General features: G+C 38.1%; 2 protein-coding genes, 2 long non-coding RNA genes and 2 pseudogenes across 10 annotated transcripts; 2 read left to right on the plus strand and 4 right to left on the minus strand.

The window, feature by feature from the left end:
• Positions 1-23585: 23585 nt before the first annotated feature.
• On the minus strand, positions 23586-65401 carry MFAP3L (microfibril associated protein 3 like). Its single transcript, XM_084884382.1, has 3 exons — positions 65191-65401; positions 41175-41603; positions 23586-29288 (listed from the first exon to the last, which is right to left on the minus strand). The coding sequence occupies exons 2-3, from the start codon at positions 41470-41472 to the stop codon at positions 28339-28341; spliced, it is 1248 nt and encodes a 415-aa protein (XP_084740508.1). The 5' UTR covers positions 41473-41603; positions 65191-65401; the 3' UTR covers positions 23586-28338.
• A 933-nt stretch (positions 65402-66334) lies between these two features.
• On the plus strand, positions 66335-99884 carry LOC311622515. 2 transcript variants are annotated; one of them, XR_014795000.1, is made up of 4 exons: positions 66335-66586; positions 89542-89626; positions 94512-94652; positions 99787-99884. It is a non-coding gene; the product is annotated as an uncharacterized lncRNA (long non-coding RNA). The 2 variants fall into 2 exon arrangements; XR_014795001.1 differs by lacking the exon at positions 99787-99884 and having other exon boundaries at positions 66343-66586; positions 94512-94854.
• LOC311622571 (protein BEX4-like) lies at positions 69216-69572 on the minus strand (annotated as a pseudogene). Its single transcript has one exon. The product of its transcript is annotated as a protein BEX4-like (transcript).
• AADAT (aminoadipate aminotransferase) lies at positions 92856-116349 on the minus strand. Of its 4 annotated transcripts, none has more exons than XM_084883748.1 (14): positions 116174-116349; positions 115621-115896; positions 114811-114979; positions 113010-113142; positions 110438-110512; positions 106364-106573; positions 103981-104046; positions 101880-101962; positions 101316-101412; positions 99814-99875; positions 99512-99576; positions 97940-98046; positions 94886-94987; positions 92856-93406 (listed from the first exon to the last, which is right to left on the minus strand). In XM_084883748.1, exons 2-14 carry the CDS (start codon positions 115685-115687, stop codon positions 93365-93367), a joined length of 1278 nt encoding a protein of 425 aa, XP_084739874.1. In that variant the 5' UTR covers positions 115688-115896; positions 116174-116349; the 3' UTR covers positions 92856-93364. The 4 variants fall into 4 exon arrangements, 2 of the variants coding, with proteins under 2 accessions (XP_084739874.1, XP_084739873.1); XM_084883747.1 differs by having other exon boundaries at positions 116129-116273; XR_014794997.1 differs by lacking the exon at positions 116174-116349 and having other exon boundaries at positions 92865-93406; positions 94886-94949; positions 115621-116095.
• Positions 116154-367767, plus strand: LOC311622516. The gene is made up of 3 exons (XR_014795002.1): positions 116154-116247; positions 244515-244571; positions 367669-367767. It is a non-coding gene; the product is annotated as an uncharacterized lncRNA (long non-coding RNA).
• On the minus strand, positions 278280-278940 carry LOC311624019 (U2 small nuclear ribonucleoprotein B''-like; annotated as a pseudogene). Its single transcript has one exon. The product of its transcript is annotated as a U2 small nuclear ribonucleoprotein B''-like (transcript).
• Positions 367768-576716: the final 208949 nt, after the last annotated feature.

The following is a 576716-nucleotide window of genomic DNA, read 5'->3' on the forward strand; positions in this document are numbered from 1 at the left end:
AACCAATTGATGTGTTTCTCTCACATTGATGTTTCTCTTTGTCTCTCCCTCTCCCACTCTCTCTAAAAATCAATGGAAAAATATCCTTAGTTAAAAAAAAAAGTTAAAATGTGTATTTTTTTTTTTAGCCCTAGTCAGTTTGGCTCAGTGGATAGAGCATCTGCCTGCAGACTGAAGGGTCCAGGGTTTGATTCCGGTCAAGGGCACATGTCAAGGGCTCCCTCCCCAGTTGGGGGCGTGCAGGAGGCAGCTGATCAGTGATTCTCAGCATTGATGTTTCTGTCTCTCTCTTCCTTCTCTGAAATCAATAAAAAAATATTTTTTTAAAAATAAAATAAATAAAATGTGTGTGTGTTTTTAAAAGAAAGTTATCAGGATCAAACTTACTTGGAGATTTGCTGGCTAGCTGGAAAAGCATAAGACTTAATGGAAATGGGGTATAAGATAGAAAGTTAGTGAAAACAGGGATATCAGGGAGTGGATGAAAATATGATAGCCGAAACCGGTTTAGCTCAGCGTCGGCCTGCGGGCTGAAAGGTCTCGGGTTCAATTCCGGTCAAGGGCATGTACCTGGGTTGCGGGCACATCCCCAGTAGGGGGTGTGCAAGAGGCAGCTGATCGATGATTCTCTCTCATCGATGTTTCTAGCTCTCTATCCCTCTCTCTTCCTCTCTGTGAAAAATCAATAAAATATATTAAAAAAAAGAAAAGAAAATATGGTAAACAGACAAAAACAAGATTACATATTTCAGGGGGTTAGGAGGCTGGATGAAAAAGAAAAAGGGACTAAAAAGTACAAATTGGCAGTTACAAATAGTCATAGGGGTGTAAACAAAATACAGTTTATGGAATATGCTCAATAAATAATATTGTAATAACTACATATGGTGTCAGGTGAGTTCAAGACTTACCTGGGAAACCACTTTGTAAGTTGTATAAATGTCTAAGCACTATGCTGTACACCTGAAAGTAATCTAATAATGAATGTCAACTTAATTTATAAAATTAACATTTTAAAATTAAAAATATTAAATACTTAACATACACATACATACACATATACTTAATTTGGCCTGATTTCCTCAAGATGCTATTTCATAAAAGGATTAATTGGGCCAGTAATTCCTGTTAAACCTGTACTTCTAATGTGGAAAAACACCAGATACTATCTTTAAAAGTAACACCCAACTCTTACCTCCTGAATAATGAAACACCACTTTTTATTATAGCTACATTTCAAATTAGTATACTTATATTCTGTCCACTAATAGAAAATATTTCAGGTGGTTTAAAATGTCTTTCTTAAGACTTAAATCTTATTTAAAAGCAATTAAAATAAAACTTCCCAAATGATCACTCCAATTAAATGCACAGTCACTTCGCATTTATATCATGATTCCTGTTAGATAAAGGGCATTTGTCATGTTATACCATAAACTTGATTGCCCCAATACTAATACTTTGTGTAATATGCAATTCTCACTGTTTCAGAATCTCTTATCCTGCTGTATGATTGGCTTCAATTTGAGAGCTCTAGAGTTAAAACTATAGTTAGTAGCTACATTTAATACCAGTGTCTTATAACTAAAAAGGTTGTTATTCTAACAGAAAGTCAAACTTCCTTAAAGGTTCAGGTTTTATAGGAAACTGACAATGATTAAGGAAGAACACCTTGTTGATTTATGAGAGAATTTCTGAGAGTTGCTATTAGGAGTATAGGATAGGAGGGAATTTATTCAAATTCATTGTCATTTTATTATGTCAGTATCACTTCTAAAAACAAATAGATCTTAGACATGATTTAGGCAGCAAAAGCTAATAATAACTTGGTGTAGAATTACTATTTTTGCCCATATGAATCTGGGTGGATAAAGCATTCTGATTGTATGATTAGGCACAAGTCCAATCGGTAGAAACACTATGGCCTAAAATAGTTATGTGGGAAACCAATGGAAATGTGTTTCAGCCCCTGAGATTTCAACCTGGTGATTCAGTACATTTCCTCCCCTGATATTTGATATTTACACTTCATTGGCAAACAAATACACAAAGAAACCACAAAAAGCAAGTTCTCTAGCATTTTATATATAATTTAACGTGTGTGTGTGTGTGTGTGTGTGTGTGTGTGTGTGTGTGTACTAGAGGCCTGGTGCATGAAATTCGTGCATGGGGGAGGGTGTCCCTCAGCCCAGACTGCACCCTCTCCAATCTGGGACCCCTCAAGGAATGTCTGACTGCCCATTTAGGCCTGACCCCACCATCGGGCAGTCAGACATTCCTCTCACAATCCAGGACTGCTGGCTTCAAACCTCTCGCCTGCCTGCCTGCCTGCCTGTTTACCCATAACCGCTTCTGCAAGTCAGCCTGATAGCCCTATAACCATTCCCCTGCCAGCCTGATCAATGCCTAATTGCTCCTCTGCCAGCCTGATTGTCCCTAATTGCCTTCCCCTGCCGGCCTGGTCACCCCCAACTGCCCTCCTCTGCAGGCCTCGTTGCCCCTAACTGCCCTCCCTTGCTGTCTGGTTGCTCCCAACTGCCCTGCCTTGTAGGCCTGGTCACCCTCAACTGCCCTCCCCTGCAGACCTTGTCTCTCCCAACTGCCCTCCCCTGCAGGCCCTGTCCCTCTCAACTGCCCTCTCTTACAGGCCTTGTCTCCCCTAAGTGCCCTCCTCTGCAGGCTTGGTAACTCCCAACTGCCCTCCCTTTCAGGCCTGGTTGCCCCCAATTGCCCTTCCCTGCCAGCCCAGTCACCCCTAACTGCCCTCCCCTGCCAGCCTGGTCACTTCTAACTGCTCTCCTCTGCTGACCTGGTCCCCCCGAACTGCTGTCCCCTGCAAGTCTGTTCCCCCCCCACCCCCCAATTGCCTTCCCTTGTAGGCTTGGGCCCCCCCAACTGTCTTCCCCTGCAGACCTGATTGCCCCAACTGCCCTTCCCTGCTGGCCTTATTGCCCACAACTGCCCTCCCTGCTGGCCATCTTGTGGCCATCTTGTGTCCATATGGGGGCAGCCATCTTTGACTACATGGGGGCGGCCATCTTGTGTGTTGGAGTGATGGTCAATTTATATATTACCTCTTTATTATCTAAGATATATCAATAAGCATTTCTTATTTTACAGTTTCTGTAGGTCAGGAATTCACACATAGCTTAGTTGGATAACTCTAGCTCAAGGTCTTCCAGCATTTTATAGTAATGGCCACAATCGTGGTATATGGTATTAGATCCTCATTAGAGGATTTAATGAGGTATATGGGATCTCAGGATCTAATGAGGTATATGGGATCTCATGATGGTTGACAGTTATATTTCCCCACTGATCTTTAAGATAGCTGAAGAATATGAAGTAATGGCAAGATACTATTTCCAGATAAAACATGGGCATCTAGGTGGAAAGCTATTCATAAAAAATAAATTTGTACACAAGCAGGATTTAAAAGCCTGAGCCTCCCTTTAAAATGTTGCTATTTGTATATGATAATTATCAACTTCAAAAAATATTTTTATTGATTTCAGAGAGGAAGAGAGATAGATACATCAATGATGAGAGAGAATCATTGATTGGCTGCCTCTTGTGTGCCCTACAACAGGTGATCAAGCCTGTAACCAGGGCTTATACTGTGACCAGGAATTGAACCCTGACCTCCTTAACCACTGCATTATGCCTGCCAGGCGATCATTCTCAACTTTTAAGCTTTCCGAATAGTCACCATGAGTAGCAAGTACTCTTAATTTCCTTCCCTCCACGCCCCGCCTCCCTGTTATTCACCTGATGTCCAGTTTCAGTGCCCTTAGACCTAGAAAAAGAATAGTCTCCTGGCATCTGTAATAAGGCGGCTTGCTTAGGACCCTGACATATTGAAAATGGATAGAGGTTTCAAATCTAGAAGTTTTTTTCTCTCTCTAGCAGCAACTACCCTTCTTGTGATCAAAGACTGCCAATAGCATGCCATCTGGAATGAAAGTCATGGTTCTGAAAATTGCTGCTATCTATGAGATGTGCCTCTTGTTTCTTACCTCTTGCTGCTCCCCCATCACCTACTCACACTTCTTCCTTGTTGTTCTTGAAACACACCAAGTGCAGGGTTCCTCTACAAGTATCTTGTACTTGTTATTCCCTCTGCCTATAAAGTTCCTCCTTCAGATACTGCTTTTCCTTCAGAGTTCTACTCAAATGCTACTCCATCACTGGGGTCTTCATATAAAGATAACGGCAAATGGAATAGGGACCTGTCCCCACCTACCAGACTTCCTTTTCTCTTTACCTAGCATTATTCTTTGCTTTAGCACTTTATCACTTTCTGATAGCTTACATATTTGTTTGTTTACTATCTGTTTCCTCCCCTTAGAATGTTAGCTACACATGGAAGGGAATTGGTTTTGTTGGCTATGGTAGGGCTTGTATGTGACCCAGTGAGTTGAGGCAGGGCAGTCTATAAATTTGCTGGTAAGAATAGATGCCCAGTCAGTGGGTTTGGACATTTTGGCATGAAATTTTCAAGGTCAAAGTGATGGCAAATGCACCATAGCTGACATGCTAAAAGGACCGTGTGCATTGATGTGAAGATACCAAGAGCTCAGCTATGTATGCAGTACTTATCTTACCCAAAGCCCTAGACATGTATAATGAAGTAAGAAAAGTCTTGGTTGCATGACAAATGGAAATGAACATTGGATTCATGGGTAAATACTTTCAGGAGCAGGTTTAAACAAATCTGAGACAGTCTAATTTATTGAGATGCTTTTATCAAGTGAGTGTAAATGAGATGTCAAGGAGACAGGGCCAGTCATTCTTTAGGCTGCAGAATCTGCATTTCTATTCTGAACCACACCGTCATGATCATTAGTCATTCATGATAGAAATCAATGATTCTGCTTTCCTGATTGTTTGTTCACTGTTCCCAGGAACTGCCTTCTCTCTTTTCTCTGGGGGGCATTTAGAACTTGATGCTTTTTCTCTCAGCTTGTTTATTGAGTACTGTTCAATTGCAGAGTGCCTGCAGTATCCTGTGCCAGTTTGGCAGCAGGAGGAGGATTCGCTCTCCCATTCTCCCAAGAATAAGTGCCAGCTCTCTGGTGACTTAGAATTCCTTCCCAAACAATGACTGTGGATAGAGAGGCTAAGAACTTGATTCTAATCAGTTCTAGTTTCTATGACTATGAAAGTCCCCTGAAAGAATGACAAAAACATAAGAGAAGATTGTTCTCAATTCCAGAATTCATTGATATAAAATGTTTTTTAAAAAAATCTCTCAAGTTGATTATTCCCATTCTCTCCCCCACCCGCTTCTCTCACTCTCCTACCATTGGAATTATAGCAACTACCATGATGGCACCCAGCTACCATCTATCTCTACTGTCTTCCTTCTTGTTATTTGTGCACCCCTCTTAATAGTTGTGGATTACAGATGAGATTGGCCCTGTCAACGGGTGTTTATTATGATTGCTATAAACTGGTGACGGACCAATCCTGAGAGGAAGTCTGCTCGGTGTACTTCTGAGAAAGATTTCTCTATCCTTAAATTCAAACAAAACAAACAAAAAGAAGAAGTAGCCCTTTAATTTTTTAATCTTTGCCCGAGGATATTTTTCCCAATAATTTTTAGAGATAGTGGCAGCTAGGGGGAGAGATGGAGAGAAGCATTGTTGTGAGAGACACATCCATTAGTTGCCTCCTGCACACACCTGACTGGGGCTGGGGATGGAGCCTGCAACCGAGATATGTGCCCTTGACCAAAATTGAACCCAAGACCCTTTAGTCGGAGGGCTGACACTCTAACCACTGAGCAAAACTGCCTAGGGAGTTATTTTTTATTTTCTGTTTCCAACTGAAGAGATGATGTGTGTAGTTGCTTTTGCTGACTGGAGACCCTGAGGGAACCTATTTGAAGGACAAAGGAGAAAATGTCATTATTGAAGGCTGGAGAAAACCTTACTACTCAATTATGCTAATTATTTTATCAATTTGGAAAACCCACCACCTCTATAGTTCTTATTATGTGAACAAAAGAAATCCTAAGGTTTTTAGCTGATTTTGAGTTGTTGTTTTGTTTTTTTCCTACTGACATCCAAAAGCATCCTAACTAAGCCATTTCATTTCTAGTTATTTGTATGTCTTTATAATTGCCCCCTTGTCATTGGATTGGGAACTTTTGAATAAGTAAGACTTTATAGTAATTAATAAGCCAAAATATCAAATATGTTGAGTCTCTATTTCCAACAGAAGATAAATTATTGATTATATTTTAAGTGCTAGAACATTCAGTGTTATTTTATTTTTAGTATACAAAATGCCTTTGCATATTCTCATGTCATAGCAGCTCTTAAAGTCCTGCTGTGTCAGGGAGTCCAAGGGTAAGAAAATGTTGAATAATTCCAAGTGCACTGAAGGAAAACATTTCTGTTAAAGTAAATGACTATATACACAGAGATGTCAATTGTAGGAGCTGATAAGAACTTAAAAAACATTACAACATTAATAATGAGAATTGTTCTGAATGTTCTGTTTTATGTTCTTCCTATTTCTGCTAATGACACTATAATTCTCTTAGTCATCCAGACTTCAAATCTCCATTTTATTTTTGGTTCCTCCTACTCTCCTGCTCCAGAAACAGTCTGTTGCCAAGCCCCTGATGATACCATCTTGGAAATATCTCTAACATTCCGTTCATATGCTCTACCTTCACTGCTTCTAACCTAGTTCAGACCATTACCCAAGCATTCTGACTGCTCTGCTCAGAGCCTCCACTTCCTCTCCATTCATCTTTCTAAAGCACAGAGCTGCCCTGCTCACCCTCTCCTTGGTGAGTCCACATTGCCCTAAGATAAAGCCAAGCTGTACACACTTTGTCCAGAGTTGCCTCCTACCACCCTCCTCACTGCTGCTTCCTCACATTCTATGTGTTAGTCTAGAAGTCCTTTATTACTCCTTATTGACTTGAGCTCTCATCTCACATTGAGTCTCATCTTCATCTGTTTAAATACAATTTTTCACAGATTATCTGAAACTGGAGGCACGATGCATGAAATTTGTGCATGGGGGGCGGGGGTGAGGGTCCCATTAGCCCAGCCTATACCCTCTCCAATCCGGACCCCTTGGAGAATGTCTGACTGCTGGTTTAGGCCTGATCTCGGGAGCCTGACATCCCTCTCACAATCCTGGATAGCTGGCTCCTAATCACCTTCCTGCCTGCCTGGTCACCTCAAACTGCCCCCCACCCCCACACTGACTTGATTGCCCCTCACTGCCTCTGGGTGCTGGCCTGATCACCCCTAACTGCCCTCGCCCTGCTGGCCTGGTCGCTCCTAACTGCCCCCTCCCCCCCCCCCCCCCCTGCTTGCCTGGTCGCCTCTTACTGCTCCCCCTGCCCATCGGCCTAGTTGCCTCTCACTGACCTCTCCCCCCGCCAGCCTAGCCACACCCAATTGCCCCCCCTGCCAGCCTTATTACCCCCAACTGCACCTCCCCTACTGGCCTGGTTGCTTCTATCTGCCCCTCCCACAAGCCTGGTCACCCCTAACTGCCCCCTCCTGCTGGCCTGGTCACCCCCAACTGCCCCCCCTGCTGGCCTGGTCACCCCCAACTGTCCCCCCTGCTGGCCTGGTTGCCCCCAACTGCACCCCGCTGCCGACCTGGTCACCCCACGCAGTCTGCTGTTCAGTCATTTGGTCGTCCCTCACTAACCCCCTACTGGCCTGGTCACCCCATGCAGCCTGTTGTTCAGTTGTTTGGTCATTCCTCACTAACACCCCTGCCAGCCTGGTCATAGGCAGCCATCTTGTGAAGACATAAGGGTCAATTTGCATATTACCTCTTTATTATATAGGATTATATTTTTCTTCACAAAGTTTTTCTTATTTCCCCAAGTAAAAAAGTATACTATTTCTCCCCTGTGTTTTACTAGGACTTCATTTATCAGTCAAGTAATTTATTACTTTTTAACCATGTAGTATAGTTATTTACTATATATATTTTGCACTTTCTAAAGAGGTGAAATTCTTAAGGATAGGAACCAGGTCTTGTTCCTTTTGGGTTCTTGGAGCCTAATATTTCATTGACTGTTAGAAACACCCAGTAAATGAAGCTGAATTACTAACAAGTGACAGGCTTTCTACTGAATTCTTTGGTGTGTGTGTCTAAACCTTATCATCATCTAATTAATTAAAATATAATAAATGTTTGAACAAAAATGGAATCATAATTGATCATATGAGTAATTTCTTAAGTGTGATGAATTCTGAATCACATTAATTACACCTACATTAGTTTTGTATTTCAGAGATATTCTTAATCTGAAAGACTTTGAATACAGCAGGTCCTCGAATGATGTTTTATTCAATGTTGTTTTATTATAACATTGAGGGATGTACTAGTATCTTAATTCATATGAATTAGCATATTGTAAAACTTGGTTTGTTATTCATATTTTGCTTAGTCACAGAGTCTATTGATGATCTTAAGTGAGGACTTATTATAATACTAGAGACCCAGTGCACAAAATCTGTGCTTGGAGGGGGGTGTCCCTCAGCCTGCCCTGCACCCTCTCCAATCCAGGACCCCTTGGGAAATGTCCAACTGCCAGTTTAGGTCCGATCCCTGTGGGATATCCCTCTTGGAATCCAGGACCACTAGCTCTTAACTACTCACCTGCCTGCCTGCCTTCCTGATCACCCCTAACCACTCTGCCTGCTTGTCTGATTACCCCTAACCACTCTGCCTGCCTGCCTGATCACCCTAACTGCTCTCCTTTGCCAGCCTGATCCCCCTTACTGCTCTCTCCTGCTGGCCTGATCCCCCTAACTGCTCTCCCCTGCTGGTCTGATCCTGCTCACTGCTTTCCTCTGCTGGCCTGATCCCCTAACTTCTCTCCCCTACTGGCCTGATCACCCCTAACCACCTCTGCCTCTGAGGCTTTGTCTGGAAGGATGTCCAAAACATGTCAGTCTAATTAGCATATTACCCTTTTATTGGTATAGATATATACTTCAGGATTATTCTCCAAATTTATAAGTACTTTTTGGTCTTTCATTTGAAAATTATTATTTGAACCTTAAAAAGAATGATTGTTTATAGGGGGGTGAATGGCTGGGGTGGGGGGTTGGCTGGAGAAGCTAATGGGAATATAAGGGGACATGTAATACTTTCAACAATATATATAATGATTGTTTTGCTTTATAGAAAAACACTGCTTTTCAATGAGTCAAGAGATCATATGCCTCAATATCAAGATGAAGGACACAAATACTATTTCTTCCCTGGGCAGACTTCTCTACTTATCAAGGTTAGTGCAGTGTGGTTCACTTGAAGGTACCATGATGAGATGTACAGTTATCTAGTTCTAGTTACTAACTAACACAAGGGAGACCATGTTGAACCTCAGGAATCTCTAATCAGCTAGTTTGCAGAAAAACAATACAACATATGCCCTTGCATGGGAAAATTCTGAAAAATATCAAGGTTTACTCTTCACATTTTCTTGCCCTTCATTCCCCCCTTCTAGTTAGCTTAAATGCAGTACATAGTGTAAAATAGAAGTATATCCAGAGGTTAGTAGGAAAACTGTATAGTAAAGACACACTATTCATTTCCAGACTTGTTATTTATTGGGTAAGAAGATTATGTAACTATATCACAGTAGAATTTGTTGTAACTCAGTTAGTATAAAAACAGATTACCAGTTAGCATTTGATAATTGGTAAAATTAAATTCCTGAGTGTTCAGCAATAACAATTAAGATTTTATTGCAAAATAGTCTCATAAGAGAAAGAACAACTGCTCCCACTTTCGATCCATGTCTGGATCTAATAGTTGTTTTATTTATTTATTTTTTTAATCTCCTGGTGATAAAGAGGTCAAGTGGAGCTCAGGGAAACACAGCCAATAGAGAGAAGTGATTTACAAAAGGGTTGAAAAGGAAATTTTAAGCTCTACCTTGTAATTAAATGCTACCTAGTCCAGCCTCTCATGATGCTGCAAATACTAGAAAAAAGGATTTACAGTGAGGTTGGATAAGGTTATTGTTACATAAGAAAACAGCAGCTGAGCCCCATGCCTAATGCCAGATTAGCGGACAGCTCTGGGATCCAAAGCCCTTCTCAGATTCCTGTAGCAGTAGTTATTGCAGTAGGCCATTCAAGGGAGTGTGACAAAGTGACTACAAAGAGACTCTAATAGAAATGTTTGCTGCCCTGGCCACAGTGTGACTCAGTTGGTTGAGCATCTTCCCATGCACCAAAAAGTTGCTTGTTCAATTCCTGGTTAGGGCACATGCCTGGGATTTGTTTTCAATCCTCCATTTGGGAACATGCAGGAAGTAGCATTGATGTTTCTCTATCTCTTTCTCTCCCTTCCTCTCTCTCTATAAAAAAATCAAAAATACATATTTATATTTTTTAAAAAAGACCTCTAAAAACAAGTAAACAAACAAACAAAAAAAGTTTGACATTTGGCTAGGAATTCCACCCTTACCACGGTCTCTAGTTATATAATTTAAACTATAGGATGGGAGGGTAATGAACCAAGAAAAAGAACCAGCTGATTTGGTTGAATGCATTTCTGTTCACACAGAGTGTCATGGAGGATGAAAGGGGATAGTAGATTTTCATGTTTTCAGATATCAATCCCAGTGTTGTAAGATCACATGTGTGTTATATGGTGATATGGTTCTGCCATCATAAGACCCAGACTCTTGACTTTCCAGTTACTGTTTCTGAGAATCATCAGAATGGCTTACAACCCTGTTAGCATTTTTCCTGTTCTTTGTGTAGCTCTGGTTGCCCTTGGAGAGCTAGGTTGTGTGTATGTGTGTGTGTGCACGTGCACATATGAACACATATGCAGGTATGATGGTGGAAGTAGGATACATGGGTCATAAGCAGTTTATTACATGGGGGAAGCAGTTCAGGGCCAATAGCTTGAGGCCTCTAAGTTTGCTCTATGTCCTGGAGAACAAAGGTTAACGATGATGATAAAGTTCTGATAGTGATGACAATATCAGCATGCAGCTCAGTAAGGGTAGGCTGAAGAAGGGGAGGATGAGAATGAGTCTGTGAGGTCCAGGGATCAGAACTGTAAGGAGGAGTCAGGGTAGTGGAGATAAATTAGGCCCGATAAGTTGTGAAGTTTGGAAAGAGAGGTGGACTTAAGGAAGTATTCAGGCTTATCTTTCAAAGGTCCTCATAAAGTATGAGGAAAAAGCTAACCCACAACATTAAAAGCAATGTTAATTTTAGTGACTGGAAAGGACAAGATATAATTATAGCAGAAATACTAGAACCAGTAAAAGCCAGTATCTCCTGGAGTGTACTCAGTAATTGCCTGTATAAATTTGAGCCTACTTGTGAAGCATCTGGCTAACTTCAAGAGGGGAGAAAAACAAAGGTGTACATGACCACTAGGGGCTGAGGCCAAAACCGGATAACTCGTCCAGCCTGCCCCACAACATGACTAAAATGGAGGAGCATAAAAAACAAGTGAAACTAGATTCCTCTGAGGAGCTGGCGAGGAAATGGTGACTACTTGAGAAAATGAGGTCCCAGCTAGCTGCAGAAGTCCATCTCCCCATGAAGGATGAGAACGGTAGGCAGCCCTTCACAAATATGGAAACTGGCTATGTGAAGAAAAATGCATGTGGGCAACACCGGAATGCAAAGGGTCAGGAGATTGGAGTCAATATTTAAGTAGGTATATCCTGCTAATTATAGCCAATCCCTTTTCAAACTTGAAATAATTCCCTCACTTAATGAGGCGCATTTTTCCTGTTCCTACTACTAGGTCCACGTGCAGTGCTGCCCTTTGTGTGTGCCAGGAAAACAAATCAGGGAAGATAAACACCTTATCATTTAGGAAAGGAAATTTTAAACTCATCAGCTGTTTGTAGATTAATTTTCCATGGAAGCCAGTCTTCTTTGGTAAAGATTGAAGGAGAAGATAGCACAGGCTGCAGGAACCAGATTTTCCATTCCTGTTTTTTCATTTGAACTTTGTTTTGTTTTTCTTGAAGTAAAAGGAACATAGCACAACGCCAGGGCAATCTGGACAGTTAATGTATTAACCTATAATGAGGGTGCATTGGCTTTCACTGCCAATATGCGTGCTGCAGAAAGGACGCTCTGTCTTCCAGCAACTGTTAAGTGTCTGCAGAGAACATGACACATAATGACATAGAAGTAATTTCATTGTCACAGTTTCTTTCTCTTAAATTCATTGCAGATTTCTAATTGTAGAAAATTGTCTCACCATGACATAACTAGAGTGGAAAAAGACTTTTAAACAGCTCTGTCAAACATTTGGCTAAAAGTGTGAAAGAAAGAAAGAAAAAGAGGGAAGAAATTTATATTTTATTAGCCTGCACCCTCTCGCAATCTGGTACTCCTTGGGGGATGTAGTAGTGAGTGAAGCAGAAGGTGGCTGGGGAGGAGCCTGAGCCTGGGCTGGGTGTCGTGCCACTTCTGCTCATCCTGGCCCCACTTTGCCTGCTGCCACACTACTTGGTGGTGCTGCCATGGAGGTGGGAGAGACTGATGCCGCTGTAGCTGTGCTTGCCAGCTATGAGCCCTGCATCTAGCACCCTTCAGTCAGTTTAGCAGCACTCCCACTGTGAGAGCACACTGACCACCAGGGGCAGCTTCTGCATTGAGCATCTGCCCCCTGGTGGTCAGTGCACATCATAGTGGCCATTTGACTGGTTGTTTGGTCGCTTAGACACACACACACACACACACACACACACACACACACACACACACACGAGACCTGGTGCATGAAATTTGTGCACAGGCGCTGGGATGGGGGAGGCAGAATCCCTCAGCTCTACCTGCATCATCTCATAGTCCGGAACCCCTAGGGGGATGTCTGACTGCCAGTTTAGGCCCAAACCTTCATCTGTCTGCCTCATCGCCCCTAACCACCTTCCTGCCTGCCTCATCACTCTTAACCACTCTGGCTGCCTGCCTGATTGCCCCTGACTGCTCATCTGCCTGCCTGGTCATCCCTAACTATTCCTCCTGCCTACCTGATCACCCCTAACTGCTTGCCTGCCTGTTTGATCGCCCCTAATTGCCTCTGCCTTGGCCCCAGCCACCATGGCTTCGTCTGGAAGGACAACCGGAATGACTTCTGGAAGGTCATTTGGCTGACCGGTCTGATTAGCATATTATGCTTTCATTATTATAGATATATTCCCCCATGTAAAAATGCCAGAAAAAATCATCCTGGGAATGGAAGACACTATGCGAGTATGGTTTTAGGTTCAAAGAGATTCTTCAAAATGTACTTTCACTTTCCACTGGACCCTATGAATGAAGACATTAATCCAATTCCAATAAATCCTTATTATCTAGACCACATGTGTCAAACACAAGGCCCGCGGGCCAAATCCAGCCCGCCAGGCCTTGCAATGTGGCCCGCACCACGCTGTCATCACTGCACTCCACTGTCAGTTTATGACATTGTCAGTTTATGACTGTTCAGTAAACCATTCGGCCCGCGATTTAGGCTGGATTTTAGATTTTGGCCCCTTCTCTGATTGAGTTCGACACCCCTAATCTAGACTCTAGAGGACAAATTTGTTTCCATTCAATTAACATTTATGAAAGCCAGTAATCTTTCAGGTTCTATGGGAAGCATTGTGATGATACAGATGTGATTCCTTTCTATATAGAGTTCGCAATTTAGGAACTGAAGATTATATTATGGCATTGGGAAAATTCCTTAACTTCTTTGTTCTTTGGAACATGGGATCATTTATTAGATTAAACTGCCTATAAGAGAGGGATAAAGAGGGATGTGTATTGCTGAGAGGGGTATGTATTGTTGAGGGGAAATGAATAAAAAACCATTTAGGGATTTACTCTGATAAAAAATATTGACAGGAAATGTTACATTCTACTATTGATAAACGGCTATAACAATTTTATAAGACAAATATGATATGAACACAGACAACAGTGTGGTGAAGGGGAAGGGGTGGAGGAAGGTAGAGGAAGGTATCTAATATATAAAAACCCTGGGTCATAAAAACCAGAGGCTAATAAACCGGAAGTCAGTGCTAGCCCCGCCCCCAAACAAGCAGTAAGGGGCAATCAGGCAGCCAGGCAGAGGGGTTAGGGGTGATCAGATAGGCAGACCAGTGGTTAGGAGTGATCAGGTAGGCAAGCAAGCAGTTAGGGGCGATCAGGTAGGCAGACAGCCCCTTGCAGGGCTGGCCCCATTCCCCAGCAAAGAAAGAGGGAGACCTAGGCTAGCAAAGCCATTGAACCCCAGCCTGTCACCTGCAGAGGGAGGCCACCAGCAGCAGGGGAGGGGAGCAGTGCTGCACAGATGGCAAGCGGTGGCAGCGGTGGGGGTGGGGCCAGCTGCCTGCAACCCAGGGAAGAAAAGCCCCAATAGGCCCTGATGTCAGACCAGGCCTAGGGATCCTACCGGAGGGGTCCTGGATTGTGAGAGGGTGCAGGGGCCGGGCTGAGGAACTCCTCCTCTTGCCCCCTCTCCCCTCAGTGCATGAATTTTTGTGCATTGGGCCTCTAGTAGGGGAATAAATGGAGTATCACATGATCTCACTCATATGCAGAATCTAATGAACAAAATAGATCAAGAGACATAGAAGCATGGAATAGACTGACGAATCTCAGAGGGAAGGTGGGATGAGATCAACCAATGAACTTGTATGCAAATATGCATAACCCATGGACACAGTCAATGGGTGGTGAAGGCCTGGGGCGGGAGGGCAGGGGAAGGCTGGAAGAGATCAAAGAGGGAAAAGGGGAACTTATGTAATACTTTCAATAATAAATATTTTTAAAAAAAGAATTTAAAAAGTGTTCTGGGGCAGGAAGTAGGTAGGTGTGCTTATAAAGGAGCATCATGGAGGCTCCTGTGTTCATGGAACTGTTCTTATCTTGACCATGGTGGCGGAGACACAAGCCTACATGTGATAACATTGTATGGAATGAAATAGACACACACAAATGAATGCAGGTAAAACTGGGGAAATCTGATTAAGATTGGGAATTTGTATCAATGCTGTTACCAATTGTGATAGCATACTATAGTTTCTTAAGATATTTCTATTTAGGGATATTGGATAAAGAAATATCTTTCTTAAGATATTTCTATTAAGGGATGTTGGATAAATATACTGTTTCTTACAATTGCATGTGAATCTACAATTATCTCAAAATTGGAGGCCTGGTGAACGAAATTTGTGTACTCAGGGTGTGTGTGGTGGATCCTTTAGCCTGGCCTGCACCTTCTTGCAATCAGGAGTCACAGGGAATGTGCCTAAGCCAGCAATTGAACATCCTTAGCGCTGCTGCAGAGGTGGGAGAGGCTCCCACCACCGCCACTGTGCTCGCCAGCCATGAGCCCGGCTTCTGGCTGAGCGGCACTGTCCCTATGGGAGTGCACTGACCACCAGGGGGCAGCTCCTGTGCTGAGCGTCTGCCCCCTGGTGGTTAGTGCACATTATAGCAACTGGTTGTTCTGCCGTTCAGTTGATTTGCATATTAATTTTTTATTATATAGGATAAAAAGTCTAATTAGAAATGTGTTTTATATTCTAGGCTCAGAGTATTTAGAAAGATAAAATTCATATATGCATATTAGCAAACACATATTCATAAACAAGTAATTAAGGTTTAGTCTACCATATACATTTTGAATACTAATTGGAGTGAGATAATTTTATGTTTACATAAATGACTGAATGTAAATCTGGTGTCATAGCAGAGCCATCCTCTTTCAATATGTTTTTTAAAATTGATTTTTAGAGAGAGGAAGAGAGAGATAGAAACATAGATGATGAGAGAAACTATAGGGGAACCAGCAATTCTGACATGTGCTTTGAGCAGGAATTTCACTAGGAACACTCAACCAGTTAGCTATACTGACCTAGTGTAGCCATGCTCTTGAGAGCTCACATAAATAGGACAATCATGACTATATTATAATTTCTCTATGCTAGTGAATATAAAAATAATGTTTATAATTATATACTTTATTTATTTATTTATTTATTTATTTATTTATTTATTTATTTATTATAATTTTTTAATTTATTGTTAAAAGTATTACATATTTCCCTCTTTTTTCCCTATTGGTCCTCTCCACCCTGGACCCACTACCCCCTCAGGTCTTCACCACACTATTGTCTGTGTTCATGGAGTATTCATATGTGTATATAAGGTCTTTGGTTAATCTCTTCTCACCACCCACCCACTCCTGCCTTCCCTCTGAGATCCATCAGTCTGTTCTATGCTTCTATGTCTCTGGATCTATTTTGTTCAATAGTTTATTTTGTTTATTAGATTTTACATATGAGTGAGATCATGTGATACTTGTCTTTCTCTGATTGGCTTATTTATCTTATCATAATACTCTCCAGTTGTCTCAAAGGATAAGAGCTCCTTCCTTTTTGCAGCTCCATAGTATCTATTGGTGTAAATGTACCACAGTTTTTTTTATCCACTAATCTATTTATGGACACTTGGGCTGTTTTCAGATCTTAGCTATTCTAAATTACACTGTTATGAACATAGGAGTGCATACATTCTTTCTGATTGGTGTTTTGACTTCTTAGGATTTATTCCTAGAAGTAGGATTACTGGGTCAAATGGTAGTTCCATTTTTGATTTTTTGAAGAACTCTATACTGTTTTCTGTATAGCTATATGTGGGAATCCCTTTCACATCCCGCGTGGTTCAGATTCAGAGTTCGGGTCTGGAGAAGGCCGCACACAAATGAGAGAGATAGAAAAGTATTAATCTGGGAATATTGGGGGCCAAGCAGGAGCCCATCTCAAAGAGGAGGACTACACCCCACTCAGGCTTTGCTATCCCTTTAATTAAGGTTATGGGATACACTCATATCCTTTAGGCAGGAAATTCCAATAACAGCCAATCAGCAAGAATTTACATAAGACTAACAGGTGGAGGCTGCTTTAGCTACCAATGTCTCAACTAAACAATGAGTGATTAGCTCCAACCTTTCAGAGCAATTAAGATTGACCCGCCTTCTGGATTCCCTGTCCACATCTCTCTATTAGTGGGACAATGATCGGTTTCCAGCAGCTGTACCTGTCTGCAATCCCACCAGCAGTATATGTGGATTCCCCCTTTTCTCCACATCCTCACCAGCACTTGTCATTTGTTGCTTTGTTGATGGTAGCCATTCTAGCAAGTGTACGGTGATACTCCATTGTCATTTTAATTTGCATCTCTCTGATGATTTAGTGATGTTGAACTTTTTTTTTTTTTATAAGTCTCTTTGCCATTTGTATGTTGTTTTTGGAGAAGTATTTATGTAGATCCTTTGTCCATTTTTAAAATTGATTGTTTTCCTTTTGTTAAGTTGTATGTGCTTCTTGTATATTTTGAATATTAAACCTTTTATCAGATGTATCATTTCCAAATATGTTCTACCATACAGTGGGCTCCTTTTTGCATTTTGTTGATGGTTTCTTTTGCTGTGCAGAAGCTTTATATTTTGATGTAATCCCACTTGTTTATTTTCTCCTTAGTTTCCCTTGTCCTAGGACAAGCATGTCAAACTCATGGCCCACAGGCCACATGTGGCCCATAATGAATATTTTTGTGGACCAGCCAATATAATGGTATGTAAGAAAAGTTTTAATAAAAATTTCATAATTTAATTTTTACAATATTCTGTTATACATAATTATTAATAATGAACTACAATGTTTGCTAATGACTGATTATTATAATCATTTTGCATTAATTTCCCTTATGCACCTTATGCTTAGGCGACCATTTCTCTCCACTAATATTAACTTTGAATATTTTTAAAAAATATATATTTTATTGATTTTTTACAGAGAGAAAGGGAGAGGGATAGAGTGTTAGAAACATCAATGAGAGAGAAACATCGATCAGCTGCCTCCTGCACACCCCTTACTGGGGAAGTGCCCACAACCAAGGTACAAGGTTTGACCGGGATCGAACCTGGGACCCTTCATTCTGCAGGCTGATGCTCTATCCACTGAGCCAAACCAGTTTCGGCACAGTGAATATTTTAGCAGCTGAATACCACATCATTAGTCTTGGACTGACTTGTTTAGTGTGCACAGCAGAAAATATTTCACTTTTAGAGAACAGGAAAAAGATTTATTTGTGTTACAATGATTAATTTGTGCAGTTATTCAGTGTCTGGTAAGTTAGTGTTCAAGAAAAAATATTAAATTTTATTAAAATGTTCTATTATTTTATGTTAATGATTACTCATTTATTTCAGCCCTTTTTTTAAATAATATATATTTCTTTATTGATTTCAGAGAGGAAGGGAGAAGGAGAGAGAGAGAGATAGAAACATCAATGATGAGAGAGAGAGTAATTGATTGGCTGCTTCCTACATGCCCCCTCCTGCTGGGGATCAAGCCCAAAATCCAGGCATGTGCCCTTGGCTGGAATTGAACCTGGGACCTTTCTGTCCATAGGCTGATGCTCTATCCACTGAGCCAAGCCAACCAGGGCTATTTCAGCCCTCTGTATTCAGCATGTCTATCAGAATAAACCTACATTTCTATGAAAATTAAAGCTTTTGTTTTTTTACAGCCCTCATAAACTTAAACCTTATCTGGCCCGTGTTAGCCTATGAGTTTGACATGTTTGCCCTAGAAGATGTATTGGCAAACCTATTGCTAAGAGAAACGTCTGAGATTTTGCTGCATATGGTTTCTTCTAGGATTTTTATGGTTTTACAACCTACATTTAAGTCTTTTATCCATTTTTAGTTTATTTTTGTGTATGGTGTAAGTGGGTGGTCTAGTTTCAGGGTTTTTTTTTTTTAATGTATCTGTCCACTTATCCCAACACCATTTATTGAAGAGATATTCTTTACTCCATTGTATGCTCTTGTCTACTTTGTCAAATACTAATTGAGCATAATAGCTTGGGTCAATCGCTGGGTTCTCTGTTCTGTTTTATTGATCTATATGCTTGTTCTTGTGCCAGTACCAGGCTGTTTTGATTACAGTGACTTTGTAGTATAACTTGATATCTGGTATTGTGATCCCTCCAACTTTGTTCTTCTTTCTCAAGATGGCTATGGCTATTTGGGTCCTTTTTTTGGTTCCATATAAATTTTTGGAGTATTTGTTCTAGATCAGTGAAATGTGCCATTGGTATTTTAATAGGGATTGCATGGAATTTATAGATTGCTTTGGGTAGTATGGACATTTTAATTATGCTACTTCTACCAATCCATGAATATGGTATATTCTTCCACTTGTTTATATCCTCCTCTGTTTTTTCAGTGTCCTTTAGTTTTCTGAGTATAGGTCTTTTAACTCCTTGGTTTAGTGTATTCCCAAGTATTTAATTTTTTTGTGGCAATAGTAAATGTGACTGTTTTTTTTTTTTCTTTTTTCAGTTTCTCAGAGAATTCATTATTGGTGTATAAAAATGCCATTGATTTCTGGGTGTTTTGTATCCTATTACATTGCCAAATTCATTTACTAAATCTAGTAGTTGTGTGTGTGTGTGTGTATGTGTGTGAGTGTGTGTGTGTGTGTGTGGAGTCTTTAGGGTTTTCTATGTACAATATCACGTCATTTGTGAATAATGACAGTTTGACTTCCTCCTTTACAATTTGGATGCCTTTTATGTTTTCTTCTTCTCTGATTGCTATGGCTAGGACTTCCAGTACTATGTTGAATAAGAGTGGTGAAAAGAGCTTAAAAAAATCTAAGGAAAATTTTTTCAAAGGTAATCCAACTACCTATGTAAGAATTTGAAAGAAACATGTCATGCTTTATGTTTGATGTGTTATTGTGCCACTTTCCACTACATAACCTTAGTCCATTTGGGTTACTATGACAAAAATACCACAGAGCGAGTGGCTCAAACAACAAAGATTTATTTCTTACTGTTCTTGAGGCCAGGAAGTTCAAGATCAAGATGTTGAAGATTTGGTGTCTGGTGAGAGCTGGCATCCATCCTGGTTTAAATAACTCCATCTTCTTGCTGTGTCCTTAAATGGGCCAGAGAGCTCCATAGAATCTTTTTCAAAAGGACATTACTCACATTCATTAGGGCTCTACCTTCATGACCTTATCATATACCAAAGGTCCCCCTCTAAATACAATCATATTGGGGATTAGGATTTCAACATGTGAATTTTGGGTGGACATAAACATTCAGTCTATTAGTGAGTGTAGTATAATAACAATGTCTCATTCTTGTGTCAGAGCACAAGACTTCCATTTTTAGCTTCAGATAAAAACATTTGTAGATCATACAGCTATTGTTATTTTTTTTTGTAATCATGTTGCAAATCATTGATTCAAAATGAGTAAAATGGCCCAGCTGTTGTTACTCAGTGGTTGAGCAACAACCATTGACCTATGAACCAAGAGGTCATGATTTGATTCCCATTTGAGGCACATGACCCCAGTGGACATGTAGGAGGCAGCAGATCAATGCTTACCTTTCATCATTGTTGTTTTTATCTCTCACTCTGCCTTCCTGTCTGAAATAAATATATATTAAAAAATAAAATTAGTAAAATATTTAATAAAATGGGGAATAATAAACTTGAATGGAACAGCAATTTCCAACCTCAAAGGATTCACAGAAAGTAAAATATTAACAACTCACTCACCTCAATCATTATGAATGAGAAGTTACTACAGAGTAGGTAACATGATAAAGAATTATATATATGTAAATTTGGGGTTAAATTTATTTTCCAGGATCTGACAGGGTTTTAAAAATATTAATGTATCTTAATAATTACTGCAAGGACAAAAGATAGGAAAGCTATATTCTGCACATTAAAAAATTTAATGATCACATAATACCTGTATGCACTATCATCCTGTCCCCTCATACACAAATAGAATGTATTTAAATTTTCTTCAACTTCAAATTGCTTCTTTAGATGAAGACATTTTTACAAATATGATGCCAGGTCATAATTTTTATGTTTCAGTTTTAAAATAATTTTAACCACCACCAACATTAAAAGTTATCTCTTATGTTAACTCATCAAGTGTCTACTAAATAGTAGACCAATTTTCTAATAGAATTTATTTTGTAATCAAGCATTTTACTTTCTGCATAATAACTTGGTCCACTGGCCAAACCACTGAGGGAATGCCAGCAGTGAATTCCAATAGGAAACACCATTGACAATGAGGATGGCTGCATGGCTGGGGCAGAATTTTATCTTCTTTAGACACACTTGTCATTTCTCTCTGACTTCATGTGAAAAGTTTGATGGTTAGAATTAGGAATTTTCTTAAGGCTTTGGGACAACTTTGTGCAATCCACCAAATGCCTATGTGAAAGAAGTATGCAGCACTGTAAACATAAAAATCAATCATAATAAAACCAGAGGCACTGATCACGTCAGGGGTTTTCAATATGTATCAGCTTTATCTGACTCATAACAATTTTCAGGAAATAGATGCTGTATAGCATTTACACTAAACCACAAGAAGTCCCTCAATTTTGACTTCTATCCTTTTAAGATTCACTGGGATTCCTATTCTATAATGAACCTTAAAACATGAGTCAATTAAAAGAAAATCCACTCCATTGGTAGTAAAAAATTATTTTGGGAGAAAATTCATATTGCTTTATCAATCTTCCCTCATATTTTTAGTTTATTTAATATTAGTTCTTTAGTATTTTAGGAGAATTATCATTTTACCCTTAGAGTCGTCATTTTCCCTAATAGTGTAAATGCAATTGGCGCTGACTCTCATTCAATTGCTATTAAAAAATACCTCAATATTCTACTTAACACTTATATGTACTTCATTCAATATGTCAGTTCTAATGGTTCTTCAGAACCATAATCACCAAGGCAACAAGTCTGCTGCTGCTTTCCTTTTTCATTCTGGTTTGTTGAACCATCCTTTATTTTATGAGCTGTAACTTTAAGGCATCTGGGGAGGGGCCTAGGTGTTATGGAGAAGCACCTGGCTTTTTCCTCTAACACCAATTGGCAGAAACAATTCACACAAAAGAATGAGTGTCACATGGCATGTAATTAATGTAGTAGTGTCAGGAGCACCCCCAATATTTGTAATCCTCTCTTTTCTATGAATACATTTAGAGTTTTAATTTTAATTACCTTGACAGTAAAAAGAAAATTTATTTTTTAAATTTTTAGTTATTGATTTTAGAGAGAGAAAAAACATTGATTTGTTGCTTCACATATTTATGCATTCATTAGTTGATTCTTATATGTGCCCTGTATGGAAATCAAACCTACCACCTTGGCATATCAGGACAATGGTCTAACTAACTGATCTACCCAGCCAGGGCAAAAGAGATAATTTATCATAGTATGATTAAATCATGCTTTCAGCTAGCTCAAGGACCAGTGTGATAACTTTTAATATTTTTTACTCAGAATTTAAAACCTATCAACTATTGAATATGCTGCTGCATGAGATAGTGTGGTCTCTATCAGAGGTGCTGATGATGTTTTTATTGATTTTGGGAGAGTGGAGAGAGACAGAGAGAGAGAGAGAGAGAGAGAGAGAGAGAGAGATTGTGAGAAAGCCCGGGACCAAATCAGCAACCTTTTTGGTGTACGGGACAATGCTCCAACCAATTAAGCTATTGGCCAGGGATATCAGAGATTTTCAAGCAGAACTGAACTGCTACTACTTGTTAGGCACACTGTAGAAAAGGTATGTAAATCAGATAACATCCTACTTAATTTCCAACTCTGTGACTATGTCCTGTTAAAACCACTGATTTACATTAAGTTTTATCAAGCTCTAGCTCCTTTGATTAAGGCCCGTGGAGAACATGGCATTCCAAAATCTGCAAAAAATAACTTAGTATCTGGTTTTTTTTGTGTGTGTCTGAAAATATGCACCAGTCAAAATTACTTGGTTAGGATGAAACTTACCTATTTTCTCTTTCACAAGGACACAATCATTCATTTTGCCAGGAATGCCAGCATAATTCTCTTAAATTCTTTTTATCACTTGAATCTATGGATGGTTAGTTATACCATATGTGTGGTTTATTGTATCACTTGCTCAGCAACTTCTTTTGCATCTTTAGTCCACAGTAAAATACTTTCTACCCTTGCCATGTGATTTCCTTTCCCATTCGGTAGTCTCCTTTCTTATTTTGCTTGCATGTCTCATCTGAGCGGAATTCAGCTTTTGAAGCTTATCATCAAAGGAACCGACATTCTTAGCATGTTCTTAGATTTGTCCTGGATTGGGTGTTGTCTAGATGTTTTGTGGCAGACCTATTACTCATGCCTACTCCTGTGGAAAGTTCTGGATATGTGAGTTTACTGATCTTTCTGGATTCTCTTCAATAAGCTTGATGTTACATGTCAAAAATTACGTCTTGATACAGATAAAAGTAAATTGCTATGAAAGTAAATTGCTGAAGTTTGTCAGGATGAAGTTAATGTTTCTGAATTTGGATAGTTGGTAATTTTACATAAAAATTATTTCATTTCCTTCCCCCCCCTTCCCAAGATAGGCTGCAGATGCAGAAGGTAGGGAAAATAACTGACTTCAGATCTCATGCCATTGCAAAAAGTAAACCAGGCCACAATGACATGCCCTTTAGGTGAGACACAACGCACAATCCTCACACTTGTGCAAACCTTTTATTAAAGCAACAATCAAAATACAGGATGAATCACATTTTTTTTCCTACTATAACATCAACTTAAATATCAGTCATTTGTTTCCATATTTAAATTACTTTTAAAAAGGTTGAACATTTATAGTTCACAAAATCGCCAGTTGGACATTTTCCCCAGGTAAAATTTTTTTACTTTTCAATTTTAATACAGGATATGCAGTAGATATATAGCAAACCAAACAGAAATTCAAGCATCTTTTTGGACCCTAATTCACTGTAGGCAGCTCTATGGTGTCAGAGAGATACATTTGAAGGCTATTGTTACAGGTTAAATAGAAAACAATTCATGCCAAGATATTCTTAGAGCTAATTGTTTTATAGTTTTACATTCTCTAAAGCTTTAATTTTGATTGTGGAAGTCTAAGTATTAGCTTCCTTAAAATTTTATCTCTATAGAATCATAAAGATCATTGCCAATCTCATATGATACTTTCTTGTATAACTCTTAGTCCTTTGGAAAACATAATAAGCAATTCTATTTTACCTGATTCTGCCCCCCCACACCGATTTATTTCATCCAAACCAGATTAATCTTTGTAGAAGCCCCACGAAGGCATTAGGAAAATGAATGTTGTCATCTACTGAAGGGCTTTTAAATGAATAGGTAAATTTAAAAATGAATATTTTTATCTTAAAGATATCAGGTGTTCAAAATATGTGTGGGAATATACAATGAGATCTGGTAGGTATTTAAAGAGTACAATAAATTAGTTTAAAAATCTAGTAGAAACAGGAATAATAATCTTAAGGGATTGCTAAAAGGATGTGGGAAGATAGGTACAGGTCAGTAGTTGAACTGTGCTGAGTATAAAATAGAGCATCTGAAAGAAGAGTTAAACGCTCCATTTTCTTACCAAATGAAACACCGAGAGGAAGTCCTCCCTTTAACAGAACCATTTCAGAGTTTCAACACTGGCACAATATTTCCATTTGCAAATAAAAGATGCCAGATTTGCCATTGTAAAATGGTTCCTCCCATGGTTGGGATTGGTATTTCTATAGTGAACTTGATTTGTGTTGGCTGCATCACATTGAGAGTGTGCCTGTACAAAACATGCAAATATTCATTGTGCCTCACATTTTCTTCATGTACTAAAGAAGTGAGCAGATCTTAGATCACTAATAAATAACAACCCAAGCATTAGACTTAAAACAGGTTATTAGCCCATTAAATAATCTACAGAGCCATAGTTAAATTCTGTCTTTCCATTAAGTTGTTTTCTTATCTCACACTTGCCCTTTAAAGGGAAGCTTAAACAGCATACACAATTAAAAATGCAGCAAACAACAAAAAAGAAAAAGAAAGAAAGGGGATTCCAGAATCCATAGTTTTGAAAAAGAGGAATGCTTATAAACATCTGAGAAGATCATTCTTGATGTAATGATGACACAATAATGCTTGGTATGGGTGAGAACATTCACAGATTTTCAGAGTGATTTCTATAGATTAGGCATCACATTTAGTTCTTAGAGATTTCAGTCAGTCAAGTATTAGTATTTCTTTTTATTAAGTATGATATACAAAAAGATGAGAAGAGTAGATGTGCCCTAACGATATGAAAATATAATATATTAAACAAAACCACTATAAATTACATATTTTTCAGTATAAATGTTGTTTCATTTACAATAAATACCATCCAAGTTTGCAGACACCTACGTGAATGAAATATGCATACATATCTGAATTATTTTCAGAATTTCAAGAAAAAAATTGCTAGAATATAACCAGATGATTCATAAACCCAAAATTGTTTGATTTTGAGAATGACTACATATAACCCAAGGAACATGGCTTGGGATTTGGTGTTAAGCTTTTAAAACTGACCAAATGAGTCTAACGTGTGTTGTGTTGTGTGTGTGTGTGTGTGTGTGTGTGTGTGTCTATGAATCTTATTGATCTTTGAAAATCAGCTGAAAGTCACAAGGTCATCTACATTTCATATTCTAGCAGGAGAACCTTTCTCCCTTTGTAAGAAGCAATAGGATGGATAGGAAGAGTGTAGAATTTCTGGGAGGAGAAATCTCTGTTGTAAGCCAATTTCCCTTTAGATTGGCTATTATATCAAGAGCTTTTTGTTGCTTTAAAGAAGGAGAACATTTTGATATAATCTCAGTCTAAAGAAGCTAAAAACAAAATGGAAACATTCTTTGGTCACATATTTCTGCTCCTACTTCATAAAAAATTTGCCCATTTTAAACGTTTTACCCTGAATCAAAGTCTAGACAAAATACTAGATGCCTTCTCCTGTAATTTAATGTGGAAATATGCACATGGGTTTGGGTGGAATGAAAACAAAATACATTGAGAAACAGTTATCACAATACCCCAAAGTGAGCTTAAGTCTCTATTGTTTTGGACATACAGGTCCCTGGTAAGAGTTTGTTGACCTCTAAACAAGTGAAAAATATTTATATTCTGAGAGTTGGAGATAAAACTTTTCTGCCCCCAAATATATAAAATCCCAGTCAGGAGAGCCCATCAGGAAGCATGGTTTCTCTTGTTGCTCACTACTAATTTCTTTATGTGACCACCCAAGTTGCCAAGAGTTCATTCTTGACCAAGAGATGTCTGATCAAACTCCACATCTAGTGAGTTTACCTTCAATATCAGGAGTAAAAAAAAAAACAAAACCCGTCAAAACCATTTATAAGGCCATACCCACTGCCCTCAGCTACAGAGCTAGAGACATTTGCTGTAAAGTTTGGACAGCAAAAGCATCCAACCTCATGTACCCATTTTTGTTCCTAATATTGCATGTTTCATGCTATGGGGGCCTCCATGAGAGATTACAAATTTTCCATAAAACTTTAAATGTCTGAGCTAGAACGGATTTGGTGATCAACGAGTACAACAACCCCTATAAATTGCAAGTAAAAAAGATTAAACACCAGAATGGAGAAGGGAACTGTCCAAGGTCACTTATCTAGAGAGTGACAGATTAAGGACTAGACATCTTCATCTGCTCTCTCATCACCAATGTGGTCCATGTAACTAACTTCCAATGTCATTATCCTTATAACTGCTTTAAGGTTAGTGTCTCCCTCCTCCTAAGTGAAAATGAAATAATACCACTTGTTCTCATCATGATTAAATCTAAATTGTAGAAGTGGTCAAATGATAATTTGGAGGGGAAGGAAGGGAGATGATCCACAATTTACTTAAAATGCTATGATTTTTTAAAATAATACTTACTCATTGAGTAAGTAATGCAGCATAAACAACATTAGAGATACAAATGAAAATCTTTAAAGTAACTGTGAAAAAGAACAAGGACAATCATATTGGTTTGGTTCTGTGCGAGAATGAGACTATTTAAATGGTTCTCAGATCTCACCAAGTCTTCTGCCTCTGACAGATAATGAAACTGAAACCCAGACTTGCCCAAAGCCAGGCAGCTGGTTATTGGCACTGTCAGGTAAGGTGTTGGCCTTTGGATGACTAGTTTTGTCTTTTGTCTATGACATCATTCTACCTTACATAAACTTTCTTGTTGAGATTAGAAATTAATTTAATACTTTTGGCATGAAATTTGATGGTACAATTTCCTATACTTTTATTATAATACTAGAGGCCTGATGCACAAAATTCATGCAAGAAACTCAGCCATCGTGGCCCCCGCTTCATCTGGAAGGTCATCCAGATGGTCGTTCTGCTCACGTCTAATTAGCATATTAGCTCTTTATTATCTTTCCCTCCAACTCCTTGGGTAGCCAATATTCTACAACCTACAGGGATTCAAATGCCTCTGACTTATGAAGCAATAAAATTTCCTGGTAAAGATCAGGGTTTTTGTGTGTGTTTTTGAGGATGATGTTACTTAAATGTAAAAACAGCAATTTTCATGGTTATTATGAGTATACTCAACCTTTTATAATCTACCATCACCACCATACTTCAGTTGAACTCACACAAAGGTTCTCAGAATTGGACAAGTAAACACGTTTTCATTTGGCTATTAAAGTGCTGTTCTTGGGCAAAGTTTTTCTCAGTTTTACTTACAGCAGCTTTTTTGGAAACAAGTAAAAATCAAGGTATGAAAATAGGCCTTGGGAATAACAAAAACAAGGAGTCTAGTGACTACTCTGGAACATTATAAATGACTTTTAGATATCAGCCCTGGTACTGGTGACTGATACCAAAGCCTCTGAGGTAAATGTTCTAGGGAAAAGTAAGGACACAGAAGACTGAATCAGAAAGAGCAATTAGTATTAATATAATAACAACTACTCCATTTCAAGGAACAGCGAAAGGAACAAAGACTGAGAAGAAAGTGCAACAAACCCATATACGTGCATTTGCTATTGTAGCAGACCTATAATTTTTTTTTTAAAAAGAAAAGCAATGCAGTGTGCATTGGACAGGGCTCTTGAATTCAGAATTTATCTTACAGTAGTGTACTCTTTGCCAAAAGGGCATCACCAGTGAAGGTATTTGGCAGAGAATTGTCTCTAAAACTTGAATCACTTGGACAATAGCATCAATTCTGCACCCTGATGTTTCCTGCATCCTTTTCTCCTGGGGAAGGTCCAGTCACAAGGACTGCACACAGGTGTTTCCCCTTCTACAATAGCATCACTCCTACCAAAGGGATGAGAGTCTCCTGGTAAGGCTTAGCGGCAAGTGCGTACTACATCTGGACTACGAGGAGCAGCCCCTGATTTTCTTAATATGCATAGCTTTTCAGAGTTGATATTAGACATGGCTTTCATAAATAATGCAGGTGTTTCTTTCATGTGCCACTGCCAGCTCTGTAGTTTCCAGGTGGGCTGGTGGCAGGACTTTATCTGATACCTCAACAGCCATGGGCTCAACAGGTGTGGGCTCTTCAGGCGTTAGCTCTGTGGATGTTACATCTGTAGAAGGCTCTACAGTTTCTGGGGATTGTTCAGGTGACAGTTCTGTGTCCTCTTCATCTTTGACATCTTCAAACTGTACACCCTCTTGGTCATCCACGTGATCTTTTTTGGACTGTGGATGCACGGACACCTTGATGGCAATCTGCTGTGGCTGTTCATGCAGCGATGAGGCGTCTGAGTCAGCGGTGGGGGAGTCACTTCGCTTCAGAGAGTTTCGGATCATGTACACCTCATCCCTGTCCATGGCCTCCTGGCCTTCTGGCACGTGCTGCACAAAATTCTGCCCCTGCTCCTCCAGCCTGACCACCTCCATGATTTCCTCCATGATGGTTCTGCAGTTCATAATGAGAGGAGGCAGCGGCACGCTCCTGGCCAGCTCTTCAATGTAGCGGGCAAACTCCATGGTTTTGAACTGGGTGACTTTGGCAAGCTCTAGAGTTTTGGCTGAGGTGATGATGGGGATCCGCTTGGCGATCTCGAATGCCTTCTGCAGCTTCTCTGCGCCTTCTGTCCTAAAGAACTCGTTGATGGCCTTCTCCGTCTTCTTCAGGTGGCTGCTCATCATACACAGGCGGGTGATGTTGAGGACCATGACGATGGTGAAGGCCACGAGGCAGACCACCATGTAGTAGACACCCATGTCTCCCGAGGTGAAGATGACGCGCAGGGTCACCGTGTTGTTCACAATGCCATAGGCATTGGAGGCAACACATGTGTATTTCCCTCGGTCTGAAAAAGACACCTTGGTGATGTTTAGGAGGCCGCCCTCGTGCATCTGCCATTTTCCTGTTGGGAGAGAACATTCAAAGAAAAGTCATACGGTTTCTATTGAAGTGGCTACAAGCTTACTAGAAATATTTTCTATTGATGATAGCAACAGTGAACCTTTATTGTGTGCCAGACATTGACATGTATAAACTCACTTAATCTTCACAACTACTCTGTGGGATTACTAATACTAGCCCCACTTTATAGGATGACAAAACAGAGGCACATTAGATTGAAACATGTTCCCAAGATCACCAGTTTGGAAGTAGTAGAGCTAGAAGATGAACTCAAGTTCAAGATTCTGTACTCTTTAAACCACCAAAGCGTACTGTATAATTTCACATCCTAGTGAAAAATAAGAAAAATAAACAATCTGGAAAATACTGTGCTCTTACTAGAGAATTCCTTCACTGTAGTATCTGTGAGCATGGCTCTGTTGAACACTGGGGAGTTTAATTCTTCTCAGAATATCAAGTAGTTTAGGACCAACATAAAATCTGGAGTAAATCAAATTAAGTTATAATTGTTTGCTGGTTGTTCATATTTGACATTGAAATTGTCCTTGATTAAAACATGATTATATCATTAATTTTGAGAATCTATAATAAATTATCTATACTACTTATTTTATTAGCTAACAATGTGAAGAATAAGAGGTTGGATATGAATTAATATCAATTTGTTTTAGTCTTGCAAATAAATGACAGACTCATCAAACTGAAAGTAAGCCTCACACAGTAGAGAATACATGTTGATAACATAAATACTTCCCTCTGGCCTGGAATTAGTATTGCCTTGTGAATGAGGTTCTGAGTCAGGCAAAACTCTTTAGTTAGAGTTAATTCCTAGTCTGCCTGTATACCCATAGGTCAGATTATCCCTGGAGAAGGGAGGGTCCAGGTCAGGCCTTGGGGGAGGTCTAAGGAACAGAGCAGGCAGGTATTTCTCCATAAAAACACTCCAGTTCCCCATGCTAGCTAGAGGACCTCTCCTGAGAGACTGGACTATTTAACATGTAGTTTCCTCTTAAATTCCTATTATTGCGTAGGCTTTTTACTTGTTTCATCCCTCCTGGCAGTGACTTTTAATTCTAATTAAGAGTCTGATATTTCCCAAAAGCAACAAGCTAAATGCTCCTTTTTAAAACTAGTGAGCAGATGTGACCAAGGGATAAGGCAACAGAGGGCCTTCTATACTCCACCATCGTTCTGCTGCCACATGGTAACTGCAGTCCAAGGAACATTCTGAAGGAAGCTGGCAGGAGCGGTGAGGTCCTGACTTACTAGCCATGGGGAGTCTGACAGGATGCCCTTAGTGGGTGCTGTCACATTACTTTGCTTTCTGAAAGAACATCTGTGAAGAGTGGTCCCTGGTGTCCCTGCCTAACCCTTTTCTAACCATTTGGCCAGTATATTTTCCAAGAGTAGAAAACACTGGTTTGGAAAATCTAGTGAAATGTTCAGTCTCTGCGAACGTGCAAGAATAAACAAACCAAGCACCCGGTCTGTGAAATTTTCTCTCGTTCACATGAGGCGGGGGCAAGCTTCCACTCCTTTCATTTCCTGAACCTGAATTTTGATACTTTTACTGCAGATTTATCCAAATGTATAATGATAGGAGACAAAGGAAATTATAATTTTCTTAAAATTTGCTTGTTCCATAAGAGTAGACTACAACAGGCCTAAGAGACAAAAACAAAACAAAACAAAACAAAAAAACAAACAAAAAATAAACAAACAAAAAACACAAACCTCTAGTTGATTGAAAGCTTATTATAGATATGGAAGGCACTGGGCTCCAAGAATTACAGGTAATACATTTACCTTCCTTTATTTGTAAGAAAATACTAAAGTAAGAAGGGTGGAAGAGGATGAGGAGGTGAGGTTATTTGTATGGGGAATGATTAGAATCAATTTATTCATCTCCTAATCTCCCCAGTGCCACTCCTTTTATGGAGGAATTAATCTGTAAATACAAAAACAGAGTAGTCTGAACTGAGTAGAAGACCAAAAGCAGAAAAGAACACTAAGCTAGGAAGGCAGACAGCTAATAAATAAATATATATGCCTAAGCGACGGAATGACCCGTCGCTATGATGCGCACTGACCATGACCACCAGGGGGAAGACACTCACTGCAGGAGCTGCCCCATGGTGGTCAGTGGGCTCCCACAACAGAAGTGCTGCTCAGCCAGAAGCTGGGCTCATAGCTGGTGAGCACAACTGCAGCAGTGCAAATCTCTCCTGCCTCCTCGGCAGCACTACCAAGCGGTGGCAGGAGGGGCAGCAAGGCTGGGATTAGCAGGAGCAGTGCTGGCTCGGGCTCCTCCCAAACTGCCTGACGCTTTGCATACTCCCAACTGGTCCTCTATTGTGAGAGAGTGCAGGCCAGACTGAGAGACCTCACCAATGCACGAACCCATGCACTGGGCCTCTAGTGGTAATATAAATAGCCTTCTCCTGGCACCTACATAATAGTTTAGATTATATTGTATTTTGTTACAAACGAAATGCAACGATATATTTTATTTATAACATGCCAATGCTTTCCACTATTTCAAGATGTTTCTCAGAGTAAATTTCATAGTTACTTTCAGGCATATTTGTAATAAAAACTGACATGTATTTATTCTGGACCCAAGCAATTCAATGCAGATTAGAATTTAGACATTTCAGAAGATTCTTTTCACATTGTGAAAAGAGGCACAATTTGGAACCAAACACAACGTTAGTAGGTGACATTTATGGCTCATTTTGGGGGAAAGCAGATTTCCAGCAGATATTTACTTAGGAGCATATTCTGCTTCTTAGTTCAGGGCAGTGGGTCTTTAGCATCTTTTATAGACTATATTCAATCATTTAGTTTGTTCTTGAATTCTGAAACCCGGCTATCTATCTGTGAAAAGATTATATTGGCTTAACTATAAACTATGACAAAATGAATCTACCAGTATGTTTTGATCATAAAACACTTGGTTTATTACCTCTAATCTGAGCTGCAGCATCCTAGTTAAGAGACTGGGACCTCATCTCTCCCTGCCAGCAATTTCCTGTTTCCAATCTAGGCATCTCTTTAGTTTTTGATCCTTTACTAGATTCCTTTTGAAACAACCATCATATTTATTTTATGGATTAATGTGATATTAATTACATTTAGGCTTTAATGTGTGACTGGATTAAACATTCTATTATCAGATCACAAAGCAAGTCTTTGGAAGACAACACACACACACACACACACACACACACACACACACACACACACCCTTATCTCTCTACAGACTATACTGTCAGAAGAGCTAAGATTTCGACCTCAAAGGTGATGTAGGTCTGTCAGGCTTCTTTTATAAAGGCTGATACATTGATTCCTTCCTAGGAATTGGGACTCAAATTATGCCTCAGCCTCAGTTAATCTGTGACAAGTAATAAAGATTTCTGCTAGTTCTACTATCATATGAACCCCTAGAAATTATGATGATGGCACAAATTCGACCTTGGGGGTGCTCCCATATCAGCTTGGAGTCCAGACTCATGCAGAATCTCTGCAGGGCACCTGCTCAGCTAGGATCAACCTGAGAACATTTTCTGTGCTGCATGGAGCCATTCACCTCTGTCTATACAGACCTTGTCCTAAGACTCATTCTGGAATGGTGCCAACTTCAGCTGTCAGAAAGTTAAAGAAATAAAAACTCCCAGAACTATACACATGAATCAGGTATACACTGTGCTATGCCCCCTGTGTTTTAAATTGTAATTGAGAGGCAATGTCCAAGAGATGTGCTGCATTTTCATTATGTTGCATCACACACACCTAAAATGTCAACAGCTAATGCTAAGTCAGTTCTACATGCATTAATTTCGGAGGAAATAAAACGGCAGGTGTTGAACCATTATTTTCTGAATGCAAAAGATTACATGTATTCCCGAACCTTCTTGATGATAGTTCACGTCCCCCAATGCTTTGCTGAGACTGTAGTTCTTCCTTTGAAACACCCCTCCTCCATCCCCCCTCTTCACTCTGGTCCTCTGAGTGTCATCTGAAGGTCAGGCTAAAGTACTGTCACACGCAGCAGGAAGAGACTGGAAAAAAGGAGTCAGATAGACTAGAGTTTGCCCAGAACCTCACAGTCTTGCCCAAGAAACTCCAAGCACTAGATCACACGTGAAAATCATCCACACGTGAACAGAAGTGTTGTGGGGACAGTCTCTCCTTTGCAAAGAGAAAAGCTAGCAGATGTTATTTCTTAGCCGTGCTGTGGTATGCGCTAAGCTGCACAACAAAGCTGACATTTTTAGAAGACAGCGATCTTTTTTCTTTTTTTAATCTTGTTCATGCATTCAGTAACGATTGTTGAATACATTGTTTATATACCAGCTTCCATCCCAAAATGTGCCAATGCAAAGATGATGCCTGACTACAAAAAACAGTCCAAGCCAAAGAGGGACACAGTTTCCAATAAATAACTGGGGTTTCCCTGGCATAGGACAGGGGCTGGGGAAGGGAACAGTGGGGACAGGCTTCCTAGAGAGGCTTGAGGGAAGCACATGAGCAAAAGAGGGAAGTCAGTGGGTGCTCCTATAGCTGACAAAACATTTTTAAAATCCAGAAGGGCCAACCCAAAAGAAAAAAAAGGAGAAAAGATATGAATGGATAAGTCACAGGGAAAAAAAGGAAATGCAAATGGTATCTAAGTGTAAAAAAACACCAATGATTTATAATTGAAATTTAAAGGGATTAATGAGAAAAAAAATAACTTTTTCACTTTTCAGAATGCCAAATAAGGGGGTGGGGGTGTGATATTGAGAATACATTATGTTTCCAAGAGAACAGAGAAAGGAACACTCCCCCACACTGCAGGTGGGAGTTGGATCGCTAAAAACCTTTGGAAGGTTGATTTGGAGAAATCCTCAAAATTTAAAATGAATGTAACCTATGAGCAACATTTAGACTTGAAATCCTTCAACTCAGGCAAGCCTAGCTTGACTGGGAGAATATTAATGAATGCAAGAAAATCAAGGTAATGAAAAATATTTCTTTCCAGAATAGTTTTTCTCTCCACGGACATAGTTCTAGAGTTTTCTTTCCTTACCAACATGCTCTGGAAGAAGCCATCCAGGAAGTCCCACCCAGGAAGGTGGCTGCCCTGGTACCTCTATGCCACCCTGGGGCAGGCAAGCACACATGGAGGGGAAGTCACTCCAGACAGCACAACATCGTGTCAATAGGACAGTGTCAGGAAGAGAAGTGGATCAACAGCACTGTATGACTACAGTTAAACCTGTAAACGTCAGGACGTTCTATGGTATAGGGGTTATTGTGACCTAATGTAAAACTAATATACAGTACCAGATCAGAACTATCGCTCATGCAAACAACTTCTGCCCCAGATCTTGCTGTACAGAGATGAGCTGCATCAACACTTTCTGAAACTGAAGAACCCTAAGAAAAATGAGAGCACAACCTACAAAGACACTAATTGCAACTTTTCTCCAAATAAGATGTCTATGGAAATCCTAAATCTCCCCAGCATTTCCTACGGATCACTGAGCATTAAAAATTAACATTATATCCAAATGCTAAGCTCTTAGAATTTCCCTCAAATTACTTATGAGAAGAGAAGGATTTCTTTTGCCTTAGAGATGTCTGTGGACGTGTAAACAAACAGATGGACAGTTCGTCTACTACTATATCCCCAGTGAGTGGTATAAGATTAAAACTGTTCACAACTCCATTTACTCAGGCTCTTAAGCTCCTCGGGCCCGTGCTATTCAAGAAGGAAGAGTTCAATCTGCCAAAGCAATGAGGTTATTTTCCAAATTTTCAAGTGGTGAGAATCCCAGTGAGTGTTTATGTAAACATAAATGAAACACACATTCACTTGAACGAGCATCGCAGTGCACTGATGCTCTTCAAGTAAGAACAAAATGTATGTGGGTTTGTGGCTACAAAAGTGGCCCTTATTTTCCACAATGTGAAATATGGGCTTTTGTAGCAAAAGGATCCATGCCCTTTCACAAAACATAATTGAAAACAAATTTAGCATTGCATGACTGCACCTGTTACAGGGTTTCTGCAATACCCGACAGCTCCTTATAGCCACAGTCAGGTTTTAAACATTGCAAACTGCAAGGGCTCTTGTGCCCTCCCTCCCCAGTCCTCTCAAGGAACCTCTTCAGAATATTCCTAGGGCAACTCCAACAAGCCAGCTCCTCCATCATGGGAAGCCACGGCAGCCTAGGATAACAGGTTTAGCTCCGCTTTCAGCTCAGGATGGTGAGAGTGGAAGGACTGGGCAGATCCTGCACTTCTGCTCTGCTTAAAGGCATGAGTAATATCTGAAAAGCACCTATGTTTTCTTTATTTTAAAATATATATACATTTTATTGATTTCAGAGGGGGGGAGAGAGGAAGATAGAATCATTGATAAGCTGCCGCCTGCATGCCCACACTGGGGATTGAGCCCGCTACTGGGGTATGTGTCATTGACCAAAATTGAACCCAGGATTCTTCAGTCTGCAGGCCAAAGCTCTATCCACTAAGCCGAAGTCACTAGGACAGTACCTATATTTTCATTTCCTGGTAAGGGAAACAACATATGCTTCAGCTAACTGGTATTCTTGTTTTTAAAAAAATATATTTTATTGATTTTTTACAGAGAGGAAGAGAGAGGGACAGAGAGTTAGAAACATCAATGAGAGAGAATCATCGATCAGCTGCCTCTTGCACAACCCTTACTGGGCATGTGCCCGGAACCAAGGTACATGCCCTTTCTGGGACTTTTCAGTCTGCAGGCTGACACTCTCTCCACTGAGCCAAACTGGTTTCGGCTGGTATTCTTATTTTTTAAAACAGTGCCAAGCATGTAATTCCATGCAGACTAGTAAGAGTCATTTTTTATAGTAGCTATAGGTAGCCTTCCAAGACAAGAGCACCCTAAACTGGGTTCATATAAAAGGATTACATTTTGGGAATCTCAGTTGTCATCCTTATCTGAGGTAGATCTGGAAGGATCTTTTCATGGCTAAGACTAAACAGTTATTTGTTGCCAAGTTGGCCCTTTATATGACTCAGTTTGGATGCCAAAAGACATGATGGGTCCACACAACTGAAGACCCACTTCACAATAATTCTTTAGTTCACTGAGGTGTGCCTCTTTGGGTTAGACCAGGCTTTCTCAACTTGGGTACCACTGACATTTGGCACTGGATAATTATTTGTAGGGGTCTATCCTGTGCATGGTAGGGTGTTTAACAGCATCTCTGGAAACACTGGGTTCAGCAAATGTAAAGGTCACCCAGTGTGTAATATACTTTGCAATTTCCACTTACACTGCTTCTTCAGAGACAGAAGCCTCTTGGGTATCAAAGGGCCCTGTGTATACAAAGTAATGTGATAGGGGAGGGCAAGCCTCTGCTGGTGGAGAGATTCTAAACTAGCTATCATGGCAGTCATATTCTTTTGAAATTTCAAATTAACCAGTAAGGGATATAATTTTTTTTGTGTGTGTGTTTATTTAAGACTCACAAACTCACATGGTAGTAAAAGGAATTGTCTCTGTTTTACAGATAGGAAAAGTGTGGTTCATAAAAGTTAAGGGTGCTTGCCAGTGTGGGTCTATGGTTAGAGCATCAGGTCACACACCAAAAGGTTGAGGGTTCAATTCCCAGTCAAGGTCACATACCTTTGTTGCAGGTTCTATCCTCAGCCTTGGTCGGGCATGTGTGGGAGTCAACCAAGCAATGTGTCTCTCTCACATTGATGTTTTTATTTTCTCTCTCTCTCCCATCACTGCCTCCCTTTTGCTCTCTAAAAATCAATAGGAAAAATATCCTCAGGTGAGGATTAACCAAAAGAAAAAGTTAAGGAACTTGCTCAACTGAAAACTATCATGTGCTTCTTTGGAATTTCCAGTAATTATTTATAATCCCTATACTTTAATTCCTTTTGACAAGTTGATTTTTTAAAATCTCAAATATTGAACCTACTAAAAGGGGTATTCAATATAATATTTTCATAAGTTAACACACTACTTCATGCTGATTTTTGAGTCCAAAGACAATTTACATTCAATGCTGTGGGGACTGACCTCCTTCCATGGATATTACGTAGGGAGGTGTGATACACTACACTGTATCTACAGGGTTGAAACTTGGCTGGCACAGCCTGCTGATGTCCTTTGCAGAAGTAGTTAAAAGTCAATTCATAGTCTATTTTTAAAAAATCTGAAAAGCAGAGAGATAAAAACAACGCAGTGATATAAACTAAAGTGCAAAACTGATAATGATGACCACAGAACTGGAGTAGCAGCTGTGATGAGTGTGGACTTGTGTATAGTTCTGCTCAGTTACCCTGTGCATGTTATTTCCAAAGATAATTCTTAGTTTTGGTGACAGAATGCTATAAGAGTATGGAAAACAAATCCACAAAAAGGCCTAAAACCCAACTTTAAGGAAGATTCATCACTAACAACCCAGACTTGTACCACCGACTTTCTGGAAATGCTTGTTATTTAGCATCTGATAAAAGTGCTAATGTACATTTAAATAGTTTCAAGTCAAGGTAACAAGCCACAACAGAAATGCACCTAATAATATGTACCTGAAATAACTAAGACTTTTTCATAATACTTTCGGACAACTATATATTTCTACTTATCTCTAGCAAAAGGAAAATGGAAACCAGCACATTGCATGGCCGTTTGTTGATTATTCATGGTATTTGAATTCTGACCCCAAACATGTCCTTCAGTGAATGATAAAAAACAAATGGACAAACACAAAAAGTCTTTCTCCAGAAATAGATCACATACTGACCTCTCCTGGTCCTGTGGAACTGAAGTGACAAGCACCAGGGAAAAAAGCAAAGCCTCTGCCAATACCAGGAAATAGCCCCATTCTCTAGGAGGGCAGGCTGGCATGAATAATCGCTACCACACTTTTGCAGCACAAACAAGAAATGAAATTGCTCTTTTCCCTACTAATCACAAAGCGAATGGTAGTGTGCTCCTGGAGCAACTCCCCAGATGATTTTGAATACATTTCTGTATATACATGTCACAGCACACAGCCTAATACTGTCAAACTGTGATGGCGGTGGTTACAACGCCTCTTCCCTCCTGGAGGGCTTCTCTCATGCACTCAGGCTGGGTTAGATGCTCTTCAACATTTTTCACCTACTGAGACCTGTAGGATGAGCGGCTAGTTGCTGGTTGGACAGAGAGTGAGAACAAATATGTATTAGTTTGGCTGCACTGTGGTGTAATTTTCTCTCCAATTATCTGGCTGTTCATTTGAGGACTGATAATACCTCACCGTCATGCTTATTGTAAAGATTAGAAATAGCACAGGGAACTTGATATGGGGGCTTCATCATTGGTAGTGGCTGTTAATGAAAATTACATTCATTTTGTGAGTTTGGCTTTTACAGTAGTCTACTGTATCTAGGCAACGTTCCAGGATATTAGCATCATTTTTCATTCTCTATTCAATCACCTCTTTGTTGAGTTGTAGCATTTCATAAACTTCTCTAGCCTATCAGCATGAAAATTAAAATCTATGTCAGTGATATAATAGAGGCATTTTTCTCCATTTGAAGACTACGGGTTCTCTAATAGGTCATTCTAGGACTAAAATTCTGATATTTTATAATGAAGAGGGCCATTTCTATTCTTTCCTATGTTCCACTTGGTTGTTAGGTACAGTGTTTTCTATTGCCCCATATTACTTATGTTCTGAAATTACTATAATTATGCATTGTAATTCCAAAGGCTGAACATCAAGTACTTGTTTTATGAGTTCTTTAAAAAAAATCTACAGTGAATCTTCCATCTGAGAAATCAAAAATAGCAGGCTGATTTATCAGCAAGGCTGCTGGTTACAAACATGATGACGCTAATAAGTTCTGATCTAGCAGTTAGTTCTTTGTGCCAAAGGCTCTCCACTGGTTGCCACGGCCCAGGGGTCACTGACAGGCTGCTACTGTAGACCACCTGTGCACCCATAAAACAAAAGAACACAGAGCCAAATGTAACTTCCATCTCGTTCCACTTCCCAACACACAGATGACGAAGGCAGGGTACAGAGTCAGCTTGCCAAGATGAATTAAACAGCAATAAAGACCTTTTCAATTAAGGCATCATATGATCTCTTGGAAGCAGGAAGGTGCTACCTCGGGACAGCACTCAATTTGTCGCAACTGAAATTCAGGCCTCAGGACTGGGCTGTTTCCACCATTTTCTTTCTCTCTAAGACTTAGAGGTGTCAGTGCCTCAGTCTCAACTCTCTAATACCCAGGGACAACCTTTACTCCAAGGTCCACAGGAAAGGTAGATTCAGGTTGGAGTCCTTGCTCCCCTCAATTCAGTCACCTTGAAGTGCCTCAGCCCTGCAGAAAGATCTGATGTACAATATTATAGGGACCTGAGTGTGTATATGTTAACATGGTTACTGTCCTTCTTCACAAGTGTGATGTCACTTCCTTTTGCCTTGTAGTCTGGGGGGAAGGAACTATGGGAATGATAACCAAATGTGGGTAGGGTCAGGGGAGAGGAGTTATCTCATCTTTCCACTGTCATTAGTGAAGGTTCTAGTCATAGCCACTTACTGACAATTGGACCTTGGGAAATTTTAAGTAAAAGAGGAATTTGGATTACATTGTCCTAAGGTCCTTTCGAATTTAAAAAATTCTGTGGTCCTTTAATTTTACTCTTCCAGGTTGAACATGCAAACATATACATGATACCAAATATATAACACTTTATTATTTATGCTGTGCATCTTTGAATAGCTGACCCAAAGCAATGGAAGTTAGAGTACAACCATGTTAAGCTTTGAGCCACCTTCACCATTAGGAGCAGGGCTGTGAAGCAGGAGTATGCAATTGCAAGAAAACTCTATTCACTCAGCTCCTAATAAGACATGAAGCATTAGCCTCTATTCTTTTTTCAGAGCAATTAAGATAAAATGAGGGAAAGAGATTAAAAATGTAGGTTTCCTTGGAGCAGAAACTCTTATGGGGATTGTTGATTGGTTAAAGTGCCCTGGGAAGGAAAGGACAACATGAAGGAAAGAAAGGAATAAGCTGTGACTTCAGAACAATGGTCTTTTACTCCCAGGTCCCGAACCCCCTACTTGATCTCAAAGAAAATGCTTAGGAAAGAACACTAACTCCCTCAGGTCAATGGATCAGGCTTGGGTGTTCAATTCCCACACCTAACACAAGAAATGTCTGAATTTCCAATGACCCAATCAATCCTTTCTCTGGCTGGAATTTTCCCTGAAGTAGGCTCAGTGCTTAGGTAGGTGATTCACCCTTTTTGGTCAGAAACTCATTTATTAAAAACCAAGTGTTCTCCTATTAGGACATGTTATTCCTTGCCATTGCATTCTTCCTCCCTCTTGGCCTCAACCGCAAGAAACAGTCTAGAAACTTCAGCCAGGTCCCCAAGAGCCCAGGCTGATCTCCAGTTGGTGGCTGTGAACTTGCACAGAGACTTCCTTCAAGAAGTGTGGTCTTCAAATACACAGTCCACGGATTAAACTAACATTTAATGATAAACAACTGCCATGAAACAAAATAAAACTCCCTTATAAATGGAATATATACTTATGGGAAAATCTTTTTTACATTCGTCCCTATAGTATTTTATACTCATTAAATTACAAAATGCCAAGAGGCCTTTTAAAAGGCTTTAATGTTTATCCTTTGTTTTCTGAGTCAGAGAGTGAAAAAAAAAATGAATTCATTACTGCTTTGAATCCTTAAGGCTATTAATTTCACTCTTGTCTCAGAAAGAAGACAAAATGAGGTATTTAAATGACCCAAATAATAACAACTCACATTCAAGGTGCTGGCTCCATAGTCTATATTTATACTTTATGACATTTGACCCAACTTTAAAGCCTACCTCCTTCTCTCTCCTGCTCATCCTCTTCTTCTTTCAGCAGCTTGCCAACGGAATTATACCACTTGAATTGTGGATCAGGGATGCCATTAACACTACAATTAATCAAGGCACTATTCCCTTCCTTGACTATGATATGGTCAGTTCTGGCAATGATTACGGGCATAAAGCCCAAGACCATGTCAGTGCCATTTAAAGTGCTGTTAGTCATACTCTTTGCAGTCGCTAAAGTGGATACTAGGATTAAAAAGGGCACAGAAGGTAGAAAGCACACAGGCAGATGGCTCTTCAATCGATCCATCTTCTTTGCTTGCTCTGTAAGGCAACAGAGATGGTTTGCCAGTGGAATCTTTTATCAGACAGCACGTTGTTCACAGCAGGCCATGGGACAAACCTGACTTGGGTCCATAAAGTTGGATCTTGATTAAGAACCTGTTAAAACAAACAAACCACACACACATAAATATTAGCATTTGTAGTTTAAAAATATTATTTATAAAATGTCAGAAACCCAGCTCAAATACCTACAAAATGTTTAAACAATACACAAATTCAGTGTTCCAAATAGTAAATTGCATTTTCCCCAGGAATCCTAACAAATAATTAGTATTTTTACTACTGAAATATGTAGCAATGAATAGGAACAAATACATATTTCTTACAAATATATCACATTACTTCAGAAAGTTAAAAGACTGATTCAGGCTTCTTTCGTTTAGCATGACAATGTCTCTTTCCACCCCATCACCTGTCTTCATTGTGGATGAACTGACTGTTCACTTGGGTGGTTCCTTAACCAGTTTTCTTCCAGTGAACATGACTGCCTGTCTGTGTCAGTGGTCACAGCCCTGCCAACACAGGGAAGGGCTCCACCAGAATCAGTCTGGCATTCTCCTAAGTCTCCATTATGGCTTCCAGGATGCGCCTTCCCTTTCATGCAGTTGCCCCTGTTCTTTGAGCTTTAAGGCATCTGACTCTCTGTTTTATGTTTTTGTTATCTATCAACTCATGATCACTCACTGAATTCCCTAGTTTCTTCATCTGCCTCCCAGAGACTGGTGAAAATTAGTATGTAGACAGTGACATGATGGGTGGCAGTACTTCCATGACCAAAAGTCTAACTTTCTCCTACATCTCTATCCTCCGTTTGACCACTAATCATTCAGCCCACACTCTAGAACTTTCATCTGTCCAAATTCTAAATTCTGAAGTTCCAAGTAATTCTGAAGTTTTAAGTAACTATTTTGAACTGCACCCTACCATTCCTCCAGATCTCTTATTCCTCTTACTGGACTTTCTAGCCCTCCCTCTCTTTTTTTTTTCCTCTCAGTCTCTATCTTCCTTCCTCCCCCCTTTCATGTTCCAATTCTGTCTCAGTCTAGACCTGTTCCTATAGACCACAATCCCCAACATCTTCACCCTCTGTTCTCTGTTGCCATGACTCTGCCAGCATATACTGGAGATAATCATACAACCACGTTATTACCAAATTAAGGAACTATTTCCAACCCCAGCCAGGTTTCTGGTGACATCTGGCAATCTGTTATCAGGGCTTCATAGGTTCAGTAGCTGCTTTTCACAATGCTATGGATATCTTCAGCTTTCAAATCAAGCATCATAGCCCAGTTCTGTTCTCAAAAGGCACCTTTCTCATACTAATATTTGTAGGCACGAATTCCCACTTTTTTTAAAAAAAAAAATCCTGCATTTTGCCCTAAATTCCTCCCCTTAGAATTACTTTAAATACCCAATTCTGTATTTTGCCTGCATTTCACTGAAACAGCTCTTGCTGAAGTCACCAGTCACTCCTCATTGCTAAGTTTTCAATCTTTCTCTTGCCAAATCTCTGTGGTGATCACCACTATTAATTCCCCCCCACCCCCCCAAACTCTCTCTAGGCTGCTGCACTCTACTCCCCCTGCCTGATCTTACTATTCTGTACCAGTTCCTCTCTTCCTCATCCTTGAAAGTTAGTTAACCCCCAGAGTTTCATCACTGGCTCTCTTTTCCTTTTACTCACAGCTCTTCCTAAGGTTCCATTCTTTTGCCTTTATTACTACCTCCAATCTGACAGTTTTCAAATCCATGTTTTCAGACCTGACTTTTTTCTAGGTTTCAGACTGGTATTACTAACTGCCCAAAAGACATCTCTGCCAGAATGTTCTGACGGTAACTCAAAATTAACATTCCCAAACAAATTCATCTCATCTGCTGAACATGTTACATTGTCTGGTTCCTTATTTCAGCTTAGGGCAGCACCATCCACACAAGCATGAATGGATATTAGTCCTGAATTCAACTGTTGTTCTTAATACCCATAGAACATAAGTAATTATAAGCTGTTGATCCCAGCTCTTAAATGTTGCTTGTATTGTTCCATTCTTTCAATCTCCTCTGAGAGAGCCTTAGTTCAGGCCTCCCTATCTTCTTACCAGAAATGGTGTGGTAGCCTTCTACAGGATCTGCCTTCAATCTCTCCCCAACTCCAAATTCAGTCCCTATAACCATTCTACAGCACAAATTATATGGTGCCATTTCTTTACTTAGCAACCTTCAATGTCTCTGAACTGTCTGCATTATAGAATCTGAATTCCTTACCCTTTTTATTCACTCAAAAATTATTATTGAAAGCTCACTATTAGGCAGACAGTATTTTAGTCCTATAGATAGAAGAGTAGAGAAGACAGACCTTTTCTATTATGTGGAGATTATATTCTCAAGGTGGGGAGGGGGGTAGGGGAGCAAAAAATAAATAAATGCCATGTAAGTAAAATTTCAACTAATGATGCTTTGAAAACACACCATATGCACTTGAGTGATGAGTTAGGCAATCTGGGAAACTGCACCGAGGAGGTAGCCACTGAGCTGGGGTGCTTTAGGAATCAGCCACACCTAGATCCAGGAGAAGAGCATTCCAGGAAGAAGGAACATCAAAAGCAAACAGGTGACAAGATGGGTCTTAGAAATAGACAAGCTTAGGCCACCTAGGGGTTTGCAGGACAAAGTGAAGAGTTTGGATTTTATCTAAATTCATTGTCATTTTCCAATGAATATGACTCCAAAAAATGTGATTTATTTTTGAAAATCAACTTTACTGTGGTATAACTTATAAACAATAAATATATACCCATTTTGGGTATGTATTTTAATGGGTTTTGACAAATTTATACACCAATGTAACTACTATAATAAACAAGATGGAGGACGTTTCAATAACTACCAACAGTTATCCTTTGTCCCTTCCCAGTTGTAGTTTTTACACTGATCCATTTTAATTATTATTATTATTTTAATATAAATATATTTTTTTTATTGATTTCAAAGAGAGGAAGGAAGAAAGAATTAGAAACATCAATGAGAGAGAACCATTGGTTGGCTGCTTCTTGCATGCTCCCTAGTGGGGATCAAGCATGAAACTGGGGCATGTGCCCTGACCAGGAATTGAACTGTGACCTCCTGGTTCATGGGTTGATGCTCAACCTGAGCCACACCAGCCAGACTATTCCAGTTATTTTTGTGTATGGAATGAGGTATGGATTGAGGTTTATTCCCTCTCCCACCCTCTAATGGACATCCAGTTGTTTCAGCTCTGTTTGTAAACAGACTTTCTTTCTTTCTTTTTTTGGTTAATCTCCACCCAAGGATATTTTCCCATTGATTTTTTAGAGCAAGTGGAAGAGAGAGGGAAAGTCAGAGAGAAATATCAACGTCAGAGAAAAACATGGATTGGTTGCCTCCTGCATGCGCTCTAACCAGGGCCTGGGCTCAGGAAGAGCCTGCAATTGAGGTATGTACCCTTGATCAGAATTGAACCTGGGACCTTTTGGTCTGCAGAACAACGCTCTATCCACTGAGCCAAACCGGCTTGGGCAAAAAGACTATCCTTTCTACAATGGATTATTTTGCCTTCTTGTAAAAAAAGAATATATTTATAAATTCTTTATTCTGTTTCACTAATATTTACGTCTATTCTTATGCCAATATCGCACTGACCATACTATTTGCCTCATTGATTTTGGTATCTGCAGTGTCTGAAGTTGTCCTTGACACTTGCAGTGCTCAGTGAACTGCTGAATGAATGGGTCTCTCTCCAAAGGCAGAAACTATTTTTCCAATCCCGTAGACAATAAAAGTGAGGAGAGGTACTAGGGGTGAGGGTGATAAATTAGCTTCAGACCATAGATTAGTTCACTGGGAAAGAGGAGAGTTCTTAGCGCTCTAGGTGTCCACACTCCCGCCTGCTTAGGGTGCCTTCCTGCCCCAGGAAGGCCAGCTCATTACTCCACCCACAGGAATCGCGTGGCTGAGGGAGATAGCACAGGCTCGGGGCATGCCAGATACCCTTGCTATGACTGTGTAAATGTTTTCCTTTATTTGGCCAAATGCGGGGTTTCCTTTGAACAGGGAGGTTGTAAATGTGAACTATTCGATACAGAATGGTTGTGAAGAGCATGACCTCAGGTTTTAGATAGACTGGGCCAGGATCCTGGATCTAGCCACCTTAATAGGCTGTGTTTTTCTGGCCAAGTCCTTACCAAATCCAGGGCAATTATAATGATTCATGGCCATAAAGCATTTACATACTGCTTGGCTTGATAAACAGGAATTATCAACATAATGTATGCAGCATCCTTTACTGAAATCATGCTTCTCAAGTTGATTTTCATTTTATCCTTCAGATTGTATCACTTAAAAGACAGACCTTCTGTTTGGTTTTGTTTAAGACATTATTGATTGTCATCCTACCACTAGAAATAATTAGAAGTGATTTTCAGCACTGGGTCCTTGTGCAGGACTCAAGTGTGAAAATATATGAGTTGTCCCATTAGGCAGACACTGCAGTGAGCATTTTATGGGTACAGCTGGGGTCACTCATCTGGGACTCTCCAATGCATAGGTCAGAATTTAGATGCCCAACTAAATTCCCTTGGGAGGGAATGAGAGACAGGACAAAGTGGAGGATAGAATCTAATAAATGTGCAGTAAGTATACTGCAGCATTTCGCCCGCCCCCCCAATTAAAGAGAATGCATCCCATGGAAAGATCAAACTGATTAAAATGCATAACTCAAGAGCTGTTTTCAAACAAAGGCCAGCCACATTGGGTTATACGTTCAAACACATTGTGCTGGCAAGAAGAAAGAGAAGGGGATACTGCTTGTTGTTCTAGTTTATTTTAATAACGTCGTAGGAGTTTTGGGCTAGAAACAGTAACCCTTTCTGAAGCTGCATCTAGTTCCCTCAGAGACCTTGAGATGTACAGAGAAAGACTGTCACTGGAATGCAAGAATTTCGGTTAGCAAACTCACTCCTCCCTCTCCCCATTCTCTCTCCTCCTTTTTCATTTTGAAAAGTTACTAAGATAACAGAAAACATAATGCATAATTTATAGGTTGTTTGTATCAGAGCATGTTCACCTCTCTGTGAACATTTATTTTTGAAAATCAAGCATTAAATTAACACTAATACATTAATTATTTTTGGTAAGACTCCACTATTCCAACACGCTGTACTCCTTCAGTTCATATGTATATTTTAAAATATTTTAAAATATTTATTAGTGCTGGGCACACGGCCACGGGTTTAGAGGTGGGTGGCTTGGGAGTCTTACAAAGCTCAGTCACATAGGCTATGGCCACAGCCCAGCATCCTTTCCCAACTCCACCTTCCCCTTCTCACGAATCCCACAGCTCAGCGGTCTTCTAATCTGCCCATGGCGCTTGCTGCTTATACCAAACTTCGGACACTCTTTCCTGGCACCGGAGCTTGCACTAGTCTCAGTTTTGTCTTGAGGAAATGTCTTCAATGACAAGAATAGCTCCTCGATTTAGAATTTCCCCAATACTGGGAGGCTACAGGAATGCTTGTGCACTTGCCTTAAGAAGCCACACTTATGTGGAATCTGACGGCAATTGTTTACGACATCATGTCACTTTGGACATTGGGGAAATAGCCTATAAATGTACTTTGTTCAGCTTGTCAGATTTTACAGACCGAATTAAGGAAAGTTCAGTTAATCACACTATACAGCACTGTGAAAGACATGTCAGTCACTGAAGAATGAACCTCAAGGACTATAATCCAGCAGCTCGAAATGCAGTCCTTCAAAATACAAGAACAAAGGCCACTAGTTCCAAAACCAGGATATCAATGGACAAATTGTTAAGCTTTGTTGTGTTTGGAAAAACTTTCACAGAATATTTCTCTAATAATTAAAATCAAAGAAAAAATATCAAATGTATTTTATCTAAAAATGTTTAACAATATGCTTTGTTGAATCTTATTTTTTGTTTGTTTCTTTACCTGTATTAAACATTGACCAGGTATTTCTGGAGTTTGGAGGAAAGGGGTCCCTTGTTTAAGGGTGTTTTGAACTAAATGAATACACATTATTGTATTTTCTTGTCAGTTTCCATGCTGGCATTTCCCCATCAACTATGATGAATAATTTTATAGTTACACAACTCGATTTTCTCACAACATCTATGGAGAGTTTCCACTCTTCCCACTTGTGCATAAATGATGCCACAACCACAAGGCTGCCTTTTAGTTTCAGACAGTGGTCTGCAAGCTCATTAGTCAACAGAACCAAATATCAACAGTACAATTGAAATTTCTTTTGAGCCAAATTTTTAAAACTTACACTTCTTCTAACACCACTTCTTCAAAATAGACTCGCCCAGGCCGTGGTATTTTGTGGAAGAGTCACACTCAAGGGGCCAAAGAGCCGCATGTGGCTGGCCGTGGTTTGCAGACCACGGGGTTTAAGACATTCTCACGGTGTTTCTACTCCTGAAACAAGGAGGGGAAATCCTAACTTCTTGTGAAATGGAGAGAGGCACTGAAATACTCACTATGTCATAAATGCTAACTTCTCAAAATTGATAGCTGCCTTAGTTATGGATATATTTCTCCAACTTCCTTTCCCACATATCATAATTTATGAAAACTGTATACATTAGTCTTTTTAAAAAACGATTTTCTTTGGCAGTTTTTAAGAAAACAGTATCAACAAAATTGTTACTAGTCCATTATTTCTCCCCTAACTTCTTTCAAGGTCAGTATATACTGAGTTTTAAAGATGTTTGAATATGGTCTATGGGGAACCCAAAATCAAAGGCCAAGAAATTTATAAGAGAAGAATGTTCCTATACCAATTACTGCAGTCTAGAACCAAATCATTTAAGTGCTAAATCAGCTAAGTTTTATCTCAGTGTCCAAAGTCATTTTATAGAAAGAGATTCGTACTGTCCATTTTCTTCCTTATCCATGTTCAAGAATCTTTTTGTGTAGAGATTCTTTTTCTTTTTCAAATCCTTACCCGAGAATATTTTCCCATTGATTTTTAGAGAAAGAGGGAGAGAGGGAGGGAGAGAGGGAATATCGATGTGAGAAAGACACACTGATTGGCTGCCTCCCACACATGCCCTGAAGGGGGCCCTGCAGATCAAAGTTTTGACCCAGGTGCATGCCCTTGACTGGGAATGGAACCCATGACCCTTTGGTGTACAGGCTGACACTAGACACTTAGGCATACCGGCCAGGGTTATGCAGAGATTCTTGATACTTCTAATCACACAAAGGTAATTCCTGAGCTAGATGGCCAATGTGATTATTACACAAAAGTATGGAAGAGCATAGTTTTTACTTTTAGGAGCATCTAGACAAATCAGTTCAATCCAAATCAACACACATTAAAAAAAAAAATTTTATTGAATTCAGAGAAGAAGGGAGAGGGAGAGATAGAAACATCAGTGATGGGAGAGAATCATCGATGGTCTGCCTCCTGCACTCCTCCCACTGTAAATCAAGTCCACAACTCTGGCATGTGCCCTGACTGGGAATCGAATCATAACCTCCTGGTTCATAGGTCAATGCTCAACCACCGAGCCACACTGGTCAGGCCAAATCAATACACATTAACTAAGAAATTTCCCTGTGTCAGGTACAATGTCAGGGGTATGGAAAACAAAGGTAAGACATAGTCCAATACTTACCATCCAAGAATCTGAGAGGGGGAGAGAAAAGTAAAATAACAATCATAACACAGTGTGATGACGGCCCCATCAAGGGGGTGCCAAGACCCATTGTGGTATAGATAAGAAGACCCAAGTGGCCTGGGGCCCAGGAAGAACTTCCTAGAAGACGTGACTATTTAGTTTAATCTTCAAGGAGTTCACCAAGTACAACACAGAAGGGAAGCTGACTCAAAAAGAGGAAAAGCATATTCCAAGAAATGGTGATTAGCGAGAATCTGGCATAATTGGGAACTGCATGTAATTAGGCACTGCGTGTAGTGTGCAGAAGAAGGGAGAGGAAGAGACAGGAAAGGAAGCTGGTCTAGATAAGGAAGGAATGGTATGAAATACCAAGGATGGGGCGCACCCACAGGTCTTGAAAGGGGGCAGTGACTTGGCCAGTTTTGTGTTTAGAAAGGTCACCTTGTTCTTGTGTGGCTGGTGAGGTAGACATGGGTAGGAGCCTACAACAATATCCAGGAAGGAAAGGGAAGGCAGAGAGGGCTGAACTAAAAGCAGCTGGAAGGAAGATGTAGGCAGATCCTAATGAGGAACAGTAATTAGAATGTATAAGATTCAATGACTGGCTGACTGCAGAGCAGGTTAAGGTGACACCAGACTTTCCGAGTGGTGGGGCCTATGGCTATACAGCCAGCTCTCTGCAGAAAGGAGTGCCTGTGTGTCTACAACCAGTGCTTGGCACTGTAAGTGAAATGCACATACTAGTCAGTACACGAATTAGCAATTTCACCTAACAACTCTTTGGGCAGCACCGCACAGGCGCTGCTGCACTGGGAGGAGGGCCTGCCAGCTGCCGGTGGCCAGGCAGAGACCATGGTGGCTCCCGCCTGGTCCACTTGCCTCTCTCTACGGAACATCTGACGGACAGAATCGTGATAAGCAGCAGCAGCTCCTCTTAAATTTATGAACTGTCATCAATGGAGAGCTACGTGGCAGGCAGCATATCGTGGGAGGAATTAGAACTTGTCTTAGGAAAGTAGTCACTCCCTAGGCGGAACAAGAGACCAAGGGAAGGTGACCTCATAGCATTCTCGGTACACCCTTTCCTTTGTTTAACTGTGGGATACTAGGACATATATACCCCGTCTTGCTGGACTGTTGTGAATGACCACCAGAGGAGCTCTTTAAACTCACTGAATAATTTAGAAAGAGCTAGAAAAAAGGTCTCATTCTCTTCTATTGACTACACTAACGTTAAAGCATATGCAGAATTTTATGCTGCTATTTTTTTTTTAATACACAAATGGCACATACTTTTCAAAAAACTGATCTGTTTTAAGACACTTTTTAAAACCTAAAAATGAACTATTGGCACAGATACCATCTTTCTGGTACTTAATTTTTGATGGTGCAAAGTATTAAGAAACCATTTCTGGATCTTTATTATATTTTTCCCCATGTGGTATGCTTTTCTGATTAAAAGTAAGAATGATATAAACTAAAGTTCTCAGAAATAAAATGATCATAAAAGAAGAGGAAAGATGATATTAAAGTCTTTCCTTTACAAATGATATGATTATCATTAAGTAAGATAAAATGGGTCTACTATAGATATTTGTTTATAAAACTAGAATTTGTGGTATGAAAAAACTTTGATTTTTTTCCCCATAGGTTTTTCTTTATACAAATTAGAAAGGGAGGCCTAGCCCTGGCCGGTGTGCCAAAGTACTTAAAGTGTTGCCCTGAGCACCGAAGGGTCTCAAGTTCAATTACCTGAGTTGCAGGTTTGATCCTCAGCCCCAGCCAGGGCATGCGTGAGAGGCAACCAATCATGTCTCTTCCCCTGGCTGCCGGCACTGGCTTCCCTCTGGCACCCGGGACCCAGGCTTCCCTCAGGCCCGGCTTCATCTGGAAGGGTGTCTGGTCTAATTAGCATATATGCTTTTAATATTATAGAAGATGTATATAGGGAGATTAATATGTTCATGTATAGTCCAATTTCTATTACGTGCTAACCTCCAGCACTACTTCCACCAAGTTTCAGTTGCTTTAATTTCATCGCAAGCCCATCTCCCAAGATCTTGATGTATCTAATACATAAGCACCTAAACCCATAGTGAAGCCGGGCAGAAGCTGGGGGATCCCTGGAAGCCTGTACATCTCAGTGAGTCAGAACTCCCCTCTGGCTGGGAGGATGACGGAGCGTCCCACACATCAGGGAGCTATTTTATTAAAGCGTCTGCCCTTCGCTGCAGGTCCAGGTAGGCCAGCACTGCCTGGATGGAGGAGGCAACCCCCCCCTCCCCCCTCCCCCCTCCCCCAGGGCAGCCTGCAGAATAAATACACAGGCTTATAAATCAGAGAGCAATATTCTTAGCATGCGTTCCTAAACATGATTCATGGCCTGACACAGCTGTGAGTTTACATTTTCTTGCAGATTCTGGCACTGCACACCCTTAAGCCTTGATAGTGAAAGTGCTTTTCTCAAACCCTCCTCCCCGGTCTCCCCCCATTTGATTATACACAGATGGCTTCCCACTGGCCAAACACAGAGCACTTGTCTGGACCTCAGAGGACAGTTCTTAAGGAAAACTCTTAAAAAGGTTGGTTATTGTTTGGTGGGACTGCCCGTGATAAAGCTATGGAACTCATTAAGGGTGTGAAGGATAGATAGTATTAAGTACCTAACGAAGACAGAGAGTAGCAATAGGAATACAGCCAGTGTTCCAAGTGACAGCCGCTGTGAGGAGGAAGTTGTGACAGGTCTCCCTGTGGCCAAGGAGCTGAGATCAGAATTAGGGTGGAATTAAGTTCCTGATATATAACATGGGATGGACCCTAAGGTAAGAACAAGAACAGAAGTTTGGGTGTGAGGGTGTGAAGAGAGGACCAGTTTAGCCTTTTAGGATTAAGACCCACAGGCTGGGAGTGATCTCTCAGCTCCTTTCCTCAGTTTTGCCACTTTACTAGTAAATGACCCTTGACAGTTAGCTGATCCTCGGAGCCACAGACCCTTCTCTTTCTTAGGCCTCTTCCAAATCTACCATTCTTACAAATTCTACCAAATCTTACAAATCTACAGCCAGGGATGCGACTGCAGCTGGCAAAGAAAAGAAATGGCGAGGTGAGGAGAGAAGAGGGAAAGAGCAAGGGGGTTGTTCATATTCAGATAAAGATGTCACTACAAAGACTTCAACCAGGGTGAAGTACTGTGATTGCCAAGCCAAATGTGACTTGATGGATGGCCCAGGAGCCAGCTTGTATACCATACAGTACAAGGGAACTTGTTCTCCATAGAAAAAGCAGCCTCTTGTGTTTCCAAGAGGCTGAAAACAGACCCATGCTTCCAAAGCCTTTGGACCCTCTGCTCCTACCCGCAACTGTAACCTCCAGCTGTCCTCAGCACACTGCAGAGGTGAATCAGCTCAGATCCCTTTAGGGCAGCGTTTTTCAACCGCTGTTTCGCGGCACACTAGTGTGCCGCGAGATGTTGCCTGGTGTGCCGTAGGTGCAGACAAGACAAGAATTTTATAATTTTTCACAATTTTGTTTACTGAATATTTCATAATAAAGTAATTATAAAATACTTTCTTTGTGTTTATTTGATTCCTATTCAAGAGAATTACTTTATATATAGTCAATATAGGCACAGAATTAAATTTTTTAACATTTTCTAATGGTGGTGTGCCTCGTGATTTTTTTCATGAAACAAGTGTGCCTTTGCCCAAAAAAGGTTGAAAAACACTGCTTTAGGGCTTCAGGTAGGCAGGCTGGGCCAGCTGCTAGGCTGCCACGCACAGATGGATGTTCCCCATGGCTACTGATGCAGGCCTCTCCCTTCAACCCCACTCTTGGGGCAGCTCAGTACAGGACTGAGCCTTGCCTGTCTTACCTTGCTACCTGGAGATGATCACCCTAGCATCTGTGGCCACGCCACTTACCCAACCTTTCCTCTTCAGACCAAGGACCACAGGATCTTTGCTATACCACAGAGGGGCTGATGATTATCACAACCTTCATCTGGGGCCTTGAAATTTCATTTCACTTGATAATTCCCTACAGAGGGGTCTTGTGTCTACTCTTGCAACTTAAAGTATAATTTTTATCATGAAAATTCCCTTATGACAAAATTTGATTGGTGCTCAAGTAATTGTTGGTTGTGCTAGGCAAGAGCATGAATGACTTATTTTTTTTTGAATGATTAGTAACAATGTGTGCATGGTGAATGCCTCAAAGAAAATTAAAAGAAAACACTAACACAATCTACATTTGCAACGGTTCCTCACTCAAGGGTAAAAGCTAGAGAAGGCCCTTCCACGGCCTCTAGGATATTTGGTGCCTGGCTGCCTCACAGTATTCATTTCTCACTTCCCGCCAGCCCCACTGGGTTCTGCTAATCTTAGAATATGCCTCATACACTGGAACCCTTGCACTTGCTATTCCTTCATTTGGAAGCAGTGCCCTGGGTACTTACAAGACTCATTCCCATACTTTCTTTCTGACTCCTAGGGTCCCAGCTCAAATGTCACCTCCTCAGCAGGCCTTCCCTAATCATCTTATATAGAACTAGAGGCCCAGTGCACTTAATTCCCGCACGGGAGGGGGTGTCCCTCAGCCCAGCCTGCATTCTCTCCAATATGGGACCCCTTGAAGAATGTTGGACATTCCTCTCACAATCCAGGACTGCTGGCTCCCAACTGCCCTTCCCTGCAGGCATGGTCCCTCCCAACTGCTCTCCACTGCAGGCCTGGTCCCCCTCCTCAAATGCCCTCTACTGCAGGCCTGGTCCCCCTCCAACTGCTCTCCCCTGAAAGGCTGCCACCCCCCCCCCCCCCAACTGCCTTCCCCTGCAAGCCTGGTCCCTCCCAACTGCCTTCCACTACAGGCCTGGGTCCCCTCCCCAATTGCCCTCCCTTGCTGGCTTGGTCTCCCCCAACTGCCCTCCTCTGCTAGCCTGGTCACCCCCAACTGCCCTCCTCTGCTGGCCTGATCGCCCACAATTGCCTTCCTCTGCTGGCCTGGTCACCCCTAACTTCCCACAACTGCCCTCCCCTGCTGGCCATCTGTGGTGGCCATCTTTGACCACATGGGAGCAGCCTGTGTAGGTTCTGAATGAACAGCCCTAAGATGTGTCCCTCTGTTAGGCAGATTATTCTGAGCTAGAAACAGTCCAGGTCCAGCAGGATTAGGAAGACCCTCTGGCCTTCCCCTTACAGCCTAAAAGAATTTAAGATAGAATACCTGCTACAGGAAGGCAAGATCTTCAAAGATAACTGATCTAGGAGTGTTAGGGAGGAACCCAGCAAAGCTATTTCATTAAAGTCCGCCCAGGGTCTTTGATTCAAGAGGGTGTAACATATTTGTTTACTAAACATTAACTCTTCATCTCCCTGAGACCTACTTAATTCCCTTTAAAGCCCTAGGCCTCCCTTCTCCCTCCTTAATCTAGAATAGCATCTATACCTCAGATTGCCCCACCTTCCTAGGAATTTTCTTGTTTGTGCGAATTCCCTGTGAGCACTTTGAAAATTTGATTTTCTCCTGCCAATCTGCCTTACGTCATTTTAATGATTCAACCAGCCAGAAGAACTAACATGGAAGAAACGGGGAAAGTTTCCCCATCCTCCAAAATATACATTCTTCCACTCTTGAAATGAAAAGCAACTGCCTACTTAATTTAGATTTCAAAATGTTAAAACCAATCTGCATTCCTTGTCTCTTTGGCTCTATGATTAGGGCCATTCAGAGCCACAGTTCAGATCTGGATCACCCAGGATTTGTTCTTTTAATAAAGTTTCATCTACTTGAAAAAAATATGCTCTATAACTGGAGAGGGTAGTTTAAAAAGCTTTAGTGGGTTTTTGTTTTGTTTTTTAGTTTACTTTCTCTACCAGCCCATTATCACAAAATGGAATTGCATAATGAGCATTTCTCCGAATCACTCCTGCCAAGTATTTTTAACAGACATTCACTAAGAACTGGATCCTCTTGAAAAACAGACCAAAAGAGGCTCTTTAAAGTTTTACTCGATTTAATTCTTACTATGAGCTGTTTGGCCGCTTGAATGTGGCTCTTCCATAAAATACCATGGCCTGGGTGAGTCTATTTTGAAGAAGTGGTGTTAGAAGAAGTTTAAGTTTAAAAACTTTGGCTCTCAAAAGAAATTTCAATTGTACTGTTGTTATTTGGCTCTGTAGACTAATGAGTATGCCGACTACTGCACTAGACGCTGTCCCTTAAGTTCCCCCTAGCACTTCTGGTTTTCATAACATCACAGCAGAAGTCATGCCCTATGGGTCTTACCACTGCACCAGAACACACGCAGGCTGTTCGTTTCCATCCATGATGACACTGAAAAGAGGAGAAGTCAAGCCACCAACCCTCATAGAAACACATCCAACTCAGCCCAGGGCTCTAGCAAACTGCATACAGTTATCAATGAGGAACACCACAGCCTGGGTACCTCTGAACTGTCATAATTAGGATTAAAAAATAATTTAAAATATTGTGATTATTTATTATTTTTAAAAGTACTGTTTTAAAATTTGTACAAAGAGCAATACTTTAGCACATATTCTAAGATCACCCTTTTCCCCAAGAGAAGTGGTTTTCAGTGTGACAATAGGAAATATACTAAACAAAACATTAGAAGATAGTTGAAAATGTGGATTCGAGGATCTGCACAGAGAATTTTTGAAGGAAGGTTTGCTTTTCTATCACTTTTGATGGGAAAAGGCCCTGTTAGGCTGAGCACACTTTCCAGGTGTTCTCAATTATTTCTCAGCTGGGCAGTTAAGGTTCATGCAAGCGAGGAAAATAATTAGGAGTCAGTCATATCAATTAATTGAACTCAAAGTATTTATAAGGCTACTATTAGTACCAATTCCTGTGGGAATTAAAAACTTATTTTTTTAATCCCACCTGAGGACATGCTTTTTTTATTTTTAATTTTTTTTATTTATGAGAGAGAGAGTGACAGAGACAGAGACAGAGAGAGAGAGAAAGAGAGAGAGAGAGATCAGTTGCCTCCTATATGTGCCCCAATAACAAGGAATCAAACCAGTGACCTTGAGGTATACAGGGATGTTGTTCCAACTAACTGAACCACACTCGCCAGGGCAGATTAAAACATTTTAAGACCAGGTCTTTACCCTAGAAGTGCCCGGAATTTTGATATCTGCATACAAAGTCATATAATTAAGCACCAAACTGGGTAAATACCACAGAAATTCATTGGAGGGCCAGCTGGAAAGGTCACAAAATGTTCCTGGGGTTGGCCAAGTCCTGAAAGATGAATAAAGGTGACAGGGCAGTTTTGACAAGTGGGGGTGGAAACAAACATGGCATGCTAATCCTCCTATATAATAAAGAGGTGATATGCAAATTGACCATCACTCCAACACACAAGATGGCCACCCCCCTGTGGACACAAGATGGCCGCCACAAGACAGCTTGCAAGGGAGGGCAGTTGGGGGTGACCAGGCCTGCAAGAGAGGGCAGTTGGAGGTGACCAGGCCTGCAGGGGAGGGCAGTTAGGGGCAAGCAGGCCGGCAGGGGAGTGGTTAGGGGGCTATCAGGCTGGCAGGCAGAAGTGGTTAGGGGCAATCTGGCAGGCAGGCAAGTGAGTGGTTGGGAGCTACCAGTCCTGGATTGTGAGAGGGATCCATGATTGGAGAGGATGCAGGCTGGGCTGAGGGAATCCCCTCTCTCTCATGCATGAAATTCGTGTACTGGGCCTCTAGTTAAGAATAAAAACCTGTTACAGCATCTTTTAGCAAGGCCCATCTCTAGAACACTATTGGATATTAGGCACCCCTCCAGAAATTCTATTAATAAGAAGCCTCTATGGGCTCTTAGGAGAAATAATAAAAAAGACTTTGTGACACATGATCTATTACTTAGGAAGTAAAAACTACCACCCCAGTAAAGAAGGGGAGATAAATGGCCATGACTTGGAGGTGGGGATGAGATATCCTATGAAGGCAGGAAAGGACCAGAAATCCACTCTTAAGTCCTAGATTCAGATGTACTGGGGAGAAGTGCTCAGCCTCCAATAAAGCAAAGGATTGGTGGTACTCAAATATTTCTTTAATTTCAAGTTCCTCAAAAGTGTTTTAGAAAGGAGAAAAACTTTTGGAAGTCTATCAGGAGGTTAGACTCACTCAGAGACCAAGGAGTCTAGGTTTGTCCCAACCTTCAATGGGGAAAAACTTTCCCTCTCACTTGGGACTGGCAGCAGGAATGACAAAAAGATGGCGTGGAGAGAGCAACATGGCAAAGCAGCCCAGCCCAGGCTTCCCTGGAAAAGCAGAAATTTACAAAATGAAATTAACAATAGCTGCTGAGCAGCAAGAAATATCTATAGTTAGTTACTACAAGGCTTGGGTCTCTTGGAGCCAAACACTAATACAGTTTTCATTCAAATACCTCCCTCTGCTGAAGACCAGAGAAAGTGGTCTTTAAGAGCACAGTCCCTAGACATCTACCGGCCTCCTTACAGGGAGCCTGGCCTCTGGAATAAGAGTTAACTGCTGGTCAATTTGTTACAGATATTATAGAGCTCTCGCTAGTTTCAAGAGGGTATCCGGAACAGCAGCCTCCCAGTTTGCCTGTGAGAGGAACTGCTTTAAAATAAACAGATAAGCATGATTTGAATTAGCCCCAGGCTCCTCTGGCCTTGTTGGAACTGGATGGGCCCCTTCAGTGGGTAATTCAGGAGCACTTGACTCCAACCCATTTATTTCCTTAAGAGGCAAAGCCTTCCCTTATACTCTTCCTGGCACCATGAGCCACTCAAATCCTCAATGGAAAGAAAGAATTGGGATTACTATTATAGTATATTTAAAAATCTCAGCCAGCTTCCTCTTTCCCACTGATTACAAAGAGTCAACTTTTCAGGCCAGACTCTCAAAACAGTTACTTTGTGATCCAGAATTAGAGAAGCCCACCCCACACTAAGTTTCTTTCTGTCTCATCAGCAAAGCCCAAATGCTTCTGCTGGAAGCAGGAGAGCCATCAGGGAATTAATTCCTTCTCTCTGCCATCCTCTCTTATGAAATTCTGTGCCCTGTGATGATGAAGTTCTGACTTCTTCCCACACACGCAGCTCTGTGTATCCTCTTTCCTTACTGTAGGTCCCTCTGCCTAAGCCAATGCAGTGGAAGCTAATCCATTCAGTGATGCAAAATATTGCTTTTGGTAGAAGAGCCTTGAGAATTGCCATTGAGAGGGTGTGCCTGCCACACATCAGCAGTACTTGACCCCAGTCATCCAGTGACATCCTTTCCTTTTCAGCCCACAAGGCTACCACTCCCTGATTCACCTGCCCATCATGTCTGACTGGCATCACTTAATAGACTCCTTTCTTGCTGACGTGCCTCTAATCTTGCCTGTCCTCCGGTCCATAACCATGTTATTGCAGAAGTCAGCTGATGCTAAAAAGTCTGATTTGAAACATATTCCGTGTCTTCATTTTGTCAGAAGTATGAAACTATAAAGTCCTCGGCAGGGCATAGATGATCCTTCATGACCTCTTTCACCTCATCTCTGGAGCATCCCTTTCCTGAACTCCTTGAAGCCCCCCAGAACCTCTGTGTCTCTCACCATGCTGCCTTCCACAAGCTTGCACATCTGGTGAACCCTACTTAGCCTTCACGTCATGGTTCAGAAGCTCTCCAGGACGCCCGGGGAGCCCCTAGCACTCCTTTCCTCACTGACCTTTACCCATAACTCTACCTTTTCACAGTAATTGTCTCTTCACATTTGACCCTCCACTAGATTATAAGCTGTCAAGTTACCAATATTTATTGAATGAAATAAATATTTCATTCTGAATTACTGAATAGGTAAGAGAGGCTTATCTGGAGGTATGGATTCGGAGACACTGGTGTATGGGTGACTGATGCAATTAAATTAAATTACCTGGGAAGAACACAGTGAGCCACAAGATGAAAAGGTGAGGTAGAACCTAGGGAAATTTGAAAGGTGAACACTCAGTGGAAGAGCAATAAAAAACAAACAAACACAAAATGCCCAGCTGACATGGCTCAAGGGTTGAGCGTTGACCTATGAACCAGGAGGTCACTGTTCGATTCCCGGGTTGCAGGCTCGATGCTCAGTGTGGGGTGTATAGGAGGCAGTTGATCAATGATTCTCTCTCATCATTGATGTTTCTGTCTCCATCTCCCTCTCTGTTCCTCTCAAATCAATAAAAATATATAAAAAATAAAATAAAACCACCACCACCACCAAAAAAACCCTACATGAAGCAACAACAGCAAAGGCAAAACAAAAATCATCTAAGGCACACATCCCAGAGACTAAGGCAGAGGAGATTCAAAAAAGAGGAACAGTTCACGCTGAGCTCTTCCTTTGCAGGGGACAATTATTGCATCACTTTATAGGGAAGTTTGGGTAAAAAATCTTACAAAGTTATGCAAATGGAAGCTACACAATATAGATGTAGGGTTTTGTTTTCATTAATATCAATCTTAATCAAGTCTTACTGTTCTTTCCAGTATCAGATTTTATCAGCCCAGGGCTTCCTTTAATCATTCCTGAAAAATTTGTTTCTCTCTTACTCATTTTTTCCTGACATACAGTTTAGTTTCAATTCAAAGCCACTCTTATGACCCTAAGGTAGAAGATTTCTTCAGGTTAGGTTTTCGGAGATGTCAATTCAACTGGACTGTAAGGTTTTGCAGGACAGATATTAAGCCCTTGAACATTAAAGAGGCCGAATAAATATGTCTGGAAAGAGTGACTACATTCCATGTATTTAAACACGGGAGCTAGGTCAGCCCCCGGGAATATGGAGCCTATGGCAAACATTGCTAATTGATCATGGCAACTCCTCAGCTGAGCCTGTATAAGCCCACAGCACTGTAAGCAGCTACTACCCACCTAACATCATTCCCAAGTTAACCATGGTAAATGTGAGCTTTCCCAGCTCTCTGCTCACACAGGCATGGTATGTAGCCAGCTCAGCAGCTGCCTGGCAGAAACAAAGCAGTCAAGTGCGACTTGGCCTTTCTGCTTTACTGTCTGTGTCCTTCTACTAGGAATTGTGAATGAGTTTCCTTCAGTTATTAATTTAGCTCATGCCTACAAATGTCCTTTCAGGTTAGCTCAGAGAACTGAATCACCTGCCCTGAATAACATGCTGATTCTAGATTTCTATCCATCACTGCCCACCTCTGGTTAGATACCCTTTGTCAGAATGCCCCGTGAAACCTGAGATTCAGCTGTACATTGCTTTTTTTTTTTTAAGACGAATCTGGCAGCAGTATAGTCATTGCACGTTCCTGTTTAAAAATCCTCTGCTGGTTTCCCACTGTTTATCTATAATAGGATAAAATCCAAACTCGTTTGCATGACATTAAGTTTCTCACAGTGGAAGGACCACTTCATTCCCCTTCTCCTGCCCCTGCCCATTATTCCATCACACCAAATCCTTCTTTGTGTGTGGCTGCCTTTGCTTTCTATGGCTCCTTTCGATGGCACTTAAGTCACAGACTTGGTGACTGAACACACAACTTTATTATCTTTCTGTTCTGTGGGTTAGAAGTTCAGCATGGGTCTTAATGGGTAATTAAGGAGTTGGCAGGGCTGTGTTCCTCCTGGAAGCTCTAGGGGACCCTTGTTTCTTTGCCTGTGCCAGCTTCTCATTCCTTGGTTCATTCTTTGGTACCTTCAGAGCCAGCAATAGCTGGTCAGGTCTCTCCCACATGGCATCACTCAGAGTCTGCCTTCTGCTTCCCTCTTTCACTTATCAGGACACTTGTGATTACTAGTATACTGACTGGGCCTACTGGATAATCCTGAAAAATCTCTCCAAATCAAGATCCTCAACTGAATCACATCTGCCAAGCCCCAAAGGGAGTATCTTTTTTTGGGGGGGATAGCTATCATTCTAAATACCACGACGGTGTCCCTCAGGCTAGGAAAGTCTACTTCTCTGCCTGGAAGTCCCCCACCCAATTCCTTAGGCATTCCTTAAAGTCCTATGGAAATGTCACTATTTTCATGAGACCCCTCCCCTTTCTCCAGCCCATGGGGCTCATTCCTAAGTCTCCACAGTTCCATTTACAACCACCTCTCCTGCGGCACTTACTTGGAACTATATAGTTTATCTGTCCTCAAGCATATCTCGCTGACTGGGTTGTGAGTCAATGTCATTCATTTTTGCAGCCTCTGGGGCCTAACTATAACAGATTGTAGGGAAGAAAAATGAACTGTGATATTTTGATGAGAAAAGACCTCAGGTGGAGGCAGGCACAAGACCAATAAATTCAGAGAACTTCTGTTTTGAGTACAGTTTAGAAACTATTTCTGATAGCTCTTACCTGGTTATCATCACAGGATCAACCAAACCCCTTAATCCTTTAACCACTCCAAGAAGGTACTACAGCAACCATTTTTATCTAAGTCCATGTTTAATTTCATTTCATTGTGATTTGCCGTGGGTCACAAAATGTGGTCACAGTTTTAAGTGTCCTGGGCTTGGCTAGACAAGAAACAGGCCACACATCAAGTGCTTGGTTAGATGTCCAGTTAGTGCAGATATTATCTGCCTGATTTATGAATTCAAAAAAAAAAAAGAAAAAAAAAGGAAAGAAAATGACACTCATCTAACAAATCTGACTATACTATGTTGGAGGCTAAAAGCAACTTTGCCACAATAATTATTTGGTATCTCAGTATCTGGAAGTCCTTGCATTAAAAACATAGAACAGAAAGTTCAAATTAAGCCAAGTTTATATAGCCTCAACTATTTAAATTGCAAGCCAAACAAGGAGTTGAATAAATTTAGGTCATGTTAATGGGGTGGTTGGGAAGATCTACAGTGAAACCTCAGTTCTCGAACTTAATTCATTTCCAAAGGCTGTTCAAGAAACAATTTGTTCGAAAACTGAATCATTTTCCCCATCAGAAATAAAGTAAATTGAATTAATCCATTCCAGACCCCCAAGTGGTTCCCTGTTTTAACCTTTCTCAATTGCCTATGATCATTGTTTTGCAACCATTTTCTCACCTTTAGCAATATCAGCACTCATTATGATCTCTATATTTTAAAATGGTGCTAATTGTGGATTTTGCCCTGCCATGCTTAGTAACCAGGTCAGACACACAAACACCTCTATTATACTTTGCAATTCTTTCTTTTATTAAAAAAAAACAAACCCTATTTTTATTGATTTCAGAGAGGAAGGGAGAGGAAGAGAGAGAGAGAGAGAGAGAAAGAGAGAGAGAGAGAGAGAGAGAGAGAGAGAGAGAGAGAGAGAGAAACCAGTGATGGGAGAGAATCATTGATAGGCTGCCTCCTGCATGCCTTACACTAAAATTGAGCCCACAACCCAGTATGTACCCTGACCTGGAATCAAACTGGTGACCTTCTGGTTCACAGGTTGGCGCTCAACCACTGAGCCACGCTGGCTGGGCTATTTCTTAAGTTCTGTCGTTCTCACAACTTTCCTTTTCACTTTGCTGCTATCACTAACCTTCTTAGGACCCATGGTGTCTTACTGTATATATTTAACAATAATAAGCAACAACGACACCAGAAAAACATAAAAATACTCACAGCACAATTAACAACTCAAGATTTAGGGGTAAACTGACTCATAATCATACATTCTCTCCTTTGTCACCTAAGAGATGCATGATTGATCATACAGGTGTCCGAAAGGGTTGTTGGGTTGAGGACCAAATTATTTGAGATGGGTGACGGTCCAGAAGTGAGGTTTGACTGTATTTTTAAAGGTAATAGTTTGCTATGAATATCTAATGTTACTAATTCCTATAAAGTTTAGAAAGCTAAAGACATGAAAAAATAATTACATGCTTGGCAGTTGAGCTGCAAGAATCCAACATTAGGTACAAAAGAGAAGAAATTATTACCTGTTTTCTAATTTGAATACAAAAATCTACTTTGCTACTTTCTCTTCAATATCAATAATAAGATATCTCTTGAATCTAAATCCTGTTGGTTTTGTTAGTTTTAGATTAAGAGAATATGGCGTTTAAATATGCCTTTTGTTAAATTTCATTGCCCTTCCTAACTAAAAAACAAAACCATATATGTAGATCTAGAAAGGGCCTATTGATCTATATTAAACCTCACATTCACAAAGGCTTAGTGCTTCCTCAAGGTCAGCAGAGCTGGAACTAACTTCCACTTGGGGAAGCAGCCTGAGAACGCCTGACCTGCTCTGCAGGATAAGTTGTACACATAAGTGCTGCTTCATGGCAGACTTTTAACCTGGTGCATATTTATTAAAAAAAAGAAGCACAATTTCTCAATATCTGTTTCTCAATCGTCTAAAGTTTTCTATAAATGTATTTAGAATGCATTTAGGAGCAATGAACACCAAACTGTTTGGCTAAAATGGAGGACTTTGGGCCTAGACTGTAGAAATCATATTGTTGCTATTGTTGTTGTCTGGAAATTTCAAGCCTTTCCTGTTATTAAATCTCGGTTATGTTTAGGCATAGCATAGAGCACACTTGGGAAAACCATCCAAGGTAGCTGGAATTACAGTGGGAACCAGAGCAGGCAAGAGCAAACATTAAAAGCTCTTCACAGCCCAATGAAAAGTCAGTGTACCTTGAAAGTCTGTTAAGGTCTATCAAGAATACAAACAAAATGTTTTCTAATAAGCTTAATAAAGAAAAAGCTGAACCCACTAAATGGTACTTATGGAAATGGGTTTGAGGACACAGTTTTAATTAGAGGTAGAACTAGTTCCTACTAAAACAAGGATGGCTTACCTTGCTCTTAATAAATCCAAAAATCCTAGTAGTGGTAATGGTACTAAATATTAGGAAGAGCCAACAGTAGAAACCGCAGTGGGAATCTACAAATTGTCTTTAAAAAAAAAAAAAAATATATATATATATATATATATATATATATATATATATATATATATATGCCAGTAAAACTACATTGATCTAACTTACTCCTCTGAAAATAAATCTTCCATCTTGAATTTCATATTGAACAATTTTACTATGTTCAGCATAGTAGCAACTGGGAACAAATGTATTACATGTAGAAATAAAAGTGAGAAAACTTTACAGAAAAACACACAAAACAAAACCAACCCTGCTCTTCTGCAATGATAGCCTCCCAACTTCTTAATATAAAGATAACACAAAATAAATATTGTACAGTAACCAAACTTTTCTGTAACAAGTATTCTTAACAACAATGGCAATTCAACCATAAAAGGTTATTTTCTACAGTGTGAGCAGATAATGGACCTGCAAACATTTTTTTTTTTCCTAGCTTGCTTTGTAAATCTTGCAACTTGCAAGCTCCAATTTTTTTGGACGGGGAAGGCAGGTTAATGGTCGAGCGTAAAATAAATCAGCTCAGCAAATACTTTATTTTTTTAAGCCGATGAAATACGTCATGAAGCAATTCTGTGTCAACTTGCTATGAAGGCAAATGCGACAAACTCGGAGAGCTCCAGTCGCGAGGCGGCGGCTGGAGGCATCCACAGCTTCCAGCACTCCCGCAGCATGGGGACAAGGCGCTGTCCCGGAACCGGACCCACAACCCCCGCTCAGGGCCTTCTGGGGCCAGGACAATGCACCTCACTCCCAATTTCGGGGACACTGAGGCACGGTGACCCGAGCGACCTGGAGTCAGGCGAAGGCTCCCCCACTGCACTTTGGCGTCTCCTTCCCCAGGGAGACCGGGGAGGCTCCTCGGTAGCGCGCGGTAGACACCGCGTTCCATGCTATGGGAGGCTTAAGGTATAAGCCTGAAAGGCGGTGTCCCCAATCCATCCGCCGCCCGCCCCCCAAGCCATCACGCCCCGCAGTATGTTGAAGCATCCTGCGACCCCCAGAAGCCCGCTGCAGGGACCTCCCCGCGCCGCCCAGGGCGCAGCCTGCGTGTCGCTGGCTCCGCCGCCCTAAGTGCCCGAGAAAGTTCCGCGATGACAGCCGCAGCTGCGACTCCACCGCCCAGCAGGTGCGGGGCTCCCTGCGATCGGCGCCCCGCAGCCCGGTCTCCCCGGGCGCCCCTCTAACCTGCCGCCGCCGCCGTGCCGCTCCAGTGGCCGCCGTGCGCCGCTCGCCATGGCCAGCCTGACCGCCCGAGAGCGGCCGCCGCGCCGCGCTCCGCGCCCGACGCCCGGCAGCGCCCACTGCGGACCAGCCGCCTCCGCCGCCCGGGGCAGCGAGGGCCGGGAGCGCGGCGCTGCCCACCCCCGGAGCCGGCGCCGGCGCTGAGCATGCCCAGTGCGCTCGCCGGGCGGCGGAGGCGCGGGGCCGGCGCGCTGTCAAAGCCGCGTTTTCGCAGCAGCCGCCGGCGCGGGGCGGGGCGGGGCGGGCCAGTGGGGAGGGGGGGGGACGGGGGAGGGGTAGACGGGGGGTGGGGGGGAGTGTGCCTCGGGTCCTCCCGCAGAGGAGGCCGGGCTGTGGGCGCCAGGGAATCCCCCGCTCGGTCCCCGCAGCCTCTGGCGCGGCCTCCGCTGCAGGCCGCCAGGTCATCACGGAGCAGGTGGCATTTATTTCTGAGGCCGCCGTGCTTGGGCAGTGGGACTGGCAACTGAGAAGCAGGGCACAACCAGAACTTCCATTGCAACTTTGTTGAGCTGAGCATCGCGTCGCACTGTTATTCAGGGAGAGGATTCGTCCCGGGGACCCGAGAGAACCAACCACACACACCCGCTACCTCCCCGTCTCCAAGGCCACCAGCCGAGCCACCTTTTGATCAGAAGCTTCGCAAGCCTTCCCGGGCGGCTCTGCTGTCAGTTCTAAAGCCCGCACGGAATAAGCTGGAATAAGACACTGTTGTCTTCTGAGTGGTGTGGTTCCAGAGATTTTTGCATTTACTTATTTTTTGATTATTTGTCGTTTCTAAGTTTTCTCTAATGTACAATGTGGTGCTTTTAAAATAAGATGGGTTAGTCTAAAACTCCTGCAGAAGTCTGGCAGCAATAATCCTGCATTGTAGGCGCACCCCACCATCTCCCCCCCCTTTTTTTTTTACTTGCTTCAATTTCTGAGGCGCAACCCCCCCCCCTTCTAGGCCCGCCCCTGGCCACGCCCCCACCCATCTTTCACTTCCGTACCGCCCCCTTCTCCTGCAGCTGCTGCCAAAACCCGGAGAGGTGGACCTTGCCCGCTGACGCTGTGGCTCCTGCAGGCAGATCGGGTTTGTTCCGCCGCCGGGTCAGGGATGGCTGTCACCGAGAAAGGAGGCTTTAAGAAGCTCCCAGTTTCTCTCCTCCTTCTCCCGGCCCCTGGCCAATGAGGCCAAATAGCGCCGCTGACCCCCTGCCCCGAGTTCGGACCCGCACAAGTGGGTCAGGACCTGACTGAGCATGCTCTGGCAGCCGCACTGGCTGCGTCGGGTTGCCCAAGGTTGCTCGCTCATCACTACGTGGAAGGTCAGGAGGCCGATGGAAACTGGGCACTAGAGGTGCGCGAGAGTCTGGACAGGTCGTCCTTGCAGTGGCCCGTGGTGGGGCGGGGACCAGGTGGGGAGGGGGGCGTGCAAGGATGGGGGTGCGGGGCATTTGGTTTCCCTAAAAGACTAACATTAGAAATGATATTTTAACATCACTTTTTATGACATCTCAAATAACAACACATTTTAGCTCTAAAAATTTTCAGCCTGGGTAGCTTTCAGGCAATCTAAGCCTCCTTTCATATACATTTAAAAAATATTTAATAGGCATTCTTTACAGTTGCCTTCAAATTCTGAAATTTCACCTGTTTTATCAAAGATTAAATTTTTATCCTTACTCTCAATTCTTCAATATTGTATTCCTTTTTATAAATTTAGGCTGTACTGCATTCACTCTCAAATTCTCCTGTCTCCCTTTCAAATTCTCAGAGAACCTGCAGAATGTGCTCATACTGTCTTGGATAAACTCGAGGCAGGTGTGAGGAACTTGCTTTTAATCCTCTGTCACAGAGGAGAAGACTGAAATGGAGTGAGTTTCCAGGGAAGATATTTTATAGGCTTGAGATAAAATCAGGAACCCAGAGAGCCTTGCTTTGAGTCCAGGCAGGAGTGGGACAGTTGGGGGGTGGGGGGGGAGAGAAAGGAAGTTGGGCATATGGGCCAGTGGAAAATACCCTCAGTGGGTTGGCTCCATGTCAGTGTCTTCCCTTTGTGCAGCCTTAGCTTAAGCATGGCTGGAGACACCATCTTTAAGTACTTCCCCAGCCTAGGCTCCTAATCTGTCTGCAGCCATCCTCATCCCTGAGCTCTCAGACTTCATTGTGGCTGGTACCTCTGAGCACTGCTCTTGAATTTGCCCAGGTCCCCATGACATCTACATCACAAGTAGTGTAGCCTGGGGAAGGTTGACATCTCTTCAGTAGTCCTTTCCACCACTCCTCCCAGTGGAAACTTTATGGTCCAGTGTTCCATGACCTCTGACAGTTCCTTCTCCAGGTTCCTTTCCTCCGCACCACTCCCCATTGTCGGTGTTCGGTCTGGCCTCTTTCCCTTCTCATTTCTCTGAGGGCTCTCCTCCACTCTGATGATTGTCAGTACCAAGGTGGTGTTCATTTGGTGTGTGCACGTGTGACCAAGTTAGTTGTTTATTGCTGGGATCCTTTCTGCTCCACCAGGCACCTGTTCTGATTAGTCAGTGTCTATGCCCGACTGTCCATACCAGTTGGTAATATTTTGAATATTATCTTTGCCCCAAACCATAACCTCTTTTACACATCTACCTGAGTTCAGACCCTTATATGTAATCTACCAAATGTCCTATTTGCTATGACCCTCAGGAAATTTGAACCCAGTATGTCCCAAACAGAACTCATGAGCTATAGTTGCTCTTCTGCCTATATGTCTGTTATCCTAGATTCATCCATCTTCCTCTCCCCTATCATCTTGCTAGTGACTGGTACTGTCCACCCTGCCCTTAGACATATCTGCATATAAGACCCTCCACCTTCACCTCCCTTTCTCTCTCTGTGTACCTGCCAATCCATCCTCCACACCTCCTCAGATTTTCTTTTTAATCAAATCATATTGCACTATGTCGCTAAAAATCCTTAAGTGGATTCATAGTGCCTTCAGGATAGGATCTAAGTTTCAAACCTGAACTGGTCCCTGTGTCCTTCTCCAGATTAGCCTCCAGCCAGTGTCCCCTAGGGCCCCATAGCCGGCAATCCGAATTCCTTGTCGTGCACATTCACACCTCTGTGTTCCTTTAGTTTTCCCTCTGTCTTTTCCCCTTGTCCATCTCTTGGCAACATCTTCAAGACTCAGTTCAGGCTGGGTCTCTCTGACCTCCCCAAGGTGACTTCCTCTTGAATACTTCACTTGCATCATATACCTTGTATTCATTTTTAATTTTATTTTTAAACTGCTTTATTAATTTCACATAATGAAAAGAACATTTTCCCCCCAAAAAACTGGGTGAAATTGCCCTGCTGGACACAGAGTTTTACACTTAGACCATAGGATATTCAGTTAGAAACTGGTAAGAGAAAACACCAAAAGGTTTACAGAAAAGTATATCAGCCCTGACTGGCTTGGCTCAGTGGATAGAGCATTGGCCTGTGGACTGAAGGGTCCTGTGTTCGATTCCAGTCAGGAGCATGTACCTTGATTGTGGGCACATCCCCGATAGAGGGTGTGCAGGAGGTAGCTGATCGATGTTTCTGTCTCATCAATGTTTCTAACTCTCTATCCCTCTTCCTTCCTCTCTGAAAAAATCAGTAAAATATATTAAAACACACACACACACACACACACACACACACACCCCTAAGTTTTAAAGCAGAGGCTATGTTATTTTATTATTATTTTTGTATATTATGTTATTATTTTATTATTTGTAAAGCATATGTATATATATTTTTTTGTTGACAGTATAATATATGTTACCCATTCCACCCCTTTCCCTTGGCCCAACCCCTATGCCTCTAGGCCTTCACCACACTATTGTCTGCATCCATGGGCTATCCATATAAGTATGTAAGTTCTTGTTTTATCCCTTCCAATACCCTCCCTCCACTCCTAGATTTGTCAGTCTGTTCCTTGGCTGAGGCCACATTGTGAACCTCAGGGAAAGCCTTAAGATTCAAAGTATAAGGTAAAAGTCAAAATGATTATCAGGTTCAGGAGTTTGGAAGTACATATCGTGCCTCATTTGGTGCTCCCTAGTCTTTCTTCTGATTTCCATTCTTTCTACACTATCTCCCACTTCATTGTGATCCACACGCTTGATAGTTAGGACTCATGGAAAATTAGGTACAAATCACCTAACCCACCCCAGCCAGACATCCCTCCAGGCTTCTGGGCTTCACAAACAAAACCAAACAACTCCAAATGGCGGGGTTCCTCCTCATTCTGCATCAGGGCCAGTCCCTCCTTCATTTTCCTGTTGGGCATTTTCCTTGTTGAGATTTTTCACCGCTTGTACCTCTTTGGATGCCATCATTCCTGGGCCTATCCTTGCTGTCTGCTCCTCCTCAGGATTCTTGCTGAAACACTTGGACCTGAAACCTGCTTCTTCTGCGCCTCCAACTCCTACATGATCACTGGTATGTAGTAAGGAAGCTGCTTGTTTTTCCATGTGTTGACCTCCTGGGGGATTTTACATGGTGACTCAGGGCCATGAGGGAAAATGAACCAAGAAGGGTGTGAGTGACTGCCCAGTCTGGTCTATCTTGCTTCCATTTGGACACCTAACTTTGATTTACTTTCCTTTGCCATATTGTAGGCAACATGACCACAGACCACAAGGGCTCATATCAACAGTCTTTGTATCTTTGTTCTCAGTCCTCAATAAAGTTGTCTTTGTTTTTTTTTTTTTTTTTACAGAGAGGATGAGAGAGGGATAGAGAGTTAGAAACAATGATGAGAAAGAAACATCGATCTGTCCGCAACTAAGGTACATGGGGATGTGCCTGCAACTAAGGTACATGCTCTTGACCGGAATCAAACCTGGGACCTTTCAGTCCGCAGGCCGACACTATCCACTGAGCCAAACTGGTTTCGGCTGTCCTCAATAAGTTTTACTAGATAAATGAATAATAGACACATATATCCATGTATTATTTAAAGTTTATTAATTTTTAAATTTTTATCTGAGAATAGTACATAGAGTGAAAAGAAAAAAATACCAGAGTAGTCACATCATATATAATATAACCTGCTGAATGGTTATGCTCCTTTGAATAATAAAAGCAAGATCTCGGATGTGATCTTAAACCTAGTGATTTTCTTCAGCTTCAGAAATCAGGAAGTATTTTGTGAGCCCGTCTGATGTACTGGTTTTATCAGCCTGTAACTGCACAAAGCCCAGCGCGGTATTACTAATTAATCACAGGGTCCATTGTTCTCTCTTACTGTGTTTCCTTCCACAGTGTAGTTATAAACTCCTAATTAGAGGGTTACTTCTTAGAACACAGTTTGTTTTTTGTTGTTGAAAGTGTGGCATTCTGGGAGGGCAGGTTAACCATTTAGGAATGAACATGATTTTTATAGTTCTACCAGCTCCCATTGCCTGCTGAGAGCACCCAGCGTTAACTGTGGGTGGACTGACTACTCCTGTAGGTGAAGGAGGGGTGGTGAACTCATTCCAGAGCTCCTGAATTGAGTGGGCCAGGGACCGTGCTGCTCATAGCCCCTCCAGTTGGTCCTCATCATATATTTGAAAAATAGTTTTATGTGTGTGAATAAAAGGAAACAAACAAACAAAACAAACCCATTAGTCTAAAACTTCAAGTAGCTCCTAAGTTGGTTTCATTGGCAGAAAGATATATATATATATATATATATATATATATATATATATATATATGGGAAGAATATTGGCCTATTTATTAAACATGTTATTTATGTTTGTCCTTATTCACGTTAGAGTCTGGAGAATATAGACTATGTGTATGCAGTATGGGAGCTGCTAGTTTTTCCATGTGTTGACCTACAGGGGAATTTTACTTGGTGACTCATGTAGGCCTAGTGTCATTCTCCAGCATCTCTTTCCTAATTCAGCCTCCTCTGACAGAGGGTGATGGACAGTGAAGGTTCTGACCTTATCTTCTTCCTGGAAAAGGACAGTCACAGGTCTGAGACCCTACATTAGGCTTTTTTCCTGGTTCCTGGGAGACTGAAAGGGCACAATTAGGAAGGAGGATGGGGGAGGAATGGAAGGAAGTGAACACTTCTCTATAATCTTGTGACTTGCTGAAGAGAACAACGCTTCTTAAAAAGTCTGAGTCAGTATTTGGAAAATATTCACTTCTTTATTGTCGCTTTAGGTTGAGCATTGATGTTTGTCCTGTGTAGGTGTGTGTGCATGTGTGTAGTCTAAACAGTGAGCCGGTTGCAAAAATCAGGAGAGCAAATGGTGTGCTTGCAACTCACGGGGGGCAGAGGACCCCACTTAAAGGAGCATGGCCTTCCTGGACCTTCCTTTGGGACCACTCCCAAGCCCTGCTCTCCTGGACAGCTCCCCAACCTGGGACATTCCTAGGCATTGCAGCCAAGTCTCTGTGTGTAGGGACTTCCTGAAAGTGGGTGGATATTTGCATAGGGAGGTTGGAGGAGAGAGATGTGAGGAGGGGCCTGGAGAGCCTATCTGGGGAGATGGAATGAGTCCTAGAGGGAGTCTCCTGGTGTAAATTTGACTTCACAGGGGGTTTACCTTGGATTCTAGGAAAGTTTTGTCAAGTGCATAGCTTGAATTTTTTTTGTTTTTTTGTTTTGGTTTTGTTTATAATTTCCTTAGGAAGGATGGAAAACCAGACATTCACTTTATCGCCATAGTATAGAAGAGGTCAAAGTTGGGTGATGCAAGTAATCAAACAGACAAACCAATCACTGGTCAACAAGTGGGAAAGCAGACACCCAAAGAAGCCAACATGATGTCCAGGAACCTGGCCCACAAGGATAATCTTTTGCCCCAACACTTGACAGGGAGGCCACAGCACCCACTTTGGAACATTGCTCAGAACTGAGGGCCCCTGGTCTGGCTGGTGTTGAGGGTCGACCTATGAACCAGGAGGTCATGGTTCGATTCTTGGTCAGGGCACATGCCCGGGTTGCAGGCTCAATCCCCAGTAGGGGGTGAGCAGGAGGCTGCTAATCCGTGATTCTCTCTCACCATTGATGTTTCACCCTTTCTCTCTGAAATCAATAAACACAAAAACAAATAAAAGACCCGGGTCCCTCGAGTCCACGTGAGCCTCTGCACCTTCATTGCAACCGTAGAAGTAATAACCAGAGAAACCTACCTGATGAGAAAAGTCCAAAGTTAATGTGGGATGTAAAATTGTGATTTTCTGTCCTGGTGATTTTCAAGCCTCACTTTTCTATGAGTAGTTATTGACTAGAATTAAGAGGATAGTAACTTCTATACTTTTCTCTTTTTATCCTATGCATACATGTGACACCAAAAGTCTCCACGGGGGTTCTTGCCAGGGTGAGCAGAAGCCCTGGTGTGTGCCTAAGGCAGAGAGGTCAGAGGGCCAGCTGGATGCCAGGAGAGTAGGAGCCCTTGTAGGGTTTAGAGACTTACAGAGGCAAGAGTGATGAGAATGCCATGCTGGCTGGCAGTAGGAGGAAGGAGCTGTTTTTAGCTTGGTGAGATTTGAAGGACACTAGGAGGCTCAGAAGCACTTTTGTCTGTGGATGTCCGGCTCCCTCCCTCTGGCCTTCCCCTCTGCTGGGGGAGATTTGAATAGATCCGGAAGCTGCTTTCCAAAGGCAGGTCCTGTCCTGAGACCACACAGTGGGGAGTGTGAAGGCCCTGGACATCTACTAGTGAATTGTCACCATGAGGAAGGACTAACGTGGGGGCTAACATTTACTGTTGCTTCTCCTCTAATTGAAACTCTCCTTCCCCATCACAAAAGAAACGGACCACAATGTGCTCACCTTCAGTGTGACCCCACCTTCCCCGTCTGGATGTAATTACAGGAATGACAGTGCTTGGTTTGTTCTCCATGTGGATGAGTGTGCTTATGAACAGTTTCTCCTCGCTATGGACCACGTGGTGGTTATAATGGAACTGCAGTTATCCAGCCGAGGTAATAGGTTTCTTTATTTGAACCACACCTGCTTCACAGGCATTCATATGCACTGCAGCTTCTCTTTTGTAGCCTTTTCAGTTTAATCTGGTATAGATCCTGGCACATAAAGATGCGGGTAAATTTTGTTGAGTTATGAGCTGGAGATTGGTACTAGAATTACACATTGGAGTATCTCGGAGGCAGGCACTTTAAAATCCAAATACCATTAGTCACTTGGTTTTCTGAACTTTGGCCTCAATCTGCATGGTATTGATTCTGCTTTTCTTTCTGAAGAAGGGTATCAGACCTGTTACCAGCATGTTTCTCCTTGACTTGGGGTCAGCTGATGAAAAAGGCAAAGCTGATAATAAATGTGGATGAGTCGGCCACATACATGAAAAATTTTAAAGAGCAAGGTTAAGGCATGGTGTCTATTTTTTCAGTATCATGTTTCATGGGTTCTCTATTGTAATAGAGCATTTCTGCCATTAATTTCAATGAACCTTCCTTTTTATTTTTTTGCTTTAATAGGAATTTTAAAGATGTTTTGAAATTAACCATCCCTAAAACTTGGGGAACATTTAAGAACTAAATGGGCCAGTTTCCTTAAGCTGAATAGAAGTTACTATTTGCTGCTCAAAGTAGGGTATTGTGTCTCAGAGGAGCAGCTAAGAATTGCTAATAAGCACAATGACATTGGCTATAGCAATGACGGGGGGAAAGGGAGTGCAGTATAAAAGAACTCTGCAGACCTGCCTTGATGTGATTGATTGCAGTGATTAATAATTCTCTGTGTGTGCTTTGGCCTGTAGTCCTAATTACTGGAAATGGATTACACTTGAAAGGGGAATATCCAGCCTGTCTTTAGGAATCTTCTACAGTTACATGAATATTACATTTCATTACGTTAGAAGTCAACTGCTGCTTATTGCTCCTAAGACACACGGTAGATAATGAGTTCACTTGGAGCAGACCTCATCTTCAGGCCTTTACCAACCTGTCATTCACCTGGCACTGGACCCCGCTCCTGAGGGCACCAGGAAAACCAAAAACAGTTTGGAAGGTGTGAGTGTTACAAAAGAGCGGCACAGTAATCATCCCCAGGAAAGTCACACCCCTTCCCCTGCCTTACTCTACATTTTCAGCGTGGCATTGTTGGCATGTGGAAATTCCTGTGCACTTTTTTCAGTACTAGGTGCTTTGGTTCTAAAGGCCTTATTTGGTTTTCTCTCACTGTCTCTTATTTTTACTTTTGTATTTTGTATTTACTCTCATGCTATTTATTTTTCTTGAGGGTGTTATTTGCTTTCCTTTCACAATGTGATGGAAGACTCATGAGAAGATCAACAGGGAAATGAGGAACCAAAGTCGTTCCTGGAAGGATCCCAGAAACTTGTCGGAAGCCAGGCAGTAAACCTCAGACAGCATTCCTGCTGACCTGGCCTCCAGGACAGTTCCCAAATACCATGTGCTTCATGGTTGAATTGATTCATTTCTTGTAAGATTCTGACTCAACATAGGTTTCTTTCAGATGGTAGGCATCTAGCCTAAGATTTAAGAATGTGATATGACAGGCAAGTCACAGAAGTCATGTACAATAATTAAAGGATCGCTGGCTTTTTGACACCAGCATTTTGTATGAAAATACACTTTTTTTTTGGTATTTGTGAAATCTACTTACTAACACATTAAAAATATATATGTTTATTAATTTATTTCTGAGAGGAAGAGAGAGGGAGAGAGAAAGAGAGAGAGAGAAACATCAATGATGAGAGAGAATCATCAATCAGCTGTCTCCTTTATGCCCCTTCTGGGGATCAAGTCTGAAACCCAGGCATGTGCCCTGACCAGGAATTGAACCATGATCTCCTGGTTCATAGGTTGATACTCAACCATTGAGCCACACTGAGCTTACTAATGCATTTAATTGTAGAATCTACATTAGCAAATCAGTGTTGCCAGTTTACAAGAGGCTGCTGTACTGTCAAATCCCTTCTTAGGCTTTCCTTTCCCAATCTCCCAGCTTCCCCCAGACTCTCACTTCATCTAGGAGAAGGCCATGGTCTAAGTGCACTTCTCTGCAGTCAGTATCTGGAGGCCAAGGAGCTTAAGACCAAAGGAACAGGTGCTGGGACATTCTGTGTCTCAAGGTCACCCTGGATGAGGAGTGTTCTCTCATGCTTCAGGCTCCAGCTGTTTCATGGTCCCTGACTATTATCATCAGGATTGAGGGTGATGGAAGAATATAGTGGTCATTTGCCATTGCCTTACCTTCACTCCAACCTCCCGGCCCTTCATGGTGGCACCAGTTGAAGCCTGTTATTGGGGCTGAAATGACTCACACCGGGGGATCTCATCAGAGCCCCTGAAAAGCTAGGAGGCCTCTCAGAGTTGTTCAGTTTGGAGTTGCAATTAGAGCCATGAGTTCCTTGAGAGGCTATCAGCAGGACCTCAGAGTGACAGGAAAGAGGAAGTTAAGAAGGGGTATGAGCATCTTCACTTTCTACTCTTGTCAACTGAGTGCAACTCTGAAATGTGATCAATATTTTTAATATCATAAATGCATATCGATAGTTCTAGAGTGAAAATATTTTTCTTTTGTTTCATTAACTGTCACCTGGTGTCATCCTAAACATTAAGATGACTGTAGATCGCCAGCACTGCTGTGATGAAGCAGTAAACTGGGCAATGTTACATGGGCTCCAGTACACTTAGTTCTTAATGTCATCACAAGAAACTAGCCATATAATTAATGAGTTTTGGAATGGATTAGTGAAGTATTTTGGACCGCTGAAACTAATATTGATAATAAGTGGAAAATCAACTCTAATGAATACATTTTAATTTATTAGAAAACAAATATGCCAGACTCCTGTAATAATTTAGGAACATTGTGTAATTTATTGTGACAGTTAATTTACAAAAGAACTAGAATGCCCTCTGTTTTTAAATGATAAAAGAACATTGGAGAGTGGCTATTTTCCCTTGAGTTATTTATGGTAGAAGATTAATAAAAATTTTGAGCGTAATGAATAAATTTTCAGTGACAAGATTGTAGTAAGAATAAATAACAGCAACAATAAAAATATAAAATTTTACATTTTAAATCAGTCTAAAGAATTTTAGGGAACATCAAATTAAGTGATTTTATTTTTATCTGGTACATTAAAATTGTCTTATCATGTAAAATACCTATAACATACATTGCCTATTTTACCAAACTAGAAGATAGAGGCCATATCCAGCCTCTGCATCCAGGGTATTACCCTACACTTAGTAGGTACTTGCTAAATGTCTGTTGAATAAATTATGATCTTCATAGTGATTTATACAATTTTCAAATAAACTAGTCTATATTAGGAAAGGAAGTAAATGAAAGAAAGGCAATGACTTTAATTTGAATAGTGTTTAATAAATAAGTAAGTAAGTAAATAAATAAATAAATCCTAATATATAAAAAGCCAGGAGCCATCACAACCCAAATAACCAGATGGACAACCGAACAGCAGGCTGTGTGGGGTGACCAGGCGAGCAGGGGGGTTAGTTTGGGATGACCAAATGATTGAACAGCAGGCTGGTGGAGCCACCAGACTGGTAAGGGGGAAGTTGGGGGCAACCGGGCTGGCATAGGGGCAGTTGGGGGTGACCAGTTTGGCAGGGGAGCAGTTGGGGGTGACCAGGCTGGCAGGGAGGTATTTGGGGCAACAAGGATGGCAGGGGGGACATTTGGGGGTGACCAGGCCAGCAGAGGAGGCAGTATGGGGTGACCATGCTAGCAGGAGTGTGGGCAGTTAGGGGCGACCAGGCAGGCAGGCAGGTGAGTAGTTAGGCGCCAGTGGCTCCAGATTGTGAGAGGGATGTCTGTCTGCCTATTTAGGCCTGATCTCTGGGTGTCCCAAATTGGAGAGGGTGTAGGCTGGGCTGAGGGGACCCCTTCTCCCCCCTTGCATGAATTTCATGCACCGAGCCTATAGAAAATAAATAAAAGAAAGAGGATTTGGCTAGAAGAAAGTTGGTATTTGGGGTTGAATGGCTTTTCATATAGGTTTAGGTTCTAAAATTAGTATGTAGTCAAAATTAATTTAAAATATCCCTTATGTTGACCATAAAATTTAACATACACGTTTGAGTATATAACCTATTTCCAAAGGGAGGGATGAAATGAGAGTCTCTATACAAATGTTTGGGCAGTCAGATCTATCTGTTTGAAGATATCTATCAAGATCCCAAGTGAATGGAGGCGAGGGAGAGACACCCAAAAGTTCTTGTTGCCCACAGAGTTTATTCTGTCTTAATATTAAACCTTTATAACTTTAATACATGTCATTATGAGGGTACAACCCAACAAAGATTTCATTTTCTGTAGGGTCAGATGCTGAAGTCACAGACTCCACTGCCTCTGTCTTGTAGGGTTTTCTCATGGTGTGAAGGGAAAATGGAAATCCATGGCAATTCAGTGATTCAGTGAAAGGATTTGATAGTTGCTGATGCTCCATGCTGTACCTATTCTGGAGCAGAGTTGGCACAGAGAAGTCTTGCACCAGCTTGAACTGCTTGATAGAAGGCCTGCTCAGTGCATCACTGCTCTCAGATACCAACATACGACAGTTGGACAGTAAAACTGAGACATCATCTATGTTTGAAATTTAATCTCACTTTGTTTTGATTTTAGGGAGCCTCTGTCTAACCATTTTAAGATAGTATCACTTGGGAGATTGCATAAGGCCTACGGGATTAGTGCAGCTTGTCACATTATTAGAAAAAATGTAAAATCTGGTGGGCCAGCTGAAGCTGATTATCTGTCTGAAGTTCATTATTAATAATGGTTTTGGACAGAAGATGTATTTCTGTTCCATTTGTGTGAGTGCACTGTATGTTTCACAGTCTTTCCTTTAATGACATCCTTACTAATGTAAGTGTTATCCCTGGCTGTTTGTAACCTGCTTAAGGAACCTGGGTAATCAAAGCCCTTGCAAGATTGTTCCTGAAACTTCACAGTTTAGATGCCAGGAATGCTGATTTAAGTTTAGGCTCCTAATATCAGTGGCCATGCTGGCTTATTCTAGCAACCAGATTTACTTCTGACAATATTATGGAGAGAGCTTTAGTTACAGAATGGTTTTCTGGGGATCACAAGAGCACTGCTACGTGCCATGTTGTTGAGTAAAAACTGAATGATGGAGACCATGGACTCCCCGAGTTCTTGAGTTTTTGTGTTCTTCTCATTTAATTACATTTAATATCCACAACCTGGAGTGGAATATAATGAAACGCTATCCGACAGGTTTGGCATTCCATGGTGGCAGAATAGCTGGACCTCCAGCTGCTGAATTTCTCAGGAGTGAGAGTAACCCTATATAATAAAAGCCTAATATGCAAATTGACCCACCTGCCCTGGCTGGTCCTATCATGATTGTCCTCCCCCCTCATTGGGGGGCAGGGTGGGACAGCCATCCACGGGAAGGGAGGCTCCAGTCGGCAGCCACTAGGGACCCTACCCACGCATAAATTTTGTGCACTGAGCCTCTAGTTCTCTAAATAAAAAGTGCTTACGCACTCAATTATTTTATTACTCCTGTTCTTTATATTCCTTGTTTTCCTGTTATATATTTGTTCATTATCTTACTGTGAATCCTGCCAGTGCCCTTTGGCTGGTCTACTATGGATACTTCTCTCCTGCCGCCTGTGGGTGCTCACCATTTGACACGCTCTTCATTTACAAAACAGGCCTAGTGGTTCTTTTCCCAAGTGCTTGTGGTCTTGTGTCCTGACTGTATGGTGTATAAATGTTCATTTTAAAGCTTTTTACACAAATGCATACAACATACCACCATGTTTGAGAGACACATATAGTACCATCTTAGCAGAGGTGCAGACTCAAAACCCATTGGTTTGAGTCCCGCTGGGTTGGTGTACCAGATGTGCACACATGAGTAATTTACATGGGAGAGGACCTCGTAGGGCAGGCAGATTGGGTTAGTCCTGCCTCTGTGCTATGGACTAAGCTGTGTCCTCAAAAAAATAAATAAATAAAAATAAATAAATAAATCCATATGTTGAAGCCCTAACCCCAATGTGATGGTATTAGGATGGTATTTGGAGTAGTTAGATAAGGAAGATGAAGCCCTCATGATGGGATTAGTGCCCTTAGAAGAAGAGTTAAGAAAGGATATCTCTCTCTGCAGGTGAGGATCCAGTGAGAAGGCAGGAAGAGGGATCCCACCAGAACCTAACCATGCTGGCACCCTGATCTTGGAATTCTCAGCCTCCAGATCTAAGAGAAATGAATGTCTGTTGTTTAAGCCACCCAGCCTATGGCATTTGTTAAAGCAGTCCAAAGTGAATCAGATGGTATGGTTCCAGAAAACATTTGTCTAGTACATAGTGTCATCCTTACCCTGACTCATGTTTCCCAGTACAGAGGAATTAGCTTACATCAGGACAACTTAGGAACAATTTAAGGAGGAGCCAACATTTGTGCCATGCTAATGCAGTGCTGCTATGATGAAGGACTGAGCTTTCCTTTTGCAAAGATGCAGTTTAATGCAGCTTTCAGGATAGAGTGGACTGTGTTCCCATGGAGCAGTTTGTACGTATAGGGAACTGTGATTAGGATGCAACTGTGGCGTATATATGTCTTTTGAATAAATAGTTCTGTTTGTTGTTTGGGGACACTAGAATGATTCAGATAATCTCCTACAGAAAAGGTCTATGAGTATTTTTGTTCTCATCAAAATTCTTGTGTTCTTTTAAAATTTTCTAAAAAAAATTAATTTATAAAAAAATTTAAAACTTTGAAGTCACTCCTCACCCCTACCTCTTTTCTTGAATTGTATTTCTCTGTGTAAATATTTTTAAGGAGTTGTAGTGCTTGGATGTTTTTTTCTCTATTAAAAAAAATACTTATTCATTCAATTATTTTATTTCTCCTGTTCTTTATACTCCTTGTTTTCCTGTTATATATTTGTCCATTATCTTACTTTTTTTCTATCTCATATTTTTTAGTTCTATCATATCTAAAAAGCACCGTTTTCACAGAGGGTTTTCCTGCATAGAGAGTTCTATTGTGTCACCGAGCCTGTGAAAGGGAATGTGCCCTGGAGATAATAAAAATGAGAAATGAGAACATTTCCCCCCACCTTTTCTTTGCCATTTACATTGATCAATTTACCTCTGATTACCTGCTCTACGTGATAATGTTGGCAGATAAAACCTATTATTTTAGAGTTTGAAAGCACATGTCTTCTGATACACAGATTGGTATACATGTTCATTAGGTAACTTAGAAAATGTATTAATTCTCCAAACAAAACCCCAAACACACAGTCTTTATGTGTAACTACCATGCCCATTTCAGAACACACAGTCCATAATGTACATGTTGGCCAGGTGTTTTTGTTTTTAAGTCACGTCAAGTCCTTCTTGGAAATAGAGAGGCCGGTAAAATAAATCACCAAATGAACAAAGAGATGTGGACAGTGTTTCAGATGAACACAGTGCTGCCACCGAAGATGGGGAGTCATGGGTCAGGGTGTGGAACACCTCTCGTCTTTCAGGTTAGCAGTCGGGGACAGCCAGTCCTGGACACCTGGTGCTCTGTGTGCCAGCTGGTCCTCCGTGTGACCAGGAACAAGGAGCGTGACCAAGGAAAGCAGGGAATACTGAGAGCCGAGCTGATGTTTGTCCCAAGCATCTGCTGATGGGTAGAGCAGCAGTGCAGCCAGCCCTCCACATGATTCAAAACCCTGCAATCTGGTCCCTTTTGCTGTGTCACTGGCCTCTATGGGCAGCATGCTTCACTTTAAATCGGCAAAGGAGGATTTACCCAGCCTTTGAATGCATAGCCTCTGCATGAAACAATTTCCCCCTAATTTGCAATTCCAATGTGCGGGCTATATTTGACTACTTATGATGGATTTCATGGTCTATGTTTATACATAGAAAATACTGAGAGAAAGACAGTGAATTTTGGCTGGGGTGTATGATTAGTGTGCTAGGGTTATTGTAGCAGAACCGCAAACTGCATGGCTTACCCAGAACCTTGCCTCCTAGTTCCGGAGGCTAAAAATTCAAGATCAAGGTGAAGGGAAGGATCTGTGCCAGCCTTTCCTGGCATCTGGTAGTTCCTTGACTTGTGGCAGCACAACTGCAGCCTTCACGTGGCATTCTCTCTGTGTGTGCATGTCCGTGTCCTTTATAAGGACATCAGTCATGTTGGTTTAGTGGCCCATCCCACTGTGACTCATCTTCACTAATTACATCTGCAACAACCTTATTTCCAAATAAGGTCACATTCTGAGGTACTTGGAATGAGGATTTCAAATATCAATTTGGGGAGGGGGCACAGTTCAGCCCCTAAAGGTGTGTGTGATTGACATGAAGATAATCAACTATGGAAGGTTAGCACCAGTAGGATCCTGGAAGATTATTGGGTGCAACCCTCCTATTTTCCAGATAAAATCAGTGGGCAATAAAGGGCATATTATATATTTTAAAAATTAAATTAGGTAAAGGTTCCTCAAAATATTCCATAATAAAGCCTTTCTTTCTTTCTTTCTTTCTTTCTTTCTTTCTTTCTTTCTTTCTTTCTTTCTTTCTTTCTTTCTTTCTTTCTTTCTTTCTCTCTCTCTCTCTCTCTCTCTCTCTCTCTCTCTCTCTCTCTCTCTCTCTCTCTCTCTCTCTTTCTCTCTCTTTCTTTTTTCATGTTTCTCTCCCAGTGCAATTGTGGTCCTTCTCCTTTTCTTTCTCTTTCTCTGAATCTCCCCCCCCACCCCTGTTCCAGCTCTCCTTCCTCACCACGGGCAATCTTCCTTAGTAGCTATTCTCACCGGCAGATTGCCCAACTTTGCACTCTGTACCAGGAACCTTCAGCAATGTGGCCATTCTGTCTCCTCATTTGTATCAACTGACATTTGAGATGTCCCTAATCACCATAGGGATTTATCAGGCCATGCACTTATAAGACTCCTGGCCTTGGTAAACTGAACATTTTCTGGTTCTGTTATTAAAAGGAACTCTGATAGGCACAGGAAACTTTTCTGAGATATAAGTTTTAATCACTTGAGTTTTGAAGAGTAGTTGTGTGAATGTATGGGGTCAGGCTGTGGAGTGAGGTGGTAAGAGTAGCTGAGTTAACGAGTGGTTAGCTGCCCATTCCTTACCCCAGAGTCAAACTAGCTGCCATTTTCCACTTTGATGATGTAAGCCTTTTGTTGGGAATGTATGTGTAACCATATCAGAAAGCTCCCAGGGACATCATACTCTATTGGCCTTGTTTTTGTAAGAAGGTTATATGCTCCTTCTTGATGGGAGGAACCATCTCTTTTTATTCTAAGTGCCCAGCAAGCTGCGGGGGCAGGACATGATTGACTTATTGTGTTGGATAGTGAAGCCAGAGATTGTCTTAATATAGATAAGGTCAGTAGACAAACAGTGTTTTATCTCATTGTACTAGACTCAGCACATATTTTGAGAGTAAACATACATTCACAATGATTATCCAATGAGATTTGCCATTTTAACTTTGAACAGAATATGAAGTATACTTTTAAATATTGTACAAATTGAAAGAACATATTAACCTTTAGGAAAAGTTAAAAGTACATTTTAATATTTTTCTAGAATGAATGAAAACATTTTTAATGGATTAAATGAAACAGGAGTATGTAATATGAAATTATACAGATCTCACATCAGAAGACAGACTATATTAAATATCTTAATAGGAAAATCAATATTTAAACATATGGCTTTCCCCCTACTATTAATTAGAATGGCTTAGACATTGTACTTTATATCTAATATACAGAAATGTCTTGATGATTTATATCAATACCCGAATATATTATCTTGTACTCCTGCAGTTAATTAAATGAACAGCTTTAATCAACATTACTGATGAAACTTCAGGTAATTATAATATTTAATAATATTGTATCCACAATTTATGTTAAATATAAAATGTATTTGGATTTTTGCAATGGTTATCATTCAGAATTAAAAATGTACGTACTGGAAACCTTTCTGCAAGCTTTTAAAGAAATTGTGGGGTAAACCTGCCACCTGCTGGTTAAGATTTGTTATTTCATTTTACATTTCAAATAAAGGACATTTTTCACCACAGCATAGGAATGTAATACAGTTTGAAGCAAGCGTACATACAGACTTTTGAGATTTCCTGGGTTGTTACGAAGTTTTGAAGCTCAATGTTCTAATAGTTGTCATAACTACAAGTCTTTCATGTTTATCCTCGCCTCTTGATGACCATCAATAACAAATCTATGGCTATATATTTCAGAGTTTCTGCTGTAGTGTCTAAGTTTGATTTAGGCTTTTACTCTCAAGTAATTGTGTGCCAAGAACATGTCTGTAGGCAAGAGGTGGCTAAGTGCTGCTAAACCTCCTGCGGAATTGTACTCCTCGGCCTCTTCTTTTCTTTCTTTTCTTTTCTTTTCTTTTCTTTTCTTTTCTTTTCTTTTCTTTTCTTTTCTTTTCTTTTCTTTTCTTTTCTTTTCCTTTTAATATATTTTTATTGATTTTTTACAGAGAGGAAGGGAGAGAGATAGAGAGTCAGAAACATCAATGAGAGAGAGAGTCATCGATCAGCTGCCTCTTGCACAACCCCCACTGGGGACGTGTTCGCAACCAAGGTACATGCCCTTGACCGGAATCGAACCAGGAACCCTTCATTCCGCAGGCCGATACTCTATCCACTGAGCCAAAACCTGTCTGGGCGGTCTCTTCTTTTTCCGAAGGAACTGCACAAACATGCTGGGTGTGCTGCTGTGTCCCCATCTAGGACTCCAGCCTGCACTGACCCTCACTCCTCTGGCTGGCTCCAAGCACAGCCTTGGGGTCACCCATTACTCAGGCCACCCAAGAATCTCAGTTTCCTCATTTGTAAGATAGGGGTAATAATTCTGCTTCCAGTTGTTTTGAACATTAAATTAGGAAATGCATGAACAGCACTTAGCTTCATTACTATTATTAGCCTTAGAAGACTTTACTTTCTTTGTCAATCACTGGTAGTTAGAAGATTTACCAAGATATGACTATGACTTTCCACCTCATTTCTTTTGCCTAATCCATTAAAGAAAACATTTTTATTGATTTCAGAGAGGAATGGAGAGGAAGAGAGAAATGGAAATATTGATGATTGGCTGCCTCCTGCATGTTCCTTACTGTGGATGGAGCCCTCAACCTGGGCATGTGCCCTGACCGGGAATCGAACTCTTGGTCTATGGGACAATACTCAATCCACAGAGCCACACCAGCCAGGTGCCTAATTCATTTTTTATCCTTGTTTTCCTCCCTTTTGTACTTTGAAGTCCCCCTTCCTTGCCAAACAGACTTTCCAATCCCAGGGACTAGAAATTTAGCGCATGAACACAACAAAACAGAAATCATCTGGGGGCTGGAGAGAAATGCTCCCACAGGCCCTCCAAAGCTTCTCTAGCTTTATTCATCTGTTAATTAGTGCATGCTCACTGAGCTAACTTTATATTTGCTAGAAAGAGGAGATAATCATCATGACTTAAGTAAAGAAGAGCAAGTATGATAATTAGTTCAATAAATATTAATTAAGTGCCAACCATACGCACTTACTGGGAGAGGTGCTGGGAATACAAGATGAGGAAAAGAGTCCCTTTGTAGAAGCAGTTCCCAAAAATCTCCCAACTATTTTCATCCCCGCAAGGGGACGTTCCTGGCTATTATATAATGTCACATTTGAATGTCCCAAGATTTCTTTTTTACCTTTTTAGGTCTTACAACTTTCAAGTGCCTGAAATTTATCATATTACCCCCTTTTCTCAATAGAGTTGACAGCTGGTTAGGTCTCTGGCTCTCCTGAATAAATGGCGTTCATGGTGTAAATTAAGCATTTAGCGTGTACATTCCTATGTGTGTATGTGTGTGTTATTCTTCACCCAAGGATACTTTTCCATTGGTTTTTACAGAGAATGGAAGGGAGGGGGGAGAGATTGAGAGAGAAACATTGATGTGAGAAAGACACATCGATTAGTTGCTTCCCAAAGAGCCCCAATCAAGGCTGTGGATGGAGCTTGTAACTGAGATATGTGCTCTTGACTGGAATTAAACTCAGGACTCTTCAGTTTGTGGGGCAATGCTCTGTCCACTGAGCCAAACCATTTGTTTTATTTATTAAAATAATTTACAAACATTTGTTTTACTTATTAAAATAATTTTCAAATTGCCATTTAATTTCAAAATGTTCAGTAATTGATGCTCAGTACTTGAAGTTGGGAACAGCAGCCTAGATGTTCATTTGGTGTTCTTAGGAAGGCTGAGCAAGGGAACAGAGACTCATACCTGATTACTTTCTATTTTTATTTCTTAAGACCTGAATCCTTGGAACTCAAGACTTAGCCTCAGGCCAGCACAGGCCAGTGGTTGAAGCATTAAGAGAGGGATGCTGCTAATAATTTTACTTATTTATTATAGAATGATTGCATGTTATTTCAGCTAATCAATAAAAAAAAATTCGGGAGATAAAACCTTACTTGTATCCTCACAACCCAAAGCTATTGCTTGTTCATGTTTTCAGGTGTACCACTACACTTGTGGCAATGCACACAGCTGAGGGTAATTCTTTTCTTCCCATTCTCTCTCTCTCTCTCTCTCTCTCTCTCTCTCTCTCTCTCTCTCTCTCTCTCTCTTAATGTCCCCCCTCCCAATTGATTTTAAAGACAGAGGAAGGGAGAGAAAGAGAGGAGGGAAACATAGATGTGCCCTGACCGGGAATCAAACTGCAACCCTTTGGGTACAGGACACTCAACCAACTGATCCATACAGGCCAGGGCCATCCCATTGTCTCTTAAATCCACTCTAACCAGTGTTACAAAGGCCTCTCATCGGGTGGACTTTGATGGGGCAGAGGGCTCTGGGAAATGCAGTCCCACCTCTTAGCAGATACCTGTGGGCAGGTAAATGAAAGATTAACGAAAACAAGTTTTCCAATCTGCTATTGCAGTTCAGGGTTTTGTGTGATTGGAGCTTCTCTGAGCAACTTAGGGTGCAAAACAGGACCCACGCAGAACACCCTTCCATTGCAGGGTGCACTCCCATCCACATACCCACTCAGACAGTGACAATGAAGCCATACCAGCCACTGACACGTGCCACATGGGGATGTGGGAAGAAACCAGAGACCCTGGAGAAGATCCATGCAGACGAGGGGAGACTATGCAAACTCCACAGACGGTAGCCTCAGGTCAGCAGGAATTGATTTTTTTTCATCAATGTAATAACAAAATGTGAGTGAACAAACATCATTATTTGAGGACCTGCTGTGCTTTAGAAGAGAGTGCTACTGATAATGAGTTGAAAACAAACTGTCACAGATGTCTAGACTTCTCAGAAAGAACACGTCCAAAGCTAAACTCTAATTCTTCTGCAATCCGCCTAGTCCTCTGCCTTCATCTTTGTTATTGTCAACTCTATTCCCCAGTTGCTTAGCCCAAAGCTTTGTTTTTGATCCCTTTTTATTTCTTGTCTCACATTCAACCCATTAGGATATCCTATTGGTTCTATTTTTAAAATTTTGGACACTTACCTCTTCTAACCACCTATTCTGCCCTCTTTTTGGTCTGAGCCACAATTCTCTCAGGAGACCTCTCTCTTCTGGTCAAAATCATGATGGCTCTCCACCCCCCATTGAGTGAAAGCCTTACACTGGCAATAAGACACTCTCCAGCTACCCCACTCTCTTCTAATGCACTCTCTCTTGCTTGCTTTGCAGCAGCCACACTAAACAGGTGAGGCTCAAACTTGCTTGGGGTTGCTGCTTATACAAATACCTGCTTGGCTAACTCCCGCTCTTGAGTCTTGGCTTACCTTCTCAAAGGATTAGGCTAACTTCCCTACTTAAAACTGCAACCTGCCATGGTGCCTGCCACAAGACATGTGCAGACCATGTAATAGTGAGGTACTTTCAATACTGTTGATAAATTGACTTCTTGAGTGAGGTCCCTAATAGATCTGTTTATATTCCATCTTTTGAGACACACCTCACCTCGCCTGATGTGTGAAATTTGAAATAAATTAAGATTATAAATGTATAAAAACAGCAACAACAAAATACTCTGCAGCATGCTTCACCCTAACACTCCCAAAACCTTCTTCTGCCACCCAGGGTCCCTTTTACCTTCTCACATACTGTATAATGCATTTACTTATGTTTATTACCTATGGCCAATCTCCCATGCTGGGATGTAAGCTCCATGACAACAAGGATCTTTATTATTATTTTTTAAATTTTATTGATTTCAGAGAGGAAGGGAGAGGGAGAGAGAGATAGAAATGTCAATGATGAGAGAGAATCATTGATTGGTTGCCTCCTGCACACTCCTTACTGAGGATCAAGCCTGCAACCTGGGAATGTATTCTGGCCAGGAATCAACCAGTGACCCCTTGGTTTCTGGGTTAATGCTCAATCACTGAGCCACACCAGGCCAGGTGATAACAAGGATCTTTATTCATTGATGTATCACAAACACATAGACCTGTGCTGGAAATATGGGCGATCAATAAATATTGGTTAAATACATGGATATATCTTTTTGTTAAGCAAAAAAGGATCATATATAAGCTGTTTTAGAAAAACTTTTGCATAATACTTCTTGAATATTTTCCCATGCCAACAGAAACATAACCCAAATATTTTTTTTTCTAATTGCATTGTATGCCATTGAATAGAAATTTTATTAATTTAATGTTTAATTTATGTTTTAACTAGAGGCCTGGTGTATGACATTTGTGTATTAAAGGCGGGGGGGTGGGGGTGGGGGTGGTCCCTCAGCCCGGCCTGCTCTCTCTTTGTTGTTTTTAAAAAAATATATCTTATTGATTTTTTTTAAAATGCAAATCTCTTTTTTAAAAAAAAAATATATTTTATTGATTTTTCACAGAGAGGAAGAAAGAGGGATAGAGAGTTAGAAACATCGATGAAAGAGAAACATCGATCAGCTGCCTCCTGCAAACTCCCTACTGGGTATGTGTCCACAACGAAGGTACATGCCCTTAACCAGAATAGAACCTGGGACTCGAGTCCGCAGGCTGAGGCTCTATCCACTGAGCCAAACCAGTAAGGGCCTGGCCTGCACTCTTTTGCAGTCTGGGACCCCTTGGGGGATGTCCACCTGCTGATCCTGGCTAAGCTGGCAGGCTGACAGCCCCCAAGGGGTCCTTATCGCTGCCATGCAGGCAGAAGAGGCTCTCATCATCGCCAGTGCACTAGCCAGTGTGAACCCAGATTCTGGCTGAGCAGTGCTCCCCCTCTGGGAGCACACTGACCACCAGGGGGCAGCTCCTGTGTTGAGCATCTGCCCCCTGGTGATCAGTACACAGCATAGTGATCAATCAGTCGTTCCACTGTTTGGTCGATTTGCATATTAGGGTTTTATTATGTAGGATGGTAACATCTTCTTTAATAGCTTCATTAAGGTGTTATTAACATACCATAAAATTTACCCATTTACTTATTTTTATTTTTAATATTTGTATTACTTCCCCACCCCCTCTAACCATTTAGAGTGAACAATCCAATAGCAACATACATTTTTGGAGAGCCTAATACTTGCCAAGCATCGTGACAGACTTTGAGGGTATAACTGTAAAGAAAACGGAGACAATTCTGTCCTCACAAAGATTAAGGTCTGAGAGAAGAAGGAAACAGGCGGACATTAACTAATAATTGCACAATTAATTACTTGTTATTGTGGTTAATGCTCCAAAAAGATAAGGTGCTATCTGACAACTCACAGAAGGCCCTTACCTTGTCTTGAGGCCCAGAGCAGGGTTCCTTCACAAAGTGGAATTTAAACGGAGCCCTAGAGGGTGAGTAGGAATTAGCAGGTGAAGGAAGTAGGGCCAGGTGGGGGCACTAGAAGGAAGGTTATTGCGGCTGAACATAGAAGGTTTCATTCTTTCACTAATATACGCTGTGTTGGAAGTCCTTAAATTATTTCCTTAAGATAAATTCTTGGAACTGAAGTTGCCAGATCAAGTGTGTGCAGGTCTGCCCTCCCTTCTTTCTTAACTTTCTGCTTTGTATTACATTGCTGGGAGGGTGGTAGTTAGGTGTCTAGGGAATTATGGGTGCCCTGCTACTTGGTTGCCTTCTTCCTGAGATGGTTCTGGTGGGGTTCAAGGAGCCTTGGAAAGAAGACCTTGTGGCAAGTCTTTGGGGGCTGAGGCTGGTGGACAGCTGCCCTGCCACAGGCAGGAGGCAGCCAGAGGTCTGCACATCCACTTCCGGTTCCAATATCCCTGAAGTGCAGTCAAAAATAGTTTTATTTTTTCTTCGTTTCTGCCTTCCATGTAAAATCAGTAAGAGCTCTGTTAGGTTCTAATTTCGATTTCTTTTCCAAGGACCCCAATGAACGCACTATTACAGTGTCTGGGCAAAGGCATCATTGAAATACGAAGTGTTGATGAAATTATGACCCTCTTTCAGGTTAGTGTTTACATTTTTCAATTTCCAGTGTAAATTACAAGTTAAAAAAAAGAAGAAGACTGCAAAAAGTACATGATATAAAATGGAGATTAAACAATTTGAAGGCAGGAATAGGAAAGAAAAGCAATTTAGCCAGAGAAGGAAGTTCTTGACCTCAGGAAACTTAAAATCTTTATAAATACGTATCACTAGTTAAAATGAGGTGTTTAGCCAATATTTTATTTTCATGGAGATTTTTAGATTCTCTAAAATTTTTAATTAAACTCACTTTTTGATAAAGTTAATAATGGCTGGTCACTGAAGATTTAGTTAGCATTTAAAAAGGAACTTGAATATATACTCTGCTGTAAAAGTATCCCAGGGAAGCATTAAAGACTTTCTTACTTGGAGGGGAGGAAATTCCCAATGTCCACAAATAAATATTCAAAGTTAAATTAAAAGAGAGACATGCCAAGTGATAACGGTTCTGTTTTAGGCCAACTGGAGATGGCCATCTGCTTCCAGCTGCTTCCGTTCACTGAGGATCATGAATGGTGACCCATGGCTCCTATAAAGAGCACATAGACTAACCAAAGGAAATTAAACCTATGCAATTTTTGACCAGGTTCACATTGGTGATGGTTGTTGTATGGTTATGGCTTCTAATTTGATTTTCCATTATGTGGCAGTTACCTCTACTCCTGACAGAGATAACTGCCTTTAAGAATCTCTGTTTATCCAAATGAAACAAGTGTGACTGGTTTTCTTAAGGCATTAACAATTATTTTTAGCCTGGCCACAGTGGCTCAGTGGTTGAGCATTGACCTATGAATCAGAAGGTCATGGTTCAATTCCTGGTGAGAGGCATATGTCCAGGATATGGGCTCAATCCCCAATAGTGCAGGAGGCAGCAGATCAATGATTCTCTCTCACCATTGATGTTTCTCTCCCTCTCCCTTAACTCCCTGAAATCAATAAAGATATATTAAAAACATTAATTTTAAATTATAAAAGGACCATGTTAGAGAATTTTAACATAATTACTATCTTGGTGATTTTTGATTCTTCCATATTTTTGGGCCATTCTTTATTATAAATGTCTAGACAAGGGATTTCTGGTGGGTGGGAGAGGGTTTACTCAGTAGCTCTGGGTTATCCAAACAGTACACATTCCCTAGAAAGGCTGTTCCATGACTGGCCTTGGCTGGTTCCTGGGAACTAAGTTCTTGGAATATTCTGACTGATAAGAGTGTTTTGCACGCGTTGGGTCATGAGCCATGCTTTTCCGGGTGGTTTATACTCACCAAGTGGTTTATGTTGAACACCCGCGTGCCCTCTGTGGGCTTGGAGCTTCAGTGACTGAGGTTAGTCATATAGGCATTATGCATATGCCACTGACCCCCAATGTTCTGGACAACCAGGCTCAAGTGAGCTTCCCTTGTTGACAAGACTTTGCACATGTTGTCACACATCATTGCTGAAGGATGCAGGCACATCCTGTGTGACTCCAGGGAGGTGTCTCTTAGAAGCTTGTGCCTGGTTTCGTGCAGACTTTGCTGCATGCACCTTTCCCTTTTGAGATCTTACCATATCCTTTTGCTGTAATAAACTGTGCCTGTGAAAACAACAGCTTCTGCATCCCCTGGGTCCTTTTAGGGAGCCACCAAGCTTGAGGATAGTCTTGGAGACTCCTAACACAGTGGCCCACTTGGCTTTCAGTTGCCGATAAGGAGAACTGGTCTAGCCGGTTTAGGCAAACAGTGCTTATTATAACGTATTCTGTGGTTTCCAAAATGGTTGAAATGGCTGAAAAAGTAGATGGAGATTCCAGGAACCATTTCTAGCCCCAGAATTTCATTCTTGCAGAAGCAGAAACTACCAAGAAGCTGCTTACACTCCGCCTGGACCCGCTTTTAACTCAGTTCTGAATCCAGGGACCTGAATGGAGGAATTTTAATCATACCTGGAACTTCAGAGTGTCTGCAAACATAGTATTTCACTTTTACAGTCTCAAAGACTCAACAAGAAAATTAGAATTTATGCCTAGTCAAGCCACAGTATATCATCCATTGTGTTAGAGAACATAAACATTTTAATGTTTCTTGATACTGCCCAATTGCTTTTTTTTTTTTTTTTTTTTTTTTTTTTAAAGTTTGGAAACATTTGCATGGCAATGACAAGCGAGGCTCCAGTTTTCTAGTGCTTAGTATCAGGGGAAGGTAACTTAACGGACAAACATAAATATTAAGGGACAGACCAGTTGTCACCTGTGTTCTCTGCCTTTCTCTCACTCTGTTTTTCTTAGAAGAAATGGATGCCTATAGATTGTGGTTAATACTGGGGATTACAAATCAACTTATAAATCAATTACTCCATGTTGGTGATTAACAAGGCATTCATTTATATAATACAGGCTAAGCAATTTTGGTTATTGTTGAAAACTACTGAATAAAGAAAAGTGGAAGGCTAGTTTTACTTTTATTAACTCTCTAAGTTACACTTCATAAGTTCTCCATCTCAATCCTCCTCCAGGCTCTGCATCTTCACAATATCTCCTAAATAACTATTGGTTGTCTTAGAAAAGGGATTTGAGCCAGCTGATTTGAGTTCTGAGGTGAGATTTTTGCTCAAGAGCTTTAACTGTAGGAAGATGTAACATTTCAACTGGATGCCAGGAAAAACAAAACAAAACTATAATACTGAAGTTTATACACACAAAGGATGGCATAAATTTCCTAACTCCTTAAAGGAACATAACTTTACAATTACTGGATCTTGGAACATGAAATAATTTGTTACACAGCATTAAAAAAAAAACACCACAGGGTATTTATGATACACTACCATAACAAAATTCTATTCTTTTGTATGTTACATGAATATGTATAAAAATATTCAAAAGGACCAATGATAAATGCTGACAGCAATTATCTTTGGGGGTGTGTGTGTGAGAAAATAAGTGGCTGCTCTTACTTTATTCCTTATATTTCCTGGCTTGTTTTGAAATTTTTAAATAAGCATATATTAATTTAGTAATATGATGGGAAAAATAAACCTTTTAAAAGGTGAGAAAGAAAATAATCAAATTAATATATTGTAAATGCCTCAGGGGGTTGTAATATATTCAAATTATATAACTAATAAGAGTATGTTTTTATAAACTGTGCAGTATTATGAAAAAGCAATGTAGTAAATTTTTCTAAGTCCTGATTTCTCCTCCTTATTTGGAATTAAAAGTCTGATGTCTTTAGGTATGTTTAGTTTCAGAATTTTATTTTAAAGGGATTTTTGTGGCATAACATAATATCTGTGATATTCTTACTGAAATAATTTATGATGGTCAAATTCTAACAATTTTTTCAACAAGATTTTATTACATTTTCCTAAAAGATAGAAAAAGTTTACATACCATTTTGGATTTGTATTTTTACATTTTCAAAATAGTTTATTGCAAATGTTAGTTTCAAAGAAAATTTAAGGGAAATTACAAAGCAGTTACAAGTTCTTTACAATAAAATTCACGATAAAAATAATTTTTTTCAAGTTGAAAATTTATCAAAAGGTATACATAGATTATAAATATATTTTGGCAATATGGTGGATTTAAGGCCACTTTAAAAGCTGTCTAATTAATGACTACAGATATGACATGTCTGATGAAAATCAATCTGTAAGTCAATCAATAATCTTTTCTTGCTGCTTTAATATCAAAGTAATTTATTTAAAAAATCCATGAGTACTATGAAGAGTTTGATGTCCTCACAAAGATTCTTTTATAAGTTCGGCTAATCTCTGGAAGGCCTAAAATAGAAAACAGATAAGAATTAATGAAAGAAGGGTGCTATTTAGGAAAAATTTGTCAGAACATTAAAAATTCAAACAAAGAATATCCATCTAGACGGTGAAATAAGGCAATGAAAACCAAGTTTAACATTAGTTTTATCATGGTCGGATGCCATCAGTGTCATAATAAATGTACATATAAGCATATCAGATTCCCAGGATTTTTATTTTGTTGTTCTTGTGGTCCTCAAGGTCACCACTTTCGATTTTCTCTGCACCACATATTCATATTCTTTTTTCATGTAATCTCTCACCTGCATATACTGGTACATTATATATAGTTGAAATTGTCCAGATTATATAAAGAAGTATAAGCCCTTGCTGAGTGGCTCAATTAGTTGGAGCATCGCCCTGTATATGCGGGTTCGATTCGGTCAGGGCACATGCCTAGGTTGTACATTCGATCCCTGGTTGGGGTGCCTACAGAGGCTGCCAATTGATGTTTTTCTCACATCAATGTTTCTCTTTCTCTCTCTTTCTCTCTTCTTCTCTCTTTAAAAATCAATGAAAACATATCCTTGGATGAAAATGAAACAAAACAAAAATATAAAACATATGAAAAGCATATTTAATGACACGAGAAAGCAAATAAATAAAGAACACACCAAGAACCAATCCATCTGCAAAGACAGGTACCAACTCATTTTGAGGTTAATGGCACCATTCAATTTATGGGTCTTCTGCTTGGCTTCCCAGACATATAGTTCTGAGGAACTTGTTTCTTTGCTTCTTATTATTTTGGTTAAAGTTGGACTTTGTGATTAATCTGAGAGTATTATTCTCTTTGACTTGCTGATATTTTTTCTCCTCAATGAGAGAGACTGGCCTTAATTTGTACTTTGGGCTCATGTTAATTCTATGAAGGAAGGAAAGAGATTTTTTTCATAATATACTGGTGATCAATGAACAGTGTTTAGTAGGTCTGAAAACTATTCTTGAAAACAAAAAAATTAAACTCCAACTCAGTCTCTTCATTTGTCTATAGAAGTCTAACAACAAAATAAATGTGTCTTTTTATGGTAGTTCATGACTTTCAACTAATACTTTTTTTTTTTTTTTTCAGAAACCCAAGACATTAAGCATATTGTAACTCACAAAATGAACACATGCACCACAAAATAGAATTGAGCCCTGGCCAGTGTCAGCCAATGGTTAGAGTGTTGGCCCATGCATTGAAGCATCACGGTATCAATTCCTGGTTAAGGTAGGTACCTGGATTGCAGGTTTGATCCCTGGCCCCATTGGGGCACATGTGGGAGACAACAAATAGATGTGTCTCTCTCGTATCAATGTTTCCCTTTCTCTCTCCTCCACCCTCTTTCCCTCCCTTTCTTCTAAAAAAAAAAAAAAATCAGTGGAAATAATATCCTCAAGTGAGGATTAACAACAAAATAGAATTGATATCTAGTGTTACGCTGAAGAGAATACCATACTTACTATATCCATTTGTTCTGGAGAAGCCAAAGAGAAGGATGCTCTAAAGTAAGGACTAGGAGCTGAGCTGTCAATGTAGAAAGCATTTCCAGGAACCATTAATATCTAAGAGAATTTATGAAAAATAAGCGACATACCATTAAAGAAAAATTCAAAGAAAATATAGGTAAATCAAATTTCAGAATGGGGAAGGACTTTTAAAAGTTAAAGGCAATGAAACAAATCACAAGGAAAATTTATGTAAAAATCCTGTATATTATACAATTAACAAAAATAAATACAGAGAACCTGGAAAAATATCTACAATAAATATGGCAAATGCGACATCTTCTCCACATATAAAGAATGCACAGAGCCCTGGCCAGTTTGGCTCAGTATTTAAAGCATTGGCCTGTGGACCAAAGGGTCGTGGGTTTGATTCCCAGTCAAGGGCACATCGTACCTCAGCTGCAGGCTGGATCCCTGGCCCTGGTCAGGGTGCATGAGGGAGGCAACCAATTAATGTGTCTCTCTCATGTCAATGTTTCTCTCTTTCTCTGCCTCACTTCCTTCCTCTCCTCCACTTTGCCTGAAAATCAATGGAAAAAAATATCCTTGGGTGAAGATTAAAAAAAAAAAAAAAAAAAAAAAGAATGCATAGAAATAGAAGAAAAATACTAGAATTCTAACTTTTATGGGCAAAGGGCTTACAAAAGAAATAGAAACAGAAACAACCATAAATAAATGTTTAACCTAACTAGAAAACTAAGTTCCAATGACAAGATACCATTTTTAAGTTATCAAATTTGGAAGTGACTTTTAAGCTGGAATCTGAAAGATAGGTAGGTGTTGGCCAAACAAAAAGTAGGGGAAGAATATTTTAGGGAGATTATACAGAGTGTACAGGCCCCGAGATGGGAAGAAAAGAACTGAAAGACAGTAAAGAAAAATTTAATATATAAAGCAAAGGAATAACAATGTTGAGTAAGTGTGTCAAGATGCAGTGGTGAGAACCACTGTGGTTCTTGATGACCACTGTGCAGACAGCTCCCTGTGGCAAAGTACATTCCCTCTGCCTCCTGGGCAACACGTGTCTTCTACTGGTATTCCCCAGGCTCTTTCTAATTACTGTGGACACATGACTGAATCCTAGTCAATGGGTGTAAAGTTACGTGTGCTACTTCTAGGCCTGATCCATAAAATTCTTCCCGTGTGATCCATCATGCTCTTTCCATTTTGTAGCCATGTGGACTCTATGTGTTGAAGACTGCAGAGCAAGGAGATAGAAGGAACTAGGGTCTCTGAATTCTGCTTGGAGTGCAGTTACTTGAAAACCAGTTACTTGAAAATTTTATGTGAGTCAGAAATAAACATCACTTATGTTAAATCTTTAACATGATATTCGAAAGTATTAGTAACTGCTTGTTGTTACATGGTGCAAATCTGGGCACTGTCTGCTAAGGTAAGAGGAGTAGAGACTGGAATGATTAGTGTCACTCTGGGGAAGACATTTCAAAGCAGAATATAGGTTTTTATGTCCCTATTAACAATAAAATGAAAATAAAATTTTCCCAATTTAGCCGAAAAGTTTTGGGATGTGCTAGAAGCAAATTGCTGTAAGAGAATGAGGGAGTGGTAAAAGTCTCTCTGCAAGATGACCAAAGTCTGAGCTAAGGCAGTGATGATAATGTTGGAGATTATTTAGAAAAGTAAAAGTACAGGCAACAGGATATATGGAATAAATGTAGAGCCTAAAAAAAGTACAATAAAATATAAAGTCTATATCCTTAGCATGTTGCTTAGAGATATATACAAATATCCACTTATCAAATGTTCTTAAAGATCATGGCATTGATAGAAAACCAAAGAGAATATAAAATTGATTTGTTATACTAAAATGTATTTTTTTTTAAATAAACCAGTTAAATATTTATTAAGTACCTACTGTGTGCTGTTACTAGGATTAGACCAATGCATAAAACATGAGTCTTTCCCTCCAGTAAGACAGTTGGAGAGCTTGAGTGAGCTTCCCAAGGGAATGGGACTAGCCCAGAAATGCAGCCAGTTGCCAGTCTAACCTTTAGACTGCTTCATCTCTTATGCACTGGCAGGGCACTTTGCCACCATCAACACAATCTGTTCTTTTGTATCATTTATCCTATTGCTTCACGACAAAAATTGATACTAGAAATAGGTTTTAGTGTTTACAAAAGAGTGATGAACGTGGTAGGGGAATTAATTAATGGAGAAAGGATAATTTATTTGGTAAACTGGAAAGTTACACAGAAAAATACTTGGATTTCTGAGATTACTCAATGCCCCCGAAAGAAATCTAAATATACTTATGATTCAAGTACAAAAGGAGAATTAAAAAACATAGAAGAAATCATCATAGGCTAATTTAAAGTAAAAATAGAGGATAGAAACTTTTCTGTGTAATTTTAACCATGTAAAATAATTGTACTCGTGTAGCCAAAATATCAGCTTTATATAGGCTCTTCAAGGAAATACACCACAAATGGTCATAAAATTTGGGTGGTGAAATTGAGCTAAACATTTTTCATTATATTTTTCTAAGTTTGCTACCATGTATATGGTTTACTTTCATAATTGGGGGGAGGGGGGCTCTATTTTAAATATTAATGGCTAATACCTACTGAACATTTACTAGACTAAGTGCTTTATATATATTTACTAAATTATCATAACAACCTTATGAGGGAGAAAGTCTCATTATTACTAAAACTCAGGGAGGGTAAAGTAAAGGGCGGAACTGGGATTCAAACCCAAGGAGTATGGTTCCAGGGACTGTGCTCTTAGCTATAAAGTTTAAATCCCAGTTCCGCCCTTTACTTTACCCTCCCAGTAGCTGAGATCAATGACTATATTTCCATTGATTTAGACCAGAATAATAATTTTGTAACCCCAGAATCTATTATGATTTTAATAATGAGATAACATATCTGATATTAAAGCATTATGAGTTAGGGTGGTAGGCAATGATAAACATCTCTCTCCATTGTTATTTAAGTAAGAAATTACATTAAAGAAACAGAATAACTATTTCTGCCTTTTTACCTCTTTCTTAATGGCTTTTTCTTCAACCAGTTTTTTTACATCAGAAATGCCCTTAATTTTAAACCATACAAACATCCCAGCAGTAGGAGCATGCCATTCTGCCAAACCTATAAATAGAAGAAGGTAGTAAATATCTGCTGAAGCTATATTTGATACCTCACATCATTTAATGACACAATCGCAATGACTATAAACTAGTATTTCCATAAAAGTTCCTTCAGTGATAGCATTTTAAAAAAATATAATTTTATGAGTCCTGAAAATTGATGGTTTGAGTTTTATTTCAAAAAGTGAGTCATCCCTGGTCGGGTAGCTCAGTTGGTTAGAGCGTTGTCGAGATGCTCTGGGGTTGTAGGTTTGAGCCCCAGCCAGGGCACAACCAATACTCAGCCAGTGAGTGCATAAATAAGAGGAACAACAAAGTGATGTCTCCTGCTCTCTCTTAAAAAAAAAAAAAAAAAAAAAAGTGAGTGAGAAAGGGGATGAAGGCAGGGAGGGAGACTCGTGTGTGCCGCTTTAGTTTTAGTCAGACTTAGGGTGGCACAAGAAGTCTAGTGTCATGTCTACTTCCTTTAGTTAGAACCATATCTGAGCCAAATATGACTCTTTCAATTTTAGAAGAGGATTCTTCAACTCTTTCTAGTTTCTTCCAGTGTTTCAATAATTGCTATTATTTATGTAATAATTTAGAAGTTCCATGGATTAAAGTTTTTATCGGAACGTAATTAATTATGAAAAGAAGTACTTAAAGTTAGGAATTCCAGTTGCATTTGTAGGCTTTATGCTTTGTTGAGTATTAGAATAGAGAAACCAAGAAGGAAGGATAATTATCTTGGACTTTAATTAACATATTTTTGTTGCTGTTAATTAAAACCCTTTCTTCAGCTCTACTGTACAAAATGGTAGAATAGTGCTCTTTATAAAAAGATAATTATATTTTCATCAATACTTCATAGGAAACAAGGTATAACAATATTGAGGAATTGATATATTTTGCTTACCATTATTCATATTTTCACGATATAATTAAAGCCATGTAATTCATTTTACTTACTTATTTTTAATAGAAAATTAAACCCTCCTTGTAATCAAATTAGCAATAGAGAGTATTAGACAGATAAATGAGGTTAGTAATGAGAAATTAAAAAGCAAATCATTTGTAATGAGAAATCCTCTGTAGACTGTATTAGTATTTTATCTTTAGATAATCTAGTTAGAAAAAGAGTATGTTGTTTGTTTCACAATTCCTCTTCTACTTAAGAGGAAAATTTTGAAATAACTCTAAAAATTTTTGAGTATAGATGTCATTTAGCTTGAACTAACTTATTGCTGGTTGATTATTAGACTAATTAATCTTTTTTTTAAAGGACAAATTCTTTGCAGCAGATAGGTAGAAATGTGTCAGGGTTTGCAGACTGTTCCTTCTGAGATTATTTTTAGGGTAATATTTTCTTGACAAGAATACTCCTGGACTCTTATTTCTTTCCCTGGGATTATTAACAATACCATGCAGTGTTTATTACCCACTTCGATAGGTACTGCTGTTTATCGAAGGGTATATATTCTACTCACCACTTAACCACTTGTCTGCAGCTTTCAGTAATGCATCCTTTTGCTTCCTATAATAATCAATAACCCTAGATGAAGAAAACAGTGAAAAAGATGTGTTTCATCTTTTCAGAAACTAAGAGGTTCTAGAAGAATCCATTTTCTACCTTGATGAAAATGAATGCCATATAAGGAAATTGAACATATTTATTTGACTTGGCTGGTGGTAAACTTTTTACCACTGTGTTTTTCCTTTATTGTGGAATAATTAAAAATTATAAGGCAGACTCCATCTCTAGGTGAAAAATGGGACCTGAATACCATACCTCTCTATGTGAGCCAGGAAGCCCTCCTCTCCCCACTGGTGAAGAAGTTGTGATACCATGAGCTGAAATAGGTAAGACAATAACAGATGTCACGCTTCATCCTCTGCAATGTGTTTTCTGCCAGACACTCTTGAGTATAGGTAAACCACCATAAGAAAATAGAACAAGCTGGCCCAAGCTTTAGTCAGTCAGTGATTTAGAATAAATGTTAATAACAAAGACAATGATAATAAAACGACAAATATTTATATAGAGCTTGCTGTGCCAGAAACTATTGTAATGCATTAGAATATTTTAGTGAACTTAATCTTATATTAACTTCATTAGGCAGGTTATTATTTTTACTTTGCTGATGGGAAAATGAGGCACAAGGGTTGTTAACTTTCCTGAGGTCACACAGCTCGTCACAGAGCCTGGATTCGAGTCAGAGGCCCAGCTCCAGATCCATGCCATTAATTACCACACTGCACTTCCTCTCTAAATATAAAAAACACATAGTAGTTGTAATATATAAAATTACATAATATATTTGGAGATTTTCTATCTAAAATGGAAATTCTAAATGTCATGAATGGATAATGAAGTTTTGTTAGTAACAAAACAAACAAACAAACAAAAAAATAAATGAGAGAGAGAGAAAAGTCCCCAAACATGATAAAGTACTTTATGGAATGTAAAATAACAAACAAACATCCTATTTTACATAAATTCTTCTATTCAATTAGGCAGCAATTCTATCCTTAACATCTACTTCTATGGTTGCCTTAGGAATGGAGCCAATAATTTCTCAAAGCTTGTGAGGAGATTTACACATTCTCTAAAATTAACTTTTTAAAAATTAAAGTACATACCAACCAGTGTCTTTAGGACAGGTTAGCACATGTGCAGTGAAGGCAATGATTCATTAGACAAGTTTGCAATTCTTGTTCTCATTATAAATTTTAATACAAAGAAACCCAAATTACTGCATCAAGCCCAGTTCTATTATGTGAAGTTCAACAGATTTTATGGAGTTCCTGGGCTGGAATGTGAGAGGGACAGCAGAGGAATAAGCCCAACTCTCATGGAGTTTAGTCTTTGCCACAAACTAACACCAGATTAATTTGATTCTCATCTATAATAATAAAAGCATAATATGCTAATTAGACTGGATGTCCTTCCAGACATCCTTCTGTCCTGGACAAAGCTGGGGCTGTGAGGGAAGCCTGGGTCCCGGGTGCCTGCCAGCGGTCGGAGGTAAACCTAGGTCCCAGGTGCCAGAGGGAAGCTGGAGCCAGGGGAAGGAAGGCCTATTCTTGCACAAATTTTGTACATCAGGCCTCTAGTTCATCTATAAGAGTAAATGCCTTCAGTGCCAGGTTTGCTGACTCAGTACATAATGGAACTAGAGATTCAATATGGGATTTCCCTCTCTGGCACCTTAACTCAATCTTACTTGTCAAGATCTATTTTCTATTCTTATCTAATTATTTTTTTTCTTCTATTTCCTAAATTGTTCTTACCTGTGTAAAAGTACTGGTGTGCAATGTTGAGACCTGTGTGTGTAAAACAATTCTCTCTATCAAGGGTTTTGGTCCAGTTATAAACCCTATTCTCAACCTAACCAAAAAAAGAAAAAGAGAAAAAAGGTAAAACCACTGTGTTAACAATGAATCATTTTCCTGATTTCATTAAGAAGAGAGCTATGGCCTGGGGGCAAATGAACCTAGACAATGAAAACATCCTGATAAAATTAACTCCTTTTTATTTAAAATTCAAGTGTACATTTAAAACATAATGCAAGTCTGACTAAGCATTTCTAAATGTGCTCTTTCATATATGAAACCCCAAACCTGACCAGTTCCTCTACAACTTCCGATGAATGCCCAGGCTCTTTTGACGACTGGAGATGGACAGAGAGAGAGAAAGATAAGTCCTATATTCATATTAATAATTTAGCTGGTGTTTTAAGGCAAGTAGAATACAAGCATATTAAATGAGAATTGCTTGTCCAGAAAGCTACTGAGGCACAGTTTCTATCTCGGTTAGATCCAGCCTGATGTTAGAGACACAAAGGACAGCCTTACCCAGAGGACAGAACTTTGGAGAAAGAGTCCGCTCTGATGACGCGCCCATCAACGTCCATGGAAAGAAACGTTGGTGCCCAGGGCTTGACAAGGAAAAGATAAACACTGTTGGTCTGAGAACTCTGTTAGTGACTATGTAATTCCTTCATGTAGAGACTGGAAAGGACATGGATTCAAATAACAGTTGCACAATCAGCTTTTCCATTACCTTTATCCAAACCTTTTAAAATGGAATAAAAACAGAGATGCGTGCTCTTTTATTAGTATCTGCCTGTCTTCATGACTTTTCTGCCAAAAATGCACACACAAGGTTTTACTCATTTGCTCAAGATCCATTATTATGAATTTCCCCCAAATGGTTGAAGTCCAAGATGAAAAGATTTAGAGGAAGAAAATGGGCCTTGCTGAGAACCAAGGTTCTGAAATCCTATAAGGTCCCCATGATGCCTGGCTGGCCTGATTGTTGGAATAAAATGCATCTGAATTAAAAAAGAAAAAAGAAAAACTAGTTTGGATAAGATATAAACAGAGGGGACCTTTGTTTACAAAAAGAATGCTGCCTCTTAGAATTAGAAAGATAAAAAGATGAGACCAATGCTGAGAAATGTAGTCAATATGAAATAATGAAGTAGATGCTTAAGAAAAGGGGGCATGATCATGTTGAGTGGGATGGAGGTTGGCAGACATGATATTCATTCATGTAATACATAGGGGAAAATCAAGAATTTTTCTTTTCAGTAGATTTAAAGAAGGAACCAAGTTTCTTTAGCCCTGAGAGCAACTAAAGATAGTGTTTGATTTTGAAAAATCAGGCATTGGAATCACGTGTCACTACTATGTCCATGAGGAAAGAATGATTATGGATGTGTAGATGGATTATAGTATTCCATTTATACAATGTAATACTATGCTGCTGTAAAAAGGAAGGACTTCCTGCCATTTGCAACAACATGGATGGACCTGGAGAGCATTATGCTGGGTGAAATAAGCCAGTCAGAGGAAAATAAGTAGCACATGATCTCATTCATTTATGGAATATAATGAACAACATAAACTGATGAACAAAAACAGATCCAGAAACAAAGAAGCATCGATCAGACTGTCAAACCTCAGAGAGAAGGTAGGGGAGGGTGGGGGTAAGGGGCAGAAATCAATCAAAGGATTTGTATGCATGCATATAAGCCTAACCATTGGACACAGTTACCAGGGGGTGAAGGCATGAGTGAGGGGGGGGGGGGATAAGGACACATATGTAATGCCTTAATCAATAAAGAAAATAAAAAGAGACTACTAGTTGAGGCCTAGCTGGTGTCTTCAGTGGTTAGAGCATTGGTCCTAACTGAAGGGTCATGGGTTTGATTCCTAGTCAAGGGCACATACTTGGGTTGCAGGCTCCATCCCTAGCCTTTGGGGGTGCACATGTGGAAAGCAATTACTCAATGCATCTCTCTCATGTTGATGTCCTCTCTTTCTTCTCCTTCCTCCCTGCCACTCCCTGCAAGAATCAATGAAGAAAATATCCTTGAATGAGGAGAAACGAAAGAGAGAGAGAGAGAGAGAAGAGAGAGAGAGAGAGAGAGAGAGAGAGAGAGAGAGAGAGAGAGAGAGAGAGAGAAGGAGGGAGGGGGAGAGGAAGAGGAAGAGGAAGAGGAAGAGGGAGAGGGAGAGGGAGAAGGAGAGAGAGACAGAAAAGGAGAGGGAGAGGGAGAGGGAGAGAGAGAAGGAGGGAGAATGACTGTAGTTGACACCCAAGAGGAAACCCACTTTAGATCCCTGGCATGATGATTAAGGAGCTCTGCACTAGGATCTGGAGTTCAAGACCATTAGCCCTAACTTTATCTCTCCAAATGTATGGTAGAGAGAGCCAGATACTATTTTTAAGGTAAGTAATTTCTGGAAAGAGCTGTAATACAAGAAGTGAAAAATACTAATTCCATACTAAAACTAAAAGACTATAAAAGTTGAAGTGGTAGTAAATTAACAATAATTTTTAAAATTCCAATGTCAGCGTGGACTAGCAGCCAGGTTAAATTCAAAGGCAGGGCAATAACTTACAACAATTTATCTTTTAATTGTGAAACAACTTCACATTGTTACTTACCTTGTTGAACTGGAGAAAATAGTAAGGATCATCTTCTATTATGAGAAAATTGTATTTTCTTGCAAGCTAAAAAAAAGGTTAAAATAATATATTTCTTAAGAGCTATCTAAAATTAAAAGTATTTTGGAATCACAATTCTTTGTACTCATTCATTCAACAAGCTATTGAGTGCCTATTGCCTAGACCAGTGGTCGGCAAACTCATTAGTCAACAGAGCCAAATATCAACTGTACAATGACTGAAATTTCTTTTGAGAGCCAAATTTTTTAAAACTTAAACTTCTTCTAACACCATTTCTTCAAAATAGACTCCCCCAGGCTGTGATATTTTGTGGAATTATACTCAAGGGGCCAAAGAGCCGCGTGAGGTTTCAGAGCTGCAGTTTGTAGACCACGGGCCTAGACAATGAAGATAAAGAGATAACGCTCCGAAAGCTCTTGTTCTTATGGAATTTGCATTCTAGTGGGAAAGACAGAATATACACAAGCCAATGGATCATGAACAGAAGAAATATTGGATGGGGGACTTAAAGGCTAGGTGGAACATTAAACAGGATGGAGAGAGAGAAAGATGAGAGAGAGAGAGAGAGAGGAGAGAGAGAGAGAGAGAGAGAGGAGAGGAGAGAGGAGAGAGGAGAGAGGAGAGAGGAGAGAGGAGAGAGGAGAGAGGAGAGAGGAGAGAGGAGAGAGGAGAGAGGAGAGAGGAGAGAGGAGAGAGGAGAGAGGAGAGAGGAGAGAGGAGAGAGGAGAGAGGAGAGAGGAGAGAGGAGAGAGGAGAGAGGAGAGAGGAGAGAGGAGAGAGGGAGAGGGAGAGAGAGAGAGAGAGAGAGAGAGAGAGAGAGAGAGAGAGAGAGAGAGAGAGAGAGAGAGAGAGAGAAGCAATTTCAGGTTGAATCATGGGGAAGCCCTTCCTGACAAGATAACACAAGATCTCAGAATGACAGGAGGGAGCCAGTTGTGCAATTATCAGGAAATAAGCTTATAGAATGAGGGATGAGCAAGAGCAGAGACCCTTGGGTGAGACAAAATTTGGCATATTAGAGAGAAGGCCAGTGGGCTGCAACAATGATGGTAAGAGCCTGAGAATAGCTGATCAGCTCCCCTAGCTTTTGGATTTTATTTTAAATGCAAGGGGAAGCCACTGGAGGCCTGTAAATAGGAGGACCATGAGACTGGCTTTTCGTTTACATCTCAGCAGGGGAAGCACATAAGTGGCTGCTGAGTGAAGAATGGTTAGAGGTCAAGAGTGGAGGGCAGTGGGGGTGAGGAAACGTCCCAGGAGACCAGCAAGGGAAGAAGTTGGTGTCTGAGAAGATGGGGAGAGCAGTGGTAGTGGAGGGAAATGGATAGATTTGGATAAATAATGTCCTCAGTAGAGTCCACAGAATGGACTGGAGATAGTGGATGGGGGGAGGAGAAGGGGAAAAAAGAGGAATAAAAGACAATGGGTCATGCTGGCACAGTGTAAGGAGATGAAGCATGGGAGGGGTTGTGAATGAGAGGTTTGAGGTGTGGCTGGCCCAAATCAAGAGCTCCCTGTGGCTATGTTAGGTTAGAAATGCCCATTAGACATTTACATGGGATGCTGGATACAGAAGTTGGATAGAGAGGTCTGGAGTTCAGGCATCTCCATCATAGAACGCAATTTACAGACACATAACTGGATGAGTGTTGGAGCCAGGAGTGCATGAAAAATAAAAATACAGTAAAAGGAATTGTTTGAAATTTTCCTCATGATTCCACTATAATGATTAAATTCTATATTACTTTAACATAGGCTTGGTACTTACTTTGAAAAATGATTTGTAGTGAAAGGCTAGGGATCATAGTCAGGTACATAAAAAAGACTTTACAGAAAGGCATGTTTCTCTTATTTTTCAAAGATTCCTGCACGGCTACATATTTGCTTGGTACTTTATAAAAAAATGTTTATGGTGAAAAGCAACCTAGGCATTGTTGTCAGGTCCCTAAAATAGACTTTATAAAAGGCACATGCCTCTTATTTTCAAGGAATTTCTCTGTAAACTGAAATGACAATGAGCAATAAAGAAAAGAGACAAGTTGGAAATACAAATGTAAAATAATGAAAATTAAATAGTGGGGTGAAATATTAAATAACCTCATAGAATTTAACATCAGACCAAGAATGCTATTTCTTTTTATGAAAATATCAAAGGGAAAGAAAAATCTTAGAGTTAACAGAGGATGTAGTAAATTCTTGTGTTGAAATTTATTAGGATTGTTGGCATAGATGACTTCCTCTTATTAAAAATGATCTCCCTTGAAAGCAAGACGCTAATAAGAAAGGAAACGTGCAATAGTACTCTTCTAAAGGGTAAAAAAGAAATAGGAACATAGCCACATACACATTTTTTTAAAAATACCTCATAGATTTCTCTTTTGCGGTTACTTGTTAATGAGTTTCCAGTAGGGTTGTCGCCATTTGGGACAGTATAAAGAAATTTGGGGGTGTTTTTCTCGGGGTTCTTTGAATCTTCTGGTTTCCATTTGGAAAGTATTTCTTTGAGGGAGTCTGGAATAATCCCATGTTCATCACTGGAAACATTAATCATGTTGCAGCCCATTGGTCGCAGCTGTTGAACACATAGAAAAAAAAAAAAAAGAAAAAGAAAAAAAGCCCAAGATTCAGATCTGATTACAAAATGTGTCATTGATTCTTCTCATAACTAAGAATGTTACCCTTTATGCCCTTGAACATATAACCTGCAGTCGGCTCTACCGCCAGAGGGTTCAGGCTGTATGTGCTAATTCCATTGTTGCCCTGGGCCAGATTCCATTATTGTTCAAGAATATCCCCTGTCAATTTCCAGAGTAAGGATCCTACTTCCTTGCTCCTGTATGTCAGGCTTGGCCATGTGTCTTGCTCTGGCCAATAAATTGTGGGCAGAAGTGGTGTGTGTTCCTTCCAAGCAGAAGCTTCAAAATCCAGCTTGTGGTTCTCTATTTCTCTTTTCCCTCTGCTGTAAGACTCACAATGTTCCAGGAGATTACTTCTGGCAACCTGGGGCTTGAGAAAAAGATGACATGGACCACAGCTACAGTTGCCTCGCAGTGGACATGCAGTGGGGGAGAGAAGTAAGTCTTTGTAGCTGTAAGTCACTGAGACATTGGGATCATTTGTTCCATAGCACAACCTAGCCTCTTCTGGCTGAATTATCATGACACATATAATTAGGTCTTAGCTTTCAAATGCACACATACCATGAATAACACAGATCACTATTGGTCCATGAAATAAACACATATTGCTTATTAGCATATATCCTCATAGCTTGGCACATGGTTTCTGTCTGGGTATATGAAAATATTTTACATGTGTGTGCCCATGCTGTTTATGTAGACATGAGTTTTATATTTGAAGGCATTATGTAATCTTAAGTGTTAGGAGTTTAGGGAAATAGTTAATAATCACTGTCAAATCATTAAGAAAAAACAATTATTTTACTTTGTTTTTTTAAATGTGGTAACATTTATATAACAAAAATTTGACTGTTTTAAATTGTATAACTCATTGGCATTAATTACATTCACAATGTGTGCACCCACCATCACTACCAATTTCTAAAACTTTTTTCATCACCTTGAATAGAAACTCTGTTCCAATTCAGCAGTTACTCCCTATTCTTCTATCCCCCAGGCCCAGGTTACTTCTAATCTACTTCTGTCTCTATGAATTTATCTATTCTAGATATTTTACACAATATTTGTTCTCTGTGTTTGGCTTTTTTCAGTTGGCGTAATGTTTTCAAGGTTTATCCATGTTGCAGCATGTGCCAGAACTTTGTTCCTTTTTAGCTGGATAATATTCCATTGTATATACATACTACGTTTTGTTTATTTATACACACATTGATGCACACTTGGGTTGCTCCCATCTTTTGGCTACTGTGCATAATGTTGTAGCAAATGTTTGTGTTTCTGTTTGAGTCCCAGTTTTCAATTTTTTTTGGATATATTCTAGAAGTGGAATTGGTAAATCACATGATGGTTCTATGTTTAAAATTTTGAGGAAATGAAAAATTGTTTTACACAGTGGCCGCACCATTTTACATTTTCACTAACAATGTACCAGGATTTCAATTCCTCCACATATTTACTAATACTTACTATGTTCCATTCAAAAAGAAAAGCCATCCTGGTATGAAATAGTATCTACTTGTGGTTTTGATTTTCATATCTCTAATGACTAATGACGTTGAGTATTTTTTCATGTGCTTCCTGGCCATTGGTATATCTTCTTTGGAGAACTGCCTATTCAAGTCCTTTGTCTATTTTAAAATTTGTCTTTTGTTGTTGAGTTATAGGAAGTCTTTATATATTCTACATATTAAGTCTTTATCAGATATGTAATTTGCAAATATTTTCTCCTATTCTTTAGGCTGTCTTTCTACTTTATTCATGAATATCCTTTGATGCTTCAGAGTCTTAATTTTTTTATGAAGCCCAGTTATCTATTTTAATTGTTGCTTGTGTTTTTATTGTCATATCTACGAATTTAGTGCCAAATTCAAGGTTAAGATTTGCCCTTATATTTCCTTCTAAGAGTTCATAGTTTTTATCTCTTACATTTAAGTCTTTTATCCATTTTGAGTTAAAATTTTATATGGTGTGAGGTAAGGGTCCAATTTCTTTCTTTTGCATGTGGAAATCCAGTTGTTCCATTATAACTTGTTGGAGACTTTTTTTCCTATTTAATTACATTTGTCAAAATCAATTGGCCACAGATGTATGGATTTATTTCTGGGTTCTCAATTCTATTCCATTGAAATATATATCTATCCAGCCAGTACCGTACTGTTTTGATTACTGTAGCTTTGCAGTCAGTTTTGAAATGGGGAAGTGTGAAGCCTCCAACTATGTTCTTCTTTTTCAGGATTCTTATGGCCTCTTTCAATCCTATGTGAATTTGAGGATTGGCTTTTCTATATCTACAAAAATGCTATTAGCATTTTGATAGGGATTGCATTGAATCTGTAGATCACTTTGGCAGTATTGGCTTCTTAATAATATTGTCTTCCAATCCATAAATAGGTGATGTGCTTTATTCTTTTGGATGTTATTATAAATTTAAAATGTTTTTAAATTTTCTTTTCAGATTGTTCTCTGGGAAAATAAATTTTTATAAAATCAATTATTATTATTATTTGTTAATCCTAACCTGGAATATTTTTCCAAAGATTTTTTAGAGGGAGGGAAAAGGAAGGGAAGAGACAGAGAGAAATATTGATGTGAGAGCGACTCATAAATTGGTTTGCCTCCCACATGCACCCTGGCTGGGATTGAGCCTACAACTGAGATATGTGCTCTTGACTAGGATCTAACCCATGACCCTTCAGTTCACAGGCTGATGCTCTACACACCAAGCCAAATCAGCTAGGGATACAATATCAGTTTGATTTCTACTTAGGAATGTTGAAAAAATATGCCTTTCATTAAGACTAATTGCTTTATATATTTATGTTTGTAAAGATAATATCAAATTTGAATAAAAGAGAAAATCAATGAAATATGAATCAATAGAGCATAGAGGTCCTCTCATTCAACTCCCCTATTTTAGTATAGAATTACTTTTGCAACATTTGTGTTCGGTGGCAATCAAGAGTAATTGAGCACCTGCTGTGATGGGAAGTTAGGTAAGGCTCAGGGAGTCAGGTAAGGCTGATGGTTAGAAAGTTGCCACACTGAGTTGAAATTGTTTCCCTGTAGTTTCCAGCTTTTGATTCAGTCCTCCCAACTAAAGGACATGCACAAGCAAATATAATTCTTCTGTCACATGGCTAACTTTTATATATTCGAGGCTAATTCTCATGTTTGTTGAGTCTTCTGTTTTTGGGAAATAAAGCCACAGTTCCTAAAACCAATCATCATACAGTATAGTTTCCAGTTCCCTATTCACTCAGACTGCTCTAGTTTGTATAAATATCCTGAAGTATTGTGCCCCAAATGAACCTAATTTTAAGCAGTGTGTTCTGACCATTACACAGCAGAGCCAGATGGTTAGTTCCTCTTTTTGGTTATTATAATCCCATTAATTTGTCACTGGAGTGGAAAATCTTAATTATACCATATTAAATTACAGTTATAGTAAACTGACATATAATATGATTACTATACTTAGGCATGTGGCAATTCAAGATGGTAATGAAAAAATAAATAATTGTAAATTCAATCACATTTCAAGTGAAATATTATGAAAACTGGACAGAATTTTGTACAACCTAATTTAAGCATGTATTCATTTAAATTTGGTAAGAAGAAATGTATAAAGTGGAGGGTATATTTAAATAGTTATATAGTTTGCGTATGTCATTTATGATTCTCCTATTTGCAGGTGAAAGATGTTATTTCTTAGTGGAAAGATCATTCTAATGGTGCAATGGGTTTTTTCTTACTTATTATAAAAAAGAGAGCTGCCTTTTGTAGAAATGTATACTCACAGCTTGAAGTGTTCCTGAATAAACAGGTTCATTTAGGAGGATATTATCTCCACGATTAATGATCATTTCAAACACCTAACAAAAGAAAAATAGGTTGGCTTGCATAGTATTGTTTCCATTCTTAGAACCCCTTCCCTCCATCCACCCCCCATTTAGTTTTAATTCATTAGGATTATAGAGTAGGAGTTGGCAAATATTCTGTAAAGTGTCAAGAGAGTACATATTTTGTGGGCCATAGTGTTCCTGTGGTAACTACTTTTTTCTGTCTCCGTAGTGAGCAAGAGCCACAGACAATATGTAAACCAGTGAGTGTGGCTAAGTTCCAATAAAACTCTATTTACAAAATCAGATGAAGGCTGGATTTGCCTCTCAAGCCATCGTAGCCAACCTCTGTTCTAGGTTTAAATGAAAAATAACAACTGGTTTGTCTCCCAAAATTCATTTTATCCTTTTAGTTTTTCTTTGAAAATGTATTAATATTTACCATAAGCCAGTCCTGTATAAGGTCTGATGACAGAATGATGAATACAATGACATAGTTTTTACCATCATAGAGGTACTAGTTCAGGAAAGCTAGACACTAATTAAATAATGACTCAAAAATGTATATTTAAAAGTGATGAATGCTATTAAGTACAGGTGTGCGATGTTATAAGCGCTTACTGTAGGAGGACTTGGGCATTGAGGAGGAAACTCAGGGCGTTCAGAGAGGGTTTCCCTGAAGAAGGGATGAGTTGGGGTAGGAGTGACAATAGGCACGTTTTGAGAAACTGAAGCAGAGTGTAAAGAGGAGAGTGGAATGAGATGAGACAAAAGTGGGCAGAAACCATACCATGCAGGCACTACGCCAAGTGAGGCCAGTAAGAATTTTAAGTAGAGTGTGGAAAAGGGGAAATCACATGGTCAGATCTGCTTTTTGAGATCATTCTGGCTATAATAACAAGATTAAATAGAAATGGAATACATGTAGAGAGTCTGGGAAGGTTTTATGATTATTTGGGACAGAGAAGGGTAGTCTGAACTAGGGTAACGCCAGTAGGTTTGGAGAGGAGACCTGGGAGGTATTTTGGAAGTCAAAACCAACAGAACATAATTATGGACTACAGGGACACAAGGAAGAGGAGGTGTCCAGAATGACTCCTAGATCTTTGGCAACGGAACTAGATAGATGGTGGGAGTGGTGCCATTCACTGAAAAGCAGACCCAAAGAGTTGTCCATGTCTGAGGAGTGTGTTTTGGTTTGAGGTGTCTTCAAAACATTTTTGTGATGTCAGGTGGACAGATACACAAATGGACTTGAAAGGAGCTTGGAAGTTATTAGCATATGATTGATCACATGGCTGTGAATGGAAGTACCAAGAGATGGTGAACAGATGAAGGGGAGCAGAGGTCCCAGGCCCGAGCCTTGAGGAACTCCGATAAATAATGGCTGTGTAGAGGCCACTGCCCAGAAGGCAGGCAGGTGGGCCGGCAGAGAGCTGTTCCATGCAGTGCTGAGAGCTCTAGAGGAGGAAAGCGGCTCAAAAGAATGGGGAGGTCAACAGTGTTCAAGGATGTTTAGAGGTCAAGAAAGACAAGGGTTGAGAAATCTTAGGAGATTTTGCAGTCAGTATGATGCATACTGATATCAATAGAGTCAGACAATAGATCTTTCCAGCCTAATCAAAGGGGTCTATTATGACTAAATCTTATATAAACCACAGAATAATCCTTTCTTGCCTTTATATACCTATTATATGGGTATTGTTCACAATCCCCAGTTCAAGCCTCTCCTATCTATTATGTTAACAACCTACATCTCTTTTTAAAGAAAGAAATATAACTTTTTAAATTGATTTCAGAGAGGAAGGGAGAGGGAGAGAGAGAAACATCAAGGATAAGAGAGAATCATTTGATCTGTTGCCTCCTGCATGCCCCACACTGGGGATCGAGCCTACAACCCAAGCATGTGCCTTGACTGGGAATTGAACTGTGACCTCTGGTTCATAGGTCAATGCTGGACCACCGAGCCAAGCTGGCCAGGTGATAAACACTGCCTTTATAATTATTCAAATTGTGTGCTTACATTTTTGGGGGGGACACCCTATAGACCTAGAGAAGCACAGTCAGGAGGAAGACAAGATACAAGCAGTGTGAGCACAGATAATTTATGTAAGTGGACATTTAAAGACATCAAATTTCACCTGATGAATATCAGGATATGCACTCTAAAGAACTTAAAAATTATATTGAAATCTCATAACTAAAGTAACAGAGAACAAAATGTAACCCAAAATCTTTGAGCCAGGTAAAATCAAGAGATGATCACTAATGCTTTTGGGAGGAGCTGAGACCTCCTTTAATGGGAACCTGTTGGAATGACTCCTAGCTCTGAGTCACTGACCACATCTTCTACGTGTAAGAAAAATCAGGTTGGTGGATGTCTTTAAGTTCCCTATTTATAATTCTAAGTAAAGACAAGAAGACTACCGGAAATTCACAAAACATGATCCTCTTGCTTGTCAGTGAGAGATGACTGTATTCATGGGAATACATGATTTTTAATGTGTGGTACCTTTCCTTTCAGACTTACCTTACAAAGACCGTCTTGGCTGCCAGATGTGACACATATATCCATTTGTCCTTGACTGGATGGATAATGGACGGTGGGAGGATTATGCAATTTTACTTGTAACTGTTTTAGCCAGGACAACAGCTCTGGTATTCTAAAGCATAAAATGTATTTTAAAATTTATAAAAGTAAATGTCATAATATAAGTAGAGAGGAATTAAATGGTAGCTATATATTAAGTACTTTATACATTCAATTTCAAAATCCTCAAACACTTTTTGCCAATATTAATATTCCCTATTTCAAAGATAAGGTAACAGATGTAGAGATTTAAAAATTCACAAAGTCAGTCGGCTGATATTTGAATTTACATCTTTCTTAGTCTAAAAACCTATAATCTTTATTTTACAATAGAGCAAACACTTAATAATTGATTCTTTGTTCTACTCAGGACAATTTCCATAAGCTACTTAGAAGGAAAGTTTTTTTTTTGTATCATGGGAGTAAAGACCTATGTATATATTACATATCTATCCTTATATAGGATATTATATATAAAAGGCCAATATGCAAATCGACCAAAATGAGGAATGACCAGACGCACACTGACCACCAGGGGGCAGATGCTCAATGCAGGAGCTGCCCCCTAGTGGTCAGTGCACTCCCACAGGGGGAGTATCGCTCAGTCAGAAGCCCTGAACCAGGCTCGCAGCTGGCGATAGCGGAAGCCTCCCTGGCCTCTGCAGTAGCACTAAAGATGTCTGACTGACAGCTTATGACATGCCCTGAGGGCTCCTCGACTACGTGAGGGCGCAGGACAGGCTAAGGGACCCCTCCATCCCAATGCACAGATTTCATGCACCAGGCCTCTAATCTATCTATATAAAAGCCTAAGTGACCAAATAACCAGTCGTTATGATGTGCACTGACCAGTAGGGGACAGACAACACAAAGGATAGGGCTCTCTCCCGTTTGGAATGGGATCGGGCCTACAGAGATCAGGTTCTCTCCTGTGTGGATCGGCCTGCAGGGATCCGGCTAAAACTGGCTATCAGACATCCCCTGAGGGGTCCGGTATTGCGAGAGGGCACAGTCCAGGCCGAGGGACCCCTAGTAATTTATATATATATATTGGGTGTCCCCAAAAATGCATACACACACTTTGAAAAATTATGAAGGCGGTGTTCATTAAAACGTATTTCATTTTCAAAATTGAGCTATCAGATGGTTAAAGTGTGTATACATCTTGGGGGATATTTTATAAAATCTATATTACGTCACAATATAGTTTTCCATCACAGGAACTCTGTAAATTATCATTAGAGGATCAGCTAAGGAAAATCTTAAGGTATGTGTGCTAACTTGCCTTTAAGAATTAAAGACATGTGAAGTGAGGGCAATGTGTTTGCATAGCTGGGAAGGGAACAGACTTCTTAGAAAATTGCCCAGCACTTAGAATTGCTGCTTCCTGCTTCCTGGACCATCCTTTTCCTCCCTTCTTCCTCTCTCTCTCTCTCTCTCTCTCTCTCTCTCTCTCTCTCTCTCTCTCTCTCTCTCTCTCTCTCTCTCTCTCTCTCTTCAGTGTCAGGTTAATGTAGTACTTTCTTCCAGAAGCCTTTGGACTCTCCCAGTCTTGTAAGGGTGAGAAGTCACCAAGGAGCATTCAATATCCTGCTGCTTTTCATTCTTTTGAAAACTCTTCCCCAAACCTTCCTAAACTGTTGAACACTCCAGTTAAGAAAAAAGACAAGTCACTTTATCAGCGGCCTTTAGAATATTGCTCATGAAAAGGAGCCAACAGAATTGTATGACTTATAGTTACCCAGCACTTTCAGAATACTGAAGGGCTCTCTTCATGATCTGTTCATCAAACCGGATGACCTTCTGGTTGCCTATGTTGATAGTAGCAGTCTTAAAGGGGAACGTGTTTGGATTTGGCGATCCAGTAGCCAAGGAGATGACAGATTTCGGTGCTCTGTTCTGTAGCTCAGCTACAATAAATATGGAAGAGAAGAAAAACTTTCACGGAAAACATTCCTAGCTCAGTAGGTTGCATTACACTCAATAACACTGTCCAGTGAAACAATTTCTAGTGATAGGATGCTAATCTAGACAATAGAATAACTCTGTCTGGACCTACATCACCGGTGGCAGAGCTAAGGAATGGAGGTGTCCGACTAAGAAGGCAGAGCGATCAGGATCATCTAGACAAGCCAAGAGCCCCAGGAACCGGAAACCTGCTCCATTTAGCCCCTACCTGTCTGTCTAGCTTCGTGGCTCACCCCCTTTCTCTCCAATTCACCAGGCCTTCCCCACTCTGCACGGCTGCACACTGTGTCTAACCCCTCCCAAGGGCCCGGGAAGAGCCTTTTTAGACAGCACACCGTCTCTATTACTCCGCCAACTCCCACAGCAAACAACCTGTTCTCTCTGCTGCTGCTGCTGCTGCTACTTATCAGCCTTCAGATCTACCCCCAGTGCATGTTTGCACACAGAGCCTGACGCACAGTGAACTTTCGCGGTTGAATGAATGCAACCTAACGGTGACTGTAGGCCCCACCCACAGCGGCTCTGCGAGCCCCCGCGCCCCCACCCGCACCCCGGGGGGAGGGACGCCGCCCCCCGCACTCACTGTAGACGCGGATGGGAGAAGGCCTTCTGGCCGCGCTCTTCGCGGTGATGAACCGTGCGTAATTCATGGCTCCGGTCCCAAGCACCAAGCACCCTCTTCAGTGGCTGCAGACTAGAACAACCCAACAGCTGCTCCAAGGGCTGCCCCTTCAATCTGGAAAAGACGCCTGCTTGACCCCCAGGCTTAGTCCGGGTCCCGGAGGAGCGCAGTGCTGGCTCAGCGCCTCCCAAACTCCCGGGCTGGAGGCGGCGCTGCGAGCCTGCGTTCTGCTCGGGCCTGGGGGTGGGAGGCAAGATTAGCAAAGTCCACCCGCCAGGAGGTCCACTCCCTCTGGCGATCCCGCACCCCACGTGCTGCGGCCTCAGCAGAGGCCCAGGCCGCGCCCCCTCCCGCCCCGCCCCGCGCCGCAGCCTATAGCGGGCGGGCCGCCCCGCCCCGCCGCGCCGGGGTCACCGCCCCCGGGGCCCGGTGCTGGGGTGCGAGGGCGCGCGGCCAGGCGCCTGCACACCTGGGCCGGTGCCCGAACCGATTCAAAGCGAGTACGACTCTTGACCTTGCGGCTGGGAATTGCTCGCGATCCTGCGGCGGGGCTCCCAGGAGTGGGGCCGGAAGTCCCCCTCCTGATCCGTGAGTACCGCCTGGCGGCGGCGGCGGTCCATTGCAGGCGGCGGCTCCGGGACCGCGTTCAGCCTGGCGTTGGCTGCGCGCAGCTTTGCGCTGATGGTCACCTGGCTGGTCTCTGGCCACGCAGGCAGTGCATTTTACCCTCCGGCCAGTGTTGTGTAAAGTACTGTCCTTTTAAAACAAAAACAAAAACAAAAACACAACGATAGGCACGCACTATTCTGGGAAGTCAACGGGGAGCAGATGATTTCCGGTGTCACTTTCTCCAGGAGCTGAGCATTTTAGAGGGAGGGTGGAATGTTGATAACAATTTTGGAAGAATCACTCTGAGGGTCTCCTCAAGTTTCAGAGTGTCTCTCCCGCTTGGGTTCTTTTTTGACCGTTCCTATGGCCTCAGGCTCGATGTGTGTATCCAAAGAGATTCATCTAGTTGAGTCAAGCACCTTACCCTCTTTTCTTACAGAATAACCTTTCCTACCTCCCACCTCTCACCTCGCCGCCGCCCGGTTTTCTCCGCCATTGCTCCTTCCTGAACTACCAACATGGAATGCACAGGGTTTCCATGTGAGCTCATGTGAAATCATTCTGAGACCATTTCTCATATTCTTCAATGGCTATAAAAAAGTCATTTACTTCTAAAAAAAAAAAAAAAAAAAAACCAAACAAATTCAAAACTGGATTCATTCATTCAGTAAACTTTTATTGAGTACTTTCCAGATGAGTAATGACACTGCCAAAGGGGTAAATAGACTGGTCCAGAGAAGACCTAGCTAACTGTACTTACCTAGGTCATTGCAACAGAAAGATGAGGTAACCAGCGAAATCTTTATGCCGGCAGCTGAGTGACAAGGGAATATCTTTAGTAAAGCTGCTAGAAACCCAAGAGGCAGTAGGGTTCTGGATTCAGAGATTTGAAGCAGTTTAAATTCCACTTGATGTCTTTGCTGGATGTCTTTGGCCACCTTACTTAATCTTGGTGTGCATCGTTTTCTCACAGGGCTATTAGCAGGATTAAGTGAGATAATCCACATTAAACTGATTAGCATGGTGGCTGGCACGTTGTAAAAGCACTCATTGACTACTAGCTGTTATCATGAGTAGTAACTGCTTTTAGCAGGACTTAAGGACTCAGCCTTACTGGCTAGAGAAACTATGTGGCATCTCTTCGTCTTTTTTCTTTTTATAATGATACCACTCATATTGGACTAGCCCCCATCTAACAGCCTCATTTAACCACAATTACCTCCTTAAAAGCTCTATGTCCAAATATAGTCACTTAGGGCTTAGGACTTCAGCATACGAATTGGGGGACACATTAAGTCCACAACAGAAGTCACAACATCAAACATTAATGTCACAGTTTTCCTGGGTTGGGAATTCAGGAGCAGCTTGGTTGGTGGTTTTGGCTCAGGGTGTCCCAAGAAGCGGCAGCCAAGATAATGGTCAGGGCTGCAGTCAGCCTGGTTGGGATTGGATGATCCATCTGCTTTTCCAGTGGTTCATTCACACAATGTATTCATTTTGTAGGGCTGCTGTAACAAAGTACAAAAAAAAAAAAAAGGTTGGTTAGAACAATAGAAATTTATTGTCTCACAGTTCCGGAGACTAAAAGTATAAGATCAAGATCTCACAGGGTTAGGTCTTTCAGAGAACTGCAAGGGAGAATCTGTAATGTGCCTCTCTCCTAGATTTTGGTATTTTGCTGGCAAATTTTGATGTTCCTTGGCTCATAGTTGTGGCACTCCGATCTCTGCCATCATCATCACATCATTCTCCCTCTGTGCATGTCTGTGTGTCCAATTTGCCCTTTTCTTTTTAAAAATTTTCTTTATTGTTTAAAGTATTACAAATTTTTTTTTCTCCACTGACCCCCTCTACCCTGCACCCACCCCACCCTTCCCAGGCCTTCACCACTGTATTGTATGTGTCCATGGGCTACACATATACACATATAAGTTTCCCTGTTAATCACCCCCCTCCTGGACCCATACCCCCACCTTCCCTCCGAGATTCTGCACTCTGTTCCATGCTCCCATGACTCTGGATCTATTTTGTTCATCAGTGTATTTTGTTCATTAGATTCCACATATGAGTGAGATCATGTGATACTTACCGGTATCTTTCTCTGACTGGTTTATTTCGCTTAGTTACTAAGCCTTAGTATAATAAATGAAATAAGCCAGGTCAATCCATGCTGTTGCAAATGGTAAAAGTTCTTTTCTATTGCAGCTGAATAGTATTCCATTATGTACATGTACCACAGCTTTTTTTATCCAGTCATCTGCTGATAGGCACTTGGGCTGTTTCCAAATCTTAGCTAGTGTAAATTGTGCTGCTACGAACATAGGGGTGCATATATCCTTTCTGATTGGTGTTTCTGGTTTCATAGTATATATTCCTAAAGTGGGATCACTGGGAGTTCCATTTTCAGTTTTTTGAGGAAACTCCGTATGTTTTGCACAGTGACTGCACCAGTCTGCATTCCCCCCAGCAGTGCATGAGGCTTCATTTTTCTCCACATTCTTCTGGTGAATAAAGTTCTGCCAGCAAGGGTTCCTTTTAAATTTCAGATGAGGTACTTTTCAGTTTTATAATTTCCATCTGGTCCTTTATAAAATTTCTATTTCTGTTGAGATTGACTGCCTTTTCATTCATGGAAGCATGTTTTCCTAGAACATTCTAGGCCAAGGGAAACACTTAATATTTGGCTTAGTATAATTATAATGGTTACTTTCAAATCATTGTCTGCTAATTCAAACATCTGGGTCATCTCAGATGTTACTTTCCTTTGTCCCTCCTCCCCCCTAATACCAAGTAATATTTTTTTGGTCCTTTCTATGTTGAGTAATTTTGAATTTACCTCAGCATTGTGAATCTAATTCTGTAGAGGCTCTGAATTCTGCTATACTCCTCCAAAGAGTGTTGAGGTTTGTTTTGCTTTAGCTGGTAATTAACTTGGCTGGAATCAGAGTGTAATTCCTACCTCTTGGGCAGCAGCTCCAGTCTCAGTTCAGCTGTTTTACCTTTGGCAGGGCTTTTTTCAGTCTTCCCTACGCATTCACGGCTCAAGGATCAGCCAGGGACTTGAGCAGAGTTTATGTAGAGAATTTGGGCTGCCCCCTCTCAGTCTCTCTCCTTTATGGGGTTTTGCCCTTTACTTTCCAGCATCTGTAGTTGCCCTGAGCTTTTTATCCTTTCGTTATTAAGACCAGAGAGACTAGAGATTTTCTATTGGAGTTAGCTGCCTCTTGATTTTAGTCTGTTCTTTGCTGGAAGTTGTAAAAATGAAGATCTCTTCTCCCAAGTGTAGATTCCCTCAGGATTTTTCAGGATTTTGTTTACTTTCCAGAAACTTCAGGGTCCTTCCCTCTTCTTTTCTTTTTGTCCTCTCCTCTCCTTCCTTCCTTCCTTCCTTCCTTCCTTCCTTCCTTCCTTCCTTCCTTCCTTCCTTCCTTCCTTCCTTCCTTCCTTCCTTCCTTCCTTTTTGTATTTTACACAGAACTTATATTTGTTAGCTGCAGGAGGTTTGGGTTCAGTAGGAACATATTTGATTATATCCAAAATGTAAACCTATGGCTGTGGGCTTTTTTAAAGGGATGGGAGACAGTATAGTGCAGTTATTAATATGGCTTTGGAATTAGACTGCCCCGTTTCAAATCTTAAGCTTACCACTCTGTGTGTCCTTGGGCAAATTACTTAACCTCTCTATGTCTAAGTCACCTAACCTGTAAAATAAGATAAAATTGTTACCCATTTCATAGGATTATTATGAGTACCAACTGCATAGAATTTGCCTTGCAGGTCTGATATATAATAAGTGCCTAATAAATGTCATCTATTTTCATTCTAATTATTGGCAATAGTAATAATGATAAAAGGGGTAACTCAGAATATTCTGAGAAATATTACTTAAGAAAGATTGATCTCAAGGATTTATTAAAGTTTAAGGGGACTAAGTCAGTTATACTAAAAAGAATGCTTACCAAATATGAACTTTGGACTGAGTTTACTTAGACAAATAACACAGAGCCCTTATTTTTGATGAGCAAGTATACATGTAGTATATTCAGTGGGTGCTAAAAGTCAACAAATAATGACTGAGCAATGTAAAAAATACAATTTTCTGATAAGAGTACACATGTAAAACACAGAGATAGGAGTAATTAATTTTAAAGGAGATAGTTCTCATTCAACACATTTATCACAGAAACTATCCATAATCTGAGACAGATTTAAGTTTTAGACAAGCACATTTATTGTGAGCATTCTGGCCTAAAATCTATAGCAAAGAGGGGTATGCAATATAATCTCATGTACTCAGTTATCAGATCTGCAGTATGGACATTAATTTAGAACAGAAATAGGAGTTTGGGGGCTGTTGACTTTTTTTTTTTTTTTCCTGGCAAAAAGAAATATGCAGGTGGCAGCTGAAGCAAGATTTAAATTGGGAAGCTAGACACTGTTCTTTTTGTCAAGTCAAAGCTCCCAGGACAAGGACTGATTTGAAAAATACGTGTTTGACATTTCCTGTGTCCAGTGCTTTCATAGGCACCGGGAAGGGCTGAGAAGAAAGGCACACGGAGCTGTGTGTATCGTGGCACAGTGGGGTAGTCCTAGGGTTTGAGGGGTGATAGTCCTTCAAAAAAGTGATGTTTCCCCTGAGATCTACAGGTTGAATAGAAAAAGGGAAAAATAGAGTGGGTGAGAGAGCTCTTAATTAATTAATTTAAAAGACTAAAGTATTTATTTAAAAATTTTAAAAAATTGTTGAGAAAGTACCTGTGCAAAATCAATTTTAGTTACTAGAAAAAGCCACAAAAGGATCCACCACCCTGTGTATTTTTGTAATTTTTGCTTTTTGTCTATACAAGTAATAACTCCACATTGGCACCACGTGCAACTAAGGTTAAATGAGGCAAACTGCTCTGCAGTGAGTTCTTAGAAAGCAGTAGGTGATCATGCTGGAAGTCACATGATCAAGGCTGCATCTCCCATCATCTCTCCTGGTCTTTAAACTCTCTAAGGCAGTGGCACCCTATGTCAGGAAGGGTTAAGACCTATGGTTCTATCTGGCACGCCCAAAGTATGCATGTGTACATGTCTAGCTTGAAGATTTGGCTTGAATGATGAGGCAAGGTGGTAATGATTAATGAGCATGCTTTAAATAGAGAGAGTTCCTGATTTTCAAACAGATGGTGGGCCAAAGCTAGTTCTCTGGCTGCTTGAGTGAAACTTAATATTTTTATTTCCCTAGAAACAATGTAATAAACAGTGATTTAATTTTTCAAACATTATTTCTGTTAACGTTTATTCTGAGTTGAAACTTGGATCTATGGGGAAAATACATCTGATCAGGTTTGGTCTAGTGTAACTTGAGGAAATCTGATTGCCTTCGGTGTCATTATTTCAAAAAGTGTTGAGTGAGCAGTTTATTCTAGGTAAATGTTAGGCACGGGGGATATACTAATAAATATGGCAGATGCAGTTCATGCTATTGTGGAATAATAAAACTTAACGCGTGTTGAGCAATCAAAGGTGAGTAAGAAGAGGTGAGAAAGCATGGCAAGTCTGAGGAGCCAAAAGAAGTCCAGTATAACTGGAGCTGAAAGAGTCAGCTGCCTCCTGCATGTCCCCCACTGGGGATTGAGTTGCAACCTAAGCATGTGCCCTGACTGGGAATAAAACTGTGACCTCCTTGTTCATAGGTCGGTGCTCAACCACTGAGCCATGTCAGCCTGGCTCACCTAGCCAAAGTTTCAAAAATCTGAGAACTTTAAATGAGGACTTACTGTAATGATGTATTTTTGGCTTGGTTGTATGACTTTAGCTGGTGTAAGTTAATTAAGTTTTCTTTGAAAAATCTGGGAGCTTTCATTGAGAAGAAATATTAAATATTTGAAAATGAATATAGAAACAAGTGCTAATAAAACGATGAGAGTTGTTAAAAATGATGTTTGGTAAACACTGATTTGAAGGTTAAGAAATAAGTGGAACGACCCTGAGAGAGACACCTCTACCTAAAAAGGAGGTAATAAATGTTCACGATGAAATGTCTCCTTTAGACCAGTTTTCCTACCCGCAAAAGGTCCAGGGCATATGGGAGGCACCTGGAGTTTGGGAGACAGACCTTGGTTTAAAACTGCAACTTAGATATGTGACTGGGTAAATGACATTCTCGAAATTTCAGTTTCCACCCGTAGAATCTCTGTAGGATAATGTCTGCTTTGCAGGGCTGCTGTAAGGATTTGAGATAATATGATCAGGTCTTCAGTACAGTGAATATCACATACAAGCACTCAATATGGAATTGGCAGATATTGTTACTAATAACTATTAATAGTAGTTAAGTAATACCCTGTTTCCCCCAAAATAAGACAGTGTCTTATGTTAATTTTTGCTCCCAAAGATGCGCTAGGTCTTATTTTCAGGGGATGTCTTATTTTTCCATGGAGAAGAGTACAGTACACATTTATTGTTAAATGAAAATAAAGGAAATTTATTACCTGTATACAGTACAGTAGTTCGGTAGTTGTCAACACAAACCAGACAAACTGTGAATCCTACAGTATCAAGAATTTACTCATTTATTCAATGACAATCATGTCATCATCTTCTGGAACATCATCATAACAATCCAATTCCTGAATTTCCTGGTGAATTTCTTGTGACTCCATTTTTTCCAGAATCAGTGGACCAAATCTCTCATGTTTAGCTTAGGGGGGCTTTATTTTTGGGGGGATGCCTTATATTTCACTCAGAAGGAAACCTGTAAGTAGGTCTTATTTTCGGAGAATGTCTTATTTTCGAGGAAACACGATATGTCTGCGTTAAGCGCCTTTTCCTTCAGAAACCTCTCTTTCTCACTAAACTCATATCAGCATTGCTGCGAGAGGCATTAACTAGCCCCAGTTTAGGGGTGGCCATGAAAGTACGGGGCTAACTTTCCCAGAAACATGTTGTCACTTACACGTGGCACCTAATCCCCCCACCCCACTCCAAAACAAGGAAAATAAGCAGGACAGAATCAGACTCATGGATACAGAGGACCTTTTGAAGGTTGCCAGATGGGAATGGGGTAGGAAGTGGGTGAAAAAGGTGAAGGGATAGAGAAGTACAGATTGGAAATTATAAAATAGTCATGGGGATGTCAAATACAGCATAGGGAATATAGTCAATAAGATTAATAACTATTATATGGTGTCAGCTAGTTTCTAGATTTATTCATTTTGTATGTTATATGAAAGTCTAATCAGGGGGTTGTACATCTGAACTTAATATAATGTGCATCAACTATAACTGAACACTAAATATAAAAAAAAACTGAAAAAAAATACCGATTCTGGGTTTAATATCTTCTCAAGGTGAGCTCAAGAGAGAAAATCAAAATTTACACAAATAGATTTCATCAGCCGTTTATTGTTTTTAATTAGTTTTCATAGCAGACCGGTTTGAAAGGACTACTGGGTATCGGAGGTGCCTAGTAAGAGGCAAAGCTTAGGTAGAGTGAGTGAAGACGGTCTGGGTTCTGGTCCTGCGGGTTTCCCATCTTGTTTCTAGATAGCAAGCTGCTTTCTCTTTTGAATGGTTTTCCCATATCTAAAGAGAGTGGGTGGGCTGTGAATGCCACGGGTTAAAGACACCTCTGCTGCTTTAATCTCTAAGGCACCCATTTGTATATTTGTGCTCTGGTGCGGAGCGCAGATGTGGACAGGAAGCGGCCAGACCGAGTTGCATTTACGCGTTGGAACACTAGGTGTCTCTCCGCACTTGCTTTTGCCCACAGTATTCAGCCAGGCGAGTTTAGCTTCTGCAATTCCCCCTGCACTTAAACTTTCTTCTCCGAGGTTTGTGCCAGTCTCCCGCTTACCCCTCATTCTTTCCCTTCAGCTCCCTGGTCTATTGATGGAGAGGATTCCTTGATTCCCCCCATTTCACTGCTTCCTAGCCTGACATTTTTGCTCTTCTTTTCTCAGAAGCCTCTTTTCATGTAACATGCCTTGACTTCTGTCCACAGTTCTTTTAACTGAGTAGGTCCATGGTATCTTATATAAAGTATATTGTGTCATCGATTCAATCACAGTGCATTTACTGAGTTTGCTTTTGTGTGTATCATAGGCTCATCTTTGATGCACACAAAACACAAACTCCGTAAATGTTGTCTGAATCTTTAAATATGTGAATATACTTTTTAAAGAAATTTAACGTATTACATTTCTTTTCAGTTACAGCTTACATTCAGTATTATTCTGTATTAGTTTCAGATGTGCAGTAAAGTGGTTATAAAATTACGTATTTTACAGAGTGGTTCCCTCCGATGCTTCAAGTACTCATCTGGCCCCATACATATATATTTTTTTTTAAATCTTTATTGTGAAAGTATTACATATGTCCCCCTTTGCCCTACCACCCCTCCCTCCCCCCATGGACCTCCCCACACACATTTATCATGATATTATTGAGTATATTCCCTATGCTGTGATCTACCTCTCTGTGACTATTCTGTAACTACCAATTTGAACTGCTTAATCTCTTCACATTTTTCACCCAGTGAAAACACAGGCTTTGTTCTTCATAAACTTAGAAGAATCTTTGGGGAAATGGAAACTCCACAAGCCATAATAAAAAATCTCTTTATTTACCAGAGTGTGAAGGTTGGACAATTTTTTGATACAATTATGCATTCTCTACTATAGAAAAGGAGAAATATGTTCTGTGCTGCAGTACTTTGGGGAGTGGGAATATTGCATTTTATTGTGAGCAAAGAAAAGTAACCAGAATGAGGACTTTTTTGTGGGAGGGATGATGGGAGTTTGGGCAGAATGGGAAGACTCCACTGAAGGGAAGGAGGAGTAAGCAGAACAGATGGACTTGGTTAGGCAGCGCCTGCATTCAGACCCAGAGGGGTCTGATGGTGACTGGTTACCTGGAATGGCCATGCCGTGCTTGTGTCCAAGCCTGTGGTTCTGGGATGACTAGCTAGGCTGATTGTTTTAGGTAAAGTCTCATTATTGTTATTACCAATAAACGGGGGCATTATGACCTTAGCTGGTTTGGCTCAATGGATAGTGTCCAGCTGTGGACTGAAGGGTCCCGGGTTCACTTCTAGTCACAGGCACATGTGACTACCGAGGTTGCAGGCTTGATCCCCAGCTGGTGGAGGCCCAGTCCAGGCATTTGCAGGAGGCAACCAATTAATGTGTCTCTCTTATATCAACATTGCTCTCTCTATGTTTCTCCCCTTCCCTTCCACTCTCTAAAAATCAATGGAAAAATATCTCAAGTGAGGATTAACAATAACGACAACAAAAATAAATGGAGGCATTATGCTACTTCATTCAAAGTCCCCACTAAGTTGTTAATTGGATAGTGGTAGTAACTTCTCCCTGCCTACACATACAGATATTTCTAGCAAATTATCTCAAATCTGTTAAGTGTGGCATCAGTGTTATTCCCTAAGACCTTGAGTATGACACATATTTTGGCAACCTGTACATGTGATTCTCTCTGCAATGACTCCTGGACTTCCGGTGGGATGGGCAGTGACAGGAGCTTCTATTTGGGCTGGAGCATTCGAAGCATCATGTATGAAGCTGTGTGCTAGGCATTGTGGAATAAATGGAAATGGGTAAGACTTGGTCCTTCCGTCTGATTCATATTTATGGGGCAGAAGAAATACTGTGGGTCCATGGTGAAACATCAGGTCAGGAAGTGAATGCATTGGGTGAAATATTTGCCTATTTGAGACAGGTCTCCTCACTTCTCAGGTAGAGCTCCACTGTGTTTTAAACATTTATTTTTAAAAAAAGGCATATATTTTAAATATATTTTATTGATTTTTTTACAGAGAAGAAGAGAGAGGGATAGAGAGTTAGAAACATCGATGAGAGAGAGTCATCGATCAGCTGCCTCCTGCACACACCCTACTGGGGATGTGCCCGCAACCAAGGTACATGCCCTTGACCAGAATCGAACCTGGGACCTTTCAGTCCACAGGCCAACACTCTATCCACTGAGCCAAACCAGTTTCAGCTGTTTTAAACATTTTTGACCCAAGTTCATTGGTATATGTGTGAAACAAAAAGGTCACTTTCTAAATTTCTTTAAAAAGTCAAATATCCTCTGTAAAGTCTTTTGTTGCTATGTGACATTACACAGAGGGAGAATTATAGTCTGAATCCTAATACTGCTAGTTGATGAGTGTCTGGTTGAGTACCTGCGTCCAGGAGGTGTCAAATCTGATGACAGCTTTCCGCAGGTGTCATGGTTAATCCTGGCCCTTATTCGGTTTGATACATTCATCAGGGATTTAGATAAACGTGTGGAGGACACACTTATCAAATCTGTGAGTGATGCAGAGTTAAGAGGATTAATAAGAAACCAAAATGACAGAATCAGATGAAAGAGGCCTTCACATGGTAGAGAGATGAACCAAACTTTAAAAAAATAGTTTGATAGGGGTAAATAGCAAGCACTATATAATTATATGTTTTTTTTTTTTTTTTCTTTAGTATTATTGAGTCTCATCATTAAAAGCATAACAAATAAACAGGAAAAAAACCCCACAAGCAAAGCATATCAGAGTATATTAGTTCAAGACATATTAGTGTGTGTATGTGTATGTGTGTATATATATATATATCCTATATAATAAAAGGCTAATATGCAAATTGTCCTCTCAACCAGGAGTTTGACCAGTAGTCAGGCTGGCCAACCGCCCATGTCCCCTCCCCCTGGCCAGGCTGGCTGGACCCCACCCATGCACGAATTCATGCACCAGGCCAGTGCATGAATATATATATACACTGAGTGGCCAGATTATTATGAGTTTAGAGATCATAATAATCTGGCCACTCAGTGTGTGTGTGTGTGTGTGTGTGTGTGTGTACAAATATGGATATAGGCACAATTATATGGTTAAAACTCATATTTTATTATAGTAGTATAATAGTTCAGAACATAACATTTTGCAGTGGGACATTGCTAAATAGATCAGACATGTATTCACTTTGATCACAGCAAGATCATTAAAATAGCAACAGCCTGAACATTGCACGACTGTCTAATTTTGTCCTCTTTAGGAACTACATTTTTGACAATGACAGCCTCAAAGTTGGCTTATATACTATAGAAACAGCTGGGGAGAGAAGATTCCATGAGTAAGAATAGTTTCAACTTTCACTGTTCCAGTCAAGGGTAGCTTATCTACATTGTGCATATTGGCTGCAAGCATCAGTCTAGTCATTCACAAGGATAGTCACACACTTTTTGACATCACAGACAAAACCACCCCATCTGTCTCGTTGACTTTCTTTCTCTCTCTGTGAATCAAAGTACATTCTGCATTGAATCTGTTTATCTGGAACTAGGTAGCACTTTGGGAACCACTTGCATGAGGAGAAGTGATGATACATTCCTCTACTTTGCAACATTTTCTTGAATCCACTGCAGACTATAACTATCTGCAGGAATAATATAATAATAATAATAATATTGTAATAATAATAAAAACACACCCAAATATCTGTCTGAGAAGCATGTCTTCTCCCTCGTTACTGAAGTTGTATTGGTTACAAGTTTTTCAGAGATTGAATTATGGCTTGTGGTTTTTCTTTTCTATCTCGTTGGGTAGATGGAAACATCCCTTTGGATGATGATGCGATTTTGCAAGTGTTAGTTATGATGATAGGTTCCACCGAGTTATCCTAATTTATTCACAGTCACACCCAATGATATAGACAGCTTTCTCTCTCACACTGTCACTACTCTGTACTTGGATGTCCTGATTGCTGAACTTGGTGATCACCTTGCTCAGACCTAGGCCCACCTCTTTCCCAGTTTCTGGGACAGGTCTGCGGGTAAGCTGCTGCTAAACGTTACAGTGTTGGGCATGGTGGAGGCTTGAGTGAGTTGGTGGGGGTGCAAGCTAGCTACTGGAAGTCACTTATTTTGAGAATAAGCATTTTATGATTTTCAAAAAACTTCCCACAAGACCCCCCAAAATAACTAATGTTCAAGAACAAGATGAAAGAAATTTAGCAGTAGTATTTCTGAAAATGTTTTAGAGGCTATAACTAAGAATATTCTCAAAATAAATTAACTGTGGAAAATGGCTGCAAAAGCATCAACATATTATACATATTAGTAGAAATGGGTTAGAGTGAGGGGATGATAATCTATTTCCATCTTTCAATTTTAGTTTTTAGCAATACAAGTTTCTTTTAAAAATAACATTTGTTTTTATTACAAAGTAATGTGTTTCCACTATAGAAAATCTGAAATATACTAAAAATACATCAAGTAAAGATAATCTATAATCCAATTGATTTGAGAGAATTATTGTTAACATTTTGTTATATATTATTTCAAGTTTATGAACACATAGAGGTAGATACATGAACAATAGTGATTTTACACATTTTTGGTAATCTTTTTCTCCTACTTGACAACGTATAGTAAACATTTCAGTGGCATTCAATTACTTCTTCAACATACTTTTTAATTTTATCATGTATGTATATCATACTATTACTTTAAAATACTGTAAGTAATGAATGCTGTGATGAACATTATGATACATAAATATTTGCTCACATTTCTGATTATTTCCTTAAAGAAGTTTCTTAGAACTGTAAATTTCTTAGAAACATTCCTTAGAAGTTTAAATTCTGGATAAAAAAGGGATTGATATCATTCTTGAAGAGGTACATGGACACATGAAGTATGTTCAGAAGGCTGTGGCTTTATTTTATTTTGTGAAGGGACTACAAACTCTTTCATTGGAGAAACTTGCAAGAGAATAATTGAAAATAGAAAGAGAAAAATGGGTTTCAAACATCTGCACATATTTCAAGGCCTGTCATGAAGAGAAGAGGAGTTATGTGCCTCTACAGTATAATATTTAGTATCGGTGGTTTGAAGTTATAGGGAGACAGTGTGATGCAGAAGTACTTGTCACTGCCAGGGCCATTACAACTCGGATGAGAGTGACTCCAGGGCAAGAGTGACCTGAACTTGGTGGCACAAGCAGAAGCAGATGGCCACTCACAAGGAATGTGGTTGGGAGGTGTTCAGGGGCTGAAAGTGGATTGGACTCTTCTTACATTTGGAGTCAGTGATTTGTCCTAAGCAGAAAGTTTTTTTTGTTGTTGTTGTTGGTTTTTTTTTTTTTTTTTTTTTTTTTTTTGATAAGAAATGATGATTAGATAATTTTTGTTGTTTGTTTTTAGAAAATAATTTACATGGAGTTTTGGAAAAATACAAATACAAATTTTAGGATATTTTCCCATTTCTGTGAAAATTGCTATTGTAATTTTGATAGGGATTTGTTGAATCTGTAGATGGCTTTGGGTAGTATGGACATTTTAACTATTTCTTTTGCTGATCCACGAACACAGGATATCTTTCCATTTTTGAGATTTCTTCAATTACATTTGTTTCAATAATTTTTTAAACTAATGGAAAACTCACAATGCTTTTTTTTTTTTTACAATTAGTATCTTCTACCTAAAGTTTTTGTTTGTTTGTTTGTTTGTTTGTTTTTTGTGCATTTCAAATCGATTTTCCATTTTACTTAGAGACACCTAGCAACAGTACCATTTACCTATGTAGATAATGTATAATATACTTCCCTTTTTCATGACTTTGGTCAGTCACTTATTTCTTTTTATAGTTCTTTTTCTAATTACTCCAATGTCCACCTCTTTCCACAAATGCAAACAAAGCATGGGGGTTGAGGATATTTGATGAGACCTGTATAAAAAGAAGACATCAAATGGAAATTCTCAGTGCTGAATTGTGCTTTGAGTGATATCAATGAACTCTAAGTTACATTAATTTGTAAGCTAAGAGAAAAATTAGGAGATCAATGATGGGAGACATGACCTCCATAGTGGTAGACTTCAAAATCCAGATACTGAAATCCTTTACAAAGGAGGGGGCTTGAGCATAGAGAAAGTAGCATTTGGAAAGGCACAAGAGAGTGACGTTTCATATTTCTGGATTCTCACTTGCATTCTTCAGATAAGGCTTTCAATATATCTCATCTGGGCCCTTGTAGTATCCTCCATTGCTTTTCTTGTTTTCAGCTCCACATGCGATTCATTTCTCCTAAGCTATTTTCAGATTGGTTATTTCTAAAACACAATTATGTACATTGTCAAATGTGTCTGCCTCCTTAGTTTTAGAATCTGTGGACTACATTCGATGATAAAATTTGTGAGCCAATCAATCCTTCTGATATTTTATGTGGAAACGTGTCCACAGATTGATGGTTGGCTATACATCATCTCCCTGGGATTTACAGCCCATATGAGATCTTGGGGTCAAGACCACCTAGTTATTACTTGGAATGACACTTTATTGCTTTGACAGAGATTTTAACAACTATTTAGTGCTATAAATCTTTTATAAGAATGGTCCCACCTGTTTTACTACCTGAACTAGTTCAGAAATTGCAAAGTAAAATGTAGTATTTGTCAATAATTTTAGTATTCTGTTTTTTAACCATCTAATACTTTTTGTATTTAGTGCAATGTTAGGAATTTAGGGGATATGGGAAAACTAGATATAATATTGACTTTTTCTTGTTGGAAATGCAAAGGTTACATATATGAAATTAAATAAAATATCATATTTTAATAACATAAAATAATGTAAATGGGAGATTTTAAATCTACCCTATGAAGTAGACAATTAAAAGTCAAATGTGAACTATAGATTCAGATGTGCTCCAACACTAATTCTATTAAGTCCATAGAAGGAAGAAATCATTTCCAGAATCATTATAGGAGACTATTAAGATGAGATCGAATTTGAAACTATATTTGAGGGCTGGATAGGAAGTGAGTAGACAAATGAAAGTAGGAAGCAGTCTAGATGAGAGATGTCATGGGCAAATTCCCAGAGGTAAGGATCTAAATGCATGTTAGTAGGAGAGTGTTGCAGATCATAGAGGATTTGCACAGGATGATAAAAGAAAATAAATGAAGCTGACCAGGCTGGAAATAGAATATATATGTTTACAACCATGACTCCCAGCCAGTGAATTCTTACTTTTCCCCATGAGTTTGGAAAAAACAAAGAATTGGGTTACTGAGCTTTTTCAGTTCTACCCTTAGCCTTTTTATTTAATTAATTTTCTACAGAGAGGAAGAGAGAGGGATAGAGAGTTAGAAACATTGATGAAAGAGAATCATCGATCAGCTGCCTCTTGCACACCTCCTACTGGGGATGTGCCCTGCAACCAGGTACATGCCCTTGACTGGAATCGAATCCGGAACCTTTCAATCCATAGGCTGACGCTCTATCCACTGAGCCAAACCAGTTTCGGCTACCCTTAGCCTTTTGTTAGAGTGTCTACTGTCGCATGGTATCACTCCTCAGCAGCAATTGGAATCACTCCTCAGCACCAATGAGTGGTAAATTGCTTTGCTGTGTAGTCTCTGTTGACATCAGAGTAGATAGGTTCAACCTTCAGATGGTGCTCAGACATTCTTGAGGACTGTTATGTGAAAACTCTCCAGATTTTGGAATCAGGACTTATGTTTCTCTAACACCTTCCTCAAGCTGTGGCAGTTCATCATGGGTTCAGCTACTTTATGTTCCCAGAGTCAGATAAGTTCTTTGTGGCACTTGCATGGGATATAGGCTCTGAAGCTCCCTGGGAGAAACCCACAACCTAGGGATGTGCCCTGACCAGGAATTGAACCAGCACCCTTTTGGTGTACAGGACAATGCACCAACCAACTGAGCCACTGGCCAGGGCTGTTTCTAATTTTTAAAGAATGCTATCTTAGCCAGCTTGGGCTGCTGTAATATAATAAAACACCATAGACTGGATTACTCAAACAATAAAAATTTGTTTTCTCTCGGTTCTAGTGTCTAAAAGTCCAATGTAAGCCCTGGCCAGTGTGCTCAGTGCTGGAGAATTTCGAGTTTGATTCCTAGTCAAGGGCACATATCTGGGTTGCAGGTTGGATTCCTAGTCCCTGGTCAGGGCACGTGTGGGAGGCAACCAATCGATGAGTCTCTCTCCCTTTATCTCCCATTTTCCTCTCTCTTTTTCGCTCTCCCTCTTTACTGCCTCCCTTCTCCCCCTCTCTTTTTTCTCTCCCTGTCTCCCCCTTTATTCCCTCCTCCCACTCTACAAATCAATGGGAAAAGTATCATCGGGTGAGGATTAATACCAACAACAAAAATTAGAAGTACAATTGACGGTGCCACCATGGTTGGTTTATGGTGAGGGCTCTCTCTGGCTTATAGACAGTGACCTTCTCCTTATGTCCTCATGTGGTGTGGAGAGAGAGAGAGAGAGAGAGAGAGAGAGAGAGAGAGAGAGAGCGAGCGCGCTCTCTGGTGTTTCTTCTTGTAAGGGTGCTAATCTCATCTTGAGGATCCCTACTGTCATGACCTCATCTAACTCTAATTGGTACCTCCCAAAGGCCCCTCCTCCAAATACCATCACATTGGAGATGAGGGCTACAGCATATGAATTTCAGGGAGACACAATTTAGTCCACAGACTCACTTATTTCTAAACAGGAAGTGTGAAGAAACATTCCTCACCAGCTGGAGGATAACTGAACTTGCTCTTCTGGCGGAGCCTGAATGTGCATCTCGGTTGTACTGTGCCCTCTGCTCATTGTATTTGGGCTGCTCTTCTGTCTCTGTCCTAGACTGTGAACTCCATGGGGACAGAGAGTCTGACTTATTTGTAATTTCTAGCACAGTTACAGGGGAATTCATAATGTGGTTTAATGGCAGAATAAATCAGCGGTCTCAGTCTTAAACATCCCTTCAATGTTTTCACCATGGCTTTGTCAGTATCCATTTTCTTGGTTGAATTTCAATTCTCAGCTTTCTCATCCTCATTTTCATGTTGCTGGCTTCTTTCTTGTTCTTTTGTTGTTGTTGTTAATCCTCATCCAAGGATATTTTTTTTCCCCATTGATTTTTAGAGAGTAGAATGGAGAGGGAGAGACGCAGATGAAGAAACATCGATATGAGAGATACATCAATTATTTTCCTCCTGCATGCACCCTGATTGGGGCCAAGGATTGAGCCTGCAACCGAGGTACATGCCCTTGACCAGAATCAAACCTTAGACCCTTCACTCTGAGGGCTGACATTCTAACCACTGAGAAAAACATGATGGGGTCTTTCTTGTTCTTTATGTGACAAGCCACCAAGGGAACCAGGCCTTTAACATTGCTTAGCACAGTTCTTTCCCCGGCTGCTCTGGTGGATTAGCAGTTATGAGTCATTAGCACTTTATCCTTTTTGTATTTCTTTTTTTGTTATCTATGACTGTGTGCATATATGCCACATGAAGGAATGGAAGAAGGACCAAGCTCATTCTTGTCATGTATAGTCACTGAGATGTTATTTGATTACTTTCCCCCCCCCCCCCAAATATAAGGATAATGAGTTTCTTTCAATTCAGAAATAACAGGATCTTTGATAGTTAATCTGAGAGGTTTAAAATATTTTCCATAAGTATAATTCTATAGAAATAATTTATTCAAAAGCACCCAAAATTCCAAAATTGTCAAAACAATACCCACTGAATTAAAACATAATACATACATACAGCCCGTAAGTGAAGTTGGCATTAATTTTATGCTTTGACATATTTGGAATTGTCACAGTTGGTAAAATTTTGAGGTTAAAAAGACAGAAATCCTGGTATCTGAGTCAAAACCAGGGGAAATAAAATAGAAAGCAAAGTGATGAATTATGTTAAAATCGAAAGGGCTGTGAATTCAGACATCAAATATGACCAAGCGCGAGCTATTTTATTTCCTCGAGTGTTGCAGATCCATGAAGCATTTCTGATGTCTCAGGATTCAATATGAAAAGTCAGTCAAATAGCTGGAGTTCTATTTCTTTGATGGGAAATTAGGTGAGGCTGAGAGCCCAGTGGAGCGTTTTTTGCATATTTTTGAGGTAATAATGGAAAGGGTATGCTTGTCTCTCATTAGTGGTAGCCACAGACAGCTCAATAAGCCACCGATATGACAGGCAAGATGAAGCATGTGCAGACTTAATGCTTCAGCATCGGGCACCTGGACTGGGAAGGAACAGAGGGGGTTCCAGACGCACCCCACTTTCTGCAGCTCGACAGCACTGAGTGCCTATTGATCTCTTCCCTCCCTCCCCTCCCCTCCTTTCTTCTCTTCCTTCTTTTCCCTTTCCCTCTCCCCCTTTCTCCCCTCCCCTCCCCTCCCCTCTCTCTTCTCCTCTCTGCTCTCTCCTCTCCGCTTTCTTGTCAAACAATGTGATTGCTAAATTTTATGTTTTTAATGCTACTATGATCTTAACCAGACATCAAATAATAGCGTGTTTTCAGTGACTAAATTTCTTTTTTTATTCATAATTTAAATTTTTATTTCCAAACAATCATAGTAAATTTGTAATGAAGATCAAGCATCCTCCTTATTTCACATATTTAAAAAGTGAGGAACACAATGTCAGTGACTGAATTTCATTGCTTTTTCTTTAAGTTCAACTCAGCTTTAATTGAGAGAGCCACCCCTTTCCTTTTACATTTTCATCTTTTCAGTTTCCATGTCTAATAAAATGTTAGTGATAACAAGGTCTAGGGACACATATAATTTTGTGAGAAAGCAAACTGATAAGTAGTGTGGATGAAAGGAGAAGTACAGAAAGCAAGTGAGAAGCATCCATGTGTCACGAGCAAGCAGAATGTGTTACAGAGAGATAATGAAACTTCAGCTCTTTAAGTGAGAACGTGAAGTAGAAGGCACTGAAGAGATCTCATTTTGCATAAGGAATGAAAACAGTATTTAATCATTTATCTTTAAGGCATGTAATATCCATCTAGTATACTATTCAAGGGCTCAAATGTAGATTAATTTATAGTGACAGTATTGCACAGCAATTTCCTCAAAAGTTTGGTTTTACTTTGTATCAGAGGTTTTTAACTAAATAGTCCTGTCTCCTTGCATTTAATGCACACTAATGTTTCGGCTGATTTCCCCATCTTTAAAAAAAAAAAAATTGTTTGTAGGGGGCATGATTCAAAATCTTCCATCAAAGACAGTTGTAGCTAAGTTTGTTTTTACAATCCTGTTTTGTGAAGCACACTTGATTTTTTTTTTCATACTTCAGCAGATTTAAGCATGATAGTTCCGAGGGCAGTGATGATCTGTGGACCCATGCAGATCTGTCAAAGTATCCAGAGGAAGCAATGGCTTCTTTGCTGAGAGTGATGCCATTGACTGTGTCCTAAAGTCTATGAGCAGCATTCTAATGGCAACTTGGCATTTCTCAAAAGATTTCAGCTTTGTACTTGGCTTCGTTTGTGCTCAGCCATCTTCAAAGTTAGGCATTTACAAAACAGCAGTACTTCTAACAAATGGTCATGTTAACTATTTAACCTGACAAACTCACGACGACTGACTGGATGGCACACCACAGACAACACTTTAAACTTTGTGTAGATTAATGGCAGTGAGTTTTCTTAGATGCAGAGGAGACAACTCTTGGATTCTTGTAGGATTCTCATCAAACATGAGAAATCCGGGGGTTATAATTTCAATATCATGTCAAAATGCCCAGATGAAAAGGGAAAAAGTAGTTTGTTCATCGGTGCATAGCATCAGATGCTTCTTCATGTTGCCTAATTTATTTTTCTGGTTTTAGGAAAGAATTTTCAAAGAAAAGCCAATAAGTTATGCTTTTCGACTGACTTCAACACATTCCTGCATGCTTATTAAACATAAAATTACTACGTAGGGAGCGGTGGGGGGCTTATCTCAGGCAATAGGCTAGATATTTGGGGATTCCAAATAAATGAGATGAGAGTAGACTAAGGGAGGACTCTGGCGAACACATAAAAAGTACAGGGAACATATATATGGGAGATGGAGGAACAACCACGTGACTGAGGAAGGGAAGGAAGTGCTCCCAGAGGCAGTAACCTCATAACTTCCAAGATAAGTAAGCAATTGTCTGGCCCTCAGGGGTGCCAGGATGGTAGAGCACACAGAGCCAGAATGCCAGCCTCCTGGGACAGTTTATGAAAAGGCTGTCTTCCTAAAGTGGAAATAGCTTAAAGTGTTTCAATCACCTTTTCTTCAGTTATCTTTGCTAGTTATAAGATAAATAATGCAGACAGATAACTTGTTTTTAACCCAGCAGCCTATTAAGAGCATTCACGTAAGAGAGATTAGGAAGATGCCCTTGCCATGAAGGAAAGTGGATATGCTGAGAGCTGGAGAGGGGTTCTAGACCATCCTAAGTGGCAATGTGAAGAACACCCTTGGATCAGGGTTGTAAGGGTCTGGAATCTCAAAAGAGGGCAAGTGTATGAGTGACAGTACTGCCAAAGGAAAGAGACAATGAAATTTTGTTATATTTCAGGTGGAAGTAACAAAGTACTTATTCATTTAATATTTCCTTAACACGCTCTATTATTAAAGCCTATTCTTTGAGGAATATAAAAATGATTGCTTTTGAGGGGTTTACGGTCCAGTAGAGAAAACAGACATCATACTGTGTAGTCAGGGTTCTCCAGAGAAACAGAAACAATTGGAGATACACACTGAGTGTCCAGATTATTATGCATTCAGAGATCATAATAATCTGGCCACTCAGTGCATATCCTACAGACACAGATACACACACACACACACACACACACACACACACACCCTCTTATTGGTGTGTATATATGCATATCTCTATCTGTCTATCTATCTTTCTATCTATCTATCTATCTATCTATCTATCTATCTATCTATCTATAATCATTCAATCTATCTATGTTCCTGGTCTATTTCTGTGTATTTATTGAGAGACAAACATTTATTGTAAGAATTGTCTCACATGATTGTGAGGGCTGGAAAGTTTGAAATCTGCTGCAGGGTATGCCAACTGGCTGGAGATCCAGGAAAGACTTGGTGTTGCATGCTTCAATCAGGAGACTTCAGTCTTTTCTTTTAAGGCCTTCAACTGATTGGACAAGGCCCACCCAAATTATGGAGAGTAATCTGCTTTAATCAAAGTCTACTGATTTAAATGTTAATTTCATCTAAAAAAATACCTTTACAGCAACATCTAGATGGATGCTTGACCTAAAACCGGTATTTCAGCCTCACTAAGTTGACATATAAAATTATCACCTCACACACAAATAGCTAGAGAAATGTGTATATGTGTAAGAAATTATATTTGAGCTGAACTGTCAAGAAAGAGTTGAGGAGGAATTTTTAAAATGGAAGGTGCAGCATGAAAATAAGGATGGAAATGAGAAAAAAAACAGGGTGTATATGAAAAATTATAGAGTTTCCTTTGCTGGAAGAGAACCAAGATGGGAGTGATGTGAATTAAACTTGAAAGAGGAATCATGGGATTCCATGGGATAGTTTAACTTCATACTGCCGATAATGGGGATCCAGTGGAATTTTTGCTCAAAGGATTGATATTCTATGAGCTACTATTGAGTTGAATCTGACAGCAAGCCCAAACCAGGGCCATAGTGGAGTTGTTTGGCTTCTGTGGGGCAGTTGTTCCTTCTTGTGTAACTACGAAGACTGATTCATTTGGAAGATATTTGTGAATAAGATCAAAACCTTAATTTAGGGTTTCAAGATCATTCAAGATGATTGTTGTTGGAACATTGATTGTAATTGTCTTAAAAAAGATATTACATGGTTATAAGAAGAGGGCATAAGTGAAAAAACAATCCAAGGGTAAGGTGTAACTCTTTAAAAATAATTAAATCGGGATATTTAATTATTTAAATTCCATTATCCTGCCTGATTTCTTTCTTTAAACCCTTGGGGAATGTTTTGATAAAAATGTATGTAACACTGGCTAAGTGCCTGTCTAAAAAGGGCAGATATATCATTCTTTGATACCAATGATTATTTTAAAAAATTTTACAGTTGCTGGTTTATCAGTTTGAATTAAGGCCTTTGGTTGATTGTGACCTTCAGTTAAAGCATTTCTTGTATTGCTTAAACCATAAGTAGAGTGTTCCCCTTTTTGTGATTTGTTTAATTTCTTTTGTTTTAAGGACATTGAGTTGTGGAACATTTTCTATTATGCTGAGTCATAGATTAACTTAAAGGAACTCAGAAGTTTGACTATGCTTCTGTAGAGAAAAATACTCACAGGCCTTGGAAGAAATTTGTGGTTTATTAGGATTTTAATGGTAAAGCCTTTTCCTCCACTCATGTTCTTTCTTTATAGAACTATATTAAGAAGATGCTCATCTAGCTAACTTGCTTTTCTTTCTCCCTCCCTTCTTCACTCCCTCCCTTCATTTCTCCCTCCCTCTCTCCTTCCCTCCTTTCCTTTCCTTTCCCTCCCTCCCTCCCTCCCTCCCTCCCTCCTTCCTTCCTTCCTGTATTTATTTATAACTAGAGGTCTGTTGCATGTAAAGATTTGTATGTAAAGATTTGTGCAATAGGCCTTACTTCCCTTGGCATCCAGCATGGGTTTCCTCCGGCATCCGGGACCCAGGCATTCACTCTGGACGGAGTCTGCTGCCTTTGTCTTCGCTGAGTTTGCAGTCTTCTTCTTCACTGTGGCTGGAGTGCTGCTCCTGTAGATCCCTTCACCCCCAACCCTCCCTCTCATAGCAGGTGCCCTGCTCCGCCCCCAGCCACACTGCACCTGGAGCAGCTGGGCAGCTGCCATCTTTGTCCTTCTAATTTGCATATTCCCTCCTGATTGGCTGGTGGGTGTAGCAAAGTAATGGTCAATTTGCATGTTTCTCTTTTGTTAGTGTAGATACTAGGCTATACTAAGCAGGTTTCTAAAAAGCTAAGATATTAGATCCCCATCCCCCAGCAGTCTGTTAAGATCATGAACTTTGGAGCCAGACTGCCTGACTACCAGTTGTGTATCCTTCAGTAAGCTACTTAACCATATGGTCTCAGCTTCTACATTTGCAAAATGAGAATAGTAATAATAACCTATTTATTGATGTTCCTGTGGATGTTGGATTACTTCATGATGTAAAAAATGTTTAAAACAGTGTTTGACACATGACACACAATCCATAAATGTTATCTCTGATTGTTTTAGCTGAAAAATTGTTAGGATATCAGTTATTATGAAGAACCTACTACAATTAACAGATACTGAGTGACTGCTGTTGCTTGTATGGACTTTTACTTCTCTGGAAAAACTCCCACAATGCTCCTAAGCAAAGTTGTTAGTGGATCAAGCTGCAATTTTTTCTTTCCTAAGTGCCCTCATGTTTTAGACATGTGGTTATTGTCCAATATGGGAGGGAGTCAATAAGAAAAGTAATGCATAGTTAGTTTTTAAGTGATGGGAGAGGTTAGCATTTCACAAAGTTATCCAGATATAACTTGTACAATGACTTGTAGCTAGGTAGGAGTATGTGTGAACAGTTAAGATTTTCACAGGCTAGAATGGAGATTTTTTTTTTCCTGTGTACATAAATACCCCCAAGAACGTAAATATCCCTTTAAAAGCAAAAACAATGATAATGAATTATTTTTTAAAAAATTTATCTTCTGATTCGTAGTCAATAAAAAAATTTATCTTCATTGTTGAAAATGTTACAGATGCCCTCCTTTCCCCCCACTGACCCCTTCTAGCCTGCACTCTCCCCTCCCCCAGGCCTTAATCACCCCATTGTCTGTGCCCATGGGTTATACATACGTGCATATAAGGTCTTTGGTTAATCTCTTCCCACTCACCTACCCTCCCCTTCCCTCTGAGATTCTTGATAAGTAAAATCATTTTTGCAAACATCAGCTGACTTTTATGGACAGATTAATAAGGGATGCTGTATAGCACGGACTGTAAAAGTTTTGGAGGTCCATTAGTGTCACTTATATATGACAATTTACTTTATTTTCATGATGCTACTCTAGAAAATCATATATACAGTGATAGCCAGATCAGGCAGTGGTTGTGTTTCACGGGAAAAATTTAAGTTAGAAAAGTGGCTAATAATAATATAATTTTTATTTAGCATAACTCAATTCTCCTATGTCTTCTAGAACTAGAAATGCCAAGAGAAGGAGACAAATTTATAATCATATTTCTTAGAATCAGGATGGATACAGAAAAACAAAGGAGAAATTTCTATTAAATTGGATTCTTTTTATATACCTTTAGGTATTTCACAAATCCCATTTTATTTTTATTGGCATCTTAGTTACTCTGTTCATGTGTCCCACAGCTGGTGATCTCTTTCACATTCTCAATAACTCTGGCTCTCTTCTTTCCCTCATGATAAAGCCCTTATGTAACTTCTGGGTCCTATTCTCTTCCCATGTTTATCCCCCAGGTGATCCTTTAGTTTAATATCCTCTTCTGATCAAAGCTCCTTTGCCTGGATGACTCCAAATTAGTCACATCTAATCTCGATGATTCCCTGAATGACATTTCCACTAACTTTCCAGCCTGTAGTACTCCATGATTAAAAAAAAGTGAGGCCAGTTTTGACAGGAAGCATAAACATAAATATTCTTCCTTGGGCAGTGCTCAGCAGTGTATAAATTTAACCAATGAACGATGGTGTGAATTACAGAAGTTAACAATAAGTAATAAAACCTCATGATAAAGCACCTTGTTATTCCTCAGTTTGGGTAATATTGTGGATCATATGTCTCCCTTAAGAGCAGAGTGAAATACCATGGCTGTATCTTTTTAATGCCATACACACACTTATGTATCAGTACCTATTCTATGGGTGGCATGTGAATGTTATGAGTATGTTCTTTTGTCTGTGTGTTTTAAAAATTTATGAAACATGTTCTCTTCACATAACTCAGAAAATACCTTTTGACTCATCTTCACAACAGCTTAAAATCTTCAATAACAGTGGAAAATATGAAAATCCACTACTTACTCAAAAAATACCTATGACGCATCTACTCTGCATCCTCTCTAATAGCTGACACCGTAGGGAGGTGGGATATGAATAAATCAGTTCCCCACTGCAGCCATCTATGTCTTAGGGCCGTGGTCGGCAAACTGTGGCTCGAGAGCCACATGCAGCTCTTTGGCCCCTTGAGTGTAGCTCTTCCACAAAATATGATGGCCCGGGCAAGTCTATTTTGAAGAAGTGGTGTTAGAAGAAGTTAAGTTTAAAAAATTTGGCTCCCAAAGGAAATTTCCATCGTTGTACTATTGTTATTTGGCTTTTTGACTAATGAGTTTGCCACTGTCTTAGGGGATTGAGGAGAAAGAAGAGATAAATTAACACTCATTGAGGAATGTTCAGGATCTCTCACAAAATGTTCTCATTTAACCTTAACAACAATATTGCTTAATCCCGAATGTTATCTTTATTTTATACATAGAAAACCAAGTCTCAGCACAGAGGCACCCCCATGGTCCCAGGCAAGTATGGTGGGAGCAGGGCTTTCCTCTTTACAGTGTGTGTTCTGTCTGTAAATGCGTTGGCCACTACCAGGAAGAAAGAAAATAGTATCACCGACATAAAGGATCATATGTATTCACAGAAGTGTGCCTTCAGAGAGGAGGAAGCAATTATAAAAAGAGTAAAAAAAAAAAAAAAGGTGAAGCTGATAATCTATCAAATTGACGATCAGACTTTCTCTTAATTGTCTTTGAGATGGTAAAACATTGAAAAAACAAACAATGGGAAATATTGCACTGATTAAAGCAGAACTTGTCAGTCTCTGTTTTTCTTTTTTTCCGCTTATTTGCAATCACTTCATAGCCTGACAGCAAATGTGCTCCATCTGATGGCAGCAGCTGTTTAGGTGCAAGGGCTGTAAAGAAACTCCCAGCGCAGTACAGCTACTCCAGTATTTATGTTTTTAGGGGAATGATTCTTTCCCGAGGTCCTTTTTATAGGCATGTCTTATGGGAGAATACCAGTCACGAAATAAATATAAGCTAAGTTTTAAAATGAAAATGCATCTGATAGTTTCTACAGAATCCAGTCATACTGGTAATCTAAAACAGGTTTGGACATGCACATAAATAGATAAATATTTGTCCACCCCAAATTTACTTGTCTTTCACCTTCTGCTTTATTGCTAATCTGAGAAGATTGTGTGTGTGTGTGTGTGTGTGTGTGTGTGTGTGTGTGTTTCTCGGAGATTGTTGAATTCTTCACTATCTGAGAAAAAGTTATTTTTCTTGAGACTGTTTGAAGTTTGATGTTATTAGAAGATATATAAAAAAGGGGACCAGCTCTAGTAGATTGGCTCCAGTGTAAACCACTCTTAAAATCTCCTAAACTGAGTTTTGACTCCTTGAGAACAGAGAATTCCTAGGCTTTACAATCTGACAGGCATTACATTGGGCAAGTTAGCTTGTTCTAACACAGTGGTAGGCAGACTCTGGCTGCCTGTTTTTGTAAGTAGAGTTTTTTAAATCTTTTTATTTTTTTATAGCAAAGGTGGAGATTTATTGAAGAATAAGTACAGACTCCCACATGGGGAGAGGGAAAGAGTCCCACAGAATGGACTCCCAAGTAAGGAGGGGGAAAAGGGTCCTGTAAGTAGAGTTTTATTGGGTCCCTGCCACCCCCATTTGTTGATGTGTTGCCTGTGCTGCTCTCTTGCTACAGTAGCAATTGATTCGCTGCGACCCTATCATCTGGAAAGTCACAATTTTTTTTTTTTACTACCTGCACCTTCAAGAAAAAGTCTGCTGACCCCTCTTGGGAACACCTTCATCTAAGTTTACCTGGATCAACCATAAAATAAATTACCTTGTATTATAACTCTCCAATACCAGTGTTGCATGAACGACACTTCACTTTAATCATATTTAAAAATAAGCCAATGTCCTTTGGATATAGGAGATGAAAAGTGGAATTTCTAGATTTTCTAAATTTGCCTCCATAGGCATTCAAAGATGCACTTTCTTTCACAAATATGCATTCTCTCTCACATAAGCTCAAGTGGCTCAGCTTTTAAATCTGAAATCTTTGAAGAGGATGCGATGCTCAAAAAGTTGGACACCGGCAACATAGGAGGGGATCAAAATTTAGTTCTTTTTTTTTTAAATTTTTTTAAATTTTTTTATTTTGTTAATACTCTGTGAACTCTTCATGTCCCTTCATGCTTTCTTATTTCAATGCACAGCCTTAAGATGGGCATCACTTATTGTAATTAATCCTAATGCATCTTAGTTTTCCAATTTCCTGAATTTAACACTCTCATCACCATTATTTGCAAATTGTGACAAATAAAAATTCTGTTGTGGAAATGGTTCAGAATTTCAATAAATTTAAGTGTTAACTTCCTGGCACTTGAGTAGCAGATAATTCCTAGTGTAGTGTAAAAGACAATTCTTTTAGTTTCTAGGTAGTTGAAGCCACAAGGGAAAAAAAAACAACCCACCATATACACATATTTGTTGTATATAAACAGAAGAAACTTTTGGGTGATTTTCTGTGAGAAATCATTTTTTAATTCCCTGTGTCTTTAAGTTTGATTAAAGCCATTTCATGATAAAATTGCTAAACGGACATTTTACAAAGCTGAAGCAACCTCTTATCCAGTAACATCAGCACTAATATGACAAGAACAGCTTAGAGATGTTTGAAAATCTGTCTTAAGATTAAAAACCCTTATGACAGGAGGAAATAAGCCACAAACAATCTGGAAAATTTAATGAGAACAACCACCCAATTTTAATTAATTATAGGATCACACATTTGCAGATACAATAATTATATTACCTTGGTGTATATTTTTATAAGGAATCCATAAAATAAATGTGAAGGCAAGCAGATTGCTATCACTAATAGTGTAATTTCTTCATAGGAACAAAGCAACTTCTGCATATTGTTTTGTAAAAGAACAAATTAATGACACCATCCAAAGCCACATTATGACATTTAAATATTTTCTATGTTTCTTGTTTCAACTGTTTTTCCTTATTATTATTTTTTTTAACCAAGGGTTAGAGAAAAGTAAACCCATGAGGATAGATTCAATGTCAGTATCTCTAGTCCTCTCTAGATGGCACTCAAGCCACAGAGTTTTAAAAACTGGTCTAGCTGGGCCCTAACTAGTTTGGCTCAGTGGATAGAGCATCAGCCTGTGGACTCCGGGGCTCCATTCCCAACCTCTCTCTTCCTCTCTGAAATCAATAAAAAATATATATATTTTAAAAAAAAGGCCTAGTTGAAAGTTACATTGAAAATGTTCTAGTGTGATCACTGGGTCAAATGAAGTTCCATATTTAATTTTTTTGAGGAAACTCCATGCTGTTTTTCATAGTGGCTGCGTCCCTCTACATTTCCACCAGCAATGTACTGGGGTTCCTTTTTCTCTACATCCTTGCCAGCACTTGTCATTTGTTGATTTGTTGATAATAACCATTCTGACAGGTGTGAGGTGATACCTCACTGTGGTTTTAATTTGCATCTCTCTGATGATCAGTGACTTTGTGAATTTTTTCATATGTCTCTTGGCCATTTGAATGTCCACTTTGGAGACATATCTATTTAGACCACTTGCCCGTTTTTTAATTGGAGCACCACTGTGCACATTTTAGAATGATATTGCACTGTTCTGTTACCTAGGTATTCAAGTCATCAAGGTCAGCTCAAAGAAGAAATTCAGCCATGGGAGAAAAGGTTGGAAATACAGGTTTAAAAAAATCTCTGCCTCTATCTCATGCTCCAGGGAGGTATAGCTGGAGTTGTCCTAGGTCTTACCTAAGTGAGATGTCTGGAGGGGAAGTGGGAGCCCAGGAGAATTAGCTGGAGGTGGCCTCTTGGATTGTTAGGGGCTACAGAAACGCTAGCCAAAGGAGAGTGCATGATTCATAGCAAGGGCGCTGCAGAAATGAAGGAATGCCTAAAGAACCTCACAAAGGACAGTGTGGGCTATAAAAACTGCCCGGTCCAGAAAGCATGAAGCAAACTCTTACCAATGCCAGTGAGGAAAGTTTCTATATCTCTCTTCCTCTTCCTTTCTCTCTGAAATCAATAAAAATATATTTAAACACACACACACACACACACACACACACACACCACCACCACCACCACCACCACCACCAACAACAACAACAACAACAACAACAACAACAACAAAACTGCTAATTCATTTTGTTCATGATTCAGTGGATCAGGAATCCTGGACGGGCCTGGCTGGCGATTCATCTCTAATTGATTTGGCAGCAAGTGGGCTGTAGGATCCAGCTGGAAGGTAGTTCTCCTTTCACATATCTGATGCCTCAATGCTTCTTGGCCTCTCTTTCCATACAGCATTTCATCCTCTAGGGCAGGGGTCCTCAAACTTTTTAAAGTGGGGGCCAGATCATGGTCCCTCAGAGAGCTGGAGGGCCGGACTATATGAACTACTAATTCCTACTGTAACACCTTGGCTGCGCTCACTGCCCAAAAAACCTGGCGGGCCGGATCAGACTCCTCTGCGGGCCGCATGTGGCCCGCGGGCCGTAGTTTGAAGACCCCTGCTCTAGGGCCTTCTGCATGTGGTCTGAGCGGTTCGCTTACAGTGGTCTAAGGATAGTAGCTCGGGGCTTCAGAACACCAATGCAGAAGTTGCTTGTCCAGGCTGAGCCTGGAACTAGTCTTCATCATCCCCGAAGCTCCTTATTGGTGGAAGCAGCCGTAGTCCAGTGTAGACTGAGGAGAGGGAAAATAGAACCCAATTCTCCGTGGAAGGTCTTGCAGCTTTCTCTAATCCTTCCTACAGTGGTTCTTAACTGTTGAGTTTCTGGAGCCTTCTGAGAATGTGATGAAGGTTAAGGGAAAATGCACTCTCATCATATTTTGTGTGTTGTTTTGGTGGGAACCCTTAAACTGAAGACTTGAATATTTATAGTAAAGCTGCTTGATGAATGAAATTATAGAAATAGTATTAAAATAATTACCTTGGTGCCAGATCCATTGGTATTTCACTAAATCCCCATCTCCTTGGCCCTTTCCTTTCCTCGTTAAGCACTCTTGATTTCCCTCTCCCCTACCCTTAACCTTCTCTTCCCTTCCCTGGAGGTCTGTCTTTGAAAGAATCTTGGTTGTAGTTCAGCAGTTATAATTTCACAAGGTTCATTTCTCTCAGGGTAGTAATAAACCTATGAAGTATGACTGGGTCAATATTTCTCCAAATGAGTTCTTTTGTCCATGACTTATACCTTGAGGCAGACATTCTTTGACTAGAAAGACAGAAAGGAAATAATCTCCTGGGACAATATTTTAATAGCTAAATGTCATTGTCACTAACCAACTTTTAGGCTGTGCATAAGGATAACCTTCAGAACTGATGTCCTCGTCTTATCCAAACTGTCTACCTGGATTTTGCTTTTTATCAGCCATAGTAGATATAAAGGTTGCTTCTTAATTTCTTTTTGTAAACATATGATTGCTGCTTCCTGCAGGAATTGAAATTAGGCATCCGAGGCTTGGGAATATTTTTCAGAAACAATAAAAGGCTTCCTTGGCTTTGTCTTTTTATGAGGATGCTTTGCATCCTGCTCACATGCCTTGTAATGCAATCTCAAGACACAGCTGTTGTTTCAGAGAGTTCATTCATGTCAGCAGCAATTAAAAGGTCCTTTGTTTTCCAAACATGCTCTCCCAGCTTGCCTTGAAGAGCTTTGCAAACAATGATTCCTGCAGCTTGAGGGAAGAGATACGACCTCTTGTAGCAATGAGTTAGAGCATGCTTACTAGATGGGATGGATATCAAACTACACTCTTGGAATCACTGACTTACTCTGTGTTTTCATTTTAGACATTAAAATGGATGCATCTGTGGGGCCTCACACTTAGCCTGACTTTGCCTGTCTTTCGGGTGAGGTGTGCAGTGCAGGACACTATCCTAAGGGCTTCCTGTGTATGCGTTGTGTTTTTAGGTTATGGGCACCGGGAAATGAAGAATTGAAGAAGAGATGTGTATGATTTTAGAGCACTGAAAGGCAGGTTCTTTTCCTGACTGTCCTGTTATTCTCTCTCATGATGAATGAAATTGTTCCGGGTAAGAGAAAGTAGACATAGCCTTGTTTTATTTAACTCTTTTACCTGTGGAGTGGGGTCTCATATGCATTAAGATAAATATCTGCTGAGAACATTTGCAAATGTTAGTGCTATCCATAAGTCTGTATATCTTTCAGATTGCTACTCAGACACTATTCCTCATTTTAATTATTTGTGTGTGTGCATGTTGTGCTGTGGGTAGTTAGAGAGCTAATCAAATAACAAACCCTTTCTGTTTTGTTAATTTCTAGACTTCTTTGTATATTGGGGAAGGGGATAGAAATAGAGATGCAGTTGGAGAAAGGGAACTAACTAAAATTGCTCATTATAACAAGTTAAGAGCCAAGTTGTACAGCCAGGGGAAATGTTTTCCCCTCACATTTAAAATGATCAAAACGAGCAACTGAGATACTGGTTTACCTAATTAAGACAATGAGTTTCATATTCTTGCAAATATATATATATATATATATATATATATATATACACACACACACACACACACACACACACACACACACACATATATACAAAACACAGCATAGATTCCATAGTCTGGGAAACACTAAAGGTAAAATAGGACAGAATATTTCAAATTCAAGTCCATAAGTCTACAGATTATATAAAGTCTATTGACATTATAGGAAGGAGTATCAGGCATACATTATAATGGTTTTTAAAAGGCAGAGTTTAAGTGCACACCCATTTCTGCTCTATTACAGCACTGTCATTACATTTTGTGTGCAGTTTTGGTGGAAACGCTTAATCTGATTATTGTGCCTCACACTTTCCTTAGCTGTAAAGCTGTCCCAGCAATATCTTACTCTTCTCTCACAGTGTCTGAGGCCCCCAGGGGAAGGCAGGCAGAGCAGCACCTGGTGTACCATCCTGGTCTGTCTATATCATGAGACATTTTTCTTATTCTGCCTTATGACAGTAAGGATCAACCTAATCCTAACTTTGTAGAGTTAGACTGGATTTTCAGTCACTAGTGAAACCTTACTTTGCAGAAAAGGAGGAAGCAACAGCAGAGAGATTAAGTGATTATCCAGGTCACACCATCCTTTATAAGAAAGCCAAGATCTAACCACATGTGTCAAACACAAGGCCCGCGGGCCAAATACAGCCCGCCAGGCCTTGCAATGTGGCCCGCACCGCACTGTCATCACTGCACTCTGCTGTCAGTTTATGACATTGTCAGTTTATGACTGTTCAGTAAACCATTCGGCCCGCGATTTAGGCTGGATTTTAGATTTTGGCCCCTTCTCTGATTGAGTTCGACACCCCTCTAACCCAAGCCTTTGGATTCAGTTGATCTTGAACATCAAATTAGAAGACTCAACCCAAGTGTACTAGATGCCATAGACTGAATGTTTGTGAACCACTCCCATGTTCATGCTTAAACCCTAATGCCTCATGGGATAGTATTTGGAGGTGGGGTGGGGGCGTTCTTGAAAGATAATTATGCTATGAGGGTGAAGCTCTCATAAATGGGGTTAGTATCCTTTTAAAAGAGACCCCGAAGGCTCCCTCACCCCTTCCACTATGTGGGGATGTGGGGATGTGGGGATGTGGAGTCTGTTGGCACCTTGATCTGGGACTTTCAGCCTCCAGGACTGTGAGAAATAAGTTTCTATTGTTTAAGCCACCCAGTCCACAGTAGTTTGTTATAGCAGCCTGAACTGACTAAGACACTAGGTTTTTCTTTTACAGTTTAATTAAGATACTAGAAGCCTGATGCATGAAGATTCGTGCCTGATGGGCCAGAGCCACCTTTTCACCTTCCTATGCTGCTCAGAGGCCCTGAGTGACTGGGGACAGGGCAGAATGCCTGTATCATTGCCATGGCGATGAAGAAAGCATCCCGCCCCGCCCCTGGCCACTTGGCACTGCATATGCAAATTAACCAGCCATCTTTTTCAGGTTAATTTGCATACTCACTCCTGATTGGCTGGTGGGTGTTGTGAAGATACAGTCAATTAGCATGTTACTCTTTTATTAGGTAGATATTTCATATACCATACAGTTTACTGACATAAAGCATACAGGTATGTGGTTTTAACATGTTCAGAGCACAATCATGACCGTGTTTTAGAATATTTTAATATTTCAGAAAGGAAACCTGTCTCCCCCTAGACCTAGGCAACCACTAATCCACTTTCTGTCTATATGGATTTGTCTATTTGGAAAAGTGGAATTAGTGCAAAATGTGGTTCTTTGTGACTGACTTCTTTTTGTCTTTTAAATATGTTTTTATTGATTTCAGAGTGATGAAGGGAGAGGGAGAGAGGACTGCCTCCTGCATGCTCCCAACCTGGGATTGAGCCCTTAAACCAGGCATGTGCCATGACTGGGAATTGAAGTGTGACCTCCTGGTTCCTGGGTTGATGCTTAATCACCAAGCCACACCAGCTGGGGACTTCTGTCACTTGGCATAATGGTTCAAGGTTGCTCCATGTTGTGGCATGTATCAGTACTTCATAATTTTTTCTCATTAATATTCCATGGTATGGACATACCACATTTGTTTATCCATTCATCAGTTGATGACTATCTAGGTTGTTCTCACTTTTTGGCTGTTATGAATAATGCTACTGTGAACATGGTGGCAATTTTGTACATCAATCTCATAGATGTATAATACCTGGTATTGGAATTGTTGAATCGTGTGGCATCTCTATGTTTAATAGTTTGAGGAATCACCAAACTTAAAAACACTTAAAAGTACATTTCTAAGAGAATAGGCACAAATAAAAGTATAAATTTGGGAAGCATTGACAAGTTTACTTAGATATTACATCAAACTTGAACAGTATTTCCTTGGCATATGTTGGAAAAAGCAGAGATTACAGAAATTACAGAAGAATGGGATTTGTATTTTCCATAATTTCAGATGAAAGATTGCTTAGTTCTTTTTTTTTTTTTTTTTTTCATTTCTCACAAACACTTGAGGTCCACCAATTCTGCCTCTTCGGGCTGTTTTTGTATTTTTCCATGCAAAGGTAGGCATGAAAGCATTTGGGACAGGTCAATTGTATGGCTACTTCCTCTGTCAACCTCTTGTACCACTAACACACCAAAAAAACTGCTTTCTTCAAGCAGCTTTTACAAGTTTCATTTTAAGAAAAAGGGAATGCAACATAAAGAGCTACCATTGAGCAACATCAAGTAGCAAGTTCAAGGCTACCCTGGAAATGTGGCCCCGCATCATCATTTCTTTTTCACGTCTACTCATTTATCAATATAATTATATTTTCATTAGCATTTGTGACTAAACGTAGTCTTAAAGTAAACATTATCTAGAAAATATAGAATGATAGTGATATAATTTTCCTTGATGGAAGATTGAAGACAGTAGATAAAGCACATATTAGGAAATTTCAGTAAGAATTTATCTATGGAAGAAATAATGAGCATCTTGTGGACAACATTAAATTTTGCTGCTGCCTACTTTTTATGAATAGCAGCTGCTCTGCCACTCCATGCCCAGGCATCAATATATTAAAACAACAAAGAGCTTGTGTTTTTGGTCATTTTTTCCCCCACCTAAGAAAGAAAGGGAATCCAGCAGGTGCTATTTTCTGGAGAAAAATGACTTGCATTATGAACATCTTCAATTATTTGCCTCGCTTCGTATAACTTCCTCTCTCCTCTCCCGAAGTTCTCATTATTCAAAAATCATTTACCACTAAATTATAGAAACATAGTTTCTCATAAAGCAGAAGTGAAGTGAAGCCGGGCCTGAGTCAATAAACAATTACAAGGCTCTCAAATCATCAAAAAGATGCCACCTATGACATATGACCCATTCTGGTCTCCAGGAGCCCGGCACCAGTTTATGGAGAGTCTGGAAGGGGCCATATTTTCTCCTCTCTGAAACGGATGGTCCCTGTCAGCTCAACTTCAGAGAGAGTTTTTTTTTTCTTTTTTTTTTCTTTTCTTTCAAGAACAAAAAAATATTAATGTTTGAGGGTATACTGAAGATACACATGAGCAGGTTTTCCCAAGAAACAGTTCCGGAGCTCTAATCTTATTTGGACAAACAGAGCCTAACATCACTGACCCTCAAACGACAGTAACCTGCTTGTTTCCTTTGTGGTGTGGTGTGTCAGCCACTGCCTGTTTCCAACAGAGGCTCTCAGTCAGTCAGGCGGACATGTCTGTTTATGAGCAGTGTCATCCTCAGATTTCTTGGAACCTTAGTTTCTTCATTTGTGAATGACAAGTATATGCACTATGTTTTTTTAAAAAAAGATTTAACAAATGTGTATATAGTATTGAGCACATGTTATGTATGGCAGACACACTCTTGAGTTTCCTTACTCTTTGCTTTCCAAAAGACTCCTGAGACTATTTGAGTGACAGTGTGCCCAGGGCCAGCGGATTAGTCATGACTCTTAATGACAGCATGTCAATCTCGTTTTCTACCGTCCTGATTGGTTTGGGGCACGGGATCCACTTCTGGCCAATGATGTGAAAGGGGTGGACTTCTGGAGCTTCGAGAAGAGATTGTCCATCCCGAGAGGACAGAGGGTGAGAGGAAACATTCTCTCTGCTGTTGAGTTTATGTGCAGCAGCAGCCAACTGGCTGAGGATGGGAAAACAAGATGGAGGATGCAACCTCGGTGGTGGAGTCTGGATCCTTACATTGTTACCGCCTCGTCCAGCAATTTGTTAACAAACAATAAATATGTTCAAGCCACTTTAAATCAGATTTTCTATTATTTGTAGCTAAAAGTATCTAGCTCACAAAATAGACTATTAGAATACATATTAAAAGATATATTTTGAAAGGGGTAAGTTGTTATTTAAAAACCACTTGCATTGCATTCATAGAAAATGACACCCAAATTAATTTCTTTAGAAATTAAGAAATTTAAAAAGTTTAAAAAAAAACTTTTTTTTTTTTTTCCCCCAGGAAAGGTCTAATAAAATTTAGCTGTGGTATCCAGTTAGCTTTTATTTTAAAACAAAGCAGAACACCATATAATTACACACTGGAAGGGAACTTAGTAATAATTTTAGAGTCTAAAATTAAGATCATCTTTCTGACTCTAATTAAAGAGCACATTAAAACCATCTCAAGAGATGGAACTGGGGTTTTAGAATCTTTAAAAAAATCCTCCAAAATGGAAAATTTTTTAGATAATTCAGTGTTAGAAATATGTAGTACATTAAGTGGCAGTGTTAATAATTATGGGTGTAGGAGGATAGATTCAACCTGGATCCCCCATGGAAAATAATGGGTCTTTTATCTTCATAATTTACATGAGAGAAGGTAGTTCTTATTCCCACTTTTAATTACACAGATAACGTTCACCATTCAGAGAAAGCCTAATTCCTGTTATATTTTCATTCTTCTACGGGAGACCTTTCCCTTTTCTTTGTTCTGCTTGTATCTGACAGACCACAAAGCAGAGAGAAGTATAAAATTTCCAAACATACCCATCCTAGAAATCTGAAATCTTTTTGGGTTTTATGAGACCCTGTGGTATCCAAAAGAAATGTGAATCTTCTTTTGTCTTTGCCTTGAAAGCTGTAGACAGAGGCTTTCTGTCATTTTCTTGAAAAAAAAAAAATTAATCAGGAATGGAACATAGCTCAGTTAATTTTATATATAAGAGTCAGAGTTTAGTACTGATGGTCCTGTCTTTCAGCATGTGGGGGTGGGGAGCTGGTAAGACACTGGCTGAAGTCTGCCTGCAAGGAAGTTTCACCCATCTTCCTGAGGAGGGAGGGAGCACAGTGCCATGTGATTCTGAGTACAACCCTCTTGGAGCTGCTGGATTTAATCACGCTAAAAATGGCTCAACTTCTCAAAAGGGAAGCAAATCCTAGTGCTCATCAGGGTGAAGCTGACAAGCAGTCAGGGTTTCTTTTCTATGAGCACATTTCACTCTAAGAATACAGGGTGGGGCACAAGTTGGTTTACAGTTGTGTGAAACACGAAGTTTATTCTCTTTTTTTAAAAATATATTTTATTGATATTTTTACAGAGAGGAGGAAGGGAGAGAGATAGAGAGCTAGAAACGTCGATGAGAGAGAAACATTGACCAGCTGCCTCTTGCACACCCACTACCAGGAATGTGCCCGCAACCAACGTACATGCCCTTGACCGGAATCGAACCTGGGACCTTTCAGTCCGCAGACCGACACTCTACCACTGAGCCAAACCAGTTTCGGCACGAAGTTTATTCTTATACTAGAGGCCTGATGCATGGAAATTCATGCACGGGATGGGGGGCGGGTGTCCCTCAGCCAGGCCTGCCCCCTCTCACAGTCTGAGAGCCCTCAGGGGTGGGAGGTGACCAGGCAATCAGAGGAAAGCGATGCCCCATCACACCTTTGCTGCTGCCACTGCTGGCAGCACAAGCCTCGGCCAGCCCTGGTTACCTGAGCCTTGGGCGGCCCTGGGCAACTAGGGTGCTGAGGGGATTGGGGGACTCCAAAGGCAGGCATGCCTTGGGGTGGGGCTGACGGGACAAGGCACTGCCATCCTGTGGCTGTGAGTGCCACCATATTTGAGGGTGTGACAGTTAATTAGCATATTCCCTCCTTATTGGCTGTGGGTGCCAGCATGTTTGCGACAGCTTGAGGTTCAATTAGCATGTTCCCTCTTTATTAAATAGAATTCTTAATTGCTGTGTTATTGTCCACAAGAACTGTAAACCTAATTTGCCCCACGCTGCATACCTCAAACATTGGTAATATCAAACTATTTCCATTAAATGCTTTCATTTGAAAAGTAAAACATTTTCTCACATCAATCCTGTGATACAATTTTTCACTTTAAGTTTACAAATTGGAAAACAGGCACAGATATTAGCATGTCTTGGGTAAAGGGAGTTACATAGCCAAAATTAGCTCCAGTCTCCTATTTACAACTTTCTCCTGTCCCATTTTTTAAAAATTTATGCTTTAAATTTATATTTATTGTTGAAAATATTACAGATGTCCCTTTTTTTATCCTCCATTGACCCTCCTCCACCCTTCACCTAACCCCCTCTGTGTTATGCATGTTTGCATATACCAGTACCTCCTTTGGTTAATCTCTTTCTGTCCCACTCTTCCCCCCTTCCCTCTGAGATTTGTTAGTCTGTTCCATGCTTTTATGTCTCTGGATCTATTTTGTTCATCAGTTTATTTTGTTGATTGGATTCCACCACATATGAATGAGATCATGTAATACTTGTGATTCTCTGACTGGCTTATTTTGCTTAGCATGATACTCTCCAGGTCCCTCCATGCTGTCTCAAAGGGTAAGAGATCCTTCATTTTTATTCATGCGTAGTATTCTATGGTGTACATGTACCACAGTTTTCTAATCCACTCATCTCCTTATAGGCACTTGGGCTGTTTCTAGTTCTTAGGTATGGTGAATTGTGCTGCTATGAACATAGGAGTGCATATATTCTTTCTGATTGGTGTTTTGAGTTTCTTAGGATATATTCCTAGAAGTGGAATCACTGGGTCAAATGGCAGTTCCATATTAATTTATTGAAGAAACTCCACACCGTTTCCCACAGTGCCCGCACCTGTCTGCATTCCCACCAGCAGTGTACTATCTTTCCCTTTTCTCCACATCCTGGGCAGCACTTGTTTGTTGATGGTAGCCTTCTGGCAGGTCTGAGGTCACACCATTGTCATTTTAATTTGCGTCTCTCTGATAATTAGTGACTTTGAGCATTTTTTCGTATGTCTCTTGGCCATCTGTATGTCCTCTTTGGAGAAGTATCTGTTTAGGTCCTTTGCCCATTTTGTAATTGGATTGTTTTTCTTCCTTTGGATGGCTAGAAGCCCCACTTTCCCCCTTAAAGGGCCAACACACTGAATTTCATTTGTAGTCACTTACCTTGGACTCCAGCAGTGGGCAAACAGAGTGGGCTAGCGCGGCTTGATCAGAGTCTGGGGGTGGTGGTTCTCTGGAGAGAGCACAGAGGGCAGACTTGGGGTCCCTGTGTTGAGTCACTCCCCCATGCTGCAAAAGCCACCTTTCTCAGGTGGACCTTTCCCATCAGTGCAGCGTTAGCCCTGGGATGGGGTGGGGGTGGGGGAAATTGCCCCACCTGTTGGAAACCTCTCCACACCCTGTGGAGTTTATGCTTTACACTTCAAACTTTTTAAAGTGGGGGCCAGATCACGGTCCCTCAGAGAGCTGGAGGGCCGGACTATATGAACTACTAATTCCTACTGTAACACCTCGGCTGCGCTCACTGCCCAAAAAACCTGGCGGGCAGGATCAGACTCCTCTGCGGGCCGCATGTGGCCCGCGGGCCGTAGTTTGAAGACCCCTGCTTTACAGCCTGAAGCTCCTTAAGTGACTGAGACTAACAATTGATCTGCAGGCAGAGGCAGATCTCTGGGTGTTCAAGTCTTTTCCTGACCTGCCTCTGGGCTGTGGGCTAAGAAAAGCACACCTTGGTGCACAGCTTGGTCTCCCGTCCCTTTCTCTCCCTCCACCCAGAATTCATGTGGGATCAGACCTATGGTCAAGTTTGCAGAGCCACCTTACTCATTGTCCGAGGAACTTGTAAATGTATAGACTGTTCATACTAGAGGCAGTTTTTCACCAAGTCAGAAAAGTTTAAATTATGAAAATCTGCTCAAAAGTTACTTTAAACAAGGTGTTAGTTGTACTTACTGAAAACACACATCAAGAGTTATCATTTGCACTTAAAGTACTATTAAACAGCTGAGTCTTAACTCTTAGCAGGCTAAAAATAGAGAAACCTTGCCTTTCCTTTATGTTTCAGGATGAGAACGGGGAAGAAACCAGGCTCAGTGTGGCTGGAACATTCTTGGGTATTCTGATGTTCACTTGTACATTTTCAGTTCTGTCTCTCCCTAGAGTTTAAAGGCTGGGTGAAAAGTCTCTGATTTAGAAATCTGAATTGATTTCCATTTTTGCAGCTACTCAGTCTGAAAACCTTAGAATGTTTCTTGAATTTTCTCTTTCTCTTGTATTCCACCTCCAACGTGTCACCAAATCTTGACTTTTTACTTTCAAAATATATCTACACTGTCGTTTCTCACCATCTCCTCTGCAAAAAACCATCCTGCCACCATCTCTCTCACCTGGAAGATTCTATTGGCCTTCAAAGTGGTCTATTTCCTCCCTCATCCCCTTCAGACTATTTTGAACACCTTAGACAGAAGTCTGGTAAAATGTTATTTGGTCATGTTACTCCTCCATTTAAAACTTTCCAATGGCTTCTTACCTCGCTCAGAGACTCCCATTTCAGCAACCACCCCCTTCCAGTGGCCTATAAGCTGTCCCTGTTAACTCTCCAGCTTTATTTCCTACTACTTTCTCCCACTCACTGTACTCTTGTCATTCTGATCATTTGCTATACCTTTCACTAAAGCCTAGAGAATAATGGCTGGCACATAGTAGTTGCTCAATGAATTTTGGATAAATACATGGTAACCATATTCTGGACTCCTACTGCTTTCTTAAATCCAAAGAAAAATTGATTAAAATCTTTCATTTTGTGATTAGCTCCTAATATCTCTTGTGAATTCTGGGGAAACTTACATTTCTTTTTAGTTCCCACTGTCTCTGGAGTCTTCATTTCCGTCTTGCACCCTGCTTTTCCATGTGCTGCCCTTTCTCTGCATCCTGTCGCCCAGGTGGGTGGGCACCATACAGATTCTTTACTCTCTGAAGTTCTCTACAGCTGTCTTTGTTAAAGATCTGAAATAGTGGAGGAGAGGATAACACTAAAAATTAAATTACAGGGCAACACCTAAATTTAAATTTTAGGTGTCTTCTTTCTTTAAAGTCATTAATGTCTGCACTGGGGATTTATGTTGTGTTCATCAACTCAAGCTTCAGCCTCCCTACATTTCGCTGATTCCATTTTTTTTTCTTTCCCAAGGCACAACATTTTATTTTAGGACATCTGACTATCAGGGAAGTCTTTCATTATTGGGTCAAAATCCATCTCATAGAGTTTTTACCCATTTGTGGGTAAAATTAGGTTTTATATTCTTTGACGTTCATTTAAAATAAATGATGTCCCCTTTCCAGTGTCATCTAGGGTTCTAGGAAAGTATAAAAGTCTAGATACACTTGACTAGTATAGTTCTCTCTTAAAAATACAACCATTCTTTCATGTGGGAAGTAATATTTATTTTGTAAAACCTATGCTTTATATTGACTAGACTTAAAATATAAGTTCATTGGCCACATGACAGGCTGCAGTTTTTGATACACATCAACATTTTTAAAACACTTCCATAACTGATCTCTCGATACTGTGAAAACTTTGACTAGTTTTTATTAGTCTAGTAGGTATTTATAAAATATAAAAATATTAAGATATATTTGAATTTATGCTTTATTGCTAAAACTTCGAAAAGGTACAAATAAATGGCATAAGATGCCACATTTTGTTGGAAGAAACTTTTTGTAAAGTTTAATGTGCAGTTGATTCAGAGCTTACACAAGACTGGCCTCCCCTCATGGGATCAACTATTCATTTACGTGCCTCTTGAAGAGAAACTTAAGTAAAATAGTCTAGGGAGATTCACTCTAGTTCTTGGCATGAAGCAACACTGATGATTAATGGCCTACAGTGGTAATTGGCTCTTGGTTAGAGATGCTTCAGACATTCAAGAAATAAGACTATAATGAATGGAAATATCTCAGTAGTTCAACTAGTCCTTATTCACTGAGAGATTAAGGTGACCTGACATGCTAGGAGAAGCCTGGTTATATAAAATTGCATTTGCCATTTTTAGCTCTACCTTGCATGCAGTAATTTTTTCATTAAAAAAAAAAAATCTTCAAGTTAGGAAGTATGCCAAAGAGAGAATGTAGTGTGAAAAGAAAAAAAAAAAGTTACTCGAAACATTTGAAACCAACTTAATAGCAGACCTAAGAAAAATAGCTTTTTGTTTTCTAAGCAAGTGACATTTTCTGAGGTTGACCTGCTATGAACAGGCTGTTACATTTCAGTCTGTCAGACTCTAGCCTTATAAAGTCTGTGCTTATAAGAAAACCCACGGGAATTGAGTCCTGGATCCTCCAAAAAGGCCCCAAGCCAAGAATCACTGTCCATGGCCATTGTGCAGATAGATTAAAGACCTGGTATAGGCAGCGTGGCTTTTTTCCTTATTAAATGCTTCCAGTATTGCACTTGGATTTGCCACCTTTGGATTTTAAGGCCCCTGCACATTCAGCTTTGTCATTTAGCATTAAACTTTGCCCATGTTTGGCCACATCATTTCTTTCCACCTACTGTTACTTCAAGTCCCTACTCTCAGGCTTTCAATAGATTTCAGACCTGTGTAGTCTGGGGATGTGTTACAAGCAAGAGAGCATTTTCTGTGCAAAGACCAGTGAGAGAAAGGTTTGGAAGTAGGAACATTTAGATTGCTTTTGGAAGAATAGGTTGTGGTTTAGTGTAGCATGCAGTGTGTGGATGCATATATTGAAATAGACTCTAAATGTTAAGTTGTGCCGGATTGTAAGGAGCTTGAATGCCTCTCAGAAGAGCTTGGCAGTTTTACTCAGCTGAGGCTTTCAAGTATGATAATGAAACACAACAATATCTTCATGTGTTTTAGGAAGATAGCTCTAAGAATTTATTAGGGAGGGAGGGCGGGAGGGCAGGAGGAGATTGGAAGTGGTACTAACTGTTTCCATTAGTTCACACCAAGATCATGAGGAGTTAAATTAGGAAAAGGGCAGTAAAGTGGATGAGAAGGTGAATTTAAGGTAGAGCTTGACACGTAACAGAGATAAGAGAGAAAATGTGAAGAGCTAGAGCTAACCCGTAGTCTTCTAGCTTGTGGGACCAGGAATGATGACCCGTTAGGGGAGGTGTGCAGCACATGAGGAGTTTGACTTTTTTAGGAAAAATGGTTGAGGTTTGGCTATATTGAGTTCAAAGGACTATTGAGTCATTTTTCTGTTAATGTACAAGTGAGCAAGTAGAACTTAGGGTCATGGTCAGGGATGAAAGAGTCCTCTCAATACTAGGAAATGTTTTCTTCATTGTGAGCAAACAGTCCCTCCTTAGAAAACAGGTCCAGACACAAACATGACACTGAAAAAATGTTGACAGTGAAATGTCTTTTTTTTTTTTTTTTTTCATTTCCCCCTCTTATTTCTTTTTTTCCAGGTCTCTACCCATTACTTCAAAGAAAAGAAACATAAACCTTAAATATTGATCATTAATTTTTCCTCTCTCATTTGGAAGATAAGTGTGCATACTGGAGGAAGAAGAAATTGGATAATATTCCCAACATGATGGTCAAGTATTCTGGATCTCTAACTTTCAGTCTTTCTAAAGATAAATTTTGCTTTTCTACTTATTATGATTAGCCACTTCTGCAAAGGCTCATAGTTTATCACAGGCCCTTGAACTAAAATTAATTTTATTGTTTTGTTGAAAGCAATAGCAACACACTGGAAAAATAAGTATCTAGTTGCCTAATATTAGGAAAAAGGTTTGTTTTCAACAAAACATGTAGCACTTCTAAAATACAGACCATAGTTGATAGTAATGCTAGGTGACAAATAGAGCCAGTTTTTTGTTAGTAGAGTAGCTAAAGAAACGTTTTTGGAATTATGATTTTATTTTGATAATTAAAATGATCAGGTGAAAAAGTTTGGCTTCCTCATGGTTTTTACTCCAATTGGTCTGCATCCCAAATTGACCAATCTGAAGCATTACAGTGGTGATTAGTGATGCAGTGAAGGTCTAAGAACTTTTGTTGCTTCTTGATTTCTTTATTAGTGTTATCTTTCTGTGTTTTTCAAAATTCCCAAATTCTTTTGCTGAAAAGGATTGTTTATCTATAAAATTAACTATGAGGAGATTGATGGAAAAAATGACTTTGGAAATGGTATCTGATTTAATATGATACTGATTAATTATATTAACAATTGACAGTAATTATCACCAACCACTTGTAAATTCCTTACAGAAAGGAGTGTCTGTGTTTGTCTGTTTATTTATTTTTTATGTATTTTTTGTTAATCCTAACCCGAGAATATTTTTTCATTGATTTTTAGAGTGAAAGAAAGAGGGAAAGACAGAGAGAAATATCGATGAGAGAGAAACACATTGATTGGTTGCCTCCTTCACGAGCCCTGACCAGGGCTCAGGCCAGGGAGGAGCCTGCAACCGAGGTATGTGCCCTTGACTAGAATTGAGCCCTGGACCCTTTGGTCTGCAGGCCGATGCTCTATCTACTGTCTATCTACTGAGGCAAACCAGCTAGGGCTGTATGTGTGTTTATATGTTATGCGTGTTACAGAGTTTATATCCAATATATACAAGCCAAATGTAAATGAGAAAATGAGTGATCATTGAATAGTGATTGTGTAGTCCATTTTTTTCAGAGATAAAACTACATTAAACTGGTTACAGGAAGCATCATCATTACTTAATATAGCTCTTTATATTAAGAACTATAAGCCAATGACCTCCAAGGTTTTCAGAAGGATGCCATTGTCAGAGAGTAACCTATGGCATATCCAAATTGGCAAACAACACCTTCATCATTGTTTTCTGTTGCCTTTAGTGGGTAGATATAACATTCAGAAGACTCACAATTTATTGGTGGTGACATCTATACTAATAAAACAGCAATATGCTAATTAGACTGGACATCTTCCGGATGTCCTTCCAGACAAAGCCACGGTAGCAGGGGCTGAGGCAAAGACAGTTAGCGGTGATCAGGCTGGCAGGGGAGAGCAATTAGGGGGCAATCAGGCCGACAGGCAGGTGAGCAGTTAGGAGCCAGTGGTCCTGAATGGGCCTAGACCAGCAGTCGGACATCCCCCAAGGGGTCCTGGAATGGAGAAGGTGGAGGCCGGGCTGAGGAATTTCATGCACAAGGCCTCTGGTGGGTTAATCAGATTACACATGTTTCAAGTGTACATTTCTATGATACATGATTTGTAAATTTCATTCTGTGCCCACCACCCAAAGTCAGATCATCTTGACTGATCCTCTTTACCCTTAACCACTCCATCTCCTTTTTCTCTAATAACCACCATACTGCTGTCTGTGTCTCTGATTTTTTGTTTGTTTTTCTTGCTTGTTTACAAAATGACTTTTTCTTCCGCATTTTTTTTTTTTTAAATTCCAAGTCAGATGTTAAACAATGTAGTAGGGAAATCAGCATGGATAGTTTCACTGAGCATAAGCTGCACTCATTATGTATTTTTTTCAGGAATATTAATTAGGGCTGTCACTTTCCCATGGGTCTCTTACAACCTCACAATACATCCCTACATGAGCAAGGAAGGTGCCCTGCTCCTGGGAGTCATATCAGCGAGGCCAACTAACTCTTTGCATTCTAAACGCCTCAGAGCCTGCGGATGGCAGATGCTGGCAGAGCACTGTCCCTCGTTGGTCTTTCTCATTTCTCTGCTCTTCATCCTGTGACTGCCTTGGAGAAAAGCATAAAACTTCCCAGACTGTGTCTAATTATGTAATCTCAGGTGGGCAAAAACTGCTCCCTCTCTCCGACTAATGATTGGTTTGTAATCTAAGGAAGGAGGATTGGCAGCCCTGGTTATTTTTGTCTTATTGGTGCCAGCACAGATGCTGTTTTCACTCAGAGAGGTGTCTAGAGAGGTCTCTCCCTGAGGCACTCCATGGAAACAGATGCGCACTGTTTTCTGAGGGCCAATTTGGGAAGCTTGTCTTTCTTCTCCAGGCCTTAGGGTATAACGCCAAGATTACCTAGTGCATCTTTTAGGAGGGAAATATCCTCTTTTTGAGCAGAATGAACTAGTTTCCCCAGCCCATTTCCTCCCTTCCTTCACTGCTGTGCTCCGGGACAGGCTGCCACACTTGTGTGCTCTGCCCCTGCCCACACCCATTGCCTGGCTCAGGCCTCGGAATGCCAACCCGACCTCTGGCACGGACTGCTCATTTGTTTCCGATGCAAATACATTTGCTTCAGATGCTGCATCCCTGAATTTTCCATCCATCATCCAACTCTAGCTCAGCCACGCCCCGTGGGTCCCTAATGGAGAAAGTGCTTGCAGGACACTCAGAAAGGACACTTCTTTGGCAGGGGGCAGGGCTTTGGCCGCATGCCCCTTCCTTCCTGGTGGGTGAGAGAGATGGCAGGAGTGCTCTTGCCTTCACATCTAAGCCTCCCCTTCTAAGAGACAGACCCAAGGCCTCTGACTCTGACATTGAACACTCATATCATTCTGAGGATACAGAAGGGTGTGGAAAAAAAACCAAAAAACAAAAACCCACCATGAAAAGTCCTATGAGGTGTTCCCAGCCTGGGATGCCTCTCTTGCAAAAAGGAGACCAGTTCTTTGAGGAGAAACCATCCAGAGGCTAAAATATTATTTACCCTAGAGCTTCCTATCAATTTTCCCTCTTTTTATAATATATAATAATACACCCTCTTTTTCAGTGCCCTCATGTGTCTTTGAAGTCCTTGACTACTCTTAGATCTTCTCTTTCTCTTTGGCAGTGGAGGTGGTGAGCAGATAGAGAAAGAAAAGAATTGGTCCCCGCTCGGGCAAGTCAGATGTTTTGGTCAGTGCTACATATTTTAATGTTTTTCTGCTTGGCTGCCTGCACCAGCCTTAGACATAGGCCTCTGGCTTCTGAAGTTTCATGATCTCAGTTGATGGGAGACTTGGGCTCATAGTTCCTGGGTGGCTTCTGTGTCTGTGCTACATCCTCTGAGAGCATCTGATCTGTCCCAGGCACATCTGCCTTCCGTTTCTATATCTGGCCTTTGATGTGATCCTGCCTTGAGGCTGGGGTGGGGTTCAGAGTCCTGGTTCTCCAGGGACCTGAGAGGGGATGGGTAGGCTTCAATTTTATTTCCTTTCATATAGCCTGCTTTTTCTGTAGCAATTCATAGCACATCTAACTGATTCTTGCCTTTGTGCTTTCTCTTCCCCGAAATCCTTTACTGATGACTTCCAAATTAAAGGCGTTCATCATCTTAACTCTCAAGGATTTATGTTCTCCTGAAAATTTAAAGATTCACTTCATACTGTCCTATACTTATCTTCAGCGAGTCACACTTTTGTCTTTATACTAATTCCACCTCACTATTTCCCCCACCACCTACTCCTACCTCACAATAGTGAAAGTTATTTTGAGTTGCTTGCAGAGTTCAAATGAATATACTCAGCCAACTCTTCTAATCTATTGAACCTGTAATCTCAGCGTCCTTGGGGCCCAGCGACTTCTTAAGGATCTGATTAAATTCAATCAAACATTTCTTCCCCAGGAATGGTCTAGGACTATCCCTAAATTGCTGGATATCTATGGTCACTTTCTCATCACCTGGTGCTGCTTTGTTTCTTATGCCTCTCACTCTGGTCAAAAGCAAGAGTTGATGAACTTTGACCATGACCCACAGCCTGCATCTGGCCTACTCCCATCTGTGTATGGCCCATCAGCTAAGAATGAATGTTACATTTTTAGATGGTTGAAAAAAGAAAAAAAAGAAAAGAAAAGAAAAGAACAATGTTTTTGAAACATGGAATTTAAATGTCAGTGTCCAAAAATAGTTTATTTGAACAAACACAAGCCATACTCATTCATTTACATTATGACATATACAATGGCAGAGTTGAGCTGTGTGACATAGAACAAATGACCCTGAAAACCTAAGATTTTTGATATTTGGCCCTTTTAGAACAAAGTTTGCTGATCAGTATCCCCATAGGCGGCTCACACACCATGTGTGGCTTGTAGAGCAGTCACCTAGAGGTCATGCTTTTTCATTTCTCTTTTGGGTTCACACCCCATTCTGTCTTTTCTTTTTTCTACCTGACCCTCTCTCTGGAGTATCTGGCAATTTTTTTTCCCTATCTAACAATGTTCAGTTTCACTTAAATATCTTTTGAAGTTTTCCAGTTCACTTATTTCTAGTGAGGAAATCTGGTTCCATCTGTTAAGAGAATTGCATTTCCCTTCTTTCTATACATTTTTTAATGAACTTAAAAAAAAAACTATTGTTTTATTGATGATATATGAGCTGCTTTTCTCTAATTTTGGTTTTAAGATTTGTTACAATATTTGAGAAATGATATATCTACCTGGAGTCAAACAACGAAATCTGTATGTTGTGGACTCTGGTATGGGCTGGAAGGTGGGGATGCCAAGGGCCTACAGCGGTTATTGAGGCCTCAATAGGTAAAGATTTTCTCAAGGTCCCACAGCTGGTGAGTAATGGTAATTGTTCACCTGAGTCCCAGCACTCAGGTATTCTGACTCCCATTATGCCACATCAGCTCCCCACATTTCTTTAGACTCTTCTCCCAGTGAAGAATAATAAAAGCCAATAAACAAACAATTTTCACATACTTGACCTGGTGGAGCAAAATTACACAAAATAATAATCATGACATGATGCTCACTGTGGAAAATTATTCAGGAGAGAATTACAAATGAATAACTGGAGAAGGCAAGAGCATCTCTGTGCACACAGACACGGAGGCCGAGTGGTCCGGTCCCTCTGAGCTTCCTCTGTTAACTAGCACCGCACCAAAGACAATAGCTGTGCCGGATTGTTAAAGCAATAATTATTTTATCTCTTATGTAATATCCCACTCTTTTCATTTCCCCATCTCACACTAATGTAAGATAACTTGATGGCCTTAAAAAAGAATTTGCATGTAAATGAAGGAATGGACAAAAATTGGTTATTAAAGTGTTGGATTCTAGAAGGCTTCAAGTTTGATGAAAAAACTATGACTACAAAAGTGTTTAAGAATATCTGGGGAAACTTTTTCTACTAAATGATTTTAATTTGAAAATAATAATGTAATCTTTATTTTTGAGTAAAACAAATTCTGCAGCAGCTTTGTAATAAAAAAACCAACAAGGTAAAAACTACCTGAACACTTTGCCTGCCTGAGCCATCCTATCTAATAAAAGAGTAATATGCAAATTGACTGTCACTCTAAGATACAAGATGGCTGCCCCCATGTGGTCAAAGATCGCTGTTTCCATATGGACACAAGATGGCCTCCACAGGATGGCCTGCAGGGGAGGGCAGTTGGGGGGGCAGGCCTGCAAGGGAGGGCAGTTGGGGAGGGGGGGCAGGCCTCCAGGGGAGGGCAGTTGTGAACAATTAGGCCAGCAGGGAGGGCAGTTAGGGGTGACAGGCCAGTAGAAGAGGGCAGTTGGGGAGGGCAATTGGGGAGACCAGGCCTGCAGTGGAAGGCAGCTGGGGGTGACCAGGCCTGCAGGGGAGGGCAGTTAGGAGCAATTGGGCAGCTGGGGAGCAGTTAGGCATTGATCAGGCTAGCAGGAGAGTGGTTAGAGGTGATCAGGCTGTCAGGCAGAAGTGGTTAGAGGCAATCAGGCCAAGGCAGGTGAGCGGTTATGAGCTAGCAGTCCTGGATTGTGAGAGGGATGTCCAAATGCCCGTTTAGGCCTGATCCCAGTGGTCTTAGGCTCTACACAGGTTGAGAACTGCTAGCAGGGTTGCCTAAGACCATCAGAAAACACAGATATTTACATTATGATTCATAACAGTAGCGAAATTACAGTTATGAAGTAACAATGAAAATAATTTTATGGTTGGGGTCACCACAACATGAATAACTGTATTAAAGGGTTGCGGCATTAGAAAAATTGAGAACCACTGTTCTAATCTCTTTCCTTAGGTAGGTAGAAGAGAGTATGGTGGAGAAGAGACTAAGATATATCTAACATTGATTAGATTGTTACAAACAATAGATACTGTATTTACACATTTTGTTTTAGGTTTTTAAACATCTAAGAATATAAAATAAATTTATCAATATTTATTTGGCAAAGAAAGAAAAGGAGAATGTGAGAGTATGTGTGAGAGAATGACCATTGCCTAATTTTTCCAACATTGCATGGCAAGTTGAGAGAAATTTTACAAAATTAAAAAGGAACGACATTTAGCTCTTCTAACTGCTTTTTGTAATGCTGCTGTCATTAGTCAACTTATACCTTGATGTAAGGACAGATTGCCTACGTTTCCTCTTATTGGGGGAAAAAGACTTCTGAATTGGTTCATGGAGGCTTTTAATTTGAGATCTCAGAGGGATATGGGACAGATGCTCTCCTTGAAATAGATGCTCTCCCTTTGCTTTTGGTATAATTCCAGACTTTGTAACTTCTTAGATATGTGTATACAACCATTTTCCATTGAATAGTTTGGATTCTTTATGTCACAGATTTTGTGATTATAATGCTACTCTATTCTCTGGAATGTAACTGTAAATTTCAAGAGTAGTTATTAGCTACATAACATTTTTAACAAAATTGCAGAGCATGACACATTAGTTTGAGTTGTGGAGAATGTCATTGATATCTTTGTATTACTAGAAAGGGTGGTAGGAATTAGAGCAGGGGTTCTTATCGTGTGTGTGTGTGTGTGTGTGTGTGTGTGTGTGTGTGTGTTATAGATACTACAGTTGATAAACAGCCTCTCCACCCCCAAAGATATTCATGTCTTAATCCCTGGAATCTGTGAATATGTTACCTTACATGGCAAAGGGGACTTTACAGATGTGATTAACATTACCCTGGATTATCTGGGTGGGCCTAGTGCCACCACAAGTTTTATATGCGAAGGAGGGAGAGTGGATGATCAGAGAAAGATATAATCATGGAAGCAGAGATCAGAGTAATGACTGCTGGCTGGGAGTCATGATCCAAGAATGTGGTCATCTCTAGAACTGGAAAAGCAAGGAAGCATTCTCTCCTGCAGCCTCCAGAGGAGCTGCAGTCCTCCTTAATTTTGTTGTTTGCTTGATGACACCTATTTCAGACTTCTGACCTCCAGATCTATAAAATAATAACCTTGTTGTTTTTTAAGCCTCTAAATTTGTAACACCAGCAACAGGGGACTAATACAGACATCGTAGGGCAGTCTGGGAAGCCTATAAACCTCTTCTCAGGATACTATTTTAAAATGCATAAAGTAAAATACATAGTTTAGAAAAGAAAATCAATTATATTAAAATAAAGACAGGATTAAACAATTTTGTGACACAGTAATAGATGTACTTCTGTATTCATATATTAATTAACAGGATAAACCATTTAAAATATGGATGAATGAAAGTTGAATGTTAGCTTTTAGTATTAATCAATGTGAAGGTTAACTACTTATGGACCAGAACCTATTCGTATTTCATACACTATGAGGTCCTACAAAGGAATAAGAATTGAAATTTGAATGTCTGTATTTGTGAAATGTTGACAATATGTTTTTCTCTTCGTCCAAGTTTGATCTATAAACAATTGTAGATGTAGAACTCTGGAAAATAAAATCATTATCAGGACACTAATATGAAAGTGTGCGATTTCACTATTAACTGAATAACTACAAGATGAGAAATTATCCATTAGTTGGCCAGCTGAGCTGCACAAGTGTCTCAGAACAGGAAAGTTGGATGCCATCTACAAGTCAGCCTAATAACTACCAAGATTTCTAATTAGGGATGAGCATAGTAATATTTTGAGATATCTATGGCAACTGTAGTGTGATATGAAAATATCTATGCTATTTGTGACAAAATGACAGATATCATTAATACTTCTTTCTACATGGAATGCATTGCTACATTTCACCTAGAGGCATTTAAAATAATAAAGATGTATTCCCCTCACTCCTGCCAAATCCAAGTTCACACATAGGTTCCAGATTGAGAACCACAAGCAGAAAAATGAGTGGTTGTGTAGAATGGAACTGTTTGTCTACTTCCTTTCACTCTAATTTTGAGGGGGAGGATTGTGTTGTTTATGAACACAGGGAGCACCTGATGAGTCTGTCTTCCAATGTCCCGCCAGCCCCTGAGGGTGGGGCTTTGTGTGCACCTGGTTAAGAAGACAGAGTTCTCTTCCTTTTTCTATGCTTTCTTTTTCTTCCTTAATCAAAGTGTTTCTTCCCTTCGGGAGCAAGTATTTTTTTGTTTTATGCTTTGATAACAAGAAAATTATGTTCTATGCCATAAGAAGTAAATTAAATGGGAAGTAGAGAAGGGAGATCTGGGAGATATTTAGGTTAGATCATTTGTGTGATGACATTTGTCAATATGCCATATGGAAATTCAGGGGAAAATAATATTAAGGTGTCTATATTTTCATTTCCTCAAGGGAAGTTGTAACTATGTTAGCATGAACATCCCAACATAGCAAGCCAATCCAATTGTAACTTAAAGAAATCATGTCCTATAAGTGAGTAGATTGGATAGTCCCATAGATTGTCTACAACTTTAATTGATCGATCTGCCTTAGAGATTACAGTGAGTGCTTCCCAAACCCTTAGACAGTATCCACTGTTATAAATAGTGAGAGGACTACTGTTTAAAATTCAGAGAAATGAAATGGACTCAAGTTCTCCAATCCTTTGTAGATTTAGCATTACTCATATTTCATTTTTTTAAAAAAGGACCCTTCTCTGTATAAAAATAGTGCTCTTATTTAACTTGCTGTCATGAAGATAAATAGAGCTACTCGTCAGGGTAGTAAAAACAGACCTTTGTTCAAACGCAGTCAGTAAAAAGTCCGGCTACGTTGCATTTTGCAGGGTTTGCATTAAAGCAAGAGAAATGATAACTTGCTGAAGAGCAAACCAGGCAAAAGACATCCAAGTTCAAGAGAAAGTTGAATCTGAAAGCAAGGTCTGAGCTTTTCCAAGATAACAAGAAAATTGCACCTGGATTCTGCTGTGACGCAGTGAATTTGATTCTGTTACTTAGCCAAGTGGGACCAAGGAGAATTCCATGTTTTTTTTATTTTTTTGTTTTTGTTTTTAAAGGACCCAAGGTATAGTATGGCAGGTAGGAGTAGATAAAAATACAGCAAGAGCTAGATGCTGTTAGTTATAATGAAAGTTATTGGTTATCACAGAGACTTTGAATTATTTTCATTGTAAAAAATGCATTGGAAATAGCTGACTGAAACTTTTAGAAAACTGAGTGGAGAATGTCTTCTTTGATTAAAGACTGTAGGGCAGAAGAAATATTCACCATACTATGAATATTCCATTTTAAATAACCGATTCTTCTGCTTATAATCTTAGATTTAATAAGTTTTGATATTTCTTTCCTCTCTCATTGACTGACCACACTTATTTGTAGCTGTGTATATGTATTTTTGTATGTGTATTGGAGTGTGTGTTAAGAAAATGCAGATCCGTGAATGTGAACTTTAAGTTAACCAGAGTTATTAGGTATATAATGAGCATATTGATCAATTTGGAGGACTTTTACAGTTATCTACTAGTCCTTGGTGGAGTCCATGGAGTTCAGCACAGAGCTATATCTATATGCCTTAGGCTGAGTCCTCATTGAAACATGAAGAACTCAAAGCCCAAACTTCCCTTGGCATTCATAAACACTAATGATAACCATGATCATGTGAGTCCAATAGTTAGAAGGACTCTTGGAAATTCTCCATTTATGTACAACTATCCTGGCCATCGCATATTTGTACTCTAAAGCTCTTTTGTAGGTTTTAGATATAATATCAGATGCCCGGATGGAAGGACAGGGCTTGGAGGGTAACATAGCTCTCAATAGATTTTTAGACAGATGTAGTGTTGAATCTTACTTCACTGCATTCTAAATGGATCTTGGCCAAACTACTTAACCTCTCTGAATACCAGTCTCCATGATCTAATAAATTAGTGAAATTAATAATATCTACTTCACAGGGTGAAAATTAATGAAATAAAGTATTAAAATATTGAGCACACTGTCAGAACTCAACAAATGTTTCCCCTCTTACGTTCTTCCCGTTTTACATTAACATTAAGGCAATTGTCCATCTTTCACACACAGCCTCTCAGGGATAGAGCTCCCATAACACATGTGTCACTGGCAACACTAGAAAATTTCACTGAAAATAAAAGCTCATGATCAATGGTCAGATCTTGCCTTCACCCGATCAGTGTTCCAGGGACATACAACTCCTGCTATATTGGGCATGGAATGATTTAAGTGCGATGTTCTGTGCTATTGCTAACAGGGTGTTTATGGGTGTTACATGGGCAGTGTCATCGCACTGTGGGAATCAGGGAGGGGTGGGGGGGTCCTTTTATTTCCCTTCTAAAAACTGTTCATTTTTCTTCCTCTCTTCCCTTTGCTGATTTCCCCAATAAAATAACTAATAATAAGATCTCAAAGGCAGACGTTTCAAAACATACAGACCTGAAGTGAAAAGAAAGTCCTAGGACTTTCAGAAGGGGTGTCCGACTGGCCAGAACCAATCCTTTAAGTCCTGAGGGAGGAAGATTCTATATCAGTCACACTAAATTTTAGAATTTACTGTGTATAAGTATGTTCAATAAAATTTATCTTGAAAAGTATATTTAAGCACTTTTGTAAAATAATACTTATTTGTGATTTAACAATTATACTGTAGATTTAGCTCGCTTAATGCTACTCCTGCTAATATATACTTCTGCTCATTACTGTGAGGTCTTTGAGATGACCTCTATCACTTTAGATGATATGCTTGTGCGTTTATTTATTGCTGCAATACCTATCAGCGACACATTTTTAACACCCTACTTTATAAATAGGAATATTGCTTTTGCTATTCTTATTTTTACCACTTCTTTCCATCTTCTACCTCTTTCATCAGAATTTTTGCTTCTTGATTATTAAGGTCAACCTCAGATGTGAAAGGGAGAGCAGAGGGCCATCAGGCAAAAAGTCAGAAATAAAGATCCAAAAGAATATAATTATTTTGAAAAATGTGATTTATCTGGCTTTCACTTCTCTGATTGTCTACCACAGGATTCTCAAACTCTGCTGTGGATAAGAATTATCCAAGCCAAAGCCGGTTTGGCTCAGTGGTAGAGTGTCGGTCTGCGGACTGAAAGGTCCCAGGTTTGATTCCCCTCAGGGGCATGTACATTGGTTGCGGGCACATCCCTGGTAAGGGGTGTGCAAGAGGCAGCTGGTCGATGTTTCTCTCTCATCGACGTTTCTAGCTCTCTATCTCTCTCCCTTCCTCTCTGTAAAAAAATCAATAAAATATATTTAAAAAAAAAAGAATTGCCCAAGGTGTTTTTGCATTATGTACGTAGTTTCTAGCATTCAAGCCCTAGCTAGACCTTCTGGTTCTGTATCTTCGAGCATGGAAATCTTCATGTTTACCATGCATGACAGATAATTCTGATACAGGTGACTCTCAGATCACACAGTACAAAATATCAAAATAACATCCTTTCAAATAGTGGAAGCAGGAGATGCCATTCCAAATGGAGCTATGTGCATCCTAAATCTATGGAATGGCCAGCTTACCTAGAGACCACACACAGTCGTACGGCTCTGTAGTGGTTGGAAATAATTGAAATCCAATACATGAAATCTAGGAAATACCTTTGTAATGATGAATAATAACTTCACCCACCATGCACAAATTTGTGCCTTGGGTTAATAGGAAGTACTAAGTTGTCAAAAATCCTGGAGAGAGATCTTTCAGTGAAAACCAGCTGCTTTAGGAAACGGTTCAGCTGATCTTTGTAGAGGTAACTGGAGGTGCTCCCAGGAAGACAGCTAACCTGATAGGTTTACTGTCATTGAGGATATTGTCCCTTGAACAGACGAGATGACCAGTTACATACATCTAACTCCCACACTAGGAGAGATGCCACTGGAATTTTCTTTGGATTGTGATATCATGGCAGAAACTTTAGACGGCCATCCATCTGGACTTCTGGATGGGTAAAGGACCTACTCTAGGCAAAGCTCACTTCATTTGCAGCTAAATTCAGGGACAAATGCCAGGATATAACAGATGCTCAGCACCACTCAAACTAGGGAAGGTCCCATCAGGAAAGCAAAGCCACTGGGAGTGCTCTGAATGAAGGTGTCTCACACAAGTTTTGCAGACTTCGGGGAAGCGAAGATCCAGAAGGGGGCGCAGGAGGATCAGAGAAACAGCACCAACCAGTGTTCCTGAATTCCTGTTGTGGGAGAGTGGATCGCAGGGCTTGCAGGGAAATAGAAGTCATGGGAAAGGCAGGAGGCCCTGGGGCAGGACAGAGCGAAATGCAGAAGAGATGAACTGGGGGCTGCTGGGCAGGATGGGGGCAGCTGTGCAGGAGGGTGTTTGCTGTGGAACAGATGTGAGTCCCCAAAGAGAGAGCCCCTTTGAATGCTGTTCTAGAGGACTCTGCAACAGGGGAGGGCGCTGAAGGCGCCCGCTGGGAGAAACTTTATTGCTGCCATCGTTTTAAGTGGAGTCAGCTGTTTTCACTGATACCTTCCAAGGAAAACTGCTCGTCCCTCCCAATGAGAGAACTGTAGACATTGGCAACTGCTGGAAGAAACCAGCTCCGGATTATACTTGCTCTTCCTTTTACATGTCTTTCTTCTTTTGCTCCAAACCTGGAGGGACCCAATCAAAGTTAGAAAATCAGTGGGGAGGAGAGGCAGGAAGGTAGGAAAACAGAAAAGAAGTTGAGTACACTCCCTTCCCTCCAACCCCTCCTTATAGCGTCCCCAGCTTGCCTCTATCCTAGGAGGGGCATGATGCTTTCACTTTAAATAAAATCCAGGCCTTTTAAAAAATTGCACTAGGCTAGATAATATTTATTGTTATTCTTATGCTTGAAAGTGAATGGAAGTATTCTTACCATCTAACAGTGAATGAGGAGGTTATGGACTTTATCAGAAACTTCGTGCAGGGATAGGAAAAGAAATGGGCTCTCAGAATAAGTTTAACGGGCAGTAGGGCAAAGAACGAGGTCTGATTGAACTTTATGGGTCTTGCATGTTCAGCTTAGCAGGTCCCTTTGTTGGTAAAAAATAAATTAAAAATCAAGCAACCCATAGTAGGAAGAGCAAGCTCACTGTGAACATATATTTACTTTCAGAAGACAGGGCTTAGTACAGTGACCTCATCCGATGGCAGTGCTTTTTATTGTGCTTCACAGGTGCTGGCAGTTTTCAAAAATAGAACACAAGACCCTCCGCCAGCAGAAAGGTTACGACTTGCTTTATCTCGACACTCGCTTTGTTGTGGTGGTCTGGAACCGAACTCGCAGTATCTCCCAGGTATGCCTGCGTTTGGAAGCTTTTCCTGAGGTAAATGAATGCGGTTGGCTGGAGTTCTAGAGGTAGCAGATCATACAAAATTGTGTCTTGTTGCAGAAGAAAAACCCTGCTCAGCGGTGCTGAGCTGCTGCCATGCCTCCGTCACCGCGCTGTGGTTTTCAGAAAGCGCCTTTAGACGCCTTTGAGCTTTGGCTTGGGCAGTAGCTAACCCTAGGACTCGAGTCTTTTACTGCTTCAGGGATTTCAAAGCTCCTGTTGTTTTGCTGCCTTCATCTTTCTCCAGCCTGTAAAATTCATGCAATTCAGTTGAAATGTCTGTTTTTTTACTCAAGAACGTGGAAAAGGCAATCACAGGGCAATATCATCGGCCTAAATTTTTAAAATCCCGATCTCCTTTTGTCTGAATTTATAAACTTCTATATGCCAGTGAACCCTTTAGCATAGAGTTGAAAATAATGAAGCTTATTCAAAACAAGAGATAAATCTTAGAAAACAGGAATAAAATAAACTGGAATATGACTTTAAAATAACCTAAATCTCTACTCTACCCTTGGACGTCTTTCTAATTCTTTTTCTAAACCAACCCTAACCATGTCCTCCAAAAAATCTTTAGAAAAAGATTGATTCTTAATTGTGTTACTATAAACATTTTTGCTAAGTTTTATGGTTTTGAACATAAAGACATTCTGAAAATGAAGCATTGTTGAACTAAAATTGCATTGCTAGTTCTTTCATTTAATGTATTTTTTATTTTGATAGAATTATACATCTCTCCCACTCCCCCCACCCTTCCCCTCCTTCCAACCTTTATTGTTCCCCCCCATCCTGTCCTCTTCTCTGCCCCCTCCCCCTGGCCTTCATTACTCTATTGCCCATGTCCGTAGGCATTGCTAGTTCTTATGAGTGGGGTTTCTATTCATGCACTAAGTATGAACTCTCCAAGAACAAATCAAAAAGGACCATTTGAGAAACTCCTGTCTGTCCAGCTGCTTCACCTTTGCTCAATGCCTCATGCCGGTGTGGGGTGGGAACTCTCAGGGTTCAAATACTGGCTAAGCTTCTCATGCTATCTACAGCAGGCAGTCTCCCAGGAAGGCCCAAAGGAGCTTACTAGGATCTCACCGAAAAATATAAACCCAACTCCTTCAACTTTTTAAAACTTTCTCCAACCTTTGAAAGAAACACCTATTATAAAAGACCATCTCAGGGAAATAATTGATAATGACGCCTCAGCAGGCTCCAAGCTGTGTCGTGAAGTCAGATTCTGTGGCTGAGATGCAATGCACTTGGTGATCAGCATTGCCCTTTCTTGACACGCTCCCCGCTCTGCGTAGTGATTGGATGTTCTGTTTTTGTGGCATATGAAAGAGGCATATGAAATCTCCATTTACTTCTGACACCATCTATTACATTATTTAATGTGCCCTATATAAATTCTCATATGAGACATTATTTGAGAATTTGGTTCCAGGCGGAAAATAAAAACTTGCCTTCCCTTGAGGAACTCATTGCTAATTTTTTTTCCCCTAACTTGGGAACTTACTATGATTTATGTGCTTATATTTTATTTTCATGGTACTGAAATAATATTGCAATATATTAACCTTTTAAACCTATATTTTGTATGTTATTTCAAATTACTTTTGAGAAAGGGTAGGAGTTAACAAATTACACAAATAATCATCTGTGATTTGCCTTTTTTCCATAGTTTTAGAAAACTACCTTTTAGGAATGCTCTAGTTACCAAGTTATTTAAAAACATAACATCGAAGATTATTCTCATTTTAACATGGAGATAATGTTAACCTATTTCATGGTGCTATTATTGGGATCACAACAGATAACAGATAACCACGTAAAGTAAAACCCGACCTCCCATCTAAAAGTAATGGTTGATTATATGTTCTATTCATTTATTCTCCACATGATACATAACAATGCATCTTGCCCCTTGTGTTTATTTTATTTATACAATTTTGTTGTTATTATGTATCTTACCTAATAGGCAAATATTTAAATTGACCATACCTCTGCTACACCCACAGCCAATCAGAGTGAGTATGCAAATTAGAAGGCCAAAGATGGTGGCCGTCAGCTGCTCCAGGTGTGGAGTGGTGAGGCAGGGCAGGGCATCTGCTATGAGAGTGAGGGCAGGGGGCTAAGGATCTACAGGAGTGCAGTGCCTCAGCAAAGACAAGACTGCAGACACTAGAGTCTGCAGCGAAGACAAAGATAGGAGACTTTGGCCAGAGTGAAGGCCTGGGTCCCAGGTACCAGAGGAAAACCGGTGCTGGAAGCCAAGGAAAGAAAGGCCTATTGCATGAATCTCTTTGTGCAACAGGCCTCGAGTAGTCATATAAAAATCAAAATAAAAGGCTAATATGCAAATTGAATGAACGGCAGAACAACATGTCGCTATGACACGCATTGACCACCAGAGGGCAGATGCTCAATGCAGGAGCTGCCCTCTGGTAGTTAGTGCGCTCTCATAGGAGTAGCGCTACTCAGCCAGAAGCTGAGCCCATGGCTGGTGAGCACAGTGATGGTGGCAGGAGCTGCTCCCGCCTGTGTGGCAGCATTAAGGATGTCCAACTGCCAGCTTAGGTCCACTCCCAGTTGGTGAGCACCAGCTCTGTGTAATGTTTGAAGTGCTGAGGAAACGGTAGTAAACAAACAAAGCTTTTGTCCATAAGGGGCATACATTATAGTAAAAGGAATAGAAAACATACAATAAACAAGTAAATATGTAAAGCAGTGTTTCCCAACCTTCTCTCATGATGAGAATCACCTGGTGGAGTTGTTAAAACACAGATTCCTGAATCCCAACTAAGAAGTGCTAAACTAGAATTTTTGGGAACATATAGGTAAAATTGTATACTTAACTAGTGCTCTAAGACAGATTTTATATACAGAGCACTAAGTTAGGTATGCAATTTTACATATATGTTCTCAAAAATTCTAGTTTAGCACTTCTTAGTTGGGATTCAGGAATCCGTGTTTTAACAACTCCACCAGGTGATTCTCATCATGAGAGATGGTTGGGAAACACTGATGTAAAGCATCAGATGGTGATGCCTGGTTTGGAAAAAGAGCAGAGATCATAAAGGGGAAGGGAGGTCGGAAGGGTGTGGGGAGAAGAGGGTTGCTCTTCTATCTAGGTTGGTTAGGAAAGGCCTTATTGATAAGGAAACAAACATTCAAATACATGGAGATTGATTCAGCAAGAGATACAAGCAAGAGCAAAGGATGTGAAGTGAGCATACTGAGCATGCTCAAGAGACAGCAGTGAGGCTGGAGCCAAGTGCATTAGGGAGAGCAATAGGAGATGAGGGGGAGGAGCCACCAAGGACCCTTTCTTTTGTTAATAGCCCCCCAACCCCACCTTTTTTCCTATAAAAACCTTCCATTTTGTGCAATCCCTCCCAGCATGCTTCTAGTTGCTAGGTGAGGGGATGCTGCCAGATTCATGAATTGCTTAATAAAGCCAATTAGATCTTCAAATCTACTCAGTTGATTTTTTTTTTTATTGGTTTCTTTAGAAATCATCATTATTTCTTTACTTTTATTTGTGTGTTTTTGTTGTTGTTATTAATCCTCACCCAAGGATTTTAGAGAGAGTGGAAGGGAGTGGGGGGGAGGGGAGGAGAGAGACACACACACACACACACACACACACACACACACACATAGATTGATTGCTTCCCACAGGAGTGCCAACCAGGGCCAGTTACAACCAAAGTATGTGCCCTTAACAAATCAAATCCTGGACCATTCAGTCCATAGGCTGACATTCTCTCCACTGAGCCAAAGTGTCTAGGACTGAATTTTGTTTTTTAACAACAAGAAGTCATGCAAAGTTAGGCACAAGGCCAGTTAAGCAGCTTTGCAATCATCTCTTAAGTGGCCAGGTGGTATGGCTTGTTGCAGGGTGACAACAGGGGCTGCAGTTGGGTTCTGGATATGTTTTGGATGTAACACCCACAGGATCAGCTGTTGACACAAACCATCTGGGAAGGGTCGCCTGGCTTGATGGATATGTAAATTGCACCTCTCCCCACCTATTTCACTTCCTTCCCCAATCACAGCTACACTCTTAACCCACTATTAGCATTTTTAATTAGCATTAGTTTGTTACATTTTAGGCAAGCTGACTTTAACTAATAAGAACAACTTTCCTGGATGTTCCTGACAGCAAATGTCAAACACTTCCTCGCCTCCTTTTCCATCTTCACCTTCCACAAACTAATTGCTTCTCACCCCACATGGAGGCTTTGGAATGGCAACTGCAGGAATTACTCACAGCATTCTCCAAAAGAGAATGACCTCTGCCCCAGAAATTATGTGGCTAGCTGTCTTTCTAAGAAAAGGAGAACTTGCCCCGGACTCCTAATTCTTTTTGGTAATAAAATTCCTGATCTATGTAATGCCTTTTTCTCATTTCTCAAAACTGTATGTTAACAAAAGGTCACAAGCTGGCTCCAGTTCCCTGTGTACTTTGCAAGGTAATATAGTTCTGAAAAGAAAAGCTTAACTTAAAGGTCAAGATACAAAATCTATTTTTCTTGACTATAAAATATTGAACATTTCCTTAAATTCATGAACCATGCTTTAATAGCCTGGATGGTATCAATATCCCTTTAAACTGAGAATCTTACATATCAAAAAAATTGGAGAGAAACAAACAACAACAAAATACACAGTGGGGCACTAAAGCCCTCGTCAACCCAAAAGTCTTTGAAGCTGCCATCATTCTATTTCATAGAAACATACCTAATACGTTTGACATGACTTTGCTTAATAATGATACCAATTTCTTTCAGATTTTCAATCAAAGTTGACTTTAAATTTGAATATACTGAATTCTACTATCAAAACCAAACTTCATTTTAAAATCAAAGCATGTTTCCCTTAAGAAAATAATGAATAAGTTGGGGGATATGTCTTTAAAAATCAGTAAATCAATCAGTTACTTTACTGTGAAAAAAATATATTTATACTAGAGGCCTGGTGCACTAAATTCGTGCACTTGGGGGAGAAAGGGGTCCCCTCAACCTGGCCTGGGCCCTCTCACAGTCCAGGAGAACTCAGGGGATGTTCAACTGATGGCTTAGTTGAGTGAATATTAAAACTAGCAAAATAATTTTATTTTTAACAAATGCTTATTCAGGAATTATAATGTTTAAAGACAGGAAAATAAAATTTGAAGACCTAGAGAATGGGCCAGGGAGCAGACACCATCAATTAATAGACTATTGGCTATTTTGCATGCTTTCTACAGTAGTCATGGAAAAAGCAGACTTATAGGGAATGACAAGATACCTTCTGTATAGCGAGAAAAAAAATAATTATTTAATTAATAGTGGAAAAGTATTTTCCTTCCTGACCAATAGTTGGTTAGAGTATTGTCCTGACAAGGTTGCAAATTTGATCCCTGGTCAGGGCACATAAAAGAATCAATCAATGAGTGCATAAATGAGTAAAACCACAAAAAATAGGTATTTCTCTCTCTAAAAATAATAAAAATATTTACCTTAAAAAAAAAGGATACTATTTAAAATAAAACTTGCCCAGCCAGTGTTGCTCAGTGGTTGAGTGTCAATCGATGAACCAGGAGATCACAGTTCTATGCCTAGTCAGGGTACATGCTCAGGTTAAGGGCTCAATCCCTGGTAGGGGTGAGTAGGAGGAAGCGTTTGATAATTATCTCTCATCATTGATGTTTCTATCTCTTTCCCTCTCCCTGTTTCTAAAATAAATAAGAACATACCTTTAGGAAAAATAGTAAAAATAAGAAATAAATTTCTCCATTTTTATTAAGAAATAATTGACCATAGTAACCACAAATCTTATCTTTTTTCCCCCCTAGGACTTTGGATTTTTAAAAATATTCCACATATAAGTGACATCATATAATATTTGTCTTTCTCTGTCTGACTTATTAGCATAATACTCTCAAAGTCCTTCCATGTGGCAGGATATTGTTATTCTGAATATCCTGAATAATATTTTGTTGCTTATGCTTTAGGTGACATACCCAAAAATCATTACTAAGACCCATGTCAAGGACCTTTCTTTCTATGTTTTCTTCTAAGAGTTTTTGGTTTCTAGACTTATATTTAAGTCTTCAATCTATTTGGAGTTACTTTTTGTGAGTGATGTAAGATGGGAGTCTCCTTTCAATCTTTTACATGTGAATTTCCAATTATCCCAGCACCATTTTTTTTGTAAGGGATTATAAATTTATTAGGTCATCTGGAGACCAGATGGGCTAAGCCCCCAAATGGAGCCAAGCCCAGCACCATTTATTTAAGAGTTTGTCCTTTCTCCATTGACTATCTTGGCTCTCTTGTCAAATATTAATTGAAAGAATAGGTTTATTTCTGGGCTCTCAATTCTGTTCCATTGGTCTTTGTGTCTTTTTTTTTAATTTTAATTTTTTAAAAATTTTTTTATGCCAGAACCATACTGTTTTGATTACCATAACTTTATATTATAGTTTGAAATCAGGAAACGTGGTGAGTCCTGCTTTGTTCTTCTTTTTCAAGATTGCTTTGACTATTTGGGGTCTTTTGTTTTATATACATTTTAGGATTGTTTTTTTCTACTTCTGTAAAAAGAATACTATTAGAATCTTTTTAACAATTTTTATCTTTATTGTTGAAAGTATTACAGATATCCTCTTTGTGTGTTTTTTCCCTTTGACCCCTTCCTGCCCGCCCCCAGTCTCCCAAGCCTTCACCACACTATTGTCTTTGTCCATGCCTTATGCATATATGCATATAAATTCCCCAGTTAATCTCTCTCCCTGCACCACCACTACCCCAACCTTCCCTCTGAAATTCATCAGTTTGTTCCATGGTTCTACGTCTCTGGATCTATTTTGTTCATCAGTTTATTTTGTTCATTAGATTCCACATATGAGTGAGATCATGATCATTAACAGAGATTACATTGAATCAGATAGTATTAATTCTTTCAGCCCATGAACTTGGGATACCTTTTCATTTATTTGTATCTGCTTTAATTTATTTTGTCCATATCCTACAGTTTTCAGTGTAGAAATCTTTCACCTCTTTGGTTGAATTTACCCTATTGTTTTTAATGCCCTGGTAGAGTAGGGAAATAGCTCCATGCCCAAGCAAAAATTGCTATTTTTGTTCTGGACTAAAGCCAACTCACATACCAAGGTTCCTGGCCAGTGTCACTGGCTCTGTTCTGTAGATGATCAGCTCTGCCTGCCAAACTCTCTGATTCAGCGTTGCTGAGCTAAGCAGCATCCAGATGTTCTGGCCAGGCTTTCTGGTCAGCTTTTCTGGGAGCTGCCCTAATCAGTGGGCTGGGCTATGACTCAGTTTCCCTGCCTTGAGGAGGTAGACCTGGCTGGGGGAGATCGACCTGGTTCAGGGCTGGCAAGCTCTTCATTTGAGGACCAAACCTGGCTAACCTGTGACCCACTGAGTGAGTGTCCTGGTCAGCCTGCACCGCAGTTTTCTTGGCTCTGCTGATGCACAAACCCACTGGTTGGAACTACTACTTGGGCACTGCAGGTAGGAACTTGGTCTGCCAAGATCTGAGCACAGGTTGTTGCAAGCTCTGCCTCCCTCTCACAATCAGATTTTTAGTGATCAAGCCCCACAGATTCCTCCATGAGGCATGACCAAAGTGGAGACTCCCAAGAAGTGACCTACAATACCTGGAGAGATGAATGTCCACCCCTGGCTCTCTTTTCCCACTGGAGGACTGTGTGCTAAGGGGAGACCTCTCAGGTTGCACCGACCTGGGAAAGGGGCACTGTAGTCAGTGTATAGCTGCTCCTATTACCCCTCTTATGTGGTTTATCTTATTGCTGCAGTGTAGGGAGTGATTCAACCTCACCCCCATGTCCTAGGATTTTGTTGGTGGTGTCCTGTCCATGAATTTGTTAGTTTCGAATGACTTATGTTGCCACCTTGGTGATGTCACTCAAAGCATACTTTTTTCTTTTAATGTCACATGCTTCTTTTTTATAAAATTGAATTTATTGGGATGACATTGGCTAATAAAATTATGTAGATTTCAGGTGCACAATTCTATAATGTACCATCTGTATATTGTATTGTGTGTTCACCATCCCAAGCCAAATCTCCTTTCATCACATTTATTCCTCTGGTAATCACCATACTATTGTCTGTGTCTATGAGGTTTTCTTCTTAATCAATTCAGTCTTTTCACCCAGCCCTTTAACCTCCTCCCTTCCCTCTCACAGCTGTCAGTCTGTTCTCTGTCTCTATGAAACTGTTTCTATTTTGTTTGTTAGTTTATTGTGTTCATTAGATTTTACGTATAAGTGAAATCATATGGTACTTATCTTTCTCTGACTGGTTTATTTCACTTAAAATAGTAATACTCTCCATGCTGTCTCAAAGGTAAGAAATCCTCCTCTTCCTCCTCCTCCTCCTCCTCCTCCTCCTCCTCCTCCTCCTCCTCCTCCTCCTTTTCTCCGTCTCCCCCCCCTCCTCCTCCTCCTCCTCCTCCTCCTCCTCCTCCTCCTCCTCCTCCTCCTCCTCCTTTTCCTTCTCCTTCTCCTTCTTCCAGGGTGTATTATTCCATTGTGTAAATGTAGCAAAGATTTCTACCCACCCATATACTGACAGGTGCTTTGGCTGCCTCCAAATCGTGGCTATTATAAATAACACTGCAATGAACAAAAAAATGTCACATGCTTTCTTTTCACCCATTTCTTCCCTCCTGCCTTTCTGACTTTTCAGTCAGTTCTTGATCTTTGTCTCAATGGGTCCTGATGCTACAGAAAAGCAGAGAAAGACTTTTGGGTTTCCAAAGTAATTGCTTTTATGTTGTAAAAACCCAGGCCTGGGCAAGGAAGGATGCCTGTACTGCAGAAAGCCATGCAGTCCCAGAATACATGTGTCTGGCCTCTCAGAAGCTCTTTATACTCTTGTTCCACTGTGGGGAGGGAAGCAGTAGCACATCTGCAAAAGGACTACATTGACCAACTCAGATGGACCAGATAGAAGGGTCATTGCAACAGCACTGGGTTCCCTCCATGAAAGAAGTGGGGGCGGGGGCGGGGGGGTGGGGAAGGGGGAGGGAACAAGGGCTTCTTCATTTGTGGCCTGCATGAAAAAAGGATGGAGACCATGCAGCTTCTCACTCTCTCATCTCAAATTCAGACATAACTCCTGGCAAGCAATTTGTATGACTAATTTTTCGCCACAGACCAAAAGCTTGCAATAAAAGCTAAGTTATAAGAAAAAGTAATTGCATGCTGAATAGATGGATTGAAATTTGTACACGAGTGACTCCCAAGTTCTTCATCTTTCTCAGTCCCCCTTTCCTTGAATATCTTGATAGAATGGTTCAAACCTCTACCCCTTATATTGTAGGAAATTTAGCCCCTCTTAATGTTTTTTTTTTTTTTTTTTTTATTATTATTCTTGGTCATCACATTCTCTGGGCATTGCTTGCCCTGATTTTTTTACGCTAAATTCTCTGTTTCTCCTTCTGCTGACTGCTTTCCCTTTTCCTATACACTGGACACCAATTTCCTTCTTCCTTTGCTCCTCTAATGCATTACTAACCAAGGTTGATGAGAAGAGCAATTTTAAAAAAAAGCTTGAGGTTTGAGCTAATGGAAGGAAATCACAGCAAAAATTACCGTAAGCCACTACTGGAAAAGGAACATTAGATATTATAGTCCTTATTTCTTTAGGTATTTTTTTAGACATTGTTTCTGTTCTCTCAAGAGTTCTCTGAGTCAAAAATACTAGTGAATTTTCTCTGGAATGGTGTTTTGAAGCTCTCTGTACTTTTAAAAGTGTGTTTAAAGATGATCAAAACTGCATGGCCCAGTAGTTGAGTGTCAGCCTATGAACCAGGAGGTCACGGTTCAATTCCTGGTCAGGGCATATGTCAGGGTTGCTGCCTTGATCCCCAGTGTGGGTTATGCAGGAGGCAGCTGATCAATGATTCTGTCTCATCATTGATGTTTCTATCACTTTCTCCCTCTCCCTTCCTTTCTGAAATCAATAAAAAATATGTTTAAAAGAAGTTGTTCCCAATTGTTTGTAGGCATGATCCGAGATGAAAGAACAGTGCTAAGAAAGGAAGTAACCATGCTGAAACACTTTGTCAATATGGCCTGATGAGCTGGTTCCCAGTCAGCAGCCTCCCCTTCTTCTCCAGCTCTCTGTGCTTTGTCTTGTTCTATAGTTTGCCTCCACATCACATGTGACATCACTCTGTTTGCAGCTCATGCAGAAATGTCAGTAATTCACCTCCGCACTTTCTTGTGTCAGTTGCTAGGTGCACACCATGCTACCGTCGTTCTTCAAAATGCCATTTTTAATGGGATGCTCTTCATTATACACAGAACCCTTCTCCCGAAAGGTCGTAAGTCGCAGCACACAATAAGCTTGTTCCACCTAACCTTTGGTACCGCTGAAACTAAGAGAGTCCTTTTCAGAGTCCTGCACAAAGATAACCTATTCCTAACAAGAACCTTAAAAATGTCTATTGAACTTTCCACCGAGGCAGCAGCAGAGGACATACCAGTTTCACGCCTCTGTCATTAGCTTCATTGAAATTCAAAGAGGGCAACCCCAGAAGCCCTGAGACCTGGTGCTGTGGAGTTGTCTAATCAATGTAACCGTTCAGCCTTGAATAAATTAACATGAAGCAATGTCAGCCCACTGAATCCCAGGAAATCACATCTTATGGAAGAGTAATTAACTTGCTAAAACTATGAGAGCAAGAGATGCCAGGATTTGCTCAGGAAGATTTTCAACCCTATCAGAGATCACATTAAACGAAAGCCGTGTGCATGCTGACAGATTTCTGACAGAAATGAGTTGGAACTTGTAGGCAGAGTTGCCGAGAACCAATGCCAGCATATAATAATTATAAGAGTTTTACCCAAAGGTTGGTGAAGCTTGGGGAGCATACAGGGTTGAGTCACATGTAGTTTACCTGTTGGAAATGACTACAAAGCATCTCCTCTCTGTGGAGAAAATGAGGTCAGAGTTTCTTGCCTCATCATTTACCTCACCTCCCTTGAATGCGTGGCACTATGCTATCTGCTGTGTGTGTGCTTGTCAGGCATTTTTGTCCTCATGCTTTATGTTAACCGGGGAGTTCCTTTTTTAATGACGCAACCTGTAATGGGCGCATACTCTTTCACTAGGACATGTCAGTACATCATGCCCGGAGGACGTAATTTCATATTATTATTATTTTTTGTTTATACTTAATTAAAATAAATGATATATATTTTTCCATTTATTTATATATAAAGCACAAAGGAAAATACAAAATTACAAAAAAATAGAAAAGAATACCAACAAAAAATGGAAACATCAAATTAAAAAATTATAAATTTTACAAACAATTATAAAGATTACAAAAAATATATACCCTTCCTCTCAGGGCGCAACATATATTTCCAGGACGTATTCATATGTCCTACCCATTCCTGATATTGTTTACGTTTGACATATTTATACATCCAGCTCAGTTAACAGGTTAACACGAACATCCCTCTTCTAACATTAGAGGCAAATAAACTTATCTACAGTATATACCCAGTGCATGGATATTGGTAATGTAGTGTTCATGCCAACAATAAAGGGCTTTGGCAGATAGGACTTCGCTCCTTACCATTGGCACCAAACTTCGTGCTCCTGTCAGGCAGCCACACTCCTTAGGAAAGGCTGGACTTCTTTTTGGTGCAGGTCAGGGCTTATAACAACCACAGTGATTCCGTTGTCTTTGCCAGGAAGTGGGGTAGTGAACTGGTAAAGATGATGGGGATGATGATAAACATATCGGTGAATATTTGCTCTGTGCTTATTGTATGCCTGGCACCAATCTAAGTGCTCTCCATGTTCTAATTCTATTGCTCCTATGGCGTTTTCCTTTCCTGAACATGAATGTAGCTTTTTGCCATGAGGAGGACCCGAAAAGCAAAGTGGGAAAGAAGTTCAAGAGCTTTGAATTAATCAATTCTGGAACAAACTTATGCCTAACTTATCGCTAAATGGTATCATCAATGTCTTTTCTGTTTATGTCATATTTTTGTTGGGTCTTCTGCTAATTGCAGCTGAAAGCATCATCATAGACATGGACTTTGCATGAAGTTATTTCCAACAACACTTCTCTTAGCGAGGAACTCACTTTACACCAAAAGAATTAGAGCAAGGGGATGATGCTCAAGGTGATTATAAGGGCTATTAAAGCACAAGTTAGCATATAAAGCCTTAGAAACTGGGCTGCTGCCCTACAGGGTATGCTACTTGATTTCAACCAATGACCAGTTAATAATGCTTTTCCTCTGTTAGGCAGAATAGAAGAATATAGGGACAAAGGGTGTTAAATATAATATGAATGCTACTTCTCAGTATTGCAGGAAGTGGCCCAGTTACAAAGATTTTTTTCCTACTTCCGTGACTTTGAACTCTTCTGGTTTAGAGCTTTGTACTCAAGGGAGACGTGCTTCCACCAGGGGACATAAGAAAGAACCCTTTAATTAGAAGCTGAGAATAGCAACTGGTCATTTTGGACTTCTCATGTCCCCGGGTGAGCAGATATAAAAAGAAACATGGTGTAGAGTTGGATAATGAATTCTGACCGCCAAGGGGAAATAGGATTTCTTTCACACCACGGTGGCAGGCAGGAGTATGGATGGAACCAAGGACACCTGCTGGGATGCTTCCTCGTAATGCTATATCCAGAGATAAAAGCTAATAGTAGACTTTATACATCTAGTTTTCATGGGTTCGTATACCTCAGAAATAAAGATGTGGGTCAATTGCCTGGGTTGAGACAGATGGGTGCTTTAAATCAGAGGAGAGTGTAATGGTTGGTACAGGAAATAAATCACAAATATAAAATCACTAGAGGCTGGGTGCACAAATTCGTGCCCAGGTGGGGTCCCTCAGGGTGGCCTGTGGGGATTGGGCCAAACCCACAGTCCAATGCCACCTGCGACTCCTACCTACTGCTCCTGGCCCCACTGCGCCTGCTGCAGGCTGGTGCCCAATCTCTCCTGATTGGGAGAGGCTTGTGCCACCCCAAGAGCACTTGCCATTCATGAGCCCTGCATCTGGTGCCCTCCCAAGGGGAGTGGCATGCGGCATCAGGCCAAAAACCGGCTGTGCAACATCCCCTGTGGGGTCCTGGGTTGTGAGAGGGTGCAGGCCAAGCCAAGGGACTCCACTGGTGTATGACGGGGGCTGGGGAGAGACTGTGGGAGGACTCCACGCCTGTCTGGCCCTGTCTTGCCCAGTCCTGATAGGGGGCAATCGGGCTAATTGGGGTTGGCCAGGGAGGGATGCGGGAGGTTGACCAGTTGGGGAGGGACTGCAGGAGGGCTCCAGGGCATGTCTGGCCCATCTTGTTCAGTCTGAGTGTCTGTCCCATGGTGGTCAGTGCACATCATAGTGAGCAGTTGAGTGTCCTTAGCATATCATTAGCATATTACCCTTTGATTGGTTGAACAGTCAACTAGTCACCTGATGATTGGACATTTATCATATTAGGCTTTTATTATATAGGATGGCTTCCGGACCAGTTAAAATAAAAATTGTAGCATCTAGTCATATTTTCTTCTTTGATATTTAGGGTATCTATATATAAAGAGCCTGTGACCAGTACACCATAACGATTGGAACCAATGGTCACTTTGATGCCCACTGTGGTCAGCAAACCTCCTGATCAGGGGTTGGGGCTGGCTGGCCAACTTCCTATGGCCCTCCCACCAGCCTACCCTCCCCCTATGGGCCCCCACTACCCCATTCATTTTCACTTCTGAATGATGTATAGAGTTTTAATTAATATGGTAGTGTACACTCATTTTCTTTGCAGCAGAGCCTTCCATTAGACAGTTGGATTTTTTTATTACAATAATAATTTGCTATGTACATTATTGTATATGCATTTTATACACAAATGTATATATTTCTCTTGGGCATAACACAAGAGAAATATATACATTTGACTATTTACTAATGTGTGAGAAATAAATTCCATAAACACTATGTGGTACTAGACTCTGAACAGATCTAGTAAAATAATATAGTAAAATGTTTGACCTTGCATACTGTAAAACTTAACTCTAATATAAGGAATGTAATTTGAGATTCTTATCAAATCTCTTAGTGCAATTTTAAAAACAGTAAATATGACTATTTACTAATGTGTGAGAAATAAATTCCATAAACACTATGTGGTACTAGACTCTGAACAGATCCCCATTCTCCAAAAACATTACTAAAGAAAGAAAAAGGGCTAAAAATATCCTAAGGGCAATTTATGAGTCAAAATGTGTGTATACATGCAATTTTAGGCCATTCTCTTTTCCCCTGAGTTTTGTTTTGTTTGTTTTTTAACATGTCCCATTATTCTGCTTTGGAAATGTTACTACTGAGAAGTCTAAAGCCCAATGTGATTTGTTGATGTTTTTTTTTTTTTTTTAACATCAATTTTTTTTCTGCTTGGATGCCTGAAGAATTCTAATTTTGTCTTTAAAATTTCATAACATAATGGGAATATATAATTTAAAAAAAATTGGGTTAAAACAATTTTTAAAAGTAAAGCAATTAAAAATAGTCCCAAATTCACCAGCAGCATGTAAACAAAGAAAGGGGGATAGCTCTGTGTAAATGTGGGCAATTGAAAAGAAATCAGAAATTCAGAGTTTATGCATGAAGTATATATTGCATTACACCTGAGATGTTTGGGGCAGTGTCACATAATCAACATGTTAATATATCCATAGCAAAAGCTATGACTATTTACTAATGTGTGAGAAATAAATTCCATAAACACTATGTGGTACTAGACTCTGAACAGATCCCCATTCTCCAAAAACATTACTAAAGAAAGAAAAAGGGCTAAAAATATCCTAAGAATGCTACTCATATCTTCTGATTTGGATGTAAGCAAACTGAAGAGGTGAGTAGGCAGCTCTAAGGAAAGATAATGGAAGACTTTTAATAATAGTCTTTTAATAACAGCCCCTCAAGCATGTCAAACTCGTGGCCAGTGGGCCACATGCCTCATTTCAAGTCTGACATGCTTGCCAAGACTAACCCAAAGACCATGGCTTCATGTTATACTTTATAATATGAGGCAAAAAGCTATTCAAATTGAGAATTACACAAACCCACATGTATTCATTCAATGAAAGTTCATTAGTTACCATGAACATAAGTCTACATTTTAATTTAAAAATATAATAATGCTTTAGATATCATTTATTTTTCTTTTCTCAGCATTTATTATTATACTAGAGGCCTGATGCATGAAATTCCTGCAAGAGTAGCTCTTCCTTCCCCTGGCTGCTGGCACCAGCTTCCCTTTGGCACTTGGGAACCAGACTTACCTCGCAGCCTTGGCTTCATCTGGAAGGTTGTCCAAGTGGATGTCTGGTCTAATTAACACATTACGCTTTTATTATTATAGATAACCAGTCCTGAAATGGAAATTTTTGTTCTTTGTGAATGAATGCATGTTGGTTAGTTTTCCTATATTACATATAAACACCCTTTTAGAATAATGATAATCTTCCCCATTTCTATAAAAATGCTTCTCAGTGAAATGACCCAGCCCTGAAGCTCTTATATTACAAATACATACAGTTATGCTAGTTTTGCCCTTTCCCTGTTGGGAAAGGACACAGTTATCTATATTTCAGCTAGTAGCTATGTCTTCTCCTTCTTTATAGAACACACACACACACACATACACACCCCTGTTTTTTTTTTTAGATTACCAGAATAATATAGTAAAATGTTTGACCTTGCATACTGTAAAACTTAACTCTAATATAAGGAATGTAATTTGAGATTCTTATCAAATCTCTTAGTGCAATTTTAAAAACAGATTCCCAATAAGGTTACTAAAATAAATACTGGAAATGAAGTATTTTATATTCTTTTTTCTTAGTGATATAACTTTTTATGAAGTTTTAAGGAAAACATTCATTATCTCCAAGTTTCTGTACCAAAAAAAGGATAAAAATATATTTCACTAAAAGCATATTGTAAGTCCAAAAAAGTATTTTTGCATGACATATAAACATTTTCATGAAATTAAATATATCTGGTAACTTTTTAAGAGAATAATTTAATCCCGATTGCATTTTATTTTCAATGAGTATGAATTATTCCTTCAGGTAGAATGTGACATAAAAATCTCCTTTAAAAACTAGAAATTATTTTTCTGTGCAAAAAGATAAGACATACAGTATTTATATATTTACTGGAGACTCAATGCCTACAATAAATATATAAATGAAACTCGTGCTGGGGGCTAGGTCCTCATAGCTGTGGCAGCTTGCCTCAGCCCTCACAGCCCCAGCTTCATCCAAAAGGACATCTGGGAGGTCATTGGGCTGCCCAGTCTAATTAGCATATTATGCTTTTATTATTATAGATTACCTTTATTTAAGTGTGCCTTAAAAATTATGTAAATTTATTAAAATATTTACGATACTCAAACCTCTGCTGCTATTACTAGTAATGATGCATATTTTTGTTATGTTAACTACAGCCCTTTAAATAATAGTCCAGGCCAGTGGTCACCAACCTTTCAGGCCTCATGGACCACCAGTGGTCCTCAGACCACCAGTTGGCTACTGCTGGTAGGTATTGTAATAGCAAACTGGCAAATATTTTCTTATTTGTTCACTTAATCACCCTATTAAAAAATTGATTAGTCTTGTGTTTTATTGTTGGGGAAAATCCTTTCTTTAGAAGTTGGAAATCATGGATTAATTCAACGAGAGAACTGATATACTAACTCTTACATCCCAGAATTTTTTCCTAGAATTCTTAGTTCCTACTAGGAACTACCCTGCAGTAATGTCTGAATATCTCTAAATCTCATTATCTTGTAACCATGATCAATGTCAAGGTGTGGAGTTTTATTGGCCTGGTTTACATCTCAAAGAATCAGATACTTAAAATATAATCACTGTTAAGACTTTTCTGAGCCTACAAAAGATGTTTTGAGCTATTTATCAGTGAGTAAGCAGTGCTTAGAGTGTGTAAGGGAAGCTGTACTACAGAGCATCTATAATCACCTTGGTGATTCTATAGAAGGCCAGCTCAGTAAGATGGTTCTCTTAAACCTATCTGTGCCCGTCTTTGTTCCAGGAGATGACTTAATGACAGAGCTATTTAGAGACAGAGCTATTTTTTTTTTTTTTTTTTTTTTTGCATTGCTCTCTGATTCTCAGCTTTCATCTGGGCAAATAATTTAAACTTAACATATCTTTTTATTGGGTTAATTGTGACCTTTCCCCTGGGGCTTTGATAAAGGAGAGTGAAACTGCCCGTGACTGATTTTCACTGTGATCATTTAGTACATGAGCCAAGGGACCTTGGCAACACTTAGCACAATAATGATATGTCCTGAGTCCTGGGTACATACCAGAGGTGGATGTAAAATAAACACAGCAAGTCCTTCAAATTGTGTTTAGTTAGCGAACCCACTGCTCTATTGTAGTTGTCACTCAAATTATTTAATGTAGGGAGTTTATTTAGTAGCAAGTAAAATGTGAATACAAGTAGTAAGTGCAGAGTTAAGGAATTCAGCTGACCCTTTGACTCTTTGAATGTAACTGGCTTTCCAATCCCTAAAAGATGACAGCCACACTTGGAGACATCAAATGGTGTCCATAGCATTTTGTCAAGTGGCTCCAGGTAAGCCCGAGAGATCTGCAGTTGTCTCAAGACTCTGTCCCTCTAATTGCTGTGAGATCTTGTGTCCCTGCTGCACTGTCCCCCCCTTTCCATGGGCGGTGAGCTGACTTCAGTTCCAATGCTTGTGATTTCACGTCTGATCTGATTGTTACTGAGCCATTGCCCTGTTTGGAGAATTCAGTTCTTTGATTAGAATTTTAAAAGGTTCTTCTCTGGTGGCCAGATTTCTGCTTCTCCCTATGTCTTATGCCTGGTTCCCTCACACAGAGGAGCCTTTGAAGTTGGTGGAAGCTCAGCTTACAGAGATACACTGCTCTGCGGGCGGATGTTGGAGAGGCAAGAGTGCAGCCCCTGGTTTTCATTTGGTTTGGGATCTAACTGGGAAAAATACCGTAATTAGCAGCAAAGAACATGTTTGGTGTGTTTGAAGTAGTTTTTAAACAAAACTAATTTTTTAAAAAGAACTTTATACAGTTTTCTCATTTAGGCAAATGAATACTTATTGAGGATTCAGGTCTATAGAGCAACTACTTGGGGACAAAAAGCGCAGACCTATTTCTCACACTGTTCATCTCTGTCTATAACCTCCATGCTCGTAAATCTAAAATCTTTCAATGAAGTAAGGGTAGTTCTTAAAGGGATATCACTTTCAGAATGCAAATATAATATTTAAGGCGATGTATTTAAAACCTCCGCTGTTCAGAGAGCATTCATTGGGAAATGATTCTGAAAAGCATAATCTTCAGAGATAAAAATCAGGATGTGTTTGGCAGAAGAAGCACTGATGAAGTTTGGTGTATGTGGCATACAAATAATGCATTGGTTCAAGCCTCCCTTAATGAATCAGTGTCTCCCTTTTTAGCTTAAAATTTCATTGTCATTACAACGGATTCCTGGCATCTATACTTTGCTCTCTCTTCAAATTAATACATTTAAAATGGGACGCATGCCTTTCTTCGCTTGGAGATGCTAAAAATTCTCAGCATTTGGAGGACCTGTAACCTTTCTTAAATGGGTCCTACTTCTAGTCATGGAAAATAATTCTTAGATGGGGCCTTAACTCCTAGTTTCATTACAAAGACAGATTGTCAGGGTAATAAATTAAGGGCACCTCACTGCAGTTCTTTTGGCCAATGTTCTACCACAGGCCCATATTAATATTTTATTCCCTTTAATATTATTATATGATGCAGGCTTTATTTAAATGGATTTGACGGGTCTCTTGGTTGGCCTGACAACCAGAGGGAAAAATTAATGTTCTGCATTTAATCTCAGCTCAAGGCGCTAAATTATTTTGGAGGTCAAAACCGTCATGCATATCATGCTAAATTATTGAATGTAATAACTATTAGCTAGCTGTCTATTTATGGGCTTTAAAAATTGTTTACTTCACGCATCTTAGGCTAATTTTTTTTTTTTTTTTTACGTAACTCTCTTTTAAGTTTTTCCCTCATATGTGCCACTATTTTCCTGGCCCTTGAAATTGTGTGGTCACAGAATTACTTAAGAAGATGCCAAGTGGCCATCTTATAAAGGATGTCTAACATGGTAAATAATAAACTGTCCATAACGTTCCTCCTTTTGTTGGTTCATCTTCATAAGAGTTTAAGTATGCTGAGAGAAATAGTGACTTTGTTGTGGTGGAAGCTATTATCTTAAAATATAAACCACAGAATGCTTTGTATAAAAAGTTGATGGTTAAAAGAATCTAGTTGCTGATGAAACTAGTAAACCATATTCTAATTATTGTAAAAATGATTCAATTCCTAAAAGGAATTGAAGGGCAAAAATGATTCCATAGATTTTTTTTATTTAAAAGAAACATTTTAGTGAGGAGTGAAATGGAAAATAATGTAGTTATTATTTATAACGGAAATAAGTTCCATATCCCCATTGATGTCAATAGTGTTGTGCAATGCTCAGGGTGTATGAGGAGTACTGTTCTGATATCCTGGACATTTTTTTATAATGAGAGTTATAAAAAACTGAATCTTGAGAGTAGGATCTTATATTTTTAGCTGCTAGAGAGGTGGCGAAGGGAAGTGTGAGTAAGGCACCTATTGTCCCATCTCAGTTCCGCCTCCTCTGGATTTTATCTTAACTACAGCGAGCACTTTTTATGTACAGGGCTTTCTGAGGTTAAGCAGTTTTAACTGCTATACTTAAAGCAACATCAGTCATGGCCAATGGGCCATGATGAAAAAAAAAAAAAAAGAGCTTCAAAGGAGAAGGTGATTTTTCTTCCTGGTAATGAATGGTGATGGACCAAAAAAAGTTCCCGTACTTCCCAGGGCAGGATAACAGCTTCTCCGAGTAAATGTAGTGAGCACTTGACAAGGCTGGCTACTGGTGTACGGACTGGACCTCCTGAAAAAGCTGAAGCAGCACTCCTTATCTCATCTTTCTTCCTGTCTTTCCTATCTTGCTTACAAATTGCTTCATTCATCTAAATGAGAACTTTTTGGAAGGCTGCTGGTTTGGAAATGGCTGGTATATCTAGTGATTCAAGAGAGCTGCTTGGTGTCAGCTAGCCTTGCTGAGAGACTGTTGAACAAGCAGTAGTTAGGTGGTTTGGGAGTGTTCAGCCCCTGTCCTTCTGAGCAGCCCCTGAGGTCAAGCAAATAGCTAGACTGGGGAGTGGCCTTGGTTGCTAGGCAGGCTGGGGGTGGGGAGCAGAGAGGAAAATAGTTGAACAGCTAGGACCCATGCTGTGATAGTGGTCTGTCACTTGAAACTTTGAAATATACAGTAAGACAGTATATGTCCCAAAGTGTGGTATGCGCACCCCCAGGGGTACGGGAAGAGTTTGGTGGGGGTATGCACTGCACCGTGCTTAGCTGCGCCTAATTCTACATTCTCATGAGTACGAGGGGTACTCAGCATTACAAAAATTATAGAAGGGGTACACATATGTCAAAAGTTTGGGAAACACTGCTTTAAGGGATTATTCACTTTGATCAATTTCCTTAGAATTTCCAATGTCTCTAACAAAAAGGTGGTCTAATGTAGCAGATGTTTTTGATGCCCTGCGCCACATCCCTTTGGTTCATTTTTTTATTCAGCCACAGCTATGGTAGATAGTAATGAGCAAATGGTAATTATCTTACCCCAAGTGTCTAGCACAGACCTCTGTTTTTGTCTCAAGCCCTTCTCTAAAGAATCAGATGTTTCCTCGCCCATTTGTAGGCTCAATCCCAAAGTGTGGTGTTGTTAACACCATACCAACCCTTAGCCAGTGGGCAAGCCAATAGATAAATGCCCAGGACCCCTCTCCCCCTTTGTTTTTGAGTGGACCATCATCAAAAGCATTTATATCTGTTTCTCAGAGGTTCCTGCAGAATTTCAGTAATGTGTGCCTCAAGTTGGCTTTTCCATTTTTCCTGCTCTGCTTTCTTGTATAAACTACTAAATGAACTACTTCAGTTCAAGTCTTTTTTTCTCAGACTCTCCTTTTGGAGGAACTCAAACAAAAGTGTAGTCTTGTTATATTTTGGTAAATCTTACAGCTATAGAACTAGTAGCTCTCTTTAGAAGGTAGAACTACTCAGTCATTTTTAGCAGTGTTGGAGACCTCAAGTGAAACTGAGTGAATAGAAAAAAGATTTCAATTTTATCTTTTCATTTCTAAAATAGTATACTTTCTTAAATTCACAAAGCTTTATATTAAAAATTAGTGTTTTATAAAACAAAGAAATAATGTTTTTCTTTTACAGAAGGCGCTCTCAATGAATTATGTGCTAATGTCCTATGATTGAGTTATCTAAGGAAAATGTGGGCAGCTGGCCAGTGTGTAAAAGATCAGGCAGTCTTATTTGGTAGCTTAACTGCAGGCACTGTACCCAGGATTAATTAGCTTATGCAAGAATTGGCTTGTTGACTGTGAAGTGACCTCCACATCACAATAATCTTTATGCCTTAAATCCGAGGGCCTTCATTTTGGCCTTTTGAAACTTGATGTTATACCCTTTGTCTTGATTAAAGAAATTGTTTAACAGAATTTTGTGTCTATGTGATTGATATTTGAGGGGAAAATTAAGAGTTTACTAAATATGTTTTGGGATTATCACCAATATAATAAGTAATCAATATTCATGGTGCTTTTACCTAATGAGTATTGCATCTCTCTTTCTTAGTGATCATTAGGAAAGCTAATGGAAGAAAAACATGCTCCTAGGACAAATATTTGCTTTCTGTATGCCTTTCTGTAATTAAAAATAATTGGCACTTGACATGAAATACTTTACAGAAACCATGTCCATCCATGCAGTCTTCTCTTATTCATGTCAACTCTTCTGTGGAAGGTCAAGTTGTACCCTGTAATTTACTAAAAGTGCTATCATTATCGTATTTTAGCAACATTTCTTCAGAGTTGGAATGATGACTGGCTTTAATATTTACTTTTATAAATCACCAGTGCCTTAGGGAAAAAGACTAGCTTCTGATTACTTATGATTCCTACAAGTTCTCAGAGAATTGTCTAAGACTTTTGAGTCTCTTTCTGTCACCATCTCCAGTGATTTCAATGTGTTGGACTTGAAGGAAATTGGTAAGAACACTTCAAGATTGTTCAGAAAGTTTGCTTCCAGCCCTCTTATAAGAAATGGGCTCACAGTTGACTAGGGAGTAAAACAAAATTTCCTGGAACATTGTTAAAACACGCTATTGCATCCCTTGGCTCCACTCTTCTTTACTACACATACAAAAAAAAAAAAAAAACCTTGTAATTTTCACAACTGCACAACTAAAGTTTCTTTTCGCAATGTTGTTTATGACCCAATTTTAACATTTTGAGATTTTTTTTCAATCACTCTTTTTCTAGCACAAAGAGTAGTGTCCATCCATCATTAATTTATACTGCTCATATGTAGCTGAAGTGGGCCTGGGAATCCTTTTGGGATCTGAAGCATGGATTTTCTAGTCACCAAAATTATTTTTGGAAAATAAGTGTAAATAGATGCATATTTTTTTTTAAAAGAGAGAAAGTATTTTAAAGGAGCCCAAAGGATCTCAGATTTAAACACTGCTTGACTATGAAATATTCTCAATTAGGAACACACCATGGTGCTAGCTTTTAGCTACTTTACAGTTTGCCAGTAGTTAGCTTGATTTCCTTTTATATTCAAAGTGCTATTAACTTACTTATTTGAGTTCTATTTTAACTAATTTACACTTTTTTTAATATAGCAAAAAACTTCCCTAACCTGTTTGGCTCAGTGGATAGAGTGTCAGCCCATGGACTAAAGGGTTCCGGGTTTGAATCCAGCCAAAGGCATGTACCCTGGTTGTGGGCATATCCCCCTTAGGGGATGTGCAGGAGGCAGCTGGTCCATGTTTCTCTCTCATGATGTTTATGTCTCTCTGGCCCTCTTCCTTCCTCTCTATAAAAAAAATCAATAAAATATATTTTAAAAATACAGCAAAAAACATATTGGAATTGTTTTTTGCTATATTTTTAAATAGGTTTGTATTCAAACACTGCTGCATGGACTTTTCTCTCTGATGCCTGGGGGTCCATTGCAAAGAAGATATCTAGATACAGGGGTTTGCATTTTAGGATGGAAATCTTATGGGAAGGTTCGTAACTTTTATGAATAAACCAGCATTTCTCAACTTTTAGTTTTCTAAGGAATTATTTGGTCACAAAGCACCTTGAAGTCTGAAGGCACATATGGAGGAAATGATTGACATATTAGTCACTTTTTAGTTTGCTTTTATGACAGCTTTCTCATAAATATCTACTTAAAAGATGCCCTTTTCATCATATCTGCCACCATTGCTTTAGTTTAATCTCTTAAGGGGGCATATCTAAAATATTTCAATAATCTGAAAATAGTCTGGTTGTTGGTGACAAATACTACCTTCTTCCTGATACAGTGGAAGAAGGTAGTATTTGTCACCAACACATTTTACATAGTTCCTCAGAAGGCTTCTCTTGTGTCTCCATTCAGTTTAATTGTTGGCTTTTGCCAAAACCAACAGGGTTGTGGCAGATGACAATGGCTGACTGTAAATGTAGCCCATTGGCAGTTCCAACCACAGCTACTGTGCTCAACGCAGCATCTTACTGCAGCACATCCATACAGACTCTGGTTCTTGGCATGTAGCAGTTCATCTGATAAGTATACTTTTGCAGTTCTCATAATTAAAAGGGTCAGAAACAGTATCTGCTAACATATGAAGGATAATAATGCCATTCATTGGCTTGTCCCAAGATTCCATTACAATCTACTCTTCAGGAAGCTTGACCATCTTAAAATTCTGCAGAGTGTTGTTGTGCTACTTTGCTATATGGATGACATCATGCTAGTTGAATTTAGTGAGCAAAAGTGAAAAGTATGGTGGTACCTTAGCCAGGTATGTGCATACCAGAGTCTCTGTGATAAACCCCATGAAAATTCAGGATCCAGGCAGGGCAGTGACATTTGAAGGTGCCTGGACATTGTCTCTGAAGAGCAAGTTGATGGACCTTGTACTGCCTATCACTAAGAAAGAGACATAATGTTTGGTGGGCTTATTTGAATTCTGAGATAGCATATTCTGCACTTGGGAATCATATTCTTACTCTGGTTAATTCATAAAGCCACCATTGAATGTGGCCCAGAGAAAAAGAGGGTCTACAGCAAGTCTGGGTTGTGGTGAAAGCTGCCCAGCCATCTATACTGTATGACACAACAGATATGACAGTGCTGGAGGCACTCATAATGAATAAGGATGCTGTGTGATGAGTCACTGTATAGTCTTCTATGGTTCTAGATCAAGATCCTACCTTCTGCAGCAAAGAATTACTATTTAATATCTAAAAATCATCCTTGACATTCTGCTGTGCCCTCGTAGACAGATGGCTTGAACATGGGACATCGAATGAGTATGAAACTGGAGTTGTCTATCATTATTTAGATAATTCCCAATCCACTGCACCATAAGATTTGGCAATGTAATGGTAGCATATTGTTCAACAGAAACGGTACATTGAGGAATGAACACAAGCAAGTTCCGAGGGCACAGGAAGTTGCATGGCAGTGGCCCAGAGTCTATGTCACCTGTCTCAATTGCACTTGCACCTCTTCTGCAGCTGTCACCTATGGACTCATGTGGGGTTCCCTATAACCAACTAAATATCTTTGTAGCAACATGACCCAAGGACTTATAGAATGCCTGATTTACTGAAATGGGATCTGATAAAATATTGTTTCAGACCTCTTTCATACCGAAAGAGTTCCAACAGTGGGTACATAATCATAAGATTTAATGATCCAACCATATATGGCATCACCCAGAGCAGCTGGCCTAATAAAATGATGGAATGGTCTATTAAAGGCTTAATTGGGGCCCAGTCAAGAACAACCTGCTATGGTGTTGTAAAAGCAATTTTCCATTGTGATATGTTGCTGATATATGGTCCTCTGTCCAGGATCCAAAAGGCAGAAGTAGGTTTTGGCTTTGCAAACATCGCTTCCACTGATGAACTTTCAGAATTTATCCTTTGGGTTCCTACAATCTTAAACTTGGCTAGACTGGAAATCCTAATTACTGGTAGGTGTGGCAGTTTCACTGAATCTGAAGAATAATTACCATTTGCTCATTTTAGGGGAGTGATAAGAGTTCTGCCAAACCTAAATCTATAACTATCAGCTGGGTTTTTCTCAGATAAGACAGAAATTGATCTTGATTACCATAAGGATTTATGGTGAGCCACTGCACTGCACAATGGGAGTAAAAAGGACTTTTTTTTTTTTTTCAACTAAGGGATTCACTGTAGGTTTTTTTTTTTTTGGGGGGGGGCATTCATACACAGCGATGATCATATATGGCCAATTGCAGCTATTGTAGTTAAGGGTAAAATAATTATGGGGCTTTAGCTTCTTGAAGATAAAGTGCTGATAGAGGAAGGGAATTTTGAATTGCTGATATACACCTGGTTCCATGTTGAAGCATTGAGGATTGTTCCCCCTAAGCCTTCTTGTAGAATCTTTTGTGAAGATTGTCGACATACCAACTAGAAACTTCTGTGGTAAACTGGACATAATGTAGGGCACAAGCATATCTAAGAAGTATAAGGGGCACATCATGCTGACCGTTTCTTTAATGCTCATTTTACATGCACTCTGCCCAAGTGTTTGCTCCTAGCATTGCCGAGACAATTAGGCTGCAGGCATAGTTTGATAGCTCCACACCTCAACAGTATCACATATCTTTTGTTTACTGCCTTGAGATTTACCTGCTGCTGCTATTCATAATTCCTGCCGGAGTCCAGTCAACCCATGCTGGTTCATGAGCATACTTGGAAGTCCAAAGGAATGAAGCTACCCAGTAACCCAGAAGGCATCCTGTAACATTGAGTCAAAGTAACACACGGTGACGATCTATTCAGTAATGCATACTTAGACTGGCTTTTCTTGTTTTACTTTTTCCCAGTAGTCTTACTCCTGGTCCCTTTGGTCATGTCCCCAAATCAGCTGTCTACACATGAGTCTCTCATCTCTGTAGATCTGATATGGTCTTTCTGTTTTTACCCCTTTTTCTCTCCAAATCATTGCCTCAATTGTGGTCAGTCAGGTCTTTCTAAAATGCAAAAAGAGATTATGTTATCCTTTTATTTATAACTTTTCATAGGACTCCAAATGCCACTCATCTCCTCCTGGCACACATGACTCTCTGTGTGATTCTTGGAAAGCCCCTTCTAAAGCACAAATGGATGAGACATTCAAACATCAAAGAAGGGTACAGGAGTGTTGACAGACCAGAATCCACTGAAATGCGGAAAAGTCTTCTCTTGCAAGGAAGTATAATAGATTTGAGAAAGGTAATAATATTTTCTTTTGACTCCAAGCATATTTTTATCATGTACATTAAACTGTTCCATAGAATCCCAATCACTTTCATTCAGTGTACTCATGCATGTATTCAGCAGACTCACAAGGAGGAAAGAACGCAATAATTACTCCTATTGCAGTGATGCCCTACATTTAGGCAGCTTTGTTCTTGTCTAGAGGAGGCTGGGATTAGTTAATCTCAGCCCATTCAGGCTGAGGCTTAGTAACAGTTGTTCGCCAGTACTGGCAGGTAGATAGAAGATTGAGACAAGAATATGCAGTCAGAGTGCTGGATTCTTAGAACTCATTCTAGAACTTAAAAAGTTCATGTAGGGACACCAGCATAATTGACCAGATAAGAAGAGGAGGTAGAGCAGGAATTCTGAGCAGGAATTAATTATGCATACAGGAGGTCTATTTTCTGGGTGTAACCTTGTAAGAAACATAATGACTGATGGTGTGGAACCACAATGAGGAACCCAAGCGCAAACCATTGAACTAACAGCAGATAAAAGCTGATGTTAACTAAAAGCCTTACATTGTCATTGTACCTAACAGCAAGACAAATAGGTTCTGGAATAAAGAATTGAACTACCAGTATTTTTCTTGTGGAGGAAGGTTATCTCATCAGGCAAATTTTCCCACAGAATTGGGATACATATGTGAGATAGGTTGCTAACCTGGGACACATCTGTGTACTAATATGATTCGTTTTCCTGTACTCTCGGGGACTGGCTGATGCATCTGGGTGAAGGCAGGGTGGGTGGGGGAAGTTGATAATTCTTTCCTTTTTCCTCAGCTTATAGCTGTTTACTGGCTATGAGGCTTTCTCTAGGCCAATGAAATTAATGACAAGAAAACTCCAGCTTTCGCTGACATTAATTGTATTTGAATAGCCTCTTACAAATATTTCAATTTTTTGGTTGATTAAATAAAAAATGGAGAAATCATAAAGATGATAAAGATAAAGATGAGTTTACTCATCTGAGAGAATGGGCAAGCTTTTTCCGAACACAGCACCATTAGTGGACAGAGGTACAAGTTAGAAAGAAGGAAGCAATTTGTCTTTATGAGATGTGTGACTAGGCATGATTTCAAGCCTGTGATTGTGAATATGATTTTAATGGTCTGGACAAGAAATAAGTCTAAAAACAGGCACAGCCTTTGATATGTTGAGAGATGAGGTTGATGGGTCCATTTCTGATTCAGTAGCTGAACAATGATACACTAAAGAGCTATAAAAAGCCTTCTTCGGTGAGGCTGAAACAATGGTTTTAATGATTCTCTACAGATTTCTTGAAAGGTACTCATTTTAATTCAAGGTTAACCCTGAACTCCTGATCCAATACTTTTAGATTTGATATGGATCGGATTAAAATATTCATAGACTACATCTCACTTACATTTGGACTTGACATTAAGAATTATCCTTTTTTTTTTAAAAAAAAGAAAACCGGTTGGAATTTGCAATTTCAGAAATAGTGAAAAGCATTTTGAGTCATTTAATTTAAATTTCTCCTTCTAAAGATGTAAAAAATTATATTTAGGGAAACTATAAAGTCACATGCTATTAAAATACTAACTATGTAAACTTGAAATTTGTTCTTACATATTTGATAAAGTAGCAAGTTTTTGAAAATTGTTAAGGGAAAAAATCTTTTGCAAAGAAATGCTACTTGGTTTCTTGGTTTGTATCTCTGCTTTTTTTTTTTTCCTCCTCCCCCCCCCCCCCCCCCCAGCATTATGTGATTGTGCCAGCAAAGATAAGGGTTTAGGAAAATTAGCCTGTATTATTGGTCTCATGTGGGTGCCTTCATTAGTATAAACTAGTCTTTATACTTTATTTTTTGCCTTTCTAGACTCTATTTCTTACACAGAGTTCAGTGTCTTCCTTACTACAAAAAAGCAAAGCAAAGCAAAGCAAATCAGATCCTGTCAATTTTTTTGCTATTAGAATACAATCCACACTCCTTATGGAGGCCTTCAGGTTCAATCCCATGCTCTTATTCAGGGGTCCTCAAACTTTTTAAAGTGGGGGCCAGATCACGGTCCCTCAGAGAGCTGGAGGGCCGGACTATATGAACTACTAATTCCTACTATAACACCTCGGCTGCCCTCACTGTCTAAAAAACCTGGCGGGCCGGATCAGACTCCTCTGCGGGCCGCATGTGGCCCGCGGGCCATAGTTTGAAGACCCCTGGGCCGCTAACTTGTGTCCTCCCTCAAGTTTGTATGTTGAAGTCCCAACCCTGGCACCTCAGCATGTGGCTGTATTTGGAGACAGGGCCTTTAAAGAACTCATTTAATTAACATGGCATCATTAACATGATACCAATGAGCCTTAATTTAATATGATTGATGTCCTTGTAAGAAGAGATTAGGACTCACATACAGAGAGGAAAGAACACGTGAAAACACAGAGAAAAGAGGGCCATCTACAAGCCAGGGAGAGAGGCCGTTTGTTTTCTCCATCCCACATAGTTCAGTTTATTCAGACCAAGGGCAGTCACCACATTTGTTGTTCTTTTTGTCTGGAAATCAAACTGGCAAATTCTTGGATTGACGCTCAACCACTGAGCCAAACAGGCGAGGCTCTAGTTAGCAATTTTATGGGAGAAGTTGCAGAAAAAGTGGCAGTTGAAATTATAATAGCAGTATTAGTTGGATTTCCATAGAAGTTTTGAGGTAGCATTCAAATGTGGAGGAAAGGATTTAAGCAAAAGAATAGTTTTTGGAGAATTTGGCATAAATTCAGGGAACATAAAATTACTACTTGTGTTGAACATAGATGCACAAAGGTGGAACTATAAGACGATGGTATACTTTATTCTAGAGACAAGGTGGACCATTAAAGAATTATGTTTCATAATGTTATACAATGAATATAGTGTTTTTAAATATTTTAAACTAATTGCAATATGTAAGATAGATTTGATGGGAAACCCCAAAAGTAGCAAACCATTAGAAAGCAAATTATAATTGTTCTTACATTGGAAAGGAGAAAATTACACTTATAGCCACAGAAATGACCAGTGGAGAATAAATCTATGAGTGATTAGAGAGGCTGAAATGATAGGGCTTAGAAAGTGATTAAGTGAGGTTTCAGTAGCAAAGTTGATTAGATGTTTTATATAACTTTTAGAGTATATATTTCTAAATTATTATAGAAATAGTGACATCAATAAGAATGGAAAATCAGAAGAAGGACCTTTTGGGGGTAATACATTGAATGTTAAGTATTGCTGGGACATTTGGTTACTAAATTTCAACACTGAGTTTGAAATATATAATAGATCTTAGACTTAGGAGAAAGGTTGAAGCTAGTAATATGGATTTCAGTGTCAGCTGTATAGAAATGGTATTTAAAGCCATAGGAAAGAATAATGTGGGTTAGATTTTCAATAAGATGGCATAGAGTAGGAGGTGGAGAGAACAAAGACAAAATCTGGGATTGAGGGGACTCTCAAACTTAGAATATTAGAGGGATAAGGGAAGCCATAAAAGTTGGATAAAAGATGAATCAAGAAAATTTATTATCAGCTTTATCCTGCATAGCACCAACTATATAATATGATGAAAAGAAAGGGGGGGTGGTGAGGTAACAGGGAGAAGGAAAGTTATTGCTAAAAATCGCAGAAATGTATATGGTTTATTCATTTATTTATGACATATATCCCTGGCCATCATAATTTTAATGGCAATAGTAATATCCTGTGACAGGTTGTATTTCTAAAGATGACAGCAATAATAGTCCTGCCCCTCAGTCTCTTCCAGAAGCTTGCAGCTCTCCCATCAAGAGGGAGTCAGAGGTCAGAATTCCCTTTTCTTGAATCTGGTTGGGTGGTAACTCACTTGTACCAAGAGAATGTGACAGAAATGTCATTGCATGATTTCTGAGGTGTAGTCATGAAAAGTGAAGCAGCCCTATGCAGTTTGGCTCAGTGGACAGAGCATTGGACTGTGGATCAAAAGATTCGGGTTTAATTCCAGACAAGGGCACATACCTAGGTTGCTGGCTTCTCCCCGGCCCAGGCCCTGGTTGGGACACATGCAGGAGGCAACCAATGGATGTGTTTCTCTCACATCGATTTTTCTCTCTGTCTCTCCTTCTCTCTTCCACTCTCTCTACAAAGCAATGGAAAAATATCATCTGGTGAGGATTAAAAGAAAAAAAAAAAAAGGCGAAGTAACTTCTACCTTTTATCCTGGATTATTTGCTCTTAAAATCTTTACCTGCCACATAAACAATTTGTCCCCTTGAGGCTGCCACGCTATGAGGAAATCCAAACTCAGCCATGTGGTGGGACCATATGGAGAAGGCCTGAGGCTACATGAAGAGAAAGAAATGCCCAGCGAGTCCCCAGCAGCTCCAGCGCCTCATCTCTGTTCCAGCTGTAGCCACAGTCTGACTGCTCCTCCATAATGGACCCCAAGGCAGAACCACACAGTCCAGTCATTCCCAAATTCCAGACTCAGGGAAACCACAAAAGACAATAAAATAATTGTTGTAATTTTAAGCCAATAAATTTTGGCATTATTTAAAAAACATTTCAGAATTATTTCATTTATTTATTTACACCTATTATGCTATGAATTCTAGGAGCTAGGCCTCAGCAGCTTAAGTTTCTTTTACCGTGGTTCTCACAAAGTTTGGTTCTTTGAGTGGAGCAGGCGGTTCCTTGGTTCTTTCATTTAACCAAGGCAACTATGTAGTATTTTCCAATATGTATATTAATTCTCTTGGGAAAGAAGATTGTCGTTAGGTTGTTGATTTAAAACAATGCCAACAGCATACTGGTAGCACTGTACTCTTTCAGTTTGCCATGGCAATAATTGTGCACTGTTCCTTTTTTTTTTTTTTAAATATATTTTTATTGATTTTGTACTGAGAGGAAGGGAGAGAGATAGAGAGTTAGAAACATCGATGAGAGTCATCGAACAGCTGCCTCTTGAACACCTCCCACCAGGGATATGCCCGCAACCAAAGTACATGCCCTTGACCAGAATCGAACCCGGGACCTTTCAGTCCCCAAGCCGACGCCAAACCGGTTTGGCAGTGCTGTTGCTTTTTTAACCGTGCCCACTCCCTTGATTCTACAATGTCACCTTTCTTGTATATTTGCATATATGTGGTCAAAGGAAAATTTTATGTTTTCTAAAAGGCTTAGAAGATATGTAATGGGTGTCTCCCTTTGGACTTCAGCGAGATGTGGCTATATGCTTGTGGGGCCTCCCAGATATTTTCCATGTTAGCTTCTTCTTTTATTAGGTTCTCTTTTCCTAAAGGGTAGATGTGAATCTCTGGAAACAGAATAAGACAGACAATTACAATTGCCCCTCCCTTATGACAACCATCTATTGTTATCAAAACTAACTTGCTAAGTTTTATTTTTCTTCTAGACATGGGGACAATAACAACATTGTCTCACAGGATTAGTGAGGATTAAATTCGGTCATGTTATTAAATTCCTAATAACCTGAAAGAAACCAATTTAATAGCTAATAGCTGCTCTTACTGCTGTTGTTGAACCTCAAGCCCTGAAAGAAATAATAACTGTTTGATACAAGTTATGCCTGAGTGTACTCTATGCTCACCTACTTAAGAAGTGCTCTAACCACAGGTATCTGAGTATCCATCTGTATTTTTCTGTATTTTAAGTGCTGCTGCTGCTATTTTTAGCCTGTTCACATTGGGTGATTTAAAAACTCTTTACTCAAATCTTTCACCTCAACACTGTTTATGGCTTAACTTGAAAATAGTAAGGAGTAGCAAACTGACAAATGGCTAGCCTGAATTCCTAAAGGAAGTAATTATAGTTATGTAGAGCAGAAGGTAAAAATGATAATTTATAGGTTATTTTATTATGCTGTACCATATATTAAAGTCTTACTAAAAGAGCCATGAGTTTTAGTAGACTTCTGAGCAGCAGCTATGAATGTATTGCTATGGAAGTGACAGATTCTTTATAATGCAAGAAAATGCCTGGGTTTCATTAGGTCCCAAGGGAACTAGCACTGGGTTAGACTAGTGGAAATCAATAGGACTTGTTCTTCATCATATATGAACAAGTGATGCTGAAATGACTCAGATTTATATCCATCATAAATTGCGATACTGGACTTTGGCTGTTTTTCCGCCCCCCTCTGGAGTTAAACTTTTCATGTTAGAATTTATGAGACAGAAAAAAACTCAATGAAGGGGAATCAACTGAGGCCAACTGCTGTGTAGAGAAAATCAAGAGTTCATATGTTTAGACTTGCCAGGCTCACATATTTTAATAAATATTCGAGGAGTGATAATAGCAAGTGTTTACAATGACAATTCATTTTCATGGTTTGGCTCATTGGCTGAGGCAAAGAAATTAATAGCTTTATTTTATTTTATAGCATAAGCAGAACTTTGTGTGTGACAGCTAAGCTGGTCAGGTGATTGATATGTTCATAGCATCTTATGGCTTATGGTAATAAGTGCATATATCATACAATAAGAACTCAAACAGATATGCCCTGTAATGCACTCATCTAACTTGATTTTCATTATGGTTTTTTATCCACATAAACTGCACATGATGTACATCTTTGACTGCAATCTTCTATGTTTCAAATTCCAAATATTGCTGTTTTAGAAGTCTACTGGGATGCACTTTCTACTTCACACTTTCTGAAATTGATCAGGTAGGAATAGCATAATGTTTCAAGCCACCTTATTACAATATAAGCATTAGCAGCCAACTAATATGTTATATTAATGACTAGAGGCTAGGTGAACGAAATTCGTGCACTTGGGGATGGGTCCCTCAGCCTGGCCTGCACTCTCTCCCAGTCCAGGAGCCATTAATCAGACATCCTTAGCCAAGGAGGCAGGAGAATCTCCTGTCACCACCACTGCACTCGCTAGCCATCAGCCCCACTTCTGGCTGAGCAGTGCTCCCCCTGTGGGAGCTCACTGACCACCAGGGGGAAGCTCCTGTGTTGAGCATCTGCCCCCTGGTGAAAAGAGTTGTTTTACCATTCAGTCGATTTGCATAGTACCCTATTATTACATAGGAGTGTGTGTATGTGTGTGTGTATATATATATATATATTAGCAGTCTGGCGCATGAATTCATGCATGGTTGGGGCTGGCCAGCCTGCCAGCGGGAGGGGACATGGGCAGGTGGTCCGCCTGCCTGCTAGTCAAATTCCTGGTTGAGGTGACAATTTGCATATTAGCCTTTTATTGTATAGGATAGCCTAGCTACAGAGACTTACTTCATAGCAGTAATAGTCTTGGCATGTTTCAGAGTACAGCTGATCACACATCTATATATAAAAAAGGCTAAGGAGCATCTGACTGTCCGCCTGGCCAGTACGTATGATGTTCACTGACCAGGGGTCAGATAGTTAACACAGAAACTTTACAGAGTGCCTTCTCGCACTTTGGGGTCCCTTGAGGGATGTCCGAGAGCTGGTTTCAGCCCAATCCCTGCAAGCCAGGCCGAGGGACCCCACCTTCCAGAGGGACTCCACTCCTCAGATATCCTTCAAGCCTTGGCACCCCAGGTTTTGCCTGCTGGGGAGGAACCGCGGGAGGTTGGCTCCAGAGCATGTCCAGTCCTTCTAGCCCAGTCCCACCCTGCTGGCCACCTTCTAATTAATTTCCTTTCAATGTGCACAAATCCGTGCACCAGATCACTAATCTTTTATAAATGTAAATGGCATTCTCTGCTAAGTTCAAAACTATAGGATATTTCAGGGATGATATTGTTGTGTATGGTATTTATTTTCTCATAACTTTCTAAAACTCTTCTATTTTCCTGAAATATCTGGTGATGAGTCTGAAACAAGTGAAAAGAAATGTCAGGATCTAAGGTGAGGGGGCTTATGTCTGTTTTCAAAGGAGGGCAGCCTTGCATTGGAAAGAAAACATAAGCATCTGGAGGTATTATTTCCTGTTCTCTGGCTTTACAATGAGACCATTTCTTGCGGAAGGAGTGGATGAAATTTTGGGTTGTACTAATAAATCTATGGACTGATAATATGTGAGTCAGAACAGCATGTCCCAAAAATCACTGCTCTTGATCCATTTGTCTCTCTACACGGTGTATTGATTTTTTTTCCCAAGAATGTAACAAAGAAAGAACTTTATAAATTTCTCTCGACTTTAAACTCTGCTTGTTAATATATTCCTGTTGCCACTCATCTATTAGTAATTTCCTGACAGGTAACTATTGCTGTTATAATTTTAAAATAGTCTTGAAAAGCAGTTGCTGTGTTTCTGGTGAAACTTCTCATTACTGGTAATTGCCTGCCTAATGAATTGCAAGCAGAGTCCTACCTGGTTCCAGCTGAGATCAAAAGTAACCATGAATTCATCTGCCTAACACTGAGGGTTGCAGGGACTCCTGTCTTATGGCAATCTCCTTCCTTTCTCACTTAAGGGGCCCAGCTTTCTGGTTCACAGGTATCAGCTCACACATGCTTAATACTTACGTTTTCTTGAGGGACCTTTACAGGAGATGAAAAGGCATCTTCTTAAAAATGTAGAAGTATGGGAATTGTTTTTGCATTCCCATTAAAAACCAAACTAAGCAGGCAATTAAATTGCATATAGAACATTTTGGAGACTGACAAGGCTTCTCGTTAAAATAATTTCCTACGCTGACATAGAATCTATGGAATCACAGTTCTGATTACTTTAGCTCAGACAACCCAACACTTCTACTGATGGAAAAGGAAGTAGATTACAAGTTAGCATTTTTAGCAACCATTGATTATTTTCCTTAGCTCATCATGCTTCAATCCCCCCGCCGCCGCCCCCCCTCTCCCCCCCCCCTTAAGCAGGGATGGAATTTGATGAGTGATGAGGCAGAGAAAGGCTGAGCATTAAGAGTTTCTTGAGGCTCCCTCAGGAGATGGGGAGATGCTGAGAAACTGCAGTGTGGAGAACCATTCAGGGACAAGTGTGGAAGGACATTAACTGAACCAGGTCTTCAGAAAACAAAATTTGGAATACTGATGTCCTGTGGAATGGTGAGAAAGGAAATTGATATTAAACTATGAACTGTCTTTCAAGGGAGCCTTTACCAATCTTTAGTTTTGCTGATTATATAAATGTCACCTTTGAGTATGCTAATGGAATTTGTTGTCAAATGTGAGCTTGGGTCTGCGTTTGGGAGCTGGGGCTGAAGGTATGGTATTAATCAGTATATTCCAAATAGAATGGTAATTCCAGGGGAATCTGGGCTAGTGGAGATGAGTGGACATAGGAAGGGACAGCAGCCAGGGAAAACCAGCCCTCAACAAGGGACTTAACAGATGGAAAACCTCCAGTGCTGAGGGCAGTAGAAGGGTTTGCTCTGTGGGGAGGTCTAATGCTTATCTGCACTTCTCTGATGTTCAGTTTCTCCATCTCTCTGACCTTGAGTGTGGTCAGTTATGCGTACAAATGCTCGGTGTGTTATCTTGGGGAAAGGTGTATCACTTTTGAGTTTGTGTATTTCATGGGCTCAAGTTCATAGGATAAGAAGATGAATAAAAGCCACTAACTTAGCAGTCTCTTGTCATACCTCTTTATCTTTTCTCCTAAGTGCCTTTTTATCTCTCCAAAAGTAATTTGTTTTCCCCTAAGTGTCCTTCTTCCTCTCCCTTCCCCTAATGAGATGGTATAGAAGTCCCATTCTTTTGAGTTACATTCATATGTGCACATGATTGAATTTATCTTTTCTCTTGATAATCTGTCTCATGATAGTTTAATTCCAAGGCCTCTCCCCCATCACTGAACCTAAGAGAATAGACTTTTTCCTCCCAACAAAGCTATCACTAAGCAAGTTATCTGAAATTGTATGAATGGGTGAATCTCTGCCAGGTATGCCCACTGCTGCATGTGATTTTGATTCAGGCTGGGTTAGCTGAGGAAAACGATATCCCCCTTCTTTTAGCTACACATTCACCTCACTATTGATCCTTTGTAACATGGCCCATGAAATCATTTCTCCCATTGTCCATGTAGGTGTGATTCTGATTCATTAAGGATTTTACTTTGTTTAAAAGAAATATCATAGAATTCACATTGTCAACTTCCCTTCAAAATATGTGTGCTAAATTTTGATTGAGTGGATTTATTTTATTTTTTTTCTGATATTGTAATAATAACCTGGCTATTATTTAACAGGAAAGGAGCAAAGGGAAGGCTGAATAATATGGGTATGTCATTCATACAGCTTTGCCAGGAAGCTGCAGTTAACACTTTCCAGGTCTATTGCCTACAGATCTTTGGGGAAAGGGAGTGGGCAATAGACACATGCACAGTAAGGTCTGGGTACCTGGGAACAAATCAGTGGCCAGAATAGGAAGGTTTAATATTTAAGCTACTGAACAAAGGGGCCCCTGGCTGTTGGCTTCTCTCTTGCTGTTTTCCTGCCCTCTTGGAGGTGGGCTCCCCTACACCCAGGCGGCTCATAGCCATGTGAGGCCCACATAATGGACTGATGGGCTGAATCTAGCCTGCTACTACCTTGCACCCAATTCCACCATGGAGCAGGACACTCTGGACATTTGCCCTCCTTTTGGCTTTGCTGGATCCCCAGCTACACCTCTTATAGGACTGGGTTAAGGGGCATGGGACTTTACAACCTGAGAAATATAATTTCACACCAATAAGAACCATTCACTCTCCTGTATGAGTTGGGGAAATTGGACTCACTAAGTTTTTCAGTAACACTGCCAACTACATAATTTTTTATCTTCTGCCCTCGTTGGATTTGTGAAGCACTTATTATATGCTTTTCTTTTTTAGTAGCTTGCGTAATATAAATAATAAATGTGTATGCACTAGTTGGTATCTTACACATGTGACTTCTTAAAACATTCCCATATGCACTATCTCTTCTAATTAACAGACAATTAGTTTTTAGGCGGCTACTACCTGCCAGGCACCATTCTAGTTGTAGTGCTACCACAGAATCACTGTGCCCTGGGGACATGTGGGAGATGGTAAGAGTTGGAGAACATTTACAGTTGGATGCTTCTTTTTTTTTTTTTCTTTTTTTTTTTTTCTTTTTTTTTTTTTCTTGCTGTGGCATCTAATGTCTGCTGGCCATACAGAGGATGTTTCAATAATGTTAAATGACCAAATAATTGTCCTCATTTTAGGAACCCACCTCCAATTGATTTTTATATATCCCCTTTGCTATTTAGCCCAATACTTTATCAAATATGGTTCCACTTCCTACATTACTGTTATTCTTGTCTTCTTATAATGCAGCGCTTTCCTTACTAGATTGTAATTTCTTCTTTTTGTGTTTCATCTTGTCTCTTAACCTGAGCTACTTATTAATCTAGACCCATGGTTCCTAAATTGGCACTACAATGAATTCATAGGGGCATTCAGGGGATTTTAAATTTTTGAGGGAAACTCAATGACATTTGTCAGATGCTATATAGACTATTAGTTGAAAGCAGCTCACAATTTCAGTATTGGATTGCACTGCATTCCTTTTGATGATGCCATATCTTTGTGAAGTTTGTTTTCTGCACATCCAGTGATAAAAACAAGTGCCATGTGAAAATCAATGTGGAAGAGAAAATCGATGTGGAACAGGTGGTGTCCGATATTTGATTTCCAGGCTTGAGAAGTTGTTTGGGAAGTTTGAGAAGGTTTGAGAAGTAGTGTAGGGCCCAACAGGCTTGCACACTCTATTAGTAATTGTTTTTACTTAAAAAATGAAATAAAAATATGATTTTCTTTCAACTTATATATGTTAAAATTTTCAATGCAGACTCTGTTGTAAGGCATGAATAGTTTTAAGGTTTTTTTGAGCCTCATTACTTATTGAAGGGAACTGCTAACATACCTTTGGCCTAGGGGCTCTAAAGACAAAAAGTGATCAAGACAGTAAGGCTGCCATGAAGCCGTGAACTGAGAAAGCTTGGGAACATCTGATCTTTTTTAAAAATAGATATTTTAATTGATTTCAGAGAGGAAGGGAGAAGGAGAGAGAGAAACATCAATGATGAGAGAGAATCATTGATTGGCTGCCTCCTGCATGCCCTTTACTAGGGATGGAGTTTGAAATCCAGGTATGTGCCCTGACTGGGAATCAACAGTGACTTCCTGGTTTTTAGGAAGATGCTCAACCACTGAGCCACGTTGGCTGGGCGAACCTCTGATCTTTACTTTGATTTTGCATCCTCTGTGCCTACCATAGAGCTAACTCACAGTATGTTTATGCCAAATGAAATACACTGCTGCACTTATTTTTGAGGATAAATGAGTCTCTTTGAAAATTGGCATGTTTTTTAAATGAAATCTTTTATGTTTACAGAAATTCTTTTAATATAAGTAACTTCATTTAGAAATTTCTCATATGTATAAATATATAAACACAGGGCAGCTATCCTCCTATATAATAAAGAGGGAATATGCAAATTGATCATCACTCCAACACACAAGATGGCTGCCCCCATGTGGACACAAGATGGCCACCACAAGATGGCCATCAGTGGAAGGCAGTTGTGGGCCATCAGGCTAGCAGGAGAGAGCAGTTGGGAGGGACCAGGGCTGCAAAGGAGGTCAGTTGGGTGTGATCAGGCCTGGATGGGGGACTGATAGGGGAGACCAGACTGGCAGAGGAGGGCAGTTGGGGCAACCAAGACTGCAGGGGAGGGTGGTTAAGGGGGACCAGGCCTGTAGGGGAGGGCAGTTAAGGGCAATCGGGCTTGCAGGGGAGCAGTTAGGTGTCAATAAGACTGTCAGGGGAGTAGTTAGGGGGTTATCAGGCTGGCAGGCAAAAGGGATTAGGGGCAATCAGACAGGCAAGTGGTTGGGAGCCAGAAATCCTGCATTGTGAGAGGGATCCCAGATTGGAGAAGGTACAGGCTGAGCTGCGGGACATCCCCCCATGCTCATGCATAAATTTTGTGCACCAGGCCTCTAGTTTTGCATAGTTTTATACAGAAGTAGAAAAGATAATATTTTTTTAATAACTTTTTGGACTCAAAGATAATACAATAAAACCAAAGTAATGGAAGGTCTTATATGTGAACTAGAGGCCTGTTGCACGAAGATTCATGCAATAGGCCTTCCTTCCCCTGGCTGCCGGCACCAGTTTTCCTCTGGTACCCAGGACCCAGGCCTTCACTCTGGCTACCACCTTCCATCTTTGCTCCAGCCAGAGTCTTTGCTCCAGTTGGAGCCTTCAGTCTTCACTAAGATGAAAAGCTGCTCCTGTAGCTCCTTCCGCCCTCCCCTCATAGCAGGAACCCTGCCGTGCCTGGCTGCTCTGTGCCTGCTTGCATGCTGCCCAGAGGCTCAGAGCAGCTGGGAGGTGGGGCAACCTTCATATTTGTCAGGTTAATTTGCATACTCACTCCTGATTGGCTGATGGGTGTCATGAAGTGATGATCAATTTGCATATTACTCTTTTATTAGTGTAGATAATTTAGATTGACACTATTAATTATATTAAAATTTATTGATTTATGAAATTATTATATATTAACATATACGTCAGAAAAATGAATATAATTTAACTATTGCTGACATTTCTTGAACAAAAATGTCATTTTTCTATATGCTTATCTTTATAATTTTCTTTCTTGAGTTATAGTAGCACCTATTTATTTTATTTAGTAAACCTGTATGTTTTAATATATCTACTTATCTGAAATTGATACCATTTTACTAATTATTAGTGTAAATGATTTAATTTAGTAAGCTATTCAACAAACATTTATTGACTGCCTGCCATTTGGTAGACTCCATGAAGGTCATGGAAGAAAATTAATAGTTTATTTGGGAACACTTCTCTTCAAAGATTCTCTAATATATTATGAATTTTAATTAAAATGGAGCATTTAAGCTTTAGATAGACTGCTAGAGAAATTATCTGAAGACTCTTGATTATGAGATTCTGAATTATTGTTGTGAAGGTACAGCCCTTTACCTGTCATAGGAACAGCAAAATTCCTTCCAGGTCTATAATTTTATATGCAATCTTTTTATCTAGATCAATAATTTTCTTGTTTTATCTGATACTTTTTTTTTTAAGTTTCCCTTCCCCCCACCCCTCATGCATTAAAACCTTCATTGATTTGATCAACCAAAAAGCAAAGGACTAAATTTGAGTTGGAAGCCAGATTCAAGTGTATGGTAACATCTCTATGGCAGTCATGTAGACCTGACTTATTTTATACACCACTTTACAGAAATTATTTTCATTCCTGTGACATAATCATATTTACTTTATTGTTTATCTTGTCTGTTTTGTAATCACTTTCAAAAGTTAGTCTTTTGTTGCATACAGTATTGTTTGAATGCCAGTTAATAGCCTTGTTAATGAAAGACAAATAATAGTTCAGTGTTAAGTTTGCATTTCTATGGTAAGGAAGGTGATTTGTTCATGTTATGCTTGGTATGTATAAGTTAGCATTTGGAGTATTGAGGTGTCCTCCGCTATTAACTTGAAAAATATATTTAAATCAAATTTAGTGATGATGGTAAACTTAATAAATTCTCATATACTAATGGCTGTAGTTTTATAAAAATATTTATAGTTTTATTGACAATAGAAATATAAGAAAGAATTAACTTTATAATTATAAAACTTTTTATTGTTATAAATATTTTTTCCCTTCAGTCATATTATACATACACACATAATCAGGGTGCTGTCTAGTAAGCCTTAACTTGCTATTTTTTAAATTATTTAAATTATTTTTATTATTTATTTATTTATTTTTGCTTAAAATAAAGAAAAAAAGAAAAAAGCCTTCTCTTTTTCCTCTTTTTGTTTTGGAAATTATAAATGAAAGTTAAGATGATATTGCCGAAACTGTTGGCTCAGTGGATAGAGCATCAGCCTGGGGACTGAAAGATCCCAGGTTTGGTTCTGGTCAAGAGCATGTACCTTGGTTGCAGGCACATCCCCAGTAGGGGGTGTGCAAGAGGCAGCTGATCGATGTTTCTCTCTCATTGATGTTTCTAACTCTCTATCCCGCTCCCTTCCACTCTGTAAAAAGTCAATAAAATATATTAAAAAAAGAAAGAAAAGGGAACCCTTGTGCACTATTCATGGGGATGTAAGTTGGTGCAGCCACTATGGAAAACAGTATGAAGTTCCTCAAAAAACTGCAAATAGAACTATCTTATGATCCAGCAATTCCACTTCTGGATATTTATCAGAAGATGAAAACACTCACTTTTTCACTCCTATGTTCATTGCAGAATTATCAATAACCAAGATATAGAAATAACCTAAATGTCTATTGATGGATAAATTGAAAAATATTGTATATATTCCATATATACAATGGAATATTATTCAGCCATAAAAAAGAATGAAATCTTGTCATTTTCATCAATATGAATGGACATTATGCTAAATAAAATAAATTAGATAGAGAAAGACAAATACCTTATAATCTTTCTTATAGCTGGAATAAAAAAAAATGAAGAAAAAAAGAAAGCACACACAGACAAGTTCAAGGTACAGGGAACAGATGGGTGATTGCCAGAAGCAAGAGGTCAGGAGTAGAAGACATGAGTAACTTGTTGTTGTTGTTTTGTTTGTGGATTTTTAAATCTTAGTTTAAATAAGTTAAATTTAAAAAATAGTTATTATACTGTCAAATTCCAGTGGGAAGGCTGGGGAGTGTTGTGGGGGGTGGGGATGGGTAGAGATGAACTGAAGGATTTGTATGCATGCATATAAGCACAACCAATGGACGCAAGACACGGCGGGGGGCTGGAGGGGGGGATGAGGGCATGTACCAGGGGGTAGGGGAGGCTTAGGGAAAGTCAATGGGGGAAAAAGGGGATATATGTATTACTATTTGTAATACTTTAAACAATAGAATAAAAATTTTAAAAAATAGTTATTATAAAGAAATAAAAGTTAAGCAACTTAGCTTTTTTCTGGTTGGAAATATAAGGAAGCTACATGATGTTTTCATTGATTTATAGATGATAAACATATAAAACTTATCTAGAAATTTTCCCACCTCAATTTAGGATTGGTCTAAACTGACTTAGAGAGATATCTTTCATATGAATCTACAGATAAAGGAGATTTCTCAGTCTAATTCAATGGTATCTCCTTATGTACAGAGGTTGATGCGAGGCAAGTAAATGAGATAGGCACATTTGGCCGAGCTTCCCTTACCTCCCTTGTGTTTGTCTCTTTTAGAACTCCTGCGCCTTGCTTTGTAGTTTCCTATTTGAAAGGAAGCAGAAAAACATACTGGAGAGAAATATGAATAGCCAGTTGTAAGTCCTGGCTGAATTCACTGTGCAATCCTTGCCATATCATCTACCTCTTTACACCTTCTGGACCTACACCATAAAAGCAATAATAGTAATAATGTGTCTTTCTGTGTTGAGATAAAGGTACATGGAGGCATTTTGCCCTCGGATGCCCCTCAGAGGTCTTTAAATGTGCTCAAATTATACCACCTTTCTTAACTTTCCTCCCTCCTGCACCTAAAACTATATCAAAATTGTCATCCTTACTCACACACCTATAGGGAATATTTTCTGTTCTGATTACTTTGCCTTTCCATGTGTAGAAATGATTAGTATTTCACAACAAATGTATATTTTCAACATGACTTTTCTGCCAAGCTCTAGACCAGGGGTCCTCAAACTTTTTAAAGTGGGGGCCAGATCACAGTCCCTCAGAGAGCTGGAGGGCCGGACTATATGAACTACTAATTCCTACTGTAACACCTTGGCTGCGCTCACTGCCCAAAAAACCTGGCGGGCAGGATCAGACTCCCCTGGGGGCTGCATGTGGCCCGCGGGCCGTAGTTTGAAGACCCCTGCTCTAGACCCATACATTCCATGTTTCTACTGAATTCTTTACTTGGATGTGTAATTACCTCACTCTCAACATGTCCAAACTTCTTATTTCTCCTCCCATCCAAACCTATTCCTTGAACAGTCATTTACTGTCTCATTTGATAGTAACTCTATCCTACTAATCACTCTGTCGGAAAACCTTGGAGTACCTCTTTAAACTTCAAGATATATCTGGAATTCTTATCCTTTCCTACTACTAATAGCTAACATCTTGTTGATTTTAAAAATAATTTCTTGCCTGGATTAGTGGATTAGGCAACAAACATTCCAACAGGATCTTCTGCTTTAACTTTCATCCATCTGTGACTGTTCTCAACACAGATGTCAGAATGATCTTTTTAAAATGTTGTTTCACATAACTCAAAACCCTATGGGGAATCCCCATTTATTTAGAGTAAAAGCCAGTGTTTGTAGCTTGTGCAAGGCTTTCTGTGATCAGAGTCTTCAACCTCTTTACTATTTAATCATATCTCCCACTTTTCTCATCCCTCACCATTTCCAGCTAAATACTTGCTTTCCTGTAAAACTAGACTACTAGGCATCCACTCTTCTCAGGGCCTTCACTCTGATTGGTGCTTCTGTCTGAACTGTTTCTCACCCCTTTGTGCCCCCAATATTTCCTTCATAAACTCCCTTACTCCCCTTCTCCATTAAAGCTTTGTTCAGATCTCACTTCTCAACCATGACTACAGTATTGAATATTGCGATCTGTTCCCTACCCTACCTCATTCCATTACTCTAAATCCTCCTAAACCTCCTCATAATTTACAGTTTACTAGTGCATGTCTGAAATTTGTCAAAGTGGCATTTCTGAAACTTCAGAATTAAAATGTGGGTCAGTATATATCTGCAAAACTTGTAATATGTTTGGAGATATAAAACATATATTATATTATAAATATATTTACATGACATAAGGAAATTTTTAAAGAAATTATTGGGAATTATGTGATTGTTAGTAAAAGCTTCACAAGACATTGTAGCTTAGCAGTTAAGACCACAGGTTCTGGAGTCTCAGTTAAATCTGGATTACTCTACTTCCTAGTGTATGACTGTGGGCAAGTTATTGGACTTTCTTGCCTCTGCAAAAAAGTGTCTTCCTGCAGTTGGGAACTACAGTCAGCTCATGATTTCTATGGAAAAAGAAACATAATGGGTTGTATACTTCTTAGTACTATGTACAAAATGCTATACCCAAAGTTGTGTGTGGATTTTTACAATTTTGGAATATTAAATTCCTGTATGAGCCAATGACCTATATAGTAGGCAAGTCTTTTGTGATAATGTTGTAAAGACATGATGGTAATAGTACATACCTTACGTGGTTGTTGTAAAAAATTAATAATCCTTGTACAGTACAGTTGGTCCTCCATACCTGTGTACAGATTCAACTAAGCACAGATAAATAATATTTGAAAAAAATGTCACATTGTTGTTGATATCTGTACTGTGCAATTAGTCTTACAATGGTTGCACCTGTACTGAACATGTACAGACTTTTATTTCTTGTCATTGTTCCTTAAACAATACAGTATAACAGGAACTTTGAATAGCATTTGCATTGTATTAGATATTATAAGTAATCTAGATCTAGAGATTGTTTAAAGTATAAGAGAGGATATGCATAGGTTATATGCAAATACTATGCCATTTTACATAAGGGGCTTGAGCATCTGTGGTTTTTGGTATCCACAGTGAGTCCTGGAATCTGGGCAGGTGTTCCCAGTCCTAGATGCCAGAGGATGATGCTGCTCAAATAAGTGCCTGGAACATTGTAAGTGCTCAGTATCTATTGGCCAAAAGAAAGGAGAAGAAAGGAAAAGAAAACAGAGGTCACAAGTTTATGTTCTTTAATCAAGCACTTCATTAAAATTTTGTTCTTGTATTAACCTTTATTGCAATATAAGCATCACTTTATTTTTGAAGATTTAAATCCATAATATTTGCTATACAAAGAAAGAACAAAATGCAGCTATTATTACAACTATTGCAGCTATATGTTGGTCCCTTCACTGAAGTGTGTGTGTGTGTGTGTGTGTGTGTGTGTGTGTGTGTGTTTAAATAACAAAGAAAGCTGTTGTTGAAAAGTCACATAAAGAGCTTGATGACGGTAGATGGGAAATATCAAGGTAACAAGTTATATCCTTTTCAGGGTGAAGCAGTTCCTGTGAACTGCAGCACCTCCGCACCACGGGATACCCAATTAACCTGCTCCATGAAAAGCTCCCATTGTTGAAGGACATGAAGTGCATTTCACACTTAAAAGTATATTTGTCTTTTTTCTACAACCTCACACTTCCTTTCATGTCGCTGTGGGTTTTCAACTTTTCTGTAGAGCCTCCCGAAGAAAAAATAAAGGCAAAAAATAAATGAAGAAAAGAAACCCAGACACAACATTTAAGGTTAGAATAAATTGTACAGGGAAATTAAAGAATTCCAAGGAGATTTTAAATTACTTCCTCAAAGCATTCAAATTTTTATTTGAAGTCATCCTATGCATTAAAGCATCCCAGAATTTTACTACTGCAAGTGATCATCAGGAAGAGAAAGGAAGGAGAAGATGAGATATTTTAATTCTTTTTCCTATCGTTAAACTTATAGAGCAGATAGTGGTGGTTTGACTGGAAGGGGGCTTCTGAGTGTGGTCAGGTTCTACTTCTTGGTCTATGTGGTCATTAGTTTGCTCATTTTGTGATCACTTTGTATAATCAATCAAGCTCTCTATAAATAATGTGTGTATGCTATACTTCAATTATTTATATAAAACTTATTCTTCAAAATGTGACAACAATTGACCTTGAAGATATTTTGCTAAGTGAAATTAATCAATCTCAGAGAGACAAATACATACTTCATGATTCCACTTATGTAAGGTATCTAAAGTAGTCAAATTTATATAATCAAATAATGGGAAGGTGGTTCCAGGTACTGGAGAGGGGAGTGGAATGGAAAGTTACTAATTAATGGGAATAAAATTTAGGTCAAGGAAGATGAATAAACTTTAGAGATCAGCTCATACTATACCTATAATCAACAATAATTTAATTTACACTTAAAAATTTGGTAAGAGAGCAGATCTCATGTTGTGTTCTTTCCACAATAAAAATAATAAAATAACAAAAATAAAAGGAGCACCATATATCTTACAATGAGCAAAGGATTGAATTTTATCCTGCATAGTCTTCCAGTGGGGTATTGCAGATAGCTTATGATAGCCATGGGAAAAAGAAATATAATGGGCTGTATAATTTTTACCTGGTAATATAAAATACTCAAATTTGTGTTTGGAGGTTTACCTTTGTGAAATGTGTTCTTGTGTGAATCAATGATTGTGTAGCAGGCGAGTAGTTTTTGATGATTGTTTTAAAGACACATTGTTCAAATTTATATTTCCCTTATTCGACCCTCTATAAAAGTAAGGGTCTATCATTAAATCTTAACTCGTTATGTCACAAGAAGTTATTAAGTCTATTCCTTTCTGTTGATTTAGCAATACAAAGCATAGACACCATGATATCGATGACAGTAGTAGTAAACACATTCATTATTATCTATTTTTAAATGTCTATTATCTTAGAAGCTATTTAGTTGTTAGTGTTGTGGATATTATGGTTGATTACTCTGATAAAAATAAAACTCTCTGTTGTAAGGAAGTGGGGCTGATAAATTCCTGTGTTTTAATTCCTGATAGACAGTAGGTAGAGTCATTGTTTAACTTGGGAAATATAAAAACCACACAGAAGACTTGCTGATGCTGAAAGTCAAGCCCCTTCCTCAGGGAGGTGGACCATTAAGAGTTGTGCCCGGCCTAGAGCGCCTCTTTCCCATGTCTTTTTTTTTAATTTTTATTTATTTATTTTTATTTTTTAAATATATTTTATTGATTTTTTACAGAGAAGAAAGGAGAGGGATAGAGAGTTAGAAACATCGATGAGAGAGAGACATCGATCAGCTGCCTCCTGCACACCTCCTACTGGGGATGTGTCCACAACCAGCCTAGGTGCCCGTCAGCAGGTGATTGGATCCAAAAACTATGGTACATCTACACCAGTGTTTCCCAAACTTCTCTCATGATGAGAATCACCTGGTGGAGTTGTTAAAACACAGATTCCTGAATCCCAACTAAGAAGTGCTAAACTAGAATTTTTGGGAACATATAGGTAAAATTGTATACCTAACTAGTGCTCTAAGACAGATGTTATATACAGAGCACTAAGTTAGGTATGCAATTTTACCTATATGTTCTCAAAAATTCTAGTTTAGCACTTCTTAGTTGGGATTCAGGAATCTGTGTTTTAACAACTCCACCAGGTGATTCTCATCATGAGAGAAGTTTGGGAAACACTGATCTACACAATGGAATACTATGCTGCCATAAAAAAAGGAATTCTCATCATTTGCAGCAACCTGGATGGAATTGGAGAATATCATGCTGAGTGAAATAAGCCAGTCAATGAAAGAGAAACACCACATGACCTCACTCATTTATGGATAATAAAGAACATTATAAACTGATGAACCAAAAGATAGATATAGAGACAGTAAAGCAACAAGCAGACTGTCAAATTACAGCAGGTAGGGTAGGGAGATCTGGGGGAGATAATAGATCAACCGAAGGATTTGTATACATGTATATAAGTACAACCAATGGACATAAAACTCTGGGGAGGGAGAGTATGTATGAGGGGGGGGGCAATGTTAAAAGAAATAATAAAAAATAATAAAAATAAATAAATAAATTAAAAAAAATATGCCCTTAACTGGAATCAAACCTGGGACCTTTAAGTTCGCAGGCCAACGCTCTATCCACTGAGCCAAATGGTCTCGGCTCCCATGTCTTTTTGTCTCTTCTTCCTCAAAGTTTATCATCAGTAATTGCCCTGCTCCAGGAAGTATATGAGATTGACTAGTTAATTCTGAGACTCCTGCTCTATATTTCCATGATGCCTGGTCAAATCACTTACAAGACACTATAAATGAAAAGATTGCAAAGATTGGTTTTCTTGTCTTCAGTGTATAGTTAATTAAACAGTTGTTGGGTGAAACAGCTGTCAGGAGGGGCTATAAACTCTCAGCTAGGAAACTGTACACCTGCTTGCTAATAGTCAGAGAATGTCTCTAGTTGCAGTAGGCATGCTCAAAAACTATTAATTATTTTAATTATTTAAGGGAACTAGGAAAATAAAAAGAAAAGAAGGAAGGAAGAAAAGAAAGGAAAAGGAGGAAAGGGGCAACTTAAGCTTAGCAGGGTTGACAAGTTTCTAAAAGCAGGTCCTAGAGCAGATTCCTGTGTGTGTGACAAAAATAAGTAGCTTACTATTGATCAGTGGGCTAATTTCATCCTGAAGCTAAAATATTTGTTTTCCAGTTTTTGTTTTGTTAAACTGTGACTAAGCTATTGATATAAAAATATTATAGCATAGAAAAGGCAAATCAATATGTCCTAAAGTATAAATCACATGTGTCTTGAGTTACTCATTTTGAAATTTTAATCTCTGAATTGAGCTAGACATCACTGTCTCTTCATTTTCTCCCTTAGTCTGAAAATCTTTCTACAAGCTTATAAGTGAGGATTCAAAGCTTTTAATTTAATTGACAGTTGTGTAAGAAAAGATTTAACTCTCAGAAACTGATTAAAAACAAAATTTAACCAACCAACCCAAACACATAAACAAAAGAGAGTTAGAAAATGTTTGGGAAGAGATGGACAAAATGAAGAGTCATCAACTATGTTGTGTAGGAAGTTGAGCTGGGAAAAGAAGTCCAAAGTGGAATATCACAGATGAATTCACATAATCTGTTCAACCTGGAAGTCTGTGCCGGCTGGCTTCCCTTCAAATTGGTCACTTTCAGACCATCAGAGCCTAGCGGCAGCAGGCAGCCAGGCCTCCTGAGGGGAGGCACACTTATTAGGGGAAATGTTCCAATGGACCCGGGTTTCACTCTTCAGGGGGCTGGATAGACTGGAATCAGAGAAGTCATTTCAGAAAATCTCTCCTAATTTTTAGGTTCCATAAAATGTGCTTTGCTACAAAGATGTGGGGGAAATACTTCCCTATTTCTTTGTTCTTTCCTTTCCCCATAGCGGACCAAATGGAGCCGATAAAAATATATCTTGGAATGAGCACAGGGTGCATTTGGAAACATTTCCTGCCTAGATGAAGTCTATAAAGCCTCCAGCAGAATAAATGCTGGCTTCCAACACCTAAATCAAATTGAAAAAGGAAAGCATCCAGGTTGATTTTTCTTGAAAAATAAACTATTGTGTTTGATATCTTAGTGATTTCCTGGGTTTTAAAAATTTGTCATAATGATTATTAATTATAAACCCTAACGTTGCCGGTGAAAATAGGTTCTTTTGCAATGTCCTGGGGAACTTCAAAGGGCACATGGATGGGAGAAGCTTACATGTAGTGGTAGGATTTGTTGGAGAGAAGGGGAAATAATACACCCTCTGGGATGTAGAGGGCAGGGAGGCTCCAGCATCAACTGTCCCAAGATTCCTAATCATCCTCCACTTATTTCCTTGGTTTTCAGGAAGGAGCCAGCTCTTTCAAATTACCCAATCTACTGCCGGGGTTCTTCCTGGGCTTGTGCTGGGCCCTCCCCTTAGCCAATTTCTGTCCTAGACTTTTCAGGTTCTGTGCCCTTTTCCAATCAATCCTTTTCCCGGGCTAGGCTCCACCCCTTTTTGGTCACAATGTTGGCTTCTTCGGGGTGCCTCAAAATGCATGCCTCAAGTAGAAGGACCCCCCCCCCCCCCCCCTGCACCATTCTGGCTTGTACTGCACATGCGCTTATCTCCCTGGGCCCTCTGGGTTGTAGGAAGTAAATTCCCTCTTGCTTCCTCGGGTAATCCAGGTACTAGGCTGCAGTTTCCCCACAAGACTCTTCCTGCCTGCTGGGGGAGTGCTCAGGGATTGCCCTACCTTTAAGTCCTGAGAGTGGGGGATGCTGGGCATCCATGAATGCTGCACTTCCTGGTGAAGCAGGCTCCGTGTCCTAGCCAGCTGCCTAGTACATTAGGCTTCCTATTTGATTTAGCTCCCTACTCTATTATGTTTTGTTTGTTTCCCTTGGCTCCCTTTCCTTATTAATAACCAGCTTTCTAAACATTTGTTCTGAAAGGTAAGTTAGACAATGCTGGGCTTATTATATCTATAGAACATACTTAGAGCACTATTTCCTCTTTTTATATTTAAGAGGGCACTAATTGTATACCCTGCTGAAAAGAGAAAAAGGATAATAAGCTCTAAAAACTGACCTAACTCTCTATGTCTGGAGTCAGGAAGGAGATAGATGTCAGAGGACTGGCTTGCACTTAGGGCTGATCATAAAGTGCATGTCAGGGGATATTTAAAATACTTTTTAATTAATTCAGTAGATGTTTGAGTGGCTTGAAGGGGGTCAAGGATGGATGAATAAACGGTGTTACTTTCCACAAGGAGCCACAGTGAGTGACAAATGAGCCTGTAATTATAGCCCAGAAAGATAGGTGCTGTAATAGAAGCATGTCCAACTGCTGGAGGATCAGAGAGGAGGGGCATTTAGTGAGAAAGGCAGGTCAGGAAAGGCCTTGTGAAAAATGTGAGATTTGAGCTCCAATTTTGGAAGAATGAGTTCCTGTTGGCTAGATGAAGAGGAATGAAAGGATTCCAGTGGTAGAATGGCTCAGTGATCAAACAGCCTGACCCTCCAGGAAATTGCTGCCCTAGGAAAATACTGGGACAGTAATAAAATGGAGAGTGAAGTGGATGAGTGGAGAGCAAGGGTTCAATAAAATGAATTATCTCCCTGGAAGGGCAGGGCACAAAACAAGGGTTGAAATATGATGATTAGAGGTAAGCTTGATGTATAAGTGAGTGGAAGTCAGAACTAAGAACTAATCTTCTGAATATTACCTTTTTTATATGACTTTCTCTGGTGTGTGGCTTGGTGACTTTATGGGTTATGATATGTCTTTCATGTAGCATCACAGATCCAAGGGACAGCTTCTAGTATCTTTGTTTTTGTCCTGTAGGGAAAAAAAAAATCAGATATTGGCTTTTTTTTTTTTTTTTTTGCATGAGTTTTATAAAACTATAGTAATTTCTGGGGAAATGGAATTTTTTAGTCAAATTTTTATGCCAGTGGAAAGATACGATTTTATTGTGAGTGAGAGGAATAATATACTCAAATTTATATATTGTCTTTTTATTATTTAATGATTATCTGTAATAATCATTAATTTAAAAATAATAAAAGCCTTGGTTTTCATGAAGAGTGATATTAGCTGTGATTTCATAAAGCTGGCCAGGCAAATGGTTGAGAGTGGATGGTAGCTTTCTGCTCTTGGTTATCTTATTGCCCAATTGCTCATTACTCCCTGGCCTTTAGATGGACTTCAGAGATCATCTTTGCACATCTAATTGTGATAGTTGATTAGGAAGGCCTGTTTTCCCTCACTTTAGATAGGTTTCTTCTGGACTCTAGGCCCTTGGCAGTCATTGTTTTGAAATGCAATCCTCATGACAGATAAGAACTTCTAGCTTCTATCTTACAGGGTCTGTGGGAGGGGAGGTGCCAATTAGCAAACACAGAAGACATAATCACATTGACAACCTCCCCTTCCCCACCCTCCCAATGTTCTCTGTACTTCTTTACTAGCTCACCCCAAGCTTCAGATCTCTTCCACCTTTTGTTTCTGTGGATTTGAGTTTAGTCTCTCTTCTTATTGCAGTGATCTTGATCCCCATTGTACCAATCTTAAATAAAGTCTTCCTTCCTTGTTTAACTTGTCCATTGCATTTTGACATGCAGTGGAGTTATAAACACACTAAAAGATAACAACATAAAACTATAGCCAACAGAAGGTCCAGTATGAGGCAAAAACAGTTCTGCCTCAGTTCCATGTATTTATGCTCAGTGGTTAGAGGTTTTGAAAATACAGGCAGAAAGCAAATTCTCTTTCCTTGAGATCTACATGAACAGAACGAGTCTTTGAGGAATCTTCTGCTTGGCTGAAGTCTAGTTCAAAGGATGTTTAAAAGGTGTAAAAATAAAAATTATAGAGAGCAGAATGGTTAGCTATGCAAACTGAAGTGAATATGGAATCTTGAGATGAGCATGGAGGATGATGTTAATTATGACCCTGCACATTGAAGGAGATGAGTTTTTTTTGTTTGTTTTGTTTTCCCCCACCCCCAGAGGTAAGATGGAAAATTAGATTATATAGACAACAGATCTCTTTTTATGATGTTGATTTTTCGTTGGACTTCTCCCTCCCCCTCTCCTCCCCTGCCCCAGCCTTCCAACCATTGAAGATAATTGGATAGGGTATTTCAATGATTCTTATATGCCAACTTTGCTTTCAAAAACAAAGTGGGTCAGAAATGCCAATGTAGCATTCTACTTTAATGCAAAGATGGGAAATAACACAAGCAATTATCTGACAAATGGCAACTGTTTAAACGGCAGGGTACTAAACTAGTATCTTAGCAGGGGTGTCATTATCTATAGGCCATTAAAAGTTTGTTTCTTTATTATTTCATTTTTATTGGCATAGGTTTTAAAAAGGGAAAGATAAACTCCCCAACGGAAGGCTTCATTACTTTTACTACTTGAACGTCGCTCTACTACTAAAAGCTATCATGTTATTTGATTAAAGTTCTCACAAGATTAGCCCCAACATTTTATTATTATTTGCATTTAGAGATAAGAGAGCTATCTGAATGTGTGTGTATGTGGCATGTGTAATGGTAAAAGCTAACAGAACTTTTATGTTGATGTTGCCTTTGTTAAAAATTATCTTTACAATTCATACAAAGGATCAATTTATGAAAATGTCAATATTGCTGCTAAGCTTTGGATGTAATTAGCATTTCAGGATTTCAGGACAGATCACCCTTTATGCACAGAATTCTGTTTGTCCATATGGAAGTGGGGAGGTAAATAGGGGCTAATTGAAATGAAATGGCAAAGTAGATGAAGTTACCTTTCATTTCTCCTATTTGCTGCTGCTGCTGCTGCTGCTGCTGCTGCTGCTGCTTCTTCTTCTTCTTCTTCTTCTTCTTCTTCTTCTTCTTCTTCTTCTTCTTCTTCTTCTTCTTCTTCTTCTTCTTCTTTTTCTTCTTCTTTTTCTTCTTCTTCTTCTTCTCCTTCTTCTTCTTCTTCTTCTTCTTCTTCTTCTTCTTCTTCTTCTTCTTCTTCTTCTTCTTCTTCTTCTTCTTCTTCTTCTTCTTCTTCTTCTTCTTCTTCTTCTTCTTTACTTCTCAATACCATATCTCTGAGAGGGCAGGGCGGGACGAGGATGAGCTCCCGACTTATCCCTAGCCCTCACCCAACCAATCAGGGTTAGCCGAGGCAGTGACATCACCACCGACCAGAGTAAAACCCCTGGACTGGGCGAAATTCGCTCTCTCTTCTGCCATGCTGCCGGTGTGAGTGGGAAGAGCCCATGCTAGCATGGAGAAGGCTCTTTTGTTTATTGCATCGGACTTGGCTGCCTGGTGGTCCTTGGGGATCACGAAGTCTGGGCGTAACAATCTCTATTTCATTTCAGGCATTCCATACCCTGCTAATTGTAATCCAATCTCCCCTGGAGAGAAAAGGTAATGACTTGTGAGTTCATAAATACCAAGTGATGTACTTACCTCATTATTTTCTTTGACATGAAAATGACACATGTAGAACAAAATATGAAAATATCTAGGTATACTTGAGATCTTGACTTCATTAAGACATTTTGCAAGTTATCTCTGCTCTATTTGTGAATTAGTTATAAAAATATAGGCTAGATGCCAGTACCCCTAGATAGATTAATAATCAAATGTCTCGATCTATAGTGTGCCTATTAATGAACTATTGTCAACAAGAAGAAAAAAATCCAGTTATGTACGGTGTAGCTCTATCCTCATTCCTTCAAATTATTTAAAAAATTTAACACATTTAATGCATATATAGAAAAATTGAACTTTTTAAAAAATATGATGTGTAGCCTGGAGGGAAAGTGACCCTATTGTGCACAGTGGCCTTAGGATCCATTTAAAAATTATCAAACTGCAATATTGTGTTAGATCTAAGAAGATTACTTTTATTGAAGAAGAAATATCCTTTACTTACAGTCTCAAACTATACAAGGGTGGGGACAGACATAGCATAGAACTTGCTTTTGTGTGGAACCAAGGTTTAAGCTGGGAATACATTTGATATGAATCATCTGTCTGATATTTTCATAAAGGCTAGTACCACACTGGCTAAATCTATAATAATAAAAGTGTAACATGCTAATTAGACTGGACAACCGAACCACCTCTGGACATCATTCCCAATGAAGTCTCTGCCACAGGGAATGAGGCAGAGGCAGTTAGGGGTGATTAGGCAGGCAGGTGAGTGGTTAGGGACAATCAGGCAGGTAGGCAGAGTGGGTAGGGGCGATCAGGCAGACAAGCAGGCAGGCGAGCAGTTAGGAGCCAGCAGTCCAGGATTACAAGAGGGATGTCTGACTGCTGATGCAGTCGGATATCTTCCCATATTGTGATAAGGTGCAGGTTGGGCTGAGGAGATCCCACCCTCACCCCTGTGTATGGATTTCATGCACCGAGCCTCTAGTTAATAAATAAATAGAAATGTAGTTCAGAAAAGAAGAGGCATTTTCCTTTTTTTCTTCTGAGTTTCAAGCAACACTTTCCTGGTTGCTTTTAGCCTTAAGGCCACAGTTTGGGAGGGGCAGGCACAAATTGAGGACATTTAAAGGGAATGACTGGGAAGATGGTTTGATGCCTTAGAAGAACTTAGGGGGCATTGGAGATACATCATTTAGTGAAATGAAGTATGGGCATGTGTATGTCTGTGTGTCTGTGTGGACCTGGGGTGAATATGAAATAGGTGTATTGGAAGATTTTCATATTCCATTTAGATTCAACAATTGTAATTAGGATCAAAGAGTGTATTCTCAATGAGAAATTTTTTTCTTTTTTAAAAGAAGAACTAGGAGACGTTTCTGAAGAACTGCTTTAGGATGGAATGCAGTTCTTTACACTGGCGGTATCTGTAGATCTTCTCATGATACCTATTTCACATTTCCAATTAGGGTTGGTGTTTTTTAGTAAGAAGTCAATGTCATTTTTTCCTCTAAATCCTTTTTCTCCGATTCTTCTCTGAGCCTCTATAAGAAAGCAAGCTGATGGCAACAGCTTGTTTTAAGAATGGTCTTTTATTAATAGAGGTGTTGACTGTCTTCTGTAAAAGTTGCCCAAATTGTCTTGCCATACTTATTATTAGGTATATAATTACAAGTTCCATTTGTCTTTTGTTTAATAGCCTCATTTAACCTCTGTGATTATTGTTGTTATGACTAGCCAGATAATTCCAAATATGTGTATAGGAAATAAAAATGTAAACAAGTCATGAAAATGACTGTATGATGGTTCTTTCATGTTATTGTCTGGACTTGCAAGCTTGAAACTCCAGGAGCTGTTCACATTCATAATTTCATCTACAGTTAGGATAATCTTTGAATTGGATAATGGTCATGGCTCACTATGGCTTTGAAGTGTCAAATTTTCAATTTCAACTGCGATATGGAGAAGAGCTCATACTTCTACTCAGATTTTTGCCACAAAAATAGGACTAATGGAAATAAACTGGCCAGTGTAGCTCAGTTGGTTGGGCATTTTTCCATGCACTCAGAGGTTGAAGTTGATTCTCAGTCCAGACATATGCTCTTGTTTCAGGCTTGATCCCCAGTAGGGATTGTGCAGGAGGCAACCAATTGATTGTTCTCTCTCTAAAAATCAATAAAAACATATTTTAAAAAATCATCCAGTGAGACCAACATAAAGTTTGAACGTTTGATATACAATAGAATGCAAAATTTAAGGAATTGTGAACAGTAGTTGAAAATTAGTGAGAAATGATCAAATTCTGCCTTTTATGTCTCCATCAATTGTCTCATGCTTCCTCTATCCAGATTTGAAAAAAACAAATGCATTCTGAAACTCTTGATTTTAGGTCCCAACTGTCTGGGGCACACAGTTAGCAGCTTCTTTGCAATTAGAGCCACAGATAGTTCCTGCTTCTTCCAGGCTGTGAGGTAGCAGACTCCAGGCCTTCTCAGGTGTTTCAGCATTCCTGATCCGCTGCTAGAAGTTCTCTCCTGTCTTCCTGAGAACTCGTATTTAAGGTACTGTCTTTCCCCTTTCATGCACCAGAAAAAGGAAGAAGCAGTTGCAGAGATTATTCTTCTGTGTGAATTCTCCTATGATTTTCATCACCACAATCACCAGCTTCCCTGCAGTTTCATTTCACTGTTCTTTTTACCTTAGTTAGTGTGTTATTGCTAATTTAGAAATAAAGACGTGGCTTCCTCATTCAGCGTGGCTCTGCTGGTTCCCTTTGTAATGGCCCTAACAGGTTTCCAGATCATTTACAAACCTGGGTCTTGCTTCCTGTTACAGTCCAAGCTTATTATTACATAAATTTTTCTGCATATTTAAACATAACATCACTTGTGGTTTTAAAAGGGAGATAGCAAAATGATTTTGAAAACAGGAACCTGCAGTTTTGCAGGCATATGGACTCACTACCAGAATGACTTATTGATTATTTCACTTTTTAAATAAGCTTTATTAAAATTAGTCGGATGTTTAGCTTGATTTGTGAGGTGTGTAACTGCGTGTTAGTTTTTTAGGGAGCTCGGTCCCCAAGGAGTTCATAATCAAGCTAAGAAAGGCAGGTGAGCTTTTATTGACTTTTAGATATTCATAAGATAGAATTGCTATTCTTTAGATTCACCTCTGTTAGATTGACTCACTGAAATATTCTAAATTCTCCATTCCCTTGGAAACACATACTAACTTATGGCAATGATAAGTGCCAAGAATGAGTTGTTGCCAAGAATGACTTTTTGGTTCTTGCCAAGAATGAGTTGTTGGTTCTCAAACTTACTTATGACAGTTGTATACTGTATATTTTTATAATTACATTTTAAGTAAATATTATAGAAAATAATGACATTGAATGTGGATAAGAATTTGATATTATTTCTATGATATCAAGTAAGTTGAATATTTTGGACATATGATAAAAATAAATAAAAAATAAACCTGTTGATGCTGAAACTGGTTTGGCTCAGTGATAGAGCGTCAGCCTGTGGAGTGAAGGGTCTCGGGTTTGATTCTGGTCAAGGGCATGTACCTTGGTTGCGGGCACATCCCCAGTGGGGGGCATGCAAGAGGCAGCTGATCTATGACTCTCTCTCATCGATGTTTCTGACTATCTCTCTCCCTTCCTATCTAAAAAAAATCAATAAAATATATTTTAAAAAATAAACCTGTTGAATTATGTATGGGCAAGACAACTATGAAAGATAGGGGAGATCTTAAATTTCCAAAAGGTTTTACCCTCAAATGGATTATTATAGGAATCTTTAGGTTTTCACTGTATTTCAATAAAATGCATCCTGGGACTACGGGGTATTACAAGAAAGACATTTTAGGATTTCAATCAACAGATTCATACTTAAAAGACTTGTTCTATATTAATACATTGAAAATGTATTTGTTTTTAGATATAGTAAAGGTATTTGTTTCCTTTTAAAAAACTAACCTTTAAAATTCATTTAGTAACTATTAGCTTTGCTTATATTTGTTAAGAGGTCTTTAAAAAAGTTTTTTAAAAATTCATTTTTAATGTATTGATTTAAAGAGAGAGAGGGGGGATGAGGGTGGACAGAGAGAGGAGGGAAAGAGACACTGATTTGTGGTTTCACTATGCATTCATTGTTACTTCTTGAATGTGTCTTGTCTGGATTGAACCTATACCCTTGGCATATCTGGACTACACTCTACCTGGCCAGGACCAAAAGAACGTTTACAACCATAAGTAACAAAACCAATAATTATTTTGGGTTAGAAATTTCCAAAGCCATGAAATAAAACATAAGCATGAAAAAACTCTTTGAGGTAGTACTTATTCCTTTAATAGGCTGGTAGTAAGTTACTGTTAAGGCTTTGGTTTGTATTTTTCACTCTTTGCATAATAATGACCTCCTGTGGAACACAGAGGGATTTCTGGGAAGGCAGTGGTCTGTTCCACAGGAATGCTGACCCTTTCAAGTTTAAAGTGAAGTCACATTGATGGGGGGTGATTCTCCCTCAAGGTAAACCTGATACCTACTGCTAGATTATTAACTCTTCAAGTGCAGACTCTTTCTTGTTTCTGCAGTGTCAAGAGTGCTAAACTGGGTGTCAGGAGAATTCACAAGTTGAAGCTTATTAGCTTGACTTTCTCAATGTCACAACTGTAAGTGCGACCAAGTGGATAACAACTTCTCATTCTATACGACAGTCTTGCTTTGGGGTTAAGTGAGACGATGCAATGAACATTGCTGCATAAGAAATAAAGTCCTGTGTACAACTGACACACATTATCTGCAGTGGCTGGGGCACAGTGGATATTTAATGACCTTTGTCCAAGCACAGCACTGTGTTCTGTTGACATATATTACAGGCACTGCAGAGTACTCGAAGGGGATTTGAACATTATTTAATTTCATCCATAGCCTGCTTCTCCATTTCAGCCCTGTGGGCACAGTAGTGATCGCTGTACAGAGGCAAAAGGAAGAAAAAATACTCTGAGTGGTAATGATACATGAGGAAATCTGTTGTCTATTAACTGTGTAAATTTTCATTTTGTCACTTGAAGTCTAAGAGTTTTTCTCATCTTATTTATTGACAGTTTTGTCAAAATGACCTAAAAGAGTATTAATAATCACAATGGATTCTAAGATCTATAAAGTTATCCATTATAACTGGCTGGATGACAAAGTTTCACTTAAAATGATAATAGAACCCTGGCTGGTATAGCTCAGTGGTAGAGCCTCAGCCTGTGCACCAATGGGTCACGGGTTTGATTCCTAGGCAAGGGCACGTACCTGGATTTCAGGTTCATTCCCTCACACTGTGCCTAGTTGGGGTACATTCGAGGCCAACCAATCCAGGTGTCTCTCATTGCTGTTTCGCTCTTTCTCTCTTCTATCTCTCTCTTGCTCCCTCCCTTCTACTCTCTTAAAAAAATCAATGGAAAAACATTCTTGGGTGAGAATTAACAATAAATAAACAAACAAACAAATAAATAAATAAATAAAGATAAATAGCAGAACATATGTTATCTGATCTAATATTCTCTCCCCCTGCCCCCAAGGCATGCATTGGTTATTATTTAGGACTTAGCTTTGCTTGTTTTCATCTTTGATAAATTGTGAAATTCATAGTATATAATATACTATGCCTTTATTCTTTTGAGCCATACAGCCACATCCAGACTTGCAATAGTTTTAGGAATTCCCTTCCCCTTTCAACATCCTCTTATAAACTAGATTCATAGATTAGTTCATTGTCTCTTGGCCACCCAGGGCTGACCCACTAGGGCAGTGGTTTTCAACCTTTCTAATGCCATGACCCTTTAATTCAGTTTCTTATGTTGTGGTGACCCCCAAACGATAAAATTATTTTTTTATTTTTTATATTTTATTTATTTATTTTTTAAAGATAGAATCTTTATTTTTTTTATTCTTATTGATTTTTCACAGAGAGGAAGAGAGAGGGATAGAGAGTTAGAAACATTGATGAGAGAGAATCATCGATCAGCTGCCTCTTACACACCCCCTACTGGGGATGTGTCCGCAACCAAGGTACATGCCCTTCACCGGAATCGAACCTGGGACTTTTCAGTCCCCAGGCCGATGCTCTATCCACTGAGCCAAACCGGTCCCGGCACGATAAAATTATTTTTGTTGCTACTTCATAACTTGCAACAAACTTGAAAAATAACACCGTTATAGATAATTCATAAATGCTTTGAATTTCTTAATTTATATGGTGTATTTTTTTGTTTTTAATGGTGTCAAAATGAGATCATTATTATATTAATCAATGTTCTCAAGAGAAATAGAATCAATAAGGTGTGTGTGTGTGTGTGTGTGTGTGTGTGTGTGTGTGTAGAGACTTTGAGAGATTGATTATTTTAAGGAAGAGCCTCATGTGATTATGGAGGCTGCCAGGTCCAAAGTCAGCAGGGTAGGTTGGTAGACCTGGAGACCCAGGGTAAAGCTGATGTTGCATCTCAAGTCCAAAGACAAAGTGCAGGCTGAGTTTCCTCTCCCTTGAGGGGAGTCAGTCTTTTTCCTCTTAAGGCCCTCAACTGATTGGAGGAGGCTCACCCACACTATGAAGGGTAATCTGCTTTACTCAAGAGTCTACAGATTTAAATATTAATCTCATCTAAAAAGTACCTAGACTGCAACATCCAGACTAGTATCTAATAAAACGCCTGGGTTCCAAGGCCTCACCAAGTTGACACATAAAATTAGCTATCACAAAGATGTTTCTTTCTCATTTCGAACGTTTTTGCCTTTCTAGAAGTATTCCTCAAGCTCAGAAAGTATTTGCCTTTTAAAGAGAACATTCCTGAACATTTTTCTTACGTTAATTTTAGTAATAAAATCCCTCTTTGTAGAAGACTATGTGTTTTCTTATTTTTATGTGAGGAAGACTGTGTACTTTAAAGCCTGATCTTCAGTATGGTCTGTTTTACTCATTTTCCTGTATTTTCTGCTTCTGAAGTCTGAAAAATTGTCTTGTGACAAGTTGGTTAGGATTTCTGGGCAACATAGTTTTCAGTGATACATTGACCTTTGATCCACTAGCCCAGAAATGTCCACCGTCTTTTTGAAATTAGCATACTACAAGGAAAGCAGAGTTTAGAGTCGTGTTTTGAGGGTGGTGCTTATGGCACCAGTGGTTGGATCATAAACCTAAGGAGGTAATAATGTGGCTTCTCCAGTGTGTCTCATTTTTCTTCATTTGCTAGCTCCCTAGAACTCATGCTTTTGTACACAAATGTGAGTTGGTGACACAGTAGCCTGTTAGGAAGTTCAGCACAGAAAACCGATGCAAATCACCCATCTCATTGTGGGTGAGCATTTTGCTGCTGCGTAGCATTTCACCGGAAGTTCTTTTTTATTTTTATTTACTTCCATCTCTCTGACTCCTTTTGTACTTGAAAACAGCACCAAAAATGGGAAATCCTGAGGAAAATCTTTTTTTTTTTTTTTTTTTTTTTTTTTTTTGTCACCAAGGACATTTCTACATGTTATGTTATACAGAAAGGAGTTTTCACACAATAGTCTTATTTCCACAGAGACAACATTCTTTATGTAACCTTCTCTCAGTAGAAGGGTGTGGTTTGTTTTCATACCTTCCCTGTCAGTGACTGCTCTAGTATCACAACCAGTCAAAGGCATTGCCTGTAGCGCTTCTTAGGACCTGCTAGGTGAAAGTGACAATTGTACATCTTTGAAGGCTGCTAAATATCTATTTATTTATTTTCCTGACAAGGGGCAAATGGAATTTGTTTTTCTATTAATTTGTCAGCTTCCCTGTGTGAAAGTATTCTTTTTTCCCCCTGAGGAGTTTCCAAAATTCTTTAGACTCCCCCCGGCTCCCCCCATATCTCATCTCACTCATCATAACCACAGAATGGTACATGAGATAGACAGGGAGAAAGGAGTGGGTGAGATATATGTCATTGGTACTACACACTACGACCAATCCATAGAAGCCATAACACCAAAGATAGACACTGCCACTGCCACGGGTATTTGTGGTCATTTTAGACAGCGACTTATTTGTTTTGGAGAGCTGTCCTGTGTGTGGCAGAATGTTCAGCAGCATCCCTGGACTCTCTTTACTAGATCCACCCCGTTGTGATAATTGAAATGTTTTTGAATAAGGCTAACTATTCGGGGTGGGGTGGGAGGGGCAGTAATAAATGGTGCAGGCTGAGAACCACTGCTCTAACTCACAGCCACAAATCCTGGTGTGGTGGAAGGCTGGGGAGAGAGACAACCGCCTCAGGAATTACAGTCAGCATGACTTTAGTGGGCCGGGCTAACGTAAGGTGGCTTCTACAGTGTCCTTTCAGCCTCCCCTGGGATGTCTTTTGTGCTAACAAATCTCTCCTGTGGTTTTATGTTTCCTGTGGAGAGAAGCAGGACTTTCTCACAATAGAAAGTGAAGTAATAAAAGGCTACTGGTTTTGAGAGTTCCTCCTTGTTTAATGGCCAACTTAAGAGCCACCATAGAGGGGACGTGCAAGTTGGGTGATCAAATCATGGATTTTGGAAGCCCAGTTTGGAAGCCCAGCTTTCTGATGCCGGGCGTGGTGATCTTGGCAAATGATTTACCTCCCCAGGCCTCAGCTTTCTACCAACACACAGGGATAATGATAGAATATATTTAAGGAGTTGTGAGATTTAAATGAGATAATATGTATAAAGTACTTAGTACATTGCAACATTAGGTAAAGATCAAAGGAGACAAAAATAAGGTTCTTTTGCTAGCAAAAAACGGATGCAGAAGTTGATTAGGAATTCTGTAGTCTGTAGTAACATCATGAACGTAGCACATGTTTGTTTTTTTTGTGACAATTATTGATTTAATGTTGCTGTTCTAAAAAGGAACATTACAAATGAAGCTGGGTATACCCTAAGTGAAACCATGACTCTTAAAAAAATCACAAAGTGCCCCGGCCAATGTGGCTCAGTGGGCTGAGTATCATCCCATGCACCTTCGATTCCTGGTCAGAGCACATGCCTGGGTTGCAGGCTCGATTCTCAGTGGGGGATATAAGGAGGCAGCTGATCAGTGGTTCTCATTGCTATTTCTCTCTATCTCTCTTCCTTTCCTTTACTCTCTCTCTTTAAAGTCAATAAAACAATATATATATATCAAAGGAAGGACTTCCAGTTTCCTAAAGTGAAAAGTTTGGTCCATAAATAGACGTTAGTCCTGTCTTCAAATGCTATTACTGTTTTTACTCACCACAACCATCAACCATATATCCCATCTTAATCTAATCCCAGATATGACAAATCTTTATGAGGCCCCTTTCATTTAATTAATTAGGAGTATCTGCCCAGCACATGTAAGCCAACAGAGCCTGGGCATCCATCTGGGGCTTTGCTGTAAAATTCCAGCATCAGAAGCTGCTATTACTTACTCCTCTGTGTTCTACATTTTCCCAGCAGGACATTCATTCCAACAAAGGAGTATTTGTATTCTCCCTGAATAGTGGCCCACAATAGGACTGTGTTCCACAGAGAGGACCAAAGCGAGATAAATACAAAGACTTAACTAACAGTCGCCCAACTCCTCGGAGTATGCTTAACTTGTTTTAAGGCAGCGCTAGACACATACAGAAAAATTTAGCCATAACCTGAAGTACCATCTAACTGCAGCAATATAATATTTTTGTGGTTTAGATAAAAAAGGTAGACAGCAGGTTTTTATTATTTCCTGCTATTGTGAGGACAGATACTTGGGATTCATAGAAATGGCAACTTTGCAGCTGGATGGTCTGCTTTAAACATGAGTTCACCCTGAGTTCCATTCCTTGTTGTCTTAAAGAAGTTATTCTTCCAAAAAAACAACACAAAAAAACAAAATGCTGCATTAAACCAGACATGCAGTAAACATTATGTGGATATTATTATTATTTTTTAACAACAGTAAGAGTAAGAAATTTGGTGGGAGCCATTATTAGTGCATGTTCTATCTCTTCTACCAGTTGTGCATGTATCCAGGAAGTTATGGGTTTATTGGAAAATGGGAGAAGGACTGTAATGCTCACTCATTCATAGCTACCCTTCAAAAATTTGTGAAGGTGGATAGTTGCACTACAGACATGCCTGGTAGGGCACAGGGACCTCACTAAGCCCAGGGCTTTGCTGTGCAATTCATGCATCAGAATATTTACTCTTCTGTGCTCTACATTTTTTTTTCTGCTAGGATAGTTATCCCAACAGAAGGATAGGTTTATTATCCTTGTATGTAATACCCTGCTGCTAATTATTATAAAGGCTTTATTATTCACATGTTTATAGCTCTAACTACCTGTGTTCCCAATTGGTTACTAAAGGTTTATCCTCTTTCAGTACAGCCTCTGAAAATGCCATCCTTACCACCAGTGGCCAGATATGGCTCTGCTGTCTCTTAAAATTCTGCTCTTGGCTTTGCGTCCCCTCTCCTTGGCCCTGCCAGCAAGAGGTCGTTATAGATAGCCTTGGCTTTTTGGCAGGAAAAGAGCAGCTTTCAGACTAAGTAATACCCAACAGAAATCTACCCATGGTGCTAAAGCCAATTCTTTCTGATGCTTCCAGCATCAGGCCAGGGGAACCTTTGTGGCTGCAGCAGCCCAGCGTTTAATTGCTCCGTGTGTTCTCTGGATGATATGCAAGTGAATGGGATGAAGCTGAATGAAGAAAATCAGGGTTTTGATCTCTTCGTTTTGCAAGGGGACACGAATGACAGATGCCCACGTTTTTCTAATTCTTCTTTTTGCAGTATTTTATTCCTTCCCCTGCGAAAATTTTTTTTCTACTTTTAAAATCTTTCATGTATTTCTCCCAAGAGTACAGCCTTGACTATTTCCTTCACTTAAAAGAGTATGAAGAAGTTATGTTTGTTTCATCTCTTGAAGGACTGCATTGCAATGGATGTTGAGACAGAACTGCAGTTTACATCTTAATTCACACCCCTTGCAGGGGAATGGGAGAACTCACTGAGTTCAAGTTTAAATGAATAATGAGATGATCGATTTGACACGCAGTACACCAGCAAAAACTGCAGCAAAGAAAGAACATTCCATTTGTGCTAGAATAATTCTATTTGAACTTATTATTTATTTATTTATATTATGTTGTTAACCATCAGTAATTAAAGAAGACACATCCTACAAAAATTCTCTTTATGCTGACTGAATTAATCCCTTCAGAATCAAGGAGACACAAATTTAGTTGGCACATCTTCTTCAAATTTTATTAACCTTGGCTTTATCCCCTTTCTCTGAAAAGAATAAAATATCATTGTCAGAATATGCAGAAAACTGGCATCTTTAAAAGCAAAACCTATCATTTCAGAATATTTCTAGTTTCCATTTGAACCACTGAGTGAGAATCAAATCTTTTTTTTTAAGCAACTATAAATACTTGAAAAACTTCAGAAGCTCAGTAGTTTGAATTTTCTTAGATGATATGGTATTTTGGATTTAGATTTAGCACAATCATGCTTTAATGGCAAATCAATAACCTTCTCATTGAAGACCACCTGATCAGCCAAACCTTTTATACCTCTGTCCAGTGAGTTATTTAAAAAATGAGGCTTGAATGTTGTTAAATAGGGAACAAGTTGAGTTTAGATGGTGTTAACACATTCAAGAACCTGTAATGAACCATTGCATGTGGGATGCTGCTTGAAGAATACTTCAGTGAAGAATTTGATGACAATTAGGTTGATGCCTGAAAGTGAGAAGGGTTGTCAATATATTTTGAAGCTCCCCACTTATGTTCTTGACTGCCTACTGGCACCTGAGATTTATATAAGATCTTACAATGTTTTTGCTTTACCTAATAGGAGGCTATTTGGTGACTTTGTAGAAGTTCAGAAGGCATTTTTGTCTCCACGGTCATTATTGATCAAAATCTCAAAATAATGGAAATTGGATGGACAGTTATGCTTTAGTCTATAAAACTACATGGTCAGGATTTCAAGATTTCTGCATATGTGCTGGCCTCTACACTCTGCAATTCTCTGTCCCCAGGTAATAACTGTATTGGAATGACATACTGCAGCCTCATTTGTCATCAGGGATTTGTACTTATACAATGATTTGGAAGCTCAGGGGAAGATCTTGAGCGTGGCTTGGCAAGTGACTGTCTATCAAAAGTACTTGGCAAATACTATAAAGAAAAGGTTCCTCAAGGGGCCTACTTCTACCACTTCAATGCACTGGAAAGCAAGAATTGTATAAAATTTATTTCAAGTTAAAAAAAAGTAAAATAGACTTAAGCATCTATTCAAACACTGGGTATCTCAAACAGAGCACCATTACTTTGTTTTTTGAATAGTCATCAGATATTTATTAAGCATCTATTGTATTTCATGCCCCTTGCCAGGTTCTGCAAATGCTAAAACGAATGATATCTGATCCGTAAACGCCATAACTCTCTACCAATAGTGAAGAGACACATGCAAATGATTATAGAGTCAGCTCTGATGCTTGGGTGTATGGAGGAAAGTATATTAAATGGTGCTCAGGCTTGCAGGTTGGAATGAAAAGAATGCTGAGAGATGACTGTGGGCACCATGCCAGGGTCCCTGGATAGTAAAGGCCAATGGGAGCACAGAGGCCTATTGTCAATGCACCAGAATGACCAAGGCTGCTCTGAGCACAAGCCTAATGGGGTGCCTAAGGCCAAGATACCATAAGCAGGTGCAAGGACACAGAGTAGAGTGTGCCTTGCTGTGGCCAATGTGATTGATGTCACTGTTGGCAACCAGCCTCTTTTGTGTAAGTAGTATTAAAAGTATATTCCTAAGGCCCGTATGTGGGGTATGGGGAGGCTAGAGAAAGCTCAGAAGAAGCAGAGGTGGTAGGTACTAAGAATGTAGCTCCTATGTGTGCTGGAGAGAGGAGAGCTCAGGCAGAGCTGAGGGCTGGTACTATTACATTGTAAAGCTGAGAGTTCATAGAGAGCTCAGATATAGCCACCATATTAACGTGACAGTGTGCTGAGAGAGAAGTTAGGAGGTAGTTACTATGTGAGATACAGAGACCAGCCAGTGTGCAAGGCAGGAGATGCTGCTGAGCCTGAGAGCTCAGGTACCGCTACGATGTGAGATGGTGAGTCTAGGGGGCAGTGTGCGGCTGCTCAGATAATAGCTGTAGGTATAGAGACTGATGCTACTTGGATGGGAAAGATGTATCTGTTCACCAGCCTGTGTACAGCTGCCTGCCTGTATGGATTTTGCTGTGAAGGACTGTTTTGCCTGTATAGGACTGTTGTGGCACTGGCTTCTGTAATAAAGACTCATTCTTATGCACCCACGACCTCTCATGGCTTCTCTGTCTAAGACCTGGTGTCCCAGGAAGTCCATCCCCAGGCAGAGAGGCTAAGACACAACACCTGAAACTAGTGAGTAGAAGATAAAGGAGGAACTTGGACTACGTTCCTAGCAGTTAGTACAGTGGGCAGGGTTTGAGAAAGAATCTGCCCTGTGCTTGGCGTAGTTGAATGGGAGAATTTAGAAGAATATATGGACTTAGAACTACTCAAAGCAGCAGTGCTGAGCAGTGCTCTTACTGTCTCTGGCAATGACTTAATAGAAATTCTTTGACGAAGGATGTTGAAGAATTTTCCAGGTTGACAAGGGGATGATTCTATAGGAAAAAGAAATGACTTTCATAGAGGAACAGAGGACTGAGACTCTGCTTTGGAATTGAAACATATGAATGAGTTGTGGGAAGGTGATGTTGGAAAGAAGCAGGGTTTTATTATGATGGGTATTATTTACTGTGGTAAGTTTGGATTTTCTCATGGGAAATAAACAAGACCCATACTAATTGTGTCAGTTCCATATGTGCTAAATTTCTTTGATGGTAATGTTTCTCTCATATAAAGGCTCACAGGTCAACCATTTCATCTCAAAACTTGGCTGTAGCCTGGCTGACATGACCCAGTGGTTGAGCATCCACCTATGAACCAGGAGGTCATGGTTCAATTCCCGGTCAGGGCATATGCACAGGTTTTTGGCTTTATCCTCATTGTGGGACAAACAGGAGGCAGCCAATCAATGATTCTCTCTCATCATTGATGTTTCTATCTCTCTATCCCTCTTCCTCTCTCAAATCATCCTATATAGTAAGAGGGTAATATGCAAATAGACCACATGCCAAAATGACCGGTCGCTATGATGCTCATTTATCATCAGGAGGCAGATGCTCAATGCAGGAGATGGTGGTCAGTGCACTCCTACAGGGGGAGTGCCTCTCAGCCAGAAGCCAGGAGAGCACAGCTGCAGTGGTGGGAGCCTCTCCTGCCTCTGCAGCAGCACTAAGGATGTCTGACTGATGGCTTAGATGGGGAGTGGGCCTAAGCCATCAATTGGACATCCCTTAAGGGCTCCCAGGCTGCGAGAGGACACAAGCTGGACTGAGGTACCCACCCTTGAATGCACGAATTTTGTGCACCAGGCCTCTAGTAAATATATATTAAACAGCAAACAAACTTGGTTCTAACTGTAACAATCTGTTCATTTGCTCATTTATTTATTATTTCCTGAAACGTTTAAAAAGCATCTAATTTAAGCCAGATCCTATAATAGGCACTAAGAGCAGAAAGCTTACTAAGAAAAAGTTCCTGTGTTGACAGACTGTCAAATGAGTTATCTACTTGATCTATAATAGCAAAGGCCAGGGAGTGACCTTCTAGTGCTTAAACTCAATCACTTTTTATATTGACCTTGTTCCAAAACCAGAAAAATTTACATATAACATAAAATTTTGAAATATGTAGGTGTATTTAAACTAGGACTACATCTCCACAGATCATAAAAGGAAAAATAGAACAAAAGCAGTATTTAGGGATAACGACTGCTAAGATTTAGACCTCTCCAGGATTAGAATGACCTCTTACACGGGGATGGTTACTACTGATATTTCTGAAAACAAACATTTCATTAATTTAAAATATTATGGGAACGCTATTTGTGTCTTGTTTAGATCAGTTTGTACTGATCCATTTAAAGTTGACTTTAATTACTAATCTCATTCATGAGGGTTTGCCTGATTACCTGCCAAAGGTGACTGTACCTCCTGGGATGAGATTTCACTCTTTCAGAAGAGGAAGCTGAAAAAATAAAAAATGCTGCACCATCTCTTTGGTCTATGGATTATATAAAACTCCACACCTACCAAGGGAGAAAGAAGTGATTAGAGGCAGCCTCCCAACCAAATCTCAGCTGTCAACTGGCTCTGCAGTATCTGTCATATTCTCTGGGATGGAAGGCCCATCTGCAAATGTAACACATGGTCCTGGGCTGGGGGCTTCAGGGAGAGATTTGCTAAAGGTAAGAAAGCTCACAGAAGTGAGGAAGAGGAAGAGGCAGGTAAAGAGAAACACTTTCTCAAGTGAGTCTGTATGTCAGTTTACTAAAACATATCATAAAAGCGAGTATTAAGGAAGACAGCCAACAAAATCAACAGCAAGGAAATGAAAATGAAAGAAATACATTTGATAATGACTTAAAAAGTTCAGAAGTAAAAAAAAAAAGTTAAGGATTAGCATCCATAAGAGAACAATTATGAAAGAAGGGACAGAGTTAAAATTAGAAAAAATGAATATATCAGAGAACAAGTTAGAAATTCAAGAAATAAACAATATAATCACTGAAGTAAAACAGAGGTACTCAAATGGATAAATTGATGGTGGCACTCAGAGAGAAAATTAGTAAATTGAAAGATGATGCTGAGGAATTCATGTCACATAGTGGCAAGAGATGAAACAGTATGAAATGGTTTGTTTATCTGTTCTCCTTTGATGGATGTCTTTGTTCATTTGAGCTGCTATCCCTACATATCTAAACGGGTGGCTCATAAACAGGAGACATTTATTGCTCACATTCTGGAGGCTGGAAGTCCAAGATGACAGTGCCAGCATGGTCAGATTCTGGCGAAAGCTGTCTTCTGAGTAGCAGACTGCTGGCTTCTTGTTTTATCCTCACAAGAAAGGGGCAAGGGAGCTTTCTTAGGTTGCTTTTATAAAGGCACTAATCCTATTCCTGAGGGTTTGCCTAATTACCTGCCAGAGGGGACTGTACCTCCTAATACCATTATCTAGAAAGTTTAGGTGTCAACATATAAATTGGGCGGGGGCACAAATATTCAGACCAAAGAAATGAACATTTTGAGCTATCTTTTTTTGATGATAATTATTAATAAAGTTGCCTTAAATATTTGTAAAATATCTTTGCAGGCATATGTGTTTAATTCTCTCAAGTAGATATCTAGGAATAGAATTACTAGATTATAAAATAGATTGCTGTTTAAAAGAAATTGCCAAAAATTTCTCCAGGAGGTTGCATTATGTTATACTTAATAATATATGAAAGGTCCAGTTGCTCCATATCCTTGTTAACATTTGGTATTGTCAGTTCTTTGAATTTTAGCCATTCTAGTGTGTGTGAATTCATATCTCATGGTAATTTTAATGTGAATTTCTCTGATTACTGGTCCATTTTATTACAACATTTTATGTTTGGCCTGTGGATATCTTATTTTGTGAAGTGTCTCATTTAGAAAAACTTAAATTGCTTGTTTGTCTTATTTTTTAAGTTGTAGGAATTACTCATGTTTTCTGGATTCAAGTTGTTTGTCAGATACATGTATTATATATATATATATTTTTCTGGTCAGTTGCTTATATATTTATGTTATTAATGTCCTTTGAATTTCCATTTTTGTAAAGTCCAATTTCTCAACTTTTAAGTTTATAATTATTCTTTTAATATATAGTCTAAGACTGCAAACATATTCTCATATGTCTTGTAGAAAGGAACATTGAAATCTCATAATTATGCTTGTTACATATGTATAAGTGGATTTTTATAGGAATTATGTTTATTGGAACATATTTTTATATTTGCATGTACTATAGGGAGTTGATTATAAGGGGATCGATTTAAAATTGATTTCAATAATAAGTCTTAAATAGAGGGATTTTCAATAATAAGGCTTAGAGGGATTTTCATCTTTAACAATATACTTAAAAATGAGAGAATCTGATATTATTATATATATAACTGCCTAATATGCAAATTGTCCCTATGAGAGTTCCACAGGGAGACCAGAAGTTCAGTTGCTTGCTATGACATGCACTGACCACCAGGGGGTGGCACAGAATGAAGGAAGGCCCCAGCTGGCAGCAGAAGTCCCTGATTAGCCCTGATCACTGGCCAGGCCTAGGGACCCTACCCATGCATAAATTTCATGCACCAGGCCGCTAGTGCATTATAAATTTATATATATAATATATATATTACACAAATAATTTTAAACTACACTACTAATTTCACCATATTTCTTTTCTTTCCAAGGGTGCTTAAAATGACATTTCCTTTTTGACCTCAACATCGCATGCTGTGTTGCAAAATGTAAGTCATATGAGACATGAACTTTTATATTTTTAATTACTGCAGATGAGAGCATGTTTGCTAATTGTTAATGGCATAGTTACTCGAAAGGAATTTAAATAAAAACAAGCATTCCATTAATTTAAAATATGGGAACACTATGTCTTGTTTAGACCAAATGCATTTTCAGTATGATGAAAATACAATAAGGGTCATGAACGAACTCCTCTTTTTTCTTTTATACTTTCAAAAGCTGTAAAGCAGACAAAGGTAAAGGAATTCAGAGCTTTTGTTCTTTTCTGTGTCAAGGTTGTTCTTGATATTTGCTCCAAAATAGCCAATGGGACTAATCTAGGTGTCAGAGTTTGTCTTTTTGCCTCTGGACTCGAGAGAGTTGTGTGCCTTTCTAGTCATTTGCTTTACTTTTGTTTATTTGTTAACAGCCTTGTTAAGATATAACTTACAGATCATTTAATTTATCTACTTAAATTGTATAATTCAGTGTTATTATAATATAGTCATAAAGTTATGTAACCATCACTACAATCAATTTTATAACATGTTCATCACCCTGGTCACTTCTTCACTTTCCCCCAACCTGGGCCTATCCCCAGTCCTAGGCAACCACTAATTTATTTCCTGGCTCTTTAGATTTTTCTATTCATATAAATGCAATCATATAATATATAGTCTTTTGTGACTTACCTTTTTCATGGTTTATCCATGTTGTGGCATGTTTCAGTACTTCATTTCTTCTTGTGGCTAAATAGTATTCTATTATATGGCTATTCTACTTTCTGTTTATTCATTCACTGGTTGATGGGAATTTGGGTTGTTTCTACTTTCTAGTTATTATGAATTATGCTGCTATGAACATTTGTGTGAACATATGTTTTCATCTCTCTTGGATACGTACTTAGGAATGGAATTTTTAAATTATCTTTAAAAAAATTTTTTATTGTGAGAAGTATCACATAGGTGCCCTTTTCCTCTCATCAGCTTCTCCCATCCTGCCCCTGCTCCCCAAACCAGGCCTTCACCTCTCCTCCCCATTTCTGTGTCCATTGGTTATGCTTCTATGCATACAAGTTCTTTGGTTGATCTCTTACATGCTCCCCCACCCACACCCATCCTCCCCTGCCTTTCTTCTGAGGTTTGATGGTCTGTTCAATGCTTCTCTGTCTCTGGATCTATTTTTGTTCATCAGTTTATGTTGTTCATTATATTCCACAAATGGGTGAGATCATATGATACTTATCTTTCTCTGAATGACTTATTTTGCTTATCATAATGTTCTCCAGGTCCATCCTTGTTGTTGCAAATGGCAAGAGTTGTTTCTTTTTCATAGCAGTTTAGTATTCCATTGTGTATGTACCACAGCTTTTTGATCCACTCATCTGCTGATGAGCACTTAGGCTGTTTCTAAATTTTAGCCATTGTAAATTGCATTGTTATGAACATAATGATACATATATTCTTTCTGATTTCTTGGGATATACGGAAGGGAATTTTGGGGTCATATGGTAACTGTTTAGCATTTTGAGGAATTTGGAACTGTTTTTCCAAATGTGATTTATTTAAAAATTTATTTTACATCCACTTAAACAATTTTTAAAATTGTATTGGTTTGGGGTGTTTGCTTAGTGGTTAGACAATCATTACTTCACATAGTGTTCCCCTTGATATTTCCAATACTCCAACTGGTACCATGCATAGTTATCATAATATTAGACTATTACAAATATGATTGTATTTCCTATGCTTTACTTACTTGCATCCACTTTCAAAAAGGACTTGCGTCAACTTGCCATAGATACTTGGGCTTAGCTTTTTGTTTTCTCTGAGTCTTCAGGATATTCACATTTCTTCACCTCACTCTTACATAATCTGCAAAAACAAAGGATTAGACTACTTAGAGGTTTTGTCTTGTCTTAGGGTTATGTGCCAAAGTTTGGCTTCATTGACTTTACTGCAAGGTGTGCTTTAGTTACTGGGGATTTTGCCAGAGCTTCTCCATTATGCTCAACTGCCCTCAAGTGGACAGTTGGCTTTATCTAAGTGAAGATTTCAGGCTGGGAAGATGGAGCTAGTTGCTGCCAACTTTTGGTTCTTCCCAGTACAGTAAGAGTTGAATTTTATTCCTTGACAAAGCATGGGTTAGCCAGGATGCTCTTATGGCTTGCTTTGCACATGGGCTATTATCATGCAAAATGAGTGGATAGCTTAAAAAAAAAAAGTGGGATTTCTTGGCAAGTCTGTTAGAGACCTGAGGTCAGACAGAGCTGGAGCTAGGAGAGCCGATGCTCTAAATGCCACACTCTGAGCAGTAAAGGGCTGGTGAGAGCTCTTTCTCCACTAAGTGAAATCTGTGCAGAGATGAAGGAAGCTGAAGAGGCAGTTTCATGCATTATAGAGATAGCTGCTCTGTGTAGTCTAGAGGGTTTTGAAACATTTTATGTCCTTTTTCTTGGTCCCTGGAGGTCCCCTCTGAGGTACTTAGGTGCTGTCTTTAGTTGAAATGTGAAAGAAGCCTCACTATTCAGTCACAGGAGAATTTCTCTGGATGATATGAGGCACTGGGGACCCATAGGCTGCTGTCTCAAGCAGCTGGTAGGAGCCATATAGGGTGGCTGCCAATATGAGGAGCAGCTGGTGGGAACAGCTATCTCCAGGCAGAACCTGCTCCAGAGTCATTGCCCTCAGTGTTTCCTGAGATGAGCATATTTAGTATCAATTTGGAGAGGACTCATGTTTCGATGGCATCTCCCAGCTTCTGCCAACTCGGCATGTCATCGACGGGGAAATGTGGGCTACTTTTTGCAATTGCCAACTTGATGCTTGCCTTTCATTAGGTCCCGAGAAGAAAGAATTAGTAATTTCATTCCAAGAAACTTCTTCTAATGCCACTTCTTCAAAATAGACTCACCCAGGCTGTGGTATTTTGTGGAAGAGCCACACTCAAGGGGCCAAAGAGCTGCATGTGGCTCACGAGCCACAGTTTGCTGACCATGACGTTAGGGCATCACCTTAGTTGTTGGGGGAAGGGGTTAACCTTAGAGACAAAAATTATGTCTAGAAGTCAAAAGACTTTCTTATTCCAAAAAGCACTCATGAGTTAAAAAAAAGAAAAGAAAAGGAATAATATTAAAAAAAAAAAAACTAGGCTGAAAGGTAGCATAAATAGATCAGGAATAAAAGGTACTTGGAGGGTCAGAGTTTGTATCAAAATGAAATAATAATGTGCATGGTTATGAGGGAAAAGGTCAAAGACTTTGTACATCTGCCAAGCCAGCTGAGGAGTATGAGAATGAATCAGAGATTTATTTCTAGAGAATATAATGTGTATCTTAAAGTCTCTTTGAATTACACTGGTATTGAACTGACTATGGCAGGACCTCTATTGCCAGAGCAGGGAAAGTGATGGAAATGGAGAAAATGTGGATTCCAGACATGGATTTAAAAAAGTTTCTCTCCTTTGGCTGATTGCAGGGAAAAGTAATCCTAAGAGCCATCAAGAGTGGGAATGGGGTGACCTTTTCTGCCAGCCCCAGCTTAACAAATGAGGGGACTTTTGACCTAATATAGAGAACCTATGGTATTCATGAGAATGACCTGCTATTGAATTCCTATAAAGGTAAGCAAGTATTGAATCTGATTTGTATATTCTAGATGCTGACAAGCTATTTAACTCCTCTGAACCCCAGTTTTTATCTGTCTGTTCTTCACAAATCTTTATGCAAAAGAATGACTTGCCAGTTTTTATTTCAAGCCATTTTCCTCCAGCCATGTATATAAAATAAATTTTATATAGAAAGCCTACACACTCTGTAGACAAAGGATGTTTCCCCTTCATCATCATCCAGGCTTGAGATATGTTCTTTTTTTTCCTCTTGTTTCTTAAACTTTCTCCTTCTTCCAAACACACTTGTGAAACATTTCTTCATAATCTATTTCTCATCCATTACCACAGTTGTGCTGCTACATCCTACTGCAAACCTTTATAGCCCCCCAGGCTTGAACTATCTTAATCATCCCCTTGTTGGTATTCCTGCCTACATCCACGTCTTTCTCCTCCAGTTCACTGTCCACAGCAGTCTGTTACACCCAATGTGTGTCTATATCTACATTATTCTTACTCCATGAATTATGCCTCCTTTCTGTTGTTGCAGCTGGTGATACCATACTCATCCTTTAGCTCACCTCACCTCCGGATAATCTCCCCAATCTCTCCAGGCAGGTTTGATCACTGAATTCTGTATCCTACCCAATTACTGACAATGAGCTCTGTTGATGTGCTAGTTAGGTTTGTGTTGTGTGTACACTACTACTATCTTATACACATAAAACTAGACACTGTTTTTATGTGGCATGCTATATATTTGTTATCCATTTACTACCCTGACCTATGGATTCTTTGAGGACGAGGGTCCTGTATATTCAGCTAAGTGTTCTGAGACCAGAGCATGATACTTTTATACATGTGCAAGATAAAGTTAAATGAACTAACATAAGAACAACACACTCTAGCCCTAGCTGGTTTGGCTCAGTGGATAGAGCGTTGGCCTGCAGACTCAAGGGTCCCAGGTTTGATTCCAGTCAAGGGCACGTACCTTGGTTGTGTGCACATTCCCATTGGGGGGTGTGCAGGGGCAGCTGATATTTCTCTCTTATCGATGTTTCTAACTCTCTCCTTCTCCCTTCCTCTCTGTAAAACATCAATAAAATATATTTTAAAAAAAGAACAACACACTCTATATACTCAAAATCATGACTGTTCATTTTTCACATGATGAATCTCTGGTACTGAAGGTACTCAGTCAGTCTGCCCTAACACCATTTTCCTGTGTGTATCTTGCTTAGGTATGGGAAATATATTTTATATTTTTTTTCGACTTCTGAGATTTCTTTCTAAATGGAAGGTTTTTCTTTAGTTTGACACTCCCGGGCTCTGCTCCTGCTACTTCCTAGTGAGAGATGAAGGGATGAATTCTGGAAAGAAGATCTGAGTTCACCACTCCTCCCTTGTTTCTGGGTAATATTTGTTCATTGGGAACCTGTTCTGGTTTGCACCTCATGTCATGTAACCAATCAGTGCTCCCTGTGATTGGCTGGGAAAATCTGGTGTATGGAATTTTGGGCACTTGAAAATCATAGTTGTAGGTCCTTTAAAATTGAACTATATTTACTTATTTTCTGACTTTATATTCTGTCCCAGTGTGGACATTGGTGTTCTCCTATATTTCTATCTGCATGTTTCAGTGTGTAAGTGCAAAATAATTTGTTAAATAATTTAAATTACTTTATATAAAAATAAGAGAAGCCTTTAGGAATAGTTATATCTGTAAGGTAGCCTCGTTAACATTTTACTAAACTAATTTTAAATTTGTTTCTAAATTTGCTTATTATCACTTTTTTTCCATGTTAATGTCCCATAAAATATTATCAAGTGCCATAGAATGTGAAGAGTTTTTTGTAAGCTGTTAGGCACAGTCCAGTTACACTATTTTATTATTAATTTTGAAAGTTTTCAAAAGTAATTTATTCTGAAGATTATTAGGCCTTTAGTAATATGTTCTAAATTATAGGAAAAAAAGAGAACATTTAGATTTTTGTCTCCTCTATGTTGCCTTAGTTTCTTTCCTACATGGTGCTAATTCTCCGTTCGGTCTCTATTTTTCTTCTCTTTCGCAGATGACTATTTCATATTCTTACTAGTTAATCATCCACAGTAGCTACGGGGAGATTGCTGCTTTAAGGTTAAATTCATCAGCTTGGTGGTTTTGGTATTTTGATGATTTATGGATGTTTATGACTCAGGTATGGATACAAACGAGGGCTGTCACAAGGACCATCGTTTTCCTTTCCGGTTCACTGTCATGCCTTCCCATCCATGAACTGAACCAAATAGACAAAAATCCATAATTGCAAAACCCATCACACCTCCAGTGGGAAAGAACCCCCTGACGGATGGCCCCAGTCTGCACACCACGATGGCACACGTGACTGCTTCAGTCCTAGAAACAAAAGTTAGTTCCAGAGACAGAAACTTTTCTTCCATTCCAGAAGCAAAAGTCAGTATGATACTTAAGCATTCTCCTTATGCATATGGTCATCGTCTGCAGGCACGTGGTTTGCTTCCGCCTCTCTGGTTTACATTTTCCGGGCAAGACTTTGCAAAAGAGCCACTTACGGGAGAGAAAGAGGACATATAAACATCCTTACCTGCTGAGTTTTTTTTAATTAGTTCATCAGCAGGTCAACGTTATCGGGTGGTGCATGGGTGATGATGATGTAGTTTGCAGGCAACCCCCAAACAATGCTGTTACAAATTCAGATTGTGAAACTGTCAGGAGCTGACAAATTTATACTGTATAAACAAATTGGAGGATATAGGAAAGAAATTGTTCTTGGCTTATGATGTGTGTACTGTACCTAGGACCTTTAATGATGGAAATTATTGGAAAACATCAGCCTGTTTATCCTAATCTATATTTTAACCCTGTTGTTTGGAGCAGATAAAAATGACTGCTGCTAATTCAAAGAAATATAAAAGAACATATAGTGGTTTATATTAAAATAATATTTTTTCATGGCTAAGTTGAATATGCATCATGTATAAGGGCTTAAATATATTTCTAACTGCCAGATTCCTCTCAATCATATTAAAAATAAAAATATACATAATTAAAAGAGTCCAGGTGATTATTTAAATAATGAGTTTATTATAAAACTAATCCTTAAAATTTATGTTATATTGAAATTAGCTAGCTGTATTACAGCATTATTAATATTATACTAATATTTAACACATTTATAAAATAGTATACATAATGTTATAGCAATTTTAAATTTTATAAAATAAGAAATGGCCTTTCTATGGTTGTACAATATTCTTTACTGGTTTAATATGTAAGAAAGTCATCTCTAAATTGTGATATGAAATTTGGTAAGCTTTATAAAATAGAATGTGATTTCAAAAGATTTAGAAAGTTTTAGATACTCAAGATTATCTGGTATTAAAAACAAACAAACAAAACAAAAAATAAAAACTTAGAAAGTTTGATCAATGTGGCTCATTGGTTGAGCATCAATCCACGAACCAGGCGGTCACTGTTCAATTCCCTGTCAGGGGCATGCAGGAAGGAGGCAGCCAATTGAATTCTCTCTTATCATTGATGTTTCAATCTCTCTCTCTGTCTCCCTTCCTCTATGAAAGAAATAAAAACATATTAAAAAATACTTAGAAGACTTATCTTAACATCCCTTCCCCAATAGCACAGTAGGCTATGCAACTTTCCAAAATACTGACTCTTAAATGTTAATGTATGTCTAAGACTTTTAATGATTAAAAGCTTAATAAAATGATTATAAACTGACATTATTTCAGCTTCCAATATGTCTATATAGTTTTCTGTTTCCAAATTTGACTCATTGCTCATCTTTCCTGATTTCCTATTTCTTCTCTTGTCTTTGGAGATTATACCTTTAAATATTTCTCTCCAAATTTTGATCAAGTCTTTAATGTGTGATAATCACATATTAACTCTGAGGAAATGAATAATATCTTTGACTGAATTAATGTGTGTCATAACAGGACAGTGATTTGTCTGACAGATTCACCAACACAGCTCAAGGGTTCAGGGTTCCACTTATGACCAACAATGTCGGGCTGGCATGATAGTTTAGACATGCGGGAGGCCCTGCAGCTGGCCTCTTGCTGAGCGAAGGAGTTCCTTGATCTCCATGATGCTGCCACAAACCTCAGCCATCGATGCTAACACCTGCATGAACTAAGGATCCCAGTAGCTGCAAGGAGGTCAGGGCTCTGATTCCTGGCAGTTCTTTCTACATTCTTGCCTCGCAGGGGATTCCAGCCAGAAGAAACAACCTGGATAACAGTCCAGGAGCTGGGATTGTGCCCTGAGGGTTTGAAGAACATGGATAGGTTTCCTATGGCTTCCATAACAAAGTCTCACAAACAGTGGCTAAAACAACAGAAATTTATTGTCTCACAGTTCAGAGGCTGGAAACCTGAGATCAAGGTGTCAGCAGGGTTGAGTCCTTCTGAGGCTGTGGGGCTCTTTCTCTCTCTGCGTTTTGTTTTTATTGTTTCACAGCAGAATGCCCAACATTGAACATAACTGCAAATATTTGACTGTGCAAAAGAGGATAGTGCTTAAGTGAAAAGGGAGACACAATTAAAGAATCTTTAAACATAACTTGGGCCCTACAAGCACATGGACTCTAGGGGTGCATAGCGGAGCTGCCTGGCTGTGGGTGAGTAAATCCATTCCAGGTTAGTCTCATGGCTTCTGGTGGTTTGATGGCCATCTTTGGCATTCCTTGTCTTGGAGGTGCATTACCCTGATCTCTGCCGTTATGGTCACATGGCTTTCTCCCTGTGTGCACGTCTTTGTCCAAATTTCCCCATTTTATAAAGTCACCAGTGTGACCTTAACAGCTGTATTGACCCTATTTCCAAATAAGGTCACAGTCTATAAATTAGGACTTCAATACGTGACTTTCTGGGGGCATAATTTAATCCATAACAGAATATCAAAGAGGCCAGTGGTTCTGGAACATCATAAATGGGATGTGGTGCAGAGAGTGGCAGGGGGTGAGGTCAGAGAAATAACAGCTGCCAGATTATTTAGGGTCTTATGGGTCACTGTAATATCCTAGGGTTTTTCTGAGATTGAGCATAGACTGGCAAAGGTACAAGGAGAGAGACAGTTAGCAGGCTGTTGGGAATACCCCGGCAAGAGATAATAGTGAATGCATAATAGTAACAGCGGTAGAGCTGCTGACAAGAGGTCAAATTCTGAACTTAAATGTTTTTGAAGGTAGATTGGATTGAATTTGCTGAGGAATTCCTGTGGTGTTTGAGAAAGAGAGAAGTTTGGTAAGATTCTAATGTTCTGTTCTAACAGGAAGGAGAAAATTGCCATTAAATTAGATGGGGAATGTGTGAGTGTAGTTGGTGTAGGGCTGGAATGAGAAGTAGTCTGGAACTCCTATTATTTGCACATTTATTTTTCTGGATCTCAAGGTTTCTATTTCTTTGTGTTTTTCCCTTTTTGTTGTTATTTGTTTATTTTTTTCTAGCTTTATTGAGGTATAATTGACAAATAAAGATTACGTATCTTTAAGATAGACAATGTGAGGATTTGATATACATATACACTATGAGATGGTGACCACAATCAGGCTAATTAGCATAACCAACATAGTTACTGTTTTTGTGTGTGATGAGAACCTTATAATCAACCCCTCTAGCTCATTTCAAATATGCCCTACAGGGGTCTTCAAACTACGGCCCGCGGGCCACATGCAGCCCCCAGGGGAGTCTGATCCTGCCCGCCAGGTTTTTTGGGCAGTGAGCGCAGCCAAGGTGTTACAGTAGGAATTAGTAGTTCATATAGTCCGGCCCTCCAGCTCTCTGAGGGACCGTGATCTGGCCCCCACTTTAAAAAGTTTGAGGATCCCTGCCCTACAATATTGTTAACTGTAGTCCCCATGCTGTCCATTAGACCTCCAGGATTTATTCATCCCGTGTAACTGAAACTTTGTACACTTTGCCCAACACCTCCCTGTTTCCTCACTTCCCTTTGAGATACTTCTTAGTTGACTTTTTAGGACACAAATTCCCGTTTTGACAAAAGTCATTCTTATCCTCAATTGCTGCATTGGACTTTTCTTCCATTATGAGGTTTCATTTAAATTAGTCACCATTGAGCAGGAAAGTAATAACTGCTTACTACAATTCAGAGGAATATTCCCATTTGATCTTCCCAGCTCTTATTAAAACTTTTATTTATTTTTCACTGAAACCGGTTTGGCTCAGTGGTAGAGCGTTGATCAGCGGACTGAAAGGTCCCAGGTTCGATTCTGGTCAGGGGCATGTACGTTGGTTGTGGGCACATCCCTGGTAGGGGGTGTGCAGGAGGCGGCTGGTTGGTGTTTCTCTCTCATCGACGTTTCTGGCTCTCTATCTCCCTCCCTTCTCTCTGTAAAAAATCAATAAAAATATATTTAAAACAAACAAACAAACAAACAAAAAACACTTTTATTTATTTTTAAATCTTTCTTGTTATAAGAATAACAGATGTTCCCTTTCTTTTCCCATTGACTGCTTTATAGCCTGTCCCTGCCCCACCTCCCACTCAAGGCCTTCACCACCCTATTGTCTGTGTCCATGGTTTATGCATATATATACATACAAGTTCTTTGATTGATCTCTCCCCATCCACCTACCCACCCACCCACCCATCCACTGCCACCTTCCCTCTGAGATTTGACTGTTACGTACTTCTATGTCTCTGGATCTATTTTGTTCAACTGATCTTTCCATTTTTTTACTTTGCCATTGGATTCTTCCTTGCCATGGTCCAACAAAGAGGGGGAAATAGTGTGGTATGATACACTGACTTGCTTTAAAACACACAAAGGACTTTTATAGCTGTCATTAATATGTTGAAGTTTTCTTCTTCCATTTATTTAAATAGACTCCTTTATAAACAGCACACAGGAGATTATTGTGTACTGGATAAAGATAGTCTCTTTTTAATGTGATTATACCTCTGCAGAAAGCAATATTTGGAAACATTTAAATAGATAAGATTTTTAATGAGTATACTGATGTTTTTGTGTAGACACTTGAAGTAAGAATTATTTAATATGTTTAACACCTAGCTTATCTGACATTAATTAATTAGTTTATTCTTCATTCAGTAGAAATTCATTATCAAGTTTCTACATGTGTCAGGGATTGTGGAGGATGAGGCACAAAACTTACTTTTGACTTATCTGTTTTCCTTCAGAAGCTGTTAAAATATTTTAGAGGTAGGAGTTTTAAAACAGAGCATATTAATTTATAACATGACTAGAGGCCTGGTGTATAAAATTTGTGCCCTGGTGGGAGGTCTCCTCAGCCCAGCCTACACCCTCTCCAATACAGGACCCCTTGGGGTATGTCCAACTGCCAGTTTAGGACAGATCCCAGTCAGAGATCCCTCTCATAATCCTGGACTGCTGGCTCCTAATTGCTCACCTGCTTGCCTGCGTGACCACCCTCTAACTGCCCCCCTCCCCACCAACCTTATCACCCCTCACTGTCTCTGTGTGCTGGCCTGATCGCCCCTAACTACCCCCCCCCCCTGCTGGCTGGTCACCCCTGACTTCCTCCTGCTATTGGCCAGGTCGCCCCCAACTGCCCCCTCCCTGCTGGCCTGGTCACTCCTAACTGCTCCCCCTCCCCGGCCTAGTCACCCCTCACTGTCCCCTCCTCTCCCCCACTGCTGGCCTGCTCACCCCACACAGCCTGCTTGTTTAATCAGTTGGTCTTCCCTCACTAACCATCCTGTTGGCCTGGTTGCCCCACATGGCCTGCTTGTTCAGTGGTTTGATCATCCCTCATTAACCCTCCCTGCCAGCCTGGTCACCCCACACAGCCTGCTGTTCAGTCATTTGGTTGTCCCTCACTAACTGCCCTGCTGGCCTGGTCATAGGCAGCCATCTTGTGAGGGTGTGGCAGTCAATTTGCATATTGCCTCTTTATTATATAGGATGAGGCTCATATGGGCCATTTAGGTTTTAAAGGCTGTTTGCCCTAGCACTCGATTGCTCTACACCACTTTACCACTGGTGTTGTGTGGCTACCATAGATTTTTTCCTTTACCATCAGCCATTGGTTATCTATGTTCATTTCTCACATCCATATATGTCTGGGTCCCTTTCCTCTCTCAGTTTTCCTAGGTGTGTAGCAGTGGTGATCTCCAGATAGAAGAGTCTGGGAGCCAAACCAAACTGAGGGAAGGAAGGAAAGGGAGAAGATAGTAACAACATGCTTCAAGGATGGAGTTCTGGAACAGAGAGGCAGAGCTAGTGACTAAGATATAACTTTTTAGTCAAATTTAGAAGATAAGATGTGCCTAAAAGGAGCAGCAAATTTGATAGCAGAAGAAATGAGAGTCAATAGGAATTATGGATTACTTTAAAAGAAAATTGATTTCATAGAGAAGAAGGGAGATGGAGAGTGAGACAGAAACATCAATGTTAAGAATTATTGACCTGCTGCCTCCTGCATGCCCCCTACTGGAGATTGACCCGCAACTGGGGCATGTGCCCTGACCAGGAACTGAACCTTAACCTCCTGGTTTGTGGGTTGATACCCAACCACTGAGCCATACCAGCCAGCCCTGGGTTACTTTTCAGTTGCCCAATTCTTAAAGTTTATCCCATTGAACTACTTCCCTTTACCCACACACCCAGGTATTTCAACTCTATAATAAAAGACTCCTGATGAAACTGGTTTGGCTGGGGCCTGTGGACTGAAGCGTCCTGGGTTTGATTCCAGTCAAGGGCATGTACCTTGGTTGCAGGCACATCCCCAGTAGGGGGTGTGCAAGAGGCAGCTGATCGATAATTCTCTCTCATAGATGTTTCTAACTCTTTATCCCTCTCTCTTCCTCTCTGTAAAGAATCAATAAAATATATTTTTTTAAAAAAGACTCCTGAACAGATGGGGATACACATCTTTAGCTACTACAACATGCCTTCATAGGTCAATATAAATCATTGTCTGATCTATGTCTCCAGACTGAATCTGACCGGGAATTCCTTAGTAATCCAAAGTTAGGAGAGACCGGTTTGCTTTAATTCTCATTGGTCAGCCTTAATTGGTGGAAGAAATTTTTGCTGTTTCTCTTAGGCTCAAGCCCCAGATTCTTTTTGAAGTGCACTCCAGACTCTAACTTATGCCAAATGACTAACTTTCCTTCTGCCAGTCTGTTGGTGTTATGCTGACTCCTATCTATGAGGCCATTTGCCTCAGTCCTAATGGAAATATCTAACTGTGAAGCCCTCTGTCAGGTGTATGTCACCCGATCACATCCCTGACTTTGTCTTCTCAGGGCTGATGATCCCAATCCACTTTTCCTACTTAGGACACACTTTGTTATGATGGACAGAAGGGGAGCTTCTTGCCTCTACTGTAAATTGATGTGAATTGACTCAATTTGGAGTCAGTGTTTTCCTTACTGTTCGGAAATATCTTAATTTCCTTCCAGGGTCATAGTTAGAAGTCTGACTAGGATAAAAGTTTGATTTTGTTGATGGTAGGACCAATAACATACGTAAACTGATTATCGCTACTTCTATATGTTATTCCACACTGTTCTACACTGTGGCCACACGATCTTAAAACAAGCACTAACTTTTCCTGTTCTGTTTTTTCCTACTCTGAGTGATAGGAGGAAAGAAATATGATACAATCAGAACACGTTTCTTGGTATTTATATTTGCCTTTGATTTTTCCCAATGGAAATTGCAACTCAGGTCTCAGCAAATGTTCTATAGATACAGGTGACTATAAAAGTGTATATAGTTGGAAGAGTAAGTTAGAATTTAATATAAATACAAAGTGACATGAAGTTTAAAAACAATATAAAACTGAATTAATAAAATGTTAAGGATTCATGTATTGGGCCACAATACTGAATTATGACTTGAAGAAAGGAAGTCATTGTTGTCTTTAAAGTCGGTGAGAGAAAACCTATCAGAAGCAGAATGTTTTCACACATCTCTGAAGAAAGGCAGTGATATTGTCCTGTGGAAGAAAGTGTATATCACAGAGAGAACTATTGGACAACATCAATCTTCCTACTTCTCCTGTCCTTCAAATATCTTCTAAAATGATAGTTAATTGCTCTCTAGTGTCAGGGAGGAAGAAGCTTTTATCAGTTTTCAAGCTCCCCCCCCGCCCCCCCCCAAGCTGGTCTAATAATCAAATAGACATGAGATATATTAACAAGAGAAAATAGACAAATTTAATAATGTGCATATGTATGGATACCCTGCAAACATAAGAAAGTCAGAGATCCCACATCCATGAGAATTTCAAAGACAGAAAGGGATTGTGTGCATAAAAGATATTTTGAGATAATGAGGTAGGGCATCTTGAGGCTAAAGAAGTTCCTTGCAGGGAGAGCACCTGTTCAGTAATTAATAGTTTGCCCTGCCATTTAGATAGGTCAAAAGAGGTTATCTTTCATAATCTTGTTTTTATGGGGAAGGCCCCAATTCAAATTCCTCTAGGTAGTTAAGGGTGGAGGTCAGAAGTGTCCCTTGATTGCCTTTGGCTGAAAACAATCTGCATATCTTGGGGTGAGTTGTTCTGAACTCCCTACACTAGGGATTTATCAGAAAAACTCGTTTTGTAATATATTACTAAATCAGTTTTTCAAATATCCTGATATTTTAAAATCAAACTCTAAGTAAAAGCCTTTGTTTGACCATGTGACAATGAATATTTGAAAATAGCAGCCTAAATATTACAATTTTTTAAAAAAACCTAACAAGTATATCGCCTCTTTTTTTTCAAGTGGGAAAAGTGGTTCTTTCGTTGAGTTTGAAGGTGAATCAGTTTGAATATTAGGCAGAACTGGGCATCAGGCTGCTGCAAACTGTGGGGATTTTTCTGCCTTTGTTGTGATTATAATACCCTCATTATGTCTCTCACCATGTCTCATGGTTTAACACACAGCATGGACAGAGATCAGGGTATAGTGTTCAGTTTATTTTTATTGATTTCAGAGAGGAAGGGAGAGGGAAAGAGAGATAGAAACATTAATGATGCGAGAGAATCATTGATTGGCTGCATCCTACACATCCGACACTGGTTATTGAGCTCTCAACCTGGGCCTGCGGCTGGAAATGGAACTGTGAGCTGGTTCATAGGTCAATGCTCAACCCCTGAGCCACTTTATTTTGGTTTTTATTAATTGGTATTTATGTTTGTCAAGCTGATATTTTGTTGTTAAAGCTCATAAAAATAATACCTATTTCAGGAAGAAATATTCCTGAAGATGGCTATGGTGAAGTCATGGTGGCTCAAAAGATATCAAGGAAGATTTGATTGGGCTTATCTAAGGATATAGGAATTTTAAAATGTTCCTAAACTCCGTGAAACATATATCACAGATATTGATATTTGGGGATGACTATGTTATTAATAGACAAAGGTTGTGCCAAAGGATAAAACTATAGTCAGCAAATTTATCTTGAACTCAGCACTTAGAGATTTTACACATTAATAGATTCAGGAGCCTTACATTTAGCTAGGTCATTGTGAGTGTTTATCTTTTCATAATGGAGTATGCCTGAAATTGTCTTTTATTCTTTAGTTTGATTTTTTAGAGGAACTCAAGTCTTCAACCTCCTTCTTCCCATTCATGTTTCTTTTTATTCCCATTCCTGAGGACATATATTGGTTTTTCTTATTCTGTTATAGAGAAGAAAATTGTGACTTGATGAATTTTCTAAAGTGACTATAAAAATTAGCAAGTCAGAAGTTGCATATAATGGGTTAATAGGTCTGTAGTTGAGGAACAAAGGACTTGATTCTAATGATGCATTGTCACACACTGCTTATCAGCATCCACCTTAGCAATACAATGGAATTTTGTTACAAAAGAATTCCAGTGGCAAATGGAAATATGCATGGGTTTCTGGGATGCAAATGAAGAAGTCTGATTTCCCTGTTGAGGGCAGTTTGTCTGTCCTCCTGTTGATGGTTATTCTGTAGTGGTTCCAGCCTTCCAGCCTTCCAGCCTTCCTCCAATGCCTCAGTCAAATGCTATAACAAACTACCATAGACTGGGTGGCTTATGCAACAAATGTTTATCTCTTAAAGTTCTGGAGGATGGGAAGTCCAGCTTTCAGTGCAGGCTTGGAATATGGTGAGAGCCAACTTCCTGATTCACACAGTTGTCTTCTCACTGTGTCCTCCCAAGGTGGAAGGGATGAGGGAGTTCTCTGTGGCCTTTTTTCCCCCTTTAATATTTATTGTTTAAAAATACATTTTATTGATTTTTTTTTTTTTTTTTTTTTTTTTTTTTTTTTTTTAACAGAGAGGAAGGGAGAGGGATAAAGAGTTAGAAACATCAATGAGAGAGAAACATCGATCAGCTGCCTCCTGTACATGCCCTACTGGGGATGTGCCTGTAACCAAAGTACATGCACTTGACCAGAATCAAACCTGGGACCCTTCAGTCTGTAGGCCGACGCTCTATCTACTGACCCAAACTGGTTAGAACTGCAGCCATTTATAAAAAAAAATAATGACACTAATCCCTTTTATGAGGGCTTCTTTTTTTGTGATCTAATCACCTCCCAAAGGCTCCACCTCCAGATACTATCTCATTTGATGATTAGATTTCAACATAAGCATTTGGTCTATAGCAACTTTTATCTCAGAAAATGGTTTATATATGTACTAGAGGCCTGGTGCACGAATTCATGCATGGGTGGGGTCTCTCAGCCTGGCTGATGATTGAAGCCATTGGGGATTGGGGGGCGGGGCAGCCAGGGGAAGGGACTACGGGAGGTTGGCCTCAGCAGCAAGCTAACCAATGGCCGATTCTGTGAGAAACAGGGCTCCTTTTTCCCTCCTGTCTAGGTATGGGTTATGGGTGAGCCAGATTTGGGGCTGTCAAGGCCCCAGCAGCAAGATTTGGGTCAGTGAATGTCATAACTACCGGCTGGTCATCTAGTCATTTTGGTCATTCTGGTTGTTTGGTCTTAATGGTCACTTAGGCTTTTATATATATATATATATATGTATGTATAGTTGATATGGAAATGATAAATACAACTAAAGTGGACAACAGTGACCTTTGGAAATTACCTAGCCAAAAAGAGCTGGACCATTTAAGAGACTGCATTGTGGAGTGTGCCAGCATGTTCTGGCTCCTGGTAGGGTTCCCTTGGAAGCTCCACTTTCTTTATTCTGAATGAAATACCAGTGTCTCCTTCTTCCAACTAAGACTTGGGTCTCTTGGGGGTGTGTGTAAAAGCAACAATGATAGTAGAGAAATTCCCTGGAAGGGCCGTGGATTTTTTTTTTTTTCAATCAAGTCTATCTATTTAAGTTTTTGTTCCCAGATTTGATAGCTATAACATGATGTCACTTTTCTATAAAGAAACTTTAGAGCACTTTTTACTTGAAGTTTTATATCTATTGCTATGACAAATCTATTTCAGTGACTGCAGGCTCTGCTTTTAGCACACAAGTTTTGCTGTGCTGTTCAATCCAAATCAAGCTGTATTCTTCCACCTGTAGTCTGCCTCTGCAGAGTGCGCCATGCTGCTCCTGTTGTTTGCCTTCTCGCTGTTATAAGTGCTGTCCCTTAGGAAAGGCACCAGGGGGAGGCCCATATATTTAGTAATCAGTAGAGATTCTCACCAAAAGACAAAGAATACAAATACCACTCACCAGTTTGAACGAGTGAAGGCAAAAATGTTTTCTCCTGAGCTTATGTGGCCCAGGAAGAAAAGAAAGAAATGAATGGTATATAGAAAGCAGAAGGATTTATATCAAACTTAGAACCTTTGACTAAGGAAGGCATCGGGTACCCCAAATGGGAAATCTTTTATTGTATTTTCATTTTAAAAAGGGTAGAAAAGAATCTTAGTGTTTATTATTCCAGGGAAGTGGATTTTGTTCCCTATATAACAAAATAGAATTTATGGGGTCCATTCTGTTCAGGAGATAAATTTAAATTAAAACAATTATTTTTATTGATTTCAGGGAGGAAGGGAGAGGGAGAGAGAGATAGAAACATCAATGATGAGAGAAAATCAATGTTTGGCTGCCTCCTGCAATCTCCACACTGGGGATGGAGCCTGCAGCCTGGATATATGTGCTGACTGGGAATTGAAACGTGACCTCTTGGTTCATAGGTTGATGCTCAACAAGGCCGGTAGGGCAAATTTAAATTTTTGATTGTATTTTCTGATGAGAGGTTCTATGTAGGAATAGAGGAAACTCACTCAGTAGACATATCTTATAAACACTTATGATGGCTTCTTATGCCCCGACTTCAGAGAGGAGGAAGGTCAGAAGGCCTCTCCCGGTGTGAGTGGCTCTCGCTCAGGGCTTTGTCTCTACCTCCACACCTATCCAGGATCTGTAGGGTTTCTGGAATTGGCAAAAGTTTAGTGAGTGCTTGGGAAGTACCTACAGAAGGTGCCTGGAAATAAAACACCTACTCTTAGATAACTTTTAGACGTGGTGAGTTTATAGTTCTGATGTACGTTTCTTTCCAGTACCGCCAAGTAATTTTCCAGTCCTCAGGAGATATTGACAGGGTGCTCTACAAATATAAATCAGTTTCATGCTATTTACCTGGAGATAGCATTGGATCCCACAGGTTAAGGGCTCAGTTCTATGAGACTGCCCTACTTCAGACTCCAGTCACAAGTACAAGTTGTTACCTGTGCTTGTGACTGACCAGCTGTAAATTGGAGTTTCCTGCAACCCCCTTCTCAAGTTGGATCAGTTTCCTAGACTGGCTCACAGAACTCAGAGAAACATTTACTAATGCTCTTTTAAAGAGTGGAAACAATAAATGATTTTTAGTATATGGGAGTAATGGTAGTTTAAGTTTCCCTGTGAAGCTGTGAAAAAAAAAATCATGTAATATTGAGAAAATATAAGTTAAAAAGAGCTAGAATAATTAAGTAATAATTAGTTAATTATGTATTTTAACCCTATTTTATGAAGATGGCATTATAAAAGTGTTTAGTCCCTAGCATCCCTTAGTTTACATTATTGCCTTCCCTCCTGCACACACACGTGCACACCCATGAAGACCAGGAGACCAGAACTTGGCTTCTATTACCATAGGAAGGAGAGAGCATGACAGTAATGCAAGGAGAAACAAAAACCTTTTTACTTTCAATGCCCAGGGGTCTGACCTAAACAGTAAGCTTGCAACAATACTGTTGAGCCCTAATTGGTTTGGCTCAGTGGATAGAGCGTCGGCCTGTGGACTGAGGGATCCCAGGTTTGATTCAGGTCAAGGACATGTACATTGGTTGCAGGCACATCCCCAGTAGGGGGTGTGTAGGAGGCAGCTGATCGGTGTTTCTTTCTCATCGATGTTTCGAACTCTTTATCCCTCTCCCTTCATCTCTGTAAAAAATCAATAAAATATATTTTAAAAAATTGTTGAGGATTTAGGAAGAAACTGGAGAGAATTAATGTCTTCATTGCCTTAGAGGGAGCCCTGCATGTGGGGATCAGATTCTGGGCACCCTAGAGGCCCAGCTACTGTAGGAAGTCTGTGACAAGGCAAGGAAGGCCTATTTGCAGTCTGGTGTCTTGAATGGGTCTCTGCTTCTATTGTCTATTAGCAGTTAATTCAAGATGACCCAGAGAGATAATATGGGGAGACTGGTCTTGAGACACTTTCACCAGAATTCCTACAGCTGAGCTGATGAACTCTGTGCCCTCAAGAAAGGTATGGAAGTAAGGTGAGAAAGAGAGTGAGAAAGACAGACAGAAAGAGAGAGAGAGAGCTCTAGCTGGTTTTTCTCAGTGGATAGAGCGTCAGCCTGTGGACTGAAGGGTCCTAAATTTAATTCCTGTCTAAGGCACATGCCTGGGTTGTGGGCTTGATCCCCAGTAGGGGGCATGCAGGAGGCAGCTGATCAATGATCCTCTCTCATTCATTGATGTTCCTCTCTCTCTCTTCCTCCGCCTTCCTCTCTGAAATATATATATTTATTTTATATATTTTAAATATATATATTTAAAAAGAAAGATAGAGGGAGAAATGGAGAGAGGGAAAGAAAGAGCATGAGCAAGAGCACACAAATAGACTTGAGGGGATCTGTTGAAGGGAATGGGAAGAAGGGATTGAAGCCCATGAGGAATGGACTATATGATCAAATTGATCTGAGGATGTATCACTGGTTATGGTTAAAGCTGCCCAAGATCCAGATGCCTCCCCTGATGCCTCAGAGAAAAGAGGTAAGGCAATGAACCATGTATGCATTTAAGTAGATTAACTAAAACAATCTTGAATTGAATGAATTTTCCCTTTATTAAAAAGATAAAGCTTTCTGAAACTAGCTGTAATGGCACATTGAGATGGAAACTACACTTAGTTATGAAAAATCAAATTGCAGATTTACACAGCTGAGCTTTGTGCATTGAAAACACATGTGCTCATACACAGAGACATACACACACATCCGTGCACACCCACTGCATTGCAGATGACAAAATCAGGGATGTGTTTGTATGTGTTCAGAGCAGGGCTCCACAAAAGGTGTCACTTTGGCATGAGAATTATTTTAGCCAAAGGCAATCATGATGCTGCAGGCTTACAAGAAACTTTATTTCTCCCTTAAAGAATTTAAATTAGGGGTCTTGCCCATAATGAGAGTTATCACCAGAAATAACATTTTATGACCCATCTATAGAGCAGGGCAAACTTCAAATCAGCAAACATCTGCTCTTCTTATCATCCTGCACTGATCTTCTTCCTCTGAAGTCCCTTAGTAATCCTTAACTCTGAATGTCATATGTGCCTCATGTTTGCCTTCTGTCTCCAACTCTCCCATGTATGTGGGTTCCCAATGCATATGCATATGTTACACTTAGTTATTTTGTCATGCTAATCTGCCTCATGTCTATTTGATTATTAGACCAGCTGTGGGAACTTGGAGGGTAGAGGGAAGCCTCTTCTCTCTCCCTCACACAGTCATTCACCTGGTAGATTCTCACCTGCAGGAACAGGAGCTGCTGTCTAGAGAAGGGCATGCAATCAGAAGAGCCTGGGTGGACAGTAGAACTGTGACCAGTAAACCTCCATCAAAGCGTTCCCATTTTTATTCTTATCAGGAGGTATGTATCAATAAAAGTTCATACCTTGAGAGTTGTTACTTGCTCAAGTGACATAGAAAACAGTCAGTACTTATATTTCCTGCCACTTTCTGTGGAACAGAACACTGCTGACATTTTGGACCAGATGAATTGGTTGCTGGGGACAATTCTGCACTGTGTATGATGTTTAGCAGCATCCCTGGCCTCTATTCTTTAGATGTCACTAGTATCCCCACTCCTAGTTGTGACAACTAAAATGATCTCCAGGCATAGCAAGATCATCTCCAATAGAAAAACACTGTTCTAGGGTATAAATTCTTTACTGCACAAGTGCCTCCTGATTGTAACGTAGGAAACTATGATTGTAACGTAGCAACCAGTATTCTACATATATGATAGGTGACCTGAGGTAAAATGCAAGAGAAGGTAAAGTATGTGAGCAAAATTGAAAACAGCAGACAAGTGAGTGTTAGAGGATTCACTTTTACTTACATTTTCTTTTGAATTAAACCTGTCATTAAAATTCAAGACCTTGCTCTGGGAAACCACTACTGAATATATTCTGATAGCAGCTTTCTATTTTATCTAAAATACTGCTTTTCATCTTTCTTTTATATACCCTATTTCCCAAGCACTTAATCACATTTATTGCTCACTTTTGGACTGTCTCCAAAGTTGGCATGTCCAAGGAAAGTCTCAGGACGCTGATAGAAAACAAAAGGTTGAAGAAGAGTGAGGATATCCTGAACTAGAGTAAGTGCTATAGAAAAGTAAGGGATTTGCAAGGAATGAGGATAAAACTTTGAGGAACTTCCTTGTATTTCATATTAAACCTTAATGAGATGTAATAGTGCAACACTCTGACTTAAACACTTTGAGAAAGTGAAAAAATAACCTTTAAATACCATAAAATTAATATGAATCAGTAGATACTAAGTGAGAAAAAAATCACTTTGCTGATTCACTCATTTACTTTCCTGATTTTTCTCTTAGGCAAAGTTTTCTTTAGGTTTTCTCCCTTCATCAAATTCACAGGAGATGTATCTCCCTTCCTTGATCCACCTGTTCTAAGGCTATTTGCTGTGGCACCATTTTATGCAGTCACATTCACAAAGCCTCCATCTATACTAATAAAAGACATACATGCAAATTGACCGTACCTCTGCTATGCCCACAAGCCACACCCATCATCCAATCAGAAGCAATTATGCAAATTAACTCAACCAAGATGGCTACAGCCACGGAGTGAGCAGGAGGCTTGGGTTTCCACGGCAATGGAGGAAGCCAAACTTTCTGCCTACTCTGGCCTGCCCTGGCCTCTGCTCAAGGCTACAAAGTTTCAATTGTAGAAGATAAATAAATCCCAGATACCAGGGCCTCTGCTTGGGTTGCTGGGGGGCGTTGCTGGCCTGCAACCCACCATAAGCCCCTTGCCCAGGCCACCCCATGCTGCAAGGGAACCCCCACCCTGATCTGGGATACCCTTTGGGGCAAATCAGCCGGCCCCCATGCATGCACCAGGCCTCTATCCTATCTAATAAAAGAGTAATATGCAAATTGACCATCACTCCAACCCACAAGATGGCTGCCCCAATGTGGACAGACTTCTAATTGTGTTAATAATTTGAATGATATATATGTTTGAGTGTCATCATGTTTTCTATCTTATTCCCAAAGCTTATGTTTTCTCTATGAGTTAGAATTTGTGCCTATAATTAATTTAGCAACATCAACTCTAAAATGTTTGCCCTATAGTAAATTTCCAAGTGCCATGAAAACCTCATTGCTTAGGAAAGATAAAAATTGGTATGTCTTCACCAGGGAGCTCATCTTTCAGGTAAAATAACAACTGTTATATTTTAGCTAGGGAGCTAATATTATAACCTTTTAATCCATGGTTACATCAGGGTAACTATCAAGTCCCACAGGGTAGGTTAAAATCCAATGGGACTTATACTGCTATACTGCTGTTTATTTCAACTGAAAAATAGTAAGTGATTTTGGTCTTTTTATTCCACTGTGTGCTATCACCTGACTCACCCTAGATCAGTTTTCTGGGCTAGAGACTTCACTTGTTTAGCATTTCATGTATCATGACTTATCTAAGCATGCCATGCTTAAAACTCCTGCGATCCTGGCCAAACTAACCAGCATGTAGAAGAAATATTTTGGCATATCCTAAATGCAGTGCTCAGGCTTTTTATCTTTCCTTTTATTTTGCTTTGTTTTCATTCACTCATTCATTCACTCATTCCATAGATTAGCTGAACTCATTTGCCTACCAGATGTGTCTTCAGCAATTTATTATAAGGTAGTTCTATGATTTCACTTGACATTGTTATTGATGTTAGCCGAAAAGGTGTTGTTTTGGAAGTGATGCTGAGAAAGCATCTGGTTAAGTTAGCTAGTCTGGTTCGAGAGGTGATTCTAAGGCTCATTCTCTTAGCCCTTCCATCATCCAGTAATGGGCACCCTTCAGTAACTGCTCAAGAAATGAGCACTGTTTCCTGCCTATTGCCTTTATGGAGAAATGCCTTAAAATCAAGCCACGAGAGACTGTGTAAAAAGTACCCTTGCTTATCTGCTATTATATTTGCTTAATCCATGGTTTTTATCAATGCTTTGGGTCAGGAGAAAGTAAAGTTATGTACCCTATATGCATTATTCACTGAAACATTTTAAGGGAAAGCCTAACTGTAAAACAGAATGACTCATTTCACTGAGCGATAGGCTGACATTTCAGTGACTTGCCATAAATAGTGCAGTGGGACTAAGTAAGCTGACTTTAATGATGAGTTTTATAAGGTAGTTTGTTCCTTCTTCTTCGTGGGCTCCATGACCTTTTCCCGGGAGAGAGATATTTATGGGAAATCTACATCTCTCTTTTATATTCTCCCAAACCTTTAGCTTACTAACTAGGAGCAGAGGAGACAAGAGTGAATAAAATAAGAAAACAAAGTGGGGAGGGGGAGAGAAGGAGAGAGAATGCTTTCAACAAAGTGAAAGACACAAACAGTATCCAGAAGCCAACTTTTCATTTTTTGGGGGGGAAATTAAGAATCAGAATTTTGTGTGTGTGGTTAGCATCTATCAGTGTAACACAGGGTCCCAATTCTCCCTCCACATTGCTCAGCACCATGAACGCAAGTCCTTAGACCAAACCCTAGTATCATCCTTTGTTATTATCTTTCCTTCAGTTCTCCTACATACTTCTACCCTTTCTCTCCCTCTCCTATCCCTATTGCTGTTCATTTTAAATCCACCAACTTTTCAAGTATATTTCACCTATTTCCCTCCCACCCCCAGTTTTATTGTGAAATAGTTGACATACATTAACGTATAAGTTTAAGGTCTACAACATGATGGTTTGATTTATTGTGAAATGATTACCTTAGTAATTTTAGTTAATACCAGTCATCTCATGTAAATGCAGTAAAAAGAAAATTGAAAATGAATTTCTCCTTCTAATGGGAACTTTTAGGATCTACTCCCTTCACAAGTTTTCTGTATATCACTCAGCAGTGTTGAGCATAGTCAGCATGCTGTACGTGACATCCCTAGTACTTATTTATCTTAGAATTGAAAGTTTGTAACTCCTAACCACCCTCCTCTAATTCCCCTTCCCTCCACCTCTTGCCTCTGGTAATCAAAAGTCTAATCTACTTTTCTGTGAGTTTGGTGGGATGTTTTTTTGTTTGTTTTTGTTTTAGTTTGGTGTGGTGGTGTTTTTTTTTTTTTGGGGGGGGGTGTGTGGTTTCTTTTTTAGATTATAGTATTTGTCTTTCTCTGTCTGACTTATTTCACTTAGTGCAATGCCTTTAAGTTTAAGGTCCATCATGATGTTGTAAATGGCAGGATTTCCTCATATTCTGTGACTGAATAATACTTAACAGTATGTGCATATACACAACTTCTGTATCGATTCATCCATGAATGAACACTTAAGTTGTTTTTATATCTTGGGTATCATAAAGAATGCTGTGATAAACATGAGGTCACAGATATCTTTTAAGCTAGTGTTTTTGTTTCCTTTAAATATATTGCCAGAAATGGAGTTGCTGGCTCACATATTAGTTCTGTTTTTAATTTTTTGAGGAACTTTCATACTTTTTTCCCAAGTGGTTGCACTGGTTTAAATTTCTACCAACAGTGCACAAGGGTTCCTTTTTCTCCACATCCTAGCCAGAATTTGCTATCTCTTATCTTTGGATCCGTCTTTCTGTCTTAGCTGAATTCTCTAGTTCTAACCACCATCATCTTTTTCTTTGGCTGTCAAAAACAAAACAAACCACCTGGTAACTGGTCTCCTGGTTTCTATTCTTGCTCACACTGCCTCCTCCACAGTGCAGCTAAAGGGATTGTAGTGAAACTAATTCTTGTGTTGTCACTCCCCTGCGTGTACAGAAACATGGTGTCTCAGAACACCTAAAATAGTATCTTAAGTGAATTTTAAACATCAGAAATTATTATACTAAGTGTGTATATACTACTGGATTATGTGTGTATGCATGTTGTAGATGGAATGTCTCAAGAGTACATATTCATGGAACATCAATTATCTAGACATTTTCTCTTTCTCAGAAATTTTCTATAAATGATATTTTATTAAAGTACACTATTGAGCAGAAATCTCTCTACCTTCTGCTCAGTTTTGCTGTGAAGTTAAAACTGATCTAAATAATAGTCTGTTGGTAAAAAGTGTATCAGTTCTTTTATTTCAGGTAGTATAGGCAGCACTTGAATAGCTAACATATCTCATCTTGACTTTTTTTTATCAATGTAACTTCAAAAGTCTTGCCTCTGGTAATATGTTTATCTCTAATTTCTATGGTAGATATGGCAATCTGTTCAAGTTTGCTTTTAAGAGGATATGATAACAAAGGCATAAATATACTTTTTCTCAGGCAATACTGACTTTATTAATAAGACTTGTTCAATTAACTCATAAATGATATATTTTTGGTCTTGAGAATCTAAGCTCCATATTTCAGACTAGTCTTTCAAATCTCAAAATTAAATGTTTGTAGTAGGTAACTTCAGTTCTTATCTTTCTTTTGCAGTATAAGTTTTCGATTCAACTACAGGTAAATATCTTCAGATTCAAAAATTCTTACCAGAGAGTGTCTGGGAGTTAATTTATTTTTTGCAGTAACCCATGTGATAGATTTGGTCAGTCCCATACTGTGACCAGTCTTCTTGGCCATGAATATAACAATAGAGGCTGTAATGATCAGAGTTTATTGACTGACTCTGCTTCAGTCTTCAAAACTAACTAAAATCAGCCCACAAACTTTCTGGAAAATTCCACTCAGCTGAGGATATATTTTTGAAATTTAAGTACCCATAATTAACTGTTTATATTCTTTAGCTTATTGTTTGTAGGATTTTATGAATTACATTCACTGATGTTTGAAACAGTTACTGATATCATGATATACTTATTGACTACAGCAATCTTTGCTAGTAGTTTCTGTTAACATTTTGTTTTTAATGGGACCTCATTCCTCAGAATTGAATTCATTGTTGTCTTGTCCTCTTTTCAACTAACTTTTGTTTATAATGACACTAGTTTGAAACCTTTTACCTATTCATTGTCTTTGAGTTTTTTTTCTCCTTCATTACCTATTAGAAAACACAGTCACTGAGTCCTGTCAATTTTATAATCAAGTGCCTCACAAGTAATTAAAACAACAACAAAAATGATTCCTCCTGCAGGCCTTGTTCTAATTCAGGCAATTTTTTTTTACTGCCTTTTTATTAATCTCCCAACTTATGCCCCCCCCGCCCCCATTAGCTAATACTACATATTATTGACAGTTCTATTTCTCTAAATATCCAAGTTCATGCTGTCACTATGCTTCTTAAACCTATTGCATATAAAATATCATCTAAAACCTTTAGTCTAACATTAGCTGAAACCGGTTTGGCTCAGTGGATAGAGCGTCAGTGCGCGGACTGAAGGGTCCCGGGTTCGATTCCGGTTAAGGGCATGTGCCTTGGTTGCGAGCACATCCCCAGTGGGGGGTGTGCAAGAGGCAGCTGATCGATGATTCTCTCTCATTGATGTTTCTAACACTCTATCCCTCTCTCTTTCTCTCTGTAAAAAATCAATAAAAAATATATTAAATCCTTTAGTCTAACATTAAAAGCCTATCATAATCTGTCATTTGCTACCCTTTCACATTTCTCTAAATGTTGGCAAGAACTAACACTTCATTCTCCTGTTTTTTTTTAAAAAAAAATGTTTTAAAATTTATTTTTTGCTATTCATAAGACACTTTATACCACCTACTTTCAATACAAATAAACCTCTTAGCTCAGATCTAAGACATTGATTTTATTTTATTCTTTAAAATGTTAGCAAATATTACTAATCTTTTAACTATTTCATGTTAATAAATTTGTTGAACATATATAGTGGGAATTTCAAAAGTGATTTATTATATGGATTATTCAAGAAACTTTTACAGTACTTGGAGTAGCAAGGAAATTTAGAACTAAGTTCAAAATTGTCTGCTTCAGTCTGTAAATTTTTAGCAGTTGAAAACATAAGTATTTACTTTGTGTTTTTGTATTGTATGTGCTGCTTTATTTATTTATGTATGTATTTATTTTTTAATTAGACTTTAAGTTCCTGAAAGGATAGGTGCTGTCTTCTATGTGTGTGAATATGTGTGTTTGTATTTCTTCATATTGTTAGGTAGGTGCTTGAGAAAAATTGATTGCATGAACTTGTAGAGTTGGGAAGAAGGATGTTTTTCTTGCCAAATAGCTTTGGCAAATTAGAAATCCTTACTTCTCATAAACAAGGCCTTAGAACATGGTTAGTTACCGCAAATACCTGTGGGAAAAAGGCAGGTAGGATAACCCAGTGAGCTGGGCAGGTTGGAGAGGTGAAGACGGGGTCTAACTGGAGTGCTGTTGCCTTTTTCAAAGGAGGCAGCTGCTATTCAGCAGTAGTTGTTGTTGCCACGTGGAAATTCAACTCCAGTGTTGCTCAATCTAATTTTCCAAAGATGGACATTTAAACTTTTATGTGAAATATCCTAATTTTTTCCCCCTTAGAATTTGAAAGATCAAATTCTACAGCCATGTATGCTGAACTTGTCCTGCAAGCTATAAGTTTGCAATCTTGTCCCTAGAGATATTGTTGTTGTGGATGTTGTAATTGTAGAATTCTCTCATCTGACATGATCAAGGTTGGCATTTGGTCAGTTAGTTAGAAAAGTCAGTTAAAGTGACAAATCGTAAACAGATGACTGATTTTTATGGAATTCTTAGAATAGTACACAATGATGCATATGCCAATTTTTTAAAAATTAATTTGGAATATATAAATTAAAGATTTTCACCAGTATTTTCATGTCGGGGTAAGGCCTTTTTCTGAGTGTGAGTTCGTTGATTGGATTGTTCAATTATGTTTCTTGTGAAGACCACACACGTTGTCCTTCATTTCCAGATTACATTTCCTTAAAGTGATACTGTTAATAATCTGGTTATTATTAACAGGGTAGGAGGAAAAGGAAGACTAGGTATAGTGATGTCATTTATACAGCTTTGCCAGGAAGCTACAGTTAACACCCTTCAAGTCTATGCTCCAGAGATCCATGGGAAAAAAGACTGGAGATAGGCATGCCTGTAAGGTCTGGGTGACGTGGGAGAATTCTTACCTATTAGTCACACCAGGAAACAAGTCAGTTGCCAGAATAGGCATGGCTACTGCAAATTCTCGGGAAGACTTTATATATATATTGATTTCAGAGAAGAAAGGAAAGGGAGAGAGAGATAGAAACCTCAATGATGAGAGAGAATCATCGATTGGGCTGCCTCCTGCATACCCCCTAATGGGGATTGAGCCCAAAACCAAGGCATGTGCCTTTGACCTGAACAAAACCCTGAACCCTTCAGTCCACAAGCCAACGCTTTATCCACTGAGCCAAACCAGCTAGGGCGGGAAGAATTGATATTTAAACTCCTGAACACTGGGAGGTCTCTCTCTTGTGCTCTATGCTCTTGGCCTCCTGGCTCTCTCGGGACTCTGGTTTCAGAGGGCGTGAGCCATGTGGGACCAATGGACTGATGGACTGAATCTAGCCTGAATCTACATCAGACCCAGCTCCACCATGGAACAGAAACTCTAGACACTGGCTCTCCTGGAGCCCCCACTGCATATATTCCAGGACCTGTTTAAGGAACATGGGACCTTGCAACCCCAGAAATATAATTCCATGCCAATAAAAACTACTCTTTCACCCATGTAAGTCTTTGAAAATTGCTTTTCTAAAGATATTGTAAGAACTCCACTCCCACTAGCGACAGAGGAATCCCACCAATCCAATCCTCCAACAACAAAAATAGGCAAAGTTATATATATGACATCACTATATTACCTAATCTTCCATTTCCTCCTTTCCTATGAAACTCTTGCCAGGCAGGCTGAGTACAGAATCCTTCTAAGTTTCTGTGACTTCCAACTGTTACATTGCCTTGTCCTCAAAGGAAACTACAGTATTTTTAGTGACTCATCTTTACCCAAAACATTAACCAAAGCATTTAAATTTATTTTCATAGAAGCAATTCTATTTGACACCCCTGTCTCATCAGTTTGTATAATATTTAATTAACCTATGTAATTATAATGTAAAATAAAATTAGTGTACACAAGTTTGGGAGCAAATAAAACTGACTCCTGGCAGCTGTTCAATTCAACAGATGGGAGCTGGAGAGCACATAAATATAAAATTAGCCTTCTAGCCACAAGATTCAGCATGTTGTGGGCAGCAATCAGGAAGTTTTAAGGGAGGACTAGAGAGCATGGATTAACCCAATCACTTGATTAAGTGAAGGTTAGTTAAGAGAGTGACATGGCATAGCATTATAGTTCATTCTGCCGATCTATAGTATTGGCCTATACTATGAAACACTGAGGATTGCACAGCATCAGCTATGATGTGTACATCACAGAGAGATGTCCCACAGTTGGATTATAGAGGCTTTAATGTACCTTTTGTGACTCTCACTAGGAGGGGGTCTGGGAGCAGGAGAATAATTCTAATCATCTGTATCCTTTGTACATATATTTTCTTCCAAGAGGGTTGTCTGGAGTAAAAATCATTTTCTACCAGGAGAACTAAAACATTTTAGTGTGGTATACAGAACCATGCTTTTGAAAGAGCTATTGTGACTGTTCCAACGTTCAAATTTCTTTCCTAAGAAAATTCTTTTTTCTCATCCAGAAGTTCCATTATTTTCTTAGTTCTTCCTTAGAGCAATCTTTATGACCAGATACACATAAATGGTTCACATTGCGATTAGAATTCTGACTATACAGGGTCTGGCAAAAGTAGGTTTATAGTTGTGAGTATCCAAAGCACAGAGTTTATTCTTGTATGTTATTAATTATTGTATTACTTTCCATATAAACAACTGTAAACCTACTGCTGCTACACCCTGTATTTGTCCTTGTAAAAACAGTTCATGTGCTTTGAAGGAATCTAAAAATATTCTGTGCACTTCTTTTCTCCATGCTCATTGTTGATGACTGTTATACCATGCAAATTGAACTGATTACGTTAAGTATTAGAGGTATTGGTTAGGCTCACAGATCTTATATGCACTTACGTTTTAAAATAAAAGGTATATTTGAATTGGGGAATGGAAGAAAATTTAATATTTAACTAAATTACTAGTTTTTTTTTGTAAAACTACGGGTGACAAACTGGCTTTTCCTACTGTTTTAATAATTTCTAGCAGCAGTGATAAATGGTTAGAGTAGATATGTGAATACTTAGTCGTCAGCAAGCATTTATAAAGAATTTGTTGAGATGCCTTTTGTGTCCAATGTTTTTCCAAATGATTTACAAATTGCCTGTAGGAGTTTGTACAGTTTCCACTTCCCTGGACTTCATCCCAGATACCTGAAGTAGAATCATTAACTGTGGACCTGGGATGTGCATTTCTATCAAACCCTGATGATGGGAGTGCCTTTGAGAACCAGTCCTCTTGGCATTTGCAATCCCTATGTTAATAAGAAATGATCTGTTCCCAAGAGGAGGCCCAGTGTGGTGAGTAAAATCTGGCAGAAGGCAAATAACCTTATCCTAAGATGAGAGCTCACACTGAAGTGTTTTTGCTGCCTTGTCCCTTCTGGCTGTTGAACTTTGCTTATAGCCAGGAAGAGATTCAGAAACCTGCAAATAAATGCTATTTCTGACTACCTAGAAATCTAAGAGCTAGGATTCACGGCATGCCTTGGATCTCAAGATGGGATCAATTTTTTTTCAGGGCCCATAGCTCAGCATGTAACCCCATGCTGGGGGACATTTAGAGGCTGAAATTTATTGATAGTTCATTGTGAAGAGGTTGTGGGCTGTGCAAAAGCTATCGATGAAACAACAGCATAAAGAAATCTTTTGGTTCTATTTATTGTATTTTGCTTCAAAAGGAGACTCAATCTTGTTTTCACATTTAAGTACCATTCTGAAATTGATTAAAGTCTATTATAAGGTTTCAGATATCTGATATTGAAACAAAGGAATGATTCTTTAGTTCCTCATTCAATGAATGTGTAATAAGCAGAGACTTGTGAGTCTTTTAAAGTTTTATTTGCTTTTGAGTGTCATGAGGTGTTAGAAGACATAATATTCTAATTTATGCCCATGTTCACTTTGAAGGATACATATAATTCTCTTTTCAGTGAATCCCATTTTGCTCCTTTTCACCTTTTGAAAATGTCATGTGCAACCTTTTAAAATTAAAGACCACAGGGCTCATAGGGAGCCTCACACCACATAGCAGAGGCAAATTGCTCTGAGCTATTATAGTGTAGAGCATGTATCTGCTACCTACCAAGAGAGGTAATATGGAGTCACACTCTGGAGAGCTTAAAAAAAATCAGAAAAGGGTGGATGCTGTGTTCTTGAAATGCCTTCACAGCAATTCTCTTTGAAAGAAGAGAAAAGAACAGACTCATTTTATGAGGCTGTTCAGGTCATGAGTTGGTTCCCAGCTGGACTGCTCGGTCTTCACTGGACAGCTATCAGGCATGTCAGCCTTGTCCTGTGACTCCTGGTCACATCCCCTTTGTTTTTTATCTTCCCTATATCACTGCACCAACAGCAATGCATTGTACATTTCATATTTCTGAGAAGTGGCATCATAATTTTTTTTTCTGGGTAAACAGAACCATCATTATTATTCCATATAATCCAGGGATTTTAAAATCTTCAAGAATTGGTTAAACATGCAGGGTATTGACTTCTTCATCTTAGGTTAAACCCAGTTTGGTTCTAATTTTAGTTTTGTGATCAAATTTATGTTTTATTCTATCATATTTGTGTGTTAACTACTTGCTTGACTCATTTGAAAATTTTAAGGATTAAAGAATTTAAAAATGCACTGTGGTACCTCTGTAGTATGAAAGTTGCCCTTCTTGCACATTATTCTATTTCCCCCTACCTATTTAAAACTTTACCTATTCTTTTATTAAGAGATGTGCTTATTCTCATTATATGAATTTGGGAGAAAAAAAGAATTTTTCTACTGATAAAATTAAGTTTTTATGGTTTAGTACAAATTTAGTGCCAGGAAGCTGATATTTGATATTTGCTCACCTTAAATATATGTGACATGATAGAGAATCAGGAGTGTTAATGCCTCAAGAAAGGGATTTCTTAAGAGGAAGTGTATACTGGTTTTAGGATCTAGACTCATGCTTTCTATAACCAGTAGATATTTGGGTTCCTTAGGTTGCATTTGTGCCTAGAAATGAATACTTGTGTTTTTAAAAGATGATAGTTCAGGCTTTTACCACTTCTCAATCTATTACAAATTCAAATTCTGAACCAAGGATCGGTGACTGTGCTTTATGCACTAAGTGGTTAGTTTGGTTGTTAATTTTAGTTTTTAAGTTCTCTCCTGAAAATATTAAAAAACATGAAAATACTTATTTTAGCAATAAAAAGAAATAGTAGCAAGCTTGTTTTTTTCAATGCTTGGAAGTTCTCAGGAAACAATTAAAATATATTTTGAACCACAGAGTTCAAAAGAAAATTAATAAGGAGGCATATTTAAAAGGTAATGAGGCAGGTAAAGGTAAATTGTAAAGTTAATGGATAAAGTTTGGATTTGGGTAACTTCCTCAACTTAATAAAGAGCATTTACAAAAAACCTATAGCTAATGTCTTTGTTAATAGTGAGAAATTAGATACTTTTTTCTGATATCAGGAATAGGCCAAAGATTTTCCTCAATGTTCTTTGAGAAGTCCTAGCACATGCGTCTCTTTGGCCCCTTGAGTGTGGCTCTTCCATAAAATACCACATGCAGGCGTGCACATACAATGCGATTGAGACTTCCTGGCCCATGCGCAGAAGTCGGTTTTCGGCTCTCAAAAGAATTTTCAATTGTTGTACTGTTGCTAGTTGGCTCTGTTGACTAATGAGTTTGCCAACCACTGTCCTAGCAATATAATAAAACTGAAAATAAAATAAAAGCTATACTGATTTATATCTCAGAAGGATAGAGAGATAATTTATAATTACAAGTTTTCTAAAGCAAATGGCATAAGAAAAGGGAGGTGAGGGACCTAGAGTCAGGAAGAAGCTGTTCTAAATTCAGTCAAGTTGAATAAAACATTAAGGCCAACTCGATTACTGTCTTGTCTTGTTCCAGAAATGGGACTTAAAAGGAACTCAAGTCCTATGTGTGAATCCTATTCTTCCACTAAGATTCTGACCCTAATGTATGGGTGTTCTTTTTTATTAGAGAACATTTATACTTTCAAGATAAGAAATACAGAAGGGTAAAAGTATGAGGCTAGGAAAGACCTATAGAGTTGTGTTTTTTTTTAAAATTTTTTTACAAAGTAGATATAATAGTTTATTATATAGAATTAAGGTCTTTACAGTTCTTTGTTACCTAAGGCTGAAGAAGGACTAGGTAATTTTTAAAAACCTGCACAAAAATTTCATTTTCACTTCCTTCCACTCTCAACTATTAAAATGGCCTATCAAAACAAACACTATAGCACCAAGTCCTTTAAGTACAATTTTCCCAAATGTTATTTCTTAGCATAGGTGACCTTTGTGGCATTACACAGTGTGATCTTAAATCCTTGTGAAGCATCCCTGACAGCTCCAGCCTGTCCATCACTTTCAAATTCAACAAATATAATGCCATGCCTCTTAGGTATCGAACATACTTCCTTGAAACCAGGGAACTGATTAAACAGCATGGGTAACTTCACCTCATTCGTCTCTTCTGGTAAATTATTAAGAAGTAAACTACGGTTTGGGGGATAATCAGGTACATGAGGATGTGGTGTTGCCTTTCCTTGGGTGTTAGATGAAGCTGGTGTTACCTGACCAGGCTTATGCAGTTATTGCTGTCTGTCCCACAGTTTTTGGCGTTTCTCTTTTCTTTTTTTTTAAGCAAAAGTGCCATGTGTTTTAGATATTATGCCTGGATTTGTTTTTGCATACTGGATTTGCATTGGTTTACCATCAAATGGAAATCCTTGTAACTGTCTTAAGGCATTCTTGGATGAGCCCAGTTCTTTATACCAAAAGCTTGCCACCTCACCTTCATGCTCTTTAATGCCACAATACTTACCACATGCCACAGTCAGAAAACAGAGCATATAGGGATCCTTCAGTTCTTCTTTTTCAAATGTTGTCATTCATATTACTGATATAAATTGTGTGGTTTGGTCTGACATCCATCTTTTGGGTTAAACTATTCAAGTAGTCCGAGTTCTGCATAGTGTTCTATAAGAACCCAAAGTGCCTACTAGGCAATTAAAACAAAATCAAAACTATTCCATAACATTTATAAAAAATTACAGTGTTTTGATTTTGCATGTGATTTCTGTTTCAATGTTATTTCTAAAATATTAAATTATTTTATGAAAAAAAATTGATGCTGGTTCCTCTGGTTAGTGGGAGCTCCAAACTTTGCTACCTGTTGCGTGGTCTGCACTGAAGAACAGCGGTCTTTGTATGGCTGGTGGCCCAGCTACTTTGTATTGGCCTCATAGTTTGGTGATAGAGGATCAATCATATTAAATACTGTATTTTATCCTGTGCCATTGATCCAAAATGATGGATCTAATATGCCTCTTTTCTTTGAAAGAAAATCATGGGTGTATTTTCTTTCAACTTTCTTTCTTGAGTTGCATAAAGGAAAACATTATCATTCAAATGTTCTTTTAATCATCCCGTTTATAACATTAACAGCAATCAGAACAGATTTATAATCAAACAGATTTGTAATTTGAGAGCCATGTACAAAACAACAACAACAAAAAAAAACAAAAACAAAAACAAAAAACACACAAAACAGATATCTTGGGATATATTCCTAGAAGTGGGATCACACTGCTAGAAACACCACTCAGAAAGGATATATGCACCCCTATGTTCATAGCTAAGACTTGGAAACAGCCTAAGTGTCCACCAGCAGATGAGTGAATTAAAATGCTGTGGTATATCTACACAATGGGATACTTTGCTGTGGTGAAAAAGAAGGAATTCTTACCATTTGCAACAGCATGGATGGAACTGGAAATTATGCTAAGCAAAATAAGCCAGTCAGAGAAAGACAAATATTACATGATCTCACTCATTTGTGGAATATAATGAATGACATAAAGTGATGAACAAAAACAGATCTAGAGACAGAGAAGCATTGATCAGACCATCAAACCTCAGAGGGAAGGTAGGGGAGGGAGGAAGTAAGGGAGAGAAATCAACCAAAGGACTTGTATGCATGCATATAAGCCTAACCAATGGCCACAGACACCAAGGGGTGAGGGCATGATTGAGGAGGTGGTGGTGGGGAGAATGGGGGAATAAGGACACATATGTAATACTTTAATCAATAAATAAAATAAAAAACAGATATCTTGCTTTACTGAGAAAATAGACAATTTTGTAAAATATTGGGCCTTTATCTGTCAAAGTGGGCCGTTATATGTTGAACTATGGTAAGAAGCAGCCAAGGGGCACCTTCAAAACCTTTCATTTATGCTTTAATGACTTTTTAAGAAAATCTGGGGTAAGACTGATCCAAATTCTATATTTTAATTTATCCTGGAAAAAACTGGATAAATGTAAATATTAATCAGAACAATACAAGTAGAAGAATAAATTTATAATGCATAGTGAAGATAAATGTATTTTCTTAAATGATACATTTTTATTAAATTTATTTCGATGTAAAAAAATTATCAAACATCAAGAAAACAATGAGGATGGAGAGCAGAGTGGATTATCTTTTTCTCTTCACTGCCTCTATTTTATGTGCTTGTTGGCTTCTAATACAACAGACACGAAGGCTGTCCTATTATCTGCGTTTAGGATCCATTATTCTGTGTGGAACATCCAAAATGCAGGAGGATTTTCATATGTTGGAATAACTATAGAACTCATGGTCAGAGACTTGGTTTTAAATTCTTGCTCTATAAATTATGTGACCCTGGATGAGTCATGAAATCTTTCTGAGCCCTCAAATTCTCATCTGAGAAAATGAGAATAATAAAAATATTTTTGTATTCTCTGTTACAAAGTTGTAATAAGCAGCAAATAATGTGAAGTATTGGAAGATGTTGCAAACCAAAATGCACCATCAAGGATTATTACTTACGCTTCAGTGCATACATGGAATATAGTCTGTGTTCACTGTATTTTCAGAAACTAACTCTCCATCATGTTGACATTTACTAATTTTAAATCATGCTGCAAATGAATGGCTCAGATTAGAACACCTGCTATCATCATTTTTTAAAGAAAATGACTATCATTTGATTTACAAGAACATTTTATCTTAATAAGTTCAGTTCAGCATTTATTAGCATGTATTAGCCTGAAATTCCCTAAACAGAAAATAATATCTAATTCTCTTCTCAGATATCAGAGTATCAACCACTTATATGCTTGAACACTATACTTAGTAGGAATTGCTGGCCTCAATAATTCTTATTATTTTCCCAGAAGTATTTTATAAAATATAGGGTTTGAAAATAAAGGGAAGCCGAAACCGGTTTGGCTCAATGGATAGAGCGTCGGCTTGGGGACTGAAGGGTCCCGGGTTCGATTCTGGTCAAGGGCATGTACCTTGGTTGCGGGCATATCCCCAGTGGGGGGTGTGCAAGAGGCAGCTGATCGATGACTCTCTCCCATCGATGTTTCTAACTCTCTATCTCTCTCCCTTCCTCTCTGTACAAAATCAATAATATATATATATATATATATATATATATATATATATATATATATATATATAGAAAATAAAGGGAAAAAGCAATAGTGTGACTCAAGAGAAGACAAACATTTTGGCATCACAGTTCTATAGTATGGAAATAGGATATCAGCATTTTCTAGGCAATAGACTATTGTGAATAACTTTTCCCATTTTAGGTTATAAAAAACAATATAGCTTGGCTGCTGTGGCTCACTGGTTGAGCATTGACCTATAAACCAAGGGATCATGGTTCAATTCCAGAGTAGGGCATATGCCCAGGTTTCAGGCTTGATCCATGGTGGGTTGCATCCAGGAAGCAGTCGATCAATGATTCTCTCTCATCACTGATGTTTCTATCTCTCTCTCCCTTTCCCTTCTTCTCTGAAATTAATAAAAACACATAAAATATTTTTAAGAACTAACAAAATGAGACATATTACAGGACAGTTTCCAAAAATGAACACAAACACTCATTATTTAAAAAATAAACAAAATATTTTTTATTTAAAAAAAGTTATATTTTTTTGGATTAGGTATTGCAAAAACAAAAAAAACAAAAACAAAAACAAAAAAACACACAAAAACGGCTGTGAAGACATCACAGAACTCATAAAAATCTCATGCAATGAGCATTTGACACATGGCACTATCCTATATTTTAAAGGGGAAGGGAAAGAAAGGAATGTTTGGCCATTGCCCAAGCAGTGTAGTTGGATAGCAAGGTATAGGCCTGAAAAAAAAAGTTCAGTATTGTGTGGTTCTTGGCTAAAATAAGCAATCTAATTTAAAATCCTATATGTATTTAGAGCAAGTAAGCATTATGTTAGAGGGAGACACTAGAATAAATGTGGTAGCTGAGTTGAATATGCACATGATTTGGAAAGAGGGAATAGAAGATAAAAAAAGTTGCAAAATGGAGGAGCCACACAAGCAGACTCGACATCAGAAAGGAGAAAGATTTATGAAGTCCCATTCTTTTAAAGATTGTATTGTGCTTCGCTGCCTACCTAGACTTAATGGTTTTATATCTTTGAAAACATGATTGTGTTAAGGGGAGAAAATTTAAAGAGCCATTGGAAAAATTCATTACCATTGTTGCCCTTAAATGGGACTAAATGGAACCTTTTAGTTCATTTTCCTTATTTTAAACCTTCTTAAAGGAAGACCAGTCCAACTTCATCCTTCATAGTGACTGCCATTGTTTTCACATGAACATTTGCTTTGGCTCACCTTGAAATATTCTTACATGTGTGTTTTGAAGTACATTTTCTAAACTGGAAACCTCAGAACTTGTGAGTAGCTTCTAAAGTATGATATTGAAATAATACTATACTTTTAAAATTATTTTGTTTCTCCTGAATACATTCTACTGTATAGTAGTTCCTGAAAACTATGCTGAATAAGATTAAACAAAAACAAACACTTGTTTTGTCTCCTAAGTATTATCTTTTAAAGGGCCTGATAGTCTATACTTTTTTCTTAACATTGCTTAGCACTTAAAAAAAAAATTATTGACACTTTTACAGATGTCCTTCATTATCCCCCCCTTTGTCTACCTCTAGTCATTCCCCCCCCACCCCCCCGCTTGGTCATCACTACACTTTCTGTCTCCAATTTTCAGTAATAGTATGGCTGAGAGTACAATCAATGGTCCCTCTTATGCACAGGGGATACATCTGAGATCCCCAGTTGATGCCTGAAAACTCAGATAGTTCTGAACACTAATCACCTTCTCCAACTCTGCTGGGAATGTGGCAGCAGCTTTCTCACTGGCAGACACTGCCTCTCCAGTAATTTTTACATCTTTTAGTCCAAACCTATTCCTGAGTCTGTGTAACCATCCTGTACTTGCAATAAATGGCTTGGCCACTCATTTCAGGAGATTCCTTGCTGAAGTATAAGCGCAGTGCTTTCTGAAGTAACATGTTCCCTTAAATGAGGACACATTCCCTGTCCTCATCCTCCACAGATACATTTAATGACTTTTCCATCTTAACTAAGCACTTACTGTGCACTGTGACTGCAACGTTTGGAGTTTGAAGTGTGATAGCAAAATTAGCAGGAATTCTTTTTCCTTCACAATTGCATGGATAAAAGATTCATTCTTACCATTGATCTCAGCAACCTCAGCATACAATTCTTTTTCTTTCCCTATTAAGTCAAAAACTTTCACCTTTTCACTTAGGGACACACTTTACTGCTTCTCTTTGACATAGCCGAATTTGCCAGCATCACTACTCTTGTGTTTTGGGGCCATTATTAAGTAAAATAAGGGTTATCTGAGCACAAGCACTGTGATTCCAAGATAGTCAGTCTGATAACACAGAGGGCTCCTAAGTGACTAATAGATGGGAACAGCTACAGCGTGGAGGTTCCAAAGGGACCAGTCAAGTTCCGGGAGGGACAGAGCAGGGCGGTTAGAGATTTCATCACACTTCTTAGCATGACATACAATTTAAAACTTACCAACTGTTTATTTCTGGAAATTTCCATTTAGCATTTTAGACTGCAGTTAATATTTGGGAACTGAATCAGCAGAAAGCAAAACCACAAAGAAGGAGGGACCGTTATATGGCATAATCTTAAAACCAGTTGCCCTTTAAGTGCTATCAATACATGAATATTCCAAGCTTTATTCCATTTTGTCAAGAATACCAGGTATTCATGTCTCTCACAATATTCATATGACCCGGAATCAATGCCCATATTCTGTAAACAGCATGAAGACAGGGAGTGTAGAAATTATGTCTTTGCCGGGGGCCTTCCCCGTCTGTTGGGAGTTTATGGGTGGTCTAGGCATAGAGAAGGAACCTTTAGAAATCACATTTCAACCCTAAACTTTTAAGAACATCCTGAAATATAGTGCTTTGTGGGTACATGTAGTTCAAGGATAAATAGAGGAGTAATTTGCCATTTGTACCAAATTAAATCAGACTTTCAGTTCAATCAAAACAGCTTGCAGCTGGATGCAATAATCTGATTTCCTGACACTCGGAGAAAAATTGAAGCCCTCCAAAAGGCCCCTGCTGATCTTCCACATGAAATACAGCTTGCTGGCAATATCACTCAACCTCTGAATGCCTTCACATCTAATAAGCTAAAAAAAATGCAAATAAAGCATAAGGTTAGCTGGAATTGGCTCTCAGGTAGTGTTTTATGAAATGAAATGAAATAACACAGCGCAATTTCTCTAAAAGATCATGCTCTTATTCTTTCTCAAAGCAGCTATTTTGTTAAATATGCCATTAGATGAATTTCTGTACTAGTGTCCTGGGAGTACTGTTTTGACATTGGCTGTGTGTTAAAACATAATAAAAGGCTTTGGAGAACAATTTCTAGAATTCTGTTTGAATAACTTGCTATTTTCCTCGGTAGGTAATGAGGCAGATAAAGGTAAATTGTAAAGTACCCATTAACTGTTGGGTTATTCAAGACAGTGAGGATCCAAACGTACAGATACATGTAGTCCTGGCACATTAGTTCAATTTGGAACAATTTTTTTTTTGTCTTGAGTTTTTACTGTAAACTGATAAATGAAGGCCTTTCAGCACATTGAATGAACTTTTCCTAGTGCCCCAGAAATAAAAAAATGCTCAATTAAGGACAAAGAAGCACAAAGTGACATACCTTCTAAGGAAAGCTTCTGGCATTTAAAGTGTGAATCTCCCTCTAGGGCTTATAATGAGGTTTTTAAACCTTCTTTGCTTCCTTTATCACAAGTCTTACACTCTTCTGAATAAGCACAAAATGTAGGGGAGAATAGAGGATCAGAGGACATTGTTCAGATGAAGAGTCCTCAGCATAGGGATGCTGGGATTTTCTTCCCTCCCTTTGGGGGCAGGAAAAGAAGTGCTCAGCCCTTTTCTATTTCATATCCCAACAGGAAACAGATGGCACACTCAAGTAGGGCAGTTGAGGAGAGATTAGTGAAGAGACTATTTGCTAAGGTGTGAACAGAGTTAAGAGAAGCCAACAAGACACAGGGAAGCATCCTGGCCTTACTCATGGTGGGAAGCTCTAACCACCACTCTCCCAAAGAGAGAGGAAAGGGTTGCTAGAACCCAAAGTTGTAGCTGGAGAAGAGGGCAGCCTGCCAGGTCCCCGTGGTCTTCTAAAGAGGGTCACAGTCATTGGCAATGGGGAGGTTAGCGAGGGGAGAATCAAGGAAATAAATACCTCAGTAGCTCTCTCCAGCCTCTGATCTTGTACCAGTACCTTCCTTAGGCCCAATCCAACCAGAAGCCAATGAACAAAAAGAGTCCAGTTGAAGCTTCATGTGAAGAACATCGTCTTTGGGACCCAGAGCAGGGAAAAGAAGGTGGGAGTGGACTTGGAGGGATGTACAGAGATTATTCAGCACTTTAGGAATGGGGGCACTTCACGAGACTCATTCATGAAGATTGGAGAAGTCTAGAAGGAGGCAGGCTTGGGATTTTACTCCCTGGCTGGGATCTTAACTACTATGCTGGTAGAAGAGCAAAGGTGATCCAGCTGCTCCCCACCCCATCTGCCTCCCCTCCCCCAATTCTTTGGGATAAAGCCAGAGGGTAATACTGGGGAGGAGGAGAAGAGGAATATTAAACTAAATATAATGTTGATATAATATTGAAGTGTAAAATTATACTAGAGTGTCTACTAACTAAAAGTCAATACGAAGTAGTTTTAGGACTTATTTAGGATGCCATTAAGGAAGATAAGAAATGGTGGTTCAACAGAGCATGGTTGTAGTTAGTGATTGTAAAAGAACAGAATCATTAACTGTATGAATGAGACTGAATTAAGACTCTTCAACAAATTACACTGGAAAACGGGAATAGTAGTCCACATGTACAATTTATGTGACAGTTTATGAGTTTTGGATCTATTGTGGCAACACTTTAAACAGGTAAACTGCATATTCTTGACTCTGATCTCTCAGCTGAAAGACTAGGACCAACACCTCTTTGCCTAAAATGCTATCATTAATTTTTTATTCCTACATTAAGAATACTTCCTCTTTTCTTAAGAATTTCTAAGTCGGATAACCCTGAGTATAGAAATACGGAAACCTATAGTGTTTGATCTTCACAACCAAAGAACTTTGCATTACTTTATTTCTAGTTTGCCATATACCATCTCACTGTAATGTATATGATTTATTTTTTAAGCAATAATATACTGGTGGCCAGAAGAATCAAGAGGCCCTATATATCCTCTTTAAGGTTAGTAGCATCCTTAAACGGCTTTGCCCTAACAACAAGTGAGCTCTTTGAAGTTGGCTGAGATTGCTCATTAGGTGTGGTAATCCATAGTTTTGCTCACTGACTTCTGTCTCCTTGACACTTGAAAGATTAAACTTCCTGCCCTCTGTGATGGAGTAGAACCATGTTACTAGCTTGGGTCAATAAAACATTTGAAGTGGTATTTATAATTTCTAGATCAAAGCATCTACCCTTGATAGTTTGGGGTTGTCATATACTTTAGCCTCTTCTGATTAACATGCTGGGGAAGGGTGAAAGTGTATATGTAGGTCCTGGGAATCAAGGAACATATTTCTGTCTCAGAGATCTGTAGCCATATGATTTGCAGGCATCTGAAACCACATACCTTGGTAAGCTCTCCAGAGCCTCTCAGCCTGATTGGGAGCCATGTCCACGGACAGACTTACAGGGCAATAGCACTTTGGCACTTGTAGATAAAAAATGGAGAATTCTCAATTAGTCTACCTAGGCTGTCAGAAACTAGTAAGACATATAAAACATATTTTGGTAAACAGTAGTCTTTTGTCCTATGTTCTGCCTCTTAAATAGATATGAACCTATTGATTCAGCCCCCCTTGTAGTGGGGTTCTAGAAAGTTCTCTGTTTTTATTTCTTTTTATTTTTTATTTTTCTTGGACTCTTTTCAAGTTCTTTTCAGTATGAAAGCAAAGGTGAAGCTGTCTGGTGTTAGGATTGTCTCCAGGATTGTTTCTTTAGGCATCTGTGCCTCTGCTCCCACTCCCCCAAATCCATGGTGACAACCAAGTCAGGACTGAAAGCTCAAAAGCCCTTAAAAGCTGTAGAACTCACTAAAAGCATCAGGCATTTTTTGGGAACAAAAGTAATGAATTATTTTGCAAAACCACTGTTTTTCAAAAATAGGCTAATTTTTGTCGTCTTGAACTACTCAAAGCAGTCAGGCAACATCCTTTAGTTCTTTAAGTATTACTTTCTATTCTTATACCAATTATGTACAGACATACTGTCCTTTTAAAAAATAACTCACTATCACATTAACCATACTTTTGACTACCACCATAGTCTGAGTTCCCATTTGGCATATTTTGGAGGCAACACTATCATGGAATTTTATAATTTTTGGAAGCTAAAATTTAACACAGATTCTCCTCACACAGACCCCTTTTAAAAAATATATTTTATTGATTTTTTACAGAGAGGAAGGGAGATAGATAGAGAGCCAGAAACATCGATGAGAGAGAAACATCAATCAGCTGCCTCCTGCACAACTCTTACTGAGGATGTGTCCACAACCAAGGTACATGCCCTTGACCCAAATTGAACCTGGGACCTTTCAGGCCGAAGGCCGACGCTCTATCTAGAGTCGAACCGATTAGGGCACACAGACCCTTTTTGGATAACTTTTCTGTCATTCAGAATTCCCCATACATGTGCACATATTTTAGGTTCTGTGAGTATTTTTGCAATTGAGAACCTTGTTTTCTTTCTGGAATTGGACCTATTGGTGCTCGTGTCACCTGCTAATAACACTAATCCTCTGGAATGATCCCTTCATATTTCCTGTCTCTTGATGAATCCCATCTCCAGTCCTAATCTCATGAAATCCCAGCCTTACACTATTACCATTACTTGTATGGAAGGAGCTCCTTTTAAAAACCTTCCTTTCTTCCTGAGAATAGAATTCAAAGTACACCGTCACCCCATCCCAGCTATAATGCTCTGAATCATTATGTGATAGCTTGACCCTTTCTCTTGGCAGTAGTGTCAGTGACTCGGTAATGAGGGACACACTGAATCCAGTGTTCCAAAGGAAAACACATGAATGTATATTCTCTGCATCTGACTGTGTCTTGATCACATTTCATGGTGACCAAATACCAGATTCAGAAATGTGGTGGGATAGAGCAGCAAATGTAACGACAGATCCTCAACTTCTAACCCTCTGTCCTGTTTTTTACTTTACCTGTCTTCAAGAGATGAGGCATTTTAAAAATGAATTTCACTATATCTGAGGTTGATGCCACCTAATCTCCCCAAACGTTAACTTATCTAGCAGCAGGGGTGAGCTCCCACTCTGGAGTCAAAGGCAGAGAGTTAGCTTTCAGGCACTTGACTCAGATAATCAGTGACACATCCTCCCAAAGGATGGGCCCTGGCCGGTAAGGCTCAGTGTCATTCTGAAATCCTGCTGCTCACAAGGACTTCAGATGTCTTGAAGCCAATGCCGTAGCATTCTGAATAAGGTTATAGGCTTTAACATTTGTGAAGATTATCTTCAATTTTTTCTTATAAAATTGCTCTATAGAGATATTCTGACACATGAATAAAAAATATTAGTTCCTCCAGCAGGGAAAAGAGGCAAAGAGTTTAGTATGATAAATAAGGAATCAGAACTTATTATTTTCTGAATCTTTTCAGGTTGTCAGGAACTTCACTGTTCCGCATATTTCTCCATCCCATTTACCTGGGACTACTCGGAAGGCTACTGGGAGCCTCCGTGTCGGGGGAGGGGGCTGGAGCATGAGTTCCTTTTAATCATCCTTTCATTGGGGGAGTGGGGTTTAGGAGGAATGGGATGCAAACACTTATTAACATTTTTTATTATAACAATTTCAACACATTTTCAGTTGCAATCCCAATACCTCATTTTACATCTATCACTTTGGCTTTAGATTTCAGTTCCTCTGACCCTAAATTTCAGATTCTGGTTTTGCATTCTTTCCTGGTGTCTGATCTCATTGTTTGTATTAGCTCTTTCTGCTATGTCTCTTTCTCAGCTTGCTAGCCTCCTACCCAAAAGTCCCAACCACTGCTTATTGTGAACAAACAAGCAAACAAACTCTAAACTCTTACCTAGCTTCCTTTTCCTAAACATGTTACCTGTCCTATTTCTATTATTGTTATTACTAGAGGCCTGATGCATGGATTTATGTACAGGTAGGGTCCCTCGGCCTGGCCTGCAGGGATCAGGTTGAAACCGGCAGTTTGACATCCTGGAGGAGTCCTGGAGTGCGAGAGGGCACTTTGTAAAGTTGCTGTTGCTTGGCAGGCCCTGCATTGAGCGCCTGCCCCCTCCTGCATGTCATAGCTACCAGCCAGTCGGCCGGTTGGTTGGTTGGTCGCTTGGGCTTTTATATATACATATTATTTCTTTTTAACTTTATTTTAGAGTAGGGGTGTCGAACTCAATCAGAGAAGGGGCCAAAATCTAAAATCCAGCCTAAATCGCGGGCCGAATGGTTTACTGAACAGTCATAAACTGACAATGTCATAAACTGACAGCGGAGTGCAGTGATGACAGCGCGGTGCGGGCCACATTGCAAGGCCTGGCGGGCTGGATTTGGCCCGCGGGTCTTGTGTTTGACACATGTGTTTTAGAGAGAGAGGAAGGGAGAGGTGATAGAGAAAGAGAGAGAAATGTTTATGTGAAAGAAAACCCGTACACTCCAGGACTGAACCCACAACCTGGTATGTGCTCTTACTGGGAATCAAACATGTGACCCTTTGGTACACGAGATGATACTTCAACCAACTGAGCCTTACTGGCCAGGGCCATCCTATGGTGAAGTCTTTGTCCCTGACTGCTGAAGACTTTCCTCATTCGACCTTAAAGTGTTCATGATTCTCTGTCTCTCTCCTTAATTAAATTTCTTGTTGTGACCAGGCAAATACGCAGTGCCAATATTCATCACTTTCCCAGTCCTGTTCTTTCTGGCTCTCCTGCAGTCCTGCTTTTGCTTCTGATATTGCAGAAGCACTGGGACCTTAAGAAGCAAAGACAAACCCAAAAGGAAAACTTCCCTTGTCACTTCATGAGCATTTGGGATATTTTCCCTCAAGAAAAAGCTCCCCAGAAAGAGAAAGAAAGAAGGAAACGGCACCCTTGGCCCTTCTGCTCCCTGGTGTGTTTTCTCCCCTGGTTCCAAACACACTGTTTCCAATGCGGAACAAGATTACTTCAACACTGCAAGGAAATATTAAAACATACAGTATAAAAATTACATTAGTTATGCTGTGAGGAAGTTATGAATATCTATAGTTTATAACCTCTCCTTTTAACATGACTTTTAAGATGTGTAAAAAAAGGAGTGTGTCTTTTTAAGGACTGGATTTACAGCAAGCTGGCTGTCCCCGAGGGTGGTTGATAACAACACTATTATAGTAAGTCTCTTTTTGTCTCAGCTCTGCTTAAACCACCAAAAGAGGGAGAACAAAACAATAGGTGATCTCAATGTAATGCTTATGTTCAAGGACAAAAATCGACAGGGTGCTGAGAAAGCAATTTAACTATGTTCCGTAGAGTTTCTTCAAACCCACACTGTGTGGCAACTTTTTTTCCTGTTCCCTTACATAATGTTTAAGGTTACTCATGACTTTTCAAACCTATAACTTTAAGGTTATCTGCCTTATGTAATATTTCTCTTGTTGCCATCTTGGGAGACTTAATAGCCTCTTATGGGCAAGAATCACCATCAAGATTCCATTCAGAATTTCTCTAACTTGCTTATTTTCCACAATGTCTTTGCCCACAGGAAGTTCATGCATTATTTTTTCATGCTAGGAATAAATACTGTTGCCCCCAAATCTACCTCTCTTTTTCCATCACTTTCATGGGGAGAGTGGTCTTTAATTGCATCAATTTTCATCCTTTCCTGGCCTGAGGAATCTCTAGTCTCATTCATTCCCTCGGCTCTGGGGAGCACACATTAAGGTCTCTGACAGGTCTTCCTGAGCCCCATTCATGGGCAAATCAAAATTTATTTTCCTTTTTCTGAGGACTTAGAGCACTTTTCTCAGTCTTCCTTGCAAAAGGATTAAAGCTATGTAGCTAGGTTCTAGCCTTGAAATTTTGATTGAAGAAATTTTTTAAACTGATAAAAACAGATACTACACATGATCATAGTCAAAAGGCCTAGACATGACTGATGGGAGTAATTTTAGATACTTCTAATCTTGTTCCCTAAAAGCTTCATGTTACTTTTTTTTAAATCCCCTTCCCTGATGGTGGTGATCTGCAGGCTTTGTGCTAAGATGGTGACTGCTGAAGATGGAAGAAACCCAAATCCTAGAGTCTATGGATGGAAGAGACCAATAAACACCAGCTTTTGTGTGTGTGTTAAATCACACAAAGTTTGCATTTATTTCTTGTGGTGAAAGTTAAGACAGTGAACTGTTTAAACCTCAATCCTTATGCTGGATTTGGGGCAATGGTTGCATAATTGTCTTATTGACCAACTCCTCTTATAATTCTGTAGGATCAGTCTTGGTTCTCCCTCAGAAATTTAGAAATAGGTGGCACAAATTGCTGTGTTCTCTCTCTGTTGTGGCCTCATCTATTTACATTTACTCATTTGCATGTCTAAAATGATAATAATTTTAATATTTTGCAAAGTATTTTTAAAAAATATTTTTTTACTGATTTTAAAGAGGAAAGGAGAGGAAGAGAGAGAAACATCAATGATGAGTGAGAATCATTGATTGGCTGCCTCCTGCAGGCCTCCCTCACTGGGGATTGAGCCCGAAACTGCAACCTGTGCATGTGCCCTTGACCTGGTATTGAACTGTGACCTCCTGGTTCATAGGCCGATGCTCAACCACTGAGCTACACCGACCAGGCAAGGCAGATTTATTCTAAGCAGTGAAATAAATAATTGTATAAATTATAGGTCTTATTCTGTTGTTTAGAGATGCAAGGTTTAATCTGATGTATCCAAATGAGACTGATAAAAATTATTGTTTTTTTAAATGCATTTTGCCAAAAGAAATTTTATTCAAAACACTTATGCCTTATTGTGTTTTAAATATGATTTTTTAAAAAAATCATTGGAATTATAGATTTAGGTCATTTTGTTTATAGAAAATATTTACTATATAATCTAAAGCTATGTTTCATTGTCAAAAAAATCTGCCAAATCAAATATAATAACTATCAGAAAAAGTATGATTTAATTTTTCCATTCGAATAGACACATTGACATGTGTCTCTGAGACAGACATCTCACTTCTGAGTTGGGCTGTCTTGTCATTTGTTTATTGTCGGTAAGACCCTGAATTCCTCCCACTTTACTATTCCTTACCATTGTTCACCTACCTTTACTCTCACAGGACTCTCCCTCAGGAGCAATGTACTCTTTGACTTTGGCTGACAATTGGAGGAGGTGTGGCTATTACGTGAAAATTGCTCTTTCTCCCACCCTGATCACTAATATATCTAAATTCAAAACATCACCACACAGCTCAAAATACCATGTATTTAATTTATTAATTAAGCTTATTCTTCTCTGAATTTTCTAATAAAAAAAAATGAACATACAGTGCTTTTATTAGAAACTCATAGAGGATGATTTTCAAAATTTAAACAGGGAACACCAGTATTAGAATAAAACCAAGCTATGTGGACTGTACCAACCAGAGGTGTGCAGAAACAGCTAACATAGATATCTTCTGATAAAAATTCCCAGTTTTCTGACTAGCTATAGTGCAAAACCCCATGAGATTAAAGCACTTAAATGCAAATGTAGAATTGTGATTAGTATGGGTTTGCAGAAGAGTGTTTTTATTAATGATCTTCTAATTAATACACATGATTCATCTGTGCCTTTGCAAGGAGTTATGATTTACAAGTGTCATTTCTGCTTATTCTTTGCCTTTTTTATCCTAGTAAGCAAGCAAATGGCAATTTTGAGAGCTTAAGGAACAATCAGAATCAGCCTTATGCAACAATTTAAAAAAATAAGAGTTCTCTAAAGTTAATGATACATAAATTGACATGGTACAACAAAACTGTGAAAACCTTAGTATTTAAGAAGAACTGTTTCAGTATCTCAGATAATGCCATGCCTAATCTAATGAAACCAGTTAAAGTTAACTTGACTAAAATAGAATGAGGAGAAAAAGGAAGAAAATAAGTGAAATAAAATTTAACAAAATATTATCTTTCAGGTATAATATTGCATATTATGTGTATATATTATCATATATTTTCCACAGCAACACTAAGAAGTAGTTACTATTACAACTTTGTACATGAATAAATTGAAATTTAGTCAAGTTAGGTAAAACACACACACACACACACACACACACACAACAGTTTACAATCAGTCAGATAGAAATGATAGGGGAAAACTTCAAATTCCAGGTGGGTTTTATTCCCATGCTCATGGTTTGCCCAATTATGCCTTATGTAACTGAATGCACACCTGATTTGGGTTGAATATTATTGACAAACATAGAATAAAGCTTTGTGGAAATATGAATATGCCATTAAGACAAGTACTATATGATTGGGAATGACCAACAGGATCTCAGACTTCAATGGTGTGCATTCCAGGGGATAGAAATGATAGACAGTTTCACAGTGGCAAGGCAGAAAAATTGGGGAAAATAATTCCAAGCAAGAAAGTATTAGAATCAGCAGGAGATGACACTTAAGAAAATATATACGGAAAACTTAAAAATGATAAAATTGCTAATCAGTCTTCAGTAAACTCAGCAGGCAGTAAGTTCCAAAGAGCTGCTAATGAATTATTAAACCGAAACGTGGCCCTGGATTAAGATAAAAAGGAGCCAGAAAAACGACATCTTCTAAATGATACGAAACCAATGTGACAATCAGCAACTTTGAAAATATGGTGAGGACGTTGAGGGGGTGCTATTTGCTTTACATGTTTCTACATCAATTATGCATTTTAAAGTAAACTAAAGAGGCTCCTAATTAGGCTCCTTCCACAGCTGTCAGAAGACTTTTTTCTTTATTTAGTACCAACTTTAGATCCTCTGATAAAACATCCATGATTGCAAATACCAAGTGAAAGAGCAAATGAATTAAAGATGGGCCCAAGATTCTGAGCACAAGTCAGGTAGCTTTTGAGCGGAGTTGTCTATGGCTCAGCTTGGCATTTTCCAGTATTTCATTCTCTTTACTTTATTTACACATAGGTTGGCATATGATTCAACTGTAAATGGACTAATACAGTGAAATTATTAAACCATTCAGAAGGCTATTGGCCTCATTGGGATGGAGAGGATGGAACCACCTGAGAGCTATCCATGAACTCTGAACCTCAGTGCTGATTTAGGGAGATAGAAGTCTTGAGAGCTATAATTTGTAAAGAGAAAAAAAAATTGTATCTCATTTTCAAATTGTCCCTTGATGTATATCAATGGCCATCATGCTGCCATCAGACTTAAAGAGCTGGAGTTTACACTCTGCACATGAGGAAGTGACTGCAGGGGGTCGAAAAGCCCTCTGAGAAGATGCTATGGGAAAAACAGAAGGAGGGCAGGGGGTTCAGAGGAGTTTACTATAACCTCGGTGGGCATGAGGTGTATTTTGGAAACACCTGGTTATGTTTTGGTCAGTAGAAACTCCTGATATGTTGAGGGAGAAACCATGGACACCTGGCATGGTACTCGGCCTGCTTATTCCACCTTTGATTGTGTGTCACCAGTATCTCAGGATGGAAGATATATATATATAAATCAATAAATGATTTTGATTTCCTACAACCTATGGAGAATGAGAAGGAAGTCTAGGATGCCTCACAGGGGGGCAGAAGTGGTCAGAGTCCTGGTGGACTGACAAAGGCCTGGGGTCAGGACAGAGGTGCAGAGGCATTATTTGCACACAATGAGTAGTGGTGGGAGATGGATACCTGGGAGATTGGAGACCACCACTTTGGATACAGTGATGGTGAAGACTACCATTACGGATACAGCAACCCAAAGGACAGAAGTAACCAAGACCTAGAAGGCAGCAAGTAGAACAGAGGCCCCATTTACCACTACTATGAAGATAATTGTTGCTTTGGGGGAAGAAGAAAGATTGAGCATCTCTTCTTAAAGACACTGACCCTCTCCTAAGAAGACTGAGACTTATATTTAACTGGCAAGACCCAGGGGCCTCTCCAAGATACCCTACTAGAGCCCACACTACAGCAGAATGAACTTAGTTAATGAACATAAAGTGTGCTTTGTTTTCATTGAACCAAAATGGAAATTCTTTCTCTCATGTAAAAGTCTAGAGGTATGTGAACAGGGCTGCTCCATCATGCCATGCTCCTAGCTTATTATTCTATCATTTCTAGCATTCTTTCCTCATGGACCACGATGGTGGTATTTGAATTTCAAGGAGAAGATTGGAGAAAGTAAAGAAGAATAAAGAAGAGAATATGCTCATTTCTCTTATGGAAGGCTTTTGGAAGCTGTCCAGGTCACGTGGCACTTACTTTTGTTTTGCTAGCTAAAAATTTATCTCTAGCTGCAAAGGATGTTGGGAAATACTGACTTTATTTGACATGACCAGCTAAAAATTCTACTATGTATTTCAGAATAAAGAGATGTTGGAAGAAAATTAGGAACTTGGCCACAGAGTGCTGGATGTAAGACAATGTAAGAGAGAGCAGATGACAAATATCCAGGCCATGTACTGTTTAATTAGTCTTTTTGAGTTTCTCCCACATTTGGCAGTACTCAGACTACAAATGCTAGCTTATACAATAGTGATTTTTATGCTTCTTTTTGTCATTGTAGATATTTCAAGGAGAGATTAGGAGAGGTATGTTCAGTTCTGCTGGGCAAATAACAGTCTTTGTCTTTGAATTTTTATTCTTTAAGAGTTACTTAGAAGAAGGAGGCTTAGTGTCACAAACTGAACCTTTCACTTATTTTAAGACTTTGTTTTTAATGCTCTTGTTTAGCCTTCAAACTATCAATTTTTCTCAACTCATTCCCCACTAAGCTACTAATTGTTTTTCTGATTTGAAATTTTCACAAGTATGGTATTTATGTAGTCCCCTGTTTGCCTCTTTTTCATTTTGAAAAAAATATTATTTAAGGATGAATAACTTTATTAAGGTACTTAAAAATAATTATTGAGGTAAAACTCTGTAGCTTTTAAAATAACTTTATTGAGTTGTAATGTTTTATAGTTTTACTGGTGACAGAGAAAAGACACCACTCATTGAAGTGTACAATTCAATGATATTTTTAGTAAATTGACCAAGTTGTTCAATCACCATAAATTGGTTATATAATATTTACATCTTCCCAATAACATCTCTTGTGCCCATTTACTGTTCAGTGTATTTCTTTTCCCTTCATTCTAGGCAACCACTAATCTACTTTTTGTTTCTATAGTTTTGCCTTTTCTGGACATTTCATATTAACTGAGTCAGAAAATGGTCTCTGTGTCTGGCTTCTTTTACTGAGTGTGTGTATATATATATATTTTTTTTTCTTCTTTTTTTAAATGCCATACATGTCTTAGCTTGTATAATTCTTATTTATCTCCAAATAATATTCCATATTTGTCCATTCATTTGTTGATTTACATTTAGGCTATTTCCAATTATAGTTATGATGATTAAATTAATCAATATCTTCTAATAATCTCCAAACCTTTGGTTTATCAGTCTCTGAATGGTGGCTGAGTTGTAGTGATACTGTCTCAGCATAGAAATGTTTTATTGAATAAGAACATGGTAATTTTTTCTTATTTTTCTTTACAATTCAAATATGATGATTTCCAGCACTGGAAAAAGCTGACATCTGTCCGGAATTTCTAGGCAGGCTTTGGAAATATGGAGGCCCACGTGCCTTTGCATTGGTTTATCATGAAAACTTTTCTAAGAAGGTTTGTGTGCAAGTCTTTTTCTGGGTATATGCTTTCAATTCTCTAGAGTATATACCTAGGAGATATTCCTGGTTTAGTAAATTCATGCTTATCATTTTGAAAGCTTCTAACTTATTCTCCAGAGTGGCTGTATTAGTTTGCTAGAGTGACCTAACAAAAATGCCATAGACTGTGTAGCTTAAATTTCTCTCAGCTGTGGAGCCTGGCAGGGTTGGTGTCCTCTCTCCTTGGCATACAGATGGCTGCCTTCTTGCTGTGTCCTCACATAGCTTTTCTGTCTACGTGTGCACGCCCCTGGTGTCCTTTGTGTGTCCAAATGTTCTTTTCTTACAAGGACACCAGTCATATTGGATTGGAGCCCACACAAATAGCCTTATTTTAACTGATCTTTTATAAAAGCCTTCAAATATAGTCACATTCTGAGGTACTGGGTGTTAGGATTTCAGAATATGAATTTTGAGGAGCCACAATTCAATCCCAACACTAGTTGTACCATTTTATATTTCTACTAGAAATGTGTGAGGGTTCAATTTCTCCACATTCTTAGCACTTATTCTTGTACTTTTTATTGTACCCATTATAGTGGATGTGATATGCTGGTTTGTGGTTTTAAGTTGCCTTTTCCTAATGACTAATGATGTTGAACATCATTTCATATGCTGATTAGCCATTAGTATTTCTATTTTAGTGAAAATGTCTATTCAAATCCTTTGCCAAGTTTTTAACTGGTATTTGTCTAGCAAAACTGGATACATCCACTTCTAATCTCTTTTTGAAATGTCTATAATGACCTAAAAGGGTAAAGAAAAGATACCACTAGCCTTGGCTGGTGTATTCAGTGGTTAGAGCATCAGCCCATGCACTGAAGGGTCATGGGTTCAATTCCTAGTCAAGGGCACATACTTACGTTTCAGGTTTGATTCCTGGCCCCTGTTGGGAGATGTGCAGGAAGCAACCAATCCATGTGTCTCTCTCACCTTGATGCTTCTCTCTCTCTCTTCCCTCCTCCCTCCCTTTCACTCTCTCTAAAAATCAATGAAAAAATATCCTTGGATGAAGATTAACAACAACAATAAAAACCTCTTATACCTCAAAGACTTTGTAAATCATGTTCAAATGCTTCCCAAATACAGTAATGATGATTAAATTACTAATTAATATATCCTAATATCTCAAAACATGCGGTTCATCAGTCTCTGAATGAGGGTTGTGTTTTGGTGATACTCTATCAGCATAGAAATGTTTTACTGGATAAGAACATGGTAATGTTGTCTTATTTTTCTTTACCATTCAAATGTGATGATTTATACTCATCCAGCACTACTAAAGCTGACATCTGTCCTGGGTTTCCAGGCAGACTTTGGGAATATGGAGGCCCATGTGCCTTTGTATCCATTTAGCTTCTGAGTGTGTAATCTATAGGCATCTAACTTTGTACCCACAGTCTACACATTCTGAAATTCAATTGTACCCTTTGGTGGAACTGAACTTAATTTTTTAAGTACTGCCATGTTCAGGAAGGCATACTGTTATATACTTTATGATGGCAGGATTGTTTTTTGTTTGTTTGTTTGTTTTTATATTTGTTATATACACAACACATGCACAGCAAGTAGTAAATATTTAAAAATCATTTGTATAGTGAATTAAAAGCCAGGATATCATGCCATTATTTACTTCGGTTGCTATTTCTAATTCCATAGTTAAATACTATAAATTTTAGCTCCTAAATATTTCTTAATCCAACACTTCTCTCCATCTTTATTTCTACCATAAATCTAATTACCACCTGTATTAACAGGAAGATGAAATATCCTAACAAATCTTCCTGAGTCAAGTCTGGCCCTAGTCCACTCTATTCTTCTGTAGACATCCAGGATGTGCAATTGTGATCATCTTACTCTACTGCTACCCTGTCTCCCATTGCTCTTTGGTACAAATCTCAGTAGAACAGGTTCAATGCAGTGCACATCATCTATGGCATTGTTTGATGGATGAACCCAACCACCACCACCACCACCACCAATTCTTGATGAAGAAACCATCTGAAAATTCCATTGACATTTGAAATTCTGATTGGATTGCTGACATCTTTGCTTGTGGACTCACCAGTCTTAGAGGAAAAAAGCCCTCCTTGGAGCTCATTTCTAGGAACAGGCAGACCCCAAATGGCTGAATATATGTCCTCAGTGGGGCTTGTTGGCTCTATTCTGAAGCCTCAAAGATTATGTCCAGACCTCCAAGCCCCTTCTGCTTAGCAGTTTCCTCTGGGTTCTCCTCATCTTGCCATCTGAGAAGTGTAGGAGATGATAGACACAGGGAGAATGAGGGGAGGAGGACTTTTAGCTACTATAATTAGAAAAATACTTAAATCTGTTTGACCCTAGGCAAGAAGACTGGGAGTGAGTGTGGTGGGACCACATAGAGGCTTGGGGATAAATTTTATCCTATACAAGAGGCCCAGTGCATGAATTCATGTACGTGTGGGATCCCTTGGTCTGGCCGGCAATAAATCTTATCCTATGCTCACCTTTGCTCTATGCTCATTATATTACTTTCTGGGCTACGATAAGAATTTATCTCTGCTCATAAATGGTAAATATATAAATTCATGAGAGATTTGTGCTAACATGTTTTTTCTCTTACATGGAAAATAGCATTTTTGAGGACATTTTATTACAGAGGAAAATCTAGATGTGTCTTACATGCAGCTTCACAATCAATAAATTCAATATTAAATTATATAGAGGAAACAGGCCTATAAATATAGGGGATTCTTATTTTGAATGAGCCTGAATGTATATGATATGATCTTGCTTTCACTTGTATGTTCTCACACTGTACTAAGTACTACAGTCCCCCACATCTTTGTCTGCCATCCCTTATTGGATCACTTTGGGTGAAGAAGAAATATAATACTGAGTGTGTCCACTAATCTACCAAAACTTATTGTGACATCAGATACCTTAAGACATGCACTATGTCTTAAGTTCCCTACCAGATGGCCTCTCCCTAGCTGGCCACTTTGCCTGAAGCTCTAGTGCCATCCCTCTGACTTATACTATCCAATGTTCTAGAACAGTGGTGTGCAAACCGCGGCTCGTGAGATGCGGTTTGCCACTCTGTTGACTGATGAGTTTGCTGACCACTGGAGTAGACTAAATATTACCGTGTAGTCGGAAGCTGTGAGGATTAGGCAATTGTGGCATATTGTGTGCAAAGGAGCAAAGGGTAGTATATGACATTGGTTGGCAAACTCATTAGTCAACAGAACGGCAAACCGCGGCTCAGGAGCCGCATGTGGCTCCCGAGCCACAGTTCGCCAACCACTGTTCTAGAGAAACACTGTCCAATTGGTCTTCCTGGAATTATGGGAGTGTTTTATATATTTCCAGAATCTAATATGATAACTGGCACTTGAAATGTAGCTAGTTTGACTGAGGAACTGAATTTTTAATTTTATTTAATTTTAATTGAGTTTAACTTAAATAGTCACACGTGGTTAGTGGCTAACATATACTGGACAGTGCAGCTCTAGAGCCTTGTTGAACTGTTTTCTTAGCCCTCCCGTAGAGACTGCTCACCTGAGCCTCTACCAAAAGTCTCTAGACACTGAGCTGTACGATGCTTTTCATATTTCTAATGTCCAGCTCTTCACTGCCCTCCAGCATTCTCTCTGGATTTGAGGTTTTACATCACTAAACCTCCTATAACTAAACTTCTCCATCTTTTCTTCTCAGATAGCTGAAGTTTGACTTGAGGACATGACTTCCCAGTAACCATCTCAAAAGAAAAGTGATTTTTCTCTCCTATTTCATGCACTATAAGATCTCATGTTGAGATAAGGATCTTCTTAGCTCTTTAGGGCTGTTTCCAAACCAGTTTTCTACTTTCCTTCTTTAAATAAAATCACAGCTACTTTGAGGCTTATGCTGTCAGTTCATATCACTCTACAACCAACTCTGCAGCCACGTTCCCCTCCCACTTACATCCATAGATGACTTTAATAGGTACTTCTTTTCCAGTGCACATGATTTGTCGTTCTTGGTAATTTCAAAATTTATATGAATAATTCATTTAATACTTTGGCCTCTTATAGTCTTGTCCTTTTATCCTTAATAATCTTTCTTCCACCTCAACAACTGACTATTATAGCCACATCATATAACTATACTGCATGCTAAATTGAACTGCATCCAGCTTGGCCAGGGGTGAACCTGAGGAGGGGCGGTGACGGATTAAAGAAAACAGACAAGAGAATATAGTTGGGACCAGGTGGATCACTGTGCCTGGATGAGGAAACAGTGACACAGCCTGTAAGCTGACGCTTTATTTTATAGTCAGATCACACAAAGCAAAGTAAGGGCAAGATGTTTACACTGTTCTTGTGAGTTTCAAATCTACTTCTTTCCTGTTATCGCCATTCTCTGAACTCTATCAAGCTTCTTTTTGGTAGCACTTGCTGCACCCCCCTCAGCCTACATCCCTTAGCTACCTAAGATTGCAAGGTCGGACTATAAGGTCAAGCTTACAACCATAGCCTTTTGGCTATAATTGTGTTGGGAGGGCTTTACCCTCCAAGCTGGAACTTGTATGTGTCTAAGGCTTGAACCTGTCCAAACACTGTAGCCGCTTTCCACACTAAATTCCCAAATTTGAACAATCTATTCTATCCCACAACTTATACTCCCAACTATCTTTTTCCAGTTCTCTCATTCAATAATTGTTTGACTAATTGAGAGTTCTCAGTCCATTGATGTTTCCACTTTTTTACTCTTTAATATCATGTGTTACTGTTCCTTTTTTCTCAAAGTAACTTAGATACTGTGTCCCCCATGTATTCATGCCCTTAAAAAACACCTTTCAAGCCTGTTCTTCTTTCCTTCTGTTAAAATTTCTCTCAAAGTTAAAATACTAGATAACATAAGTATTGAAAATAATGTTTCATACCTAAGCCATTGATTGAGCACTGTTACGGACAATTGAACAACTGAGTGGATTTTTCTCAACTTCACTTAAATGACCTCAAATTTGACATGAGTGCTTGACATTGCCTGGTTAGTCTTACTATATCTCCTTAGTGAATTTGTCGTGTTTTTTGTTTCTTTTTTTTTTCTTTCCAATCTCTAAAAGTGAACATTTTGCATCTTCTTTCTCTTCAAAATTTCAACACAACTTTTTACAGTCCACTGATAATCTTTCATCATGCTTTACTAAGAAAATAGAAACAATCACATAGGTTGTCTTTCCACTCTCACCTGTACTGATATATCTGTGTATGCACCCACCTTCTCTGTTGCTTTTTTTTTTTCTTGTAAAAGTTTGAACCCTTCACAAGTACTCAGCTTTCCTTCATTTAACAAACTATTTTAATCTTAAAATGTTTCCATCTCTTTATTCTATCATCAACTTCTTATTCTCTACTTGGTCAATGTTATTATTATAAAAGCATACATACTAGGGCTTCTCATTTTAAATAAATAACCCTCAACCCTTCTCAGCTACTCTGCCATTTCTCTGCTTTTCTTAGCCATACCATTTATTAATTTTCTGTACCCCAAATTATCTTCATATTTTCTATTCTCTTTTAAAAATTAATTAATTAATTAATTAATTAATTAATTTATTGTTTAAAGAATTGTGTATATTAGTACATATATATCTCCTTTTCCCCCCCCATTGACCTTCCCCTAGCCTCCCCTACCTCTTGTCACATGCCCTCATCCCACCCCCCATCTATTCTCTCTCTCTCTTTTTTTTTTTTTTAATAAATAATGTCCAACTAAGATACAGTCTCCATTTATTGAAATTCCTCTTTGTCAAGGCAACCAACAAACAACATGTTGATATATTTCAGTCATATTCTCAACAACATTAAATCCAGTTGTCCATTCTGTTAATTTAAAAGTATTTTCTTTATCTGGATTTTCATTATATCACACCTTCTTGTTTTTGCCTCCTCTTAATGCTTTTTCAGCCTTATATTTCTGTCTTCTCCTTCTTTATCTGACTTGAATGGCTTAAAGGAATGGTTTTTCTGTGCCATCTCATCTACTTTCATGACTTTAAATATAGCTGTGTGGCAGCACAAAATTCTAGGTTTGAAAACCATCAGAAGCAATTACTAATTTTTATAATTTCTTCACAAATTTTCTCATTAACTTTATGAAAAAGAGGAATAATAATCAGACTCATCTTATCCTTTAAGAACTGTTTTGGTTTTTGGAAGCATTTTGCAGACCAAAGAAAAGAAAGAATTAAGAAATTAACGACATTATTTTACCCATTAAAGGCACATATTCCATTAACTAACCCAGTTTTCTTATAAAGAATATTATATTACACCTCCATGAAATTATTTTGAGAAGCTATATGTTCAAGATTATATGGCAGATAGAACTGTCTTAATTAATTTAGACAAAAGGGATTAATTACTTTCTTACTTTGAAGAGAGAGAATTAATGAGTTGCCAATTGTGGTATAGAGCATAGTTAAATTTAGTCTTCTTGGTGTCTTGATTTAACTTGATTATTTGTATTATATCAAAGCTCATTCTTTAATTTTAGTTTTTATATTAGCTCAAAGTAAGTTTGTGCTTTTTTGTGTCTTGTATGAGAATACTTTGCCTACTTGAAAAGTATAAATGTTTTATTCAATGTATTTTTGGAGAATTTTTATAATTTTAGCTTTTAAATTTAGTATTATGATCATTTTAAATTTAAATTTTGTGTATAGTATGAGGTAAGGTTCAAGTTCAAGTTCATCCCTCTCCTCCATGCATGTCTAATATAAGCATCATTGTTGAAAAGATTTGCTTTCTTTTCAATTATCTTGGTACCTCTGTTGAAATTCAATTTGCATTATATACAGGGTGGGGCAAAAGTAGGTTTACAGTTGTTTATATAGCAAATAATACAATAATTAATAAATAAAAATTAATTACAAGAATAAACTGTTTTGCATACTCAAACTGTAAACCTACTTTTGCCCCAACCTGTATATTGGTCAACTTGTGGACACTATTTCCTCTTCAACATTTTCTATTTTGTAAGTGGAATAATTTTTGTTTTAATGTCTTTTTCATTTAGTTTATATTTTTTGTCAAAATTTTACACATACTTATTTATTAAGTCTGGTAGTTTTACAGACTTGTAATGAAAAAAACTATAATACTTGGCATAAAACCTCTCACTCCTCTTTCAAGACAGGGACTTTCCATTATTTTTATTGTTGTTGTTTGTTTGTTTGTTTTGTATTTTCCATCACATAACATTGTTATATTTTTAGTTCCTGTTTTTTCAGTCTTACACATGAAATTATTATAATTCTTGGTTGAATAATTTCTTATTTATGTTGGATTTAGTATTTTGCTGAAGAAAAAATTAACTACAAATTAAAAAAAAATCTGTTAGCAACCAAAATTTAAAAATACAACAGAAAGGTTGAAAGATAAAGGTCAGTAAATCTCCACTAAATCTCAAATGGCATAGAGATGAAAAATTACAAAGAGAAGCCAAGTATGAGATATTCTAATACATAAAAAATAAGTCTCAGACAGAGAGAAGAAAGAAAAAGAGGAAAGTAAATCATCAAAATACTTCAAGAAAAATGTTCAGAAGTGAATGACATGGCTTTCCAGTTAAAAGGGCTCACCAAAATTTGAAGAAAATAGGTGAAAAAGATTAATGCTATTATAACATTTTAGGGAACTTTATTATAATGTTTTAGAAAACTAGGAGAGATAGGTCATGCTTCCAAAAAGAATACAATTTTCATACAAATTACTGGGAGATAGCATGGCCTCAGATTTCTGATTTAGAACAGGAGGTGGGAAACTATAGCCCATGGGTGTATTGTCTATGGCTACTTTTGTGCTGCAATGGCAGAACTGAAGAGTTTTGACAAAGAAATTATGGCCTGTAAAGCCTAAAATGTCTACATCTGGCCCTTTACTGAAAAAAGTTTGCTTAAAAAAGTTTGCTTCTAGAAGTTAGAAGCGATAGGTGTAATGACTTAAGTTTCTGAAAGAGAAGGATTTCTAATTTAGAATTAGATAGTCAAATGATCAATGACATTTGTGAGTGAAAGAAAGATATATTCAGCTATATGATCTGTCATAAATGCACCTCCCCAAAACACAAAATTAAATTCAATTCATTTTCCCTTTGTTGCTTTTTTTTTTTTGAGCTCCTTCTTTCCCATTTAACTTGCATACATTTTTAAAAATTTAAAATAAAATATAAACTCACTAAATAATTTGGAATCTGTAAGCAGTGGCTTTCTCATCAAAAGCATGACTCCTTCATGGGAGGCCTAGAGCTGTGGTCGGCAAACTGTGGCTCACGAGCCACATGCGCTCTTTGGCCCCTTGAGTGTGGCTCTTCCACAAAATACCATGGCCTATGCCGGTCTATTTTGAAGAAGTGGCATTAGAAGAAGTTTAAATTAAAAAAAAAATTTGCTCTCAAAAGAAATTTCAATGGTTGTACTATTGATACTTGGCTCTGTGGAATAATGAGTTTGCTGACCACTGGCCTAGAAAAATGAGCTTAGATTCAGGATATGGAGTTGATGCGGTAAGCTCCAGAGGGGAAAGGAGCCACCCACCTAAAAATTAGTTTGGAGATTGGTGACATGGAAAGGCAGGAAATATTTCCAATCAACTTCAAAAAAGGATTGAGAAAGCAGATAAAGGAGATTTGTTTGAGGCTGTGAGGTGTTTAAGGGCTGGGACCAGAGGATTTCTTGCAGAGAGACTGAATTTGCATGGTTTGAACTTCCCGCCAGTGCCACAGGAGAACACAAACATGCTTTCTTATTAACTTACCCAGAAATGGGACTGAAAGGTCCAGGGGAGTAGTGGGACTTGCCATCAGTCAAATATCAAATGGAGTCAGACTCTTTTTGACAAGAATCATAGGATAATAAGAGAAATTACACAAAAGCACACCACTTAAAGGCCCATCCTGTCTTTCCCATTTTTGTCAGGTTCCTTCCTTCTAATAGAGCCAGATATTCATTTTCATTTATATAAGAGTAATCAGTAGGAAAAATAAGGCAGTGGGGATGATTGCTATGGTAATGAACTGATGTTATTATTTGGTAGGCATCAAAATTAACATAAGGGAGGTTACATTTATATTACAAAAGTTGTTTTAAATGTACAATTTTATATTTTTTAAAATTGTGTGTAAGGCAGCTATATTTGTGGGAGATAATACTGATGTGATTCTTGCCAAGATAAATTATAGTTGTGTGAAATACACACACACACACACACACACACACACACACACACTGTTTTCTAGAATGTAATTGTTGAAGCAAATATATGTCCAAGGCAGTTGTTTCCTTGGAAAGTGTATATTCAAAGCTGGAGACCCAGACACCTTGTCATTGTGATAGCACTGAGTAGGAGCTTTTATGTGAGTCATGTGATGTCTACCTGATGGATTCAATCTTAGGCAATAGATAACTGCACAGTTCATTTGGGAGAAGTGTTAAGACATTGTACCTCTTGTGACTGCAATATCTTGAAAACTTTGATTTATATTTTATACTATGATTGTACATCTATATATTGTACTAAAATATCCCTTTATACCTACCTTTTATACCTAGCTCCCCATAAGTGGGTTTCATCTGTGTTGTAATTAAAGCCTTATAGTTTTCTCTTTAGTGTTTAGAAAATAAAGCATACTTAAGTGGTATGAGCAGAATACCCGGACATATAAGTAATATTTCTGTATAACGTTTGGGATGATTTATTTTTCAAAGTTTCTTTGCTGAACCTATAAATTGACAGATATTCTTTAAAAGATCACATAGGAAACTAGTATCTTCATCACTGTAGATAGATAAGGATGTTCTAAGTCTTTTCCTAATAGCAGTTGTGTTAAGCCCAATAACACTTTAAGCTTTATCTGAAAAAGGAAAAAGGAAAGGAGACTTTAAAATTATTTGTTTAAATTAGGACAGTTTTTATGTGTGGGTAGAAGGAAAGAGAGTGTTACTGACCTTTTTGCCCAAGCATGCGATGACTGACTGATCCTTTTATTGTGACAGATTCCCTAGTTGACCTGGGGATTTACGTGAGAAAGAAGAGAAGCAAAAAGAAATGACAAGGACAAAATTCATTAAGCTTTTTCTCCCCACGTTAAAAATTTTCAGTTATTTCTGCTCAGACTCTTATTTTTTAATTAACTGAATAATATATGCTTTCTTAAGTTTTTTTTTAAAATATATTTTTATTGATTTCAGAGAGGAAGGAAGAGGGAGAGAGAGATAGAAATATCAATGATGAGATAGAATCATTGATTGGCTGCCTCCTGCATGACTCCACTGGGGATCGAGCCCACTACCCTTGACCGGAATAAAACTTGGGACCCTTAAGTCTGCAGGCCGATGCTCTATCCACTGAGCCAAATACAGTAGGGCACAAGGTTTTTGATATAAACTTTTATTAATCTTGAACACCCAGATTTATTACTTAGTTACCCCTTTTTACTGAGTTGTCCTCTGATATTTAATTTTATATATCAAGTGTTAGTAAATTGATATTTATGTTCACAGCAAATCAGAAGGTCTACAAACTTATCTAAGAAAATATCTCTTATACCAAATTGGTATATTAAGTTATTTCCCCCCACAATGAGTGAATGATTGATTGTTTTGGCACTTAAATATACAAGAATTCAAGACAGGGCCTTTCTCTTGTATTACTGCATATTGAATGAAAAATAGAGGGTATCTCTTCTCTTGAAAAATACATCCACTCTGAGACATTCAAGGCTTTTACCAAATAGTAGTAAATTCAATTTCAGTTATACTTAAATTTGTAAGTTGATTCACATAAGACAAATGGAAAGATACTCCCACTGGGAGGAGCTATATTTTCCTGTCTCCCTTGATCTAAGAAAATACATTACATTTTCTTTTCAATAATTTTCAATACCTTCTAAGCCTTCCCTTTTACTTTATGTTAGAAGGGATTCTTGCAGGTGTAGTAACAAAAAGGGAAACCCTTAGCTGTACAAGAGTGGTAAACTGACAAGAAAATCCTACTCCTAGAATTCCCTATAGAGATTTAGAACTTACATAGTGTCGAAGGATTTGGCCATAATGAGACTCATCTTGACAATTCTCTATTTAAATGTAAATGACAGCAAAAGTTTGCTGGGAGCAGAAATAAAAGCATGTATTATGTCTATTTTTACATGATAACACGTTGAATTTAATTATCATGTCCCTAATTTCCTTTACTTTGGAACGCTTCCATAGATTTCCCTTATCTTTTATAACATGATGTGCTTTTTAATGTAAGCTATCAATATCAGAGATCAGTTATTATAGAATATCCCTCAATCTGGGCTTATAAATGTTTTCTCATGAGTAGGTTCAGATTTTGCATTTTTTGTTGGAATACATAAAAAAATGCTTTTCATCCACCTCAGTGCACCATGCCATTTGTCTCATTCATGCCGATATTAACTTTGATCTGATGGCTAAGACGAGGTTGAGGTCTCTTTTAAAATTTGCAAGGGCTTTTACAGAAAGGATAATGAATAGAAGTGACCAAGTCATGGAAGTAGAGACACACTGAGTACTATGTAAATAAGGAGCTGGGAGAGATTTGGAAAAGGGAGTCAGAAGAACAGCTAAAGACCCACTAATCCATTTTCTTAAAACACAGGTACAGGCAGCAAGTTGAAATGGAGAACTTGCAAAGAAAGTCAGGATGCCAAGCATCTCTAGTTACCAAAGTAGAAACCCGAGGGAGAGACTTTTGGAGAGTTCTGTGGGACTATATTGTGTCCACATGATCATTTATTGTCTGGATGCACAGGTAATTTCTGGCAATGAGTCTGGGCTGCCTGTTTCTTAGAAAAAAGAACTGCGTACCGGTATGTAGGGGAAAATGAAACTTTTTTCCCCCTCAGTTTTGAATTTCCTTTCAATGTTAATCGACAATACCATTTACAATTATATAAAAAATATGACATTCCTAGACATAAATGTAATAAAACATATGCAAGACTTATATACTTATAATTAGAAAGCACTGCTGTGATATATTAAAGATGATTAAGTAGATAGATACACAACATACTAATAGATTGACAAACTCAGTAAGGTTGAGATATCAATTATCCCAAATTTAATCTATATTAAATGCAATCCAAATTAAAATACCAGCAGTCTTTTTTATTCTGAAGAAATTGACAAGCTTTTAAAGATTGTATGAAAATAAAAAGTATGAAGAATAATTGAAATAATTTTGAAATAGGAAAAAACACAAAATTATGATTCATTTACTAAATTTCAAAAATTTTTGAAAGCTACACTAATCAAGATAGGATTGGTATATACAGAACTATGGAACTGAGTAGACATTCCAAAATTAAGCTAAATAAATGGCCAATTGCTTTTCAGCAAAAGTTTCCGACAAGTCAATGAGAAAATAATAGTTATTTTACATAAAATGACTCTTACCTTACTTTGCTTCATATATATAGATTAACTCAAAATGGATTAAATATCTAAATGTAACAGCTAAAATTTTTAACATTTTAACACACACACACACACACACACACACATATATATGTATATATATATACATATATATGTGTGTATATATATATATATATATATATATATATATATTGATTTTATATTGATTTCAGAGAGGAAGGTGGAGGGAGAGAGAGATGGAAATATTAATAATGAGAGATAAGTATTGATTGGCTGCATTCTGAACACCCCACACTAGGGTGTGTGCTCTAACTGGGAATTAAACTGTGACCTCTTAGTTCATAGGTCAGTACTCAACCATTGAGCCATGCCAGTTGGACTTAAATTATAACACTTTTAGAAGAAAACATAGGAGACAATCTTAGTGAAATTGCAAGAGGTAAATTTAGTAGGACATAAATTCATTTCAACAAAAAGAGGGGATAATACTATAATACATTATTTGTATCCCTGAAAAGTTAAGGATTGTTCTATGAATTTTTATTGCAAAATTCCAGGAATAAAAAGTGAATTAATCTAGTAAAATTTTTTTTATTCAATGTTTATTTATAGGTTGAAAGTTATTTCATGAACATTATTATTATTGACAAAAATAAAAAATATATCTTTCAGACATGTTAAACATGTAATCTGAAAGTCTGGGATACGTGATTCCACTTATGCTTTAAGTTTATTTCCCCGCATATAGCAGAAGTCACAGTATATAGTCTCAACTAGTTTGTTGCATTACCTAATAAATTATAATAATTAGGAGGACTTCTAACAATAAATAATCAAGGACAGATCATTGAATACACTGTATTACATGAATAATACACAGGGAGTCCATTTTTTAATGTATGTTACAGACAGATGGTAAGAAAAAATTTAAATATATTTTATTGATTTTTTACAGAGAGGAAGGGAGAGAGATAGTTAGAAACATTGAGAAACATCCATCAGTTGCCTCTTGCACGCCCCCTACTGGGGATGTGCCTGCAACCATGCTCTTGACCGGAATCAAACCTGGGACCTTTCAGTCTGCAGGCTGATGCTCTATCCACTGAGCCAAACCAGTTTTGGCAGAAAAAATTTATATTATTTATAAAAGTTGCTTGAGCTCCTATTCATGATAAATAATGTATTTATGTATAAAACATTAAAAAGTATTAACTATAGATAATTCATATTTCTCATTAGGTTTAATGAGAATACAATAATAAATATGAAATAAAGTAATGGAGTAATATGCATGTCTACAATATAAAAGAAGCAAACTTGACAAAGGATTTAAAAAAATCTAGTAGTATCATGTGTTTAAAAATATGCCAAATGATTTTCAGAGATTTTAATCACATAATGAATTTACAACAATCACTAACATAAGATAGTGCTCATCCATTAAGAATTATAAATAGCATATGTTTTCCTATTGTTTTTAATATTTCACATTTACTATTTACTTTTGTCTGACATTTAAGAAATTTGAGTGTGAGGAAAAACAAGTCTTTTATATTTTACAAAAGGTCAATTAATCTAGTTTGACACCTATAAATGACATTTTTTATTTTATTTTATTTATTTTTTTTACTTTCAACAATGGGTCCTTCAAGTTAGCTATTTTATTGAATGGTAAATCACACACCTGTTCTAGAAAACATCATTGTCATAAAAACTTGTATGGTTCTCTTATTTGTCTTTGAGTTTACAAATAAGGAGTAGAGAATGTCCATGAGCTTATGAAGTCTCACTTTTGTTTTAGGTGGTTAAGCTCTGTCGTAGTGGAGAATATACAATAGGCCAGATTAATTTCACTTCACAGCCAGTGCCTTCTACAGGGAGGGCAAGCGGAGAGCTGTGCCTATTATCTACTGAGTGAGAAAGTACAAAAGATCTTGTTACAAGACTGTGTATACTAGCTTTATATCCATTTAAAAAAATGTATACAGGTCCTCTAGTGAGTACTAGAATATATTACCGTATTTTTCGGACCATAAGACGCACTTTTTTCCCCCCAGAAGTGGGGGGAAAAAGTCCCTGCGTCTTATGGTCCAAATATAGCCTACACATATACTTTAAAAAAAAAGTTTTTTTACTTGCCCGGCTCTGTGTGGTCTCTGTGTGCTTGCCCGGCTCTAAAATGGTTCTAAATGCTGCTGTTTACTTTACAGGGTTGATTACATGTGTTTATGACTGTGATGTTGGGTTTTAATGCACATAAAATATTTTAGGACACTATTTGTTTCAGAATCTTTTTTTCTTCATTTCCCTTCTCTAAAAACTGGTGCGTCTTATGGTCCGGTGCGTCTTATGGTCCGAAAAATACGGCATTTAAAGGTTTTATGCTAGGTAGCTCATTTAGTCTAGCAGAAAGACAGACTTGCTAACTTAATTATAATTTACTATGACTAGGAATATAATATAGCTAGTCAAATGTGCACTTGAGATGCAAAATATATCATTCACTGAGTTTTAGAAGCAAAATGTAATGTAATTAGTTTAGGCCTATACAGTTATTTATTTCAGACATAGCCTTTCTGTACAGAAATATAAGCAAAGTAAAATGGAGTGAAAAAGAAATATTTTACTCACTTGCCCTGATCAATAATTTCCCATCGGGCAGGACAAATTTCAAAGTTCTTCCCATGTGTTTTGAGTCAAACATGATCTGTCCCCTGGTTATGGGTCCAGCTTCACCTGCTGCCACTTGCCAGGTACGTACTATAATTTGGCCACCCTGGGCTCCTTGCTGTTTCTCAGAAATGCCAATCGGGTATTTACATGTGCTGTTCCCTCTGCCAAGAATATTGCTTACCCAGATATACATGTCACCTACCTCTTCATCTGATTCTTTTTGCTCACACACCACCTCAGAATGCCTTCCTGACCCACCCCATGGATAAAAGCTGCCCTCCTTTGCATTTTTCATGCTATTTTTTTCTTCACAGCACTTATCATAATTGATGTATATTTGTTTATATGTCTGTTTATTACTGACTCCCCACTGGAGTGTAAGTTCTTAAGAGCAAGGACTTGTTCTATTTTATTTAATACTAGTGGCCTGGTGCATGAAATTTGTGCATATTAAAAGGGAATTAATTGGAGGAAGTATTTTAATATTGCTATTTGCCCTTTATAATCGAAGTGTCAGAGATGAAAGAAAATTAGTAAAATGTATATTAAAATCTTCCTTCTGTCAGAGTCTGGGGTGTGTTGTGGGACCCAGAGTCAAGTCCCTGCCCACCCGTGTGCACCTTGAAATGGAGCAAGAATCTGACCCGGACAGCTCCACCCCCATTGGGTGAGATCCAGACCTGGCTGGTCCTACCCCCGTCAAGCCCTGCTGAGTGGGGAGTGCAGCTTCAGGTACCCCAGCCCAAGGGGGGCACAGCCTCAGGTCCCCTGTGAAGCCCTGCCAGGTGGGGGTGCAGCCTTAGGACTCTCGTAAAGCCCTGCTAGGTGGGATTGCATCCTCAGGTCTCCCAGAGTACCCTCAGGTGTGGCCTGAGGTCCCCATCAAGTCCTGCTGGACTGGAGGTTACGGCCTAGATCCCCTGAGTCAGCGCCGGGGTGGGTGGCATGGCCTGAGGTCCCCTGGCCTGGCATCAGGACTAAGGGGTATGGCCTCAGGTCCCCTGGCCCGGGGTGAAGGGCATGGCCTGAGGTTCCCTGTCAAGCCCTGCCAATCAAGCCCTGCTTAGCCTGAGGTACTCCATCAAGCCCTACTGGGCAGTGGGTGTGGCCTGAGGTACCCAGGCCTGGCACCGGGGCCGGGGGTGTGGCCTGAGGTCCCCTAGCCCAGGGCAAAGGGTATGGCCTGAAGTGCCCGTGAAGCCCTGTCACGCCAGGGGCACAGCCTCAGGTCCCCTGCCCTGGCCCAGTGCCATGCAGTCTCACGTCCCTGCTGATTGCTCATTACGGAATTCTGCCTCCACTGTGGGCACAGCCATTTTGTGATGGTGTGAGGATTAATTTGCATATCACATAAGACTAGAGGTCAGGTGAACGAAATTTGTGCACTGGGGGGGTGTCCCTCAGCCCAGCTTGCACCCTCTCCAATCTGGGACCCCTCTGGGGATGTCCAACTGCCAGGTTAGTGTGGGATCGGGCCTGAACTGGCAGTCCAACATCCCTCTCACGCTCCAGGACTGCTGGCTCCCACTGCTCGCCTGCCTGCCAGCCTGATCACCCCCTAACCACTCCCCTGCCAGCCTGATTGATGCCTAACTGCCCCCCTGCCGGCCCGATTGCCCCCAACCACCCTCTCCTGCAGGCTTGGTTGCCCCTAACAAACCTCCCTGCAGGTCTGATACCCCCCAACTGCCCTCCCCTGCTGGCCTGGTCACCCTTAACTGCCTTCCCCTGCTGACAGATTGCCCACAACTACCCTCCCCTGCCAGCCATCTTGTGGTGGCCATTTTTGACCACATGGGGATAGCCATCTTGTACGAGGGCATGAGGGTTAGTTTGCACAGTACCTTTTTGTTATTTAGGATTGTGTTCCCACCATTTTAAACAGATTCTGGATTTTAGTAGAAATGTGATAAATACGGAATTAATTAAGTCTTGTGATGGACCAACTGCCATCCTTCCTCATGGCTAATCATTAGGAACTTAGACACAGCTCCTTACCTGAAAGAGGCAGAAAGTCTCATATATCACCCACTTCTATTATATGTCACAGATGTGTTACAATTTAAAACTTCCCTGGGAGAGTGATTTAATAGCATCCTTAGATATGCACAATTCTCAGTCTCATTAAAAGGGACATCATTCAGAATTACCAACAGGTTCTGCTTTGTTTTGGCATAAATTCTGGTAACTTATTCCACTAAAAGTATTCTTCATTGTCTTATTGTCACATCTTCCTAAAAAAATGTAGGCCAAAAGAAGAAACTCTCACATACTAATTAAAATAGAAATTGACCTAAGTGCAAAAGCATGCAGAAAGTGAGAATACTCGAGCCCAAGAAGGTAGCTTATGTCAGTTCAGGATAAAAAGAAAAAGAAAAAGGAAGAAAAAGCACTTGCAGAGAACTTCCCAATTAGTAATGAATTGGAAGTGAATAATACACAAATCACCTATTTAGAATTTGCACTGAGCTGAGAAAAGAACTCAGCTTGCACCAAGTATTATGCTAACTATTAGCATGAAGACCTGGAACTACCAGTTAAAAGCTGACTAGAAAACGTCCAATTATTTTCTATTGTCAATAAATTATGATTGAGTCATACAAATTGACATTCTATTAACACCCAGTTAACTGTTTGAATCAATGGCTATAATTTTCCCTTTATTTTTGTGCAAAATATTTAGCAGTGATTATAAAATCTATAGCAAGCTTCAGAGTAAGGTTAGCTAAATATTATTTCTCATTGTGTTTAAAGTGATAGGGAGAGGGTTTATCAACATAGGTAGTGCCCTTATGTAGGGGACACATGTACCCTTACATGCATTAAATAATTCTTTGCTATTAGTCCTAATAGATTGATAATAGTATTTTTTATTTCAACCATTCAGATTCAAAATTTAGAGCCTGCTTAGAATACACCCTGGACACATCTCCTACCTTTAAGGGTGTGATTCAATGATTATAATCAAATCAACTTAAAAAGTGGATGGGGAATTATAGATGAAAAATTATTGACAAGTTGTTTAATATCTAAAGAAACAAAATAAAGTGTTTTTTTTATTGTAATAAAAACTGAACATTCACTAGGGGTTTTGATGGTCAGTCTACTAGTTCATGACATGTTGGCACTCTGAGGCAGTGGTGGAAAGAATATGTTTTAAAATTAGAGACCTTGTTTCAAATGATCAAACCTTCTCTCTAGCATCCAATGTCCAGGGTACCCTTTGGTTAGTAAAAGAATGCCTTGGAACCTTTGTTTTCTTTTATATAAAAATAGGTGGAGGTTATTAACATTTGCCCCCTAGAAGAGAATGTGCAAAGTGCCTGGCGGTGAATGCATTCTCAATTAAAGACAGCTAATAGCACCATGGTGGTAACATTTTAAGTATTCTAATAGAAATGAAAAGGATATGAAAGATCCCCTTCAGTTGGCTAGATCTATGTTCTGCTTTCAAAAATAAAAACTGGCTCTCATTTAAAAAGGCATCCTTTATTTTATTGCTTTTTATATGTTTTCTTAAGTCATCTTTGAGATATAGTTACAATAAAATACACTCATTTTTTGGTGTACAATACATTTCAATATTTCAAAACAAATTTACATACACCTGTGTAGGCCGATCAAAGTAAGTACAAAATAATAAGTATCCTTGTATTGCATCCTAATCAATCTTTTCTCCATTGATCCAACTCCAAAAGCCAGGAAAGCACTGATGTACTTTTGAAACCAGAAAAGTTGGTGTTGGTGCTGCCTGTCACCACCAGAACCAATAAGTAGAGTCAGGGATTGAATCTTTATGGGTGCTTTATTCTAATGGCCAGTGATCTGAGAAGGTGGGTCATGTATCCTATGACCATCTTACATCTAATCTTAAGCCAACCTTTTATTTTTAAAAATCTTTATTGTCGAAATTGTTACATATGTCCCCCTTTTCCCTCCATTGACCTCTTCTAGCCTGCTCCCACCCCCCACCCCTGGCCTTCACCACCCTATTGTCTATATCCATGGGTTATGCTTATAAGCATACGAGTTCTTTGTTTGGTCTCTTTCTACCCACCCAATCTCTTTCCTCCTTCCCTCTGAGGTTTGACAGTCTGCTCCATGCTTCTGTGTCTACGGATCTATTTTGTTCTTCAGTTTATTTTGTTCATTAGATTCCATATAAGAGTAAGATCATGCTGAAACCGGTTTGGCTCAGTGGTAGAGCGTTGGTCTGCAGACTGAAAGGTCCCAGGTTCGATTCTGGTCAAGGGCATGTACATTGGTTGCGGGCACATTCCCGGTAGGGGGTGTGCAAGAGGCAGCTGGTCGATGTTTCTCTCTCATGGACATTTCTAGCTCTCTATCTCTCTCCCTTATTCTCTCTGTAAAATATATTTTTTTTAAAAAAGAGTAAGATCATGTGATACTTATCTTTCTAAGACTGGCTTATTTTGCTTAGCATGGTACTCTCCAGGTGCATCCATGCTGTTGTAAATGGTAAGTGTTCTTCCTTTTTCATAGCAACGTATTATTCCATTGTGTAAATGTACCACAGCTTCTTTATCCACTCATCTGCTGATGGGCACTTGGGCTGTTTCCAAATCTTAGCTATGGTAAATTGTGCTGCTATGAACATAGGGGTGCATATATTCTTTCTGACTGGTGTTTCTGATTTCTTAGGATATATTTCTAGAAGTGGAATCACTGGGTCAACTGGGAGTTCTATTGTATTTTTAATTTTTTGAGGAAACTCCATACTGTTTTTTATAAACTCCATACTATCTTATCAGAAGAAGGAAAGTATAGCTAAAGGTTTTGAAATTCAGGGAAAAGGTTAATCAGATGAAAGCTGCAGTATAGCAATTTCCCTGGTTTCCTTTCATCTGCTGATGGTGACTCTTTACCTGCATCCTGGGCAGCTGCCATTAGCTTCCTGCTAACGGCCCACATACCATCCTGATGGCTTGCAGTCCTCCTGGGGCACAAAGGTCAAATTGTTTGTGTAGGTCCGGTCATACCTTTTAGTTTCTGGAACAATAGCTTTCTATCTGCATTAATTACCAACCCTATTAACTGTATATAACTAAAGCTAAACATTTGTGACCTAGTTTCCCTCACTTTCTCTATTGTACATTTGATTCCCTGTAGCTTTCTATAAATGGAGTCATACAATTTATAATCCTTTATGTCTGGCTTTTTCCACTGAGCATAATGTTTTGAGATATATGTAAGTTGTCATCTGTGTTAGAAGTATAATATTTTGTTATTGCCAAACAGTATCCCATGGTATGGCTACGCCACTCTTGTTTATCTTTTTACCTGTTGATAGGCATTTAGGATATTACTGAGGATAAAACTACTAGGAAATATTCAAGTAGAAGACTTTGTAGAGCCATATTTTCATTTGCATTAGGTAATACCTACAAGTAGGATTATTGGGTGATACGGTAACTATATGTTCAACATTATTAGAAATTCTTAAAAGGTTTTCTAAATTGGCTACCACTTTGTCTCCCAGTAGTAATGCATAAAAGTTACAATTATCACACATGTTTGTTACCGCTTAGTATAATGAGTCTATACTAATAAAAGGGTAATATGCTAATTAGACCAGGAGACCTTCCAGATGTCCTTCTGGACAAAGCCATGCTGAAGCAAAGGCAGGTTATAGGTGATCAGGGCAATAGGAGGGTGGGGAGGACAGTAAGGGTGAGCTGGCTGGCAGGGGTGGCAATTGGGGGTGATCAGGCTGGCAGGGGGGTTCAGTTAGGAGCAATCAGGCCAACAGGCAGAGTGGTTAGGGGTGATCAGGCATGCAGGCAGGCAAGCAGGTGAGTGGTTAGAAGCCACCGGACCTGGATTGCAAGAGGGATGTCTGATTGCCAAGATATTCACAGGGATGGGGCCTAAACCAGTAATCAGACATGCCCTGAGGGGTCCCAGATTGGAAAGGGTTCAGGGTGGGCTGAAGAACATCCCCCCTCCCATGCACGAATTTCATGTACTGGGCCACTAAATATATAAAAAAAAAAGAAAAAAAAAAAGAATTGCTCTTTATCTTTGTAGGCTAGCAGTTTGAATATGACAGGATAGGTACAATCTATCTATTCTGTTTAATCCTCTACTGAATTCTTGGCCATTGTTTCTTCAAATATTTCTTTTGCCTTATTTGCAATTTCTTCTCTTTTTAGCTCCAATTATACATATGGTGGTTTATTTGATATTGTTCTATAAATATTGTTTATTTTATTCTTTTATTTCTATTCTTTTTTGCTTATTGTCTTTTAGCTTGGATAATTTCTTCAGACCAAATGTAAATTATCTGACTTTTTGCAGTGATGTGCAAAGCTTCTGATAATCTTATTGAAAGAATGACTCATCTATGATATTGTACTTTTCATTTTTGGCATTTCTCTTGGGCTTTATTTTATAGTTTCTAATTTTCTGCTGAAATTCTCCATTTAGTCTTTCATATTGTCCACATTCACATTAGATTCTTTAACATATTTATCACTATAATATTAAAAACTGGGCTTGATCCTATAATTTATTTTCTCTCTTGTGGATTGATTATATTTTTCTGTTTCTTTGCATGACTAGTAGTTTTTATTCTTAATGATGCCTTATATAATAATGATTAATAGAGATGAAGTAAATAATATTTATGCCCAGAAATGAGCATGCCCCTTTTGTCAGAGTGTTAAGGCTGAGAGTTAATAACCTTTTTAACTAAGAGAAGTCAGATTTTTCTGATTGCTTTAAGTAAATTGTTCACCATTGGTTTCAAATGATGTGAACACAGGATGAGGACTTTCTCTTCAGAGCTTGGGAGTAGAGTACCTGAGGGTTTTATCTCAGTCTTAAAACTCTACTCTCAAGCTTCTACAGATATATAATGTCTCAGATGGTGTCTCTCTCTGGTCTCCTGCCTTTCCCCAGACACATGTATCTTCTCCCAAGTATTCAGTACGGGTGCTTGGAGATTATCTCTCATATTTTCTCTGTCTTTGGTCTTTAGTAAATTTAAGTTAGTTTAATAAATGCATGTTTCTTTGCATTCTCAGCTCTCCAATGAGTTTGTCATATGATTTTGTAGTTACTCAACTTGTTCTTGTTGTTTGGGTAGTGACAATTTTCTCTTGTGACTTTCTGTGACCTAAACAGATATGGAAGTCCCAATGTAATTTTTGATGAAAAGACCTATTTGATTTTATAGTGGTTCATTTATCAAACTTTTCTTTATATTGTGTGTCTTTTTTGGTATATTTGAGAAATCTTTACCTGTTCCAGGATTACAAAGATATTTACCTCTCTTTTCTTCTAAGAGCTTTATTGTTTTCTGAGAATTTAATGAAGTCTGAACTCTACTTGAGAATTGAGAAATATATCAGCTTGAGGGATGGATATTATGTGTTCCCTTGAGGATAAAGCCCTCACTATGAATGTATGTATGTGTGTGTGTGTGTGTATATATATATATATATATATATATATATATATATATATATATGTATGTATTTCTTTTCTTCTTTTGCTTTCATTGGGTTTGAGAAAAGGAACAAATAGTTCCTTTTGCTCCTTTGAATCACAGCTACTTCTATTGCTAAATATTTTTAGATTATAATAATTCTCCAACATCCTTGAAATTGCATGGATTCATCTGAATTAATTAAGATTTTTAACAGCACTAGTCCAATTTTTAGCGACATAAAAGTAATTTAAAGTGGATTATTCAATCCAAGTAGAAATCTTGTCAGAAATGAATAGAGTGTAGTTTTGAAAACTTAATATGTCTATTTTAAAGGATTTTATTGATTTTACTCCTCTAATCAGTCAAATTCCAATTACACGGTTCAGGCTAGATTCATATGAAGCAATCTATCTGATTTTTTTATTACTTGCCAGATCTGGTTTTTACAAGAAAAGTAAGTTATTAAACTATTTAGAATAAAGAAGATTTTAGCTTTAATTTAAGACTAATTTCTTTAGTTTACAGATATATTTAAAGCTATGTTTATAGAAGATTGATATTTTAGAGCAAAATCTCTGTGATAACTCTTATTAATCTTTTTATACATTAGAAAGATATAAGCCTTAGAGGTTACATATTACTTGTGAATTATGGGCTTTTTAAAAAATGCTTGATTTAAATTATCTTTTCTCTAAATACATTCATTGTAGTGAAGAGAAATTGTGAAAGGGTTAAATCCTTAGTATCCCAAAATAATTTTAAAATCTTTGAAAGTAGTTATTCTTGCTGGATCCTCTATTCTTGTAAATAATTACAATAGAGTAGCTTATAGCTGAAGTCTTATAATTGTGTTTTTCTATAAAATATATCGTGTTGTAAAGATGGAGAATGTAGGTCAGTTTGTTTTTGCATTAATAAATTAAATATAGCATTTTTATAGAAAAAAGAAATATGTTTTCCTTATTTCTAGAGGCATGAATATCTCTCATGAGAGTATATTAGAATTCCATCATACAGATTGCTTTTCACAAGAAAATAATATATATATTTCAACTAGCATGTAATGCATCATTTGTACTAAGCTCTTCACAAGATATAGAAGCACATGACAAGGTATCAGATTGTTGAAAATTTTAAAAATGCAACTTAATAAATAAAAAACTATGAATCTAGTTATGAGTGGTTTCAGAACTCTAATTGACAAGGCCAATAAAAATTTGAAATATGAAATTAACCCCCATTAATTTCCTAATTATTTTCATAAAGCCTTATAGTAACTGGGTAGTCAGATGTGTTTCTAAGGTGAGATAATATAGTTGGCATCGTGTTTTTTTTTTTTAAATATCAATGTTTTTATTGATTTTTTTTTGAGACAGAGATAGACAGAGAGAAACATCAATGTGAGAGAGAAACATTGATGGGCTGTCTCCTACAAGCCCCTACCCCCACTGAGGATAGAGCCCACAACCTGGGCATGTGCCCTGACCAGGAATCAAACAGGTGAACTTTTGGTGCATGGGACGAACACTCAGCCAACTGAGCCATACCAGCTAGGGTTGGTAGGCATCTTTTAAAGATGATCCTCACCGAAACTGGTTTGGCTCAGTGGATAGAGCGTCATCCCGCAGACTGAAAGGTCCCAGGTTTAATTCCCATCAAGGGCATGTACCTTGGTTGCAGGCAAATCCTCAGTAGGGGGTGATCAAGAGGCAGCTGATGGATGTTTCTCTCTCATTGTTGTTTCTAACTCTCTATCCCTCTCTCTTCCTCACTGTAAAAAAATCAATAAAATATATTAAAAGGAAAAAAAAGATGATGCTCAATGATCCCTACCTCCTGATTGTGATTGCTTTGACTAAGGAACTGTGAGTTTAAGTGTTAAGGTCTTATTTATTTGTACATTTTTAAAAACGGTGTTAATAAAGCTTCTTGAAATTATGGCAAAAGGTGTAGCTAGAGGAAAAAATTAAAAAATATATATTCAAATGCCAACTGGGGCCATCTTCTGCTGAATTTCTAAAACAAATTCTACTGTTGCCTTATCCATCCATATATAATGACAACTTGATTAAAGAGAATTGCTTGGAATTTTAGAAATGTAAACAAACCTGTCTGGTTACTGTATAAGCTAGCGTTACTTTCTTGGTTATTAGGAATAGTAAATGGAAAGTGAAGTTGGATTGTTTACCATAGTGTTATAGGAAGGTCATCTTTTAAGACTATGAAATAGTTAGCAATATCTTATCATTTTACTATGAGGTGCTACAAGTATACTTTTCTTTGTTATGAAAATAGATTTGTTTGAGGACAAAGAAGTTATGAAAGAAAGGAACAGTAAGTTTTCAAGGTAAAATAGCAACTTTTTATTTAACCTGTTCTATCATTAGTATTGCACATATTTCTCAACTGTCACTCATTATTTTTTTATTTAATCAGTTAGGGAGGTGAAACTGAAGAGGTATGTTTAAATCTTTCTTCCCATATAGGGAGAGCCAAAAGTATCATAAATATTATATAAAATCATAAGATTTGAAATAAATATGTTTGTAGTATGAATTAATTTTTTTAATTGCAAGTCAGACACTGTACACAGTCCAGAGTTGTTTCTTGAGGATTTCTCTCCCTGCAGTCTACTCAAGGAGTGATTGTTTTCCACTCCTGCTGGTCCCAAAGGTAGAATAAGTGCCATTTTGCTTTTCATTGCCTCTTTCTGACCAATCCCTCTCTCTTCCTAAAATTCTCAGAATTGAATTTTTTATCACAAAAATTTATCATACACTATCTCCAATTGTGGCTGCATTCTGGTGAACCCAAATCATTCTCCCTCATTTCCTTAAATTCCTATATCACTCTCAGTCTCATCAATATGGCAGTTTTAATTCTGTGTGATTTTGAAGCATATATATTTGCTTTCAACATATATATGATGTTCCCAACAACCTTTGAATGACTTCAGTGCCCCTGCAGTTATTTTTGTTTTTGTCTTCTTAAGTTATACACTTCATGGTCACATCATTGACCTTGTCATTACCAGTAACTAATTCCTCCAGTGTTTAAATTTTATCCATCCCGCACTAACCTCCACCTCCTAAATTGCAAAGTAGTTCCCTCAATTATTCTGATCCTGATAATCCTTTGACTCCACCAAGACTTCTGATCTATTGATTCTCTTGCTTTTCATTGGTTTTTAATCATTTATTGTTCTCTCTTCTCTTAGCATAAATTCCATAGTAATCTATTTAACCACTCCATTGCATTCACCCATAAACCCACTGTTTTATTGTACTCCTTTGGCAAACTTATAGTCCTGTCTACTCTGTACCAATACACATGATGTAATAGTGGCAGAAGAAAAGCACATCATGGGTATATGTGTGGTGAGACTCAATGGATCCTTAATGCTGCCTGACAATCACAGTCCATCTCTCTAGTCTCGGGGTTGGCAAACTGTGGCTCGCGAGCCACATGTGGTTCTTTGGCCCCTTGAGTGTGGCTCTTCCACAAAATACCACAGCCTGGGTGAGTCTATTTTGAAGAAGTGGCCTTAGAAGAAGTTTAAGTTTAAAAAATTTTTGGCTCTCAAAAGAAATTTTAATCGTTGTACTATTGATATTTGGCTCTGTTGACTAATGAATTTGCTGACCACTACCCTAGGCCATTCACTTGTCTCCTCATAGACAAGTGATGCATGCCTTTCCTTTTTTTCCTTTCTCCTTAAACTAATAAGTTCCTCTTTCCTATATTATTATGAGCTAATTATTTTGCTCCCTGTTTCACAGAGAATCTAAAAAGAACTACATATTTATTGCCACGTATCACATCTATCACCTAATAGCATCTGCATCATGCTCTCTGCCTCACACCTGTGATTAAAATGAAGGATTCCTCTTCTTGCCTAAGACCCTTCTTTTACACTTGTGGCTTTTTATCCCTTCTTTTCATTCCCCATTTTTTCTCTATTCACTCCCAAATATTACCTTTGAACTGATGCCTACAGTGATGTTCATTTTAGAACTGCAAACTGCCTCCCCATAGTGACAACTGATCTTACTTGCTTATGAATTTGTGTAGTATTTAGCACCTTCTAACATACTATGTAACTCATCCATAAATTTTTTTAGTATTGACTGTTCCTTGCTAGAAATTAAGTCCCTTTGAGGGCAGGGATCTTTATCTTTTAAGTCACTGTTGTGTCCCAAATACATAGAACTGGATATAGCTGGTACCAAATATTTATTAGTGAATCAATAAATTATTGTTCAAAAGGATTTAAGTTATTCATGATGGGAATTGTTACAATAGTAAACATATGTTGGTACTTTGCTAACTTTTTAAAGAAACTTCTTCCTATCTTGAATTTTTTTTTCATCCAGCTAAAAAAAATGTATAAATTAGTTTTTTGTTCATGTACTTTATATAAAAAAAACATAACTTACACTAATAAAAAGTATGTGGGCTAAGGGATCCCTGCTATGATTCTTTTAAGTAATCCTTCAGGCACCACCAAGACTTGGCAGCACCTACACCCTTCACTCCTTTGCCCTCCCTCCCAGCACATATCCTTGTAGGAGAGGACAATTGACTTCTAATGGCATGTGTACTATCTTATGGATAAAAACTGAGTCATAATTGCTGTATTATTTGAATGAGCAATACCTTCTAGACTGTAAAAATACATTGATGTTTTTGCTTTTGGGACAAGGAATTGTTGGTATGCTCTAATTTCAGAGATTAAAATAAATTTTGAGTACACAGTTTAATTCAGTCATCATTTGAAAGAATTACACACTGCCATGGTAGTACATTCAAATTTCTTTTACGCTTCCTTCCTTCGCAGGTACATAACATGCTTTTGCAAACAATCTTAAAAAATAAAACGTTGAACATTACCTAAGAAATAAAAAAAAAATGTTTAAAATAATTCAGGATCATCATCTTTTAAAAATATTCCCTTATGTCTATCATTTCATTAACTGACATCAACTCAAAATATAACACCCCATGAGTACATGTATTCCATAGCCTTTCTTTCACAATGCTGTTAATATTTTCTGATTATACAGCAGAAATCTGAAATGTCCCCGGAGTCACTAAACCTGCCCTAATTGATTTGTGTGTAAGGCGAGCTAAATTCAGACACACATTTATCACGGCTGAAGTATTTCGTGCTTTTTGAGGCAGAAGCTAGAAGAGGGAAGGAGCCACTCCAGCTTCTGGCATTTGCAGGCAGCCTGTGTGCTCACAAGGTCACAGTACAGGGAGAGGAAGGGACCTGAGCTCTGTGGACTCAGCTCCAGCCTCCCCCAACCATCCCTTCTCCTGATGGCCTTCCCTCTCTTCTGATCACCGAGGGCCAGACCACCATCCTGACAGCTGCCTCCATTTCTGAGGACGGATCTAAAGCCACACTTACCGCCTCTGTTCCCTCCCTGTTCACCTCCTCCCCAGAAAGACTGTAAGTGAAGGATGAGAGCGTGCTGATCAAATATTTTTTTCTTTCTTTATACAAGGCAAGTAGTATACTTGCGAGGTCAGAGTTCTGATTTTTTTTTTTCCCCCTAAAGGACTTCAACTCAAAAGTTCCTCGAGGTGTCTGCTGTGGAATAAGTATCAATTGCAAAGCTTTATTGCTTTTGCAACTTTACATTCCATTGTCTCCTAAAGCAGCTCAATTAAGTCAAACTTGCTGGTTAGTTCAGACTTGCCACTCTACAGGGTAGCGAGAGGATTAAATTAGGCCCAATTCGAGGCTGGAAGTTACTGCGTATTCCTTTAACAAGAGGCTTCCTCCTTGTAGAAAGGGGGCTTAAAATGTGTGAAATAAGCATATTATGGTGCTCTTCTTCCCTAGCCGGCTCCAAGTCTTATCAGCGTTTTAAGGCTTTTATTTCTGGGAAGGAAAGAGGTGATGCATTAAAAACGAGGCAGCCTCCTGTTATTAGTATAATTTGAAAGGTTCCCAGACCTCTTTGTCTATCAGTCTCTCTTTCCCAAGGACCCACGAAAATTCTCTCATTTCTTGATTTGCATGTTAGAGGCAGCTCTGAACATAATGGTATTCTTTGGGTGCAGCTAAAATACATATTCTCAATAATTTAGTTTACCTGTGCAAATGAGAATGGCTCGGAAAGAATAAGGCAGAGTGGAATGATAATAATAAAAAAATAACAGACAAAAAACATTCATGCTAGTCCTAGTATGGCACTCTGGGAAAAGAGTCACCTGATAACAGAGTAGCAACATGGTCGCTTTGAGCTTTTTTGAAAAGAGAACACTCAAAATGCGTTGGAGAAGAAGCAAATGCTAACTTTTTATGTCCACTGAGCAATTATTCTGTTCTGGTATTTCAATGTGCATTTTATAAGTATTTTTGTTTGTCATTTTGTCTAAGATTTTCTTATGTATCCCACGGGAGGAGCCAGGCTGACACTGCTTCTGAAGGCTGGCAGCTTACACAGGGGAGGAACATGAAAAATGGTGGTAATCAGGAAAGGCCAAGAAGGAAGAACAAGAACCCAGAGTAGCTTCAGGCAGTCAATGGACCCTCCCCGCCTCCGCACCCCCCCCTCCCACTTCCCCCACTGAACACTTGTTGAGAGAGCTAAAGAGAGAGAGGGATAGGATTGGGGGAGGGGGGGGGGAGGAAGGAAGGAAGGAGAGAAGAAAGGAAGTGAAAGGACTTTTTAGGGATAAAATAGGCAGGCTTAGGGAGATTTAGGAATAAAGAGTGTCCATTGGGGAGGAGGACTACAAGGTGAGGGCTATGGAGCTGCCAGAAGGTATACATTCACAGAGGGGGAAAAAAGAGGTGCCACACGATGAGGGGAAAGGTAGCCATCCATTCATAAAAGATAAGGAAAAGCCAAAGGGTATGGAGGAAAAGGAAACAAACTTTCACAGAGAATAGAGAAATGCTGACAAATAGGAGAAAGGGGAAAACAGATGTTCACTGGAGATAGAGTTCTGCCACTGAAGGGGGAGAAAAAGAGGGAGGCACCACCTGGGGTTTGGGCTCTGAAGCTGACATTCTACCCATTGGAAGGCAGCACCAAGAAACAAAGAACTGCAGCCTTTAAAAACCTTAGAAAAAAAGGAGCTTAGTGGGTCAGCCACTTGGGACCCCCTCCCTACGTAGGAGTCTGCACTTGCTTCCAATAATTTCCCACCCTTTTCATATACCACCTTTTGTCTGTGGTTTCATTCTTTGAATCCAATTGGACAAGAACCTGGGAAATGAATCATCCTTATATCCTGCTCAGGAAGACAACCTGACTCGAAGGGAGGAAGGGAGGAAGGGAGGGAGGGTGGGATAAAAGGAAAGGAAGAAAGAAAAAAATGCATTTCATATTCAAAGGGAAGTATTAGTGGGGAGAGAAAAACAGAGGGAGAATCTAGGCAAAAAGTCAGGAAGCAGATCATGTAAACCTATTAAAAAAAAAAAAGGCTAAATAAGCTTTTTAAAAATGAAATCTGAGAGATTAAGTCCAAAGTGGGGCTCATCTCACTGAGGAGTGTGAGATCCTGGGACCTGGCCTCCTGAGTTCTCCTTGCTGGCTCCCTGAGGTGCCCTCTTAGGCAGCAGCAAAGAACCCCAGGGCTTTGTAAGATTCATTGAAAAAATCCGAGTTAGTGAGTTTTCCTCTTTGAGGTAATTTTAGACCATGTGATTCCTCTTTGGGGTGAGGTAAACACTTGTTTTTACTGTGAGCGGTTCTGTACCCTAACTTCATGAACATGTTTCTATCACTATTTTTATAGGTGAGATTTCTAGAAAAGTGCTTGTGATGCCATACAATTAACATTCTTTTACCCATAGCTGCTAGCCTATATTCAGCCAACTAAAATCCCAAGGCTGTTTTATATATTCTATTGCCAAGGCAGTTTTCCACAATTTGGTATTCACATAGTTGAATTTTTGTTTTGTTTTGTTTCAGTTTTTTCTTTTCTTTAAATATATTTTATTGATTTTTTACAAAGAGGAAGAGAGAGGGATAGAGTTAGAAACATCGATGAGAGAGAATCATCAATCAGCTGCCTCTTGCACACCCCCTACTGGGGATGTGCCAGCAACCAAGGTACATGCCCTTGACCGGAATTGAACCTGGGACCTTTCAGTCTGCAGGCTGACGCTCCATCCACTGAGCCAAACCTGTTTCGGCTCATAGTTGAATTTTTGATCCTAAAGGAAAGCGTTATTACTACTAGAGCAATTAGAGAATGTGGCTTGAGTGTTTGACAGCAATGGCCCTTCATCCTCCAGAATTGGGCCACACTTACCCTCAGTTAGGCGGTGTGGAAAGCCACAGGCTTTCTGGTGGAGGTAGACCCACATTACCGCCATTGAAGAAAGCAGAGCTGTACATGTATGTGCTCTAGGCACACAAATCCCAAAGGACAATGGGGGAAGGTCAGGACTCTCCATGTCCAGTCTCCCCTGTGAATTGACCCATTGGAAAAGGAACTAAGTAACTAACTCCCTTCGTATTCAAATTAAGTGGCAAAGGGAGCCTGGGGAAAATTGTAATGGCGGTACTTTCACTTAGAGATATAACATCATAACAAAGGGAGTTCCCTCGTAATTGATCCTGAACAGGTGATTGAATATGACTGGAGATGGGGAGTGGAAGTGGGGTCAGGCATTTTACTCACTGTATTAAAAGGGTAGAGGGGTTTTGCACTGACAAACATAAGAGGGTTATGTTTAGGATTGTCTCACTCACGTACCCATCTCCATCATAATATTCTTCTAACTCTAGTTTCATGCTTAGGTCTCAAATCATTGCTTACCTCTGTCTTTGCCTGGGCCCTGCTTTCTTAAGTATTGTGTCCTGTTGTTATCCAATATTGAGTTGACAGATCTATTCCTTTTGAAATACCCTAAGATTTCATATAATAATGTATTTCTGAGTGTTTCTAGGGATCCAGAATTCACAAACATTCTTATTCTGTTTTGGAAAATAGGATATACTTTTTTTTTCTCCCCTAGATTTTTGACATTTCTCTCTTTTTCCATTGTTTCTTTAAAGGTTGTTTAAAGTATCACTTTCTTACGCCTCACCCTAAATGAATTTGACATGGAACTCAAAATGTGAATGTATTTAAAGCTGATCTACTATAAAATTAATGGACTTTATAATCTATATGGACAATATTTACCCATACTTATTTTAAATCACAATGATATGGGCAGAGGAGAAAATATTCACTAGCATAGCATAATTGACTTATGATTTTAAATAAAAGGACCACCAGTCTTCTTCCTTGTGCCTCCTAATCTCATTGGCTTCTCCCTAGAGGCAAATACTCTCAACCACTTATCTTTCCAGCCACTTTCATAACTCTAGATAATATGTTTATGCCACTCAATCACCTTAAATATTATCTAATGCTTCCTTATTTTGACAGATGAGAATTTTGCTCATGACTTCTTGTCCCATATCCTTCTTCTCTATATTCTTGATTCTTATATTATTAATTTTCTTCTGGTTTATTTTTTGTGGCTGTAAATAGAATATTGCTGAATCTCCTGTTCTGATCATTTTAAGCAGCAAATGATGCTATTTTTATAAGATGACTTTTAAATTATTCTTCCTTTTATATTTCTTACCCACTTTTTTGTCAGCGACAGTTTTATTTACTTTTACTTTTTACATTGTTAAGGATGTTAACATTTATATCCTGTAAACTTTTAAGTCAAATCCTCATGGTATGTTTATGGGATGACTATGAATATTAAAAATCAATAAATAGCTCATATGAATATTGGCTATGCAAAATAATGTAGATCATATTTTCCATATCTTTGGTTTTTATTTTCTAAATTCCAGAAGGTTTTATAAAAATCTTAACCAGTTCTCTTCATGAGCAAATTTATAACCTCTAAGTACTTGTTTCCTATTTTCTACATATTCCTTCTAATAACTTTGGATTCTTATTTTATGAATTAAGTATCTTTTCTTTCTTGAGCACTTTGAGTAGAGTTTTATTTAAACTCCCCCCCCTTTTTTTTTGAATTATCTATACTTCCCCAGAAAGTTTTAAAGAATGATTATTTATCTAGTGATTTTTTTCTTCATGGCTTTCTTCTGAGAGAGCAGGGCAGAGCGAGGCGAACTCCTGACTAGAACCCTGACTCCACTGTGGGGCAGGGCGGAGTTATCCTCCATTTTGTGTAACTGGACCCTAGCCCTCACCCAACCAATCAGGGTCAACCAAAGCAGTGACATCACCACCGGTGTAAAACCCCTGGGCTTGGCGAAGTTCGCGCCCTTGTCTGCCATGCGGTCGGCGTGTGTGGGACAGAGCCCATGTTAACATGGAAGAGGCTCTCTTGTTAATTGCATTGGACTTGGCTCCCTGCTGGTCTTTGGGGATCACGGAATCTCACAGAATCTCAGTACAACACTTCCTATATCTTATCAGCCTTGGTTGTCCACACATTTTTAAGACCAAGGTTTGTGTAAGATTATGCACTTGTTCTAAGGCCTTTCCTGGCATACCCCTGAGTAATTCTTAATTGGCTAGGTCACCAGGGCTCTCAAGGTTATCAAACTGCTTGCTTCTACAATGCATACATTAGGGGGATTTTACCCTGGTGTAACACTCTCCTCATAAGAAATCAAAAGTCTTCCCCACGCTTATGCTCAATTTTTTAGAGACAAGCCTTCTAATGCTTTAATGCTTTGCTTGTAGTGAAACTGAAACAGAATTTTTGGACTGGAACACACATTGTCCCTGTGGGCAGACTGGTCCCCGGGCTCTTTGTCTGCTGGAATCCACAGATGGAAGGTGGTATAGCAAAAGTGGAAATTTATTGAAGAACAAGTACAGACTCCCATGTGGGGAAGGGAGAAGAATTTCACAGCACAGAACCCACATGGGGAGGGGGAAACAGTCCCACTGAGTTCCTTTTTCCTACAGTTTATAAGGGCTGCAGATCCTGGTGCCTTGTCATCCCCTCTGACAGGTCACTATTCCCTTTGACTGGTTACTTTAGTAACTCCTGGGCTCAAAGGAATTCCTTCCTTCCTTATTGTTTTCCTATTCCCTTTGGGCTTTCTTCTTCTCTTTCTGGTTGAAGGGCTTCCTTCCCTTTATTTTGTAAATGTAGACCTTTTGCTGCTCCCAGCTCCCTCATTCTATGGAAATGTACCTGTTGCAGCTTTTCAGCTCCCCTATTCTATGGAAATATACCTTCTGCTGCTCTGCAGTCATGTACTGATCCTATGGTCCCCTTAATTTCTAAATTTTCCTAAACCTGTCTTTTTCCACCCCTAAAAATTCTTGTTTCAAGACCCTATTGCTTCAAGGGTCCTCAAACTTTTTAAAGTGGGGGCCAGATCATGGTCCCTCAGAGAGCTGGAGGGCCGGACTATATGAACTACTAATTCCTACTGTAACACCTCGGCTGCGCTCACTGCCCAAAAAACCTGGCGGGCCGGATCAGACTCCTCTGCGGGCCACATGTGGCCCGTGGGCCGTAGTTTGAAGACCCCTGGATGCACTGGGGATGAGAAAGAGGAATCAAGTATTCAAAATAGAGATCTTCATTTAAGCTTCCTGTTTTAGCTTTGATTTTTTTTAAGTTGGATTTTTATTAAATTAAATTAATTCATAATATTCTCTGCTTAGTTTTTTTAAAATTTTATTTTTATTGCTAAAAGCATAATAGGTGTCCCCTTTCCTCCCATTGACCTCCTCCATACTTCCTCCCAGGCCTTCACCACACTATTGGTTGTGTCCATAAGTTTTATAAACGAATAAAAGAGTAATATGCTAATTAGACCAGGAGACTTCCATATGTCCTTCTGGACAAATGGCCCCCAAACAGCCCTCAGCCCCTTACCCAGGCTGACCATGCCCCCCAGTGGGGATCCCCACCCTGATGGGGGCGGAGCTGGCCTGCAAACTGCCTAAGCCTTTCGCTCAGGCCAGCACTGCCTCCAGTGGGGACCCCCCACCCTGATCTGGGACCTCCTTCAGGACAGACCAGCCAGCTCCCACCAGGCCTCTATCTAGTTATCTATACTAATAAAAGTGTAATATGCTAATTAGACTGGGAGACCTTCTGGACATCCTTCCAGACAAAGCCATGGTGGTGGGGCCTAGGCTGGGCATTTAGGGACTATCAGGCCAGGAGGGGAGGGCAGTTGGGAGTGATCAGGTCGGCAGGGGGGGCAGTTGGGGGCAAGCAGGATAAGGGGGGGGGGGAAGGGGGAGCAGTTGGGGTGAGCAGGCTGGCAGGCAGAGTTTTATGGGAGATCAGGCAGGCAGGTGAGCTGTTAGGAGCTAGCGGTCCCAGATTGTAAAGAGATGTTCAATGTCCTGCTCCTCAAGGGGTCCGTGATTGGAGAGAGTGCAGGCTGGGCTGAAGGACAACCACCTACCCCCTGCATCGATTTCGTGTCCTGGGCTACTAGCATATAGCCCTGGCTGGTTTTGCTCAATGGATAGAACATTAGCCTGTAGACTGGGGGATTCCGGGGTTCGATTCTGGTCAAGGACACATGCTTGGGTTGTAGGCTCTAGCCCCAGTGTGTGTGTGTGTGGGGAGGGGGTGTGTGTGTGTGTGTGTGCAAGAGGCAGCCAATCAATGATTCTTTCTCATCATTGATTTTTCTCTCTCTCTCCTCCTCTCCCTTCCTCTCTGGAATCAATAAAAATATATTAAAACAATAACAACAAAGAAAACTTTATTCTTGACTGTAGTTAATAGACCAGTATTTCCTGTGGTTTTTCTGGACTCTTAATGGAAAAGGTGATGGGTAAATTGCTCAAACTTTTCTTCCAAACCAAACTACTCTGTTAAATCTCTTTTAAAATAATGAGATCAATTATCTGGGTTGTTGAGTAGGTGTTAGCCTGGATTCCCTAAAAATAAATCACATCAGGCTAATCTGAATTTTTTGATGAAGTAACTAAGTTAATTTATGAAAAGGCATAATTTATCTTGATTTTAAGCAATGCTTTTGATAAAGCATCTCTCCAAAAGCTTGTGAATAAGTGCAAACATACTGGCATTAGCATAGGATGGCTAAAATAAATGACTAGTTGGCAAACTAGAGGATGTAATAATACATGGATAGTAATTCTTTGGGGCAGAGTTGACAAGCAGATTTCCAATGGGCTCAGAGTTCGGGAACACTTTAAGTAAGATTTATATTGCTAATTCAGCCATAAAACCACACTGTGCCAGCAATGCAATCTGCTGATGACTCCTAGATAGTAGTTTGAGATTCCTAGGAAGACGGGTGACAGGGATAGGTAAACAAGTCAGACTCCCAAAACAAGACCAGGATCTGAATTTGGAATTTCAGGCTAAAGGAGCAGCTCAGTAACTGAACAATGGTATCACTGAGGCGGAGGCAGGAGTTTAGGTAGTGATAGACATCACCATTGTTAAACGGTCTGTGTTGTACAACCCAAAAGCTAATGGCAGGGGATTGCTTAAGAACCTTCACTGTGCCTGTGTACTCCCCACTCCATGCAGAATTTTTGGGCTTCCAATGCCATCAAGTATTTGCCAGAAAACTTCTATCTCCTCTCATTTAGCTCTCTAATAAAACACCAGCACTCTTCACTTGGCTTTGAGATGCATGGAGATCTCTTTATCCTCAAGGGTGGCATGCCATACAAAGAAGCCAATAATTCTGAGGAAGTAGGCCTCCTCAAACAATACCCTGAGTACTCCTCCTGGTGGTTGTTCTCTTTGGTGGCTTCCCATACCTGTTTCCCAGAAGCTTTGCTTAACAGGCCTGCCCCTGGCCGCAGCAGGAGCCTATTTGTTGGTAATGGCTGCCAGAATTAGTTCTCAGAGATGGCTCTCCTATGACAAAGATCCAGCACATTTCTCAGAATTTCCCTACCATAATCTCTCATGGGTTCCGTCAGATCTTCAAGGATTGTTCACAGCACATAACGGTTAGTCCTAGATACTGCCTTTGGCAGTTAACAATCTCGGCATCAGTCTTTCTCTTGATTCATCTGTAAGGATAACTAAAAATAGCAAATAAACTTTACCCTTCAGTTTTTATTTCATGAGGAATTTAACAACTCTTTGAAAGAACTAAAATTGTACAGGAGTTTTTAGCACCTTGTTACTCAAAGTGTGGTTTGTCTTAAGATTAGAAGCATTCTTGCTAGAAATGTAGAATCTTGGTCCTGTCCTTTACCGTTGAAAAAGACTGTGCATCCAAATGATTTCCAGGTGATTTCATGCACATTCAAGTTTTGGAAGCACCAATGGAGAGGACAGGCCGAGAGAGAAAACAACTTTGGTGTCTCATGTTTAGAATTTGACAATGCTTGCTTAATGTCAATTATATTTTTTTTCTCCTACACCATAATGAAAGGGTTTATGTAAAAGGGAACAATCAGATGCTTCACATGACTACATTCTCTGTTCCTGAGTCTTAAAAATGCTCCCCGGAATGGGACATATAACACTTGAAGAACATGGTTATGCATCCTAGGACATACCCTGTGGGAGAAACTGCTGGAAACACAGCGCTGCACTGTGGAATTTGCACAGTTATCATGGTACAGAAGGACTACAACTGAGGTTGTATAGACCTGCATGTTCACCAAAAAGATGCGCTTGCTAGCCCATGCAGGCGTAATGACCCTGCCCCCTCCCCGCCTGTCTCTCTCCCCTCCACCCCCATCTCCCAGCACCAGTCACTGCTGTGATTGGTCACAGTGGCAGAAAGAAGTTGCTGTTTGTCTAGATGCATAGCTTCTTCGGGGCCACAGTGTAGAGATTTGGAAGGGTAAAACATGGAAAATCAAGTTACTTTTTAGTGAACTTTGTTCTGAATAGAGGAAATCATGTCTCTGTGTTACAAATCCTCAGAAGCTATGCTATATTTGGTTCTAAATACTGAGTGTAATTAAGGAGTTTCTAATCGGTGAATGATACTGAAAATGACTATAAAATTTATTCAAAAATCAGAATAACTATTTTTGTGAGGAAGGATTCAAAATGAATGTATTTATGTCTGAAAAAAAATGCATGTTTAAAACAGGCAGAGGAGAACTTATGGCACCTAACAATTTTAGAGGAATAGTAAATGAAATGACTGCATATACAGAGGAAAACAACCATTCTGAAAGTCTGAACTGAGGGATAATGCCAATTTCTACTGTTTGTGTGACTGCATAAAGCTCACCTAAAGCATGGAGGCAACTCCAAAATATAAACACAGAAACTGGAAAAACAACACACTATCATTTCTCCCTTTCCTTTTCAACACTTAATATTTGTTTCCTGGTATGGGTGTTGCCCAATCTAACTTCAAGGTTAGAAAGTATCTGATAAAGTTGACTATAGGTAAACTTCACAATAAAATGAGTAGAAGTAAAGTTCATAAGATTTAGTTAGCTGTAAAGGTTTAGCTAAAGTAAATACTACCAGAAAAGTTTACATTCTAATTGAGCTACGTTCTTAAAAAAAAAATATATATATATATATATATTTTATTGATTTTTTACAGAGAAGAAGAGAGAAGGATAGAGAGTTAGAAACATTGATGAGAGAGAAACATCGATCAGCTGCCTCCTGCACAACCCCCAATGGTACATGCCCTTGACCGGAATTGAACCTGGGACCCTTCAGTCCACAGTCCAACACTCTATCCACTAAACCAAACGGGTTTCAGCTGAGCTAATTTCTTAATAACGTCAAATAACATATTCTTACTGCAGTCAGCAATTCAATATGAGAGATTTGGAAATGGGGTCAATCATGAGAGGGAATAATATTCCCCCATAGAATTCACATTGACATTAGTTGATGGACATCTGGCTGGATGATGTAACATGAATGTACTACACAAAATGTTTTGAAGTTGATTCCTGAGTCCAAGTTTTGAAGAGAAGCATCAGTTCAATTGAACTTTCTAAATGACTGGTCACTTATAAATCTGCATCTAGGCACATTTTTATTACTATTTTTAGAAAATTTTCAAACTTTTATTAAAGCACTTAAAAATACAAGTTAGGGAGTTTTGAAAGTTGCAGCGGAAAAAAACCCCTCTAAAACATAATGATACTTTTGACCATTATTATATCACCGTCCTTCTTTATGCCTTGTTAGTGTCTTCTCTTTCTCTCACTCATTTTCTTTTTTATCATAATACTTATACATTTGGGAGAGTTTATCATATTAATATTGATATATTTATTCAACTTATAGTAATAACTCAATGGCGTTTCAACATTTAGGCAAATAGATTAAGGATTTTGTTTCTTGTGTCATTTTTTAAATTGATATGCAGGAAGCATGGAAACATTCTTGTAAAAATTTATTCTTCTATTAAAGAAAATTTGGAGCATGTAGAAAGTTACCTTGATGACATGCTAGCCTCAGAGAACACTATCAGGAATACTATCTGAGTGATCACAGAACAGATTGTTCATAGACAATATAAAATTGCTTGGAGGACATAGTTTAGTAATATCCGGTCAGGCCCACTTTTTCAATTCCACAGCAGATGTAAATTTCCTTAAAGCCCGGACAGAGTTTTCAGTGGTTGAGCATTCACCCATGTACCAGGAGGTCACAATTTGATTCCTGGTCAGGGTCAGGGCACATGACTGGGTTTTGGGCTCCATCCCCATTAGGGGGCATGCAGGAGGCAGCTGCTCAATGATTCTCATCATTGATGTTTCTGTCTCTCTCTCCCTCTCCCTTCCTCTATCTGAAATAAAAACAAAACAAAGCGAAACAAAAAAGTCATAAACTTTCTTAATCCTGGGAAGGAAAAATACAATTTGCATATGGTATTTCATTGCCAATATAATCAATTGTTTTATAGTTGAAGGATATTTACTTGAGACAATACTATTCAAATTTCACAGCAGTATAAATCATGTTATAGTGATAGTGTTGGTGTTAGTGTTACTGCTAATGCAATATTAACAGTATCAGTATTAAAATATATTAATATTGACATGGATATTAGCACCAAAGAAGTTAGGATCAATAGTGAAACTGCTGATAATGGAAGTCTAGCTGTTTTTTTTTTTTTTTTTTTTTTGGCTTGGGACATATGACTTTTTTTCTCATTCTAATTTCTTCCTTTTAGAATAGGAATGTTGATCTTGTGCTTCTCCTACCATTATAATTTATAAATAGATAACTTGTGTTTTAGGTCTTGCAAGTCTACAGATGGGGGAGAAATTTTCCCCAGGATAGATCATACCAAGAATCTTACCCAAAGCTGATTTGGTGATTTTGAAGTTGATATTTAAAACTTTATGAGTTGATCATCCTTAGATGAATTTTGGGCTTAGAGTTGATGCTAGAATGGGTTAAGACTTTTAGGCATGTTGGGAATGTGTTTTGCATGCGGAAAGAGAATTATTATTTTTTTTTTGGCGGGGGGGGGGGGGGTGGCTGAAGGCATACTGTTATCAGTTGAATTGTATCCTGAAAAAAAGACATATTGAAATTCTAACCTACAGTACCCCAGAATGCAACCTTAGTTGGAAATGAAATCATTGCAGATTAGGTAAGACAAGGTTATAATATATTATGGCTAGTGTCCTTATGAGAAGAGGGAGACTTGGATACAGATATGCAGAGAGAAGAGATAATATGAAGATACATAGTTTTTTAAAATATGTTTTTATTGATTTCAGAGAGAGGAAGGGAGACAGAGGAATAATAACATAAATGATGGAAGAGAATCATCAACCCACAACCTTCAGCAAGCCCCTTACTGGGGATCGAGCTGGCAACCTGGACATGTGCCCTGACTCAGAATCAAACTGTGACCTCCTGGTTCATGAGTCAATACTTTATAACAACCAGGCAATTGTGGAGATAATTTGTTGGGTGTGTACATAGGTCAAAGAGTATCAGATTGTACACTTTAACTATATTTGGTTTATTGTATGCAAATTAAATTCTTTAAGGTTTTAAAAAAGAAAATATCATAAAAAATATGAAGCAGTATGAGGTATTAGTTCTGAAAATAAAATCACGTTTGTTTTGAACTTAAGTATTCTGACCTGTTTTACTTGACAATACACCTTAGTCTAAGGCCTACAGAGATGCATTTTCATTGACTAGAACTGAAACTTCAGTATTTCATCCTTATAGTTAAATAAGTACCGACCACTGAATGAGTAGTTCTACCTAGCCATTCACCCACCTGTAATTTTTCATTGACTTTAATTGGACACAGATTGGCCAGTATTAACCATTATATGCCTCTAATTAAAAGCAGAAGCTATAGACCATGTGATAAATATTGGAAGAAATAATAAAGTGAATCAGGAAATACTTTCCTATAGGGGCTCATGACTTATTCCTGAGTGTCATTAAATTATAACAACAGGCAAAGTACCCTACTTGTACCAATGGCAGGAGAAATGTAGTTAAAATAACCTAGTAATGTATGAGGTAGGTATCCTCTGAAAGAGAGAAAAGTATTCCTATGGCCCAGACACTTTCTCCAATTTAATACATTTAGAACGTAGGAAATGAAATTGACTTAATTCAAATTGCATTGGTGTAATGAAATTCAGGTTAAAAAAATTAAGGCCTTCTAAAACAGTTCTTTCTATAATAAAATGAAAACATGATGGATTGAAAATTCATTGGATGTTTTCTGGAGCCAAGCCCTCAAGTTTCACAGCTTTTGGGATGTAATAGAAAATATTTGGTAAATACAATAAGATTTGATGCTTAAGGATCAAAATTAAACTTAAAACCTTTCTCATTTAATTAAAATGTTTATTTTTAGTCTTCTTTGCTATTACTAAGTCATTGATTTAAAATTTTCTTACAAAATAGTTTCAAAAGGAAAACAATGTTTTTCTTGTGAATTCAAATGAATAGCAACTATGCTATTAGTGTGATTAATTTATAATACATTTATCTATAGGTTATCAGGTAATCACTTCTTTAAAACTAAGATTACAGTTTTCCACTATTTGAAATTTATTTGACATCTTTAAAAATTTTTATTTGTATATAGGCTGCATTTAGTGTTTCTGTGTGCGTTATTTTGTATATGGATTAAAATATTTTTCAAGGTTTAAAGGTAGTGACTGCTGTACATATAAGCCATTTCCATATGAGCGGCTGCTTAGTAAGAGTTTTTCCAGCCAAGTTCCTTCCTCAACATCTTTCTTCTTCTGTGTTGTTTAGCTGCTACCTGGGAGAAATATCTGGTTCCTACTACCGATCTTGGTCTAAAATTTGTCTCGAGTGACCCATGGAGAAGGGGACATTTAAAACAAAAATTGCTTCTTGGTTGCTTACCTTGTCTCTGTAATGCATTTTTCCCTCACTGTTGCATCTCCCTGTATTCTATTCTCTCATATCTAACTTTCTAGTTTTATGGAGCCTAGACTCATCTCCAGTTTCTAAGCGGGGTTATCCAGGGTAACGAGGATGTGGGGACTATGTTCCGTAGCCCACCTGGCTGTCCCTGGCTCATTTCTAGGAGAAATTTTCTTTTCCTTTGCCCTCCATGTTCTCTGAAAATACTCTCTGAAAGGTTCTAGGTTCTTCCTTCTGACTTACTATTTATGGGAACATATGGAATGGACATTAGTAGGCATTTCCAGTTCACTTTCTTCCTGAGAACATTTAGCGTCCGGAGGGTTGTTTTAAAGTTTGAATAGGCACAGGTTTTGGAAAATTATATTTAGGATTATTTTGGCCATACAATTTCCCCCAGAATTTAGAGGCTCTCTGGTCTGTTTTGTTCTTGGCACTTCCATATAGCGGTAATCCTGGCCGAAGTTCATCAGAAGGCATTTTTAAGCCTGAAGACTAGTCACTTACTTATTAGTCGATTCTCTGTTTATCTTTCTTCCTTCCACTGCTGCTTAAAGGTTGTGAGACCCCTGAAACAATGAACTTCCATGGGAGGGCAAGACACTTAAGAAAGTACAAACAGCTGTCTCATAGGCCCCGATCAGCCTGGGATTTTCTTGTTTGCTTTGTAGTCTCAAACCACTTATTTTGTAGATTAAATCAAGTGAGCCCACTTGAGCGAGAAAATGAAACTGACTCCTAAATCTCCTAAATAAAGCTTAGTCAAATCCATCTGAAGAGAATTTTATGACTGCTTTAATAAGTTTCCCCAAACTTGCCAAGAACATTTTTGCAACTCTATTAGTTATTTTAATCTCCTAACATTTAATAAAATTACCTGCTAGACATTCATTAATTAATGTTAGACATTTTCAACTCAGGATCTGGTTAATCATTTAATAAGCTTTTGGGGACACTTTTGAGTATTATCATCAATTTAGAAAAATAAGTTTGGGTGCTGAAACTTTGTATTCTGGGAAGTTTGGATAATTTGTATGAACAATTAGAAAATACCAGCATATACAGTAGGATTTTTAAATATTTTATGCCACTAATCTTATATAATAAAAGCCTAATATGCAAATTGACCAAACGGCTGAACAACCTGTGGAATGACCAGTCTCTATGACGCTCATTGAGCAGACGCTCAATGCAGGAATTGCCCCAACCTGAAGGCCCCAAATGATGGCAGTGGTGGGGGGCGGGGCTTGTAAGTGGGTGGTGCCAGGCCAGCCAAGGTGTGTACCAGAGTCCCTTCTTCCAGTCCCCTTTTTTCCTCCCCACCCTGATCATGCTGCCAGTCACCCCACAGATTGGCCCTGATCACTGGCCAGGCCTAGGGACCCTACCTGTGTAGGAATTTCCTGCACTGGGCCTCTAGTCCTATATAATAAAAAGCCAGTGACTGAATAGAGAATGACCAGAATGACCGTTGACTAGTTGCTATGATGTGTATGATCACCAGGGGGCATATGCTCAATGCTGGAGCTACCCCCTGGTGGTCAGTGCGCTCCCACATCAGGAGCAACTGATCAGATGGTGGGTCCACAGCTGCTTGGCTGGTGGATCCCCACAGGCCATGCCCCCACCAGTGCACAAATCCCTTGCACTGGGCCTCTAGTATGACTATGTTTAAAGTGGGGAATTGTTATCAAGATATTTTTCTATACTACACAAAAATACCTTCCTTTATTTCTTGGTGAATTGTCTGGGCATTTTGACATGAAATATTACTTTACTAAAGTAGGTGGAATATAAACATGATATGGCTACCCAAGAAACTATATGTTGAAACTTGCTAGAAATTATTTTAGGAGCTACAATCACTATTTTTTTTCCAAATGAAAAACGTTACTAATAAACATATCAGAGAACATGCATGATAGTAAAGTTTAGTGATGATATGAATGCTAATGAAGTGAAATGGGGGCAGGTATTTTAATTTGTAAAACATGTGTGAGATGACACAGGTGCTAAATTTTATTCTAATGAAGCATTGACCCTTAGAATACATCTGTACTAACAGTTGAATTGTTCTATTAACAAGAAAACATAATACAAGAGAACTGATAGTCATTTACTTCCTTATAAATAACTCTCAAAAATGCCTGAACAGCAGGAAGCCTGGTTTAATTTGGTTTCACTTCTATCATATAAAACTGGTATTTCATCACACTTGTATGGTAACTTATCAGTGCTGTAAATTCTAGGCCAGAAGGATACTTCCTGGGTGCAATTCAATGATTATATTTGTATATTTATTCATGTGCGAGTACTTAGAGCAGCTAGCTGCAGATGTGTGACTGACCTATAACAAAAGCAGAAGTACTGGGTCATTATTGAATAAAGTGTTATTTCTGTTCTACAAGAAATCATGAACAAAACAGGTCAATTAGGACCTAATTAATTTTCTCTCCCTTTTTGTCAAGTATGTAAAATCAAACAATCTCTAACTTATTGATAAGGGCTTTTGTAACAAAAAAATTTATGATCTTGATTATAATTATCAGAGAGATTAATAACAATCCTACTTCTTTTTTTTCATGTGTCTGAATGGCCTCCAGGACCCAAGATTAATTTATCTTTGTCATAATTGGAATTCTCCTTAGAAAATGACAATAATGGCAGATCATTAAACTACAGTGTGTCAATTTTCCTCAGTTGTTATTGAGAAGAAATGATGTGACTTGATTTTTTTTGTATTGGAACAAGAATTTCTACTGATATATAATAGCTGGATGCTCCTTGAACTGATTAACCTCCTAGCCCATCAGATTGGTGAAGTTATCAGAACTGTCTCTCAGTTGGTGAAGAAAATTAATATCAGGCTTAACTGATAAGAAAGATCAGAAATAGCTGATTATTAATGACTTATAGTTCTCTGATATTTTTTGTACTATAGTTCTCTGATATTTTTGATAATATATATCATTACATTATAGTTACTAGCAATAAAAATGTGTAAAAAAATAGATCATATCAGATGTTTAGGAGAAAATAACATAAGGATTTAAATTATTCCATAGTAAGCTTGTAGTGAAAGAGTCTTGGGCTGCAGGAAAGTTCTGGAAGGCAAAGAAGGGGAATGGAAAGGCCAATTCATAAAGTCCTTACTGGAGTTAAGAAGCTGTTCAGAATTGAACACAGCATATATGTACCTGTAGAAGACCTCCAGTGAGTCTCAAATAGTAATAACTTGCTCTGGAGTTTCTTCTTCCTTTTCATCTCCCATATTTCTTCCATAGGAATGATGCCAATAGGGCTATTTTACAGGAAGACAAGACCATAAAAGCATGTTTTTTATTTAACATGGTTGGAACTAGAATAACAGATTTTCAGGATTCTCCGAGCAAACCAGCTAGTCAACAAGCAAGCAAACAAACAAAAATGCTCCTTTATACAACCAATTTATTTCCCACTCTGCCAAAAATTAAATGTGTGTCAAAGCTGGCACAATTAGATCTAACTTTGAAGTAATTTTTTCCCATCACTTTGCACCACTTGTTACAAAATTTCCTCTCACATAAAAGATAAGAAAATATCTTACTTTTCTTCTGTGTTTTTACTGTTCTGTTAAAAATTGATATTGTATGAGTAATGATCAGTGAACACTTATAAACACATATATTACTCTTTCTTCCCCAGTAGCATCTGTAAAATAAGTTAATTCCTTGTAATTGCATAACAGGCTTAATATATTTTTTGGAAAGCAATGATCTATACTTATTTTTTGCTTTGTAAAAAGGAGTATCCTATTGTTATGAGCATAAATTAGTTAATCCAATGAGGAAAGTTCAATGACACTCCAAAAATTAATGGTCCTGTGATTTCTAAGACAAGATATATCTTAAAAACTTTATTGATTGAATTGCTCTTCTCATCTTGCCAAGTAATGTAAATATTTACTATAGAACATTCTATGCACTGTCCAGGGACTGGGATTATACCTTTACATTAATAGATGTATATATATGCTCTGTGTCTCCTAAGTAATTTTCTTTATAAAACTCTAATACTCAATTATAACATATTAACTTTGCTAAATTTGGAAATTAGATTTTTTTTGGGAATCTCAGGTAAACACTCTGAAAGACAGACAGGGTGACTGGGTTTTATCTGTCTTAGCACCAGAGAAACTTTGCTCAATGAAAGATCCATAATTTACATATGGTCTTCATTGAATTCAAAATACTTGTCACCTTGTCAAAATGCAGAAAACTTTGCTTTTCCTGTACTGGTTAGTAAAGAAATATGAGATTAGGAATACAGGGACATCCAGAAGGAACAATTCCGGTTCTTTCCATTTTAACCATGAAGATGAATTATAAAATTAGCAGGTCTGGAGCTAATGCAATAGTTCTCATGTTGTTAAACATTATAAGGAAACATCCACAGAGATAGAAACTTTGCATAAACCTCATTTTAAAAAATGAATTCTTTCCAGAAAGTAAAAATAAGAGACAATTTACTAAATGGTAAGGATTTTGAGAGAAGTAAATAGAATCCTCTTTGTATGGTAGGATTATAATATTTAATAAAGCAAATCCTAATCTTCTAAGAATGACATAATTTTTAACTTGATAGCTCATTCCTAATAAATTTTGATTTAAATACCAAATTATTTATTTAAAAAATACATCTAAAATAAAGAAACTTATAGTGATGGACTTGTAAAAAAAAATACTTTTGTTAATCAACATCAAGTGTTTAGTGCTGAGAAAATATGTCTCTAAAATCACAGGTGCTTTCAGACTTTGCTGTTTGAAATCACAGTTTGGGAGAGGGGAACTTAGCACTCGTGTCTGGAGATCTGAGCTGTGTGGGGTCAGTTTGACATAGAAAAGCAGCTTCTTTTTCCAAAGCAGGAACAGGCTTTTGTTGAACATATTCTGTGTACATCTTAACTTTATATTTTCCAAGGAAATAAGGCACTAGGTACTCTTCCAACCCTGATGATAAAATATAATATTCTCAGTATAACCTAAAAACAAACACAACAAGAAATCCCAAGAGTATGGCCAAAGTTATAGGAACAATGCTTTCCACGGTGGCTGAAATGTGAGTGACAATTTCTCTTTGAATGATTACTGCTTTCCTACAAATGATGTCCTCAGTTCCACTCTATTCCTTCTGCCTCCTGAACAAAGATTGTTGGGCTACCCAATTTCTAAACTGTTGTTGTCCCGACCTGTGGGGCAACAACAGGGGCACGCAGGAACCACCTAAGAGAATGAACAAACAAGGAACGCGAAAGAATGGAGGCAAGACAAGGTTCTGATCAAGCCCCGAACTTTATTCTCTGAAATGGCTGTATTTATACAGCAGAAACAAAGGGGGGCAGGGTTGCCTATGCAGGGGGGTCTTTGGTATCTGGCAACACAGGATTGGCTAACTGCCAGGGGCGGTGTGACATTCCAAGGTGCAACATTCCAAGGCTGGGCTATCTAGGGGGGAGGATCAGGAAGGGGAAGTGGCAGGAAGATGCTAAGCAGGAAGATGCTAAGCTGCAGGTTAATCTTTATCTTCTGGCCAAGCCCTCAGGGCACCGCATAACTTCTGCTAGAAGGAACTTAATTCTATTTCCTTAAGACTGAGTTGCTTGCCTCAACTCTGCTGGCTCCCAACATGTTGTCATATCATGAGCTGGGCCCCTGTTTTCCTTGTCTCTTAGAGTCATTCAGCACCACTCATTCCCTTTAATAAAGCCCTCCTCCAGGTCCCCTTTCTGAGTCATTGCCTGCCCCTCTTGGGCACTCCCTGAGCTGCAGCCAGTGACTACACGACAAAACTAACTCAGTCTGACTGTAAGATAAGGTGTCACAAAAATGTGCACATGCACATTGAAAATTATAAAGGTAGTGTTTATTAAAATATATTTCATTTTCAAAACTGAGCTATCAGCTGTTAAAGTGTATATACGTTTTTGGAGACATCCTGTATATTCCTTGCAGTTCTATTCTGTTATTTTATACTAGAGGCCCGATGCACAAAATTCAGGCAAGAGTAGGCCTTCCTTCTCCAGTTGCTGGCACAGGCACCCGGGACCCAGGCTGGCTTCCCTCCAGCTGGTACCCGGGACCTAGGCTGGCTTCCCTATGGCTGCCAGCAGTCACCCAGGACCCGGGCTTCCCTCTAGTCCTGGCTTCATCAGAAAGGATGTCCAGAAGGATGGCTGGTCTAATTAGCATATTACTCTTTTATTATTAAAAACTAGAAGCCCAGCATGTGAAATCTCGCAGCCCCACCCACTCATGCATGCAACCCTGCCCACCTGTATGCGCCTTGCCATCCAAGCAGCCTCACCCACCCATGCCAGTCTTTGGTCATTAGGACCACAGGCCTTTTATAATATATTAGCAACTTTAGTTGCTGCACCAACCCTAAATCCACAGCAAAAACCATATTATTTTCCGGGAAATAAACTCAAGAACAGCAATCATTTCAATATTCTTTAGATATTTACATATACATCACTACTGGCCTTGAAAAAAGAAGCTAGACAGTTATGACAGGAATTATAATTAGTATTATGATTTTTGAAAAGTATTTGGAAGATATATGCTTTGAAGGCATCTGGGTGAATGCTTTTTTTAGAAACACTATAGAATGGTTCAGAAGTGTGGATATAGGTTAAAACCTACTTTCAGAAGCAAACTGGGAAACTTATTGATTCTTGTGGGTTGAGGAGTCAGGGTTATGGAGGCTTATTAATTGGTAGATTTCTGAACATCTACTAGGAAAGGTTATCAGGCCCTAGACTGCAAAATGGTAGAGATTAAAACAATGAGTTGGTTACTAGAAACCCACCAAGTAGAACTAGGAGACACCATCAGTTCAGATGTGAAAGCTGGCTTGTCTTGCTGGTGTGTCACTAGGACACCTCAGTCCTCTCTATGGCTGTTGAACTGGGGAGTGGGGAAGGGTTCCCTGGGCATGGAGGAAGGAAAACCTGCAATCGTGTTGGGGTGGACACTCTCTGCTTATGCTCTATGGATGAGAGAGATGATCTTGAGGCTCATGTTTTTAGGAATTGATGAAAATAAACAAGAGGATTTTTAACAAAATTGAATATTTTTTATATTGCAATGCATAGTAAAGGCAATATTATTCAAACCACAGGTATTCATCTTCATTAGATGCATAATGAAAAGATGAAGAAAAGATAAAACCATTAATGGATGACAGTCCTTCTTGAATATTTATTTTACAACACAAGGGTGCTTCAGCATTTTGCTACTTTGTGTGTGTGTGTGTATGTGCAAGTGTGCACTTGTATGGATTGTGTTTTAGCTAGTTCTTCTATGAAAGGCAAATTTAGACCCCAGATTTGATTTTTCCCCTCCATGGCAGTTCTGTTAGATATAATATATATATATATATATATATATATATATATATATATATATATATATATATCCTTATATGTAAAACTCTAAGGCTCATGCCCATAATGTGAATATGATATTTTTAAAAGGCAAAATATAAATCTTTGATACAGCAGAATAAATACCCTTCCAAGTTGCTCTTTGCCAGAATATATCTCAAGAATGGAGTAGATTGAATTTAAAATTAAAGTTTCGGTGTTTTTTTTCATAATGGGTAGCTTCTATACACAAAAAATGGGGATATTGTGATTGTCCAAAATCACTGCCCTTGATGGCGTACACCCACTGCCAAAGCATCTGGCACTTTAGTCAAGAATATTAAAGGATAATGTAATAAAAAAGGCAAGCTATTGTTCATAATCACTAGTTTTGCTGACTTCGCAATTCCTATTTAAACCAGTCATTTTGATATTTTCAGTCTACCACCCTTTGCCTTGTGCAGATTTAACACATTCGCCCAGGGCATTGGGCTATACGTATGTTCTGATTTGTACTATTTACTTTGATGTTGACACCTTGCTTCAGGTACTATTCCTTTTTGTTGCTTTAATTATTAGTACACTGTGAAAATTCTACTTGAGGCACTGGGCAAGAATTTCTATGGGGAATCACTAGAAAACAGACTGAATCTTTAGAATGCTTTTGGCTTTAAGAAAGAGAAAAAATAACTGCAAATAGTAAGCAACATGATCCACAACACAGAAAGTTTTAAAGTTAAGGAGTCATCTATTCCTTGACTGAATGACCTTATTAAGGTTATTATGTCTTCACTAGCTCCTCTCGTGGTCATAACTTGACTGTGGCCACTTTAGGCATCACCTCCAGACAACCCTGATCAGCAGAAGAAGGGGGCAGTTCTTGTGTGAATGCTTTTATGACAAAGGAAAGCTTTGGTAGAAGCTACCTGGTAGATTTTATTTCATTTGTCAGTAGTTGGCCACAAATGTTGGCTTAGGTGCTTTGTATCACCAGAGAGTTTGACTTCTGTGCATTGTTTCTTGGGCTCCCAGGTTTCTGGCTGGGTTTGGCCCACTGGAGGCACTAATGAGAAATTGAAGGATGTGCAGAAGAGAACATGGTATTTCTTCCCTTCCTCTTCCTAGACTATATCTCCAGCAGCTGTGTGTCTCCTCTGTTGCTCTGACACCTGCTATATTGGGGAACAGTTAGTCTAGATTTTTATTTTTTATTTTATTTTATTTTTAATATATTTTATTGATTTTTTTACAGAGAGGAAGGGAGAGGGATAGAGAGTTAGAAACTTTGGTGAGAGAGAAACACCGAACAGCTGCCTCCTGCACACCTCCTACTGGGGATGTGCACGCAACCACGGTACATGCCCTTGTCTGGAATCGAACCTGGGACCTTTCAGTCCGCAGACTGATGCTCTATCCACTGAGCCAAACTGGTTTTGGCAAGTCTAGATTTTTAGATAATCAGGTCACTAGGCTCTGGATAAACTTCTCATTCCTTTTGTTTTTCTTAGAGGTAGTTGTGGCTTGATTGCCTTCTGTTCAACTCTTCCATCATGTGTGTGAGAAATTGTCTGCATTGAGTTTCCTTTGTTTCAAATGTTTGCAGTGTTTGATATTTCCTGGTTAAATCCTGAATGAGATGTGCCCATCTCTAAACCAATTATTAGTAAGGAAAGTGCAGTCTCCAGAACTAGATTAAAGCATACAGGGTTTACTCAAAGGTGAGAACCTTCCTCATTTTGGGGGGTGTGGATAACCTCAAAAGAAGATGGTGTTTCTGTTTGAAAGGGTGAAGGTAGGCAGTTTGTGCTATACAGATTATGAAATTTCTGTTTTCTAAGATTCTGTGTATGCAATGAAGGTGGAAATTCCCCTATATTTTACTGACAATAAACTTGTACAGAAATACACAAAAATAATTATTGCAAAGTAAGAAATTAAAAATTTTGCATTTGGTTCCTGCATAAGTCTGTTTGGGCTGCGGTAACAAATACAATAGGCTGGGTGGCTTAAACGGCAGCAATTTATTTTTATAGTTCTGGAAGCTGGAAGCCCAAGGTAAAGGTACCAGCAGGGTTGATTTCTTTTGAGGCCTCTCCGTGGCTTGGAGATAGCCACCTGCTTGCTGTGTCCTCCTATGTCCTTTCTGCAGGATATATACATGGAGAGAGAGAGAGAGCATGAGATCTGTGGTGTCTCTTCCAATACACACTAACCCTATCAACTTATGGCCTTATTAGCTAATTTACCTTTTTTTTTTTTAATCTCCTTACATGTCCTGTTTCTGAACATAGTCACATTGGGCTAGGGCAGAGGTCGGCAAACTGTGGCTCTGTTGACTAATGAGTTTGCCAACCACTTACCTAGACTCTCAATTCCAATAATTATAGGCTGTTGTTCCTTGTGATTAAGCCCCTATCCCAGTGGTTGGCAAACTCATTAGTCAAAAGAGCTGTAAACTATGGCTCGAGAGCCACATGTGGCTCACTGGGCTACCACTGGGCAGGTCATCACCGTATGTATTTTGGGAGGACACCATTCAGTTCATAGCCAGCCCAGATTGGTTTTGTCATATACGATGATGTTTGGCAATTTTCTTTAACCACAGTTTTCTGCCCTGAAGTAGGGATGTTGGCACACTGGCATTGGGGGTGAAAGGACTTATGTAGCCTTAGGCTTTATTCATGTTGTTGATTAGCTCTATACTGTGACTTTAGGAAAATGATATATTATTTTTTCTTATTTGACCTGGTCCTGTGTTCAAGGGTGTATTAATAATGAGGTGTTCTTCTCATCTTTCGTGCCTTGCCTTGAATACATTTGTTAGTCCTGTGTTATAAATTTATGCTTTTTTAGTGACATAATTTGGACTGGTTTAGGGAGGAGGGACAATAAATTCCTGCTGCTTTTTCTTCCATCAAAACATGGATTTATAGATTTTGATTAGGCATGAATTAGTGTGGAGAATTAACTACTCTTTCTCACATGTGATTATTCTAAGCTCTTATTCTACATTCCATACCAAAGGTTGACATGAAAAAGATAAAAATAGATGTTTAGAAACATCAACATTTAAATTTTGTAGTAGGTTCAAATTTGTCAAGTCAGAAAGCCTTAATGTGCAAACAAGCTCTAACTTTTTAGTTCTAGATTCTATCACAAAATCCCATATAGTCTGAGCCAGAAACCTTAGAGAAATCTCGAGAAGAGGGTCCCCATTTGTCTTGTCTTATCTCTACTAGATATTTCATCCCAGCTGAGGCTTCTGTCTTTCCCTCTGTACTTTGAAAGCATGGTCCATGCCACTTCCCATTATGACAGGGCCATGAGACATGTCCCATAGTCTCTATCCCTTCTCTTTATCTGCCCTTCTCTTACCTTGCTTGAGGCACTGCAAGGGTTGGGCTGCCCTCTCATTCTCATGCCTCCCTGGGTTGCTAGAACACTTGGTGAGGCCCTCATAAACTCTCTAGGAGATCAATGACCATCTATTTCCTACAGTCTCCTCCATGCATTTAAAAGGCGGCAGAAATAGAATGTTGGGGAACCAGCTAGTATTGTAAGAACTATTAATCATGCTCTGTTAACCATGATTGTTTTATTCTGATTAAAGAAGGCACTTGTACCCTGGCTGGAGATGCAGTCCTTCCTCCCCATTTGGAGCTGCCTATTATCATGGAAAGATTAACAAAGACTTGTGACAGAAACCAGAATAGCTAGCCCTTGAAGATCCCTTTTCTGCATACCTCAGGCCTTTGCAGATATCCAGCCTGCTTACCTGTTAATTTTGGCACTCCCTTTGGCTATTTCCCCATGCAACCCCAGCTCTTGCATATCACTAAACCCTTTGAAGACCCCTGGTCCTTTTGCATATCTGGCTAACTTGCTGTTCTCCCATACTGCAGCAATATTGGAATAAATGCTCATACTGTATATGATTCAACCTTGTTTCTGCTTAATTGGCTTGAGCAGTGACAGGCAGCATGGACCCATTGTTTGTCAGGTTACACATTGATGATGTGAGAACTTCCCAGCATTTCAGTGAAACACTGAACAACTATCTTCTACTTCCAAGTTTTCAAGTTAACTGTGGACCTTTTCTAACACCTGCCTTCCCCCATCGCCCCCCCACCTCCACCCCCACCCCCACCCCCACCCTCAGCATTAATTTGGGCCAGGAGAGGGCTGGTATGCAGTGCTTTTGGAGGATTTTTATCTAGCCTGATGCACATGGCAGTTGGTGAATGGCAGGAAAAAATACTATATTTTCAATTCCAAAACCCTTAAAAACTCAGAATTTGATGCCTTTGTTTTCACACTGCAGAATAACGGTTCTTTTTGGGGGCAAGACCATGCTCACAAAGGGCATCAAAATGTAGGAGAATTTCAGAGATTTACAAAAAAGACAAGAGTTTCTTCTCACTGTAATTATTTTTATTTCATTTTGAATAAAAACTCCACTTGTACTACATTTTATAGCACACTGGTCTTCTGATCTATATACAGGTGTATAAGATTGAATTCTTTTATCCATGAGGCACAACCCAAGGTACCAATTTTCAGCCTTCACATACATTAATTACTAAAATTCTACAGCACACCAAAAATATGTATTTTTGCCCATCTGACAAAAGAATAGGTATCATTTGGATTTGTTCACACTGGCTGATGATTGTTGTGTTGGTTGTCATTTTTACATTTGACAATCTAAGAGAAAAGAGGTCAGTGCCCCTGACTAAATAGTCAGCTAATCTTGCAGCACACGTGTTGAAAATTGCTGACCTAAAGCAATGATTGGTTGACCATTATGCTATATCTTTGGGACATTTATTTTTTTCACTCTTATCTAATGACCACCTGCAATAAAATCATCTGAGATAGCTGTTAGAAATTCAGATGCAATCCGAACAGCAATTTACTGAATCTGGGACAGGGTTTAGGCATCTGCATGTTAACAACTACCCCCAAGTGATTCTTTATGCTAATCAATTTTGAGAAACACTGATATAGGATTAACTAGATTAGGCTGAGCTATTTCACTTTCCAGGGTAGTTCTAACAGGAACAAAACTAATTGAAGATATTTCTTTTAAAAATAAGAAAGTATCTAATCCGTACTCATTGGATTAGGAAGCCTTATAACTTTTATTTATGCCCCATATAATTCTAAAGATAACTGCATTATGCCGATGGAAATTTAGTTTTATTGGGAATCATTCCAATCATGCTTAAAGAGATGGAATTCTATCAAATCTTTTTCTTCTCTGTACACTACACAGTAAAGTTGAGTCATATTTGGAAAAAAAAATTTTATTTGCTTCTCTGTGCTTTATGAAAGGATCATCCTAAATACACACACATACGCACATGCATACACAACATAAAGAACTCTCCTACTTCCTGTCCAGAAGAAAAATAGAATGTGGAGCTAAATCCTTATTTTATGGTTTAATTTCATGCCTTCATTACCGAGAAGTGAAATACACCGTGTCAGCTTGCTGGGGCTGCCATAACAAATGACCACAAACGTGATGACTTAAAACACAGGAATTTACTCTCTCAGTGTTCTGGAGGCCAGAGCCCAAATCAAGGTGTTGGCAGGGCTCAGCCCAGAGAGAAATTATTCCAGCCTCTTCTCATTTCTGGGAGCTCCAGGCATCCCTGGCTTATGGCTGCATAATGCAATCTCTGCTTCCATTCACATGCCTTTCTCCTTTTATGTCTGCCTTTACCTGCTTTTATAAGGACACTTGTCATTAGACTTAGGGCCTCCTCGGATCATGCAGCATGATCTCATCTGGAGACCTATAAAATCCTCTTTCTGAATAAGTTCTTATGCACAGATCCCTGGGGTTAGGATGTGAACTTGTCTTTTAAGGAGCCACAATTCAACTCACCACATACATTTATCGTATGGCCGTATTTTTTGTTTGTTTGATTTTTGCATTTGTACATTTTTCCAGAATGGCTGTGTGTACTTCTCCATGCCTCCCTCCCTGGTGGATGGCAGAGTGACTAATAAAAAAACTAATGGTCCAAAGAAGAGAGCAAGTAGCAGGGAACAGAGAAACATGATCATCCAGTCTGCTATCCTAAGGACTGACTTTAATCTTCCTCCTAAATCCTTCCAAAACTTGGTGTCAGGGGAGTGGGAGTCTGTTTCTTTAACTTAGAATGTGAAGTAAACTTAGGTTTGATCTGGGGAAGTAAATTCTGTTCTGTTTGTGGGAATCGTGACTTATGTTTTAAGTGAATGTGAAGCCTCTTGCTTAAGGAAGGCATCACGAGTGAGTAACCACTCATCTGCCAGCCTTGGGGAGCTGTTCCATCGCGGAGTCCTCAGACTGCCCGTCACATCATTAACTTTAATTATTTCTTGTGTATTTAAAAAAGAGATAAAAGGAAAAGGAAAGCCAATTAATTTAAAACATGAATGGTAAATCTTTTTCAGTAGAACTTAATTTAAAATAAAAGTGTAAAATTGCCTTTAAGCAAAATGCTATCACGGGAGGAAAAGAGACAGAATGTGAACTAAATACGGATGGATTTCTCGAATGCTGGCTGGTAGCTTTGGACATTTCTTCATGCCTGAGGGGCAGTTGTTCGTCTTTGCTATAGGATTGATTTTAAGTGGTTATTATAACACTGAAATCTTAAAAATTTGCAGGAACAATGCTGTTCGCCATCAGTATATAGTAGTACCAGGAACTTAGGTTTTAAATCCTTGTATGGTTCCCTAAGGGCAGTGTTGATTTGACAGCACAGGGTCCACAGTGAGTGTGCACAGAAGAAAACACTGAGCAGTCTGCAGAGCTACTTGCATAAGGCTGTGAAGCAAGACAAGCCCTTTCCTTGTTTTCTAGAAAAAAAATGCCCTGGAGTTCAGAGGAAGCAAATTATCCATTTCCTTACTTTCTCTATCAGAGGAGTTTGTGCTGTGATGTTTAACTTTTTATACAACTGATTTTAGAGGCCATGGTTAAGCAAATGCATTGAAACAGGCTGGTACTGGCACAAGAACAGGCATACAGAAGAAGGGGAAAAAAGAGAGCCCAGAAATCAACCCTGTATTGGTCAGGAAAAAGAAATGTAAAAACGTGTGTATAGCAGGTTAGATAATGAAGGCAGGCATGGCCTGAATGTTTTTGCTATCTCACTGAATGGACTCAGTCCAACCTCAATTTAGAAAGGTTGTTGGTTTATACATGGAATTATCATGGCGGAACGATTTTTAAAGATCTTTAATGCCAAAAAAAGGAAAATTTAAAAAAAACACATTTTTATTGATTTCATAGAGGAAGGAGAGGGAGAGAGATAAAAACATCAGTGATGAGAGAGACTCATCAATCATCTGCCTTCTTCATGGCCCCGTTGAGGATTGGGGTCACAACACAGGCATGTGCCCCTGACTGGAATCAAACCTGGGACCCTGCAGTCCAAAGGCTCACACTCTAATCACTGAGCCAAGCCATCCAGGGCAGAAAGAAAATTTTTAACATAAGCTTTACAATTTAGAACAGTAACTTAGAAAAATTATCTTGTGAAATATGCTATTATTTTTTAGGTACAATGTTGAAGTATTTTTAAATTTGAAATATTAATTGCAGATCTCCAAAATCTCTTCCATACCTCCAAAATGCTTTTTCTTAAAAGTTAAGTGGAATTTTTAGAATCGGCACAATTTATAATTTTTTTTCCAAAATCTCTGTGCATGCAGCTGTTTTGCTTTAGAAACATGGACTCAAAAGAATGCCAAGGGACCAGTTAGCATGAAAATCTGAATCCTGTTCTATAAATCATAAGACAAAGTTATGAAATTGAAATGATCCACCTGAAAAACTGTACTTTATAGCTTCTATTTGAGCAAAAATACCATTTATAATCACCTCCTAATCATCATATTTCAAAAATCAAAAATTTTAAATCTGTGGCATAGAGCAAATATTCCAAACATTAATATGGAACAAAAGAAGACCCAGAATAGCCTCAGCAATCTTTTTTTTTAACTTAATATATTTTATTGATTTTTTACAGAGAGGAAGAGAGAGGGATAGATAGTTAGAAACATCGATGAAAGAGAATCATCGATCAGCTGCCTCTTGCATACCCCCTACTGGGGATGTGCCCTCAACCAAGGTACATGCCCTTGCCCAGAATCGAACCCTGGACCTTTCAGTCCACAGGCCGACGCTCTTATCCACTGAGCCAAACTGGTCCCGGCAGCCTCAACAATCTTGAGAAAGGAAAAAAAAAGTTAGAGGTACTGGTATTAAACTATACTACAAAGCCATTGTAATCAAAACAGGCTGGTACTGGAACAAGAACAGGCAAATAGATCAAGGGATTAAGGCACATGTGTCAAACACAAGGCCCGCAGGCCAAATCCAGCCCGCCAGGCCTTGCAATGTGGCCCGCACCGCGCTGTCATCACTGCACTCCGCTGTCAGTTTATGACATTGTCAGTTTATGACTGTTCAGTAAACCATTCGGCCCGCGATTTAGGCTGGATTTTAGATTTTGGCCCCTTCTCTGATTGAGTTCGACACCCCTAGATTAAGGGAACAAAATAGAGAACCCAGAAATCAACCCTTTCCTTTATGATTAATATTTTATGAAGGAGGCAAGAGTATACAATGGAATAAAAACAATCTCTTCAATAAATGGTGTCAGGAAAATTAGACAGGTAGATGGGCAAAAAATGAAACTAGACTAGCAACTTACATCAGACACAAAAATTAACTTAAAATGGATGAAAGAGTTAAATATAAGTTGCAAAACTATAAAAATCCTAGAAGAAAACAGGCAGTAAAATCTCAGACATTTCTCATAGCAATATTTCTGCCAATTTATTTTCTAAGAATATATTCTAGGGCAAGAGAAGCAAAGGAAATATAAACAAATGGGACGACATTAAACTAAAAAGCTTCTACACAGCAAAAGGAACCATCAATAAAATGAAAAGGAACTCACTGTATGGGAAAACATAATCACCAATGATACATCTGATAAGGGGTTAATTTCCAAAAAAATTAAATAACAACTTAAATTGTACAACTCAACACCAGGAAGACAAACAATCCAATTATAAAATGTGGAGAGAATCTGAATAGACACTTCTCCAAAGTGGCTATACAGAAGGCCAATGACACATGAAAAAATGCTCAAAGTCACTAATCATCAGAGAGATGAAAATTAAACCTACAGTGAGGTTTCACCATACTTACCAGAATAGCTACCATCAATAAATCAATGGACAAAAATGTGGAGAAAAGGGAACCCATAGTGCCCTGTTCGTAGGAATGCAGGTTGGTGGAGCTACTGTGGAAAACATTAGTGTTACTACAAAAAATTAAAAGTGGAACCACCTTTTGACCCAGCAATCCCACTTTGGGGGATATATTCTAAGAATCCCGAAACACCAGTCAGAAAGGATAAATGCACTGATATGTTATTGAAGTGTTATTTATCAGCCAAGATCTGGAAACAGCCCAAGTGCTCATCAGTAGATGAGTGAATAAAAAAGTGGTGGTACATTTACACAATGGAATACTACATGGTTGTAAAAAAAAAAAAAAAAAAAAAAAAAAAAAAAGGGAATTCTTACCCTTGTGACAGCATGGATCAACTTGGAGATTATCATGCTAAGTGAAATAAGCCAGTGGGTGAAAGACAAATGCCATATGATCTCTCTTATTTGTGGAATCTAATGAGCCAAATAAACTAATGAAGGAAACAGAACCAGAGGCATGTACACAAGGAATAGACTGGCACTGTTAGAAGGGAGGAGGATAGGGAGGTCTGGATAAAAGGAGGTGAAGAGATTAGCTAAGAACATACATAGCGTGTTTCCCCGAAAATAAGACATCCTCCGAAAATAAGACCTACTTACAGGTTTCCTTCTGAGTGAAATATAAGGCATCGCCCCTGAAAATAAGGCCCCCCTAAGCTAAACATGAGAGATTTGGTCCATTGATTCTGAAAGAAATGGAATCACAAGAAATTCACCAGGAAATTCAGGAATTGGATTGTTATGATGATGTTCCAGAAGATGATGACATGATTGTCATTGAATAAATGAGTAAATTCTTGATACTGTAGGATTCACAGTTTGTCTGGTTTGTGTTAACAACTACTGTACTACCGTACCATGTACAGGTAATAAATTTCCTTTATTTTCATTTAACAATAAATGTGTACCATATTCTTCTTCATGGAAGAATAAGACATCACCTGAAAATAAGACCTAGCGTATCTTTGGGAGCAAACATTAATATAAGACACTGTCTTATTTTCGGGGAAACAGGGTACTTAGTCCGTGGACCCAGACAACAGTGTGGTGAAAGCCAGGGGAGGTGGAGCAGGGGCTGGGTGGATGTGGGCACAGAGTGAAGGAAGTAGGGGACATCTGTTAATAGTGTCAACAATAAAAATGTAAATATATATATGACAAACACTATTCCAGAGCCCTTAATTTATTGCTTTTACTGTTTCAATAAACAAATCAAAACAAAACAAAAAACCACACAACATTTCATACCTCTTCAATGAATATTTGACTTTGAATATTTATCACAGAATGTGTTACTTTAATATAATACTTTTCAATAGAGCTCTTAACCACAGAAATAATGTGTCAAGTATTCTAGCAAAGCAATAGTTTTATTTTGTACTTGCTTTTTCATATGTTAAATATGAAAGAAAGGCTTTGAATCACTTTATCAGTTTTGAATGATCTCAAAGAAATATGCCAGAGACTTCTAAAACTGAAATATTTTTGTAAATAGTTTTCTCCAGGCAAGCATATATAACCAAACCTTCAATCTATAGGTACTCTTCAGGAGGTATTTCTTTCCTCAATAGAAATGTTTTATCTTTTGAGCATCAAAACTACAAAAGTGTTGACAAAGAAATTCATGAAGGAGCAACAGAGAGGAAGCAAAAAACAACAACACCCAAAAACAAAGAACAAACACACACAAAAACCCCTCCTAACAAGTATAATATATAAACTGTTACCAATATTTTAAATAATTACAATTAAATAGTAATATTTAGATTTTAAAATTAGGTTATATTAATTGGAATGGCCTTTACTATAATAATAACTGTTATTTAATGTGCTTGGATTTTATGTTTATTTTGTTTGATTATCAATACAATTTTCTAAAGACTTCTTTTTTTAGTGTTTCTAGAATCCTTTAGTTCATGCCTTTAACATGATTGTTCTATTCATTAACTCAGAGTTAAGGTGAAAATATCCACACACACCAAAAAAAAGAGGACTGGAGATATGGGGATAAACCTTTAGGCAAAATGTTGAAGATGGTCTACTGAGGAACAATGAGTATTCTGGAAGTCTCTAGTCCATTATTAATCCTCTTTGCTTTGTTTTTTTAAAAAAAACAATGGCAGTAATTTCATATAAATAACTTTAGATATGTCTTCTTTTTGTATGCAAAAGGGCATACATACTTCCACTTTTCATTCTTAGATGTTTCTTTACCCTCAAAAGTCTTTGAGGATAAGAAAGAAAACTATAGTAGAAAACTAATAGATTGGGAAAGGGTAGTTTTATTTGAATTTCTAAATGTCTTCTATTTTATTATACATCTGACCACAGATTGGATTGTCTGACACATAAACTATTTGGGTTTTATTTATCAATAGAATTCTCTAAAATGATAATGTGGGTACTATAGTACTACAGTAATTTATTTACCTAAGATCACTAATAAATGTATAGAAAAGCTTTTACCCAAACTCTAATGTTCATAGATTCTACTGTCAATCTTATGTCACTATTTTTAGGGCTCAAATTCCTATGTGTTATCCACACTATATTTAACTTTTCACAACTAGAATACAAAATAATATTTGAATAGCTAGCTCATGGTTCTGTGAAAAATTAGCCTCCTAACTACAGTTCAGCATTTCTTTAGAGTTATTTCCTTTCTGTGTCCTCAGGATGCATACCCTAAATACTAAGTTTAGAAGTTGCCAGGGATACTCCTCTCTTCCTCCCCCTCCACACTACCTCCTTAGCATGATTAAAGTATTAATTTGAAATACACCTTCAATTTATTTGTTTTTATTTTGAAGCACTGTAACGAAGATCTCTTGTATATGTGCTTTTACTGGCCAATCCATTGCCCATGTAAATGGTGTGTTATCAATATTGCTAATCTAACTATTAGGCATAACATTCAGGTTAAGTAGAACATTTATACATAAACTTATAGAGAAAGATATACATTAAAAAGAAATTGTCTGCCATTAAAAATATTGTCAGTAGTCTACCCTTTTTACTACATTTCATCTTAAAATATGTAAGGACATAAATTAAATCGACATGTATTTTTTATTCCTGACCCAACCTATGTATAGCCAAGCAAATGGGCAAGGGAATAGTTACAAGACAAATTGTATGTCTTCGCTTTGTTACAGGCTATTTGTCACTATAACAAATTGAGCTTAAAGAGCCATCTTTGATATCATTCTTCAACAATATATTCTCTTTGTCGCTGTTCTTTACAAGTACTTTTTAAAGGATCTGTTCTTGAGACATTTCTAATAGGCGTTCATGCTATTTGGTTGTATGTAGGTTCAATAGATTGCTTTGGCAACAGGGAGTGTTGACTTTTTTCCTCCTTTTAAATCTCTTTTAAGAGGTAAACTTCTTGTGTATGTGCAATAATTTCAATTCATCATAATTTGGGAGCAGAAATATCAACTAACTGGGATAATGAAGACATTTCAAAGGTAACATCTGGGAAAGCGGGTGGTATGTACCATTAAAATACCTTGATTTCTCTTTCACTGTTATTTATGAGAGGAATGTGACATCTCTGCTCTATGGGGTTTCCTGGAATCCTCTGAACAGCTGCACAGACACAGAAAACCAAGTGGGATTCCGTTTACATAGGGAATAATGGATTATACAAAAGTCTTTCATCACAAAGATAAGCTAAGCCTGATACTTAAAAAGAACTATGGAAAAGGGAAATTCTTGCCAACTAACTTGGAAAGCTTTTTTTTTTTTTTTTTTTTTTTTTTTAAGAAACTACTTCAAAAACTCTTGGCTTTCCTTGGAAGGTCACCTATATTCTGCCAGCTGCTATAGGTGGTACCTGACACTGGTGGCCATTGTTACATGGGTGGGACTGCATGAAAGTTGCTTTAACAAATTAGACATGTTCCACGGGACACAAACTGCCTCTTGGCACACTTCTGGAACTGGTGATAGTCACTGAAGAGCACTGTCCATAACTTCTGAGAATTTCTAACAATGAGATTGGTTCCTAAAGACTGAGAATGAACGAATAAAAAGAGTGCCTGCAAAGAGTATTATGCTAAATGAAATAAGCCAGTCAGAGAAAAACAAGTGTCACATGATCTCACTCATGTGTGGAATCTAATAAACAAAACTAACTGATGAACAAAATAGATCCAGAGACATGGAAGCATGGAATAGACTAAGGAATCTCAGAGGGAAGGAGAGTGGGGGGAAAGGCTGGGAGGAGAATAATGGAAGAATATATATGCATATATGCACATCTCATGAACAGAAAATAATAGTGTGGTGAAGGCCTGGGAGGAGGGGATCAATTGGGAAAAAGGGGGGACATCTGTATTACTTTCAATAATAAAGATAAATTTAAAAAAGAAAATAAAAATAAAGAGTGCTTGCAGAGAAAGGAAGAGGGACCCAAGTGATAGCAGACTTTTAAATTTGGCAATATATTACAAATCATAATAATTCATCCAAGCTGACAATTTCTGTTGACAAAAACTGGATTTTTTTTTTTTTTCATATGGGAGTGATTGCGCTGGAAGATGAGGGACAGGGACAAAAAGTAATATGATTTCACCTTAGCAAGGCTTTGACTCACAGGATGTTCATAAAAACTTTCTAGAAATATGGGTTAGATCAAAGTGCTTTTAGGTTCACTCTAAAAGTGAGCTACAGGAAAACAAAATAAAATAGACTATTCTAAATAATTTAAATATATGGGAGTAACTACGCTGCAATAGCAGGGTGGTGGTATTGTCTTATTTGTTGTATCAATTAAATACTTAGATGAAAGAATGTATGATGTCCATTACATATAATAATACTACTATTGAGTTGGTGACTAATTGGTAAACCAGAGAACTATATATATACATATAATGATGTAAGTATAAGAGAATGCATTTATTTAAAGAAAAATGAAATCAAAGAAGTATAAATTTCAGTAAAAATTAGCTTTCCTGAAGTGATACAGAAAATGATCAAATGTCAATATGAATAAGAGAGTATTGGAATTTATGAGTATCAATCTAGAAAGTTGGAAACCTTATACTCAGTATGGGTCACCCCACTCCCTCCCCCACTAGCAAGCCTTCTGCAAATAGACTCCATAGAAAACATTTACAAGAGACAGAATGTGTTTATTTTACTAGGCATTCCACTTTAGCTTGATGGTTTACTGGGAGTGTGGAATACTTGGAAAGGGCTCAGAAAGGGGAATAAAAAGAGATAGGAAATGGGACAATAAAGAAAGGCACTCTAACTCTAAATAAAATATAAAGTGGAACTAAATGGGTGGAACCAAATGAATATATAAAGTGATACGGTCCTGACATTTTTAGCAACTTTTCCTGATCTCTTTTAAGGATAAGTCAGTGTGGTTTTAAAAGTAGCAGAAATAGCTGTGGGATGCTGCTTAGAATTTATAGTTCCTTACTTGCCAGAATGAAATCCAGTGTCTTATCAAAACTGTCCAGTATGGAGCCTGTCTCAACTTGGTACTCTTGATCCTCTTCAAAATACTTGGCCACTCCAGGACAGAAATACCCCCTGCTTCCTGTGGACTGAAGCCAATAACCCAGAATCCTCTCTGTCCCTCAGAAAACACCCAGTCTCTCTCTTTTCTGTGCCTCCAGGCTTCCAGTTGCTCTTCTTCATTGTCTCTCACTCTTTACAAAGATCCTCAGTTCCTCCATCTCACAGCCCACATGGATGGCTCCTCTCTGACCTTCTCTTTGCTTCAGGTGCGGGGCTCTCTACTCACCATAACAAAGTATTGGAAGTTATGAGTAGCAATCTAGAAAGTCGAAACCTTTATACTCAGTACAGAGAATCAGCACAAATTGGCTGTCCTGAAAGTTTCCTTTCAGTGTTAATTAGTAATTGCCAGTTGGAAGAAGGCATGGTGGGTTGCTAATTTGGTTCTTTTCAGGCCCAGCAAACCCTGGTAAAAGGCAAAGGACCAGTTTACGTGTGGGTAGCAGTGCAATGGCAGCACTGAGAGATCATTTATTTATTAAAAATAATATTAAACTTCTATAATTTGAAAGCATTGATTCGAACATTGGGAATTAGAAGGTAGACAATAACGATGTCATGCCTGTCCCTGTGGGTGCACATCAATCAAAGATTCTTGCAGAGAAAGACCCATCCTACAGAGCTAGGGCTAATTCTGTAGAATCATTTTTGAGAAATGTTGATAGTTTCGATATTTTGTGAATATTTTTATTATGATAGTATATCAATTACCGAATACATGTCATTGACTTTCCTTTCTCTTAATATATCCACTTTAATGGATTGTGCTCAATATGCTTAAAGAAGTATTTTCCCCCTGGACTTTTGGATAGGAGTTTAAATCAAGAGGATTATAATGTAGATTTTTAGAAAATAACATGGGCTGTTTGAATTGTAGCTCTATTTGGTTTAAAGTGTACAAGTACATATTAGCAAAAATGCAAGAGTTATAACTAAAACTTGGGACATCAGGCCACTGTTGCAAATTATAAATATTCAAGTCAGATTTTCACTCATTAGATACATGAGTTTGTAATGTAATGCTTTCCTTCATAGAAACCTATTTATAATCTATCTATATAAAACCCTAATATGCAAATAGACTGAACAGCCAAACAACTGAACAATTGAACAAACAGTCGATACAATGTATGCTGACTACCAGGGGGTATGTGCGGAACATGGCGGGCCTCAGCAGTGGTGGGATGGTGGAGCAGGTGAGCGCAGGGCACCAGACCAAGGTGGGGCACCTGTCACTGTCATCAGGGAGAGCCTCTGGTGGTTACTGAAAATTCTTTGCTCCTATGTGAATGGTCCTGACCAGCACTCACACTTGCTGCTGGTTCTGGCCCTACTTGCACTTGCTACCGGCGCCCAGCATGGGCCCCAATTGTTCAGGGCCATCAGTGGGTGTGAGTGGTGTCTGCTGGCCCCAACTGCCCCTCAGGACTTCTCCACCTCTCCCTGCTCCTGAGGGGTGATCAGGGCAGCAGCCATCACTTGTACCTGCTGACAGTGCTGGCCCCGGTTGCACCTGCTGCTGGCGCTGGCCCCAACCTCTCAGTGCAGTCAGCAGGTGTGAGCAGGGATGGCATCATCAGAGTGTGGGAGTGACAGTGGTGGGAGTAGGGATGCCTTCAAACGGGATCAGGGGCCGTGGCAGGAGGGGCCCAGCAAGGGAGCAGAGAATGGGCCGAGACCTGCCTCTGTGCCCATTGCAGCCTTGCAGCCCATAGTTCCTTTCAAGGTGCACACATTTGTGCACTGGGCCCCTACTAACAATAACAACATGGTAATAGTAATCCTATATATTAAAAGCATAATATGCAAATCAACCTAATGGTGGAACTGGTAGCTATGATACGCAATGACCACCAGGGGGCAGACACTCAATGCAGTAGCTACCCCCTGGTGGTCAGTGTGCTCTGACAGGAGGAGAACTGCTCAGCCACAAGTTGGGCTGACAGCTGGCAAGCACAGCAGTGGTGGCAGGAGCATCTCCTGCTTCCTGGCTCACTAAGGATGTCGACTGAGACTTAGTCCTGCTCCCTGTAGGGAGCGGGCCTAAGCTATCAGTCAAAAATTTATCCCTGAGGGCTCCTGAACTGTGAAGGCCGCAAGCTGAGTTGAGGGACATACATCTCCCCATGCCAGTGCATGGATGTCGTGCACCGGTCCTCTAGTAACAACAATAATTACAAATGGCATATACCAAAGACTTATGGATACTTCAGTGTACTGACCCATTTAATTTTTACAACAGCTCCATTACTTGGGTCATCTTACTCTGGTGATAATTTATAAGGAGACTGAAGTAGAGAGTGAAGTCATCTGCCACAGCTCATATAGCTATTATGTGGTAGAGCTAGAGTCTCAGCCCAGCAGTCTGACTATAGATTCACCACATTTTATTAGTTATACACAGAACACACGTAGATATACATTATCAAATGATTTTCAATTTAGCACTTCAATTAATAATTTGCAATTCCTACGATCCATGGTCAGTATGGTGATCTATGGAATGATACACAATGAGAGTAAAACATGATATTTTTACCAACATTCTATAATGATGACAGTGCTTTCTGTATACATGATTTACCACAGATCAATTTATAGTGGTGCCTTTAAAATAGTCTGTAAGGTAAATTGTTACTGCGTTATAGTATCAGTGGGTTTTATCTGCAAATTTAATTATGTAAGTGGCTTACCTAAAAGTACAGGTTTGATTTTTTAAAACATGTAAGAAATTAAAGCATTCTGCAAATGGAATTATTTTCTTGAGTTTCAAAAGACGTTTTTCTTTTAATACTTTTACTTTTGCCAAAATGAGATTATGGGCAGTGTGTCTTTTTAAACTGTGATGATTTGCTAAGCGTACTATTTACTAGTTAAGTTCTTTATAAAATGCTATATATTTTTAAGAGTCTGTTGGTATAAAATCTTTATTATTGGAAATCAAGACTTTTCTAATTGAGCCATAGGAGTAATTACTCGTGCAGTTGCTCAGATCTTAAGAGAATTGGGAATGAGAACTATCTACAAGGAGACCTACAGACGGGTAATGGTTGTTTCCATGGAGATAAGGAAGAGGCCAAAATTGAGGGTGATGAGCTGAGGTGACAGCAATGTCACATTTCTGTTTTGTTTTTAAAGAAGAATGCAGTCGTGTTTTACATGTGCATTTAAAGCTAATTTTAAATAGATTAAATCTTCTCATTTCTGAAGATGATAATGACTGAAAGAGATAATGCTCTTTTATCCTAAAAACATCAATGCAGTTAAAAAGGTCAATTTGGGAAGGTAAACTTTAAATATGTGATCCATACATTTGTTTAGTCTATGTGATTTTATTAATTAGCTTATACACGTGACTTAGGTCCTACCAATCAGAAGACAAGCTGGTTTTTGAGATGAGAAATGAGAGCAGGGGCCAAGCTTGGGAGAAGTGACCTTCAGATCATTGTGGTGGCTGACATGTTTCCTGTGTTGAGATCGTCAGGGTGGAGATTCTTGCATTTGGGCCTAGTGTCCAGGACCCTGGGCAGCAGAGGAGCCCGTGGAGTGGCTGTGCATTGTCCTGCTTCAGGGCACTCAAGTCCAGCTCACTGGCGCCAGGAGTCAGGTGATTTCATTTGGTACATTTATGTATCAACTAGGCAGACTGGATTCTGTCTTTTAGTTCTTTTAACTGAGTGATACAGTTTACATTTTTGTTCCCAGTTTATCTACTTATATGGTATTCTTCCCATTGGGAGAAGTTATTCTTGTTCTTTTTCCCCATCATAGAAGTGTACATTAAAAATTAATTTATAGGTGAGATGGCTTAAATAACTCCTAAGGCACTAGTGAAATAAGTATAAACTTTTGTAAAATGGGCATAATTCAGACTTTATGGATAGAATTTAGGAGTTGATAGGAAACCATAGAGTCCAGAGCCATGTTAGTTTCTCTGTTGGTCATATAATTTATCTTGGTAAGAATCTTAGGGCAAAAGGATACGCCTCCTGAGACTGAAAACTCTATTTCCAAAATAAAAATGTAGAAAGTATTGAAAGAAACTGAGAACATCTGTGTCTGAAGTCATAAACCCTTTTGTTTTATAAGCAAAACATACAAACAAACAAATAAAAACCAACAACAACCCTTAAGCCCCAAGTCATTAGTGTTTGTCACACAGGTAAGTGTCCTCAGAGTTGAATCCTGGGCCTGCCAGTACTTTTGTTCCAATAGTCTTTCCATTTCATACAATTCAGCCTTCATGAAAATGCTCATGGTCTTTTCTGCATTGCTTCTGTTGTGTGCTCTGAGAGCAAGTTTGGGGAATTCAGAAGTAGGCTTCCTGCATTTGCTTTCTCTCTCTGCCTGTACACAGCTCTGACAACCCAACCTCTTGGATTAGTTCATTGCCATTTGTCTCTCTAGGAAAGCGATAACAGTTTGCCTAACAAAGTTGCAGAGCATTTCTAAGGTATACCCACCTAAGATGATTCATTCCAAAATCTCCCTAAACTAGGTCTCTATCTAGTAATTATCTCCCAAATCCTTCTCCTGAGTGCAAGAAATCTGTTATCACTCATTGTGCCCAGTGTTAACCTTCAGCCCTACCTCTCCTGCTTACTGAAGAAACACAGCCTTTCTGCTTGATTTTCCAGCTCCTTGTCCACTCTAAAGAAAATGTGTGCTTTTTCTTGTGTTTTATTTGCTCATTTATTATTTTTTAATTTTTTCATTACAGTTTACATTCAATATTGTTTTGTATTAATTGCAAATGTACAGCACAGTGGTTAGACAATCATATACTTCACAAAGTGGCACCGAGCATAGTTATTATAATATTATTGACTACATTTTCTATGCTGTACTTTACATCCCCATGACTATTTTGTCACTACCAATCTGTACTTCTTAATCCCTTCACCTTGAGAAAATGCCATTTTTATGTTGGTTCATTCATTTGAATATGTATTGAAGGTACTACTGCGATCCTTGAAGTGTCCTAAGCTACTGAGATGTATCTGTAAACAAAATGGTTTTTGTTTGCAAATTTTTAGTAATTATGGAGCTCACATTCTATTAGGGAAGGCAACAATAAGTGTGTGTATTACATGGCAAGTTAGAGCTAAGTACTGGGGCAAACACTGAGCGATGCAAGAGGTTTTTCCACAATTTCAAGTAGCATCAGAGAATCATTATTGATTCAAGTTGTATTTGAACAGAGATCTGAAGGAGAGTGAATAGATAGCATGGATAGATTGAGATTTACATAGAGAAGGGTATAAAATTGTTGACTGGTTGAAGGGAAAGTGAGGTCCTTTTGAAAATGTACTAGGATCCTTGGCCTCTATTAAGGGCCACTTGAAATTAGTGGGTATTAAAGTTAGATAAATCAGAATGTTTGTGGTGTGTGTGTGTGTGTGTGTGTGTGTGTGTGTGTGTGTGTTCGTGTTCTCATCCACATTCAGGTCCACCTCAGGTGCAGACATGCATGGAGTAGGCCGAAAGTTGGATTTAACAAGTATTGTGAGTATAATGAAGCCAGAGAGGGTTAAAAAAATATTGTGCTTCTACTGATTTAGCATAAAATTTATATTATTATAGGTAAAGAAGGGGAAAAAGCAACCAATTGTATGTCCTGGGAGGGCCAAAGGGTTATTGGAAGTGTTCTTATGTAATATTGATAACTGCACTGACATTTACTGAGCACTGTATATTCTGGATATGGTAAAAAAAAATGCTTTTGATGGATTATCCCTTTTAAACTTCACTGTAGACATATGGGGGTAGATTTTATATTGTAATCAACTTCATTTTGCAGATCAGGAAATTGGAATTGAAGTTACATTAGGGCTGGCCCTTTCTAACTCTCTGGAGAGAAGGTAACACATTTGAGACCTGTCAGCTGCCCTACAGACATCACTATTATTCAGTGGATAGGGGGCTTGAACATATACACAGTGTAGTTTAATTAAATGGCTAAAGGCAGCAATGGTGACAAGTCTGTATCCTGAAGCATAAGACTGAAAACATCCTATGGGTTTTTAATCTGTGTTCAGTAATCTAACCTTCAAACACATTCAAGGAATCACAGTGTATGAATATAAGGAAAATAAAGCTGCTAAGATGGCTGTTTTAATTTCTAGTAGCTTATTGTTTTCCTTTAAAAGACAACATATAGCTTGGTATCCTATTTCATGGGCTTTAAAACACAAACCGGCTTGTAACTAAAATTTCACTATATCTATGTTTAATTTCAGGAAAAAGAAGACATGATGTATTTTCCATATAAAGGTAAAATGGTACAATATGCATTTATCGGTGAGTATAGAAAGCCTAGTGCAATTATCAAAAGCCAGCATAAATTAAGTAGTTTCTCTAGCAAAGACTCGAAAAGGAGGAAATTAATACTCATCAAATGAGTTCATAAAATTAAATTATAAGCTGATGCAGAGCAGCCCCCACCTCCAATGTCCTTTCCAACTCTCCTTTGCAATCTTTCTGTTCGGTTTAAGGACTCAGCACTCCTCACGCGGTACACCTCGCTGAGAGGAAGCATTGCCCAGACAATGAATCATTTCAGTGTTGCCTCTGGGATTCCAAGTCCTTGGGCCCCAGGTATCCCAGTCCTCATTGCAGTGGATTTAACAAATACAGCTGCACTTCTCTGGTAGTTTTTTTTCTCCCTCTCTCCTACTTTGACTTAGTGGATACTGTATAGTCACTAGTTGGGCGATTTCTCTTTATTACCCATGCAAATGGCAGCTTTAAAAAGAGGTTTTAAAAATAACATAATGGATATGACAGCCACACTAACCTCTCACAATGAATATATATATATATATATATATATATATATATATATATGTATATATATATATTGATTTCAGAGAGAAAGGGAAAGGGAAAGAGAGATAGAAACATCAAAGATGGGAGAGAATCATTGATTAGCTGCTTCCTGCTCTCCTCCTCCTGAGGATCGAGCCTGCAACCTGGGCATGTGCCCTGACCAGGAATCAAACCATGACCTCCTGGTTCACAGGTCAATACTGAACTCCTGAGCCACACTGGTGGACTCACTATGAGTTTTTAAAAGATGCCAGTGGACAAGTGAGAGGGGATTTATTCTGTGATAATGCATGCCATGTTAAATCAGGATAAGAAGGCAGAACGCATCACTGGAAGCATCTAACCCATTCCTATAGTAACGAAGAACCATCAGTTACACTTTCTTCCTCATTGTCTCTTCCATCAGAGGCTGTCACTTTTAATTGGCGCCAGGGATAGAGCTTCCCGAACTTTGCTGTGGAGTCAGTTTGGGGCTAATACCACTCACAGCTTTTACTCAACCTCATTTCATCACAACTGTATTTAGAAAGACAACAACTTTATCTTTATGTACTTCTTTCTTTCCCTTAATAAGTCTCTCTAGATTAGCTTTGCAGTTTTATAGAAAGATTTGATTTTAAACTGTTTAAAGCTATTCTCCCTGTGGAGAGAGGTGATATATTAACACATCAAGTGTTCTCACCCCTGAAGACTTGGTATACCGTATAAGTTCTGATTTACTTAGCAATACCTTGTCTTTATCTTGTTCTTTTCCTTCCTTCCTTCCTTCCTTCCTTCCTTCCTTCCTTCCTTCCTTCCTTCCTTCCTTCCTTCCTTCCTTCCTTCCTTCTTTTCTCTCTCTCTCTCTCTCTCTCTCTCTCTCTCTCTCTCTCTCTCTCTCTCTCTCTCTCTCTCTCTCTCTCTCTCTCTCTCTCTCTCTCTCTCCTTTGCCCCAAAGTTGTTTTTCTTGCTTTTGATCTCACTAGATAGCAAACAGGAACCTCAGTGGGAGAATGAGCAGACAATGTGAACAGGCAATTTTCAGAAAAGGAATCCTTTAAATTCATTAGTAATCAGAGAAATACAGATTAAAATGACCACAGGAAATCAAGTGACATCTTATTCGGTGACCTAGGTGATGTCAAGAATTGGAAGGAATGTGCTGACACGGGGAATGGAGAGAGCCCCACCACCCGGAGAACAATCTGGCACAACTTAAATTATCTATGCTTTCCTCCATGCTGCAGCAAGTCACTCCTGGACATATGTCCCAAGTAAACTATTTTACAGGACTTGCAAGAGGATGTCTGCCATACTGAATCTGTGGTGAAAGTGTTGCAGGCAGGCAGAGTGTCCATCAGTGCTGAGCTGCTAGGTTAAATCTGGTGGGTTCTTGCCTCAGAGACTATGCAGCAGTTAGAAGCAATGAACTAGATAAATCTATAGAAACCTGAGTGGGTCCAAAAAACAAGTTGTTGAATGAAAAAAGTAAGAGTGAGAAGACAACACCAGTCAAATAAATTGAACCTCCAGTCTTATAAATAAAATTATGCATTTTACAGAAACACAGAAATACAAAAGCTATATATTAAGCACTTTAAAAGAGTCTCCTTTGGAATGGGATAAGAATATATATATATATATGTGGATAATAGGGAATTAATGTTGTATTGATACTAGTAAATAAGCCAAATAGTATTGTGGGTTTGTTTGTGTTTTTGTTTGTTTGTTTGGAGTTTTGCCCACTCTCTGTGAGATCTAAAAATCAGATACTCTTACCAACCTAGCCAACTTTTATTCTCAGCCACTTCTCTCTCTGCAGGGACACTGAATTTGCTTTCATGCTATTTCAGTTGAAACATTGTTCATTCATTTTATTATTATTATTATTTTATACCCCAACAACAATGAATGAACCAGACATTCATTAGGTTTTTATATATCCCTCCCAGGTTAGTAGCCCTAGTTGAGCCTGGTACCACACCTGACTTATACCCTTTTGAAGAAAAGAAACATTTGAGTTTCCTGTCCAGAAACACCATTCACCATTCTCAAGGGAAAGGAAAGTTGCCTTTGAGGCAGGACTAAAAGGTGCAGCTGCCTTTGTTGAGGCATTTGGAGATCTTGGAGAAGATTGCCACGAGAGGTCCTCCATGCTCTTGGCTAATCCCTTCTAGCCCTTTCTAAGGTTGTGGTGCCACAACCTGTGCACAGAGGAACTTGATCCCAAAAGTCCAGCCACATGTCCATGCCCCACTGCATCCATATCACCATTGTCTTCTCTACTCTGTGTTCCTCTAGTCCAGAGGCAGAGAATGTCTGGCCATGGGCCATATAAAGCCCCAGAAATCATTTGGTCTTGCCTTGCCAAGGCAACTGCAGGCAGGACTCAATTTCAATAAATCTAGGGGCTTTTTCATAGCAGCATGCATTTATATTAATTGAATTATCTTAAGCAAATGATGTTATAAATATTCAAATGGCCCTTGGCAGAAACAAAGGTTCCCTGCCCCTGCTCTAGTCCTATCTTCATCTTCCTCAGCTTTATTGTACTATTACTGACATATATATCAATTTAACCTTAACTTCATTTTTAGTTGAACCCCTTCTTACCCCTTCTTACTTCTGATTCCTACAGTCCTCCTTCCAATCAATACCTCAGATTCATAATTCATTTTTGCCACAATCTTCCCCAAATAGTCCCTACAACATGGGTTGGGGTCCGATAGTGTTTTCTAATTCAGAGTTTTTTTAATAATGAAAGCCAACAAATACTTACGTGAATTTCAGTAAGAATAACCAGGCTCTCTAAAATATTGATGTACTTTTAAAGTTTTGGCATGATTTGCTTAACTCACTCTACTGGGTTGAATGATGTCCTCCCCAAATCCATGTCTACCAGAATCTCAAAATGTGATCTTATTTGGAGATGTAATTAAGGCACGGATAAAAATGAGATGATACTGGACTAAATGGGTCCTAAATCCAGTGAGAATCTTTAAAAGACATAGAAAAGGACACACAAACATACAGATAAGAAAATCATGTGAAGATAAAGGCAGAGATTGGAGTTTTGTTGAAATAGGCCACGGAACACCTTAGGCATCCTTAATTTGGAAGAGGCAAGAGAGGGTTATTTTTTAGAGCCTTCAGAAGGCATATACATAGCTGATACCTTTATTTTGAATTTCTAACCTTCAGAAATCCAAAGTTTGTGGTATTTTGATGTGGCATTCTAGGAAATACATATACCCAATACAGCACATAATTCATTATTTCATAACAATCAAGGTCTCAGATTGCTCAAACACATGCAGGTGAGTCTTGAATTACATGGGATGAGAATTAGGGGCACTGACTCCCTTATGCAGTTGAAAATCTGACTTCCAAAATTTAAATCTTCTCAGTATCCATAGGGGAATGATTACAGGACTTCTATGGATACCTAAATCCAGGAATGCTCAAGTCCCCTATTTTAAAAAATGGCATAGATCAATGAGTGCAATAGGCCCTCTGCATCCGTGAACTTCCAACCATAAATCAAAAACAGAAAAGGTATTTATTGAAAAAAATCATGTATAAGTGGACCCACACAGTTCAAATCTGTATTGTTCAAGGCTCAACAGTATCTGCCTATCATCTATCTATCTATCTATCTATCTATCTATCTATCCTTATTAATAAGAATGAGAAAATATTGCCTATTATATTATTATATGGAGTATAGTTTGTCTTCTAGTAGGACTGAGAAGTTCAGAGTCTCATAGCGGTTAAGAGCCTAGAGTTAAAAGCCAGACTGTATGGGTACAAGTGATAGCTCTCCTGTTAATGGCAATGTAACCTTGGGAAACTTATTTTAATCCCCTTGTTCCTCATTTCTCACCTTTAATATATAATATCTAGAGACCCAATGTACAAAATTAGTGCAAGAGTAGGCCTTCCTTCCCCTGGCCGCCAGCACCAGCTCCCCTCAGGTACCCAGTACACTGGCTAGCTTCCCTCTGGCCCCAGCTTCATCAGGAAGGATGTCTGATCTAATTAGCATATTACTCTTTTATTTTTATAGATAGCACCTACCTCATGGGAGTATTGTAAAGATTAAAAACTGGCTAAAATATTTTAAACACTGAAAACTGCACCTAGCATATAGTAAATATTTAAGTAAATCTTTGTTAATATTATATCATGAAAATACCCATCTTTACTCCTTCATTTCCTTTTAATTAGATCTATATGTTTGGGTAATAGCTATTGTGTACAGTGTATGTAAATAATATTGGCTGTGGGAAGCAATTGTTGGTGATTCAGGTAATTTTCTTTCAATGTGATAAGCAAAAAACAGACTAAGAAAACCACAAGTTGATTAAATATATAAATTATAATATATTCTTATTTGGCCTGGAATACAATTTATGTTACTCTATTGTTGCTAAATTAAGTGGTACTGTTTAAGTTTCCATGATCTTCTAGAACAAATGACATTCATCAAATAAAATTATTCCAATTTATTTTGCATTCACTGCGCTATGCAATGAATTTGATCTAATTCTGAGAGACAGAAAAAAATCCTGTCTTTGAGATTATGTGAGTCTGTTTTGTCGTATACTCCCAGATGTAATAAATGTGTTCTTTTGTTTATTTTTGTTGTAAATCTATTATTATTATTCCTGGCTGGGATGTCATCAATGCCCAATGTTCAATCTCACTTAAGTCATGTTCACTTTTTCAGTTTTCTCAACCTGTTTTTCCTTTCCTTCTATCTAGTTCTGATTAATTTCAATTTTATAATTAAACCATGAGATCTTTACTATCTGAAAGGTATATTAGATAGCAATATTTGAGAGCCTATACTTCAACCTTCAGTGGTTGGAAAGTACACTAGTACTTAATATGTTGAGCACCTGCCATATTTTAGAGCACTGTTATTTCCTCTATGAATTTCATTGTAATTGCTATGGTCAATTTTATGTGTCAACTAGATGGGGCCTCAGGGTGCCCAGATAATTGGACTATTCTAGGTGTCTACCAGTGTTTCTGGATGAGACTGACCTTTGAATCTGTAGATTGAGCAAAGCAGTTTTCCCTCTCTAATGTGGGTGGGCCTCACCCTAGCAATTGAAGACCTGACTACAATGAAAAGGCTGAGTAACAGAGAACTTTGCCTCTCTGAGTTCTGAGCTGGAACAAGAGCCCTAGAACTTGGACTGGAATTTCTAACATTGGTCATCCTGATTTTGGGGTTTTTGGATTTATGCTAGACTCTACTATGGGGTCTCTGGGTCTACATCTGGCCAGCTGCAGATCTTGGGACTGTTTAGCCTCCATAATTGCTTGAATTTCTTGACCCAATTTCTTCCTGATACTAAATGTCCTATCTAACTATCTATCTATCTATCTATCATCATCATCTATCTATCATCTATCTTCTCTCTCTCTCTCTCTCTCTCTCCCTCCCTCCCTCCCTCCCTCCCTCCCTCCCTCCCTCCCTCTCTCTCTCTGTCTCTTCTCTCTCTCTCTCTCTCTCTCTCTCTCTCTCTCTCTCTCTCTCACACACACACACACACACACACACATAAACACACATATGTATACATATTCTGTTGGCTCTATTTTCTGCAGAATCCTTACTAATATAGTAACTCAATGGTTTTGCAAGTTTCCTATATAATAAAAAGGTAAAATGCAAATCAACTGAATAGTGGAACGACTGGGTCGCTATGATGCACACTGGCCATGAGGGGGCAGATGCTCAATACAGGAACTGTCACCTGATGCTCCCACTGTGGTAGCATCATTGAGGCAGAACCCAGAAGCCAGGCTCGTGGCTGGAGAGCACAGCAGCACTGTCAGGAGCCTCTCCCACCACTGCAGCAGCACTAAGGATGTCCAACTGATGGCCTAGGCCCCTCCTCCTCCAAGGGCTCCCAGATTGCAAGAGGGTGCAGACTAGGCTGAGGGACCCCCCGAGTGCATGAATCTTATGCATTGACCCTCTAGTGATATTATAATCTCATTACAGATTAAAAAACTTGAGCTTCTTCAGAAAAGATATAATCCTAAATTTACGCAAGAAATGGGTTCTGGATCTGGAATTTCAACAGAGGTTTGCATGATTCCAAATCTCATGATATATTCACCTCATAGCATTTGACTTCTAAACCACTTCTTAAGTGCAGTGAGAAGAACTGGAAACTGGTATTAAATTTATTCCAAGGCATATCAGCTCAGAAAATATGTTTCTATGGTATAGAAGATTGATTGCCTTTGAGAAGTCACACCTCTTTCTGTCCTCACATCACACAACTCCTTCTCTCCCTTCTTAATTCACACTACCTGCATTCTCTAAAAGTGCACCCCAGTTCAAGTCTGGAGAACATAAATTTATCACTTCCTGTATTTTATTTATGCATTTTGTTTCCATACCAGAGAGAGGTAAGAATTAGTACTATTTATTATTCTTAAATAATTCCATTTAATTATCAATGAATCTATGGTACTCAAATAATTGAAAGCCTAAGTGATCATTATGACCGGTCTACCACTCAACCGGTCAACTGGTCGCTATGATGTACACTGACTACCAGCGGGCAGACACTCAACATAGGAGCTGCCTGTCTGATGGTCAGTGCGCTCTGACAGTGGGAGCACCACTCAGCCAGAAGCCCAGAAGCTGGACTCACAGCTGGCGAGCGCTGCTGTGGAGGGAGCCTCTTCTCCTTCCATGGCAGTGCTACCGGAAGGCGTGGTGGCAGCAATGGCAGGTGCAGCGGGGGCAGGATAAGCAGAAGTGGTGTGGCGCTGGCTCGGACTCCTCCCTGGTCAGTGTGTTTCGCTGCTGCATCCCTCGGGGGCTGTTGGACTGTCAGTTTTGGCCCGATCCTCAGCTGAAACAGACAGTCCAACATTCCCTAAGGGGTCCCAGATTCTGAGAGGGCACAGGCCAGGCTGAGAGACCCCACCGGTGCATGGGGCCTCTAGTTCTTAAATAATTACACTGCTCATGTGAACAGTTGTGGTAGCACCTTTCTATGAAAACATTTTATGAAAAAAGGCTGAACCAAGATCATCTTTCTTCCAACCGATTACTGTATATAGCACACTTGTGAGTCTAAGTAGTTTTTGAGATCTAAGAATCTTTTTTTTGCTTCTATTCTTAAATTTCCAAATTGATTAGGTTTAGCCAAGCCGATTCATTTCTGACTTCTTTTTATTAACAAAACATGCATTATATATATATATATATATATATATATATATATATATATATATATTAGTGAGGAAAAAAGTATTGCTACTTTCTGTCTTTCCATTTTGTCAGACTAATTTAACATCCTCAAATAGTTTGCATGTCCTTACATACCAAATTGTCTGTAATTCAGATTTTATTTCCAATGGACTAGATTTGAACTCTGCCTTGAAATTATCTCGCCTTTGTTGTTGGGCTCCCTTTTGCAGTTTATCTCATCTGGATTTGGCTGGCTTCCAGGACAGCTATTTAAGCAGCTTATTCACTATGTTTTATTGCCTCCTGGCTTTACTGCCTTTTCATGTAGATGCTCTCCAATTCTGCTTAAAATGGATCAAGAATGTTTTCATAATTAAGAACTCCCCTCTTTAGGAACCCTGACACTGACTATTATATATATGGCATCTTTTCATCTTTAAAAGTAAAAATAAACCTAAAGCCACTTTTTTTTTTTTAAAGTGCAAACTCACTCTAAGAACCCTTTCCACTCAAGTAAGTCTCTGAAACTCTTGTTCTCTTCAATTACTGCGATTTCCTTTTCTTTCTGTTTTGTATACTCTCTTGCTGTGTTCTGATCTCACTCTTAGGGATATTCTGTCAGGTCACCTGCTTTCTAAGTTCACTCTTTCAACCCTTTATGCGCTAGTAGGGCATGGCAAAGGGAAGCCACTTAATCGTTTTTTTCTACCTAATCTTAACACCTTCTTTTTCAAAGGGTTTTATTACAAATGCTCACCCTTCTTATCAGATCTGAAGGAAAGAGTATCTCAAAGAGTAGCTCTTAAACATTTGCCAATTAAATCTGGGGTATTTCCTATGATATGTTTGAGCTTGCTTTGAAAAAGGATTTTTCTATGTCTCAGATCTGTTAAATTGCACTCTTTATATTGTCATCTACACCTCAAGAGGTTTGTGACCTCTGAATACATTTTTGAGATGGTTTTTCATAGCATATATGACTTCAGTTTTGAATTTGTCAGTCTTTTCTCCTATATAAGAAAGAGGACAGAAAGGGTATCCCATTTTCTGAAAAAGACATTAAAAAGCTCATGGAAAAGATAGAAAAGTCATGTAACATTATTATTATTATTATTATTATTATTATTTATTTATTTTTTATTTTTTATTGATTTTTTTAGAGAGGAAGGGAGAGGGATAGATAATTAGAAACATCTATGAGAGAGAAACATCGATCAGCTGTCTCTTGCACACCCCCTACTGGGGATGTACCCACAACCAAGGTACATGCCCTTGACCGGAATAGAACCCGGGACACCAACGCTTTACCCACTGAGCCAAACCGGTTTCGGCTGTAACATTATTTTTTTGCAAAGGGCCTCAGCAGAGGAAAATAATCTTCAGAACAAATAACTGACTATATTACTTACCCTCCTAAAGCTGTGTTAGACTCCTAAATCACAGACAATGCCCTGAAATTTGTGTATAACATACTGCACAGTAAGTACTCACTTTCTGTTAACTGAATGATATGGTAATATGCTGGGGTTGACCAGCAGAGCCTGAGCAACGGATGAATGATTACTCAGACATGATGTTTGCTGTGAAAGAGAGGGCTAAGGGACTTCCTGGCTAAAGGAACCAGATAGCCTCCATCACCTGCCTCTTCAGGCTTTTATTGTAGCAACAGTTTGAGATCAAGTTTATCTTTTAGATACAGTCAATAGGATCGTGGGAAGACACATGTGTTTGCAGTGCCCTTTAAGCAAGGACATGTAAAGATTAAGCATAAGGATTACCATAAACACCTGGGTGTCTGCTCATGTACAGACTTGTTTGGAAAGGTCAAGAAATAATTAGGGGCACTGCTTTTGTCACTCCCCTAAGTCGGAATTTCAATAAACATGGCAGGCTGCCTTCAGCACACTTTCCTTTTCTTGGAATGTCCTCCTTATAAACTTTCCAACCAAGTCTCCTATGCTCCCTAACAGTGATAAGGATTCAAACCAGCTAGGGTCCTTGGTACCTAAGATATGACATAGTGGTTAGTTACCCTTTTGTGTGTGGGGGGGGGGGAGGGGGAGGGGTTGTTTGTTTTTTATTTATTCATTGTTGTTTCATATATCTTAGACTTAGAACTGACAATTCTGAAAAAGCCCCAAACTTAAGCTTGTTTTCTCTAACCAAAGGATCAAGAAAATTTTTCTTGCAGCCCTATAAGAAAAAAAATAAGATTATAGATAGTACCCATGGCACTCCAGGCAAACACCATATAGAAATACAGTGGCCTTACCTCCATCTGCACCAGCAAAGGTCAAGTGAGTAGCAGCCTCGACTGCCATCCTTGCTAGGCTGTAATGAGATGCCACAACTACCTACCTGCTGCAGTGATGTTTGAAAAGGCTGAGTAAAAACCTGAGGCTTTCTTCCCACTGACAGGTAACTCCCCCCCCCCCCCCCACACACACACACAGTAATATCAGTAAACACTACTTAGGGAGCATGGTCCTCCATTGCCACTAGCCAGTAATGAGGTAGCCCTTTTCCTGCCATCCAGGGTAGTTTGATAAAAGGTGTGGCGTGCCCTAGCCAGGTGGCTCAGTTGGTTGGAGTGTCATCCCAAACGCCAAAAGGTTGTGGGCTCAATTCCCAATCAGGGCACATAACCAGGTTACAGGTTTGATACCCAGCAACTGATCCATGTTTCTTTCTCACATCATATTTCTCCCTCCCTCCCTCCCTCCCTCCCTCCTTCCCTCCCTCCTAACCTCCCTCTCTTCCTTTCTCCCTTCCTCCCTTCATTCCTCTCTTAAATGTACCCTCAGGTGAGGATTTAAAACACAAAGAGAGTATGGTAGAAAGTTGGGACTTTCATCAATGCTCAGTGGTGTCAGTGGAGGCTAGGTAAGAAGGAAAAGGCATTGCTGCTCTCCCAGTGGAGGCTTAGCAGGTAATTGAAATTTTCACCATTGCCCAGCAGTAACAGGAGCTCCCTTACCTGGATTGTCAATGGAAATCGAGTTGGCTTTTACCTGTATCTTGCAATGGTATGGTGGCATCCTCCTTTTACCTGCTGGGAACGTGTCAGAGAAGGGCAGCCAAATAGAACCTTTATCCACTCATCTACTGATGGGCACTTGGGTTGTTTCCAAATCTTGGCTACTGTAAATAACACTGCTATGAACATAGGGGTGCACATATTCTTTCTGATTGATGTTTCAGGATCCTTAGGATATATTCCCAGAAGTGGAATCACTGGGTCATAAAGCAGTTCCATTTTTCCTTTTTTGAGGAAACTCCATACTGTTTTCCACAGAAATGTGCATGTCTGCATTCTTACCAATGGTTCAGAGGTTCTCTTTTCTTTATATCCTTGCCAGAGCTTGTGTTGTTTGTTGATTTATTGATGGTATCAGTTCTGGAAGGTGGGAGGTGATATCTCATTGTGGTTTTAATTTGCATATCTCTGAGGATTAGTGACATTGAGCATCTTTTCACATGTCTATTGGCCATCTGTATGTCTGCTTTGGGGAAGTATCCCTGCAGTTCCTTTGCCTATTTTTAATTGGATTGTTTATCTTCCTGGTGTTCAGTTATATAAGTTCTTTGTATATTTTGGAAATTAACCCCTTATTAGATGTATCATTGGCAAATATGTTCTTCCATACAGTGGCTGGATTCTCTTTTCATTTTGTTGATGGTTTATTTTGTTATACAGAAGCTTTTTAGTCTGATGTAGTCCCATGTGTGTGCATTTACACAATGGAAAATTACAAGGCCACGAAAAGGAAGGAAATTTTACCTTTTGCAAAGTATGAATGGACCAGAGGTTATTATGCTAAGTAATATAAGCCAGTTAGAGAAAGAATAATATCATATGATCTCATTTATAGGTGGAATATAAAGAACAAAATAAAATTACAAACACAATAGAAACAGACTAACAGCTGTCAGAGGAGAATGAGAAAGGGGGGCTGGATGCAAGTATGTGAAGGGATTAGACAAAGGACATATACATAACCCATAGACAGACAATAGTGTGGTGATGGTCAGAGGGAAGGTGGGGTGGCAAAGGATGGGGTAGATGGGTAAAGGAGGGGAGAATGGGGACATCTGTAATAGTGTAAACAAGAAAAAATAAAGTTAAAATAAAAGAATTTGTGTTCCCATTGAGAATCAGTGAATGGAATCAGGACAGGAAGCTGACTTGTTGCCTCCCCAAATTTTGACTTGAATGTCTTTGCTGCTTTCTGTCCACAATGAGGGCTTTGTGAATTGTTATTTTCACTATAACTATTCACATGAAGAAGAAAAATTGATCTCACAGGTATAAAATGACTAAAAGGCAAATATAACAGGAGGATTCAACAATCCAAAGTGAACCAGTCATGTAAAATAAAGTGACTCAACCTCTCATCAAAATTGTTCTGTCAAAGAGAGGAAGTTTAACTATGACATCATTATTCCTCAAGTGGGAGTGAACAATCACTCATCATTCCAAGGATCAGGAAGAAATCAAGCTGAATAGAATGAAGATAATCAGTAGATGCCCACCAGAGAAGAATAAGATGCTAGAATTATTTGACAAAGATTTTAAAACCATTATCATAAAAATGCTTCAAGAAGCAATTATGAATACTTTTGAAATAAATGAAAAAATTAAAAAAATCACAGCAAAAAATTGAAAATTTCAATATAGAATTAGAAAAAAAAATATAAAGAAGAAACAAATGGGCCTTTTAGAATTGAAAAATATGTTGTTTAAAAAAAATTAAAAATGGAGTGGCCTAGGCAATGGGCCTGTGGTGGTTTGCAGGCTGGCCACACCCCCTGGCGACCCAAGTGGAGGCCCTGGTATCTGGAATTTATTTACTCATTTAAATTATTTTGCCTACAGAATGATCACAAGAGAATTTTTATTTTATTTTTTATTGTTATTTTTATTTTTTAAAATATATTTTATTGATTTTTTACAGAGAGGAAGGGAGAGAGATAGAGAGTTAGAAACGTCGATGAGAGAGAAACACCGACCAGCTGCCTCTTGCACACCCCCTACCGGGGATGTGCCCGCAACCAATGTACATGCCCTTGCCGGAATCGAACCTGGGACCTTTCAGTCCGCAGACTGACGCTCTACCACTGAGCCAAAACGGCTTAGGCCACAAGAGAATTTTTAAAGAGAATTTTTAATTTTTCCAGAGCTCTTGTTATTGATATCTTAAATATCATGCCTTTTTTAACCTTAACATCTACACTCTTTATTTTTCACATAACTAGGGTGATGATTTTATAATTGAGTAGAAGAATAAACTTTAAGAGTAGTTTATACTCATGTTTGACTAATTTTTGTATTTACTATTTAAAAATGCCCCATTTTAATTAGATTTTAGCTTATTGAATATTGAACAAATTGTGCCCATTATGGAGCATATTTTTCAAAGAAATTACATTTTAACTGGGTCGATTGAATTATATTTTTGTTGGAAGATGAGCTTCAAAATTCAAATTGTGTTAAAATGTAACCTTTTACATATTGACAAGGCCGCAGTTGGAGTCACAACACATTTGTATAGGTTAAAGGCTCTAAGGAGCATTGTGAATAACACTGTTTTCTCATTTGACTTACTGATTCCCATGAAGTACACAGTGGGACAGAATGTTGAAGCAACACAAGACTTTAAAGTTGCCAGTGGTTTAATTTAGCACAAGCTACTTTGGTATTTGCATACACAGATTGTATTATTTATAATTAAGTTCCCTCGTCATGTGTTTGCAGCTTTCTAAATCCCTCAGTATCCTTCTACTTTGTTGAAAAGTTCAGTCACATTTGACAACACCAATCTGGCATTTAAATGTGACAAATGGAGGCACCGCACTCATTCTTCAAGTAACATATACAAAGTGACATTCAAGGAGACTGTCTACTTCATGTCCCCTGTCATCTCTGCCTGCGCCTCTCATAGATCAGAGGCTCCAAGGCTGAACGTGCCGCACGTCCCTTACACCGAGAGCACCTGCTTTATTCTGATTCATTTTCATGTAGGAAGAAGACAAGATGAATGATCCCATTTTAAATGTTTGTTGTTCTTAGACATTGTAGATCATTTACTGTTTGTTTTGATTCTATTCAATGAAATGGTAAGACTGCAGTTCACTACAAATGTAGCATTTCAAAAAAGAAAAGAAAAAGAAGATATTTCAGTGGCTCAAGTCCAAATAGTGTTTATTGGATGCTGTCCCGGTGTATTGTGACTCCCAATTTCACTATGAAGCCATAATCTTCTCTTAAAAGAAAATCTTTGTTCAAAACATCTGTGGATGAGTAAGGGGCCATATATTATAAACTTGACAAACTCAAGAGGGTATTACAAACTCAGAGATGGAAAGTAACCATGTAGAATGGTCTGACCATAAAATTCCATGTGGGTAGTGATACCCTACACCTATAGCTTCCTTGATAAAGGTCAATCCTTAAGTAAGCTGACTCTCTATTGTCTTTTAGCATTTACGATAACAATATCACAGAAAACTGGAGAAGAACCAAGCAATACTTAGAGAGATGGAGTTACATTTATTACACTCAGGTCCAGAGGAAAATGTCTCTCAAATTCTGGGCCCCAGCATGGAGGAATTTTCCCTATTTATATGTTTTTACCTTTTTTGTCTCCCAAATATGGGGTGTTTCCAGCCCCCTTTGCAAGTTCTTAAAGAGCCCCATGTGCTGGGGCCTTGAGGCCACAACCAAAGGCCTGGCCTGGTGCCAGCACTGATAATTTCATCCAGGGAAGGCTTGAGTGGGAGTAGTCTTATTTTCCTTATTATTTAAGCAAGCAAGCATTTACAGAAGCCAAATAGCAGGGTTAAAATTTCAAACAGCAGTTTTTATATTAGATGGATGCTTCAACATATCCTTGGAACGTCAGAGTAATCCCTTTTACTGAACCCTTCAGGGAACAACCTTGCACTAGAGCAGGGGACCACAACCCCTCATTATTACCTTGTTCCATGAATGCCATCTCTATGTGCTGTAACTGTTCATTAAGTATCCTAGACCAACCAGTGTAAAAGAGGTATTTGTGTCTCCATTTTCCTCTTTACCCAGTCTCAGAGATTTCCCTGATTTACTTTCTCCCGCCTCCCACCTCCCTAATCTACCACCAATGGATTTCATGTAACCCTTCCCCCCTTACATCTCCTCCTTTGGTTCTCATGTATATAATAAGTTGTAAAACTGCCATTCTCTGAAGTATTTTCTCAATTTGTTGAGATTTCCCTTCCCGGCAACTGTCATCAGCTTGGCTCAAATACACTCATAAAAATTATCTACAGGTTTGGACTTTTCTTGCACTGACACACCAACCATAGCCAAACTCTCTTTCCCCTGAATCACATAGCTTAAAGCTTATGTTGAGTCAAAGTAGGGATTTTCAGCTTCTCTTTTTTATTGTATTAATTTGAAAATACATTCATTATATATATATTTTTTTCTGTTTTATTTCAGTGCATTCCTGTTATTACATCTCTCATTTTAGCCATTGGGAATTCTGAGAGTCAAGGATATCACTAACATTTTCCTTTTAATTATTGTTTCCAAGTGGTATGAGATGATATGGACATTTCATCTTCCCACTTTATTCCATATCTTTATATCTACAACCCCAAATTCACCACATTGAAAATTTGTCAGGTTAACCAAAAAGTATGAATGACTCAGGCAATAAGGCCAAACCTTGGCACGAAATTGGAGCTTCAGCAAGTCTCAAAGAATGAGTATTGGGATCCCAGAGGCCATATTAGTGTCAACTTTTCCCTCTTACTCAGGAAGGTCACAATGAAATAAACACAATCAAAACAGAGTCCTCCAAGAAGTCTCAAGCAATAAGGAAAACTGACACATTGTTATGTATGGCAATGCTTTAGTGACCAATGTTCCAGTTGGCCTGGATTTTCCCAGTTTGAGCACTGAAAGTCTCATGTTGCTGGAAACTCCTGGCATAGGCAAACTGGGATGAGTTCACTGCGTATAATTAAAACTATTCATTTCTTTTCATTTCATTGTATTTGGATAAAGGCAATTATATGTTAAGATAAATAAGACTATTACATGCCTATTGTTTAAAAATGTTTGACTAAACAGTCATCAAATTTATTTCACATTATCTATTTTAGGTTGTAATATTTCAATGAAAATTTTTACTTTGTGCATAGTACAATTAAATCTGAAGTTGTTACTGAAATAGACTTTTGAAAGACATTTTTTGTAGTAAAATAAAAAAATAACATTAATTAAGATTCTTGCTCTAAACTCTTTGTTGGCCCTAAAATAATATCAATAAGACATATTTCCTTCTCTCCAGAAGTTTACAGCTCCAAGTTTCTATGGGAACAACTTTGCAATCTTAATTGTCAGAGTGGATAATGATAAGTGTTCATAAGGTCCCTATTTAGTTATAATTAGCAAAGGTCAATCTAGTTATTTATTATTATTTTTTGTCATAGGTATAGGGCATAAACATAGAGTAATTTGGTCCTCTTTATCTTAAAATATGCTTTTTTTTGGAAGCAAAAGTTACTTGGATCAACTAAGTACCAATATTCAAAAAAGTAATATGTACTTGTGCTTTTTTATCCTGGAGTAGGGAATACCATATTATTGAAAAAAAGTTATAAATATGGGGAATCTAAAACTATCTAAGAAATGGCCTAAAGAAGTAGCAGGTGCATTTACATAATTGCTCATTTTTCTAGTGTTTTTACACTTGGTAATTATGTGGCACTGTGTCTTGCAAACAGTACTAAAAACCTGGTTAGATTTCTAGGCTAGCCCAAATAAACCAATTTGCATATACTGTATAAAGCTTTATATTCACACAAAAAAGCAATGCTAATAATAAAACAAAAAGTACAAATTAATAAAAATTAGTTTTAAAATTTCTTTACCTCAGAACTAATATGATCTTTTGGCAATGCAAATTTTAACATGCCATTTCTCTAGACATTCATAACCCCTCCCTCACACACACACAAACACACTTATACACACAGACACATTCACACGTATTCACAGTTAAAACACTATCAGATTCTCATTGCTTTAAAGAGTAAGACCAAAATGAAAATATTTGATTAATGTCTCCTTTCTACATAAGCCTTTTGCTCCATTAAGTCAGAAACATCTGGTTTTGCTCACCACTGTCTACTCCCAGCCCAGCACAGTGCTTAGCTCTTAATGCAGATTTGGGTAAATAAGCAAGTAAGTAAGTTTTATCACATGGACTGGTATTTGAGGACAACAAATTAATTATTAAAGGATGGTAAGAAAGATGAAAATAATTTTAAAGGGGACTCCAGGGGAGTTTTAAGGTTTTAGAGATTGATTTTTGTTCCTTACTTTATATATATTTTTTTTCACTTTCCTTTTTCTTGATGCAGATAGATACTCAGCATCCCGAATGTTTATAAGTCACAATGAGGTACTTTTAAAAAATTCACAAAATGTTTGAAGAGAGGGAAATAAAGAAAAAAATATTCAAATAATTGAATAAAAATTGGATGTTGATTTAGCAGGATTTGCATATCATGGGAGTTTGTGGTAGGTTGATTTGCTGATCTAAATGTGGTTGAAGAGCGAAAAATTGCATAAAGGGGAGAAAGGTGATATAGTGAGTCTGATCAGTCCCTGAGTCATTTAACAAGTAAGTAGCAAGTCAGTTAGTTCTCCCCCAGCTGGAGAGTGAGATGGGATACCATGTAGAGTCTGCCTTCTACTTTACAGAACTAAGGACAGCAACGAGGGCCAGAAGTTAAGAATCAGATGAACTATATATAGACATAGATATGTTTCATAAACTGGTTAAATTAAAGATGAAATTATTGATTGTTGGGTTTTTCCCATAAAAATATAACACCACATTCCACAAAAATTTTTAGCAAATTAATTCCACTTACACCAAATTAAAAATATTCACACATTTCTGCACTGGAAATAGATTAAATCACTTCAATATGACTACTTGAATTTCATGTAGTAATTTGACTTAATACAAAAATAAATGAATGAGATAGAAAGATAATTAGGCAAAAGCTGCATGCCCCAAAGATAAATGGATGTCTATGTTTTTAATGATCATCACAGATGGAAATTAATTGTTTCACATAGAATCCCATTCTGGTGCTAAATTACACTGGAGTAAAAAATAATTCAGGGCATACATAAACTCTATTTTGGGGCAATTTGAAGGTCCTATGCTTTTACTGGTCTTTTGTGAATTTTGAATATAACTTTTTGTGTTCTCTTTATAGTTACTTCTACGTATTTATTTGAAAGAGGATTTTTCAATCTTTGGTTTTATATTTTATAACCCCTATAAGCAGATATTTACAATTGTAGGCATGGAATAGCTTTCATTCTCTTAAATACTTTTGTCATATTTTCTACGACTGTTTAAATTCTTACAGAGTCTTCAAATGTAAACGATGTTAAAAGCTCATCTGCTTAGATTGGCCATGAGAATAAAATTAGTGAAGCCAGATAATAGATATAAAAATACTTATTTTGCTGTTCTTACCTTTGTGTATGTTTGACTATTTTCTGAAGTACAGGTTTAAAAATATATTAAAAGGGCATGTTAGCTAAGGGCCAAAGTCAGTATGCATTTGTGTATGCATGTACCAGTACATGTGTGTGTCCTAGCAGGATCCTTGGTTTTTGGATTCAGAGTTAGTAACTCTTGGAGTTTCTGTAGCTCTGTGCCTCAGTGGTTCTGTTTGTTAATAAAGTACCTGTCATCCCCACAAAGTCTCAGCTTCCAAAGCTCCCTTCATCTGACACAATATAGACTTCCCTCTACTGAGAACAGAAGGTCTTGGAACACAACCCCTTTCATTATCCACCTCTTTCTGGATCAAGTTCTCCAAATGATTTTCCTCTCATTTTTGTTCCAGTGCTCTGTGACTTGGCTCACATTTCCTCTGCCTGAATTTCCCTCCCACAACTTACCCATCTGGCAAAATCTTAGTTTCTACTTTAGTCACAAGCAATGTCAATTGTTCTATAACACTTTTCTCCTGTTCCTGCAGGTAGAATCAAATGTAATTTCTGTTCCCATAGCTCTTGGATCATAGTTCTATCATAATTGAATCCCGCAAAGTGATTATTTTCATTTGCTTAATTTAATGGACTGCTCTTCCCTTGAAATTATGAGTGTGTGTGTGTGTGTGGGGAGCACATCTTTTCTCATTGGTATCTCTAATTCCAGTGTGCAGAGTATGGAACACGGTCATGGGCGCCTAGTAAATGTTAACTAGAATTGAAATATTTCTCATCTGTGTCTGAGCAAAATATAAAAACATAGTACCTGTTTCACTAAAAAGAATCCCTCTGTTGGTATTCTTGATTCCATCTCTTTTCACATTTTAAAAACAAGTTTGCTGTCCTATTTGTTTTAGAGTTGCATTTTGTCCTACTCTGCTGGCTTTTATTTTCTTCAGGAAATAGATGTTTTATTGAGTATGAACAGAAAGGGGAACATAAAAATTTCATTGGTGTGCAAGTATTCTATCTTTGGATTTATAGATAGTGATGATGCATTTTTTTTCTTGGACAAAATGAGCTTCTGCTCTTCTGACTTGTGTATGAAAGATTTATTATATCTGTGTATGATGAGAGAGGGGGGGGGAGGAGAGAGAGAGAGAGAGAGAGAGAGAGAGAGAGAGAGAGAGAGAGAGAGAGAAACTTCATGCCCTGCCCTACCTTTCTGGGTCCTTGCTTCACTCTCTCCCCACTCCAGAAATGATTGTCTATTAGAACAAGACTGGCTTTTCTCTGCTAAGGCAAAGTAGAGACTAAAATTTGGGTTTGACTGTCTTGTCAGTTATTCAACTGCATTATATTACCAAGATTTGGCAATCACATAAATAAAAATATTTTCCCATTTCCTTGTGCTGACAAAAATTTAATTATCTCTGAATCAGTAAAAGTTTTACACCAAATATATTTACCATGTTTCTTGTTTAAGACAGGATATAGGGGCCTGCTGGGTGGAACTCAAAAATATTCTGCAAAGAAACATCACTAACACTCAAGTGCCTGCTCCCTTTCCTCATCCTCTAAAACTTAGTGTCACAAGCAGAATTTTAAGGACAATTTTTTTTTTACTTTTACAACATTCTCAAATTGATATGATTCTATAAAAATATTCTTGACCACACTTTCCACTTAAGATATTTTAATCTTACATTTAAGATATTTTAATCTCACATTTAATTGGTGTATGTCATTCAGTGTTCAAAGTGTTTTTCCTATTCAGTATTAACTACAAAGATGCTGTGTTGGTGTGTGGTCAATAGTATTACTAAATCTTTAGCCATATTGAGTGCTTACCGAATTTTGGGGTCAGTTTACTACAATAATTAGTAATAGCTCAAATTAATTGACCTGATTTATGCCAAACTCTGTGCTAAGTGTTCCACATGCATTAATTCATTTAAAACCCACATTCGCCCCAAAAGATAGGTACAAATGTTATTGCCATCAGACACATGCCAAAACTGACACTGAAATAAATTTTTAAAAGAGATTATAGTTAGTAAATAACAGCATCATGATTTGAATACATCTGTTTTTCTCCAAGTTGGCGATCTTCAATATATTATATGCCTCTGCTTTGGTAATCAAGTGCTATCTAATACTTGATTAGTTTTATTGCCTCCATTTACATACCACTTGACAGCTCAGGCCTTCACAATCAGACTGCTTCTCTGGCCAATGGTTGGGAATTCTTCTAGCAAAGATGGACAGGGACTGTCCTCTCAACAAATTAGATTTTCTTCCCTCTCTTCCCATCCCTGATCTTTTAGTCTGCATATGTGTAAAATGGGTACAATAACACTTATCTTAAGGATGGTTTTATGAATGAAATGTGATATCTGTGGAAAGTGCCTAACCATGTATGCCATCTAGAAGACTTATCAAAGACTAGAGCAATTCTAATGAGAATTGGGACCTGTGTGGCCCATGGCAATAATCTGTGCAGAATGAATGCAACAAAAGAATGAAAGAGAAATTCTGATCTCTAAATTATGTTTCTCAAAGAATGTGAAAGGTAATTCATTTGTAACCCCACCTAATACTTATCAGGTACAGTCTCTGCCCTCCAAATATCCAATCTCTGTTGGTCAGAGCGTCTCACCCTCTGAACCTGAAATCTCTCCTTGACCCTGTTTTGTGGCATCTCACTAAATTCTTTCCACCCTAATCTCTGGTTCTCTATGTTTCCCTTTAATGCTGCCTCAAAAAAGGTGTGAGCCCAGGGTGGGCAGATGCAATTCTGGGGGAAGAGGAAGCTTGTGGAGAGAGGGAGGAGGGAACCAGAAAGCCTCCTCTGTCCTGCTCAGGTCTTTTCCCTTTTCCACTCCTCCTAACACTGTATTCATGTCCTTTTCTGACAGTGCCTCTTTCCACTATAAAAGGGACAAAAGAAAATAATCCCCAACAATTTATATTCTGCTCTCCTCTCTTTTGATGATATTAATGACTCTAAAACTATGTGGATGACTCTAAAACCTAGCTCTCAAACCTGTCTCTTTCACAAGCCCACTATCTGCTTTTGTCACCTCTTATTGTCTAAGTTTTTTTTTTCCTTTTTTCTTTTTTTCATGAATGAATGGAATGCATTGTCAATATATCTGGCTTTAAAGCCAAAAATTAAACCAGCCTAATCATCTTTTCTCCCTAGAGGGACTTTTTCTCTACTATTGGTTTTACCTACTTCGTTAAAATCTCTATCTTTTTAATTTTTTTAATCTTCAGTTGTTCCTACTCTCTCTTTTTAGCTTGAAACACTGATTTATTATTTCTCATGATCCCATTGCTTGCTACTTAATTACTCTGCTGTCTTTGCTAGGGCTCTTTCATTCAGCTATAGGATGGGCAAGGCTGGAAGAATCTACAGGAGCTCATGTACCTGGAAACTGTTGCTGGCTACAGTCTGGGACTTTTTTTTCCCCCCTCCACCTCCAAGTAGCCAGACCAGCTTCCTATATATGGTGGTCTCAGGAAAACTCAGAGTGCTGAAGGCAGAAATTGTAAGACTTCTTGAGTTCTCAATTCTGAAATCCATATAATGTCACTTCTACCACATTCTGTTGGTCAAAGGAACTCACAAGGCCAGCCAAGATTCTAGCTGGTGAGATAGATGATAAATAAAAATTGGCATAGTTCTTGTTGAAGCCTTGATAAGAATACCTTATCAAGTGAGCATACCTGTGAGGAGTGACATGCCCAGTGCCAAATCATCAATTGGGCTGATTTTCATTTCCTTGGTTGAAACCACTAAGCATTGTAGACAGAGACTTCTGGGGTTTAGCTGTTCAGGAAAAGTTTAACAAAGCGGGTCTGAGTCTACTATCCTTGAAATTTGCTCCTTATCTGGCATCTGGGAACTTGGATTTCAGGAGGGTTCCCATTCTTCCTTAACTGATGAGGATGGCTTACTGTGTCTAGAATACTTCAGACAAGATGGTTTATGCTAAATACCTGCTTTCCTTAGTGAGATCTGGGATTTTGAAATATATTAGGCCGAGGAAGCCTCTATAACTAGCACTCAATAAGACCCCTGGGCTCTCAGTCTCCAATTAGCTTTCCTGGGCAGACACGTGGCACACATGCCCTGCATTTTGTGGCTGAAAGAGCCTTCAGCATCTTTTAGGTCCCTGCAGGGTTAAAATTCTTCTAGTTGGTGATCAAGGCCAGCCACAGTGCAATTTAAACCTTTATGTACAAACCTCTAGCCAAGTTTTATCATTCCTCTGCCCAATGCATTAATTGCATTGGATAGCTCCGCAGCCCTGAATTTGTCCTTAATTTTCTTCTGCTACCTTTGTTTCTGTTGATGCTTCTACCTAGAAAAATCATCATACCTTACATACTCATCTACAAGTTCATGTTAAAAATACTTTCATCCAAGCAGAAGCGATCTTTTTTTTATTTGGAGTCTATATCATGTAATTTATATAATTTCTTGATACTTGTGTTTTCTCCTCTCCCGTCACTGTGCACTGCATTTTATTCTTTGTAATAGCACGCGGGTTACCTTGTGCAGAGTAAATATTCAATAAAATCCTGAATTAAAGTAACTACAGGACTCCTGGCCAATGGCTTAACCTCCTAGAAGTGCTTTAATCAAATGAAAAATAGGTCGTGGCATTATTTTTCATACAGATAAATTTTTAGAGTTTTAAAGTGTGAGTCTGGAAGAACATTTTTCACGATAAACGTTTTCACTAACTTCTGAAGTTATTACTTTAAGGAAGATCGAAAGCTGGGATGGGGGCTGGTCCTTTATTACACAGCACTGTATCTACATGCTTTCTCAGTTTTTGAGTGTGGAAATTTCTAGGACATTCTGGAATGATAGGATCACAAACTCTCAGAGCTATCAAAGCTGCAGTCAAACTTTAGGATGTCCCATTGGTGTCCTCAGTAGGAGTGGACAGTGACTATGGATTGGTTAGAAGTTATCAAGTCTGTTGGGTGATGTCAAATAGTGGCAGGTAATCACAGATGCTTTTGCACCGTTCATTTTTAAATGAGGTGCTGCTGTGTGCCTGGCAAACTCATTGCATTTTTCCTGGAATGGTAACAAAATGTTTTTCTATGAGTGATGATAATCTAATGCTGTTGCTAATGCCATGTTCAAAATAGTACTCTTCAGAGAAAAACCAGGCACACATCACAATCCGTATTTAACACCTGTCATGTGCCAGACTTTATTCTTGGTACTAGAAATCCGGGAGAGAAGAAAGCTCTGCTCTTGTAGAGCATATATTCTTATTGGGAGTTGGCAAACAACAGCCAAGTCAAGGTTAATTTCAGAGAGTGACACATGTTCTGAGTGTTCCGGAATTATGTACCCACCCAGCCATGCTTGTGGTCTAAAGTCTGTGCCCCTTCTGATGATGCTCATGCTTACAGAACATGAAATGATTTTTAATATCTCTCTGCATGTGATGGCAAGTGACTGGGAACATGGTAATATGTACTAAGAAGTTAGAATAAATTATACCGAGGAGAGGCATTTAACTGTGATGTAGATTATGAAGAAGCAGCAGCTATGTGAAACAGAGGACAGCAGTCTCTATGCATGTGGGGTAGAGGGACGAGTTCCTGCAAAGTTGCTGTGGCAAACAAAAGGTAGGCCTTTCCCTGAAAGATGAAAAAGGCCTGTATAACTGGAACACAATGTGTAAAAGGGGCAGTGGAAGGAGACAAAATCAGATAGGAGTCAATGGCATACATTGTGGAAGAGCAAATACCCGTGTTTATGGACATTTATATGAATTCATTCTCAGTATATGGGGAATGATCCTTTTAATTGTGAATGGATAAAGGTGTCTGGTATCAATGATAAGCAACAATCACTATTTGTCACAAGTAAGATTTTGATATATAAGTTAAAAGTATGCATTTGCTTGGCTGGTGTGGCTTAGTAGTTGAGAGTCAAACTGTGAACCAGGTCACAGTTCATTTCCCAGGTAGGGCACATGCCCAGGTTGCGGGCTTGTTGCGGGTAGGGGGTGTGCAGGAGGCAGCTGATCAATGATTCTCTTTCATCATTGATGTTTCTATCTCTCACTCTCTCTTCCTCTCTGAAATCAATAAAAATATATTTTAAAAGTATGCATTAAAATGTCAAATATTGTTTTTATTCAGCCAGTAATTGGCCACATGCCAATTGGTTTTAATGTTTAAGTATATAGAAAACTTTATGAACGTGAGTAATCTTGGCCATTGGCTATCTCACTTTTTCAGGTTGCTCTTCAAACACCCAGGCTAGCACTGAAAAGAAGACTCAATTTTTCCCTCTTAAGTATACTAGTTGTCAGGGGGGAAATTGCTCCAGGGAGCTTTCCAAATGAGGAATAAGATTTCTTTAAGGAGGCACAGCACCAATAAAAGATTAAGGTCTATTTCTCTGATTTCAAATATTTTTGCTTTGTGACATAACTAAAAGATACACTAGTAACTTGAAAAGTCTGAATATATTACTTTAGTGAAACCAGGATATTAATATCAGTAATAAGACAATAGAATTTCTTAAGAAGTCTAAATTGATCCATGCAGTTAAATTGCCAGACATGTTTTTTTTTGTTTTGTTTTTTGTTTTTTTGCCCTTGAATTTCTTCTTCACTTGTCAGATAAAAAGAAAAAAAAAGAATGACAGCCCTAACCAGTTTGGCACAGTGGATAGAGAGTGTCAGCCTGCAGACTGAAAGGTCCCAGGTTCTATTACAGTTAAGGGCATGTACCTTGGTTGCAGGAACATCCCCAGTAGGAGGTGTGCAGGAGGTGGCTGATCAATGTTTCTCTCTCATTGATGTTTCTAGCTCTCTATCCTTCTCCTTTATTTCTGTAAAATATCAATAAAATATATTTTAAAAAAATGAATGACAAACTATGATACATTTGGAAAGCAAAATTTCATACTTTAATAGGGTACAAGGAAACAAATTCCAAAAATAAATACAAAAAAGAGATTTGGAAATATACTTAGCAGTTTGTACCTATGTGATCATTCAAATTCTTTTGAATGTATTGTACTAATCAATTTGGCATCTTTTAGAGCACAGGTCATGGTATCTTATATAATAAAAACCTAATATGCTAGGTGTCCGGTCGTCTGTTTAACCAATCAAAGTGTCATATACTAATGATATGCTATTACATGTACTGAACTCCAGGGGCCAGATGCTCAATGCAGGAGCTGCCCCCGGTGGTCAGTGGCTCCCACAGTGGGAGCACAGTTCAGCCAGAAGCCAGGCCAGGCTAATGGCTGGCAAGTGCAGCAGTGGTGGTGGGATCCTTTTCCGCCTCTGCAGCATTGCTAAGGATGCCCACCAAGGGCTCCCAGACTGCAAGAAGGTGCAGACTGGGCTGAGGTACCCCCTGCCTGGAGTGCATGAATTTTGTGCACTGGGCCTCTAATTCAATATAAAATCTCCCAATAATTTGAATGTAATTTTTTTGTTTGATCCAAATATATAGAGTCACAAAACATACAAACTCATTTTAGGTGACTTATATTTGCTATAAGAATTTCTGTTTTGGTAGAAATAAAGATTAAATGAAGTAATCAAATGAATATGAGACCTGATCAATAACTTAACATATTATTAAGCCAAATATTAATAATGTTGTAAAATTGAAAATAACCTATCTCATGGACATGAAATGTTCTTAATATTGTTGATTTAAAATCTGCTTATTTTTATTATTTTAAAGCTTGTGACAATACTGTTATCTATTTGTCTGGAATTGGTATTCCATTAATTCAATGGAGACACATTAAGTGGTCCACAAATGAGAAACTCTGCTCTATAAAGTAAGGGATTTGTACTGCAAATAAGACTTTCCTGAGAGAACAGAGAAGATTGATTTAGGTTTTAGGAATAATAGCTAATTGCAAAAAAGCTCATTATCCTAAAAATAATGAATTTAAAAGCCCATTAATTTTAAGTCTTTTCTGTAATTAGATTTAGATATATAGTAATGCAATTATTATTGCATTAAATAGATGGTTTGGATCTTACCAATGGCCCCTGAATGAATGTTTTTTAAAGTGATCTTTATTTCTTTTTAGGTGAGTATAATTGTGTTTTTGTTTGAACTTGAGCAGGGTGATGCTGCCACAGAAAAGCATTGATTTCTGCACATGAACACTATGACATCAAGTATGAAATGTAAGTTTGCATAATCCTCCTCGCCCCCAACCCAAAAAATCAGGCAATTAAAGAAAAAGTAATCAATGATATGAGGAAACAATCAGCCAAATTCAGAATGTGGGGTATTTTACAATGCAAATGATCTGGTTTCTATAATAAATCAATGACATAAAAAAAAAAAAAAAGCAAATGGCCTGCCAAAGAACACAGAAGACAGAAGACTCAAGAAGTCTTACGATCAAATGCATCCTGTGGACCTTATTTAGATCCTGATTCAAAGAAACAACCATATGTGATTGTTGAAACACAATTTAACATATATTGATGATATTAAGGGATTATTGGGACATTTAGTATGATAACGGTGGCACGGTGGTGATATTAAAAAATTTTATTTGTTAAAAATTCATATTTGTTAAAATGGGATTCTGATGCTTTTGCAGATGAAATGATGTGAAATCTGGGTTTTCCTTTAAAATATAAAGGAGAGTGGGTAAAATTGGATGTGAAAAATATCAATAAATATTGAAGCCGGGGAAGTGGTATATGTTTTTTTCTTTTTTAAAAATATTTTTATTGATTTCAGAGAGGAAAGGAGAGGGAGAGAGTTAGAAACATCAATGATGAGAGAGAATCATTGACCAGCTGCTTCCTGCATGCCCCCTACTGAGGATTGAGCCTGCAACCTACTATGTGCTCTTAACTGGAATCAAACCAGGTACCCTTTGGTCCACAGGCCAACAGTCTATCTAATGAGCCCAACAAGCTAGGTCCATATGTTTTTATTATACTTTCCTGTCTACTTTTGTTTATATTTTGTATTTCTCATAATAATTGGTGATTTCCTCTCCATATTTATTAAAATGACCCACTAATAGACCACTTGTGTATATTCTCTTGGTTCACTGAAGCAGGCATCTCAAGAACCTTATAAACAATGAAAATGATCTGGTTTCTATAATAAATAAATCAATGACATTTAAAAAAAAGCAAATGGCCTGCCAAAGAACACAGAAGACAGAAGTTAGATACCGACATTTTGTTAGATAATTTGAGTCCATATTAGCATCATTTCAGAAAAATAATGAAAGTCGGTAGTTAAATGGAAGAACTATCTTAATCCTCTTTACTCAGTTAATTACCATGTGATTTTTTTTTCTTTTTTAAACATTTAAAAGTATGCAAAAAGTGCATAAAATAAATGTACAGTTTAATGCATAATTAAAAACTAAGTACTGTGTGACCTTCACTCATATTAAGAAGCAAACTATTGTGAGAACAGAAATTCACTTTGCATATGTTCTTGACCATAAACCTTGCCCCTTACCTTGAGACTATTCTTAATTCTTAGTTTTACATGTTTTTTAGGTTCTATTTTTAAATGGAATGATAAGGTATGTATTATTTTATCTTTGCTTCTTTTGTACAACATGTTAAGAGATTTACTCATGTTTTTGCCTGTTACTGTAATTCAATGTTTATATACATCAAGTATCATAATGCTGCTAAGGATGTTGTTGTACATGTAACTTTGGCACATGGACACAATGTGATTGAAAGCTATACACAGTAGTCTCCCCTTATACATGGGAGGTATGTTTCAAGACCCCGAGAGGGACCCTGAAACTGGGGATAGCATTGAACCCTGTGTATACTGCTTTTTCCTATGCATGCATACCTATGATAAAGTTTATTCTATAAAAGAAGCAGAGTAAAAGATTAATAACAATAACTAATCATAAAATAAAATACTTTTAATAATATACTATAATAAAATATATATGGTCTCTTTCAAAATATCTTGTACTATACTCACCTTTTCACTTAAGGGAAATACTTTATGGCTTCTCTTTGGCATACCTGAATCCGCAGCATCACTCCTCTTGTGCTTTTGGGCCATTATTCAGTAAAACAAGGATTACTTAAACACGTGACAGTCAGTCTGATAACCAACTTGGATACTAAGTGACTAATGAGTGGGAAGCTGACACAGCGTGAGTAGGGTAATCAAAGGGGTGATGCCCGTCCCAAGAAGGCTGAGTGGGAAGTGTGAGGTTTCATCACACTCTTCAGGACAGTGCACAATTTAGAATTTATGAGTTGTTTGTTTCTGGAATTTTAAACAATATTTTTTGGACCACAATTGACCATGGGCAGCTGGAACCATGGAAAGTGAAACTGCAGATAAGGGAGGCTACTGGACTCAGGAGTAGAAGGGCTATGTGTTTACCCACATATGCTTAGATGACTATGGTTGCCTTACCTACTTTTCTAATAGAGGCAATGAAGTATTCTCTTTGTCTCACTTGTTTCGATATATAATAGTCTCATTTTTGAGTTTAAAAGGTTTCTAATTTTTGTTATGTTTTGTTTGAGTTAGAGGAGCATGTCTTTAAAAGTTTGGAATTGAAATACAGGAAACAGCAAAATATGAACAGCTCCATAGACTTCCCACTCGGAAGGCCCCCTCGTGCCTTTTCCCAAGGCCCAGATGAGGGTAAGGCAGCAGAGGGCCTGCAGATTAAATTTAAGAAGGCATTTATTCTCAAGGTTAGGCAAGTACAGAGTTGACACTTGCATGAGTCTGAGAATAAGTCGCTCCTAAAACTTTGCCTCCTAGATTTCTCATTCTCTTAACCCCAATTTGGGCCCCGCAGTCATGAAGATGCAGTACTGAATGACATGGTCATGATCCAATAAAATTTTATTTACAAGAATAAGCAGCAGACCCAAATTTACCTGCGGACTATAATTGCTTGACCTTTTTCCTAGATTCTTCCTTCTACCTGTGTACCAGTTCTCTAATTCTGTCTTTAGTTTCATCTATCAGGGGCGGGGAATATGTGGCCCACAGATCATGATAAGGCCTTTGAAATCATTTGGTCTGGCCCTGCCAAGGCATTAGGAGTGAGTTAATTAATTAAATGTTTGACCAAATATAGCAGAATAATTTTTAAGTTGATAATTTTGTATGGCCCTCAAATGATATTAGAAATATCCAAATGGCCCCTAATTAGACCCATTTACTTTTCTATTTCTAAATTATCTATTTGCTATTAAAAAACAAAACAAAACAAAACAAAAAAACCCTGACATCACTATTTATAATTTCCTAAGGATATTTTAAGCTTGACTTTTTTTTTTTTAAACACCAAGGATGTTTAATTAAGCATAGTGGTTTTATGATCTGTGACTAATAATTCTAGTATTTGATGTCTTGCAGCTCTACTTTTGATATTTGCTCATCAAATCTGTTTCCTTAAGTGCCTATTTATTTGTTACTCATATCCTCCCCAGTATACTTGCAAACTATTTTTTGAGGACTAGAATAATGATATATTTATCTAGAGCTGTGGTTTTCAAAGTATGGTCCCTGGAGCAGCTATATCAACATCACCAGAGAATTTTTTAGAAATATAAATTCTTGGGACTCAAGCCAGACCTACTGAATCATAAAGTCCGGGGCCGTGCTTTGAGTTAAGTGCCAAACTTACCTTGATGGTGTGTCTATTAATGGCCTCAGTTTAATGTGGGGAGAGTCTCTTATTAGACCCTCCACCTTAACAGACCCTGAAATTTTGATTTCTATTCTCCTCATTCCACATGTGCCCTCCAATTACATTTCAATGTTTCAAGTGGCTCAGGATTCAGATGAAAGGGGCTTTCCTGCTTTTCTTTTCATTGACTTCAAATTTGTTCAAACCCCACCCCCCACCCCCCCCCAAAAAAAATCTGGCTAGTATTTCCTTACCATCATATTAGCTCCTTGATGCTTTTCAGATGTTTATATATTTTATTCAACAAATTCCATTTGTTTCTAGCCAGAGAGTTAATCCTAATTTCCTAACCCACTTTTATAGGAAACTAGATGCCTGGTTCATGACATTCGTGCCCTGGGAGGGGGCGGGGGGGGGGGGGGGCGTCCCTCAGCCCAGCCTGTGTCCTCTCACAGTTCAGGACCCCTCATTCCTTATCCCTAACTGCTCACTGCTCCTTAGCACTGCCAGCGCCACTGCTGCTGTGCTTGCCAGCCTTGAGACTGACTTCTGACTGACCCGCTGGGGGTGCCCCCTGACCACCAAGCAGCAGCTCCTACTTTGAGAGCCTGCACCCTGGTGGTCAGTGTGTGTCATAGCAGGTGGAGTTTCTGCTGTTCAGTAGATTTGAATATTAGGCTTTTATTAGATAGGATGACGTATTTCTAGGATTCGTTTGTTTTTATCTAAACATCATAAAAAATGCAAAGACAGTTTACTGAGGACATGACACTAATATGAAATGTTCTCAAAATGCTTACCATGTGTTTTGGTATTTATGCTTCAATTATATACAGATTTACTCTCCAAAGGATCCTTTTGACCTTATTAAAACTGCTCTCCTTGATTGCTGCAAGTTATTTTGCTTTATTCATATATATATCACAAGTCTTTGAGGGTGAAGTAGCAATCACGTGAGACAAATTTAATCTTTGACAGTTTCTATTCATGCAGTTATTATGAAAATATTTATATTGGCAGAATCCAGATGGTTCTACCATTCTGAAGTGAAATGTTGCTGTAAGGAAGTGAATTTATTGACTGCTTGATAAAATAACATATTTATGCAAAATGTTTCTATGAAGCAGTGGTTGTCAACCTTTCTAATGCCACAACCCTTTAATACAGTTCCTCATATTGTGGTGACCCCCAACCATAAAATTATTTTTGTTGCTACTTCATAACTGTAATTTTGCTACTGTTATGAATCATAATGTAAATATCTGTGTTTTCCGATGGTCTTAGGCTCTACAGATATTTACATTACGATTCATTAACAGTAGCAAAATTACAGTTATGAAGTAGCAACAAAAATAATTTTATGGTTGGGGGTCACCACAACATGAGGAACTGTATTAAAGGGTCGCGGCATCAGAAAGTTGAGAACCACTGCTATAAAGCAACATCTGCTTTTCACACAATATGTAGCCAGAAAAATAAGTAAAATTAATTTAAGATATCTTTACCAGGACCTTTGTATAGATAATGTGGGAATATTGTCTTTGCATGAACAGGTATTGAAATTTCCTAAAGCTACACAGTCATCTGTGGCAGACCTGATAATATTTGAATTAGCTGATGAATATTAGAGATGGGCATATGGATACCTGTGAAAAGAGACCAAATGTAATTCTCTGGAGAAATCTGGATTAAAATTAAATCTCTCTGTGTTTTTAAGCAACTATTCTGTTCTTTGAGATACTGTGTTTAGACAACTAAAATAAATGCCATAAGGGTCGAGAAAACTCATGAACAATAGAAATAGGATGTGGACATTTTATTTTAAGAAAAAAAGGATTTCAAGTATTACCTCAGAAAATCTACTAAGATACTGTGATTGGTGATCAAATCTATGTGTCTCCTTTTAAGGCATCTTTAGATATTTTCTTAGTTAAGGCAGGGAAGGTAAGCACGGTCAAATGGCTGATCTTGTATGCAGCATGTTTGTGGTAATTTCTAGGAAGTGAATCTGTAAATGATCTTGTTTATTGGCTCAAGTGATGTGAATTTCAGGTCTACCAAATTTGTCTCCTCAGTGTATCTTAATTTTGTAGCTTAAATGTGGATATCTGTGATAAGTTGCTGTAAGAGCCTAAAATTTCCATAAAGTTCTATTACTTTAATGAGAAATTTATTTGAGAAAAAAATTGTCCTTTTAACTTAAACTTTTAACTTTTTTAGGCCTTTTAATACTCACCTGATAACTTTTAGAGAGAGTGGAAATGAGAGAAAAAAATTGATCTGAGAGAGACCCATCAAAATTGAACCTGCAACCGTTCAGTTCACAGGCCAACACTCTAACCACTGAGCAAAACCAACTAGGACAAAATTGGTCCTTTTCAAAAGCTCAAAAACAGTATTCTCACCTTTAAGATCACTGGAAATTCTCTATATTGGACCACATTTTCAGAACCTCAACATGACATTGACCTTTTACATGCTTATTAGAGGCAAGGTGCATGAATTCATGTACAGGTGGGGTTTCTTGGCCTGATTGGGGATACAGGCTGATTGGGGGGCTGACAGGCTGGGGAAGGGACTGTGGGAGGTTGGCAGGCCACAGCGGGTTGGCTATGGGAGCACACTGAACACCGGGGGGGGGGGGGGGGCGTGCATTGAGTGTCTGTCCCCTGATGTTCAGTGCACATCATAGCAACTGGTTGATCAGTCATTAGATCACTCGGATGTTTGGTTGTTTAGGTTTTTATATATATAGATAGATGTGTTGATCATTAAAAAATACAAGCTGACCTGTGAAATTGTCCAAAGCCTTTTAGCCACATTCTCTACTTAAAACTACCACATGAAATAATGCTTTCCCTCATATATTTTGTAGCTTAAATGAGGATATCTGTAACGAGTTGCTGTAAAAGCCTAAAATTTCCATAAAGTCCTACTGCTTTAATGAGAAATTTATCTGAGAAAAAAAAATATGGTTAAGATAGGAAAGAGGGTATAAAAAAAGTGGGTGTGCCATTTTTTTTTTCCTATTGGATCTGTATACCTGGCCTCCTTTTGGCCAGTTACTTTCTTATCTACCTATATCTTGTGTTGTTCTACCTTGTTTTCACTTCAGAGGTCCTCTATTAAATATGTATTATGTGTCTGATACTATACAAAAAAAAAGCTAAATATGCCTATCTCTGCCTTAAGAGCTCCATCTGATAGCTCCTTAGAAAACTGCATGGCTTAGTTTTAAAATAGAGGAATAAGTTATGATTTATGGAACTTTACATAATTGGGTGAAAATTTTTTACTATCCAAAGGCATAGATTTTTATTGGAAAATATTATTTTCTTATAAGTACAGTGGGGCCATCAATAAAATATAAAATGTATACATAATAAAAATCAGGCAAAGGGACATGGGATCACCAAGCACAGTGGTCGGCAAACTCATTAGTCAGCAAGCCAAATAACAGTGCAACTATTGAAATTTCTTTTGAGAGCCAAAATTTTTAAACTTCTAACACTTCTTCAAAATAGACTCATCCAGACTGTGGTCTTTTTTGGAAGAGCCACACTCAAGGGGCCAAAGAGCCACATGTGACTTCTAAGCCGCAATTTGCTGACCATGGACCTAGCAGATTAACTGGAGAGCTGGTACTAAAGTTTGGATGAGTAGTCCATCAACATAGCTTCCAGTGAACTAACTAATGTCCTCAGATGAGTTATCAAGCTCTTGGTGTGATGGATAGTTTGTTCAGCAGCTAACTGAGCAATGATATGTCTGCCCACAGTCATGTTTGATGTCTGCTCATGTGTTTGTCCCAATATGGGTACCACAGAATGAATGTTTGGGGAACACAAAGTGATCTTATTAACTTAACTAGAGGCCTGGTGCACGAATTTGTGCATGAATGGGGTCTCTAGGGGTGGTCTGCAGAGATCAGGCCCCAGGTCACACCCCAGCTCATACCCCAGCCTCACAACCTTGTAGCCCCGCCTGGCACCCTGCCTTGGCCTTGCACCGCCCCCTCACCTGCTCCACCATCCTGCTTGCAGAGTGATCGATCGATGCCAAGACCCCCACTCCTCAGTGCCTGGGAGCTGGACAGCAACCCCCCTCCACCCCCCTAGCCTCCCCCCATGCCTACCACTGGTCGCTATCTGCAGGGAGATTGGTGGGGCAATCAGGCTCCCACTCACACTTGCCTTGGCTTGGCGCTGCCCACTAACCTGCTCCACCATCTTGCTGTGGTCCTGCTCACATCAGGGCCCATTGGGGCTGGCAATGCCTCCGTCGCTACCCTCCGCATCACCAAAGCCTGCCATGTTCTGTGCCCCCCTTGGTGGACAGTGCATGTCATAGCAAGTGGTCAAACTCCCTGAGGGGACAATTTGCATATTAGGCTTTTTTTATATAGGATTACCATAACAATTGTTATAACCACATTTCTTATAAAAGTGTTTAAAGTAGTTGGATGGTCCTGCTCACATCAGGGCCCATTGGGGCTGGCATTGCCTCTGCTGCTACCCTCCGCATCATCAAAGCCTGCCATGTTCTGTGCCCCCCTTGGTGGACAGTGCATGTCATAGCAAGTGGTCAAACTCCCTGAGGGGACAATTTGCATATTAGGCTTTTTTTATATAGGATTACCATAACAATTGTTATAACCACATTTCTTATAAAAGTGTTTAAAGTAGTTGGATGGTCCTGCTCACATCAGGGCCCATTGGGGCTGGCATTGCCTCCGCTGCTACCCTCCGCATCACCAAAGCCTGCCATGTTCTGTGCCCCTTTTGGTGGACTTGGATCCACTATTCTTAAGCTTAATCCTTTGTGTATAGGAAAGCAGGGGAGTGAAAGTGGCCCTGGGCAGAAAGTGGCCCTGGGCAGGCCCTATAAACTCCAGTGGTTTGTCAATGGCTTTTATAAGCAGTTACATTGAAACAGATCTGTTGTAGCTATACATCTAAATCACAGGTGTGCTTTCATACATGAGCTTTGTTGTTGCAGTAAAATGGCCACATTATTTACCCTTTGGAAGGAAAAATTGAAAGTAAAATACATATAAGGGAAGGTTAGTATTTGAATCTGTTTATGTATGATGACTGTGCCTAACTCAATGAATGCATTTAGGCATCTGTGCACAGCATGTGTAGGATATATGAATGCATGTCTGGAAAATTCTAGGCAAGAACCTGTTAAAGTAACATTGTTAAAAAATATCTGAGTATCCTGGTTCAAATTATTTAAAAATCAATAACTCCTTTTTGCCAGAAAACGTAATAAAACACAGATACTAGTAATAAGCACAGAAAAATATTTCAAAAGACCTATAAATAACCTTAATAAGAAATGTGCAGGATTTAGATATATGAAGAAAATGATAAGATATACCTGAGGGTCTTTTAAAAATATTTTAACGGGAGAAAATCTTTTTCTTAGAAGATAAACAAGAATATAAGAAAGATTTTATTTCTTCTAAAATTAAGTATAAATATAAAAACGATACACTTGTAATAAAAATTCCAACTGGCCCAGCCATTGTGGCTCAGTGGTTGAGCATTGACCCCATGAACCAGGAGGTCAGGGTTCAATTATCAGTCAGTATACATGTCCTGGGTTTCAGGCTTGGTCCCAGGTAGGGGTTGTACAGAAGGCAGCTGATTAATGATTCTCTCTCATCGCTGATGTTTCTAAATCTCTCTCCCTCTCCTTTCCTTTCTCTGAAATCAATGAAAACATATTTTAAAAATATTTCCAACTGAACTGCTCCAGAATTTATTGTTAAAACTAATGCACAAAAATGCTTAAGGCCATTTTTAAAAAGAAAAAAAAATGATGTGAGGTTTGAATTAATAGATTATTCAATATCATAATGACAGTATTCAATCAAACCATATATGGGCAAAATTCAGTATAGTGTCAGTTTTCTAATAATAATACATTATTCAGCGTGTGATGTTGATACAACTGGTTATTTTAAAGAAAAAATGTAAAACTGAATGCAAAAACTTCATACCGGCTTCTGATGTAGACATGATTCACTATGTTAAGAGAATAAGAAGCAGTTGTGGCAATAAGAACCAAGTGTTCGCTTTCGACGAAGCAACTCTACTAGCCATTTCTGCTGTCCAGTGCCCTTGGAGAAGATGGACTGTCTTAGTGTGTTGCTAGGAACAAAAATAACAGGGATGAGAAAGGACCCAGACTTTTAACAGGGCTTGGCAAGCAAAGCATAACCCAGATTTCAGCCTCCCCACGTGCCTATCCCCCCTGACTCTGTCTGGCCAGGAAACTGTGTAGTGTGCACAATGCCAGCCCTGAGAGCGATGTAGTCTTCAGGCAGGCATTCTGGAAGGCAACTTGGCAGATCACGTGAACCTATTGTTTCTTTCAGAGTTTCCAGTTACAGAAATGTATCTCAGGGAGTTGATAGGAAAAGTTGGAGAACATTTAAAAAAAAGCAAATTGTTTACCATTTTAGGTCTGGGTTAATAAATTATGTACTTTTATAAAATAACTACTTTAAAATGTTTTAGCTAATATAATAGCTTAAAACGGAGCCTGCTAGTGGAGTTTTAATTTATATTTCTTCCAGTACTAGTCATATTAAGTAAGTATTTATCTCTTAATGTTTATTAGCAGTTTGTACTTCTCTGATCTGTGTCCCGAGAACATTTTTGTTCTCTCCTCCCTCTTTAGTTTTGTCATTCATTGTATATGTTTTCAACTCCTTTTATACTGAGGAAATGTTATAGTCAGAAAAAGTACATTCTTAGAAATAATCCACAAAGACTATTAGAAGAAAGGTTTAGTGACTGGTTTGTGATTCATGGAACTTTTTTCTCATAATTAAAAAAAAAAAATGCAAGTCAAGGTTAGAAATATTAACTAGAAACAAGTTTACAATATGCTTTGAATCCCAAGCAGAGCAGATTGAACTTGGCAAATTGCGGCTCACGAGCCACATACGGCTCTTTGGCCCCTTGAGTGTGGCTCTTTCACAGAATACCATGGCCTGGGCGAGTCTATTTTGAAGAAGTGGCATTAGAAGAAGTTTAAGTTTAACATTTTTGGCCCTCAAAAGAAATTTCAATCATTGTACTGTTGATAATTGGCTCTGTTGACTCTTGAGTTTGCCGACCACTGCCCTAGACAATAAAGAACACTTAGAAATATCAGTAGGAAATACTGAGGGAAGTGTAATTTTTAAAGTGCTATCTACTTTGTAAAGTAACTAGTATGGAACTGGCTCATAACTGTTCCTTCTGTCACTATAGTGTGACCCGCTGTTTTCTCCTAAGTGTCTTCATTACTTTTATATTTCCCTGGTGCAAAAAATACACAATTGCTGGACACCAAGCAAAAGAACATTTTAGGCTCCAGATTACAATTTTTCCCCCCTTTTTTTCTGGAGGTGAGGATAATAAAATGAGAAGCTACCTGAAAAAAATTGATGAGGCTCTAGAATAATTTGCAATGAGATGGGTCAAATCCTGCTAATAATACAGTTTGAAGAGTAATTGGGATGAACAGCTGAAATTTGATGGCTTTGATTTTGCTGTCTCTCTAATCTGCAGGATTACTCTGCCATAACAAATGAATATGTCATTTCTTACAAAAATGGTATAAATCTGACAAAGTCAAAAGTAACTTTCCCTCTCCGATCTTGATATTTAAACGTTTTGATCCAAAAATAGAGCACGGGAGGAAGCCTTTGCAGCCTATTGTCCCACTTTAGTTTTCCTATTTGCAGCTGCCAAGTCGGAGGTGTTAGACATCTCACGTTCCAACAGCACTTCATTAGCCAACCGGTCTGGGAGGGAGCGTCCTCTGGGTGCTGATATTCTGGTCTCCTTGCCAAGACCTTGCCTGCCTGTGTGCGTTCCTGACATCCCAATCCCCTCTGGAAGCGCCTGTAAATCACGGAAGTCACACTATTAAGAGAAGCATTTTACTGACCCGAGAAAATGCGAGAAGCTGAACAGCGGTGGACGAAGTAATCCCAGGAAAGACTTGGGCAAACAAGGCGGTCCATTTTTGGCTTTGGGGAAGGGTTTCCCTTGGGGTTTTAGGGGGTTTGGTGGATCCCTTGGCTTTGGGGGTAGGAGCAAAGGAACTACGTTCAAGGGACTTCTTTGTCACTGGAACAACAAGTGTGGACAGGCCACTTCAGACTTGTTCAGAGTGTAAAGGGGTCTTTCATGTCACATTTTACTCTGATCTCCTCCTATGCCGCTGCCTGGTGTGATGCGCCCTCTTCTCTTGGGAACTGGGAGTAATAAATCTTCTTTCAAAGCATTGATCTCTCCACGTCATCTCTCAGTCCTCTGTACAAATTACATCCTGGATACAGTGGAAACGGCCTCTGGATGTATAGACAAGCTAAGGAACAGACTGTGGCCTTGCAGTGCTTACCTGAGTGATTGTGTGGTTACTTCCCCCAAAGGATCTGACCAGCTCAATATATCACACACTTCATCCTCTCAGGAAAATGTGTCCCACTTTCAAGTTATAATCGACGTATTCTCTAAGGAGCGTCTACTCGGTAAAATAAGCTCATCTTCTCAAATCCTCGTATCCACCGGTGATGAGATAGAAAAGATGAATTTAACAACCCATTACATATTAATTTAAAAACGGCGTTCTATTCGTAATTGCAACTTTATTTACTTCTGTTGCCACAGGTTTAGCAGCCTTTTAAGAGGAGAAGAAAATTCTTTTGCTGGAGCATTTGATGAAAGTAAGGAGCTCGTTATGTGGCCAATTATGGCTGATAAATTGACAGCTGTGGGACCGTCGCGGGAAATCTGTCACTTTCTCTCCTCAGACAGGTTGTGTTTAACAAGCCCCTCCAGCTCAGGTTAAACTCTTCGATTATTTCTAAAGTGTGCGACCTCTTCCTTGTGCGCTGCAGGGGACAGTGTTAACATTTAACCAACAGCAAGGAATCCTTGCTGAGGGTGAAATTATTCTTTTTTTTTTTTTTCTCTTTTCTTTCCTTTTAGAACTTGTCTGTTCAGCTGACTCATAGCTGAAACATTTTGCTTTATATCTAATAGCCATAAAGAGAATAATAATTTTTCTTTGAATCCATGCTTTCCTGTGCTTCATAAATTCCTTGTAAAAACTATCAAACACACTTCAGTGTTTTCGCTAAAGAGTAAAAAAGGCCTTCAGTGTTGTCTGAGCTGCAAAATAATCTTCAAGTGCAATTGCTTCAGTAGTTTATTGTGCGTTTTTTTAAAAAATATATATTTTTATTGATTTCAGAGAGAAAGGGAGAGGGAGAGCGAAATAGAAACATCAATGAGAGAGAATCATTGATTGTCTGAGTCCTGCAGAGCCCATACTGGGGATCAAGCCCACAACCCCAGCATGTGCCCTCGGCTGGAATCAAACCTGGGGACCCTTCATTCCGCAGGCTCTGTCCACTGAGCCAAACCAGCTAGGGCACCCCCACCCCCACCCCCAATATGTGAACTGCAGTATAAGTTCACAGGCGTTTCTGAAAGCATTTAAATTACAGTGAGGTGTGGAGGAAGAATAAGCATTTTATAGCCATATGATTATGTCCCAGTCTTTTAGTGAGTCTGTGCCTCTCACCTGTGAGCTTCCCAAATGTTTCCCAGATCCACCGGAGATCCATCGCTAACAGTGTTGCACCCCTTTTTGGAGGATGCTGTTCTTTGAAAAAGATGAATTAGTTTATTAGACTTCCAAGTGACAGTTCTTCTGTCTTGCTTGAGAAAATACAGAACGATGGAAGCTTCCTACTCAGTAACTCTTTAAATAAATATGTAGTTTATTAAACAATTCAGCATCTTCACCTGAAAGAGTGGTTTATAATGCGACACACATGCTCTTTTTCTGGTCTTCTGGAAAATAGATGGATGATGGGTGCTTGGATTCAATAATTTATTTATAGTTAAATAAGATTTAATTATATTTATCTAGAGTTCTAAAGGGCAGGAAGGCTGGAACCGTCTGGTGTTGGCTATATCCTTTCCCTTTGGCCAGCGAGGCTCTGATAATACCCTCAGCAGGAAAGGCTCTGGTTAACCGGTTTCACCTGCGGGGGCACCTTGTTAAGAAGAACGGCTGCTCTGTGGTATTTGAAGCGGTTTCTTTCCTCCTCACCACGCCGAAAGCTGGAGAGGATTTTCCTGGAAGGGTTACTGCTGGAAACTCCCTGAGCTCCTGAAGGTAAATCTCAAAATATTGTGGGAGGGAGGCCTCCTGTGACTGGGGCTCCTGGAGTTTTTAGCTCAGAGCCGTCCACACCGAGCCTCCAGCAGTGTAGGAATTAGTGTGTGGTTTCCTCCTCCAGCACGGATTCCTGTGCGGTGTCCGCTCCTGGGACTCCCCTCAGGTAAGCTGCTCCTCTCTTTCCTGTCCTGGGGCAGTGGTTTCCCCTGCCCTGGGTCCTTCCCAAGGCCCAAGAGCAGTTGTTTTTTCTCTTTGTTCAGCTTTTTTACTTCTTATACAGATGGGGGGTGATTTCTAAACTCCTTTCTTGCACAAGCCAGTCCATTTACTTTTATTTCCACTTCTAATATATTTTGATTTGTTTCTCTTGACTTAGTTTGAATTTTGTTTCCATCTTTACCATGTTTTAAATTATTTTATTGTTTGGAACTGGAGGATCTTTTCCCCCCCATTGTGTTTTGAATGTGTTCTATATTTTGCCTATGTTCTGTAAACATATTTCTGCCAGAAACTGAATTCTTGGTGGATAATGTTTTCTCCTCCCCTGAGCATGGCCTACAGAAAGCATTTAGAGATGCTCGATGTCAGTGATTTATCACTTTTTTTGAAAGCAATCTTTTCTTTCCGGTTACTTGTACGGCCTTTTGCTCATAGCTGTTGTGTGATTCACCAGGATGCACGAATGTTTTATTTACTCTGGTTCAGATTTATTGGGCATATTAAATGTTAATGAATGGGAGTTCCTCGCCAACTATGAAGTTTTCTCAGGTGTTCCTTTTTAAAATGTGCCTTTGCCATGTTTCCTCTATCCTCACATTATGGGGTTTTGAATGGATATGTTTAAAATTTCATTTTACTTTTCATTGTGCTTAAATTCACTTCCATGGTGGTACTTTTTTGTTCTCTATGCTATATGTATGCTAATTTCTTCAGTTTTATATTTCAAGGAATAATTTTCTCTTAGTCCATGTCTAGGCTGCTCTTTGACACACATATTGGTATTTTGCTTTCAATTATACATTTTTATTTCTAGAAGTATGGTTTTGTTGTGCTACTTTAAAGTTTGCTACTTACTAATTTTTCAAAGCTGATACCTGAAAATAAAATGCTTATTTTATACTATATCTGATCATCGCACTATCTAAAGTTTCTGTGAATTTGAGTTGTCTCTTTGTGGTTTCAGTTGACCTGTGTAGGTGTGAATGTGCATGATGAGTGACTTTAAGGAACTGGCTCATGTGATTTTGGAGGCTAAGAGATTCCAAGGTATTATTTAAAGTTCAAAAATAGCGGAAGTAAATTTTATTGTGCGCGCGCACACTCACACACGCACACTACACAAACTGGGAGCACACAGACTGGACTTAGAATGAGACTCAGAGATATGTTGTTATAAAGCAGCTCCTATAGTGAGAAGTCAGTGGCTGTTTTTTCTTCACAATGATTGGATTGGATAGAACATTAAGAGTTTTCGTGGTAATGAGGAATTTGTTAAATGCTGTTATCTCATATCCATTTTGGGAAACAGTTTACGTTTTGTTTAATTTTTTTTTCAGAGGTATTAAGAAGTAGCCCAAATTAAGTTTGGCTTGTATTGCAGAACAAGCTGAATTAAGTTTTGCTTGTATGGCTGAATTGGTTTTGTCTGTTCAGGGAATCTCAAGTCTGGTTTCTATTTGTTTGATTTTTAACAATCTTCAGTTGTCAAGCTGGAGGCTCAGGAGATCTGATGGTGTAGTGCTGGTCTGAGTGCAAAGGTCTGCGAGCCAGCAGAGCCATTGATGTAAGTTCCAGTCTGAAAGCCGGCAAGTTTGAGACCCAAAGAGAGCTGATGCTTCCGTGTGAGCCCAGCGGCAGGAAAAGGCCAGCTACCCAGATTAGGCTCTGGCCGGAGGAATTGCCCCTTACTGTATGAGGGTCTTCGTTTTTATGGAATCAGGCCTTCAACTGGTTATAGGAGTGTCACATGCATTTGGGTAGGGAATTTTTATCTCACTCAAAAAGCACTCGCAGAATAATGTTTGACCAAATATTTGGGCATTCTGTGGCCCAGTCAAGTTGACCTATAAAATTTATCATCACACATCTATATTTAATTCTTGTTAGCAATAGGTATACAGTTCTCTTAGAACTTGATCTGTAGAAATTGTTTGAAAACTAGGTTGAAGGTGAATTCATCCTAAAAGTATTTACATTAGCAATTTGCACATTTACAACATAATTTCTAAGCTCTAGGCGACTCAGATGATGGGAACTAGTTAAAAAGAAAAAATCTTATAGATTGGGTGGCTTGTGGTTTTAAATTAATGAGAGTTACTTTCTCCTCTCCATTGAGCTTGTAGCTTTGAGACTGACAGTTTAATTGTAGACTTGTTGGGATGGGGATTTAATAGTCCACCGTTTTACCAAGACTTTCTCTTAGAGAGATAAAGTGGGGCTGAGTTGATTTTCCTGTCCCTAAACCCTGGAAGGTCAAGTTCACTGGGTTTTGGAAAATGCTCAGAAGCACAAGGACAACTTCAGGTTGTCCACTTTCCTCTCTGGATCTCTACCTTGGCTCTTTGCTGTCCTGATTTCCTCACCTTATTGCTGCCTCATGCCAACATTCATAATGTTATAAGTTTATTCCACACATTTTGTTATTTTCATGGGTATATTAGGTCTTATAATGCTAGAAATAAAACTATTCAATGATTAATTTTAATTATATTTAATCTATTCATTACCTAGAATGTTCTAACACAAGCAATATATTATAAGTTTACCATGCAAACAAAAATGATAGACTGGAGACCTGAATTCATTCTTTAGTGATATTAATAATATTAAAAGTAAAAGAAAACTAAAAAAAACCCAACAACTCTGAAGTCATGAATCAGAAACTTTGCATATTCTTTTGAAGGGTCTATGATTTTTCCCCCAATAAACAAAGCAGATACAGTTAGTTTCATGTTATAGATAATTAAAGAATGGACCCATGAGATGTGTGTAATTCATGTAAGTAAAATCCTTAAAGGAAACAAGAATGGGATTAAAATGTCTTAATAATGTAATAGAAAAGCCTCATTCAAAGCTCAAGGGGAAAATATTCACGCAACTTGTCTACTTAGTGTAGAACACAAAATCTGTTCTTATTTCAGATGCTTCACTTCATTAAAATCCAAAAGTATTTTCTTGATTAGAAGATATTTGAACTCTGATATACAATTAAATGTAAATAGATACTAATCTGTTCAATTAAATAATGTATCACAAAATAATAAAATATATCTAAATAAAATGTATGTATAGCTACAATGTGATTTAGGTTTCTTCATTATAATTCTTTCTAAAATGTATTATACTCATCCTAGAAGAGTATTATATAATAGAGTAAATGTTGCTATCATGCCTTTGTCTTTTCAAGTCAATTTTGTGTCACTTTCTATCTTTGGCCATGGTTTTTATATATTTTTATTATGAAGACTAATATTAAAAACACCTGGGTGACTGCTGCAATTGCTTCAAGTTGTGACTCGGTAATATCAATAATGGTGAACTGGTTTTCATGTTTATCTCACACAGCCCTTCAGTTTGTCACTGAGCCATCTGTCATTGCTTGCTAGTATTCAGGAATGCATGTTGCTGTGCTGATTTAGAAGGTGTTCCTTGGTTTCATGGATTATTTAGAACATTTTGGTTGAAAATAATCTGATAATCACTCTTCCCATGTGAAAAAAGAAAAGATCGTTAACAGTGTTGCAGCCCTTTTTGGAGGATGCTGTTCTTTGAAAAGATGAATTAGTTTATTAGACTTCCAAGTGACAGTAGCTCTTCTGTCTTGCTTGAGAAAATACAGAATGATGGAAGCTTCCTATTCAATAACTTTTTAAATAGTTTATTAAACAATTCAGCATCTTCACCTGAAAGAGTGGTTTATAATGCCACACACATGCTCTTTTTCTGTTCTCCTGAAAAATATGTATGAGTGCTTGGATTCAAGAAGACCTTAAATGGAATAGACTTATAATCATCTTCATGGCCCAAAGCTTAGTAACAACTGCTCTGAGTTTACCTCTTAAATCATACTGGCTGACAAATGGAAAGCCTGCACTTTTTGCCCTTTTATGATTTCTGGCTATTCAGACAGAGTTCATGGCTGCCAATCGTAGAAACTCTCCCTAAGTAAGTAGACAAAATCATGGTAAGGGTGGTAAATGGCTTTCTCAGACCAATAGGAAGCCTGGAGAAAATGAACTTGTGAGGACCCTCCTCCTGGTCACACCACACACACAGCTGGGCTCTCATGGTGCCAGGTCTCCTCGCCTCCAATGCAAGTTCCAACTTTGCCACCATTGCTGAGCAACCTCCCAAAGTCCTGCTCTTAAGGAATGTGTAGTTTTATTAGGAAGACATCCCTTTAACTGGAGGGTGTACTATTAGAGGGAATCTTCAGATGATTAGAATGAATCTTCAGGTGAAATACACTGGGTAATAACATCTGTTTGGGCTAGATGAGGTTAAGAACAGATACAGGTGGGGGGTGGAGATGGAAGAAGAGGGTACAAGGGAGCATAAATAGTATTGGAGGAAAAATAAAATAGAAAATGAAACACAACAACAAAAGAACAGATTTGTTATGGCTAGATGATTATTGTTGAGGAAATTCATAAAATAGAAAGATTTGATAATGGCTTTACTTACATGCAGTTCATTTCCTTTCATGTTGCCTATTCATCTGCTATTTTTGCATTTGAATTAATGAAGCACTATGACCTCAATTATAACAGATTTGTCAATTGTGCAGAGTGACAGTGCTATTGCATTTTTCATTATAAATCCTCTTTTTTTTGTGGATTTAAAGCCTGTGATGTTAATTTGTGTAAGAATGAACGTTGACATTAAGTGTTTCAGGTCATATGAAATTTCTTCCTAAAATTTATTTTAATAAGTATTTGCTACAGAGCAATCAACTAAACCATAATTTATCTTGGAAAAAAAAAACCTAACTACTCTTAGAATAAAACAAATTTATTCTAAGCAATAAGATGTTACCAACAGTTAGCCTTTCTTCAGAATAGTTTCTATTGGTATTTAAAAGTGTAAATGCTATAGTTTATTTTTTTAAAAACTGAAGCGCAACTGCTTCTAAATAGCTCTGCCTATTAAAAGTGTTTCACAATTATTAATCCAGAAGTGAATTAGATGGTTGTTTGTTCTTTCTATTCTTTCTTACTATTTTTTAGATAGCACTTACATAATGCATTTTGAGAAATGTTTAGAAACCCCTTAATGATGCTTGAGTGGTACCCATTTGCTACCAAGAGTTTATTTATATACAAATTTTTATTTGGGTATAATTAACACCTAAAGTTGTGAAATTTAAGGGTACAACACATGATTTGATACATTTATACTGCAATTTGATTGCCACTGTAGTATTAGCTAACCCTCTGTCATGTCAGATATCAATTTCTTCTAGTGGTGGGAACATGTAAGATCCATTTTCTTAGCAAGTTTGATGTTGATAATAGAGTTGTATTGTCTATAATTACTGTGCTTTGTATTAGATGCCCAAGACTTATTTATCTACTCGTTGCAAATATATACCTTTTAAAGCATCACTCCTATTCTCTCAATCCCCAGCCTCTGGAAACCACCATTCTACTGTTTCTTTTGATTTCAGTTCTTTTTAGATTCTATGTGTAAGAGACATCATGCAGCATTTATCTTTCTCTGTCTGACTTTCTGATTTATCTCACTTAGCATAATCACCTCAAGTTCTATCCATGTTGTTGCACATAATAGTATTTTTTTGTTCTCAGAGCTGAATAAGTATTTCATTGTACCATTGTGATATATATATATATATATATATATATATATATATATACACGATATATAAAAGAGGATATACATATATATGTATATCCTCTTTTATATATCATATAAAACTTCTGAATGCAGAAGTTTGTATTTTTATATATCACATAAAACTTCTGAATGCAGAAGTTTGTATTTTTATATATCATATAAAACTTTTGAATGCACACTGTGTATAATGTTGCTGTTCTCATTCTCCCTCTCTCTCTCTCTCTCTCTCTCTCCCCATATATATATTTACTTATTCATTGACAAGGTATTTCCATATGTTGTCTATTGTGAAGCATGCTGCATTTAAAACCTATTTCTTTTATTTTGTTAGTCTTCAAGTGATGATATATTTTCCACTGAGTTTTTTTTTTTAAGGAGAACGCAGGGGAGGGCAGAAGTGTGGGAGAGACACAGATAAACATTGATGTCAGAGAGACACAGCAATTGGTTGCTAGCCCAACTGGGGCCAGCAATTGAATCTGCAACCCAGGTATCTGCCCTTGACTGTGAATCGAACTTATGACCCTTCCATGCACAGGCCAATGCTCTAACTACAGAGAACGCAGGCCATGGTGTAAAGCCCATTTCATCTTAACATGACACATAGATTTTAGTTCAACTGTCTTGTGCAGGTGTGCTACCTCTTGTTCAATAAGATGAACTCCAGGTACATTTCTAAAATTCTGAAGAATTACACAGGTGGCTTTTTTAATACAACACGAGGGAACTTACGTCAAAGTGTAAGGTCTTAACAGATAATGAGCAAGGTTTTATACAGAAAATGGTTTTATGGAGTGGGGAAAGTAGTGAGGAAGGAGAAAACAGAGTAAAAATTAAACTTTAGTTTTATTCATGAGGGCCCCATTTCAAGAATGAGATGCATCCTGAAGAAAATATTTCCTTTCTATGTGAATTTCTAGAGTCCATTCAAATGCACCTGGCATTTCCATGCTCAGTACTCACATTTCTACTCAATATTTAATCGATTATACCCAAACCTAACTTCTGAATGCACACTGTGTATAATGTTGCTGTTCTCATTCTCAATGCACGGTTCACAGGGCGATAAGAGCAGTGTTCTCTGCGTTTGGGGACCCAGTGGTTTGTCCCACTGTGAATAATAGATACTCTGCCGCTGGGGAGAGAGGTAAAATGTAGGCTGTACTGGTTGCTGTTTTGAAATACTGCAATCGTTAAATTTGTTATTTTTGTTTTTCTATAAAGTTAGCAGTCAAATATAGGAAAGGCAATGGGTATGCATGCATGTGTAACAAATGTCATTAAAAAAGGTCCAGTTGCATTTTTATAAATTTTTCAAATGAGCTAATCAGGAGTTGTAATTAAGGCTGCTTGCTTTTAATCTTTAGGCTATTTCACTGTCAGGAAGAGTTAGAAAGTGCTAATCCACTACTAAGAAATCAAGCTAGGTTTTCTTAGCAAGTAGTTTATGCTAACACTTAACATTTTCAGAAGAAAAGGGACATAAAATGAAAATGTTGTGTGTGTGTGTGTGTGTGTGTGTGTGTGTGTGTGTTTAATGTCCATTGAGGACTCTAACCCCTGAAAGAACTAACTCTGTGTAATTCAAATGGTGATGTTAGTGGGATAAACAAAACAATGGGGGGGAATAAAGAACAGCAATGAGCATGAAAGCCTCCAAACTTGGGTGCAGGGAGTACAGGTAGCATGAAAGGGAAAACATCCATCAGGGTGTTGGGCAACAGGAATCCAGACTCATCTTCTCTCCACTGGACATGAGACCTTAGGCCACATAGCCACCCTTCCTGAGTCTTGGTTTACAACACTGAAAGTGGAGTCAGTGGAACTTATGAACTCAAAAATAATCTGCTTTCCTCTGCAATTTGCTCTTAACACCTGGAGTCATTCTTTGTCAAGTATTTCTGTCATGTGTCCAGCTGAGGCACTTTGCCCAGGAGGATTAAACTTGGATTTCACAGCTGCAGCTTTAATCAGATTTGCTAAATGGCAGAGGAAATCTCATAAATGTACCCTCTTTTAGATATAAACACCTGATTTTGGAAGAGTGATGATAAGACATCTCTTCTCCGGAAGAGAATCAAGAGCTGAGTGGGGCAGTAGTAACTGCTGCCAGGTGAGGTGTCATTGGCAACTCCAAAGCACAGCATTCAAATACTTTCCCTTCCGGCTATATCTGCTGGAGATAAATGAAAGTCAATCATTGCTGATCTGACTTGGTTGTCAGCAGTACAAATGCATCAGAATGCTACTAGCTTTTCTACACGCAACTGACTGTGTAAAAGATAGCTTTTCTGAAAGATAGTTTGGTTTTGGAAAGATTATAATCTGAGTTCCCTAAATTGGAACGAAATAGGCTATGCATAGAATGTGCTATCTTTGAGCTTCATAACTTTTCTTCTTTTATTGTAAACTATTACATACAGACAAATGAATAAAATACATGTGGTTTAATAACTATAAGGCGAAAACCCAAGAAACAAACATTCAGAGCCAGAAATGTGACTTTTCCAGCACCTCAGCACGATAATACCAATCTACTAAAGTTGTTTTGATATTAACTATCATAATTACAAGACAGTTTATAATCATGCAATAAGGGCATTTTTGTTTGAACACCTTCGTGTTACTGGGTTATTCACTACTACTGTCCACCCCTCTTAGGGTTTCCTCATTATCATGTAAAATTTCCTTTCTTTGTGTGGCTCTGAATTAGTCTGATTATGACAGGCATCTAAATGGTAATTTGAATGGTGAAAAGCACTAATGACAAGCACAGTTTCTCTTGATGCAGAAAAAAAAATACAATTTGCATGGGTAATGTGGGTGATCAGAGGATTTGGGTAGAAGATGAGGTCTGTGGTAGGAATCCCATTCATTGAGTATTTCAGGTTCTGCCTCCTTTCACATGGTGGGGTGACACTTTGAAATCATGTGAGACAATGTGATTGGTTCTGAGCAATGAATTGTAAACAAAATGATTTGTATGATTTGAGGACCAAGCATTTGATTGCTTTTGAGAGTTCTCTTTTCCCCATGTTGTGGCTGGTGTTGCTCAAGAGAGCTGCTGCTCTGAAGCTTGGTTTGGCTGACTGATTACCATGGGCCCTGCATTCTCAATGGGCATGTGGTGTGAGCAGGAAACAAATAGGAGCTGTTTTTGGTAGACAGAATGTCTTCCCAAAGACGTCCATGTCCTAATTCCTGGCACCTGTTATTCTATTATACTTGGCTAAAAGAGATTTTGTAGATACGGCCAAGTTAAAGACCTTGAGACTGGGTTACAATATATCTTAGATTATCTGAGTTGGCCTATTGTATCCACAAGGATCCTTGAAATGTCAATGGAAGCAGAAGTGGGAATGATGTGATTGCTGGCTTCGAAGCTGTAGGAAGAGGCCAACGGTTTCAGGTGGCTTCTAGGAACTGAAAAAGGGAAGGAAATGGATTTTTCCCTCGAGCCTCCAGGAGTTCATCCCAGTGAAATCCACTGCAGACTTCTGACCTTCTGAACTCTAAGATAATAAAGCTGTTATTTTAAGTCACTAAGTTTGTAGCAATAGGAAATGAATACACCATTTTAAGCCACTTGAGGCTTGAGATTATTTATTATAGCACTATCACCTAGTCTTTCTTAACTGATATAATTCTCCCTTATCTTTTTTTATGGTCAAAATTAGCATTAAGGAAATGTACTTTAAAATTCAAGTGGTGTTTTCTTCACCCAAACAGTGTTTATAATCTTCAAGTTGCCCTTTTCCTATATTTTGATGGGAGGGATATGAATCAGAGAATAGCATATTTCCTATAGTATATAGGAATAGAATCTAAAAAGCAATAGAGAACCTGTCTTTGAGAATTGTCAAATGCTGCCTGGCTGTCGTGGCTCAGTCGTTGAGCATTGACCAATGAGCTAGGAGGTCACAGTTCAATTGCAATGGGGGCACATGCCTGGACTGTGGGCTTGATCTTCAGTGAGGGGTGTGCAGGAGGCAGCCAATCAGTGTTTCTCCCTTAACATTGATGTTTTTCTCTCTTTCTCTAACTTCCTGTCTGGAATAAATAAGAATATATATTTTAAAAAGAATTGTCAGATGTTATTTTAGAATCTATGTTTTCTTCTCATTCTTTATTGATTTATGAAATGTAACATGAATTTTCCTGCCTATGGATAAGATAGAAAGACATAACCCATAGATACCATGTAGGAGATAAACTAGCAGTCACTTTATTAAGTTTATTTGGTGACAGTGTATTCTTCAAGAAGATAAAAGTGTAAAGTGTCAGATAAGTTGTAACGTTGGGATCAATGTGAAATTTCACAGAAGAGCTCAGCTATAGACTGTCGCACATAAAAAGGGACTTGAAACTGAGCTATTGTGCAGAGATAAAGATGAAGAAGTATTTTCAGAATGTTTTTCTTATGTGAACTTCAGTGTGAACTCCAGAAGTGACTCCATTGATGCAAGTGCTAGAAATATGAAAAGAAAAGCATCATTTTCTGAGATTCAAGAATTTCTCTGAAAGTAACCCAAATACAGAGCATAGATGCAATTATAGCACTGAGAACCAAATCAAATGATGAATATCTTTTGTAATCTAAAGATCTAGGGAGTAAATATTAAGGACCACTTCTAGGAGGGCATGAATTTTTTTTTATCTGACATCTTCATTTATTTTCTTGTTCCCTTTTTTCCCCCCTACACACCCCACTCACATGCACGCACAAGCATACATGTAGATCCCAATGTGCATATTTGTCATTTCCCAGGTATGTAGGAACACTTACTCAGTCACCCTCCCTGGAAAAGAAGACAGATTTCTCTAAAATGCTCCACAGAATTTCCCTTTTATGGGGCTGTTATCTCAAGGAGGATGGGCGCATTGAGCATGCCTGTTCTCGCCCTTCACCCCCAGCCCCAGGTGCAGAATTCCTCTGCTGTTTGGACACTTTCTCTGTCTGGCAGTTTTGAAAGCTAGCCGTCCACACCCACGTTCTACAGTCTCAGCACATTGGGGATCTCTTTCTAATGTACATCTTATAAATGAATGTCTTACACTTTCTAGCAGCTTATAGTTGAGGTATATTTTTTACATCCTTCCTGTAGAGAAATATGCTCATAAAAGCATTGCAGTTAAAATCATTCCTTAAACAATGTTCCTCTTAACTTTCTACATTAACACCCTTCTACACACATACACAGAATCATCAGAGCTCTGCATGTCAGAGTTCTTTACTCCCTGGCTTGTTACATACAAAATCATCTTTAACGTATTATTTTCAGCAACCATGAAGAATTCTGCTGTCTTAACACATAGCCCAATTCTTATTTATTTCAAATACTACTAGATCCTCAAGGAAAATTGTCCAGTGACCTCTTTGGGCATAGTATAGGTTAGGTTTCTCTTTGTATTATCAAATACCTTTTGCATATCTGTTACTACAGTGTCAATCTTTCACACTAGACTTTATAGCAACTCCAGACACGTGTTCATAAGTGTGTAACAATCAATTTCCCCCCAAAAGAGAATATATGTATGTATATGTATGTGTGTACATATATGTATACATGTATATATGTGTATTTATACATGTATATATGTATATATGTATCTAGATATGTGTATATGCATATATGCATGGTATCTATATATGTATGTGTATATATGTATGTGCATATGTATGTATATATATAAATATTATAATTTCACTTACATGAAGAATATAGCATACAATATATAAACAAATATGTAATGCTCTTTATTAATAACTAGAGGCTCAGTGCACGAAATTTGTGCACTAAGAGAGGGGATTCCCTCAGCCAGGCCTGAGCCCTCTCATAGTCCTGGAAACCCCTGATTAATTCTCCACAGAGGGAGACTGCCCCCACCCACTGAAGCCTGCCAGTCTTTGGCCTGGGCCTCCCTCTTTGGAGCAATCATGGAACCCCTTCTCCCCTCCAAACCCTCCCCCGCTCCCCCAGGTCCTGATCGATCACTGCTGGCCAGTGGCCTGTGCCTCTCTCTTTGTGGTGATTGCAGAGTCTCCTCAATCAATTACCCTGCCAGCTGGTTGCCTGGGCCATTCTCTGTGGGGTGTTTGTGGGGAAATGGTGGGGCCCCCTGACCAATCACATCACACCGGCCTTGACTGATCTGGTGCCAATGCATGTCATAGCATGGTCGTCTGGATGGTCCTTCTGCTGTTTGGCCATTTGGTTGATTTGCATAGTATGCTTTTATTATTATAGATTACATATAGTCCATTCATTCTCAGAATATGATTGCTAATTTTTGCTAAACTTATGTTTGTAGTCAACCTATCACTGCAAAATTGATTGGGGTAGTTTTGACACAAATGTTGGTTGAGATTTTAATTTATGTTAATGAATAAGATAAAAGTAAAGCAATAAAGATACCTATGCAAACTGTGAGTCACTGATGTGAGTGCCTTCACTGAATTGCATAATTGTTTTGAATACTAGAAGTATATATCTTCAAAATTTTGTGCTAAAATTATGTAACAAATACAAACACTTTATATTTTTCAATTAAATCTGCATTATTAACATGTTCTCCACTATTTTTTTTTTTAAGTTTGACAACACAAAAAAAATCAAACTCTGATATGTAGTATTTACTGATTTCTGTGGTACAAATACTCCCACACTGACCTATTCCAAGTTACCAATCTGATATCACTGAGAGCAGAATGGGAAGAGATGCAGAGTAGCACAACATTATATTGTACTCCTATCTTATATGTACAATATATATAAATAGCCCAAGAAGCCCAGATACTGAGTAGGAAATTAGATGCTTTGAATGTTTATTACATTTACAACATAAAAGGTATTTGTACACTTACATAATTGACTTTTTTAATAGTGTCTAACAACTCAAAATATTCCTAAAAATTTAGCAGTTGATTCTTGCAGGCTGGTATGGGGTGGCCACCTAGCACATAGCAGGTGATGAGAGTATATTATTTTGAATGAACTAATGATAACCTTACCCAAAGTGGCACACTAATATTACTTTGTAGTACCCTGGTGATTATTATAAGCAGCATTAGATTCTCTAATCAACAGGCTTCAGGATTGAGTTTTTTGACATATTTTAAACTTAGGGAAATTTACAATAGAATATTCCATCTATATGGCATTAGAGTTCTTTAAGAATAACTAACCACAGAACAAATCCTATCACTTCCATATTAATTACTTTGTGTTAAATGGACTGTTCAATCTTGCTTGTACAACTTGGTAAAAGGATAAACAGTGGAAGTATGCTTTAGTGTATTTTTTTTCTCTCTCCCAATAATGATCCTCTCCTGTTTCATTGAAGATTCTCAGGTGGCTCTTCTAGCTCTGCCTCCCAGTAGTCTTAATCTAAGACATTATTTTATTATTTTTATTAAAATAATTTCTCCAATCCCACATCAAAACCTAAATGTCAATTTTTTTCATCTTTTCAGCACATATACCCAATTTTCAAATTAAAGTTAACTCATAATAATAAAAGTAATAAGTTGAATCCTAAGTATGATATAACTTTAAACAGAAGTTTTCTGGATACAGTAAGGGACATCTGGTGGGAATTCAGGAGCTGTGGCAGTATTTGGTAGAAAAAATGGAAAGCCTGGAGGCATCACTGGGCTCTCCCAACCCTACCCTTCAACCCTCTGTGCTTTGTAGGACTGTTCCCATATAAGATCCACTAGAGCAGTGTTTCCCAACCTTCTCTCATGATGAGAATCACCTGGTGGAGTTGTTAAGACACAGATTCCTGAATCCCAACTAAGAAGTGCTAAACTAGAATTTTTGAGAACATATAGGTAAAATTGCATACCTAACTTAGTGCTCTGTATATAAAATCTGTCTTAGAGCACTAGTTAAGTATACAATTTTACCTATATGTTCCCAAAAATTCTAGTTTAGCACTTCTTAGTTGGGATTCAGGAATCTGTGTCTTAACAACTCCACCAGGTGATTCTCATCATGAGAGAAGGTTGGGAAACACTGCACTAGAGTCTTGATGTGGGAGCCCGTGGCTCTGTGGGAACATTGATAAAGAGACAAGATATTTTAAAAATAGCATAACAGTGTGTGTTTTTAATTGAGATACAGTTGAATACAATATACTACTATTAGTTTCAGGTGTGCAGCATCCAGGTTCAGCATTTATATACCTTACCACGTGATGACCACCATGATAAAGCTATTAGCCATCTATCGTTGCACAAGTTGATATCATTAACTGTATTTCCTGTGCTGTATGTTACATCCCTGTGGCTTCTTCATTCTATGACCAGAATTTTGTACTACTTGCACTCTTTCGCCTTTTTCACTCATTCCCTCCTCCCCTCTTCCCTGAGGCAACCATCAGTTTGTTCTCTGTAAACATGAGTCTGTTTCTTTATATATATATATATATTTTATTGATTTTTACAGAGCGGAAGGAATAGGGATAGTTAGAAACATGGATGAAAGAGAAATGTCGATCAGCTATACATGCCCTTGACTGGAATCAAACCTGGGACCTTTCAGTCCACAGGCTGATGCTCTGTCCACTGAGCCAAACCGGTTAGGGCTTTTTTTTTTTTTTTTTTTTTTTCTTTTTCTCTTCTTCTTCTTCTTCTTCTTCTTCTTCTTCTTCTTCTTCTTCTTCTTTTTAAAATTTGTTTTGTCTTTTGAGATTCCACATATAAGTGAAATCATATGATATTTGTCTTTATCTGTCTTAACTTATTTCATTTAGCATGATGTAAGTACACCATGTTTGTTAAAATATTGTTCTAAGAAATTTAATAAGGTTAAGAGCTTCAATTATTTTAAAATAAGAGCATAAGCCTAATTTTTATGACAAGAAATATATTTTAAATGCTCACTTTTATATTATGAGGAAGAGAGGGTTAAGAAGTGTGTGTGCATGGGTGTTAGAATTGGATTTGCAGTCTGATTTCTGAAATTTTATAGCAGTACAAAATTGGTCAAATATCTTAAATTTTGATAAATTTAGTTTCTCCACCTTTAAACAGAACCAGTATTATTTAATTCAAAGGACAGACCGTGGAGAATTAGATAATTAGTTAATATATATCATGTCCTTAACAGGTATTGTAAGGACTGACTAGACTAGAGGATTATTTTTACTATTATCATAATTTTATTACTGTTGCTATCAGAACAGTTGAAAATGTTTCATTTCAAGGAATTAACATGCTTTTATTACTGTTAATATAAGCACAATTGCAAATATGAGTGAAATTCACAATTGTAAAAAAAAATGAATTTAACCCAGAGTTAAGGAGAGTTAGTCTCTTTAAGTGTCATCTTAATGGGTAAATGGTGAAACCATCAGGTGATCAAAGATAATCACTAGGAAAGCCTTCAAATTGAAGTCAAAGTTCAATTTATTAACTATCAAATCCACTGAAGGGAGAGAAGATTGGATACATTGGAGAATCCCCAAAGACAATGTGCTTTTTCAAGTTGATAATCCATTCTGACTAAAGTTCTAAAGTTAGACCTCTCACTGGGATTTCAGTCCAGTGACATCTAGAGAAGCGTGAATTTTCTTTTGTTTCTAAAGACAATGTCTTGAAAGTATTTTAAAATGGTTAGAGAAATTCATATGTCATGAAACATTTAGAAACAATTTTTGAGCGATTCAAGGGACAATAAATCAGACGTGTACTGATTGCTTAATCTGAAATGCCTGTGTGTTTAAAGATTAACAGGAAAAGAGAGAAGGAAAGATGCAGGTTAGGCATTTCTAAAGGGAAGGCATTTTGACCAATTACTTGAGTTGCTAAGCAAAACAAGGCACCTACTTCTATCATTTTTGGTCTTTAATGTTATCACAAGTTATATAAGAAACAAACTAAAAATTTGTGTTTATTTTCATTACAATTTGTCTCCATTCTTAATATTGAGATGGTGTATTACAATCATTTTATTACTAAACTAGAGGGCTGATGCACAAAATTCTTGCATGGATAGGGTCCCTAGGCCTGGCCAGCAATCAAGGCTGATCTGTGGGGTGACTGGTGGGGCAATCAGATAGGCTCCTGCTGGCCCCCACCTTGGCTGCCCTGGGGCCTGTAGGCTGGGGGCAGCTCCTGCATTGAGCATCTGCCCCCTGGTGTCATAGTGATCAGTTGTTCACTGGTTGTTCTGCTGTTTGGTTGATTTGCATATTAGGCTTTTATCATATAGGATTTTAAATTTGTTAGGTGCAATGTTTGGCAATGAAAGATAATTTGGTAGTTGGGTATTATTATTAGAAATTATTCCTAAATTGTATTTTTTATAATTTTGTATTCCTTCTTCTTTATTTAAAATATATTTATTTTCTCTTTTAGGAATGAGCTTACTTTGGCTCTCCCTAGAATTATATGTATCCAATAAGAGCAATAAAAATGCATATATTGAAATGCATTGTGAATAGAACACTATTGTGATAAAAAAAATATCCATTCATTAGCTAGGCATTGAAAGTGAAGCCACTTAAGTAAAATTATTGGTACTAAAGTAATGTTGAGTTAATGATTCCCTTCAGTCTATAGACGCAAATTCAATTAATATTGAAGGTCAGTGGAAGGAACAATATGGACTGGATGATTAAGCAACTGAGATGAGAACAGAGACAAAAAGGCCCACGTTATTCTGAGGACTGTAACTGGGTCACAACAGTGCCTACTTTAAGCACTATTACCTTGGGAACTACAGGAGTGACAGTTTCTCTCTGTTTATTTAAGAGATATTGAAACAAATCCTTAACTATTATCTCAAATTCTTACAAATAGCCAAGATAATGACAAACATGGTTTTGTGAAGATGTAGTAGTGTTATTGGCAGGGCAAGGAGAGGTCCTTGACCCCACCAATTGCTGGTGGGAACAGGCCTCTTGCTTCTTGTGACATCCTGAGAAAACGAATTTTCTAAGACTCACACAGGAGGATGAGGTATTGTGGAAGGCTTCATTTCTGTGGAATCAAACCCCAGAGTTTCCAAGGTCCCCTTTTCCTGCCTCCACCCAAGAAAGAAGTGTAGCTGTGGCTTCAGTAGAGCTAGAATCAGCCAGTGTCTAGAGTTTTCGTTAAATGTTGAAGTAGTGTCCAGTCTAGCATGAGGCTAGCTGAATTTATGTTCCCAATGGCAGTCCATTAGTTCATTGGATGTGGGGTGTGCATGGCCATGGGCCACATGGGGGAATGTGAGAGTGCCAAGGGAGCCAGAGAGCAAATTCCTTTATTTGGTGGATTACATGTACCCACATTTTCATGGGTATATATGATGGCCCTGCCTAATCTGGCCAATGATCTTTGTTTCCAGATTTGACTGACAGGTAAATACCTTCTCTATGTCACCCCAACTTCAATGCTCATGCATCTATCTCCCCTTGGTTGGACCCCAGCCCCCAGTGTTTTGCAGGGAATGAACTGGTGGCTCTTTGGGGAGTGTGAAATGGCAACTTCCTGGTGAAGCTGCCAAAATGACAGGCCTATAAATGCTTGGCCTCCTTTTGCTCCTTTTCTATTATTAATAATTAGCTAATTACAACAATATCATTAGTAAAGTCGAGCTAATCTATTTTGATTTCACCAGCAAGTGACAAATTGAATAAATGAAGAAAAATAGTTGAAAGTGTTTTCATTTAATTAGAATTTTACTTTTAAAGGAGAAACTAGATGATTTTTTTAAACCAATATTTTACAGTGATATATCAACCCAGTTACTACTTAAATTACAAATTGCCAGGGATTGACATTTATATTCTATAATTTTTAACCATATTAGAGAAAGGCACCCATATTTAATTCTCAGTTCCTATTAGCAGAGGGTACAAAGAGCAATTTCTAACATTGAATTTTTAAAGATACTTAAAGGACAGAAAATGTTAAATGTCATTTCTTAATGATTAAATTTGACCTATTTGCTGCAAGATGTAAAAACGATTTCAATACCCTGACTTCATAATATACCAACAATTGTATTCTTTGTGCACAGCCCCCTAAAAATACACAATTTCCTTGTACTTCCTCTTTGACACTCAAAAGATGTTTAAAATAGTCTTTGAGGTTTCAATTTATTTAAAATCTTGCTATTGTATTTTGTAACAGAATTTCAGGGTTTCTTAATAATCTTGTACCTATACCCTTGAAATACATTCAAATACCAAACTAGACCACAGGTGAAATCCCGTTTATTGCCTTTTTTCATGTGACCAAATTTCACATGATTTAATTTTTCCCAATAATGATTGCCAAGCATAAATCAAATGGTTAATTAATACATGCTTGCTGGGTGCCTATGCACTTTGTCATTGTGCTAGGCTCCGAGTACACAACCTTGAGCTAGATACATGTGAAGTCTGCCCTCATGCTATGCATATGTTAGTTGAGATGATAAACAGTTAAGCATACAATTGGAGAAGGACGCTTATGAGTACTTATGGGGGAAACTAAGTTACTATTAGTGGGGAGAACAGTAGGAGGTTTAGAGATAGTTTTCTGGTGGAATTACATGTAAACTGAGACATGTAAACTGAGACGTAAAACAAAGTAGGAGTTACCCAATGCAGTGGAGGCAATGGCATGGCAGAGCAGCAGCATGATTGATTGAGATTTGAGAGAGAGAAAAGGGCCAAGACCAATTCAGGAACTGAAAGAAAATCAATACCTAGAGCCATGTATGTTAGTACTTTTCTGTGTTTTTTGTTTGTTTGTTTGTTTGTTTGTTTGTTGTGTGTGTGTTTCCCACCTTTTTTTCTGAAGCCTTGGGAAAAAGTGCCAAATACTGTGAAGGGTAGAGTGCCTGAAGCTGATTTGCAAAGGGGGTCTTAGATGAGAGAGTTGTAGCCATCAACTTCCAGGCTATAAAAGAGTATGGAGACAGATGCAGGAGTTAGCGGTGGGGACATGATTTATGTAGAAGAATCAGTATGTTATGAGATGTGTCACATCTCCTGAGGTCTGTGTGAGAGAGATGGGGCTCCAAGGGGATTTTTCTGATGACATAATATTTGTCCCCCACAGCTTGGGGGACACAACACAGGCCTGAGAAAAATAAAGGATGTGATTCTGGCTGCAGCAGACTGTAACAGCAAAGTATAAATTGTGATATTGTTAGGGTTTTATCCTGTCCATGTGCACTTTTCCTATTAATCTGGTGTGTGTGTGGTGTGTGCGTGTGTGTGTGTGTGTGTGGTGTGGTGTGGTGTGTGTGTGTATGGTGTGGTGTGGTGTGTGTGTGTGTGTGTGTGTGTGTGTGTGTGTGTGGTGTGTGTATTTGGAGAAATTGACTTGTGTGATTGTGGAAGCTGGCAAATCCAAAATCTTTAGGGTAAGCTGGTAGGTTGAAGACCATAAAAAAAAGTTAATGTTGCAGCAAAGCTTGAGTCTGAAAACAGTCTGGAGGCAGAATTCCCTCTTTCTTGGGGCAAAGTCAGTCTTTTTTCTCTTAACACTTGCAACTAATTGAATGAAGGCTAATCTGCTTTACTCAAGGTCTATGGATGGACATATTATCTACTAACTCTTTGGGGATGTAAAAAGTGACAGAGGACAAGGGAAGAAGACCTAGTTCCACAGAGAAGGTTTGTACGAACAAGAGGAAGAAATGTAGTTGCTTTATCCCTGGATCTTGAGTGTGCTGCACATTCAACAAACTCTTTCTGATGAGAAGGATGCCAAGTGAGAATGCTTTTAGCATCCCTTATTTTGATGCTGTGTTAGGTGCATATATGTTGGGTTGTTATGTATTCCTGGGACTTGACCCCATTATCTTTTTTGTAATGCCCCAATTTATTCTTGATAATTTTCTTTTTCTGTAGTCTCCTTTGTCTGAAATTAATATAGCTCTGCCCACTTTCTTTTGATAAGTGTTAGCTTGGTATGTCTTTTTCCATCACTTTTAATTTATTTTAATTTGTCTTTACTGTTGAAAATATTACAGATGTCCCTCTCCCCCCCCCCCCCATTTACCCCATCCACCTCACTCCTATCCCTCCCAGGCCTTTACTGCACTATTGACACTATTGTCTATGTCCATGGATTATGCATATCCTATATAATAAAAGGCTAATATGCAAATAGACTGAATGGTGGAACAACCAAACAACTGGTTGCTATGATGTGTCCTGACCATCAAGGGCCACACGTGGAACATGGTGGGTGTCAGCCACGGTGAGATGGAGCAGGTGAGCGGGAGTGCCAGACCAAGGGAGGAAGCCGGTCACTGTCATTGGGACGAGCCTCTGGTGGTAATGAAAATTCTTTGCTCCTGCATGCCGTGCCTTGGTCCCTGTGCCCACTGCAGCCTCACGGCCCACAGTTCTTTTCAAGGTGCACATTTGGGCACTGGAGCGCTAGTATGCATACTTGGTGAATCTCGTCCCACCACCCCAACTCCACCTTCCCTCTGAGATTCATCAGTCTGTTCTATGCTTCTATGTCTCTGGATCTATTTTGCTTATCAGTTTATTTTGTTCATTAGATTCCATATATAAGTGAGATCATGTGATACTTATCTTTCTCTGACTGGCTTATTTCATTTAACATAATATTCTCTAGGTCCCTCCATGTTGTTTCAAAGAGTAAGATTTCTTTTTTTTTTTTTTTTTTTTTACAACTGCATAGTATCCCACGGTATAAATGTACCACAGTTTTTTTTAACCACTTATCTATTTATAGGCACTTGGGCTGTTTCCAGAACTTATCTATTGAAAATAGCACTTTCTGATTATTGCAAATATATCTTTTCTGATTGATGTTTATAGATACATCTCCTAGGGCAAGGTAAACAAATGGGACTACATTAAAATAAAAAGCTGCACAGAAAAGGAAACCATCAACAAAACAAAAAGAGAGTTCACTGTATGGGAGAACAATGATATATCTGATAAGGGGTTAATTTCCAAAATGTATAAAGAATTCATACAACTTAACAAAAGGAAGACAATCCAATTTTTAAAAATGGACAAAAAACCCCCACCTAAAACCTAAATAAACACTTCTCTAAAGAAGACATACAGATGGCAAAGAGACAAAAAAAAAATGCTCAAAGTCACTAATCATCAGAGAGATGCAAATTAAAATGACAATGAGGTATTTCACCTCACACTTTCCAGAATGGCTACTATCAACAAATGACACATTCTGGTGAGGATGTGGAGAAAAGGGAACCCTAGTGCACTGCTGTTGGGCATGCAGACATGTGCAGCCACTATGGAAAACAGTATGGAGTTTCCTCAGCAGATTAAATATTCAACTGCCATTTGACCTAGGGATCCCACTTCCAAGAATATATTTAAAGTGGGTTTCTTATAGACAGCACATAATGATTCTTGCTTTTAATGAACTCTCACCTCTCACTTATCATTGGTGTACCATTCATTTTTAAATTGCTTGATATGTTTGGATGACTACCCCATTTGCAATTGTTTTCTATTTGTTGATTTGCTCTTTTTCTTTATTGACCTCTTTCCCCCCTCTTTTTCTGTTTTCATTTGAGCATTGCATATGGTTCTATTTTTATCTCATCCATTAATACATCAATGGTTATCTTAAAATTTTTTTTAGTGGTTGCCCTGGACTTCCTGCAAGTCTCTAGACTTTACATTTTAAACCACATTCTTGGCTTCATGTTTTTCTTGTTAACAAAGTGCTATGAACACATCACATGATGTGTTTCTCTGTTTATTAATGTTCAGAGAAGATTTCTCACACCCCTTCCCTCCCTCCATTCAGTATAAACATTTGAGATGCATTTTGTTTATTCATTTATTATCAAGCTTACTGAATGTAGAGCACTTTCATTTCTGTTTTACCCTCACGCTAAGGGAGAAGCTTTTTTTCCCATTCTTGCTTTACATTGGAAACCAACCTATTGGACTCCTTTATGAGAAGCCTTTGGGCATTCAATTGTTTCCACAAGACTCCAAAGCTTTCTGTTTAGTCAACTCTAGCATATGTTTTACCTACCTGCACCTCTCCTGTTGCTTAAATCTTAGCCAGAGTATTTCCTCCTCTACACCTCCTGCATACATATACAATGATGTATGTGCCTTTCAACTACCAGTTTAATGAGGTGTGTGTGTGTGTGTGTGTGTGTGTGTGTGTGTGTGTGTGTGTGTGTGTGTGTTACTCTACCCTCTTAATGCGGAGAATAAGAATAGCGGCAGTGATTCTCCCTGGACTGGAATTCTGATCTGTGCACATCATGCCTGTCAAGTTGGTCAGCAATCTGCCTCTCAAAGGCAGATCTGCTCTTGGGACACAGAGCTCAATGTGCTTGTTCTTTCTTTTGTAACATTGGCAAGATCTATATATAATAGATGAAACGCATGGCAGAGGAAACAGATGTGGCTTTTATCAGCATCTCCGTTGAGTCGCAGCCTTGGCTATAGAGGATCTATTCTTTTGCTTTTGACAACCAATCCAAATTGATGATTCACATAGGCCTTGAGGATATTTATTTTCCACATCTTATTTTTCCCCCCTTCCAATGGCAATTGTATACTTATTTTGAACACTTTTTTGTTGTTGTGTTGTTTTCTTTAGCGGGGGGGGGGGGGGGGGGGAAGAGGTGTTCAGTTCATTAGGGGTTTAGCTGGTTTAATACAATAAGACTCACATATTTATAATTTATCATTGTGACAGTACATCTCCTATTTTTGGAGTCAGGCTGCCACTTCTCTGTGACACCAATACCGTATTGATAAAAAGGGGTTAAAAGTGACTCCTCATGATGATGATGATGATGATGAAGAAGAAGAAGAAGAAGAAGGAGGAGGAGGAGGAGGAGGAGGAGGAGGAGGAGGAGGAGGAGGAGGAGGAGGAGGAGGAGACGACGACTCTGGGTCTGGAAAGGTAGGGTGGGAGAAGAAAATGTTTGCAAGCCTTAGCGTAACCCTTCCCTTAGATTTATTTGCCTGGGTTTTATTTGTACTCAAAATGCTAATCTTAATACTTTAAGATATGAGTTTCTACAAAATAAGTTAGAAGGTCATTTTTAACCTATGCATATCATATATATATATATATATATATATATATATATATATATATATATATATATATATTTTTATTCTACAGTATTTGATTAGAATGAGAGCACTTTAATCATTTCTTCTCTAACCTGATCTTATTTTCAGCTTCACTGGAGAATCATCACTGACATTATGGCATCTGACATTTTTTGGAAGTCAGGCTAACCTGGCCATTTTCTCAAAGTGAGAAATAGGATAATAATGATAATCCATTTAAAAATTTTCAGCCACTGCCTAGAGATTAAGTCTAAAGCTTTTCCATTTAAGTGTCCTGAAAAAAAGTGGCCTCAACCTCACTTTCTAGTTTAATTTTCTCTCACTCTACCCCTTACAATGCAACCAGTTCACTCTTCTCTGAATGCACAAGCTTTTCACATCTTTGTTTTTATGCCTTTGTTCAAGCGATTTCCTCTGACAAGAATGCCCTGCTCTGTACTCTTGCTCTTCTAGAATTACTCCTTTTCTCTGCCTTCAAATGTGCTCTCTGAAATCCACTCCTTATTCTGCAACTGGACTGATCATAGGGCCATGCCAAAGTCCTTTAAATAACTGCTAGTTGCCCTAAGAAGTAGAATTCAATCTTCCTGACATTGTTTATAATATTTTTTCCATCACTCTTGACTTACCTCTTTTTAGTCTGCTTCACAATGTATGGAGTCACTCAAGCCCTTTTAGATACTGTTTCCTCCAGTTTATATGGTCTCTCAGTTTCCCCCTCAAACCCTGTGTGTGGGAAATGGCTACTTAATTCATCCAAAAGATTCATGGTGGTTGAATAAAATATATGACAATCTAAATTTGAATTTCATCTAAACAGCAAGTAATTTATTATATAAGAACTAGAGGCCCGGTGCATGAAATTTGTGCATGGGGTGTGTATGTCCCTCAGCCCAGCTTGCACCCTCTCCAATCTGGGGCCCCTCAAGGGCAGGTGGACATCCTCTCACAATCCAGGATTGCTGGCTCCACTGGGATTGGGCCCACATGGGCAGTTGGGCATCCTTCCCACAATCCAGGACTACTGGGTCTCAACTGCTCGCCTGCCTGATTGCCCCTAACAGCTTTTGCCTGCTAGCCTGATCACCCCTAACCATTCTCATGCCAGCTTGATTGATGCCTAACTGCTCCTCTGCTAGCCCGATTGTCCCTAACTGCCCTCCCCTGCAGGTCTGGTCACCCCTAACTGCCTTCTCCTGCTGTCTTGGTCACCCCCAACTACCCTCCCTTGCAGGCCTGGTCCCATCCAACCATCCTCCCCTGCTGGCCTGATCACCCACAACTGCCCTCCCCTGCTGGCCATCTTGTGGTGGTCATCTTGTGTCCACAGGGGGGCAGCCAACTTGTGTGTTGGAATGATGGTCAATTTGCATACTACCTCTTTATCATATAGGATGTTCTAAATATTGCTTGGGACATAATTATCATAAAAATATTTGTTCTTTGAGATTTAGATTTAAATGTGCATTCTGCACTTTTGTTTCTGAATCTAGCAACACTCCTCAGATTGTATTAGTAACTAAGCCTGCTCTTAGATCCAAATCATGAGTTCTCTTAACATACTGGATATTATGTTGTTTTTTTTTTTGAAACGAAATATTTGGACTGGAACCCAGATTCTTTGTCTGCTGGAGTGGAAGAATGAATCCACGGACAGAAGATGGTATAGCAAAGGTGGAGATTTATTAAAGAACAAGTACAGACTCCCAAGTAGGAAGGGGGGAGAAAGGGTCCCAATGGGTTTCCTTTTTCTTATGGCTTATAAAGGCTGCATATCCTGGTGCCTTGATATCACCTCTGATTGGTCACTATTTCCTTAGACTGGTTACTATAGTAACTCCTGGGCTCAAAGGTTGAACCTCACATGGGACTTGTGAAGTTCTCCCCACTCCTTCCTTATTGTTTTCCTATTCCCTTTGGGCTTTCTTCTTCTTTTTCTGGATGAAGGGCTTCCTTCTCTTCATTTTGTAAATACAGACCTTTTCCTCATTTTATGGAAATGTACCTGTTGCAGCTTTTCAGCTTCCCTGTTCTATGGAAATATATCTTCTGCTGCTCTGCAGCCTTATTCTTCTTCCATGGTTCCCTTGATTTCTAAAATTTCCTAAAACCTGTCTTTTTCACCCCTAAAAATTCCTGTTTCATAACTATAGATATTATTGACATAATAATTTATCTGATTTTCTCTTTTACTAGATATAGGGACAAGAGCCACATTGTTATCACTGTCTTGTTTGCAGCCATTACTAGAGGCAGCATAGCATTGAAATAAGTATTGAGTAATGAAGGATTGATAGATGGATGGATGAATGAATACTAGTAGAATAAGACTCCTATCAAATTTCTCTTTAATAGGAATTTTTCCTGACATCCTTCAGAGTGCAAATATTTGAAAATTGTCTCTGTACATTGGTAACACTTTTTCCTTCATAGCTCTTATCACGCACGTTCTATGTATAACACAACTGTTTATTTACATGTCTGTATAGCTTCCTATTAGGTGTTAGCAGTGAGGTGTTGTGTCTTCATTATCTCGTGGTTGTACTTTCTACCTTCAAGTTTGACTTGTTAATCACTGGGTACATACTTAACAACTGTGACTAAAGAAGGGGCATGCAGTATCTCTTCGGAGAGGAAGCATTTAAGTATACTATGCAGTTATTGACAAGGAAGGTGCTTTTCAGTAAAATGGTGCGTGCCAGATCACATGTTGGTTATTGTGCTCAAATTTGAATAAAATATGTTAAAGATATAAACTGAAAATTATCCAGACAAAAGTGCCTAGGACAATCACAAGCTATTATGTACCAAGTAGTGTGCTATCTGATTTAAATGCATACTTTTAATTAAGTTTCATAATTGCCTTATGAAGTACACTCTAGTCCATCCATAGCATATTCAAGATGTGAAAATTAGCCTTAGGATGTTTCCAACTTCCTATATGTAGTAAATAGAGGAAAACATCTATTTTCTGCTAAGTAAACCCATGCTGTTTAAAAGATCCTACATCATATAGTATGAGAAATAATAGAAGGAAAGCAGCTTATTTAGCATGAAAGGGAACATATGATAAATGTTGTCAGTATTTGGAGGATCAGACATTTTATATGTTTCTAGAGAGCAGAGTTAATACCAAGGTAGGCATGGCTGGTTAAGAGGGTGAATTTTCTAACAGCTACAGTACTGAGTGTAAATAATTTATTTAGAATTTAATTAATTGGATGTGTAATGTAATTGGCTTGAGAGTCTTCTACAAAGACTACTAACTATATTCTATTATAGAAGATTTAGGAAGTGATATATTAAAGGTGAATTACAGAAGGTATTCAGCAGGTAATTTACTTTAAATTACATTGTACAGACTTTAAGTTGTTTTTTTTTTAAATTGGACACCTAGTACTTTAAAGATGTTGGATTTAATGGTTTTACAGGTAAATAGGTCCCCTTGGCTGAAACTTCAGAGAGTTTTGTAAATACCTATAAACTGATGGTAGCAGGGGAAAGATGACATGTTACAGCTATAAACATTTGTAATCTCTGAGGTAAGGACTTAAGTACCTGAATTGGACATTTTGTTTCCCTGTTGACAGTAACCATCTAAAAGGATCTTTTATCAGAGCAAAGTTAAGCATCCTATTGTTCTTTGGGGCCATTGTGAAGAAGTAACTGTTCACTTTAATGAAGAGATGTTAGAATGAGATGGGGAAGTGTGGTCCATTTAGAGTTCTACGTATTTGTGTATTATTGAGACAGACGTGTCTCCAAAGACTTTCCTGCTTCTGAGGGAGAATGCTTCTTTCTCCATGTGGGTTTAGATTGTTCTCTTTGTAGAGTTGCTTGCAGTGTTTGTTCGTCTTTGAAGGTTCATGGACAAGATATATGAAGTACCGTTCTAGAAGGGTAAAGGAAGGAATTGGACCAGACTGAGGTAGTTAACAGGCAACCCATACTCTGCCAAAAATGAACTGTACATAGGTCAATAACCAATATGCTGAAAGGTGGAATAATGTTGGGATATTATGTACTAATGTGATTGTGCTTTTGGAGCCACTAGATAAGAGTGTGTGTACATGTCCTGATTTCCTTTTAGTGGACTTAATGTCTCAGAGCCTATGATCCTATGAGGGGGCTAATTCTTTGATCCCAGTTAATGAGAACCTGAACCTGATTCTGGTTATTGATGCTTTCATAAGGCACTCTCATTGGCTGGATTAAGGTAGTTCCTTTCACAAAGAGACAGGATGGAAACTGTGCTCTAAATATCCAAGTATAATTGCACCTTCACTAGAATTGACTAGATCCTTTGAGCTCTGAGAATAGTCATATATATATATATATATATATATATATATATATATATATATATATATATATATATTGTAACTTGTAAATTACTGGGTTATAATTTGCTCATATAAATTAATGTAAGATTTAAAAATTATCAAAAGTTACAAGCTCTTGTGTTAGAAGAATTGAGAAAGGTCAGTGCAATGCCTAGGGTATAATGATAAAGTGCAGGCAATCACAGCTCTTCCTTATTAGCCTCTCCCTTCATTTCCCTTGGCCTAGGACAGTGGTTGGCAAACCGTGGCTCTCGAGCCCCAGTTTGCCACTCTGTTGACTAATGAGTTTGACAACCACTGTCATATACTACCCTTTACCTCTTTGCACACAATATGCACACAATTGCAGCTTCCAACTACATGGTAACATTTAGTCTAGCCCAGTGGTTGGCAAACTCATTAGTCAACAGAGAGGCAAACTGTGGCTCGCAAGCTGCAGCTTGCCAATCACTGGCCTAGAACAGTGTGCCAGGAAAAGATTACATTAGGATGGCAGGTAGTTTGAGAACCACCACAGGTCATTCTGAGAGATAAGAGCACAGAGAATGGCAGTGAGTATCCAAAAGAAGCCAGAGTCAAGGCACAGACTATTGCAGAAAAAATCCCTGAGATGCCACCATGTCTGGTGACTCCCTAGGGAATACCAGGGAACTCTGGTGGCCATGAAAATGCTATCATGAAAAGTATTCCCTTCAGTTAGCCAGCATTAGAGAGCATAGTTGATTGGAAGTCCAGCTGCTGCCCATCTAGGCCTACCACTGAGTTTGTGCCAAAGCCATCGTTCTTCCAAGATGTTGTCAGGCACTGTCTAAGCACAGAAGGGGGTCTGGTGTCAACCTAGTCCTGTGGTGCATGGCTGCTCTAATGAAGGATTACCAAGGTTAATGTAGGTCAAACAAGACAAAGATTAGGATAAGTCCTTTATGAAGAAACAGAGAATGGAGTATTATTTCCTATGATCCCTGATTCGTCTTACTTTGGGCTGTTTCTTCCTATCATTAAAAAAAAAAAAAAAAAAAAAAAGTTAAGGAATTACCATTGGTATCAAAGACTTCACATTAGATAAACACATTATGAATATTAGTCATTCATTTTTAAATACTTGTGATAGAAAACAATGGAAAAAATGAAGTAATTAAATGTACTCTTTTAGAAATAGCAAAGGTATAATTTCTATGTATAAAGTACCCTATTCAAAAGTCGTGGTGTTTAAATAGATCTTGCTTTTTAAATAGTTTCCCCCCAGTAGTAGAGATGGATTTAATGCAACCTGTTAACAATTTTCTCCAAATTCACTTTCCCACCAGGAGCCATGTATTTGAATGCTAGGTAAGTCAGAATCCAGTAGTTGGTGTTTAATTTTCAAAGTGTTGCTAATTGACTTTTACAAAGATTTAGCTCAGGCAATGGGAAAATCAGATGAAAAAATAGTCACTTAAGCATTGAAGGTAAGGAAAATGTCAACTTGACTGATTTTAATTTATTTATAAAACTAACCAATAAACAAGAACTAATAGCTAACTCTTCTATGTTTATTTTCTCTGTTTTCACATTACAATTGATGTTTGTTTCCTCTAATGTAAAAATGGAATATAGTAATTTATAGGGTTATAGTAAAGAAAAAAAGGAGGTGTTAATAATCCACACACCCAACAGATGACTGGCATATTATGTTGACTCAGTGGTTGCTTTTAACTTATTGGAGGTTAAACAACATTAATATCATAAATAGACATTAGTTGAAAAAGAAAATGAACAAGGTTGATAGCTGGGGAAAAACAAAGTTTGTACAATGAAAAAGCATAGAATATAAGAAGTCTTTTAAAAATTTCAAATCTAGGACAATGGCACATATAATCAAATAAATCATTAGAAGACCTTCAAGAAGAATTCATGTTTTGTGGGGTGTGTGTGTGGGGGGAAGGACAGTTTCTTAAATATATGTGAATTGATAAGACAGGAAGGGAAGATTATAAGACCCTTGAGAGAGATTAAAATGAATTCAATGACAGAAGAGACAAATGCAGCGAGAAAAATGAATGACTTATTGGTTTTAGTGCTCATAAGGGAAAGCTTGAAGTTGTACTAGAAAGTGAAAAGTTTCCCAGAGGGAGATGGCAAACTCCTAAAACCAAAGAATTGGAAAATCATTTACATAGGTAACATCTCATTATAATGAAACCTACTGTACCTTTAAATTGTTTTATGGGGGGAAATTTTTGTTGAATTCATTTCAGGTGTGAAAGTCTATAAAATTGACGGATTTGGGCATAATAGTCGGTGGATATCTGCACATGCAAAAATACAGAGAATAACGCTTTATGCTTACAGAGGTGCATTATTTATAACAGAGATGTATAGGGACTTCTGTAAAAATAGAAAAAGAGAAGAATGTTTAAATACATCATAAAATTTATAGGATGAAACATTTACTTAAAAATAATGCTTATAAAAGTAATTGTCAGTAAATACATGTGATATAATATTAAATAAAATAAAATTACATATAATAATTAAAATTGTGAAAGATTAAATAACCAAAGGGAAAAAAGACTGAATAGATTTATAACAAAATGTTAAAAAGAATTGTCTCTATGTATTGAGGCTACAGATTTTTTTTATTTAAAAAGATATACTGTATATTTTTAAAAACTATTGTATATTTTAATATAAATATATATTATATTTTTAAAATTTTACTTTATATTACAAATAATAACTTTTCTGAGTTTTCCAAAATTAGTACTGTATGTACTTTTAATATAAAATATATGTAAATATGGAATTTTATTTATAAAATCTGTATTTTGTAAATAATGACATGTATGAAGTTTTAAAAGTCAAGCAGTTCTATTAAGGTTTATCATTAACAACTATATTTCCTGTTTTACATATTTTTTTTTTCAAGACATCCACTTTCACAACTTCGGTTTCTTCTATTTACATCTATATTTCTAAATAAGTTACATTTATTTTTAAATTATTTATTGAAATTGATGTGGGAAACAGATTTGGTTTTATCAAACTTCTGCCCTTAACACCAATGCAAGTATTTTCTTTGTCTATTCTTCCAATACATTTATAATATATATATATATATATATATATATATATACATATATATGATAATATGTGCTGATATGTGAGAATATACATGAGTGTACATGTGATAATATCATAGTCATGTAATCTACATAAATATATATTTTTTGTTTATATATAATATAGTCATATAGTATAATATGCTTGTTTTATTCTTATACAATTTTTCACTGCAGTTTGAAAATTGCTTCTTTTTAAAAAAATATATATTTTATTGATTTTCCACAAAGAGGAAGGGAGAGGGATAGAGAGTTATAAACATTGATGAGAGAGAAACATCGACCAGCTGCCTCCTGCACACCCCCCACTGGGGATGTGTCTGCAACCAATGTACATGCCCTTGACCGGAACTGAACCTGGGACCTTTCAGTTTAATACCAATGCTCTATTCATTGAGCCAAACTGGTTTTGGCAATAATTGCTTCTTTTTATTACCATTTTCATAGGAATCTATTCCAAAACTGTCAGAGATGTAAATTTATTCTCAATATTCTATCTAATAAAAGGGTAATATTCAAATTGACTGTCACTCCAACACACAATATGGCCGCCCCATGTGGTCAAAGGTGGCTGCCCCCATGTGGACACAAAATGGCTGCCACAAGATGGCCAGCAGGGAGGGCAGTTGAGGGGGACCAGGCCTGGAGGGGAGGGCAGTTAGGGGTGACCACACCTGCAGGAGAGGGCAGTTGTAGGGACCAGGCCTGCCTGGAGAGAGCAGTTGGGGGCAACCAGGCCAGCAGGGGAAGGCAGTTGGAGGCAATCAGGCCAGTAAGGGAACAGTTAGGTATTGATCAGGCTGGCAGTGGAATGGTTAGGGCGTGATCAGACTGGTAGGCATAAGTGGTTAGGGGCAATCAGGCAGGCAAGTGATTGGAGCCAGCAGTCCTGGGTTGTGAGAGGGATGTTTCGACTGTTCATTTGGCCAGATCTTGGTGGGTCCCAGATTGGAGAGGGTGCATGCTGGGCTGAGGGACATATACCCTAACCCTGTTTATGAATTTCATGCACTGGGTCTCTAGTCTATAAATATAAAAGGCCAATATGCTAAATCTCCCTTCAGAAGTTTGACCAGGAGTTTGATTGATCACTATGATGTGTGCTGACCACCAGGGGGCAGTTAAGAATGAAGGAAGTCCCCAGTCTGCAGCTGGCAGCCAGAGAAGGAAGGCCCCAGCCAGAAGGCCCAATCAGCCCTGATTGCCAGCCAGGCCTACGACCCTACCTGTGCATGAATTTCGTGTACTGGGTCTCTAGTATTCAAATAAAATCAAGTAAGATATTAGTTTAAGGTCCCTAAAACAGAACCTGGGAAAGAGAATTGGATACATTTAACTTATTGGCTAAGCATACTCAGGAGAAGAGGAGTGAGAGAAAACCTGGTCTGAGATAGGAAATAAGCAAGTATGTAATCATTCAACTGGGGTTTAGCTTTTGTCCCATCCAAGGGGGAGAGCCAGGGCAACATTAGCTCTGAGGAGACAGTTACTGGCCTTGTGGGGCAGGGGTGTGGAGTTTATAACCATCAGAGAATAGTGGCTACTCCTTGACTAGGACATTTTCCCAGGTGAAGGGATGGATGAATGCCCTAAGCATCCATTAGCTGGAGGATGGGTTCACTGGCCCCATACAGTAGATTGGGACATGGTACAACATCCAATATATGTGCACTCTCTCTTTCTCCTTTCTCCCTCCCTACTGCCCTCTCCCTTCTGTCTTTGGGATACTTGTTCTGAGTATCCAAATATAAGGATCTGTAGGTTTTTCTCTTGGGAGGACCAGGTTCTTTAGAGAGTAATCTAGTCTCTTGCCTGAGTATCTATTCCTTATTTTCAGCATTCTTGGGGCCAACAAGGGGGTGGGGTAGTCTTAATTGGTCTGTGGCACATAGGCATTCATGTATGTGCTATGTTTGTTCTACTCTTCTGCAACAGTGCTTATGACCTTGAGCCCAGTCCTCTGTCAGGAGATAAAGAGGCAATAAAGAGGTAGAAACCCTGGGAGTCAAGTTCCTTCTTAGATAGACCTTGAACAAATTTGTAGTCCTACCCCACATAAGGAACTGGTTTCATCTACCTGAGCCATTCCAGGGTTTTGCTACACAAAGGTTTTGTCATTTTCTATCTTCCTGCTGAATGCTGGCTTTGCTTTTCACATTCCCTGGTCTGCGTAGTACATTGTAATGTGTCTTCCTGCTTCCAAGCAATGAAATTCCTTTGATATTAAATCTGCTGCCATTCCTTTGCACTTTTCTTTATCTTTGGGGGCTTAATAATTTTCTCCCCCATTATCCTCATTATTTTAAATTCTAGGAGATAAATACATATTCATTCAGCATGTTAAACTAAACATTTTTTTAAACAAAATACATTTTAATGTTCTTTTCAGCTATGTTGACAGAAATTTAAAAACCAATTAGTATCTATGTTTCAGTTGTATTATGGAAATCCTCAGATTATCTTTGTTAAACAAAGGGAAAACAAAATGCAGTAAAATAAAAGTGGTAGCATATCTTCCTTTAGCAGAGAGTCCATGAACATGAATAAACACGACTTTATAGGGACAATACCTAGCACCTGTAGGACAATACCTAGCGCTTGTATTTGTGTGTAGAAGGTACGCTGATCCTGTGTGAAATCCTGCTTAATATTGTGTCTCACAACTAATGTTCTTTGTGTGGGTACAGGATGAGACTTTGGATTCTCAAAATTCGCAGCATATAAGATTCTGTAATATGCAAGTGGCAACTGCACTTCTCAAGGTCTCCAGTCCATATATACATCAGCTTTCAGACTTTTGCTCCCAGAATGAAGTTTTCTGGACTCTATCTTCACTGTAATATATGGCCATAATAAAAAGAAAACCTGCCTTTCTGGGGAATAACTCAGCCAAGGAAATCCATTTTTATGAGGCAGCCTACTTTCTCTTGGGAGAAACTTTGATTGGGTTAGAATCCATAAACAGTTCCTGCTGGAGTGTTGATAAGGGAATATCACAGTGGTTTGGTATTATTATCATTTGACACTATATGAATAAAAGTTGTTGCCACTTTGCTCAAGTAATAATTAAAATATTGATTTATAGGATACTTTGCATTACATTTCTTACAATGTTATACCTTCAACGGTTACTTTTATTCTTATTATAGTATTGAAAATCACGAACACATGGGACTATTCATATGTAACAGATAAGGTAACTGTTGAATGAATTGGGAAATGTACCACAGCTATTTAAGCAGCAGAGCCAAGTGCAGAATTGGTGTCTTGTGATCCGAGTCCTGTATTCTTTCAACTTCATTGCTCTGGCTCTTTTATTTGCTCTGCACTAACAGACACCTTAAGTGCTTTGTTCTAAGATTGTCTTATAAGTTTAAAAAGTATTTTTGTTATTTGTAACTACTGTCAAGATCTTTCAAGTTATATCATCTCCTTGACAGAATCACCTCTGTCATTCACTGAAGCTCTACTTCCAGTTGTAGTTGCTACCAATTAGAGTCCTGTTTGCTATTCATGTTTCCGTAGAATCTGAACTTTGCCTTATATTTGAAGTTTGTGCATGTACCTCTATGATATTCATTCTTAGTTTTGTACTGTTTCTCCCCCTGCCATCAAATGATGTCTTTCCCTTAATACCTTGTTCTCTCCAAAGCTCTCTGGGTTGACAGAACTTAGTACAAGCCGTTCTGAGGGAAACAGAAAAGCCCTTGTTCACATGGTACAGTCTGGCTAGTGGTTGGAGGGACCAGGACAAATGAATCATTACTTGACCATATGAGATACGCTTCCTTAGTGCAGGGGTTATCCGCCTTAGAAAGAAGGCTCACGGGTGTTCTTATAAGTTACACTCAGTCATACGTTACAACAATATGTTCTCTATGAGCCATGGGGAATCAGCAGCATGTCTCTAAAGTTGCTGTTGAATAGTTTTTGGGGTGGTTTACTGCATATCTCAGAAATAGATTTTCCAAGTACCAAAAGCATAAAAAAGTATGTTGTATATAGTTCCAAATACAGCTGTCTTCCGCATGATGACCTTTTGGTCAAAAGATGGCATATTGAGTGGTCCCACAGGATTATAGTGGAGCTGAAAAATTCCCATCGCCTAGTGATGTCACCGTGGTCTTAATGTCATAGCACAATGCATTACTCATTTGTTTGGGGTGATGCTGGTGTAAAGAAACCTACTGTGCTGCCAGTGGTATGTAAGCATAGCACATACAACCTCAGTGATAAGCTGTAGCATCTAGGTTTGTGTAAGTGCACTCTATGGTGCTCAAATAACAAGGAAATTGCCTAATGACTCATTTCTCAGAATGTATACCCATCAAGTGGTACATGACTATAGTTAATTGTACAATTTCCAGCAATATAAAAGAAATATAATTCTGAAATATTTCCTTCGAGGTGCTGAAAGTAGGGTTGGTTTTTTTTTTTTGTTTTTGTTTTTGTTTTTTAAGTGAAGGAGAGAATGGAGTCATCCGTGAATGTAGTATTTTCAACAGTGTTGAGAAGAACAATTGCAAAATGACCTCAAGAAACTAATGTTGTTTCCCACTAAAATGATGTGATTCTTAGTGAGTGTATCCTAATTTTATCTAAATCTCACCAAACAATCTGTCCATGTGCCAAAAGTTCCAGTTGAAGCCAGGATAGAATTTGACAAGGTTAGGGATTTTAGTCATTTAATTGCCATTAGCTGGCAAAATGTTTCAGAATACCTGATATTGATAAATTCATTGACAAGGATTGATGCTATGAAGATGTGTGGATTTTTGTTTGTTTGTTTTTTACCAAAATGGTTTCTTTGGAGAGAGTCAAGCATTTAGAATCAGAATGGGACAAAGTCCACTATTGAGCCCCTGCATGTCATAGTGATTGGTCATTCTGCCATTCAGTCAATTTGCATATTAGCTTTTTATTGTATAGGATTCTTTGTCCTTACACATTAGCTTGAAGATTCTGTGATATGCACATTATGGTGACTATGCTTTGTTTTTTCTCTGATGCATTAATTTCCCAAATATTTATCCTCTTTGTTTCTTTTCTATTTATCACTTAGGTTTCTCATGATCAGGTTAAAGTGAATTTCTTCATTTGTCAGTGGCTTATTTAGGTCTCAGGACAGATGTGCCATTTTTACAATTTTCTTTCCCCCCTGTTCCATTTATACTATTTACTCCTTTAATACAAGGGCTGAAATGATGACTCTGTATTTTCTGTAGATTTTTATAGAGGCGTGGCTCATTATGCCTGATGGGCTTCTAAAATCACTTCCTACCTCCTATAGGATTACTTATGTCTGTGTCTTGGAAATGTGGAGACTTGTTTACCCAAGTGATGTGATTTTTTTCTTTATGTTTATGCTTTTCTCCTCCCAGAACACAAGGCAACTTGTCTGTGCCACAATAATTGTGATTCTCGTTTTTTATGATCTGCTGGATTCTGGAGAAAGAAGTCTTGGTGAACTTGAGAAGTAGTGACTTGTTTCTTTGCTCCTGACATTCTCCCCTTCTTTTGCATTCATTTGCATAGACCCTGTTGGAGTGAGCTTATGTGCAAGTTTTCTCTGTGAACACTGTTTAACAAAACCAGATATCTATTCTCTGAGAGTACACAGAAATATGGTAGGGCTGCTTTAAAATGGCTGGTGATGAGAAAATGGGCAAGAATTGTGCACTAACCAGTGGTCTTTTGCTAGTTTGAGTAAGAGATTTATGCTTGAGTGTTTCACAGGTGTATCATGATCAAGTTGTTTAAAGTTAAATCCTTCACCTTCTACTCCTCATATGCTACTTGTATATTTTATTCATTTAGTACATTTTTATTGATGATTCATTCTGAGCAAAGCACTTTGTCTGTAGCCAATCAGTTGTCAAGTCTGGTTGATATTACCTTTTGTTTTTCTATTTTATCACTTTTACTTATTACTACTACCACCACCTTAATTTTACCTTAATTTTCTTCTCTCACTGACTCCTATTTGCACTTTTATCTCATTTTCCTGTCTTTAGCATTGTTTTTCTCAAGTACATATCTAACACAAAAATTTGTCACTTTACTTACGTTACTATAATTCACCAGTTCTTTCAAGGTGGCTCCTATCTCCTTAACTGTTCTCACCCATCTCCTCCCATTACACATACCAACTCCTGATGGGATAAAGTTTAATTTACCATGGAAAAAAAGCCCTTCCATGAACAGTTTCCCCTCTTATCTTCTTCCCATATCGGTCCCTACTTTCTTCATCAGAATATTTTATACATCTACATTTCTTAAACTAAAAAAATAGCAGCTCTATGGATAAAACTGCAGCTTATTTTTAGTCTTCAGAAGAAAAATAGGTATTTTCTTTAGCCAATTTGTTTATTTACCACCATTTATTCATATACACAACTTGAGATAGCTTTGGCAGAAAAACATGTTAACTATGCATGTTTAACAAAAGTAAAGATTATCAAAGTCCCTATATGATTATTAACTGTGACATCTTTCAAGACATGGGCCCAGAGCATAGTACTGGTGGACAGCTAGAATCTTCTCTATTCAGGGAGATCCAAAAACTGTATTAATCTAGGATTATTAATCCTGGCCTTTTACTGCCTTATATAAAAACTCTTTATCCTTACCTATATTTGGCATCTTTAACCTTACCTATAGCCAATCAGTTTATCAGTTGTCAAAAATAAAATAATAGAACACATATTAAAAAGAGGAAGTTATAGCTTTTCATCCCAAACTTGGTGTTTACGATTAGGGCTTTTCAATCAGTCATTTAAAATGAACTTTATCCAGAACTATTCAATGAGCATATAAACTGATAAGTACTATATGAGAAAGAATAGAAAATTATTTATATATTTAAATATCTTTTTTTATTTATACAATTTTAATATTTCACATTAAAGCTTTTTGGGAGATAAAAGGTACTTGGTATTCAATTAAACTTTTATAGTTCAATCATACATATCCATTTTGGTTTCTTCATATAGTAGAAATGTGACTGTTTTAAATGTTTAAAGAAAACTTAACTTAGTAAATACTGAAACTAAATTTACCTGAAATTAGCATGGACATGTCACCACAAGTTCAAGTATACTTGCTCTAAAAATAAATTGGGATATGTATTACTGAAGGAAATGTTCTCTGTATCAATCTTAGAGAATACAATATATGTATTTTCTTAGTAGATACCTTCACGCTGGTGTCTCCTGGGTATTTGAGACTGACCATGTTCTGAGCCAATTTCATTATCTCGCCCCTAAAACCTATAATTATACCTGCTTCCTCAGCATAATTAGTGGCACAGTAACTGTCCTTCCAGAGCACAATCTATCATATCAATTAGTCCTTCTTTCCTCTTACCTATTTCTAATAAGTCATCAAATGACACAGACTTTACCTTCCAAACATCTTTTAAATTCATCCTCTTCCTTTAGTATTATTGCTTTCTCTCCAAACCCCCTGCCCTCATCTTTCACTCAGATAATTCCAGTAGCCTGCCAAGTGTTTCCCTTGTCGTGATTTCTTCTTACTTCAATGCAATATACATGATGACAGTTCACTTTCTAAAATGCAGCTTTGAGCTGTTAGTACCTGGCTTTTAGCCTCTCGATGTACTCCTGCATGTCCACAGGATCAAATCAAGCTTCCTCGTGACATAACCATTACATTTGCTACCAGTTGCATTCCTTTTACTCTGGTTCATGTTTTGCATCCTAGCAACATTACACCATGCTAATGTCCTCTCTTTACAACACACACTTACCTTGGAATGCTGCTTCTCCATAACTGATTTTTGAATGAATATATACTATTTAAAATCCAATGTGAATACTACAGATAAACTAAAATAAAATGGCTAGAGAGCTGTCCATCCTAAGACACTGTTTTTCCCTGAAAAGGCTCATTTTATTCCACCAAGATAGAATTATTCACTTTTTTGCTACCTTTCTAGTTTACAAATGTTTATATTTCATTTAACAGTATATCTTAAAATATTTATAGATCTATTTTTCTTAAGAGTCATGCTAGGTATGAGAAGGAAACATGCATTTTCTTCTAGTAGCTTGCAGTTGTTTCCATATGCTGGTAATCAACTCCTGAGTTCTTTTCTGAACATAATTCAGAAGCCTACCTTATAGTACCTGGCTCCAATGCTTGGCCCATTTAGCTCCCTATAATTCAATGGGGTCTACGTTTAGGCCATTTGAAGCAATAGGTGTGAATGGTAAGATAATATTTTTCAAATGTAACTTTCAATATAAAACATGATGATAAAGAAAATTAGAAATATGTATGTATGTTTCAATGTCTTCTTGAAAATATGTTGTTGACATTGGATGATCACAGGTATAATTGCAGTAGCAGGAGTAGGCATACACCAGTTGGTTGTGATAGTTGGGAATTTTACTTTCATAGCAATTAGTACTGTGACTATAATTGTATTAACTTTCTTTTGAATTACTAGTCCTAAAATGTGTCTGTATAACAGAAAATACAAATGAACTCACATTTGTGTAACATACAGCAATATTTAAAGAGTGGATTATATGAGACTGGATCCAGGTCATGAAATATTTATATATATAAAAGCCTAAGCAACCAGCCAACCAGCCAGCCAGTAGCTATGATGCGCATTGACCACCAGAGGGCAGATAGCGCAGGGATGGAAACCACAGGCATGGAAACGTGGAACAGACTGATGAATCTCAGAGGGAATTGGGGAGAGGGGAGGATGGGAAGAGATTAACCAATATTTTATATGCATACTAGAGACCTGGTGCACTGATTCATGCATTGGTGGATTCCCTTGGCCTAGCCTGCACCCTCTTGCAATCCAGAACTACTCTGGGGATGTCAGAGAGCTGGTTTTGGCCTAATTCCTGCAGGCCAGGTTGAGGGGCCCTACCAGTGTATGATACATGTATCTCTAGTGTAGATATAATACCAGAATTAAAGTATTTTACATGTTCAACTGTAGCCTCTTAATCTTCTCAATGTAATCAGAGTAAGGACTTCTCTAAGTTTGATTGTATTACCTAATCATTCATATTCTGGATGGCATTTATTTCTATGGGTACACACAGGGGTGCATCCAACACTACACATTTGTTTGTGAGTGTGTCATGTTTTGCACCAGGTCTCTAGTATGCATATAAAATATTTGGTTAATCTCTTCCCATCTTCCCCTCTCCCCGATTCCCTCTAAGATTCATCACAGATACAAAAACATAGTAATATACTTTGTAACTTTCTAGGACAAATATTCACAAATGAATAAATATTGTGTTTTTTGCACTCAGCTCTGACACAACAATTTAAAACAATTTTTTATTTTTTAGAGAGGAGGGGGGAAGGAAAGAGAGAAATATTGATGTCATAGGGAAACATTAATCATCTCCAACCGGGGATGGAACACACAACCCAGGCATGTGCCCTGACGGGAACTGAACCAGCAACCTTTTGGTGCATGTAACTATGCCCAACCTACTGAACCACACTAGCCAGTTCTGGCACTATAATTTTTATTTAAAGTTTGTAATTCAACAATTATTCAATAAGTTGTATCAGTTTCTTTAGCTTGATTCCACTCATATAGGCATTCTAGTTTGGCAAGGATCTTTCTTAAAATTTGTCTTAAAATCCAAAACATAATATTGTACTAAATAGACGAAGGAACAACATCTCCTTTTTGTTAGTGGCATTGGGCATTACTTTTACATCAGTGCATTAGAAAATAACATTAACATTTATGGCCAATATATGATGCATTTGACTTACAAGTAAGTCAAATGCATCATATATTGCATCATAATCTTAAAAGTAACAAGTGTTTAGGTATTATTCTTTTAAGATGCTTTTCTCTAATGCTCTAATTTTTTTATTTTGATGTAGTATAAGATTTAAGTTATTTAAAAATGTCTTATATCCATTATTTCATCTATTCAGACTTGTTTTTATTCATGCATTTTTTAATTTTTTTTCTTTTCTTATTGAAATAGTTGAAGAAGGGAATGGTGAGATAGGTAGGCTCTTTGTTAAGGAAGCAGATGATATAGGTTAATCCTCTTATTGAAATTGTAGTCTTTTTCTCTTACATAGTTTTATCTGTCCAGATAAAGAGAAAAAGGCTGGAGAGACCAGTATTTATTAGAATAGCTGGGCTCTACTCTTTGGTCCCGCTATGGTTTAGAGGGAATCCCCAAGCCAACCTTAGCTTTCACATTACTCAGTGTAGATTTTCTAAATGGGCTGAAATTATAAGGACATTTTTGGTTTCTCTAAATGCACATAAACCATTCTATACCTGTAATTCTCCTGGTGACCTCAATGACCTTGAATCAGAGTCGAGTGGGCTCATTTTCTTACATTTTCTTTGCCAGTGCCCCAGGTCTCCACTTTTGGACAAAATGAGGGATGAGCAAAGTGGTCCACCCTTCCACAGGACATTAGTCTCAGTTGGGGCTCTACCAGGGAAGGTTCTGCTTCTCAGGATCTGCATGTGGCTCTTGGCAGCATTCAATTTTCACACGCTTCAAATCCTAGGACCTCATTTAGCTGACCGTATTGTCCATCTAATTATCTTGCTCCTTGTACATCTACAACAGCTACCTCCTTTTATGTGCCATGGTATGGCTTTGAGAAACCCCAAGAGGCTATTTCAGACCAATTGCTACTTTTGAGCAGCTATTAAGAGGAGAAGAAACTGTTCTGTACCTTGCTGCTTCCAAGGGCATTCCCTGGAAAGTAGACACCATTTTCCTCTGTATTAGAATTTGCCCCATCCCTTCTCTTGCCATATGGAGCACCTCCAGTGTTTCTGTCATCTTCATTTCCTCAACTGTGCTGCAGAGGCAGGGCCTGCCTCCTCCAGAGCCAACACTGTGCAGTCATGACTTTCCTCTTTCCCTACTCTTTTCTGTTCACTGTCCTAGGCCAAGGTAACTCTTTCTTGTATCTGGAAGTTGGGGTTTTGAAAAGAAAGTTATAGTCCTTGTCATACTGTAAACCTGTCATTCGTACTCCTCACTGTCTTCATCCTCTTGAGACCTAGGCTTTTGAATTTCAGAAGTCAAAATGTGGTATTTTTGTTTTATCTTCTTTCTGAAGTTTCCATACTTTCATGAGTGAACAACAAAAGGAATGCCCTAGAGCCTGCCCAAATAGAAAAAAAAAAAATACCACCTCACAATGACTTATCTATCAAAATGTTATCCTGCTGCAGCTATATAATGAATATATAAAGAAAGATACAAAGTTCTTATTTATTTTATCCTCAACAATAGCTGGAATAATTATTTCAGCAACCATTCAACCAAATGATTATATATAATTTTGAAAAATTCAGATGCAGCCTACCAATTCTACTACAACATAAATATGTTGCTGTTATTGAGTTCTTAAAGTTATATTTATTATTGTCTTTTCTAGAGAGAATGACAAGACAATATACTTTCAAACTACAATCACTAGGTAATATAACCAATATGTCTCACATCACTTTTTTGATACTGGAAAAAAAGATGATATATTTTAAAATTAGTGACTCTGAGATAATACATCCTTTATAGGTTTGGGAATTCTGTTCTTTCACCATATTTTCTTGCCCTAGTAAAATGTGAAAGCACTGAGAATACACATAAACTTCATGAATCACTCCTACTTAATGCCAGTTCCTACCACCAACAATTAGGGGGCATGGTAAACCCACATACCTATGACAGTTCCCCAAATGGCAGACTTCTGTGAGCTTTCCTGCTGCTCTTGATATTCACCCCCCTCCCCCAAAATTGTCCATTGCTATGGATGCCTCATTATACCACTGCCTTGCAAATAAAACTGCTCAGAGGGGGTTAAGTAATATTTCCTCCCTCCAGTCATTGCTATGGTGGATAAGGCAAAGCATATTATAAGTACCAGAACAGTCTAGTCATTCAGATCTAGGCTGGAATATGCAAATAGGAGGGGTAATGGGGTCTTTTCTTCTTTGTTTCTCACTCTAGCATGTTATAAGTCAAGTGGCCAGTTCTTTGCATTCATACACAACTAGTCATTTGTCCATGCACATAATCACTACCAATAAAACTGATCACAAATAATTTTTGGTGAGAATGGCTTTTATTAGGGCCAGCCCTTCACCATGTGAATCTACAAAAGCCCAGGAACTCTCCATCTTAAGACCTAACACATTTTCCTTCTACAAGATTTATCACTTAAAGTTATTGATATTTTCTTTTGGTAGAATAAAAAGAACATAACAGTCATATACGTGTTGCTATGGTTTGTCTTTCAGGGGTCCTCAAACTTTTTAAAGTGGGGGCCAGATCACGGTCCCTCAGAGAGCTGGAGGGCCGGACTATATGAACTACTAATTCCTACTGTAACACCTCGGCTGCGCTCACTGCCCAAAAAACCTGGCGGGCCGGTCAGACTCCTCTGCGGGCCGCATGTGGCCCGCGGGCCGTAGTTTGAAGACCCCTGGTAGTGCAACAGATCAAGTAGCTGAAACCAATAAGAATTAGGCTTAATTTTTAATGAATTGGTGTAAAGGTGTCAGAAGTAAACCGTAGCTCTAAAGTCAAAATTAAGAGAGGTGTGCTGATGATCCTTTGGTATCAGGATATGTGAAAATAAGCACTGTCATATGATGGGACTGTGGATTGTATAAAGTATGAGACAAGATCTATCACATGCCTTATCCATGATCAAGTAACTGATGAATGGGCCTCATCATAGTCAAGCTGTGATGTGAGAAGAGTCCATACCTATTTTAGTCACCAGCCATTTCTACTGAAGAAAGCCTTGCGATGGGAGTGATACTTCCATTTTCAATGCTGTAGATGACTAGTAGTCTCTGTTCTTCCCAATATTTGACATAACTCTCAATTTGAGCGATCAATATGTGGGAAAGGGAGCTTGTGATAAACTATATTTGCCCTTAAATTTTTCAAGCTAATTTGTTAGAGGACAAGAATAATATTAGCTCTTTGTGAAGCCAGAGTGAGTCTTATTGATCATGGTTTCCTTTTCTGTGGACAAAATAAACATCCTTTAGTTTTAGCTCTTCTTATCTTTACTGTATAAATTAAAATATCATGGTGAAAATTGGTTTTTATCTCAGGGAGTTAGACCTTATTCTTCAAAAATAAGATGAAAATGAATTATTCCTTTAATATTTAGAAATTTTATTTTAATATAGTACGTGTTGATTTATGCTTAAGATTAAACATAAGACAACCTGAAGAATTTTAAAAGGAACAATAAGCAACACTTTTCCAGAGTTTTGCTTCATTTCATTTTGAAGATAATTATCACTTTCATCTTAAAGTATTCTACAGCAATAATTCCATCACATTACTTTTCAGAGTTTGACCTTGTTTGTCATGATGGAAGCACATAGCATTATCAAAAACTTTGTAAAATTTTGTGTATTTTTTGTCAACAATATTTAAAAAGAATAGAATACTCATGACAACAGAGAAAACTCAATGATAGGTAGCCCCCTTTTACCTTGATTTTTCTTATAAGAAGATATTTAAAACCACAAACTCATTAAAAAGTAATTACAAGCCCTCTGCATCTTTTTAGAGCAAGAAATTGTTTTCAAGTGAGGCGCTTCATAAAGTCCTTTGTGTTTTTATGATGTCAAATAGGTGCATCCCCACCTTCCACTTTTTCCAGATGTTCATAAACTTCTGCTGACACACATTCTTAGTTGTCATTCTCTACCACTGCCTCCCAAATACCTAGACTGTAAAATTTGATTCTGGTCTGTCAACCAGTAAGTGGATATAATTATTTCTCAAGTAGTGAAGGCAAAGTGTGATAGTCATTTCATATCAGTGGCCTTTTCCAAGCACTAAGTTTCTTTCTCTTTCTGCTTCTATGGACCATCTCAAGAGAGAAGCAAGCCAGAGCTGACAGAGCTGAGGTTTTTCTGATGGGCCACCTTTTCCATCAAACTATGCTTTTAAAATTAGAATTGATACTGAAGGACTTGTACTTACATGCATATAAGTACAACCAATGGACACAAAACTCTGGGGAGAGAGGGTATGTATGGGGGGGGGCAATGTTAAAATATGTACACAGATAATATTGTAATTGAATAAAAAAATAAAATTAGAATTGATAACAGGCAAAAGCTGAAACACAATTTATAGCTTCCAGCCTCTTCAAACTTAATTGTGATATGTCATTGTTCCCCCAAAAGACTGCTAATCTTGTATAAAACAAACAAACACCAGAAAACAGCCCTTTAGTTTGGTTCACAGAATAATTATTGGAGAGAAATTCTACAAATTGTACAGAGCATTATATTACTGCTCTAGTGTGGCCTTAACCTCAATCATATTGTTGGAAATCATGGCAGGGGTCCTAGTTACATTAGTCAGAGGATGTTAATCAGGCAATTAAAATACTAAATATTTCTAGTCTTTAAACGTTTTATTTTAGAAATAATATTACAATTTTTTTTGTTTTCTTTAAACATATACTTTACATTATTAGGCCAGTGTTTCTCCAAGTGGGTAATTAAATATTAGAATTACTTGACCTGGTGTTAAAAATGCTCAGCCCTGCGTTCAAACTTCCCAATCAAAGCTTGGAGGTCAAAGGAAGCGCAGGAATCTCCATTTTTATAAGGTCTGTGCTCCCATCTCTCACTGTGACACTGACATATACTAAAGTTTGCAAACTATTGATTTACACACAGCTCAGAAGTCAAATTTTAATGGCTTTAGTAAAAACCATGCCTCATCAGTTTATTTTCCTTTTTAATAAAAAAAGGATAAGCTTTGTTAATGGCAATAAAATGGTTTAATTTTTATTTTAACTAAGCATTTAGAAAAATCTATCCTAGAAATGTAATGAATATAAAGAATAGATCTTTCTACTTTGTAGGAATTTTGCTGGTCATTCCAATAAAAATAGCCTTGTTTGTTTTTGTATTCCCATTGGGAAGATGGAAAGACACAGTGCTTAAAGTGTATCTATATGAGGGGAGGAAAAGTATGTTTACAGTTGTATACAAATAAATAATACAATAATGAAAAAGTAATACCTTAATTCTTTCAGATACTAACAACTATAAACCTATTTTTGCCCAACCCTGTATATTGATGTCCAATAGACATTTATAGAATATCTCCATATTAATATGGTGATTAATATTAATGCCATTGTACTGAGTTATGAAATTCTATAATTATGCTTGTCTCTACCCAATCATTATTTTAATCTAATAGAACTTATTTTCATCTTTTGGAGTTATCTATTTTTCATTACATGTGTTTTTCTACATTTGAGTAAAAGCAGTATAGATGCATATAGGTAATTTTCTATAATAAAAGTTATCACTTGTTTTGATAAAATTTCTAGGCATTGTACTTAGAAGTTTATATAACACTAGAGGCCCAGTGCATGACATTCGTGCACTTGGGGCAGGGGGTCCCTCAGCCAGGCCTGTGACCTTTCACAGTCCGGGAGCCCTTGGGGGATTTCTGACTGATGGCTTAGTCCTGCTCCCTAAGCTGGCAATTGGACATCCTTAGTGCTGCTGTGGCCACTGCTCTCACCAGCAGTCAGCCTGGCTTCTGGCTGAGTGGCGCTCCCCCTGTGGGAGTGCACTGACCACCAGGGGGCAGCACCTACATTCAGTGTCTGCACCGTGGTGGTTGGTGAGCATCATAGGGAACAGTCATTCTGCCATTCCATTGACTTGGATATTACCATTTTATTATATAGGGTGCTCAATTAACTATCAGAATAATAGATATCCCAATTTTACCAGTGTGGCCATTGAGATGCAAATTCCCTAAGGACCTTCCAAAACTTCTTAGGTAGCTGGAGAGAAAGTAGTGGTTTGTAAATAAGTTTGGCTGAACACAAAGGCTGCACTCTTGGCAGTCATGCAACCCTGCTTCTCTTGGTTTTCATGATGAAACAGGCTTAAAATAAGATGACTAAGTGGTTAGGTATCACCTCCATTCCCTCATTCCCCTTTTGGCAATTTCATTCATTCCTTATTCATGTGCCTATTCATACAACTAATGTCCTATTAGCATTGGATGCAATAGTAAGGGGTGGGTGGGAAATCTGTCTTTGTGGAATCCACATTCTAAAGGAAAAGAGAGAAAAAATAAGAAGTAAATAAGTCCTAAGTTGAGAGGTGGTACATGATACAAAGAAAAATAATGTACTGAAATAAAAAGTGATAGTAGGAGGTATTATTTTTATATTGATTAGTTAGGAAGCCTTTTTAATAATGAGACCAATGAAGGAAAAACACTCCAGGCAGAGGGAACAGTCAATGCAAACACCCTGAGGACAGAGTGTGCTCAAGTGTTTCAGAAACCACAGGGAGGCCAGCTTGGCTGGAGTAGAGCAGGGAGTAAGTGGCAGAAGTGGAGGCCAGTGAAACAGTAGAGGGAACAGGACTTTCAGTTCTTTGTAGGCCAAAACATGGACTAAGGTTTTTCTTCTGTGTGAGATGGGAAGCTGTACGAGTCTTCTTTAGAAAGATTTTTCTGAGTTGTGTGGAGAAGAGATTGAGTTTAGTGTGACTGGAAGTAGGTACTTCCTGCTAATGTAATAGACCAAGTGAGACCTGATGGTGGTTGGACTAGTGTGACAGAAGTTCAAAAGGTTAAAGTGGGTTGATTCTAAATATACTTTGAATGTTCAGTTGAGAGGATTGGATATAAGATATAAGATGTAAAAGAAAAGAGACAAATTAAGCAAAATTGTAAATTTTTTTTTTTTTTTTGCATGGGTAACCAAATAAATAGCATTTCTTGAGATGTGTACTTGTGAAGTATGGAGTTGGGTGAGCTTTTTTGTTTGTATGGGAATATGGGAGTGCTGTTACCAACAGTAGATCACTTATGGTGAGAAGAAACTTCTGTCAGGCCAAGAAAGGACATGGTGTTTCATATAGGGATCTTTTTAATTCTACAAAATGTATGTATCATGTAGGGTTTGATTTATTTTACGTAAGGAATTCCTGTCTTGGCTTGGAAGGACCAGTGTTTCACATAGTGTCAAACAAAACTGAGCTGTCACAGTAATCTCTGAAATTAAGTAGGATCATTAGAGTAGATTATGGGGAGGATTTTCTATCATTTTGGAGTATGCTGAGTAAAAAGAAGAAATGTAATGTTTTATTTTTATTGAATTATAGATTCATCTCCCTCTAACGCCTAATTGGAGTAAAGGAATTGAACTGGATTGCTTTTAGAAACAAATGCAATGGTACTGGTGTACCATTATTTTAAAAAAAACCAACCAAACAAACAAGGACTTCTATTGGCCCCAAACTAAATAACATTGATAATTTGAAAGACACTGAGAGGGCCTTTCTCTTCTGAGAGCTGAGCTGAATTAGTACGTGAACCTGTGAGAATGATAGTGTTCAAGGACATGGGTACATGCTGCAGTGCCTAATTCCCCTGACTTTCAGATTATTTTTGGTTCACAAGTTTGAGATATATAGAATTGCTTCATATATACATATGAAAAACGGTAAAATATATTCAATATGTGAAAAGACACTTGCTTTAAAACCTTTTATATCTCCTGGAGCTTTTCTTCATTTCTCCTCCCATATGTCTTTTTATAGAAAGGATCAAACCCCGGCAGGAAGTTAATACCTGCTGAGCTGCTCTGACTGAGGCGAGGCTCCCACAAAGCCCCCGACGTGTGTGAGATCCAGTCTTCATAAAAATGAGTCAGGGCTTGCTTTGTGGCAGGTAGAATCTTCCATTTTGTAAGTTACTTTTAACTTACAAAATAAAAATTTCTGTGAATTCTATGCTATTGAACCTGCTTCTTAGCACTTAATCATGTAAGGTCTTTTGAAAGCATGACTTTCCTTTTGGATATTTGATAATATGCAGTAGGAGAGGAAAAATAGGCAAGCATGCATCACCAAATCTTTTGATTCCACTTTCACCTTGGGAGTATTACATGAGATTGGACAAAATTAAATGCAGATATGCACACCAGTGGTTATAAGCTGTAAAATACTAGGAAAGGGCCTTCAATTCTCAAAGATTTAGCATCCAGGGACATTTTGTTCTCATTTACATATGCCATGTGACTCACATCATTATTATTATGAGCCTTGTAAGAAGTGTCTGCATTTATCTTTTAATCATTTAGCCACCATATGGACATGAAACTTTGTCAGGTATCATACAGACTAATACTTTTATCTTTTTCATCCTTATTTTGATGATGTTTTTGGCTTTTAATTTTTATTTTTTGGCTTGTAATTTTGATACAAGCAAAATATTACTGTATTAACATCTTATTGTTGATAATCCCACCAGTAACATCTGACAATTAAGGGAAGTTATGTTAGAAGACCCGGGAGTTACATTAACTAAACAGAATGCCACATAAAAATGCAGAACATTTTAGAGCATGTCTGCACAGGTGATGGGATTGTTAATTTTACCGGTCACTTGCCAGAGCATGAATAGTATGTAATGGACCTGTTTCACAGAAATAGATTGTGTGAGTTGAAAAACCCCATCAAATCAACTCTAATAAATCCATATGATCACTTGTTACATGAGCTACATGAGCTAGTTCTCTGTATTTTTATAGCTCTTCAGAAACTTTTGATCAATTATTTATATGACCTGTAATGAAAATTTCAAAATGCAGCAAAGATTCCAAGTTAGCATTAATTTTCAAGATGCTCTGGGTGTATTTATTTATTAACTTGTTGAGGAGATGTTAAAAAGCCAGGATGGCACATGGTACAATCTTTTATAATGAAAACCAGGTTCCAGTGCATGAATTGATGCACCTTAAAAGGAACTGTGGGACGGGAGGCTGCAATGGGCACAGGGGCAGGTCTCGGCCCATCCTTGTCCCTCCACTGGGCCTGTCTGTCTGCCAGCAGCCCTGCTCCCACTGCTGTTGCTCCCCTGCTCTAATGGCATTGGCCCAGCTTCCACCCACTGATGGCGCAGAGCAATTGGGGTCAGTGCCAGCAGTCGGTGTGGGTGGGGCTGGCACCATTAGTGGGTGCAAGTGGCAGCTGCTGCCCCAGTCGCCCCTCAAGAGCAGGGGGTGGTAGAGAAGCCCTGAGGGGTGATTGTGGCTGGCAGCCACCACTCACACCTGTTGATGGCACTGAGATATTGGAACAGAACTGGGTGCTGGCAGCAGGTGCGAGTGGGCAGAACCGAAATGTGCAGGTGCAAAGAATTCTCAGTAACCACCAGAGGCTCACCCAATGACAGCAACTGGTGCCCCACCTTGGTCTGGCAGCCCTGCTCACCTGCTTCACCATCCCACCACAGCCAACCCCAACATATTCTGTGTGTACCTCCTGGTGGTCAGCATATGTCAATAAGCAAATAGACCAAAAAGTTGTTCTGCTGTTTGGTCTATTTGCATATTAGGGATATACACACACACACACACACATACACATATACTAGTGACATAGTGGATGAAATTTGTGCACATTAAAAGGGAATTAGAGGATTTATTTTAATAATAAATCCAGAGGGAGAGGGGCCCGCCCTGGGGCCTCATTCTGAGAGAGGCTCCGGGAGTGAACTGGGAGGGAGGGAAAGAAATGGAGAAAAGGCTGTGAGCTGGTGGGCGCTGTGTGTGTCTGTGCATGTGCAGTTGTGATTCTGAGTACCAGCCTCGCCTCCCCCATCCCTGTCCCCACTGCCACAAGTCTCCACCCACTAGAGCCTGCTGTGCACACAGCCTGGGTGTTAGGTTGAGCCTTTGGTCCTTGTGGATGTTACGGACCCAACTCTTTATATATATAGGTATGTAGATTGTTTAAATAGTTAAAGCAAAATTCCCTACTATATAAATGTAAATATTGTAATGTAAATATCTGTGTTTTCCAATGGTCTTAGGAGACCCTCCTAGCTGCTGTAGAGCCCAAGACCATCAGAAAACACAGATATTTACATTATGATTCATAACGGTAGCAAAATTAGTTATGAAGTAGCAACGAAAATAATCTTATGGTTGGGGACACCACAACAGGAGGAAATGAATTAAAGGGTCACAGCATTAGAAAAGTTGAGAACCACTGATCTAGGTATAGCTATTTGTATCTGGTACCTATTTGCACCTGCAGACTTAGGTAGACTGCTGGCCAGGAGCATCTTTAGAAAAATCATGTGTTCTGTGCACAATTGTAGTTTATATGTAACAGGTTCACATGGAGTCTAAGGGGGTTATAGTGGTCCAGCAAGCAAGAAAACCCAGTGTTCAGGGGCTGAGAGCAGCAAAGGGAGGAAGGAGTTCAACGTAATAAGCTGGGTTTTGCAGTGCAATTTAATCATTTAGGAGAACGATGTTTCTGGATTTGGGATAGTGACGGCCATATTCTCCATTCAGTATTGTAGTATTCTAGGCAGTATAGATTGGCTTGGGACCATGATAGTATGGATGTGTGGTTCAATAAAATTTGAATAATTTTAAGACAAATATTAAAGTGTTATACTTCAGAACTGAAGCTACTCCACTGTGGCATCGCCCCTTAATATAACAAAATGGGGGAGAGAATTTTATCCCCACTTGTTTGAGCTGTCTTGTCACTTGTGTTTGCAAACCTCCGTGGTAGGGTGACTGTCAGAATCTGGCCTTATGGAGATCAGTGGTCTGAACTGGATCAGAGAAGCCAGGGCGTGGTGGGCGCAGGTGAGACTCCTCTGAAATCTCCAGGGTGGTTTGGGAAAGAGGAAAACTTTGTATCCAGCTTGAGCAAATGGAGGCACACAGCCAATAATTCAGGTATTTTGTTTGTTGTAATCTAATTTCATACATTAACACTGGGAATCTCGTGTGATTTTGTTTGGCAAATCTAGTATTGCAAGAATCTATGATGAATTCACTAAGTCTAGGCCATGGAGGCTTGGGCACACATTTAGTTGTCATTTCCATAAATAAGAAATAATATCTTTCAAAAATGATCCATCTGTGTGCAATTGTTTAAAATTTAGTAGGAAAACTTCTGACAATAGCCATATTAGAAAAATTTCTTCTTTTATTGGTAACTGAGTTCAAAAGTTAACTTTCTCCATATTTCAGGAAATATGGAGGGACTTGAAAGATTATTCTTACTATTTAATTTCATAATGTTCTCTAGGACTCATTCACAATGTCTCGGTTTTAAAAAACTGGGACATGTTTCAGATGAATTATTCCACATTTGAAAAAGCAAATGAAAGATGAGGAAGGGTTGCTGCAAACTATGTAAATAGCTTAAAGGAAATCTATAAAGTTCAATTGATAAACAAGCCGGAGTCCTGAGATAATTTCAGCTGTGAAAGTTGTATGTTGACTTGCTTATGTTCATCAATTTCCGAGTCAGTATTACAAATATCAAACTTTTTCTTGAGCCTCCTAGGTTATCCCAAAATATCTTTAATGAATGTCACAATCTTTATTAACAAGAATAGAGCTAGTCAGATCTATGTCCTTTTATCTAAAAAATGACAAACTGCAGTTATAAAGCACAGTTTTGTATTTCTATTTTATTATATAGCAAGCTTTAATCATTTTAAATGTATATTTGTATACACATGTATATAGAATTAAAATAGATTTTATTGAAATTAATGTATTTTTTTCTGAAATTTACTGAAAAGTATCTAGTTGATAATAAACATTAAAGATAAAACAAAGATTGCATCCAACAAAAATAAAAACAGCCACTTCAAAAAAATAATTACATTATCTGTAGGAATTTGATAAGAATATGCTAAATGCAGCAAGATTCAATGAGCAAACATACCAATAAGTCCTTAAAAGATTCTGTAAAACAACACCTTTTTAATTAGTCTGGAAATGAATATCATTGTAGATAACATATTTGGTGCATTAAAACTTTTATCTGTAACACAGATTTTAATTTAGCAATGAGAGGCATCAGAGACAGTTCAAAATCAAGTGAGAAAATACTTACATGGAAGAACTGAGTAAAATCTGGGATGTGTTGGGATTTCATTATCTTTGTTTTGGAAATCAAGTTTTTTGAACAATACACTACATCAGGGCTCAGTCCAGTTCATGATGTGCCAGTGTAGTTACTCCCCGGGATGTAAGTGCTCAGTGTCACCCCCAAATCGGGTCCATTGTAGGTATGTTTAGAGGACCAGAAATACTCCTGACTTAGTAACCTCAATGAGCTTGATGCATCCAAATAATGAAATTTGATTACTCTAATGGACCTACTTTTGCTTTGCATTTCACCCTGGTTATAGGTATTTGCTTTAATTATGTTGTGTTTCATTTTACATTTCACAGCACTAGAGGAAATCATCTGCTTTTTTTAAGTATCACAGTTGAACCCAAATAAATGACTGTGGTTTACTCTAGCCCTTAGGTAATGTTACAATAATAATTGTAAAAGCAAACACTTACTGAGTACTTACCCTGTGCTTGATATATGTGATAGGAACCTCGAAAGTACTAATGTATTATATCCTCAGGAAACCAAGGGACAGAATAGTTATATGGAACTTGGCAAACATCACATGGCTAGTTAAGGTATGGAGCAAGCATTGTACCAAGCAGTGGAGCTCTAAAGTCTGTGCTCTTAATTCCTCCATTATAGGGTGTGTCATATCTGATGCCTCCACCCAGTGCCTGTGGGCATGTGGTGTACACATAGAAACAGTTTCTAGCCCCAGCCAGGTGCTCAGTTGATTGAAGCATCATCCTGCTACATCAAGGTTTCAGGTTTGAATCCTGGTCAGGGTGCATCCAAGAATCAAACAATGAATGTACAAATAAGAGGAACAACAAATCATAGTTTCTCTTCTCTCTTTTTCCCCTCCCTTACTCCTTCCCATTTTCTCTCCCTCTCTAAAATCAACACATCAGAATTAGAAAACAAACCAGTTGTCTATTTTATGTATATTAATATTTCATGCATTACTTGTTAATTTTTTTTTTTTACCACAGGGGAGGTATGTATTCTGCACATAACATACAGCTATTACTAATAAGCATATATTCCTCATTTTCCCCTTTTATTGTCTTTCTCTTTTCAAGTCAGTTTTAGAGAAGGGACCATGTCTAATATTTACCATGTCTAATATTTGCATGTAGCCCAGTTCTGTGAACACCTTGCAGCTCTCTTAAGAGCTGAACTTATAGATGTCTTGGTGACTGGATCCTAAATCTATAGAAAGATCATCCTGCCTGTATAGCTTCTAGTGTCCAGCAAACACATAACAAACAGCCTCTGAACACCCTTGCTTTCCTCTTCTCTGGTCCTGGGTCTTAGAGACATTTCTAGTAATTCTGCCTTGTACTTTATTTCTAGCATGTTTCTTACCACTCAGCACCGGGCCACATGTTCACTTTCTTGTTTTTGGCTCTCATATTCATGGTCAGATCTGATATTAGATAGCAAGCCATGGATCCTTGGTTCGGATATCAGCAATGTCTTAGAAATGATTGCCACTTGGCCCTTAGGGTTTGTTTTTTGGCTGTTTTTCAGGAGGGTTCTCCCCCTATTTACTGTCACCATTTTCCCCCTCCTCTGTCTTGACCACATGGCAGGGCACCCAAGATACTCATTGCTTCCACCATTTGCCAGGGACTACTCCCTGGGTTTTTGTTACTGCATGGTCTGGGGTACTCTCATCATTTTATGTCTCATCAGGATGTTACCTCAGCTTACACATCCCCTCTCAGGCTTTCGCTCTTGAATTTGGTTTCATATCTTTGGCTTCTAAGATGTATTCCTTTTCAATCCTTTTGTTCTCATATTTTCTTTTGTTTTGTTCTTTCTTGACTTTTCCTTTCTCTTAGGCACACATCTCACACTTGATTTCCTCCCTATTTATAGGTATGACTAATATACATAGACTTCTGGGGGAAATGAAAATAATAAAAGATAAGTGAGTAAATGTATGGTGTAACTCTATAACAAGCATATTTTAAAACCTAGTTCTAAGTAGTTAGCAAGAAGAACAAACCAATTGAGCAAATTCTCTAGAAATAATCAAGTGTCTATAACTTCTAAGAGGAAACATTCAGTTTTTAATTTTTAGTAAGGAAGTGAATTAGAATTTCCAACTTTAAAATTTTCTGTGATCAAATGTAGCCTAGGCATTGTATTTATAACAATCCATGAATACTCAGGATAAACTGTGTGACTTTAAAATTGGCAAAATTATTGCTATGTCCTAATATCTCTAAATAAATGCTATGGGGAAGCAGAGAGGTTAACTACAGAGGATGAAATTTAGAGAAGAAAAGAGCATTTACTCCACAGTGAAAACATATAGTCACACTATACTCTAGTGTTTTGGAATGGGGGCGTAGTTTGAGGAAGATTAAAATGATGTCCACAAGACTTTTGTAAATAGCAACATAAAACAAAGATTAAAAAATAAGCTGCAATACTTTCAACAATAAAAATTTAAAAACACTCATTAAAATACTATTAATGATGTCCTTCCATTGTCTTGCCATATTTCAAGTTATCAATAGGCACATGTGGCTAGTTGACTACCATATTTGATAGCTTTATTTTGAAATTAACGCATATGTAGAAATGAACATAAAATATAGTGTAAAACTTACTATCCAAGAGAAATCACTAATTGAACTACTGATACTTGGATCAGAAATAGAATACTTTAATTACTATATAACGTGTCCCTACACCTGTATATCTCTTCACAATCTAAACCCCATTCCTGTTTCCTAAATGTTACCACTAATCCAAGGGTATGGTAATCACTCCTTTTATTTTCTTCATAATTTCACAATGTCAGTTGACATTGCTGAAGACTGAGGTTTAGTTTTGCCTACTTATGAATTCTATAAAAAGAATAACATATAGAGTAAATGTGCATTAATGACTGGTTTTCTTTTCTTAACATTGTTTAATAAGATTTATCCATGTCTTGATATAACTATAATTTATTCCTATTTGTTCATTTATCTCTTTAATTTAATTCAAGTAGTTTTTTCCATGCCATTTCACCTAAACTGTTCTTTTCCAATTTGCCTATGACCTTCATCAAACTTGGACCATTTCACTTTTCAGTTTAAAGCGCTAGAACCTTTAAAGTTCTGCCCTCCTATTCCTGCCCTCCACTTTGTTTATTTATGTAGCCTATAGGCAGGTCCTTAGGCACAATCTATCCACAGCAATTAAGATAATATATATGCAGATTACTAAGTTTTGGGGAACCATGGGATAAACATATATGTATCTGTACACATATAAGAGTAGTGTACATTACTCTTAATATAGATAATTCTGGGCTATGTAATAATATAGATATTCTGAGCTATGTGCATCTTCTGTAACCACTGGATAACCTTATCGGTAAAATTAAAGACTTGGTTCTTGTCTTTAAAATGGATTCTGGGGAGAAAGGAGTGTAAAAAGAATGTCTGTCCTTTATTAAAGTTAATGAGAAGAGAAAGGCAATCTCTGGTCATTGGCTCCGCAAAATTTCAGTTTAGATACAAAAGGATTAAAAAGACTTCTGGAATGAGGGTATTTTTAAACATGCTCACAATTTTGGAACTTTTTATATCTTTCATTGTAGTAGAAAATTGATCATCTGGGAGAGGCATGAAATGAAATAAAATCGTTTCTTTTATTGCTGGGAAAGATGTACTTCTTTAATTTCCACGAATGTAAGACTATCTTTGAAGTCTTAGGCGCGATAGCATATTTTTTGAATTATCTAAAAGGATCCTCTTCTTATTCTCAATTTAGTTATTAGTCTGGAAATTGCCATCATTCTGGGATCTCTGTGACATTTCTGCATTATAGCCAAACCCAAGAGCCAATTTACTTATTAGTGGCAAGTAACTGAAGAGACCATAAAGTCGGATAGTTTTACATTAGTTTTGGGATTGGTGCCCAGAATTACCACTTACATACAAGAACTACATTCAAAATCTTGCAGCTATACTTACTTCTAAAAATTAGGTAAAATCACCATTTTTCCTTGAATTACCTAGATAAATTTTCTTTTTTAAAAAGTACATTGAGTACATAAATTATCCCAATAACTGTTTAAAATTTTTCATTTTGTGAGATGAGTTGGGAAGAACCTTTTCTTAAAGCAATTTTGCCATGTGTAATTATGTACTGAGAGTGTGTCTAATAAAAATACTGGGTTCCTCTCTGATCTCATTGGTTAATGAGAGTGCTTTCAAATCCTATAAATGTAAAAAGACAGGATTCCACATTGATGGGGTATGTAAAAAGGACCTGGAATGGCCACACCAGGGTTGCATGCAATGTATTGCACTATCATGCATTCTCACTTCACTGCAGCATGCATTACCCTCTGGAGAATATAATGTCCCATTCCGTTAATATATTGGGAGTGTGCTTTGCAACTATTGGGCATCCAAAAAAGCTGGAAAGATATGGCATGTTTCCCATTGCACAATTCAAATGACTATTTTTATGAGCTCAAATGTGACTTGTAGGAATGATGGTCCAGTATCTGTGACAGGGAGTTCAAGGGAATTAGAGTGATGTAGTCAATGCATAGGAGGGCAAACTTGAACATCTTGTCAGTCTGAGAAACACTGATGAGAAGCTAGTGTGGTTTTTTGTTTTGTTTAGACTAAGCTAATAAATAGTGCAACCACAAGAAAAAAGTCATATAAATATAAAGGGTGATTGAAACCTGACTGAATGTAATTGGTTGAAAACTTAAGAGCTACTCTGCCTTCACATCTCCCCTTTGTGTGCCACTAATGATGATAACTCTGTGGAATTTGTCCTCAGAAACATATTCATTATGCATGTGAAGGGTGTCTGAGCAGATAAAAAATTAATTTTATAGTTTTTCCATAACTTTACACTGGGGTCTTTTCTTCCTAGGGGCTTAGTAGGGCTGAGGGTCAAAACTTTGAAGTCAAGTAAGAGAACAGCAAATGGTTATGTTCCTGAAATCTACACTCTGCTGCTTCATTAGAGAATCCCAATTCTATTCACAGTGGTAATGGTCCCATCTCAACCATTCTTGCAGCTAGATTTAATCAACATGAGGCATTATAGAAGAATTCTAGGCATACTCTTAAAGTGAGATTTTCAGAATGGGTGTCCTTTATACACTCCTCTCCTTCCCTTTCTGATTGGTATGATTCTTGGAGCTCCAGTAGCTGGTATGGAACTGTGCTTCAGTGTAAGATTGAAAATCATGTGCCATGAGAATGGAGGAGGAATATGGAAAGAGCCCAATAGTATTATATTAATTGAGCAGATTCAATCAGTCTTAGCTGCTTTAAAAAAAAAATTATTGATTTAAGAAAGGAAGGGAGACGGAGAAACATAGTGATGAGCAAGAATCATTGCTCAGCTGTCTCCTGCATGCCCCCCCCCCCCCTACTAGGGATTGAGCTTGCAACCCAGGCATCTGCCCTGATTGGGAATCTAACTATGACCTCCTGGTTCATAGGTTGGTTTCAACCACTGAGCCAACACTGGCTGGGCATAGCTTGTTTTCTATATGTGAGGGAATAAACAAAAGCTATTGATTCTGTTGGGTTTCCTTATTCTAGCAGCCAGATCTAATCCTACATCATATATGTTGAAGTAGAGAAAGACTTAATGATAAATGCCGGGAAAATCTTTTGGTTAGAGGAGGAGATAACACATTTATATGATATATTTATATGGCAATTTTGGCACTTATTTCTACCTTAACAAAGGAATTAACATAGTATTAATTTCATGGTTTCTTTAGTGATAATTCTAAAAAATGTATCCTTATTCAAGACTGTCAAGACATTTTTGCTCTAGGCTATTCTAAGTGCGTGTATCTGGGTATTGGGAGGAGGTGCGAGGACAAAGAGCTATTCTCATTCTTCTATAGATCTGTTATTTTGTCACACTCCTGTTTTTGGAAATACTTTATTGTAAAATTAAAAACCTGCAATAACTTTTCCAAGGTTAATTAAGAACCTTCAGCTAAATGTGAAGCATTTAGATACTATCTTTGCTCTTAATTAGGTATGTTCATGAATTATGATATCCTCTTATTTGAATTGGGTGGGTTTTTTTTTAATTAAAAAGTTTTTTTGTTAATCTTCACTTGAGGATATTTTCCATTGACTTTTAGAAAGAGCGGAAGGGAGAGAAAGAGACAGAGAGAAACATCAATGTGAAAGAAATACATGGATTGGTTGGCCCTGCATGTGCCCTGACCTGGTCAGGGGTCAAGCCTGCAAATGAGGTACATGCCCTTGACTAGAATCAAACCTGCAATCTTCCAGTCTGCAAGCTGGTGCTTTAACCACTGAGTAAAACCAGCTAGGGCTGAAATAGATTTTGAAAAAAAAATTGCATTTTAGAGTTTTTATTTACTATTGATTTATTTATTCTGCACTTTTATTGTTTGTGTATGTTGAGGTTGGTACTAATTATAATTGCATTTGTCGTGTATGCTGCTTCGTCTTTTATAATGCAATAATAAATACATAAGAATAGACTGTTTCTTGTATTCAAAACTGTAAGCCTACTTTTACCTACCATGGTATATAGGGATGCTTAATCATTCCAAGATATTTTGGAGGTGACTATTATGTATTTAAAAATATAACCTTCCAAATAATTTGGGGAATAGTAATGTGTAGAGGAAGTCTGAAGGAATCTACTATCAGGAACAGGCCACCTTCTATAACGGTATTGTCTTTGACTTTTTGATATGTAAGATACTTAGAGGGAAATTATTGCAATTTTACTGATTCAGAAACTGGGGCCATGGAAGTTAAGTGTATTCCCAGTATTACTAAGTTATTGGTGGAGCTATTGACCGGAGAGCCGGTTTTCTACAGACTTAAAGGTGAATCTCACAGCATAGTTGGAGCCAGAAGTCATGATGTTTTTGTACTTAAAATTTTTATTCCCTTGAAAATTACACATTACCTAGCCTCAGTGATATTAATATACTAATGGGATAGGTGTGAATAAAACATGAAACACATTAAACAGGGTTTGTTACTCATGTCTTGTTCTGTTTCCATTATATGATTCTGGGTGTTAGTTGCTGGATATTTTCTGAGGTGAAATTAGATGACAGTGTTGGGAGAGAAAATTTGACACACTTTTTGGCATATTATAAATTGCTCTAAAAATAAACCCGTGTATTTCCATTTTTTATTTTATTCATTTTTAAAATTAAAATATTGGGGTAACATAGTTTAATTAAAATTAAAATATTGGGGTAACATAGTTTAATAAGATTATATGTTTCAAGTGTACATATATATAATGGCAAACTACTCAGCCATAGAAAAGATTAAATACTGTCATTTGCACCAAAATGGATGGATCTTGAGAATAGCATTCTAAGTGGAAAAAGTCAAGAACTATATGATTTAACTCATGTGGGTTATGAAACACTTTTAAATTGTTTTAAATTTTGTTGATGATTCAATCTGGGCTTTGTTTTACTTTTAAAATTATCTTTATTTTTGAAAGTATTACAGAAGTCCTCCTCATTGACCTCACTCATTGCACAACCACCCCCCTAGGCCTTCAATTCACTATAATCTGTGTCTATGGATTATCCATATATGCTCTTTAGTTAATCTCTTACCCTCCATATCTTCCATTCACCCTGAGAGTCATTGGTCTTCCATGCTTCATGACTCTGGATCTATTTTGTTTGTTTATTTTGCTCATTAGATTCTACATATAAGTGAGATCATGTGATATGTCTTTCTCTGACTAAAACAAAATGGAACATGATTAATCTAATTCAGGGGTCCTCAAACTTTTTAAAGTGGGGGCCAGATCACGGTCCCTCAGAGAGCTGGAGGGCCGGACTATATGAACTACTAATTCCTACTGTAACACCTCGGCTGCGCTCACTGCCCAAAAAACTTGGCGGGCCGGATCAGACTCCTCTGCAGGCTGCATGTGGCCCGCGGGCCGTAGTTTGAAGACCCCTGAATACTATTAGGTATTGAATATTCTTTAGGACCAGTTAGTATTTAACTGTACTACTCATGTCTAGGGTCTTTTTAATATCAATATCTATATCTATCAATCATCTATCTATCTATCTATCTATATCTATCAATCATCTATCTATCTATCTATCTATCTATCTATCTATCTATCTATCTATCTATCTCTATATGCCTAATATGCTCCATAATATGCTATCTATCTCTATATGCCTAATATGCTCCATAATATCTATATGCCTAATATGCTCCATAATATGCTAAGTGTCTGACTATTCAGTGGCCTGCTTGACCAGTCTCTTGGATGCTCCAACTGGTAGGTTAGCTTGCTGCTGTGGTCTGGCCAATTATAGGACTGGGTGAGACAGGCTGGACATGCCCTGGAGCCAACCTCCTGCAGTCCCTCCCTGGCCTCTAAAATATTTCTTCTAATTAATTTTCTTTTAATGTGCATGAATTCATGCACTGAGCATCTAGTTTTGAAATAAGAAGGTTCTTTCTGAAACATATTTGGATCCTGAGAATGGACACAAATTACTTAAGCTATAGGACATAAGGACAAAGGCTACATTTAATTTCTTTGCCTTAGATCAATTGATGCAGAAAAAGCATTTGACAAAATCCAACACCTTTTCTTTATAAAAACCCTCAGTAAAATGGGAATAGAGGAATTATCCTCAATATAATAAAAGCCTTATATGACAAACCTATATCCAACATCATACTCAATGGGCAAAATCTAAAACCATCTTACCTAAGAACAGGAACAAGACAGGGATGCCCACTTTCACCACTCCTGTTCAACATAGTACTGGAAGTGCTAGCCATAGTGATCAGACAAGAAGAAATAAAAGGTACCCAAATTGGAAAAGAAGAGGTAAACTGTAATTATTCATAGATGGTATGATACTGTACATAGAAAACCCTAAAGACACCATCAAAAATTATTAGACTTAAATGAATTCAGCAATGTATCAGGATACGAAATTAATGCCTTAGAAATTTAGTTTCTGAGTTATTAATATTTTTGAAGTTCACTAAGTATCTTAAGGATAATAACTGACTTCATGTCATTATACTTCCTCCCTAAAGCCAAAAGCTGTCAACAAATAATTTCGAGCCCTAATGAGGAATCTGTGTCACATGCTAAGAATATATAGATGAAAGAAGGAGCATTTGATCTCATTGAGCTCAGAGCTTATTCAGGCTACTAATTAAGCTCATGTTAAGTCTTCTAATGGAGCATGTGCTAGGAGTGCAGAGGAAGGCCGCTCACAGAATACCCATATTCAGGACAGGCTTTCTGGAGGAAGTTGGTTTAGATATGTGCAGACATTCTAACACTGGAGGAGGAGAAAGGTGCTTTCTCAGGCAGTGGGGCAGCACCCACAAGACCAACTGGTAGTGTACTTGATTGTTGAGGAAAGGGAGGAGGCTTAAAACTGCTCAGAAGGGTTCAAGTGCAGTGTAACACGAGGGAAGGACAAGGACAGGGAAAACTAGAATAGAAACTAAACCTTGCCCCTTTTCCTATTTTTCTTTTTCTTTTTGAGAAATCAGCAGCAGAATTAGGGGTGGAGGTCAAGGCATTACAAGTCAATGGATTATGAAAACTATAATTCTAAATATCTTACTGAGTTCACATATACATATATTTTACAGCTGAAGTGTATTTTGTTTGATATCTTTCCCATCCCAAGGTAGTTGAACTTCCTTTCCCCCCATCTTTTCGCCTTTTATAAATAATAGCAATTGCTGCTACTGCTAATTCACATTATTCTCCCTCTCTCTCTCCCTCTCTCTCTTTCACACACACACACACACCATAGATTCACACAATTGCGGCCCACGTGATCCAACACTGTACAAAGGAACATTCAATACAATATAGGCAACTAATAATTCATTTAAACTTTATCAACATCCTTTTCAAAGAGCAGGCCACTTATCTAGATCTGTTTTACAAATCTTTATTGTCTAGATCTGTTTCACAAATACTCAGAAAATAAGTAAAGAAAACCCTGTGTTTAGTTAGGTGGATGAGAGACCAAGTTTCTATAATTTGTCCCCATCCCACAGTATCCCATTCAGTCCATATTCAAATTCACTCTTTAAAAAATTAGAAAGGAAAAAAAATGGCAACAACAATACATGTAAACACTGTCTTCATGGAAAAATGTCCCATGTTTTTAAAAATCACTGATTGGATTATATTTTCTCCTTGATTCCCCTGGCCTCTGACTGCTAATCACTTTATAAAGAGCCTTTGCTCTTGTTAATCTGTTACATTCTCTGCTTCTGGAAAAAAACATTCTCTGCTTCTGGGAAATCTAGATTTCTCATTAATGAGAAGCAAGAAAACAAGGCAAGGTAAGAGCACTTCACTAAGTTAGTAGAAATCATTCCTTTATAAAAATTGGTGAGGTCATTCCTTTATAAAAATTGGTGAGGTCACTAAATGTTAACAATGGCCCCCCTGAATGTATAGTGTAATTATACCATTAACACACCCGGTCTCATTTTCATGATATCAGTGTCCTTATAGGATTGATACGAAATATCATTAAGTAAAAATAGGTGTTTTCTAGGCATCGGAACATACTCCAGTTGAGAAAGACTTAAATGAGCCTTTGAAAAACATGAAAGGTTCTTGGTGAGAACCGAAAATAATGTGAGCAATAAGTTTGTTTAGTTGCAATTTGTCAAATTAACTTTTTTTCCAAATGAGACTTTGATCTTCCCAACATTCTCAAGACATAAAAAAAGCACAGCAACATTTACTACCCTTTTTATATGCTGTACTGGTTTGAAATTAACAACAGTGGTTGTTTTATTTTATGCAGTCTTCCATACAAATTATCTCAATATAGTTTATTGCATAACATATTTTGAAGAAAATAATTCCCCCATAAAATAACAAACTACAGAATACATCTCTGTGGTGAGTACATAATCACAGAACTTGGAGAAGTCAATATATTTCTTTCATTGAATTGGAAAAATAAAAGGAATAAAAACTAAAATTGGCAATTTTTGTGAAGTCCAAGTATTGATGTAAGATAGTAATAATAATAATAATATAGTAAGAAAAATACATTATTTTTTCATCTTAACTTCTACCTAAAATGAGAACAATCCGTTATTAATGTACAGAGAAAAATCTCTAGAGAAAAATCTCTAAGTTTATTTTGGGGAAATAAGTGTGTATGCATATTCATTTTTAAACTGTTAAGCAGTTCTATCACCTGGCATAAACCTATTTCTGCATTCTGCATGTGGCATATAATGCCTTGTCTTCGCAATTTGCTTTGCTATTCTTTTTCTCCTACAATATCTTCCTCCTCTTGGCCTAGTTTAAATATACTCATCCATTAAGATTCATGTTCAGTTACATTTATATAATTTAATCCTATCTCTAATTAGAATTAACTTTTCTTTTTAAAAAATATATTTTTATTGATTTCTGGAGAGAGGAGGGAGGAGAAAGAAACATTTTGTTGCCTTTGCCTTTGATGTCATATTAAAAAACCGAGTAAACTCTCCATGTTTTCTACTAAGATTTATGGATTCATATATTAAATTTAAAATATTTAATTATGAATTAGTTTTTTAAGGTAGGTAGGGATCCAGTTTCATTGTTTTATTGTTGGCTATCTAGTTTTTCAAACATCATTTATTAAAGAGACTGTCCTTTCTCCAATATATATTTTTTGCTCCTTTATCATTAATTCATTGAGCATATACATGTAGGTTTATTTCTGAGATCTCTATTGAGTGGTGAGAGTGGGCATCCAGTCTTTTTCCTGATCTTAAGCCAAAAAGTGTTCAGTTTTGCACCACTGAGTATGACGTTTGCTGTGGACTTATCATATATGCCCTTTATATTGATGTGTGTTCCTTCTATATCTTTGTTAAAGATATTTTTATAAAAATAATGCATAGATGTTTAATTATATCAAATTCCATTTTTAATGGGATTTTAATGGGATGCATCACTTTGATTTTTAATGGGATGCATCACTTTGATTTATATATGTTTTCTTGCATTAGAATGAATCCCATGTGATCATGGTGTATAATATTTAAAATCTAATTTTGAAATTGAACGACTAATGTTTTGTTATATTTTTCATTTATGTCCATTGGGGATATCAGCCTATAATTTTTTCCTTTAAATATTTGGTAGAATTTACCAGTGAAGCCATCTGCTCATGGGCTTTTGTTTGTTAAATGGTTTTTTATTACTTGTTCAAGCTCTATACTAATAACCTGCTTAGCTTTTTATAACTTTATGATTCAATTGATATATGTCATATGTCTCTGGACATTTACCCACTTCTTTCTGAATGTCCAGTTTGTTGGCATAAAATTGTTCATAGCAGTTGCATGACCTTTTGTATTTCTGTGGTATCAGTTAATTTATCATTCATTTCTGACTTTACTCATTTGAATCTACTGTTTTTCTTGGTGAGACTAGCTAAAGGTTTGTTTGTTGTGTTAGTCATTTCAAAACACCAGCTTTTAGTTTTATTAATCTTTTTTCTTTTTAATCTTTCATTATTTCTACACTGATCTATATTTCCCCCTTCTACTCTCTTTGGCTTCATTTGTCTTTCTTTTACTAGTTCCTTGAGATATAAAGTTAGGTCTTTTTATTTTAGCTTTTTGACTTTTAAAAAATGTTTTTATGGACTTCAGGAAAAGGGAGAAGCATCAATGAGAGAGAAGCATGGATCCCCTGCCTTCTGCACACCCCCGACTGGGGATCAGGCCTGCAATCTGGGCATGTGTCCAGACCAGGAATCAGCCTCCTGATGCATGGGATAATGCTCAGCCAACTGAACCACATTGACCTGGCCTTTTTTTGAGTCAATATAGGCATCTATTATGACCTTCCCTCTTACATCTGCTTTTGCTATATTTCATCTTTCAGCATGTTGTTCTTTTATTTGTTTCAAGCTAGTTTTATATATTTTTTATTTGATCCATTATTTGATCCATTTTTTTCAGTAGCATTTTGTTAATTTCTACGTATTTAAAATTCTCTTTTCCTCTTCTAAGAATCTTCTCTGGGTTTAATTAATGAATCACATATACCATGGTATAGATTTGTCGTACTTCATGTACCATTTACTCTAGGTAAAAATTCAATTTTTTGTCATTTTTTGATGATTACAATGATTGCATTAACATTCTAGTTAATATTTTATAATAACCCTTTTTAAAGGATTTATCCCTAGGAATATGTGAATGATATCTATCTATCATCTAATTATTTATATTATGTTGCCTGAGTGCTTTAATTTTTATTGGATTTATGGAGGTTGCATTGGTTAATAAAATTATAGGTTTAAGGTATACAATTATAGGTTTAAGGTATACAATTCTGTAATAACATCATCTGACTATTGCATTGTTCAACATCTCAAGTCATCTCTTTCACCATCATTTATCTACCCTTTAACCTCCTCTGCTTCCCAATACAAAGAAGAAATCTCACCAGAGTGCTTTTCAAGGAGGCGTTGACACTTTTTATTTTGACCAACAGAAGGCACATATCCTCTCCCCATTTCTTTATTAGCAATGAATGATAGTTTTGTTGTTGTGGCCGCCATCCTGATGGGTATACAATGAAATTTCACTGTTATTTTAACTTGCATTTATCTGAGTATCACACTTTGCTCCTGCAAAAGGTTGGATACAAAGGTAATGTCTGGAAGGAAGAGTTTAGCACACAGCAAATCTATAGCAGTAGATAGTTTACTTCTCTTGAAAGTAAATACATAAAAGTACTATAACATGTGCAGGTATTTCATCCATTTTATACCAACCTCAGCTATTTTTCTCTAGTGTCATACTTTGTCTTTCATTCCATGTTATTTCTGCTTTATACATTGTTACTCCCATTGTTCTATTTTCTGTGTTATTAAAAGGAATTTGTCATATAGCTATCTTCACATAAGGCAGTTACAATGAGTTTCATTGTGGAAATTTTTGGAAAAAAATGGTAACCTGTGGAAAACACTATTATTTTGACTAACAATAAAAAATTCCACCCCCGTACTCATGTAATTGAATTAACTATTTCCTTAGCCAAGCTAACCTTCCTTGCCTCTAGGAATCTCCATTTCATATCTTCCTAATAATGAAGTGTAGGCAGAAATGAGTAAGAAAGATTTAGGAAATATTCTTATTTCCCTGATAAAAGAGACAGACAATTCTGATGCATTGCTCTTCATATGAATATAGACAGGTGTAATAATGACCTAAGAAGACCATTTGTAACTATGAGGAAAAAGGCTAAAATAATATTTGATACCAGATATCATGGAGCTACTAAACAAAGATGTCAAATGTTCACATAGAGATATTTTGTTATAGAAAAAATAAAGCAAACTACTTTCAAATAAAATATTTGTTTGAAATAGTTTACTTTCCACTAATAAGGACCTGTTAATAAATTATGATAGACATATAATGAAATACAGTTATATAATAAAAGGTAAAGTATAGATATGGACAAAAATGCCCATCATGAAATTAATTCAGACTTTACATGAGTTGTGGATTTCTTGAAGAATTCAGAATAAATTGGTAACTGTAGTAACTTCTTGAGGGCTGGGATATAAGGGCCCAGCGAGAGAAGGGAAAATCATTTTATTGTGTTATATATTTTTCTCTTTTTATAGTGTACATATGAAAGAGTAAATAAATGAAGGGCACAATTCCTCCTTCTAAAGGAAATGATGGTGGAATAAGACTGTGGAAATAGAGTGACATTTACTGTAAATTGGATGGCTATAAAAATATTCAGTGTTGTATTTTCTGGGACACATTAATATAAATACTTTTATTTAAATCCAGAATTTTTTTTCTAGCCTATTTTTATGTTCTACTCAATTATGCAACATGAAGTTATAGTAAAAGCACTGAGGTAGGAGTCAGAAAAAAAATTTCCACATCTCTGTTCAAATTTTCTCATGTTATTAATCAACCTTCAAACTTTAGCTACTTGTTTTTTTTTTTTTTTCTTATGCATTCTTCAGTTACTTAGGGAATTTCTCATACATGGATTAGCTTGGTTGTGGAAAACACATCCTTGGCAATAAATTTTATGAGTTGAATTAAAACATTGTGTACAGGAGCAGTTTAAATGCTGAAAAATGCTCATTTATAATACAGACTATTTATAATAAATAGGAATACCCTGCTTAGGGTATTATTTCCTGTGGTTAGCCCTATAATTTTATCAAAAAGATTATCATCAGAAAAGCAAAAAAGTCTATGTTCCATTCCTTGAAAGTAAATTGATTTTTAATTTACTCACTTAGAATAAAATGGTTTTTTTTTTTAAATAAATACAATTACACTTTTACTGAGTCTTAAACTATACACATTCAAGACCTGTTTCACCAGGTTTCACTCCACTTCCACAGTCTTATTCCACCATCATTTCCTTTAGGAGGAGGAATTGTGCCCTTCATAACAGTAGTTTGTTAACACTTGTTTATATACATTCCAGTTTTCCTTAGTAGTGTGAAAAAGAACTGCTACTGATTGTTTCTAATAATTCATGAATCTCATAAATGTGAATGTTAGGTCTGGGCCACTTTCATAGTTTGGCCTTATTTTTAAAGCATATGTTAAAATACATGCTCAATAATTTCATAGAAGGTTACACATTTTAATTGATTGATACTGGAAAAAGGAAGGGACATTATAAATCACTAACTGTGCATCAGTTAGGAAGACTGGTGGCTATTTTCCAGATCAGATCAAATATTGATAATATTACCACCTAAAATATGGCCTCTGTAATAAACTAAGGACTTTATAAATCAATGGCTTAAGCATATTTTATAGATTTTCTTGTTCAATAGAAACATGATTTGTATAAATATTTGAATTTAATTTACTGTTTTATATTTGTACTGTTATGAATAAGAAATTATGATTTTCTGTAAACAATTATATACTGATTTCACACATTATTGAAATCCTTGAAGTAGTCTAAGTAATGTTTGATAACATTTAAAAAAATTTAATCTTCCATATTGATTTGCAGGCAATTGTAACTTACTGTCAATAGAGTTAAGAAAGTTATAATATTTTTCAAATGCTATGTGTATGCTGTGCTGTAAATTGGATGGCTATAAAATTAAGTTGATCTACACAACACATATTTATTAAACTCTTCCTAATACTTAGATTAATATGTTCAATATGTACATATATATATATTTAATATACAAATACAATCAGGATGACAAATGAAATAAAACTTTGAAAAATTATCAATGAGATATGCAGGTTAGTAGTCCTATATTTTGCTAACATTGAGACATTTTTAGTTTCCTAGGATTAAAGCAGCACAAAAAACACAATCATGCTAATCTTAGTTACAGAAAAGTTCTTTTGTGAACCATATGCCAGGGAACATTCAAATAATACAATGCTCAATGTCTTCTAAACAAATATCTCTATGACATGTACTATATCGGGATCTTTTAAGTTATGTATGTATTATGTTATTCAATAAAATCTGAGGTTGTAAGAGTTAAGCATAGTTCAGTAAACAATCCTGCTGATTATCAATACTATATTATCTATTTAAATTAACAATTATAATATCTTGTGACTATGCATGTCACAGTGTTGACTTCTGATTTCATAAATTGTTAAACAAAGTGTGTGTATTTATATACCTACATCAAAACTTTTATTGGATGTGAACATAACCAAATAAGATTTGTACCTACATAGATTTTTTCTATTTTTGTATATACTATGAAATGGTTAGCACAGTAAGTGTGGTTGTCATTCATCATCAGACATAGTTACAACTTTTTTTCTTGTACAAGAATTTATCTACTCTTAGCTAACTCTCCTAGTTATTTTCCAATATACAATGCAGTATTATTTACTAAAGTCACCCCACTATACGTTATATCTAGAGTTTTATACCTTTTGATCTCCTTTACCAATTTTGCCACCCTCCCAACCCCCACCTCTGGCAACTACTAATCTGTTCATTGCATCTATGACTTTTGTTTTTATAATGCCACTTTTGTTTTTATAATGCCACATTTAAGTGAGAACTTTTGGTATTTGCCTTTATCTGATCTGTTACACTTAGCATAATACTAATACTCTCAAGGTCCATTCATGTTGACACAAATGTCAAGATTTCCCTCCTTTTCATGGACGGGTAGTCTTCCATTGTCTTAACTATTGTAAATAATGCTACAATGAGCGTGGGTACATACAGTGTAGGGGGAAAGTAGGTTTACAGTTTCTTTGTATGGAAAGTAATGCAGTAATTAATGAATAGAAATACAATAATAAACTCTACTTCACATACTCACAACTGTAAACCTACTTTTGCCTCACCTTGTATCTCTTTTCAGATTAGTTTATTTTCTTTGGATCAATACCCAGAAGTAGAATTGCTAGATCATAGGGTGGTTCCAGTTTTAATATTTTGAGGAACCACCAGATGATTAACATAGTGGCTGCACTAATGTACATTTCTACCAAACAGTAGGCAAGGGTATCCATTTTTTTCCATGTCTTTTCTTAGTTATGACAAATGTGAGTCGATATCATTGTGGTTTTGATTTGTGTGTCCCTTATGATTAGTCCTGTTGAACATCTTTCATGTGATAGAAGACCACCATCTTTTTTGGAAAACTATATTTAGATTCTTTCACTTTAATTGAGTTGTATGAGTTCTTTATATATTTTGGATTACAATCCCTTATGTGATACATGATTTGCAAATATTTTGCCATTCAGTAGATTGCCTTTCCCCTTTGTTGATGGTGTCCTTTGCTGTGCAGAAGCTTTTGGTGTCCTTTGCTGTGCAGAAGCTTTTAGTTTAAAATAGTTCTATTTGTTTATTCATGTGGCTGTTCAGTTTTCCCAACCCCACTAATTGAAGAAACTGTTTTTCCATTTTATATTATGCCTCCCACTTTTTATTCTGCCCCCCCCCTTTTTAATATTAATTGAGCACACATGGGTTTCTTGGTACTCTCTTCTGCTCCCTGAAGCTATGAGTCTGTATTCAGTACAATACTATTTTATTATAGCTATGTAATATATTTTGAAATCAGTCAACATGATACCTCCAGTTCTTTTTGAAGACTGTTGGGGCCTTTTATAGTTCCATATAAATTGTACTTCTGTCAAAAATACCAAGTACTTCCGTCAAAAATATGTTAAATAAGCCAGTCAGAAAAAGACAATTATCACATGATCTCACTCAAATGTGTAATCTGATGAACAGAGTAGATCCAGAGACACAGAAGCATGAAACAGACCGAGGAATCTCAGAGGGAAGTCGTGGGTGGGAAGAGATCAACCAAAGGACTTGTAGGCATGCGTGCATAACCTATGGACTTAGACGACGATAGGATGGTGAAGGCCTGGGTGTGTGTGGAGTTGGGTTAGAGGCCAATGGCAGAAAAAAGGGGACATATGTAATACTTTCAACAATAGATTAAAAATATAATCATAATAAAATAATGGCAGGTGCTAAGTTCTAGTTAGTGGATTGACTTGGAGGAACAAGTCATATAAAGCACAATTTCTCTGAATTTCTACATTGGGGAAAATGTAGAAATTCAGAGAAATTGTGCTTTATGGAATATATAAAGATTTGATAAATAAGTGCAATTAATGTGAATGTCTGGCTAAAAATTTTGTTATAGATGCTAGAGTCAAACATATGTGTGGGTTAAACATATAGCTCCAACATTTGGAGACTCATGATCAAAGATGAATTTATTAACTTATATTTATCTTCCTTATTTGAAAAAAAATATTTAGTCTTAGAGAATGACTAAATAATAAGTGAGATAAAATACTTGGAATATAAAGGAATGCTTTCTTCATTCAACAAATGATTATTGAACACCATCTGCAAATGCTCTTTCTTACTCTTAAGGATACAGAGGAGCAAAACAGTCACAATTTTTGCTAATTAAAATGCATTCTTACTAAAAGTTTACCATAGACACCAGGATAAGATAATTTTGCAAATAAGTGCAATATAACCTTTAAGAAATAGATAATTCAAATATGATATAATATATTTTAGACCATAGAAGCAAAGGGGACAGACAGTGAGAGACACTGATTCATTGCCTCTTGCATGCAACCTGACCAGGGCCAGGGATGGAGCCTGCAACCAAGGAATGTACCCTTGACCTAAATCTAACCCAGGGCCCTTCAGTCCATGGGCCAACGCTCTATTCACTGAGCCAAACCACCTAGGCTTAGAAGCTTAATTCTTGGAGTATAAGAAAATTAGACACAAATTTATAAAATAGATTCTGTTTTGAGTTCAGGCTGTATTTTTTTTTACCAGAATTTCTAAAGTAGGCTTTACCATTTGATATAAATTTAGGTTAGAACTGCAAATAATATTTTGTGCCTAAATGTATAAAATATTTACTTAGAATGTTTTTCAGCAACAAACATTTGAAATGTTTTCTGTTCTTTTGTTAATAATTATTTTATTTTTATAAGGATCATAATTTATAAGTATATCTGAGTAAAATATTTTCAACTACTACACAATAAGAATTTGAGCAGATATTGATGAAATAAATTATTACAGAAAACTGAAAATCAACTTGATTCTTATTTTTCTTAACATGAGGTTTCATCAAATTCTCTTAATGCTAGGGAAGAATTTGAAAATAAGCATATAGATGGTATGGAACACATTTAAAAATAATTATTAGAAGCAATTAAAAGCAAGACATTTATTCCAGAATGAAAAGGGCAGAATGATATGTTGGAGAATAACAGTCTCAGTGAAATATCTGAGCAGATTTTTTAGCTGCTGTCATTTTAGGAAAACAGGAAGCATGTTTTAATGTGATATTAATAATTTGGATAATTTGGATGCAGGAGGTATATTCAGTGTATGAAGTTAAAAGTTAAAAGTATTTGATTTTATGAGTGTCAAACTGATTTTAATGTCTGACACTTCTGAGTTGCTAAGATTAACTGCTATATTTGGGAAATTCACAGTTTATTGCAAGTGCAAAGACATTTTTCTAAAGCCGAGAGACACTCATTTTAAATACTATGAAACTAACTCTAGACAGTCTAAACTTGTTTTAAATGTCTAACTTTCTAGAAGTCAAAAATTACATTGTTATTTTTTTTCTTGGAGTTACAGATAACGTAGGGTAATGCTTTTGGACAAGAAATTGTGCGGTTTATTAAACAAAAATTAAATAAAGCAACAGAAGTTGAGGTTTTAGTCATAAATTAATTTGTGAAGTATCATACTGCTGTATTTTATAGCATATTTTGAGAACTGAGTTTTTGTTAAAAAAGACAGCCTCTATAAACTGCAATTTAGCTGCTCTGATAAATTAACTACAAGAATAAAACAGCACAAAAGAAGGGGAGGGGGTGTCAATGATTTAGCTTTGGTGTTCTGTTGGCAATGGCCAACAGCTGATTCGGATTATTTCTGCCTTGTCCAAGTGAGTCAAAGTTTAAAATACACATCTGATTATGAAAATTAGACACAGTACCATCTTCAGGTTATTTTATCTACCTGAGTTCTTAAAGCAAAACATACTATTGACATTATGTGAAGTAGCGTGATGATATTCATTGGGTGAGTTACGTGACAATATACTATAATGGATGGAATTACTGTCCCTTTTATTGTGTTAACAGGTTTATTTACATGGTCATATTTAATTTTCACAAGGCAAAGTTTTTCCACTTTAAGCCAATACTTATGAAAGAGTAGAACCTTACCTAATTAATAATTTATAATGGACCTATTTGATTCCAATAACCTGCTTTTAACTTTTAAATCATGCCACTTGTCAAATGAATGGAATGGCTTGTAGCTTGAGCATTATAATTAGGGCCTATTGTTTGATTTCTTTGTGGTACAGAAAAGAATTTCTAACCATCTATTTTTTTTAAAAAGAGTAAATAAATATTTTTCTAAAGAAGATATGAGATGGCCAACAGGTACATGAAATATGCTTACTATCCCTAATCATCAGGGAAATTCAAACAATGATATATATCATACCTGTTAGATGGTTCTTATAGGAAATAACAAGTGGTGAAAATGTGGAGAAATGGAAACCTTTGTGCATTATTGGTAGAAATATAAATTGGTGCAGTCACTATGGAAAACAGTATGGAGGTGCCTTAAAAATTCAATATAAAATTACCATATGATCCAGCTATTGTTTTTAGATATTTTTCTGAAGAAAACAAAAACACTAACTTAAAAGATGTACTCACCCCTTGTTCATTGTAGCATTATTTATAATAGTCAAGGTATGAAAACCTAATTATTTATAATAGTCAAGGTATGAAAACCTAAGTGTTCAAAAGAAAATGTGATTTATATATACATTAAAGGCCCAGTGCATGAAATCTGTGCACGGGGGAGTGGTTGAGGGAGGGTAACAATATTAATTTCCTGTTATTAATACATTTTTAATGTGCATGATTTTGTGCACTGAGCCACTAGTAAAATAATGAAGAGTACTATTTTTGATGAAGCCATAAAAATAGGATATTTAAAAAAAATTATATATATATATATATATATATATATATATATATATATATATATATTATAGTTTTTTTACAGAGAGGAAGAGAGGGATAGAGAGAAATGAGAGAGAATCATCGATCAGTTGCCTCTTGCACACCCCCCACTGGGGATGTGCCCACAACCAAGGTATATGCTCTTGACTGGAATCGAACCTGGGACCCCTAAGTCCAAAGACTGATGCTCTATCCACTGAGCCAAATCGGTTTTGGTGAAAATAGGATATTTTTAATGATATGAATAGTTGTGCCCTCGTACAAATACATATATGGCTGCCAAAAAAGTCATATGTAATGCTTTTCTTTTTAAATTATCAATTTAACACACTCAGCAACTATTCTATTGATTCACAGTAATTGTTAAGATGTTTAAGTAACTCAGTCTTACTTTAAAATGGAAGAAAGAAACAGATTGTGAGGGAGGAGGTTATATACAATACTAGAGCCCTAATGCACAAAATTTGTGCGAGAGGAGGCCTTCTTTCCCTGGCTGCCAGCATTGGTTTCCCTCTGGCACGCTAAGGGCTACGCTTGCAGCCTGGGATTTGTCTTGAAGGATGTGTAGTCTAATTATCTTATTACACTTTTATTAATATAGATAACCTTACACTTTTATTAATATAGATAACCAACACAATTAAATTTGTCTATTCTAGACATGTTTCCAAAAGTATTTATGTAAATATACCCTATATAATAAAAGTCCAATATGCTAAGTATCTGCTAGTCCAGTCAGCTGTTTAACCAATTAAAGCATAATATGCTAATGATATGTTAAGGCCACCCAATTGCTAAGGCCACCCAATTGCTATGATGTGCACTGACCACCAGGGAACAGACAGTCAACCAGTTGACCATTCACTATGACATACATTGACCACCAGGCTGGCAGACCTCCAGATGGTTAGGTTAGCTTGCTGCAGGGGTCCAGATGATCCAGACTGAGTGAGATGGGCCAGACATGCCCTGGAGCCTTCCAACAGTCCCTCCCTGGCTGGCCTACCTCCAGCATCTCTCCCAGCCTCGATTGTGCACCAGTGAGGTCCCTTGGCCTGGCCTGTGTTCTTACACAATCTGGGACCCCTCAGGGGATGTCAGAGAGCCGGTTTCAGCCTTATCCCGCAGGCCAGGCTGAGGGACCCCACTGGTACACAAATTCGTGCACCGGGCCTTTTAGTATGTATGTAAATAATAAAATAATCAACTGGTACAAATTAATGTATTGTATAGGCTACTGCTTGTTTAATCAATATCCTTGATGATTTTTGGTCAGTTTCTTTAATCAGCATTGAATGAGATGGGTTAAAGGCTTCCTTTGTCAATGTGGATATTTTGAAGATGTGGTATGAGATATATACACAGAGTTAGACTTATGCTTTCTGAAAATGTGACTGCTTTTTTTCTTTTCTATGTCTCAGTTATTACTACCCTGTAGTATTTTTTAGCTAATGTGAAGATGGTTATATTGTTTTATTTTGGTTATTTTTAAAATGTTTTCCCCATATTTTGTTGAACTCTGTTTTCTTATACCAAAGATGTGTCTCATAAGCTTAATTTAGTTTTGATTGGTAGACATTTGGTTCATCCCAAATTATCCAGATTTGTTCTACATCAAGAGATTCTTGACATTTAGTCTTTAATATTTGATCCTATTGCAAATTTCCATGGAGATATTTGGTCCATAAATGATAAAAAATCCTGCTCTTCTATAGGTTTCAAACCCCAACCATTCTGTCTATACCCAGGTGCCATTACCAGCTAAACTACCAAGGAAGAAGGGTTATTATTGACACTACAGTCACAATACAGGTATTGAGCCAAGAACATCTGATTGGATTTACAGGTTGAATACATAAAAATACTAAGTAGGAAGAACCCTGGGATATTTATTGAATCATGGATGATTTGGACAGAACTAAGTATCAAGGACCTTTTGGTGTGGATCAAATATCCTATAAAGGTTGCTTTATATATTACTTAATACAGTCTATTGTTTCTCTTATTATGTGTTCATTGGAATATTTAACAGTAATAACTTTCTTGTGCTCTTTGTATTATTGTTGTAATAATTCTTTAAGATATTACTGTTTCATTCAGTGAATATGTACCTTTGGTATGTATAATATAATGTCATTCTTGAAATTCTGAACTGTTGTCTGAGATTTTTTTTCCCTGAAGAACTACCACTTGTATATCCTCTACTGTCAAAATATTTGGAAAATAATGCTTTCACTTTGTTTTTATACAAAGCATGTTTACTTTTTATGTTCATTTACTTTTTTATGTTCATGTTTGTAAGATATTTTCACTGGGTGTAAAAATCTGGGTTGAAACTTACATTCTTTTAGCAATTTAATATGTCATTCTGTTATAGTCAGCTTGATAATTACTGAGAAATCCTTTGAAGGTAATGTATTTTTCCCTGACTGCTTTTATATATTTTTTAAATGTTCAACATTTATAGATAATATAGGTGGACTATAATATAGGTGGACTAAATAATGTCCAGTTGGAAAAATTCACAGCTCCAAAAACCAAACACTTAGGTTGGCACAGGTTTCATTTAGGCTGTCTGGAAAATTTTAAAAAGATAGCTAATAATGTAAAGTATACTAATATATATAAATTCTTTTTTAAAAAGGTATAAGAGTTTGAAGAAGAATAAATAGAGAATATTAAAACCTGGAAGGAAATAAAAACAGTATGTATATAGGGAAAGTTGGTATAGATATTTTTCACTTCCTACTACCTTATTTTTAACAGAAACATTGATCTCAGTGCAATGAAAAGCTCTACTTTGTTCTCTACCAACATGCTTTTTAATTATTTAAATCCCAGTTATAGTTGGTTTTTCCCCAGTGTTTAACATTGACAAGTTGGAGGCATATTTTTAAAGTAGAATATCTAAGACATCATGATGCATAAGCTGTGGGGTGGGAGAGTGTCAAAGAAAGAGAAGAATCAAAGAGTATACTAATGTTTTCTGACTTGGCCAACTAGATGAATGATGCTGCTATTTACTATGCTTAAGAAAATAAGGGAAAGATAAACACATTTGAAGTGAGAAATAATGAATACATTTTAGATATGTTAATTTGTCTGGGTGTGCTACATACAAATGTCATTTTGGATATGAATCTAATCCAAATAGATGTCCTTTCCTTGAGAAATAAATGAAGCCATCTGCCTATGCTTAGTATTTTAAATAACTGAATTACTTGAGTACATTCAAGGCAGGTTATAGAGAAAGGAACCAGAGCCTCAACATGAAAGCACTCCCTAATTTAGAGTTCAGAAAATAAGTCCAGCTTTCCAATTAGTAGGAAAGCAAAGAGTCACAAGGACTAAGAGAACAAAGTATTTCAACAAGGTAAGATGCAACTTTGAAGATAAAAAAGTGTGTAAGATCATTTTACAAATTGGAGCACTGGGGACCATAAAAATTTTCACGAGAGGAGTTCCAAAAAAAGTATAGGACAGAAAGCATGTGCTGGATTTAAAATGTTATCGTAGATACAGACAACAGAATAGTGATTACCAGAGGAGAAAAGGGGTTAATATATCATAATGGAAAGAAACTAGACTTCTAGTGGTGAGCACACTAGATTATACAGATGTTATGTCACACACTAAAAATTATATAATATTAATCAAAGTCACCCTTCTAAATTTAATTAAAATGAATAAATATATGCTAAAATTTGGAAATTATAGTTTTGAAAATACAGAAAAATGGAAAATAATATATGTGTTAATAATATATGTGAATATATATATATATATATTCCCTTAACACATTCCCTTAACACCTCTTTGTAAACTAATATTCTACTCCAGAGAGCAAGAGACACTGACAGTTTAGGAATGAAAAATGTGTAATTCATGGTGTTAAATGCTTTCTGTTCACAGCATAGTTAGAGGAACTTATAAATACATCCACCTGCCCATTGTAATTCATTGTAACTAACTGGAAAAAGAAGATAGGTAGAGTTGAACATTTGGTGATTCAAAATAACAGAATTAGAATGTGAAGACTTTTGAAATAAAGACAATGGAGAATTTTCAAATGAATCTGAAACGGAGTTTGAAATTCATGAATTTTGTTTAAAGAAATTGAATATCTCAAGAATGTTAAATGATTAATAAAATTAACACTGATGTAAATATTGGTTTTGGAAGTAATGTGATTTCTGCTGCTGATGAGATTCATGTTCTCTGAGAATAGTGGAATTGGATGTGACAGAATTAAAGGTCACTAGAAATATAGAGATTGAGGATCTTTGTTGCAGGTGGACTTGATTGGCAAATCACATCTAAGTTGAAGTCACCAAGAACAGAAGGGTTAGTTATGAGTAGGTGTTAAACTTTCCAAAATGATACAGGAAGAGACCGGATAGTTTATGGATGAAAAAAAAATGAGACAGTGGAAAAGCAAAATGTTGTGAATTTAACTGAATGAAGAGATTTTATAAGTGGAAGAAGATAAGGGGTTTGTAGACAGCATTTGGTTGTGAAAACACTAACCCCGTCTAAAACACTAACCCCGTCTAATGAATCCGATGTGCATATCGTGAGGTTAAATCAATAGATTCTAATTTTTAAAAAGATTACTTTTTTTTTTTCAATAAAGGTAGTGGGAATATTCTGCAAGAAGGTGAACATATAGTAGAGTGTTAGTCAAAACAAGCAAAAAAGAAACCACACAAAACATCCCTGGAGCATAGTGGTATAAGTTCAGAAGGAAGGAAAGAGGTATAGGAATGAAATGAAATGTTTATAATAACATATTAAAAATAGCACATACTACCTAGGAAACCTAGACTTCTGGTGGAATCGAGAGGAAGAGGTGAACATTATTAATATAGTGAATATTATGGTGTAACTGATGGACAATTATCAAGAAACAGTAAACAAAATGGAGTAATCTTTGCTCTGATGGAGCTGATGTTCTAGTGAGTAACGACAGAATATGTAATTGTATAGGATATACTAGAGGCCCAGTGCATGAAAAATTTGTGCACTTGGGTGGGTCCCTCAGCCTGACCTGTGCCCTCTCGCAGTCCATGACCCCATGGGGGATGTCCACCTCCTGGCGTAGGCCCACTCTTCAGGGGATTGGGCCTAAACTGGCAGTCAGACATCCTTCTGGCATCTGTCAGCCTGGCTTGTGGCTGAGTGGAACTCCCCCTGTCGGAGTTCTCTGACCACCAGGGGGCAGCTCCTGTGTTGAGCTGTGTCATTCCTGGTTATTTCGCCTTTAAGGTCAATTTGCTTAATACCCTTTAATTGTAAAGGATAGTGACAGTGCTCTGGACAAAAATAAAGCAAGAGGAGGGATATGGAGTATTAACATAGTAGTGGAATGTTATTTTACATACTGTATTCAGGAACAACTCCATTAAAGTGGTAACTATTCTGGTAAAGAGTACATTAGGTTCTGGGTTGTGTGAGATAAAGTGGACAATAGTTAGGAGATAGAATGTAAAGGACTTAGGAGCTGCTAGTAAGTCTCTGGCTTTTACTTGGAGTGACTGAAAAACCACTGCAGGCTTTTTAACAGAAGAGAAATTTAGTGATGGTATCCTGGCTGTGTGTGTGTGTGTGTGTGTGTGTGTGTGTGTGTGTGTGTTTTGAGCACTTACTATATTTGGATAAAGAGAAGAATCAGGAAGGTCATTTGGAAATTTATTGCATTAATCCATACGAAAGTGGATGATGACTTTCACCAAAATGATAGAATAGTTAGACTCAATATTAAGAAACCTTTTCTGTCTTGAAAATACATGACTTGGTGCTATATTGCAAGTGAGACAGAGGAGAAATAAGGACTCTACGTGTATGTGAGCGGTAGGATGGAACAGGCAAAGGAGAGCAGGTTTGTTGTTTGGGAAGAGGAGTTTGGTTTAGACATCCTAGTGGAACTGTCTAGTAGGCTGTTGAGTAAATACAATATGTGTAAGCTGGAGTTATAATTTGAAAATAAATAGCTTGTAGTGGTATTTATATCCACGGGACTGATGGAAATCATGGAGATAGCTTATATAGTTACAGAGATTGATTTAAAGAATAATGCCTGGGAGATTCCATATTTCAGTGACTAGAAAATGAGGAGGAACAAGGAATGGCTGAAGGTGAAAGAGAAGTGGTGCAAAAAATGTTCGCTTTTCCTTCCCATCATTTCTTTCATTACTTTCCTTGTCCTTAATGTTCCTTACTTTCCTTGTCCTTAATGTTCCTAACTCATTCTGTTTAAAAGTACACTTTAAAGAGTTACTGATATTCTGGTGATCACTGTCTCATTTAATATGGTTTGGGCTTACAACCTCTCTTTAAGCATTTCTTTAGTATGTATTAGTAAGGATCAAAAATTCAGCCCTTAGCAATTATTTATTCAGTTTTTGGCATGCCCTTTCAAAGTAATTATTGTAGTTGCAATAAATGTGATTAATTTTGCATGTGGTAGAAACTTGGAATTGGAGAACAATCTTTGAAGGATAAATTTAATGTGGCAATGGTGCATGTTTTTTAAATGATTTAAATAGAAAATAGTTTGCATCTATTAAGGAGAATTGTTCTAACAGTATTTTTTTAGAAGAGAAAAATAAAAATATACAACCTACCAAAAATATAAAATGGTTGAGCACCTAATTTTGAATTGCTATTGAAAATTTCCAGCGCTCTATTAAACTGGGAAATATTGTATTTGAAATAGTAGAGAAACTCATTTCTGTTATTTTGTATCTTTACCTATGAATTTTGTGTTTTCTTTTCCTGGGGGCCAATTTAACAGAGATAGAAAATTTGAAGAAAATAATTCTGATTCGCTCATTATTTTCTCATTCATGGGGGAACAACTGACAAACTTTGCTATCTGACACACTTTGCTATGCGATCTCAGAGTTAAATACATATTAATGAAGCTTTGTAATGGTAATGAAACTCTAGAAATGTGGTTATTAGAAATAATAATGTCTCAGGAGAATTAAGAAGCCTTTGGCTATGTTTTGAAAGTTAGAATATGTCAAGGCTATAATGTTGCCTGGCTACTGAAATGATAATCCCCTCTTATTCTAAAATACTTCTGCTTAGAGGAGTATGAACTATATTTAAATTTCTGCTTAAATTTTACTTTAAAAAAATGTCAGCATGTTTCTCTAACCCTAGAGGCTAATAATTTATTAAATAAACAATTTAAATCTAGAGATGAGTTTTCTTGTTTTTAAATATTTATTTAAGTACTTTTATATACTTCATAAATTGATTATACTTATGTATGCATAAATAATGTGGATTTATATATTATAAATATATATAAATGTAACTTTATTGAGGTACATATTTATACTTTCCATTTGTACTACTGCCTGGATATATGCATATGCTATAAACATGCTAGGTTTGTAAACAGAAGATCTTATAAAATTCTACTTAAATTCTGGCTTTTTGAATTGTATAGATCACTTTATTCTTGGAGATTTTATTTTGTGATCTTTAAATTAGAATTAGTATTAGAAATAGTCTCCTGCATATTTAGAGTGGCAGTTATAAGAATGAAATTTGATATTTTACAGCACTATTAAAATTATAGATGTAATTAATGTACATATATTAATGTTAAGATATTAAATTAATTCAGAGTGAAGGTCCAGAATATATTATCAGAACCATAATTTCTGAGTAGCTTTATGAACACAGAATATCAATCATTTACCATGTGTCAACACTATACAGATACTGAGGATTCGGTGGGGAAAATTTTCTGACATCATTAAACGTACATTCTTGTGACATAGGAAGATGAGCAATATACAGGATATTGGAAGACAAAGGAATGTGTAAAGAAAACATTTGTAGAAGAGAAGGAAAATGGTGTGCCTTGAGGGTTACGATTTCAAGTAAGATGCTCAGCATCACTGGTTAGATAATATTTGAATAATGACAAACTTAGTTTTCTTCATCAATACATAGGGAGAGGTAACATTCCAGAAAAAGAAAACCTCAATAAAAGTGTCTGTGATCATAGTGTAAGCCACAAGAACATTTGAAAATATTTAGAATTTATCAAAAATAAAAGATGCAGCTAAAGGACTTCTTAAAGGTAAAAGTATAACTTTGAATGTTTAGTGATTTGAGATATTCTTTTTATATATAAGCTAAGCTTCTATTAAAATCACTACAGGAGAAATGACAAATTAAACCCCAAATAAGCAGAATTAGAATAATTTTATTAAAAAAAATCAATGAAAGTAAAACCTGTTTTTTTGAGATAAATAAAATCAACAAATCTCCAACCAGATAAAGAAAAAAATAAGATGCAAATTAACATCAGAAGTGAATTAGGGAATATCATCATAACTTGACTCTGTAGACATTAATGAGATAAAAATACCAAAAAACCCTCTGTACTTTGAAATTTGTCAAATTATATGAAGAAATTCCTTAAAAAAAACATTTCAATTTCACCCAAGAAGAAATAGGTAACCTGAATAATTCTATCTATTAAGGATTTCTGTCAAAGAAAATCGGTATATATTTAAATGCTGAAATCTACCAAATATTAAAAACATGTATATACCAATTTGGTTTTATTCAGAAATAGAAAAGAGACCACTAAGTAGCAAGTTAGATGCAATATAAAACTAAAATGAGATATCACTCAATGGGTATTATAATGGCTGAAAAACAAAATAAACGGGCAAAAAGCACAACTGACGAATGCTGACAAAGATCTAGATGAACTGGATTTTTTATAACTTGCTGGTACAAAATTAAGATAGCATAACTTCTTTGGAAAACAATGTTTTATGTTTTATAAGAAATATATACTTACCATATAATCCAGCTATCTCACAGCTGCTAGTAGTTATTTCCTCAGGAGAAATAAAAATATGTTCATAATGTGTATCCCAGAAGAAAAACAAGGGAACAGAGAGCCCAGAAGAAAAACAAGGGAACAGAGAGCCCATTTAAAGAAAAAAAAAAATAGATAACTTCTCAAACCTAAGGAAGGTACTAGACATACAAGTACAAGAAGCTAATATAACATCTAATTATCTCAATGCAAAAAGACATTCTCTAAGGCACATTATTTTTTAAATATTAAATCAATGACAAAGTATTACCAAGCCAGTCAGGGGGAAAAAAGGATAGAAACCTACAAAGGAAGCACATCAAAGTGTCTTTATTTCTCAGCAGAAACTCTATAGGCCAGAAGAGAGAATGATATTTGAATTATTGAAATATAAAGCTTCCAGCCAACATTAATCTACCCAGAAAAAATTATCCTTAACAGCAAAAGGCTTTCCTCAAGAAAAAGCTTTGAACAAGGGAATTCATCATCAAAAGTCACATTAACAAGAAATGTTGAAATAAGATAAACACAACTTTGAGTAAAGTAACAAACCAATATAAGTTTTTTATACAATAAAATATTATTGACCCATAAATAAGAAATCCTATTACTTTTAAAAACATGTATAGACTTAGAAGGCATTAAGTAACATGAGTCAGAAGAAAAATACTATATGACCTTATATAATAAAAGCCCAATATTCTAACTGTCCGGTCTTCTAGTCATCCATTCAACCAATCAAAGCATAATATGCTAATGATATGTTAAGACCACTCAACTGCTCACTATGATGTGCACTGACAACCAGGGGGCAGACATTTGACCAGTCACTATAATGTACACTGACCACCAGAGGGCAGCTCCGACCAGTAGGTGAGCTTGCTGCTGAGGTCCAGCAGATTGAGATTGAGCGAGTTGGGCTGGTCATGCCCTGGAGCCCTCACACATTCCCTCCTGGGATGGCCAACCTCTTGCATCCCTCCTCAGTCCCAGTTATGCCCTAGTGGGATCCCTTAGCCTGGCCTGTACTTTCTCACAATCTGGGACCCCATGGGAAATGTCTGAGAGCTGGTTTTGGCCTGATCTTGCAGGTCCAGGCCAAGGGACGTCACTGGTGCAAAAATTAGTGTACCAGGACTCTAGTCCTATAAAATAAAAGCCTAATATTCAAATTGACCAAACAGTAGAATAACCAATGGAACAACCAGTTGCTATGATGCACTCTGACCAACAGGTGGAAGATGCATCATAACTACAATGTATGTCATTTCATTTGTCACTTGGCAAGAGCTGCAGATGGCCTCCAGAATGTGAGAGCTGTTTCCATCAAGAATATGATACCTTCCAGCTACAACCACAAAGAAATGAGTTCTCCTCATAACCTGGAAGATATTGGAAGCCTATCTTTCCTCATTTGAGCTCTAATGTGATTCGGCCTCGAATGATTCCTGAACTTCAGCCCAGTGAGGCTGTGTCAACACTTATGACCTATGGAGGCTGTGAGATAATACGTGTGAGTTACCGTATTTTTCAGACCATAAGACGCACTTTTTTTCCCCCAGAAGTGGGGGGAAAAAGTCCCTGCGTCTTATGGTCCAAATATAGCCTACACATATACTTTAAAAAAAAAGTTTTTTTACTTGCCCGGCTCTGTGTGCTTGCTGCAGCCACTGTCCATTCCTCCTTGCCCAGAGTGTCTGCCCCGCTCTGTAAACCCCGAGTGGTAGAGGAGTTCCCATGTATGGTAGTCAGCCTCCATGCCCTCACTGCAGCCATATCTCCATGTCAGCCCAGGTGCGGTGTACGGTAACTGCGTAATCCAAACCGTAATCATCGCCTGTACCCTTTGCTGGCCCGTACTCCGTGCCCTGAAGAATGCCGCGTCTATTCCGCCAATCATTCCTCTCCGCCCTCTGTTGCCGTGCTTGACTACTGGGTAAGCGTACTGTAGATCTCAGCAGAACCTTTACCATAAGTCTTCAACTTTATTCTAATTTATTACTGAAGTCTCTCGTTATTGTGTTTTACAGTACATTTTGTCTTTTGAATGAATGTATTTGTTAATAATGGTTCTAAATGGTTCTAAATGCTGCTGTTTACTTTACAGGGTTGATTACATGTGTTTATGACTGTGATGTTGGGTTTTAATGCACATAAAATATTTTAGGACACTGTTTCAGAATCTTTTTTTCTTCATTTCCCTTCTCTAAAAACTGGTGCGTCTTATGGTCCAGTGCGTCTTATGGTCCGAAAAATACGGTAGTTTAAGACACTAAAGTTGTGGAAATTTGTAATGCATGAAAAGTAATATAACCTTTGTTCTCAGTTTCTTCAAATATAAAATGGAGAATATAATCATATTTAGCTCACAGTAATGTTTTAAAATTAATTACATATTCATTTGTGTATTATATATTTTTAAATTGTTATTTTATTATTTTTGTATAAATTGTTATTTTATTATTTTCGTATCTGAATTTGATTTCTGAGCCCCTCATTCCTTTGGGTGTTAGTAATATAAATTCAGTCAATTCTTCTCTGGGATACTGGTTTTGCATCTGATTTCTGGCAGAGGTAGTTAGAGAACTGCAAACACATTGGACTTGTAGGTGGTTATCTGAGTTATGATCAAGGCATCCGACATGGACGTTCCCAGCAAATAAAACTGGTGTTTTGCAAAAGCATTTTTGAAGAACATATTTGGAAATTAACTTTCATTCTGAACAAATCCATGTAACCTGGTGCTTTCTTTTGCAATCCTCTCATCAATAATGTTATCTCATCTGTTCCTGCTGGATAAGCTCAGTTCTGAATGATATCTGTGCAGTTTTGGGCTGTACTTTTATAGATATATTTTCTAGAAATTCATCCCTGAAGGCAATGTTTTTCAATTTCTCAGGAAAAAAAAAATCAAATGGTTTACCTGAAAATTCACAGTGTTTTGTTAGATCCTTTATTCTACTACTGGATAAAGCTTCTTAATAATCAATGCACTAGAGACTGCTGAACCAATAAAATCCATTTGTCAGATATACACACTTCTTTTGCCTCTGCTTCTTTAAAAAGCATAACTCTCATTCTTTAACTTACTCCAGTACATACAGTACATTCTTATTGATGTCTTGTTGAATTTAATTTAGAAAGTGATTCTTAATTAAGTGTATGCCATATTCATTGTTAAGTTATTATTGGTTTACTTTTATAAGTTCAGCATGCAATTTAACAATTAAAAATGAAAAATACATTTTCATGTAAAATGCGTTAAACATTATAATTAATCTTTTTGAAATTATTAGTGGATAGACTATAGAAAACCATCTATGCTCTTTGGACCAATACTGAAGAAAGGTACTCATGCAGAAGAATGTAAAACATTTCACCTATTCTTCTTGGTTCCTGAAGCATGGTTTGTATATGTGGCAGGGTAATATATTGACACAATTTCTGTCTCTTCATATAAATGAAGAAAAAGAATGAAAAATAAATATTTCTAATACTTCCTTTCCTCATCAACCATTAAAAACATCACAATCAAGCCTAGGTTTCCTGAGATCTAGGCTTTTAACAATACTATAAATGTATTTTTTTATTGATTGAAGAGAAGAAGGAAGAGGGAAAGAGAAGGAGAAAGAGAAACATAATGATGGGAGAGAATCATTAATCGGCTGCCTGCTGTACGCCCCACACTGAGGATGAAGCCCACAACCCTGGCATGTGCCCTGCCTGGGAATCGAAATGTGACCCCCTAGTTTAGGGGTGTCGAACTCAATCAGAGAAGGGGCCAAAATCTAAAATCCAGCCTAAATCGCGGGCCGAATGGTTTACTGAACACTCATAAACTGACAATGTCATAAACTGACAGCGGAGTGCAGTGATGACAAAGCGGTGCGGGCCACATTGCAAGGCCTGGCGGGCTGGATTTGGCCCGCGGGCCTTGTGTTTGACACATGTGCCCTAGTTCATAGGTCGATGCTCAACCACTGAGCTACACAAGTTGGACGAGGCTTATTGCCAGAGGAATTATGTCTTTGAATTTCCAGAGCCTATTAAAGGAAAATCTTCATCCAGCTGCTGTATTCTGATCATCCTGTCATACAAAAGCTGCTGTGAAATTTAAATCTGTGTCTTATAAAATGCTAAGGTTCGGCAGAGAACAAATGACAAGGTCAAAAGCACTGATGACAGTAATGACCATCAACATGTCCTAAAGCTTCTTCCCGTTTCCAGGGACAATATAACTCTCCTGGAATCCTGCCCTATCCAACAAAAATGGACAAAGTGCATTGACTCATGCCAGCTGTTTTTGTAGCCATGGTGAGAAGCTAGGTGCTCACATTAGATTTAATTCCATTGATAAATATTAAAACATTTATATTTCTTGCCTGTGAGTTCAATGAAACAAATCCCTATCTGCCTATATGGCATATACCTGAATATGAAAGGAAAATATTAGAGGAGTAATAAGGGTTGAAAGAAGGCAGGCTAGAAAATTTAAATTAAAAAAGAGGGGCCTTTTGGCTGGTGATATAGGAGCTATTTGTAAGAAGATTAGAAGTCAGTTTTAATATGAAAAAGTAGACATGATTCTCTAAAAAATGTTAAATGTCCTACCAGGATTACATATTCTAGAAAAGAATTATCCTAAAGAATTTGCCAGAATCAGCCACAACAAATTTTCAGGATTACATAATACATCTGTTAATGTAGATAAATAAATTTTTATTCCTCATAAGGCCAAAAAAATTTATATATATATATATATATATATATATATATATGTGTGTGTGTGTGTGTGTGTGTGTATATATATGTATATATATATATATATGTAATTTTTTTTTTAGAAGGCAGGTGAATGGTTTATTGGTGAAGCTGTGTTAGGTTTCTTGTGTAGGTGGCTTAGTGATTTTAATGATGACTGGGGACATACTTCATTCAGGAGTTATTCAAACATCATCTACATTCTATATTTATGTAGGCAGAAAGATAATTTTTAAAATGGTATGGTTACTTTCTACTTAAAATATACATTGCATTTTTGGCCAATGCAACTTAAATTGTAATCTTGTTAGCTCATAGTAATATGTTAACTATCTGCTGTTACTTGTATGTTCCTGGCATTAAGTAAAATATATGAACTAAAAAATTAAAACAAAAGGTGAATTAATATTTGAAAAACATTATCTTTATAATCTGAATAGATCTTTTTCTTCCTGAGGATATCATCCTGCAGATGTCTTTCTTTGATTCAGAAACTGATATAATGCTAATAATGTTAATTATCTAGAAAACTGTGCAAAAATGTTGGGAGTAGAGAAATGCAAACCATCAAGCAAACAAAATACTAAATTGTTTTAACTTTAAATTTCAAAGTATTTATAAATACTTTATAATATAATAAAATACTTTAAAATATAATAAAACAAGTACAAAAAATTCTGATACAGGATTATCTCATTATGGAAAACATTTCCATTTTGTCTACTCTTACAGTTTGAGGATAACCAATTTCTCAGGATTCTTTGGATTCTTTTGGAAGCAAATAAACAAGAGTCATTGTAATGTTTGTTTTTAAAATATTAAACTGACCAGATTTAAATTTTATAAACCTAAGTCAGGACTTAAAAAAATCATTAAAGCATTAACAAAGTATATATATATATATATATATATATATATATATATATATATATATAATATATATATATATATATATATATAATATATATATATATATATATATATATATATATAATTTTTTTTAAAATTTATTTATTAAGGTGTTATCATATTTTATATATATAAAACTTCCTTATCCTCATGAAGGCAGCTCAGGTTATTGTAATGAATTAAAACTCTAAATTGAAACACACCAGTAAGAATGAATAAAACATAAAAACAACATGTCAAAGGGACAAGAAATAAACACCTTGACGTAGTTGAGTGAAGTCACAAAAATCAAAGAGAATAATATAAAAGCAGACAAAATAATCTTCAAATGACTGACGTCTGACAGCCAGAAGAAAGTATCTTCAATCTGCTAAAAAATATTTGTCTCCTTAGACTTCTATCACCAGTAACTATCTGTCAAGTTTGGAGAAAACATGACATTGAGGCAAATAAAAACTAAGAGTTCACTGACAGGCCCAGCCACACTAGCAGAAATTCTAGAGGACGTGTATTAGGTAGCAGTAAATGATTCCAGTGGAAAGTGTGCGTAATGAAGAGCAAAATACTGAAACAACAAAACCAAACTATCGATAAACAAAGATATAGTACATACAAAATCGTGTTTGCAAAGAACAATGATAGTGATTCTTGGTAACTTACATTCATTCTTTCTCTTCCTACAAAGAGGAGACAATGACAGTAGCACGTTAAATCATTGCTACAGATTATAAATTATATGGCGGAAAAACATTGCTCAGGAGTGGCGGAAAAACATTTCTCAGGAGTGGCTCTATTTTTCTTGTCATTATTTTCAGGTTCTCTTTGATGGACATGTGAATAAAAAACTGTATAATAGTTATAAATTACAAAAGTGATTTAAGTATAAAGATTGTTTTCACCATTAAAAGAGCTGTCTGGAATTTAATGGGTGACTCTACTAAAGTGTTCATCATCATATTTTAAACATTTAGTTTAGTGCTGATATGCATAAAATATGTTGTAAATGAGTAATGTCAAGTAATCAACATGCATAACTTCAGACTCTTCCTTGCTGTGCTATCGGGGTACTAGATGAACTTCACTAAAAAGCTCAGCTAGTGCACACTTAATAAATGACAGATGGGATTCACTTAAAAAAAAAAAAAAAAAAAAAACCTTTATAACCAAATTCCATTTGTTTATATAATACTTATTTAGCTTAAATTTAAGTATAATTAGTATTTTAAAAACAAGCTTCTTCCAGCATATTTAAACATGTATGTCCTGAAAGGGTGGGGAACAAAGGAACACATGGGTCCCAAGGAAGGTATTTTTTCTTTGCTACTTCAGTAAAAAGTACTCATTTTTCAAAGAGCGAGCACTTTTCTTAATCCTTAAAAACAGGATATGATTAACAGACATCTCATGATTGAATTAGAAATATTAACATCAGCAACGTGTTCCAAATATCCATCACCAAATGAAATTTACTAATATCACTTCATTACTATTTATGAATTGTGACTGAACAGTAATGCTTGCATGTACAATTTTTATGTCTCATGATTAAACTATTTATAAAAAATAGCCCATATATATTCTTTCTCCTCCCTATCATAAGTAACTGATATATTAAGCTCCCAGAATCTTATAAAATATTTTAAAATTTTTGTTTTGGTTTTAAACATATAATTTGTACATGCCACAGTTTGGTGAAAATATGTATGGCAGAGAGAAGAAATAATTTTGAGCTGATGGGACTAATAAAGACAAGAGGAAATGGCATACAGAGAGGCATCATCTGTAGGGGAAGAAGTGTGAGTTGTGTATATATGCTAATAAGGTCAGGCACATACTGGGACTAAAATATCAGGTTGAACATGATGAGATAAACAGAATTAACATTCATTTGATAGGAGCAGGTATAAAATAAAATGAGTCTGGCAGATTTAAGTTAATGAAGTAAGAAAACGACTAGTTTGGAGCCTACTGAGACAATCCAAGATTGAGGGCTACTGCAGGCTAAGGAAGTAAGATAAATTTTAATAATAATGATAGTGATAAGGGCTGGCTAGCTAGCTAGCTAGCTAAATTAGGAAGGAGGGGGGGCCTGGTATAGGAAGGATGGTGGCATTTCTGGCCTGAGCAGTTAGAACAGCTACAAACCAAGGACAGAGGTAACTCTAGCCTGAGCAGCTAGAGCCCTAAGGGAGACCAAAAGCAACTCCAACCAGCAAGCTAAGGGGGAGAGAAAATGAGGGGCACCTCTCGGGTTTTGAAACTGATACTACGTAGCAGAATGACCAATGCAGAAAGCACAGGGGTCCTAAATTAAGGAAGAGTCCATTAGAAAGGTACTGTTTCAGACTGCACCCTTTATAAACCAGAGACATAGGAACACAAGAGATTACAGATTTTACAGATTTAGATTTTTTTATTTTATTTAGATTTTTCCCCATTAGAACAGGCTTCTCCCATTTGGGGGGCCCTCCCCAGGGATCCCCTTTGGGACACCCCTATCCATATAGAGTTTGTATATGCTTCTAATAAATGTCTACATTTTTATTAAAGGAATCTGTTAGTCCATGAGTTTATTCTTCAAACTTTGCAGGGCAAGGACCCACAGAAGAAAGTTTGCACCCCTAACCCCCACATTTTAATAGTAGTAACAAGAATAAAAAAATGACATGAGAGCTAAAAGTTACTGCATGATTAGTATATGCAGGCTTTTTTTTTTTTTTTTTTTTTTTTTAAGAGAACTACTAAGTGACTATTTCAAACGGGAAGTAAACAAAGAAAATAAAGATATAGCTATGTGTTCTCCAAAAAGGAGAAGGGAAAAATTAAGGTGGTAATATAGTGATAGACTGAACAACTTAAGATAAGAACCATTCATTCAACAGGTACTATTCATTCAGTCAACAGGCACTGATTATCTCTACTATGCACAAAGAATTATACTCTATGGTGGAGATAAAAGTGTAAGTATAATAAACATAGTTACTATCTTTTTAAAATGTAAATGTGGTGGGTGAAATAAGCATTAATTAACCCACACAGAGATGTAAAATTACAACCACAATGAGGCTTACAAAGAAAAGATTCATGATGCTCGGAAGCACATTATATGGCAGATTTGATCTTGTCAGAAAGATTGACAATGACTTTTTTGAGATATGAATTCTGAGTTCACTAGGATAGAATTACAGTAGGAAAAAGCACAAGGCTGTGATCAAACTTTGAGGAATGCCCACATTTTGATGTAATAGTAAAATGTTTTAGACAAACAACCAGGTAGAGTTGTTTTGAGACTGAGGAAAGAACAAAGGAAAGTTGGTATAAAATTAGGCACTGGCCAAATAAAAATATGTTAAATTTTGGCCTTAATCACTTTTATTAAATATGGCATTCCACTAAGCACCAAAGAAGATAGATGAATTAGTTCACTATATACTTTACCATTCTAGTTTTGTTATACAATAAAATTTTCCTGGACGTAAAATTTAACATCTTCCAACTATCATATCTAGACTTTTAGGCTAGATACGATTGACACAATGAGATTATTCCTGCAATAATATCTGTTATAACACAATACACACTCCTCCTACTAAGCATTTTATATAAATTACTGCAATCTTAGTGTTAAATGTTACTTTAATACTTGTTTGGACTCCAACATAGAGTTATATTACTTACTTTATTAGCTCATTTACCACCTACTATGCTATACTATTAGAAACATCTTTGGACCTGAGATGTTTGAGGTTACTTCTGGTAGTAATTTAAGCACCCCTTTGGCTTGCCATTTACTGACTATTTCCATAACTTTTACATATCTGTGGTCTTTATTAAAAATTAAGTTAATTAAATCAGCACTGATTAAGACCACTGTTTTGATTCAAATAAGAAATTGAGTAGTACTGAAGTCAAATTACCATATAATTTGTTTTTAAAAAATATATTTTATTGATTTATTACAGAGAGGAAGGGAGAAAGAGAGCTAGAAACATCGATGAGAGATAGACATCGACCAGCTGCCTCCTGCACACCCCCTACCGGGGATGTGCCCACAACCAATGTGCATGCCCTGACTGGAATTGAACTCGGGACCACTCAGTCCGCAGGCCGATGCTCTATCCACTGAGCCAAACCAGTTTCGGCAAATTAACATGTAATTTGTAAATTCACTTTTATAGTAATACAGTCAAATCCTCACCTTTCAGAGGAATTAGGTATATTGATGTGTTTTAAAACCCATGGCCTTTCCCTTTTTATAATATATTTACAACACATAAGCATCAGGCTCTTTTAGTCTCATTGTATATTATATAGGCTTTATAAATTTTAGATATAAAATTATTATTCAGTATGCCTATTATGAGCAACAGTGAGAACTGACTCACATCTTCCACATTCACCAAATTTATATTGCATATATACATAGATATCTATATAACTTCAACCAAACATGTGAATATAAGATGAAATATATTTAAACAAGTTATTTTGTAATGTTGGCTTCTGACTTCTATATAAAGAAAATTCATGCTTTCTTCTTGAAATGTATTTGAAAAGTTAGCTGATGAATTATGCCTATATGAATTTCATCTCATATTTAAATGTGTGGGAAGAAAATGAAGATCCTTTTATCACTTGGACCAATATGATATTTCAATAATTCAAAACATTTTATTAAACATGTGGAATATATCATTAGTACAAATTATGTAAATATATCATTAGCATTGTAATATCCCCTATGGGCCTTTGAGTTTAAATAACTATATTTGATTTGACTAACATTTTGATGCATATTTTTGTGATCAGTAAATTTCAATGAGCTTGCATCATTTTTCCCAATAACTAAAAATTTAAGCAGTTGCCAACCTTCTGATTATTCATGGAAAGGTATCGTTAATTTTTTGTGTAATTTTATTGAAATTCTTTTCTCTATGCAAGTTTTGAGTGGCCAAACAAGTTTGTTTTTTATTTTTCCCTGCTTTAATCCATGCCTCCATCAACGCTCTCACTAACCAATACCACCTGGATTTAAATATATGAACTTTTAATAATTTTTAGGCTAAAGCATTTTCCTGTCTTTGTTTTGTATAATTTATAACTTCAATTCATATCAGATTTAATAATAATTTCTTCCTTCTCTCTCCAGCACTGGACAAGATATGATGAACTGTTAATTTAACTCATTTTTTTTCTTTTCTGAATCTTTCCTTTCTATTTTGTTACAGGGAAAAGATCTTTCCCCTAATATAATAAAACAACTAAGTAAAAAGATAGGTAAAAACAGATAAAATATTAGTAAACATACCACAGACAAATAATTCTTAAAATTGAGATAAAAGGACAGAAAATTTGTATGGAAAATAAAAGAGAAAGATATACATATAGCTATTAAGCATATTAGAGGAAAAATTGTCACTATATGTAGATAGCATGATAGTAGAAATAGAAAACCCTAAGTATTCCACCAAGTGTTATGAGAGTAAATAAATTCATATAGAAAAAATTTGTTTTGTGTTGATACACTTAACAAGCCATCAGAACCAAAAATCCCAGTTACAAATTGCAGTAAAACAACTAAATATCTAAAGATAAATTTAACCAAGAAAGTGAAAGAACTGTACACTGGAAACTATAGGACATTAATGAAAGAAAGTGGAAAAACCACACACACCCCCACAAATAAATGAAAAGATATTCTGTGCTCATGGGTTAGAAGTATTGTTAAAACGCCCATACTGCACAAAGCAATCTACAGATTTAGTTCAATCTTGTCAAAATTCCAATTATAGCTTTCACAGAAATAGAACAAACAGTCCCTAAATTTATATGCAACACAAAACACCATGGAGATCCAAAGCAATCTTGAGAAAGAAGGAATCTTTCTTTGGAAGCATCATGTTTCCTCATTTCAAAGGTCATTGTTACATCACAAAGATGTAACAATAAAAAGGTATGGCATTGTCAGGAAAAAACAGACATATAGATCAGCAGAACAGTATAGAGAGCCCTGAAATACACACACACATACATGGTTGGTATTTATGACAAAGGCGCCAAAAATATACCAGGGGGAAAGATTAGTCTCTTCCTAAGTGTCAATGCAAAATAACAGAAGTGGGTCACTATCTTACACCAGACAGAAATTAATGTAAGAAGTGGAACCATAAAACTCAGGGAGGAAAACCCAGGCTTACAGTAAGCTCCTTGACATCAGTCTTAGTGGTCATTTTTGGATTTGGCACCAAAAATAAATGCAACAAAAGTAAAAACAAATGAGTGGGACTTTAAATTAAAAAGCTGCTGCACAGCAAAAAAAAAAAGTAAAATGTATGGAATGACAAAATATTTGCAGGCATACCTGATAAGGACTTAATATCCAAAATATAGAAAGAACTAATACAACTCAATTTACAAAACAAAACACATAATCTGATTTAAAAAATGGTCAAAGGATCTGAATAGACTCCTCCCCGCCCCATCCGCCCCCACCAAAGATCTACAGAAGGCCAACAAGTACTTGAAGATATGGTCAGTATCAGCAATCATCAGGAAATGCAGGTCAAAACCACAATATCACCTCAACCCTGTAAGAATAGCTATTATAAAAAATGTAAGAAATGACAAATGTTTGTGAGTATGTGGAGGAAAGGAAATACTCGCACAATGTGGCAGAAATGTAAACTGATGCAGCCAACTATAAAAAACAATATGAAGTTTCCTTAAAAAAAAAAAAAAAAAGAATAAAACTACCATATGATCCAGCAACTCCAGTTCTGGTTACTCTTTGGAATTAAAAACAAACAAACAAACAAAAACACTAACTTCAAAAGTTATTTGCATCCCCATGTTCATTGCAGCCTTATTCGTAATAGCCACGAGATGGAAGCAACCTAAGTATCCATCGATGGATGAATGGATAAAGAAAATGTGGTATATAGTATACACAATGGGATGTTATTGAATTATCAACAAGAAAGAAAACTTGCCATTTGCAATGACATGGGTTGGAACTTCAGGACATTACGATAAGTGCTAGGCTAAAATGATACAAAGTATTTTATTTAATTTCAACTAATGAAAATGCTAGTCTAAGCAAGATGTTATTATAGACTTTGATATGATGTCTAGGATTTATTTCAAAATAATCAAGGCCATAAGTTCTTAACTGCTGAAGTACTAGTGCATATAGATTTATACTACAATTTTCTGTATTTTGTATATATTTCAAGGTTCTATCATGAAGAGGTAAAACATTTGTAGCAATCTATTTTAATTACAATGATCCATTCTATTTTATTTTATACATCATAACATTTACTTCCTGCTAAATAATATTACAAATTTTTTTTCAGAGCAAATGTCATGAAGTTTGAATGCAATAATGGCATTTCAGGGTGACATCATGACACCCAATAACAATGTTTTAATTATGTCATTTTCTAACTCACTTTTTTAAACGAACCCTGAGTAAGGAAAACCCACCATAATGAAATCCATGAAATTGAATTAGCTAATTTCAATAACAAAATTTGGGATAATGTCTTAAACATCTCTAATCAGACAACTATTATTTCTCTTAATGAATTAACTATATTTGGAAACATTAATGATACTTATGCTTTTGTAGGAGTATGTTGCATCTGCAAATAAATGGGAATTAAGAGTTTACCTATAGATTTTATGTAATCTTAAGAGAATATTCTGCCTGTTTTAGTCTCTATAAGTGTAACAAACAGGCTAACTGTATTGTTTAATGGTAACTTTGTTGATATGTTCTGTACCTTCCCACACTCTGAACAGAAATAAAGAAATACCTATGGTCTGAAGGTCTGAGAAAGTAACTATATGGACTTCTAGGGGAAGATCATTCCATACTTAGGGACAGCCAGTATAAAGCATGTCAGGCAGCAGGCCAGTAGCAAATTGGGCAAAGATGACAAAAGTAGAAATATTAATTATTTTATAATAATTATTCTAAAGTAGACATTATTTTTCAGACTGAACAAAAATGATTTAAAACTTATGGTAAATTATCTCTAGAGTCAGGCTGACACTATGGAAACATTATCTATGTTGAACAATTGAAAACTATACAAAGACAAGGTTGAAAGTCTTTTTCTACACCTTGATTCCTAGTTCCCTCCATCAAGGGAAGCACTGTTAATAAATTAAACTCAGTTCATTTTATGAATTTATATACATATCTATGTCCATATATAGATTGAAAAAAAAGGGATCCAACTAATTTTATTCTCTGATTTTACTTTTCACTTAAATATCATAGGGATGTTCCCATTTCACTATATGGAGACCTGGCTCATACATATTAATGCTAGCATAGTATTCCATAAAAAGGGAATATTCCATAATTTACTTAACCAAACTTCTCCTCTGCACTTCCACTTTGTACATATTTTTTTAAATGATAGACATTTTGGTAATAAATATTATCTTAAAGAGATTTAGGGCATTTATAAGAATATTTCTTTCGTATAAAATTAAACAACTACAAATGCTTGTCTTATATCCTTGAGTCTTTGCTCCTATCTTTCCTTTAATATAGCCTTTCAGCTTCCACAATTCTAGGAGAAATTTTATCCATTTATCAAAGGGTAGAAGAAAAAAAATGTTATTGCTGATTCTGAACTGATAGCCAATCACTTCTTTTCTGGGATGCCATACAAATCCACACTTAAAAAAAAAATCAATCTTTTGTTTTATAAACATGACAGAAGTTTTCAGTAAATATAGGTCTCATGGAAATAAATCTAGGTTTTACAAAAAGGGCTAAAGAATAGAATAATTGGAAGAAAAAAAGATTTGTCTATTTCACACAGATTTCGATTTTGGCTTTCATCTTTTCACCAGATATATATGTATATGTGCATGCTGTGAAAGAAACAACCAATATACATAACAAATAGGAAAATAATAAGGTATACATGTACACATTCATCTTGAAAATGGATTAAAATTGGTTAACGCTGTTGGCAAAATATTTCCGTTGTTTATTTAAGAAAACAAAAGTCTTTATATATGATATAAGCTACTGCGATTAATCAGCAGGAATTTGCTGCAGGTAGTCATAGCTCTTTCTAAAATGTCTTTTAGGCATCGATATTAGTTAGACTTGGTAGGAATCTGGTTGCTGGGGAGAATTTATAAAAATTGTTGATCTCCTGTTGTTTTAGTAGGAATCGTATTACCTGTCTTCTCTAGGGTGTAAACAACCTAGGAATGTTCTGCTTATACGGTGCATTTTCTGAGGTTCAGAAACATAGGTGCACTAATGCTTATTCTGCCACATTGAAACTACAGATGCCATTACCTTATTCTATGTTTTTGCCTGAAAGGGTTTCTATTAAAAAGTCACATGCCTTTTTAAAACTGTTATTTGTAAAATGTTATGGAGTGACCTTGCTATATATGATGTATGTGTGTACTCATTTATTTCACATATTTTTACTGAACACGATTTTATATTATAGTGCTCCAAGCCTAGGGATAGTGTGGTAAACAGGAAAGAAATATATCCTCACTGTCAAGGGGTACACACACCAGTAGACAGTCAGCCACTAAGAAAATAGGAATTCTAGGGTTAATTTAAGGATATAACATTTGTGAAGGTCGCCAATCCAGAGAAGTTTAAACAAAGGCTTGTTGGGTTAAGATAAGTCATAATTAACTGTTTTGTGAGCCGCCATGTTCAGCCCTGCTAGAAAACAGAGAATCATGTGGTCCCGGGAACTGCGACCTGCCTCCCCTTCCTGATAGGCTTACAGTGGGTCTCTGGGGAGGAAGAGAGCCGAAAACTGCTCTGGAGCAGGTGTGAGAAAGGGTAGAGGCTGTGGAATTCACTCTTGGCCTGCTGAGACAGAGGAGCCCTAGGCTGGGGGTAAGGGGGATGATTGGAGACATCAGAAGTGGTAAAGGAGGAGGAAAATTTGAGATATTCTGGGGCCTTGGAGTAAAGAAGTAAAATCTGTGAGGGAAAGCAGCTGTTTCTTAAGTGTTAGAAACCTAGTTATACAGGATCTCAGATGGCTTGCCTTATTTCCCCTGCTAATTACAGAGTAAATGGTAATGCAGAAAAGGGATGGGGGTGGGGGGGTGTCGGTGGGGAGAGCAGGGGGAGATAGGTTTTTGTTGACTTTACTGGCTACAACCCACTCTGCTGGTGTCCTTGGTTTCTTATTTGAAATATGCTGGACTCAAAACACAGTGGATCTTCCTCTGCCCCATTTTCTTCTTTTCAACCCTTCCAATACACATAAAGAAAATTTCATTTTCCGAGCCTGGTGGGGCGGGGTTACTGGGTATTTCTTGGGCGGTGGTGGAATATTCAGCAAAGAAACTTTAAAATACAATATCTTTAACGTTACAACTAGTTTAAGTTTTAAAAATCTCTCTCTCAAAAAAAAAAATATTTTTACCTGACCTTAGATTTATCACAGAAGTTCTAAGTCATAAATGTTAATCTAAGAAATTCTGGCTGTTTACTTTTTAGGAGTCATTAAAGGATTGAGGTTTCAAAGAATAAGGAATACTGAGTAGAAGGTCTGAGGCATGGTTATGCATTTTTAAATGACATAGAAGGTTTGAAGGCTAATTTGGAATTGTAAAATTTATACAGGCTGTGTATGTAATAAGAAGGAGAAGAGAAATGTTGAAAGGAAATTGATTAAATGATATAGGCCAGTAAACCAGGACAGAACAGAGAAAGTGAAATTTTAAAATAACAGTTTGCAACCACCTAGAAAACTGTCTTCCTAAATCAAGGACACTTAAGAATCAATGATTTGCATTCTGCCTCCCTAAACAGAGGGTAAATATTATAGTTATTTCAAAGTACCTTGGGAGGGACTGATAAAAGAAATTTAACAGTTACTGTTGTTATAATACATTCAGAAATATTACTTTGGAAAATGCATAAAAAAGACTGGCAAGGAAAATTCTATCTTAAAGCAGGCCTGTATATTTTCTCCTTATACAATTCCCCCGAAATTTGGCAATACTTAATAAATAAATCATGGCAATATATTTCTTTGCATAAATTCAATAAGACTGGTTTGCAATAGTGGTTTTATTAACCAGAAACTTTGACTGGAGTATTATGTTTTAAAGAGCTCTGCCTGAACTCTGAAGACTTGAAGCCATTAAGAGTACCATGGAGAAAGTCTGGTAATTGGCTTGGTAGCCCTGAAAACGGCTGGTGCTGGAGCATCAGGCCCATAGCCTTCCATCACTGACAGTTGGTCAGAGTACAAGGGGAGCACTAAGGGCACCTCTGTGTCTCTGTGGGACCCCCCCCCCCCCCCCACACTGAGCTGCAACAAGTAGGAGGGCTGAGATGGGCCTTGAAGCCTAGGGCATGGGCCCAGATAAATCCACTACAGGTGAGGACTTCATCTAACTCAGCAGATACTATAGGCAGGCCTGATGGCAGCTGGATGGCTTGGCTTTCTGGCCCTACGGGGCACATTAAGATTCAATCATAAAATTCTGGCAAAAGTAGTCAGTTACCATTCTTGTTATGTTTATGCGAACAATCAGGCCAAATTAAATATAATAGATAAATTAGTCTTGATTTGGCTCTTTTGATAAACATGGGGGTAATTTTGAGGAGAAAAATTCTATTTCAGTAGAAGTTATTAAAACTGAAATGTTTTCTTTCCCTTCCACCAGACCATTTGTTACAGTTTGTCTCCGCCAGGTCTCACCTCCTTCTGTGCCCAGGCCTCATTGTTCCTCTGACAGACAGCAAGGATCTCTTGGCTCTGAAAGAAACTTCTGACCTGCCTCAGCAGGAAGTAGCTAGAAGAGCCCATCAATGTCCATTTTCCCTAAAAGAATTCAGAGCCAGGATCCTTGAGGTAATATATTAGGCAGATATGAGCAGAGCAAGGACGATGGGCCAACTAGCACTACCAGATGTAATTAAGTCTTTCCATCTCTACCTATGTGAGACAAGGGGACTCCCCAGATGCAAGAGGGAATGTGGCTGCAGATGAAGCAGCCTAGGAGGCTGCCCTAAAACCAATGGGGCCTCTACAGATTCTAGTGACTCTCCCAAACCCTGACCTACCCATCTCACCAGCTTACATGGAAATCCAATCTAGAAAAGCTTAAATTTATAACCAATCTTTACTCAAGTTCTCACAGGCTTTACAATCCACCCAGAAAGCAGTCCAGAAGCATGTCCAAGGTACTCTGCCTATACCAACTTCTGATCCGGTCCATCCTTCCATTCTGGTGATTCTGGGTAAAGAAATTTGCCTCATAAGGACTGATTCTATCTGGAAAGGACCATCCCCGCAGCAGTCAAGGTCGACGTGATCCTGATGTGGCTTCATCACACCTGGCTGAAGACAGCCCAGGCAAAATAGAGAGTCCATGACTCTTCGGACCCTCTAAAGATTAGTCCTGGCCCTCATTCTGGGCCCTTATCTTATAAACAGGCCCACTGACTTTATTCAGTAGAGAATTCTATCAAGATTGTAGTCCTCAGTGGTCAATATAACTCCCTTGCCAACAATGACCGAAAAAAGTCAATGATTTGACTCATGTACATAAAACCAGTTGAGAATGAAACATCCATCTTATATAAAAACTACTGTTTGAAATTTTAACCCTACTATTTGGCTTATGTAAATGCTTGCTTGCTTAAATAATTAGGAAAATATGACTACTCCCATTCCAGAGAGGCCATGGACTATGCCCTAGACAGAATTGTCAGTGCTGACACCAGAGCAGGCCTTGAGATATGGCCTCGTGGTCCCTTCCCAGCTCATAGGCCTTATTTCCCGGAAGGCCCAGAAGTCTCATTCCAAATTTGGAGACAAAAAAGTAGGAAAAATCTAAATAAAAAAGGTTTCCTCCCTGAGGGGCGGCCCAGAATTTGAAAGGCACATTTTTCTCTGGCCCAGCCCTTAATAAAATGTAACTCCCTTTCTCTAAGCATGGCTTGTTTTTTTTTTTTTTTTTCTGGTCTTCTGTAACAATGGAAGTTGTCTGAGTGCTGTTCAGTGCCTGGATGTACCCTGATTTACATTCTCTGGGTCTAGGGACCAGCTCTCATGGGCCCACCACCATTATGCTAGTGGAGGTAACCCCAATCCCTCTGGAGAGGAAAGGGTCTGGCAATGAGTTGGGCCACTGGAATACCCTCTGCAGATTATTTCTACTGACAATTCACAAGGTTTTTCAGTGTAAGGTAAAGTCAGCGAGAAACAGAGAATTAAAAACTGAAACTCAAAACTACCTGCTTCAAGATTCAAAATATTTTTTAAAACTTTGTAAAGCAGGAAGGAGAAAAGGGAGGCTCACTAGTTGTTTTAAGTGTCTAATATTGACTCTGAGCAGAAATGAGGCAACTAGCCAGTTTTCCAAGGACCTCGCAATGCATACTATTGATATTTAAAAGACACCAAGAGCTGGAGGGCCAAACTCATGAGAGGTATGGGTAAACCTTGACCCTATCCATGAAGGGTCACTTCAGGACTAAGTCAACATGAAATAAAGCAAAGGCCGCTGCCTCCAACAATAACAATGCTATAATCAAGGCTTCTAGTGAAGAAGAGACCCAACCTAAAGGCACACATCCTAAAAATATACAGGGAGTTTCTCCCCTGCTTACTTGAATTTTTATGATTTGAGCTCAGTTTTCTATCACAATTAATTATGCAAAGGATCAAAGCCAATGAAAGACACTTAATGAAGCCCAACTGCTCCATTAAGATCGATATGGTCCAGTAAGTCCATCCCTTCTATGAACATAGAAACCCCAGATGACCCAGATGTCATATCTAATCCCCAATAGGCCCCAAATTCAGAGACTATTTCTTATAGGGAGCAGCCCTCCCCAATTGCAGGGTCTCACTCCTTCACTTTGTGGGGACCTCCTATACTATTCAAGAGGTCTTGAAGGGAATAAGCATTGTAGCCTGCCATGAGAGGACTCTTACCCAGAATCCCATATTTTACAATACTAAGGAATCTCACGACCTCACAGACAGCCTTTTGGTGCCAGGTCCCACAACCCACCTCACAGAGCACCCTTCCCAAATCCTAGTCTTGGAGCCCCCAAACCAACCCCATCAGAAAGCAATGCCCTGGATGATTCTAAATAGCCCAGTGCCTTAACTCTGGCAGCTCTGCCAATTGAAGGTCCCCAATTAGCATGTATCTGGACATCCCTGGTGCAAATTATTCTCTTTAAAACATGCATTCACCTCAATACAAAGCCCATCTCAATGGCTCAGAGGCCTTCAGACAGTCCTAAAGCTCCCTCTGCCCTAAACAACTTTCCTAACCTTGGACTTGGCAGCCCCCCAGAGCATTACCCTAGAGACTCAGTGTCTGGACGGAGCTTATCCTACCTTCCAGGGACAATCACCTATTGAAGACTCTGGTGGCCCACTGGGACAATGGCAATAACAAGACATTCTTGGCTTTATTACACACGGGAGCTCAACTCATAGTAATTCCAGGTAAGACTTCTAAATCTCCCCCAAGGGAACCTCCTACAGCCTGCAAGCCATAGCAGGGGAAATGTAAAGGGAACACACATTAAGCTGCATGACACCGTATTTCTAAAACAGTTGCCAGGGGTGATAACCCCTTGGTGCTCTGTTTTCCTATTATAGTCATGACTGCCCTTGCTCAGTGACAGCCTGGTATAATTAACCTATATCCCTGGCCTTTTCCCATGGGAGATGCCTAGTGAGAATCTGTCCAACTGCCTTCTTCAATGAAAACAGTAAATACACCACATTATCAGCCAAAGCAAAGTACAGAGGGCATTCAGCCCATTATAAAAGATGTTTAATGCCTAAGGACACCAGAGTCATTAGGCCCACTACCTCACCCTATGATAGCCCTATCCGGCCAGTGTTAAAACAGACCACCAATGAAAGGAGATTAACAATTGACAACCTAAACTTAAAAGCAGTTTCCAACTACTAGGGTTCCCATTCCCAATATTACAGAGATGACAGATGGCATCCAAAAACTTGAAGGACCCCTACATTACTGTTCTAGATGTAATCAACAACTTTTACTCAATCCTCATAGCTAAAGTCTCACAACCCCCGTTTGCTTTCAGATTCTAGGACACCTACCTAGTACAGCTTTAACTCACTGACCAGGCTTATCTAAAGAGCCCTGCCATTGCATATACCTTACCCAGACAAGATTTAAATTCCCTCAAACTGCTGCCTTGGGCATTCTACAGATGCCGTTCTACAATAGTATAGCTGCCATCTGGGAAGACCTACTAACAGAACATTTGCAGAAGAGAGGACGGGCCATTGCTCTACATAAAATCCAAGAACCAGCCTCTTCTTTCAAGTTTATTGTCATAGTGTGGGCAGCTGAGAGCTGAAAAATTGCTCTTTAAAACATCAACTTCTCACAATCAAGCTTCCCACTGCACTATGGCAGGCACAGCACATATTAGGTCTCTTTACCTTTTGGAAGCAGCAAATTCCATACTTATAGATTCTAATTAGGCCTATTTATGCTATTACAGACAAATCAGCTTTTTTCCATTGGGAGAACCTCAAAAACCGTCTTTCAGCCACCTTAGCAAGCTATACAGCAGTCCCTTCAGGCTCCATCTTCCAGTCGGAATCACAGGTGACACTTGATTTTACCTGTGGGCTCTCTGGACTAAGCATGACTCTACCTGGCTGCATTAAGTTCTTCATTAAACATTTGCCCCAGAGAGCAACCTGCTGCATGCTACTTGAGCACCAAAACTGGTAGTCTAGTGGGCTCTTTTAGAGACGAGAGCATTAATGGAGTCACAGCCCATACAGTTTAACAGATAAGTTCCATCCTGTCTTGGTTCAAGCTAGCAGATATTCAGCATAGCCACTTAGGCCCCAGTGTTAAAATGGAAATTGTACCTACAAGTAAGGGCTAAGTCTAATGTCAAGGGCTTTTCAAATCATAGAAGGATGTGACTTCCCTCATGCCCAGCTCCTTGCCCACCTTGCCCATTTACATTGTAGTACAGCTGGTGGCATCATCATCTACAGTTAGGGGGGCCCCTTGGGACCAACTATCTGATACAGTGAGTTTCACCTCATCCTGCTCTTCTCTCTGCACTCAGCCTTCTTCCTAATTGTTGGCCCTGATGTCCAACAACAGCCCCACCTTCCTCATGAGATGCCTGTATAGAGGCCCCAGGTCCCACTGACCTCCCCAGGAGCTTCCATTTTCTGTTCCACAATTTTGCTACTTAACATACATGGTTTTGATATGTTTGCCTGCTTCACAGAACTGGCTTAGTGTCCCTTTTATGACCTTTCATCTCTCTCTCAAACATTCACTCCTCTATCTCACAATTATTCCTTAAAATAAATACCTAATCCATAACTTCCTTGGTGCTCTGCATTCCTTCCTGAATCCTGACTGATAAAGAAATCATTCTTCACCTTTAGCTTTAGCTTAGAGTTTTACTATTTACTACTCAATTTTCTCCTTTGGTTCATAGTTATGTAGCTTTAAGCAATCACTAAAATTTCACACAGTGATAAGAAAATGAGAAAATCTACTGATATTTAATTTTATAATTGGGTAATTTTTTTAAATTAGTATTTTTATGGCAATTAAATAAGTTTAAACATAGTAATTGAATCATTAAATAATAAATCAGAACTTATTAATATTGACATCACTTATAAAAAAGTAAAATTATTTTAGGAATATAGTCTAGATAAATAAGATCTATTAAGCATATCATATATATCATCACTTATATAGTTGGGTGCATGTGTCATTGTGAAATCATGTTTATTTGAAAATCCGGTCTGTTGCAAATTTGATTAAATCAATATTTTTAGTTGCTACCTCTTAGGATCTAATATAGTTAAGACATGTTTTCTGGAAACATAATGCAAGCTCATAATTTAAAACTATTTAGTAACTTAATAATGGCAATGATGTTCTCAAGCGCAAAAACATTTTATAATATTAAATGCACTAAGGACCTATTGCTATTTATCCTAAATACTTTTTGGATAATAAAATTACCATTCACTATAAATTATTCCTAATAATGACTGCATTTACACTGTACACTGGAATTAACACAAAAATCATTGGGTTTAACTACATTGTGAAAAGAACTTCCAATAATGATTTATTTCTATGTAGTGAAATATTACATTTGTTAATAAAATTTTACCTCAAATTTTCCTATCAATAATTCAAACCTACTTTTCTTTATGTTTTTAAAAATCATTTATAAAATTAAAAATTTTATAAATTGCAAATTTCAAATTTATAAATTTAAAATTGCAAATTTATAAATCTATAATTGCAAATTTCCATTACAAAAAATGTCAGCTCTGGAGAATAATGTCAGCAGGATGGCAGAATAGGAAGTCCTAGCCTTTGGTCCCACACAATAACACCAATTTAACCATGATATACAGAACAAAATACCTTTTAAAATAGAATCAAGTAAGAAGTTGCAATATACCAGATGAGCACAGGACTGGAAATTCATCAAAATGTGTAAGAAGACCAATTTCACTTTACCCACCACAGCCTCTACCTCAAGTTGGCACAGTTCATGCTGAGGGATTGATTGCCTCAGTCTACAACTTCTCCCTGGGGACAGGGAGGAATGGAGAGTAGAGCATTTACCCATTGTCCCTGGCCCTAGACCCAGGGACTAGTTTCTCTTTCACTTTACTTGGAACACTGATAGAATTAACATAGTTTAGTTGGGGCAACTAGAAGCAAAGGAAAAGGGTTAGGTGTTATGCCTTTTGAGACTCTCCCAGAATTATCAACTGAGCCAATTGGTGAATGTCTTTCTTGCGAAACCTATTTTGTTTATAAAGACTGACCGAGGTGACTGTTTCTTCAAATGTTCAGACATTAACATAAAGGTACAAGGAACATGAAGAATCATGAAAACATGACTCTGAGAGTTACAAGAGAACACAGGTAAACAAATAAATGAAATTAAGAATATATGAACAAAACAGTAAAAATAATAGTTGATAGAAACTATAAAAAGAACCAACAGAAATACTGGAATAAAGAACACAATAATTAAACTGAAAAATGCAATAAATGGCTTTAATACAGACTTGATGAAACAGAAAAATGATTCAGCTAAACATGAAAACAGATAATTCAAAATTAACCAGTAGGAAAAACAAAAAAAGAATACATAAGAGTGCAGAAGGTCTTAGGGGCATAAGGGACACTGTCAATTTAACATTATATATATATATATATATATATATATATATATATATATATATATATATATATATATATATATAGTGGTATTAAAATATTTCTTCTAATTAATTTCCTTTCAATGTGCACATATATCTATTAGCATTGTAGTACACAGACTTGTGCACATTGAAAGGAAATTAATTAGAAGAAATATTTTAATACCACTATTTGCATCTTGCTAATGAAAAGAAAATAGGATTCTACTGAGTCTCCCATCTACCTTCTCTAGGATTTCTGTGAAGATCAAATAAGATGAGGCATGAGAAAATGCTTTACAAATATTTGGTTTAACTGTAAAATGTTTGTACCTGGCTATAAAGCAAGTCAGGTTCCTGGGCTGAAGAAACTCTAAGGAGGTTATCCGCTAAGAAGAGGAAGCTGGGTGTTGCTACATGACATTATCTGGTGCCCACAGCAACTGGGCTGGGCTGTGGGCCACATTTTGTGCCATGGGGTCTTGGCATCTTTGGCTGCTGAGATTTGGTGGTGTGCTCCTCTGAAATGGTTGCTGGGCCTGTGTCCTACTTGGGGAAAGCCAAGAGTTGGTTTGTGGGCACCAGGTCTGTGGTGGTGTTTATTTTTAAATGTCTGATGTGTGTCATGGCAGCTTCTGCATTGAGCATCTGACCCCTGGTGGTTAAGTGCACATCATAGCTACAGTCAGACAGATGGATACTTAGCCTTTATATATAAAAAATATTTTCATTATATATTTTCATATATATAAAGTATGGAAATATGAGAGAAGAAATGTGTAGAAATAATAAAGAATTAAGAGTGGAAAACTTCCCCAAAATAGGGAAGGATATGGACATCCAGATTTACAAAGCTCAAAGGATCCTGAATAGCATATGCCTAAAGAGGTCTACACTGAAACACATTATAATCCAACTTTAAAAAGTCAAAAGAGAGAATATTGAAAGCAGCAAGAGGAAAGCCACTCATTGTGTAGAAGTGAACTCCCATAAGGCTGTTAGTTAGTTCCTTAACAGGAACCTTGCAGGCCAGCCCGGAATAAGGTAAAATATTCTAAGTGCTCAAAGAAAAATAATGCCAGTCAAGAATACTATATCCAGCAAAGCTTCAGCTTTGAAAGACATAAAAACTTTCCCATATAAAAGCTAAGGTAGTTTATCATCACTAGCCCTGCTGTACAAGAAGTTCTAAAGAAGTTCAAGGTAAAATAAATGGATGATAGACAGCAGCATAAAAATACATGAAAATATAAAACTCACTGGTAAAGTTAAATATAGAGAAATGCAAAATACTGTTATTATACTTTAGTGGTGCATTATAAATCACTTAATTCTAGTATAAAATTTAAAAGACAAAAAATATTAATAATATATGTACAGAAGTATGTCAATGAATATACATACAAAGTCATAAATTGTGACAGGGGTAACAATGTGATGGGAAGGGAGAAGTATAGAATTTTTGCAATTTTGCATGTGATTGAAATTAAATTGCTACTTGCTTAAAATAGACTGTTGACTGTTGTAACTATAAGATGTTTTATTTAAGCCTATGGTATTCACAAATAAAATACCTATAGAAGAAACACACACACACACACACACACACACACACACACACACACACGAGTCAAAGCATATAAATAAAGAGAAATCACCTAAGGACAAATGAAGATGAAAATTGGAAAGGAGAAACAAAATACTAAAACTCACACAGAAAACAACAGGATGCCAATAGTAAGTTATCTATTATAATTACTTTAAAATTAAGGACAGAGCATTTAAATGTATATAAAAATAAGATCAAACTATATGCTGTCTATGAAAGACTTACTTTTTACTTCACATTGTGTGTGTCCTGAACTCAGAAGATAGAAAAAGCTCTTCCAAGCAAATGATAACAAAAGATAGCAGTGGTGGCTATATTTTTATCAGACACAATATACATAAAGTCAAAACTGTCACAAAATACAAAGGAGGTAATTAAATATTAAAAAATAATTAGGAAGATACAACAGTTATATTAATTAATGCCAACCAAGAAAACTATATCCTGCAAAACTTCAGGTATGAAAGACATATAAAAACTTTCCTAAATAAAAGCTAAGTTACTTCACAATCATTAAACCTATTTTATAAAAAATTCTAAGGGAGTTCAAGTTGATACATACTATATATTAGAGGCCTCATGCACGAATTTGTGCACCAGTGAGGTCCCTTGGGCTGGCCTGTGGGATCAGGCCAAAACAGGTACTCTGACACCCCCCAAGGGGTCCTGGATTGTGAGAGGGTGTAGGTCAGGCTGAGGGACCCCACTGGTGCATGATCGGGCCAGGGAGGGATTTGGGAGGTTGGTCAGATAGGTAGGGACCCCGGGAGGGCTCCAGGCATGTCTGGCCCATCTTGCCCAGTCCCAACTGGCTGGATCCCAGCAGCAAGTTAACTTACCGGTTGGAGTGTCTGCCCCCTGGTGGTCAGTGCACATTATAGCATCTGGTTGACCTGTCAACTGTCTGCTCCTGTGTTAGTTTACATTAGGGGTGTCAAACTCAATCAGAGAAGGGGCCAAAATCTAAAATCCAGCCTAAATCGCGGGCCGAATGGTTTACTGAACAGTCAAACTGACAATGTCATAAACTGACAGTGGAGTGCAGTGATGACAGCACGGTGCGGGCCATATTGCAAGGCCTGGCGGTCTGGATTTGGCCCGCGGGCCTTGTGTTTGACACATGTGGTTTACATCATAGTGATTGGATGACTGGTCCACTGTCTACCCCGTGGTGGTCAGTAGATGTCGTAGTGAGCAGTTAAGCAGCCTTAGCATATCATTAGCAGATCATGCTTTGACTGGTTGAATGGCTGACCGGTCAACCAGACACTTAGCATATTAGACTTTTATTATAAAGAATATACACCTAATATCGGAACATCAAAATAAACATTGACTGATCTGAAGGGAGAATTAGACAAAATAATAGTAATGGACTTTAACTCCCCACTTTCTGTAAAGGATGGATTATCCATTCAGAAATCAGTAAGAAAATAGTGGAGATTAACCACATGATAAACCAAATGGACTTTAACAAACATTATTTGGAACATTCTAACAACAGCAGCAGAATATACATTCTCCTCAAGTGCATGTGGAATATGTTCTAGTATTAGTATCAACATATATTAATAAATAAAATGTTATATATACCTCCTAATTGCAATGTTTATTGTAATAGAATTATAAGCAGCCAATCTTGAGAAATATTAGTTCTACATTTACAGAGAGCCAATATTTTTTTTTCCCTACCAGTTTAGTTTCCAACTGTCATTTAAACATTTCCAAAGGGAGAGAAAAATGCATTAAGGGATATTCATAAATTTTCCTTCAGAGTGTAGTGAACTCCACTAAACAAGTAGAGCTATTCCAAAAGAGGTGTCTTAGACCCAAAAATAAGTTTGGGCTGACAAGAGCAGGGCAAATATACTATAAATAGGTATATAGAACAAAATACCATAGATAGAGTGGCTTAAATAATAGACATTCATTTCCTTAGAATTCTGGAAACTGAAACTGAAGTTCAAAATCAGGGTGCCAGCTTGGTCAGTTTCTGGCAAGAGCTTTCTTCCTAGCTTCTATCTAGATAGCCATCTTCCAACTATGTCCTTACATGGCAAAGAGAAAGAGTGGGTTCTCTGTTATCACTTCTTAGAAGGGCACTAATCCCATTAGGAGGGTCCCAGCCTCAGGATCTTATCTAAACCTAAATATCCCCCAAAGTCTTCCTCTCCAAATACCATCGTCACACTGGAAATTAGAACTTACCCATATAAATTTGGGGACACAGTTCAATGCAATGTAAACATCATTATTAAAACCAAACATGATGAGTTACATCCGTGGTTCAACAAGGCACAGAATTATCTGGTATCTTAAACCTCACCTATCCATATTTTAAATAAAAGCAATATCTTAAATCTGGTGTAAAATATAGGTTCCCAAAGATTTATTGAACACAATTTTACACTGAGTGGATAAATTCTGCTTATATCAACCAGCTTACATCACTCAAATTTTAATTTATACCTTTGAGAGCATATGTAATCTCAAAATTGCAAATACCTTATAAGATGGGATCAATTTAAACATCTATTAAAATACTGTTTAAATTTTATTAGAATATTCCCTTTGATGTGCAAAGAAAATTCAGCTTTAGAGCGTAGTTGTCAATATCCTTAATTTTTTTTTCTTAAGCTGAGGCAGTTGGAGAACATTATTAATAGCTTAAGGTTAGTCTGGTGAGTTTTTAAAACACCTACCAGGTAAATTAATGAGTACCGCTCGCAAATTAATTCGATATCTTACTGTCAGAAGAGAAAGAGACAACTGTTCAGTATTCTCATTAGAAACAATATGTCTAGCTTTTCTAGTGGAAATGAGTTTGCTTTCTGACTTTAGACACTGCCTGTTTTCTTGAGCTCTGCATTATTACTTTTTAAAATTGTAGTCATCAGATTTTTTTGGTGCTATTCTGAATTATTAAAAAGAATCCTATAACTTGCAATGAACCTGAGTAACTTTAATTAAATCCTTTGTCTTCACAGTGTAAAATGACTTCTATTATTCTTGACCATATACACTTAAACTTAATGATAAAAAGATGGTCTTTGTTTTGATGTCTCTACTAAATCAGAGAGGCAGCAAGTTGCTTAACCCCTGAGTTTGTTTATCCATAAAACAGGGGTAATAATTTAACCCATTATACAGAGCTGTTGGAACGATTAAATGATTTGGTATTTCCAAAGTAGTTAGCTTAGAACTGAGGCCACAGTAAAAAATGTTATTTCTTAAATAAATAACTGATATTCTGCCTCAACCCATGTTCTTTCATTCTATATTGAGTCTGCCTGGTACCTCAGAATATTTGAGAACTGCTATTCACTTGGGGTAGATTAAAACTATTAAATACTATTATAAACCAACTGAAACAAAAAGATATAAAAAAACAAATTTGTAAAACTCAAAAACAAGATGACAGAACTAAAAAAAATTAAAAGTCAGAAAAATACTAGAATTTGAAGTTAAGGATTACAAGAGTGAATAGAAATAATTTATAATGCTTTAAGAATAATCGGTAATAAGGAGAAAATATTTTAAATCTGAAGAAAGTGATAAAGAATTAGAAAAAAGGGACTAATATTATAAATACTAAAAAAAAAAAAAGAGCCATCATATAGGTAATAGCAGTCTTAAAAAATAAGAAGGCTGAAAGAACAGACCATGAACTATAAGTTAAGAAAATTTATAGGAATACAGAAATAAACTATTTACTCTAAGAGCATGTCATATATTTGAGAGTATTAATCCAGAATAACCAACATCAAAACACTCTACTACCATGCTTTACTAAGCTTTAAAAATATAATCACTTTTTAGGCATGTAGGAAAATGAGATAAAATGCCATATAAAGCCGGGACCGGCTTGGCTCAGTGGATAGAGCGTCAGCCTGCAGACTGAAAGGTCCCGGGTTCGATTCCGGTCAAGGGCATGTACCTTGGTTGCGGGCACATCCCCAGTGGGGGGTGTGCAAGAGGCAGCTGATCGATGATTCTCTCTCATCGATGTTTCTAACTCTCTATCTCTCTCTTTCTCTCTGTGAAAAATCAATAAAAAAAATATTTAAATAAAAGAAAAAAAATGCCATATAAAGATGTCGAAACCGGTTTGGCTCAGTGGTAGAGCATCGGTCTGCGGACTGATAGGTCCCGGGTTCGATTCCAGTCAAGGGTATGTACCGTGGTTGCGGGCATATCCCCAGTAGGGGGTGTGCAAGAGGTAGCTGGTCGATGTTTCTCTCTCATCGACGTTTCTAGCTCTCTATCTCTCTCCTTTCCTCTCTGTAAAAAATCAATAAAATATATTTTTTAAAAATGCCATATAAAGAAAGAATATTGAATTCTCAGACTTTCGGAGACTATCACCTCGTGCCAGGAATACTACTCAGGAAAATATCAATACAATGTGAACCAAGAATTTTATATCGAGCAAAACTCTCCCAGTATGAAGGGCATGAAAAACTTGTTATCAGCATACAGGAACTCAGACATTTTCCGTGAATCTCTCCTGATAAATCTCTTGGAGATTGAGTGTCACGCACAGCCCAAAACTAGAATGACATCAACTGAAAGACTAATGGTGAATTTTAAATACATAGGGTATTACTAGAATAAGATAGAGACTAAAAGTGAGAGGATACAGATTTGGTTACATTCTCTGACAATGCAGATATAGTGCCACCATTAAAGGCTGATGAGAGAATGGGGATTGAATATACACAAAATTTGCCTGGATTCAATAATCATAATTTGCTCGTAGTATAATAATATTTTAAAAATCAAATCACTATTCCTTATGCCTTAAACTTATACATAGATACATATCAATTATCTCAATAAAACTGGAAAAATGTACTTTATTCTGAATCTGAAGTGTGTGTAATGTGAGCTAAAGCAAATAAGTGATTCTGTTTTCTGTGTTAGTGAGAATCAGGGTTCTTGAGGAAGACAAGAGACAGTGTATAGGTATATGTGTATATGGTTTTATTAAAATATGTAGTTTTGAACTTAGAAAATCAATGTAAATTAATATAGCACCTTATTTTTTAATTATTCAGAGATGTTAGATTAAATGATTTAATATTTGAAAAGTGCTTAGGCTAGTCACAGTAAAAAATATGTATTTTCTAGTGTGGTATTTTTGTTTGTTTTTACTGAAAAGACCTATAAACGATAATCAACCTAATTGCAATGAGCATCCCTAGGCCCAAATTAACTGTAATATTGGCTAAAGAAATATGATGAGAAGAGGCATGTTCTTATAAAAATTTCAGCAAATCAATGGGAACTAAATGATCGAAATCATCACTTTACAGCCCCCAAGGAATTAATGGGTCTAAGCACTGGATATCATTTGCTGCTAGCATGTGTTTCCAATAGAAGAACTCAAGTCTACCTATGCCTTTCCAAATGCGTCAAGAACCCAAGTTAGTTCAGTATCTGCATCCAGATGGCAAAGAATTATGTTGAATTGCATGGTGATTAGGCAATCACACACACACAGGAAGATTTACAGGTCAGCTAACCTCAGTTCTTCATAAATTGACACTTAAAATATATGACTTTAGCCAAAACAGGTTTGGCTCAGTGGATAGAGCATCAGCCTGAGGACTAAAAGGTCCCAGGTTCGATTCCAGTCAAGGACACATAACTTGGTTGCCGGCACATCCCCAGTGGGAGGTGTTCAGGAGGCAGTTGACTGATGTTTCTCTCTCATTGATGTTTCTGACTCTCATTCCCTCTCTCTTCCTCTCTGTAAATAAATAAATAAATAAATAAATAAATAAATAAATAAATAAATAAAATATGTTTAAAAAAAAAGATAAAATATATGACTTTAATGGGCAAAATTACATGTTGTCTAATAATACACACTTGTATGCTAAAATAATAAATGAATACATACAAGGGAGTTAAAAATTAGGACGATTACATCTGTAAGAAATAAGGAAGCATGACTAGTATAGGGCACAGAAATTTTCTTGGGTGTGTAACAGAATGTTCAATTTCTTAACCCTAGTGGTGATTGAAGTGTTTGTCCTAATAATTAAGATTATATAGGCACATACATACACGTGGATATATATATATGTGTGTGTGTGTGTGTGTGTGTGTGTGTGTGTGTATATGTGTATATAATATTATATATACTATATATGTGTGTATGCACATATATCTTACCTAATAATACACAAACATGTAAATTGATCATACCTCTGCTCTGTCCACAGCCAATCAGAGTGAGTATGCAAATTAGAAGGCCAAAGATGGCAGCAGCCCAGCTGCTCCACACAGAAAGTGGTTGGGCAGGGCTGGATGCTTGCTATAAGAGGGAGGATGGAGGAGGGATCTACAGGAGCAGAGTGCTGCAGCAAAGACCAAGACAGCATACTCTGGCCACACCAAGGCCTGGGTCCCGGGTGCTGGAGGAAATGGAAGCCTAGGGAAGGAAGGCCAATTGCATGAATCTTTTCATGCAACAGGCCTTTAGTATATATATATATACACACACACACACATGCATACATTAAAAGTAAAATATTTCTTAAATTGGGCTTGTGGAAAAATACCCATTGAACAGGTGATAAAAAAGAATTTGGTTGGAGAGTGTAATGGGGGAAAATGGGACATAAGTAATATTTGACATATGTAATATTTGACAATAAAGTTTAAAAATAAATTTTACAAAACATGATTTCAGAGTAAATTTTCTAATTGTAAACTTTTATATTCTTTGTATAACTGTGTCATAGAAAACCCTTACACTTAGTTAAATTAAAATAGGATCTATTTTTTAAATCCACATTTGTTTAAAGCAAGTAGAGTGGATTGAACTTTGCCAACACAAGTAGTAAAATTCCATTTCATTTAACTTCCTAATACAAAATAAGACTTCTGAGTCATTACCATCATTGGTAGTGCATGGCAGAATTTTTATTGATTTTAAGATTAAAAAATGATGCATATGGTCACAAAAGCAAGCCAAGTACTTTGTCTACTAGGACAACTTTCTAAAGATGATAAAGTATATTTAGGTTTAAATTCTGGACTCTGATTTGGTATGATCCCATAATATAACTATTAGAAAATAATATTGTAGTGAGAGAATTATGAACTCTCATGTGAATTTTATTGCAAATAGTGAAGCTAAATAGATATACTGTATTAAAATATTGCTCCTGAAATGCATTACTGCCATGTCACAGTATGAAATTAATGAACTACAATTAAACATCTATAAAAATTTTATTTAAAATATTTTTATTTACTTCAGAGAGGAAGGGAGAGGGAGAGAGAGAGACAGAAACATTAATAATGAGAGAGAATCATTGATTGGCTGCCTCCTGTAATCCCACACTGGGGATCTAGCCTGCAACCTGGGCATGTGCCCTGACTGGGAATCAAACTATGACCTCTTAGGGAAAGAGGAAAAGTTTTCATACTGAGTAAAATATTTAAACATAAAGCTAAATGAAATAACACTTTCATATTATTAATCAAAGACAGCAATGTGAAACTAACATGTCATTGGAAGTCTCATGGTGATGACTACCAAAACAATTTGCACTCTGCCCACCATGCTGGTTGTATTTCTGGAGGTGACTAAATTCCTAGCTCCTTCTGAAGAATGCACTGAATGTGGCAAGTTTAATCTGCTCTATCTGCTTTAAAAATATATATATATATATATTTATTAATTTCATTAATAAAGCAAACTTTTAAATTGTGGCTCAATTTCTGGTTAGTCCATTCATTCTTTTTTCTTCTGCTAAAGAGAATTTTAAGGCCCTATGCTGATGGCAGACAGGATCATAAAAATGGGAAAGAGTAGGGTTTCTAAGTCATAACATGCACCAAGCGGCCCCCTAACTCTAAATCCATGTGGGACCTAAATGAAGAGAAATAAAATTACATTTTATCATAACTATTGAAACTTAAGGGGAGCCGTTAATAAGGGCAACTGTGTTCCCCTTACTAACACCATGTCTGACAGATCTCAGTCAATATCTGCTTATTATCCTATCTAATAAAGAGGGAATGTGCTAAGTGACCATCACTCTGTCACAAAGATGGCTGCGCCCACAGCTGAAGCCAAGGTCCTATAAGGGGCCTTAACAAGCAATCAGCAGGGACCTGAGGCTATGGCCTCCCTGACCCTATAGGGCTTGTCAGGAGACCTCAGGCTGAATCCCCCATCCTGGCATCAGGCTGGGGGACCTCAGGCCATGCCCCCTGCCCTGGTGGAGCTTGATTGAGGACCTCAAGGTGCACTTCCTTCCTGGTACTGGGCTAGGGCACCTCAAGCTGCCCCAGCACCAGGCTGGGGGAACTCAGCCCAAGCCTCCCACCAGGTAGGGATTGACGGGGAACTTCAGGTAATTCCTCCCTTCCTGGCACCAAGCTGGGGGACCTCACATTGCAACCCCCATCCCAGCACAGAGCCAGGGGACCTGAGGTTGTGCCCCCCTGCCTGGCTGGGCTTGACAAGGGGACCTCAAGCTATGCCCCCTACCCCAGCACCTGGCTGGAGGACCTCAGGCCACACACCTTGCCTCAGCATTGGGCCAGGGGAACTGAGGCTGCACCCCCACTGCCTGGAGGAACTTGACACAAACCTCAGGCCATGCTCCCTACCCAGCGGGATTTAAAGGGGGACCTCAAGGTGTACCTCCAGTGCTGGGTTTGGGGAACTCAGGCCACGCCCCCTGCCCAGCTAGGCTTGACACTGGACCTGAGGCTGCACCCTCCTGCCGGTGGGGCTTGACGAGGGACCTCAGTCCATGCCCCTCACCCAGTGGGGCTTGACAGGGGATCTCAGGCCATGTCCCTCACATGGCGAACTTGATGGGGGACCGCCAAGGCAAGCTCCCCGCCCTGATATGGGCTGGGGGACCTCAGGCCTCACACCCCGACTGGGCCAGGGGACTTGAGGCTACATCCCTGCCCAGTGGGGCTGGACAACGGTGGGGCTGGCCAGGTCTGGATCTAGCCCAATGGGGGCAGGGGCTGGTGGATCTGGGTCTCATGTGATTTTGAGGCACATGTGAGTGGGTGGGGACTTGACTCTGGGTCCCGTGGTGTACTCCAGACCCTGACAGGAGGAAGATTTTCATATACATTTTACTAATTTTCTTTCATCTCTGACACTTCTATTATAAAGAAAAGGCAAATAGCAATATTAAGTTATTTCTTCTAATTAATCCCTTTTTAACGTGCACAAATTTCATGCACTAGGCCACTAGTATTTGCATAAAACCTTAACATTTCTAAAAAAAAAAAAAACCCATATCCTCATTGCATGAAGATGACAAATAGCACTTTCTTTGTAAAATAGTGAATGTAGAGATATTAACAAAGCATTATTATAGTTCTTGTTATATAATGGCTCTCAGTAAATGACATTATTGTCATTAGTTTATAAAGCAAGCAAACATTCCCATAACTTGTATTTCTTAATTTTCTGTCAATCTACTTATTGCGCAAAAGTTTATAAAAGTTTACAAGCAGGATTATAATTTTTAATAAAAGCCATTGGATTTAGTCATATGTCTGATTCACCTACTTTAAGAAACAACAAAGTGACAAACATTAGTTTTTTTTATCCTAACACAACTGCCTCATATATAGATAATAAAAAAGAAATTAAAAGGGTATGTTAGGAAGATTATCATAATATTCGTCCACCTAACATAACTTGAATAAATGTTAGGTTAAATTCCTTCACAATACTATTAATATGTGCCAAAACTCAAATGACTTCTGTCATTATGTATCCTGAACCTCTTAATTTGCATGTGATTATTCTTAAAAAGTTTTCTACTGTTACATTATTTTATGAACTACTTCCCATTATTTTCTCTATTCAGCTTGAAAAAAGATAAACTGAAAATTATGAGCACAGCATTTTCATCTCTGAATAAAACAATTTTGACCTTGTTTGACACAGACATATTTGCATTGTAAATCTATAATAGTTTTGTAGTACAGTTCTCCCTAGACATTGCTAATTTTCAGCATACTTTATCACAAATACGTATATGTGAAAAATCAAGAATTAAACCAACAAGGCATACACTCTTGCATTTCTATTTTTTCCCCTCAGAGAAACATTAAAAACCTTACTTCAAGGGTAATTCTCCTTCACTTACCAAACTAGTTCATTTTAGAATCGATTTCCAGCCTTTATAATTCCATTCTTCATCTATAAATGTGATGAGTTGTATTAGGGTATGAATTGGGGATATAGAGATAAGAAGGAAGATAGTCCATGATATTATTAGACATTTAAAACTTCCATACAACTCAGGAGTAATGAGATATTTTATAGCTCTCATTCTTTTATGAAAAATGTTGGAAAGGAAAATATTAAAAGCTTTTGAAAAATGTTGGTATGGCTCAAAATACACATTGAAGAAAAACTTTCATTTAATGGTAAAAGATCTAGGACATTAAAAATAGATATTATTTATATTTATGTATTGTATCCAATCCTAAAGCCTTTTAAATGTTGATATTAAATCAGGTTTAAGAAGTTTTGAAGTTGAGTGAGCTCTGATGCTCTCAATCAATCTTTCAAAAAAAGGTGACATGGAATCAGGAAGAAAAGAAGATCAATTGCACTATCACTAGGACTTGTTAAAAATATACTAAAGCTTTAAAGGCCAGAGTTTAGAAATTAAAATGTAATGTCAGAGCCTACTATTTATTTTTAAAAACAAAGCAAATTATAAGAAGGGAGGATGGGGGTAAGGGGAAGAGATCAACCAAAGGACTTGTGTGCATACATATGGGCCTAGCCAGTGGCCATGGACAACGGGTGTGTGTGTGTGTGTGTGTGTGTGTGTGTGTGTGTGTGTGTGTGTCATATCTAGGGAGGGGTTTAGGATGGAAATGGGGGAATAAGGACAATTATGTGAGACCATAATCAATTTTTAAAAAAGCAAATTATATATTAAAAGAAAACAAAAACAGGAATGGGTTTACTGCTGAAAACCTGCTGTCTTTTATGGAGGGCATAGAACACACATTCTTCCCTTCCCCACTGGTGAGGGTAGATGGGATTCTCTGGCAAGCTCAAGGATGGTTATCCTCAAAAGGGTGAGATGGATGATTACAGTTGCTCCATGTCATGGAGCTCCCTAGTTTCACTTGGGATATTTGTAATTGAAATGATGTAGGCCATAAGACTGTGCTTAGGATTCAGAGGCAGCAAGGCCAGAGAACACATCATGTTGCCTTGACCTTCAGAGATCTCTGAAAATGGCAAAGAGGGCATGACTAAGATAAAGGTGGTAAGCTAGTGTTGATTGACTCGCAACACTAATAATGGAGATGTGCAAAGGGCTCATATCAAACTACAAGAGAAAACCTAGGTTCAGAGTAAGGTCATCAAGATGGTGACATACCCTGTTTCCCTGACAATAAGACAGTGTCTTATATTAATTTTTCCCCCAAAAGTTGTGCTAGGTCTTATTTTCAAGGGATATCTTATCTTTCCATGCGCTAGGTCTTATTTTCGGAGGATGTCTTATTTTTGGGGAAACACGGTAGAACGTTCCTGACTTCAGTTCCCCTCACAAGACGACCAACTAGCAACTATTCATAGGAAATACAGCATTGTGAAATCCTAAAACAAGGGGATGAGGTTGAAGCAACCCCCTGGACCATAGATACCAATAAGGACTTCATTGTAAGGGCAAAAGAAATACTCTGACTGCATCACCTCTCCTCCAGGATGGCACAGTGCCACAACAGGAATTCCCTCTGGACCTATGGTCTCCTTCGGGGTGGGAGTGGGGGGACCCACGTGGTGGGAATCAAAGTGGGAACCCAGCTTCCCAAGCACTGTGGGTCACTTCTCAGGAGGCCCACTCAGATCTTGGCTACTGGAGATCAGAACTATGACAGAGAATGGGGCCAAGGATTACAGCAACCAGTGCTGTAATTTAGTCCTGGGAGACTGAATACACCTACTCCCAGTGGTGCCCAAGTAGACACCTCAACCAGTAGATCTGTCTAGAGTAGGGGTGTCGAACTCAATCAGAGAAGGGGCCAAAATCTAAAATCCAGCCTAAATCGCGGGCCGAATGGTTTACTGAACAGTCATAAACTGACAATGTCATAAACTGACAGCGGAGTGCAGTGATGACAGCGCGGTGTGGGCCACATTGCAAGGCCTGGGGGGCTGGATTTGGCCCGCGGGCCTTGTGTTTGACACATGTGGTCTAGAGGAAGAGCCAGGATGTTAGTCCCATCTTGCCAAGTGAGTTGTTGGTAGTTCTAACTGATTTGAGCCTCCAACAACAACTTTGCTGGTCTTGTGTCTATTCTATTACTTTTCCCAGGTAGGAAGCTAATCCATTGTCCTGCTTATAGCTGAGTGATACCCCCAAGCCTCTTCTGACCAAGAGAACAGGCCTGAGAAGCTATATAGCTTACAGAACTTAAGTAGAGAGCCCAAACCAATAGCCCCATTCATCCAGGGAAATGAGTGCAGCCTTATCTAGGCAAAGAAACTAATTCATAATCCTGCACACTGCTAAATATAGACTACACTCCCTCTGACCAGTAAACTGATTCAGAGCACCCAGAAAGCTGCGTACACCATCCTGTGAGTGGCATACGAGCAAAGATATAGCCAGTGACTCTACCTATGGAGACCTAAGCCAGTGGCCCCCTCTAGCTAGGGAGCTTGGAATGCAGTTCTGTCAGATTCAAATCCCCAACAGGCCAATATTGCTGATGAATATAAATGTAAAAATGATCAATACTGACAAGTTGAGTTCAGCAGCATTTAAAAAGACCATATACCCTAATCATGTAGGATTAACCGAAGGATAGAAGAATGTTTCAACATATGCAAATTAGTACATGTGACACATCACATTAATAGCATAAGAGGTACAACTCATGTAATAGATGCAGAAAAAGCATTTGTGAAAATTCCATATCCATTCATGATAAAAACTCAACAAATTAGGGACAAAAAGAACATACCTCAACACATTAAAGTCTACACATGACAAGCCCACAGCCAACATCATACTCAATAGTGAAAGGCTGAAACCTTTTCTTCTAAAATCAGGAATAATGCAAGAGAGCCCACTCCCATTACTCCCATTAAAGACAGTAGTGGTAGTTCTAGCCAGATCAATTGGGCATAAATAAATAAAAAAATAAATAAATAAAATAATATTGGAAAGAAGTGAGTAAAATTATCTCTATTTGCAGAGGAGATAATTTTATATATAGAACTAGAAGCACGGAACATGTTATTTGTGAGCAGGTTCAGTCCTTAGACCTGGCTTATGATCAGGCCATATTCCCTGGCTGCCCACAGCCAGCCCCAGCCCCTTGCTGCCACCCACCCATGGCTCTCCATTAGCCATCGGGCGATTGGAGCCTGCTGGCCAAGGAAAGAATCCAAGAGGTGGTCAGTGCACCTCATAGTGACTGGTTGAGCGGTTGTTCCACCATTAGGGTCAATTTGCATGTTACCCTTTTATTATATAGGATATTCTAAAGAGCCTGCCAAAAAATTCTTAGATATAATTAATATATTCAGTAAAGTTGCAGGGTACAAAATTACACACAAATATCAGTAGCATTTCTATACACTAATGCCAAATTATTAAAAAAGATAAATAATCCCATTTACAATAGCATCAAAAACAATAAAATACTTAAGAATAAAGTTAATAAATAGGTAAAAAAATATATAGACTAAACTATTAGACATCAATAAAAGATACTGAAGAAGTCATATCAATGGACAGATATACCATATTTGTGGACTGAAAGAATTAACATTGTCAAGATGCATACCATTCAAGCCATCTATAGATTCAATATAATCCCTATAAGGATTTAAATTGCATTCTTTACAGAAATAGAAAAAAAAATCAAAATTTGTAATGAACCTCAAAAAAAAACCAGATAGCCAAGGCAATTCTCAATAAGAACAAACCAGGCATCACACTTCCTGATATAAGACAATATTACAAAGCTATAGCAATGAAAAGAATATTGGTACTGCAAATAATACAGACACATAGAGAAATGAAACAGAATTGAGAATACAGACATAAACCCATGCATTAACGATTAACTAATATTGACAAATGAGCCAAGGATATCCAATGAAGAAAAAATAGCTGCTTCTGTACATGGTGCTGGGATATTTGGATATTCCCATGAAAAGTAAAACTAAAACTAAATTTGTGTCTGACACCACACACACACACACACACACAATTTGAAATAGATTCAAGACAAATATAAGTTCTGAAACCATCCAACTCCAAGAAAAAATACATATACAATTAATAGCAAAAATATATATACAACCTCATGGCGGAGACAATCTAGTCCTGGAGGCACCTGCTCTTAACAGTTCCCAGCCCTTATTACCTGTAATCTGGTCCCTGGGTGCCCGGGGCACCTGCCCTCTGTGACACCCCCTACCCCAGAATGCATGACTTGTAACCTGTAATGATTATCCTATGCCCACTTCCCCATGTCTGTAATTCCTACTTTCCCAGGTAATCTTTGTCCTTTTACCCCACCATACGCAGGTGGATTATGGTGGGGTGCAGAGCAGATTTTTGTGGATGATTTGCTGTTCTTCCATAATGATGGCATCATTGGAATAAACATTAATATAGATTCAACCTGTCTCTGCTTACTTGGCTGAAGTAGTGACAGGCAGCCAGGACCTTTTGGTTGTCTGGTTATAAGTCTACAAATAAGGCAAAGCCTAATTGCTTAAAAAATAACAACCAACCCCTCTCCCCCAAAGTAAGGCCCAAAATGTCATCACTTGTGCTAAAGGCCATGATATCAAATGCAGAATGAACACCTGGCCTAATTGCTGTTTTAACCTTTCTTAGAAAATAGTTTTTAATTAATCTTTATTATTGAAAGTATTACAGATATCCTTTATTTACCCCATTGACCCTCCACCCTTCTCCTTCCTGTCCCCAATCCCCAGGCCTTCACCACACTATTGTCTGTGTTATTGGTTATACATATATGCATATAAATTCTTTGGTTATCACTCTCCCCCCCCCCCCCCCCCCCCCCCCCCGCCGCCGCCGCCGCCGCCGCCGCCGCCGCCGCCGCCGCCGCCGCCGCCGCCGCCGCCGCCGCCGCCGCCGCCGCCGCCGCCGCCGCCGCCGCCGCCGCCGCCGCCTTCTTCCTTCCCTCTGTGATTCCTCAATTTTAATCAACCAGTCTGGAATTTTCTTGTTAAGTTCCAGGAAGGTGATCTGCCACAGGCGCCCTCTCCACCTCTTCATTCCTCCCCCAAATAGGATGCCCTTGTCTAAAAATATATGTTTTCTTCTCTTGATAGCTGCCTTGTCCCACTTCTTTCTAATAAAAACCTTTCATTTAGTATTACCCCTTAGAGCACCTTTCTAGTTACTAGACAGAATGCTGCCTGATTCATGAGTTGCTTAATAAAGCCTATCAACTCTTCAAATTTACTTGTTTAAATTTTGTTTTTTAACATTATACAATTGGGTTTTGTTCATATGCAGTGACTTTTACACAATGGCATAATATAGGTTGTTGGGTTCTTTTTGCATCCTAATTTCAGGGTTATTATTAGTATTAACTGTGAAATTCAGAATTCTCCGAAGTAAATGAGGGAACTAAGTATATGTACTGAAGGCAGCACTGCTTTATAAAGAAAATAAAACATTGTCTCTCTGTGCTTTTCTGGAAGTGCTGGAAATGAATAATTCAAGGCAGAATTTAATTTATCTTAAAGCCATCATTCTCTGACAGCATTCTAGACAAGTGGATGAAAGCATGGTTGTGTTCTATTAAAAGCTCAACTAAGATAAAACTTGGCAGTTTCCAGAAAGAACATACTGAGCTTGAACTAGGAAATAAGGAAAATAGAGAAGGATGTTGAGAGCTCTAGAGCCATAGGTCAACCTTTAGAATCAAGAACTGAATCATTATTTTTAGAAATATAATATATTAAAAATAATTGAATCAAAATATATTTGCAATGTTAGTATAAATCTTAGAAAGACATGGTTGTGATTGACACATCCTTTAAGGTATATAAAAAATAATTGTTTCCACAACTTATTAACAATAACTAAGTTAGGAGTAGATTTATTCATTTAGTATTGATTAAATTTAACTTGTGTTCCCATAAATAAAATTCTGTTTTAAAATTTTAATACAAAAATCCTGTCCAGAATATGTAAAGACTCGTCAATAATGTCAATAATCAATCAAAAATCTAAATAACTCTAACAAGACAATAACACTAATAAAATAAATTTGGGTTATGCCATTTAAAAATGGACAAGAGATTTGAATTGACATTTCACCCATGTATGAGTGGCTAATGTACATGAAAAGATGCTCTGCATCTATAGGTTTTAGGGAAATGCAAGTTAAAACCACAATGAGCTGCATTACACACTCATTAGAATAATAATAACCATTATCATCATAATAAAAATATATTCAATATCATGTGTTGACAAGGATATAGAGAAACTAAAACCCTCATGCATTACTGATAAAATGTAAAATGATATACATACTCACCTTGAAAATCAATTTGGCAGTTTCTTAAGAAGAATAAACTTAGCATAAAACCAAGTAATTCTATTTCAGGTTATGTCTCAAATGAAATAAAAACATGTTTACATAAAAACCTTTATGCAATTACCAAAATTTTTAAACAATTCAAATGCCCATCAGTTTGTAAACAGATAAACATGTTTTAAAATGGAATACTATTTGTATAGAAAAGTTATTATACCTGATATTTCAACATAGATGAACCTCAAAAGCATTTCTCTAATGAAAAGGAAATCAGGCACAAATGACATTACATTACATGATTGCATTTAAATGCTATTACACGAACTTCTTCAAAACAAGGGGGAGAGGGGAGGGAGAACACATCCCAACACATTCTGGGAGGCCAGTATAACCCTGATACCAAAATCAGAAAAAGGATACTATAAGTAAAGAAAACCACAGACTAATACATCTTATGAGTTTAGATGGAAAAGTCCTCCATGAAATACTAAGCAAGATAAAATTCATCACCACAAAATAAGGATTAAAAATTATTGTCAAGTGGCATATATCCCAGGAATGCAAAATTAATTTTTAGTTGTAAAATCAATGTAATATACCATATTAATGGAATGGTGGAGAATATACAATCATCTCTAAAGATGTAGAAAGACCATTTGACAAAATACAAAACACTATTTCTAACAATACTCAACAATCTAGAAATAGGAAATTTCTTTAACATGAAATAGTGTATCTATGAAAACCCCACCCCCCACAATCTATAGCATACTTCATAGTGAAAAATAGAATCTTACCTCTTCAGATAAAGAATAGTAAAAGGATGTCCACTCTTGTTACTTCTATTTAGAATTGTATTAGAGGTTCTACAAAAAAAAAAAAAATATATATATATATATATAGACATCATCCAGGTTGATATTATCTTCTTTAAAGGATATCCTCAAGAATATACTAAAAAAGCTACTAGAACTAATGAAAAGGTTAAGCAATATAACATGTAATATCTCTATGCAATTATCAAATATTTTCTATGCACTTGCAATCAACGTTCTGGAAATATAATTAAGAGAATAGTTCCATATATAATAGCATTAAACAAATAAAATACTTAATTGGAGGGAACTTCCTCAAAGAACTACTCTTCCTTTCAATTATGTGCTCTCAGTTTGAGAAATTTTTCTATTCTAAAAACTGAGTAAAAAAAGAAGGCACTTTTTTTTTCTTTAGAATGCTAAAATCAGCCTTCTGCTCCTGAGTAGTTAACATTTTTTGGTTACACAAGCCAACCAATCTTTTATCTATTGATCTCCTTCCTAATAATACCATAATCTCAGATCTTTTTGGATCCATCTACCCTTGTGGCCACTCTTGTCTTGCTGTATATTATTATCAATTACATGCACTGCATCTTGCTTTTGACTGTTACATGCATCTACGTGGCTTCTATTGTTGCATCTACGTGGCTTCTATTGTTTTGGAAACTTATCAGTTCAATCGATAGTAGGCATCCCAGTTTCTTGGCAGTAGCACAACCTGCTATGCACCCTAGCCAACAGGGAATAACCATCAATGAACTTAATCAAGAATACAGTACATTTTTAGGGCCTTCATGCAGGTGTCACCTAACTTTCTGTAAAAACCACATATTAAATTTTGGATTTTAGGTCACCACATATAAGAAAATATTTGCCTTTGCAATTTTTACATCTCTTTAAAGTATATAACATTTATTTATATACAATTACATATAATTGTATATAAATAAACATCCATCAATATATAAATATTCAGAAACATACATATGCTTATATATGAAACATTAACTCGCAGACATACAAAAACAGGCCACCCTCCAGATTTGGCCCAAGGCCATAGTTCGCTGACTTCTGCTTTTATGGGATAAACATGTTCTTAAGAGAATATGTGCATTGAGTGATGAATCTTGTGGTGTCACATAATACATCATTTCTAAAACCACCTTTAGCTTCCTGACTGCTTTTTCAAGACTGTCAAGTAAGTTCTAGCATGCCCACTTCATTTACACAGGCTTTAGCAATTCTTAATTTTAAGTAGTTATTACAGCCATATATTTGGATAGACAATAGATATAATTTAACAGGATATAAATCCTAGGTAATTGACAGCTGGGCCCTGCTAATAAACCATTCTTATGTTATACATTATATCTCTGTACAGACTCTCAACTGTGTTTGCCTTTATTACCCAGGTACCTTTATCCTTCTATTTAACAAACTGTTCCCTTGGGTCAGGGTCTATATTTACATATATTTACCTACTTAAGTGAAGTCTACTCTTTTATTGATGGCACAAAAGGAAGTGGACAGATTTTTGGGAGCGATGAAAGTCAAGGGAGAACCAGACCCTCCAGTAGCCCAAATCACTCAAGAGAATATGAATGTTCAAGGTTATCAAACACATTCATCCAAATATTTCTATGCTGTCTCTCACTGAACCACTCTTCTCTTACAGGCCTTGAGTTTAGCAGAGGAGACTATTCTTTCAATGTCCTTTCCTGGTGTAACCCCATTTACAATTAAATCCTGAGCTTGATTTTCTGAACAGCCGGACCTCTAGATATAGACAATAATTATTTCTTTAAATATTTCCTTGGAGACTTGGCTTTTACTTCATGCTCTGATTTAAGAGTTGGATGCTTTACTTTAAGGCATTTAACAAAAGCCAGCTATCTTCATAATCTTTCAATTTCAATTATAAAAATTCTTCAATTTCTAGAACAAGTGAAAAGGCCAGCGCTTTTATTTTAAACTGTATTTCATCTCAAACCATTTCAGATTATTATTTCAGTAATGTGATCCTGCAGCATTTTGAGGTTATCAGTATGCTTGTAATTAACCATGGTGATTTTGTTACTTTTGGTGAGGTTAGTGATCCATTTCAATCATACCATATTGGGTTTTCTTCCTTCTAGAGTCATTCTAGTACCAAATATTTTCAAATGCATTCTCAAAAAATGCAGAGCTGAAGACAAGAATTTGGACGCAGTTGAGTTTTCTATGAAGTGGAGGCGAGAGACTGGGGAATAAGAGAGGAGATAGGGTAGAAGAACATCACTATCAGGGAGTACTTTGAGTTACTGCAATGAGCAACCAGGACTCAATTGCACCAAGACCTTTTAAGGAGCATAACAAATGCCACCAAATTTTGTCCCACCTGACTTATAGAAGAATGAAGTACATATTTGCCTACTCTTATCTCCTCATAGCAGCTAGTTTTCCTATGAGTTGTCGATAACTCAGTTGTACTTTAACTGAGTGGACTCCAGTGGCTTAGAGAAGCCCCTAAACAGAAAGTGGATATATGTGCTGTAAAGGCTTGTGATGAGGTCCAGAAAGCAGGACCCGAAGCTAGTGAGTGCCCACTGCAATTCTGGCCAATTTTAGAAGCCTAGGGCCAAGTGAGTCAGGATACTAAAGTCCCACCCCTTCAGTCCTATAGGTAATACAAATAGGAAACTGAGTGGATAAAGAGTGAATTAAGGATCTGTATTCTCTCAGCACTGGCCATCTTCCCTGCAGTGGCCTAAAGGACAGTAATGACAGCTGGCTTCTCTATGGTTTGGAGTGATTAAATTACAGGCCTATTTGTTAATTTTTCCCCATTTACTTATTCATTTAAACATCATATGTGGGGGGTTTTGAGTGCCTGCTAATATCCTATATTGATTTATGGAATTCAGAGATAAAATGTTAGACTTATTTTAAATAATATAAATCTAGATATTAAATGTATAGGTATATAATATATAAATGACGCATATAATAACTATATGTCATATATGTTATCTATAATAACATATATTACATATAATAAACAGATCTATCATTCTATATAATAAAAGCCCAATATACTAAGTGTCTGGTAGACCAGTCGGCCGATCAATATGCAAAGGCTTCTCAACTGCTTGCTATGATGTGCCCTGGCTACCAGGGGGCAGACACTCCTACCAGTAGGTTAGCTTACTGCTTGGTCTGGCTAATTGGAACTGAGCGAGATGGGCCAGCTATGTCCTAGAGCCCTTCCATGGTCCTTCCCTGGCTGGCCAATCTCCTGTGTCCCTCCCTGGCCCGGTCATGCACCAGTGGGGTCCCCTGGCCTGCCTGTGCCCTCTCACAATCCAGGAGCCCTCGGGGGATGTCAGAGAGCCCGTTTTGGCCTGATCCCACAGGCCAGGCTGAGGGACCCCACTGGTGCACGAATTCATACACCAGTCTATATATATATTCATAATATATACACACACACACACACACACACACACACGTATTCCTCTTATACTGAAAAATAAAAATATTATTTCTTTGAAATACACTTTAAAATGTTATATCATGCAAAATGCACAGCATATATAACTAAAATTTTCCTAGAGGATTTGAAAATTCTGAGAAATATAATGAGTAGACAATAAACTTCCAAAAGGTCAATGAAATTCAAGAAAAAGTTTCTTTAAAGATAACATAGATAAAAGACCACATTTCCCCTCTTTTATATGGGTAGGATAAACCTGGAATATGAACAATACTGACATATTTCTAAGTCCACTGAAAGGCCATTTCACCAGGCAAAGTAGTCAACAAGGTTTATATTGCTTGCAAAGGGCAAATCTATATGAGCTCTTGCAGGGCAGGTTAGCAAGAAGAAACTGACAGCTATTGCTATGTCTCCAGATTTTATTTTTAAATAGTGTATACATTCTTCAAAGGATTATTACGTAGTCTTTCATTTAACAACATGTATTTACTTGAAATATGTTTCAATAAATGTTCTTTGTATTTATTTACACATCCAAAATTGGTTGTGTTTTTCATTCAAAATAGCTTTGTTCTTTTCAATGATTGCCATTTGTACATCTGCCAGTCTTTACTTCGTATTTTAAAAAATAAACCTATGATGTTCATTTACACTGAATCAGAAATATATATATATATATATATATATATATATATATATATATATATATATATATCGCTCAAAATCACTCTCATTTGTAGAGAAAGAAATTTAAATTTTGTCAGTATTGATATTAAAAAAATCATCTGTGAATCAAAAAATGAATAGAACCTTATTTTTTTTTAAAGAATGTTTGCAAAGAAATGAAATATTCTGAAGTTTTAATTCTAGGAAAGTAGTCAAGTCTTAGCTCACAGGACTGTTTACAAACCTAACTGGTTAGATAACATACAGTTGTTATGTGTATATATACATATATTTTAAAATCCAAGTAGGTTTTTCTAGCTTACAATTAACCATGGAATTGTGTTTACCCTCATTAGTTATCAGGAGATAAAAATCAAATCCACAATATGATTCCAACAACAGCTAAAATTTTGAATAGTGAAAGTTCTAAGTGTTGCCAAAAATGTATAAAAACTGAACTCTTATCTAACGCTTTTGAGAGTGAAAATTAGTACACAAAGGCTGAATGCTGATATTTTAAAGACCTTTTCAAACCCTTCCATAGATTTGTCCTTAGTGGTTTTAATTAGAATCATAAACTTGGTCCAAGTTGATATTTAATACCTAGAGCAGTGGTCGGCAAACTGGCCCCCGTGAGGCTCTTTGGTCCCTTGAGTGTGGCTCTTCCATAAAATACCATAGCCTGGGCGAGTCTATTTTGAAGAAGTGGTGTTAGAAGAAGTTTAAAAAATTTGGCTCTCAAGGCAAATTTCAATCGTTGTACTGTTGATATTTGGCTCTGTTGACTAATGAGTTTGTTGACCACTGCACTGGAGCATTTCCTTAGTTTCCACAATATCTTGTTTTTCCATGAGCCTGAACCTTTATAATATCCACTTCTTTAGGAATTAAGAATGCCTAAAAGTTTCTTGTGCATTTTTTATAGGGATTCCAGCAGAGATAAGAAATACCTTTTGTTTCCAAAGTCAAATACTATTCAAAAGCATGCCAGCTATTTGCATATACGTTTATTTTCTGCTCTGTCACTAGTTGATAAGTAAAAGCGTTATGTTCTGACACCTGAGACGATTTAACTTCAGGTGGCTTGACTTCATGGCAACCATCAGAGACTCGTTGTTGCCTCCACTACTTCACCTTTGACTCAGCTGTAAAAGAGGCTTTCCTTGTCTTAGGTCAGTGGTCGGCAAACTCATTAGTCAACAGAGCCAAATATCACAGTACAATAACTGAAATTTCTTTTGAGAGCCGAAAACCGACTTCTGCTCATGGGCCACAAAGTTTCAATTGCACTGTACATGTGTGCCTGCAGGAGATATTTTGTGGAAGAGCCACATTCAAGGTGCCAAAGAGCAACATGTGGCTCGTGAGTTGCGGTTTGCCGACCACTGTCTTAGGGTAATACCCTTTCTGAAAAACCTATTGTGGTATTGATAGGTACTATCGAGAAACGATCAAAGTTTTGTTGATGGCCTTGGAGCCACGAACAATTTGATACCCTTGTCTATTGTTTTTTTAATACCGAGAGGATGAAAATGCTTCAAGGACTAGTGGAGGACAGAACACAGCCTTTGGATATAAGACTTCATGATAGCATCGAGGTTTTCTTTGCTTCTGGCTTCAAGGGGTATTGGGGAAAATTTGGATAATAGCTTGGTAGGATCTATCTAAATTTTAATAGGTTCTTTTCCAGTATTATTTTACGTTAGTAAAATGTTTAACCCACAGAGTGTCTAATACATTGTCAACATCTTTATTTAGGGTCCTCATTAAATATAATGGAGAAAGGAAACATGTAACAGACAAAACTTGATTATGAGGAGAGAAGTTCCATGGAACTTCAAGAACAGTCTACTTGACATGCGTTTAATTTTACAATTTTCATCTGAAAAGATGTGGACTTCCTTGGGAGTCACTGCTTTTGTATTAGTTTTCTGTTGCTTCTATAAATAACCCACTGTCTCAAAACATCTCCAATTTCTATGGGTTAGAAGGCTAACAGAGGTCTCCCAAGGCTGAAAATCAAGACAGACAATGAACAGGGGGTTCTAGTGAAGAATGTTTCCTTACCTTGTCCAGAGGCTATTGACATTCCTCTTCCTCCAACCACCTCAGACCGCTGTGGCCCGTCTCTGGCTGTGTCTCTGGCTGACTCCCTCTTCTCTTTTAAGGACCCTTGTGAATACATTGGGCCCACCTGGATAACCCAGGACACTCTACTTTAAGGTCAGCTGATTCCCTCACTCAGTTCCTTCTGCAAACTTAATCACCATTTGCCTTGTAATCTAAGATAGTCCTAAATTAAGATATGGACATCCTTGGGGGGACGCATTGCTCTGCCTACCGTACCCAATTACATTTACTGGGGTGATATTACAGAATAGAAAGGAATGCTTTTAGTGAAGGGCCCAAGGATTGTAGTTCAGGCCTGGGAGCTAGGGAAATTCCGCTGGTTGTTTGGATATTTACCACCTGTGTGGTAGGTTTACTCAGAGGAAGAGGCTGAGCAAAGTTGGCAGGGCTTAATTAACATAGAAAGTCTGCACCTGCATCTACCAGGCGCTGCGATTCTCCTTATGACAAACACCAATTCCGTACAACAAATGCGAGGTGAAAGCAAACAAAAAGGGATGGAAATAAATGGCCTGATTCCCCCAAGAATACACTGCAAAATGGGATCCGATAACGAAATCCAGAAACCAGACTGTGACTAAATGGCTGAGGAACTCCATGCAAGGAGAGCAGCGTTCAGACTCGCTGCTGATTTATCACTTTGGCATTAACTCACCCATAGGTGCCTCAAGGCACAAAGGGCCTCCCTGGGTACCACACCTGGCTGAAGGCTGGCTTCTGCACCTGGGAGCCTGAGGGAACACTGTAACAATAAGCACAGCTCATCTGAATAAAACCAAATAAATCTAATTCAGAGTTTGCTATACAAAGCAATAGTCAGAACAAAAGGGACTCACAGGCAAGGCAGGAGAATGAAAGAGCTTTATCGTGAGAAAAAGGAAGTCATCAGCTATGTGTTAATACAAGAGGAGCATGGTACCTGATTGGATTGGGGAGCATAATAGTTGTATTTTTAGCCTTTTTTGTTCCTAGTTGGTAAGTGGGGAAAATTCTAGGGAGGCTGGTGGTCATTTATGAAGTCTTAACTGTTCTTGAAATATAGAGACTATAGAGACAGTGGCATAACCTAATAATTAAGATGTCACAAAATTATGGTCCCTGTCCATGACACGTTTACCTTTGGAACATGACAAACAGTCCCGTTACATGGAGATGCAAAGAGAATCAACATCCATTCATCTTTCATGTCTAATGATGGCACTTCATTTGGCAATTCCTCCAGAAATGAGGGCTTGCTGGGGTCAGAGCAGCCCCAGGGCCTTGCACTTGACCCTTCTGACCTGCTCTCCATCATTGTGTTATTTCTGATTCCCACAGAAATCAGAAAACCCATTTGTATTACTGAATCTCTGTCCGTCCTTTTAAGCCAACAGAGGATCGCTACCACAAAGCACCTCAAAGATTTTAACATTTTCCCTTACCACCGTGCTTTAAAAACACCTTCATATAAATTAGCGTATGGTATAATTCCTTTCATTATACATCATTTTGTTTAAATTCTCAGACCTATAGATGACATTAATTGAAACTCACTTTTCTTTATTTCAAACTGCCAGTTACATTAACCTTGTCACTTGGTTGCCTCACCCTATAGCAGTGATTTTCAGCCTTTTCCCATCTCCTGGCACATGGACACAAATTACTAAAATTCTGTGGCACACCAAAAATATATATATATTTTGCCAATCTGACAAATAAAAAGGTATACTTCTAATTTATTCACACTGAATGGCTATCATTGTGTTGGCTGTTGTCATTTTTTTTTTTTTCACAATCTAAAGGAGAAGAGGTTAGTGTCCCCGACTACATAGTCAGGTGTTACAAATTTCATGTGTTACAAATTCTTGCAACACACCAGTATGCCCTGGCACACCTGTTGAAAATAGCTGCCCTATAGCAATGAGGTCATGGCACTTTTAAAAATAAAATCCCAGATCTTGAACTGAATTTTACTAGCAGGAGAAACTTTAAATTTATCACTTTATTTTCATGGCTTTTTCTTTTCTTTTTTTTTTTTAATGAGCCACAACAAAGCAGGTCTGATAGCAGTATAAGTTTGCACATAGTCAAACCATAGAAGAGAAACATTGTATTGAATTTTGACATTAAATATTCCCAGAAGGACAGTGCACATATTTCTGTCTAAAGAAGGATTACTTATGAGTGTTTCAATTTCTATTGTAATCTTTGATGCAGCTCAAATCAACAGAAATATAGCTTTAGAAGTGAAAGATGGTTACATGAAAATTGTATGATATTCACTCAACCTCAAATTGACAGTAACAGATTGTTAGTAGGATATACACAGTTCACTACAAAGAATTATGTGTCCTTTCTGTCCTTGGCTGTGAAGTTAAACTATCTGCACAGGAGTCAACTTTCTGTTAGTTTTTGGAACATCATTTAAAAACATTGTTTAGTCCATAATACAAGCGCTGGTATATTGTTCTTGCCTTTTACTAAATTCCACCATTTTAAAATAAACAAAAATTCATAAATGTTTATAATTCAAATGGTTGTAGTTTTTCTATTTTTCTTGTTTAATTTTATTTATTGGGGTGACATTGTTTTGCAGTGAATTGTGCACCCACCTATTTTTCTATCACTGAAGAAAACTTGTATTTATAGTAGCAGTTCACTGCATTACACTACACAGAGTAGAACAAGGGAAAATTACATGTAGTATTCTAATCTCAACTTTGCCATATTTTGCAATAAAATTTATTAACTTTCTTTTAGTATACTCACTCTTTGCACACAGCAACAACAATATACATTTACAATTTAGTAGATAAAAAAGCATAAAAGTACTGTTTGTACGTAAAACATATACAAATACACTAAGTCCTATTTATAATATAAAAATATTGAACATAATGTATTATAATTCAAGTGTTGGACAGACTGTTCATGTGTACCTTATTTACATTTATATTTATCCATTTTAATCTAAAAAGAGTTAACTTAAATGAATACTCACACTTGTATTTTTTAATTGTGAATTTTGTCATTTTATATACATGAATTACAGTTAAGTGTATTAAATATGAATCTAATTAAGTATACCCACTGGCTTTAATTTTCTTGAGATTAAATTGAATATTAGGATTTAATGTAAGTTGTAAAAAGTCCCAAATTGTTTATATTTTCCCATTAACTACCATAATTTTAAATGAAATCTGTGAATAACAAAAGCTAATATTAATACTATTCCCTGAATTTTAACTCATTTTTGTCATATTTTAATTTACAAAATTTGACAAATTATATTATCATTAGTGTACATGTTTCTATATTTTGAACAGTAGTGAACCTCAGTTTGTAATTCTGCTTTAAAATAGTTGAATAAAATGCCACATCTATAATTGAATGCCTTTCTTGAACAGTTTTTTCAGAAAACATATAGTGTTATATAATTACTATCAATCATTCTATATGTATTGATGTGTGCACACATGCATGCATATGTATATGCATATGCAAATATTATGTATATGTACATTTAATAAAAGCATAATATTTTAACTTCCAAATCACTAAATGAGACTAGGTAAGTATATTTTTTTCAAATAAGTATATACTAATATCAAATGCATTTCTTTACAGATATTTAAAGACATTCTAGTTCCATATTCTCTGTAAAGTTTTAATATAGTTTATTATAGTTGTAGTTTGATGAGTTACTAGAGGAACTGTTATCAGCATGCAGAAATGTTATGTTGCAGTGGACAGGAGAAAGTCAGAAACAAGAAAAAACACACACACTCAGGTGATGAAAGGAAACTCTATATTTGCATCATATGTCAACACCACCTATTGTTTGAAAAGCAAAGTTCACATTCTGAAATGTCAAGAAGTGGAATAAGTCAAGGATGGAAAACACAAGAAAAAGACGGGGTTACTAGCTTGAGAGAACTAGATCAAATGTGATGAAAGAGCAAATGCTGATAACGCTGTCAGAAAGAGCAAAGCACAGAAGTTTGAGATGATTGTGTCAAAGACGTGACCTTGGCAATTTTAAAAGGAGATAATATAAAGGGGTGGACCTAGAAATGTCTCAAGAGGTCTCAGCGGGCCAGGCAGGGGAAAGGGTCATCAACACAGCCCATATAATGAAGTCCCAAGAGATGAAGAAATTGAAAGAGAAATGGCAGAACTAGACAGTGCATAAAAATTCTAAAGGAAACAGAAGGAACTTATAGAAGCAATATTTCTGTTACACTCTAATACCAAAAACATCTATACTAAAAACACGTTTTAAGGTAAAATCACAAAGTATATATTTGGTGGTTTTTAGATTAGAGGCCACTATTGAGGAATATAAAACTTATTAATTTGGACAATTTCTATTAATCTGTAGCCAGAGTTCCTCACCTTTCTGCCACAGCTGATTTTTCCCCCCAGAATAAATTGGTAAAACAGGTCTATGAATTAAAAATAAATTTAGGCTTTATTATTATATTATTACATTTAAAGGTGATCTCTTTGGTATAGTCAGAATTTTAGTTGTTGGATAATTTAGAAAGCTTTTCATAAAAAGAAATACCACTCCAGGGATCAATTACGCTTTTATAATCTTTCCATCTAATTCTGGTGTTTTACTTTGTCCCCCCAAAAATGTATTTTTCCTTTATTAAAGTTGATCATAGTTCATCTGACATTTCTTCTTTTCTGTCCAGAGATCCAGGGCAGAAAACTGTTTCTAGTCTTTATAGATTATTTTACATAGTTTTTAAAATAGTTTTTATACAATTTATGTTAGGAAATATAAGACTCAAACTCTAACACTGCAATTCAATAAACTAGTAAGTTCCTCTATAATATTGCTAACCCATATGTATGTAAAGGTTTTACTTAGCAATACCACTAGGGAGGTACTCTTTTTTTTTGTTTTTTTTTGTTTAAGCATTAGCTACCATCTCTGGGCAGTTCTAATTCTAGGAATAGCCCTCCTTTATCTTTTCTTCAACTATTTTGAAGCCTTCCATCATTGGCTGAAAATAGTAAAACGCATTAAACGCACAGGTGTGAACAAATCAGGCACAGTTCTTGCCTTCATGATGCTTAAAATTTAGAAGAGGGAGGCGTTAAAAAAAAAATTTAGAAAAATAACTATAACCCGGATGTCAACTGGTGTCCCCATGTTCCACAGATACACTGAGTTAGAATCTCATTCCATGACCTAGGGTGGTCCACCACTTCCCCCTAAATCTTTGCACGTGGCTGGAACTTTGAGACAGTCACTGTCCCCGGAACTAAACCTGTGCTTCTTCGCCTACTCGGTTCGAAAGTAAGGAATGCAGATGGGACATACATTTCCCTGAACTCCCACCTATTTGAAGACAAAAACCAAATTTCCAGTGTACTACTAACTGAGAAAATTTCTAAAGAATTTCATCAAGGCAAAGGAAAGGTCTACATTGCACTTTAGAAAATTGCATTAAATGAAAGATTTCATTTAGCTATTTATCTGATGACTTTTTCACTTCAAGTTTCAGAGAAGTGTGTAGAGCTGTTGAGATCTTACTTAAAGCCAATGTCATTCAACAACCTTCGTCCTGTGTGTTTGTAGGTGGGGGTAATGATATAGTTCCGTGGTCGGCAAACTGTGGCTCGATAATCACATGCGGCTCTTTGGCCCCTTGAGTGTGGCTCTTCCACAAAATACCACTTCTTCTAACACCATTTTGAAGAAATGGCGTTAGAAGAAGTTTAAGTTTAAAAAATTTGTCTCTCAAAAGAAATTTCAATTGTTGTACTGTTGATACTTGGCACTATTGACTAATCAGTTTGCCTACCACTGATGTAGATGCAAAATGGGATTTATTTGATATATAAATTTGAATAATAATGGAACAAAATAAAAATGAATTTCATATTAAAAAGTTGATAGTTTACAAGTTTATCCTTGGATTTCTGTTAATATTTACTTTTTTTTTCATCTTTGATAGACAATTAGCAACAGAAAATGTTTGTGTTCTCGTGTTTTGAAACTTACCTAAAGGCCACAGCCAATCTATGAAAACTTTTAACTAAAATTTTGTTTCGGGTTATTTGGTATTCACAGGTATTATGTACTCAGACCTCTACCTCAGATTATGGTTAGTTTGTAGCTAGGAATTTCATGGAAATCACTTTTTATGTTGTTTTTACTTCATCAGCGTCCAAGATCAAGACATCCTCTGTCTAACTGGACTAGTTGCTTTTGTTTTTGCTTTGCTGGTGTCAGCCATCTCATGTTCTCCTAAGAGTCTTGGGTTTATGTAGGAATTTCCTCCCCTACCTCCTACCTAGTATTACAGTCTGCTCAGGCCACAGTATTGTATCTTGGGTCCTACTCAGGAAGGTATTAATAACTCTTAGGTACCAGATAATGGTAGTCACTTCCAAAGAGAATACCTCTTCAACTCTATCTGACCTTGGTGGATTTTTTGCATTTTTGCTTTATATAGCCTCTGTTTAATTACTTTGATTTTGCTGTTATCTCAGCCATGCTCTAAAAGCTGATTTTAAAATAAAAAATATTATTAATTCATAATAATGTGTTTTATGCTTGGTCATTCTCAAGATATGGCTCACCATTCTTCAAGAAATGGTCTTTCAAATCTTTTTTGGTTTTTGTTATTGATCTTTCTCATTGGCCCTTAACACTGCAGGTTTCAGGTTTCCATAATCATCTGTGAATCTTACCCCTAACCTATACCTTAACTTTCCTTAAATTTGGTAGAATTGTATGCCAGTTATCTTTAAAGATCAATTCAAGCCAGGCCCTTAGAATCACCCATTAAAGTCCAATGGCTTAGGTCTCTCCCTGCACCCCACCAAACCTAACCTAACTAAACCAAACCAAATAAAAATATTCTATAAGCTAATACTGAAAACATCTGTTAAAATAATAAAATTTAACCTTCTATATCCATATATAACATATGATTATTAATCATGGTAAGTTCTGTGAAGAAAAATAATAGATACTATAATAAAAAATAACATGTGCATTATTTGTTTTGGTGTGTCATGGAAAATCTCTTTCAACTAGTAACTTATTCTGAGTCTCTGGTCAGAAAAAAAGAGGATTTATAGAATTCCTCTTTTACATATTAGAAATTCAAGTATTTGAGATTATTTTCTCATATAACTTTATTTTTCATCTCCCTATAAGGCCTTAAATTTTTTCTTAACCATCATTTTCAATTTTGCTATACAGTCTTCATCATCCTAATCATTCTGAGCTAGAAATATATCAACTTGAATCTCTTTATGTGACATATTCAGATTAACAAGAAACTAGGAAACTCCTTCTCAGAGGAAAGGTAAGGTAGAGCAGGGGAGAGATTAACCATAGAACTTAAGCATAAATATATGTAATTCATGGACACAGTATAGTGTGGTGAAGGTCTAGAGTGGGGAGGGGAGTGGAGGCGGTTCAATGGGAGGAAAAAGGGGCACAACTGCAATACTTTCAACAATAAAGGTAATTTTAAAAAGAAACTCCTGAATTTGGTTATTACAAAGTACAGTAGAATTATCACTTCTCTTGATCTATACACTCTGTTTTAATGAACATAGCCCACAGATTTATTTTACTTTAAAGCTGATCTATATTGTTTGATCATTCATGAGTTAGTTTTCTCTCAATTTATTTTGCAAAGCTAAAAACTGTAAATTATCATTAATTTCTATCAGTACAATTGAATAAATGTAATACATATGAATTATTCCTATCAGAATTGTTACAGCTGAGAATTAAAAAACATATTTTGATGTTTGAAAAAGAACTGCCAGTAAACTGATATAAACCTGAAAAACAATATATTAATACTTTGTAAAAATTTTACAGCTTAAATGATCAATTCCCTATTCTATTCTTTTTATTTTCCAGTCACCATATTAACTTGTATACAAAGATAAAGGATTCCAAAATTAAGAGAATTTTTAAAGTCCCACAGCAAAATAGAATCTACTATACTTTTATCCTATTTATACATATTTTATTGTCTAGGCTCTATTTTGTTCTTGGATACAAGGATACAATATAGTAATTTGTAAAAACTCTTGGTAAAATCCAAATATATATTGTGCCTCGTGGGTTTCCAGGTCTTGGTATAAAACATCTACCCAATAATTACATATGATTAATATGGAATGACCTCCTTCATAAAATCCATTTTGGACTCTAATGATCACTCTTTAATTATTAACATTTCTCAACCGTTAAAACAGAGTGTGGTCACAAGCAGAGAGATTACAAAAATTACATTGGGAATATTCCTGCATTAGCCACTATTCCAGATTTAGTATATTCAAAAGTTATCTTTAAAATTAACCAATTAGTATAATATTCTCAAGACTCATCCATGTCTTCACAAATGGCAATGCCATCTTTTATATATGACTGAGTAGTCCATACTAGTATTTAAAGATTAGTATCAGATGGGGTTATTTATTCTGTTTGAAATATGTTTTTAAATAACAACATCCACAAGAATAGAAGTAAAATATGAAACTGAGTGTTAGTATGTCTGATAATATTACTCTTATTAAAATTTGCCCTTAGCATCACATCTGGAGATAACTAAATGCATTATTACTGAAAGATGCATTATAATCACTTTATAAGTAAAAGTTCTAGCTGGTATTAATAGAATGGGTGTTCACTGCCATTTTGATTTTATCTTTTTGGGGTCATGTTTGGAAGAGAGGCCAAGGAAATATTCAAAATTTTCCTTTTGTTTTCCATTTGAAAATGATTCTTTTTAAATATGTAACAGATCATAACTGGTTTATATAGGTAGATATCATCTTCTTCATAGTACAATGAGTGAATCATAAGGTTTTCACAGCAATGCAAATTTATCTAGATTCCATACATGAATCACAATACTAGTACATCACTTTTTCTTGTGTCTACTGAAAATATAGTGTTCTTTTTGCATTTCTCTATTCTAGAAAAACTGAAATAATTGCCAGAATCACAGCCAATTTCAGTAGTATTATTTTTGCCTGCTGGCTAACATATCATGTAGTTATCAAATTATTTTTAAATAATGGAAAATTTGTTTCCAGTTTAAAAATAACTGCACCATAAATTCACAATTCATCATTTAGATGACTTGAAGAAGATTTAGAGATGACAAAAAAAAAAATAGTAACAAAATTAACACTACATTTTACATGCTCACAGCTTTTAGTAAAATAAATTTTCCACAAATGTGACAGAAGGAATAAGCATTATGAAACCTTGACATATTAAATGAATTTAAGTAACAATTTTTATAATAGTAAAAAATATGGGATCTGTATATTTAAATAAATTATTTGAATCACATAAATTGTTATACCATTTTAATGAAAATAGTAAGAATTAGCAAAAGATAGAAACTAAGCTTAAGATATAGTGCCACTGAGTCACTAATTTTTATTTAATGTACTTTGTACAAGACCAAACCAATGTGTCAAATAAGATAAACTCTATGTACGATCTAAAGTAATTAGTAATTTTAAGTATGCTATTCTTAGTTTCATGACTCTAAGTGGTAACAATGACTTGGATGTAATGGCATCATTGCATTATAAGTATATTAGAAGTTTTGCATAACATATGTAATTCCACATTGGTTGCATTCATTTTGTTAATTATGGGATACTATTTTTATTGAAATTTTGGCTTCTTATCTTAAATTTCAAGATAAACAAAATTAAATATTTGTTAAAAACTGTGCTATGACTATGCTAAATCAAACATTTGAAAAATTGAAAAGTGAATAAATAAAATAAACTATCCTGTTTCCATGATCCACCTTTTAAAAGAAAGATCTAATAAAATATTAACTGGTATCTAATTAGGTGCCTCCAAGATCATATCTATGCAACCTTTGTTATTTTCCCCCCTGAAAACATGCATAGGGAGCATCTGTATAGCAAAGGTACCTTTACCTCTTTTAGTTGTTTGGTGAAAATCAAATATGGAAAGGACTATACAAAGAACCTAACTGCTTTTCTTTGAAACAGATATTCAACTAATCCATGTATACTTAAAAATTAGATAATGCATAACTAAAAACTAAAACTTCCAGATAGCAATCAAATCCATTATGTTTTACAGGTATAGTATTGTAAAACACAATTTATTCATCTATATCTGAGCTATGTTTCATATGCTTGACACACTGACAATATTTTTATAAAGTTGAAAAATGAAGCATTAGAATAAATGGAAGTGATTTCTATAGAGAAAATAGTGACTTATTACAGGTATTTTTAGAGGGGAACAAAGGCAAATGGTGCTGTTTGAAATAGTAATTTGTTCCAACTTTGAAGTAATTTTGCAGAATTCTAACAAAGACAATTTAAATTTAACTCAAAATAGAATGAAAGTCAGGATGATAGGAGCTAGCAAAAAACAGAGAATCAGTTTTCCTCACTAAGTAGCCATTCTTTTGTGCAAAATGATTATTGAATTCCTACTAGTGCAGGGCAGCGTGAATTCAAGAGGAGATACAAAATAATAATGTAACTGTATCTCCAAATTAAAATGACAACAATAGACAATATAACATATTCATTCATATATTCAACACATATTTAGGCTCCAGTCAATGCTAAAAATACTTTGGAGCTATCAATAAAGAACACAATGATATCCACCCTCTAGCAGTTCACTTTTTACCTGAGGGAGAGAGATGATAAGCAATGAGCACACTTAATGTGTGATTTTAAAGTGCTTCAGAAAATGATAAGTGCTATGGACAAAATACAGAAGACTGAAAGGAACTGGAGTTCTGGGAAAGGGGTAGCAATGAATACAATATTAATTAGGGTAGTCAGCCTGGCCTCCTTAAAACATTATAATTTAAGCAAAGATTTGGAGGAGATGAAGAAATTAGGTGACACATACCTGGGGGAAGAGGGCATAAGCAAAAGACTCAAGGTGGGAGAATACTTACCATGTTCAAAAAAGAAAAAGTGTGATAGGTAACTAAAGCGAGGTAAACAAGGGGAGGTTTTCTTTGTTGGAAGATTAACTTGTTGAAAGCTTTTAAACTATGAATATAATTTCTTTAATAACTATTTCAGTGCGCTAACTATTCCTGAGTGAGCTTTATTAGTTTGTGCCTCTCAAAGAATTTGTCAATTGTATCTACATCTACAAATTTATGGACATAAAGTTGTTCATTATAATAGCATAATGTTCTTCTTTAAACTACTTTTTAGAGTCGATTGTATGCTTGCTAGATTTTGTCACTCCCCCCCCCCCCCCCCCGCAAAAAAAATTAAAAAAAAAATCTTAAGGCTTTTCTTAGAGGAGAAGAAACCTGAAGGCTACATGCCTTTCACTTATGCTGGCCATCTACTCCTTCCAGGATTATAACATTAAAAAGCTCTCCCTGATTTCTCACAGGCCTCAGTCTTTCTCATGAGTATCCAGTGAGGACCACAGAGAAGAGCCAGCAACTAGATGTGAACTTCCCCAAGGTCTGTGGTTCCCAGGGCCCTACACTGTCACACAGGCAGCACTGGGCTAAAGCAGTTCACGGACATTTACCCAACTTTGTTTTACCTATCTATCATTTTTCTATCATGGCCACATGAGAAAAGCCAGAGCTTATGTCTTTCATCTCCTAAGAGGCACCTGCTTACATTTCTTTGTTCAGATTTCAGGCTAATTTGTGCTCCTGTGACAAACGCTGTGAAAGGCGCAGAACATGTTTTCACTTTGTTATTATCCAGTCTTTTCTCTCTGTCAGAATGTGAACAAAGCTCTTTCTAGCTTTCTGCATCCTAGTCTGAGGCTGGTAGCCCCTCTGCTCCGTGTTCCTTTTAATTTTGTATTTATATTTTTTCATTTAGCCTCCCATCTCTCCACCATTTGGCAACCACCAGTGTTTTCTTTATATCTAGTGGTCTGTTCCTGTTTTATTTATTCTCTGTGTGTATGTGTGTGTGTTTTATTTATGGATTCCCTATATAAGTGAAAACATGGCATTTGTCCTTCTCTGTCAGACTTATTTCACTTATTGTAATACCCTCTAGGGTCCTTCCATGTTGTAAATGGCAAGATATCATTCTTTTTTTTTTCTTACTGAGTAATATTCCATTTTATATATGTAATACTTATAATATTACAATATCACAATTTTATCCATCCATCAATGAATTCTTAAACTGCTTCTATAGTTTGGCTATTGTAAATAATGGTTCAATGAACATAAGGGTGCAAGTAACTTCTCGAATTATTGTTTTTGTTTTCACTGGATGAAGGAGCACCCAGAAGTAGAATTCCTGGGTCAAATAGGAGCCCCGTTTATCATTTGTGAGGAATGTCCACACTGTTTACCTTAGTGGCTGCCCTGATTTACAATCCCCAATCCAGTGAATGAGAATTCCCTTTTCTCCACATCAGCACTAGCACATTTTATTTATTATTGTTGTTTATCATAGCCATTTTATCTTCAAAAAATTATTATTGAAAAATATTTAATTTAATTGGAGGTCAGCATGGCATTAAACACACAATTACTTACTCATGATAATCAAGTATAGAAACTCATCAAGTCTTCTGATATTATAAGCAATAAATGAAGCACACTCATAGTCCTAAAAGGGTACTCCTGATAAGATGAGCCTTCATTCAGTCGCAATCCTGCCTTTGGTATGACTGAAAAAAAGGTCTACAAACCCCTTCTTATTCATAATGAGACCCTAAGCCACCCTGGCATTCATCATGTCAGCAGAGTCACTGCCTAAGAGACCATTGCTAACTAGAAGGATATAATTAGATCTGATTTTCCTCCTCCATCTTGGAAACTATTAGTTCTAATCTATCTTCATTTACATCAGTAATTATAAGATGCATGGGTCACCATAAAGCTTATTACTCAACATCTATACCCAAATTCCCATAAATCTTTGTAAATCCCTAATTGGAACCAATCTCCCAACTTTCCTTAATCACCCCACATTCCTTCATGGGAATTAACAGTCTACCATCAGCAAAATGACCACTTCTCTGAAACTCTTCTCCTAATTTAAACTGAACTGATTCTTTTATCCTGCACACATTTGCCCTTCCTGTAGGACTTCCAAGTTCAAGGCTGCTTTTTCCTCCCTTTCCCTTTCCCCCACTATGGCTGGATGCCAGTCAGGTTTCCTCCTAGACCCTCGTTGCCACCACCATTCCCCAGCACCTTAAAACATAGGCAAAAAATATCACCATCTGCTATGTCTTCTTATTGTGCTTATCTAGTGGCACTCACTTATAACTTTTTATGTTAGCATCTAGATCCTTTTTCTTTTCAACTATGATGGCTGTCAAAACCCCTGGTGGTTATAATATTCATATAAACCCTATAGGTTAAGCATTTATACATCTGTTATAAGTACAGTAGTATCCAAAATGTGCATATATGTATGTGGAGCATGTAAAGAAATGTTTTTCTTTGATGATGACATATCCTTGAATGTTGACAAAGCCAGTCCTCATTCTGTTTATATCAAAGGAAGCAGCTCTGACTCCTTTGTACTATCAGGCAGCATGTCTACTAATGTCAAATCACCATTTTAAAGAATTAGGGGATCATCAGGGAGCTGTGTTTACTCAATTTCATATATTCTTCCATTATTGTTTGGAGAATCCATATTTAAATCAAGGAAAATCAACTTTGACTGGATCCAAGTCATCTTTCTTACCTGTCTCAGAATCTGATGTAGTTTACCATCTCATTTATTGGACCTCATCCTGTCCAATGAGATTGTGCTACATCTCTCCTCGATGACCAAGGAGAGTCATAACCATATCTGTACTACCTTGAAAATCTAAATTTCAAGTAGTTCCTTTCACCAGGTCCTGCTATCTTTTCAGCACAGTTTTCTAGAACTCATATTCCCACATTTTGCAAGCCAATTAGGAACTCTAATGAAACCTTTGTGTTATAATAGTTTGATAGTCAGTATCCCTTATTACCTGGCTTAGAGTTCATAGATTAAAATCATAGTCTTGAACACATTTTCATCCCCCACACATTCTATCTAGAGAATTTATGTGTCAAAATACCACCCTGCTTTTTCAGTCTCTGCCTTCTCTGTTTCTGAAACTGAAAACATATATAATAAATTTTCTAACTTTAAATTCATCACCACAACTTCATTTGTGCCCTCTGTTCTATTCTAGAATATTTGTGTATTTTTTAGAGATCATTCACTCACCCAGTCTCATAGAAAGTTATTTTGAATTTCTCACTTCCCTATTAATATTCAACACACTTTCCCTTCCTCACCCTAAGCTGCTCTTTACCTCTAAGAAGATGTAAAAATAACAAGAAAATTTCATCATTGTATCTGTAACAACTTACCTGCATTTAGATGCATGCACCCTGACAGGCTGCTTTTTAAAAAATAGATGCACATCCCTTATTCCAATATAAAACTAACACCCCATATGCCTCGCTCTCCTTTTATGAAAGGGCTTAATTCCACATTATCTTTTTCCAGTTTCATCAATTTCCCACCTCTGAATGGATATAGTGGCTCATCAGTATAAGATATGCTGTGGGACTATCCATTCTTATAAAAATGACACCCATATTATTTACAGCTCACATCCCTTCTCTGCTCTTTATAAGAGTGAAATACCTCATAAGACTTGTTTATACTTGTTGTCTTAAATTCCTCACATTCTATTTTCTGTTGTCACCACTTAACCAAGCTTTCATCCTAACCACAAAAGCAGGTTAGAGATCTAATCTAAAATGTAATTCTCAATTCTCACTTCACCTCTCACTAGTATGTGCAGTATATATTTCTTTTTTCTGTCTGCATTCAATTTATCCCTTGGTGAAATCATCCAAGCCATGGTGTTAAATATCATCTGGGTGCTGTTGAATCTCAATTTATATCTTTTTACCTGGCCTCCTTCCTAAAGTCCAGGCTGATTTATCCAACTGCCTGCTCTGTTAATAGTATTCAAATATTTAAGAGGCATCTGAATCTCAGTATGTCCAAAGAAGAACTTTTAATTTCTAATCTACTCCAATATTTTTCTTCCACATTATTCCATGAATCAAGCAATGGCAATTTAATCATTTACTTACTCAGGTCAAAATCTCTGAGTCATCCTTGACAATTCTCTTTCAACATACATTTAATTTACCAGCAAATTCTGTCATCTCCTTTTAAAATACATTTACAATATGATGACAGCTCAATACTTATATAATCTTCCTGCTTCACTGTGTTGTAAAAATATAGTTGGTCCTTCTTTTTCTTGCACAGAGGTGTCAGCATCATGTCTGGTGACCAAGGAAATGTGGTGAGGTTGAGAGGTGCATGGGAGGCTCTGAAGGCACTGTCAGGTAGCCAGAGGAAGAAAGTGGGATGGGAGCATGCAGCTAGAGCTGGTGGACATGGCTATCATTCTGGCATGGTTTAGATAGTGATTATATATAAACAAATAAAGTAAATTGATTGTGTAAATAGGTAAACATGTTGAGATGACATATTTCTCACTGTGAAGAAGAAATTAATAAACCTTGAAATATGTATACATCTATAAATACACACATATACAAACAAAGACTTATAAATACACAGAGATAATTATAGTAATGGTCATGTTTTACAACATACACACACACACACACACACACCCCACTAGAGCTCTTTGGATAAATGGATGATTCCATAACTATGGATGATTCCATAACTATAATTCCATAACTATGATTCCATAACTATGATTCCATTATCTGGCCTCATAATTTATTTAGGATCCACTGTCCTAACACTCTGCATATCTAATTCTAAGTGTGCTTGCTCAGTTTCCATACCTCTTTTGGTAGATAATCCTCCTTCTTCTCTCTTAGCATTACTCAATCAGGTCATGCTGTGACTTGAATGTAGTGAGGGGTGGTGGAGGATGGATTAGATAAGCTGGGGTTGAAAGTAGGTGATACTTTAATGAATGGGGCTCCCTGTTAGTGACAAGTATCATAGAATTCAGAATAGCAGAAACTGTATGCCAGCACTTAGTCATTAGAAGCCAGGTAGATGTCCTTACCTAAATCAGTAGCAAGATCAGAACAGGAACTATGGTATCCTGAACCACAGGGAAGTTAGACAATGGCTAAAAGAATGTGCAATATTCCTAGTGATGAGTTAGATGAGCAGTTTATAATATTATTGCCGAACACATATAATAAAAAAAAAAATACCAAGAGTGGACAGCAGAAAATGAAGTGAGTTTCCTCTTAGTCAGTTTAAAGACTTGCAATAGTACCCAGGACCAGAATCTAGTAAATAAAAGAGGGACAACACCTCAGCAAATGAATTCTATAGGGGTTTCTCTAGTCCTTTCCAAAGAAGGTTTCTACCATTTTCTCATATCTTTAAAGGATTCTTGGATATAGAGTCAGAGTTGATACTGATCTCTGGGAGCCCAAAGTAAACATTGTGGCCCCATGTTTGAATAGAGGTTAATGAGGCAGGTGATATATGGCAGTCCTGGTGTAGGTCTGTTTCATGGTAGGTCTAATAAGTTCAAAGACACACTAACTGATGATTTATTTAGTTTCATAATGCTGGATATTTAGAAGCTGAAAGAACTCTAATATTGGTTCTTTGAAATATGGAATCAGAATTATTATAGTAGGAAAAGGCAGGTGATAAACCTTTACCCAGCATAATAAATATTAGGTCTAGTAATAATTAATGTCGTTTTCTAATACTTTTTAAAATCGAATTTATTTAAACAATACAACAAAATTTAATCAACAATATAGTTGCCGTTGTTTTCTACTACTTGTGCCCAACGCTCAGGAAGCATTTTAATCCCTCTGTTGTAAAATTCTTGTGATTTTGATGCAAAAAATTCGGTCAATGCATTTTTGAGGCATTCTTCATTATTAAATTTTTTTCCAAGAAGAAAGTTTTGCAAAGAACGAAACAAATGGTAATCAGAAGGGGCAATATCAGGAGAATATTTAGGTTGAGGGAGAACTTCCCATTCCAACTGGCTCAGTTTTTCAGCAGTGATTCTTGCAGTATGCGGTCGTGCGTTATCGTGGTGAAGAATTACGCCCTTCCGATTAATCAGCGCGGGTTCTTTTTCTCTTAAAGCTTGGGCTAACCTTTCCAATTGGGCACTATACACTGCACTTGTAATGGTTTGGTTAGATGGTAAAAGTTCATAATGAAGAATTCCTTTAAAATTCCACCAAACACACAACATCACTTTTTTCGCATGCAAGTCAGGTTTTGGCGTGGGTTGCGGAGCCTCATTTTTGTCCAACCATTGAGGCCGCCTTTTCAAATTAACATACAGCACCCATTCTTCATCTCCGGTAACAATTTGCTCTAAAAACGGCAAACGGTTTTGACGAGAGAGGAGCGAACTGCAAATTGTGACTCTTTGATTACGGTTGTTGTCGGTCAGCTCATGAGGAACCCATTTTCCAAACTTTTGGACTTTGCCAAGTGCACGCAATTGATTGGAAATTGTTTTTGTGAACAATTTAAAGTTGTCGCAAGCTCTTGTTGGGTAATTTGAGGATTTTGCACCAAAAGAGCTTGAAGAGCTTCTTGATCAAAATTGGACACACGGCCTCGACCACTCTTGTCATCTAACGAAAAATTTCCCTCGCGAAATTTCTCAAACCAACGCTGGCATTTTCTGGCGCTAACTGCATCTTGACCAAGAGCACTACAGATGTTTTTTGCAGCCTCACTTGTTTTTCTTCCTAATTGGAACTCGTAAAGCATGCAGTGCCGAATATGCTCTTCATCCCCCATCTTCTTAGCCCTAGTTCTGCAACAAAAACCAAACCAAACACAAACTTTTTCAAGCAAAACTTGTTCATTGTTCTTCACATATTCTGTAGATACCACGTGTTTGAAGGTTATGTCAATACAAGTCAACGCCAAGCAAGATTTTAAACGAATGTTAAAAAACGACATTGATTATTACTAGACCCGATATTTTTAAAAGTAACTTATTTTAAATAAAATTGGTTCACTTTTAAAGATTTCAAGGGCTCAGGGGTTTGTGGGTTTCCTTAGTTCCCCAAATGAACTGGACAATATAGATGATGAACAAACAAATGGATCATGGTGGGTGTCAATGAACTACCACTAATTTAGCATGGTAGCCTCAAAAATAGCTACTGTGCTGGATGTAATAATTTTACTAGAACATTTAAGCAATTTTACTAGAACTCTTGTGGGTTTTTTTTTACATGGCTATTCATCTGGAAAATATTGATCATAGGAAAGAAAAGAAGGAATTCACATTCATCTGAAAAACAGAACACATTCAATGTCATGCTCCAGGGCTTTATATTATGTTATATTGTCATAGTCTTGCCCTCTGTCACAATATACCATAATCTGAATAGAAAGTGAATTTCTTGACATTCTGGAGAATAAAACATTGAGCCACTTATTTTAAAAAAAATATATATATTTTATTGATTTTGTACAGAGAGGAAGGGAGAGAGATAGTTAGAAACACCGATGAGAGAGAGTCATCGATCAGCTGCCTCTTGCACACCCCCTACTGGGGATATGCCCACAACCAAGGTACATGCCCTTGACCAGAATTGAACCCGGGACCCTTCAGTCCCCAAGCCGACGCTCTATCCATTGAGCCAAACCGGTCTCGGCTGAGCCACTTATTGATGAGATCATATCCATTGGACCTAATGAGCGTATAGAGGCAGGTGTTCTGGATACCCTGGCTAGACAATGTGCTCCAACAGGTACTCTATATCAATGAGTACATAAACATGCCACTAATCTTACCGTATCTGACAACAACCAGAAACCTCAAGCTCGATGGAGCATTGGCAAAGTTTCAGATAAGGCACAACTTGGACAAGTGCTGTCATTCAATATGTGTTGTATTCCTTAAACTTTTGGCCACAATATGGTAGGATATATAGGTCTAATAACCAAAGGGAGAAGTAGAAGCAGCCATCTTAACCATCATATTCAGAGACCCGCCTAGTGCTTTCTGATACCACAGCTTTATATTTCTTGGGTCTAGTTGTATGCGTGTCAAGTGAAAGAAAATTCTTTGTATTTGACTAGATTCAATTATAATTTGGAGCTTATACAATATTTATGTCATGATTTGGGGGCACTCCCATCATGAAAACAGTATAAGTTTTGCTATGAATATCACCTCATTTGAACTTCTTATTTCTGTAGGCCAAAAACATAGTAAGGAGTCTCTGTACTTATTGGGGCTAATATTCATAACAAAGCATTGTGTGAGAAGGGAAGGGCATGTCTGAAATACAAGGGATACAGTGGAGTGTACAGTGGACATGGTTCTTCCTGTTTTCCGCATGAAGAGACAAGTATTACAACCATGACCCCATCAGACATGATAACTACGGTGAATGACTGGTTTACCTTTCCCCCTCCCAGACAATTCACCTAGCCCAGCAGAAGCACTGCTTGAGGAAGAGGATGATCGAGAATGTTTTGCAGAGCAGAAAGATAGTCCATGTCAATTATAGACTTAGGACAAGCTGCAGAAGCCTAGACAGCAGCTAATCTCACTGCCCCTCATCTTGAATACTGGTATGTTTTTAGCCAAAATAGTCACCAATGATAACTTGAAGAATTCATCAAAGTTTAGAGTAAACTTAATGTAAGAAGTGAGTATTAGGTACATAAATTTCATAGATCTTTGCAAAGAACTGATTCTAGTGTCATTGGTTATTTCTATTGTTTCTCTGATTCACTTTTTTATTTTTTATTTTTATTATTTTTATTTTTTAAAAAAATATATTTTATTGATTTTTTACAGAGAGGAGGAGAGAGGGATAGAGAGCTAGAAGCGTCGATGAGAGAGAAACATCGACCAGCTGCCTCTTGCACACCCCCTACCGGGGATGTGCCCGCAACCAATGTACATGCCCTTGACCGGAATCAAACCTGGGACCTTTCAGTCCGCAGACTGACGCTCTACCACTGAGCCAAACCGGTTTCGGCTGATTCACTTTTTTATTTCATCTATTTCATTGATTCCTTCCTTCTGTTTGCTTTTGGTTTAGTTTGCTCTTCTCTCTCACGTTTCTTAAAGTGGAAGATTAAATTTTAATGAGTTTCAATGATTTCTTTATTTTTACCTCAATACTTTTTAAAATTTAAACCAAGGTTACCTGTCAATTTAAAAGCATTTACATAGCTATATATTAAAATTCTAATTTTATTTTGGTATTCTTTCTATATACTGATATTTAACTAATGTTAATAAGGATGAGATATGAGATGATACTTTACATTATTCTATAGTTACTTAACTGATAGAATACTTCATAAAGTATATGTACTATTTTAACAGAAAATTAAATAGAAATTAAGATAAAAATAGAAATATAATTAATGATAGGCTTAATGAATTTTTTAACTAACCTAATCAAAATGATTTAGACTTAATAATAGTCTATAGCTCTTGATTACTTACTGAAAAAATGTACTTTATTTTCATTATATAAAAAATGATATCCTTATATGTAATGATTTATTATATCTGCTTCCAAGTTATGATTATTTTAAAGTATATTCAACCTGCTTCAAAATTTTTGAGGCAGCTTCATATTATTAATAATAAAATTTTAATTAAAAAATCAGTATAAAGATCACACAAAAAAGATGAGTAGCTATAATATGGCATTTTGAATGAACTAAGTAAAAATTAACATTGGCCTGGCCAGTGTTTCTCCGTGGTTGGAGCATCACACCATACACAAGAAGGTGGCAGGTTTGATTCCAGTCAGGACATGTGCCTAGGTAGGAAGTTCAGTCCCTAGTTGGCGAGTTGGGGAGAGTGAGAGAGACAACAGATAGATGTTTCTCTCATGGATTGATCTCTCTTTCCATCTCTCTTTCTTCCTCTCTTTAAAAATCAATAAACATATCCTCAGAGATTGAGAGAGAGAGAGAGAGACCTGAAATTCTCTCCAGGTATATTTAAGTCTTTCATCCCTATCCCTTCCAATGTTGATGTAGATAATGAAAAGTTCATGTGCCCAAACCATGCTGTATTGTTCTCTACTGGATACTCTGCCTGAGTTAATTAATTCAAGGTATATATATACTAGCATGTATATGTAAATATATGTTCATATATTTTTATATTGCATAATTTCAGACCCTCACTAACAGAAACTGAGATTTCAATAAAGCATAAGACACAGATCCTTCCAAGCAGGAATGTTATAAACAGCTAATTATAATGCAGTGATGAGGAACATGAAAACAGGAACCCAAAAACCTGACATGATTAGGCCACAATCTGCCACTATATTTGTAAGATGAACTATCCATTTTATCTATTTTATTAAAATGTTTTAATGTTGACATTATTGCAGACTTCACCAATTCTTTTCCCCACCCGCTTTGCCTGCCTACACTAACCCCCACTTCCTCCTCTTTTGGCCTTCACCACACTATTGTTGCTGTCTATGGGATGTACATATATGTCCTTCAGCTAATTCCTTCAACTTCTTTGATCTAATTTTAATACTAATTTCTTAAGTGCAATGCTCAATTATTGTCATTAGATTCATATATCTATAATAACACCTGAAGTAATTTTAAACTAACCCTATAATAATAAGAGAGGGATATGCTAATCATCTGTTATACTGTGAGGCATAAGAACTGACTGCATAATAACCGGATCATGGATCTGCAGGAGAGTGAGGCAGCGAACTACAAGTGGGCATCAGAGAACTATAGGAGGGGGCAGGTCAGCAAGCTATGAGAGGGCAGAAAGGGGAGGAGGGGGCAGAGGGGAGCTACAGGAAGGTGGGGCAGCAGGCAGAGAGTTACAGGAGGGCAGTAGCAAGCTGCTGGTGCATGGATTCATGCTCAGGGCTACTAGTGATTTTATAAAGTCAACAAAAATGACTTATGGAAAATTACACAAATTACAATGAGGATTATATATAGTTAACTTAATTAAATTGGGTACTCAGGAAGTTATATGTTTGCTATATTCCCTCACTAAGGGTCACTAGAGGTTGGTAAGAATAATATTTCTATAGGGTCTTGCTCCTTTATATTAAAATGATGCTATAAGTATAGGCCAAATGAAGTTAGAGTTTCAGAGAATAATGTAGCTAATTAAATCACTAAGGTAGTATGAAAAGTTTAATCTGCATTTCATGAAGGATACACAGGGAATGGAAAGTCATAAACCAAGAGATTTGAAGTAAATAAAAAGAAAAGAATGATTTTTAACATTCAGCTCAATACTTATAAGCTATGTTTTGGAGGAGAGAAATCAAACCATGATATAACAAGACAACCCAAATATAACTGCTAATACAGGACCCATAAAAACTGACCAAATGACATTATTTCCCTCTAAGCCTTCCCCATGAACCAAGCACTACTTTTATTTCAAAAATGTGTCACTAAAATTGAGAAATTTTTTTTTTTACAGAATTTCTATGGAATACAAAGCATGTGAAAAAGTTTTTAGTGAAAACTAAGGCAAACACAAGAGGAAAATGTTTTGTTTTGTTTTAAAGCAGAGAAAAACACCTTACTGAATACACATGATTAAAAAATACCCAGATAAAACACAGCTATTAGCATGTTTTCAACCCAATTTAAAATTTTACTTGGGTATGGTATAGCTTTTGAAATCCATAGGAATTTTATATGTAGAAAGAGATGAAATTAATTTAGACACCCAATATAACATTAAGCAAATAGCCTACCAGTGCTGTGGAATAGTGAAGGAGGTCATTTCTGTACTCCAGAACTTCTGGAAGTTTCTCAATGTGTTTATATGAATTCTTTTGTGTGTGTGTATGTGTGTGTGTGTGTGTGTGTGTGTGTGTGTGTGTGTGTGTGTGATGGTTTTCCTTAATTCTTTCAGTCTTTTTATATTTGTTTGTTATTTATTTTTATTGAGTTTAGTGGGGTGACATTGGGTAATAAAATTATATAGGTCTCAGGTGTATAATTCTATAATACCTCATCTATACATTGTATTGTGTGTTCACCATTCAAAGTCTCCTTTCAGCACCATTTATCCCTATGTATCTTCTTCGTCCTGCTGCCAGTCCCCTTTCCCTCTGGTAATCACTATTCTATTGTCTGTGTCTATGAGCTCTTCCTTCCTTCCTTCCTTCCTTCCTTCCTTCCTTCCTTCCTTCCTTCCTTCCTTCCTTTTCTTCCTTCCTTCCTTTCTTCTTTCTTCTTCCTTCTGTCCCTTCCTCCCTCTCTCCATCCCTCCCTCTTTTCTTTTCTCTTTTCTTTTCTTTTCTTTTCTTTTCTTTTCTTTTTTCTCTCTCTCTCTCTCTCTCTCTCTCTCTCTCTCTCTCTCTCTCTCTCTCTCTCTCTCTCTCTCTCTCTCTCTCTCTCTCTCTCTCTCTCTCTCTCTCTCTCTCTCTCTCTCTCTCTCTCTCTCTCTCTCTCTCTCTCTCTCTCTCTCTCTCTCTCTCTCTCTCTCTCTCTCTCTCTCTCTCTTTCTTTCTTTTTGCTTAATTCACCCAGCTCCCCAAACATCTCCCCTCTGACATCTGTAAGTCTTTTCTCTATCTACCAGACTGTTTCTATTTTGTTAGTTTATTTTGTTGATTAGATTTCACATATGAGTAAAATCATGGTACTTGTCTTTTAAACAAGTGTTGCTGCATTTTCTGTGTACCATTGTTTTACTGCCCTTACCTGGTAGTATTGAAATTTAGTTGAAAAAATGAAATATTTATTTTTCATCTGTTTGAATAAGTAGTATTTGAATAAAGCTAGTACTTAAACTATAAACAAAATAATTTAGATAATGTGTGGATTAAAATTATACCTGATATTATTGGACACTCTAATGGCTTTCAACTAAAATCAATGTGATATCCCAGAAATAAGAACATATATGAGAGCAGCAACACTGATGGACAAATTGTTACAAGGAGTTGGTTAAATATATGTTAAAAATAAATTGATAAACAATTATGATAAATCAAGAAAAAGATTCTCTGACGTAAATTGAATTTACCTTAGCTGATATGGAAACCCTGCCCACTTTCTTGAAATCTCAGCCTAACTTGTCACAAAACTATGGTCAATAATCCTTTAAAAAATAAATGAAAGAAAAACAAAAATCTAAACAAACTTTGAAGTTGACCCTCTCCACTGCTCAGGTACTGCATTTGTCAGGCTCAGATCACCATCCCTCCTCTCTGTTGATCTTCCCCAGGTACTGGGAACTATAATACAACTTAAAGAAGGGAGATGTCAGAAAGTTCTTGCCTATGTTATTCCATTGCATCACAGTTGATACATTTCACACACCACCATCGTGGGGTGAGTAAGGAGATGGGAATGCTACTAAGGTGCTATAAAGTAATATCCTTTTATGTAAAAGAGGAGAATGATAGATACTATTAATTTTTGTCTTTGATACTCAAGGAAGTAGAAGTTTGAGAAAGTGTATAAGATTTCCAATTTTGCAGTTATATAAAACACATGCACAAAGGGGTCATTACAGTAAGGGGAAAACATACTTTGCAATGCATTATGGATCTTACACTCCATAACCACCAATAATATACCTGAAACACAAACTTTGAATGCAAATGCACAAATTCTCACAAAGGTCTTGAGATTAATTCATGTACTCATGGCACATTTGGGGAGATTAACTCTTTACTTCCTATCTGAAACGGGGCTTGACAGGGGATCTCAGGCTGTGTTCCCCATCTGATGGGGCTTGATGGAGGACCTCAAAGGCACACGGCTGGGGGACCTCAAGCCATGCCCCCCATCCTGGCACCAGGCCAGGGGACCTGAGGCTATACCCCATGCCCAGCAGGGCTTGACAAGGGTGGGACTGGCCCAGTCTGGATCTAGCCCAATGGGGGCTGCCAGCTGAGTCTGGGTCTCACACAATTTTGAGGTGCATGTGGGTAGGTGGGGACTTGACCCGGGGTCCCCTGTGAACCCGAGACTCTGACAGGAGGAAGGTTTTCATATACATTTTACTAATTTTCTTTCATCTCTGACTTCTATTATAAGAAAGGGCAAATAGCAATATTAAATTATTTCCTCTAATTAAACCTCTTTTAATGTGCACAAATTTCATGCATCGGGTCACTGGTATAGAATAAACAACTAACTGATTCTGGGTTGTGGCTTAAAAGCAAGTTACTATACAAAAGAGCAGCTGGGCCCCTGATAGGAAAAAGCATGTCAAATCCTCTTGGGGGAAGGCACTGATAGAAAGTGATTTAAGAAATTGAGATAATAAAATTAATTTCCTTTTGACCCAACTTTACCACCTCTGACTATAGAAATGATTTTTAATAATTTTAAATCCCCTTAAGCTGAGAGAAATTATTAATTAATTGATTATACCAAATGTATTCTATAAGTTTTCATTTATCTTTCTTCAGATATGAAATGTGTTTTTAAAAGAAATTTTCTACAACATTTATCTGCTCCTAAATTCATTTCTTTACATGCAAGTATTTTAGGTTAGCTCCAGTTAATGGCCTATTAGCAGGAAATTTCACTTCTTGTACTTAATTTAAAAGATATCCTATCTATTTTGTCTAAGTCTTTATGAGTACTGGCTAAAATAATTAGTTTTCTGTTCAAAAATGATTTTGTAATATTTCATCAGGTCTTATCTGTTATATTGGTTTTAGTGCTTACCTCTAATACCTGATAGCTTGTTGTAAAATCATTTACTTGCTTCCCATTTTAAAAGAAGAATGAGGAATTCAAATTCTAATTATAACATTTACAAATGGAAGCTTGATAGGGAGATAAACGAACTATCTCAAAGACTGAAACCATTTCTTGGCTATCACAAAAGTGAATTATTTGACCTACAAATGTCTTTTCTTTTCTGATTTTTTAAACTAGCTTATTTGAATCTTTTGAAGGACTCTATTCTATTTCCTCTATGCTTTCTGTAACCTTTAAGTATAAGCTGACATTTACTTTAGTTTTGCTTCTAAAAGTTTACTCGACAGTAGGTTATTTTGAATTCAACTCAATCAACATGTTTTCTACAAGAGCAATGCAATAAATGGGAATGGTATCCATGCAGGTCTCTGAACACCGGCTTGGCCCATGTGAATGGAACTGACAAAGAGAAATCAGTTATTAAAAGCATGATATGGCCCTAGCTGGTTTTGCTCAGTGGATAGAGCATCAGCCTGCAGACTGAAAGGTCCTGAATTGAATTCTGGTCAAAGGCACATGCCTGGGTTGCAGGCTCAGGGGCATGTAGGAGGAAGCTGATCAATGATTCTCTCTCATTATTGGTGTTTCTATATCTCTTTCTCTCTCCCTTCCTCTCTGAAATATATATATCTCCAAAAAACACAATATGGTCCTGACCAGTTTTGCTTATGAACTAAAGGGTCACAGGAACACCCCTGGCCCTGGTCAAAGGAACATGCCCAACGCAACCAATCAATGTGTCTCTCTCACATCCATGTTTTTCTCTCTGTGTCTTCCCTTCCCTTCCACTCTCTCTAAAACTCAATGGAAAAAAAACATCCTTGGGTGTTTAACAAAACAAAACAAAAACAACAAACAAGAACACCCACACAATATGTGCCTTTGGTGCTCAAAGAATCCCATTAGCCCTCAGAAAAGCCCTGTAAATAACAATAATCATTTTATACGAATCTCATTCTCAATGCAGCAGGTAAGTTGTCACACGTTCAATAAGATGCAGAGTCTCCTTACAAGTCTTTCTGACTCAAAAATCTGTGCTTTTGACTTTATCTCCCTTTCTGGTGTTATTTCTCTGGGAATTTACTTTGAATGCACAACCTGGAAAATAAAACGGCCATCTTTCCTGCATGTCTCCATGTGGCTGTTTCTCTGAGACAGAGTTGCAAATGGTTGTACCCTGGAGAGAAGCAGAAAGGGGAATTATCATGGTCTTTGTAGATGTATCCGCTATGACAAAGTGCTTCTCACTGGTGTGGTAGTGCTGGCAGAGGGAAAAGACACATAGCTGTTTCTGGCAGTGAGTGGAGCTACCATACTTTTTAATTTATATATTTTTCCAACTCACATTAACTCAAAAAAGTATTTCCTCACTTTAGAAAACATACATGGAGGCTCAGGTGATATAATGCTGTGGTGGTTGGTTTTGTACTGTTTGAACTTGGCGAAGCTGAAACCACTGTTCCCAGCATGCCCTTCCCTAGCTGGTTCTCGGTTAGGTTTGGCCACTGAAGAAAAGAGTGAGAGATATGGAAATAATTTATGAAGCAACAGCTGCTACCCTGTGGAATCGGGGGAGACTGTCAGGTGCCGTGCGGCTCACACACGTCTTTGCTGCTCTGCTGGCTCACTTTGTAGCTATGGGGCCGTGCCCATAGCAACTCTAGCTTCTGGAGCCGGATGTCTTCCATTCAGCTTTGCCAAGTCCTTATCTGCTCCCGAAATTGTGAAAGTTCTAATCTCACTAATAAACTTATTATTCACCGTCACTCAGAGTGCTTTTACCTCATGATTGAATGCTAAATAATGTACTTAGATTCCATATGGCTAGCGCATGGCTAAAATTCACACTTCAGTCTAGCTGTATCATACACGCTCTCTTCCATCACCAGAGTATTTACTGTTGGAGAACAAAGAAAGTGACTTTCCCTGACCATTAATAATAGCATGACTATGGCTCCTTTCCCAGGCTGAGTCCCTCCTTATACCCTTTCATATACAAACTGAAAGCCCAATGCACGGAAATTCAAGCAAAAGTAGGCCTTCCTTCCCCTGGCTGCTGGCACTGGCTTCTCTTTGGTACCCCGGACCCAGGCTGGCTTCCCTCTTGCCCCGGTTTCATCAGGAAAGACATCTGGAAGATATCCAGTCTAATTAGCATATTACCCTTTTATTATTACAGACTAGAGGCCCTGTGCATGAAATTGATGCATGGTGGGGGGTGGGGGTGGGGGGGGTAGGTGTCCCTCAGCCCGACCTGCACCCTCTGCAATCCGGGAGCCCTCAGGGGATGTCCTACTGAAAGCTTAGGCCCACTCCCCATGGGCACTCATAACCCAGGCTGGCTACTCTGGGCTTAAGCTGAAGATTAGCCTCCCTCTGCAGGAGCTGACCAGGCTGATCAGGGGAGGGCACTGCCCCCATCAACCCAACGCTGCTGCCATTGCTGGCCAACGCAGCCGCCAAGGTATTTTCATCAACATGGACTCCAGTTCCTTCACCATGAAAAAATGACAACGTTCTTTAGGCATTTTCAAGATGTCTCTTTCATAGAATATGACAATTCTTTTTTTCTTTTTCTTTTTTTCAATTTTCAATTTCCTTTTTTTTTTTTTTTTTTTAATCCTCACCTGAGGATATTTTTCCATTGATTTTTAGAGAGTGTGGAAGAGAGAGGGAAAGACAGAGAGAAACATCAATGTGAGAGGGACACTTTGATTGGTTGCCTACGGCATGAGCCCTGACCTAGGTCCTGGCTAGTGAAGAGTCTGCAACCTAGGTACATGCCCTTGAACAGAATCAAACCCAGACACTGTGGTCAGCAGGCCAAGGCTCTATCCACTGAGCCAAATGGGCTAGGAAAGGATATGATATTTCTTAGCCACTTCAGCAGCAGACCTTCAGTTTTTCCTCCAGGAGTGTGGTGGAAAAACCCTAGATCACCTTCTTGGATTCTCATTATGCAAGTTACCAAGAATATTGTGAGTGGTGTTCCAGGAGCTTAGCCAGTGAGTAGTCAGAAAAGGTGTTTCCTCTGCAGCTCATGCACAGAAGCAGGACTGCTGGCGCATCCTGGCAAGCAGGCAAGCCTGTACTGCTCCCCACTCTCTGCGGGCCCTGCTGTTATGATGTCCCAGCTAATTTGCATATTACATAAACATATATATATATGATTAAAGTGGAGAGTATTATTACTACTAAAGTCTGTGTTGTACCAGCATTCCAAGTACCTCTCTGTTAGGCATTACTCATTAAAAAAGTAAAAAAAAAATTTAAAAAAATGTCCTGGGCCTCTGAGAACTCTGTTATTTTTCATGCATCATTCTAAAGCTTTTTCATATAACATTATATACTCAATACAATGTTCATCTTTCCTAGATGCACATTTTGCAGCTATAATCTCTCTGCATCTGGGTGATTTTGGTCTCTCAAATGGTTAAGAAACTTCTTTACTGGGCAGTTAATTTCATTTATGTTCTGAGTGACCAATTTGTATGTTATTACCTGCCATAATACCCCCATTGTACATAATGTATATTTGACTTAACAGCTATAATCTTACCAAAATGCTGTTTCTCAGTCAATTGTTTTTATAGTATTAGATTTCCAGTGGGAATCTTCCTGGAACTTTGAAGCAAATAATTATCTAAGAGTATTATGCCTGCTATAAAATTCTCAGCTTTTATTGATAGTATTTTCATATTTATAGATCTCTATATTTTACCTAAAATCCTTGTTTTATCCAGATGAAATGCTAACAAATGAATCTGCCAGTCCCCAAGCTCTAATATCAAGCAAGAATATTAATCCTTTGGTGATAGAATAATTTATAATTTATCTTTGAAATTGTTTCATAAGCATTATCATCTTTAGAGAGCCAAGATTATTTTGCCATAGGCAAAAAAAAAAAAATTCCTTTCAATTCTTAAAGGCAATCAAGCTGAAGTGAACATTGCCTGCCATAGTTAACAAAGTGATTTGATCCAGATTCTAGATGTGAAGAATCATTTCTTACATTATAAAGATCTCTAGCCCTGCTGGTTTGACTCAGTAGATAGAGTGTCAGCCTGTGAACTGAAGAGTCCCAGGTTCGATTCCAGTCAAGGGCACATGCCTGAGTTGAGGGCTCGATCCCCAATAGGGAGCATGCAGGAGGCAGCTGATCAATGATTCTCTCTCATCATTGATGGTTCTACCTCTTTCTACCTTTCCTTTCCTCTCTGAAAGTAATAAAAAATATGTATAAATAAATGAATAAATAAATCTCCAGTTCATGATTTTGTTATGATCATTGACTAATTCCCATGTGTTAAACTTATTAGCAATCTTATTTACTTTATTTCAAGCTTTATATGAATCAGATCAGGCCTATAACATTTTTTCTTAGGTGAATGAACTAATACATAAGGGTTAATGTTTCTAGTTAATATATAAAATTACTCATATGATCCCCGATTTACACTGTATCCACCCATTATAACTAGTAAATAATAAAGATCACCTGGTGTGTCTCAGTGGTTGAGTATTGACCCATGAACCAAGGTCACTGTTTGAGTCTGGTCAGGCGACATGCGTGGGTTGCAGGTGCAATCCCTGGTAGGGGGCATTCAGTAGGCAGCCAATCAATGCTTCTCTCTCCTCCATATTTCCATCTCTCTATCCTCCTTTCCTCTCTAAAATAAATAAAAACATTTAAAATTATGAAAAAATAAGAAAAGATAAGTAGCACTGAATTTTTAAGGCTAGATCTTTATAAATGAATTAGTTTATAAGTATTAGTTGGGAGAAAAGAGCAGTAAAAGGGATAGTGAATGATCAGAAAGAGAACGAAAGGTATTATCCACCTATTCTGAGACAAGAACTCTGAAAAATGATAGGTGTGAATTGCTATACAAGGATTTCAGGCCATAACAATAAATAATTTATGTCTGAACTTTTGAAACCTGAGAAGGGTAATCAATAAAAAAGAATTCCATAAGGTCTGAGTACAGAAAATAAAGTTTTTATTCTATTTGGAATGACTGCACTCTTACTCATAACCTAATGCATTTATCTTTGTCTTATGCATATATGTATCGTATTCATCAAGTGCAGATATAAATGTGAAACACAACAGCCATAAAGATGCTATGTAGTGATTGAATTTAACTTCACGTCCCATACAGCAGTTCACTGACAATTTTTTACGTCTTTGAGTGTTATGTTCCTGCCTCTTTTAAAATAATTGTTCATAGACAGTTCATTGTCGTATTTAGTAATATAGAATGTGACAAATATTCTGGGATAACAGCTATAAGACAAGTAAAAACTATAAACAAATAAAAACATTCTTCAGTAGCCTACTGAAGAATTTTGATGTGTTTTATCTACACACCAATAATACAAACATAAAGTATACAAAGTTACTTATGGCAATATAATATGTGACATGACAATTATACAAATGGTACCTCCCAGCCTACTTTAAAATAAGCCTAAGTAGAACTCAATAGAGAACCCCAAAATAAACCCAATGTAAATATGTTTAATTAGTTTATAACAAAAAAAAATACACAATGGGGAAAGGACAATCTCTTTAATAAATGGGGTTGAAAAAATGGGAAACCCACATGCCAGAGAATGAAACTGGACCCCTATCTTACCCCAGATATAGAGATCAACTCAAAATGGATTGAAGACTTGAACATAAGACCTGAAACCATAAATCCTCTAAAAGAAAATACTTTGTTAATCTCCTTGATATCAGTCTTGACAATGATTTGTGTGTGTGTGTGTGTGTGTGTGTGTGTGTGTGTGTGTGTGTGTGTGGATTTGACACCAAAAGCAAAGGCAACAAAACAAAGATAAATAAAAATACATCAAACTAAAAAGCTTTGTACACAGCAAATGAAACCATCAACAAAATGGAAAGACAGCTTACGGAATGGAAGAAACGTTTTGCATATCATGTATCTGGTGAGTGGTTAACACTTAAAATATATAAAGAGCTTGGCTAGTGTGGCTAGGTGATTGAGCATAGACCCGTGAATCAGGAGGTCACAGCTGGATTCCAGGTCTGGCACATGCCCAGGTTTCAGGCTTGATCCACAATAGGGGGCAAGCAGGAGGCGGCTGATCAATGATTTTAATCACTGATGTTTCTGTCTCTCTCTTCCTCTATTTTCCTCTCTTTGAAATCAATAAAATATATACATATGTATGCATAACCTATGGACACAAACAATAGTGTAGTAAAGGCTTGGGGTGGGGGATGGAGGTGGGCTAGAAGGAGTTTAAGGGGGGGGAAGGGGGACACATGTAAAACTTTCAACAATAAAGATTTAATTAAAAAATAAAATAAAATATGTAAGTAAGTCATACAACTCAATAGAAATAAACCAAGCAATATGAATGAAAAAGAAGCAGAGGATATAAATAGATTTTTTTATCCTCCATAGAAGACGTAGAATAGAAACATGTACATGAAAAGGTGCTCAGAATCACTAATCAGGAAGGAAATGTGAATCAAAACTACAATGAGATATCACCTCACACTATTATAAAAAAAAACAACCCACACACACAAGAAATAAGTGTTGGTGAGAATGTGAAGCAAAGAGAACCCTTGTGTACAGTTGGTGTAAGTAAGTCAGTGTAGACATTTTGGAGAAGAGTATAGAGATTCCTTAAAAACTGAAAAGATTAAACTAACATATGACCCAGCAATTCCACTTCTCGGTATTTAACCTTTTTGAGGAAACAAAAATCACTATTTTATAAAGATAAATACACTGCCATGTTCACTGTAGCATTATTTACAAGTTATGGAAACAACCAGATGTCCATGGACAGATGAACGAATACAGAAGATATCTGTGTGTGTATATCCTATATAATAAACCCTATATAATAAATAGGTAATATGCAAATTGACAGCCACTCCAACACACACAATGGCCACCCCCATGTGGACACAGGATGGCCAGCAGGGAAGGGACCAAGCCTGCAAGGAAGGGCAGTTGGGGGCAATCAGGCCTGCAGGGAGGGCAGTGGGGGTGACTAGGTCTGAAGGGGAAGTCAGTTGGGGGGGGCAGACCTGCAGGGGAGGACAGTTGGGGGCAACCAGGCCTGCAGGGGAGGGCAGTTGGGAGGACCAGGACTTCAAGATAGGGCAGTTGGAGTGACAAGGCCTGCAAGGGAGGGCAGTTGGGGTCAACCAGGCCTTCAGGGGAGGACAGCTTGGGATAACCAGGCTGGCAGGTAAAGGCAGTTTGGGGCATCCAGGCTGGCATGGGAGGAAAGTTAGGGGTGCTTGGGCCAGCAGGGGAGGGCAGTTAGGGGCAACCAGACCTGCAGGGGAGGATAGTTAGGGGTGACTAGGCTGGCAGGAGAGGGCAGTTAGGGGCAACCAGACCTGCAGGGGAGGATAGGTAGGGGTGACTAGGTTGGCAGGAGAGGGCAGTTAGGGGTTACCAAGCCAGCAGGGGAGGGCAGAAAGGGACAATTGGACTGGCAGGGAGCAGTTAGGTGTCAATCAGACTGGCAGGGGAATGATTAGGGGGTGATCAGACTGGTAGGCAAGCAGGTGAACAGTTGGGAGCCAGAAGTCCTAGATTGTGAGAGTACAGTGAGACATCCCTCAAGGGGCCCCAGATTGGAGAGGGCACAGCCTAGGCTGATGGACACTCCACCCCTGTGCACAAATTTCATGCACTAGGCCTCTAGTATAATTATAAAATTGCATATTTTTAAGCCCTAATAAAAAAGAAAATCCTGCATTAGTGACATGTATGAACCTTGAAGGCAGTATGCTAAGTGAAATAAATCAAGCAGAGAAATACAAATATTGTAAATTTCATTTAAATGTGAAATCTTATTTTTTAAAAATGAACTCATTGATACAGAGAACATATGGAAGGCTGCCAGAGGCACAGTGTGGGGAAAGAGGGTAAAATAAGTAAAAGTGGTTAAAAGGTACTAACTTCCAGTTATAAGAGAAATAATTCCTGAGGATTTAATGTACAGAGTGGCGAAAAAAATGAAAGAAACATGCCTATTTATTCTGGGATATTTGATATCACATAAAGCATGATGGTTACCTTTATTGAATGAATGTGCTGCTAGTCATTTTTCATTCTCTCATTAATAGATTTGTGAGTTGTGTCAAGTTTTAAATGGATAATTCACCAAATGAGATATATGGGTGACAAATAAGCACATAAAAATATCCTTGACATATTTAGTTATTAGGGATATATATATCAAATATACAATGATACCATTACATGCCCATTAGAATAAATAAAATTATATGATACATCAAATACTTGCATGGATGTGGAACAACTAGAACTTGAATACACTGCTGATAGGAACTGAAAACAAATCAATAAATTTGGAAAATAGGTTGAGAGTTTCTTTAAAAAGTTAAATAGACATCACCTATATGATTCATCCAATCCATTTGGAGATAAATAAATGAAAGCAGATGTTCATACAAAGACTTTAACATAAATGTTCACAACAGCTTTATTTGTAACAGTCAAAACTTGGAAACTGCCCAAATGCCAGGATGCTTAAGGAAACTATGATGTACTCAGGCAATGTAATACGATGCAGCAATAAAATGTGATGAGCTACTAATACATTTAACAATATCAATGAAACTCAAAGTAATTGTGCTACCATTAACTGGAATAAAAAAAACACACATATTTATTGTTAAATCGAGCCCACACCCCAGGTATGTGCCCTGACCAGGAATTGAACCTTGACTTCCTGGTTAATTGATTGACACTCAACCACTGAGCCATGCTGGCCAGGCTGCAAGATGTATTTTTAATAATACGGGAGACAATACAAATGATGAAAATTCAGTTCTTATAAAAGCATATTTATGAGGAAATTACCACAATCATCAAATAATAAATCAATTATGTAAACTTCAGTCATGCACTAGATGATTTTCAGAGTCACTTGTCTATGGAATGAGTATAATTGGCTATTATCATTTCAAAATGTTCTTTTATACACATTAAAGCTGAATTAATTATTGCTATATTGGAATTACTTTCAATAATTTATATCACTCCATACCAGCAAAAATCATTTCTGCTATCATTTTCAAGCACACTTTTTAATAAGGATAAAGTTTGAGACAGTACATTTGTATTGCAAAAGTTTTACTTGCTAATTAAAACTTTAATGTTATATTTTATATAAAGCTCTGATATTACCTTGACAACATGAAACATTCTGTATACTGGTAGCAAAATAATAAAGGGGTGGGGGGAGGCAAAAAAAAAAAAATGGCTCCAATTGGAATGCCTCAAAAGAAATAGCAAACCCTGACTTAAACCGTGTGATTTTCTTATAGTATAAGGATGTGTATTTTATTATTTGGCTTTACATTAGACAGAGATGTTTAAATAACCTATGGCTTTCATTGCAAAGCAAATTCCCCCTGTCTGGAACCAAAACACTTAGAAAGAATTTATTATGAGTAAGTTGAGCAATATTACTTGTAGTTCATTCTACTTGTTATTACACTTTCTTTAAAAATGCCAAAGAAGCGATTTAAATTTATTATTGCCCATTAAACCTGTAAAAGCTCCTGTTAACTGGATGTCAACCTTTTTTATTCAGTTACATGTCAACGGACATTAAGGGCCCTATGATTTAAAGGTAACCTAAAAAATATGAAGAATATTTGCTGTATTTACTAGGTTATAGAGAAATAAAATATGGGTCTTTCTCCTATAAAACCACAGACATTCAGTGTGTAATAAAAGGAGCAAATTACTTTTTAAAAGATAGCATTAAGACATATTTATTTATTTAATTGAAAGTTAGGAGAATTGAAACACGGGGATATGCAAAAGGAGCAATGGGCAGTCCTTAGGTATGTATTAGTAAAGAACATAACATCAAATCATATGTCAGCACTTGAGTTTTGTCAATGTTGGGATAAATAACAGATAATAACACACACATCCAATATCTAAATATATACTAGTACAATAACTTATTTTTATGAATCTATTTTGTAATTGACAGGGATTTTGGTAATTTTAAGTTCAGAGCTATTGAAAAGAATACCCCTCGAATAGTCTTAGCCATGTCTTTTTGTGAAGCTGTGAATGCATTTGCTTTGAATAGATGGGTTGAAAAAGGATTGTTAGGTCATCATGGGTATATGTTCAGTATAAGTATATCCATCAAATGGCTTTTCCCAGTGGCTATATCTAATTATAGCATATGTCAAATTAGAAAATGTAACCCAAAATGCTTTGCAGAATTCCATTTTACATGAAACATGAATTATTTTACCTTCATTAATAGCATACTTAATATTACCTAATAAAAGAGTAATATGCAAATTAACCATCATTTAGCTACACCCACAAGCCACGCCCACCACCCATGCCCACCAGCCAATCACAGTGAGTATGCAAATCAACCCTAACCAAGATGGCTTCCACCACAGAGAGCAGGAGGGAGGCTTGAGTTTCTCTGGCAATGGAAGAAGCAAAGCTTTCCATACACCCTGCCCAGCCCAGGCCTTCGCTCAAGGATACAAAGTTTCAATTATAGAAGATAAATCCCACGAAAAATGGCAGCAGTCACAAAGCTGGAGAGAGAAGGCTAGGGTTCCCCCGGAAATGGAAGAAGCGAAGCTTTCCACCTGCCCTGGCCAGCCTAGGCCTCCAGTCTAGGCTACAAAGTTTCAATTATAGAAGGTGAATAAACCCCAACAGAAATGGCTGCCACCATGGAGTGAGCAGAAGTCTTGGCTTACAAAGTTTCAATTGTAGAAGATAAATATATCCCAGATTCCAGGGCCTCTGCTTGGGTCGCCAGGGGGCATGGCTAGCCTACAAACCACCACAGGCCACTCGCCCAGGCCACCCCACACCCCAAGGGAACCCCCACCCTGATCTGGGACACCCTTCAGGGCAAACCAGCTGGCCCCCACTCATAAACCAGGCCCCTATCCTATCAAATAAAAGAGTAATATGCAGATTGATCATCACTCCAACACACAAGATGGCTGCCCCCATGTGGTCAAAGATTTTGCCCCCATGTGGACACAAGAACAAGATGGCCAGCAGGGGAGGACAATTGGGGAGGACCAGGCTGGCAGAGGGGGGAAGTCAGGGGAAAACAGCCTGACAGAGGGGCAATTAGACTTCAATCAGGCTGGCAGGGCAGTGGTTAGGGGTTGATCAGGCTGG

Source organism: Pipistrellus hanaki, assembly GCF_964339955.1.
Source record: "Pipistrellus hanaki genome assembly, chromosome: 5".
In the NCBI taxonomy this organism is placed as follows: Eukaryota; Metazoa; Chordata; class Mammalia; order Chiroptera; family Vespertilionidae; genus Pipistrellus; species Pipistrellus hanaki.

Excerpts from the sequence above, each read along its gene's own strand:
- MFAP3L (XM_084884382.1), bottom strand. The coding sequence starts at position 41,472 with ATGGATCGATTGAAGAGCCATCTGCCTGTGTGCTTTCTACCTTCTGTG. Across the intron at positions 29,289-41,174 it reads TGAGCAGGAGAGAGAAGGAG|GAAAATGGCAGATGCACGAG; the intron begins GTAGGCTTTAAA and ends CTCTCCCAACAG.
- AADAT (XM_084883748.1), bottom strand. The coding sequence starts at position 115,687 with ATGAATTACGCACGGTTCATCACCGCGAAGAGCGCGGCCAGAAGGCCT. Across the intron at positions 110,513-113,009 it reads GCCAAGACGGTCTTTGTAAG|GTGTTTGAAATGATCATTAA; the intron begins GTAAGTCTGAAA and ends TTCTTTTGTTAG. Across the intron at positions 101,963-103,980 it reads ATTTTCTCCAGTTCAACAAG|CCCTGGGCACCAACGTTTCT; the intron begins GTAAGTAACAAT and ends TTCCTTGTCAAG.